Source organism: Podarcis cretensis, assembly GCF_951804945.1.
Source record: "Podarcis cretensis genome assembly, chromosome: 2".
Taxonomy (NCBI): domain Eukaryota; kingdom Metazoa; phylum Chordata; class Lepidosauria; order Squamata; family Lacertidae; genus Podarcis; species Podarcis cretensis.
In genome coordinates this window covers 72,440,910-72,858,947 of record NC_137171.1, presented here as the reverse complement: position 1 = coordinate 72,858,947, position 418,038 = coordinate 72,440,910, and the positions used below count along the sequence as shown (strand labels likewise).

At 43.9% G+C, this 418,038-nt stretch overlaps 11 protein-coding genes and 2 long non-coding RNA genes across 20 annotated transcripts; 8 read left to right on the top strand and 5 right to left on the bottom strand.

Annotated features, from left to right (window-relative positions):
- Positions 1-4,938: 4,938 nt before the first annotated feature.
- HYAL1 (hyaluronidase 1) lies at positions 4,939-14,098 on the top strand. 2 transcript variants are annotated; one of them, XR_013835569.1, is made up of 5 exons: positions 4,939-5,265; positions 7,493-8,989; positions 11,364-11,453; positions 12,526-13,624; positions 13,657-14,098. XR_013835569.1 is itself a non-coding variant. In XM_079964442.1 (4 exons), the coding sequence occupies exons 2-4, from the start codon at positions 8,066-8,068 to the stop codon at positions 12,838-12,840; spliced, it is 1,329 nt and encodes a 442-aa protein (XP_079820568.1). In that variant the 5' UTR covers positions 4,939-5,265; positions 7,493-8,065; the 3' UTR covers positions 12,841-14,098. The 2 variants fall into 2 exon arrangements, 1 of the variants encoding a protein (XP_079820568.1); XM_079964442.1 differs by having other exon boundaries at positions 12,526-14,098.
- Positions 14,099-15,751: 1,653 nt separating this feature from the next.
- Positions 15,752-28,529, top strand: NAA80 (N-alpha-acetyltransferase 80, NatH catalytic subunit). The gene is made up of 2 exons (XM_079964460.1): positions 15,752-15,878; positions 27,062-28,529. The coding sequence occupies exon 2, from the start codon at positions 27,127-27,129 to the stop codon at positions 28,138-28,140; it is 1,014 nt and encodes a 337-aa protein (XP_079820586.1). The 5' UTR covers positions 15,752-15,878; positions 27,062-27,126; the 3' UTR covers positions 28,141-28,529.
- On the top strand, positions 20,968-43,437 carry HYAL3 (hyaluronidase 3). 3 transcript variants are annotated; one of them, XM_079964437.1, is made up of 5 exons: positions 20,968-21,733; positions 36,911-37,894; positions 39,760-39,849; positions 40,646-40,998; positions 42,188-43,437. In XM_079964437.1, exons 2-5 carry the CDS (start codon positions 36,938-36,940, stop codon positions 42,219-42,221), a joined length of 1,434 nt encoding a protein of 477 aa, XP_079820563.1. In that variant the 5' UTR covers positions 20,968-21,733; positions 36,911-36,937; the 3' UTR covers positions 42,222-43,437. The 3 variants fall into 3 exon arrangements, with proteins under 3 accessions (XP_079820563.1, XP_079820561.1, XP_079820562.1); XM_079964435.1 differs by having other exon boundaries at positions 20,970-21,733; positions 40,646-43,437; XM_079964436.1 differs by lacking the exon at positions 20,968-21,733 and adding an exon at positions 32,527-32,655 and having other exon boundaries at positions 40,646-43,437.
- LOC307209428 lies at positions 29,582-32,149 on the bottom strand. The gene is made up of 2 exons (XR_013835580.1): positions 31,461-32,149; positions 29,582-31,373 (listed from the first exon to the last, which is right to left on the bottom strand). It is a non-coding gene; the product is annotated as an uncharacterized lncRNA (long non-coding RNA).
- Positions 43,438-45,066: 1,629 nt separating the features above from the next.
- Positions 45,067-52,774, top strand: LSMEM2 (leucine rich single-pass membrane protein 2). The gene is made up of 4 exons (XM_079964474.1): positions 45,067-45,191; positions 49,968-50,108; positions 50,699-50,938; positions 52,239-52,774. Exons 1-4 carry the CDS (start codon positions 45,170-45,172, stop codon positions 52,370-52,372), a joined length of 537 nt encoding a protein of 178 aa, XP_079820600.1. The 5' UTR covers positions 45,067-45,169; the 3' UTR covers positions 52,373-52,774.
- A 361-nt stretch (positions 52,775-53,135) lies between these two features.
- On the bottom strand, positions 53,136-76,015 carry IFRD2 (interferon related developmental regulator 2). Its single transcript, XM_079964447.1, has 12 exons — positions 75,757-76,015; positions 64,145-64,261; positions 63,088-63,172; positions 62,098-62,222; positions 60,526-60,683; positions 60,319-60,369; positions 58,930-59,111; positions 58,672-58,777; positions 57,376-57,513; positions 56,345-56,473; positions 56,123-56,218; positions 53,136-55,596 (listed from the first exon to the last, which is right to left on the bottom strand). Exons 1-12 carry the CDS (start codon positions 75,800-75,802, stop codon positions 55,516-55,518), a joined length of 1,314 nt encoding a protein of 437 aa, XP_079820573.1. The 5' UTR covers positions 75,803-76,015; the 3' UTR covers positions 53,136-55,515.
- Positions 76,016-80,257: 4,242 nt separating this feature from the next.
- Positions 80,258-104,523, top strand: MST1 (macrophage stimulating 1). 2 transcript variants are annotated; one of them, XM_079964427.1, is made up of 18 exons: positions 80,258-80,693; positions 82,044-82,176; positions 82,775-82,887; positions 83,369-83,483; positions 84,328-84,464; positions 86,221-86,341; positions 87,030-87,148; positions 92,432-92,591; positions 92,739-92,869; positions 93,755-93,857; positions 94,724-94,860; positions 96,719-96,754; positions 96,937-97,048; positions 97,370-97,447; positions 98,747-98,893; positions 101,027-101,133; positions 102,990-103,129; positions 103,519-104,523. In XM_079964427.1, the coding sequence occupies exons 1-18, from the start codon at positions 80,642-80,644 to the stop codon at positions 103,678-103,680; spliced, it is 2,103 nt and encodes a 700-aa protein (XP_079820553.1). In that variant the 5' UTR covers positions 80,258-80,641; the 3' UTR covers positions 103,681-104,523. The 2 variants fall into 2 exon arrangements, with proteins under 2 accessions (XP_079820553.1, XP_079820552.1); XM_079964426.1 differs by having other exon boundaries at positions 92,429-92,591.
- On the bottom strand, positions 103,115-108,799 carry LOC307209425. The gene is made up of 3 exons (XR_013835577.1): positions 108,228-108,799; positions 106,578-107,727; positions 103,115-103,247 (listed from the first exon to the last, which is right to left on the bottom strand). It is a non-coding gene; the product is annotated as an uncharacterized lncRNA (long non-coding RNA).
- Positions 108,800-110,873: 2,074 nt separating this feature from the next.
- Positions 110,874-184,238, bottom strand: APEH (acylaminoacyl-peptide hydrolase). The gene is made up of 46 exons (XM_079965763.1): positions 183,888-184,238; positions 181,147-181,276; positions 180,086-180,212; positions 179,094-179,184; positions 178,654-178,729; positions 178,246-178,406; positions 177,697-177,834; positions 176,852-176,943; positions 176,230-176,270; positions 176,014-176,135; positions 174,923-174,983; positions 173,778-173,875; positions 173,352-173,403; positions 172,336-172,424; positions 171,517-171,655; positions 171,060-171,143; positions 170,892-170,972; positions 170,236-170,324; positions 169,919-170,109; positions 169,319-169,421; positions 169,086-169,192; positions 168,785-168,885; positions 165,826-166,133; positions 165,592-165,724; positions 162,946-163,072; positions 162,090-162,177; positions 161,179-161,257; positions 155,342-155,478; positions 154,277-154,414; positions 153,244-153,335; positions 152,587-152,627; positions 151,402-151,523; positions 150,962-151,022; positions 150,581-150,675; positions 149,024-149,075; positions 147,457-147,545; positions 145,784-145,919; positions 144,919-145,005; positions 144,518-144,598; positions 143,471-143,559; positions 142,491-142,681; positions 142,124-142,226; positions 141,483-141,589; positions 119,821-119,851; positions 113,231-113,325; positions 110,874-110,998 (listed from the first exon to the last, which is right to left on the bottom strand). The coding sequence occupies exons 1-46, from the start codon at positions 183,897-183,899 to the stop codon at positions 110,908-110,910; spliced, it is 4,758 nt and encodes a 1,585-aa protein (XP_079821889.1). The 5' UTR covers positions 183,900-184,238; the 3' UTR covers positions 110,874-110,907.
- LOC307209408 (taste receptor type 2 member 8-like) lies at positions 110,998-113,086 on the top strand. Its single transcript, XM_079964463.1, has one exon. It carries the CDS (start codon positions 111,779-111,781, stop codon positions 112,673-112,675), a length of 897 nt encoding a protein of 298 aa, XP_079820589.1. The 5' UTR covers positions 110,998-111,778; the 3' UTR covers positions 112,676-113,086.
- On the top strand, positions 123,857-128,490 carry LOC307209407 (taste receptor type 2 member 40-like). Its single transcript, XM_079964462.1, has one exon. It carries the CDS (start codon positions 124,870-124,872, stop codon positions 125,767-125,769), a length of 900 nt encoding a protein of 299 aa, XP_079820588.1. The 5' UTR covers positions 123,857-124,869; the 3' UTR covers positions 125,770-128,490.
- Positions 132,641-134,556, top strand: LOC307209406 (taste receptor type 2 member 7-like). The gene has a single exon (XM_079964461.1). The coding sequence runs from the start codon at positions 133,373-133,375 to the stop codon at positions 134,282-134,284; it is 912 nt and encodes a 303-aa protein (XP_079820587.1). The 5' UTR covers positions 132,641-133,372; the 3' UTR covers positions 134,285-134,556.
- Positions 184,239-189,436: 5,198 nt separating the features above from the next.
- BSN (bassoon presynaptic cytomatrix protein) lies at positions 189,437-399,040 on the bottom strand. 4 transcript variants are annotated; one of them, XM_079964382.1, is made up of 13 exons: positions 398,749-399,040; positions 372,142-372,541; positions 349,478-350,314; positions 227,422-227,850; positions 215,489-222,352; positions 201,487-203,641; positions 200,273-201,111; positions 199,570-199,666; positions 198,309-198,449; positions 197,488-197,542; positions 196,977-197,075; positions 194,833-194,897; positions 189,437-194,365 (listed from the first exon to the last, which is right to left on the bottom strand). In XM_079964382.1, the coding sequence occupies exons 1-10, from the start codon at positions 398,937-398,939 to the stop codon at positions 197,502-197,504; spliced, it is 11,994 nt and encodes a 3,997-aa protein (XP_079820508.1). In that variant the 5' UTR covers positions 398,940-399,040; the 3' UTR covers positions 189,437-194,365; positions 194,833-194,897; positions 196,977-197,075; positions 197,488-197,501. The 4 variants fall into 4 exon arrangements, with proteins under 4 accessions (XP_079820508.1, XP_079820510.1, XP_079820507.1 ...); XM_079964384.1 differs by having other exon boundaries at positions 196,977-197,072; XM_079964381.1 differs by lacking the exon at positions 194,833-194,897.
- Positions 399,041-418,038: the final 18,998 nt, after the last annotated feature.

Here is a 418,038-nt window from a genome sequence, read left to right as displayed (position 1 = left end):
TGCATATCTGGAGATTTCTCCCCCCATCTTTCTTAAAAAGAAACAGGTGTGAAGGGCCTTCTAAGAGTGCACCTCCAAATCAATGTTTAGTGTGTTACTGAGTGTGCTTGATCCTTATAGATAGTTGAGCAGTCTTGCAGTTCATGTTATTAGGGATCCAGTTGTTCATATGAAGGTGCAAAAGGTCTCCTCGTGCCCCGATGGAAGGCCCCTAAAATGTCATACATAAGGCAATACTGGGTAAGTGGCAGAATGGGTGCTGGAGGGAGTCTTTCTGAGTGCAAACTGGGGAGAAAGGTAGAGTGTCTGGGGGTTGGGGTGCAATGCGTGGGAGATAGACACAGAGAGACCACATCACTGGGTTAGTAGGTAATGTGCACAACAGCCACCTCCCTCCCTCATATCTAGTTCCGGACAACATACAGTCTGTCTTCTTTAGCAAGTTGTAAAACTGATTCCAAATTACACTTGAAGGTAGAAGCACTACCTACATGGTTTTAAACTTATTGGGGGTGAGTGGGTTAGTTTTCTACAGATATGCCTCCCTCGATTGCAGCTGCAATCCAATATACAAGGCTGCAACCCTGTATAAACTTACTTTGCAGTAAACCCCTCTGAACTTAGTGGAACTTCCTTTGGAGTAAAGATGCCTAGGATCAGGCTATAAGAGTTGTTTAAAATGTTGGTTGAATAAGATTTTGCAGAGAGTTTATGGGCTGCCTTAGAAAACAGGAGTCCTGGAGCCTATTTAGGCCTAGGGAGAAGTGTAACTATAGTGGTTTCTCATTTTTTATGTGAGATCCAGATGTCTTTCCTCTATGCCTGCTGAAGGGACATGTTACTCTGCCACTGAGAAAAGTAATACCCTTTCCTGCTCAGTTCATCCCACCTTGCAATTTGATGCAGAAGCTGCATTGCATGCAACCACACCACTGAAACATATATTTCTTTAAAAGTGGTAAAATGCCACCAATCCCATTTGTCCTTTGTAGCTTCTCTGTTATTCTCAGTTATTAAGAAGTGGAAACTTAACTTAGTACAGGGTGTGAACTCCAGCACACATCCTTCCTGTTTTCTTTTTAAAGTGTCAGGCAGGAGAGAGGCTGTTCTTCCCATCCCTAAAAACTGGTAAGAAAGCTACCATGACTCTCTCTCCCTATTTAATGGGAACAGAATACTATACTATTGTTGACATTGGACTGGCACTACTGTGAGTTTAGCAGTCAAAGTGTGTTTATTAAAATTTGTCTGGAAAGTGCAGAGACCAACAGAGTAGGAGGCCTGGAGAGAAACTGAACCCCACGTAGAGTGTTTGCTTTCTTTTTTCCTCTGATGCGCTTGCCAAGAATGTTCGCCGCTCCCCTCCTTCCACCCACCTCCATTTTCAAGCTCTGTCTCATCAAGGGAGATTGCTCTTCACCAACATAACGTTTATCATTTCAGAAAGGCATGGATTCCGAGCCTCTTTGTTTTATTGCAGGGGCTGACTGGAATGTTTGCAGCGAGCTGTAGAAGAGAGTCTACTCTACCCACCAAACTCCATACCTAGGTACAGTGGTACCTCTGGTTACAAACTTAATTCGTTCCAGAGGTCCGTTCTTAACCTGAAGCACCACTTTAGCTAATGGGGCCTCCCGCTGCCGCCGCACTGATGGCGCGCAATTTCTGTTCTCATCCTGAGGTAAAGTTCTTAACCTGAGGTACTACTCCGGGTTAGCGGAGTCTGTAACCCAAGGTGTTTGTAACCCAAGGTACCACTGTATCTTGAAATTTCAGGAACTGATCCCTGCAGTTCAATTTTCTGTCACTTTCCCCACCAGGAGAATCTGTGTAGGCCAGCTGTGGAAACACAATAGGGTCACCATTCTGCCTAATTTGTGGGGTTTGTTTGGACAAAGAATTTACAGAAAGTTGTTCTCATAAATCCAACAACTATCGCCTTTCCCAAAGCTCAGTTTCATCATTCTCACTAGAACAGTTCTGAATTGCACAATCTAGGACAAGAATGAGGGAGACATCTACTGGTGACTCCTGTTGCCACAGTCTAGGGATCTTTCCCACATACTCAGTTGGGGTTTTGGGGGGATGGGGTGGGGTGGTAGAATAAATGCATATTCATTTATCATTTGCTGCAAAGTTACACTGCTGTTGTGTGGATACGTTTCCCCCACTGAATTCTGTTATGATTGCTCAGTCCCTTCTATTACTGCAGTTGTGCCACAGACACATGTACTGCAAGCCCAAATGGATCAGCTGAAAATGCTGTGACCCTTTACATAAAAATACAGTGGTACCTCAGGTTAAGTACTTAATTCGTTCCGGAGGTCCGTTCTTAACCTGAAACTGTTCTTAACGTGAAGCACCACTTTAGCTAATGGGGCCTCCTGCTGCCACTGCGCCACCAGAGCACGATTTCTGTTCTCATCCTGAAGCAAAGTTCTTAACCCGAGGTTGGTGGAGTCTGTAACCTGAAGCATATGTAACCTGAAGCGTATGTAACCCAAGGTACCACTGTACTGGATGTTTGAAATGCCCAACTTGCCCACCCCACAACTCATCAGAGACTAAGGACTGTGCATGGAAACTGCCATCATTCTGCCAGGGAATGTTGGTAACAGAGCAGCACACAGACGTTGGTACTCAGGTGGCTGCAGCTGGGACTTAGGGCAAAAGGAAATCAAACAGCTTATTGCTTGCTTCACTTTAGCCTGGGGTCTGAGGTGGCTGGGGGGGACCAGGCTCCTATCCCAATTTTTGTCCAAATGATTTTTCAATCCCGCCCACCGCACAAGGCGGAACAGATAGTATCCGTGCGATGCGGTGATCCTGGAATATAAAAGGACAGGAAGTGACATACGTGGGGGTTGTTGCTGTGCATCTAGCGCCTGAAAGTGCTGACATCCTCACAGCTGCAAGAGGTACCTTTGAAGTCACACTCCAAGCAGTGCCAGTCCATTCCAGTGCCCTGCAAGGAGAGTGATGATTAGGTGTCCTGGACTTTTGCCCAAATCTTCCTGAGAAGAAGGGTAGCTTGTTCAGGGCACCAGGGGGTTGTGATTTCCCCCACAGAACTACAGTTCCCAGAGTAGGTTACCAGGATGCTTTGGGGAAGCTATCTTTCTCTATTGTATAACTTGTGTCGCATTTTACTGGGGTGAGTAGTTGTTTACAGGACTGCTTCATCTTCCAGTTAGGATGGCATATTATAATTTAAACTGACATGCTTTAGGGAGCTGGACAAAAGAAAGAAAGAAATCTACTTTGCAAGACTGAATTAGTTCTGGTAATTGAGGTCAGCTCTTCACAGCATAACTGAGCCAACTGGACAATAATTAGCTGGATTGAATCAGTTGTTCCACTTTGCTAATAATTAGAAGCTGATGCTGAGAAACAGGCAGTGTCTAAAAGCAGGGGTGGGGATCTCAGTGACCTCCAACTCTCATCCACGCCACCCAATATGGTAAATGGTCAGGGGTGATGGGCAACTGGAGTCCAAAATATTTGGAGGGTGCCAGGCTGAGGAAGGTTGAATAAGAGTGTGGCTACTACGTTTAGTTGGTTGGACAGTGTTCTCAAAGCTACAAACATGAGTTTGACCAAACTGCAGGAGGCAGTGGAAGACAGGAGGGCCTGGCGTGCTCTGGTCCATGGGGTCACGAAGAGTCGGACACGACTAAACGACTAAACAACAACAACTACGTTTAGTGTTCAAAAACTCTTGTCTTTCTTTTGGGAACACTCTTTTAAACGATTATGGCAAAGTGGCTCTGAGCATATGCAGAGTGCCTTTCAATTGTGCACGGAACAACCCTTTTGCTTAAAAACTGCAAGAGACTGTGCCTAAATTATTGCTTTGATAGCCCAGATGAAATTGGTGGATTGTAGCGACAGGGAACGCTCTGTATATGTCGAAAGGTACTGTACTGCATTTATTTTGTGTAATTGAAGGCTGAGTCCAGCTGCTGAAAAATTTCCAGGGCAAAGTCTGCCTCAAATTAAGCCTCCAGTGGCAGGAAAGACCATCTCAAAGCTTAGACTCAAGTTGCTACTTCTCCTCCATCCCACCCGCCAGGGCTCTTGTAACATTAGAAAGAGGAAAAGAACAGGTGCCGCTTTCCCTCAACTCCTGTCATTTATCACACTGCAAGAGGAAGCTGTGCCTGTTGAATTCCTGCCTATCATACAGCTTTTAAGGGTAGAACAGAAGTTTCTCGGGGATTAGAAAATATATATAGTTAACCCTAGGTGTGTGAACTGAAGTCAGTCTAATTTTTGTGGCTTCAAATACAGCACAGTACCCATCAGGTCACTCTCCCCATTGATTGCCTGCGTCTTTTATCACTTTTAAAAATGCTGCCTCTTTGAATTGCCCACTTTCGATTGCTCTGCATCATCCAGGCTCCCGTCGAGCAGCTATCGGTGCAGGTGAGAGATCTGAACGGGAAAGTCATTGGCTTGCCTTTGTGAAATTTAAAATTCTAGTAATTTATAGGTTTGCATCGCCCGTCCTGGAGAGGGAAGAGTTAAGCCTCCACGGTCCACAGCTGCACAGCCCGGGCTTTTGCCTCCAGAAGCTGCAGAGCTTAATTGTTTCCTTTCGCCGAAACCCCTTCCGCCCCCTCCTCGGAGCCCAAGCAAGCGGGACAGGCTGCATAATAGAAACCAGACTCCGAAGGAAAGAGGGATTTGTTCCCCCGCCTTGCGCCTCGCCCTCCCGGGTTGCAGGCGTGGGATCGCTGCTGCCCTCTGCCGATCAGCGCCCCCCCCATGGCCCCGACCTCCAAAACAGCGCGCCCGGGAGAGAAAAAGAGCGATTTCCCTCTCGACCCTCTTCCTGGAAAACAGAAATGGGCGGCGCGGAAGCCTCGTACGGCAATATAACTTTACACGTGTACAGTGGTTGCGTCGGAATTCTGAATCCTTCACTTTCGCTCCGGTCTCCATGGGGGTGCAGCATAATAGTCGGATTTGCCCGCTAGATTTACAACAAGGGCATCACGAGAAACGCTTCGAGCAACACCCCCGCCCTACCCCGGGTCTCCCACCCTTTCTTCCTCATCCACCCCGCCTGTCCCCGCCAACTTTCCTTTCCCCTCCCGCAAAAACGCGCCTTTCAATCCCACCCATGAACGTGTATGAAGCTGGCGAGCACCCACGCGCCCCCTCCGTCCTGTATTGGAAGTGACGTCCCCGCTCTCCATCCCCATTGGCCGAAAGTTTGGGAAAGGGGCGGGGTTGGGGAATATTCCGCTTCCCCAGGAGCCGGTAAGTCTCTCTTTTTTTAATGTGCGGTATTTTTTCCTCGCACGTTTCCTGGCGATTAATTCCCATCCCCTCTATTTGCGGGAGCCGTCAGCCTTCACGGTAATGAAACACTCCCACCCAAAATTTCTGGCCGGTTGCTCCAAGCGTCTGCCAGTGAGTTCGGAATTCTCAAGACCTCTTGTCCTGCACTGCATGAAACAATGTGTTGTTTCATAATTCAAGAGGGGAATGGTTTAGCAATCATTTTTAAAAATCTTCTTTAATTTTTTTTTATTTCAAAAACCGCACTTTTAATTCTGGCTTCAGTCACCAGTTACTCCAGCTAACAAGGGTGGGAAAGAATTCTGATGAAACTTGGAAATAACTGTCTGTCTGATTACATAGTTCAGGGCTAGATTACTCATGGTACTTAGATCTTAAGAGTTATACAACACCAATGAGTTTCCATTCCCCAGCCTTTATTCTCTGTCAAAGTTTACATTTGAGCCTTGTTGCTGAAAGCCTGAAATACTTTGCAAAGCCCCCCTGTGCATCTATAAATAAAAATAAGGAAATTGCTGATGCATCACTTTGATCTAATTGGCATCTAAATTAGATTCCTTAAGCTCAGAATTAGAGTGCATAGAAAAAGGCCACCATAGCATCTGTCTGCAGTGATATGGGCGGGGGGGGAGGGAATGTCAATGCTTTGCTTGATTACAACTCATAAAGTTCCACAAGAGACTTGTTTTTGCTGCAGCTCTTCCAGAATTTATTACAGTGGTACCTTGGGTTAAGTACTTAATTCGTTCCGGAGGTCCGTTCTTAACCTGAAACTGTTCTTAACCCGAAGCACCACTTTAGCTAATGGGGCCTCCCACTGCAACCGCACCGCTGGAGCACAATTTCTGTTCTCATCCTGAGCAAAGTTCTTAACCTGAAGCACTATTTCTGGGTTAGTGGAGTCTGTAACCTGAAGCGTATGTAACCCGAGGTACCACTGTACTCTACAAATGTTTCATCGTCATGATCGCCAGGACCAACAGTTCGTAGACTATCTCCCTACTCTTATGCCTGTGAGTGTCTTCATGGGCCACTTCCCATACTGTAGTGGTATTGTCCTGGGAGCTTGTTTTTTTCCTTCCTACTCTCTTCCTCCTGTGATCCAGCTCTGTCACTGGTGGTCAGTGATTGCTAATGACTGGCAGGCTCAAATAATCTCACATGACTTGGTCTTGCTATAGTGAATGAGATTAAGTGCTTGAACAGCCTCCTAAGTACCAAGGAGGGAAAATGCTTTCAAAGAATGGCAGCTAGGGGTGCAATATTAGGATGAAATACATTCTTAACTATCCACGCCTACATACTTATTCTTTCTCAGTCACCTCTACTTACTTTTCCTGTCAGTACTGTACTTTATGCAAACAAGTAGCAAGATGTCCACCTAGCATCTGTAGAAAATGATGTGAATCCCCCCCCTCATGTTTATCTCAGATTGCTGTTTGAAGTGGGTGGGTGGGTTTCAGAACTGTTTGATTATAAGTAGAGTCTGTGGCAACATTATTGACTCTTCCAATGCAACTAACGACTCGAAGCTTCTCTACAAAGTTGACTGTATTTTTAGGCAGAGAGAGCTGATTGCCTCAATAGACACATGCAAGGAAGAGGGGCCAATGGTAGCAGCTCCACAGCCCTTTTTCTTATGCCCTCTGGCTGTGTCCTTCTGCTGGGGGACAGAGTTACCTATTCCAGGCATGTCCAAAGTCTGTTTTGGGGGGCCTAACCCAGCCCCTGTGGCAGTTTATTTCTTGGAGTGAAATCCTAAAAAAAGCTCATCAATTTTGGTCGGCCCTCACGCATGTTCTCTTCAACAAATCTGGCCCTCTTTGAAAAAGTTTGGGCACCCCTGACCTATGCCATGTGGCTTGTTTTGCATTCCCGTAACTATGCTGCTGTCCCCAGGTGTGCTGGAGGAAGCTCTCCTGTTGCTGATACTGAAACAAGACCACCATCGCTCGCTCCATACATTTAAAGCACTCTCATGCCACTTCAAACATTAATGGTTTCCCACAAAAGATCCTGGAAACTGTAACTTGTAAAGGGTGCTGAGAAAGTAATACCTTTCAGGGCTGCTTTAAGGATTTCTGAGGTAATATTTTGTTGAAATGCTCTGAACACTTGAAATGTGCTACATCAGTACAATTATTTGATCCCTGTTTTGCCTTGATGCTTCCCTTTTTCACCATAGGAGATTTAACCTGCAGTCAGAGGGTCCTGTCTATTTGGACACATCCAGCCTCCTCATTGTGAGGGCCGCCTCTGTAGAATGACCCTGCAATGATCCAGAAGAGGAGGAACATGATTCTGCTTGAAGATGGAAACAGAGAGATTAGCCAAACCTGCTAACCAAAGAACTGGCAGTCCAAGGGATAAGGATCCCTTTGCCCACTCTGCCAACACTATCAAAATGTTTGTCAAAGTCACTGGATAAGCAAAGACCAAAGGTCAGTCCCAGCAACATTTCCATTGTAGGGCTCTGACATGTATTTTCTGCTTGGTTTGCTTCTGGAAGAATCTGGAAACAGAGGAGGAAAATTATGAAGACCAACAAGCTCTCCTCTGTTATAGCTTCTTCCTCTTGAGAGATGGGGTAAGAAGAGCAAACTGCTGACTCTGATAACTTCTCTCCCTGCTGCCTCTCTGCTGAGGTTACTTCCCCATTTGCTGGAAGGGACATTATTCTGCCAGAAGCAGGTGGTGCTGAAAAGGAGGTGAAAGCCTAGAGCAATTTCCAAAGGTATCTTAGGAAATCGGCTTCAAAATGGCAGTTATTACAGCATACTTGACACTGTGGGTCTGCTTGCTGGATGTTTTCTCAGTGGCTTGGAGCCGTCGAATGGCTGGTGGAGGCCCTGTAATACTGGATCACCCATTCATCACTGTCTGGAATGCTCCCAGTCAAGAATGTGAAGAGAAATACAGAGTATCCCTTGACTTGGGGATTTTTGATGTGGTTGCCAACCAGAACGAATCATTCACAGGGAGCGACATTACCCTTTTCTACAGCAACAGGTTAGGATATTATCCATACTACACTGAGAACGGCACAGCAGTCAATGGGGGCACCCCCCAAAACGCCAGCCTCAATAGTCATCTTTGGAAGACTGGGCAAGATATTGAAAAAACAATTTCGGAGGCAGGTTTCAAAGGTCTGGCGGTTGTGGACTGGGAGAGCTGGCGTCCCTTGTGGGTTCGCAACTGGGACTCCATGCAGATCTACCAGAATAAATCCATAGAGCTGGTGAAGGAGCAGCACCCCGACTGGCCTGCTGATAAGGTGGCTAGGGAAGCTAAGCGAGAATTCGAGCAAATGAGTCGGGCGTTCATGGAGCTGACTTTGGCGCTTGGCCGAAGCCTGAGGCCGGAGGGTTTCTGGGGCTTCTATGGCTTCCCTGACTGCTATAACAATGAATACAAAAGCACCGATTACACCGGAGAATGTCCAGAGATTGAGAAGCAGAGGAATGATGAATTGCAGTGGCTGTGGAACCAAAGCCGAGCTCTCTATCCCAGCATTTATCTTCCCAAAGAGCTCAGATTCCTCAACAAGACTCTTGAGTTTGTCCGTCATCGAGTCCAAGAGGCATTCAGGATAGTGAACCAGACGGGGAATGGAAGCATCCCAGTCTTGCCTTATGCTTCCATTGAATATCAGTTCACACAGACACAGAGCTTCCTGTCACAGGTAAGCTTTCCCAGATGTCCCAATGCAGAATACGATCAATCTTTGCCAATAAGTACTTAACCTGAAAACACAACATGGAAGTGGGAGATACTTCTCTGTTGGGATGCTTGGAGAATCTTGGCTTCAGTGTGTGCAGTTGCCATTAAGAATCTGCTACAGTGATTTCCCTGGGAATGAGCGGTAGCCATGTCAAATATTTCTAATATTAATATTAATATTCTGATATTTCATTTTGAGAAAAACACCCCAACATTTAGATGTTCATAACATTTCTCCTGGTTAAGCAAAAACTCTGTTGTTGTTCTCCCTTTTGCAACTGTTTCTGGTATATGTCACACTTTTATTTTTGGTCAGAAATATTGTGAAGGCTCTTGTTTTTCAATAAGCCAATGTTGAAAATTCTTGTGTTTTCAAATGTTGTTATGTATTTTAATTTCCCCCCATTTTATAAGTAAATATTATGAAAGAAAAATATCAAACTATTCCTATTTCAGATTTCTTTTAAGAAAATCGGGTTTTTTTAAAAAAACATATAAATGTTGGTGTTGTGTCAGTAATGAAAATGTACTGCAAAACCTCAAACTAGCACAGTCCCTGCCCAGCAGACTTAAGTTTGTCAGTAATGGGCAGGACTAAGGAGAAAATAAGCTTTGATTTGGGGTGTAGGGGGGTGGGGTGAGGATGTTTTGGAAGAAAGGCTGTAGAGGAGTTAGCTAGTGAGAGGCATGGAACAAGTGAATCTAGGGGAGCCCATGAAAGAAAGGGGAGGGAAGCTATTTTAAGAATGAATTTAAAGGAAGAGATGAAACACTGCAATGGTGACACAACAGAGGGGGAGAGCTTCTTCCATATACTTAGTAGGGAGTAGCAGGGAAACGAGCCAGAGCTTCATTTCGGATCAGGCTTTTTCAAGACACCATTGCTCCCCCTCCCACTGCTTCTTCTACCCTTTTCTCACCTTGTGCCCCTTTCATAGGGAAGGTTTGGGGTGGGTGGTGACTGCAAAGCCCAGGCTCCTCTCACACTATCTCCACATAGTGAGCATCTCCTCACAATCAAGCTCTGAAAAACACTTCTGCTCCCCCTCCCCATGCCTGCACAGAACAAAGTCAGTGTGAAAACAGGCCAGTATAAATATCGTATACTAAGAAATATTCACATAATTAAAAACATATGATTCCCTCTTCCTGCTGAGCATACTAAGCATATTGCTGTACAATGCTTCTTGTATTTAAATTTCCTGATCTGTACTTCCAATTTTGTAAACTGCTTTGAGGGTTTTTTTTTAAATAATCAAGAGGTGTTTACATTTATTAAATAAATAATAATAAATAATCATACTCCAAGAGATTAAACCAGTGGCAAATATAGGTTTTTGCTGAATCCTGAACTTTGTTGTTCTGATAAGAGACGAACAAACTTCCCTTCTCAATGAATTTGTGTTCTCGTTGCCTATCCAATTAACTCAATGTGCCAGTGGATGGCTCTGTCATATTGTGAGCCTGGCTGCTGTTAGCAAAGTAATCACCATCTCTAAATCATTTTCTAGTACACTATACTTTACATATCCAAATAATTTTACTACAGGATCTTTAGAGAGAGGGATCGTTTTAGCTGAGGCTTTCTGAATTTGCTGAAATGGAGAGAGGACCAGAGAGTGATGAGCAGCAGGATTTGTAGCAGCAAAGGCAGGATGTGACCAGAGCATGGATGAGAGGAGGAATCAGGTGGTTTCTAAGAACGTTGAAGAGGAAGGAGCATCGACACAGGGCGATGACTTGACTGTGGAGGAATTTGAAGATGACTCAGAAAAGCATTGCATGCCTGGGAGACGGGCCTGTAATAATAATACTGGCATGTCCACGAGGAAGTGTCAGATCAGAAAGATATCTTGAGACAAGTGATCCGAGAGAAACAGATGGATTTGAAGGCCATCCACACAAAGGTCAATTAACAAAGGAGCCACTGAGGAGAAGGAGTTAGATCTCCAAAAGAAGGTTTATTTTTTAAACACTTTGTTAAAGGCAACAGGCTAAATGTTTAATCACTGATCATTTCCTGATTCCTTTCCTAATACATAATCCTAAGTATGGCCAAGATACCCAGAGTGTTGCTGCTTCTGCCCATAACCCATAGTGTCTTAAGGAGGGGTGGGGAACATGTGGCCATCCAGATGTTGCTCAACTATAACTCCCCATCGCCCCTGCCATTGTCATGCTGGCCAGGGCTAATGGGAGCTAGAGTTCTAGAAGTCACTGGTTCATCACCTCTGGTTTTAATGGACCAAGAAGGACCCAATGATGGGCATGCAAATCCAGATGTCAGAGAAGAGACTACTGGTGAACTCACTGTTTTTGCTCTGCTTGTTCTGCAGGAGGATCTGGTCCACACCATTGGTGAGAGTGCTTCTCAAGGTGCTGCCGGGGTCATCTTGTGGGGGAGCACAAATGACAGTAACTCTGAGGTGAGTGATGCAGAGGAGCAGGATTGGGAGTGGAAGCCAGTGTGGTTCAGTGGTTGGAGTGTCGGGAGCCTGACTGTTGAGTCCCAGGTTCAGATCCTCATTCAGCCATGGAAGTTGCTGGGGGGTCTTGGAGCCAGTCACAGTATCTTGGCCCAACTTACCCTGCACGGTTCTTGTGAGGATAAATTGGGGAAGGGTGGAAGAACTTTATGTGTTACCTTGGGCTCCTTGAGGAATAAAAATGAGGCCAAATAAGTGAACCAGTCAGGGGACAGCAGCAGGATCCTGTAGCTATGGAGCAGAGTTTTGTTTTGTTTTCTTACAACCAAGCAGTACATAAATTTCTCTCTGCTTTTGTACATCAACCTGTGAGTTACGGTAGCAGCCTTGTGATTGTGAATAAATCTGTGACTATGAGGTGCTCAGATTTGCAAGTCCCTTAAGAGAGAGGTGAAGCATCCTTATTTTTTGACTTGCTTTTCTCCTCCTTTACCAAATGATGGGAAGTACCAGTTTAGACCGGCGAGTCTATGTTGAAGGGGACAGTCCTGAATGTGCCCTGGAACCTTATTGCCTCTTTGCAAAACTTTTTATATTCACAAATGTATAGGTTAAAGGAGAACCTCTGGGGTAGGATGCCGTTATTAGCTTGGATGGGGTTAGTGGTAGTCCTTTTGCATCATCAAGTCAGCTAGCCAGCCAGGCTTCTTTATTTATATTTATAAAAGTCTGCACTGCCACATCACAAATTATCAGGGTGGTATACAAGGTTAAAAACATAAGACACTGTTAAAAAAATAAAAATACAGATTAAGGTCATGAAGGCGAATGGCTAATTTTGTTAGTTCTGCGATTAGGTGTGTGTTGATGTTGGTCTCGCTTTGTGAGTAACTCATGGGGGACTAAATATGGGGCTTGGAGATCAGGCAGTGGCAGGAGGAATCCTCCCATTCATGCTCTTAAAGGTTTGGTCCTACAACAGCAAGAATGTGTTGAAGGAACTTGGCTGTTGCCCACTTGGAATGGGAAAATGCTAACTTTCTTCCCCTGGACTTGGTTTTGCCCCTTTCAGGAAGCCTGCCTCGATGTGAAGAAGTACGTGGACGCTGTCCTTGGTCCGTACATTGTAAACGTGACCAGCAGCACCAGGCTGTGTAGCCAGATTTTGTGTTCAAAGAACGGCCGCTGTGTGCGGCAGGACGGGCACCTCGATGCTTTTCTGCACCTCACTCCTGCCAGCTTCTCTATTCAGAGGCATTCAGAAGAGCCACGCTTTGTTGTCAGGGGTCAGATGTCAGCGAAGGAGCAAGTCCAGATGGCCAAAGAATTCGCATGCCAATGTTATAGCGGCTGGGAAGGCTCGCGGTGTGAGAAAAAGTCAACTTAAGAGAAAGAGGCACCTTATCTGTTTGCATAGGCACTTACCATATTTTTTGCTCCATAAGATGCACCTGACCATAAGACACACCTAGTTTTTAGAGGAGGAAAACATGAAAAAAAATATTCTGAATCAAATGTTGTACTAAACTATTTAAAGCAGCAAAGCGGGCAGCTCCTGTCTGCTTTGCTGCTTTAAAGCGAGCCTCAGAGGAGGGAAGGAAGGGGAGCCATGGATCCTCTGCTCGCAACTGCAGCGGGATCCCACCACCGTCCGTAGGCATTCACTCCCCTTACTTTTTAGGAGGAAAAAAGTGTGTCTTATGGAGCGAAAAATACAGTAATTGGCAAGGAAAGCTGCAGGAAAGGCACATTGCACCAGCCTGTACTCCTTAGGGATATAAAAATCTCTTCTCTCTCTCTCCCCTCACCACTACACACTTATGAGAGGATCTCCACATTTACCTTCTGGTCAACATGTGCTTATACATACTTTCCCCAGAAGCACATACTTGGCTTTCTCCTGAAATATGCAATCTACTCAGAAGTAGACTGAGAGAGGGAATGCTTTTCAGGCATGGCTGCACTATAGGACACCGCTTGTCCTTATAAAAAACTAACAATGTGCATGCGTATCAATAGACCAGTGTGCATGTGTTTAAATCAAACTGTTAAATGCCTATTAGATACATTGCTGGCCTGCCATTGTAATATTTCACAACACTCTGTCCTATCTCACATATGACTTCTGCTCTCCAAGAGCCCTCCTGGCTGTCTTCAGGAGTAGACTTTGTGTTTCAAGCAGGAGATCTGAAATTATTCTCAGACTTGTTAGTTGTTAGGACTGCGGAGAAAGGCCCTGATTTGCCCCACCATTTCTCTAAGCCAGTTTGTCAAGTATCTCCTGCCAATTCTCTTCAGTTTTAAGGAGGGCACCTAAGACGCCTACCTGAGAGACTACAGCGGCCCCCTTGGTCAGCAGTTGTCAGAAGTCACTCCCTCAAGAAGACAAGGGAGAGAGAACCTTTAAGAAAGCTTAGCTGCCTCTGTGTTCCCTCCCACCATCCGGGATTCAGACTGGACTTTATGCAAAGCTGATCATCTTTGTTGTCTATTCATAAATAAATTAGAATCATATTGTAATGGCTAGGCTAGGATTAGTCTAGTTTTAGAGCCACAGTGTCCTGGTTTATTTTGTATTCTGTTTCGACCTTCTGCCTGCTTTTCCTTTACCTTTCATAAAGATTTAATAAAGTTTCCTAAGCTGACCACTGACGTGTGTGTTATTCCCAGCCTCAGAGTTTTAGAAGCCTCCCCTGTCTTATATTGGCATCCGACTTTCTCAGGAGACCATGAAGGAGTGGAGGTGGAAGGTTATTTTGTCTACCTGGGTTCCACCGTAACCATGTGCCTAGAGATGCTTGGAATTTATGCTACTGAAAGTTTAAGATCAGAGTATAAGAGACCAGCATGCTCTTCTGAGATCTGGGAAGGGCTCAGGGAGTGTGGGCTATCTTTACACTCTGAGTAACTTACAAGGGAACTGTCTGGGACATGCACAGTGCCCTTGGTCTCAGAGTTCTTGGGTTTGAGGAAGTTAGGGGTGGTCTGCCAGGGAAACAATCAAGTTACTTTGAGCTTGGACCAGGATAAGGCAGCTGGAAGCTAGTCCTGATTTCCCTAGCAGTTTGTGAACCAAGGAATGCCAGGTGCAGTGGCTCAGCACCTTTTGAAAAGCAATTGACAGGTAGAGTGACAGCAGGCCCCTCCCTGCGGTGTCCTACTGTGGAAGTGCAAATTCTTCTGAAATTCTTCTGAAATCCTGGAGATCTGAGTAAAAGCATGCCTGTCTACACTACCCCTGGGAACCAATGACAACAGGTCTTTCCATCCTTCTTAAGAACTGAGTCTGGGAAAGGACATATAATAAACTAACCTACCTACTGTCTATCAAATAAAAACATATGCTAATATGAGTACTTCCAGTATGTAGCTGAAAAACAATGCAGTGCTTTAAATGTCTGCTCCCTTGAGTTGAGTGGGGCTTACTACCAGGTGAGTTTGCATAGGATTGAAGCCTGTATCATGAAGGAAAACAGAAATGGTGTACTGCTAACTGATGCTTCAGGTAATGTTCTTCACATCCTGCCAGGGTTTTCTGTAAGAAAAACTAAAAACTAAGTAATAATATTTGTGTTGTACCTAATTTTACTAACGTATGCTTACTAAATCTATTAAGGTAAAGGTAAAGGTACCCCTGCCCGTACGGGCCAGTCTTGACAGACTCTGGGGTTGTGCGCCCATCTCACTTAAGAGGCCAGGGGCCAGCGCTGTCCGGAGACACTTCCGGGTCACGTGGCCAGCGTAACATCGCTGCTCTGGCAAGCCAGAGCCGCACACGGAAACGCCGTTTACCTTCCCGCTGGTAAGCGGTCCCTATTTATCTATTTGCACCCGGAGGTGCTTTCGAACTGCTAGGTTGGCAGGCGCTGGGACCGAGCAGCGGGAGCGCACCCCGCCGCAGGGATTCGAACCGCCGACCTTTCGATCGGCAAGTCCTAGGCACTGAGGCTTTAACCCACAGCGCCACCTGCGTCCCTTTACTAAATCTATTAAGTCTATGCTAAATTGAACAGATGCCTCTTCCAAGCAAAACAAGGGTTTCAAAGGGTGTCTCCAACTGCATAGCGGACAGTCGAATTTCATCTCTTCTGGGGATTGCACTCGCACAAAATGCATTAATCTCCCCTTCACGAAGCACGCGCGTCTTCCGAGTGCACACATGCTTCTAGACGCGCGGTTGAAAAAGCCAAGACGCGATGGGGTGGGGGGGGGAGCGGGAGGCTCTCCTGAGGAAGAAATTTCCTAGCCGCTACACGGCGCTGTGGCCTCCAGAAGAAGAAACTGGGCGTCTTTCTTTCCCGCCTCTCCTCGACTTGTGCGTAAAGGGACGAGCGAGGGCGAAAGCGGGGTAGTTCTGCTCTGCGCAGCCGGAGGAAGCGGGGAGAGCTGAGCGCGCGGCTGAGAGCCCCTGCCGTTCGCTAGCATGTCAGTATCTCTTCCCGCCCCGTCCCCGCTTAAAGCGCTCGCGGAGCCGGCCTCGCCATCATTGCACAGCCGGGGATGCGCCCGGGTCGGAAGAGGTGGTGCCGGGGAGGTTACGCCCGGTTGAAATCCCCTCCAGCGGGAAGCAGGGCTCTCCACGGGGCGACACCCCACATTCTCTCGGGGCGTGGGGGGGGGGGCAGAATCGCGTGCCGGATTTTAGGGTGGCCCCTACGAGCGGGGGGTGAGGGACCGGCCCGTCGGCGTCTGTCCTGTGGCATCTCGGAGGAAGCAGGAGGCTGTGTCCCTAAAAGGGCTTGGACCTCTTTTGGCAAGGAGGAGAGGCTCCCTCCCTCCTGGGATCCAGCTTAGTGACTCAAGTTAAAGACTTGCAAGAGTTTCTTAGTCCAGTATTTGCGCGCAGGCACGAGTGAGCGAGAAAGAAAGGAAAGGGGGAAATAACATTAGATGCCTGCTTCTCCTTAGGGGGTGCCTCCTGGAGAGCGGCCCCCGGAGAGGAAAGGCCTGCTTTTAAGGAAGGGCGCGCCTTCCCCGGCTGGCCGCCCCTTAGATCGTGGGGAGGCGGCGGGTTTCTAGCGCGCTGGCAGGAGCTTTGCTGACACCTCGCGTCGCTTCTTGGAAAGCTCTTTCGAGCTGCGATTCTGCCCTAGGGGAGGCGGACGGGGGACGCCACTCCCCCGGACTAGGAGCCCGAGAAGGGGCTGCCGGCAGTTGCTTGGAGCAGAAAGAGCGAAAGGGAAGGGATGCAGCAGGGCTGACCATCGACCTCAGCTGAGGTTGCAGAGCCACTGCAGAATGACTAACATCCGCTCAGAGTTCAAAGGTGGATTCCCCAGGGAACTGAAACAGACTATTCCCGCAGGTGCACACGGGACAAGGCAACTGAAGTGCTTCCTCCCTAATATCTAACCCACCCCATTACTGAAATGGGTCGCTCTTGTAATCTATCCATATTGCGCTAGAGGGGCTGTAGCATCCTTGAATTATAAGAATGAGTCTCAGGAGAGAGGAGTACCATGTGTGTTTCAAGTGCAAGGCACACTGCCTCCTCTATCATCCTTGGATTTGCCTTAGGCAGGGCTGGAGGATATTGCTTTGGGCATCAGCTGTTTATGAACCAGTACCTCTGCCTCTCGGCAGTGAACCCATCCCTAAACCCTGTAATGTGTAGGCGGCTTTTTATTTGAGTTTTTGTGTTCCTTTCACTAGGAGGAGATTGAGAACCAGTGCGCAATTCAGTTCTCTTTATAGATGTACACCTGAGAGGCAGCAATCCTATTCAGTGGTGCCTCGGGTTAAGTACTTAATTCATTCTGGAGGTCCGTTCTTAACCTGAAACTGTTCTTAACCTGAAGCACCACTTAGCTAATGGGGCCTCCTGCTGCTGCCGCGCCGCCGGAGCATGATTTCTGTTCTCATCCAGAAGCAAAGTGCTTAACCTGAAGCACTATTTCTGGGTTAGCAGAGTCTGTAACCTGAAGCGTATGTAACCCGAAGCATATGTAACCCGAGGTACCACTGTATACTTACTCAGCAATATTCTGACTAAGCATGCATAGGATTCGACTGCATATGTGAATGAATCTGAGTTTAGTTCATTAAAAATTTTTTTTAAAGACAATGCATGCTAAGGCCTTGAGGAGGACCAAGCACCCATTTGGAAATAAGTGGGATGTGAGAAGCACTGGCATGAACTCACCTTTCCCCAGCATTAAGTTGTTTATAGAAGTGACCTTTGGTCTCAACTCTTCCTGTGGCTGAAAATGTTTTATTAGGGTTTCCTTGCGCTTTGGTAATTTTAACTGTGATCTATTGACTGTCTTCTCTCTTGGGTCTAGACAGTGGTTTTTGCAGCATGACTCTTGGGCAGAATAACTAGTAGAGAGTGTTGGGGATGGAAATCCCATAAATAACACTGATGCATCCGTTCACCCATGGGAAAGGATGTGTTGTTGGCTGGCAGATCCCAGTTTTACTAAAGAGGGCCAAGCCATCTCTTGAGACTAACCCAACCACACATGACAGGTACATGCATCCAGGACTTGAACTGTTTCACTCTTGCGAAGACCTAGTTCTGATTCTCCACTGCCCAGTGCTTTGGATGAAGTGCATGTGAACTGCTTGCATAATCAGAAAAATAATAATAATATGTGAGAGGGTGCACCAGTACAAAAGCTTTTTAGTATTAGGTCCCTTCCAACACTACATTTATATGATTCTATGATTATCATTTATTAAATTTGTATACCACTCTTCCATCTAAAGATCCAAGGGTGGTTCACAAAAGTAAAAGATAAAATGAAAATACCAAATCAAAACAAACCAATGAACTCCCTACCTTCCACAACACTTAAAAAAGCCATAGAATGTTAATCAGCTGAATGCCTGGTTGAAGAGAAACTTTTTTGCCTAGTGTCTAAAAATATGTAATGAAGGCGCCAGGCGAGCCTCTCTGGTAGAAGAGGGTAGCTTACTGTGATACCAATGAGGCCAATGGTCACTAGCTAGGGAAGATATGGCCAAATAGCCTGTCTGCGGAAGCTACCCAGCCACTGTCCCCCACATCCTTAGTGGGCTGTATCCTAGTGAGTGGGTTGCAGGCACACAAATTTAGGTCCATTTGAAAAGGGGTTTGTGAGTGCTCCAACATAGGATGAACATTTCATTTTATGCTTTTGTAAGATTCTCCCTTACAAAAAAAAGGTAATTGCAGTTCAGTGAAAGCAAATGTAAAGTGGGGTAAATACAGTGGTACCTTGGTTTGCAACCGTTTTGGATTAAAACCGTTTTGGATTACAACCACGTCAAACCCTGAAGTGTGTGCCCCCTTTTTTGGATTACAACCATTTTATTTTTTTTGAGGCCCCATTGGCGAAAGCGCACCTTGGGTTACAACCTGTTTTGGTTTACAACGGATTATGGTTGTAAACCAAGGTATCACTGTAAATAAATCTTAACTTCACATACATGCTCATGGGATCTGAAGTGGGGTTGACTGAGCAGAAACAAGATTTTGGGGTCATTGCTGTTCGCTCAACTAAGATGTTGAGCCAGCCTGCAGCAGCTGTGAAAAAGGTGAATTGCATGCTGGGTTAGGAAAGGGAAATAAAACTGCCAATATTGTAATGATATACAAATCTGTGGTGCAGCTACACTTGAAATAATATAGTTCCTTTGCCTCAAAGAAAGTATTGTAGAGCTGGAAAAAGTTAAGAAAATGGTAGCCAAAACTGCTCTACGAGGAAAAGGTATAACTTGTGGGGCTTTTTTAGCATAGAGAGAAGGTGGGTAAAGGACAGACGTGATAGAAGTGTATAAAATTATGTATGGGGTAGAGGTAAACTAAGGGAAGCTTTTCTCTCTTTTGTAGTACTAGAACTTGGGACCGTCAATGAAGTTTAATATTGGGGGGTTCAGGACAGATAAAAGAAAGTACTTCTTCACATGACACATGATCCACTATTAGAAACTCAGATATAAAAAGCTAGGTGCCAAATGGCTCCTTAAACCAGGGTTACAGTTGCCAAAACGGAATGCCTAGTTGCCATTTTGGGGCCACATTGACTTGAAAGACATATTTTTCACCACGACTTTTGGTTCCTGAAATTCATTCTGATTGTGCAGATAAAATATAATGGGTATAATTCTACAGGATGTGTTGTTATTGTGTGTGAACAGGCAAGACCCAAAGATCCCCAGGCATGCACCTCCAGATGGTGGAGACATCAGGCGCCATCCTGGGGGCTGAACATCTTCACTTGGTCGCATGTGAATTTTGAACACTAGACACGCATCTTTAAACTATGGAATTTGAGACCTCTAGATATAGTGATAGCCACCAACTTGGATGACAGAAGTTCATTGTAACTCAGCCCCATGGAAAGCACTGAAAGGGGGCTTCATTATGACTGACTTTAAGACTACATTCTTGTACCCAATTTATTGGGAGTAAACCCCATTGCTCAATGAATTTACTTCTGAGTAGGCATGTATAGGATTGTGCTGTCAGTGCCTTTTGTCCATTGAGGCATAGTCACAATTCCCTTTTGCTTGGTTATGTTTCCCATCCGACAATGGGTAAACAGCAGTTCCACTTATTCAGAGCTCTGTGAATATATGAATGTTTTCTGTGTCCCCAAACAGAATATGACTGTTTTCCAGAAGTCAGGATATGGAAGGGAATTGAAACTTAATTGGTATTTTTAATTCCATTGCAGGAAAAGCTGTGTTGGGTACATTAATAGTGGTAGGAAACAGACTACTGCATTGCCTGTGGACAGTCTGACCACCTTGTCTTGTCCCCAGTTTCATGAGTTTTGTGACCTTTTACCAAGGAGTGTTTGTTGGTAGCAGGTGCGTCCCAAAATTACCTGAGACACAGAGCAGGTTTGTTGCCTCCTTGTGTTGCACTGTGTGTTGACACTGGAAGACAGCACAGGAGAACAAGCCTCTGTGCTTTGAGACCTTGTAAACAACATCCATCCTGTCGTTTCTGGAGACTGGGCAGGATGAATGTCTTCATGGCAATGTCCTAGTTCTGCCCAGTGGATTCCCTGGCCTCCTCACCCCACCCCAGTAGGCCTGGTTTCCATCTATTACTCTAGTAACATAAGCTCCGTTTGGCTCTGTAGATCAATCCACTGTTGACACTGAATAAGCCGAAGTTTATATGTTCATAGAACTGGTGTGTAGGTATAACAGCTTGGAAACATGCCTCTAATCAAGAAGATAAAGTACCTGTACTAGCAAAAGGGGTTTTGTGCTGTGGCAAGAGAGCATTGAGAACTGAAATCAGAGGTGGGGAATTTCTGGTCCTCTAGATATTGCTGGACTCCGACTCCCTTCATCCCTGACCATTGGCTACACTGGCAGGGGCTGATGGGAGTTGGAGTCCAACATCTGGAGGGCCTCAAGCCCCCCCCACTCCACCCCTGCTGTAGACTAATACAGTGGTACCTCGGGTTAAGAACTTAATTCGTTCCAGAGGTCCGTTCTTAACCTGAAACTGTTCTTAACCTGAAGCACCACTTTAGCTAATGGGGCCTCCTGCTGCCGCCGTGCCACTGCTGCGCAATTTCTGTTCTCATCCTGAAGCAAACTTCTTAACCCGAGGTACTATTTCTGGGTTAGCGGAGTCTGTAACCTGAAGCATCTGTAACACGAGGTACCACTGTACAAAGGCTAGTCTTGGTTACTACCAGCCTTTTGCTTCAGCAGCCTCACTTTGTGATATGTGGAGATGGAAGTATTGGGGAGGAGTTAAGGCACGGTAAGCAGCAAGTCTAGTTTGCCTTCCTTGCCCACCTGCTTTCTTTGCTGTTGGATAGTTGCGAGCCCTGTTCCCTTTCCTTTCTACTCATGATAGAATTCCTGTTGCCAAAGTGAGTTGGCTGGATGCTTATTAGGGGCTGGATTCTCAGAATCTAAATGGGTCCATTTCTCCCCACCACCACCACCACCCAAAAATAGAGTTCTTTGATACTTCAGCCTACACTTGGACCTAGGAGCTGTAGTGGTTGAAGGCATCTGTTTGGGAACCCCATAGACGAAGTCTGTGTCTGCTGCTTTGTTGTTGTTGTTGTTTGGATGGGTGCCAGCCTTTGGCTCCTGTCAAGGCTGGGCTGGGCTGGGCTACTCAGCATACAATTTACATTCCAAAACCTGGGTGTCAAGTAAACAGACAGCTCACTCTTTAAAAGAAGAAATGAGCTGTAGGCGCATGTGTAGCTTCCTGTCATGCTCTTGCGAAAGTAGACGGTTTCCCTTGAGCCTTAGCATTGCAAGCAGAATCTCCAAAGGAGGGAAGCGGCACTTCAGGCAGCTCCCATTTGCCGCAGGTATTTGACACTTCTTTTCTTCTGCTGGTGGTCTTATTGTAGAGCAGGGGAGGGGAGCCTGTCACTCTTCAAGTCTAGCTGGACTACAGCTCCCATCAATCCTGACCACTGGCAATGCGGGCTGGGGCTGATGGGAGATGAAGTCCAACAGTGCCTGGAGAGCCATGGGTTTCTCATCCTGTTATGAAGGGATCCTGTAGCAAACATGTATACTGTGCTCAGACAGCTGTACTAGAGGAACAGGCAATATAAAACTGGGATGGACGGGATATAAAGTGTGTAGGTTTGGTGCCTGTTCAGAATTTTGAAAGTTTGGGACCAGGGTATCATATGGGTCATGCTGTCATGTGGGCCTGGTTCTGAGAGGCAACGGTAGAAATTGAGGAATGAGGGATGCTCTCCTGGCTTTTGTTATGCTGGATAGAATCTTCACCTCACGCAAGGAGCGATTCTCACCTAGTGCTGCTCTAGTAGAGCTGGGGGTAGGTGTGGATGAATGGAACTTGTTCAGCCTCTTCTTCTCTTCCTCCAGGATGTGTCAAGTGTGTTGTTGATTTTAGCAGGAGGGGTAGGGAATCCTAGTGCCCAAGTTGGCAGCAGGGTGCTTAGAAATGAAAAAAGGAAACACTGTGTGACATTTTTGGGTGGTATTGCTAGTGAAGTGTTGTGATGACAGTGCCGGCTTATTTCCAGAGCCAGGATCCTTGAAAACAAGAAATCCCCTGTAGCAGTGCATGCCTTGGATATAGAGGTTTTTGTCAGAAAAGCTACTTGGACCAGAACTTGCAGGCCTGCCTCGTAACTTGGAATTTAGCGCAAGTAGGGCTTATCAGTCTACCTAGGGGTATGCTATTTTCTGATTGCCCTGTTCTCTGCTAGAGTGCTTTCCAAAACGGTCTGTGAGTGATGCAACAGAGGTCATTCACGTATGGTGCGTTAATTACTTTTCTCATCTCTTCTTCAAGGGAGTCTTGTATAGTGCACACAAGGCAAGTTGTGTGATTTTTATTTATTTTCTGACCTCTGTGTCATTAATTTAGTCATGGAATTCAAGGCAGTACAGTGGTACCTCGGGTTACATACGCTTCAGGTTACAGATGCTTCAGGTTACAGACTCCGCTAACCCAAAAATAGTACCTCGGGTTAAGAACTTTGCTTCAGGATGAGGGCAGAAATCGTGCTCTGGCGGCACAGCGGCAGCAGGAGGCCCCATTAGCTAAAGTGGTGCTTCAGGTTAAGAACAGTTTCAGGTTAAGAATGAACCTCCAGAACGAATTAAGTACTTAACCCGAGGTACCACTGTATGTGCATGGTTCACAGGCAGTCACTCATCCAGGCAATGTGGCAGCCTGTTTAGCTCCAGCAAGGTGATAGGCTCATGTGCCTTCACACCATACCTCGGGGCTCTTCCCTCCAGGGAGGCTTGTGACAAGTGCCTTTTCTGTGTATTCTTGGACACCTGATGCTGAGCAAGCTCCCAAAGCAGTTGAACACCTGGTGCTTAAATCAATTTGTAATGCAGATGCAGAACCTACATGGGCGAGAATGTAAATTCAGGTTCCCTTTAGCAGTCTATCCCCACGTTGGCAATGCTCACAGGTGACAAAGGTAGTCCAGAGCAAACTTAGAGGCGTTTTTGTGTGTGCATATCTGTTGCTTGAAGGCAGCCTTCACCCGGGGCGGAGGAAGGGGGGTGCAGTGGGACCGGGTGTCTTCGCTGAGAGGGGTGACATTTGGTGCGCTGCCCACCTGCAACGCCTAGCCGGCGGCATTCCCCCTTCCCCTTTCGTTTTGACACCTTGGGGGAGGCTTGGGAGTCGTGGGTGGCACCCCTCTGCCCCCCTAAGGAGCACAGCCTGCCCCCCTTGGGAGCGGGCCGACCCTAGGCAGCGCAGGCATATGCTCTGCTGCTGCCTTCACCAACCTAGTGCCCTGCAGATGTTTTTGATCGCAACGCCTGCTAGCCCCAGCCAATGGGGCCATGCTGTGTGGGGCTGATGGGAATCACAGCCTAAAACATCTGGAGGGCAACAGGAGGGCAAAGGCTGTGGAAGCTGGCATTGTGCATGGTTAGAGAACGAGCTGTGGTTGGCAAACCAGTGAAAACCTCGCCTTACCAATCATCACCTCTGTCAGTCCCTTTGTATGTCCCTTTCCCTCAAGAGCTTCCCCAAATGGCTTAAGATACAGAAGAACATAACGAAGACAGCAGTGCACAGCAAAATGTTAGTACCAGCCTATCAAAAGAGTTCAGCAGTAATTTTACATCCATCTTTATGTCAATCACAAACTCATTAGGTGGCCTTAGGCAGGCCATTGCTTTCTCAGCCTCAGCCACCCCCCATACCCACCCAATCTGTGATACTGGGATAATAAAACTGGTCTACCTTACAAGGCTGTTGTAAGGGTTACATCAGTGGAATTCATGTGAAGCGCCTGGAAAAGTGCCTACGTACTTAATATGCATAATTAGTAATAAGCATGAGTAATTGATGTTTGTGAGAGGTGATTGAAATAGTTTTAGACCGTTGGACTGATTCTCTGCCCTGGTGGGAATGCACTCCTGTGACTTGAGTGGGCTGCTAATGCAACAAACTTTGAAAAGATGTACATTAATTCCTTTTGGTGCACAACCAAATTTTGTCTTGAGGAGCAGTCCTTGCCAGTAACTGGAGGCACAAGTTGTGGTGTTCTTAGCCTTTATTGAGAAAACTCTTTGTATGAGACACTTCCTTCCCCAAACATACGGCTTTTCCAGTAATGTCACAGAGCACCTTTGCAGAAAAGGTAGCACGGGCTGTGTTGAAAACTTGTGTGAGGGGGCTACATCTAGCCTCTGAGATGGAACTGAGTCATCTGTTGTTTGTGGGTAAATGAGAGCAGACATAAGCAATCATGAGGACTTAACTGTGCATGTCTGCAGATGCAACACAGTATTGTCAAAATAGCATTCTCTAAACTCAGTGCTGCAGTAACTAGATGATGCTAAGGCTCTAAAGCAATACCCTAGAGTTCCCTCTGCTTAACGTGGCTCTAGGATTTGCCCCCAGCTAATGTCCCTGTTGTGAGAATCACCTCAGCCCACCTTTTGGAGGGCATGTTCTGTTCCTATTTCATAACCTGAGTGCAGTGGCTGCATGGTATAATTTCATAAGCTACTTCATAAAGTGTTGTGAAAGGATTAATTTTATTGTTGTCTCTTGGGTGTTTTTTTCACCTTCCAGTGTGGCTCCCATTTGGAGGCTGCCTCATGGGTTTAGTGAGAGTCTATATGATAACGTTGAGTCTCACCGTATGGAAGGTATGGAGATCCAAAGGAGAAAGAGCGAGGGGGAAAAGAATGAATGAGAACATTTTTCTCTCCCCAGTTTCCTCCATTTCCTCCCAGGCAGCCTGAAGAGAATTCTCTGTGCTGTCTGAAACATCGGAGAGATGAAGAGTTAAGAGGACAAAACTGTGTAAATGGAAGGCCACCCTCCCCCTGTCACTTGAACACATGAAGATACCTTCATACCATTGCCATCTGACTCAGTATTTTCTATATTCTTCTCAACTTTCCAGGGTTTCAGGCAGTGGTCTTTACCAGCCCCATCTATGAAGATACCTGAGTTAAACTTGGGAACTATTTCATGCAAAGTGTGTGCTCTGTCACTGACTTACTATGCCCCTTGCACTTGTATGTACCCCACCACCACCTCCAAAAATATACAGAGAAGGATAGAGTTGTGACGAGACCTGCTAACATTCACTGGGGGGTCGGGGTCCTGCTCAACACAGCTGCCTCTCAGCAAATTCATGAGCCAACCAGAGTACAATGAGATTAATACAATGTTTGAACTCTCCCTGTGGGCTGACTCTTGAAACCATTTGAGGCTCATCTGTGACATTCTGGACTGGTTAGGGGAACGTTTCAACATACCACCTGCTTGCAATTTGCCAAACCTATAGTTGAGTCCCCTTCTGGGAGATTTTGGAGGAAGTGGCACATTGCATTATGGAGACATGTGGAAACAAGTTGCTTGGCCAGTTCCCACGTGCTCCAGATGAGACAAAAGTGGTGATGTAAGGTGGTCCTTGGGATCATTGCTTCCATTTTATGAGGAAGATTTTGCTGGATTTTTTATTTTTTTAAAAAAGTAAACTGCCTTTCACAGTTTGGGCATGTTATTGGTATATCCAAATATTCACTTGAATGATCTTCAGTGTAGGCAGATGCAAAGAGAAGACAACTTGTGTTGTATATTTAGGTTTCATCTCTTGAGAGGAGGTGTGACAGTCCTGAAAGAAGCCACCGAGTACCTAAGCTATATCAGAGTACGTTCAATTTTAAACCACTCTTGAATCAAGGTCCCAACTGGACTGTTGTAAGAAGGGTAAAGAAGCCAAACGGAACCTGAGTTTTCTTCTAAAGTGGATTGCTCTTCACGCATAGCTTAAGAAGTTGTATCTGGTCTGCAGTCTGGCTGCCCAGGAATCTCCATGGCCATCATCATCTCATGGAGTACAGAGCATACTCCCATAATTGTGAATTAAATGTGGGAACATGTTGGCAGTTTAGAAACTCATAGAGCTTGAGTGGGCCTTCCAATGGACAAGGGATGAGTTGCATTCAGCCAGACTGCACTTCCATGAATATAGTAAGTGAACCATGTTACGTACTTCTGTTCCTTGGGAGGGTGTACACCATATTTCTGTATGACTGAATCCTTTTCGGTCCCCAAGGGAAAAATAAAAGCCGAGTTTCAAACAAGCATTTATAGAAATTGGCTTATAGTCTACGCTGAGTCCCAGATGTTTTTATAGTAGAACTGGATTGGGAAACTTGTGGCCCTCCAAATGTTCCTGGACTCCCAACTCTGATCAGCCAAAGCCAGCATGGCCAGTTTTCAGGAACTGTGGGAGTTGGAGAGCCACAGTTTCTCCAGCACTGTAGCAGAGGATGCAGACTAGATGTCTTGTTACGCATGCCCCCAAATCGGCACTTGGTAAAAGACCAAGTGGAAGAATAGCCAATGCAATGTCCTCCTGATGTTGTTGGACTACAACTTTCATCAGCTGCAGCCAGCATAGCCAATAGGGATGTTAGGAGTCATGGGCTACAACATTAGAATCACACTGCCTTGGCTATCTGTACCTTTGTAAGACCAAGAGCTAAGGCTGTCTTGGCATCTGCAGCCCTTTGCTTTATGGGATGATTACAGAGGATGCTGCAGCTCCTTCCGCTTGGGTTTGATCCTGGCAAGGTGAGGCTTCCCTGCGAAAGGGTTAGTAGGTCTCTTGGAACTGATTGTGCACTGCAAACACACTTCATTGTGTTTGTGCTTTCAGGAGTGAGTCAAGCTCCCTGTGTCCCATGTAAGGTTTCGCCGCTTGGTCCTCTGGTGGTGAGAAGAATGGGGTCTGTTTCAGAGATGCTCACAGCGGTGCCCCTTCACCAGAGGCCCGATCTCCTAGAGGCCTGTGCCGACCTCATCAATGAAGAGTGGAAAAGGAGCAGGACCTCCCGCATCCACTCCCTGCAGAGATCCAGCAACAGCTTCCCCATGTGCCTGGTGCTGATTAGGACCCAGAGGTCAGTGGAAGACACCGAGGAAGGGAAGACAGCCAAGAGTCAGTGCCAACTCCTGGGGCATGCCAGGCTGTCCCGTGTGGTTGGCCAGCCCAAGAGCTTGTTTGTGGAGACGGTGGTTGTTGCCAAGGCCCTCCGGGGAAAGGGCTATGGCAGGAAGCTGATGGAAGCTGTTGAGCGTTACGCCAAGTCCCGCAGCTATAGGCGCCTGCACCTCACCACCCACGACAAGCAGCAATTCTACGCCCACCTGGGTTACAGCTTGTCCAAGCCAGTTCAGTGTGCAGGATTCGCGAGTTCCCTTGTACCTATGGAGTTTCTGGAGAGCTTCTCTCCCCTTCAGCAGGACAAGGAACTTCCCACGGGGTCTGGGAAGCGTGAGCCAAGTACATCTTGCAGTAGGAGATGCGGAGCAAGCCTTCCTCCACTGCCACCCTCAGCACACCTTTCCTCATTCACAGTTTGTTCAGCGGCTTCTCCTCCCCCACCACCCCCATTGCTTCCTGTTCATTCTTATCCGCCAGCAGCTGCCACCATTTCTCCCCCTCCCCACCTGCCAGCTTCTGTAGCTTCCCACAGTTCCTCTTCCCAGGCCATGAATGCTTCTGTTCCGCCCTCGCAATCAGCCACCGTGCCTCTTTTTGCTGCAAACCTTCCTCCTCCTCCCCCACCTCCTCTTCCTCCTCTGCCCATGGCCCTTTCAGCAGGCAATCCTGATTCCTGTAACTCTGCCTCTTCTGGCCCATCGGGGGACAAAGCCCAGAGCCAGCTGTTTCTAGAAACGCCATATCGTGACCTGAAGGGGCGACCCATATTCTGGATGGAGAAGGACATCTGACCCTTTCACCATGTGCCTGTGCGAGTGTGATGAAGATGAAATGACGGCTGAAGGAGCAGAGATGCTGAGAAGAAAAGCTCAGCTTCGGATCCAGTGAGATGGGCTGTGAGAGAACTATTCTAACACAAACAAAGCCAATAGATTCTATCTTCCACGGTTGTTTTTACCAGAATTCTTTTCAGACAAGAGCCCATTTTCATGCCATAAAAATGTGAAATTCGCTTAGACAATGATCTATTTTGGATACACTTTCAAGGCCATCCACTGTCCCCCATTGTCTTCCAGTGGTGGTTGCCATAGCTGAGTGGGCCTGTGCTGAGCTGTGTATCGTAAATTGTCTTGCCTTAAAGTTTGATGTCATTTTATCAATAAAGCACCTCTGAAATATCTGAACCGTCTCCTCTGACTCTGCAGCGGATGCACAGATAGGTGTATTTCAGAGCCCATGGAATTAATGCTAACAGAAGCCAGGGCAGTAGGACTAGGCATCTGTTGGAGGTAACAGTGTCCCTACGAAGAAAGATTAGATAAAACCGAGAGAAAGACGTATTTTGGTAGGATAATGTCAGAGCAGGCCTGTCCTTCACAAACGCACACAATTCTAATTTGAAAGCTGTATCATTCTTTGGCCTCTTGGTCTGTTCTGGGAAGCCTGCATTCCAGAAATAATGTTTGTAATAGAATGCTTGCCTGATTGCAAAGGTGTTTTTTAATTGTCAGGTTAATGACTTGGTCTGAGGCAGAGATCAACTTCATAGCCTAATTTAACTGTCGTGATGCTATCCTCGTAATAGATGAGGTAATGATCACAGTTAAAATGAGCTCGGTGAAATGAGTGTCCCTGATGGTGGGCTGGATTCTGCTAAATAGCTGTGCTATTGGAAGCCAGCTCAATTAGACCTGCTAGCATAATTGGGTTCTCCTTCCTCAAGCCATGTTCCTAAATCGGGGGGGGGGGGGCAGGATAACCACAGCACAGCATACAGGGATGGGGGGAGAAGGGAGATTGCTCTGTCAGAGCATTTATGTTTGCCTGATGGAACAATTTCTTTAGCAAATCGTTGAATTCCACCCAATGTGTAGTACTTTCCTCTCACTCTTGAGCAACCACTGTGAGGCCCAACAATTTGGAATTACAGGATCGGGTTCCTACAGTGAAGGACACGTGTTAAAAACTTATAGGAAAGTCAAGTCTCTCTCCACCCCGCCACCCAATTGTGTGTGTTTAAGTGAAGGTGCTCACTGTTCCTTCTGTGACTATTTGTTCTTAAGCCTGTGGTTTCATTTCATTTCAGTAATTATTTGTATGCCATCTTGCCATAGTTAAATTTTGCTCAAGGCAGTATCCCACTTCTAAGGCAGTTTCACGCTTTACATGTTAGGAACATCCCTCTATATATTAATTGTGTGCCTTTGCAGACACGTGTTGGTCGTGTGCATATGCAGGTAAGGTTGAAATCATTTGCAGACACATGTTAAAACTGTAGTGCGTGAGATGGCCCTAATACTCTTTCTCCTTCAGTGTTCTTGTAGGAAGCATACTTGCTGTTTCTTCTAAACTAGGCTGGCTCAGCTCTTGCTATTATAAAATACATTCTCCATTGAGGGGGACAGTCAAAAGTGTGACATCTGTTCCATGGAGCCCAAAGCTAGAAAATAAATGCCACAATTTTGTGGAGAATTACATCCCATGTCCTATAGTCACAATAGCAAAATACAGTAAGAGTAATTAAAGACTTTGTACAACCATGAAACTATTTTATCACAGAAATTTAATACGTCTCAGTCTGATGCAACTTCAAACTTCTACTGTATATAAACAATTTATTATTATTATTATTATTATTATTATTATTATTATTATTATTTCTTTACATTTACGACATCAAAATCTTGACAATTCCTTCTTAAGAATGCAGAGCCCAAGCCCATTTGGAATTTCCTCCTTTCCAGCCTTGGAACAGCAGTCCTGTGAATGCAGCTGAGAAAAGGCTGCTATAGGAGAGAGTACAACTTTTATGTGTCCGTTATCAAACAACAATTCCACATGCAGGGTATTGGGTGCTTGATCACAGATGTTTCATTTCTGAATTGTGCATTGTATGCTGAGGTTTCCATTAACTGAAAATAATCTCCAACTCATACCAAGTATTGACTCTAGCAATCCCTCACCCGAAACTGCACAAATGGCATTGCAGGTTCAATGCAACACAGCTGCCAGCTTGTGTATTACTATCTACATTATTCAATGCATTTTCCTATGAAGCATTTTCATTTAAGTACATGTGAAGAAGCCATGTTAAGTACATGTGAAGAAGCCTGCTTATATTTTTTTTAGTAATAATGCTTGAAACCACACCAGTAGCTTTGTCCCTTGTTGCTTGGAAGAGACAATAGATATGTGTGGTTTGCAGGATTCTCACATTTTATTTCTAAAAGTCTGGTCACCTTGGGTTGTTTTCCTCTGTACCTACTACTACTACTACTACTACTACTACTAATTGAATTTATATACTGCCCTATACCTGCAGGTCTCAGGGCAGTTCAGAGTTCTAGTTCCTCGAAGGAAAATGAAGTCGTCGTCCCCCCCAAAAAGAAACTTATACAAAGTTCCTCTGATCATACAAATAAAATCACGAATATATGCTCTGGACACCTCTCTTTTGTATGTAGGGATTGTTCCTCTTCTGTGAAGCTGTTGTGGAATCTGACACTTTCTGCCAAAGAAATTGACAATGCCACAAGTATTATGCCTTCAATGTTTCATCCTTCTCTGCGCATTATAGGTGATTTATGTGACATGAAGCAATGGAAATGGACAGCAAGTCAATAGTAGGGTTCATTATTTGCATGCAGATCCAGGAGAGCCACTGCCAGTCTAGAGATGGACAACACTGAGCTTCATAGACCAATTGTCTGATTCTAATTCTAAAGCAGCTTCTTACATTCCTAAGGGGAAGGGATACCCTTGATTGCCTGACAGACAGAGCAGCTTCAGCTCTGCTTCTTAAACCCTTTGCTGGGCATGTTCACATGAACCGTTCACTATGATGGTTGTTGCACATGCACATAATTGGCCACGTAGCTAGTTCAGCTAGTTCAGTTCACATCTGGCCAAAACATGGTTGATCTGTCTGAATTCAGTCCAGTTTGTGTGTGCTGATCTGATTGTATGAGACTTGAGCACAGGCTGAAATAGCAACGTGGACTATATAGCAACATGGACTATATAGCTTTAACAAGTTACTTAAGTGTGAGGTTTTTTAAAAAGTCACAACACAACAAGCTGCATTTTAAAAAGGTCAGTCCAGATTACAGACCAGAGTCTTTCTTGGCTTCACACCTTTGCTCTTTCAAACCCATCTCCTGCAAAAGTACACATCACTGATGTAGCTGGGAAAGCCTCATGCTTTAAGCACCATACACAGAAGACTGATAAGGAGATTGCTCCAAAAACTAACATATCCAGACCCTGCGAGCATCATCTGAGGCTCTTCTCTGAGTGTCCCCTAAAGACAGGTTCAGAAGGTGGCAATTAGGGAGAGGGCACTCCTATCTATGAAATGCTCTCCCCATTGAAACCCTCCTGGTACTAACTCACATCTTTGCTGCCAGGTTAAAACCATCGCCTACATCCCAGAATATGAGAAATATTTGATGGAATATAATTATGCTTATATGTTTGGGGTTGCTTTTTAGTTGTAAATAATGTTATTATTGTTTTCTTTTTAGGGATTGGTTTGGGGGTTGTGTGTGTTATGCTTCTGAATTATTTCAGTTTATTGTTTTATTATTGTTGGGACCGATTGGTTTCAGGTGAAAAACAAGTTAAATAAGTGTGGGTTTTTTTAAAAAAAAGTCACAACACAACAAGCTGCATTTTAAAAAGGTCAGTCCAAGTCATCAGACTCTGAAGCACGTGAATTGGCCTGTGTAACTACACATTAGCAGCTATTACATGTTCTTCTTCCTCCCACACTTGCTGCCTTCCACAGTGAACTTGGCAAACTGCAAACCATTTTGAGTTCTTGTTTACTTCTACAAAAACCTGTAGATTTAAACCTACCAAGTTGTCTGAACAATCAGGCAAGGAAAAATGAAATTTTGTTATATATATTTTTTTACTTTCTGGTGCAACGTAAGTCAACAAAACATGATTTAGTTAACCATGACACTTAATTAGGGATCTTTTACCATAAGAGCAGAATCAGCTTTCTAACCATGCTGCCATGAGGTGGCTGCCCTGAGGCAACCATACAGGTAGCAATTGTTTTGAGTCTGGCTCAGTTCTACTGAGTAACTCATTCTGCCATGATATAGCCACCCCAGATAGAAATGGGGTGCAGTAGGTGATGATGTCATCAATTTGGGTACTAACAATGCAGCTGGGCTGGTCACATCAGCACTTCTGGCTCAGATGTCCTGTGGAATGAGAAGAGCGGACTGCCAGCTTGTGGAGTAAGCGCAATTATTTATTCAGTATACTTCCCTCTCTTCCGCCTGAAGGAGCTGAAGGTGACAAATATTATTCTTATGTTACTTGTGCTATTTGTAAGTCCATTGTTGCAATTTATTCCACTATTCAGCGTGCAGGAAACTCAGCCTACTAATAATGGGAGGGAGGATTCAGTAAAGTGATCCCTGTTGCCAGCTGTCTGCTCTTAAGACTTCATAGTAGAGGGAAGCAGGATGTTTTCCTGCATGTAGATTAGCACATCAAAATGTTTTGGTATTGTTAGAATGGTGAGACTGTATAATTTGGTTCGTTTCTACTTTTCCTATCCGACTCTCCCATACAAAATTCCTCGATAAACAGATTTTTCTGGTGGGAAGTTGGCTGGGCTATGATTGGTGCTTTTATATTCACCAAATTCAGCAATATGTAATTTTAAAAAACCAGAATAATGCACGCCCTAGCCTTGATCAAATTGTTGCAGTTGTAACATACTAATCTTCAAATCTTCTTCCCCATGAATGGCGACTCTTGCTTCTACTCCTAGGCTAACATTACCTTCATATATTCTTTAATCCATATTGCTGTACACACCTGGTTCATTAATACATCACTCCTGAGTCGAGGTTATAAAAGCTGGTGAATTATGCAAATCAGCATGCCTCCTGAGAAGGAAATGGTGGAAATGACAAATGAATTCTTTTGAACTGCACAAAGCCCAAAAATCTGTTTTCAGCGTCAGAGCTGAGCTTTGAAATAACATGAAATAAGCATGTGAGAGTCTTGTTCTCACATTACAGTACTGAGTAACCAAAACCAGCATCTATACCTTAGTGATTTAAGAGTTGTAAGGGTAAGCATTCGACTCCAGCACTTCCCATTTTACATATTAATGTTTTAATTGTGCAAAGGGGCTTTTTCAAGCCTGGGAGTGTGATTTTGCTGTACAGCAATGTCCAATTCCTGGTTGTCAAGTCCCATCTCTGAGCATGTGAGGCTATTTCTGACAGCTCACTTAATACGATACTTCTTAGCTTGTATGCTCAGGGGTGCACCTATGGGATGGTGAAACTGGCCCCTGCAAAAATCTCCCCAGATTGCTCTGACCAAGAGAGTTAGTTGTGTGGGTCAAAAGTCGTAAGAGGCAGATTGCCTGGATGACAGAATCACCTCAGAAAAAATTGAGATACTGGAGTAGAGGGGGTGATTTTAGACAAATAATGCGGCTATTGCGGTAAAGTGTGTTTTTCAGGGGGAGTGCATCAATACAGCTCCTTGCCAAGGGCGCAAGAGACCCTTTTTTGTTTCACCCCTTCTGTGCACTGGGCACTTCAATTTCTGAGTAGATTTGCATAGATCTTTTCTGCAATAAGGAACACTTTACACACTTAAGTGAAGCCAAATGTCCTTAGTAAATTCAAAACTCTTGAGACATCTAGCAGTAGCTTTACACCAAACTGTGGTTAGAAGAAAAGATGGAGAAAGGAAAATAATGCTATGATTTCTATGCATTACCAGCAACATGAAGATCAGAGTGCACATCATAGCAGGAAAGAGGCTAAGAGAAAGGACATTTTGTCACACCTGTTCCACTAAAAGGAAATATTGCAATGCAGAGAGGTGATGGCTGGGGTTTTCCATGCTGATTCAGGAAGCAGAATGCTTACCTGATCCCAAGATGATGGCATGGCAGTAAGCTTATCTAGTCCCAAGATGATTGCAAAACCAGTCAATGAATTGGCCTGTCTAATAAAGTTTGAGTTTGAACCCTGGTGTTCCTTTGCAGGGAGGGGGGTGGACTGGGGGTTTGTGTATGATGACCTGTTGGCTTCAGAGTGGCCATGTGGTTCTGATCCTAAGCCACACCTGATTCATTGGATAGGCTGGCTCGGACAATATGCCCTATTAATTAATTAGCTTGTCTCTAGTTCAGAGGCTAGCTAGCTAGTCAGTTGTTCAACTAGGGAAGGATCCTGGCATGCAGTTTCTTAGGTATTATTCTAATCCTCCGTAGTGCAGTGTTAGAGTGGGAAATGAAGCCAGGGGGGATGACACAGAGCAAACAAAACAGAACCAACAAGTGGAAGCAGCCCAGTTGGTGTTTTGGGCTTCTCCATTGTGGAAAAATACCTGGCAGCATAGATGCCTGTGTAATCCAAACAGCTTCTGTTCCCAAGTAAGGTGACTTTAGGTAAGTTTACACATCAGCCAGTACAGCCAGCTCTCCGCTTCCTGGTGTTCAGCCTTTCCCTCTCCTTGGGTTTACCTCATGAATTTATCTCCCTTAAAACTTAGACACATAAGACACTTACCCCAAGATACCTTGATATTCAAGGTAAGCAATCCCATTTGGATTCCATGTCAAGCCCAGATATCCAGGTTTAAAATACAATTTAAAATATTCCTTCCAGTAGCACCTTGAAGACCAACTAAGTTAGTTCTAGGTATGAGCTTTCATGTGCATGCACACTTCTTCAGATACACTGAAACAGAAGTCACCAGACCCTTCTATATAGTGAGAAGGTGGGGAGGGGTATTACTCAGAAGGGTGGTGGGAATGGGTGATAGGCAGATAGCTGTGATGAGCCTGTTGATGACTCTTAAAGACTGCAATAGGTCTTACAGGAAAAAGCAAGGGGTGAGAAGGCGAAAAATGGCTTTGTCATGTATAATGAGATAAGAATCCAGTGTCTTTGTTCAGACCAGGTCTCTCCATGGTTTTAAGTTTGGTAATGAGTTGCAATTCAGCAGCTTCTCTTTCCAGTCTATTTCTGAAATTCCTTTGTAATAGAACAGCTACTTTGAGATCTTGTATAGAATGTCCTGGGAGATTGAAGTGTTCTCCTACTGGTTTCTCTGTCTTGTGATTCCTGATGTCGGATTTATGTCCGTTTATCCTTTGGCATAAGGTTTGGCCTGTTTGTCCAATATAGAGAGCTGAAGGACACTGTTGGCATTTGATGGCATACACAATGTTAGACGATGAGCAATTAAATAGTCCCGAGATGGTATGTGTGATGTTGTTGGGGCCAGTAATGGTGTTGTCCGGGTGTATGTGGCAGCAAAGTTGGCATCTGGGTTTATTGCAGGCTCTGGTGCCAGTGTTCGTGTTAAGTCTGGTAGTAGTATTATTGTGGGTTAGGAGTTGTTTAAGATTGGGTGGCTGTCTGTAGGCAATGAAAGGTCTTCCTCCCAGAGCTTGAGAAAGAGAACTGTCATTGTCCAGGAGAGGTTGTAGATCTCTGATGATGCGTTGTACTGTTTTAACTTGGGAGCTGTATGTGATGACTAGAGGTGTTCTGTTATTTTCTTTTCTTTTCTTTTCTTTTCTTTTCTTTTCTTTTCTTTTCTTTTCTTTTCTTTTCTTTTCTTGTTCTTTTCTTTTTTGGGTCTGTCTTGCAGCAAGTTCTCTCTGGGTATCAGTCTGTTCCAATTCGACAGAGACTCTCACCTAAGAGATCTACAGCAAACCTTTTTAGAACTAAAATACCCAGCAGATGAAGTTAGACAACAGATCAACAGAGCCAGACTGATACCCAGAGAGAACTTGCTGCAAGACAGACCCAAAAAAGAAAAGAACAAGAAAAGAAAAGAAAAGAAAATAACAGAACACCTCTAGTCATACCTAGAACTAACTTAGTTGGTCTTTAAGGTGCTACTGGAAGGAATTTTTTTATTTTGTCTTGACTATGGCAGACCAACACGGCTATCTGTAATTTAAAATATTGTGAGGCTAGTTGAATTAATTATATTTATGTTCCGCATTTTCTGAAGGAGCTCCAGGTGACTGCCATGGTTGCCTCTTCCCTGTAAAATCCGTGAGACCTTGTTAGGCCTCCTTGTATGGTGGTTTGGCCCAAACCATGGTCACCTGTCACATGATAGCAGGTGCAGCCCCAGTGCCCAATTCAGAAAAATGAAGAGTGCAATCTTAAGTTTGCAGCTGCACGTTTAAATTTTAATCACTTCACATAATATGGTTCCAGGTAATTGCTGAATAGCATTCTTGTACACCTGTCAGAGCGGCCTATGGAGGGTGGGCCAGTTCTGGATCCAACCTGAGGGGGCCAGACCTGCCTACCCCACCTCCCTGGGCAGGGGAAGAATGATTTCCAAAGCCACCCAGTGATTTATGGGGAGCATGGATTCAAAACTGCCTTGCTTACCTTGGCACATCATGTCACCTTGGTAAGCGGATTTGAACCTGGCTGTCCCTAGCCATAACCTGAGCCTAACTGCTACACTACCCTGGCCCTGTGTGTCAGATATTGAAATTCGGGGGAAGATCTTACTCTGTCTTTCCCCTCTCCCTGCCAGGGTGCACATTTGTAAACAAAGCAGGAGATGCCCCAGAAGAGACATTGGTTTCTTACACCCACCATGATCCTGGACAGAACCATTTCAGTCCGCATCATCTTCCTCCTTGGGGTCATCCAGTGCCTGAGAGGGTATAGCTGGGAGCAGACAACGGCCAGCTCTGTTTTCCAGCAGGAGCCATTTGTGGTGGTGTGGAACTTGCCCACAGCTAAGTGTCGAGAGCAATTTGGGATCACCCTGCCTCTGGAAGCCTATGGCATTGTGGAGAACAAGGGCAATGCTTTTCGTGGCCAGAACATAACCATTTTTTACAAGAACAAGTTTGGGCTCTATCCCTACATCTCCCCAGATGGCAAATGGCATAATGGAGGGATACCTCAGAACGTCGAGCTGAAGAAGCACCTGGAGACAGTCTCAAGAGATGTTTTGGAAAGCCTGAAGCCTGATTTCCAGGGACTGGCCGTGGTGGACTGGGAGGAGTGGCGGCCTCTCTGGAGGCGGAACTGGGGCCCCAAGATCGTGTATAGGGTGGCCTCTGAAAAATGGGCAAGGAACAGAAGGCCTGATGAACCCCTCACGGAGCAATCCTATGTTGCGGAGATAGAGTTTGAACAGGCAGCTCGGGCCTTCATGAAGAGAACTCTAGAAATGGGGAAGTCTCTGAGGCCACAGGGGTTCTGGGGCTTCTATGGGTTCCCTGACTGTTTCAATTACAACTGGGAGAACGAAGAGAACTACACCGGTCATTGCAACCCCACAGAGGTCCAGTGGAATGATCATCTCATGTGGCTCTGGAAGGTTTCATCTGCCCTCTATCCCAGTATCTACCTCTCACCAAAACTCCCAACATCTTACCACCAGCGTTATGTTCACCACCGCCTCAAAGAAGCATTTCGCGTGGCACAGTTTGGCGTGAAGCAGCCTCTCCCTGTGATCGCATATTCCAGAGTCTCCTACAGACATTCTCCACGGTACCTGACTGAGGTAAGAATTGAGAGGTGCCAACTGCGTACGATAGGCCCAGGCACTTTTCATCAATGGTAGCAAGTGAATAAAGGTTAAGGCTGCAATCCTAAACCCACTTAACCTGGGAGTAAGCCCCACTGAATTCAGTAGGACTTACCTCTGAGTAAACACAGCCAGGACTGAGGTGCAGATCTCTTACCTAGCTGGAAACTTCCTTCTGTGGGGAATATTAGCTGCCACCATACAGTGAGGGGGGGAAGTATTTGATCCCCTGTTGTTATTTTGTCTCACAGCTGCAATAAACCTACCATTAAAATTATGGACTGGTCATTTCTTCATCAGAGGGCAAATGGCCAAATTTAGCAGGGGATCAAATACTTTTCCCCCTCACTGTACATTATTCATTTATTATATTTTTATCCTGTCCTTCCAAGGAGCCTGGAGTGTCACAGAAGGGGTATTTCATTACACTGTTCTCATAACAACCCTGTGAGGTAGGCTAGTTAGGCTGAGAGAAAATTATTGGCCCAAGGCCATTCAGTCAATTTAATGCTTCAGATGGAATGTTGCACTATATATATATATATATATATATATATATATATATATATATATGTTGTTGTTTAGTCATTTAGTCGTGTCCGACTCTTTGTGACCCCATGGACCAGAGCACGCCAGGCACTTCTGTCTTCCACTGCTTCCCGCAGATAGTCAAATTCATGCTGGTAGCTTTGAGAACACTATCCAACCATCTTGTCCTCTGTCATCCCCTTCTCCTTGTGCCCTCCATCTTTCCCAACATTAGGGTCTTTTCCAGGGAGTCTTCTCTTCTCATGAGGTGGCCAAAGTATTGGAGCCTCAGCTTCAGGATCTGTCCTTCCAGTGAGCACTCAGGGCTGATTTCCTTAAGAATGGATAGGTTTGATCTTCTTGCAGTCCATGGGACTCTCAAGAGTCTCCTCCAGCACCATAATTCAAAAGCATTGATTCTTCGGCGATCAGCCTTCTTTATGGTCCAGCTCTTACTTATATATATGTGTGTGTGTGTATGTGTGTGTGTGCACACGCACGCACGCAGTCACAGTAACTAATTAATTGAGGCACTTCATTAATGCTGCAGCCAGCTATGAGTGAACAGGAAGCAACTAATTAACTGCTTTAATAGAAAGGTGTTGTCAGGGATGGGGAATCCTTTCGGTCCGGCTGGCGACACCCTCATCTTTCCCCAATTCTGTGCACCAACTTTGATAGGTTGGTGGAGCAACCCATTTGTCAATCATCTCATAACTATGTTCCTCATGGGGAACTTGGCAACAGACAGTCTGGTAGGCCTGAGCTCACTGCCCATCACTGATGGGTTATGACTTCAACCTTGCTTTCCACAGGAGTTGGCTGTATGATCACAAACCCTGTAAGGCACTCAGTCACACAGGTGATCCAGCCCCATGTCAGGTGTGGGGGAATTAGCCTTGTGGGCCAAATGGGGGTCCATCCATCCTGGACCAAATTTGGCCAATGGGCTAGAAGCTGCTGATTAACTGGAATTTCTGGATTTAGGGAGGAGAAAGTGTGGGTGAGCAATAGCTAGAGGAAAATGCTGCATAAACATAGAATAAAATGATGTACAAAAAGGGGTTCACAATCCACATTCCTGTGGTGTCTGGTTAAGCAAATTGGTCAGACTTTTGAAGCATTACAGAAGCTACAACTCATGTTTGACCTGAGAACTTAATTGGGCCAGAAAAATTCAGTGAAAATCTATCCATTGTAACTAGCCAGAAAACCTGCCTAATGCAATGTGCTAATATCACCAAAGTGATACGTTGCACTTCTCATGTAGAAAGCTGCCCAGTGCTAACAGTTCTCTCCTTTTCTCCATTCAGGCTGACCTGGTGTATACAATTGGAGAGAGTGCAGCACTTGGGGCCGCTGGGGTTGTGCTCTGGGGTGACCTCTCCTATTCCCAGTCACCGGTGAGTATCTCTGAAACAATGTCCTATCCATCTATTAATTCATGAACCACCTTTATATGCTTCGCAATTACAACATTTCCTGAGAATACCTATAATGTATTCAAATACAGCCTTACCGTGAAACAATCATGCAGCAGATTTAAACAATTATATTAAAACTTTTACTATTTAAAGGAAATAAAAAGCTATTTACCAGGCACCAAAACAGGTGCCAGCATCCATGGGGAAAGCATTTGATCGGTGGGATGCCATGGCCAAGAAGGCCCTCTTCCTAGGATATACAGTGGTACCTCGGGTTACATATGCTTCAGGTTACAGATTCCGCTAACCCAGAAATAGTACCTCAGGTTAAGAACTTTGCTTCAGGATGAGGGCAGAAATCGTGTTCCGGCAGCGCAGTGGCAGCAGGAGGCCCCATTAGCTAAAGTGGTGCTTCAGGTTAAGAACAGTTTCAGGTTAAGAATGAACCTCCAGAACGAATTAAGTTCTTAACCCGAGGTACCACTGTACTTCCTAAGTTGAGAATCAGCCTGAGAGAGAAAACAGATACCCTCTTTGCTTACCTCATTGGTAGCCCAGCAGCTATTCCCTTACTTTCCAGCTTTGGTGGGGATAGGATAACTTGTTTCTCCCATTCCTCTCCCAATTTTCTTGATACCTTGACTAATGACCATGCTCACCTGCCCATGTGGTTGGTTCTGCCTAAACGGAAATGTCTAGAAGCTCCCATCCTCAGTGCCGATGGGTCCAATCCCTAGAATGTTCTGAGCTGTAATCCTAGCTTTCCATCTTCTAGGAGAGCTGCAGGAGCCTCAAGCATTACATCACCACAACGCTGGGCCCATACATCGTCAACGTAACCACGGCAGCGCGCATGTGCAGCCGTGAGCTGTGCCACGGGCATGGACGTTGCGTGAGACAGGACCCCAGTGAACTGGAAGCCTTCCTCCACCTGGACCCGCAGAAGTGGGAAGAGGAGTCCTCAATGACAGATTTTCCAGATCAAGACATGTTCGCATGGGAACAATTTCAGTGTCACTGCTATCCTCAGTGGACTGGAGCCTCGTGTGAGACACCACTGTGGCTGGAGCCTGTCCAAGGACCGGAGTGTAGTCAAGCTCAACAGTATTACAATATATTTCATGCAGGGTACGTCAGCAATGTTGTTGTGAAGTCAAACATCTGTCCTCCTTCCTTTTATGATGAAAAGACAGAATTCCAATAACACATCTTTGCAGATCCAGCACTTTACTCCAAGGGCAGTTTTGATGATATCTGTTCTAGACATTTCTTGACTGGGTGACTCCTCCGTTTTCCAAACAGAGCGGGGTCTGGATGTAGACAAATAGCAGACACACACTTTTTCCTTCTTTGATGGTGCGCTATAATTTAAAAATGATCTCAGGTGTAAGCCTAAAGTAAGGGCTTAGGCATTGTTGGGTTTTGAAACTGTAGCCAAGCACATCTAGTAAAATAAAGACACACTTGGAAACCCTAAAGAGCTGTAGCATGAGAGCACCTTATACCTTCAGAGTTCGTATGTGATCTGGCAGGTGGAATGCTGGGAAATGGAAGCATTCACTACCACCATGAAAGTCATCATTGCACACCCTTCCTACACTTGTTAGCACAACAACTTAAAGGAGACAGATGTCTGGAACTTGGTGTCATAACTACCTTTTCGTAACCACTCTGTCTCTTTCCCCCCCCAACTTCAGTAAAAACTATGAGAAAGCAAGTGAGTTGGAAGGCTTCTCTCATTCACTTTACTCCCTCAGTTTGTTTTTTTAGCACACTTAGCTGAACAACTATTATGCAAGATTTGGGTTCATTTCCTCTCACCTGTGTTACTGCTACAAGGATACTGCACTTTCCCAGATGAAACTGCAATAACTGGGTGAGCTAACTGCCTTTTATCAGACACAGGGCAGTGCTACTACCATGATGGTGAATGCAGGGCAATGGGGAGATGTATGAGTATTATGGGTACTTATTGGATAGTGTCCACGAGGCTGTTGGTCAAGAACTACCTTCCCCAATCTGGTGCCTCCCAAATATTTTGGACTACAACTCCCATCAGGTCCAGGCAGCATCACCAGTGGTCAAGGATGAGAACTATAGCCAAAATATTTGGAAGGCACTAGATAGGGGAAGGCTTGTCAGCAGGTGTGACACAACTCTGACCCCCTTGAATCCTTTTTTTTGCTGGGGGGTGGTATTAAGTCCAACTGAACTAAAATTATTTAGATGCTGAGCCCTATTTATTGCCCCTCAATTTGGCTGTTAGCCTTTAAAAAGGTGTTGTGAGCACCAACAAGTCTTCCCTCTTCCCCACCAGGACCTTGTCACAGATGGAGAAAAGACTACTGTAAGCAAAAGGAGAGTTAGCATGCAGTGTGATACAATAGCAGCTCCTCCATGAAATGAGTAGCCCTGGAAGCATGCGCAAAGAGGACCAAGACTCATTCTCCAGTGTCTCCTGTTTAAGGTGCTATCAGGGCTGGAAATTACATCTGCCAGAGACCATGGGGAGCTACTGCCAATTAAAGTGTGGGGCAAGATGGACCAATATAAGGCAGCTACATATGTTTATATGCTGAAGTGTGTGTCTGCCAGTATGTTAGTCTACCCTACGTGAGACCAAAACATCCTGCACCAGATTCACCTAATGAGACCTGCTAGCAGAAGCCCTGCACAAGGGTTTCTGCTAGTGCTTTGGGGCTTTCCTCTCTCTTCCCCCATGTGCCACCCCCTCCTGTCCCCTCCCCTCCCGTCCCCCAATTGGTTTGGGGGGGTGATGAGAACTCAGAACCATGCAGGGAGTGGGGGAGGAGAGGGAAATTGCTTGTTGGCCAAGCTGCAATGCTTGCACTAGTAGAATGATTGCCATGGTACTATGTTGAATTCTTCTCCCTGACTTTGTGAATTCTCCCAGAATTTCCTGGGAGGCTCTGGTCCAGTTGCCTAGCTTTTGAATGCATCTGTACTGGGTTTTTGGCTCCTTAAATAAACCACATGTTTCTTTTTTTCTGTCTCAGCAATTCCAAGTATTGGTGTCACTAAATCTTAAGTTCATAAAAAATGAAGGTTAGAAGACTCAGTGGAGTCCAGCATCCTTTGCCAAACATGCTTCCAATAATCCCACAAACAGAGCAAGACATCAACCCACCAACCCAGTTGTTTGTACTTTTGCTATCATGAGATATTCACAAGCACGCTACCCCGGAACGTGGTAGGTTTCAATGCTGAGTTCAATTCCGCTATTATTATGGCTAATTCCACGAGTTAAAAAGAACCCAGTAAGATCACATCTCAGCCCAGGCTGGCATTCCACCAAGAGAGAAGGGTTTCAGTGCTGCTTCCAAAACAATACATCCAATAGCTTCCAAGAATAATTATAGATACTAGCATCCCAGCTCCATTAATGCATTTCTTCACAGGACAGGTCACACTGATTGTTGTCCCTTCCCTTCTAATCTTCAAGTAGCTAAAGAAGAAAGTTAAGGATGGTGTTAGAATAATGGTATGAAGATTTAATGGGCTAAAAATGGATTAAGCATAACTTCAATAAAAGCATCTTCAAAGCAATTCTTTGTGGTTCTTTAAATAACCATAAAAGCAATGTAAGTTTCGTTTTCTGCTTTATCTCCTTCCAGGATTCTTAGTTTAGGAGCTTTGGATTTTTAAATCTAAATTCTGTCTGTGAAATGCTAAATGATATCAGCATTCGACCGTGCTTGTTTTGGGGGCAAGCCCAACTTGATAGGAACAGTCATTAGTTTAAAAGAGCATTTTCTGGTTGGTTGTGCCTGAAAGGCTACACAATATGTTTCCATATGACTGAATGGGCTTATCTGGATGTTGTAGGGTTGATCATTAACTGGGAAAATGGCAGGCTACTGTACAGCGAGATCAAGTCATACCACTCCTCTTGTTTTTGCTCTGGGACTGGGTGTTCTCCTTTTCAGAACTGGAATTGTTCAAGGCTTTTGTAGTGTTTTGCATAATTATTGAATATCATCCACTATACAGTGTCAGCCAGCATATTTTAAGTATCAGATAAATGGCGAGACAACAAATACGGATCCAAATATCAAAGGGCAAACTGTGAATGCATGACAGTGGGGTTTTATATATATTTGTGGGGTACATTTGTTTTCACACTTGTTTATGTTTGAAACAAGGAGAAAAGTTACCTGAAGACATTTCTTCTGGTTCTAAGTAGGTAGAATCTGTACAAAATTACATATGGAAATATACAAGTTTGGCTCCCTGGGCAAAAATCTCAGTCTTGCACCGTTCACTGACTCACACTGAAGTGTACTAGTTCAGGTGTTTTAAAATTGGATAACACATTTGCAATGATAGCTGTGATCGTCCCCTTTGATAGTTTAAGCACTGAAGCCAAGCATCCGGTTTGCAAGCAAATTCAGTCTTCTGCAATGGAGAGCTATGAGCACATCTGTTTAGGGAAGTCTTTAATGTTTGATGTTTTGTTGTGTTTTTAATATTCTGTTGGGAGCTGCCCAGAGTGGCTGGGGAAACCCAGCCAGATGGGCAGGGTATAAATTAATAATAATAGTAATCATCATCATCATCTGCCACTGGCCTATTGCACACAGCTCCCATGGTTGATTGCCTACTGTTCTATGAATCAACGTGCAGCCTGCTTCTTTGAGCACATACTCGGGAGATGTCAGATGCCGCTTAGCTGCTTTCTGTTACCATTTTTTTTGGGGGGGGGGGGAATCTCTGTTCAGGAGGGAGAATAATCTGATTTTCCATTTCGCTAACCTAAGAGCCATGGTTGGAATGTTGGGCTAAGACCTGAGTTCAAATCCTCACTCGGCCATGAAGCTGAGTGAGGGACCTTAGGCCAGTCACTCACTCTCAGCCTGATCTAATAATATGGAGACAGGGAGAGCCAGTAACTAAATAAATAAAATAAGGGTTCCGTGCTTTCCCCCTCCTCCATACTGACTCCTTCATCCTACCTTTGCTGTTCTTAGGGAACTGTTGTCTTCCTGCCACAGTTGTCTGTCTCTCCCCAATGCAGTAGCCTTTCTGCATTCTGCCAGCCTGCTCTTTCTTTTCCCAGCACTCACTTAACATAAGCCCCCACTGTATCCTCTCCAGCCCCTCTGTTTGGTCTCTATCTATAGCTCCTCCTTGGGCTCCACTTATTCCTATTTTAAGCTTGAGCAGCTGATATGACAGGCAGAAGCCTGTGTTTACTTCCCCATCAGGTTCCAGGGGGATCTGCACACAGGCCCCTCACAGCTTCTGCAACAGCCACACACAGAGGACTCTGGTTCTAGTGATGTCCAGTGACACTGGAGAAGGTATGGTCTGGGGGTTTTGGGGAGGGGAGGGGAAGAGAGTTGTAGAGAGCGTGTTGAAGTAGGGTTAATCTTCTAGTCATTGAGACATGACTCTAGCACCTCTTTGGAGGGCCAGGCTGCAAAACTCGACCAGGAGATCTGATTCTCTTGCCTTCCTGGCAACAGGAGGCCTGGGTCTCAAGCCATGTCGCAATGTTCAAAGGACAGAAGACAGCTCGTCTGTCACTGCCACCGGCACAGTGAGCAATGAGGGTGACAGCTGGAAATGAGAGAGAATTTTGGCTGCTCTCGACTTTATGTAGGTGTTGTGGGGGAATTCTTGTCAAAGGACCTGAGCTTATCCTGGCTGGTGGCTGTAGTTGGTGCAGATCTGAGAAATTCAAAGCAGAGGTTTGAGAGCATATTGCTGTAGCTGAACAGGTTCAAAAGAATGAAACACATTGTCCATAAGAGCCTGATCCTGGCACAGGCAAGAGGGACGAAAATTATCTAGGTGCAAGCCTATTTGGTTGAGATTTAAGCCACAGGTCTCCCCTTGCTTACTAACTCTCTCAGACATGGCTGAAACAAAATTAAAAAAATTCCTTCCAGTAGCACCTTAGAGACCAACTAAATTTGTTACTGGTATGACTTTTTGTGTGCATGGACACTTCTTCAGACATGGCTGAGTCACTCCTGCTGCCTTCGGTCCAAGTCATGGAAGCCTGTCATGTGCCGTCCAGTCAGAGTGACCGGCTCCTGACTCAGAGGCAGTGGCTGCTTATTGAAGAGCCCGGTGCAAGCCCCAACACTAAGCCTCCCTCATACCATTTACTCACCGCAGTTCCATTTGCTGCTTCAGGAAAGATTCCACTTTTACCTAACCATGTGGGCCTATTTACTACTATAACCTAGGGGTAGGAGTCACCCTTGTGGCGTGTTGCCTCTGTTGCTTCAGCAATAAAACCTGCTTCAGCTGTAGAACTCTGCCCACGCAGCAGAATACACAGACCACATAGGGTTTCAAAATAATACAGTTGTGGTGTTTTACAAGACGACCTGCCCTTGAGTCCCAATATAGGACAATAGGACCTGATTCACACAGACAATTCCTTCTCAATGCAATGCAAATTAAAGCAATTAAAAGTTGCTTCCTGCTCACTCAGCTACAGTGAAGACAGATGTCGCCCTAAAATAGTTCTTTGCGTGCCTATTCAAACACATTGTTGCATGATGATTGAAATGTTGAAAGCAAGACTGCCCTAAACTGTAGTTAGGAACAAAAGCTTTGTTCTGCTTCTTGGTATTCCTTGCATTCCACACTGTGGAAATGATACTTGGGTAATATGCAACTGGCAACTGAAGGGAACATTGGAGAAAGGCCAAAGTTACACTTTAAGATCCTATTTAACTCGATTGCTGCAGGAAATATGATGGGCCCTCAAAATGTAGCTGGATAGTTAATGGACCCCATCCAGCTCTAGCTGAGCTTGATTGTATGAGAACATCGCTCTCAGATGTGAATGTGTCTCCTTGTCGGAATCAGAAACATCCTCTAAGTTCAATGGGAACCAGATGAACATTTGAACATCAGTCAAATAAACTTGTTACAAACTACTTTTAAAAGCAAAGGAATTGATGTTCAAAGAGAAAAATACTTCCGGAGGCTGAGTTGTAAGTTAACTGCATAAAAAGGGGAGTTTGCAACATCCCACCAGAATCTTTCTGCACAGTCTAGCAAATATAGCAGCAAGTGAGCCCAGTTTTATCTCAAACAGCACTGCCTGGACTGTTACCATTTCAGCTCACATGGCAGAAGACACATCTGTGGTGGGGTGGGGGCAAGCCTTCCTCCACACAGAAAGCTAGTTATGTCAGCGAAAAGAAGCCCTTCTCCCTCACATCTAGTTTTACCTTTTTCAGGGAGTCTTTCTGTATGGAAGGGAACAAGCACACATATAACACATACATGCACACACTGAGGATGTGCATTATGCCACAAATGCTTTCGCTGAGATTCCTGCATTGCAAGGGGTTGGACTAGATGACCCTCAGGGTACCTTCCATCTCTATGGTTCTATGATTCTATGCCCCTTGCATTCAGAAGTGGTACAGCCCAGACATAGGCACTAGTTTTTTACTGCTGAGGTAAATCCAAGTCCCATTAGCTTTGCACAGTGGCAGTATCGTAGCCAATGAGGTTAATCCGAGGCATGATTATTGTTAATTGCCAACTTTTCCCAATACCCTGCCACAGTGGCGTAGCGTGGGTTGTCAGCACCCGGGGTAAGGCAAGTAATTTGCGCCCCCTAACCCATGGATTTGCGCCCCCTAACCCGTGGATTTGCGCCCCCTAACCCTAACCCCAGATGTTGCGCCCGGTGCGGCCGGCCCCCCCTGCACCCCCCACGCTACGCCACTGCCCTGCCATGACAACTTGGAAAATATATATCACAATCCAAGTCACATTGAAGTATAATCCACAGCTAAATGCTTTATACTCTTTGATTCTGACACAACCAAAGCACTATTCAGAAAATCTTCACAAATAGGGTTGAACTGTCCCTCTTGCCATCACATGCCCAAGCTACTGGTCCTGCTAACTAGGAATGATGGGAGTTGTAGTCCAAAATTATATTTTGAATTTTCAAAATACCCGTTTTAAACTTGTCTTTTATTGACAACCTTAGAATTTTATTTTTTGTAAACCACTTAGACTAGAGGCTCTGTTTACAGCCAAGTAGTACATAAATGCTATTAAATAAATAAATGTTCAACTGTGTGTGACTAGGCATCCCTCTGCAGATGTCTGCTTTCAACTCATGGACATAGGGATCTGGGTTGCTGGGATGTGAGATATTACAGGAAAGATCAGGCAATGTAGGCTGGCTCCTCCTGCCATGTAATAGGCTTCCAACTTTCATAGGAATGCCTCCCATTTCAATCCTCAGTTCAGTTCTTATGGTCATTCACCCTGATTATAATAACCACTCCATTTTACAACCGTATTCATATTATCAATTAACATGGTTGTTTGCTCCCTAACACAATCTAAGGGCCGTGTTATAGCAATTAACATCATGTAGCAATTTGGCCCACAATGTTTTTTTGAAAGGATCATTCTTCTCCACTCAACCAAAGCATTTTTATGGTAGCCTTTTACAATTCTACAATTACCCTCTTTTATTTTGATTAATTAACATGGCATTTTCTTTGTCTAGGCACTTGCATAGTGTACAGCCCACCTATTTCACCTATAAAACATGCTTAAAAATGGCAAAAAAATCCCACAAAACTAATTTCAGACATGTAATCTCAGCACAACTAATTTTGGGTAAACATGTGGAAGTGGAAGAAGTTTTCCAGTGCTGCTACTGTGCCTTTAACAGATGGTCAGCAAACAGAAATTCCACAACTGTGGCCTTTTTATTCCAGCAGAGAATCAGAGAGAACGTCACATGTTGAATTTCTGTCTTATCCTGTAATTAAAGGTATTTTCCCTGCCTGGGAAAAGGTGACACTGCTGTGCTAAGTGTAATTAGGTCGTCATGTCCTTTGTGTCCTTGAAAGATACGATCCCAAAGTGCCTGTAAATTTGAGCCAAGACCTAGCTGGCAACACTTCTGTAATCAGGGAAGCATTCCTGCTAAGGATAAGGTTGCCAACTTAGTCCTCTCCCCACCCTGGCAGAGTGTTGTTCTTTCAGCTACTATTTAACAGGCAGTTGTTCCCCAGGCAAAGTTGTCTATATCTCTAGTTGGTAGAGCATGAGACTCTTAATCTCATGGTTGTGGATTCAAGCCCCACGTTGGGCAAAAGATTTCTGTGTTGCAATGGGCTGGACGAAAGATTATCTTCATAGTCCCTTCTAATTCTACAATTCTCTGATAGGCTTCACCTGTCGAATGTTTACCTGTGTCACCATTAAAGAGTTTGGGAAAGCACAAAGAAACACAAGCAAATGAATAAAAAGTCAGTAACTTGGAAGATCTATATGCGAAAGCATAAATCTGCTTTTCGAAAGGCAAGGAATGACAGCCAGGTAGCAGTAGCATCAACATATACAGCTCAGGCTTGCAGTTTCTGCAGCTTGACAAATGAGCCTCTGGGTCATATGGTATGTGTACAATCAGGCCAGTGGTTATATTAAGGTACAGGGGCTTATTACATAGGACAGCGGAGACTGTCCAGGATTCCATCCCTGCTAAAGAGGCACTGGAAATCCTGTCCCTGGATGTGTTGCTAAGAAGTTTAAATGGGGAAAGGGCAGAAACACAGCAAGGGTAAATGGTGCATATTCTCTTAAGTGGCAGAATCTGAAGTATTAAAGTTGGGGGGGGGGGTGAGGCTTCAGCTGCCTCAGCCAATTGGTAATGGAGGATAGTCTCAGGTTCACAAGAACCCGAGTGGGTGGGGGATGTAAATCTTTGCTAGTTACTGTCTCTGAGGGCCTCATCTCACAAAAAATGGGTAAAAGCAGAGCCGTCGCATCAAACATACCAGCAAGTGTAACAACAGAAGGCACACAGCAGCTCTAGAAAAATGACTAGAGCAGCTCTAGAAAAATGACAGTTGTTAAGAGAACAGATTACGGGCAGGGGCTTCTTTGGTATCTACCAAAAGACTTGGTGGGATGGTGGAGAGAGTGAATGGAGACTGAGGGAAGGGAGGCTCTTATCCTCCTGCACTAGCAGAGCGTCAGGTCTTTTCTAGGAAAGCCTGCCTTATTCCTTACTGAAGAAAATAGCTGTGACGCACTTCCACCTCTCATACGCCAAACCACTCTTTCCTGTGCAGACACCATGGCAAAGGATGCTGCTTCCTCCGATAGGGAACTCATTGAAAATGGCATGGCAGAAATAAACTTGCACGCGGTAGAGTCCATCAGTGACCTGCATTATGCATCCGGCGGACGTGAGAGCACCAGGGTCTCAGAAGGTATGTGGTACCCAGCACCCCGAGCTGAACTCAAGCAACCTCATGAGTGCCCAGAGTAACTAAACACCAGTTCAGCAGTAGGAAGAAGACCCCAGACCAGTAATGAGCTTTCCCCATGAAAACAGGACACTGTGAGCTGAGCTGGCGCTGGGCTATTACATGGGCTAATATGGGTGGGAAAACTTTTTCAGCCCAAAGGCCATATTTCCTCATGGGCAACCAGCAGGCAGTGAGCAGGGTGAGAGTGGCAGAGGCAGAAGTGGGCAGAGCAGTGGATGCGACTCTAACCTGTGTAAAGCAGGCTATATTCCAGTCTTGTAGAAGTCAGAGGTTTCGACACCTCCTCTCACACACATCTCTCAGTCCTTTGATCCAGGTAAGCAAGGCATTGCCAACAGTTCAAGGACACAAGATAAAAGAACTTGAGGGATCAGTGAAGGCTGTGGCCTGAAGAAAACCCCATGTCAGCCAGAAGCCTAAGGGGGCAGTTTGAGGCCCTAGACATGAGCCCCCCTCAGCCTAATATAAATCAACAGTGGCTGCTTCCCCACTCCTGCTCATTCCTCTCTCTCTCTCCCCTTCTTTTCCAGGGGGCAGCCCATCTCAGCCTAACAGCCCATGGACATCTCACAGCACTTCCTCCAAACATTTCACTTTCCCAAACGAAGAGGACACGTCCTTTCTACCCGTCCGGAATCTCCATCTCCTCCCTGCGTTCACCTGCTGCCCTTGCTTTGGTCCGACATGTTGCCCTTCAAGCTTCTTTGCTCTCCTCGGGGTGCTCGTAGTGGCCAGCCTTGGCCTAGCCACACTGGCCGTGTATCTGAGTGGTAGGTTCAGGGTCTGGTGGGCCATTCTTGACAATAAGGAGCTCCTGGTGGGAACTGGTACCTACCACCATGGGGGCCAGGGAAGAGGGTGGCTCTGTGGGACCCAAGTACTTTCATCTGGCCAGTCCCAGGTAACAGACCATATGCAAGATGAAACGTGGGTGGTAGGAAACGGAGGACTTATCATGCCCCATAGTGGTTCTTCTGGGCAATGCAGGAGAAAGTACCATAAAACAGGTAAGTTATTTGGGCATCCACTGAAAAACATAGGCTTAAAACAGTAGCTCAAACGGCACCCCATTCTGTGGAATCCACAGCCCTTTCTGTCCAATTTCCAAATGCATATATACACCATAGATCCTGAGCCATTACTTTGTGGGGTACAGAATCCAGCCTGTTCCCCTTGAGCACTTGAATTCTCACCCATCCACTTCTAATGATGCAACTATTGTAAACTTATTGTCCTCACATCCAGCTTTCCAGGAAGCTATACCTCAGCTTACATTTTGCGAAGGGCTGCCACAGATGTGACCTAAGGACATGCTAAAAAGCAGTATCCCCAGACTGAAACGGATTATGCCGAAGTCCAATGTGAAGTACTCTTGACCAATGTAATAGGAAGTTTTTCCAAATCACCCCTTAGTTAGCAGAGGACTGCTGCCCCTCAGCTAGTGGGCCTTAGAATTTGCAGGGGGTTGGACGAGAGGACTCTTGGGGTCCCTTGATGGCACCTCAAAAGACCATGTAGTCCAGCCCTCGGCTTACGCAGGAAAACCACTACAGCAGGGCTGTTCAGCCCTTGCTTTGATGAAGGAGTCTGTCACCAGAATTATTTATTATTTTATTATTAAATTTATATACCGCCTTCATCTGAGGATATTAGGGGCCGTTTACATATCGCCTGAACGGAAAGCATGGTATTGAGTTACTGAGGTCCAAGAATAATATAAACCAAGGTATGTAATCTCCAGCATTAGGATTGTCCTCTGTGGCCTCTGGATTTGGGGGAATCCTCTCTATGTAATGGGGTCCCTCAAACTCCACCGTTCTGGTGACGGCTCCCATAGTGCTGCTTCATCAACATTCTGTCTGTAAAATATTTCAGACGATTTATATTGGCAGAAGAGCTGCTCAGTTCGCTCTTAGCAAGGCAACGTACAAGTCTGATGTGCCTGGTGGTAAACTGCTCTTGAGAATGAGTGTCAGAATAGTGAAAGTTACAGTGGCTGCAATACATTTATTCAAAAAATAAAACGGAGAGGCTGTTTAGTCACGTGGTTTCTGCTTCTCCTCTCTGCAGTCTTGCAGCGTGAGTCACTGCGTGTCCTTGCCCAGTGGCTGGAGTCCCAGGAGGAGGCCATCCGAGAAATGAGAGCTGTGAGCTTACAGCTATGGAGGCAGCTAAATGCCAGCGATTCAGGATTTCAAACCTGAGAGGGTCCTACCTTTCAACCCCCCACAAACATTTTCTTTGGGGAGCCGGATGGGAAAATTGACTCACTGCTTGGCACGTTGAGGATGGACATGTGTTGGTCTAGACTATGCAAGTCTTTAAGCAACCTCCCCCAACTCACCGGTGGGTTGCTGCCAAGGTTGATGTGCCCTATGGGCAGCACTGGCTGCAGGACTGGAATCTTCCTGAAGAGAAGAGGGACAGACAGGAATATAATGATGCAGAGGGCCTTTCCTCAGCACCTCCAATACACTTTTGCTTTTATTTGAGAACTATTTTCAGCACCTTATTTGCACTATGTTGCTCTACTTTATACCCACCTTTTAATTGTTGCCCATGGGGCACCTTTGCAGAGATGTTTTAATAAATGACGATGAAACTCACAGGACTCCTTTGCCAAGCTGTGCTTCTCTCTTCAGCTGATCAGCATAAAATCTGCCCAGGCTCTATCTGGTGAAGAGGGACTGTCGGCCTACAAACTAGGCTTGGAGCAGAGCAGAAGGAACCCTTGTGTTCTCTCAGGCTGCTAAAACGGAAGCAGCTCGAACTACCTGTGTCAAACCTCTCTGCAGCCAGAATACCTTGCTTTTGTTGAACAATTACATGTAAATGTGACATATGAGCCTGTCCTTTCCTTAATTAGTGCCTAATTCCTGCCCCCCCCACTCAACAGTGCACAGGATTCCCAATACTCGTTTTTCAAGACCGTTTCTGAAGGAAAAAACCGGGTGTATGGTCCCAATCTGTTCTTCAAGGCAGCTAGATTTTATTTTAAAACAAAAAGGGACAGCTGAAATTATCCGAATTCTACACTCTGATTCTAACTACGGTCATAGCAATGCAGACATTTAGACTCCCTGCTTTGATGCACCAGCCCCAAAGTTCACAACTGAACCCGGAGTAAAAAGAATGGCAGGAAGCCAGCAGCAGAATCCCAGATGGCCCAACCACAAGAGTTAGGACAACCCTTCAGTTTGGCACTAGGCAAGGGCAAATCCTCTTGAGCAATTGCTTTCTAGAAACAACTACTCAAGATGTCTTGCGATATGGGGGTACATATCACATGGTAAGTACTGTAAGACGCTTGGAGACCTTCAGATCGCAAGCGACTAACAAGCCTAATAAATAATAATAATGCATGCATTCATTGTACAGATCTGCACAACTCAGCTGGAGTCGGAGTATGTATGGGAAGGAAAGGCACGGCACAGCTCCTGAGCTGCAGGACGCACAAGAGGACACCCCTGATTAATTCTGCAAATATCTATGAAGCTTGAAACTCTTGAACCCCCAGACATAAGTTCTATGCCCATACACCACTGCTGATGAGGTCATGTCGATAGGAATATGGCTTTTCACCTACCACTTTATGTTTAATATTTTCTCTCGATTTAAAGCCAAATAGGCCAACGTGGGCATTTTCTGCTGACAACACTATGAAAGTGAGGCAATGTGTTTCAGAGATCAATAGAGCAAGGTACCAGGAGAAAAAGCGTACTTTCCATTAACTTTGCTCTGTGACAATGATGTGCTATGTCTCCAGTCTGGACAGCAAAGGTTAGAGAAGCCAAATGAGGGAAGCAAAATGGTGAGCGGCAGTTCTTCATACTGCCAGATTCCTCCATTTGCTGATTTCCTGGTACTCAAGTGCAAGGCTAGGATTCTGTGCAAGTGAGCACTGCACAAACACAGACTAACTTTAGGCACAGAATTCAACCTCCTAAGAATATGTAGAAGTATGTGAATGAAAGAGAGAGCACAAGCATAGTATATATTTATACAGGATCTGATCCAAACTAAGTTAGTTTCACCTAAGCCGCGCTGAAATCAATGGAAACATAATACAACTAGCTGGTCCAGATCACTCCTATTATATATTAATCTGGATATCAGTCTTTACAGCTGCACAAAAGAGGAAGCACGTAGACCATGCTTTGCAAAAAATGATGAGGGATAGCAAGAATTGCAGCTGTCAAAGTAATGGGGCCCCTGTATAGCTCACCACCACCACCACATAGCAGACTTAAAATAAATTATGCAATATATGCTTACAGAATTCAGCTTTCTGAAGGCAGAAGGGCCCACTGAGCAGGGCAAAGCACCACACACCAACTTTACACCAGCCAAATAAGCCACAGGACCCTTCTCCTGCAACAGGGGAACATGCCCCACTATGAGGAGGAGCTTTGCTAGGATGGCCAGAGGATGGGCCCTTTCTCTGTCCTGAGGCTTTTGCTGGCTTTTCATTCTGCCATCAAAGAAGAAGAAAAGAGAAGCAGCAGCCATGCAAGTGCGGAGCAAAACTGAGTGTTATAATCACGTGAGAGAACAGAATTAAAGACAGTGTTGGGCAGGGTGTCATAGAGAGGCTGCGAAAAATAGCAGCTGCATGAGCAGAGAAGAGGTACAGCCCCTTTCATGGTGCTGTCAGCCCAGCCTTTAATAAACAAGCACACTGATTTCTAGTGTACATTTCATTCAACCCAAAGGCAAAGTATCTTCAACACCGGAGGGGAAGAACCCAAGGCACCAAACCTCAAGCCGGTACTTTTGCCACCTCCATCCTGGACAACTGCAGTATTTAGCCTTACAACTAAGCCAGCCTCCTGCACTGGGTACCTCACTGGAAGCTCTCACCGCGGAAGGGGGTGGGAAGATCTAGTCCTTGATTTCACTGCGCACACTGCAACGGCAACTGCAGGATGTGTTCAGCATCAGAGACAGGGGGAAAGATGGGGCTTTTAGAAAAAAGAATCACTGGCTTAAAAAAGCAGTGGGGAGGAAAAATAAGCCTCCCCAATACCCAACCTCGCTTAGTTTTTTTTTTTTTTTGGTTAAAAAAATAAAAATGGCACCTGCCCATTGCCATCCCGCCACGATTCAAACATTCGAGACATTTAAATATTATTCTGTACATATATAAAAGCCCCCAGACAATGGTGGGGGAGCAGAGGGGGGCATGGCACAAGCCCAGCTTTCGTAAAGAGCGAAGGCAACAGGGCTCCTTTGCCACAGGCTCTCCCTCCACCCACAAGGTTCACAGTGTTCCAGGTCTGTAGCGCATTGGCTTGTATGGAAGGCGGCAGCAGCAGCAGCAAGAGGAGGAGGAGGAAACAAGCCTCCCTCAAAGGACGTCGGCTCGCTTATCTCGAACACGGCTCCTTGCCTTCGTCCGGGCCTTGAAAGCAGCCGAGTTGTAGAGGTGCTGGTGGGGATGCAGAAAGAGAAAAGAAAGAGAGACAGAGGGGGAAATTAGCTGAGGGAACATCAGAAAAACTCTGCCAAATCAGACCAAAAGAGACATGTAAGTACAACATTGCGTCTGCAGAAGTTGCTAGCCATGCCTCAGGGACATTCACAGGCACGGCAAGAACCCCCTCTCCTTTCCCCCCAGCACCTGGTTTTATTATATTACATTCACACAAACCCCTCACCCCCTGCCTAAAACACACACATTTACTGGTTTCTACATGTCACCTCCACACCATCTGAAGACTTGCATTTCAGCCATAATCTGGCTTTGCCACTGGACATTTCTCTAGAGGGCCAGAGTGGTCACATAACCTAAAGGTTGTTACTAGGAAATGGGTTATCTATGGCAAGCTACCATTGGTGGGGAAAGATGCACACAGGTTTGCTGGTGTTGCAGAGAAGAAAATAACACCAAAACTTAACAAAGCAAAGCGAGGGAGCTAACGGCAGCAGAAATACTAGGAGCACCGTTGACTTACCTTCTCAAAACGTGATATCTTGCTGGCTTTAATAGCCGCAGCATCCAGCACTAGCGGGGGGCCCAGCTCAAATATCTCACGCAGGAGCTCGTTGTTCTGTGGGCAAGACGACAACACCCATTAGGTGGAAAATCTTGGAGCTGAGAGAGCAGCAGCCCAGGTAGACAAGCACAAAGGCAAGGAATAAACCTTAGGAGCCCCATGTGGACTCTTCTGCCTTACCTGAAGGTGGTGCCTGACCCCAGAGCCAAGAGCCTCTTTGAAGGCATTGTATGTTCTCCTCCTTGCCCAGCTGTCCACATACATACACTCCAGTCCAAACTTGATAGTCTCCTCATGGCACTCCCCATTCTGGAGCAGGGAAGAAAAGGCAGCTGGAGACTCCATAGAGAAAGAGAAGTTCATCCCACCCTACATCTCACGAGCAAAGCTCAGCACCATGTTGTCTCTCTTAATGCTTAAGAGTGGCAGCTTCATGGACACTACCTCACAGCAGAAGAAAGCCACTCACAGGCATTTCATGCAAGCACCACACTACCCCAGTGCCTACCCCAGGGATACTATGCCCTGGAAAGCAGGACAGTAGAGCTGCCCTAAATGCTCATAGAGAAAACCCTCTACTGACAGGCTCCCTTCCCAGGAACAAGAGGGTAAGCCCAGAGTTTTAATCTGAGACAGATTTTGAAGACCAGGTCATAAGCTTGGAACACATGAAACATTATGGGGGCAAAAAAAGAGGAGAATGCCGCTTGTACATGCACAGAGTGCATTTTTCCTCAGAATAGTCGCAGCCTGTGCATCACAAAGCTAGAGTTAAAGGAGTGCAATTATATAAAGGTAAAGGTAAAGGTACCCCTGCCCGTACGGGCCAGTCTTGACAGACTCTGGGGTTGTGCGCCCATCTCACTTAAGAGGCCAGGGGCCAGCGCTGTCCGGAGACACTTCCGGGTCACGTGGCCAGCGTGACATCGCTGCTCTGGCGAGCCAGAGTCGCACACGGAAACGCCGTTTACCTTCCCGCTGGTAAGCGGTCCCTATTTATCTACTTGCACCCGGAGGTGCTTTCGAACTGCTAGGTTGGCAGGCGCTGGGACCGAGCAGCGGGAGCGCACCCCGCCGCAGGGATTCGAAATTATATAAAGGCCCTCAAGTCCCTGCTCCTTGTTCTTCTGGGAAATATAAGGGTTGAAGCAGTGCAGAGGGAGGAGCCCTCTTCTGAACTAGGCAAGGGCGGAATGAGCCAGGCAAGGCACCTCAATGAAATGCAGCACATCGCGGAAGATGGAGCGCTGCTTGCGCCGGTCGGTCTTGGCTCTGTACTTGTTGCTGTCTGTGGCCAGGGCTTTCAGTTTTGTGCAGAGCAGGTCAGTGTCTTCATAAAAGAAATCCTCCTATGGCAAAAAAGGAGATGAACAGTGTCAAGCAGAAGCTTCAACCTGCAGGCCACCCAAAACGCAGCGAGAGGTGCAAAGGGATAGAGAGGCCGCAGCTCTTTCCCTAGTTTTACTTTTTTTATCTGCATCTCACAACTCCTTCGGGAAACCCTCTGTGGCCTGAAATGGGGCTCCCGGCACCTGCTGTCCAGGCATGTACTTTTATCAGTCTTTCATCAGTCCACATCCATTTAAGGAACAGGATCCTATGCCTCAGATCTAGGGATCTGAGGAACTCAATTCCTGTGAATTCCACTGCAACCCAACCTGACTTCCTGGACTAATGTGTAGATTGGAAATTAGTTTACCATTTGGATTTCACACTTATGAATTTTGCAATTCAACGCTCAGTTCAAAAGACAGCAACAATGTGCGGACATACATTTAGAAACTGTATATTTAAGGATAAAATGAGTGTTTTGCAATAAAAAGGTGGCTGCAGAAACCATAGGAAACAACTCATGAATATGTGCAAAATGGACAAAGACAAAAAAACAAACCGATCCACCCTTTCCTCATATAGACTCACAAATTTTGAGTGGGACAGCATTTTACTCAAGATTAAATTTTCTAAGGCAGTCTTTTATCAAAACAAAGCCAAAGGACATTGCAGGGTTTGCCTCAAATTATCATACCCTAAGACACTAAGAGTGTGTGTGTTCGTGTGCACACAGGGAATGAAACTTGGAAGTTGATAGATTTGGAATTGCTCTCAAGACTATTATTTTCTTCACTGGGTCTTCCAACCAGCTTGCAGGCTTCCCATATGCATCTGGTTGGCTACTGTGGGAACAGGAGGCTGGAGTAGATGGGCCATTGACCTAATCCAGAAGGGATCTTCTTAAGCCCCCCCCCCCCAGCTTATTGACAAAGGCCTCAGGGGACACAAGAACCCAAGATGAGCCTTGCTGGACCAGACCAAAGGCCTATCTAGTTCGGCAACCTGTTTCTCACAATGGGCAATCACAGGGCTCTGTGATATGAAGGCAGCAGACGTTTCTGCTCCCCAGAAGCTGGTGTTATTGCCTTCAATATTGCCTGCAATAGAGAATGGTCATAAGCACAAGAAGGACCTCACATGTGTGCATGCAAGTATCAGCAAGTGCTATATCCTACCTCCATGTCTCGAGCCAGTTCAAAGAGCAGTGCAATCGTTTCCCCTGCCACAATTCGAAGGTTGACGTTATCACTGGACAGCATCAGAGGCAACTTGGGTAGGTGACTGTAGAAGGAGAGCACAAGTTAAGAACGTAAGAACAGCCTTGCTCGATCAGGCAAGTAGCCCATCTAGTCCAGCATCCTGGTCTCACAGTGGCCAACCAGATGCCCATGGGAAGCCCCTTCCCCATTCTGATCATCAAGCTCAACACTCACTTGTCCAGGATCTTCTTGATCTGGGTGCTTGGGCAGATGGTGAGGAGCAGAGACCATGACTGGAGTGCATTGCAATGCAAGGTCTGGAGCAGAGGACTGTGATGAGAGGGCACCAAGCTGGCATCCGTGCTGCAGGAACTGCCAAAGATGCCTTCTAGGCAGGCAAGACAGGAAACCAAGTCCTGAAGGGGGTGGGAAGTGATCAGCCAGTTCTCACAGAAACAATAAGAGAAACTAAAAAGGATACAATAAACCAGAAGAGTGTCTAAGTTTCTGGTGAACTACGCTGGGGCTTCAGGGTGGCAGACAATCTGGGCTCATATTACGCTGGCAATCAACTCTGAGGGAGCCAGGTTTGCCACTGCAGGAAAGTTGGGTAGACTGCACCCCCTAAAGTTCTATGATACCCTAAGTGCTTTTTCTTGTTCTCTTTTATTCTAGAAATGAAATGCACACCCCAAAGCACTTAAAGTATGTGCTTTCCCCCTGTAAATCTGTTAAGTATTCCTGCGCATGAAGAATGAGTCCATTTTGGTGAATGAAGCCTTAAACAGTTTCAACTTGAATAGGTAAGTCCAGCTATGACCGTGACCTAATGCAGAGAGCAGCTCATCTTAGTCCCACCTCTCTGGGCTGATCCAAAAGGAATTGGCTCTACCTCTAGTGAGGTTGTCAGTCCTCTGTGTAGCTACAAAAGCAATAGCTAAGCGGTATACCAGAGAAGCAGCATGGGATAAAAACTGAGAAGCAGCATGAGATAAAAACTGTGGGTGGAAAAACCAGGAGCTATTTAATCAGAAGGGACTGTGGAGGAGTCTCAATAGACTGAGTTATGCAAGGAATCAGTAGTCAAGGGGCTGTTTCTCAATGCAAAATGAATGGCTTCCCTAAAACACTTAAGGGGATCAATACTTGGCTAACCACTTTTCAGAAAGTAACAAATACTCTCTGAATTTGAGAGCATGGTGGAGTCGGGCACTCTTACAACTAATCTAGACCTGACAAACTCCAAGGATCAGTATTCAAAGACAGGGTGTTGACACTCTAGTCATGAGTAGACAAAAAGGCCCGGGGGCTGGATCGGGCCCAATCGCCTAAATCCGGCCCGTGGACGGTCAGGGAATCAGCATGTTTTTACATGAGTAGAATGTGTCCTTTTATTTAAAATGCATCTCTGGGTTTGTGGGGCATGGGAATTCATTCATTCCCCCCCCCAAAAAAAAAATATAGTCCGGCCCTCCACAAGATCTGAGGGACAGTGGACCGGCCCCCTGCTGAAAAAGTTTGCTGACCCCTACTACTACACCACCCCATACAGGAGGGGAGGGAGATCTAGGTTCTTGCTTCACTGGCTACCGCCTGTCAAGTTAAAGCATTAGTGTAAGTTACCTCCATGTCTGCAGCAGCGATGTAGCAGCACATCCCAAGAGCAGTGGCACACTACCGGGGGAGACGGAAGAGAAAAAGGAAGACAGGATAAGGCAATGTCAAAGCCATTCCGAGTAGCCATTTTAAGAAACCATTTCCCAGAGTGCCCAGTAACATCTCCCTCCCACAAGGTTTGCTCCGAGGCAGAAGAAAAGAGGTGCTACTCACACTTTGCCGAGCAACTGGGCTGGCCGAGGAGTCTGTGAGGATGGTGGTGAGGAGGGGCTTCAGGCTGCGGAACACCTCCTCCCCCTCGGGCCCCGAGCCCATCTGAAGGCACAGTAGTGTAAGGACAGTAGCAGCAAGGGACTGCTCCTCCCCTTTACCTGAGAGGAGGAAGAGAATAAGCTGTCTTTCCCCCTCATGCAAAATATTCAAAACAGTGCTAGTCATGTGCAAGAAAACAGGGAACATGGGACAGTTATGAAACTTAGGAATTGTGGGGGCACAGAGCACCAGAAGCGGCATCTTTTCAGCCCTGGCGCAGTACTGTCTCACAATATTCCAAAGTGGTTTTAAAGGCAAAAGGTTGCCTACAGGATGTAGAACTGGGACAAAGATGCTGTGGCCCTCCAGATGTTGTCTGACTACAACTCCCATCATCCCTGACCATCAGCCATGTTGGCTGAGGCTGATGGGAGTTGTAGCCCAATATCTGGGAGGGTTGCAAAGACTCACCATCTCTGATGCAGAGGGTATTTCAAAGGCAACATCAAGAGGGCAGGCAAGAAGCATGCAAGGTGTTAAAATGAACATAGAGAAGTAAAGCTCTATCCCTTTGCCATATAACAATGGAGATGTCACAGAAACCTACCAGTCCTTCACGGATGGGAGAACGGCAGCACTAACATGCCTCATTTTGTGAAAGGGCCAGGAAGCCTTGGTTCAAAATTCACAGTAAACCTCTGCTCATACTTGTAACAAGCGGATAATCACACTAGCCTATCTTATAAGGTGGTTGTTAACGATGGATGAAAACTTATGTGGAAATGTTTACATTAGCCGCCCAGAGTGGCTGGAGAAGTCCAGCCAGATGAGAGGGGTATAAATAATAAATTATTATTATTATTATTATTATTATTATTATTATGCATCAAATATGGTAACTTCACAATCTTTATGCTTAACAGAAGTATCAAATTACAAAAGGACAATAAAAATGACCAGAAGTTACCGTATTTTTCGCTCTATAACACGCACCAGACCATAACACGCACGTAGTTTTTAGAGGAGGAAAACAAGAAAAAAATATTCTAAACGAAATAGTGGATATATGATTTTTGTGGTTCATGCTGTGGCTGCAGACATGTGATCTGACAGTGAGTTTGGAGTAGCCCAATGCAAAAATCCTGAGGATCCATGTGGATCCATGCTTTGTAACCATGGAGGAGGGAAGGAAGGGGAACCATGGATCCTCTGCTCGCGACTGCAGCAGATCCCCCCCCCCGCAACCTGCAGGCATTCGCTCCATAACACGCACAGACATTTCCCCTTACTTTCTAGGAGGAAAAAAGTGAGTGTTATGGTGCAAAAAATACGGTACCTTATTTAGAAAAGTATGAAACTGCTAACACAATCCACCCAAACCACTTTTGTGCCCAGTTGTTTTCAGTGGGAGAGATTTAATTAAAGCAGGTGCTCCTGCTAAAACCAAATGGGACTTGGAAGTGCTTTGGTTAGGCTGGATCACCTCCGTCCGCATTACATAATGGTGCTGTACTAAAGGTTGCAAAGACCCACCTTTCTTCAGGCACTTCTCTAAGGAGTCTGTGACGGTGAGCCTGCGTTCCAACAGGAAGTCAAAGAGCGTCTTGGAGGAGAAGGCCAGCCGCAGGCTCTCTAGAGCAACCTGCCGTGTCTTGGCACTGAAAAGATGTCAGAAAGAGAGAGATGGGAGTCATAACAAGAGCCATGCAAGAGCCTCACAAGAATCCAAGTTCAGTGCCAAATAAAGTCAGCTCGCTCTGAACGAACTTTGCAGGTTTACTTCATCTTTCTGAACAGTTCAGCAAATTCTTCACCTGCTACAAAACCCATACTGATTCAGTGTGAAGTTAACGGGTACATGGAATGCGCTCTGAACTGAACAAGAAACATATCTTTTGTGACTGGGGGAGGGCAGTGTGTAGTTCTGAGGCTCAGAACCAACCGCTTTTGTATATCAGGAAATACACCAGAATGATATATACCATGTGTGCACCTCCTAATAATTCCATGGTGTGACAGAGATCAGAAGGCACGCTAAGTCAATGATGTTCTGTGGACTGTGCAGACCACCACCCTAGTTCAGAAGTTCACTCTGAATAATCAAGGCTGCATGGCCAGAAGGGCAGCAGTAATTCATACTGTTGTAGTGAGGAGAAGTGCCAAGCGCTGTGTGCACTTCTGCCAAGTTCTTCTCAATGGAGCTGCACCCAGCCTATCCCGGTTGGCAGCTTGCCACTGAAGCAGTCTATATGCTAACAGGGAACACAGTTCTCTGACTGCCGCCTTTTAGGCAGCCCAAGTGATGAGTGTTATGTTTCTGTACGTAAGAGCAGGCTTGGAGGAATCAGAACTACTTTCCAGAATTAAAAGTAACTTTTGGGAGGGAAAACTTTAAAGGGGTGGGGGAAAAACAACAACAATCCAGGGAGGACTGAGCATCCTCAGGGGGCATGGAATAAGCTTCCAGAGCCACGGTTTGGCACAACATCTGAATTTAGCTTAAAAACAGCCTATGAGCCTCACCTCTTGTCCATCACATTGTCAATGCACTCCTTCAGTTTATCTTCCACCTCCTCTTGCTGCGCCTGCTCATCCACTGCTTCACCTCCTGTGGAAAAACAGAAAAAATGGGAGCAGGGGAGGAAAGCGTCAAAGTAAGATTGGACCATCCAGACCCGCAGCCTGCAGATCTTGTACCCCTAAAGAAAGGGGAACAAGGGTTGAAAGTCTGAACAGTGCTGGCAGAACTGCCAGTGGATTCTTTATCGTAGCATTTCAACAGGTTTTATGTTCGAGATGCTTGTTCAACAGGTTTTTCTCACCAGTCTTGAGTTGGCAACTGATGTGACATTTAACTGTATCAGCTCAAATGGAATTATACTGTAATTAATGAAGTTTTAGTAACAGCAAAAAAACAACAACACCCACAACCGTTTTTTTAAACCATCCATGCTTTAAATTGCTTTGTTGAAAGCCACTCTGAGCACCGACTCGGTGGAAAAAAATTCATACAATGCTTACAAAGCGATGTCTCTGGAAGTGTGCCTCATTATGTGGTCACATGGTGGGGTATATCACATCCATTACAGCATCCTAAAACTCTTTATGTTGATTCCAAGACACTCCACATACCAGTTTGTTGTGTGAGGTGGTTTTTTTCTTTTCTTTTCTTTTGCAAGCTTGTGAATTAGTCTGCAGATGTTATCTGCTAATGTAATTTGTAACCCAAAATAACCAAATTTTGTCACCTTTCCCTGTCTTATGACCTGGAGGAGATTCTAACAAACCTGAACATGTGGTGGAAGTTTTTCTAAAAAGCTCACGTATTCTCCTGTCCCCAATCTTTTTTGTAGAGCAGCAAGTCTTCCTTCTCAATGACTCCCCACCCCGCACCCCAAAAATTATCACACACATGCACACATCCCTCTAAATTCTGAAGGGTGAAAAAAAATGCCAGGAAGAAAAACCACTATGTTGTGCGGAGCTTCCTGAGGTTTGAAAGTAGTGTTTACAAAATCTAAAGTTTTGCTCAATACACAGAAGGCCAGGGTTTCCATCACTAACTTCTGCCCACCCTCACCTGTCACTTCTTCAGTCACACTGGTCGTCTCACTGGCGCTGCTGTAGTGACTCAGCACATCACTGGCTGCCTCGTCATCACTGGCCTGAGACTCCATCTTTGCAATCCGGTGAGCTCCTAAGCAGAAGAGAGGAGAAAAGGTCAGAACAAGTGAGACGTTCACCTGTATGACTTACAGGATGCATGCTGTGTTTCCCTAGAACGCACCCTGTCTGAAGAATGTGGAGCATGAGACAGGGTCTTCCTTTTCCCTACCTGAGACCAAGGGGAATTACAGATGACTATTAGCAAAGAAGGAATTTACCATGGTATGAAATCCGCCACTTAACAAGCTAAGTGCCCACTCAAAGTAGACGAGATATTTGCCACACTTCTACACCTAATCAGAAATCTGAGAAAGCAGGAGCACTCAGACCATTGTCCTATCTAGCCCAGTGTTGTCTGCACTGATTGGCAGCTGCTCTCCAGGGTTTCAGACAGAAATCTTTCCCAGCTGGAAACTGAGGTCCAGCTCTGAGGGCTTTCTGGCAAGAAGTGAGGTTACAGAGAACCAGGCAGAGGACCTTCTCAGTAGTGGCGCCTGCCCTGTGGAATGCCCTCCCATCAGATGTCAAGAAAATAAACAACTATCTGACTTTTAGAAGACACCTGAAGGCAGCCCTGTTTAGGAAAGTTTTTAATGTTTGCTGTTTTATCGTGTTTTTAATATCCTGTTGTGAGCCGCCCAGATGATGGCGATGATGATTATGATTAGGAGATGCCAAGGATTGAACCTGAGACATATATTTTACCACTAAGTTATGGCCCTTGTCTAATCTTCACCATTTGGCAGGACAATGCCGTGGAACCCATATAGATAACCATTTCATTTACTTTGCACTTGTGCAGAAACAACTTTCTAACCATGTGCCAGGATAACACAGTCATACCTCGGCTCCCGAACGATGCCTTAGGAGTTGAATGTTCCAGCTCCCGAACGATCGAAAACCAGAAGTGAGTGTTCTGGTTTCCAAACGTGTGTTTTTTAAGCCAAACGTTTGGCACAGCTTCCGCTATTGTTTCCGGCGTGCCTGCATTTCTGAACGTTTTGGAAGTCGAAGAGACTTCTGGAACGGATTCCGTTCGACTTCCGAGGTGTGACTGTACAGACAAACAAGCAACTGCAGAATGGTTTGTTTATATGGGCTCATATGCCCTATCAAGTAGTTCCATGCAGACTGTGATGTACTGTTGCCTAGTAAGTGATCATCTGTATGCACCCTGACTTGTTAACTGTGTCTGCATTTCCCTTCTAAACAACAACCAAAATGGCACCTTCATTTTAACCAACTATGCTTCTTTTTGTTGTAAAGAACAAGTCTAAGATGCTTCTATGAAACCTCAATCTCACAAGCTCTAGTGAACAATGATACTGTCCAAGACTGCACTGCATAAGCCTTAATGGTAAAGTAAGCTAGGGCAGTTCTGCTGCAGAAAAACTGCAGTCACCTGTCAGGAAAGGAAGGGTGGACAACCCTGTTTTCCCACTCACCTAAAGCAAGACGGGTTGCCCAATCCCTTGACATCCCTGGATAGCTATTAGCCGGCTACTGCCTTTGGTTAAAGTCAGCACTGTCAGCTTTGACACACCCTACTGATAAATGTTCAAGGCCTGGACCAGGAGATAATCAGAACCATATGGAAGGGGATGAAGGGGGCCCCCTTTTAACCCTTTCTGACTTTAAGGGACCAGAGCTTTAAAAAAAATATTTTATTTTCTTGCAGCTTTAACAAGGAACAGAAAAGAGAAAGAAAAAAATAAGCAAACTACTGAAAAAAAGAGAAAATAAAAATATGCTATTAACAAATTGCCATATGTTCCCATTGCAAATACAATGCCCATCAGTACATAGATTTTAAAAGACATGCTAGTTAATATAAGTGTTTGATATGTCCAGATAGGTATCTGCATGAGATTGGCACCTATATCAAATATGTTTGAACGTAACCAAGGAAGTAAGGTCTCTAAACCATTGTGTAATAGATAAAAGGTAAAAGGTAAAGGTACCCCTGCCCGTACGGGCCAGTCTTGACAGACTCTGGGGTTGTGCACCCATTTCACTTAAGAGGCCAGGGGCCAGCGCTGTCCGGAGACACTTCCGGGTCACGTGGCCAGCATGACATCGCTGCTCTGGCGAGCCAGAGCCGCACACGGAAACGCCGTTTACCTTCCCGCTGGTAAGCGGTCCCTATTTATCTACTTGCACCCGGAGGTGCTTTCGAACTGCTAGGTTGGCAGGCGCTGGGACCGAGCAGCGGGAGCGCACCCCGCCGCAGGGATTCGAACCGCTGACCTTTCGATCGGCAAGTCCTAGGCGCTGAGGCTTTAACCCACAGCGCCACCTGCGTCCCCCTGTGTAATAGATAGTGGACAGCAAAAAAGCATAAGTTTCTTAGCCACCATAAGGCTCAAAGTCAACTTTTGTTAATCAGCCATTAATCCCTATATGGTTAAAATCTGGATCTGAAGGAACCATTTGTTCATACAATTTAGGAGAGAGGTATAAAATTCTAATTCACTTCATAAATTCCTGAGGAAATTCAATTTTTTACAAAGTAACAAAATAAAAACTGCCAATATATTTTGTCAAATGATTTTTCAGCACCCAAAGAAATAAGTTGAGTCGGATCCATTCTAGAACTATTTAAAGCTACCAGGAAAAGACGTTTGGGTAAATTCATAGTTATTGTTGATTGTTTTCAGAGAGAAATAAACAGAAGTAGCCAAGTTGTGAAGCAAGTGGTTAAGAAAATGGAGTATTGTGGTGAAGGCAAAAACATAATAGCACAGCTTCAGTCTGTTAGTTTATTTGTTTCACCCATAGGCTATGATAAAATTGCAAAACCAAAATAACCTAGCACTGCCACAATCAATACGCACAGATCACAACTTCATAAAATGCATGATTAAATTCAGATTGATCCAAACGACTTAGAAGCATAGAGGGGTTAATACCGGGGTTCGTTTCAGCCAGGGTTTGACATGACCTTGTTGTAATCTGCAAATAAAATTAATCCTCATCTCTTCTGCAAGTTTAACCAGGGATCTCAATTCTTCAATAACCGGAGGAACTTCCCTCCCCCCACCATTAGTAGGCAGGTAAAGAAATGGCACAGAATAGTCTCAGGTAGCTACAGTGGTGCCTCGCAAGACGAAATTAATCCGTTCCGCGATTCTCTTCGTCTAGCGGTTTTTTCGTCTTGCGAAGCAAACCCATTGACAGCTTAGCAGATTAGCGCTATTAGCGGTCTAGCGGCTTTTAGCGATCAGCTGTTAAGCGGCTTATCAGCGGAACAGCTGATAAGCGGCTTAGCGGCTTAGGAAAGGGGGGGAGCGGAAAAAAACCGCGGGAACTCGCAAGATTTTTTCGTCTTGCGAAGCAACCCCATAGAGAAATTCGTTTAGCGAAGCGCCTCCAAAACGGAAAACCCTTTCGTCTAGCGGGTTTTCCGTCTTGCGAGGCGTTCGTCTTGCGGGGCACCACTGTATTAGCTGGGATTGCTCAGTCGGTAGAGCATGAGACTCTTAATCTCAGGATCGTGAGTTTGAACCCCATGTTAGGCAAATGATTCCTGCATTGCAGGGGCTGGACTAGATGACCCTTGTGGTTCCTTCCAACTCTAGGATTCTATGATTCTGTCTAGTCTTAAGTTGGGGAAGGCATTGGGTAACCAACTGGGGACTCCAGATTTGCAGACAGAAATACAGGGCAGAGAAAAGCTGGACCTGATGCACGCTTACAAGCAATCTATATAGGACCAGAAATGATAGCTATGTAGGAAGCTTGAGGTGATAGTTACATATGCCAAAATCCACCATCAAACCACCTCAGTCCCAAGGGGGATGGGAAACATGCTGAAAATTCAATGTCTATACCAGCATTTTCCAACCTGGTACTCTCTAGCTGTTGCCAACTACAACTCCCATTATTCTGAACACAGGCTGTCTTGGCTAGGGATGATGTGAGTTGTAGTCCAAAACCTCAAGAGGGCACCAGATTGGGGAAAGGTGGTCTACACTATCACCGTTGCTATTTATCATTTGTGTGCAAATTACTTTATTATGCTTCTAAACTTCCTGTCCACTCCCCATCTTCATCACTGTCATTCAACATTCCTGACAGACTCATGGCAAAAGGAATGACGACTCAGTGCCACAGAGTGTAGCCTTGAATAAACTTGGATTCCAGCAGATGCTTCACAGGTCCAAGTTCACACTCCCAACTGTTGAACTGTATCAGCAGCTAATCAAAATCACACAGGACTGGACCAACAACTGCATTAATTTCATTCCTGCTGCAGCAGAATGACTTCAAGGGCCGCGTCTGCCCACAGATCGCAGCAGTTGCCTTACCCTGACGGACAGGTGCAAAGGATCCTAGGTAGGGCACCCTGGAGCAGCTGAGCCGCCTGAGAGAGTTCTGTCACCTCAGCTAGCCCCAAGCAGAAGCCAAGGAGGAAGCAGCCTTGGAAGGAAGCCAAGCTGCTACGCTGGGCCACCCGTCCTTCCCCTGCTATGCTCGCAGAAACTGTGATCCATTAGGCTGGATGCAGCCCAAATGTGTTGGTGGGGATTAGCATGGAACAACGAAGATGCTGCCATGATAGTGTCAAATGAGCTACCATAGGCAGATAAGCTTTTAATTTATTTATTTTTAAAGCACAGAAAGCAAACCCAAAGCAGAACTGTACAGAAAAGCAAGGCTATTGTTACAGCTGGCAGACAATGGCTCAGTCAAACAGCTCAGAACAATTCGACAGCGTTGTTTCAGACGTCATGTTTGTAGACAAGCACTGTGGTGCCTGATGAAATGTGTTAGGACATCCTGGCTTTTGGGTTGCACAAGAGACCAAATCTGTTTGCTATCTCCTATTAAAAACAGCAGTCGTGGAAATGCCAAAGACTGAAGAATACAAGGCTAGAAAAGGACAAGGACTGAGGCTTTAGGGCATGGGTCGGCAAACTAAGGTCCGCAGGCTAGATCAGGCCCAACTGCCTTCTAGACAGACAGACAGTCCAGGAATCCAGGCAGCTAGCACAGCACACACACACAATGATTTTTGTGACTCAGCCAGGCTTGGGTGTCAAAAGTAAGGCAGGTGGCTGCTTGAGACAAGCCCCTTCTCTGTCCATCGCGAGCAGCAATACTTTCTTATGGGGTGGGGAAGAGGGAAAAGGAGCCACAGTTCCGATTTCCACCATGGAGCTGCCAGCGACTGACCTCAGGAAGGGCAGTTGCGGCAACAGGGGCTCAGAGGCGCCTCAGGAGCAATGCCCGCCGGTGTCTGTGGCGGTGGTGCTCCCCACCAAAGGAAGCGGGAAGCGCCTGGGCGGCTGCACTCCAAATCAGTTCTGCACTCTGTTAGCAACACGGTGCGAGCCATGGAAAGGTAAACAGTCACTGACTCATCTTCCTTCACATGGGGAAAAGAACATTTTTGCTTGAGTGGCACCGGCCTGACTAAGCGTGGCCAATGGCTTTCCCCTTCGCCCACACATGCGCAAACACTCTCCAGGGCTGACAGGAATGGCGCACTTACCTCAGCCCTCCACCCCACCTTACGAGAGAAATAATAACTGTCAGCGCATAAAACACAAAGGAAGCAGTGTGGGTGCATGAGGGAACCCCCCCCCCCAAAAGTCACATTTGGGCAACGTTGAGGTTGGTCCCATTAAGGTTTTTTGCCAAAAATGCGGGTCATAATCATGGCAACATATAGTCCTCCCCCCCCCCAAGGTCTGAGGGACAATGGACCGGCCCCCTGCTGAAAAAGTTTGCTGACCCCTGCTTTAGGGCTATGGCAGAACAGAGCAGAGAGAGAGGAGGAAAGGGAATTTGATTCCTGCTCCCTAGGAGCCAGCTAGACTGCAAAATAGCTGGGATGCTAAACGTTACTGAATCATCACCCAAGGGAGCAGCCACTCAAGGGTTAAGAGGCTTCTGGCTCAAAGCCCCATACAAGGAGAGGGCTGCACTGGTGGCACCAGCCAGATGAAAGCAGATTGCTGAGTACACAGCTGGGCCCCACAATGAACAGAGCAGCATGGTGGCACCCAGGAAGAGAGGCTGGAGCAAGCATTCTGCACCGCCAATTCCAGGGGTTGCTAGCTGCCAATAAGGAACGCAGGCACTCCAGCCCCAAAACAGACAACAGGGAAAAGGGTTTCGTCTCACACGGTATCCCTCGCAAAAAACAATAATTTACCAGCAAACCTAGTGGGGGGGGGGGAGATGCATGTGCGAACTTTAACATACTCATCCGGCTGAGGTTGTGTTTATTCAGAGAGGCTACAAACGCTTTGCTCCACAGATGCCAAAAGAAAAGTACATTGAGTTCTGCCCAGCTGCAAGGAGAGAGTGGTTTTGCACCATTTGGGGGTTGTGGTGGCTCCTGAAGGCATGTCAGGGCCGTCCTCACCAACACCTTCATGCCACCTAGTGCAGCCTAATCCAATTAAGCCTCAAATCTACTACAGCACAGGACTTCCGCCTTCAGGAGTGTGATTAAAGGCAGCTGTGGCTTCAGACATCAAGCCAGCTTTCCCTCCCTCCCTCCTTTCCACCCATCCCCATCTGCTTTGCTTAACACCCAGCCTGATGAGGAGTTCTGCATCACTTAAAAGCCACCTCACTATTTTGTGAGTCCTAATAAAGGAATTGTCTTCTTACTGGTTTGCGGATTTTTGTAGTGTACCAGCACTGCTGCCTCGGCTTTCCCAATGCTAACTGCTGCACTGGGGTTGGGAATTTCATGGAGACTGTTGGCTGGGGAAGAAGAGCTTGCATTTCCCTTTGCTTTGTGCTGATCCTGGTACCTACCTCTTCCTACTATTTAATTTTTAAACACAAACCCTGTGATTACTAATCACATGCATAACATGGCATGTAGTTAGGTTCTAGTGTAGATCATGTCTCTAGCACTCTTTTCCTTCACCACACTCTTGGGCATGTGGAATTTGCCTTGCTAGGCCTCTGATACTCCTGTCAAGAGCAGCCCATTGGAAAGCAAAAGGCCAGGATTCTTAAGTGGCAAAGACTTACAAGCTCAGGAGATAAAGATAGACTATGCAAATAAAACAGGTTAAGATTCACAGAACAGAATCCAGCATATGTTTAACTCTCCCACTGAAATCAACAGGATGTAAAAATGCTTAGCACCCACTGTGCCTTGCCCTTGCCTATAGCAAATGTCTTCTGTAAAGCAATACATGGATGTTATATAGAGCAGGGATGAGGGACTGCAGGCCTTCAGGTATTGCTGGACTGCAACTCCCAACCATTCCTGGCTACTGGCAATGCAGGATGGAGCTGATGGGAATCCAGCCTCTCTAAAGGCAGAGACAGGGAGGCTAAAAAGGGGATTAGAACTGGCAAGGAAGCCTGAGAGGAAAAGTCACAACAACATTTGGAGAGTGGGAGGGAAACTTACTGAGATGAGTTTGGGAGGCAGCTCCAGTGTAAAAGGCGTACTTGACAAAATACAAGAAGAGACAAAATGGTGGTTTCTAAAGGAGGACACTTCTGTAAGGCTTTCTCTTTTTAGGATACTGCCACAGACCTCTTAAATAGAAAGCATAGAGTACATCTCACCATACAGCCCACCCAACTAAAATACTGTAATTCAAAGAGAGGCAGCCAACGAAATAAAGAGCACTCTCCGCACACTGAACTAAAAGACCTAGGTGCATAAAAATGTTTTTACCTGGTGCTTAAAACACAACACTGGGTGTTGGGCATACAGTGGTACCTCAGGTTACATACGCTTCAGCTTACATATGCTTCAGGTTAAAGACTCGGCTAACCCAGAAATGGTGCTTCAGGTTAAGAACTTTGCTTCAGGATGAGAACAGAAATTGGGCTCCGGTGGCGCAGCAGCAGCAGGAGCCCCATTAGCTAAAGTGGTGCTTCAGGTTAAGAACAGTTTCAGGTTAAGTATGGACCTCCGGAACAAATTAAGTACTTAACCTGAGGTACCACTGTACAGACCTAGGACAGGCAACCCAGAGGCAGACAGCCACCACAGAAAAGTCTTGTCCTCTTAGAAACAAGGGGAGAAAAGAACAGTTTCAATAATTATGGCTGAAAACATAAGGAAGCCTGAGATCTGTTTCACATAGTCCATGCCAGACAGCAGCCTATCTGCTGTATTTTAAACCAAATCAGCCTTCTGAGAGTTCTTTCACGCCACAAACAATGCAAGGCAGTAGCCAAGCCAAAGATGCTACTCGAGCATGGATAACTGTGGCCAGGCTATTGTTGACTGCTACAGTACAAAAAGGCTTCAATTTCCAAAAAGTTTCTAGAACCACAACACATGCTTCCAGCACTGCCTCCATAATAACATTCTAAAAAGACCTACTTGAGCATGGCAGCACCCAGGATACACATGCTTCCAGACTGTTACATAAGCAGCATCAGCTTATATCTGTGGAGAGAGTATTGCATGCTTTCCAGATGACACCAAGCTGAAAGACAGATGCTGATTCCCAGAGAGTTCCACAGCACACAGGTAAGAAGCAGGTGCTTCTCCTGCTGCTGATGTCAAAAAGTAAACATAAAAGGACTGGGACACTTACAGCTGTGTGTTCTTAGGGGCAAACAAATTTGTTTAGTACACCTGTAAAGGTCACAAAGTGCTGTTTCTTTCCCTCCCCCCCACCGCATTGTAGGCAATTTTTAAAGCAGCAGTGTGCCTTTAAAACGAAAAGAAAAAAGCACAATGCAAAGCCACCCTTCCACAAATGTAATTGTTTCCAACCCTCCAGAAAGACTCCGCTAAATAATTTCACTTTATTGTGCCATACGCAACAGAAATTTTGCCTAGATGGCTAGCAATGCTGCTTGGCCCACTGAGCCATACACTGGCCTGGCCTGGCCTATACCAGAAGGTGCAAAAAAGTCACACAGCGGGTAATTCCAGCCAAGGATTATAATTTTACACAGGGGTTGACCAACGTGAGATACAGTCAATCCAGGTACAGGAACTACTCAGTGGTGGCCCATGGCTGTAAAATTATTTTCTAGTTGAGCAATGTAAGGTTCCATCACTGGAGGCCCTTAAGAGCCATTTGTTTAAAACTGCCTTCTCTCTATCTCTCTTAAATAGAGGAATTAATTTTAAGCTGCTTATCTGATTTCATAATTTTTACTGGAAATGTTTGTGATTTGAATGACCAACAGTAACACTAATTTGGTAATGTTATTGCATCTAAGTAATAGATTATCGATTACACATTGGAATTTTTTATGCTGGAAGCTGCTTTGTGAGAGTTTGATCCTGAGTTTGAGCCTATTATTTGCTTTAAATAAAGACTTCAAAGAACACAGTCGTCAAATGGTTGTTATAAGAAAGCAAAGCATCTGATAAGAGATTTACACCAAGGTATGTAACATATGGTTAGCTTCTTTATGGACTTGGAAGCTAGAAAGTTTAACCATCACTCTCTGTAGCCTAGATGTTTCCGAGATATGAAAACTATGCCAGGACTCTACTATTTCATGCTGCCACCAGACTGAAGGCCCCTCTATGCAGAGCAATTTAAATTTTTTCTCCCTTATTTTCTATGTACAGAGAACTGTCTTACATGTCTGAGGTCACTAACTGTTTAAAGCCCTGGGGCACATTTGGATTTTTGAGCACATGCAAAGTGCACTAAAGTCACTTCTCTAATCTCCTTCAGATCAGCCTCCCCTCTGCTCTCCCCCCAGACAAAGAGAGTACAAACACACACTTTGCTTTTACAAGGGTAAATATCAGATTGAGTAGAATTAATCTGAACCTTGAAAAGACACAAGCTTGAAGTAGGTACATAGGAAGCTGCCTTATATACCGAGTCAGGCCAGCTGTCCATCTAGCTCAGTATTATCTACACCAGGCGTAGGCAAACTCGGCCCTCCAGATGTTTTGAGACGACAATTCCCACCATCCCTGTCCACTGGTCCTGTTAGCTAGGGATGATGGGAGTTGTAATCCCAAAACATCTGGAGGGCCGAGTTTGCCTATGCCTGATCTACACTGACTGACAGCAGCTTCATCCATCTCATGACGCATCCATGGGGCTATAAGAGAGAGGTGCACCAAGGGAAGACCTCAAGAGCACCATTGCCAGGATAGGTAGGCATCACGCTGGCAACCCCTCATGGGGGGTGGGGTGGTAAATTATGGGATCTCACCCACCTGAAGTGGTATGGACCACAAAACAGGTTTACGACCTCAGTAAGAACTAAGACTGCAACAGCAGTGATCTAACTCTTTGACTTCCATCACAGAACAAACAGGAAAAGCCCAGCATCCAACTGTAAGACAAGCTAGATGAGCATGCAAATGGAGAGAAGGGTGAGCCCAGATGCCTGAACTGTTGCTTACAAGTAGCCAAGCTATGTTATATAAAAGCAACAAATTCTAAGCAAGGGCATTCTTTCTTACTAACTGGCCAAAGAAATCAGCAAACTGCAATCAGTTTATCATATGGATTAATCAGATGCATCCCTATTTGCCCCAGGAACTGCTCCGGGGTTAGAAAGTGGCAACCAGAAGATACGGAATAAGCATTTCAGAACAAATGTATGCTATAGGAACATGCAATTACTTCTGTCAAGCTGTGTTTTTTTCTACCATCCTCTTATCTGGAAGGCTTAATTTGTGGCTTATTGTTTTCCATTGCTCAACTGCTATAGGCAGCCCTGCTGGATCATACCAAAGTCCCATAAAGGACAATCTCATGCTACCCAGAGTGGACAACCAGATGCCTCTATGAAGCCCAGCAGCAAAGGCCAAAGCCACTTCGGGAGTTTCAGAAGCACTTCCACAGCAGGGCAAAAGAGGAAGCCTGAACGCATGTGCTTCGCCTCGCACGCAGGGGGATGCATGCACATGAGACAGAGATACACGTGTCACTTTCGGAAACACCGCCATGGTTTTACGCGTCGGACTAAAGCCCTTTTGGCACTCCGCTCTGAAGTGAAGCGCGGCAGCAGGAAGTGAGAAAGGGAAGGCGCCTTGGGACGGGATGTGCAACCGGAGAACGAGGAAACAGAAAAGCCGGGCGGCTTCTCTCAAAGGCCACGTGGTGAGGGGTTGGGGACAGCCGTGCTCCCAATGAGCCCGGAGACCACCCGGACTCCTCAGTGGGGCCGAGAGCCCCCCGCACCCTTTGAAATGCCTTCATTGGAGAAGCTCCGCTCGGGCGGCTCCCGCTTCTCTAGTCGAGGCGCGGAGGCTGCCTGGGCAGCTGCCTACTGAGCCCTCCTGGTACCCCGTTCCCACATCAGCCCCCGTGCCCCTCCGCCCTGCGGGAGAGAGAGATGGGCAGCGGAGAGACTGGAGGAGGCGGAGGAGGCGGAGATCTGCCCCGCAGGCGAACGCGCGCCAACCTCGTCCGGACACGCGGCGCAACAGCTGTCCGGGATCCCCGGGCGAAGCAGAAGAAGCAGAAGCGCGCGCGGACCAAGCGCCTGATCCGGATTTCTATTTCTCCTAAGCAGAGCGACTCCGGCGCCCGCCACCCCACCTCCCGGCCAAACCCCGGCCGGAGGGAGGGCGAGAAGCAGCCCCCGACTCCCCGCGCTCACCTCGGCCGCCCCGGCGGGCTCCGTCGCCCCGGCGTGAGCGGGGCATGGCCGGGCTGGGCGGTTATCAGGAGGCGACTCGGGGCCGGGAAGAATCTCTGCGCTGCTGCGGGTTGACGGGGCCGGTCGCTGCCTGACGAGGGAACCACGCCGCTTGCTCCACCATCTTCCTTCTCTGGATAGATCACTCGCCCTCTTCCCGCTCCTCCTCCTCCCTCCAAGCGGGTGTCGGTGCCGCCGCCGCCGCCGCCGCCGTGTCCTCTGGGAGCTGGAGTCCTGGCAGGCCCGCCTTGCTGAGCCAGCGAGCTTTGTGACAGCGCTACGGCTGGACTACGAGCCCCATGATGCTCCGCGCGGCTTGACCCCACCCCCTACAGGAGCTTGCTGGGAAGCGTAGTACCACGGATCAAGGCGCGCACTAGCAACGCTTGGCGGGGCCCAAACTCACTACGACTCCCAGAAGCCTACGGTCTACGTTTCGGCGCCTGGGCTGGACCTGTGGCTTCGGCGTCGCCCGCGCGGCTCGTGCAGAGTTAGGCGCTGGAATGTATTGGCGCTCGCGCTCTCTAGCGGGGAAATGGCGCGAGGGCGAAGGTGGATTAAATAAATTCCACAACTTTATTATGCAGAAGTTCAGGACGGGTTTCTTCCCAACCCGGCGACGGGAGGGAGGGAGAGAGAGAGATGCACTTGGCGACCGAGGCGTGGATTTCTCTCAGGTCCCATTTTGTCACCGTACCTTTAGTTTCATTAATTAAAAGGACCGGCATTGCTAAGAAGGAACATTTGTCCTGCCCTGTAATGCAGTGGAATTACAGAGCAGGCTGGCTGCAGAAATCGGAGCACAGCCTCGGCGTGGAGGAGCTGCAAGCATTTGCGTTGCTCCACCCGAAAGAGATGTCCGCTTGGATCTTCCTGCGGCAGGAGTCGCACGCCCATTAATGGCAATAGTGGTCGTCGTGGTCGCCTTCTGGTGGGTGGCGCCGCTTCGTTTCCTTTCTGAAAATTGCTACTAGAAGGCTGCTGTCATTTCAGGTCCACCGCACTCTTCAGCCTTTCCGAATATGCCTGTGTTTAATTATATTTCTGTGCCTGTTCCAGCCTGCTCCGTGGCCTCTCTTCCGATGCCGCTACGTCGAGCAGCCTCCAGATTGACTAAAACTGTTGCAGATTTCTTCCCTTTTTATTCACCGCTGGTAAGCACCATTCTCAAATCTGCCCCTCCTCCGCCCATACTGACAACCCTCGGGGGATTTCTTTTCAGCTGCCATGTTATGTGAAAGGGCGCTCCGTTGAATTTAGTGGGTCTTTTCAAGTTTGGGTGCTTCCAGACAAGAATTTGTTGTGGAACTGGCACACGAACATCTTTGCAGTGTCCGGTGTCATCAAAACGGCAGCCTGTACTTCAATAAATATGTGAACAAATCTGGGGTTCCCTTTACCATGGAAAATCCAATAAATATTTATCACCTGTTACACATCCACAGTCACCGCTGGTGTGAAAAGTAATCATTTCTTTTGTTTCATGGTGGGTAGTTTGTCACAAGTGTGGTGATGTTTCTGGCAGGTGGTCTATACTTCTGTTTTGCTCCTTACCTGGGCACAGGGTTAGTTTCCAATGCCAAACAAAAGACGCTTGTATCCACCTATTGCCACATGCTGAAAGCATGCCTGGATTCAAACAACCTGGTTCGGAGGAGCTATCCTCTCAAGACCTTCACAATGTGCAAGATTACCTTGGAGTCTGTCATCACAGTACATACAACAGACGTACAATAATCCAGTGATTTTGCACAAGACCTCATTATGATAGGTCACAATCCCACAATACATTTAAACTTTTAAAGCACACTGCTTCCCCCAAATAATCCTGGAAACTCTGGTTTGTTAAGGTTGCTGGGAATTGTAGTTCTGCAAGGGATAAACTACAATTCTCAGGATTCTTTGGGGGAAGCCATGTGCTTTAAATGAATGGCGTGAGTGCAACAATGATTTCAATATTTCATTGCAGCTGTGCGTTTCCACCTCCTACTTCAACTCCACCAAATCAAATTCCAGATTGATGTAGGTAAATGGATATTGCCCCCCCACCCTGCATCCCTTGAAAGTACAAGCCTATTGTGAAGCATGATAACTAAGGACTAATAACATTTGCTATTGTGTATTTCCGGTGAATTTCATATTTAAAGATGCATGTGTATGGGTACAGAAATAAAGGGCAGGGCTTTTGGAGGGGAGAGACAAAAACCACAGCCCATGCGCATTCTGTGTGAAGCTCTGCCCATTGGTGTGAATGGCAAGCAGTGTCCATCCCTGGGGTCAGAAGTGCATGAAAGTTAGTGTGCCAATCACACACTGAGAAAAACCAGGCCTGATTGTTTAGACAATTCAACACAGTTCAGTGCCAGATGCATAGCATCCAGTGTCTGTCATGATGGTAAACATATAAAAATGAACTAAATAGTTGGCAACCTAAATGGTGTTCCCATATTCCCAGAAATCTGTACAAAGGCCTGTAAAGAAGCTGAAGGAACATTCTTTCACCTCTGGTGGACTTGCCCCAGGGTTAAGGCCTTCTGGGAAATGATATATAATGAGCTGAAAAAGGTATTTAAGTATACCTTTCTTAAGAAACCAGAGGCCTTCCTTTTTGGCATTGTGGACCAGAGTGTGCAAAAGAAGGACCGAACCTTTTTTATGTATGCCACAACAGCAGCAAGGATACTCATCGCTAAAAGCTGGAAAACTCAAGATTTGCCCACATTGGAAGAATGGCAGATGCAACTGATGGACTATATGGAATTGGCAGAGATGACTGGCAGAATCTGAGACCAGGGAGAAGAATTGGTGGAGGAGGATTGGAAGAATTTTAAGGACTATCTACAAAAATATTGTAAACTGTATGAATGTTAAGAAAGATGTAAGATCCGCAATAAGATGGTTCCAACAAATTAGTTACAAAGAATATAAATTTAAATGTGATTGAAAGAAAAGATAAATTTTGGATGAACAATATGTTAGAACTAGAGTGTTTTAAACTATAAGATTTGAGATTTAATATTGGATAATTAAATGATATAAATTGAATTAAGTGAATAATTTGCTAGAAAAATCTATGTGTTTAGAAAGCAGGAACAAGAGATGTGAGGAAGTCCAAAGATGTGAATGAAACGTGGTTAATGAGAAAGATCTTGTTGTTATCTATGTGGATTTTTGTTTTATAAAATTAATAAATATTATTATAAAAAAAAAAAATCTGTACAAAGGCCTTTCTGGAAGTATCCCATGTGTGCATGATAAGATCTAGCTGTTAGGGTGTAACCCCAAACACATTTACTAACTAGAGTGTCTCATTGAACTCAGTAGAACTTGTAAGCAAATACGCTTAAGAACATGCTGTCAGGGTGTACCTCAGGTGTGACATTGACAGTGCCTTTCAGCGTTCTACTGCTGCATAATGGAAAGAAACTGAACAGGTGCACTTGTTACTGTTGGAGAAAGCGTTACCTATTGAATTTCTCCTTGTCAGGAGGAAAAGGTGGCTTAAATCTAACTTGGAATTGCCCTTGATTTGATTAATGTGTATGCAAATACATTCAAGGAAACAAAATTGGTTGGGATATCTATTTTCCAAATCAACATACTCTCAGCAATAACTTCTCTGTTCCTAGACTGTGTAAATAGCCACACATTTTCTTGGCAGCGCCCCCATTCGCTTGCTTGTTTTAAAAAGTATTTTTACTTTGCTCTTCTTTTTTTTTAAAGGGCTCTTAGAGCAGCTTACAACAATCATAAGAAGACAGTCCACACCCTTGAACTTTCAGTCTAAAAGACGCAGCCCAAAAGGAAAAGGGATCGGGCAGGACAAGGAAAAAAACTAAATTCAGACACTATTTCTTATTTCTTATAAGTGTTATTTCAAATAAGTTTGAATAAGAGCTTTCGTCTAGCACGTAAGGTTGAAGCAAGCTCCCTGCAGCTGCTCCCTCTCTGGCCAAGGGATGGGACCAAGATGGTCTCCACTTTGGCATGATGTGGGTGTGTAAACAGCAGTTTCCCAGCGGACCTTGGTTTCCTGGCCACATGCCTTTAAAGCTGCATAGTAGGCAGAAAGCAGCAGGTACTGCTTTTCTTCAGATACGGCCTAAAGAACATAGAGCTTTGATCCATTTAAGGTGTGCATCCTCATTCTGTGCCCCCAGGCTGTGCACTTCCTTGTAAGTCTCTCTTTTGCTCTGTTGCCCACTCCTTTAGGGATTCTGCTCTTCTGAAGTTCCTTCTTCTATCCCTTTGTGGATGTGGCTGCCCTCGGCTTGAAGTTCCAGTTATAACCTTGCAAACAGTTTCCATAGGCTCTTGATCTTCACTCTGTGCTGACTGTTTCTTCTTTCTTTTTTCAAGCTTTTTCCTCCGTTGAGGCTTGTTGACTGGGGAGGGTTTCTGAGAATGTGGGGCGTAGCACCCATCAGGCCACTTACAGGAAGGGGAAGGCTCCTGGGTCAGGGCCAGCTCGGACTGGGTGGGAGCAATTTCCTAACTTGACATTGCATCATACTGATTTTTTTAAAAACAAAATAAGTGTTTTGTGTCAGCTGGGACCTGGGGAAGGGGCCAGCCCACTGGTTGAAGAAGCTGGGGGGAAAAGAGTGGAGAGGTACTTAAGCAGGTCCACTCAGATAAGTCTCCCATGAGCGACTGTACCCCAGGCCCTCTAAACTTCTCCCTCCTCCAGAATTATTCCTGACACGTGAGCTCTGGGTAAATATTTGGCCAGTGGGGTCAGGGGGGCTCTGTGCCTTTGCTTCCTGCTGGGATATTCCTGTGTGCACAGCCCAGCTGGCAGATCCATTTAGCCAAGCTGGGAAGGTTGGTGCTGCCAGTGGGAATCATGCAGGCCGTGGGTGCTCTGGTCCTTCTGTTGGGCTGTACCTTCAGCACAGGTAAGAAACCTCCTCTCCCATTTCTGAGTATATGCTGACTAGAGGTGGGTAAGAATTCCTGGTGAGGTGCTTCCACTCTGGGCTGCCTCCGAACTGTCAGTATTTTATGGGACGGATTCAGTTCTATACTGGAAATTTAGGTTTGCATGATTACCGTGGATTAAAGTGCTCTAGTGTGACAAATCCCTTGTGGTTTGGAAAGTGATGGGGAAACAGGCTGAAAAGTGTGGAACAAACACTTGATTAACAGGAAGACTTATAAACACTGCAAGCAAATGGTGAATTCTGCGTGTGTGGTTGTATAATTCCCCATGAGCAAATCAAAAACAAATGCTCAGTAAACATTAACCACAGTGTAAGCTTTGTGCATGTGAATTGGAATGGATGTTCAATAAGCAGGCTGTCTGGAAGAGCCTCTAGTCCTGTTGAAGCACACAATCTGAGCAGAGTGAGAAAGAGCTTGTCTTCCTCCCAACTCTTGCTATCCCAATCTCTCATGTCCCCTCAGAGCTCTAGATAAGCAAGCAAGAAGCAATTGCTATGGGCAAACACAATGGGTAGAACTCAAAATTGTGCTAAGGTGGTTGTTTCATCTGTGCAGGTATTTCTGTTTGCTAGATAGAACAATCTCTCCTCTCCTCCCTCCATGCCCTGCTTTGGGGCTTCTCCAGACTCCCTCACCTACCAGAGCTGATTTTGAGGGGGCGTGGAGGCACACGGAGGGAGGAGAGAGGGGAACAGCCCCATAGTGCTGGTGGGACTTGTTGCACTGGTTCTGGCTAGAGCAACACCTGAGTTGAATCTGGCCCAACTTCTAGGCAGTGTCTCTGCCTCCCTCTCTCCCTTGGCGGGGCTCAAGAGCCTTTGACAGATTCATCACCAACATTCAGTGGGTCTGAATTTGGCAATGCAGTTCTATAGCTAATGCATGCAAAAAAAGCATGTACTCAACTAAAGTGTGCAAACCCCCGCACATATTAATCAAAAATAACATTAATATTACGTCAGGATAAATTGCTTTCCAAAACTGTATATTATGAGAAATTTGCAGATGATTTTTTCTTTTTTTAAAAAAAATGTAAAGCAATGTGTAAATGAGAACAGAATTTAAGATTGGAAAAAATGAGAAATGGAAGGAAACCAAAATTGACAGATTTCTCCATCCCCAGCTCCAAAACTGTCCCTTACTCCCTGGCTTCACAAACTGCTAGGTGATCACATCTTAAGTGTTAGGAGCCCTGCTTGCTTGCTTGTTTCTCTGGATTGTGCCCTGCATCTTCTGGAGCTGGTTGGATTCTGGATTCTTTTCAAGGGGCCAGAGCAATGTGCATTTTAAAAATGTCTTTCCAGGCCAGCGTTCTCCTCTGAATGACTTCCAGAAACTAAAAGCGACTAAGCTAATCCATTTGTCCTACCAGAGGGCGGAGCAGCCCAAGGCCTTAGAAGAGTGTGCACGGGGTTGTGTCTTGTGGCTTGACTGCAGGTAAGAGGCAAAGCCAGAACACTGGGTGCACAAGGGCACAGGAGCTACAGAATCATACAGGGATGAACAGAAGGACCTGCCTTTGGTCCCAGGAAGTGGTCTGAAGGCACGCAATGCCATCACCTTGCTAAAGCTCAGCAGGTCTGGGTCTGGTGGTCAGTGCCTGCATGGGGAGGCCACTTGAGAATCACTGGTAGACTGCCTTAGGTTCCATGGTGGTTGGGGGCGGGGAGACAGGATAGAAATCTAACAAAATTAAAATCTAGGTCTTTGGCTTAGCAGCTTCCTGAAGGCCACCAAGGCTAGATATCTCAGCTTCAGCATCCCTACCTTCACAGCTGGAATATAGGAATAATATTGACTTAGCATACATAGTTGCTGTCAGGACTGCCAAAATAATTTATGAACACAATAAGACTTTATGCTTATTATTAGCAGAGATATGAGGAGGCGGCCAAGATAGAATTCACATAACAATAGAAAGCAGAAGCTAACTGGGAATCTGTTGTATATAGAAGCAAATGCCAAAATAGGATATGGGATATTCTGGTTGCTTTTCTGGGCCAATGAATATTCTGCTGTTGTGTTGCTCCTCCAGAGCCTTTCACTACAACTTGCACAGTAATCGATGTCAGCTGCTGAATTTCACCCAGAATACACCCCACACTCAGTTGCAGAGGAATGTCCACTATGACCTCTACCAGAAAAAAGGTAGGATGGCGCGGACTTGAACTTTGCAAGGAAGGGGAATGTGAGGAATCATCACAAATGTGCAATGGAAATATGTTCTGGAGGGGCCCTCAGTCAACAGATGTATTTATTTTGAGACAGAGAAATGACTCTGCTGCAATTTGGAGAATAAAAGTTGTTCAATGATTGGGTGAGCTGTAAGTGAGAGCACTGACTTAAGCAGGTCAAGAGGGAGACAACCGTGGGCAGCAAGGAGCAGGCCAGGGCGGGGGCTGAGAGTTAAAATACCCATTAAGAACCCCCCACATGTTTTTGTGGAGTATGGGAAAATGAGGGGGCAACTAACGTTTGCTCTATGCTAATCCGCTTGTGTCATGCCACCTTGGAATTTATCAAAGGACAGAAGTCCAGTTACACTGCTCTGCTGTGCTCAGATGTCCTGTGCCTTTGTGCATGAGCTTTAGGAGTATCTCCCATCACTTATCATCTCTCCCTTCTGCAGGTTACATAAGGCGCTGCATCATGGGAAATGGGACAAGCTACAGAGGGAACCAGTCGGTGACTGAGAAGGGGAAAACCTGTCAACATTGGGGCAAAAAGACTCCGCACGACCACAGGTAAATCTTTATGAGGGACGAAGTAAGAGTGAAATATAAATCCTTAAAACAACAACATAATTCAGGTGCAGTGTAAATAGTGAGAACATGGTCCTACTGTACCCTTTGGTAGTGGCGCCCGTCCTGTGGGAACGCCCTCCCATCAAATGTCAAGGAAATAAACAACTATCTGACTTTTAGAAGACATCTGAAGGCAGCCCTGTTTAGGGAAGTTTTTAACGTTTGATGTTTTGTTGCCTTATTATTATTATTATTATTATTATTATTATTATTATTCTGTTGGGAGCCACCCAGAGTGGCTGGGGAAATCCAGCCAGATGGGTTGGGTATAAAAATACATTATTATTATTATTATTATTATTATTATTATTATTATTATTATTATTATTATTTCTTCCCAGGGCTTTTGTGTGTTAGATGAGTTAAGAAATGTCCATTGTTGAACATTGCAGGACCAGGAGCAGGAGTAGGGAACCTGTGGCCCTCCAGATGTTGTTGGACTCCATCTCCCATCAGTCCTAGCCAGCATGATGATCAGAGATGATGGGAGTTGTTTGTTATCCTTCTGTCAGCAGGTTAAGACCTTCATATTCAAACAAGCCTTTGAAAGTGAATGGATTGACTGTGCTGATTGCTGGACTGTTGTCAGGGCAAACTGTATTTTAATTACTTGTATAACTGTATTTTAACTTTTGTTTTAATTAATTGTGGCTTCAAAATTGAGGTTTCTGTTTGAATAAAACAGAGGGTTGATTTTTGCAGAGAGTTCTAGATTAATTGCTAAAAGGATCCTTTTGGTTTGGAGCATTTGCCTGAGCCTGACAGTTTGCCTCTGTTCTATAAGGTTTTCCCCATCAAGATATAATGGTTTGGAAGAAAATTATTGCCGAAATCCTGATGATGATGAGCATGGCCCCTGGTGCTACACAACTGACCCTACAACCCGGCACCAAAGCTGTGGCATCAAGAAATGTGAAAATGGTATGTAGATTGGCTTGAGAAACCTGCATACCACTCACTCGCTGAGCCACTGACTAATCTCACAAAATTATTCACAAAGTTACAATTATTGGCAAATATGCATTTGCACTACTGAGGTTTCAGTTTCAAACATCTCAAGGGCAAAAATGTCATTTGAAGCACTGGTATTGCTAGGTTCAATGCTCCAATAATTTTGGAAAAATGGACCCAATATTGTAGCCTTTCAGGTGAAAGAAGACAGTGGGATTTTCAAATCAAGTGAAGCCTCTTCCAACATCATTTTTAATTAACTCCATGAACTAGCCCAAGGTCTTGTCTCTGACTAGCACTAACCCAGCAGTAGGTAGAATTCCTCAGTCAGTAATGAAAACAGCTAGTCTGGAATTTTGTTCCCCCTTTATGCTGAGCCCATGACTGCCATATGGGAACACAATATTGTGGATCTGGAGGACATATTTTCTGGGCCAGCGCCAGCTTGCTGTGATTGTGCAAACGATGGGTGGTATTTTACTCAAGAGTGGACCTCCTGAAATCAATGATCATGACTAAGCTAGGTCCATTAATTTTAATGGCCCTGTTCTGCATAAACGTTAGTTGGACACTGCCCAGTTATTTTAATTTGATTGTCTATAACTGAAGATGACCGTGAATTCCCCCTTCAAAATTTAGTCTTGCTAGTTGTACGGTATCTGCTGCAGATTTTGAAGCAACATGCAAGAAGCATTAAGGTTAAATATGGTGCAATGATACTGAGACCTGCTTCTGTCTGATGTCTGGCATTGCCTGGTGTCTCTGCGTGTTTATTTGTGTGAGATGGCACTGATGGTTATCAACCTATGTCCAGTCTGGTGTCCTCTCTCATCTCACTGCATGCTGGCTCTTGTCAGCTTGCTTTGCTTGTGTTGTCTGATATCTGCTTAGGTTTCAGGAGTCTCATATCTTGTCTCTGTCTGATCTTGCTTGTTTGGCCTCTGCTCAAGTTGCCTGGTGTCTTCTCTTTCTATGTGTACGTTCACATTGCCTTGCATTGGTATCGGTGCTTGCTGACAAGGCTAGCCCAAGACATTTTGCTGCCTAAGGTGGAGCAACAGATCAAGTCAACATGCCTAAGAGCCATGGGTGGCCAACTGATTGTGGCACTTGAGGCAGAAAACCCTACAAGTGCTTTTCCCTTTCCCTGCTGTAGTAAATTAAAGAACTTACCAATCACTTTTGCTGCCTGTTATGTACTGAGCTTGGATCCTAGAACAATAGGCAGGTGGGACCCTAGAACGCAACAACCTGATTGGCCTGCAGGAGCAGCCCAATCAGGCCTCAGGAGGAATTTAATCAGCCAATTAGGCTGGTAGGATTCTAGAATGCAACCACCGATAGGCCTGCAGGAGCAGCCCAATCAGGCTCCAGGAGGGAAGCAGAGTCAGCCAATCACAGGGGACCCATTGTGCAAATAATGTATGTAAAGCCTGAGGTTTTCGGTGGAAATTCATTCACTGTTTACGAGCTGCAATAAGGAGCATGAAATCACTACGCAACTCCAAGTATATTTTACTGCCCTTTCAGGATACCTCAAACCAGCTGCCTCGGGCACACTTTGCTTGCTCAGGTTTTGCTCATCTGCTCGTGTCTTCTGGGGTTTGCTCGTGCCAGTAACTTTTGCAGAATGTGTCCTCTCTTCACCTTTCCAGCTGAGGTGTCAGGTGAGGCTTGAGCAGGCTTTATTCTGCAGTGACACTCTCTGTCTGTCTTTGAATTACAGCTGCGTGTCTGTCATGTAATGGGGAGGACTATCGTGGCTTCGTGGATCACACTGAGTCTGGCAGAGAGTGCCAACGCTGGGACCTGCAGCACCCTCACAGGCACCCTTACCAGCCAAACAAGTACTAAGTTCCAGTCCTTGGGAAACATATTAAAGGGCAGGGTAGGGACATTTCACATCATAAAGTGACTGGGGAGCCCCTCGTTATGGAGCTTTTTAGCAGACGTGGGAATCTGCCCATAGCTGTCAACTTTTCCCTTTTCTTGCGAGGAATCCTATTCAGAATAAGGGAATTTCCCTTAAAAAAAGGAAAATGTTGACAGCTATGAATCTGCCCCAAGCTACATTGGTGCCTCACAGTGAACTACTAGGCCCGTAACAGAAATTGGCCAGTGGGTGCATTTGGAATTTTGAGAAAATACTGTTGGTCACAAAATGGCTGCTTTGTAGAGTGTCTGCATAGCACAAAATGGTTCCCACATTTAAAAGAGGAGAGGAAAAGGTGTGGGCATGCCCCCCCCATGGAAAAAAGTGCCTACACCAGCCACCGTGGTGCTTGTTGATAAGGAGAAGCTATTTGCATCTCTCCTTTGTTCAGAGTGGGGTATATCCAGTCCTGACATCCAGTGAAATGTGTGCATATCGGATGGGACATATTCAAATAGGACAGACCGAGACAGAAGCAGGAGCTGTCCTTTTATCTTCCCACAGGAGGTGCAAATCGTGGTTTGCTGTAGGAGCAAGTGAAAATAGAAACAATGTGCACATGGTTTCACACACATCCTTCTTCTCTCTCCTGCTGCTTAAAGATACCCCGATAAAGACCTAGATGACAATTACTGCCGTAATCCTGACAGTTCCGAGCGTCCTTGGTGTTACACAACAGATCCAACTAAGGAGCGAGAATATTGCCACATTCGGAAATGCAGTAAGTCCTCCTGAGATTTCAGGCAGTGGCGGAGCAGGCCGATTGGGCGCCTGGGGCGATGCGTATGCCCTGTACCCATGAGCGGGGCCAGCCAGGGCAGGACACTCCACGGGGCCTCCAAGGAGTCTGCTTGCCTCCTCCCACTCAGCCATCCTACAACTGAGGGGGAGGCGGCAGGCGGACCGCTTGGGGCAGTGTGTAGCCTGCGGGCGCCCAAGCCATTGTGTCACTCCCAGGAGAGATGCATGGCTCAGGCGTGCTGCAGGCCCAGCGGTGAGTGCCGCCTGGCATTTTGTCACCTCCCTCAGTAGTGACACCCAGGGCAACCCGCCCCCACCGCCCCTCCCTTCCTCCACCCCTGATTTCAAGGTCCACCTGATAGCAACAGTAGGGAGAGTATTATCTTGAAGGGTATGCTACTGTTCCTAAGAAAAAATCAGCAGGTTGACCCCTGCCTGCTGGGTTTACCTCTTCTGCTCACCCTTTGAGGTGGCATTGTCCCCACTACTGTTATTAGTGACTTGAGAGCCAAGAAATTTTGGGCTTGTTTCACCTGCTGATGTGCGAGGACAGGGAGTACAAAGTGTTCTTATGGAATGAAAAGGGGGGAGTGGGCAGAGCAGCCATTTAGAAACAGACACCTCTTTCCCTTTCAGTTTGATAGAGAAGATTGGGCCCACTTTAACCCAAGGTCCACACAAGAGCCAGTGACAATGAGCTTTGTTCTCAAGGGGAGTGTGCAAATGTCCGTAGAAACTCACACTGAACAATCCTAAATCCACTTAGCAGGGACTCAGCTATAGGTGGTTAAATATGCACAGGTGCCCAAGGTGAAAAATTCCCATTTATCTTCACCTCAGCATCTACCTGATGCACGCGACCTCTGACCCCAAAACTTCCACTCCCAAAACTGGTGATGCACACAAATCTGCATTTTGCTGTGAAGTCTGTATAATGCTGTCTTGAAAGTCTAAAAATCAATTCTGAAACTGATCATCATTAATTTAAAAAACATCCAGAATGTAAGCACATACATAAAATATCAGTTTTGAAATTTCAGCTGCAACCCTCCCCCACAAATGAGTAACTTGAAATTTTGTTTCACAAGGCCTTTGAAGTGTGTTTAGAATTAGTTTTGTAGCTATGTTTTTGTCAGAATTCAGGCTCGGTCAGAGGTATGTGCCTATCTCTCGAGGCACCGGCTGAATTCTTTTGACCTCCCTCCGGCGACTCCCGGCAGTAAAAACACTCGAGGTCCGTTCCGGCGATTTTTCTCAGGCTGTGAGAAAAACACACCAACTGCTTCTCTTCTCCCTGCTCCCTGCATATCCCCAGGGAGGGGAATCAGACACAGACAGAAATGTATCTTACATTGCTTTTATTCCTGTCTTTCCTTCAGTACAGAGAAAACATGTCCGCTCTCTTCAACAAACAGAGAGAAACTCCAAACTCCACCCATGTACATCCTGTACAGGTCATAAGACACACACTGAGCTCACATCCTGTGCTCAATAAGGAGAATGGACTGCCCCTTTGTTTCCATGGCAACAGTCACATACATCCTGTCTGGCTTTCCAGCCACAAGCAGCAGACTTGGCAGCTGGAGCCTTTGCTTGCTGCAGCATTGCTGCTTTAGAATAACATACTCCCCCTAAAGTATCAATGCGTGCTGCGAGCAAAGCGTCATCCAGAGAAGAAAACAAACAGTTGTTATACTTATAACACTCCCCTGTTGTTTCAGTTCCATCCTTGGAACTACCCGCCACTGGTTTTACCAATGTACCTCTCTGGTTGTGTGACTTCCAAGGAATGAGTGCTTCTGCATTACCTTGGTTAGCAACTCTCTGTTGTGCCTTTGTCTCTGACTCAGACACAGCTTCAATTTGACCTTGGTCGTTTACAACAGCAACACATGCAATAGCTTGGTTGGCAAACTCTTTTGAATACCTCTTGGGTGGTACACCCTTCGTTGCTCTTTCAGACCTACGTAAGAGGTGCTGCTCTTCTCTGCTTTCTGGTTCAGCCTCTGAACTCTCTGGAGAACCAGTACTAAGCTTAATCAGTGGTTCATCCTCCTCTTCTGAGGGTCTAGTCATTACGTGAGATTTCCTCTCAATGACTGTGACAACTGAGCTGTCTGAGCTATCGCTGTCATCATCAGTACTACTGAACTCAATAAGATCAAACTCATCATCATCATCATCAGAATCATCATCATCTCCTGTGGGAAATGTGTGAACAATCACTCTCTCCTGTTCAGGAGCACTCTCTAGAAACTTTGTGAGAATCACCTTACCAGATTCAGACAAAATTACTCTGTAGAGACCCTTTTCATAACCCACAAAAATGCCTCTGGCATTCTTTACTCCACCCGGAGCTTCTGTCCTCACATGAGACCCAAAAACCTTGAAATGGGCAACAGAAGGTTTTCTGTGGAACAGTTTCTCAAAAGGAGAACATCCCAAGTCTTTTGAAACCTTTCTCAACCACGTGTAACAATATGACATTAATGACTCAGCCCAGTACTCATGTGGCAGATGTGAACTAAGCAATTGCGCTTCCATTCCCTTTTGCAATTCTTTGTTCACCCTAACACAGACACATCTGTTCCAAGCTTCTTCGGAAGCTGCAATTTTGTGTCTTATCCCTTTCTTCTTCAGGAACCTCTGGAAATCCTGTAAAAGAAAAATTGGCTTCTCATCTGTGCAAAGACAATCTATGTCAGCATCATGCATATTTTTAACCTTGTCACAAAACTCTTTAAACCTTTCTAAGGCTTCTTTCGGTCTCTCCAAAAGATAAATCCAGACAAAACCTGTAAAAGAATCAACACATATTAGGTAATACTTTGCATTGCCTCTAGATGGTGCTAAAGGACCAATCACATCAGCATACACCCGCTGAAATGCCTTGTCGACCCTTGAGGTGACCTGCTTGGCGTTCTTCTTGGCTACACCTGCAAAAGAGATCATGTTAGAATCACAAGAATTACATTCCATGTAATCACTTTGATCAAAAGTCAACAAATACAGTCCATCTTTCTCTTTGGCAGAAAGATACAACTCTCCATCTTTGTAGATCTCGCAGTGTTGATCATCATAGGACAGTTTTAGTCCCTTCTTGGCAATCTGCGAAACGCTGAGCAGATTGTACTTCAACTCTGGAACCAAATAAACATTGTTTATAGTCAAGTTCAGACTTTTAAGATACACAGTCCCAGTTCCGGTGGCTTCCAGCTCTTGACCGTTGGCTTGTTGTACAACGAAGCTTTGCTTCTTAAACGACGAAAACAAATCCCTGCGATGGGTCATGTGAACCGTCGCTCCCGTGTCTAAAACGAAGGAATTCCCCACTTGTGGTGTGGCTTTTAGGGACATCAAAGCCTTTGCAGGCTTCGCCTGTGACTTGGCATGACTTCTGCCTGACGCCTCAGACTTCGTGGAACTTCCCTTGGCTCCTTTGTTCTGACGTGGCTTCCTGCAGTACCGCTGAAGATGCCCAGTCTGCCCACAATTGAAACATTGGACAACGTTCAAAGCTACGGCGTCTCCTCCAGTAGCTACAGCAGTGGGGGTGTCTGAACTCCGTTCTTCCCTCCCCCTGTCCTTGACTTCCAGGGCGGCAAGTCTGTCATGTTCACAAAGAACCACGGCAAAGACCCTGTCCGACGTTAGATCTTGCGCTGGGAGAGACCCCAGCTGACTGGCAACGGTTTTGTAAGTCCGATTCAGGCTGTTGATCACCATGAAGCAAAACACTTCCTCATCCAGATGGAAATTGCGTTCCACCATCTGCTGACGCAGAAATTTCATTTCCGTCAGGTGCGCTTGAACATCTCCATCAGGCGCAAGCCTCAGGTTAGTCAGCTTTTCAAAATACAGCAACGCTGAAGAACCTGCATCTCTCTGATGTGTCCTTCTCAGCGTGTCCCAAACATCTTTCGCGTGCTGTAAATCTTGTATATGAACAAGCTGAGAGTCTGACACGCACAGAATTATAGCGGTTCTGGCCTTCACATCCTGTGACTCCCAAGCACGCGTTGGTGCTGCAGGGATGGGGTTCTCAATCACCCCAAACAGTCTCTGATTCTGCAGCAAGGCCTTCATCTTAATAGACCAAGATGCATAATTGTCACTGGTCAAGTGGGGTGGAGAAGGCAGGCCTCCCCCCTTCTTGGCATCCATTTTGAGTCCTTGCATTGACTCTCAAACACAAGCCTCTAAAATCCAATAGCTGGCTTGTTTACACTCTGTGCACCTGGCAGCAATAACACTGGCCGCTTGGAAAGTCCCCTTCCAACAGTTCCTTTGTAAGGGCCTAGTCAAAACACGAGCTGTTTCTGCCTTTTTGGGCATAGCCTGACTTCCAGCCCTTATCTTGAAACTGGCCTGCGTTGCTAAGCAACCACATTCCTTTCCTTGGACAGGAAAAACCACAGGAATGTTTGGAATGCAGACTCTTCTCTCTCGGAGCTGTTTTTCCCAAACGTTGCTCCCATGAAGCAGAGAATTAATCAATCTGCATTCACACTCTTAAGCCCGAAAATCTCATACCTGGGCTCCGTAGCTTTGCTTTCAGCTTCTTCTGGTCAGCTTCTAGCTGCAGAGAATCAGCTTCCATCTCAGGCTTCCATGGAGAGGGATGAATACAGTCTCCTTGATGCAGACTCCCATGGATCGTAGCAACCGTCAACTGCTACCAATGTCAGAATTCAGGCTCGGTCAGAGGTATGTGCCTATCTCTCGAGGCACCGGCTGAATTCTTTTGACCTCCCTCCGGCGACTCCCGGCAGTAAAAACACTCGAGGTCCGTTCCGGCGATTTTTCTCAGGCTGTGAGAAAAACACACCAACTGCTTCTCTTCTCCCTGCTCCCTGCATATCCCCAGGGAGGGGAATCAGACACAGACAGAAATGTATCTTACATTGCTTTTATTCCTGTCTTTCCTTCAGTACAGAGAAAACATGTCCGCTCTCTTCAACAAACAGAGAGAAACTCCAAACTCCACCCATGTACATCCTGTACAGGTCATAAGACACACACTGAGCTCACATCCTGTGCTCAATAAGGAGAATGGACTGCCCCTTTGTTTCCATGGCAACAGTCACATACATCCTGTCTGGCTTTCCAGCCACAAGCAGCAGACTTGGCAGCTGGAGCCTTTGCTTGCTGCAGCATTGCTGCTTTAGAATAACAGTTTTTTCTGTCTTATTTATGATGTATGGTAAAATTGGTTTTTGAAATAATTGTGGCTTTGATTTCCTTTTTCCACCCCTGGAAGTAGAGAAGCGCCGACACCTCCCGTCTACAACCAGCTGCTTCAGAATGAAAGGAGAAGACTATCGAGGCAAAGTGAACATCACTGCAACAGGAATCCCCTGCCAACGCTGGGACTCTCAGATGCCTCACCGTCACCATTTCCTGCCTGAGAAATATGAGTGCAAGTAGGTCCTTATTCAGCAACATGGAGGGATTCTTGAATTTGCCCAGTTCCCAGAAGTTCCAGGTGCAAGTTGAGCCCAGATAGGAGTCTTTTGGTGCTTCTGTGGGCAGGTGAGGAAGCTGCTGATACTCTGTCTTGCAATCTCTAGGGGCCTTAAGGAGAATTATTGCCGGAATCCGGATGGCTCAGAGGCCCCTTGGTGTTTCACTAGCCTCCCCAACATGAGGACAGCCTTTTGCTTGCAAATCAAACGCTGTGCTGAGGATGTGCAGACAGAAGGTGAGAGCTGGATGGACTGGTCTGATGAGCTGGGATCGAGTGGGATCCTTTCAACAGCGATTCTTTCTTTTCTCTTTCTATTCAAGTCTGAGTAGCACCAATATAATATAAAATATTATATTATATTATATTATTGTATTATTATATTATATTATATTATATTATATTATATTATAGCACCATAAAAAAGCTTTTGTATGTGATTTGGTATTGGAGGGTTTGACAGAGCTGCAATAGAGGTTTCCAAGTTTACAGCTACCAAGCATAAAATCACTTAACTATACAAAAGAGCAAGTCTTGCTGAAGTCAAACCAACATGGCCTCTGTAAGGCTAAGTCCTGCCTCACGAACCTTTCTGAGTTCTTTGGAAATGCCAAGAAGCAAACAGATAGAAGTGGTCCAGCTGACACTTGACTCTCAGTTGCAATTGACTTTCGCAAAGCAACGGCACCGGGGCCCGTGACACTGAGTCTCCTTTTTAGAGGTCTTCTTGTGGATCAATAAGTGGTTCAGAAACAGGAAGCAGTGAGTGGGAATTATGGAAAAGTTCTTCCAATGGAGAAAGTGGAGTCCCTCCAAGATCAGTATCCAGACCTGTGCTTTTTATCTTGTTCATAAATGACCTAGAGTTAGCAGGTAAACAGTGAGGTTGCCAGGTTTGCTGATTAATTGTTCAGGGTGGTTCAACAGCAACAACAACAGGGATGGCTTCCTTGGCTCCTCATAGGTATCTGGTTACGCCCTGTGAAAACAGGAGGCTGGACTAGCTGGATAATTGCCCTGATCCACCAGGCTGTTTTTATATCCTTACAGTTTGCTGTGTTAGAGATGATATTGAAGTGTATAGTAGGCAATGGCACTCAAGTGGGTCATTTGTCCTCACAGACTGTTACCATGGAAATGGAGTCGAATATCGAGGCACCGTTAGTAAAACCCGGAAGGGAATCACTTGCCAGAAGTGGAAAGAGCAGTCACCTCACAAACCACAGTGAGTATGTGATGGTCTGTCCTAATGAAAATTTCTCATCCATATGAGTTCTGAAGGCAAAGAGCCTGCTCCCCCCCCCCCCCGCCCCCCGGATTTTGGGGCCTAGCCATCAATTCCTTTCCCAAAAGCTGTAAGCCCTGTACATCCCCAAAATAAATGGGGGGGGGGATAGAACAAAGTAAAATAAAGTGCACTTCTTTGTCATTTTTAATGTTTCAGGTTACCTGAACCTGCCAGCACTGTATTGGTACAGAATCAGTACACTCGGCACCATACCACACCCCTGTGTAGCAACAGTGAGGAAGAGGGATTGTCTTATTGTGGGGGGAATCTGTACTAGCACTGCAGAAAGGAGCACACAGCCCTCAAATAACTAAATTTGAAAAATAAAATAAAATGAGAAGCTCCACAAAATGGGATATTGGAGTGGGATGTTGTAGCCTTGCCAGTGTTTATCACTTTAAAAATTGTGGATAACTACCTGAGTCGGTGCTTCCACATTTGAGTGGCTTAGTTTGGCTTTTATTCTAAAGAAAAGAAGAAAACATACAAAAATTAACCCCTTCTGCCTAGTGCACATTATGTTATGTTGCTTGTGCAATTACATTTGAGATGGTATCACTAGCTGTGGGGAAAGAATTGCACACCCCCGACAATATAAATATTGTCATTTGTATGCTGGGAAATGCAAATACCTGCTCAATGCAGGTGCTCCCAAATGTCTGAATCAACCACAACAAATTACTGAAAGTGGGGTATCTGTTGCATGACAAGGAATTCTTCCAGATAGGTCTTGGGGATTTAGGGAACAAGCGGCAGTCAAGTGTTCATGTGCTGAAGGGATTGTTGTCCTTTCTTTCTCCTAGGGTCTTCCCTGTCATGTTCCCCACTGTGCATCTTGAAGAAAATTATTGCCGCAACCCTGACAATGACAGCCATGGCCCCTGGTGCTACACCATGGATCAGAAAACGCAGTTTGATTACTGTGCTATTAAGCCATGTGGTGAGTCTCTGAGCCAATGTTGAGAGTTAGGCCAATGACATGATGAACATGACCCCCCTGTCCTGGTCAGTTCTACCAATAGTGGGCAACTTGGGACCCCTGCCAGCTGTTTTGTGCGCTCTATGGAGTGAAGCCTTTGGCTTACCTTGCCTGTTCTGTATTGGTTAGTTTGTAGGTTTGTCTGCAACACAGCAACCCCCTTGGGCATTTTGATATTGGAATAACATTTGACACACACATTCTGTATTTCAGGTTTTAAACCCCAGCTTGACCCCCTACACCTGTTTTGAAGAAGGCCTGTAAAGCACACTGTTGCTCTGTTTCAGCATTCCAAAACATGCAAAAATGATCACATGTGATAGAAGATTGCATGTGGTTGGAGATTAAAATCCCCCTGTTAACAGCACTGGGCTGAGAGGAGAGAGTTAAACCAGTCTTCTCAGTTTAGCATTGAAGCAGGACAATTTCTCCATTACGGAGTTGATCAGCATTAAACCTCTTCCCACAGCTTAGTGCTGTGCTGGACAAATCATCCCATTGCAACATACAGCAGCAAGGAGAAATTTAATAATAATAATAATAATAATAATAATAATAATAATAATAATTAATAATAATAAATTTTATTTTTATCCCGCCCTCCCCGGCCAAAGCCGGGCTCAGGGCGGATAACAACACTAAAACAGTGCAACATTATAAAAACATTATAAAAATTAATTAAAATCAAAATTGATGGCAACCATAAACTAAAGTTTTGTAAAGATTGCCAAGGAGGGAGTCAGGCTGCGCCCTGACCAAAGGCCTGGTGGAACAGCTCTGTCTTGCAGGCCCTGTAAAGATTGCCAAGGAGGGAGTCAGGCTGCGCCCTGACCAAAGGCCTGGTGGAACAGCTCTGTCTTGCAGGCCCTGCGGAAAGATGTCAAGTCCTGCAGGGCCCTTGTCTCTTGTGACAGAGCGTTCCACCAGGTTGGAGCCGCAGCCGAAAAAGCCCTGGCTCTAGTTGAGGCCAGCCTAACCTCTCTGTGGCCTGGGACCTTCAAGATGTTTTTATTTGAAGACCGTAAGTTCCTCTGTGGTGCATACCAGGAGAGGCGGTCCCGTAGGTACAAGGGTCCAAGGCCGTATAGGGCTTTGAAGGTTAAAACCAGCACCTTAAACCTGCTCCTGTACTCCACCGGGAGCCAGTGCAGCTGGTATAGCACCGGATGAATGTGGTCTCGCAGCGAAGACCCCGTAAGGAGTCTCGCTGCGGCATTCTGCACCCGCTGGAGTTTCTGGGTCAGTCTCAAGGGCAGCCCCACGTAGAGCGAGTTACAATAATCCAGTCTGCAGGTGACCGCCGCATGGATCACAGTGGCTAGGTCAGGGCGAGAGAGGTAAGGAGCCAACTGCTTAGCTTGGCGGAGATGAAAAAATGCCGCCTTTGTTATAGCTGCAATCTGCGCCTCCATGGAGAGGGAGGTATCGAAGATTACACCCAAACTCTTAACGGACGGTGCTGGCACTAATTGCACCCCCGCAAGAGATGGGAGTTGCCCCCTCAATCCCATATCGTCCCGTCCCAGCCAGAGGACCTCTGTCTTTGAAGGATTTAACTTCTTCTCTCAGCCCAGTGCTGTGATGGGGATGAGTGTGGTCTATTCCTAAGTATGAGTAGATTAAAATTGCCCTGTTCTTGCATAGAGTTGAGATGGGGCATCCAGTTTTACTGAGGGCTGGCAGGCCACCTGCAGAGACTTGGCAGGATAGATTTGGCCTGCAGGTTCACCAGCCCTGAAGTATATAGTAATCAAATGGTGTACAGAAAGCAAGTGTTGTGTTTGCACATGTAAACCAGCCCTATGTTTCCTCTTTTTAGCCGGTGATAATAAGCTGTCCAACTTGCTGAACCCGGGTAAGTCTCCTGTGCCTGATGCCTGTGACAGTTGGGAAGGAGGCAGTTCTGATGAGAAGGGAGTGCAGCTGGGCTGGGGAACCTGGACTTTGCCAACAAGCTTTGGAAGTTGAAATCTCTTGTTTTGCTTTTAACCACCGAGAGAATTGTGCCTGACTTCGCTCTCACATTCCTGGTTGCAGATAACATGGTCTTTGACCAATGTGGCAGGAGGGACGAACGAGTGCAGCTTCGGGCTCGTATTGTGGGCGGGAGACCTGGGAATTCGCCTTGGACGGTCAGCATCCGCAATCGGTGAGAAATATACGAATGCTGGTGGTGGAGTTCCATAAGGAAGATGAAAAGTTTTCAATGGTCTGGACTCCTCTGCTATGGGGAAGAAATCAGAGTGAATCTGTCCAGCAGGAAGCACTGATGGGAAAAGAGCCACCTCAGTGATCCAATGGCTTCAAGGGGAGATTTCAGTCCTGTGATACCGCCTCATTTCATTTATCCTTCGTCTTTGTTACTCATCTCTCACTGTGTGTTCCAAGCAATGAAAGCACTGCAAAAGGGAAAGTTCTCAGCAACTGGCTGGCAAGCTGATCGGGTTTTTGTGTATTATATGTCTTACAGGGAATTAGTCCATTTCTGTGGAGGATCGTTGGTGAATGAGCAGTGGGTCATTAGCACACGCCAGTGCTTCTCTTCCTGGTAAGCATTTTATCTGGCTTTTCTCTGACGTTTCCTAAACTATCTCCTTCTGCTGCCCCTTGTGAAAGGCAGTACAGTAGTACCCCGGGTTACATACACTTCAGGTTACATGGTTACATATGCTTCAGGTTACAGACTCCGCTAACCCAGAAATAGTACCTTGGGTTAAGAACTTTGCTTCAGGATGAGAACAGAAACTGTGCTCTGGCAGCACAGCAACAGTGGGAGGCCCCATTAGCTAAAGTGGTACCTCAGGTTAAGAACAGTTTCAGGTTAAGAACGGACCTCTGGAATGAATTAAGTTCTTAAGCCGAGGTACCACTGTAATGTTTTGTGGCAGAGCCTAATTCCTGATACTGCACAGGAAACTGCTGAAGAGCTGCCTTGCTGAAACAATTGACTGTTGGCCAGTCATTTATCCTAGATGAAAATAGCCTCTGCAAAAGGGGGGGGGGAGGAATGCCATGGGTAAAGAAACACCCTAGCTAAGCTTTCCCCAACTCTTTATGATTCAGACTACATCTCTGGTCAGCCATGCTGGCTAGGGCTGAGGGGAGTTGTAGTCCAAAATATCCAAAGGGCACGTGGTTTGCAGAGGCTGAGCTAGCACAGCTCATTTAAAGCACTCAGTCAATAGCAGCTTCAGTTCCTGTCCCAGAGTTGCATTCAGGAAATGTAAATCCAGTTCAAGTTCACTTTCAAAGGTGGAAGCTGCAAACTGCATTTTTTTTTTAAAGTACGGCTTGTCTTAATATGCCTTTGCTGTGACCTCTGTTAGCAACAACTAAACCCAAAAAGTAAACTATAAACAAATGTAAAATGTCTGAAAAGACAAGAGCATCGTAACCCAGTACCAGAAAGGCTATACAGATGTACTTTAGAAGTCGAATGGAATCCGTTCCGGAAGTCCATTCAACTTCTGAAAAGTTTGGAAACCAAGGCGCAGCTTCTGATTGGTTCCCAATTGCTCAGGCACGTTGGAAACAATAGTGGAAGCTGCACCGGACGTTCAGCTTCCAAAAAAAAGTTCGAAAACTGGAACACTCACTTCTGGTTTTTGATTGTTTGGGAACCAGAATGTTCGACGCCCAAGGTGTTCAGGAGCCGAGATACGACAGTAATGTCAAAGCCAGTCAAGCCTACCTGAGGAGAATGTTCCAGAGTTGGCATGCTAACACCAAAGAAGCCCTCTCCTTTGTGCAGTCATAACACACTTATAAAGGAGCTCAAGTAGGGAAGCTGCCACTTAGGATTGCAGTCTTTGGACCCCTATGATAACTGTGTTCCTCTTATTGGCAGTGAAGCTGACTTGTCTGGTTATCAAGTCTGGCTTGGGACACTCTTTAGGAACCCTGGTCCCAACGACCCTGAGAAACAGGCCATTCCCATCTCCAAGATTGTGTGTGGCCCCTCCGAGTCTCTTCTGGTGATGCTGAAACTGGAGAGGTGAGTGCCTTTTGGAGATGGGCTCTGTGTCTACTACAGAATGGATGTGGCTTCCATGTTTTGTATCCTAAAAACAGGGGTGAGGAATGTTTTTCAGCCTGCATCCCTTTCCTGGCAATGTGCCAATGGTAAACAGTTCCAGAGGCAAAAGTGGGCAGAGCAACAAATGTAAATTCTATCTTTGTACAGCTGGCTACTTTCTACACACACCTATCCAGACAAGCAAGAGGCACCCTCAGAATTCAATGACACATTCTAGGCAGGCAAAAACACCTGTGGTGTGATGCAGGGCCAATGAGTGTGTGTGAACTGCAGAGAGGTCAGATAGAGAGGCCTAGATATCATTCCAGGGCCTGAGGTTCCACAGCTCTGTCTGACGATGTGGATTGCTCCTATTTACCCATTGCACTTGCACATTCTTGAATATGTGTACACTGGTTCTTGAGAAGACCACCCTCATTGACATTGGAGAGTCCAACTGGATGCTGTGAAATCTTCAAGTCTTGGAAAAGGAATGATGACCGTCACCCCCCATAAATGCACACATTCAGCACAGTGAGGTGGGACTGAGAAGTGCATGGAAGACTGAGGGTGTTCCTTACCTGCCAGTGCAATTCCACAGCCCAATCTGGGGTTGGGGGACCAGCCAGCCTAGTTGTTCTTATCTTGGGGCCTTGGCATTTAACCTTTATTTTAAATAGGGGCAGGGGCAGGGCCATAGCTTAGTGATGGGCCATCTGTTCTGCATGCATGGTTCAATCCCAGGCATCTCCCTATAGGGCTGGGATGACTCCAGTCTGGAACCCCATTGCCAGTTGAAGCAGACAGAACTGAGCTACATAGGCCAAAGGTCTGGTTCAGTATAAGGCAGCTTCCTATGCTCCTTTTTGTGTTAGGTTAACAGAAAGCAGATAATTTTTTATTATTACATCAAAAGATATAGACACTATTATTATAGTAGACGCCAATATTTTTTTTTTGTTTGGCTTGCCTCTTGGCCTAGGTGCATAACACTAAATGATGGCTCAAGTGTAGAGTGCCTCCTACCACCTTGGAAGTTGGGACACCATCTTCTGTTCTTCAGCTAGAATTCTACTCCTGTGGTTCATTCTATGGAGAACTATAGCCTTCAGGGGAGCAGTCTGTGAGGGCAGTGATATGTGCAACAGGGAGTTGGCAGATGAGAAAGATAAAGTGATGTGATGTGATGGATGGATTTCAACAGGAGTGTTTAACAGGTGGGACAGGATATCCAGGACAAAGCTAAATTCAGCAGCAGTTTTAGGTTTTGAGGATGTTGTTTCTCCTCTGCCTGATTGACAGGCACCTCCCTTTCCTGGACCTAGCAACCGTGATGTTCTCCTGGAAGCCAAATTCTGAGACTCCTCTTCCCCGGGGAGTTCCAGGGAAATGGGATTGTAATTCTCACCTGTAGTGGATTTCAGTGAGTTGTGTGGTTGTCTCCATATCTCAAAGCTCTTATGCCATGCAATAATGGAAACACAACAGAAGGGACTTCACTGGTCATCAACAGCCCTTGCCAGAAGTAGGAATCTTACTTACATCACCCCTCTTGAAAGGCTAGCCAACCCTACTTTGCCTCTACTGATAACTTTTGAATATCCTCCTAACTCAGAAACTGAACCAACCTAAATCAGAATGGACCTGACCCAGGAATGGCCCTCCAGAAGTGGTCAGACTGTAGTTTCCAGCATCCCTGACCATTGGTCATGCTAGCTGTGGCTAATGGGAGCTGGAGCCCAACGACATCTCCTACAGGATCTGCTCCCTGCTCATAGCTATGTGTAGAAGCTATTGCCACACACACAGAATGACCGTATTTTTCCGTGTATAAGACGCCCCCATGTATAAGACTCCCCCTACTTTTGGGGACCCCAAATTCAGAAAATGGGCATATGCACTATCCGTGTATAAGACGCCCCCAGATTTTTAACCTTATTTTAAAGTAAAAAAAACCTAGCTTATACATGGAAAAGTTCGGTAAGCGTTGTAGTTGCATGAGCAGCCGGCCACAGGCATGACGCTGGCACAGCCAGCAACTTGCAGTGGTATTATCTTGGCTCTCTTATTTGAATATTGGTGGTTTTATAGCCTCTTTCTTTCTTTCTGAAGGCCAGCAATTCTGAATCAGCGTGTGGCACTGATCTGTCTTCCCCCTGAGCGTTACATTGTGCCTGCGAACACCGTATGTGAGATTGCAGGATGGGGAGACACCAGAGGTACAGTCTCAGAAAAAGGGTATTGGGGAACAATTGGTGGGTAGATGATTTTTAAATTTATTTACTGTATTTATACAAGGCCACTCAGTAAGATTGTTATCTGGGTGACTCATTGTTTTTTTTTTTCCTTCTCTTTTATTTTGTATCATTGAAACAAGAGTGTGCAGCATAACAATATTAAAATAATAATAGAAGCAGATAATTAAAATACACAGCACATAAATAGTGGTTCAGGACACTAAAACCTCAGATTTGGGAATTTGTTTTAAGTGTTTATCTGGTGCTTAAATTATCGGATAAAAGGTACCAGGTGAGTCTCTTTGGGAAGGGCACTTCACAACCGAGTGCTACCATTGTGGAGTCCCCTCCCCCAGGCAGTCTGCCCTCTTGCTTCACTTGGTGGGGGCACCTGAAGAAAGGCCACTGAAGAACATTCAAGGTCCAGGTATATAAATGTGGAAGGAGGCCATCTTTGATCTGACCTGGTCCTAAGCCATTAAGCACTTTGAAGGTTAATACGGGCGCTTTGAATTGAGACTGGAAATGGTCTGAGAACTAGAGCAGCTAACGAAATTCTGGAGCAATATGACTGAATCACTCAGTCCAAGTTAGCAATATTGTAGTCTTGTATTGGGCCAACTGCAGTTTCTGAACTTTTCTGAAAGGCAACCCCACACACCACACATTTCAATTCTCTAAACAGAATCATGGTCTGGCAGCCACTCACTCTTCCAATTTGCCAGGAACTTCTTTAGTGGCTACTCTCTAATTCCGTCTATTCTCACTTTCCTTCCTTCTGCCACATCAGCTGCTGAGCTTATGTTCCCCAGTTGAATAAAAAACTTTGATGCATGCTGGACCCACTCACTGACCCTGACTCACAGTGTGTGCCCCTCATGACATGGTCCAGCTATACAGGAGGTTGCCTAAGCCAGTTCATCCTCACCACCATTTGTTGATCTGTATGCCACTTTTCCAGGAGATTGTGCCCAGAGTGGCTCACAGCATATCAAATGAGCAATATTATTAGAAACAACCATAATATCAGTAAATAAGTACAAAAAGTCATCATTGTATGTTGTTGTTGTTGTTTAGTCGTTTAGTCGTGTCCGACTCTTCGTGACCCCATGGACCAGAGAACGCCAGGCACTTCTCTCCTCCACTGCACCCCGCAGCTTGGTCAGACTCATGCTGGTAACCTCGAAAACACTATCCAACCATCTCATCCTCTGTCGCCCCCTTCTCCTTGTGCCCTCCATCTTTCCCAACATCAGGGTCTTCTCCAGGGAGTCTTCTCTTCTCATGAGGTGGCCAAAGTACTGGAGCCTCAGCTTCACAATCTGTCCTTCCAGTGAGCACTCAGGGCTGATTTCCTTCAGAATGGAGAGGTTTGATCTTCTTGCAGTCCATAGGACTCTCAAGAGTCTCCTCCAGCACCATAATTCTGTATAAAACGGTACAAAAGTTAAAATTAGGTTAACACCTTAAAATTAGACTATTGCCAAACACAGAAATAAAAAGTATTGTATAATATACCTGCATCCCATAGTGTGGTTCTGAGAGACTCTTCAAGCATCCAGGGAGCCTGCCCCCATCTCTCACTTGGGGTAGTTCAGACACTCCTAGACTAGCTCTCACCAACAGGAGTCTTATACCCAACATTATCATAGGTCTGAAGCCAAACAGGCAGCCAATAATTTTCCTTCCACACTAATTTTCCTTCCACACTCCACACTCCCCCACCCACCCAGGTTGCAAGCCATAAACAAAGTTTTTTTTTGGCGGGGATACTGCCCTCACCCTCAGGGTGACCCCCAACCGTTGATCCTAAGCCTCTGATTCTGCTTCCCATGCAGGAACTGGTAATGAAAATGTCCTCAATGTGGCCAAGCTGCCAATCATGAGCAACCAAGACTGCAATGTGGCTCTTCGAGGCCGTGTGAAGGAGAGTGAATTGTGTACAGCACCCTTGAACGTACCTGTGGGAGCCTGTGAGGTAAGCAAGGCAGGGTATGTGAGGGGCTGAACTGAGCTGCTTTGAGTGCCCTGATATGTGAAGTGAGACACATATCCCCCTTCTGCTTCTCATGTAGATTCCCAAGAGAAGGAGGGACCTGCAGAGAGGGAAGGAAGACAGGGTTAGGAAAAGGCTAGAAAGGTTAAGATCAGTACCAGGAAACAGTCCTCTGAGGGAAGAAGTGGATGAGGGGATCCACAAAGAAAGGAACTCATGACAGGGAAAGGGGAGACATAAATACTTGAGCAGATTCTAGGAAGAAGAAAAACCACCTCTTGTGCCTTGATGGTGTTGCTCTGCCCTATAGGCACCGAGCCATGTTTTGTTTGAACTGAATTTGTCTTTTGTTCTCTGCTTCACACCTGCAGCGTGACTTTGGAGGCCCCTTGGCTTGCTTGACTCATGACTGCTGGGTGTTGGAAGGTGTGATCACCCCCAACCGTGTTTGCGCTCACAAAGAGAAGCCTGCCACCTTCATCCGTGTCTCCCTTTATGTTGACTGGATCAACAAAGTAATGAAGTTGAGCTGAGCTGTGTGGCTGGAACCAACTCATCATGAAGTCTTCCTTCCTCCACAATCACCATCCTTGAGGTCCTTTAATAAGGATCAGTGTTGCCAAATGGGGGGACATTTTCCAAGCCAGGCTGTGAACTTTGGGGGAACATTGTGCTGAGCCTGCCCTTTTGGAACACACAGGCGATGCTTTTGAAACAAATGCTGCCATAACCCAGACACACTTTTCTTCTCCTTCTACAGGAATAGCTGTCATCATGGAATCACAGGTATATCAATAGAACAAAACACCACCAAACTGATACAGTAGTAATTTGTTTGAATGCATCACAGCACAATCCCATGTATCACAGACTTGTAGAGTCGGGAGGGACCACAAGGATCATCTAGTCCAATGCAGGAATCTTTTTGCCCAATGTGGGGCTCAAACACACAACCCTGAGATTCAGAGTCTCGTGCTCTACAACCTGAGCTATCCCAGGTGTATTTAATTTAAAAATCATTTCAAGTCAGGCTTTTACATTGGTTATGTACCTTCCATACAGAAACACACAGAAGGTTTGAACAAATAATATTGGTGTCATGCTCTCTCCAGCAGCAACCCCATTGCAGTAGCTCTTTTACACACTTTCTCATCTCTTTGATGGAAGGTTCCCTCTCTCCTTCCCAGGGACTGTCATATAGGCTGAGGCCACACCGCAGGCTCCATGTCACTGCATCCCCCACTAAGCAAGGCACCGGGTTTCCTAAGAACTTCCATCTGTCTGTCTTTCTTGTTACAAAATAAGTTTCCATATTGTTGGTATTATTATTATGTCATTAAAAAAGAACTTTGTAATAAATTAATAGTAAAAATTCATTCCTTTTTGTCAGAATTCATTGGCTGAAAGAAAGCTTCATTATTCAGGCTTTGTGTAACCTAATTTTTTTTAACCATTAATGAAATCCTCTTTTTAAGTCCTGACTCTGAATTTGAACAAACAGTTCAAAGTTCCTCTGAAACTATTAATAACAGAGTACAGGCAATACTTAATGCAAAGCATGATGCTCTAACATTGTTGAAGCTCAATGCATGGCTGACCTTATCAGTGCCTGGGAACTCACAAAGTAACTTACTTTTCCAATGGAAAAAAGGCTCTAAGTATAGTATAGTATAGTATAGTATAGTATAGTATAGTATAGTATAGTATAGTATAGTATAGTTGCATACCACCCTAATCTCCAAGTGATGCAAGATTACCAGGGTTCCAGGCACTTACTCAGGGTTCATGTTTCCTTTTGGTAATGAGGCACAGTGGAGACTGTGGTGTCTTTATGATATATGGTTATTTACACATACTGTATATTCATAGAATTGTAGAGTTGGAAGGGACTACGTGGGTCATCTAGTCTAACCTCCTGCAATGCAGGAATCTTTTGTCCAATGTGGGGCTCAAGCCCACAACCCCCATTTTATATTTGTGCAGCTGGCTCTTCTTGCCTAAGGGCAGAACCTTACATTTGTCCCTATTGAAATTCATTGTATTAGTTTGGGCTCAGTTCTCCAATATGTTGTGGTCATTTTGAATCCAAATTCTGTCTTTTAGTTTCCCCTCCCAGTTTGGTGTCACCTGCAGATTTGATGAGCACCCCCTCAATGCCTTTCTCCAAGTAATTCATAAAGACGTTGAACAACAATAATCGGCCCAGGACAGAACCCTGTGGCACCTCATTTGTCACTTTTCCCCCAGGACGATGAGGAACCATCGGAGATGGAAAACAGATACAGTTACCACTGTGCTAAATAAAAGACACATCTTTGCATTTCCTGTTTTGGAAAACAGCAACAAGCAAATCTGTGCTTTTTTAATACACCAAAGAAACAAAACCCTATCATGATTTGACTGGTAAACTGATCAATCTTATCTGCCCTTGCCTTAGAAAAAGCCCATTGAATATACTAGGATTAAATTCCAAGCATGAATAGGATTGGGCAGTATACATGGGTGTTTCATCAAATATATATACATGTTTGCCATCTCTGGGTAATTGCCTGGCTTTGTGTTTCTTCCATTGTATCAAGATTGTGAACAGCACTGATTTCCACCTCCTCAAAAGTTCAGATCTTTGGCATAGCAGCAACAACAACCTTGAGCACAGTCAAAAATGTTAATCTGAATGACACAGGCAATGAGGTCTTTTTGCAAAATAAAACAAAGATATCTGACAGTATTAGAAACTCCATTATGAATAAGCTTTGGATGGGTGTGGTGCTGGTGTGGATTTAAGCAGCAGCAGAAAGGTATACTGTGCAATGAGTAAATGAGTGGTGGTGGATCTCTGAACTAACTTCTATTTTGATTGTCACATGCTGGATTTTGATCTTGTATTAAGAATCTTGTATCTGTTTTTAAAGAAGAAATAGTGTGTTGGGGTGGAGAAATGAGCAGCTACGAAAGGAATGACCAGCTACAAAGGACTGCATAAGGCTTTTAGTTTGGAGACGCAAATTAACTTACTGTTAAGGAAATAGAACTTGCTTTTAAAGTGGAACCAATAAAAAGTGTGGGCTGAAGAGAGTCTGAAGGCAAGGTGGTTTCTTCCAGGTGCCAGCAGCAGAATTTCCAGCTCCTGCCATTTATTGCCTGAGTAGTAGAGTCTGGGCCACTATCTTTCTTATTCGCAAAACCACCCAAAAGGAGTACCACCCTCAAGACAACTTTGGCAGGAGGCCCTTTGGTATAGTGTATCAACACCACTATGTGAGATAGAAGCAGTAAGGAAAGGAGGAGCCTGAAAATCCCATTCATTTACATAGTCCGGCACATGGTTCGTTTGCATGGTCCCCAGCCTATTTAAAAGTATGCCGCAGCCCTGCTAACTCACTCACACTCTCCACTTTAGCGCAACAATTTTGGTTGCTGAAAGTCTTACCTGTCCAGCAGTCTGAAAGGATCCGGAGAGATGCCTTCTTCCCAGATCATTACCTTTCTGGTGGCTTTAATTGACTTGGCCCTCAGTGGGCTCGTCTCCAATGGCTTTGTAGTTGCAGTGATAGTCATTGAATGGGCTAAATGCAAGACCCTCGCGGCTAGGGAGCAACTTATTCTATCCATGGGTACGTGCAATATCTTCTTCACACTTACTCTGACTGCATTTTTAATTAGATACGGGTTAAAGTCTGGCACCCGCGAAGGCATAATATTTGGCGTATATTTCTACTTTTTAGCCTTTGGCCTATTCTCCCGACTCTGGGTCATTGCCTGGCTCTGTGTCTTCTATTGCGTCAAGATAGTGAACAGCACCCACTGCCTCTTCCTGTGGTGCAAGCTGAGGATATCGTGCCTGGTGCCCTGGCTTCTTGGGGGCTCTCTTGTCATCACGTTTCTAGCGTCCTTCACTGCAATTCAAAATGAGCAATGCAATTCTCTCATGAGCAATGCAACAGTCAACAATGCAAACATGACACAAGGGAAGACGGAGAATAAGCTTGACTGCTTTCTTGAAGGCTTGCTTCTAATTGGTCATACTGTCTGTCCCTTTCTTATAGTTTTCCTTTGCTCCATCCTGGTTGTAACCTCGCTCTGTAGGCATGTCTGCCAGATGACAGGTAAAGAATCCAAATTTAGGAGCCCTCAAACAGAAGCCCACGTCAAGGCAGCTGGAACAGTGCTCTTCCTCCTGATTCTTTCCATTTTTTTTATGTGGCAGAGACTTTGTTTATAACTGGACAAGCTGGAAAAAACATATATGCTACTTCAGTGTGTTTAACAGTTATAATGTCGTACTCCCCTGTGCAGGCTGCCCTCCTGGTGTCGGTGAATCCTAAGCTCAAGCAGGCAGCTGCCAGGATGCTTCCAAGAGCAAAGCCTTCATAATTCTTAGATGTTGCATTTTGTAAAAAGAGCTGGCTCAGGGGGCCCAAGCCTGGTCAAGCATAGGGTGTGAAGTGGAGAAAGGACTGTAACACTTTGTTTGCTCTCATGTTTTCAATCAGCATTGTCCTGCTCCTACCATGGCTGCTATTTGCAATGCTGGGAAAGCCCCTCTTGGTTCCAGTCAGTGCTATCCTGCCACTGCGATTCTGATCGGGAAAAGGAAGGATTAATGGTTAAAGTCCCTTGCCCTCCTTGCCACAGTCACAACCAGCCTTCTCTCCCCACCCCCTCCGCAGGGCAGCTACTTTCTTAAAATGAAGCCTGCTACATCTCTTCAGGATCACGGGATAAGGACTCACTGCTGAACAACTTACACCAGGCATTCCTCAAAGTACAAGGCTCATCTAATACAGCAAAACAAAGCAGATGCCACTTACAGCCCCCAAATGAAACCACTCACACATTTCATCAGTTATCGACACCCAAGTCTGGAGAATGACACTTCCCTCTCACACGCCTTGGCTGTTGACTTATACATCCTTACAGACATCTCCTGATCCAAAACAGCTCTTCCCAAGGAACAACATGCCCATGACAGGGCTATGGAGATGGGGAATGCAGCCGCTGTCCACAGACTTACTCTGGGAAAACTGTTTCAGGATTAATGATGCCATCCCAAACCTCAGGGGATTGTTCACCTGCTCACCTTCCAACATGATGTCTGCCATCATCTGCCAGCACTGCCCTTTTGCTTTCTATAGAGGAGGAATGAGCCACAAAATACAAAATGGACAAAAATCTGATGTCAGAAATCTCAATATTCAAAAGGAAGTGGCAGAACACTGAAACCTTCTAGGTCCTAGGACACTGTGTAAATAACCTGAAAATAGCTATCCTGCAGCAAAGGAACTTCAAAAGAGACATTGAGACATGAAACCACTGAATTACAATACATCAGGAGTTTTCACCAATATCATTTGTGAACTGAACTGACACAAAGAACTCCTTGCACATTCCATGTGCTTAACGGTGCCATGATATCCACATTTAAAAAACGGTTTTGGAAATTACCACTGTTAACTATGTAATTATCATTGGCTGAAGTTTTACACTTTTCATTTCCTTCTGACCTTATTTTTTTTACGATTGCCCACACCCAGACGTATATTTGTACTGGCAACTCCAGGACAACATGCATAAATGTGCTAGCCTTGAGTCTCTTCACCATTCTTATTTGTTTTTACATGATGTAAAATAAAAGCCTAATTATATCTTGTAGTATGTACCTTATTATGTCAGGAGGCAATAAACATTTTCTGATCCTGAAAAAAAACCCTGTTACTTTATTGCCTCCCTTTTTCACCCTTATGAAACAACAGATTCATACATTTTCAATACCAGTGGACTATGATGAGTTAAGACTCCCATATACCCTTCCTTCCTTCCTTCCTTGAACTCCATTCAGTCTCATCTTCTTCTTTGTAAGGACACTAAAGTCTGTCTCCATCACAGCTTCACCTCCCTCTGAGTTCCTACCATGACCTGCTCCTTCCTCAGAGCCACCTGCTCTCCCTCTGGATCTCAGAAGGGGATTAATGCTTCAGTGAAGGACAGGTCTACCAATGGCTATTAACTGGACAGAATGGGATGGATCAGCCTCTGTGCATCTATGTCTTCCCACAATATTGTGTATGATAGCATTTCCTGTGTGCCCGAAACACAACATACTGTATTTATTACATTAGTTTGCTTCCCCCCTCCCTGTCCTTTATGAAGCTTATTGCCTGATCTTGAGGGGCAATTGATGCACAGAGGCAATGTCAGAATTAGATGTTTCAGAAATCAAAGGTATCATCACTGTAAGTTACTTTCTCCCAAGGATGATATTACTACTACTACTACTACTACTAAATTTGTTAGTCACTTTTATCATACATTTCTATAGGATTTGAAGCCCACTTGCCTGTCTTGGGGTTGTTTTGCCTTTGTATCATGCCTGCCTGCCCACACTGTAAACAGGACAGAACGTAGGTCCTGTTTTCTTATACCTGTCCATTTCATGGGTCCATAAATTTCCTTAGAGCATAAGGCTCTTAATCTCAGGATCATGGGTTCAAGCCCCTCATTGGGTGAAAGATTCCTGCATGGCAGGGGGTTGATCAGAGTTTCCCGAACCTGGGTTTCCAACTGTTTTTTAAATACAGTTCCCATCATCCCTGACCATTGGTCCTCCTAGTGAGGGATGATGGGAGTTGTGGTCCAACAACATCTGAACGGCCACAGGTTCCCCATCCCTGTAATAGTGAAATAAGTTAATGTAAAGGTAAAGGGACCCCTGACCATTAGGTCCAGTCGTGGCCGACTCTGGGGTTGCGGCGCTCATCTCGCTTGATTTGCCGAGGGAGCCGGCGTACAGCTTCCGGGACATGTGGCCAGCATGACTAAGCCACCTCTGGCGAACCAGAGCAGTGCACGGAAACACCGTTTACCTTCCCACTGGAGTGGTACCTATTTATCTACTTGCACTTTGACGTGCTTTCGAACTGCTAGGTTGGCAGGAGCAGGGACTGAGCAACGGGAGCTCACCCCACTGTGGGGATTCAAACCGCCGACCTTCTGATCGGCAAGCCCTAGGCTCTGTGGTTTAACCCACAGCGCCACCCATGTGGTAATCTAATGTCCTGCAGACAGCAGCTGTTGGTGGGATTGGGCAGTCTTGCTTTCCTCACTTCCCTCACAAGTCCGAGGTCCATGCTTATTACTGAGAGGGAGGAGATATGAGTAAGGGAATTCGGGTGAGGAGGTTGGTGCACTCAAGCCACCCGGAGGACTACACTGAGATCTCTGCTACCTTGCTTCCCTCTCTTGCAGCAACCTAGAGGGACCCTGAGAGGCAGTGCTGTCTTACCCCGCCATATTGTCAGCTCCTGCCTGAAAATATTACTGGAACCAACTTTGATCACTCAAAGCACCACATTTCTCTTAATGTGTTACATGGCATTTCTCTTCCTCTCTCTGCCCTTTATGAAGGTTGAGATCCACAGCTCAAAGTGTGATGGAAGCACAAATGCGGTGCAAGAATTAGACATTTTACAGACCCTAATAAAAGATGCTGTCCTTTGCTATTTGCATTGCTATAATTACAGCTGAGGATCAAATAGGCAAACAGATCCAGTTACCAGTGTGCTAAATTAAATACACATCTTTGCATATCCCGCTCTGGAAAACAGCAACAAGCAAATCTGTGCTTTTTAAGACACTAAAAAACCCACAATCCTATCATGATTTGCAAGTAAACCTACCAATCAGGAATGCAACCGCAGGTGCACTAACCTTAGAGAAAGGCCACTGAATATAGTAGGATTGGGCTGGACATGTCCCTCTGTTTAAAGAGCCAAAAGTTTAGATCTTTGGCATGGCAACAGTGCAGTCAAAATGGTAATTGAATCACACACACAGTGAGGTCTTTTGGAAAAACTAGGCAGAAGAAACAAAACTACTGGGTAGTATTAAAAATAGCTTCTACATTATAAATATACTGGGTTCATGCAGAACTGGAGTGGAGAATGTGCAGCAGTACAGAATGTGCAATAGAAAAATGAGTGCAGCTAAGTCTGCTATTGTGATTGTTACACACTGCAATTTGAGCTTGCATTGATCTGTTTTTAAAAGAATAAATACTGTACTGCGGTTAAAGAAATTAGCAGCAGGCAAAGGAAAGGAAAACTTATTTGGAAATAACTGCAGATAGATTTTACTTTGGGGCATGCTGTTGAGGAAGAAGCATTTGCCTATAATCTGGGATCAAATAAAAGAAAAGGCTGCAGAGGCCTGGGAACCAGAAGCAGGAGGGTCTGAGGACAAACAAGCCAGCTGGAATTTCCAGCTCCTCCTATTCTTTACATAAACTCTGGACCACTGCAAAGAGGTTGCCTGTGGCAAGCTTTCTTATTCACGGGGCCAGCAAAATGGAGCAAACCCCCCCCCCCACTTATACAAAGTGGAGTGACAGGCAGCCCTCTGATACAGTTTCTGTCCACACTACTATGCCAGATAGAGGCATATGGAAATTATGGAAATGAGCAGCTGGAGAGTCTCATTAATTTATAATTTGGTTCATAGTTCATTTGCATAGTTCCCTGGTCATTCATAAGGATGCTGCAGATGCTCTGTCTCACTTGCACACTGCATCTCAGTGCAGCAACTTTGGATCAGTGAAAGGCCACCTGGTACAGTAATCTGCAAAGATACGGAGAGATGCCTTCTCCTCAATTTATTGCCTTTCTGGCGTCTCTAGCTGTCCTGGCTATTGGTGGGCTCATCTCCAATGGCTTTATTGTTGCAGTGATAGTCACTGAGTGGGCTAAAAGCAGGAAACTTGATGCTAGAGAACAACTTCTTCTGTCTCTAGGTATGTCCAATATCGGCTTCTCGGGTGTTCTGTCTCCATATTTAATTAAGTACTACTTAATCTCTGACTTTAGCAGCCCCTTAATATTACAAATATGCTACTTCATTGGAACCTTTCTCACATTCTCCCGATTCTGGCTTACTGCCTGGCTCTGCCTCTTCTATTATCTCAAGATCGTTAACAACAACTGCTCCCTTTTTCTTTGGTGCAAGCTGAGGATATCACGGATAATACCTTGGCTTCTTGGGGGATCTCAAGCCATCTCCTTGCTTGCTTCCTTCTTTGCACTGCAGAGTGCGTATATTAAACCCCAGGGAAGCATTACAAACATGACGCAAGACCAGACAGAGGTTGATTTTGCTACTAATTTCAAAATCTTCTTTTTGATTACTGGTGCTGGCTGCCCGTTCCTGATAGTTTTTCCTTGCTCAATCATGGTTGTAGCCTCACTCTACAGACACGTCTACAAACTGACTGGGAAAGAATCCAATATTAGGAGCCTTCCAACAGATGCCCACACGAAGGCAGCTGGGACAGTCCTCCTCCTGCTGGTGCTTTCCATTTCTTTTTACGTGGCAAAGATCTTATTTATAACTGGCTGTATTAACAAAGATATAGTTGCCGTTTCAGTGTGTATAACAATGATACTAATGTACTCCCCTGTGCAGGCTGCCCTCCTGGTGTTGGTGAATCCCAAGCTGAAGCAGGCAGCTGCCAGGATGCTTCCAAGAAGAAAGCCTTAACCATTCTTAGGTGTTGCCTTTTGTGAAAAGCTAGCTCAGGGGGCCCAAGCCTGGTCAGGAGTAGAGTGTGCATGTTTTCTCCAGCACACAAACTGGAATTGACCCCTCCTATCATGCCTGCCATTTGCCATGGGAAGAAAGGGCCTATTGATGCCAACAGCAGATTTCCTCCCATTGTGGTTCTGATTGGGATGGGGGGTGATGAGTGGTTAAAGATTCCTGCCCCACCTTGCCCCAGTCACAAGCAGCCTTGCTTCCTCCCCCTAAGTCAGCTACTTCCTTTCTTAAAATGAAACATTAACATCCCTTCAGGCTCATTGGTCAAGACATCTAAGAATTGCCATAGGAGAGACCGAGATTAGAAAACAGCAAAACAAAAACAAAGGAACGTGATGTTTACAGGCACCTCCTGCTCTTCCCAAGAAACAACATACCTACACCAGGCATCTGTATACCAGCAGCCCCTGTGGCAGACGCAGATGCCATCTCTGTCCACAAATTCATTCTGGCAATACAGCCTTAGAATGCTGTTCACAACATCAGGAGTTTGTTCACCTCCTCATCTTCCAATGTGATATCTGCGATCTTCTTACATGATATCCACCATCAGAAACTCCTTTCTGCATTCTACACAGGACAAACACGCCAGCCTATATGCAAAATAAGAAATGGACAGAAGTCTGACATCAGAGATTGCAATATTCAAAAAGCCTATGGCAGAATGCTTCTATAACCTTAAAGTTGCCGTCCTACAGCAAAGGAACTTCAAAGGGACACTGCAACGTATAACCATTGAATCACAATATATCAAGAGTTTCAGTGCTATCATTTGTGGAGTGAACTGAGCCAAATAATTTCTTGTCCATTTGCCTTGTACTTAATGGTGCCATGATATCTGCTTCATAAAAAATTGTTTTGGAAATTACCACTGTTAACCATGTAATTATCACTGTCCAAAGTTTTACATATTTTATTTCCTCTGATCTTACTTTTTACGGTCCCCACCCCAACATACCCTTGCAACTCAGAATAATTGTATATACATTTTTTCTATAGGGAAAAATGTTTAGGGAAGCTTTTAATATTTTATGAACTATTGTATCTTCAGGTTTTGTTGGAAGCCACCCAGAGTGGCTGGGGAAACCCAGCCAGATGAGCGGGGTAGAAATTATTATTATTATTATTATTATTATTATTATTATTATTATTACTACTACTACTACTACTACTACTATTATTACTATTTATATTTTCTGCCTTACAACTTTTCACTGTTCTTGTTTGTTACAGCATGTCAAATAAAAGTCTTATTATTTACTGATGTGCTTTATTATGCCAACAATCCATAAGCAATTTCTTATCTTGAATAATAAGCCTCTTACTTTTTGCCTCCCTTGTTTCATTTGTATAAACTCATAAGTTTTGCCATTACTGCATATTCCTGCGTTTTGAATTCTCACTATGTCATGGTTTTTGCCTTTTCCAAACATTTTGCATACCAGCCTTGAAACTCTACTCACATAAAATTTAAATTCCCTCTGTTATACTTGGACCGTGTGTGTGTGTGTGTGTGTGTGTGTGTGTGTGTTTATATGTTAATAAAATATAACAAGGGTAATATGACAAAGGTCAGATTTTGACTTTAGAAATTGTTATACCAAAATCAGGTACCCTGTAAAGAAAAACAAGAAAGAAAGAAAGAAAGAAAGAAAGAAAGAAAGAAAGAAAGAAAGAAATAAGCAAGCGATCAAGCAAGCACTATTTAATCTGTTTTGGCTGAAGATAATGGCAGAAATCATAAGTTGCAATCAAATTCTTATTCGTCAACCTTGCCAGCAAGATTAAGTTCAATAGGCACACCATCCATACATTGGCTTAATGTGGATCATGAAGCCCTATTGTACCTCCTTCAATTCCCCCTTGTCTTCTTCTTCATCTACTTCTGTCCCACACTTTCCCTTCCCTATATCCAGAGTGTCCTATGAAATGGATTTAGCTTCTCCCTCCCTGAAGTTCTCCGATTTCTTCCCACTTCCCCTTGGCAACTGGTCCCCTTCTCCATGATGCCCTCATCTGGGACAGATGACCAACAGTAGAATATTGCATGTCTATAGGAAGGCTAGACCTTTATAATTTCCTTTTTCATCAACCACAAGTGTTTCAAACTTTGCTAGGCAATTTGGACGCCTGGAAAGCTACCCTACCACCCACTACTTGCAGATGTTGTTAAACACCAACTACCAGAAGCTTTTGTGGCTCTTTTTTGTGCATCAAATGTCTTCCCTCGACATTTTGTGTGATTGCAGCTCTTGCATGCTCAGAACACAACATATTTCTTACAGCTTAGTTTGATTTCTCTCCCTCTCTCTCCCTGCCCTTTATGAAGGTTGTTATGCACATCTCATGGGCCAACAGAAGCACAGAGGCAGTGCAAGAACCAGCTGTTTCAGAAATCTAATAAAAAGTACTGTCCTTTGCCTATTTGATCTTCAGTTGCAAATACAGTGATGCAAATATAGAATGGAATTAGGTACTGCTTTGCTTAATAAAATACATATATTTCCATTTTCTGTTCTGGAAAACAGCACCAAGCAAATCTCTATGCTTTTTAAGACACTGAAGAAACCCAAACCTATCATGTTTTGACAGGTAAACTGATCAATTAGGGCTACAATCTGTGCACGCTTACTTTAGAGTAAGTCCACTAAATACAGTAGGATTAAATTCCATGGTTGCATAGGATTGGGCTGTCTGTGTCCCTTAATTTAAAAACATACTTCAGAAATTAACAACAATCTTGAGCAAAGTGATAAATGTTACTTTGAATGACACGGGCAATGAGGTCTTTTGGCTAAACTAACAGAAGAAACTAAAGCATTTTGCAGTATTACAGCTTTTTCTATGTTATGAATATACTGTGGGTCAGTGGAGAGCCGGAGTTACTGTTTATTTTATTTAACAAAATTTATGTGCCCTTGACTGTAAAAAAACCCCCACAACCCTTCTAACTGGTTACAAAAATATAAACAAAAAAATTCTCAATAAAAAGTTTAAGAACAAGTACAGTCGTACCTTGGTTCTGGAACGCCTTGGGAGTCAAATGTTTTGGCTCCTGAATGCCACAAACCCGGAAGTGACTGTTCCGGTTTGTGAACGTCCTTTGGAATTTGAACATTCGACGCGGCTTCTGCAGCTTCCAATTGAGTGCAGGAAGCTCCTGCTGCCAATCGGAAGCCGCGCCTTGGTTGTCTAACGTTTTTGGAAGTCGAACAGACTTCCAGAACGGATTCCATTTGACAACCAAGGTACGACTGTATGTATTTAAAAGCAGTCAAAATATACTAATTAAAATCGACAGTAGCGAAAAAGAGAAAAACACATGTACAGTGTTACCTCCGGTTGCAGGCGGGATCTGTTCCAGAGGTCCGGTCGGATCCTGAGGTTTCCGCAACCTGAGGACCGCTTCTGTGCATGCAGACGCAGTGAAACCCGGTAAAATACTTCCAGGTTTGCCGCGCGCTCATCCCAAAGTTTATGTAACCAGGGGCAGTGGCGTAGCGTGGGTTGTCAGCACCCGGGGCAAGGCAAGTAATTTGCGCCCCCTAACCCGTGGATTTGCGCCCCCTAACACCTGCAAGGGACGCAGGTGGCGCTGTGGGTTAAAGCCTCAGCGCCTAGGACTTGCCGATCGAAAGGTCGGCGGTTCGAATCCCTGCGGCGGGGTGCGCTCCCGCTGCTCGGTCCCAGCGCCTGCCAACCTAGCAGTTCGAAAGCACCTCCGGGTGCAAGTAGATAAATAGGGACCGCTTACCAGCGGGAAGGTAAACGGCGTTTCCGTGTGCGGCTCTGGCTCGCCAGAGCAGCGATGTCACGCTGGCCACGTGACCCGGAAGTGTCTCCGGACAGCGCTGGCCCCTGGCCTCTTAAGTGAGATGGGCGCACAACCCCAGAGTCTGTCAAGACTGGCCCGTACGGGCAGGGGTACCTTTACCTTTACCTTTAACCCGTGGATTTGCCCTAACCCCAGATGTTGTGCCCGGTGCGGCCGGCTCCCCCTGCACCCCCCACGCTACGCCAATGACCAGGGGTTACGTAAAGGACTGTAACTTCTGTACGTCTGCACAGAACATACAGAACGTTTTAAGCAGGCACCAGAAAGAGCACAGCAAAGGCATATGTCTGATATCAATAGGCAGGGAGCTCCAGTTTAGGTGCTACCACATTAAAAGATCAATTTCTTACAGCTACTGAACAGATATTGTGTGGCTTGTGTAACCATGACAGTTCCACAGATCAAAGCCATCTTGCCAGGATACAAACAAGCTTATTCCCCCTCATCCATCCCAAGTCTGTATCAAGGAATCAGCCCAGGGCCCACATGGCTTCTCCTGATTCAGAACTTCTGGACAAAGAGAGCTGAGGATCAGCATACAAATCACAGCTGGCCCCCAAAGTCCTAATGGCTGCTCCCAGCAATGGGGATAGAATAGTGCCCTATGATACCCCATATTGTAAACACCAGGGGTGGTCCTTCCATGATTCAACAGCAGTATTTCCAGTTCCTCCGATTCTTTACCTGAGCAGTAAAATCTAGACCACCAACAGGGTTCTCTTGGGCAAAATTTCTTGTTCCATATAACCACCAAGATGAAGCACCAATTCAATTTATACAAAGCCATTCAATATAGTTTGTCATCAGCACCACTATACTATCTAGAAGCATCATGGAAATGGGCAGGCCAAGAGTCCCATGAATTTACATAGTTTGATGCATAGTTCATTTCCATAGTTCCCAACCCATTGAGAAAGTATACTAAATTCAAGCAGGCAGCTGCCAGGATGTTTCCAAAAACAGAGACTTAACAATTCTTAAGGACATTGACACTGGCCACACAGAGAGCATTGTGTTTAAGTTATTGGTTTGGGGTCCCCCCGCCCGTGTTGTTCTGTTAGGCACACAGGTTTCTTATTCCTGTGCTGAAAAATACCAATAACAAGGATTATTTAAGAAAATTCTTAGGGCCAAACTAGAGTGTAATATCTTTCCCGGGCCTGATAATGCCATCAGCAACATAAGGGATTGATTCTCCTCTTCATGTGATATATGCCATCTGCCAGTTATGCCCTTCTGCATTTTACACAGGGCAGTCTCTATGCAAAATAAGAAATGGACAAAAATCGGACATCAGAAATGGCAATATGCATTTTAACTGTCCTGTACACTGTATACTGTACACTGCAATGTGAATCCACTAAATTACAATACACATCAAGAGTTTTCACTGCTATATTTGTTGATGGAACAGGAAAAGAAAATTCTTAGTACATTGTATTTATTTACCAATGCAACAATATCTGTAACATCAAAAACTGTTTTGTGAACTACACCTGCTGAATACATAATTCTCATTGTCAAGAGGTTCTGCACATTTCATTTCCCTCTAACCTCACATTTTACAATCACCACACCCAAAATATTTATGTACTTGCCACTCAGGATAACATAACATACTTAAATGTGTTAGCTTTTAAACCTATTTGTTGTTCTTTTATCTTGTCAAATAAAAGTGTTATTATCTCCTGAAGTATGTGCTTTATTATGCCAATAATCAACAAACATTTTCCAATCTTAGGGGGAAAACCTGTTAATTTTTGCCCTTCCTTCTTTCATCCTTATAAAACTCATAAGCTTTGCCATTGTTGTATATTCCTACATTTAGGGTTCTCACTGTGACATAGTTGTTGTTGGTATATCAGTGTTTCCCACATATTTTGCATACCACAGTCTTGAAGCTATAATCTTATATTACATTTAATTCCCTCAGGGACCAGTTTGATAATGTATAGCTTAGTAGATATAACAATAAAAACAAGAAGGTTGAGGGTTTTTTTTATTTTAGCACCTATTATTCCAAGATCTGGTGTCCTGTAAATAAATAAGAAAGAACTATCCACAAAGCCTTGTAGTTATAAGCAGCAATACAAATTCTTAAGATGTCAGCTTTGCTATGAGAGTTAAGTTCAATTAGACAGTTGACTGTTTGCTGCAGATTTTCTGAAAAGGACCTGCATCATGGCACAGTGTTGGTGTTGGGATACTGCCAGGGAGATAAAGCCCATCATGGCCCCCACGTCGCCACCGGACGATCCATCGATCTACGATCTCCCGTAGATACAGTATCAGCAATTAGCGACACGAGCTCCAGAAAATAGCTTGCCACATTCCAGAGCTGATGCACGCTCTATCAGCAGAATTTGCACAGCGAAAGATGCACGCAGGAGAGCATTATTTAGAAGTTTATTCAGCGTTGGTCAGAACAAAGAAAAAACATGACTACCTGCTTGCGTGTTCAGGCACAGAGAGAGATAGACAACAGCTCTATCAAAACAGAAACATCCTGTGAACAGGAAATACGCAGACTCTGTGACTCACAAAGCCTGCTCCCTTTTAAGGTGGAACGGAAATATCCTAACAGTTGGAACATCTGCTCAGGCAGAAGGTCCCAACCTGAATCCTCAGCATCTTCAGATAGGGCTAGAAACGCCCGCAATCTGACATCCTGGGGAGCAGCTCTCTGTCAACATAGACAGTACTGGGCTGCAGGGATCAAAGGTTTGACTCTGTACAAGGCTGCTTCCAAGGCACCAGCAGCACATCTTTTAAGAATACGCTGAAAGAGGAAAGGGATTCCTGTCAGGGATACAAAGGCTAGATCTATTCCATGGGTAGGCAAGCTAAGGCCCAATCGCCTTCTAAATCCGGCCCACGGATGGTCTCGGAATCAGCATGTTTTTACATGAGTAGAATGTGTACTTTTATTTAAAATGCATCTCTGGGCTATTTGTGGGGCATAGGAATTCGTCCCCCCTTTTTTTTTCAAAATATAGTCTGGCCCCCCCACAAGGTCTGAGGGACAGTAGACTGGCCCCCTGCTGAAAAAGTTTGCTGACCCCTGATCTATTCTATCTGGCAATCTTCATGTGGCATGATGTGTATCTCCACAGGCTGGCTGCTTTTTAATATTTGAGATCCTTTATTTCTCAGCTGGCTGCTGACTTTCAGGGTCTGCTTCCTTAGAAAGGTAATGCATAATCCACTGTGCACTGTTCATAAAGACATCTGCTTCAGCCTCCATTCCACTTACAGCATGATTCTCTTCTGGGTACCACAACAGCCTGCAAAGGGAACAACAAAAAATTATATTTTAGAAGTTCCTGTGGACTACGATGAGCCAAGACTCTCATCTATAGCTTCTGTGTACTCCCTTCAGTCCCATCTCCTTCTTTGTAAGGACACTAAGGCCTGTCTCCATCACAGCCTCCTCTCCCTTTCAAGTCTTGCCATGACCTGCTCCATCCTCAAAGCCACCTGCTGTCCCCCCTGGATCTTAGGAGAGGATTAGATGCACCATGAAGGACAGGTCTATCAATGGCATGCTGAATCAGAATAGCTAAATGGAGCCTTCATGTGGAAAGAAACAGACTCAGCATGCTGCAGGTGGAAAGAATGGGTAGGCTATCACTTTTATGTGCTCTCTGTTGACTCGTAGGAACATGTGGTTGGTTGTTATTTATTGGAGTCAGACGTTTCTGATCATACTGTGCTCTTATCTACTTTGAATAGTTTGATTTCTGTACAACAAGGTCTCAAAACAACATGGTGCTATTGCATTTCCTGTGTGTTCTAAGCACAACACATTTATTACATGCTAGTTTGAATTTTTTGCTCCCCCGCCCACCCTTTAGGTAGGTTGTTATCCACATCCCAAGGGGCAAATGAAACACAGAAGCAATGCAAGAATTAAATGTTTCATGACTCTAATAAAAGATTCTGTCCTATTCCTATTTGATCCTCAGCTGCAATTACAGTGGTACCTCGGGTTAAGAACTTAATTTGTTCTGGAGGTCCGTTCTTAACCTGAAACTGTTCTTACATTGAGGTACCACTTTAGCTAATGGGGCCTCGTGCTGCCTCCGTGACACCGCCGCACAATTTCTGTTCTCATCCTGAAGCAAAGTTCTTAACCCGAGGTACTATTTCTGGGTTAGTAGAGTCTGTAACCTGAAGCGTCTGTAACCTGAGGTACCACTGTATAGCGATGCAAGAAAAGAGAAATAATTACCACTAGACTTAGTAAAAGACACTAAATCTTTTTCCATCCTGGAAAACAGCAACGAACAAATCTGTGTGCTTTTAATACACTAAGGAAACAGAAACCTATAATTATTTCACAGATATACCTATCATTTAAGGCTGTAATCATATGCACACTGTACATAGAGTAAGCCCATTGAATATGTTGTTGTTTAGTCGTTTAGTTGTGTCCGACTCTTCGTGACCCCATGGACCAGAGAACGCCAGGCACTCCTGTCCTCCACTGCCCCCCGCAGCTTGGTCAGACTCATGCTGGTAACCTCGAAAACACTATCCAACCATCTCGTCCTCTGTCGCCCCCTTCTCCTTGTGCCCTCCATCTTTCCCAACATCAGGGTCTTCTCCAGGGAGTCTTCTCTTCTCATGAGGTGGCCAAAGTACTGGAGCCTCAGCTTCACAATCTGTCCTTCCAGTGAGCACTCAGGGCTGATTTCCTTCAGAATGGAGAGGTTTGATCTTCTTGCAGTCCATGGGACTCTCAAGAGTCTCCTCCAGCACCATAATTCAAAAGCATCAATTCTTCGGCGATCAGCCTTCTTTATGGTCCAGCTCTCACTTCCATACATCACTACTGGGAAAACCATAGCTTTAACTATACGGACCTTTGTTGGCAAGGTGATGTCTCTACTTCTCAAGATGCTGTCTAGGCCTGTCATTGCCCTTCTCCCAAGAAGCAGGCGTCTTTTAATTTCGTGGCTGCTGTCACCATCTGCAGTGATCATGGAGCCCAAGAAAGTAAAATCTCTCACTGCCTCCATTTCTTCCCCTTCTATTTGCCAGGAGGTGATGGGACCAGTAGCCATGATCTTCGTTTTTTTGATGTTGAGCTTCAGACCATATTTTGCACTCTCCTCTTTCACCCTCAATAAAAGGTTCTTTAATTCCTCCTCACTTTCTGCCATCAAGGTTGTGTCATCTACATATCTGAGGTTGTTGATATTTCTTCCGGCAATCTTAATTCCGGCTAGGGATTCATCCAGCCCAGCCTTTCGCATGATGAATTCTGCATATAAGTTAAATAAGCAGGGAGACAAAATGCAGCCTTGTCGTACTCCTTTCCCAATTTTGAACCAGTCAGTTGTTCCATATCCAGTTCTAACTGTAGCTTCTTGTCCCACATAGAGATTTCTCAGGAGACAGATGAGGTGATCAGGCACTCCCATTTCTTTAAGAACTTGCCATAGTTTGCCATGGTTGACACAGTCAAAGGCTTTTGCATAGTCAATGAAGCAGAAGTAAATGTCTTTCTGGAACTCTCTAGCTTTCTCCATAATCCAGCGCATGTTTGCAATTTGGTCTCTGGTTCCTCTGCCTCTTCTAAATCCAGCTTGCACTTCTGGGAGTTCTCGGTCCACATACTGCTTGAGCCTTCCTTGTAGAATTTTAAGCATAACCTTGCTAGCGTGAGAAATTAGTGCAATTGTGCGATAGTTGGAGCATTCTTTGGCACTGCCCTTCTTTGGGATTGGGATGTAGACTGATCTTCTCCAATCTTCTGGCCACTGCTGAGTTCTCCAAACTTGCTGGCATATTGAGTGTAGCACCTTAACAGCATCATCTTTTAAAATTTTAAATAGTTCAGCTGGAATACCATCACTTCCACTGGCCTTGTTATTTGCAATGCTTTCTAAGGCCCATTTGACTTCACTCTCCAGGATGTCTGGCTCAAGGTCAGCAACCACACTACCTGGGGTATATGAGACATCCGTTTCTTTCTGGTATAATTCCTCTGTGTATTCTTGCCACCTCTTCTTGATATCTTCTGCTTCTGTTAGGTCCTTTCCACTTTTGTCCTTTATTATGGAAATCTTTGTACGAAATGTTCCTTTCATATTTCCAATTTTCTTGAACAGATCTCTGGTTCTTCCCATTCTATTGCTTTCCTCTATTTCTTTGCATTGCTTGTTTAAGAAGGTCTTCTTGTCTCTCCTTGCTATTCTTTGGAAATCTGCATTCAATTTCCTGTATGTTTCACGATCTCCCTTGCATTTTGCTTGCCTTCTCTCCCCCGCTATTTGTAAGGCCTCATTGGACAGCCACTTTGCTTTCTTGCATTTCCTTTTCATTGGGATGGTTTTCGTTGCTGCCTCCTGTATAATGTTACGAGCCTCCATCCATAGTTCTTCAGGCACTCTGTCCACCAAATCTAAATCCTTAAACCTGTTCCTCACTTCCACTGTGTATTCATAAGGGATTTGACTTAGATTGTATCTTACCGGCCCAGTGGTTTTTCCTACTTTCTTCAGTTTAAGCTTGAATTTTGCTATAAGAAGCTGATGATCTGAGCCACAGTCAGCTCCAGGTCTTGTTTTTGCTGACTGTATAGAGCTTCTCCATCTTTGGCTGCAGAGAATATAATCAATCTGATTTCGATGCTGCCCATCTGGTGATGTCCATGTGTAGAGTCGTCTCTTGTGTTGTTGGAAAAGCGTGTTTGTGATGACCAGCTTGTTCTCTTGACAGAACTCTATTAGCCTTTGCCCTGCTTCGTTTTGATCTCCAAGGCCAAACTTGCCAGTTGTTCCTTTTATCTCTTGACTCCCTACTTTAGCATTCCAATCCCCTATAATGAGAAGAACATCCTTCTTTGGTGTCACTTCTATAAGATGTTGTAAGTCTTCATAGAATTGGTCAATTTTAGTTTCTTCAGCACCAGTAGTTGGTGCATAAACTTGAATTACTGTGATGTTAAAAGGTCTGCCTTGGATTCGTATCGAGATCATTCTATCATTTTTGAGATTGCATCCCAGTACAGCTTTTGCCACTCTTTTGTTGACTATGAGGGCCACTCCATTTCTTTTACGGGTTTCTTGCCCACAGTAGTAGATATGATGGTCATCCGAACTGAATTCACCCATTCCCGTCCATTTTAGTTCACTGATGCCCAGGATGTCAATATTTATTCTTGCCATCTCATTTTTGACCACCTCCAACTTACCCATGCTCATGGTTCTTACATTCCAGGTTCCTATGCAATATTTTTCTTTACAGCATTGGACTTTCCTTTCGCTTTGAATATAGTATGATTAAATTTCAAGCATGTATAGCTTGGGCTGTTTATGTCACTTAATGCATATATATATATATATATATATATATACTTAAAAAGTTCAGAGTTTTAGCATGGCAACAACACCCTTGAGTACAGTCAAAGACATTACTTTGAATGGCACAGGCAATGAAGTCTTTTGGCTACACTAAATAGAAGAAACAGAAGCATTTGACAGTATTAAAAACTGGCTCTATATTATGAGTATACTGTGTGTCAGTGGAGAGCTGGAGCTGATTTAAGCAGAGCAGCAATTGCAGCATGTGCACTGGAAAAATGATCTCTGAGCTAACTCCATTGCTGTCACTTGCTGAAGTTTGATACTGTGTCATTCAATTGTGTATCTGTTCATAAAGAAAAAAACAAACGACAGATTGATGTCAACAGCTGGATTGGGGTCAGAGAAATAAGCAGCCACCAAAAAATAGTAAACTGGACCAGTGAAGACTTTATGAAGCTTTTAAGCTTGGGGCATGAGATAGCTTCCTGTGGTGGAAAGAATATTTTTTATGAAGTGGGATAATAGGCTAAAAAGTCATGAAAACCAAAACTAAGAGGGTCTGAGTGTAAGCAAGACGACGAGTATCTTCCAATTCCATTTATTGATGTTCCTTCCTTGCTTCAAGGGCCATTTCCCCAACTCCTAACACTTTTTCCCTGCAGAGAAAAATCTGGGCCACTGCAGTGGATGCCAGTGGCAAGCTTTCTTATTCATATAACTCCCAAAATGGAGCAACATCCCTGATTCACAAAAGGTTGTGTGACAGGAAGCCCTTCTATACAGTCTGTATCAACACCACTCTCCCAAATAAGAGCCTTGTGGAACTTGGTAGCACATTGATTTACATAGCTTGATGCTCAGTTCATTTGCATAGTTCCCAATGGATTAAAAAGTATGCTGCTGATCTGCTACCATCACACCTGTGTGCTGCATGAACTCAAGAACTTTGGTCAGGCCACCTGTACAGCAGTCTGCAAGAATCTGGAAATATGCTTTCTTCCAAAATCATTGCATTTCTGGTGGCTGCAAGTGACTGGGTTCTAGGTGGGCTCATCTCCAACGGTTTTATAGTTGCAGTGATGGTCACTGAATGGGCTCAATGCAAGAGTCTTGCAACTTGTGAACAACTACTTCTCTCTCTGGGTACGTCCAATATCTTTGCCACTGCCTGTGAGATTGCAGTCATTACTAATTTCTTAATAACCAACTCAAGCAACGGCTTAGTGTTTCAAACATTCTACTTCTTTGCAACCTTCGTCTCATATACCCGATTTTGTTTCACTGCCTGGCTCTGCGTCTTCTATTGCATCAAGATAGTGAACAGCACCCACACCCTCTTCCTTTGGTGCAAGCTGAGGATATCGCAGCTGCTGCCCTGGCTTCTTGTGGGATCCCAAGTCTTTTCGGTTTTTATTTCCTTGATTACAATCCCACATATTTCTTTTCAGCTCCAGAGCAACATAGCAACCAACACTTCAAATGTGACTCAAGGAAAGAAAGCAACCCAACTTTCTCGTTCTCTGCAAGGCTTTTTTTTAATGACTGCTTCTGGCTGTCCCCTTCTTGTGGTTTTATTGTGCTCCATTGTGATTGTAGCCTCACTCTACACACATGTCTGCAAGATGACAGGTAAAGGAGCCAGTCTTCGAAGCCTCCAAACAAAAGCTCATGTCAGGGCAGCTGGGACAGTGCTCTCCCTCCTGATCCTTTACATTTTTTTTTACGTGGCACATTCCATAATTGTACTTGAAAATATTGAAAGAATCACCCCTGTTTATTCAGTGTGTCTAACAGTGATCCTAATGTACTCCCCTGCACAGGGTGCCATCCTGCTGTTGGCTAATCCCAAGCTCAAGCAGGCAGCTACGCAGATGCTTCTGAAAACATAGCCTTAAATTCACAAGGAAAAACCAGAAGGTGTGTGTGTGGGGTTTGGCTACTAATCAAGAAATGTTTTCCAATGCTGAACAAATCTGTTGATTTTTTGCCTCCTCCTTTTACCCTTATGCAATGCCTAAGCTTCTTATTACAGTATATTCCTACATTTATGTCGCCCACTTTGCCACAAACCTTTCCCTACCTATTCTGCATAACACAATCTCGCAGCTACAATGATACATGGCATTAAGACCATGGACTCATTTGTACAAGTTAGTATAAATATAATGGATTCTAAAATCCAAATTGTCGCAGTGTCATTTTTGTCTGTTATATTCTATATCAATGACCAAAACCTCTTTGCTTCATTACACAGATACCATATGAGAACATAACTTTGAATGTTTTCTTTGACTCTTCCCTTCCTTCTCTAAATTAATCCTTACTCAAGTACAGAAGCTTTTGCTTAATTCTCCTTTAGGTAACGGTAAAGGGACCCCTGACAGTTAAGTCTAGTTATGAATGACTCTGGGGTTGCTGCGCTCATCTTGCTTTACAGGCCGAGGGAGCCGGCGTTTGTCCGCAGACAGTTTTCCGGGTCATGTGGCCAGCATGACTAAGCCGCTTCTGGCGAAACCAGAGCAGCGTACGGAAAAGCCGTTTACCTTTCCGCCGGAGTGGTACCTATTAATCTACTTGCACTTTGACTTGCTTTCGTACTGCTAGGTTGGCAGGAGCAGGGACTGAGCAAAGGGAGCTCACCCCGTGGCGGGGATTCGAACCACCGACCTTCTGAACGGCAAGCCCAAGAGGCTCAGTGGTTTAGACCACTTTGCCTACTATTAAATGTTCCTAGGTTCCTAACACTTCTGCTCAACCCTAACAATGAGCTCCTTCCTGGTATACCCAAGGCACTAACTGGTTGTCTTGTGCCTGGCCATTTTGCATCTCCTGTCATACAAGTTAGATAGAGAAGCTGACCTTTCATCATCTGTAGCTGTGTTGTCAGGTATGACATTGTTGTTGGCATTCCGTCAGTGCCAAGAGGCAATGGAGTATGCCTCTGGGATGAAGACAAATCGCTGTGTTAGCAGCACCAAAGTGACCTCTCCAAAGTGCAAGCCTGAGCAGTGTGTAGGGACGTCCTGGGCTGCCCAGACAACAAGACCCTCTCTCAGCCTTGCTGTTGTAGTCTAAAGGAATGCAGAGCAATACGTTTGGCACCAGCTTGGCTTCAGGAACTGCTGGAAGGGGTAGTACCTCTGATGGGAAATACATTGTGCTCCTTCTAGTGTAGTTTGTCCATGTCTGGGCCCCACCCTGCACTCAGCTCTCACTTGTGGCTTCTGGAAGCTGTCAGCATGCAACTGTGGCCACACCCTGGTAATGGCTTTGAATAGTTGGCTAAACCAGGTGAGGGAAGTTGATGGGTCTCAAACCCTCAGTGAGTTAGGGACTTTCCCTGCATACGAAGACAGTTATCACAACAGACATGGAAAGAAATGATCATCTAGTACTAATCATGGCAGTGTGTCTACCATTAGGGTTGATCTGTCACCTGACAAACCAAATGTATTCTGAAATATCACCCAACATGTTTTCCGAGGTAAACCGTGGAAATTAGCCCCACTTCTGAAAAACAGCTGAATCAAACCCAAACACATTACTATCACACATCTCCATATTTAGCATAGATAACTGCATTGATGAGTTGCATCAATTATGCTATTATTGGTTATTATTTCCTGTATAGAAGCAGTAAAATGTAGGCTGGACAAGGTAACTGTTGGGTTGATTTTTATTTCATTTATTGGATTTATATACCACCCTATATCCACAGGTCTCAGGCCTCTGTAGCTGGTTGACTGACTGAACCCAAAATGCTCACTAATGGTTCCTCATCATCCCAAAAAGAAGTGAGCAGTGGGGTGCCACAGGGTTCTGTCCTAGGTCCACTGTTGTTCAATGTCTTTATAAAAGATATGGATGAAGGAATTGAGGGGGGTGCTCATCAAATTTATAGGTGACACCAAGCTGGGAGGGATAGCTAATGCCAGAAAAGGGAAAATTGGGATTCAGTATGACCTTAACTCATTGAAGAACTGGGCTCAAACTAACACAATGAATTTCAGTAGGGACAAATATAAGGTTCTGCAATTAGGCAGGAATACCAGCTGCACAAATATAAGATGAGGAACACCTGGCTTGCCAGTAGTACATGTGAAAAGGATCCAGGGGTCTTAGTAGACCACAAGTGTAACATGAGTCAAGAGTGTAATGCAGCAGCAAAAAAAGCTAATGCTCTTCTAGGCTGCATCAACAGAAGTATGGTGTCCAGATCAAGGGACATCAAGAGTACCGCTCTGTTATGACTTGGTCAGATCACACCTGGAGTATTGTCTCCAGTTCTGGGCACAATTTAAGAAGGATGTTGACAAGCTGGAACGTGTGCAGAGGAGGGCAACCAAGATGATCAGGGGTCCAGAAATTAAGCCTTATGGGGAATAGTTGAGGGAGCTGGGTATGTTTAGCCTAGAAAAGAGGAGACTGAGAGGTGATATGCTAGCCATCTTCAAATATCTCAAGGGCTGTCACATGAAAGATGAAGCAAGCTCCCCCCACCCCCGCTCCAGAGGGCAGGTCTTGAACCAATGGGTTCAAATAACAAGAAAGAAGATTCTGACTAAACATTCCAACTCTACAATTAATAAGGCAAAACTATTGAACCAGGTAAGTTCCTTACCAGTTAGGGGCGAGCGGAGTTCCCCAGTAAAGTGGCCATGTTGATGACAGGGCAGCTTTCTGCATAGGCTTTGGGCATCTCTGGGAATCAACCAAATAAGTGGCAGCAAAGTCACCACGAGAACCTTCCAACTCCACAGCTATCTTCCCCAAAATTGCACTGCACAAAATACAGAAGGGCTACTGAGATGTCTATTTCAGCAGAAAAACTAGGAGCTGCTGGGTAACTTCAAATGAACGATTTGTTGCTATAGGCATGTCAACAGCCCTTTTGAGTACCTTGCTGGCAATGTTTATGCCTATTCAGAATGAGTAAGTAATATGAATGACTAGAAAGAAATTAGCAATCCTATCTATTCATCTGCAGGGCAGTGGGATTATCCTTATGACTGATGTATGAGCTTTAGTTCAGAGCCATTTGATTGGATATTGACCTTCCATATTCACTTATACAAAAAAGAGCAGCTATTCAAAAGTATAGACATGTAGAACCATATTGGTCAAACGAACTGTCTGCATTTCCTTCTGTTCTGTTGTTATCTACATCCCAATGGGCAACTGAAGCAGAGAGGTAATGAAAGAATTAGAAGTTTCATAAATCTAAACAAAGGCACTGTCTCAAGCCTGTTTAATCCTCACCAGCAATCACAGGGATGCAAATACAGAAGGGATATATTTACCACTCTGCTATCTCTGGCACACATCTTTGCATTTTCCTTTCTGTAAACAGCTGCAAACAAATTTATGTCTTTAAAGATACTGATGAAAGAAAAACCTATCCTAATTTGACAGATACAACATATTAATTAAAGCAGCAATCAATCCTGCATTGCAGGGGGTTGGGTTAAACAACCCTCTGGGTCCCTTCCAACTCTACAACTCGTAAGTTTATTGTTACCAAGTACAGTGATACCTCAGGTTTAAGTACTTAATTTGTTCCAGAGGTCCGTACTTAACCTGAAACTGTTCTTAACCTTTAGCTAATGGGGCTTCCTGCTGCCACCGCGCTGCCAGAGCCCGATTTCTGTTCTCATCCTGAAGCAAAGTTCTTAACCTGAAGCACTATTTCTGGGTTAGCTGAGTCTGTAACCTGAAGTGTATTTAACCTGAAGCGTATGTAACCTGAGGTACCACTGTACCTCAGTTCAGCTGGAACTTGTTCTGAGGAATGAGGGTGTCCCTGTGGTAAGTCAGGAAAAACCTCTATGGTAGGGATGTCCAACCAGTAGATAGTGATCTACTGATAGATCCCCGGCTGATCTTGGTAGATCGCGGGATCCTTATGGTGTACAAAAAGTCATGGGGGGGGGAGCAATTCCCTCCAAAAAAAGCTTAACAACTCTGGGGAATTCACCCACCCACCCCACGCACGCTCCTCCTCCCTCCAATGACAATGGGTAGATCACTGCCAGTTTATTTTGGTCGACACAATCAAATGCTTTTGCATAGTCAATGAAGCAAAAGTAGATGTTTTTCTGGAACTCTCTAGCTTTCTCCATAATCCAGCACATGTTTGCAATTTGGTCTCTGGTTCCTCTGCCCCTTCGAAATCCAGCTTGCACTTCTGGGTGTTCTCAGTCCACATACTGCTTAAGCCAGCCTTGTAGAATTTTAATCCTTAAACCTGTTCCTCACCTCCACTGATCTTTGGATATACCCCTCATCAAGTTCTCTCCATCACTTTGTGTTGTTTGCTTCCTGCATCCACATAAGCTGTGCTGTTAGTTTTGGATGGTCCAACCATAACATAGGTGATCTTTTTTTTTTTTAAAAAAAATATTTATTGAGTTTATAAACAAAAAAATAATAATCAGAAAGAAAATACAAATAGCAAAGTATTTCCCATAAAAGAAAAAGGTAGCATTTAAGTTTACAAACTGCTCAAATCTATGTTCCAGTTCAATTAATCGTAGCTACCTACATATAATTTAACATGCCTATATACAGTGGAACAAACAGAAATTAAAAGAAATGTGAATACTTCTGATTAAGTCCATAATACTCTTCCTGCTGTAACCATTAGATCCAAACATCGTCTTCCTACTTATATCCATTATTTAATTTCGTCATTATTGTTTTTTTGTATTAATACCATATGTTGTTACTCATTCTTCTAACGTCAGAAAGCCTCTACTATTGCAGTATCCTTGGAGATATTCTCTCACCATTTTCCATTCCTTGTCTACCTCCTTTTCTGAGGCCCCTCTCACTGGTTCCATTTTTTTCGCTAACATTAGATATTCTACCAGTTTAGTTTGCCATTCTATCTTGGTTGGTGGTGTTTCCCTTTTCCAATTTCTGGCTATTAGATTCCTGGCGGTGGTGACTGGATACATGAACTGCGGTCTTATTTTGTTTTTAATATCAGATGTCATTATGCTTAAAATAAATAGTTCTGGTTTCTTAGAGAACATAGGTGGCCTTTTAAAACTGTAGAGTCACCATACTAACACTGCTTTATTCCATTGGCCTGAATTGTCTCAGGCCACATGGCCTGCCCACTTTAGCTTCACGGCTTTTTCCATTACAACCACAACTTTCAGTCTTTCTTGTACCCAATTATTAGTTTTTCTATCTTTTAATGATATTCCTAACATTGTGAGTCCCGTGGCAAGTTGTACTATTCTTTAAATTTTCATGTTTCTTTGTGTGTCCAGTTCTTCATAACACATCACAGCTAATATGCACATACAGTGGTACCTCGGGTTACAGACGCTTCAGGTTACAGACTCCGCTAACCCAGAAATAGTACCTCAGGTTAAGAACTTTGCTTCAGGATGAGAACAGAAATCATGGTGGTGCGGCGGCAGTGGGAGGCCCCATTAGCTAAAGTGGTACCTCAGGTTAAGAACAGTTTCATGTTAAGAATGGACCTCCAGAACGAATTAAGTTCTTAATCTGAGGTACCACTGTATTGAACACTTTAGCTTTTGAGTCTAAAGAAATATTTTTATTTTTCATTTGATTCTTCGTTCAGTTATTCCAGCATTTCTTGTAGTTCTTGTCGACTTTTTATTATTACAACACCTGCATATCATAGAAAATTTAGATATCTTCTGTTAACACAGATTCCTTTTTTTTTTTTACCACTCCAGCTTTTAATGCACCTTCCAAGGTGAATGTAAATAGCTTAGGTGAGTGTAGTTTAGGTGATAAGCTAACTTCTTGCCTTATGCCTCTTTTTAAAGGTACTGGGTGGGTCTTTACATGGTGATGATATGTTGCTGTTGCCTTATTTCCTATTTTCTTGCAATAACTGGTTATATCTGCTGTGAAATCTGCAGTTTTGTATCACCCACTGTATAGCCCAGGTTTCGACTGTATCGAAGGCTCTCTTTTTTGAAATAGATGAATCCATCGTAAGTAGGGATATTATATCCACTACATTTCCCTAACAATATTTTCATAGTTAATAGATGATCTGCTGTCACCTTAAGTCTACTTAATCCTCAGCGGCAATTACAGGAATGCAAATAAAGAATGGATATAGTTACCACTGTGCTTCATCAGGGACCCATATTTACATTTCACTTTCGGTAAATAGTTGTAAACAAACCTAAGCGCTTTTTAAGCAGCTGTGGTGGACCTCCAGATATTGCTGAATTACACCTCCCATCACCCTTGAACAAAGCTAGTTGATGGGATCTGTAGCTCAGAAACATCTGGAGGCTATAGGTTTCTCCTTCCTGCACAAAAGAATAAAAAAAGCCTATCATAATCTGAAAGATAAACACATCAATTACCTAGATGTCTATGTACACCCACATAAGAATAAGCCTATATAACGTAATAGGATTAACTTTCAAGTAGACATATTCAGTGAATGGTGGGTGATAAAAACTGCCAATAAATAAACTGAGTTGGACTGTGTCTGTTGACTCAGTATAAGTATAAGATCTTGGCATGGACAGCATCCTTGAGCACTGTAAATTTCTTTACTCAGGATGACAAGTATTGAGGCCCTTTGGGGAAAACTAAAAAGAAGAAATGAAAGCACCTGACAGTATTAAAAGCTTGTTTCACATTTTGCGTGTCCTATGGGACAATGCAGGGTTGAGGTTGATTTAAGCATAGTAAGTCAGCTGAGAACTGGTCACCAAAATTTATGCTTCCATAGTTCAACTATACACTACTCCGAATAAGTAGAAATGCTTCTGGTAAAGCTTAAAAAAGTAAAAGAGTGTTTTACCACAGGCCTCTGAGCTAACCCTGCTACTATGACCATCCCATGCTGGTTTCTAGCTTGCCTCGTCCATTGTGCATCTTTTCATGAAGAAGAAGCAATATTTTGGGGGAGCATGTGAGGAGATGAGCAGCTAGGAACTAGGAAGGTAAAGTGCACTGACAAGGGCTGTACAAGCTTTTGGTTTGGGGCCTGAGAATTTGCTTATGATCTGGGAGCAAATATAAGAATTGGCTGTGAAGTTCCTGGAAACCAAAATGAGGGGGACCTGAGGGCAAGCAAGCCAGCTAACATCTTCTAAATATAGTTTACAGAGGCGTATTATTCCTTGTTTCAACAGCAGTATTTCCATTTCCTGTTATTCTTTAAGTGAGCAGTAAAATCTGGGCCACAAAGGGGTTGCCTATGGCTAACTTTCTTATTCACATAAACACCAAATTGAAGCAGCATTCCTGATACATACAAAGTTGTGTGACAGGAAGCCCTTCTATATAGTTAGTATCAACACCACTACCCCAGATAAAAGCATTATGGAAATTGGTAGTTTGACACACAGTTCATTTGCATAGTTCCCAATGCATTAAAAAGCATGTCGCTGATCTGCTACCACACTTGCACTCTCCATTTGAACTCAACAACTTTGGCTGGCAAACGACTACCTAGACAGCAATCTGCAAGAATCCGGAAATATGCCTTCTTCCCAAATCATTGCCTTTCTGGTGGTTGTAATCGACATGGCCCTCTGTGGGTTCATCTCCAATAGCTTTATAACTGCAGTGATGGTTGCTGAATGGGCCAAATGCAGGACCCTCAATGCCAAGGAACAACTTCTTCTGTCGATGGGAACGTCCAGTATCTGTGTCACAGTTTTGATGATTCCAACATTAACCAATTACTACTTAAAGTTGGAGATCAACCACTTAACGATGAGAATAATTCATGTCTTTGTAAGCTCTGTCATATTCTTCCGATACTGGCTCCTTGCCTGGTTCTGCGTCTTCTGTTGCATCAAGATAGTAAACGGCACCCACTCCCTCTTCCTATGGTGCAAGCTGAGGATATCACACCTGGTGTCCTGGCTTCTTGCAGTATCTCTAGCTGCCTCCTTGCTCTTTTCTGCCTATGCATTTCATAATATTTCAGTGCAACATCAGAACACCACAACAGCCAACATAACAAACATGACTCAAGGATACTCAAGGATAGAAACTAGCAGTTCTTTACAACTCTTCTTTTTAATTACTGGTTCAAGCTGTCCCCTTCTTGTGACTTTACTTTGCTCCACCATGGTTGTAGCCTCGCTCTGCAGACATATCTGCAATATGACAGGTAAAGGAACCAGTTTCAGGAGCCGCCAAACAGAAGCTCATATCAAGGCAGCTGGGACAGTGCTCTCCTTCTTGATCATTTATGTCGCTTTTTACATGGCACACCTATTGCTTGTATTTCAATACTTTGAAAAATCAGAACAGAGATTTGGTTCAATAATGTGTTCAGTGGTGCTGGTAATGTGCCCCTCTGCTCACGGTATCCTCCTGGTGTTTGTTAATCCCAAACTCAAGCAGGCAGCTACCCAGATTCTTTCAGAAGCAAAGCCTTAAAAATATCACAGGTATTTTAAATGTCATAATTGTCATGTAGTTTGCCCTAGGTTGCTTTTTTTGGTATGTGTGTTTTTTAAGGTAAAGAGCTGACACTGAAGGAAATGGGGAAGCTGGACTGGGACTATGGTATGGTGACAGGTGGCTTCAATCTTTTGCTTCCCACAGTTTCCAGTCAGCAAGCAAGCAAACCTCAAATTTAATCTGATCCTCAACAGCTCATCCACCTTAAAGAGAACTTTATCCTAGCACTGGTTGACTGAATGATTCTATTATTATTATTATTATTATTATTATTATTATTATTGTTATTGTTATTGTTATTGTTATTGTTATTATTTGAATTTATATACCACCCTACACCTGGGGGTCTCAGGGCGGTTCACAGAATAAAATCAAGATATAAAACCACAAAATACCTAATAAAAATAAAAACAGCAATCCAATAGCGCCCCTCCCCCCATTACCCTGTGAATCTTGATCACTTTGTCATGGCATTTTAAACTAACTAATACTCTATCTTTGAAATGATGCATAGGTAACAACACTGGGTCACTGTTTTCAAACTGTGGTTAATGCAAACTCACAACTGTGGACCTTTAGTTTTTCAGACTATTAGGATATCTACAAATTGTTTTTGAAATACTGTACAGCATTGCAGCAATTGACACATACGAGAAGAAGAAACAGATGAAATGCTTGTATAGTCGTGATAATTCTATGTATTGCTTTGGACTTTTAAAAATCATTTCTTTAGCAAATGCTGTGCTCATCTACTGCGTCCTTGTGGCGTTTGCCCTCCTAGGTGTGTGACATCATACTGGGTTCATAAGGAAAGGGTTAACTAATTGTAAAATGACTAACCAATGGGAACCCAAGGGAAGTGAGTTAGTTAGAGTTAGGGTGGTTGAGAAGACAGTCTGGAGTTAGAAGAGGCAGAGAGGATAAGTCTGTGGGTTAGGCTAGTCTGATGTGAGAGAGTGAGAGAATTTGTTAAGAGGAGTCAGCCAAACAGTTGAGATAATCAGTCAGAAGGTATTAGGAAGGTATAGGCCAGTAAAGAAACTAAAGTTAAGATACTGACAGGAATATTATCTGAGAAACCATAAACTTGTTGATATTTATAAAATGAACTTGTTTATTTGGTTCACTTTTAACAACTTTCTGGACTCAGTGTTTTACCTGAGGGTAACTGGTTGGTGGCAGCGGGGAAGCGAGCACAGTGGTGGCACAGGGATCAATAGACCGTTAAACGTCCGGGGACCCTGTGTGATCGCCACAGTCCTTAACTTTTTATCTGCCTTCTGCTGCTAGCAGTTGCTCCTCCATATAATGCCCCCCGTTCTCTGCCTACACTTCTGTTCCATCATGCTCCAATCACATTTCAGCAACAGTGGCATACTCCTACATGTGGCACTACATCATATTCAACTTTACAAAATCCTGTCAACATATATGTAAGCATGTTGTATACTTGGGGATAGCCTTTGCTGTTGTCCACAATTCTGAACAATCAGTATGGTTGAGCAGGGACTGGACCTTTTAGATAGTACTAACTTTTTGCTTTTGGAGTGTGTGTGTGTGTGTGTGTGTGTGTGTGTGTGAGAGAGAGAGAGAGAGAGAGAGAGAGAGAGAGAGATTAAGTTTGGTTCCGCTCAGGCTCTACATTCAGGACCTTTCATGGAATTGAGTCCTCTTAAGAGTACGCAGGTGGCACTGTGGTCTAAACCACAGAGCCTAGGACTTGCCGATGAGAAGGTCGGCGGTTTGAATCCCTGCGATGGGGTAAGCTCCCATTGCTCAGTCCCTGCTCCTGCCAACCTAGCAACTCAAAAGCACGTCAAAGTGCAAGTAGATAAATAGGTACTGCTCTGGTGGGAAGGTAAACAGCGTTTCCATGTGCTGCTCTGGTTTAGGAGAAGCGGCTTAGTCTTGCTGGCCACATGACCCGGAAGCTGTACGCCGGCTCCCTCAGCCAGTAAAGCAAGATGAGCGCCACAACCCCAGAGTCGTCCACGACTGGACCTAATAGTCAGGGGTCCCTTTACCTTTAAGAGTATAGATGCATTTTGAGACAATGAGTGTGAAAAAAATAAATATGAATAAAAATTGGGCCACCTATGAACCAATAGTGGAGATGGATAACCAATGGAAATTAAAACCTTATGAGGAAGTTGAAGGTTTTGTGAATAATTGGTTGCATTATCAGCAAATTAACAAAATGTTTAAAGATGATAAAAAGAAAAATGGATTTGGATATACAAAATCGAGATTTGAATTAGAACTGTTAAATAACAAGTTAAAATCTTATCCAAAATGTATAAATTATTACTGGAGTGGCATTTGAAAGATGAAGACGTTAAATCAGTTATGATACACTGGGCTAAAGATATTGGTCATAATATACAATTAGAAGATTGGGGGAAATTATGGAAAGAGGGAATAAATTTCACTGCCAGCAGTGCTTTAAAGGAAAATATAATGAAAATGACGTACAGAGATTTACAAGCATGATAAAAAATTGTTTTTATATGCAACAACTGAAGCAAGAATACTATTAGTCCAGCGATGGAAGCTGTCCAGTGATGGAAGCCAAAGGTTTGTTATACTGAGATGTTTGGAAAACATGAAAAAGTAGAAGCACAAGGCATTTGTGCGGCTTTCTGTTAGCAATTCTAATGATGTCTGAACTGCCCCTTTGGGGCAAAGCTCAGACATCACTTCATCTTCTGGCTACTCCAGGTAATCCTACAGCCTAGCCTAGGCATGGGAAAATAGGTCTGCTAAATCATGGGTGTTCCACAACCTACTTGGCTTTTAAGAACGAACCATATTGCTCTGCAGGATGAGATATTCTGGGACACCAGTTATATTATCTGTGGACCATGTACAGTGGTACCTCGGGTTAAGAACTTAATTCGCTCTGGAGGTCCATTCTTAACCTGAAACTGTTCTTAACCTGAAGCACCACTTTAGCTAATGGGGCCTCCTGCTGCCGCCACACGATTTCGGTTCTCATCCTGAAGCAAAGTTCTTAACCCGAGGTACTATTGCTGGGTTAGAGGAGTCTGTAACCTGAAGCATCTGTACCCTGAAGCATATGTAACCCGAGGTACCACTGTACTATATTCTGATGCCTGTGGATATAGGAAACTGATTGTACTAACAGGGGTGGTCTTTGTGCCACCCTTTCCATCGCCCTACTGTTTCCCTTCGGCTCTTCTGCTATAAAACGGAACACAGTCTTTAAAAAAAGATTTCCTTTAAACAGCTATGTCTGAGAAAGAACATACAAGATTTGAAAGTTTGCAACCTACTTTGTAGGCATAATAGTGCAAACAAAAACAAACTATGGTTTCCGCTGTGTACTGCAGCTGCCATTTGGAATTTACTTAGGAATGCAATACATATGCATTTCAAGTTTAATAACATAACTAGGCTACGCAACACTTCCACGCTATATAGTACATCCATACTTTGATTTTGCCCTTCACTACCTGTTTCTTGTTACAGCATGTCAAGTAAAAAAATGTAAAGTTCCTGAAGCATGTGCCTTATTATACCAATAAAAAACATACATCTTTTTCCAGTTCTGAACAAGTCTCTTTATCATTTCCTTCCCTTCATTACCCCCTATATAACTTGTAAGCTTCCCCATTACTTCCTATTAATAAATTGTCAATTCCCACTCAGTCATGTTTGGTATCTGAGCCTTTCCCCAATATTTTGCATACCATGATTTTGTAGTAAATTAGCCTATAAGACAGGGGTTGCCAACCTCTTTGGACCAGTTGAGCATATTTTGAATTTTGATAGTGCTGAGGGTGCCTGTCACAAAATGGCTGCCACAAACGTAACACAAAATTAGTGTGTACAGCCATTGCTGCTCCCCTGTCTACCAGAATACCTCAAATTTATCACGGGAAGTCAGTGTGGAGTTACAGATCAAGAACCCTGTTTTATTCCATGCCAATCCTAAACCAAAGCCTAGGCTGCCATCCTGCACCTACTTACCTGGGAGTTAGCCCCATTAAACACAAGGAGAAATACTTCTGAATAAGACATGTACACCATTGTACTTTAAGCTAACTATACAATTAATTCTAAACAAGTGCCTGGACAACAGTTCCCGCACCTGCAGAAATGTCTTAAGGTTGATTGCAATGTTTTGCATTTGCTATTTGAGGAGGGGATTCTTTAACACCTAGCTTCGCCTGCTGTGTAGTAATATTTGCAGAAAATAACCTGATCTTAGACAAAATCAACACAGGAAAAATGCATCCTGGTTGATAGGGAAAAAGAGTAGGGCAAATAGTGGAGATTCCAGGCACTCCTAGAAAAACAGAGCAGGAAAGGTACACTAAAAGGGTAAAGGGCACAGCAGCTCTTTAAAACCCAGCAATTCCTGCTGCCTGGTGCTCAAACAACTCACTTATCAATCACAGCTCTAACTTCAATAATTAGAAACAATGACAGGCAGGAGAAGCCAGCCTCACTCATTTTACAGAAATCATTTAGAAGGGTACCTCCCCAGTTGAAGAAGGAGGAGGAGGAGGAGGAGGAGGAGTTTGGATTTGATATGCCGCTTTATCAGTACCCGAAGGAGTCTCAAAGCGGCTAACATTCTCCTTTCCCTTCCTCCCCCACAACAAACACTCTGTGAGGTGAGTGCGGCTGAGAGACTTCAGAGAAGTGTGACTAGCCTAAGGTCACCCAGCAGCTGCATGTGGAGGAGCGGAGACGCGAACCCGGTTCCCCAGATTACGAGACTACAGCTCTTAACCACTACACCACACTGGCTCCATAACTTCTTTCTAGGAGGGTTAGAGACATTCATTTTTTAAAAAAGAAGCAGCTCAGAGTCTGGGGACCTTGCTTGTAAGCACCAGTTACAGTCTTTGCAGGCACCATGGTTCCTGTGGGCATTGGGCTGGCAACACCACTATATGAAATCAATTCCTTTAGCTGTACATGGCCTTTTTTACAGGTTAGCAAAAACAGAACAGATTATAAAATGTAGTTTCATCCAAGTCCCACCCCTGCCTTATACTGTTATTTATGACCAAAATGTCCACACAGCTACCATATAGAAAAGTAACTCTGAAATGTTTTCTTTTATCCTTCCATATCTTCTCTCAGTTCAATCCTTACTTCCCCCTTTGGCCTTGCAACCCAGCCACAGATATTTATTGCTGAAGTCCTCCATAATGTGCTTCTAGCACTAACAGATTATCTTGTACCTGTCCATTTAGCCTCTTTTGTAATGCAAGTTAGATGCTGAAGCTAGTCTTTCAAGATACAGAGATGTTCAACTTTAGATCTGTTACATATTGCATCATTTTTCCTGATACTACAATTTTAAAAGAAACTATGCCACACAGGGGGACGCAGGTGGCGCTGTGGGTTAAAGCCTCAGCGCCTAGGACTTGCCGATCGAAAGGTCGGCGGTTCGAATCCCTGCGGCGGGGTGCGCTCCCGCTGCTCGGTCCCAGCGCCTGCCAACCTAGCAGTTCGAAAGCACCTCCGGGTGCAAGTAGATAAATAGGGACCGCTTACCAGCGGGAAGGTAAACGGCGTTTCCGTGTGCGGCTCTGGCTCGCCAGAGCAGCGATGTCACACTGGCCTCGTGACCCGGAAGTGTCTCCGGACAGCGCTGGCCCCTGGCCTCTTAAGTGAGATGGGCGCACAACCCCAGAGTCTGTCAAGACTGGCCCGTACGGGCAGGGGTACCTTTACCTTTACCTATGCCACACAGACATGCAAAAAATGATCTTAAGGAGTATCCAAAGTGTGGATAGTTGCTTAACTGAGTGAAAACTGATCAAAGCAGCAATAATATAGTGTACCTAGTACACTTTGCATAAAGGGTATTTCTCCCCTTTGACTGAAAGGGTAGATACTGAAGCACCAGCACCATCTACTGGTTAGCTTGCTGCTTCTCCTGATAAGAAACCTCATTTAGGCAGGACACAATGGGCAAAAGGAGGCAAGGATGGCATAGCTCAGGAGTCACCAACCTTTTTGGTCCTCTGGGAACATTTGGAATTATGAGAGAATGCCATCAGCACCACCCCCTCCAGTTGTTCTTTTCTACTTGTCACCCTCTGAAATCATTTCCCCTCACAACAGATGCACGGACACACACAGAGAGAGACTTCGCTTTCCTATGGGGTCTGGGTAAAAATCAGATCCAGTAGAATTAAAGCTGATCCTCTAGAATTCCCAGGATGATCTGTGCCTTGGATCCATGGTTTTGTGCCAAGGCAGGACTGGAAAGTTCCAGAGCTGTCATTTTCATGGTTCAGTCAATGCAGACATACACAATGATGCTGGTGATGCTTAATTATGTCATAAATTATAAATTATGTCATTTCAAGAGGGTCAATTTTACTGTATCCAACTTGAAAATACATGTGTGTGCCTTTGCTCTCTGGCACTTAATTCTCTTTCTCTACTGACTCCTGCAGCACCCAATTTTCACCTCTCTGCTTCCTCCCTCCACCTGCTACCAGTTGCTCCACTGTCCTCCTCCTAGATTCCCAAATTGCTTTCTTTCCTCTTCTCTTAGTTATTCTGCTTACCATTCAGCCACTCAGATACTGACCTGAGTCTAAGCATATACAGGAGGAAGTGAGAAGCATTACTCTTCTAGCTTCCCCATTCAATTCCATGCACTTTTCCAGAAGAGTGTGAAGGTAATCACTCTCACCACCTCAAGATGAATGGGGCAGCAAACCGAGGAAGGGCTCAGAAGCTTCATGAACATCAAGTGGAAGTGACTGAGGGTGTTATTCCACCAACAGCCACCAAGCTAGTGATTCCAAGCATACTGTAGTCAAATATAGAGAAACCTCTATATTCACTCTCCATATTTAAGAGAAGGCCTTGGCCAAACATAAGGAACAACACTGAGGAGAAACCAGAGCAGTTATGCATATGCAATGTGAAAAGCTTGGAAGAAGGGTCCTGGCATGTTTTGGGAACAGAAGGATTGCACAAGGAACACACACACTCCTCAAAGTATGCATGCTCTCAGATTTGTATTAGTTTTGCGAGAGACTTGTGTTCTACAAACACTGATTGTTTCAATACATTCTGGAAGAGAGAATAGCTCAGCTACCGGGCATGGGATTCCATTCAAGCAAAAGTGTGAAGATTGCTAACCCAAATATGTGGAAGGCAAAGGATGAGAACTCACTGCACAGGGATACCTCTGGCTCGCAGCACACGGTAATATTCCAGAGCTTGGTACGGAGACACTCGCCGGTCCTTGGCACCCACATACATTAGTAATGGGGTGTGTACCTGTAGGAGAAGGAGTGTGTGACTAACAAAAACAAGGCCCTGCTTCTTGCCTGGAGCCAAGTACCAAAATCTGCCTTTTCACTAAAGTAAAAAAATAAAAATGCTGTGCCAAGAAAATTAGAACCCTGCAACTATATAGAGCATGCAAATGAGGCCAGTGGAACCCAGATGCCTATTTGGCTTCTGCTATTTATAGATATAGTCAAGGGCATCCCTGTTGCCATTAAGGACAATGAGATTATGCACGCACACTCCAGAAATCCTATTTAGCTTTTCTTCTGGCTGCTCAAATATCAGGAAGCATTTTTCATGTACAGTCAAGTCTGTCTTCAGCCATAAGGGTTCTCAGGATGCTGAATTCCATACTGCAAATGCAAATTAAGCAGCAGTACAGTTTTGGTGCCAAACTGGGGCAATACACAGAGCCCTACATATGGCACAAAGGGTGGGCTGGGGGACGACCCAACAAAAAACGGCACCTCCTAGAGGGACACATGCTACATCCAATGAACAGTTCTACTAACTGTCTCTTACCTTTGCAGCATGAATTATAGGGGAGCAGAGCAGCATGGCAGTCAGGTCTTCCTCAGTAGGAATCCTCTCAAAGCAGTATGGCAGGCCTAGCACTGCATACCTCCTATGGAAACGATGCAGTCCGTTAGCATCATGCCCTCAATCCTCAGCTCTACCAAAGAGCCAAACAAAAAACTATTTTCAGATAGCTGTAGAAGTGGCTTGTTGAGTGGGGCAATGGGGTCAGAGAAGAAGAGAGGGTGAATGCAACCTGAATAGTGAGGATTAGGGAGATTGGCTCAAACTGACTCAGGAAGGGGACATGGCAGAGAGATGGGTGAATGAAAATAGCTTGGGCAAGGCAGAAAAAAATGAAGAAGTTCCTTACCAGTCAGGGATATCAGAGGTCCCCAGTAGAGTGGCCATGTTGATGACAGGGCTTCTGACTACACAGGCTTTGTACATCTCTGGGTATCGGGCAATCAAATGGCAGCAGACAAAGCCACCATGAGACCCTCCCAGCAAAGCAATTCTGTCTGGGTCCAGAGGTTCCGTCCGTAATGCCAATTTCACTGCCAGCTGCCAGAGCCGAAATAAGTCAAAGTCAGGTATGTTTGCAGGGACTGGTGCAAACCTCTTTCCAAAAAGGCTCAACCAACAGGGGTGGGGAAGGCAGCCCTCAATCCTGAGCCTGTAGCCTATCATATCCACTCTCACATGTGATTCCCCGGCCCCACCTGACTTCATCCCCCAAAGCTCAGTGAACATCAACTGATTGCACAAGGCAGAGTATGTCTTCTTGAGGGATGCTGGCAGAGAGATGCGGACAGATGTCTCTGTATAGAGCTGTCCCATTAGCACCCCGGGGCTCAAGATCTAGGGGTTCTGCTGTTCAAAAACATATCTCACACTTGACCAAGAAGATCTATGCCATCAGTCAAGCTGGCAGGTATGGCTTTGCCATGACTTCTCACAAGCTGCTGAGATGAAAGGGAGAAAGGAGTTGAACAGAAGGAACAGTCTTCATGTGTGCAGAGCCTATAGATAATTTTAGGTGGGCTTTGTGATTACCTCACCTTCCCACCCTGTAGCATGGTGCACTGTGAGCCCATTCAATGACTCTGCCACTATGCGCTGAACTCCTTACCCCTCAGCCTTCAGTAAGCTGTAGCAGCCCATGGTGTTGGGAAGCCAGGACAGCGACAGAGCCCCACCCATGCAGCCCCACCAGCTGCTAAAGGGGAAATGGGTTGCCTGCTATTATAAGCAGTGCAAACTGATACTCAGTGCCATTATCATCCTTTGTTCTTTTATCGTCAAAGCTTGGCCTTACCCTAGGGAATGGGGAAAGAAAGGAAAGGGGCTGACCTGTGTGTCCTCCACATCTTGCACTCCCACATGGGAGATTAGAGACTCGATGCTGGCTTGCCCAAAGCCCAGGGAACCCCTGTAATTCACTGCCCAGAAAAAAGGCAAAGCAAAGTGTGAGTTGTTATGTCCTCAAGGGACATTCAGGGCTTTCCTGCTCCCCTGAGGTGTGCTTGGCACAGGGAACATGCAGCGCAGGGAACACTTACATTTGAATATGAAGTATTACAAACCACATGCAAGACAATATCCTGCTTTCAATTTCCTATGGCACAATTACTGGATATTGTTGGTCCAGTTTAGACATAATGTTGCCATTATAATAAACTGATTTGTTGGAATGGAAACAAGCACTCCCCTCAAGTGCTTCTCTACTCCTGGCACATGTCTGGCTTGAGAGCGGATTTCCTGGTTTCCAGGTAAATCCCAGTTCGCCATAATATTTGAACCAGGAAACTGGCTTAAGTGCTGCCTAGAAACTGAATTGCAAGCCACTGCCTGGGTTGCAAGTACAGAAAATTCTGCCTCTGCATACCCTTAGCTTTAGGTCAAATGAGGCTCCACTGTCTTCTCACACACATAAAACCCCTTCAGGGCCATTTGACAGGGAATTTCTTGTTCTGTTTCCCAACTTCTGCTAGGACACACCAAGACAATCTCACCCTCTTTTTGTCACAATGCATACTAAACCTGTGAGGTATTTCTCAAGCAAAGTCATTTCTCAAGGAGTAAGAATAAATCAGAAAAAGGCTAGTTTAACTCAGCTCTGCAGACCTGGAAATAACTTCCTGGCTTGTTCATGGCATTTTTTTCTCAAGGGGGGCAGGTGGGAGGGCTGAGAGGAAACTGGAAATCTGAGGACATCCTTCAAGAAGTCAAATGGCTATTCTTTTTCAGCAAGGCATCCTTCTCCCATCCAATACACAACTGTACACTGGATTGTTAGACACACAGTAAAATGCATGTGCTGACACTCTTGCCAAGCCCTCAGGAGCAGCAGCAAGGAGTGTATGCAGGTTTGGGAGACAGGGGTCTTCTGGCACTCACCCATGAGCACAGCAAAACCCAACTGGCAGAGACTTCCCATTATAGGACGCCAACAAGCATCAAAGACAGCATGCGGGCCACCTGGAAACAGAATGTCAGCTTTAAAGGACATCTCCCAATTTGGCAAAAGAGTTCAGAGAAGTTAAGGCACCACTGATCTGTCATATACCCCCTTCACAATCAGCAGCTGAGAAGTTTGTGTTCAGGAAATAAGAAAACAGGCAACAGGTTGGAAATGCCCTCTTTACATTCCAGAATTCAGTCTTAAGATTTCTGCTCTCATAGGGAAAAATGTAAAATGATCACCTTGGATAGGGTCCTAACAGAACGACAAGAAGGAAGCAAAGAAGGATGGGGCCAGCTGTCAGGGCAGGCAGCAGAAAAGAGCTGTGGTGACTTACCATGTGGAGAAACAATAAGGGGGAATGTCTTTTCTCCTCGTTTGTTCCCCCGAGGAGTAAGCAACAGGGCTTCAAATGCCTGGCCAGCTGCAAAAAAGGCCACACGTTAGCTATTTGCTGCTGAGTGCCATTTTTCAAACGTCACTACCCTGGGGGAGTCAACCTGCAACCCCAGGGCTTTACAGGCACCCCTCCTCCTCCACCTAGCACCTCCTCCTGCTCAGGGCCCCAAATGCAAAAGAAGGCCTTAAGACAGGCACCCCCAAACTCGGCCCTCCAGATGTTTTGGAACAACAACTCCCATCATCCCTAGCTAGCAGGACCAGTGGTCAGGGATGATGGGAACTGTAGTCCCAAAATATCTGGAGGGCCAAGTTTGGGGATGCCTGCCTTAAGACTTTAACTTATGTTATGAAGGACCATCAGTGCAATGTCCTTCCCAATTTTCCTCTGCAGCTCAAACATTACAGTGACACTATGGATGAAGAATCCAGGCTACCCAGTGCTGAACTCTTTCATTCCATTCATCCTATTTAACTCTGTTTGGGCTGTCCCAGCACTCAGGGCAAGGTGATGAATCTATCCCCAGTTTCTACACCAAGCTCAGATTACTCTTTAGTTAGATTTTTTTAAAAAAACAACACACAAAATGAATTAATGAAGAATGCAGCTCACCTATGCAGGAGCCCTGACCATTCCCATAAGCCAGGCTGTCCCCTTACAAACTGTACTTATGCCAGACAGCCAAACCTAGTCCCACTTAAGACAAACTTACTGCATAGTACAGAGTAAAGCACAACCAACAGTGCGTGTGAGAGAGTGAGTCAAGTGCCTGGCCTGAGGCTCCCTGTTCCTGCATCCTTACTGTACTGGTTGTCCTCAGTCATGGGAGGATGTACTGTGAGAATCTTCCATTCCATATCTGGCAGTTCAGAGGCTTCCTCCACACTCGTCCACTGCAGTTCCAGCTCACATCCTGCAGGGGAAAGCACTCCTACCTTCTGTGAAGCAGGTATAATAGTTTGTTACCTAACCTGAAGGACCAAACAGTGTGCTGCACAAGATCTCTTAGCGTTGCAAGTAGCCTATATAGCACTAGCTTTGTCCTCAAATATCTATCTTTGATGGAGTCTGCATTTGTTGCAATCCACAAGGGAATTTACACAACTGTTTGTTTCACTAAGGATATATTCGAACTGACATGCCAAACCATGGTTTGTAAGTGCAAATCATGGCTTGTTTTATGGCTGAACTTATATTATTTCAAAAGTAAGTGTTTGTGATAAGCTGCCAAACCAAGATATCAAACCATAGTTTGCCAGAATTCATAAACTTCAATTATGGATGTTGCTCTGCCTCTGGAGCCAATTGTTTCAAGGAGAAATGAGTGCTGAGCAAAAGGAAAACTAAAGCAAACAAGCAGCTCAAAACCATGGTTTGCCTATGGTGTCTTAACTATAATTAGCACAAATCATGAATGAGCTTTTATTCCAAGCACAAGGCTGATGGGCTCCAGGGCTTGGGCTGAAGAAGAAGAAGAGTTTGGATTTGATATCCCGCCTTTCACTCCCTTTAAGGAGTCTCAAAGCGGCTAACATTCTCCTTTCCCTTCCTCCCCCACAACAAACACTCTGTGAGGTAAGTGGGGCTGAGAGACTTCAAAGAAGTGTGACTGGCCCAAGGTCACCCAGCAGCTGCATGTGGAGGAGCAGAGACGCGAACCCGGTTCCCCAGATTACGAGACTATCGCTCTTAACCACTACACCACACTGGCTCTCTTTCTTTCTGAAGGTATTCCCGAGATGACATTGCTTACTGTTTCTGTGTTGCTATATACAGTGACCACATTAAAATGTAATGCTAAACCATAAATTGTATTGGCCACAATTTGTTCAACAAACCACATATCATCTCACATACGAGCAAACAATCCACAGCTTTTTAAAGCTTGGTTTGTTTTCCGGCTATTCTCTCCTCAATTCCTCTGTAGCCTGTTGAGCATATGGGTGAAGTGGCCAAATAAACCATGGTTAAGTAAGGCTGCCTAATTTGGACATAGCACCAACCACAGATAAAACAAACCATTACTCATAAGCCAGAAATAAACCTTGGTTTCACACTGTGATTTGCTGCTAGCAAACAAACAAACCATGGCTCAGTGTGAACTAGGCCACTGTGAAAATCAGGAATGGGAAATCTATGACCCTCCATATGTTGTTGGAGTGCAAATCCCAGCATCCCTGATAACTGGCCATGCTGACTGGGGCTGATGGGAGTTGGAGTCCAACAACATCTGGAGGGCTACAGAGGCATATCTGTGGTTTGAACAAAGCTAAATAGTCACACTAAAGAAACATTCACATTAGGTTTTTTGGCTACAGCCTTGCTAAAAATTCACATACAAGCATTATGAAAAAGAGCATAGTATGAAAGCTCACTCCGGCACCTGCCAATTTCATCAGGTTCCCCTAGAAATAATGGAGAGGGGATTGGAGGGTGAAGCAACCCACACCTTGACCTGCAAGGTAAGTTTCTTACCAGGCTTGGAGGGCAATTGGGAGATGAGCAGCTCACCACCAGGAGATCCTGCTGAATTCCCAGCAGGGTCCAGCTACCTTCTGGAGTGCCTGGGACGGGTTACAGAGAATATTGCTTAGGAGTTATCGGGGCTGTCAGTGACTCAACAGGTCAGCTATGACAGGAAGGAGGGGAAAGAGGGGAGGAAAGAAAGCACCTGGCTTTGAAAGAAAATGTCTTCCTGCTACATTGCTCTTTGCTTATTTAAAGGGGGAAAGAGAATAGAGTGGGTAGGTAGGTAGGTAGGCAAATCTAAAAAACTGTAGTTTATAACACCGACAACTGGTAAACACTGGCCTGTGAGAGCTCCAATTGAAGAACAGCCTTTACCAAAGGTGTCATGGGCTTTGAAGACACTTGAACTCAGGATGAAATGAAGAAACATGCTAAGAGGAAGGCATGTTTGTCAAACTCTCACCATGATCAACTCCTGCCCGGAGACCTATGTCCCCACTGTTGTAGGACAGGTGGATCCAAAACTGGGCTTCACAATCACTTATGGACTCACTGTTAATACGGTGTTCATTGAAGACAATCTTACTCGGCTATGAGTGATCACAGAAGAAGAAGAAGAAGAAGAAGAAGAAGAAGAAGAAGAAGAAGAAGAAGAAGAAGAAGAAAAGGAGGAGGGTGCTCTTTCCCTGGAGAGGGGGTGGGCATAATCCTCAAAAATGAAATGAAATTAAGATATTAAAATGCAAATGTTCACATAGGGAATGGGGAAAGAGGAAAACTGGTTTTATTGATGAAATTAGATGAGCAGTTGCATACCCAAGTAATACTGGGGAGCAAGGAGCAGCTACTAACATCTAACAGGAACCATGTTCTGAATGGAGCAAGTGATGAAAGGCCCAACTCTCTGAAAGAGTCCCCTGGGAGCTGAAGCATAAAGCAAAGAAGCCTACTCATAGGATCACAGAATTCCTTCTCATCCTGAACAGCATAGAAGGATCTGCCAGAACTTTTTACTGATGTATCTCAGGGGCACATTCGTATCCAATCTCAGTGGGACCCCACATTGGGATCATAATCTCAATGGAAAACATCTAGGTGCCACACGATTAATGGGTTACAACTACAGATGTAACAGAATGCTGGCTGCCTCATAGGAGAACAAGCAAGCAAGCAACACTCAGGATGCCTTTTGGCCCCAGCAAGGAATGATGCGAAATGTAGCTGAGGCCAGTTCTATACACATACAAAAAACATGTACACAATGAACAGAAGTAGTAGTCTAGCACCAATATTCTAGCTTCATTTGCCTCAAAAAAAGGCCCCTTATAAAGAAAGGGAACTAGATCTGGCATGGATTAGTAGTGGCTGCCTCTTGTTGAGAATGTAAGCCAGCATACAGGAAGTGGAAGAGCTTGGCTGTAGCCTTCTAGCCCCTTCCTTTTCCCCGAGATCTCGGAAATGGGCAGAAATACAGGATATGGGAGACTTCTCAATTAACGTGCCTGGTCTTTGGGACAGATCTCAGCAAACACAATACGGCCCCTGGACTTTGCAAGCTAAGATTTGATTGTACCTTCTGTAATAGCCTTCACACTCCCCAGCTCGGTATCCACAACCAGCAGCTCCTGCAAGAAATAATAAAGGAAGGAAAGTGAGGGCTGGGAAAGCGGCTGCTCTGTTACAAGAGCCCATGGAAACTTAATAATAGAAAAAAAGCTTTTTCTCTTTCCTCCCCCCCACATACATCATCTCAGAGAAGATACAGTGTTCCCCATTTCTGGAACACTGGTCACCTACCACGAAGGTTCCTGTCAGTGGGTGTGAAAGAACCCTTCAAATAACAATGTGTTAACCCAGTCACCAAAGTCAGGGATATGTGATCAAACTTTGCACTAACTAGCAAGGTCCTAAAGCCAGTTCTGTATCCACAGTTCTGTATCCTGATAGAGAGTCAAAGCACAGAGAACAAGAAAGGCAGAGAACATTCTTCTGAGGCAGAAACGACACAGACTGGAACCACAGTATGTCCAAAATCTATTGTGTAATCCTGGGGGGGGGGGTGCTGTAGCCACTTGAAGAAATGTAACACTCCAAATAGTGTTAACTCCAACTTCCATCAGCCCCAGCTAGCATGGCCAATACAGTGGAAACTTGGTTCTTGAACTCATTCCATTCTGGAAGTCCATTCGACTCCTGAAACCGTTTGAAAACCAAGGCGTAGCTTCCGATTGGCTGCAGGAGCTTCCTGCACTCAAGTGGAATTTGCATTGGATGTTCAGCTTCTGAATGTTCAAAAACTGGAACACGTACTTCTGGGTTTTCGGCGTCTGGGAGCCGATTTGTTGTTCAACTAAGCCGTTTGAGAACCAAGGTATGACTGTATTCAGGGAGGATGGAAGTCCAGCAGCATCTGGAGGACACAACTTTTGCTGCCTCTGAAGTAATCCAAGACTAGAGAAAGACTAGGGGCTCAGTTCCTAGGTAAGGCAGGGAAGGAACTGGGGAGGACGCTCAGGAACTGGCAAATTAGTTCCAAGTTTGATCCCATGCTCCTGTCTGTCTAAGGCAGTGAGGGAAGTAAAGCCACTGCTGCCTTGAGACCTCCTGTATGCCAGCTTCTCAATCACAGTTTCTTCATCTCTGATTTCCAACAGATACTTTTTACACCCTCATGAGCCTTTTCAGGTTCAGTACCCATGATTCACGTTCCCCAGCTGTAATTAAAGCTTAGCTCTTACATTTCTGAAATGTGTATCTGAGTGGCAAAAGTGCTTTATTAGGACATGGAGAAGCCAAGATCAAATCCCTGTTTAAATACAAAGCTCACTGAGCAGGTCACGACAATATTTAAACCCAACCAACATCATAGGGATTGTTGTGAGTCTTAAACCGCTGTTCTGAGGTTATTGGTGGAAGATATATATGAAAATATATATATGAATATATGAAAACACACACAGACACACACACACTCTTTCTATGAAGCCAATTGTTTTGCATTCACACTGCATAAACCTGAACATCTTCCTATACATCCTGCAAATTCTCAGGACTGGTGGAAAGCATTTGCAAACTTTCGTTGGTACACCATCTTCACACCCCGAAGTCTTCCCTTCTGGTCTCAGCATACCTTTCTACTCCTTTGAGGAGTGCTAAGCAGGACTCTATGGTTGTCAGCAGCCCAACAAAGCAGAGGCAGTGCCCCTGAGTAAATCCCAAAAAACCCTGAAACGGGAGAAAATGGTTAAAGTAAAACATGGCTGAAGTCTGGAGCTTTGGAGAAATGTTGGAGAACAGCATCAAACAGATATTATAAAAAGACACTGCGTGGAATACGGTGTATATGGCTGACTGCAGGACTCTCCATTTTTGGGTAACAAAAGCAAGCCTTAGCATTCTTTTTGTATGTGGTAGCAGGAGCTGGGTGGTAGGACATGTATGAACTAAAGAGGCAAGGCGATAAAAAAGCAACTCCAATTTTGCATGCTCCGTCTCCGAAATTGAGACTTACCAGCTGTGGCAGTCCTGACTATGTCCACCACTGTAGATGTGAGTTTAGTTTGCCAATTGAGCTAAGCAGGAGGGGGAAAATCAGGTAATGAATACAAAGCAGCAAACTTCACACTCCTCCTCCACTGAATCCCACAGAACAGTTGCTCTGCATCTTTTCAGTAGTCGATTCCAAGCTAATCTCCCTTACAGCATCTTTCAATAAATGCTAAATTCTACAATGTTTTAATTCTGCAATCAGAATTAGTTGCATTTAAGAACTATATCAATTTAACTTTTTATAATAAGGCCATGTTGAACTCAGTTTTTCTACTCTCTAAATGTTTTATGTTGTTGTTGCATACTAATTTCAAATTCCACAGTTCCTTTGCTATTATGAACTGCCTGCACCCACAGTCCCTTCTCTTCCAAGAAACTACCTACCAGAAGCGCCACACTTACCACCTGTAGCTTCAGACACTGGCGATGAGGCCCAAATACAGGGCACTCAAGGTATAGCAGGCGAGTTCCATCAGGGCTGAGCCGGGGAGAAGAAACAGCCTCGGAATCTGAGGACAGCAACTCTGCAACCACAGATACAATGCAGTATCAGGACATACAGACATACAGACCCATCTCATAAAGGCAATTGGCCAGAAGTCCCCAGGTGATGAAATTAGAAAAACATTAACAGTGGACAATCTGAATTCCTTTTCTGAAAAGTCCCTGTAAATTTACCTCTGAGGTTTCTTCTGACAACGCTTCTTTACTCACATTTTGAAAAAAATAAAACATATAAGAAAGGAGCAATAGTAACTGAAGAAACTATAGACATCTTTGGAAAGCAAAGTAAGTTTGAAACAAGTAACCTGTAAAGGCAGTGCCAGATTTATGTACAGTATAAGCTAAACAAGCTATAGCTTAGGGCCCCACTCTCTTGGGGCCCCCAAAAAAAATTTAAAGAAAAAAATCTGGATGTATATTTCCAAAATATAAGATAAAAGAACAAATAAAATAAAACCTACATACAGCAACAGTGTTTTGTGTTGTGTATGGACCTATTAGGTCCATAAATTACCATACAGAATATATTCAACACAAAAAACAGCGACAATTTGTTGTTGACAAAGGACAGCTGGACATATAAAGGGCACCATTACCTTCAGTAGCTTAGGGCCTCATCAAACCTAAATCCGGCCATGCAAACTACATGTTTGATTGCTGAAACATTAGAAGGCCATACTCTGGACATTTTTAAGCTCCTTTACAAAAGGCAAACTAAGCTGCAAAACTGAGATTCTACTGGGCTGCAGAATTCCATGGAAGACTGGGCTCTTCTGGCTTGCACATACACACAGATTGTAAATTTGGCAGTCACTGTTGTTCTTTCTTTGCAGTACTAAGGCAGGAAATGTTTTTGCTGAAATGCTTCCATTTGTGAAGTTACAACAAAGAATCCTTGACATATTTGAATGTGATAGCCCTGACTAACTGTGCAAACATTTGTCACTGTCAGGAAATCCACCTAGGGCTCCAAGTGACTGAGAAGCTACAGGTACACCCCACCACCAGCACTGTTGGAGGAATATGGGAAGGAAAGGCGCTGCATGGAGGGACAAGAGATAAGCTGCCTCCAAGATGACTTACCACAGCTACTTTCAAAGAGATCGAAGAGAAAAAGGGCTGACCTATGGCAGGGAGAGGGGAATGGGTGAGACATCTCCAACAGGGACCAAGTTTTTCACCCACCCGCCCACCCCATGATGAATTAAATGTTAGTCCCTGTAGGATTAAATTTTCACACTCTGCACTTAAAATATAGTGAAGCTGAGGATCTTGAGGCTTTCCCTTCCACCTTCCATTGATTTAGGAAAACCTTCAAGGTTATTTGTTTATATATTTTTCATGGAACAGGCTACTTTAGAGAAGCAGAATGCATTTCCTTGGAGGTTTTCACCAAGGAAAATATGGGCTGGCACCCATCAGGAATCATTTAGATATAGTCTATACTATTTTAGGAAGCACAGGGGTGGAGCTGGACTAATAAATAACCCATTGGGCTCCTTCCAAACCCAAGAATATCACTTCTGCCGATTCTACTTTTTTAGAAATGATCACCGAGATCACTGATTAAGATCTCATTATTGTTCAGGACATGTTTTTTCCCCTTTTTGTTTTATTTTTTTCTCTAAACTGAGCAAAATATTGCCCTCATAATTTTCCCTGAGGCAGTGGTCCTGGGAAGGCCAACTGGAGAGCTGAATCCATGGTTTCACACTTAAGAGTGACTGAGATCTTGCCTACCTTCTGTTGGAGCAAGCATTCAAACCCAGTCTGAAGGGCTCGTGCCACCAGCCAACGAACAGTATACCTTTGTCGTCTGGGGACCACAGGGCCTGGCCAGGGAAGCAAAACCAAAATATTAGCCATTCACATCTGGGTGTGCTGCACCATGGGCCAAGCTATGTCTCCATTGTCTCCCCGTAAGATCTGCAGAATGCTGCTGCAGCGGCTGAAATTCAACAAGGCTGTTCACTGGGAGATGTTCCAATCTCCAGGGCTCTGCAGGCACCAGACTACTTTACTGTTACAAGTGTTTGGAAGCAGAAAGCATGGGAGGTATGTATCTGCCTCTGGATATGATGAAGGGTCAGGTGATGGATCTGAGAAAGCAGCATTTTCTCCAGCAGGCTTCTGCTGAGCTCCAGCCTCTAGTGCTTGAACTGATGTTGCACAAATGAATAAACCTCTGTGCTCCAGCACCAATTTATTTAAACAGCAACTTTCTACCTTTAAAATTTTAACAGTATGCATGGTTCCACCCATTGCAAAGGTGCTTTTTGCATGAAACAGAGAGGATGTGAACTTCTACATTTAAGTAGGGAGCGAATGTGACAGCATCCTGTACCAAACAGATCGTCAACTGCAACAGGCAACATGATGGGTTGGGAGATGGTTTGCCTGTTTTTGCCTGTACGTGGAAGCCTCTTTCTGGGCTGAGGGAAAGTTGGCTCTGAAAAAGCACCTTCTAGGAGGATATGGAAATCCACCGTCGGATTCCCTTGTTCAGTTCAACACTATTCAAAAGCTAAGGGTGCAAAAAGTGCAAGAATCATCAAGAGAAATACAATTTGTGAGCTCAGAACCACCTCTATGACCCAGGACACCTTGTATGTCCGCTTCATGCATTCTTCTGCAAGCCAAATAAAGGAAATGGGTCAGAGACTTCCTCCTCCCATTTTATTAATTTAAATCTTGCTTCATTATTCTAAAATGCTTGCAATCCATAGTGGCTTGAGGAGTGTCCCATTAAATTCCCATGCTGCATTGCACTAACCTGTCCAGGTGAGATATGCCCTGGGATGCCGTCTAGCACTGAAACTTCACTGGTTTCAACATTCACCACGCACAAGACAGGGAAGCTTTTATCACTCAGTGCCTCTCCCCAATTGTCATGGTATACAAAGTGCTCCTCCTAGAAAAAAAGCAGAGGGGAAGGTCTTGTGAAGATTCCTGATCCAAATAATAATCAACAACAACAACAGTAATTTATTATTTATACCCCGCCCATCTGGCTGGGTTTCCCCAGCCACTCTGTATGGCTCCCAAAACAATAATAATAATAATAATAATAATAATAATAATAATAATAATAATGTGAAAAAACATCAAATATTAAAAACTTCCCTAAACCTTCATATGTCCTCTAAAAGTCAGATAGTTGTTTATTTCCTTGACATCTGATGGGAGGGCATTCCACGGGGTGGGTGCCACTACCGAGAAGGCCCTCTGCCTGGTTCCCTGTAACCTCACTTCTCACAGTAAGGGAACAGCCAGAAGGCCCTTGGTGCTGGATCTCAGTGTCTGGGCTGAACACTGGGGGTGGAGACGCTCCTTCAGGAATACAGGTATAGAGTTTCCCATGAGAAAGACATATAGGCCTCAACAGTTAAGGGAGTTGGGTGTGCTTAGCCTGAATAAGAGGAGACTGATAGGAGATATGATAGCCAACTTCAAATGTCTAAAGGGCTGTCACATGAACATGGAGCAAGCTTCTTTTCTCCTGCTCCAAAGGGTAGCAACCAGACCAATGGACTCAAGTCACAAGAACGGAGATTCCAACAAACATCAGAAAGAACTTTCTGACAGTAAGAGCTCTTCAGCAGCTGAACAGACTCCACTGAGAGGTGTTGGACTCTCCTTCCTTGGAGGTTTTTAAGCAGAGGCTGGATGGCCATCTGTTATGGATGCTGTAGTTGATATTACTAGATTGCAGGGGGTGGACAAGATGACCCTTGGGGCCCCTTCCAGCTCTACAATTCTGATTCTATGACAGAATAAAGATAGTAAAGCATGTGGCACAGTATAAGCATCTCAATGCCGAAGAAAAAAAAGTAGATACCTTTCTTGCTTCACCTGGCTCCTCTCCTGGGGGGGACCTGCTTTGAGGGAAAAGTGGTTGCCTTTTGGGGCGTCTTCTCTCAGCAACATAAAGGATCTGTGTTTCTGAAGTGGACCAGGCAACACACCCAAACTGCTCTGGTGGCATAAGGTCAGATAGGAAAATAGGTAATGATCTTCCTTAAAGGTAAAGGTAAAGGTTGACCACTCTCACTAAAGCAGAACACAAGTGGGAAGAGAAGCAGTTCATAATGCTGAGCACACAACTATGGGTAACAGGTTGACTGACTGATCTGATATTTCCCCAAAGCCATTGCAGGGGAATTAGCACTCTAGTATAAGGCAGCAGCTCCTGCTATTATATAAAAAAAGAGAGAGTGTTCTCCTGAGGTCCTAATCAATGGTTAGTGTAGACTGAGGGTGGAATCCAACATCGTGCTAAGGCGTTTGCTCTGCCACAGCAAGCATTTCTGCTTGTGCTGATGGAACAATTGCCCCTCTCTCCCCCTTGCACACTATTTTGGGGTTATCCTGACCCCTCAGAGCTGATGGGGGGCATGGGGGGGGAGGAAGCCCCATTGCATCGGTAGGACCTGTTGCACTGCTGATGCAACTATTTGCTTGAATCTGTCCCAGAGAAAAGCCACAAGTTACTAAACAGTGTGTAAATATCAGCCAAAGATAGTCCTACTCTACTTTTGGGGTTATAATTGTTCATTGTGCCTAAAAAGCAAGCTCCCCCTTTGTGTGGAAGTTTAATGCTTAAGATAATAATAATAATAATAATAATAATAATAATAATAATAATAATTTATTATTTATACCCCGCCCATCTGGCTGGGCCTCCCCAGCCACTCTGGGCGGCTTCCAAAAGAATATTAAAATACTATGATACATCAAACATTAAAAGCATCCCTGAACAGGGCTGCCTTCAGATGTCTTCTAAAAGTCTGGTAGTTGTTGTTCTCTTTGACATCTGGTGGGAGGGCATTCCACAGGGAGGGCGCCACTACCGAGAAGGCCCTCTGCCTGGTTCCCTGTAACTTGGCTTCTCGCAGTGAGGGAACCGCCAGAAGGCCCTTGGTGCTGGACCTCAGTGTCCGGGTAGAACGATGGGGGTGGAGACGCTCCTTCAGGTATACTGGACCGAGGCCGTTTAGGGCTTTAAAGGTCAGCACCAACACTTTGAATTGTGCTCGGAAACGTACTGGGAGCCAATGTAGGTCTTTCAAGACCCGTGTTATATGGTCTCGGTGGCCGCTCCCAGTCACCAGTCTGGCTGCTGCGTTCTGGATTAGTTGTAGTTTCCAGGTCACCTTCAAAGGTAGCCCCACGTAGAGTGCATTGCAGTAATCCAAGCGGGAGATAACCAGAGCATGCACCACTCTGGCGTGGCAGTCCACAGGCAGATAGGGTCTCAGCCTGCGTACCAGATGGAGCTGGTACACAGCTGCCCTGGACACGGATTTAACCTGTGCCTCCATGGACAGCTGTGAGTCCAAAATGACTCCCAGGCTGCGCACCTGGTCCTTCAGGGGCACAGTTACCCCATTCAGGACCAGGGAGTCCTCCACACCTGCCCGCCTCCTGTCCCCCAGAAACAGTACTTCTGTCTTGTCAGGATTCAATCTCAATCTGTTAGCCGCCATCCATCCTCCAACCGCCTCCAGACACTCACACAGGACCTTCACTGCCCTCACTGGTTCTGATTTGAAAGAGAGGTAGAGCTGGGTATCATCCGCATACTGATGAACACCCAGCCCAAACCTCCTGATGATCTCTCCCAGTGGCTGCATGTAAATGTTGAAAAGCATGGGGGAGAGGACAGAACCCTGAGGCACCCCACAAGTGAGAGCCCAGGGGTCTGAACACTCATCCCCCACCACCACTTTCTGAACACGGCCCAGGAGGAAGGAGCGGAACCACTGTAGGACAGTGCCCCCAGCTCCCAGCCCCTCAAGACGGTCCAGAAGGATGTTATGGTTGATGGTATCAAACGCCGCTGAGAGATCCAGCAGAACTAGGAAACAGCTCTCACCTTTGTCCCTAGCCCGCCGGAGATCATCAACCAGTGCGACCAAGGCAGTTTCAGTCCCATGATGAGGCCTGAATCCCGACTGGAAGGGATCCAAATGGTCCGCTTCTTCCAGGCGTGCCTGGAGTTGTTCAGCAACCACTCGCTCAATCACCTTGCCCAAGAATGGAAGATTTGAGACTGGGCGATAGCTGGCCATCGCCGCATCTAAAGATGGTTTTTTAAGAAGTGGGGTTTGATAACCACCTCTTTCAGCGGGTCTGGGAAGGCTCCCTCACGGAGGGAAGCATTCACCACCCCACAAAGCCCATCGCCCAGTCCTTCCCGGCTAGCTTTTATAAGCCAGGATGGGCAAGGATCAAGGAGACAGGTGGTTGGTTTCACTCGTCCAAGCAGCCTGTCCACATCCTCGGAGGTAACAGATTGGAATTGATCCCATGCAATTTGACTAGACAGGACTCTAGCACTCTCCCGCCCCGGCCCTGCTCCCACGGTGGCGTCTACCTCTTCCCGAATCTGAGCGACTTTATCTGCAAAAAACTTTGCAAAATCATTGCAGGAGATCATGTGGCCCATACTGGGCCCCGATGTAGCAGGTGGTTCCGCTAAATTGCGGACCACCTGAAAAAGTCTCCTGCTGCTGTTTTCTGCAGATGCAATAGAGGCGGTGAAGAAAGTCTTCTTCGCCGTCGCTACCGCCACTTGGTAGGCTCGACATTGAGCTCTAACCTGTGTCCGGTCAGCTTCAGAATGAGTTATCCGCCACCGGCGCTCTAGCCGTCTCAACGATTGTTTCATTGCCCTCAGATCCGTGGAAAACCACGGGGCTCTCCGGGCTCCATGCAATCGGAGAGGGCGCTTCGGAGCCAAACAGTCAATAGCCCTGGTTAACTCCACATTCCAGCGGGCCACCAGGGAATCAGCTGAAAGGCCATCAACATGGGATAAAGCATCCCCTACCACTCTCTGGAAACCATTTGGATCCATTAAGTGGCGGGGGCGGACCATCCGAATCGGTCCCACCTCCCTGCAGAGGGGAAGGGTCGCGGAGAAGTCCAGTTGCACCAGGAAGTGATCTGACCATGGCACTTCTTTTGTTTCACTTTTAGTTAGTGTCAGGTCATCAACATCCGTAGAGGTAAACACCAGGTCCAAGGCATGTCCGCGGCTATGGGTTGGGCCAAACTTATTCAGGGACAGCCCCATGGAGGCCATGCTTTCCATGAAGTCCCGAGCGGCCCCTTGTAAGGTCGTGTCGGCATGGATATTAAAATCCCCTAGGACAACCAAACTAGGCGTCTCCAGGAGAACATCCGCCACGACCTGAAGCAGCTCGGGCAGGGAATCCTTGGTGCAGCGGGGAGGTCGGTACGCCAAAAGGAATCCTATACTGCCCCTATTGCCCAACTTCCAGAACATGCACTCAGAGAACTGGGTCTTCCCAATAGGACGCCTGGTGCAAACTAATGACTTCCTAAAAATCACTGCAACCCCCCCTCCCCGCCCACAAGGCCTGGGTTGCTGTGCGTAAGAGAAACCTGGTGGACAAGCAGCAGCAAGAACAGGCCCATCCGCTTCATTCAACCAAGTCTCTGTTACACATGCCAGGTCAAATCCCCCATCCATGATCAGGTCATGGATGGCAGTGGTCTTATGAATCATTAACCTGGCATTGCACAGTAGCACCTTCAGGTCATGTGGGTATCCCTTGCTGATTCTAGTATCCATCTGGTCAGGACCAGACCTGGAGGCAGGGATAGTCCTCAGACAACGACTAAACCTGCCTCCTCTGTAATGACATGGTCTGGTCTTAGCGTAACTCCTCCTCCTACCCGAGATCACTGAGATCGGTTGTCCCAACGCATCCCCCCCTGTGGAACATGCCGCAGCCATTTTGTTGGCTGGGACCCACTCCCCGGCAGCCCTGACCCCTCCCCTTAAGAACAAAATAAGACCTTAAAACAATGAAAACAAAACAAAAAAGAAACCCCAAAAAACAAAAAACAAAACAAATAAAAAACTGTAAAAATTACAAATCCATCAAAATCAAACAAATTCCCAACTAAACATCCATCCCACCCCCACCCCATCCCTGCATATACAGTAATAATAATGACAATAATAATAATAATAATAAAGAAATAAAAAGGAAAAGGAAAATTTTAAAACATTTTAAAAAGAACTCTGCACCCCTCCGGATCCCCCTGGGCCGCAGCAGCAGTGACAGCAATCATCCCTGTGAGGCCTGTCAGGCCCCGCCCTAGGCCAGATGGTGAGTGGCAGGAAGGAGCAGGGCCCTCAGACACCCACGCAGGAGAGTCCTCCTGGGCAGCAGAGCGCAGCAGTCCTTATGGGGCTTCAGGCCCCGCCCCGGGCCAGATGGTGAGTGGCAGGAAGGAGCAGGGCCCCCAGACACCCACGCAGGAGAGTCCTCCTGGGCAGCAGAGCACAGCAGTCCTTATGGGGCTTCAGGCCCCGCCCCAGGCCAGATGGTGAGTGGCAGGAAGGAGCAGGGCCCTCAGACACCCACGCAGGAGAGTCCTCCTGGGCAGCAGAGCGCAGCAGTCCTTATGGGGCTTCAGGCCCCGCCCCGGGCCAGATGGTGAGTGGCAGGAAGGAGCAGGGCCCCCAGACACCCACACAGGAGAGTCCTCCTGGGCAGCAGAGCACAGCAGTCCTTATGGGGCTTCAGGCCCCGCCCTAGGCCAGATGGTGAGTGGCAGGAAGGAGCAGGGCCCTCAGACACCCACGCAGGAGAGTCCTCCTGGGCAGCAGAGCACAGCAGTCCTTATGGGGCTTCAGGCCCCGCCCCGGGCCAGATGGTGAGTGGCAGGAAGGAGCAGGGCCCTCAGACACCCACGCAGGAGAGTCCTCCTGGGCAGCAGAGCACAGCAGTCCTTATGGGGCTTCAGGCCCCGCCCCAGGCCAGATGGTGAGTGGCAGGAAGGAGCAGGGCCCTCAGACACCCACGCAGGAGAGTCCTCCTGGGCAGCAGAGCACAGCAGTCCTTATGGGGCTTCAGGCCCCGCCCCGGGCCAGATGGTGAGTGGCAGGAAGGAGCAGGGCCCTCAGACACCCACGCAGGAGAGTCCTCCTGGGCAGCAGAGCACAGCAGTCCTTATGGGGCTTCAGGCCCCGCCCCAGGCCAGATGGTGAGTGGCAGGAAGGAGCAGGGCCCTCAGACACCCACGCAGGAGAGTCCTCCTGGGCAGCAGAGCACAGCAGTCCTTATGGGGCTTCAGGCCCCGCCCCGGGCCAGATGGTGAGTGGCAGGAAGGAGCAGGGCCCTCAGACACCCACACAGGAGAGTCGCAAAGAGCTCGGGATTTGCGATCTAAAGGCCAAGCTAAGCAAGTAGGGCAGACAGTGAAATCTCAAGTAGCATAGACCGGGTCTCAAATTGTGCTGTGTATTTGTATATGAATGTGGCCTCACCAGAATTCTACCTCAGCCTGTTTTCACAGACAGAAACATGTAAACATGTGCTTTGTGACCTAGGTGCATGGCTAGTGTGACATTCACCAAAGCAGTTCAGCTTAGCCTTGTCACTAAGATCTGAAAACCTGGTTCCAGTGAGAGTTAAGGAGGACCTTTTATAAACACCACCCAGAGATGCCTGAAAGGGCAGTGGAAGAAGAAAGAATATAGTGTTCTCCTTTGGCGTTAGGGAGAGGATGTTAATAGGAAGAAGCATGAGCAAGTGTTGTGCTGGGAGAGAGCAGGGCACACAGGACTGAGGGAACATCACTTGCTTTGTCTGCAGAGTAGCAGCATACAGCCAAGCCCACTTCTTTTGCCCTTACCATCTGCGTATACTCTGCCATGTTTATCCAGTGCTGTGAGATTAATACTTCTCACCCTTCCACTCTTGTTCCAGACCTGCTGAGAAACAGAGATCAGCAAGAGCCAATGCCCACCACTACCATGCAACAGGCCTGCTACATTCCCTCAAGCACCATAGCCACTTTCTTCCCTGACTCCACTGCTAGGACTGAAAAAGATGGGGGAGCTGAAGAGGTGAGGGAGGGCTGTGCCAGATTTTAAGAGACATGTGCCCAGTGATACCAGTCCAAAGGGACTGTGCATGTAATCCCTCACCTTTGGTCTGTCTATGTATCCCCATAAAGGCAGATTCCCTAGATGTTTCACACATAATACTGCAGACTTCCTTCCTTCTCATCCGTGGCTGAATCTCAGATTTCATGTTAACAAAAAGGCAATTATCAAGTTATTCTGTTATATCCAGAGGCCTGTGGTAACCAGCTTTGACTATTTATTTCTATTTAAAACATTTATAGATTGCCTTCCCAAGAATAACTCTTTCAAAGCAGTTTACATTATAAAATATAAATAAATAATACAACAGCATCAGTTTTAAAATGTAAAATACAAGGTTATTTCTACAAAGCACCCCCAGTGAACCAGCAATAATAAAACAACCCACCAAATTCTCCAAATTATTATTATAATTATAAAACCACAATATTTTATAATGCAGATAATAACAGCCCACAAGCGGATGGCTGTATACAGTATTGTAAAAGTATATTCCTACAAAATTCTAAATACAGAAACCTGGGTGCAGCAACACTATTCCTACTCTTTCTACACAAAGCATTTAATAAGTCTTTGCAGCACCATCCTTGCTCTGTAGGTGTGACGGGTATTTGCTAGCTAGCATGCACTTTACTGTCACGCACATACACCATTTTACCTCTATCACTTCCTGCTTCTGCCCCATTTCCAAGTGATGGGTGAAAACAGCCTTATGCATCCCAGTGGGTGACATTCTGATCAGCAGTCTGTGGCACAGGAGATAGGGACAACATGAGCAGCAGAGCCAGCTCTGAGAGGCATTTAAAACCAAAGGACACCCTACTCCCACCCCCACACCAAAGACCATCAGTATTTTTCAGGAGGGATTCAAAACTTTAGGTTTGTACAAGTAGGTTAAAGAACTCTCTTACCTTAGTGCAACAAATCTACTTTTTTAAAAAGGACTTTGAAATTCATTTCCCTGTCACTTTCCTAACATCACAAAGTATGGGACGAGCAAATTGACAGGATGATATATAAACAACCCAAAGTCAAGTCAGGATGAGCACTCATTGTTGCATAACTGCCCCCAAAACAAAGCATAAAGTCTGTGCAAGTAAACCAATAGATAGGTCATTTGGTTAAACCCCATTTATTTCCATCTTCTTTAAGCAAAACCCTCCAACCTGGAAAGGAGCTAAATAGTTTATATGCAGTCCTATGATTCCCATCACTCCCAGTAGAAGACTTTCAGGTTGCACAAAGAAGGATCTTGGCCTTGGGGAAACTGATGCCAGTTATAGCTAACAGTTAATAGGGTAGCACAATTTGTCACCAAGGCAAAAGAAGTTATGTTCTCTTAAAGCAACCCCTTGAAAACAACCCATTCTAACCTATCTCGGTTCCTTGGGAAAAGTTTATTATCCTTAGTCTGGTTTATATTTTATCTTGTGCCAGGTTATCCCAATCCAAGTCTGGATTGAATTTCTAAAGCATGGTTAGGTATGCTAAGGGCAACTGGATGCTCTACGTACTGGTCCCGGATCTCAGCTGGAACGCCAACAGGAGTAACGGAGACAATTGCTCTGCTATTGTGGTGTAGGATATACTGACGGCTGAAATGCAGCTTCTGACAGCGCCCCAGGTCAGGCTGGCACCACTCTGCAGGAAAGGAGGGAGGTAAGACCAGGTATCTGAGCCTTGGAATCTCCTATCCCTGTGTGTAGTACTGCTGTTTCTGAATTTTATGTGGAATTCTGTGGGAAGCACAAAGTCCAGAAAGCCAGCAAGACAGAGACACCGATTCTGCTCCAAGACACCATGATTAAGATAACCAGAGTTCAGAAATGGAGAACTGACTGTAGAGCTACGGGGAGAAAGAGCACCTCATCCAGCAATAAAGGAGTTGAGAATGTGTTATACCAGAATTAATCTTGTGAGAGATGACAGTTAACTGTGTTTAGAGACATTTAGAGAAAGTGCAGCTCATCAGAACTGAAATTGCAAGTAAACAGCATGTGTAACGGGTCTCACTAAAGACTTCTGGAATTGGTAATTTCAAGAGACGTTTTTGCTTATCATTGTTTAGAGGTCACACATAATGCAGTTATCATCCTCTTTCATGCTACAAATTCAGCATAAGTGACATTTTTCTAACTGAGAACAGACACTTGACATTCTACAGATAGCTGGAAATCATTAGCATTAGATACAAATTAGGCTGTGAGATTCTTGGCCAACTTTGCAGCTTTATCTTAACAGCCTCACTGAGTGGGACTGGGACCTAACTTCTACATATGCTCAAGACCCAACTGCCTGGCTTTCCACTCTCACCAACACCAGGCAGAGCGGCAAATTGGAAATATACTTATTTTTCTGTGTGACAGAGAAAACTAATGGGAAATATTGAGATAGCAACTTTTTCAATATTTTTGGAGGGCTCTGTTCAAGGCAAGGACACCAGAGCATCATAGCACACTTCACCAGAAGTGCAGCATCACCTGCCACGTTTGGGACCAAGGCTCTCCTAGGGCAGATTTGCAGAGCTGCCACCTGGGCAAATATGTGTCAGCAAAGGCTTCCTTCAGGTCACAGGGACATAGTTTGCACCCAAACTCATCCTAGACTCCCCTCCTCCAATGAAGGAAAAGAGAATGTTGGACTTTGTGTTAAGCTTTTTTTCTGCAGTGAGAAGGGGTGTTGGCCTGCCCTGTTGTAATATTTTGCTACTGCAGGTACTAGGATCAGCCACAACCAGGTGTATAAAGATGAGTACCATCAGCATACTTAAAACAGGGGTCCTTATCCTGCAGTCTGGAGAGGGGTTTCCCTCTCTTATTTCCCTATCTATATGGCCATCTCTCTTATCTTCATTTCTTAGCTACTGTTACAATCCAGCCCATTAAGCTTTCCTCCCTTATAGCTCTTGGTTGCCACATTACTGATCATAGTTCTCAAGAGTTTATTCAGGCTTGAATATTAGCATATTGAAAGAGGTTGCCCAGCCCACTCAGGTAACCCCTCCTGGAGGATTCTACTTCCTGCCAGTAGAGCAAGTGGACAGTGACAACCCATCCTAAACATCTCTTTCACTGCAGGAAAACTGTCAGTTGCCATGAGATGCTGCAAGGCCTGACAGCACATAGCATTTTTAACCACAGTCTCAAATCATGTTACTTATAATATTTGGCTCCTAATTTGACATTATACACAAGTCTCTTACTTTACCATATAGAAAGGGGGCAGCCACTCCCCACCCCCCTTGCATTCAGCATATGTGATATTTTTTTTTTCTTTTTATAAATTACGCATCATCTTTTAACTTGGAAGTAACTGCAAACTTGAGATGTATAGGCTGGGATGGTGTTATTCTTACACAGTGAAGTCAGCTTTTTGCAGTGCATATGATTACAACACACCTGAGAGTTTCTAAAAGTCTGGGCCAACTCCTCTCCTCCGGACCTAAGACAAGGCCCCAATGGAGGCAGGTTGTTGAAAAGGCAACTTAGTTTTCTGACCTCCATGCCATGATTCTTCTAATCCCAGAGGTGTAACAGGCAAGAGACAGGGGGGGGGGGGCAATCCAATATTTTTCTCATCTGCTACCAAGTAAGAGGTGTCCTGGCTGTCTTATGTCAACCTCTCTCTGTGACATAGCTCAAATGGAAGGCCACTGCAACTCCATTTTTAACTGGCTCGGGGTCTGAGATGCCCAAAGTGGACGGCACTGCATATTAATATTTGCTTTTAAAACAATTGATTAACAGCAAAGGACCAGGTATATATATAACCAGACTCAAAAAGCACCAAAAGTCAGATAGTTGTTTGTTTCCTTGACACCTGAAGGGAAGGTGTTCCCACTGGGACGGAGCCACTACAGAAAAGTCCCTGTGTAACTTCACTTCTGGAAGTGAGGAAACCAGCAGAAGACTCTCTGGGTTTATAAACATAGTCTATTCCCCAGCGTGGGCTTGAGTCACTTGCAACATTCTGTTCACTACTTTAATTCCATGTGTTTTTAATGGAGCAGTGCTGATGCCCGTCGAAAAGAGAACGGGGAGGGAAACTGCCCGCCCATCAACAGCTCAGCCCGACCTCCCCCTGGGCTTGTCCACACAACCTCGGCTTTTCTGAAGCGGGGTCCGGGAGAGGAGAGCGCCTAACCCGCGCAACTGGCTCACCCGTGTAGAGGGGCAGGCACTCAGCGGCGGCGCCGCAGGCAGCAAACCCGACTCCCACACTGGCATAAGTCACGCGGGGAAACCGGCTCAGCTCCCGGTACAGGGCGCCCAGAGGACCCGACCCCGCTGGAGGCTAGGAGGAGAGAAGAGGCGGCGTTATTCAGGGCAAATGGAGGCGCTTGCCCGGCGGCCCCTGCTTCCCCGGCGCCCTCCTCCCCTGCTCCGCAGCCTCACCGCCTCTTCCGCCCGCTCCGCTCTAGAAGCCATCGCCCTGGAAGTTTCCCAGAAACAGCCCGAGAGGCGCTTGTCCCGGGACAGCAGGGCGGCCACAGCGCACGGGCGGGAAGCGGGCGGTGCCGACAGCCCTTGGCCGGGCGGGGAGAGGAGGCGGGGACAGAGCCAGGCCTCTGCTCGCGGTTCCCCCTGGAAATCCCTGCTGGGAAGGCCCAGCCGAAGGGGTGGCGGCCTTTCTTGCCCCCGATCCTGCCGCTCCTTTTTTTTCAGGCAGGCAACTAAACTTAAAAATACACGCGAAGGGGAGGCTTGTGTTCGTCACAGCTGAGGTATCGACGGCGCTGTTTCTGATCCCTGTGAGACGCGCAGGATCCCACTGAGAACTGACTGTATCGGGGTCTCCCTCCCTGCCCATAATAAAGGCAACCACAACAACAAAGTTTTGCTTCTTTCTTTTTCTCATAACCATTCACTCACTTCAGCTGACCTGCAGGGTTGCTGGGTACGTGAGAACCACGCTTGCACGCTGCCCTGCCGCAAGCTGCTTGGAAGGGCGAGAGTAAAACAATGTGATGAAGGAAGGGAAACCGCACAGGTGACGAGAACGCAATTACACAGACGCTCGAACACCAGCTACTGTGAATAAAACTCGCTCCTAGCCCCAGACCCCAATCTCCATTCTATAGTCCCCCGCTGTGAACCTGGTGTTATATAGATCAGATAAGCTCAGGCTGTCTCACCCACAACTGCGCACAATTTAACAAGTCATACTGGTGTGTGCATCTCCCTCAAGACATTTTCTCAACGGAAGGTCAATCCCCTGGAAGCAGCAGCAGAACTAAAGGAAGGTGATGGGATCAGGGTGGTGCTTTCAGCAGCGGTCTCTTGGCAACGTTTCATTTGTTACAACACTTTCATTTACAGCCTATGGAGAATGCAAAGGATGCAACCAATTACTCTTATGCAGCACTGCTGAAAAAGCAGTGGGATACAGGAGGCAGACTGTGAATATAGGAGATTCAAGTTAAATTGTAGCTCTGTTCACTGGCCTAAGTGGACAATTTAACCAACGGAACACAGCATGAGAATCAAAATACATTTTAATCTGACCCAAGCCCTCGGAATGAAAATGGCAAAAATACTGGGAAATTGTGGCATGGTTAATCGTACACTATCTTCTATTTAGTAGGAATTCAAAATCTGGTAACTTGGTTCCCAGCACAAATGCAAAGCAGCTATCTTAACAAAGGAATGAGGAACCTTTGGCCCCTACAGGGACACCCTACCTATTGGCCATGATAGATGGGGGTGAGGAGAGCTGGAGTTCAACAACAATGGGAGAGCCACAGGCTCCCAACCCATGACAAAAGTGGTTGTCTTACAAATTAAGGTGTTCTTCTTCTTTGGCAATCACTCGTAGCCAAGTAGGATGGTCTTCCATAAACATGGTTTTAACAGTGAGTCCGTAAGTGACTGTGGAGGCCAATTCTGGATCCACACATCCTTCCACAGAGGGGACATAGGTTTCCGGGCAGGAGTTGATCATGGTGAGGGTTTGCCAAACATGCCTTCCTCTTAGTAAGTTTCTCCCTTTTGTCCTGAGTTTGAGCATCTTCAAAGCCCAGGAAGTATTAACAATACCCAATCTGTCTTGAAGGTTTTTGGCTACTTTGGGGCTTATGTAAAGCAGAACTGAAGGAACAGGTGAACAGGAACTTTAACAGGATGTTTTTAGAAAGAATGGTGGTAATTAGTGATATACTCAAGTACATTAATATCAGATGTCCTCCTGTTGCATTTAAGGTTTCTTAAATGGATAGATAAATAATGAAAAAATACTTGCATTTTCAAGAATTCAAGGCTAATTAGATATTCTATGGCCTTTTAAACTGGCGTGTGTTATGTTTGTTACTGTGCTTTGGGTTTTTATACTGTAAACTGCCCTGTGATCCTTGGATGACGGGTGGTATAGACATAATAATAATAATAATAATAATAATAATAATAATCGGGGAAAATTGACAAGGGATGGGACAAAGCCAATGAAAATAACAAGAATGTTAAGGTGGCTATTGATAGTCCACCTCTCAGTTCCCAACAGAAACCAGCAGCAGATAGGGTAATGGGTCTCTGAATTCCCCCTCTACTCAAAAGAAAGACCAATTGTAGAGTCTACTTCCATGATAATGTATCAGGAAGCACCAGAGAAAACAGTGCCTGTATATACAAGAGAAAAATGATATAGCAGAGTGTCAAGCAGGAATTTGTCCTGAGACAACACAGCATGAGAGGTTCATATGCACTATGATCAGTTGGGGATTTAGTTCCTGGTGACATCTGTAGCTATAAGCTGGATGGGAGGAGTTCTGAAGAGCAAAAGCAACAGTTGCGCATTACATTCCACAAACCCTCTTTGTGAATTACCTCTTTTCCCTTTGAGTCAAAAAATTGCTAGTCCTGTTATCTCTTCTTCAAAAAAATATCCAGTACTCTCCAATAAAGTTTGTATCTCAGTAGTTGACAAGCCCCAGTTGTTCCCAATCTCTATAAAGAATTACACTTTGCAAGTCAGCCTCTCAAAAGTCAGGAGCGAGCAGTCTTAGACAATCAGGTGTGTTTTATTTACTTTTGCAGCAGGAGTCTTTGTAGTTTACCTGTTGTCCCCAAAGACTAAGGCTAAAGACAGAGATTCAAAAATCAGTACCCAGCACCTGACACCTCCAAATAAGCCACCTGCTGTGGTGGAACTACTTATCAGAGGGCATGATCTGACAAAGTGTGTGATGAAGGTGACCTCTGCCATATACTTATTCAAGTTCTGGACGACATGAATACCAGAGTAACCAGTCCCTATGGTGGCTGTTTGGAATTGAAGTGCCTTGGATTATGTCGGCTGGCCACGCTGCTTATTAGTATGGAAGCGGGTTACAAAAGGAGTAGGCCAGCTTCTGTAGTTATCATTTCAAGTGCTGGATCAGCCAGAGTGCAATATTCATGAAACCGTCTGCCTCGGCCTCCACACCAGAGAGCGAATGGTTATTGCCCGGATAAAGCAGCATCCTAGAAAGAGAGAGACACAAATATTAGGTGTAATGCGGTTATTTTTCACACCACTCTCTCTTGCCAGACCTTCTACCCAAACGCAATTCTCCCCTCCTAACCCAGTCACATATATTTCTAGCCTCTTGACCACCACCCCTTTGTCCCTACAGAGCCTCCTTTCAGCCAGCTCCTTTGCATTGTTTGCTTATTATGCTTACCGGGTTGGGACACCCCTGGCCTTGAGAGCACGGTAATATTCCAAGCCTTGCTTGGGGGGTACACGTCTATCTTCCTCTCCTATCATTAAAAGAACAGGTGTCTGAACCTAAGGAGGAAAAAGGGCAAAGATATCAAGGCAGGTGGAAAAACCAAAGCTCTGAAAACGAAGTAGCGAAATCATGGAGTTCTTGGACCAATGGATGTGGAGAGGGAAGGTCTGTGTGGATTGTACCTTGTCAACGTATTGCATAGGTGAACAAAGCAGCATCTCTGCCCCTTGCCTGGGATCTGGGAGGGCAGTCTGGTCATACGGTAAGCCAGCCTCCGTCAGGCACCTAGGAGTAGCAGCACAGCAGGTATCAAAACAGAGGGAACGGGAAGCAGAGAGCAGGAATAAACGGAAAGTTCTTCCAGCTGACAGGTGCAGAAAGCGACATTGTACATTGGGACCAGTGCATTTTATGAAAGTGCAGATTATAAATGGGTAAATAAATAAATTAAAACTATGGAATATAGTGATGGTCACCAACTTGGATGGTTTTAAAGGACAATTCAATTAATTCATGGTATGTATGTGTTAAGACTATCAATAGCTACTAGCCACGATGGGTGTGTTCACCGTGAGGTGGTACATCTCTGAATACCAATTGTTGGGAACCACCTTGGGAGAGTGCTCTTGCCCTTGGGTCATGTTTGCAGGCTCCCCATCAGCAGCTGGTTGGTCACTGGGAGAATAGGATGCAGGAGTGTATGGGCCTTCTTGTGTCCTCATTACAGTAGCCACAGGCATGAAGGAGAAACTGCAGCTGCTCAGGCTGCCTTTGGTACGCACCAGTCAGGGATGTCAGTGCTTCCGACCATGGAGGCCACGTTGACCACGGGATTCCTGGCCACGCAAGCCTTGTAGGTGCCAGGGTACTGGCCGATGAGATGGCAGGATAGGAAGCCTCCATGGGAGCCACCAAGCACAGCCACACTCTGTGGATCCGTCAGTTCCTCCTGTAGCACCTGTTCCACACAGAACTGCAAAGAAGGCGGTGGGTGCAGCAGCGGGGAAAACAGTACTGCAGCATCTTCCCACCAGTGAAAAAATCTACAGCTCCACCCCCCCCCTGCTTGCCCTGGAAAGGGGGATTGAAACCCTCTTACCTGCACATCCTTGACATCCTGACTGCCCACTTTCCCTGGAAGGGAGTCCACACTGTCCTGGCCAAAGCCTAGTGATCCTCGGTAATTCACTTAGGGAAGGGAGAAAAACAGGCTCATTGAGATCTCCAGTTCTTTGCTAAAGCTGAGCCTCCTGCTCTCGAAGGAGGTGTCACTCTGCTCAACCAGGTTGCAGAATCACTGGGCAGGAGGTTGCTTCCTCTAATTATCATCATCAAACCTTTTATTGGCATCACATACAAACATCCAAAACAAATCAATGCAGAATTACCACTTCCCCAGTGGCACAAAGCATTTGCTAAAAGAAAGGAGGCAGAGCAGTCTATCGTCATAGCTTCCTCTAATGGAAGGATGATACCATGGCAGGAATCTCCAGCTCTCCCTACCTGCTACCTGAACTTGACTACTGTCATTCCTCCTCCAGTGTCACTCCCATAGCACACCTGTTGAGCAACTGAGACAGACTGGACTAGACAGGAAAAGGCCAAATTATTTGGACCACGCTGCAGTCATTTACCGCTGTCATGGGAGAGGATCCATTGACAGTCCAGTCTCCTAATTGTGATGCCCTATTCTAAGATAAACTGAGACCCCGGCAGCCCACTGGGTGACTGAGAATGCTCTGGGCCACCACTTACCCAGCAGCACAGCAAACCCCATCCGACAGAGCAGTGCTGGGTACAGCATCCAGCTGGTGGTGAACACTGAGTGTGGGCCTCCTGCAAAGGAGAAGACGGGAGTGCCAGTGAGATGAAGGGCCTGTGCCTTGAATGAGGGGAAGGGAGCGATGAAGACAAAGCACTTACCATGGGGTGACACCACTAATGGAAACTTGGCCTTCCTTGGCTCCTGAGTGGGCCGGAGTAGGATGGCTTCAAAACTGAGGCCCGCTGTGAGGAAAGACCACAGTTTGCAGATCTGGTGAAAATCAGGCACAAAGGCCTAGATTCAACTAACCCAGTGCACTCACAGAAGTCAACGCAAGGGCTCCCACTAGAGCAACAGGCCTTTCCCCTTGTGCTTCCCTCCAATCTGCTGTGGAGGGTCAGGAGAACTTCCCAGAACAATACACAGGGGAAGGAGAGGAGGATAATTCCATCTCCCTGCAATGGCAGATCTAGCGTAAGTGAGTGGTGTCCATTTCCTCCCACAATCTGCATATCACAGCCTCAATGCCCCAATTTCTTCCCTGGCTCAAAGCAGGGAATGAAATTCCTTGATCTCTGGCAATGTCTGTCCAATTCTTTTTCTCTGGCCCCTCACCATACTGGGGGTTGTCCTGCTCTGGAGGAGGCTGCAGGGTACGGACATCCCAAGAGATTTCTTGAATTGGGCTGGCTTCTTCCAGGCACACCCAGTTAACTTCAGCTTCCTTGCCAGCAGGAGGCAGGAAGGCCACCATCTGCAGCAAGAGGACATAGAGGAATCCAGCACCACTGGAGCAGATCTCTCTTACTTGGACCGCACAAGGTCACCGAGAACATAAGAAGCAGAGCATGTCCCCTAAGCAGCAGCACACGTCAGATATTTGAAAAGAAAAAAAGAGGTAAGCCCAATGGGGACAGGGGGTCCACGTTGTGTTCTGTCCCTGGGCTCTTAATCATCACACACTGCACTGCCGACCATCCTTGACCCTACAGTCTCTGTGCTGTTTCAGCTTTGGCTGTAAAAATCTGCACTTTGGGCAACAAAACATGATGGCCAGTGCCTCATATTTTGCCCTCATCAGAATTCCCTCCCTCCCCCCCCCCCAAAAAAAGAATCAGTTAAGCACATAACTAACAGGATGTTGCATCCCGGCCACAAAGTTTGTGAAATCACAGCCAAACAAGTTTTTGACATAAGACGAAAAAATAACTTTCCAAGTTGAGGATAAAGGGGCCCCGAATGATTCATTTGATACAGACCAGTTCCTAAGTCAAAGTCTACAGGCTTGGTCTATTTAATATTTGGATAGTCCTAAGCAAAATGTAAAGTGACAGAAAGCACAGGAAGTATTATTTTAGAATTACTGCAACAAGCAATTCTGAGGAGTGTCAAGCCCAGGTCCCTCTGCCAAACCTTTGACCACTGGACACTTACAAGCACGGGAGGGCAGTTTGGAGTGGAGAATCTGGCCACCATCAGATCTCGGTCGACAGTGAGCAGGGCCCAGCTTCCAAGACGGGAACCTAGGTTAGTAAAAGAATAAAGTTTTCTCTTCCCCCATATTCTGTGCTCAGGTGTGGAGTATGCAGCCCTCACCGCTTTGTTTCTGACCTGGTATGTTAGCATTTGAGCACTGAAGGCCTGGGCAAGCTGGCCTCATATGAGCAAAGCTCTGGGGCAGAGAAAAACTGACTTGATATGCGGAAAAATATATAAAAATGGACGGAATATGCAACAAAATGGGTTGTATCCAGAGAAGTCCTCCTGCTTGTGCAGTGGAGGTTCACCTCACTCTCCTCCCCCCATCAGTTCCAGGGCTTGGGGAAACTCCCAGAATAGATTTGGGAGGGGGTTGTCGTCGTGGGGTAAGGAGATAGGGAAAGGTCTGTTGTGCAAACGTAAGTCATTCTGCGAATGTTATGGCTTTGTTGGATGCATCCCAATTTCCAACTGCTGACGGTTGGAACCTGAACTAAAATTAAGAACGCAGCGTTGGCAGAATTTGGAGGGGGTTGGAGAAGGGGGCAGTGCATGTGAAGCAAAGGTCAGTAGAACAATGGGGGTGTTCACATTGGATGATCAGTGGGCATTAAGAAACTAGGATAAATATATTGGCTTGGGATGCATCTTTCACCCAAATGCTTACAAAGGCAGTCTAGCGCAATACTAAAAAGGGTGGAGAAAAAGCAAAAGATAAGCAAGTGAGGACACCAGATACAATTATCTCCAACTGCGCTGGCTGATGACAAAGGTCTGAAGAACTCCCTGAACAACAGACTGCAAGATGGCTTGTCTGTTCTCTTGGAATAGCTTTGCCCCAAACAGATTAAACAAATTAGGACTCACTTCTGCCAGAAGATCAGAGGATTGCAGTGGCAGGACACAGCATAGACTGCTGTTACTGGAAGGAACTAATTATGGAGGGCCAAGTTATGGAGTTTGCTACTTACCCTTGGTCAGAGAGCACACACTGCCTGACACTGTGTCAACTACAATCAGCTCCTAGAGGAAAAGACAGCATGAGAGAGATCTACTCTCAGTTGCATCCAGAAAGCACCTTCTCACACAACAAGCTGTCCTGCAATTCATCAATGGGGAGACACACACACACGAGCAAAGGTTCTGCAAGATTTGCACAACAATCCCTTCTCCACCGCACTATTTGGAAAGAGCCAAATGTTCAGATAGTGCTATAATCCTTTGCTTTGTTGTATGGATCAATGTGAGATCCCCATGAAGTTTAAAGATATTAGTGATGCTGATTCAATTTGCCCGTTGCCAAATAAAGCCTTTGATTGGTGCCCTTTGTGCTTAGTTTGCCCGAACTACCCCTGGCTTCAGTCTGAAGCTCAAGGTACTCTACGCTTCGTTCTTACCTGCCTGCTACGTTGAATTGTGTCCAGCACAACCCTCTGCCTGTCTGCTGCCCAGCAGTGCTCTGACAGTGCTGTGCTATAGATCCCAGTGAATTCACCTGTAAGAGACAAAGCGCCTTCACTGAAACAACAGCTGCCCTTCTGGTGGAAAACACAGGGATGCCCCTAGGCCAGGAATCCACATGATAAGCCCCTTTCATGGATGCCAGCCAGAAATAGCCCATGAAATTCTGACACCAAGGCAAAACAAAACAAAACAAAACAAAAACCCAACTGGCACTCCCCAGAGTGGTAAAAATGATAAAAAATAAATTCAATTATTGGCAATTTCCTGCCCTTTCAGGGTAACAAAAATAATAATAATCTGCCACCTATAACGAGTGACTTCACCCTGCCTAATGAGGTCAGCCGTGATGCTGTCTCTCTTCATATATATTCCAAGGCCCCCCAATCCCTCTTTGCAGCCAGTCCCCGTGATATTCCACAGCCAGGATCTGCCTACTGAGCCTGCTTTTCTAATAATGGCGAAGTGGATTCTGAATTCCTGAAAAAAACTGGCAAAAGATTCTGCAGAAAAATACTTGCTGAAGACACAGAACCTAATTGCCATTGCTGATTCCAAACTTGAGGCAGGCAAAGAAGCTGCTGCTGCTTCTAATAATAATAATAATAATAATAATAATAATAATAATAATAATTTTATTATTTATGCTCCACTGGCTGGGTTGCTCCAGCCACCCTGGGCGGCTTCCAACACATATAGAAAGATTCCAAGGGGTGCTTCCAGAGACACCCTAACAGAGAAGGTGCCATGAGCAGCCTGTGGTTGGTTTTCAAGTTTTCCCAATGCTCAGGTCTTTTCCCTACTGCCCCACAATCTCCTCCTTTCATTCCTCCTTAACACCACCTTGTTTCTCCCAAACCATCCACAGCCCTATAGGCAGATTTCACATTCCACACTCCTGTAGTTAACGCAGTGATAAACGCTGGCCATTCTGAACAAGATATGTGACTGTGTGTGATATGCAGTGGTCCTAATATTTGGCTTCGCCTGTTGTTGCACATGGAATGCTTGGCGCACCCACAGGGTTCCATCAGACCCCATCAAACACCCCTGGGAGCTCCAGCACGGTTGTAATACACACCTTGGCTCTGCCGAGGCACAATCTCCACCACGACGGAAGTGAGCTTTGTGTACCAGTCATACTGGGGGGGAAAGAGATAAAAAGGTATCAAAAAAGGATGTGGCAGTGCACAGCTTCCTGCCCCACAAATATTTTATAGCATCAAGACATGCTTCACGGAGGTGCTGAGGTGGCCTGATGTGATAGTTCTGGGTGGACAATGACAGGCCTTGGTTCTCCTTATGCTCTCACTGAAGAGCTCTGCCTCAATTCCTCTGACCAAGCTCTCCAAGAAGCAACCCTCATAACCCCTGCCACTATGGTTGCCAACAAGGCAGAATTCACTCAGGCTCATGCAGTGCTTTGCCTGATTTCTCACACATCAGTTTGGCAAAGGCCAAAGAGCTCAATGACTCGTTCACAAAGCTGCCAACAGGACTTTCTGCATGGGGATTGGGCCCACTTCCTTATCTGCAGAAGAGGCCTCCAATTTGCATACAATTTGGGCCATATGCAAATACATACAAATTGACATTCTCTTCCGCGGGCAGGGAGGAGGACCCAACAATAAATCAGGGGCCACACACAAGTAATAAGATGTCTAGCAGGCAGAAGGCCAAAAGCTGGAACTTTCCCCGTAATTGTGTTTCTGTCCTAGAAAATATGTGACCTGTTGAATTTCTACCTGACACTACTCTCCCCCAGTGCCAACTCCAAACCAGGCAAAAACCTCAATTTTCATGAGCTGTAACACATTGTGAAGCTGTAATTTGCTTTTCCCTGGTGTGTATGTGACTAATATTTCTCTACGGCACTCATCAGTCATTCACAACTGTGACTGTACTCCTTCAGCTGCAGCACAGAAAGACAGGAGCCGGCTCATTTCTTACAAAGCAGTGGGTTAGACTGATGCCTCCGCATTTTGCTTTGTAACAACCTTCTTTCTGGAAAGGGCTAGATATTTACATTTTTCAAAATGAAAACTCAAGAGTCTGGGTCCCCTGCTACCTCTGGGCCCAGTTCAGAAGTGTTCCTTGTGCCTTCACCTCCGGAGTGGGCAGGAGCTTATTCGTCTCTCATGCAAAGACTCAAGGCTTAAAAGCAATACTCACTATGCAGAGACGGCTGCACTGTTGGTGAGGCCCAGATGCCGGGTTCTCCAGGTACACAATGCGACATTGGTCTGGGCTCAGGCGTGGAGACCAAATAGCTTTGTTGTCGTCCGATAACAGCTCTGCAATGGGAAGGGAGACAGTGAATTAAAAGAGGACTGAGAAGTCACTGCATGGCTGATGACAATGATGATAAAACAGGAAAACATGTCTCACCACAACGACCACCTGTCAGGTCCACATAGAAGATAGCTGATCTGGAAGGAAAACCACGAAACAGAAGTGGGGCTTACATGGGAGAGCATCATGTGAGACTGGCTAAGGGGGTGGGGACATCTATCTTCTCCCTGCAAGCTAGTGTCTCCTTCATCACCCAGACACGAACATAACAGGAATATTATTATTAATTACATTTTTATACCGACCTTCATCTGAGGATCACAGGGTGGTTTACAATATAAAATCACAAAAATACGTAACATAGTAACAAACAAAAACAATTCCCGCCCCTGTTTAAAAGGACAGGGTGAAGAGGTGACTTCTCCCTAATGAGGCAACAGGGTGGTTCCCAAACAGAAAATGGGCACGTTCTAGAATCGAAAAGGGCCCATTATCCAATCTGGGCGCCTACCTCATCTGCATGAAGCCACACAAGCTCCTCCATAGCCACAAGACCACATCCTTCCTGGCTACAGGTGTGTTTTGCAGGCATACAAAGCACCTCCAACCCCAAAGACCCCAGAATGTTTGTAGGCCCACTCCCCCCAAATTTGGTCCCTCATCTATCTAAGATAGTCAATCCCACTTGGATTCTTACTTGTCCTGGTAGGAAACTTACCTGCGATTGGTGCAGTACCTCAACCCTAGGCGGAAGGGCTCGTGCCACCAGCCTGCGAACACCACCCCAGTGTCGCCTGGAGCCCAGAAGGCCTGGGAGAGAAGGGAATGCCATGTCAGGTGTGGAGAGGCAGGCGGGTGACTCTAGCACATCTCCAACTGTTGGTGAGGCCAACAGATGCGGGGTTAAGATAGGTTGGAAGACAAGAGCAGATGTATAATGACCCAACTAATATATACAGTGGTACTTCTGGTTGCGAACGGGATCCGTTCCGGAGGCCTGTTCGCAACCTGAAGCGCTGTATCTGCACAGGTGCATGGCGCGATTTGGCGCTTGTGCGCATGCGCGAGTGACGAAACCTGGAAGTAACCCTTTCTGGTACTTCCAGGTCACTGCGGGACACAACCTGAAAAAAAGTAACATGAAGCAAATGTAACATGAGGTATGACTGTACCATGGAAACCTGGAATTAAATGGATGGGGAACACCCCCTGGCTCTTGTCTTGGAAGATAATTTTGAAATTAACTTTCCAGGAAGGAAGCATCTTGGCCGGCAAGCACAGAGTCCTTCCCACTATATCCTAGCCATTTTGGAACAGCTATTATAGTATTGGAGTTGGCAAATAACACTTTTGGGGGTGGGGGGTAACAGGCAACACCGAGGATGACTCCACATTGTTTCTGTTTCAGATACTACACTTGTGGAAGTCTTCTGTAAGTTCCTTTTAGAGCCCCTCCTTGGGGCTAGAAGGCAGAATGCAAGTATTTAAAATAAATAAAAATACCCTTATCCAACTGGGCTTAACTGGGTGCCAACCTTCTCCCTCAGTTTATCCTGTACTGACCTGCCCAGGGGAGATGTGCTCTGGAACGCTCTCCAGGACCGAAACGTTGTTGCTCTCAATATCCAATACACACAGCACAGGGGTGCTTTTAGCCACCAGGGTCTCCCCCCAGTCTTCGTAGAACACAAACTGCTCTCCCTAGGAAAAGCAAAGAGAGATCCTGATGCAGAGGCAGCTCGAGTGACAGCAAAGGGAGTCTCACCTGCCTGGGAGATTGCCAGCGCCCACATCACTGGTTTTCAACTTGGCATCAGTCAAGCGCTTCCCACTTTTTGAAGAGTGAGCGAGCCCCCCCCCCCCCACATTTGCTTACAAACTCCGCAGTTCCACTGCAGGAACATTACCCTCGGAGGCAACTGCTCCCTCAGAGCCAACTGTTCAAGATGCAAGCATTAGCTTTACTGCATTTCAGGTATAAGTGTAATTGGTAGTGCATTGCCTTATGAATAGAGCTGCTCTGAGTATGGAAAAAAATGGCATATGGTGATGATGAAGAGAAACTGAAATACTGGCTTGCAGGACACAAGGCAAAGCAGAAGTTCATTCTACCTTAATAGCTTTGTCTCGTCGCTCTGTCTTGGCCAGCTCCTCTTCGCTGCTCAGCTCAGGGGCTTTTGGCTTAAAGAACGACTCAGCCTTGGGGCGCTTCTTCTCCGCCACGTAGAGAAGGTGCGTCTCGGAGTGTGACCAGGCCAAGCAGCCAAAATGGTCTGGGGCAGGGAACAAGATGACAATAGATTTCACTGACTGACCTCAATCAAAAATGCAATGACCAGAAGCATTCCTAGGTTTCCCAGGACAAAAATGACTTCCGTTATCAGTGCATATCAGGGATATCGGAGGACACCCTACCACCACCAGCACTCCCGAGCTGCAAGGAAAGGGTGAATGTTGGAGCCTAGCTATCCTCTTCTCTTGTCTCTTACAAATGGAAACAGAGCTGCGAGGAAAGCTCACCGTCCTCGTACACCTGGCCATGCTTCTCCAGGACTGTCAACTCGATGCTCTTCACCTTGCGGTTCTTTTCCCACACCTGTGGGAGCAGACACATGGCACACTTAGTCTCTTATGTACCCAGTGTCTTCTCAGAGACCGGACCTATCCTGAGCCACATGAAAGAGCCACAAACTGACCCCTTTCCTTTCAAACAAAAAGAAGCAAAAGCCACTCAAGTCAGAGCTGCCATACAACTGCCTCCCGGGTTAGGGTTAGGGTTAGGGTTAGCATGACGGATAGTTTGAGAATCACTGAGCAAACGGGCCAAATATGAAGCCACGTTGCTCTGGGAATGAAAGGGCAGAGCATCTCTGGAAGGTCTGCCTTACACAGAATAAACATATTAGAGAGCCAGGGTATAAGTCTCTTCGCTCAGCTTTCTTCAAGCCAGCTATATATACCTCTAGGAACTGTTTCTCTTCGCCTTTGGTGTTGCTAGTCTTTCGTAGAACGGCTTTCTGTGCTCCACTGGGAGAGTCCCGACTGAGCAGCCTAAGAAGGAAAACAGGATGGTTAGCCTAGGAAAGATGGCTTTGGTCAGGCACAAAGAAGGTACCAGAAAGGAAGGCAGCTCAGACTGTGCCCATCCTTCCAGGACAAGCAGGGGACATGTGGCCCTCCAGGTGTTGTTGGGCTCCCCACTCCCCATCAGTGGCCATGCTGGCTATGCCTGAGGGGAGCAGCCCCTCTGTCCTGGGAGAAACAGCCAGTGCTGACACCAAGGAAGGGGTCCTTCTGCTGCAAAGGGCAACAAACAAACACCACACACAAGAGGCTTTGGAAGCACACCAAGCTAGGATATTGCAAGGGATGGATGGGTCATGTGGATCATCTCCATTGCCATTTGGTAATAAAGTAAACGTATGGCAATACATATAATGTATTAGAAGAACTACCTCACCTCACGTTTCCCCAGGGCAGGATGACACAAGAGAGAGCCTTTTTAAGTGTGGTGCCACAGCTGTGGAACACCCCTGCCAACCAAGGCCTGCTTATCTTTAGTAAGCAGTAAAAACTGGGATTTTCCAGAAGTTCCTGCTCAGTAAGTGTATGCTGCTGGGCAGGTTTGCAGTTTTGTCTTTCCCTGTGGCTTCTGACGGTGCTAGATATTGCAGATTAGGGCACTTAACCATTGTTTTAGTGTTCTGATTTTCAGTCAGCTGCCTTAGAGGCCCTTTCGGTCCAAAATTATGGACTCTCAAATAATTCTGAAAATATAGCAGTCTGATCTCATTAAAGGGTTTGGATTGTTTTGGTGCAGAACATGTATCCCTGGCACTGGAGGTTCAAGGCTGTGCTGATCCTTGGGAGACCCCCTTCAGCACAAGGCTTTGGGTAGTGATCTGCTGTTTCTGCAGAAAGCGTGGTGAAACACAACAAACAAGAGACTTACTCTCCCTTGATTTCTGTGCAATTGCCAGAGGGGCTTGAGTACACGATGGAGTGGCTGTCATGGAAGATGAGGTACTGATGGCAGAATTTTATATTTTCAGCTCTTTCCAAGTCTCGCTGAGACCACTCTGTAAAGGGAATGAGAGAACTCAGTTTCTGTCCAGCCTACCACAGAAAGAACCAATCTTCCTCTACCACAAAAAATCCCAACATCACTGTCCCATCCTCCTCTTCCCCCAACTATTTCAGGCAAGACCAGGAGCAGACAAGAGGAGCCTCCCCCCACAAGAGACTTGCCTGTCAACCTACCTTAATATATATATTTCCAGCACCAGTCAAATAACTTTATTTTCCCATGTCTAAAGATATGATTTCATCCTGGTTTGACTTCCGCAGATTTTATTCCATTGCCCCCCATTTTACATTGATTTGTTGCTGCAAAAAACATTTTATTTACTTTCTTACATTTATATCCCACCCTTCTTCTGTCATGGCTCACAACGTGGTTGGCAGGTGGTCTCCCATCCAGACACTGACCATACTCAGGCCTGCTTAGCTTCAGCAAAGCGGTGACCTCATGTGCATTCAGACCATACCCAGGGACCTGTTTTAATGTGATTTGTGACTATGTAATGATGCGGATTGTAGTTTGTTTTACTGTTAATTTTGGTCTCTCTCTGTGTGTTTTAAATCCAATTAAGCTGCCCAGAGAACTGCCCAGAGAAGTTATAGGGTCGCCTATACATTGAATGTATGTATAAAGGCCCATCATGCCCATTCCATGGCCAAGAATGCCAACAGCCCTATCTTTGGGCTTTATTTCTTATGATCATGAGAGGAAGATGAAAGTTGGTTTGATACTGAAGCACAGGAACCAGCCAGTCAAAGCCACAGAAACTCTGGTGCTGACAGCTAGTCTCCTGGTTTATCTTGTCAGGAGTGATGGTTCAAGGCAAGGCAAAGAAAAATGTACTCATTGCTTCTCATGAGGCATCCCAAAGTGAATCACAATATAAACACGGGTCCCAACTAATATTGGCAACTATGAAGGAGAGGGTTTACCTGTGTAAACGTTGCAGTATTTCCCACCATACTGAGTTGTTACCTCTGGCCCAATAGAGGCACTGGAAAGAGATGGGAACTGGCTAAGCTCACGATACAAGGCAGCTATCTCCTCTGCGTCATTCAGCAACTGCACAATAAAAAGAAAGCAGCAGCATAATTAGTTGGGACCAACTCCAGGTAAAAGCAACACAAACATGCTTGCAATTAGCCCTTTGCTCATGGCAAGCAACAACTGCTTCCGGGTGAGAAGCTGGAACAGAGGGCAGGAAGCATGTAAGATGGGGACACTTTGGTGAGTTGAAGGAGAGAGCACACAGCTAGCTGGAGACATAGCAGTCCTGGCTTTGCACCTTCTGCAGGTTAGAAGAATGTTGGCTGTAGCAGCTGCTCCTAACTTCTTTTCTTACCTAAGCAGATGTACTGATGTGCATACAGGAAAAATCACATCACTGCTGTAGATAGGAGAGAGAAGCTCATCACCTGCTTCTGAGCAAATTAAGCCGCCACACTGATATAGGGTGTATGTTTCTCCCTGTCTCCTGCTCAGTTTTCCTTTTTCATTCCCACCACAACCAATACACAATCTATATTACTTATAAGTCCTTTCTCCTGGAACATTCTGGGTCCTTAGTTAATCTTTAAGGTGACACACAAGACTTGTTTTGTCCCAAGTTTGAAATCCAAAACAGACAAGAGTTGGATGTTTCTTGTCTACTTGTTTTTGAAACAGACAAAACCAGGAAGTCTGTTCTGTACCAAGTTGCAGGTGCTGCAGCAAAAGTGCTTTTTCAACTACCAATACATTCATCAACCCAGCAGCCCAAGTTAATGTGTGACACTCCAGGCCTGCAGCAATTGAAACATGGTTTGTGGAAGGACAAAGTTTCAATAGCTACATTTGGCACACTATTTACTATGGAAAGGCAGGGCAGGCAATCACATGGTAATTAAAGGCCAGTTATCACTCCTTCTATCTGAAAAGTTCACAAGCATGTGAGGATCCCGAATCAGCAACTTCCATGCAAAAGAGAGACATCAATTGTCATTGAAGCTAAATAGGAGGAGGGTAAAACATTCCCTGCCTCCCTTGCTCATTAACATTTCATTTGTGCCATCAGGGAATAACCTTGGGCCACTGACAACTACAGAATTTTGTTTGGAAAGGTGTCCAGGAAGAACTCTTCCTATATCCTTCCTGCTCCCCCAGCTCCCCCTTCCCGTTTGTGTGTTTTTTTTCTTCTAAACCAAGGATAGGGAAGCTGTGGCCTCCAGATGTTGTTGGACTCTACCTCAGCTAACATGACCAGTGGTCAGAGATGGTAGGAGTTGAGAGTCCAACATCATTTAGGTTGCAAAATTCAAACCCTGAGCAGACAGAAGTGCTGTTTATCAGATTGCCATGGCTGCCATGGGCGCAGTCAGGATTTTTGTTAGGGGGGCAGGACTTTTGTTAGGGAGGGCAGAACCTCAGTTAGCTATGCATTCTTGCTGGTTTTTATTGATTGGGGGGGGCAGCTGCCCCCCCCCCCCCTTGGCTACACCCATGCTGTTTCGGCTGGCCAGGGTGGAAGGTGTGGGGATGCCTGGAGCTGGTGCAGCAGTTGAATGGAGACAGGGTCCAGTATCATCAGCAGTGAGGCTGACTTGCAATGCAATGGATCTCAGGCTGGTTCAGCCCTTCCCTGCCTTCACGTCACCCAATTTTGGGGCTTTGTGTGGGGCGCTGCTGACGGGGATCCTGCCAGTGGCACTTGCATACTCTTGCAGGCTCAGCAGGCAGAAGAGGGGGGTCCATACTGGCAGAATGATGCCACTGTGCAGGTGGAGGCTAGAGGAGCTGAGCAGAGGGACACCTCCACCCAATCTACCTGCCACACTGTGTCCAAGAGCCAAAGGTCAGCCACTCCTGCCCGAAAGCAACAGGTCTCCTTTAGTGCAAGAGTTCAAAGTGCCGTTCTCTCTGCTACAACAGCTACTTCATACACTCAGTCCTCCCTTCTCCGAAGCAAGTGAGGAACCTTACCCTAATAATCCACTTGATATATGGGAACAACAGTGTGATGACAAAGAATAAAGATAACCACCCCCCTCCCCACCACCACCTTAAGACTTTCCCCCTGTAGCAACCTCAATTCGTGCCACATCCAGTCACCCATGCGCTCAGGGTTCTTAAACCATGCCAGGTCAACACGCTAAAAAACAAATGTTTCAGAGCTGTGATGGTTCCCACCTTGTGTGCACGTGATTTTTTTAATTTTTTTTTTTTGAGGGGGAAGAGTAGAGGGATGCTGAAGTACTGCGAAAGGAACTTTTTTTTTCTTTTGACTGGAGATATAAAGAAGAGTTGCCACCCACCCCCAATTACATCTCCATATTGGCCGGGTGTGCCTGTGGAGAAGACTTGTTTCACATGTTGCAGTTGTGCTCATCTCGCAGCTCTGAAAAGCGGGGGCTGGGGGAGAGAAAGGGAGCCTTGGAGCGCGGCCCGTATCCCGCCCCCAGGAACAATCCTATGCGGACAGCTAGCGTGGCAATAGTAGAAGGGAGTCCATTCACACGTTCGTGCCCCTCCGAAGGGGATGCTGGGAGCCCCAACAGACAAACACACCCGCCCGCGGAGCATTGTGGGAAGGTCTGCTCACCGAGCAGCGGGAGCTGCTTCACGCGGGCACAGCCCCCCCCCCGCATCCTCTGGGGGGGCGGACCCGGGGAACCTCCCTCCCCCCCGCGTTTCTCACCGGTGGTTCCATCTCCTTTGCCGCTGCGCCCAGTCCCGGAGGTTCGAAGTTCGGTCACCTTCCGCTCGGTACCTCCAGGGTGGGTGGGGCTGTTCCTTTTCGGTCCCGCCTATTGTCATTGGCTTGTGGACCTGCCCGTCAAAATCAGTACGCGCTGCTCAGTGGGAAGCCTGGTCATCGCTTTTATGTGGAGACAGGACTTCCTGTGTTGCAAGGCAAAGCCTTGGTTTGGCATGGACGTTTCTGACCACCCGGCCCGTTGGTGCTCTTTTCTTTCTAAACCGACCCTTTCCCCCATTCTAATGTGAATTTTCAATCACTTAAAATTGTGTTGCAGGCGAATATCCTGGTGGCGGGGCTTCAAGGACAGTGACTTAAAATAGGCCACCCCACAACGTTAGCCCCATACTTCTCCTTATTCTCCTCTCATCCTAAATTGTTTCTTTACTTTCCTAAATAAATGTCGTGCTTGTGTTTATTATGAATTTGACTCATATTTTCTGTGTAGGTTGCGGGGGCGGGGAGAGGCAACAAATTTAAAACCGTTTCTGCAATCATCTGGCTGCCAGGAACTTGGAACAAAAAGCCTACATTTTTATGAGGGTTGTTCAACCACCTACTACTTCCAATCTGAATTTTATATTTGCAAAAGTCAAATGAAGTTCAGCGATTCTGCTGCTACTAGCTTGAATTGTGAATGTACTTAAAAAAACAACAACCACCAGCCCTAATGGAAATGAAAACAGGTTTGTTTTTAAAAGTAGTGACATAGGTTTGGTGTGGTTGATACCTCCAGTTCAGTCACAGTGACATTCAGGAATATTTTGAGTAAAGTCCAGCTGAGTAAAGACCCACATGCCATTCAGTGTGGGACTCACACTAGGCATTCAGGAATAATAGAATTGGACACCAAATCTCGTGCCAGTATAACTGTTTTTGGATCTTATTTGCAATTTTAGCAGCTCCACAGGCAGGGTGGCAAGCCAATGATCAAAGCCTCTTCCAATTTGGGTCTGTTGCATGTGAAAGTCACTTGTAATTCTTTCACCCTTAGGTTGTGTTTTAGCAATTATGGAGCTGCAGTTTGTCTTGCTACCATTGTTTTCTGCACTGTGTGCTGGTATGAATCCCTGGGCTGCTTCAGCATTTGCAATTGTTTCTGTGAGAGAGGTTTTTTTAAAAAAACAAAAACGGCTTGGATGCTCCTTTACCATCACTGATGTTGCTCAATGAAAGTTGTGTCTGTTTCAGCTGTGTCTGTTCTTGTGATGCCTAGCAGATGGTGAAGCATTGCTTAGCTCTGCTGTTTTCATAAAGGGACATGGCCACTGGGAAGAGGGCAAGGTCACTGGGTTCTCCAGTGCCCTACCAAGGACTGAGCATCTGGGTCTTGTTCTTAGTGATTCTGCTAGACAGCAGTCAAGGGGGAGAGGGAAGGCCCTAGCTGCTCTGTGGTCCACTGTGTTATTTGTGGTGCTATGATAAGCTGATTTTACCACATGAAGTGGAAGGTGACAGAAGGGGTGTCCTTTGAGAAAAAAGCAAGCTGCTGGCAGTCAGCGGAGCGAAGGAGGGGTTATAGAAAATGGAATAGGTCCAAAAGTTTGTAGAGTGAGACCGTTGGTTCTTGTGTGTATGGCACTTGAACTATGGATATTCCTGCATCCCATAATTCCTCACAGCCCCCCCCCCCCCGTTAAGTATTTATAATTCAACTATGGAAGTTTGTTCATGAGCAGTTCCTCTCTTCTTGCCTTTGCAACAGATCTAGTGTCATCCATCCTAACCCACTTGGGTGCCCGGCACCTGCAGCTTTGGAAAGGAAAAGTGATTTGCTTGGTTTTGGCTGTCACTTCATGCACTGTACTTTCATCTCAGAAGGGCACACACGTCGCTTTCATGACTCCATGGAATCAATGCAGACACCTCTCTTGGCAAACAAGGGGTGCCTCGCACAAGCTCTTGCCAACTCTGGCTGCGTGGGACTAAATGTTCCTGCGCCAGTACTTGAACGGGGAATAGCACATGCCATGTGACTCCCACAGGAAAGCTGTGCAGCTCCTGGGTCTGCAGGCATCCGCTTGAAAATGTGAATGGATGGGGCTCCTAGCAGGAGGCAGTGTCTGTCGGAGGCAGGCACCAACCCTTTCCAGCTTGTTTATAATGGCTTAAGGTCTATGGGAGCAGCTTCCCTGCTAATCCAGCCAGCCAATATCTCAGGGTCAGGAGAAAACCTCGCCCTGCAAAGCCGAGTGGGAAGCTGCCCCCACGGCAGGGTGACTGGAGTGGAATGACAAATCACACCTTCCAGATTGGCGCTTCCTGTGTGCTGCTAATCAGCTGAACTGCAACAGGAAGCACTCGGTGGCAGATGGCTCTGCAGGCACTGAGTGGGAGCTGCATCCATATGCGGTGGGTGGGCTGAGAGAGACCCAGGTATGGTAACATGACGGGAGAGGGATAAACAGTTAAAAGAAGAGGGGGCAGGGTAATTGGCTTTCTGGGAGAAGCAATGTATTTGACAGGCCTTGATGCTTTAAGCCCTTGCAGCCTCAGGGTTGGAGACAGCAGCAGGTGGGCATCTTCTTCCATGCTATTCCTGACATGTAATGTGCTTGTTTAAAGCCTTGGATGTGATATGAACGATGTCTGTACCTGAAGCCGATTTGAGCTCTCTCTGTGTGTGCTGAAAAAGTAGCAGAAGCAATTCTGAGAAGTAAAAGACGCCGTTCTTTTTTATAACACATAAAAATCATACAAAGACATAGAAACGGGGAGAAATTGGGTCCTTTGGCTGTGGTTTTTTTTATAAAAAAAACCAACAACACAGGGATTATTTGGGGGAGAGTGCTGGACAGCCTTAAACCCACAGTAATTCAGTCCCTGGTTAAAAGAGAGAGAATCAATATGGGTCCAGGCTCCCCACCCTAGCAAGAACCAAAGTGGTGCCTTCCAAAAATTGTTGAACTTTGAGCTCCCAACACTGCCAGCCAGCATGGTCAGTGGTTAGAGATGTTGGGAACTGTATAGCCCAACATCATCTGTAGGTAGGTAGCATGTTAGCTACTAACCAGTGATGAATTAGTTTTAAACCTTCCCCAAGGAAGGCTCCTTGATTCTGTTTCTTCTGCATTTCCCAATACCATTTATTTTTCTAGACTCTTTCAAAATGTTTCCCTTTTCCTCCCCCAAACTTGGCCCATAGCATTTGTGGTCCTTGTTAGCGATCTTAACCTTGAGGTAGAAACAAACCATTTCCACCTGTTGAGCTCACAAAACCTTTCTGCAGGCTTCCACATTGTTCATCAAATAGTTCATATTGTTTGAGTGACTTTATGATGCCCCTTGCCGCCATTTGTATCCTTTAGAGTGGTCTTGCTCACTGCTGGTTTGTAGGGCATAGATCTATCTGCTCATGGCATTTCCCCTCTAGGATAGCAGTGTTGTTGAATCACGATTCCCCTCATCCATGATCACTGGCCAAGCTCGCTGAGGCTGATGGGAGTAATAGTCCAACCTTTTGCAGGCACTGTGTTGGCGAGTCCTGCTCTAGAATCTTATTAGGTTCCAACCAAGTATCTCACCTTTTGAAAATAAACATGAAGCCGCTAAATGAGATTGTGAAGTGTTCAGTGTGTGTCACCAGTCTGCTAGGATATAGCCCTTTACATCTTACTTTGATTCTTCAATGAAGGGCTGCATCCATGTGAGACTACTGAAGATTGCTCTTGGCAAGACGGCAATGAAGGGAGCAGATCTTGGGGAAGGGGGACTGCGACTCCTCTAGCTTTTCTGGTTCATAGCCTTATAATGCATCTGGCTACATTTTGGGATACCTTTTTTAATGCTACCCAAACCTAGCAAATATGCTTTTGTGACCTCACGGCTAGACTACTGTAGCATGTTCTATCTGGGTCTGCTATTGATGACTACCCAGATGACATCTGAGGGGCTAGACCAGGTACCTTTCTGGCAGAGCACAGATCTCAGCTACCTGTCCTAAAGGATTTGTCTGAAAGACCTGGAACTCTCTCTATTGAATGCGACAGGGTGATGTGATTAATGGATTAGTAGCAAATCTAGGCACAGCAAGTCTGGATTTACAGGAAGGGCTGCCACTCCATGGAAGTGCAGATATCCCAGTTTCAATCCCTGGCATCACCAGTTAAGAGAACTCTGCTAGGAGAGCTGGCAAAAACCTTTGCCCGAGGCTCAGGTGGGGGTGCTGCTGTCTGCCAGAGTAAACAGTATTGGACTAGTGGGACCAGGGGTCAGTGTTTGACAGTGTGAAGCAACTTCATGAGCTCACCTGTCATGAAGATGCAAGTCAGTCCAATCAGGATCCTCAGAAAGTCATTGATGCTTATCAGGGCCCTGGGAATAAGTGATGTAGCAGGGAATCTGGGAATTATGGGAGCAGGCTTTGGGCACTCATGGTGTGACTAGATCTGTGACAGCTGCAGCTACAGCAGGTACAAGCTGTCTGCTTTCATCAGCCAGGACTCCACTGGATATATCTCTCTGTGTGTAACTCCTCCCCACCCCTAGAGCTGACTGCTGATGCCTGAGGCATCCATCTATACTGCTTGTTGGGTTGGCCTGGCACTGCAACATTATGCTTATGGATGCAGTAAAAGAAAGAGACACCAGCCGCAGCCCCCTTCTCTCTGGGATTTTTCAGTAATGCAGGAATGTTATTTAGTGCAAAGGGAGAAGCACACTGTACACACAAAGGACCATTCTGGGTGCTCTTCCCTCCCCCTTTTTTTCTCCCAAGGGGGACTGATCACACAAATTGACCCTGTGGACAGCTAGATGGCTGATTGTAATACTTGTGTCACATGTTCCTTTGAATACAGTCAGGGTGAGGAGCAAATCCTCTACTGCGTGTATTGGATCTCTTGCCGGATGAGTGTGTGTGAAAGGACTCTTATCTGGAGCCATGGGTTTGTGTGCACCTTTCTGTTGCACCTAAAAGCACCTCCATTCTGGTACCCTGTGGTCAGGATGGCTGGTGCACAGATGGCCCTTTCCAGCTGGTACAGCTCTCCTTTTAGAATTGGGAAAGACCCAGACTAATTTGACCATGGCAGCCTCATGTGCTGACTAGGTCTGTGACAGCTGCAATCTATAAGGCAGCGACTGATGCTCATCAGTTTTGGCTTTGTTATCAGAGTGGTGGTTTTCTGTGTGCCCAGGCCATTTTCAGGTACATTCAGCTACGGGAATTGTCTTCCATAGTCTGAAGGAGTGCTGTCCAGATATGGCTGTACCCAGGGCTTTTCCCCTCCCACAACAGGAACTAAGCGGAACTCTGTTCCAGCACCTCTGAGGTGGGCACCATTGCCATTGTAAGAGAGTTCCAGCACCTCCTTTTCTAGAAAAAATAGCACTGGCTGTACCACCAATCTGAAAACTAGGATCTAGAAGGAAGTGTATGGAGAAGCAAGGAAAGTTTACACCGCTTTCAAATCTAGGTAACCCCCCCGGGGGGGGGGAACCACCCTAACTTTATGTGCCCCCAGCAGGCAGGGACTCAGCCTTGTGAATCATATTAAGTCCTTTTATTCTGTTTTCCACAGAAATACCTTGTAGGGCAACTTCCCATACGGAATCACAATACATGAGGTGGTACACTGAAATACTACAAGTTCTCACAGAGCACAGCAGGACACACACATCATTTACAATGTTCAGATAAAGGATTTAGGTCATTGCACTTACAACTGTAAACTTCTTCTTTTGTTTGATGGGTGGTGGTTGGTATTTTTTAAAATAATTTTTATACAGAACCTCTCCTGCCTCCAAGATAATAAAAATAAAAAAGAGATAAGGGAACAACTCAAGATACATGGGAGGCAGGACGAGGGCATGAAAGGTACATGTCATGTGACAGCCACAACAACTCTACAAGACTCTGCTATGCTTTGCAAGAAGAGGAACAGTCCAAAGGAGCCAGTCACAAACACCAGGCTTTGTTTGTTGATCTTTTGTACACAAAAGCAAGAGTTGGCAGGTGTGCTGGTTGGTGAGATGGAGCCCCCCGAAAAGGGGCCTGTGAGTTGTTGTTTTTCTTTTTTTTTCTTCATACCACATGAGATTTTTAATTTAGTTTTATTATTTTACACACTGTACAAATATTTACAATGGAAGGGAGAGAGGGAGGTTGTAGCAGCCACTGTTGAGAAAACCTGTAGGGGACACAAATTCAACCTAGAGCCCTGAAGAAGCATCCTCAGATTTTGCACTTGTCATTGTGGGTAATCCTTTGTATATTTTGGGGGATGGGGGGACAGGGGAGGCCTGAGTGGCAGGGAAGGAGCTGGGTGGAGAAACTTGCAGTTGTTACTACCAAATGCTTGTTTGACTCAAGTTGGAAGCAAATCTCCATTTTGGGAGTCTCTACCCCAGCTTGCCATCCTAGCTGAAGCAGCTGCCAAGAACATATGCTTACCAACCAAGCCTTCTATCCTGGATGTAGGTCCACTATGAGTAGCTGCCACCCCTTCTACTTGGAATTATTTCCAGTCTGTCTATCATCAGAAAGATCCATGAACACCGTAACTGCTATGGTGGCCACAACTCCAAGATGAACCAAACAGGTATGCAGACTGCTGCCAAAACTGGGTCTTTACAATGGGTGATTGCCAACAAGGTGAGTGTGCAGTTTCCTTGCCCATGGAAAACTCAACTAGCATTCTCTGAAGCTAAGGTGATATTTTCTGGTCTCCTCCAATGAGACAGCACAGTGAGGTAGGGCCCAAGTACCTGCTTATGCTTTTATTAGTAGAGTAACCAATTCAACAGTGCAAGGAATTCAAGAGGCTTGAAAGCATGGCCTCTGCCTTTATCTCCTACATGAATTTCCATGTCCTAAGCCAACCGCTATATCAAATGATTGGCCTTTGTTCTACAAGCATTCCACGCTGGTAAAATACCCTGGCTTGGCTACTTTAGAAGACAGCCTCTAGTCTACATACATATGATAACTTTCCCCACCTTGTAATCCATGGGAAGGAATAACTTAAGGCTTAGAGGTCACTCAATGGTACCAGAGCAGGAGGGAAAGATAGTGCCAAAGGTTGTGTAGGCAGTATATCTGCATCTTGACTGAGAAGCTGGGTTCTTAGCAAACAGCTGAACTATCATCAAGAGACCTTCCTACTAATATTTTTAGACTTGCAACTCAACATCATGTCTGCACCAGACCCATTCGGGTATCAGGTGCAGTTGCATTGCCCGTGTAGCTTCTACCCTGTAGACTTTGACCCTGGTCCCCTTCATCCATCCACACAGCTGGTGGGGATGACTGTGTCTCCCTCAGGCAGACACTGGTTCTCATTGCATAGGTGTCTCAGGCAAAAAGGGACCTGCCTTTTCTAAGGCTTTTGGCCAGATCTCTAGTTGGGCACCATAGTGACAAACTAGGAGCACAGGCAATTGCTGTGTGAATGTGCTCTCTAAGATTACAAGGAGAGGCCACTGCTGGCCAAAGACGTTGCAAAGTGTGAGTCTTCCCTAAGTGCACTCCATGGGAACCATGCAAGCATGTCTGCCTTTACAGTTTTGCTTATAGTGTCACAGTCCTCTTTTCTTTTTAGCTAGAAGATGAACCACACTATATGCTAGCTGTTCACATGAGTCTCTTGTAACGTTAAGGCTTATATCAAAATAATGCAGACCTGGATTAATTACTGTAGAGAGCTCATGTGATTCCAACCCCCAGCTGCCTAAGGGCCACAGCATACATTCCTTTTTCAGCATGCTCCTTTTTTTAGCGCTCACATAAAATAGGAAAGCGTGAAAGCATGAAACACATTTGCAAGTGTGTTTTAAGTATCAAATAGACCAGGAATACGAGTCAGGGAGTCCTGGTGAGCTGCTGCTCCTTGAGTGTCCAGTTGGTACCCAGGTTTGCCTCTGCAAAAGGGGTGACGTGGCCCTTAGACTCACTGATCTGTCAGGTTCTCTTAAAAATGTCACAAACTTCTGCATTTGCAAGAACCTCTCGTGAAACAGAGGTTGTTGCCTCTTAACCTTTCCCCTTCTCCTCTGTCAGGAAAAGCTCATACAGTTTTGTTCCAATTTTTGCAGAGCTCTGCCTTGGAGTCTAACCATGGAGGAAAAGGCCCTGCACCATCATTGCACCAAGGGTGCTTGGTATGGCGGAAGTGAGTTGAAACGGTCTCTATTCTGGAACCTACTTCAGCTTAAACTGCACCACTCAGTGGCTGTCAGCCTCCCATTGTCAGGAGCTGCGGTTTAGTAGGTCTTTATTCATTAACATTGTGCTTGTGGGAAAAGGAGACATCACTGCTGTTTCCCAGGTTCTGAACTTAGGGGAGGAGAATAAGGTGCTTTCTTTGTACTAACCGATGCCGCACTGCTCAAATTGTCCATGCAGAATTTATTGGGGTAACTGAGTCTTGGAATACCTCCCCCAGCCTGTGGTGCTCTTGAACCAAGATAGAATTTGGGCTTAATATTTTTTTTGGCCAGGAGGAATGTGCTTCAGGTCTCAAGAAAGCCCAGGAAGCCCCTTGAACTGGACACTAATGGCTACTCCAGGGAAGGATGTGGCAAAGGACCAATAGTTAATGGAGTTCCACAGGACACATCTGGTGTTACATTTTGCAGGATAATTATGCTTCATGGTGTCACTGACAGGCCTTCAATAACAAGTGCATAAATCTGCTAATGGCATTCAGAAGTGATGATGAACCAACTGGAGAGAGAGAGAGAAAAAAAAAACCTCAAGCAAAGAACGGCAAGCATTCTAAATAGATGAAACCGTGCAGAGAAGTAGCAAGCCATGCTCTACAACAGACAGAGACAGTCACCGGCTCTATGGCTACCCTTTGGCAAAAGTGTCCCTCGGATGGGTCAAGCATGCCACTAATTGAAAACTTCATACGCACAGGTGTTCGATATAAAGATACCTATCCAGTTTCTCAATAGCACATTTGCAATTAAATCCTTATACATAACATTGAACTTATTAAATATTAACAGTTGTTTTTTTAAACTTTTTTTTGTTTTGTTATTTCATTGCATAGAACATTAGACATGAGAATCATTTTGCTGTTACCCACGGTGAATGGAAGCTCCTATGGGTCACACCAATGTTGCTCTTGAGCATGCTCAGTGTGGACGAGAGACGGGCAGGAAACAGACAGCGCAGACAAATGGGAGCCAGAGCATCCATACACTTGCTGGATTCTTTACAGCAAAGGAAAAGAGGAGCCGTTTCACAGGGTTTTCGATCGGCTCTCGCGGGTAACAGTGCCAGGAGGTTCAGCAACATCCTGCCCCCAGGGAGCTCCTCCATCGTTCTGAGCATGCCCACTGGTAATGGCTTAAGAAGGACTTGAATTGCACAGTAGTAGTAGGAAGGAGGATGGCAGAGGCAAGCTCTCCTGATCTCATCACACTGGATTGTGCTCTTTTTTGTAGCCTTCTGCACTCTATTGCTTCTACCGACAACAGTCCATGTGCTAACGCAGGACAAAGCAAAGAGGAAAAACAGTATGTTCGATACAAAGTAAAAAACAAAAACTGAGAACAAAAAAGAACCTCACAAAAAAAAGAAAATTTAAAATAAATCCAAACCCCCAGTTGCTGGGTGCTGATGAGGTATACGCATAAATAAAAGTGGAATGATTAAGGCTGTTTTTGAAATAAAAATAATCCCCAGGCATACATAAAACAATGCACAACACTAACAACGGAAAGCACTGCCATTTGAATGCTTTAGAATGGCTTCAGGATGGCTTTGGGGTGGCTGATAGACATGCCTGGCCAGCATTTGCTTCAGTCAATAGTCAGCCAGTTTGCACTGCCTTTCAGAGTCCTATGGCCTCTTATCTCAGTGGTGAAACAGTGTTAGGTCCTAGTCGAAGTTCTCTTCATCCCATGCTTTCCATTGCAGGGAGGATGAGAGGGAACAAACACTGTGCAGGCGGAGCGACTGACAGGGCAAACTGGAATGTGAAGAGCAGAGCCTCCAGCTCCCAGCCCTCGACTCAAGCACATCTTGGAGAGTGGGAAAAACCTATGAAGATTCTAGAGTTAAAATTCAGTAAGAGAGAAAACTCTGCGTATAATCTCAAGAAAGGGCCATGGCTCCCAACATTAGACCTTAGGCACAAATGGAACCACCGCAGTGAGTAGTCTCTGGAGCCCCAGATATCCCCTCCAGGATCAGGGAAGTGGCCAGTCTGAGTGACAAGCTGGGACCGGGCCATGTTCTGTAAACATCTTTTATGTACATCTTCTCAGACTAAGCGTCTGCCTTCACCCCTTGGGGCTCATGCAACGAACACCGTGGAGTTGACAGCAGGCGGCTTCTGAAAGCCTTTTGCGACAGTTGGCTCAGATGTCCTCAAGGAGCTTCTTATGGGATCCACTGGCAAATGTCTCCATAAAGATCTCTTCCACCTTCCATCTCGCAGCCTAGTGGTTTTCCATGGTTTCAAAAGCTTGATGAGACAAAAGAGAGAATCAGAAATATTATATTTACAATAGGTCATTCACAGAAACACAATTTCTTGCCATGCCATGGTTTGGCACAAATTTTCCTGATCCTCTCTGGATATTCACTCACAGCACCACCTGAGAAAGCTCTGCTGTACTGTACTGTTTATGGCAGCAGTGTGCCTCTCTCATTTCTCAAAACCAAAGCACAAAAGCAACCCAAAGAACTAGCCAGGAAAGACCACCAATCAAAGAGCATGAACAGTTTACATAATGACATCAGCTGCCCACGCTTACTGAGATGCAACTGTTTCATACTGGGGTTGTCTAAAACTGAGGATTGAAAGAGCCAGCACTTTCCCCAAAGAGATTTGTTGTTTGCTTTCACCTCTCCACTCAAACCCGGGGGCAGACCTGGCTCACACTGCAATGTACAGACTGAGGCAGCAAGTGTAAGAAGCTACCCACTTACCTCAGCTGGGATAAGTTCAATTTCCCCCTCAAATCAAAAAGCATGCAGTCCTTTCAGTGAGCTCTCTAAAATGGACAAAAACACAGACAGGGCCATGAAAGGAGATAGTGCTGTAAGTGGCAAAGCTCTGAGCATACCCAGGGGATGGAATCAGCTGGACAAAAATATTCTCTCTCTGCTTGTGGCTCAGGGCTGTGGCCCTGGGGCCTATGCAGGCTTGTGCTGCTACCCACATTCTGGAGCTGCCATGGGTCTCTCTGCCTCTTCCCCCTCATTTCAACTCTTCCCAAGGAAGAGTGTTCTGCATATGGCACACTGGCTTTCCTGGTGGAACTTAGCACAGCAATGCACAAAACAGGCTCTTTCCCCTCCCGCTTCCAGATGAGCTGCTGTGTTCTATTGATAGAGCAAAGAGAAAGGATTATTGTCTGCTGCCTGCAGTGAGAGGACTGCTAATAACAGCTGCTTCCCCCAAAACAGTCACTGCAATATTGTGCTGAGCGAAGCGGTATTTCTTATTCAAAAGAAGCAGCAAAAAGCAAATATCCTCACTCATGCCTTCTTCTTATGCCCCCCGTTATCCATTTTACATCTGGATTGCTGGTCTGGGGTCTTAATTCTTTAAGGCTGTGGCTGATAGAATAATTTTTATGCCACAGCAAAACCATTTTGATGCCTTACCATTACAGACAACAGAGTTAAGCACCAAACAAATGGAACACATTTCTACAGTTGGTTCCAGACAATCTATTTATTGGCCATTCATCCTGATTTGTTTGCACAGCGTTTGCGGGGAAAACACCAGTTATTTATGGAGCATCCATACTGATTTGTTTGCAGGGAGGTTATATGACATTGTGCCAACTACGTGTTATCCCACACCTTAATTTTCTTGCTTCCTCTATCACAGTAGCAGAGTTCACGTAGTGGGGCGCAGCTGCGACATCCTGGCAGGTGTGTCACTGCTGCTTAATGTGAGGAGGAAGAAGGGGAAGGAGGAGATGGCGGGGAGGCTGGTGTGGCATGGCTGCTGTGGCAGGAGCAAAGGAATAGCCCCATTGTTGAGCACACACCATCCTGGCCTCCCTCTTGCCTAGTCCCTCTCGCTCCTGGTTAAGCAGCAGAGGCACTGCTGCAAGGAAGTTAGCATTGGAACTCCGCTGTAGCAGGCGACCTGATGTTTTGCTCCATCATGCTTTATGATCTCTTTTTCCCTGCCACGGCTGTCCCCAGACATGCTGTCCTCTGTGTCTAGAACATCTTCCCGCTATATGTAAGAGTATTTAGTGCCTCAGCCTCCTTTAAGCCCTTCTTCTTTAGAATCGTAGTGTAGAGTTGGAAGGGGCCCTGAGCATCATCTAGTCCAATGCAGGAATGTCAGCTAAAGCATCATGACCAATTGCCATCCAACCTCTGCTTAAAAACCTCTAAGGAAGGAGATTCCTTTAACAAGGCCTTTCCCAAACTCAGATGGTTAAGAGCAGGTTTCCTCAACCTCGGCCCTCCAGATGTTTTGAGACTACAATTTCCATCATCCCTGACCACTGGTCCTGCTAGCTAGGGATCATGGGAGTTGTAGGCCAAAAACATCTGGAGGGCTGAGTTTGAGAAAGCCTGGTTAAGAGTGTGGTGCTGATAACACCAATGCTGCAGTTTGGTCCCCCGTTAAGGGCCAGCTGCATATTCCTGCATTCAGGACTAGATGATCCTCAGGATCCCCTCCAACTCTATGATTCTTTGAAACCATCCTAGCCACACCGACCTGCACCTTCATTTCCTCCTCCGTGTCAGTCCCTGCCTTCCCCTGCCCCCACTAGCTATATCCACCTAATACAGACTATAAGAAGTCTGAATGGGGACTGTCTCTTTTCTTTAAGTCTGTACAGTGTGTAGCATGCTGTGGACATTAAACAAACATTTAGCAGCAACAGGATATACTTTTGACTGGAAGTGGCATGGCTTACCTAAACTATCAGGCAAATTGCCATAAGCTAAGCAGGATATCATATGACTAGGTAAAAGAAATATCTCCTCTGGGCTTTGTATCTTGGGGGCCATCTCTGAGCCTTGATGAAAGCCAAGTATCTGATCTCATCCACACCCTCAGAAGAATGTAGGAATGGAGGCAACGAGGTGACACTCACTGTTATACCCAGAGTCTGGTGCGGCAGACTGAATTCCAATGGATTCTTCATAGGTTTTTCCAGTGCAATGATGAGATCTCCATTTATTCTCCCAAACTCCTGCCGGGGTGATGGAGAGACACACATAAGAAAAAGATATGGCTATTAAGGAAAGAAAAATATACATGTGCAGGAAAAAAAGAAAAATGTCAGAGTAACTGAAGGGGGGGGGGCTTGGATTAACAGAACAATAGGTTAGCTCTGATGTTAGGGTGCTGCAGCAAAGAAAGGCACCTGTTGAGGGACAGAAGTTGAACCAAGCTATTAAACAGGAAATTACGCCAGGACCTCTTTGGATTACAATGGCCAGAGAAGATGAAAAGTATCAGGAGTTTTGCTTGGCAGCTGTAATGTCATTGGGGGTTGTATATATATGCTTCGTTGGAAGCCACCCAGAGAAGCTGGGACAGCCCAGTCAGATGTGTGGGGTACAAGAAATAAATTATTATTACCACAACAAAAAGCAACTCACCCAGCGATGTTCTCTCACCAAAATGATGTGAATTTCTTGCCAAAAGCTGACACAGCTATGGGAGTAAAAGTAAGAGAAATAAATGCCATCAGTATATGCGGTACCTTCACATTGCCAGTCCCGTTATCACCCTCTGTCCCCACATCTCTGTTTGTGACACAGGAAGGGACTATGGTTACATGCTTTGCAAGTAGAAGAAAAGTCACTTCCTGGCATTTCAAGTAAAAATGGATCTCCCAACAGAAGGGTTAGCCTGAGCTGATGGAAAGCGGCTGCTGGCCATTGGGATAAGGCAATTCTGTTTTAGCCCTTAGTGATCCTCCTCATCAAGTGAGCACTTTTGGCCTGCTGTGTTGATGGTCTGCTATGCTAACGTGGCTTTTTCCTTCAGTGTTCTACCACCCAATCCCCATTTTCTTTATTTTGATTTCGTCTTCACAGCTTTTACTTTTCTTGCTGGCTTCTTATTTCTTGTATTCTCACATAGGTGTAAACTAGAACAAGGGCTGTGGCTCAGCAGCAGAGCATCTGCTGTGAGTGCAGAAGGTCCCAGGTTCAGATTTCTGCCTGCTCCGGAGAGGCCTGAGGGAGACTCCTGCCTGAAATCCCAGAGAGCCACTACCAGTCAGTGTAGATAATACTGAGCTAGACGGACCGGTGGTCTGAATTAGCAGTTGCCCTGCAGTTCTGCCATTTGTCCTGCAGGAAGTGTTGAACAAATCCACGTGTGCAAGCATGAAGACAGGTGAGCTGTCTCCAGGGGCAAATCCCGCATGCTTTGACATGGGGCATCCCAGAAAGATGCCTCTGAAACCTCTCACCTTCTGTTAATTTGCCTGCTTGTTCTGCTGCCCCTCCTGGCAGGATTTTGGAGAAGACGCTTTCTCCCTCAGCTCCTGGCAGTCCAGTCGCTGCCCCTGCAGAAGTGGGAGCACCTGCTGGTTTGGAACCTATCTTAATGCCTGTTGGAGAGAGAGAAATTGATTTGTATGGATTTATTTAGCTGCATATATGCATTTATTTGGGACGCAGGTGGCGCTGTGGGTTAAAGCCTCAGCGCCTAGGGCTTGCCGATCGAAAGGTCGGCGGTTCGAATCCCTGCGGCGGGGTGCGCTCCCGCTGCTCGGTCCCAGCGCCTGCCAACCTAGCAGTTCGAAAGCACCTCCGGGTGCAAGTAGATAAATAGGGACCGCTTACCAGCGGGAAGGTAAACGGCGTTTCCGTGTGCGGCTCTGGCTCTGGCTCTGGCTCTGGCCAGAGCAGCGATGTCACGCTGGCCACGTGACCCGGAAGTGTCTCCGGACAGCGCTGGCCCCTGGCCTCTTAAGTGAGATGGGCGCACAACCCCAGAGTCTGTCAAGACTGGCCCGTACGGGCAGGGGTACCTTTACCTTTACCTTTATGCATTTATTTAAATATATATTCTCCCATATCACCAAGGGTAGGTCCAACTGGCAATTTGCATATACCCTCCGCCCCACATTCATAGGCCATAACCAATCTCTGTCTAACCGCCTTCACCAGAAAATGATGGCCACACTATTTCTAAGAGTGTTAACCAAGATGCACAATGTGTTGGTGAGATATCAGTATGACAGGCACAAGAAACAACTAAAACTTCTTGGTGAAAAAAGTATTTTAAACTGGAGCTGAATGATGAGACAACTCAATTTATAGTCATTTCCCCAATTGGTTAATGAGAAAGGAGTGGGAAGCCTTTTATTTTTGACAGCTATGCAAAGCGAACCTATTGTACCCTATGTGGAATGAAGCTGGAGGCTGCTTTTGGGCATTCTACTTGTGTTTATCTTTTCTATGACATACAGAATACTAGTTTCAAGTGAATTAATTCTACGCTGACTGGCCTACACCCTGGGGCCAACCATGGCTAAATGACCTAAAGCATTTGCCTTCTTAATCTCAGGTAGGACATCCCCCCACCCACAGTAAATGGTCTTGGAACCCCCTTTGACTTCAATCTAATCGTCCCTCAGAGAGATCTGAGCCTACCGAACTACTGGTGCTGCCTCCCTTTTTGAGGAAAACACATACAATTGCAGGTGCTGGAAAGGAGCTACTGACCTCCTGCTGCTGCTCCCAGTGGCTGTGTTTGGGGTGCTTTCCCCACCTGTGGCACTTTTGTGGTAGGTTTGGATGCATCCATCTGCTCTGCTTTAGACTGTAATATAGCAAACAGTGATTTATGTATTTATTTAATGCATATGAGAACGAATAATGGTAAAATGAAGCCCATCTCCTGGGGTCTTTCTCTTAGCCTTCTTCCTAGAGTTTAACTGCCAGGTCATCCTGGCTGTCTCACAGCAATCCTTATCCACCCACCCTATTCTCCACCAGATACTCCCCACCCTCTAGATTCCTGAGGTACTGCCTGTGATCTCCATCAAGAAAGCTACATACAAAGCTCCTATACAAAGACAATTCCCTTAAGTGCATTCCTTTCCTTTCCCCATCCCTCTTCTTTGTCTGTGTCCAAACTGCCCCCTCTATAACTTACTGCAGCCTATTATTAGTTCCATGAACCACTACTCTGCTGGGAAGACTCCATTCTCCACAGCGACCTAGACTGTACAATGCACAGTCCACAAATGGACATTTCCTTGCTTTGACATTCTAAGGTGAGGCAATCCCAGCGCGACTCCTGTACTACAGAACAGGCCATCGCTTAGCCCAGCCCTCTCACCTGACGTGGGGCAAAACAAGCTGTCGTCAGCTCTGAGGGACCTACTGTATAACTGACCCCGAGCAAAGGCATGTAGGTACTTACTGGTCCCGCTGGGTGAGTGCCAGGTTGTGCTTGGAGGGCAGATTGGGGTTTGCCTGCTGGCTGGGCTTGGCCAGGCTGTTGTTGGGCTGGCCGTGAGGAGGGCTGGGCTTGGGTTCCTGCTGGCGGTGGCTGCTGCTGCTGCTGCACCCTAGCTTGCTGTTGCTGTTGCTGAGAAGGTTGTTGCGAGGGAGCTGCTTGCTGCTGCTGCTGCTGCTGCTGTCTGCTCGACGGCTGCTGCTGCCTGGATGACGGCTGCTGCTGCTGCTGCTGCTGCCCAACTTGCTGCTGCCTCGCTTGCTGCTGCTGTTGGTGCGAAAGAGGCTCCGATTTTGGCTGCTGAGATGGCGGCCCATGTTGCACCTGCCTCTGCGATTTTTGGGACTCTGAGGTATGATGGTAGCCTGACGGCTGCCGAGACTGCTGGGAGTACTCTGAGGAGCTGGAAGGATAACCTGGCTGCGCTCTTATATCAGCCTGCTGAGCCTTCTTCTGGGAAGAGGGCTGCCCATGTCCGCGTGACTCGTGGCGGCCAGCATCTCTTGGATGTTGCCTGGATGACCTCTTTGGCAGGTCATCGGTGGAGTGCCGGGAGGAGGACGAATGCCTCCCGTAGTCTCCATGGTGCCTGTGTTCTTTGGAAGAGGAGTGTCGCGGGTGAGAGTAGTCATCGTGATGCCACATGTCTTCATCCGGGGGCTCGTCATAGTCGTGATAGGTGTGCTTAACTGGACCCCTCCTTTGGGAGGATGAGGAGTGGCCACCATAATGCCTCATCCTCTCCGAACGAGGTTCCCTCGGCTTATCAAACCAGTCTGTCTCCTCCTGACCCAAGTGATAGGCTTCAGAAACCAAAAACAAATCACAGTCAATCCCCTCATCCACAGTTGGGAATGTACCCCAGGATGAAGCCATGCAATGGATTAAAAGAAAGCAAGGAACCGATCGCATGCACACAGGATATGCCACAGTAGCCGCTTGGGAAATACATATCTATAAATAAAGAGGAATCATAGCACAGTATCACACTGAACAAGCAGTGAGCCGAGCACCAGTAGGACATGCAGAGTGCAGCATGCTAACACAGAACCACCAAAACAGAAAGCAAAATGCGGGAGAAAGGCACCTGGCAAGGAAACGGAGGCTGTGGTATTGTCCTTGCAAATATGACCCGCTTGGGCATGCTCTGGGGCTAAGTTACCACAGGTAGCCATTACCTTCACTGTCTGAAACAACACAGTGTGAATCATCCATGATGTAACCTTCCTCATGCTTGTAAGAGTGGGTTCTTGGCACATCTTTGATATGTTCTTGTACATCAGGCAATGAGTGACTGGAGCAGAACTGAGAGCAGCTGTCCCCAGCAGACTGAGGGAGAGGCCCACCCGAGGACCGCGATACGCCCATGGACTTCCCCAAAGGACTGATGGGGCTCTCTTCTTCCGAGGTTTGTGTGCGAATTGGAGGTCGCCCGCGACTTTGACTCATGCTAAGGGAAGAAGGTTTGGAACTGCCTCTCTGAGGCCTCTCCATGCTCTCTCTCTCGTAGGACCTGCTCCTGATCTCGCGGCTCGACATTCTCTCCGACACATAGCCGGACGATCTGGATCGCCCGCCACTGTATGCCCTGTCATCTTCTTCCATCGTATCCCTGGCAGACCCGCCATAGTACTTCTGCTGTTCATATACATTCTTTTTGAGGCCGTATGTGATGTCGTCTTGCATCTTCTTTGCTCTGGATGCCACACTGCTGCTGCTGACTGACGTGGTTGCTGGGTAAGAGGCCAGGTCTGATTCCACATCTCTCGCTTCTTCTATAGGGGAGAATTTTGAGATCTTCTGTTCCATACCTTGTTTCCGATGCTTGCTGCGTTTGGAAGAGATGACAGCTGGGGCCAAGTTTTTGGAAGAGTGCTTCTGCACTCCCATGGTGGACCCAGGCTTGTCTGGGCGAGTGGAGTGCCTGTAATCACTGTCCCCATAGTAGTAGGAGCCAGAGCTACCCGACATCCTCCCATTGCTCTCTGGGCCCCTATGGTAGCCTCTCCCACGATGGTCAGGGCCATGGTGATCATACATGTCCTCCTCTGACTCTTCTCCCTTTGGGTAGCAACAAGGCCTGCTGGAGACATCTGTGTCTGTGAAGTCACTCTTTTCTTTCATATATCGCCCATTACTGCTCTGCAACTGCGAATCTCCTTTTTGGCCCTCTGCTGAGGTGCTCTCTTTGGTTAGTTCACTGATGTCATCAATCATTACATAGTTCCGAGGAATGTTCTGCTCCAGGTTGGTGTAGAGGGAGTCAGAGGAATAGCTGGTTGAGGGACTTTGGGTTACGCCGCTCCTGTCCACCAGCCTTCCTTCTGGCGGCTTGTACTGGTCGTAGCTGCTGGTCACAGTTGTGGTGCTGTACGTCACTTCTGGAGTTGCGGCTGAGATGACCACAGTGGGGTTGCCTATTACTTCATAATTAGTGGGCATCTTCTGCTCGAGGTCAGCTAGCGATGTCTGCCGCGGTTTCTGGGAGGTGGTGTGTGTGTCCGCGTGGGTCTGGAAAAGAGTGCTCTGTGCTGGCTGCAGAGGTGTCTGACTGGGATACGTGGTCTGTGCTTGGTAAGGTGGCCGGAAGCCTTGGTGACTTTGCAGAACCTGTTCAGACTGATACCCAGTGCTTGGAGTAAAGCTGTGACTCTGGTATGTCGTTTGGGAAGGGTAGGCCGGCATCTGGCTTGCTTGGAATCCGTTCTGCGCAGGGACATTGCTTGCTGAGGGGTAGTGTGGAGGCTGGAACCTTGCTTGCTGGAATGCGGCTGGGGCTGGTGGGGCAGCTTGTCCTGAGGAGTACTGATATGGGGTGTAAGAGGAGGCTGATGTGTACTGTGCACTGGAAAAGTCAGCGTACTGATTGGAAGGGGCAGTACTAGGCCTCGTCAGACTCTCATAGCCAGAGAGTCGTAGGTTGTTGAGCTCGCTGTCAGACATATAATCCCTGTTTTCCCCCAAGCATCTCAGGTAGGGATAGTCACGGACGTTCCGGTCCTTCAGCAAAGACTCTTTTCTCTGTGTAATCCCCAGTTCCAAGTACTTCAGTTTGGCATCAATCTCCTTTTCTTCTTCATCAAGCTCAGCCTGTTTCTTCCGCAGCTTTGTGGACTCATGCTCCACTAGCTTCAAGTCGCGGTCAATGTCTTTGAGGAGGCTGGCCTTCGTCACCTGAATGGCTGGCCCTGCTACTCCCTTCTGCATGAGGCCCGGCATGTACATCTGTGAGTGAGCTTGACTGGCCAGAGGGAGATGAGCTTCTTCCGGTGGGGGGCTAGGCAGTGTCCGTTTCACTTTCCGAATGAGGGTGTTTGACTGCAGGGTTGAAATCTAGAAGGTAATGGAAAGCTTAATTTAGATAGCAGGTAACCATGTGTGTGAAATAACACATTTCCATTTTTAGTTACCAGGTGGGTGTATTACTCAACAGTAATAGGTCCTAGTCCCAGGTCCTAGTCCCACACTTTTAAATACTACACCACACTGGCTCTAATCTTGTGATGGAGACAAAGTTTAACCTTGCAAATTAATGGTTGTTAAAACTCACCAGGACTCTGAAGCACTTGAGTCACAAGGATGCCGCATGCAGCCAGACCAATGAGGACAAGCAACAGGAATTTTAGTTCTTTATTAGCAAAGCACTTGGTTACATCAGCTGCTAAGGTGCAAGGGATATGCATGCCGCTTCCTGCTAACTAGCTGCCTAGGAAATCTACCTCTGCAGAACGGTGCTCTATCTTGGAGAGTTGGAACAACAGTGTGGCCTCGCCCCTTCCTGCTTTCTTACCCACACCCCTTGTCTGATGTGGTGTGCGCAAGCATCAGTTGCTCCCCTCATTTCAAGCCTCTCCTTGAGCAGAGATACAGCGAAGGAGGAGAGAGGGGGGGGATGTCAATGGTCAGCTTCTGAGACCTCTTCCAGCTTTTCCTTCCTTCTTTCCCCTCCGTCTCTGACTCCCCGGTTTCTTCCTCCTGACTCCCCTCGATCTCCTCAGAACCTCACAAATCACTGGCCCCTTCTGAGGGATCTTCCCCACTACCACCTGCCTCCTTTTCCCACACATTCCCCCAGCTGTCATGCTCCAGCCCATCTCTGACACAGAATCCTCAATGATTCTATGTACCATATTGGCCCAAATACAAGCCGCAGGTTTTTTCTTTCAAATTCCAACCGTGAAAAGTTAAGTTAAAGTGTGGCCTAAATTCACAACCTTACAAAAACTGAAACAGACATATGGTAAAATGGAATGGGTGTGAGTGCCTGTGGAATTTTAAGGGAATGACTTATATTCGGGTGCAGAGGCGTAGCAAGCCCAGGTGGTACCTGGTGTGGAATTTTTTTTGTCACCCCCCCCCCCACATCAACAGCTAGGGGTAGGCTTTGGAGTCACGGGCAGGCACCAAATGTCACCTCCTCAGTGATGAAACCTGGGGTGGTCCACCCCCGCTCCCTACTCCTCTGCGTCCCCACTCCCGCGACTCCCAAGTACCCCGAGCCATTGGGGGAAGGGGGGGAGCTATGCTGCTTTGCCAGGGTGCTGCGCAGCTTGTCCTCTCAGGAGCCGCGGCTCCCATCCGCCCCCCCTCCCCCCCCAGCTCGCTGTAAAGCAGCAAAGCAGTAGCTGCTTATGGCGAGCCGGGGAGGGAGGGAGGCTGGGAGTGGGGCCCCCAGCTCGCTGTAAGCAACTCCTACTGGCGGCGTTAGGGATCCCACCGCGTCCATACAGCGCTCCAGCGGCACCAGTGGCAAACCACTATGTACAGAACACGTGCAGCGTCGCTACACACAGCGCATGCGTGCGACACTGCGCATGCGTTGTATGTAGCAGTTTGCCGTCGCCGCCCAAGAGCCGTATGGACGGTGGTGGGATCCTCTGCTCATGGCTGCAGCCATGAGCAGAGGATCCTCCACATTTGGCTGCGGCGGCGCGATGGCTGCTCGTGCTGACACGCCTGGGCCGGGCAGGGCAAGCACCCCACAGGGTGCCTTCTTGTCACACCCCCCCAGACATGGAACACGGGGCACACCGCCCCCCCTGCCCCCACCTTGCGATGCCATTGTTCGGGTGCGGCTTATATTCGGGCCAATATGGTAATGATTCTGCTTAATGATGATTCACCCTCTCCATTACATTAAATTAAATTAAATTAGGTTAAGGAAATTGTATTTCTATGGAGGTTTTGAAATTTGGCAACGCCCTAGATTAGCATGTCCATGGCTCTTTCTGCTAAAGTACTCACTGGATATAGAGTACCAGCACTTCTTTTTATTTATTCATTTGCAGCACATGGCAGCCATTTTGTGCTGGCACCCACAACACTTTTATCAATATATGAGTAGAGGCGCCTCATTCCTTTATCCCCTCCCCCCAAAAAACACCCACTGAGAATGTCCAATTCAGGAAGCCTTTGGGTGGTTATCTTCAAAACTAAAATGTACAACTAAAATATACTGTATACAAATTCTCATGATTTGGGGTAGGTGTGTGGGGGACTGCTTCTTAATATTGGAAAGGCTAAATTGAATAATGATGTTAATGGTAATATTATACTATATGAATCACCACAGTTACTGACATTGAGGAAATGAGTTCTGAAAGATGCAGGAATCAGCTTGAATATTTTTCTCTAATGAGCCAGAACAAAATCAACTCTGTCTGGTTCACAGATTTTTTTTTAAAAAAAATTAAAAGTCAAAATAAAAATCTCTGCTTAGATTAACTTGGGAAGATTTCTGCTTTTGCAGGCAATGCAAGTTTCTAATAATGCAAAATTTGTCTGTCTGGGAAAGGCAACCTTATTTAGTCTGAAGGTGTAAATCCATTGTCTTTGAAGTTCAAATGATCCTGAGATTTTTTCTTATTGGGTTTTTTTTGTGGTCTTGCATTTGCAAAAGCCCAAGTCAAACAGTATGTAAAATCCAGGTGGAAGGAAATCTCCCCAAAGGTCTTGCCACCTTGGCAGATCTTACATAACCAGTGGACATATGAGACCCTAACATTGTTAGAGAACAATGTTTTGCAGTGTTAGAGTATCTGAGGTCATGCAAGTAACATATTTTGAAATGACTATACAGGATCAATAGGGCACTAGAAAGAGACAGCTATCATGTAGATCTTGGAGGAGTATCTCTTGGAATCAGTATCTCTGATTGGTCTCTAAGGGCCATGCAGCCTGCAGGTTTCCATTGGGCCAAGCAGAGAGGGCAAGGATGCCTTGCAGGCAAAATGTCATCTGTCTGACATGAAGACATTCTGATGAGCAGAAATATTAATTAGCTTTTGGGCAGTCAGAGATCATTTCATGAGTATTTTCATAGCAGTCAGTTTTCGTTTCTCATTGCTGAAAAATGAGAGATGCTTTCCCACACAGGGCTTGCTAGCCCTAGGTCACCAGTGGTGTCCCTGGGCAAATGTCTCTAGCCTTCTTAGAAAGAAAGTTAGGGGTAAGATTTGCAGGTAACTTCTAAGTGATTTCTGTAAAATGAGAGTGGTGTGGCTACCTAGTATATTTTTGCTTTTTCCTGGGGAATGCTCCTTGTTGTTATTAGAGAGCAACAGCATCTGTCAGAGTTGGATCTCCATAATCAGGACCAGCAGAATGTAGCTGACTTTCCATGGCAAGAATAAGGTTGTCAGTGGTGGGCATCTAATTTTGTGTTATGGCACCCCTGCCTTCATGGCAGTCATTTTGAGACCTGGAACTCTCTGAAATTTCATAATGTGCCCACTAGTCCAAAAAGGTTGGTGACTTGCGCCCTGGAGGAATGGTGCAGTTTCGCAAAAGCACACTTTCTTGCTTCTCTATTGCATTCAGCAGTCACCCTTCATTGCAGGGGAAACAAAAGAGTAAATAGATCCTCACTTTGATTTTTCTGGGATCTCACCAACCTGTTGATCTCCCAAAAATCTTTGTACAGGCACCAGACATAACTTGATCTTCATAAAGTTTCAGTATATATCAGGCTAACGTGGCCTTGCAATGTTTTGAGATTTTCAAGGCAGGTATTAACCCGTGATTCCTTTATATCCTGAACCATCTAGAAGTATTGCACTTTTAATCAGTATTTTGACTCCCTTAGAGAAAGGAAGCAGAGAGGAAACAAGGGATACAGAGAATGAGAAGGAAAGGAAAAATTGTGAGAAAGGAAGAGAGGCTTACATAGTTCCACTGCTCTCTACTATTCAATGCACTGGTAGCTTGTGATACTTACAGTGCACTTACAATGCAGCCATATTTAGCCTTCTACCTTGAACTCCTGCATTGGGAGGACATGTCTCAACAGTCCATTTTGCAGCAACAGGGCTCACGACAAGCAGCATTTGGATTCCTACATCATCTTAGGTAATTGTCTTTTAAAAGCCATGCAACAGCTCCAGCAGCAACTGCCGCTGAAATTTGGGCAGCAAGTATCAGTGGGTATCAGCTGGTTCTTCCAGATTCTAGAGCTGACAAGGAACACTCTTGGACCCTAGTCTATCTTGGCCTGTCAAAGCAGCTGATTTTCAGGGATTTCTCTCACTCCTCAGCTGCAGGATGTCAATAGAGAAGGAGAGACAACTGCGGCAGATCCTGCAGTAGCAGCTCCAAGAAGAAGTGAACAGCACATAAAACAGGCCGCAGCTTTGAAGCCACACACTGAAGAATGGGAAAATTTCTCCCTTTTTTACTGCATACAATTTGTAGTCGCCTAAACAGTAGCACACTATACCTAGGTGAGTTCCACACATTCTCAGTGCATATGTCAATCAGAAGTGTTTATACTGTAGAGGTAGGTCTCTAGTGCTGGTGAAATCAACAGAATTTCAGTAGTGACCCAGGATAAATGACAGCGTGGAGGAGTCAAATGAATCTGCCAAGAGTTTGAGTCTGCATCATTTGTAAAATGTGTCATCTCTCATGTGTGTCTAACCTATTAAAGTACATCATGTAGTGCTGAGCTGAAGTGGAGGTGGTGGGGGAGAGCTGTGGAAGAAGCATGAAAATAATCTTGAAATGGAAATAAAGGGGAAGTTGTGGACCCTTTGAAATGACGGTTTTTGCATGAAAATATTGAAGATCATGAACATTTTACACATCACTACCACTATGCATCCTCAGCTAGTAGCTGATACACAGAGAGGTACTAATCTTTTATTCTGTCAGCTAACAAACACAAGCTGTTCATCAAACAATAAATAACTATCCTGCAGTACTTGAAGTCCCAAGTGTAAAGCCTGAAGGCAAAAGCAGGATGAGAATAGTGTCAGAATACCAGAATGCCAATCATAATGTTATTGACGGAAGAAACCTAATAAATGAGGGGATTAGTTAAAAGGAAGTTGAAAGGGAGAGTCAGATGTCTTCAGAACACTTAGAAGCTAATGAAACATACTGTACTAGAAGCTCAGATAAAATCTATACAGCAGATTAGAAAGGAATAAACAAAGCCAGGAAGATGCCCACCTAGTTAATGAGCAGACTTCAAGGAAACAGTAAAAGGAAGAAGCCTTCTTTTAGAAAATGGATGCCTTGTCCAAATTGGGAAAACAAAAAGAGCTTAAACTCTGGTAAAATAAATGTAAAATGACAATAAACCAAGTGAATAAAATTTGAGGGAGATATTGTTCAAAACTATACAGCTTTATTTTGATCCTTTAGAATGAGGAAACTAGCCTGGGGAACTGTCAGACTGTTAAGACAAAAGTGGTGTGAAAGAATTGCTGAATGAGAATAGGAAGATTACTGAGAAGCTGGATGAATTCAATGTGGAAGATACAGGAACTAGTATTCATTAGAGATGGCAAGAGATGAAGGTCTATGGCTAATTGACCACAAAAAAGTCACCAGATGCCACACACCCAATATGAAATCGTTGATCATCCAATTAAAATATGACCTTTGTCATTAAAACTGATTTCCTTAAAATAATACTGTATCAACTTTTTAAAGCTGGCAGAAAATCAGGAAATTACAAATCTATTAGTCTAACCTTTGTTCAGGGTCCTCTCATGATAATTGGTTAAAAAAGAGGCATCATAAGACAGGAATAAACAAATTGACAGTATTCACAACGGACAGAAGTAAGCAGTGGAGTCCCTCAAGGATATGTATAGGAACCAATGTGATTTAACTTATTTACATCAGGTCAAGGAGTAAGTCGTAAGGTGGCCAAGTTTTTGGATGATATCAATCAGAATGGGGCTTGATGTAGAATGAGAAGAGCTCCTTAAGCAGGGAAAGGGATCCTACAGCCGACAGGCCAATCTTGGCCTACCAGGGGGTCCAATTTGACCTCCAATTTTCCCCAAAGCACTTCCACCTGCCAATCAGCTGATGGGCGAGGTTGAATTCTGCATTGGCTGTGCACACCAGGTCCCCACAGGGAACTGGTATACAGTCAAAGCAGCAGGATTTAACACCCCTCTCATCAGCTGATGAGAAGAGAGTTCAGTCCTGCTGGGTGGTACTTCCCTAGTGCATTTCCTGCGGGGAGTGTGCTGGCCAAGCTGACCTCTCCCTCACAGTTGAACTCTTGACAGAGTCCCTACTCCTATCCTGAAGGGTGTCCGCAAACTGAGTGAATGGGCAAAACAAAATAGCAAGTTAGGTTAACTGAAAATGGAAAAGTGATAAACACCGAGAGAAAAAATTCCACCCACATATATGCCGGGTGGAAAACATCACTTCATTGTGAGGCATCAGTGATAAAAACAAATTTCATATAAAGGATTGTTTATAAGATTCTAAATAATAAAGTGGTCAGTATTGTAATGGCTTGGTACAAAGCTATAATACAACCGTATTTGAATATGTAAAGAATATTGTAGAGCTGGAGCAAATGCTGAAAGAGGGCACACAATGATGAGTGTATAGCACCTTCTCTACCATGAAAGGTTAAAGCAGTTGAGGCTTTTACAGGTGAACAAGAGGGATATTGTGGAAGTTGTACTGGAGAAAAACATTTTGAATGGTCTAGAGAAAATAACTAAAAAAAGAGATCCCTCCCCCTTCCTAACTAGAATTCAGGGTCACTATTTACATTAATTGGTGATAAGATTCAGGACAGACAAAAGAAAGTACTTTTTCAAACAGCATGTAATGAGCTTATGGAATTTGTTGCCACAAGATGTTGTGATGACTTTAAAAGAGGATTAGACAGGTTTACGGAGGATAAGGCTATCAACAGCTATCAGTCATGGTAAATAAATGGAACCTCTGAATACCAGTTCCTGGGGGCAGAGGGAGGAAGCAATGGGGGAGGCTGCAGGCGGGTCTCCTAGAAGCATCTAACAGGATGATAGACTAGAGGGACCCTTCGTCTAACCCAGCTATTGTGCCCTTACTGATGCTGCAATTAGTGCTAGTGTTCTAGGGAAATGCCAAAATTAAAGCAACCGTTATGTAATACAGCCTTCAGCTATTTTTTGTCACCCAGGAGGGCTCCATCTTTTGCTAAGTGGGCTGGAGAGTGGGTGTTCAGGGAATGGGGGCTTTTTGTCAACCTGGGTCCCAGCCTGTTAATCAAGAAACTGAAGATATTAGCACTGTGTACAGGTAGATGCACTGAGAGTGCATCTGTAAATGACTGTGTATGTGCACACACCAAGGCTGTAATCCAAGTCCAGCCTTTTAAAATATTCATTGTTGGAATGTTAATCAAATGGAAATGTCCAAGTCTACCTGCTGGGGAAATTCTCCTGCAGAACAGGTTATTCTACAGCATGGAATACTGGATATGCAGAGAGGTGTGCAGAGTAGACATGGAGAAATAATGGCAAAACTTTGATATCATTGCTTTAGGCAATCCTCCAGTTGCACTGAGGGACACCTCCCAAAGACTGACAAGGGAGGAATATATTAACACGTTATGCTGCATCAAAAATGTAAACAGCACTCATTTCATCAGTAGAATTTGCCCAAGAGCATCATGATCAGTTCACACACTGAGGCAATATCTTCAAATCAGGCAAGAAAACACCTTAAAAATCCAAATACAACTCATGGCTGACATATATGCAAGCCTATTCTGGAGAGTTGTCATTCCAGAAGTGTAACTGTCAAATGCTTTTCATGACTATTGCAGGGCACTTCAAACACTACAAAATCCCTACATGGGAAGCATGTAGGAATTAGCATGTAAGCCCTAAGTTTATCAAGCTGTTTCTTCTGGAGAGAGAAAGAGAAAGATTGAAAGCTGAACATTTCTCTCTCTCCAGAAGAAATAAATTGGATTCAAAGAGCTGGATGAAGGACTCTGAATCCAAACCACTTTCTTTGCAGAGGGATAAATCCTCATTTTTTAGTGCTTCCTCCAGCATTTTGAATCCAAGCTGTTTCCTCTAGCCTCCTCAACTGCACTATGGATTTCCCAATAGGGACTTCCCTAGTGCAGCCAATCCCTGCTGCTTGTAAGAGATGTGCTTTGGATTCCCAACTATCAGCTGATTGTTGGCTGTGCACTTCAGGCACCCTCAACCAGTTGATTGTTGATGCTTGTAGAGATCCCTAGGTGGTGATTTGAAGCCCCAACAACCACCTAACAGCTGGTGCTTCAATGTGCCTTGCAAACCCCCACTGCGCTTTTATCTGCCCCACACCTGATGTGATATATATGACATCAGGTGCTGGGCAGGTGGGCATGGCTTGGCCAAAATGGTCTGGCAGGCCTAATTAGATTCACAGGCCAAAAGTCCCCAACTAATATCTCTTTGACCTGTTCAGTGTCTGCTCAGATATATGCAACACTCAAACTTACAGACCAAAAAGCCAAGTAAATACAGCTGGTGTTTCAAAATGACACTGTCTGAGTCTAAAGCATGCAGGAGAGGGAGAAAATGGAGGTACTGGGACATAAGTTGATGGGATAAGTTCTTGGATGTCTGTTATCACTCATCTACTAAAATTGCTTGCATCTGTGGCAACCTGCACTCTGCATTCTTGTAGATCTGCAATGAATACATCCAGAGTGCCATCTATTCCTTTTTTATGAAATGACTTTCAATTGCTGAGACAAGGACCAGAGCCAGTTACCCGTTAGGTACGACCATCTTGCTTACTATATCAAGCAGGAGAGGGTTTGACCAGTTGGCTCCAGGAAGTGATAAATGTTCCATGAAAAGAGGGGTGTGTGTGCAATCCTGATTACCTTGAAGACAATGGTCACATGGTCATTCCCTAAGAAGGCTCCTTTGTCTCCACAAGACTCCCCCCCCCCCCTGTTAGCTGGTCACAAACATTCCCATTAGGGGAAAGCTGCTTAAGTGCAACTGCAGACATTCTTGGATGACACAAATTCTTTGGACCCACCCGAATCCTTTTTCTGACCTGGTTTTGTCATTGAAATAGCATTGGTTGTCCTGAGGAATGAACTCTGCTGGGTGTAGGGTTGGGATACTGCAAAACCCTGTCAATTTTCCTGGGCCTCTCAGCAGCTATCAATATAATCAATCATGGTATGTTTCTGGAAAGGCTGTCTGAAGTCAAGATTGGGGGACTTTTTTCCATACTATTTCAGAAGGTGGTGCTGGGGACTGCAGCTCTGTCTCTGGTGTTCTGCCAGGTTCCATTCTGTGCTGTTAACATCTGAGCGAAGTCACCCATAAATTTGGGGTGTGGTATGTATAGTATTCTAGTCTGTCTGCCATGGGAGATGCTATGTTCCCTGTTCTGGATGGGGTTGCACTCCCCCTTAAGAATCAGGCCTGTAGTCTGGGGATGCTATTAGATTTAGTCTTATCCATAGTGGCCCAAGTGGTCTCAGAGAGACAAAGCTAAGCCAGAGATAGTTGTTCTTGATTTTGGCACAGTCTTTTTTTAAACTACTGCAATGTGCTGTACTGGGGGCTGCACTTGAAGGTCGTTTAAAAACTGCAATTAGTTCAAAACATAACAGCAGGTTTATTGACTGGGACAACTTTGCAATAGAAAACATTTATTAGCACTTGTACCGGTTTCTTACAGCTGCAAACTGTAATGCTAAGACTGGAAAACCTGTGTTGCCTACCACAATAGCTTGACAGAGCAAGAATACAGATGTACAGCCTGCTAGAGCCAGAAAATTAGAATGCTCCTAGATTAAGCCCCCCCCCCAATGTCTGGAAGCACCTTTCCATTGCAATTTATCTGCTTTCCAAAATATAGATTTCTTATGTCTGTGTAGAAAAGGATATGACTGACGAAGGTGAGTTGATGGACATTTTAGGGAATGTGATACGATTTTCCCTTGCGCAGCTGTCCTGGCAGGTACTAAAGCGAAAGATCTCATGACAATTCCCACATGGATGTCTTGTTTTCATATGTACTAATGAAGGGAAAGTTCCTCTGAGATGCCACGTAGGAGTTCCTTAGCAGCTAACAACATGTTTTTCCCAAAGCACAAAAGGCTATTTTTCTTTATTGCCACTAGATGGCACAAGAGAGAACACACAGCTTCTCCGCTTGCATGGGTTTTTAGGATGCAGAAAAGGGAGCACTTGCTATTTTGGACTTGGGTGTGTTCAGTATCTTGCTGATACTGAACCACACCACAGTGTATCAAACATATATTAAAGACGAAGCAAAAGAGACTGCTGTAAGAGGGTAGATATAATGCAATCCTATATGAGAAGAATTGCTGCAGTTGGTAGGTAGGAAAAGCTGAGAAGTATAATAAAAGCACAAGACTTTATATACAAAATATGTTAGGAATGGAGTTCATTATGTATTTCTTGCACAAATTCAGTAAGGATGCTGTGCAATTCAAAGCTAGACTTTGCTCCTGAAGACCAGGATGTCAATCTGCAATGTTGTTTTGAGTGAGATGTGATGGTCCCCTCTTTAAGATGTCTGTAGATTGCCTGAAGATGTTCTAGTATCTGATACCATACTGGGAACATAAGGAGTAGCAGTGGATTCTTTCACTCTGTGGGGTATTATAATAATAATAAATGTATTCATACTCTGTCTATTTCCCTGACAGGGACTCAATACGGACAAAATAAGAACAGCCAAAAGCATAGAAAAAAATACAATAATTTAAAACCAATTAAACATTAATGAAACTAAATATCTATCTACCCATCCATCTATCAGAGATCTATTAAAAACATACAGCTAATTATAATAAAAACAGCACCTGCCCTTTCATTAAAAGCTGACAGTTCCCAAAAGCCTGTTGGAATAAGAAGGTATTCACTTGCCAGTGGAAGGACAACATGGAGGGAGGCATAATAACTTCTCCAGGGAGGGATTACCCAAGGCCCTCTCTCGCATACCCACCAAGCATAACTATGAGGGTGGCAGGACCAAGAGAAGGGCCTCACCCAAAGATCTCAGAACCTGGAAGGTTCGTATGAGGGAATACAGTTTTTCAGATAGCCTGGACTTTGTATATATTCATGCCTTATATACAAACCACACATTAACATCCAGTAAGAGGGAATACATTTCTTAAAGGTTAAGACAGAGGAATCATTTTAAGTATAGTGAAGGTGGTTTGGAAGTGCCTTTGCTGTATAGAAAATGCATATACCTTTCAATGTCTTGAAATGAACTCTGAAAAAGTGGTTCTGGAAATTTTCAGCATGTCAAGTGAAAGCAGGCTGCAGTCAGCGGCAGAGCTAGTTGCTTGGGGACCCGGACCCATGCCGTGCACCCAGGGGCGAGTGGCATGGCGGCAATCCACCTGGGGGGCAGATTTGCACAGCAGCGATCCGCCCAGGGGGGCGGTCGGCATAGTGGTGATCTGCCCAGGGGGGATTTTGATACCCTTGTCAGGGATGAGATCCGGGGCGGACCGCCCCCCCCCTTCCTATGCCCCTGGCTGCAGTGGGTACTTACTGGTCAATGTCCACTACCTCACCAATCCTTAAAGCAATTTTATAATTATTTTCAGTGTCTTCATGGTTTTATTTTATTTTAGCAATTTTTTGGGTTTAAAAATGTGGGCACTCTGCTTGAAGGAGAGGAGCATGATTAAGAGCATCATGCATTTGACTTGCATGTCTGTGAAGAAAGTTGCAAAACAAGCTTAACATGGAGAGTGAGGGACCTGCTGTGACCAATAAGCCTGTTGTGTCTTATCTTCACGGGGACTTTAAAGCAGCTCTCCTTCATTCCTGCTGCATACAGTGATTACGTGATAAGCGGGGGCCTTTAAAAAGAAAAGCAGAAATATCATCAGACTCCTCTTACTTATCAGACAAGCGGCAATCTTACCTGGCTACCAGGAAGCAACGCGTGCTGATACAAGGAGAACCTGTCTTTTGCAGACTCCTCGGATGTTGGGCTGATGGGCTTGGGGTCAGATAAGGACCGCTGCATGGTTTTGATGGGACGAGGTAGGGTCTGCTGGCGCTGGGTGGTGTCGGCTGTGAAGTGCTTCTGCGGGGTCACGTGGGCCTTGTTGAGCCTCTCGCTGGTTGTGAAGGAAGACTCTAGCAGCCGATGTGGGGACAGGGGCGAGACTGGGGAGTAGAGCACTTGGGGGGACTTGGGAGGCTGACGGGACACCAGCTGAGACAAGGAATCTGTCGGCAGGTGGGATTGGTAGCCAATTTCAAGTGGGTCGGGCTTCTTCTTCCCCAAGGCCTGCTGTCGGACCGAATGGGGATCCAGGGGGCCTGTGCTTACGATCTGGATGTTGGAGGAGTAAGGCGTAATCGTCGTAGGCACAGTGAGCTGGGGGATCACGATGCCTGGCTGTGGCTGCGCTTCCGGCTCCGTCTGGCAAGCCAGGCTCTCTCCTCGCTGGGTCTTCTCGGGGGCAGAGATGTATTTCACGATCTCCACCTTGGGGTCAGGGGTGGTGATGTGGATGGAAGGGGACACTCGGTGGAGCTGGTCAGGTTCGGTTTGAACAGAGCAGTCACTGATGGTCTGGATCGCTATGCTAGCCGTGCCTTTGGCCGAAGAGTCTGGCTTGCTTTCTGCGTTGGAGTCTGAGTGCCGCGAAAAGCGGGAGCGCCGGCGCCGCACGGGCTGCTCCCACTCGCCGTTGTCTTCCTCGTCCGTCTGCACACTGCAGTCGGTGCTGCGCCGGGTCCGCCGGCGGCGGGATGCATAGAAGCGCTCCTCCCCATCTTCCTCATCCGTCTGCACACTGCTGTCTGTGATCTTCTTCACGGCAACATATGGCTCGTGGCCTGGCTCCTTGTCATAAGCATCCCGGAGACGCGGCATGGAGTTCCTCTTCTTGATCCCCCGACCGGCTTCCCACTGGTCTTCCGTCTGCAGGGACATTTCAGAGGCTGAGTTGGTGAGAGGCCTCTGGAGTCCAGGGTAGCGAGGCTGCCCTTGCCCGTCTTGCCCTGGGGCCGCAGTAGCTATAAATGCTTGGTTCATGGGTGGCCAGTATTGCCCATTTTGAGCAAGGGTCCGCTGCATTTCTATGGTGATCTCTGACGCGGCTTGGGGAGGGAGCCTCCCCGAAGGGTCACAGACGGGAGGGAAGCTGCTCTTTTGCCTCTTCTGCTCCTCCAGTTGGTGCTGCAGCTGCTGCTGCAATTGCTGGATCTGCTCCAGCTGCAAGCGCTGCTGGGCCAGCTGCTCCCGCTGCAGCACAAACTGGACTTGGCGCTCCTCCTGCTGCTGTTGCAGGACCTGGTGCTTTATGGACTGCAGCTCCTGGATCTCCCTGTGCATCAGCAGCTGCTCCTTCTCTCTGTGCCTCTGTAACTCCACTCGCTCCCGCTCCAGCTCCTCATGCAGCCTCATCTGCCTCAGTTTCTCTAGCTCGACTCTCTCCCTTTCAATCTGGAGGATGTGCTCCTGCTGCTTCCTCTGCCTCTCTTCCTCCTTCTCCTTTTCTTCCCTTTCTGTGGCTGCTTTGCTGGCAATGCTGGGCTGGGTAGCTTCGGCTTGTTTCTGGGTTGGTGGTGGTGGTGGTGGTGGTGGAGGTGGCGGTGGTGGTGGCTGCTGCTGCTGCTGTTGCTGCTGCTGCTGCTGTCCTTGGCTGGCATCCCTGACAGTACTCTGCACCCCAGAAGTCACTGCAGCAGCCTCCTCTCTGCCTTTCTGCTCAGGCCTTTGCAAGGGGACAGCAGTCGGAGCCGAGGGCTTGGAAACTGGTGCTGGGCTTACGCTACTGGCAGCAGTGCTGGCTGCAGTGGTGCTAACAGGCTTCCCCAAATACATTGGTGTTTCCATTACTGAAGATGTGGGAGCCGCTGGGAGTCTGCTGGGCACTGGATAACGATACAGACCTTGGGATGCAAGGGGGATCCTGGGAGCAACTAGAGGCACTCTGGTCAAGCTGGCCAGAGGGACAGCTGTGATACTGCCTGGGGCATAGGGTCTATATAGGCCTCGGAGCATGGGGCGCAGCACAGAAGCTGGCTGGGTAGTGATGGGGAGAGTTGATGCGATTGGTGTGTTGATGGTTGAATAAATCATGCCATCAGCAGCTCGTACGGTGGCTGTGGAAGGGAGTCCCTGTCTGACAGCTCCAAGTCTGGAGAGGTTGTACTGGGCTAGGTTTCCATAGCCTTGGCCAGACTCTGGGAAATTTGGCTTGTACATCATGTTTGATTTCATCGCACCCTGCTGGGCCGAGATGCCTCCGCCCCCTCCTGGCCCATACTGTCCATATTGGAGAAGATCTGAGCTGTTTGTATGCCGGCCACCGTACTGGTCCATAGAGTTGAGTGCTGCACACATTCGGCTGATTTCGCGAGCTGTTGTGGCGCTATAATGAGCCAGGCTAGCTTCCTGGAAATTTGCCAGGTCCCCTCTTAGCGAATACCTGTAGTCAGAGTAGATATTGGAGGCCGAGCTATATCTCCGCATTGGGTAGGAATGGCTCAGCAAGTCACTGGGCTGCCTGAGGTCAGAGAAAGAGCCGTACTGCATTCCGTGCCCCATGTAGCCTCCTTCGGTGAAGCTATGGCTGTACGGAGGTTTCATGGTTGTCAGATCCACAGCGGAATCCCCAGCAGGAGTGTTGAAGGGCTGCCCTCCCTTAACTGGGTAATAGTTCAAGCCCATTTCAGAAAGGTTTGTATCTGACATTGAGGAATACAGTCTCCCAAACAGGCCATGATGGTAGAATCTGTGCTCCTCGTACGGATTAGGCCCTGGTGCTGCTTGTTCTCGATAAGGATATGCCTCTGCCACTTCCTGTTCTCTGCCGCCATAGTACTGGCCACTAGGTTTGTCAGCGCTTGCTGCATCCCCAACATTTTTCTCTGGCACCTTGGAAGAAGGGTTAAAAGCCCCAGTGCAGCTGCCTCCAAAGGGAAATTTGTACACTACGTCACAGCATGCTATTTGACTTTCAGGCTTCATCCCTGTGAGATCCAAGGCATTGGGAGGAGGTTCCTCTTTGATAAGTTTGGTGACAGGGCCTGCTGCAATATCATCCATCTGCACCATCATAACCTGGGATTTCTTAGTCCCAATGGTGACTGGGGGTGTCTGAGTTTTCAGTTCCACTGGGATCCCTCTATACACCTCTGAACTTTGGTCCTGAGGAAACGGTCTGGGAATGGCACTCACAATATTCTGTGCATTGTTGGTCTGACTGATCAGGGCATCTTTTTTCATCAAGGATGTCATCTGGTTGGGCAAATTGTATCTTGCAAATTTCGCTTGCTGTGGACCTGCGGCTTCTGGACGGCCCGCAGAAGCAGAAATTCCGGTGCCGCTACCAACTCCTCTGTAAGTACCAGTCTGAACTGCTTGTTCTACCTGCTTAATGTGTGTCAGGCAGACAGGACTCCCTGTCCCTTGACCAAAGTCCACTCTGTTCTGGAAAGGGTCTCCATAGACCGCAGGATGCTTTGGCTGAGACACAAGCATGGAAGATGCAACAGTGATGCTGACTGTGGTGGCTGTGCTTATGATAGCATGGGGCTGTTCCTGGGCATTAAGGTTGATAATTAAGGGTTGGATGGTGCTAGACTGCCGACTTGGTGACTGGTCCATAGTGAGGCAGTATTTTCTGCTCTCCGTAGCTAGGGATGTGAGATCCATCCCTTGGTCTGTTATAATGATTGGAGCTGACTTTATTGCAGTCCGCAGGTCCACAATATTACTACCAACTGCTCTGGGTCCAGGTTCTACTCTGGATGTCCCAGGTATTGATGATATCCGACACAAAGAAATGTTCTCTGCAGGCAGCGTTCCCCAGCTATACACACCAGGCATGCTGTCAGCAGCAGTTGTTTGCACTTTCTGCATTGCAGCACTAGGAGCAGAGGCTCTTTCGAGAGCTGATTGGGTCTTCGTGTAAGTGGACTGCAGCTGCTCTTGTTGGAGTTGTGCTGCATGGATTACTGTCTGACTGTAGCTATGCTGGCGGCCTTGCCGAGTTGGAGAGGAGGCTGGTGAAATGGAGGAACTTACGCCAATTGGCTTGGTCTGAATGGCTGCATCCGCTGCTAATGTGATGACCATAAAGGGAGATTCTTGTGATGATTGTTGCCGAGCAAGGCGAGGGGAACTCGATCGGTAGGGAGTCTGTGTTCCTTGAGCTACCATTGGAGAAGAGGTTGACATAGCGGTAGCTGTGGGGGCATCGTAGGCGAGAACCGGGCTATGGGTTTGGGTGGAAAACTCTGCAGTTGATTTAACCCCCATCCCTGAACTGGGTGGCACCCCAGCTCTAGGAACAGAATGAGTGGGGCTCTGAGTAGGAGAAGAAGGGGAAAGTGGTGGGCTTGAGCTTTTGAAGTAGGAATATGTTTTAGGTGTCGACATGGGTGCAGTGGACTTGTCAGTCATGCTTTGGAGTTTCTCTCTTGCTGACGGCCCACTAATCTCTGCAACGCTTCTGACCCTGGAAATATTTTCTGTTTGACAACCATAGCTGGCTGTTACTTTTGTTTGAGTATAACTTCGGCTAGTAGTGGACACGGATGGTGCATCTGAGCCGCTCAGAGAAGTCGGAGAGCTGTAGATTCGTGGTGCACTTGCAGGACTGGAAACAACAGTGGTGACGGTGCTAGTTCCTTTAGCATATGTGTAGGGCGTTGTTACACTCTTTGAAACTGAACTAGGTGCTGTGGGTGAGCTATGAAGCTTTGGCTGCTCCTGACTCTCCTTTGCGAAATGTTGAGTGACTCGAACATCAGGGATTATTCTGCCTGCGCTGCTTTCAGCGGAGGAAAAGGAGACAGGAGCAGACAACTGGGTTGGGCTTGTCCCAGGAGTGAGTGGGCCACTTTCATAAGCACTCTCTGCATTCAGAAACTGCTTTTCTTGATAAGCATCTTCTCTCCCTTTCTTCTTTACTTCCTGTTCAAGGGTCAAATCCAGAGAAGAGGATTGATGCATCCTGGAGATATTCTGTGATGTCTGAAGGATTTCTTCATAAACTGCCCCAGATTTGGAAAGTTCGTTTTGATAGTCTGCTTGAGAGGAGTCTAAATTCCGGCCATCATAGCTGTAGTCGTCTATGTATTGGTATTCGAAATTATTTTGGCCTTCTGAACCACGATAGCCTACTTGCTGGAAGGTGTTGCTGTAGGAGACGCTTTGCTGGGATGGTTGCTGCTTTTGAAACATTTCTGCCTTCCTCATCATCTCTTCATAAGCTTCTTCCGCACTTTTCAGGGGCTTGTTGGAGGGGTAACCAGAGCCAGCAGTTTTTTCTGTTGGAGAATAGAGGGACATAAATGTTGGGAGGTTGTACTCACTGCCAGACTTGTACAGCTTGGAGGCAATGACATCAAACCCCTCTGCCTCGGAGTCAATGGAGGGAGAATATTCCGAACAGGAAGATCTGTGCAGTTCCTCCATCTCTGCAGCCTGACGCAGTTCCTCGGTGGGTGATGCATCTTCAATGGGAGACAGATTGCTGGGTGGCGTTTTAGACCTTTCCCTCCTCCTCTGTGCCCTCAGCTCTTCTTTATCTCTCTTTGTTTTCCGAGCCGTGCTTCGGATGCGCTGCTGTTCTACCTCTCGCATTTTTTCCTGTTCTCGCAAGAGCTCCTCTTCCTCCCGCAGCTCTTCTTCCTCGGAGGAATCTTCTATGGTTGGCAGCAGAGGTCCGTGGGAGCGATGCCGGGCTTTCCTCTGCTGCTTGACCTCCTCCAGCCTCTGCCTGCGACTAGGGCTGCTATCGCTGTCCTCCTCCAGGGAAGAGATGGAGGTGGGGGAGGTTCCTGATGTGTAACTGGGTGTTGTTGCTGGCAAGGTGGAAGAATATTCACCTCTTGACCTGTCTTCTGGGGATCCCGTCAGGCTTTCCATCTCCAGTTCAGGTTCTCTGTCCAGGCTGATGTCTGCCTCTTGGCTGATCTCCATGTCTCTGCCATAGTTGTTAGTGCTGTTTAACTCAATGGTTTTGAAACGCCGCAAACCTCCCTGAGATGCAGCCATGTCTTCCCCCTCAGTACTTTCCAGCTCTTTTCTTTCCTCCTCATATATGCTGCCAGAGCTGTGAGGCAGGCGTCTCTTAGATAAGGCGGCCTCCCTGCTTTTCTCCGAGTCAGGCTTGTGCCCGTTTTTTGCAACACTATATTTTACACGATCGTATTCTTCCTCCTCCTCCAGGTTATCTTCCTCTGCGCTCATCTCTAGGAGCTGCCTTCTCATGAACTCTTCGTCAGTCATTGCAGGTTCTTTGCTTTTCTGCCTTGTTGGTACGATGGAGAACTCTCCTTCGCTGCTGTCCTCCACGTAGTCGTGGCGTAGCTTGCTGCCGAAGTCATCTGAAGATTCCATGCTGTCCCTCTGCTCCTTCTGGTTCTCCCATTCTAGAGAGTCTTCATCTTCTTCCATTATATCTTCTAGCTCCTCATCAGAATCAAAGGCTTCCGGGGTGATAGAAAGGGACCGTGGCCTCTGCCTTTCCCTCTGCTCCTCTCGTAATTCGTGGTATGTTTTACCTTTGTCTGTTGGCTCCTGAGCCAGCCCCTTGGACTCCAGTAGGGGCCGCATACTGCTTTCCAGCTTAGTGAGTTCCGAAGGACTTGGAGGGCTCGGCTCTACAATTCCGGTTTCGTTTAGTTGTTCTCCTTCTTGCTGCACTAAGCCCGTGATCTCACTCTGGGAACTGGATATGCCATCAGATGAGTAGCCAGTGTCACTCAAGCTTTGAGGGCTACGAGACAGGTCTGGTGGATAAGGCTTACTGGATTCCTACAAAAGAAGAGAAAACAAATTCCATTAGATGCCATTAAAAGAGACTTTTATGAGCACAACCCAGTTTATCACACAGGCTTGCAGAAATCCTGAGCTATAATTAACTTGGACATCATGAAGGGACATAAAACCCTCAAAATTTGAAAAAAAACACCTACAATAGCCACAATTTAGCAAGTAACAAAAGTGTTATCCCTCACTTTAATAATAATTTTAAAAATTAAGAAGGGAAGGGCTCCTAAACTCAGGAGTCATAAGCAAGTAAAAAGGTAAAGGGACCCCTGACCATTAGGTCCAGTCGTGACCGACTCTGGGGTTGCGGCGCTCATCTCGCTTTATTGGCCGAGGGAGCCGGCGTACAGCTTCCAGGTCATATGGCCAGCATGACTAAGCCACTTCTGGCGAACCAGAGCAGCGCATGGAAACGCCGTTTACCTTCCCGCCGGAGCGGTACCTATTTATCTACTTGTACTTTGACGTGCTTTCAAACTGTTAGGTTGGCAGGAGCAGGGACCAAGCAACGGGAGCTCACCCCATCACGGGGATTCGAACCGCTGACCTTCTGAAGTACTGGTAATTTCTTTTTAAGCTTGCACCCCACCCTATCTCTCAATACTCAGATGTCAAAGAATGTAAGCAAAGCCATCAAGTTTAGAAACAAAAATCTGGCACCCTTGCAAATTAACATGAAAGAAGTATCATTGCATGATGCATTTATTTAAAAATTCCTTCTTGCCAAGTTCATGACAGTAAAGCAAGACGGACAGGACCTTTCACGCAATCCATTTAAATCTAATAAATGAACAGCTCTTAGTCATTTGTTGCAGATGTCATTCTTCCAGGAAGCATTTCTGGTTTTGAGAAACAATATATTTTCCCAGAACCCAAATTGAAACATTTTGCTGCTAGGAAATGTGATTCCCCTCAACTCTGTGTTAACAAAATCAGAATTATCCTGATTGCTCTGATTGTCATTCATTAACTATGATCAGGGCTTTTCCCCCAGCCAGAACTCGCCAGAACTCAGTTCCAAAACCTCTCAGGTGGGCATGGTGAGTTCCAGCACCTCTTTTTCTAGAAAAACAGCACTGATTATGATCAATTTACATCTCTTTCTTAAAAAAAAAATCTTTATTTTTTCATGTTATACACTTAGATATTTCTTTAAAAATTAAATTATGTCTAAGTGTAGCGCAAGTCTTCAACATGCTAAGCTTTACTGCATCTGTTTGCTTCTGACAGGTCTGGATTTCAGCAAGTCCCTAGGAACAAACAAAACATTTGTAAAATGCAAATAGCTGGCTCTGCAGTTTTGTAAATCTGTGCTCTCTTGTTGTCAACCCAGGGGCTAAGATGACAGTGTCTTATTGGCTGGTTCCTTTCCTTTTAAAAAGGACCATCTGGTTTGCCCAAGGCTGGTTGGCTCCAAAGTTGTATGCTCTAGCATTTTTTTGTAGCCTGAAGTCTAGTGAAAATATAAGTGTTCCTTTTGCAATAAGAAGGAGCACAAACCTTGAAATCCTACAAGTTAAGACTGCAAGAATTACCTTGCTGGACCAGGTCAAGGTTTATCTAGTCCAGTAATATATTACCAACAACAGCCAGGAAGGCCCTCTGAAAGCTCACAAGTCAGGTATGATTGTAATGGCCTCAGCACCTGGTCCTCAGAGGTACAGGACCTCTGAACATGGAGTTTCCATATAGCTATCATGGCTAACAGTTGTTAATAAGCACTATTTTCAAAATTAATGCCTAAGTTGACTACTTTTCATGTACAAATCTGCAGATTGGTGAACATTTGCAGGGAAGTTTGGAACACCATTGTTCGTGGCCCCAGCAACTACCCAATTTGTGTGTACAGCTCTATTTCAGCTCTATTTGTTCAAATATTTGCTTGGTGTATACCTCTGAAAATGTGGGCTGGAAGATTAATTGTCAAGAATATTACTTGTAAAAAAAGAAATCCCAAACTTGACAGCCAGTTTTCAAAAGACCATTATTCTCTGGTGTGGAAGAATGGCTATTAGAGTATTTAAATATCTTTAATATACTATAAAGTGATGTGGCACTGTTAACAACACTGTTAATTTCTTGGTGCAGCAAATAAATTAAGCTGCCATTGTTGGTTCTAGTCCTGTGATTACAATTTCTCCTGCATTTATTTCAACCGTTCTCCATAAAATGGGTAAAAGGGAAATTGCATTCAAAACTTTTCAGAGGAGGTTTTTGGTGTTGTTTTTTTAAAAAAGGATGTAATTCTCATGGATAGGGTGCAGAGCATTTGGGCAATGGGGCCTTGATATAATCAGGACAAGATTTGACAATCCTGACTAACTGCAGGCAGTCTGAAGCTTCTTATGCCAAAGAATTAGAGTAATTTGGAAGCAATATACTTTTTTCAAGCAACTACAGAGTTAGGTTTTTTTTAATAGGTGTTTGGCAAAAGCTGCCACAAGCCAGTCATGATCTGACACCTCCTCCCAAAACCAAACAAAACATTTGCCCAAAGAGCTGGAAAAGTAGGCTTCTTCAAAACTAAAAATATGCATCACTCAATATTAGCTTTCCTCTTCCTTTCACACCACCCACCTTTGCTCACTCTCTCTTAAGGGTTTCTTTGCTCATGCCTAGGATAAAATATAATGAGCCTCTTCTGCCCCAGTAATTCAGCAGCTTCCTGCAGGCTGCCAGCCTCTATAAATAGAGCAGAAGTGAGGATCCTGCTCCATATTCTTCCCCCCCAAAAAACACTTACCCTTCTGCTCCTTTGCAGTCTTGCTCCACCTTGTGTTCCACCCATGCAAATACCTGATGGACATTTGTCTTTGTTTGATAAAGAAGGCATTGTGATTGTGTGGCACAAACTCCACCTCCATTCTTTTCTACAAATTCCTTACAGCAAAAATGCGTCGAAAAGGGCATTTCAGAAATGTTGCTGCAGTTCAGCTAAGCGTTATGTTTATTCCCAGGGCTCCAGTAAAGTTTATGGTGACTGAAATCCCACATACAGCAGTGAATATTTTAAATCTTCACACAGAACTTGTGGAACTTATAATTAGAATTTGAGATCAAGAAGGGAATTTTATTCATGCCCCGAATAGCAAGAGGCTGAAGATCTTAATTCCTGCACTTCAGATGCCAAGACCAGGTGACAAAATAACAAGAGAGGACAAAAGACCAGCTAATCAGTGTCTCTGGAGGCAGCAACCGCTCTGTGGAGTTTAATTTCAGGGGTTAACAATTTTGCAGAAAGCCCAAGAGATTGAGGCAAGGGACAGTGGCACAAATAAAAGTTTGTTTTTAATCAATACCCCAATCAAAGCATTGGCAGCAGGATTGGTATTGCATAACTGGAGATTCCTACAAAGCCCTAACCAAATTAGTGTTAAATGTCATCTAGGCTAATGCTTACTTGCAGTTCAGGGGGGCTGAGAAGGCAGATCCTTCAACTGTAGTAAACTGAAATTAGTCAATGTGAACAACTGATTAAAAACAGAAGCAAAGAGAGTCTGTATAAAGAACAGCAGAAACACCAGCTTGCTGTAAAGTCCTCTGGGAAGTATCTTTGCCGTCCATCCTGGGAGGAGCCAGGAGAGGGGAAAGAGGAAACTTCAAAATGACATTCTGATGCTGAGTATTGGGGCCTTGCCCTCTGCACTCTCTTCCTTCTTTCCACCTTTCTGCTTCTTCTGCTAGCAAGAGCTTTTCACTTATCCCTCAAGCACTCAATTTCACCTTTGTTTTTTCTCTGGAGCATCTCACAATTAGCCTCACACTGTGCAGGTGGCACCTAACACTCCACCTCCTCTGCTCGCACTTTCATTCTCTCTGCTAAACTCTGCTAGATCTCGGTAACCCCTATTATTACCCAATAGCGAATGCTATTAAAAAGGAACAGACACTGACTTCACAGGTGCAAATGTTATTCACAGGTAGCCATTTTGACTCCTACTGGGTTTTGCTGGATAACCCCCGCCACACACCCACACAAAAGCTGTTTTTAAAACATAAAGAGGTATATTAGGATGCAGCTACATACATATGAGTGTAACATGTAGTTTGAACCTAAGGCTGCAAAGGCATTACACTAGGGTCAGAAGGAAGGAAAAAGACTCTCTGAAAGGTCTTCTCTGTAAAACATGCCTTAAATCACTGTGCATAAACAAACACTCTTGTCTTGTCATCATTTCTACTATTACAAACCACCCAGCAGGGTCACCGGCCTACTGTGCTTGGCCCCACAAACAAACAGTGCTGTGATAGGTGAAACCTCTCTGTGCATAGGAGGTACACTTATGAAAGATGCTGGAGACAAATAACAAACACCTTCATGTCCTGCTTGGTCTGATCCAGAAAGGCAGTTCTTGCATTTGGACTAAAGCATTACAACTGGAAGAAACTTCAGCTAGGGTGGAGCCACTACACAAGCTTCTGGCAGGTGACCCACTGTGGCTTATTTGGAGGCAGAGGAGGAGGAGGCAGTGGGTAGATGCAAACGCACCAGCAGGAGCACCACATTGGCTCTGCCAATGAGTTTGCACTATGCTGACCTCCCCACCATCTTGGCACCTTCATCTCCACCTCACCTGGTGATGTGCTTCTGATTACCACACAAAAGCCTATGTTGTTACAGTTACAGTAGCCTATGTTGTTGATGTTAAAGTATAATGTCACCCCAAAATAATCATGCTTTCTGCATTAATTTATTAAGAAGACTCTTGAAATTCACTCCAGACATTTTTGAAACTAGAAGATGTTCAATCCAGTTATGCTTGGAGGCATTAGTGTTTCAAAAACCCAGGGATGTTTTTAAAAATAGCAAGCAATGAAGTGGACGAACGAATCTTGGCAAGGGGGGAAAAACCCGAAAAGAGTCTTCTGCAAATATGGTGCATTTGTGCGAAGAGGCCTGTTGGATAGCAGACCATGTCTCTATCATCCCCTGCCTGACTGCCAGCTAAAAACAGTTTAATAAACTGTCTCCTGTTGGCTTTTAGGTTGGGTATCGGCTACTCAAAAAAACCCTCTTCTAACTAAACCATTGTGTCCAGTGGAGCGATGCTTACCTCCTGTTCTCGTGTTTTCTGAGACTCGGATACGGTCGTGCTATCTTTGATATCCGCTTCTAGTTTTGTGGCCATAGTTTTCCCCTTTGGCAATGGACTTTCAGAAGCTTTGGGAGGCTCTTCGGGTAGTTTGGGCAGTGGCTTTCCTTCTGATGGAGCAGGAGGCTTTCTGTCTTGGACAGTGGTTGGTAATTTACTCGGTTCTGAAGTCCTGAGATGGTTTGCTTGTGAAAAGTGCCTGTCGTGAGGAGCTGACATTTCAGGTTGCTGAGGAGCTCCTCTCTGCTGCTGAACAATTCCTCCGGGTTGGTGTCGAGGGGATCCAGTTGGCTGTTGCTTTGGAGCAGGCAGTGGCATTGGAGCAGGGTCTCCTAGGCTTCCTTCTAGCAGCCTCTGAGTTTGGCAGTTCAAACACAGCCATTCATTTTTCTGAAATAAGATGGAAAAACAAACAAACCAGGAATGAAATCCACATTTCATTCAAGATCAGCATGAAGATACCTCTCCTATTGAATGCAACATACTTCCTTCTCTCTAAGTTAAACATAATTATTTCCACTTTACATTATGTGGAGGAAAGCAGATTTTGCTGTAACCCCCAAACTGCCATGGTCTAATGGATCGATGTAAATCCTATTGAATTCAGTAGGGCTAACTCCCAGGTCAGTGCACATAAGATTACAACCTTGGACAAATCGGCCGTTGATCCATCTAGCTTAGTTAGCAGCAGTTCTCTAGGGTTTCAGACTTGCAAACATTCCCAGCCTTACCTGGTGATGCTGGGGACATGAATGTTGGACCTTCTGCATGCAAACCTACAACCCTTCCCCCAGCCTTAGATGTTCAAATTATAACTCAGTCATGGACAGGAGGCCTTGGGCAAGTCAGAGTGTGGCTGCCTCAATTCACCATCTCTAAAATGGGATTAACATTGACCAGCCTCCCAGGATCGCTGTGAGGACAAACAAGGCTTATTTGGATTCATGATTATTATTAACAACAGCAACTGAAAATGAACATCAAATATTTATTTTTCTTATTCTTTTCAGTGCAGAAAAGCCTTTATCAACAAAAGGAAGAGTAATGGCTGCAGAGGATAGCCATTTAATGCTCCAGAGACCATGTAAAAAAGAAGAAACAAACAAAATTAGCCAAACAATCTTAAGACAGAAAAGTTATTTCTGATGGTGCCATGCCCGAAGTATTTATGGATTCTGAACTATGTGGACATCAACCAGAAGTACAGATATAAATCATGTTCATCAAAGCATTATGGGATGCATTATAGGTCTTGAGTAAAGAGTGTACTCCTTATGAGATGAAAACTTAATAAAGCCTACATTGTGATGATCTTCTCTGCTGAGGATGGGTGGAATAGGAATGCAAAGACTCAGTTCTATTGGTGTAAATTTTGCATGATTTGGTCTAATTAAAGTGCACCAAAAAGTGACATGTCAGCAAGTTGTGAAAATATAAAAATATGTTTGCCTGTGGAATGCTTTGCAGCTAAAAAACAACAACACTACAACAAAGTAATTATCAGCTTTATCTTCTGTGTTCAATTTATGCAAGCTGGGGAGTTTAGGATTTGGGGAATGCCCTATGACACCAGATGTTAGACATTTCATACAGGTAAGGACCCGACATCAGCATAACAGCAGAGATATGTCATAATATTACACTGGTGCATTTCCAGTGGAAGAGCCAAAGATGAGCAGTGTTGTTAGCATGGCATTATGACAACAAAAGAGACGGTGCGTGTTAAAACACATCAAACTCAACTGAGAGCCAAATAATACTTCCCACAACCTCCTCCATGACAAAGTTTAAGATTCAGATCAGCTCTGCACCTAGTTACAGCATATCCACAGCAGTACGAAAAGCCCCAACAGGGAAACCTCCCAAAGAAGCTGCCTGGACACTACACTGCACTGACTACCCTTTTCCCACTTTTGATAGGTAATTCAAAAGGATGGCTATTTGCAGATAGAAGCAAAAGCTTTCAAATAGCTATCTATGGGGAACATTGCAGCCTCTCAGTTTCTGGGTTCTTCTTGTCTGCATCACAGTGGTTGCTTCTGTGGAAGGTGCTATCGATGTCCATGTGTCTGGCAGGCTGTGATTTCTCTTTGTAATGGAGAAAGGCAGCATTTCACAACTGCTTTATCTCCATCCTATATATATGCATTTGCAAAAGTTATTGTTTGGATATTAGTTGGGGACCCAACTAATGTTTGCTTAATGTTTTCACCAGGTCAAGTTCAAGATGTATCTCAACAAGCTAACTGAAACACCGCAGTGATCAAAGAGATAATATTAATATGAAATCAGCATCTTGTCCCTCAACAGAAACAGCTTAAAATCATGAGGTTCTATGCAATGTCTTTCTCTGAAAACATGTAGTAGACAAGGCATAATTTTTCAGAATAATACATGGGGGAGGGAACCCCCTCCATGTCCTAAAATTAAGAAAAATTACTTGGTATTGTGTTTCCTGTTGCTAAAGATGCCATTTCAAATGCACAAGTAGCTTCACTTTGATCCATAGTGATTTTATATGGAATGCTTAGTCACTTCAGCGCTGTTAATTGCATTCACTTATTCCACTCATAATGGCTCCCTTGTGTGCAGTGCATCTGCTGCATGCATAACAGCTGAAATTCTTCTCTTGTTCTTTTATTTTTAGCTCTGAAATGCAGAAGCTAAACTGTATTTTACCAAGAGGATGATTCTCTATAATGAGGGCTTTTTAAGTCTGCTGGATGATGGGCTATAGGAGGGGTGGAGAAACATAGTGATGTTTGTGTCCCCAACATTAATATTAACATGCCCTTTCCAACCTCAAGATTTCATTTTACAACCATATATTTCTCTCATACATATCTGACTTCATACGACACCTTCTGGCACACCACATACTGAGGTATTCAGTACCAATGACCACAGAATGCTTCTGGACTAGCTTCCAGTAGTTCCACTCTTGCCTGATGGGCCAGAGGATGGTTCTGGCAGAATACTGCTCCGCACATGGCATGGCATTCTGCAAGGCTCACTTTGGACCCTCGTGCATTTTAACCGCAGGAAAAGGGTGCAATTAATAGAGAGTACTACATGAACCTGAGGGAAAAAAGAGAGGCCTGAGAAAATGGATTGTGGGACTATGGACTGGGGAGTTAGGTAGCCTATTTTTTCTGAGTCTAGGCCCTGAGGAGTCTCCAATCCAATCCCTTTAATAGTTAGATGGATAATTTTCCACCAGTCTTTACTGCAGCATTGTGAGCTGGCAATCCCAAGGAAGCAGTGAAAAGGCAATGGGACAGTATGTTTATATGTTCACTTTAACAAATAAGCCAGCTCTTTGACTGTGATGTGTGAGGCATATGGAACTACAGAAGGGAAGCCACATCCACCTCATAAGATATGGTCTGCCTCACAAGGAAACACACTGGACTGTAGGATGTTGATCCAGTACAGATACTCTCCTCCTGTTTGTCTTCCTTTACAATCTGTTTGTATCTGTTTCCCCTCCACGCAGGGCTTGCCGTACTCTTTTCAGTTTTCTCATACTGAAAAGGCAGCAGTGGACTGGATGCCTGTCATGTTTATTTATGGATATGTATAGGCTTATGCCTTTTGATACGAGGCTTCTGTTCTTTCTTTCATACTCCTGTGATTTAGAAATGGTACACTGAGCATTTTAACTATCCGGATAAATGGATAAAGAGTAGGGCTGAAGCCATGCTTGGATGTCCCTGAGATTCTGTGGCAAATCTGTTGAGAACATAACACAAGCCATTTCCTGCCATCACCCTGTCATGTGGGAAGGTAAACGCATAGTTAAAATTATGAGAGCGTCATTTTGAAAATCCTGCCGCATTCATTCTCCTCGGGGACTATATAATTAATGTAACAGGCTTTTTCCTTTATTCAGGTCAATGCTAAGGCTCAGCTCAAATATCCCAATGCAGCTAAAGGGGTGGGGGTGGAAATAGGAAGAAGACAGGTAACTAGATGGAAGCGTACATTAAGCAAGTGAAGTAACTACACAGGAAACAACATGTTAATGGAATATACCCTAAAACCACCATTGTCACCATGTGATACCTTCAGATGTTTGACTGCCCATCTAGCCCTTGGTGACAGGAGAAAACAACTTCCCCTACTTCGTTTCGGCTCAACCTCAACTTGCTTACATACATGGAAAATATTTACTGTAGTACCTCGGTTTACGAACTTAATCCATTCCAGGTCCGTTCTTAAATTGAAACCGTTCTTAAACCGAGGCGTGCTTTCCCTAATGAGGCCTCCCACCGCCGGTGCCCTTCCACTATTCTGTTCTTAGACCGAGGTAAAGTTCGCAAACCGGGACACTACTTCTGGTTTTGCAGAGTTCGTAAACCGAATAGTTCTTAAACAGGGCTGTTCTTAAACCAATATACCACTGTATTTAATTATCACAGCATAAAAATACAAGATAAAAACACAAAATGCTCACAGATGCTTGTTTCTGACTGCTACTGGAAATCTAAACCCAAGCTGCTGATTCTAGCTATGAGAGGAAAACTGCTACAACCCAGCAAGTCTAGTGTGGCTTGACTTCATTTTTCTTTTTTGCAAACATACGTATGAACTTATAAACAATCCTTTTAAACAACAGCTGAGTTTAAAATAAATAGGATAAAACTAAAACCAGCCATAGTCATGAGGACCCCCTTCTATAATACACGTGAATAATATTATTCTATAATACAGAATAACAAACATTAAACATGACTGTACAAAGAGAGAAATGCCTCAATTCTAAACTACTCAAAGAAAGGAAGTTAAGCACAAGTTAAAAATGACTACGTAAGCTCAGAACTCAAAGGACTTCTCCCTGGAGAAGGGCCATAGTTTGGTGTATAGCATTTATTTTGAATACAGAAGGTCCCAGGTGCAATCTTTAGCATCTCCAGTTAGGGCATCTGAAACCCTGGAGAGCTGCTGCCAGACACTGTAGAAAATATTGAGCTAGATAGACCAGTGGTCTGATTCAGTATAAGGCACCTTCCTAGGTTCCCTCCTCGCATCTGGATAGGAGAGTCTATGAGAAAAACAAGCAGTACTGACAGAGAAATGAGCTTGTTTCCCTTGGGCTTTAGCCATACACACTTGGCAGGTAAGCTTATGTGCTACTATTACTTTTCCAGTAGCATTTCATAGCTTCCTTTACTTTGTGTTAGGAGTGCCAGCTATTATTTCAAATATATATAGACCATTTTCCCCTACCACAAGATAGTGCCTAACAATAGAGTGTACAATGTAAAAATAATGAAGTATAAAAGGAAAAGTACAGCATTGATTAACAACTTAAAATAACCCCAGCTCTATAAACTCTAAAACAATACAAAGGTTACCTGTCATGTTTTGAGTTTTGACTATTGACAATATGTCCCATTTTCAGACACCTGAAAATTTGGTACATTATTCAAGATCAGGATGTCGTGGACTGTATGTGCTGCACACACAACTTCAGGTTTCCAGGTCATCTGGAAGTACAGTGGTACCTCAGGTTAGTACTTAATTCATTCCAGAGGTCCGTTCTTAACAAGAAACTGTTCTTAACCTGAAGCACCACTTTAGCTAATGGGGCCTCCTGCTGCTGCGACGCCGCCGGAGCCCAATTTCTGTTCTTATCCTGAAGCAAAGTTCTTAACCTGAAGCACTATTTCTGGGTTAGCAGAGTCTGTAACCTGAAGCGTATGTAACCAGAAGCGTATGTAACCCGAGGTACCACTGTATATTACTGAGTCTGATAGACTGGCTCTGTGCGGGAATCAATCCCAAGTCTCAAAAATGATGCATCCTTCTTACTAGTGGAGAATAGGTTAAAACCAGTTTGGCAGAGATGACCCCGGGCTCCTTCAGGAAGAGCGGGTTATAAATTCAATTAATGCTAATAATAACGGCTGCACATCACTGAAAGGTCACAAGTTCAAATAAATAGGTTGGGGAAAACCCAAAGCTGACTGGAGGGGGAACATAGGGAGAGGAGAGGATGGGGAAGTTATGCTGTGCGCCTAAAAGTTGTTGCATTACCATAGATATTTAGCTGGATACCACCCTTGGTCCCAAAATTTGCCAATGAATTTCAAAATTACAATTTGGCAATAAAATCTGAAAATCGCCTGTTTTGATGGGTACATCACGTTGATATAAAATGACCTAAGTTCTACTGCAAGCTGCCAATTTCAGTCAAAGACTAACTGCTAGGTGTTAGATACAGTTCAAAAGTAACTACTACTGTATAAAGGTAAAGGTACCCCTGCCCGTACGGGCCAGTCTTCACAGACTCTGGGGTTGTGCGCCCATCTCACTTAAGAGGCCAGGGGCCAGCGCTGTCCGGAGACACTTCCGGGTCACGTGGCCAGCGTGACATCGCTGCTCTGGCCAGAGCCAGAGCCAGAGCCAGAGCCGCACACGGAAACGCCGTTTACCTTCCCGCTGGTAAGCGGTCCCTATTTATCTACTTGCACCCGGAGGTGCTTTCGAACTGCTAGGTTGGCAGGCGCTGGGACCGAGCAGCGGGAGCGCACCCCGCCGCAGGGATTCGAACCGCCGACCTTTCGATCGGCAAGTCCTAGGCGCTGAGGCTTTAACCCACAGCGCCACCTGCGTCCCCACACTACTACTGTATGGTAGCTGTCAAATACTGGCAAATGTTGGTTTGCTACGACAAAATGTTTGGATGTCAAACGTTGGTGCTGAACATCAAACAGGCACCAAATAGTCACTTATCCAAAGAACATTATTCATCAAAATCCACAGAAGAAAAGTTTGAGGAGAAGTTTTGACTACAAATTCATTTCAGCTCTAAGATTTGTACTACTATGATCACACAAATGCAGCCCACCTTGTTGGTGACACATCAGAAAATGAAAGCTATGATTCATTCAAGAAGGGGAAATAGAAACTTCATAAAGGTAAAGGTAAAGGTACCCCTGCCCGTACGGGCCAGTCTTGACAGACTCTGGGGTTGTGCGCCCATCTCACTTAAGAGGCCAGGGGCCAGCGCTGTCCGGAGACACTTCCGGGTCACGTGGCCAGCGTGACATCGCTGCTCTGGCAAGCCAGAGCCGCACACGGAAACGCCGTTTACCTTCTCGCTGGTAAGCGGTCCCTATTTATCTACTTGCACCCGGAGGTGCTTTCGAAAAGTTTGAGGAGAAGTTTTGACTACAAATTCATTTCAGCTCTAAGATTTGTACTACTATGATCACACAAATGCAGCCCACCTTGTTGGTGACACATCAGAAAATGAAAGCTATGATTCATTCAAGAAGGGGAAATAGAAACTTCATACAGCTGAGTAATTTGTTGCTGCACTGCGTATACGTATCTTTGTAAATTCACCTAGAAAATCCAGGACTCCATGTCATTTTAATGCAGCAAGCCACATAATGCCTATGATCCATCTACTGAAGTCATGGTTTTGTGCTGACAGTTGTACAAGTTGCTTGTCCCAGGCACTGATAAAGCATAGAGAATGCCATTAAACATGTAGCATAGTTCACCCTGTGGTTTGTCTAGCTCCCAGTTCCCCAAGAAAATAGAATACAGGAAAGTTCAAGCCTAAAGTTCCATAACTGCAGTTCTCTATACTTCAGAATGGGCAGTCAGTCATACATGCTCAGTCCCTTTGAAAGTTAGTGGCTTCCAAACAATGATCTGTGCACAAGTGGAACAAGAGGCTATTTGGGCAAGGCGAAATATAACATGTAATGGTGAAATATAACATGTAACAGTGAAAATAGCATACAAAAATAAATTAGGGTAAACTGGTTTGCAAAAAATGTCTATATTAGGGGAAATTGCATTAAAATATGTATATTATATTAAAGTCACAATAAAATGCTGATGAACTTTCATAAGGATTTTTTATGCAAGCTGATGTGGAAAAGGGGAGGACTGAACTTTAAGACTGGAGAAATGGAAACTGAGAGAAACTGAAACTAACATATTTGCTGGACCTTATTTGGGGAACCCCCTAGAGCAGATTTAGGGGGAGGAGAGGATGCAGATACAGATTTGGCACTTCAGTGGAAACTTGTGGTACCTGTGTGCTCATTGTTAGACATGCCTCAAAGATATTAAGCTGCTTTTCCTTCAGTTAGCTATGAAACTAAGACTTGCCAAGCCAATCAGTCAAATTAGTATAACCGGAATTGTTGTCAAGAAGAGCGCCAAATCATTAAGATGACACTATAAAGAAACATATTACACTGCTGTGTCATAAAATGCATTGGGAATGTTCAAGTATTCAAGCAAAGATCATACAGAGAATGCTGCTTACCTGAAGTGGTGAGAGTGTGTACCATTTATTCTTTGTTTTTTAATTTTTGCATATTTGTAATATTTGCAGTCTACCTTTCCATGCACCATGGGTACACATAGTGACTTACAAGAGAGGTAAACACATGATGCACCATAATACCATATAAAAGCCAATACACATAAGAAAGGCATCAGCTAAAAGCAACACATTTCTGACAGTATTACTAGAGATTCCTACTGCAAACCAGCACCTAGGGTGAAAGGAAAGCTCTCCTTACACACGAGCTGTTGTCAAGTGTAATGGCCAGCTGGAATGGAAAGAGCTGAGGGACAGGAGAAACCAAAGGCAGCTAGTTTTTCAGCAAAGCCAATGGAGTAAGCTCTATTTCCCAAGCTTTCTCTGTGCTGCAGCTGGGAGAAATGCTGCTAGAAGAGAGTTGAGGGAGAGAGCAAGCAAAATGGAGCTGATCGAAGCCAATGGAGATGGCCATGCTTCTATCTCCCTCTACTGCTTATAGAATTTATCTTCTTAATACATTTACGTGGTTTATAAAGCCATCCTTCACGCAATGGTCTGAGGGTCCAAAGCCTAGGCAAAGAGGTGGTCTTCAGCTGTCGAGTAAACTCTTGTGGTGTCACCCCTTCAAGAGTTTTCTTGCTGATGGTGACCCACTGCCCAGAGCAGGATCTCCTTTTATGGCTAAACATTGTTATAGTATGGAGGACACATGCTGGCAGCAGGTCAGCTTTTGCAGATGCTTTTAATAAATTATTTGAAAAGATTAATAAATGGCCTAATCAGAGAGGTTAATATGAAGAATGGCTTTCAATATTAATCCAGTTCATCTAGGAATCTGCCCTAATGTATTTTTCCATTCTGGCACAAGTGATTCAATGCTGCAATGAATATTTCAATCACATTTACTTTCTGAAACCTTTATTACTGTGCTATATCATAAATACGATATTTCTAGGTCAAGTTCCTGCCTGTACTATCAGGCTCCATCAATAAGCAATCAAAATACCTGCTCGCAGTTCATAAAGCATTTTCACAATAATACACCAAGCATAACTCAGAACCTCAAGAAATATTTCAGCATTCAGATTATTGGTGCGCTTGCTGAATAACCAGCTGTTGTCAGAGCTTGCCCTCCCATTAAGCAAACTGGATCAGTTGTCTCACTTGGAGATATAGGCGGTCAGCAAATTGGTGCACCCCTGTATCCGCCATATGCATCTGCTAGCCAGCTCTGCTACTATTCCTGCCACCACATCTGGCAAGGCGCTTCCCCTCCCTACATCATCCTAGGAAGGGACAAGGGGGTCCTCAGTCCAAGTGAGCAATTCTGTGTGCGGTGGCTGTGTGTCACTGCCAAGGCTTGCTGCTAAAACAGCTGCCTAAATCGGAGTCTGTGTGGAGCTTAATGTTACTATAACTTTAAACTTCTAAAAAATGTTTAGGAGCAATTTTGGTCACTGCAGCAAACCACCTCTGAGAGATAGGCAGGCAGGTAGGTAGGTAGGTAGGAGATGGAGGCAGAAAACCTCACCACCATAAAAGAAAAGTAGGAGGGAAGGAGTGCAAGAGGGGCAGCAGCAGCTGCTGCAGAGGCTCAGGTGGCACAATCTCTTGCACTGGCCCTGACTGCTTCCCTCAGGAAATATGCATCAATAGATGCATTTGTGGATGAAGATGCAAAGTTTAGTATGTGTTCTACATGTAGAACCTAGGTGCTGATTTCTGAAATTTAGCATCAGCCATAAAAGCTGTTCACTTCTTTATTTATATTCTGATTTTCCCCACATATTTGAAAGTTGCTTTTCCTTAATCAACTCCTGTTATTTCTTATCATCTGAATGATAATAAGGTCATCCCTCTCAGGTGTTAAGATTGGCAAGGGAGGCCCTCTTGGTAGTTCCAGTTTCCTCAGAATTTTAGTAGACGCCAGTCCAGGAGAGGGCATTCTCTGTGGCAGCCCCTAAAACTCTGGAGTGCCTTCCCCCACAGTCTCACTGGGCCATAGCTGTCAACTTTTCCCTTTTCTTGTGAGGAATGCTATTCGGAATAAGGGAATTTCCCTTAAAAAATGGGAAAAGTTGACAGCTATGCAGTGGGCACCTTCAGCATATAGGTTTTGCCATATGCACATCTTTACCCTGGCCTTTGAGTCCTGAGATATATATTTTAGAACCAACCCTATTATTTTTACTGTATTAGGTTTTAACTTTTTAAATATTAACTTTATTTTACTTATTGTACCTGCCCAGGAACCTCATGGTGACAGATGAGTAAGAAACACAGTAGATGAGGAGGATAATAATGTCAGTGGGCAGCATTTTCAGTTTCTTTCCCATTATAAAAGTTTTCTGAATCAGTGGATCAAGCTGTGGGAGCTATTTTCAGATACATCATGTTCAAATATATGGCTTAGCAAGATGTGCCTTCATATCCTGTGCAAATCCCATTCATATTCTGTTCCCTATAGGCCAAATTAGTTTCCAAACATGCCTTAGTTTCCTAAAAGTTCTGAAAGGATCACTGACAACTGCCATAAATTGATGGATATGCTAACAATGCATCAAGCATTGCTAAGCCATGCTTCTCTTTGGACTGAAAGATTATCCATATAGCCTCCCATAGATTTTATTTAATTACTTCTGAAAATCCTGTTTGCTGTCACCAAGGAACTAGTGTTTGCACTGTTGACTCTGACAAATCCAGATTAGGATTTCAGAATATTTTACATCATAAGAGATCCACAGAGTCTGTCTCTGTTCCCAGGTCAGCTGTCTCTCCAGATTTTAGGTCTATCACAGACATTGTTTCACTGTGTGCAAGCTTTTTCTCCTGATTGCCTCAGAATCTGCACAGTGTTTTATGCCCTAAAATTCACTTTCAGTACTGGAACATGTAAATTCCACACATGGAAACCTGAAGTCCCATACATGGCAGTAGACTTCCTATAGAAGACTATACCGCTACCAGAAATTTCAATTTCCTTTCCTTTGACACAACCACGAAGATCCTACAACATCCTTCTATTAGCTCTCCCCTAAACTGTGTGCTGTTATGCCGTTTGGGGATTTAGCTGGACTTCATTTGGAGCTCATACTCCACAGCTGTTAAACTGCTGCTGGAGTCAGTTAAGTACATGTCCCCTGTAACGCTGGGGTCCTAGAGTGTTGGCAATAAGGTCTCTTCCCCCCCAGCCCCAAGCTGGGACCACAGTTTACTTATGAATTTATTTAGTAGCCTATCCCCTGGTGATCCCGAGGCATATTCCTTCCATGCTGCACCACTTGTGTTCACTATACACTTCAGGTAACGGAGCAATTAACGCTGTTGATGACTCTGACTTTTCAGGAAGATCCATTAGTTCCTGCTGTGTGGTGAAGTTTGTTAGCATGATTATAGCCTTCTCCTGTTGAGAAGAAGCAAGTGCTAATCCTCAGGGAGATGGATGGTACTGCAGGAACTCGGAGTAAAAATAACCCATTGAAATAAAGAGGGTTGCCATGGTGATTGGAAAAATAGAAATGCAGAGATGGACAGGCAGTGGAAAGAAAAGCTGCACTTCCTGTAATCAGCCCTGTGCTCAGTGCCATTTTTGTAGCCATACAGTACATGGACTGCCATATGCATACGACTGAACTTGGTCATCACCTGCTGAACCATCTGTATACAGATCCGTCCCACATACTCAAAACTATGCAGCACTGCATGTGATAAACCATTTTGTTCTGGCTTCATTCAATCACACAGCTGATAAGTAACTTTGCTTTAAATCTGGTTGAAAACTGAAAATATCCTGATGAAACACAGCCCACATTTTCTGCCCCACCCCCGAAGTAGCATGGAAAAGATATAGACCAAGATTTTATGCAGAAGAATTGTGATGGATAACATCCCCCTCCCCAATTTTTCTTTAATAGACTAATATTTTATGGACAGTGTAATATATTTTGTAGTCCAGGAGATTCCCTGAGATTCCATTACAGTGGTATGCCGGGTTACATACGCTTCAGGTTACATACACTTCAGGTTACAGACTCCGCTAACCCAGAAATATTACCTCAGGTTAAGAACTTTTCTTCAGGATGAGAACAGAAATCGTGCGGCGGTGGCACGGCAGCATCAGGAGGCCCCATTAGCTAAAGTGGTGCTTCAGGTTAAGAACAGTTTCAGGTTAAGAACGGACCTCCGGAACAAATTAAGTACGTAACCAGAGGTACCGCTGTATAGCGATCCTGTGGTACATCGTGTATCAAATAGTCTACTAGGGGTTAAAGGGACTAGAATACAAACAATCTCAGCATCCAGGTTCTACAATGATCTTGATCAAGGGCATGAATAATCGAATTGAAATAAGGTAGAACTTTTAACCTGCAATAATATACATTTTTACTTTGGAGCAAGTCCCACTGACTCCCCCGCCCCTTTTAAATGGGACTTATTTCTCAGTAAAGATGCATAGGATTGCACTATTAGAAACTTGTTTACAAAAAAAGGTAAACCAGAAGAAAAACAGTAAGCCACAAAGGGAGGATTTCAATTGCTTTTCAGGATGTCATTCATTTCATTTAAGAAAAAATTATATGCATGTCAGGATGGCATATACTAAATACAGCAATTAAAGCAAAATCTAATATGCAGCACAATGGATAAAACCACAGATGTCTTACACTAGCTGCTCAAATGCAGGGACAAATAGAACTACCGGTATTTGCCTGGCAACAAAATGACATTAAAGTTGGTATCAGGAAACCACTCAGGGGATAACAATCCGCAGATGGGCCAACATGACCAAGGAAGTCTTTCTCCAGTCACTATGTGCATAAATTCAGATAGTTGGAGAGATGATCCAAGGAAGACCATGAAGTTCAGGCATGCTTCACATGAGAAGTAGAGTTTGGATTTGATATCCCGCTTTATCACTACCCTAAGGAGTCTCAAAGCGGCTAACAATCTCCTTTCCCTTCCTCCCCCACAACAAACACTGGGCATAGATAATATCCACAAATATTATTGAAAAGCACTGATTTTTTTACCCATGATTTCCAACAAAAATCCTGGCTATGCCTATGAAAGACTTATTATCCACTTGTCAATAGCACCCAACAACTTTAGTCTCCCCCCCAAAAAAAACTCAACAAGTTTGACCTCCCTTAAAAAAGCTCAACAACTTTGGCCTCCCCCCCCCCCTCCAATGACACTGCCAGTTGTTTTTTACTGGGAGTAGATTGCGGTGTCTAGAGAGTTGGACGTGCCTGCAGTAAGCTATACCAGATCTTATGAACATTTGATCACAGGCGACTGATGAGGTAGGAAGGGTGTATGTGTCATCCAGTGATGACATCTTTGGGAATGTAGCAAGAGGGGAAATCCATATGCTTACAAATGATGCAATAGTCTGATGCCATGATACAAGGTCTGTGTTTCTGAACCTGCCTATTAACCCTGGTAAAATATTATAATAAAAAACACAAGGGAAGTCTTTCACTTTCCTTTTATTTTGATTGCTCTGCTTTTGGGTCATTTTTGGTGCTTTGTCCTTTTCACCCGTCTGTTCAGGACTCGTTATTCCATTCACCCTGTGAACCTGTTCTCACCATTAGCACTCCTAAAAGAAGTCAACCTCCTCGCTTAACTTCAACCAGAGGATTAGGGCATGCACTTTAGATTTCACATTTGTCAACTGTTGCTAGATTTTGGCTCTGGAGGGCCAGCAAGCCTCACACTAGGACTGTACTCCCTGTTCCTATCACAGCAGAGGTTAGTCAGCTCTCCCTATAGGCATGGGAAAGACTTCATCACCTTGACAGAAACTTCCTAAGGATATTGTTGCAATTCTATGTGTCACTTATTATTTTTTAACAAGAGTATCAAAATCTCCATTCAGGAAGGAGCACATGAAGGCAATATGTGTGCCAGTCAGAGAGCTATATAAATAGCCAGCCTCGGCCACCCACTTCCTCTTTAATTAAATTTTAAGCTAGAAATATATCAGAGGGTGACCTAAAAAAAGTTAGGTTTCCAGCAAGTTTCCAGGATGCAGTTGAATGTAAGCCTGATCAAGAGAGAAAGCTTCACCAAAGGAGAAAGACAGGAGGAAGTTATCTCATATAGGCTCCACCGTTTCGCTCTGTGTAAAGGTTCACCCTTGGATCCAAACACCAGAGGTCATTATTTCTTGGATCCAAACACCAGAAGCCATTCTATATGTAGATTCGCCTCCTAGTTCACTCTAAGACCGCATAATAATAATAATAATAATAATAATAATAATAATAATGCTATATGCCACCCATCTCACTGGGTTTCCCCAGCTGCTCTGGGTGGCTGCCAACAAAGAATAGTAAAAGCTCAATACAACATTACAGTTAGGGGTGAGTAACTAGACACATTACAGTAGGGGTGATGAACTTCTGGCCTGTGGGTCAAACTTATGCTTATCTACATTCCTCACTTTTTTTACAAGATAAACAACCTCTCCAGTCAAGCCATTGCTTTCCTTTCCTCCCATCTGCCCAGCCTCTCCTTGTAGAATAGGATACATAGAAAAGAACACTCTCCAACCAAATCGGTCACCGTAAGGTCTTGCAACGTTTTCTTCCAGTGTATGGCTGCTGCCTGCAGAACAACTTCGGAAGCTGCCCCTTCTCCTTCTGATAAGCAGAGTGACGCAGCTGATAGGAGGCCAGATGCATATCGCTGTCCCTACCCACTGGCTGCCCCTGCCCCAGAGGGGAAAAAGGTCCCGTCCCCCCATCCCTAGATGTGCAAGCTTACACTGAAAAGTTTGCATTCAGCCTGCCTCTGCAGTACTCACCATCTAAATGAACCAGAAAAGGTGTGGAAAATCTCCATACTCTCCTGCATGCTTCTGTTTCATATACTCATGGAAGAAAATGCTTTCAGTGCCTAATGGATATGTATTGCATAACCTTAAGGCTCTTTCATGCGACAGGACTACAGAGCGCTTGCCAAAACAAAATGTACCCCCAAGCCAGAAAATAGGTACATGGTGCAGGAAATATAAATAGATACATGAAGGCTTCTCATAAATTAGTGGCTAAGATTGCAATCCTAAGCATGTTTATTTGAAGGTAAACCCTACTGAAATCAATGGTGTTACTTCTGAGTAAATGTGCTAATGGTTGAGCTGTAAATTATCAAACATCATTAGTTGGCTTGTTTTTCGCTCACAGGAGCGGGACTGGCTGGGATGCATTTGTGCATTATGTCCAATGATTACAGTAACTACGTCTTCCTCTTTTCTTCCTTTGCTTGCATGGAAATCAATAAGCACAGAAGGGAAAAGGCACAAACCAGAGGTTTACCTAGATACACACAACTTTTGCAGCTCTTACCAGGAGACTTGAACAAAGGCGGCAGGGAAGTAAGAAGGGATTCACTGGGAGATTTTTAGTGTTGCATATGACAATTTTGTGTGCACATTTTGTATTGCTGAAAAGTACTGTGGCTGCTGATACCATGCTTGCATGAGCTGTTTTCCCCCCGTTTAATAAATACACCTCAAGGCTGAACCTCTAAACAACTTTCTAGGTACTAAACCCCATTGAACACAGTGGTACTTCCAAGTATTATTACTATTATTTATTAAATTTACATTTTCCCCTTCCTCCCAAAGAGGCAAAACACATACAGAAAACACAGCAATTTGAAATGCATAAAACATGGGTAGGCAAACTAAAGCCCAAGGGGCAGATCCTGCCCAATCGCCTTCTCAATCCAGCCCGTGGATGGTCCAGGAATCAGTGTGATTTTACATGAGTAGAATGTGTCCTTTTATTTAAAATGCATCTCTGGGTTATTTGTGGGGCATAGGAATCTGCCCCCCAAAATAGTCTGGCCCCCCACAAGGTCTGAGGGACAGTGGACCGGCCCCCTGCTGAAAATGTTTGCTGACCCCTAGCATAAAACATAGTTAAGAACTCTGGGAATATCTCCATGTGATTTTCACTGAACAAGAACAGTACTAAAATGCTTTTGTTCTTGATATGTATGAAGAATACAAAAACAATACTTCTACTAATGTTGTTCAGCAATGTTCATGTGAATGCATCCTGTTACATAGCAGTATGCCATTGTTTTTCTTTTTTTCATTTTTGAAGAAATGCCATATGGACATGATGATATCATATGTACTCTTAAGATATATAAATAGAGCTGTTTAAAAATAACCGAGTTATATAACAGCTTTTTCATAACTTTTGCACGTGAAAATGGTGAATTTATGGTCCTCCAAATGCCAGGCACCATCTCCCGTCAGCCCCAACCAGCATGGCCAATGATCGATCAGGGATGACACACATTGTACTTCAGCACCGTTTTGGAGGGCTACATGTTCCTCACTCCTGAGGAATTGCAACTATTGAAAGGGAAGCCAGTACGTCAGTGGATAGGGCAAGTTAACAGGACCTTTTCCAGCATTACTCTGCAACTGGCGTAAAATGAAAAGAACAGCATAATATATAAATATGTTGATCCACTTTTGTACATCTTAAACTCCTTCCGTGAATCTACTTTCCATTCCATATTCCCTGACTTACTTCAACTATACCTAATATATACACGACGGGACGCAGGTGGCGCTGTGGGTTAAAGCCTCAGCGCCTAGGACTTGCCGATCGAAAGGTCGGTGGTTCGAATCCGTGCGGCGGGGTGCGCTCCCGCTGCTCGGTCCCAGCGCCTGCCAACCTAGCAGTTCGAAAGCACCTCCGGGTGCAAGTAGATAAATAGGGACCGCTTACCAGCGGGAAGGTAAACGGCGTTTCCGTGTGCGGCTCTGGCTCGCCAGAGCAGCGATGTCACGCTGGCCACGTGACCCGGAAGTGTCTCCGGACAGCGCTGGCCCCTGGCCTCTTAAGTGAGATGGGCGCACAACCCCAGAGTCTGTCAAGACTGGCCCGTACGGGCAGGGGTACCTTTACCTTTACCTTTAATATATACACTCCGCTGTACAGAGCAGGCTGTAGTATAGTAAATCTACAATGCGCTATTAAGATTCAAGAGGAACTGACTGACATGTGACTTCAGCTTCCCATGCACAACAGCAAAGTGTCACTGTTCAGCACAAGTGTTTCCCTCAGGAGCTGTTGCAGAGAATTTCCCAAGGTTGCCTGGGAGCAGAATAATTTCTTCAGTATATACCACTAATACAGTATATACCACTAATACCACTAATCTGGGCTGCATCAATAGGAGTATAGCATCTAGATCAAGGGAAGTAATAGTGCCACTGTATTCTGCTCTGTATTCTGCTCTGGTCAGTCCTCACCTGGAGTACTGTGTCCAGTTCTGGGCACCACAGTTCAAGAAGGACACTGACAAACTGGAACGTGTCCAGAGGAGGGCAACCAAAATGGTCAAAGGCCTGGAAACAATGCCTTATGAGGAACGGCTAAGGGAGCTGGGCATGTTTAGCCTGGAGAAGAGGAGGTTAAGCGGTGATATGATAGCCATGTTCAAATATATAAAAGGATGTCACATAGAGGAGGGAGAAAGGTTGTTTTCTGCTGCTCCAGAGAAGCGGACACGGAGCAATGGATCCAAACTACAAGAAAGAAGATTCCACCTAAACATTAGGAAGAACTTCCTGACAGTAAGAGCTGTTCGACAGTGGAATTTGCTGCCAAGGAGTGTGGTGGAGTCTCCTTCTTTGGAGGTCTTTAAGCAGAGGCTTGACAACCATATGTCAGGAGTGCTCTGATGGTGTTTCCTGCTTAGCAGGGGGTTGGACTTGATGGCCCTTGTGGTCTCTTCCAACTCTATAATTCTATGAGGACGAGATGGTTTGACAGTGTTCTCGAAGTTTGACCAAACTGCGGGAGGCAGTGGAAGACAGGAGTGCCTGGCGTGCTCTGGTCCATGGGGTCATGAAGAGTTGGACACAACTAAACAAAACAACAAAAGTCCAACAACAGCTGGAAACATAAGTTTGGAAATCCTTGGTTTACGGGAATTAGCAAGAATCACACAATTACTTTAAAACACACAAACACACACACATTTACAGTATTTATACAAAACTGCTCACAGAGAGTAAAAATGGCTGTCGCTTGAAGCACAAGTACAAAAATATGAAAAATAAAATAAAATGGTCAACTATAACAAACAATGCAAAGAGCCCTGCTGTATCAGACCAAAGGCCCATCTAGTTCAGCATGTAGTTCTGAACTAGATGCCTATGGGAAGCCCACAAGCAGGTCAGGAGCACAATAGCACTCTCCTCACATTATAGTGGGACGCAGGTGGCGCTGTGGGTTAAAGCCTCAGCGCCTAGGGCTTGCCGATCGAAAGGTCGGCGGTTCGAATCCCTGCGGCGGGGTGCGCTCCCGCTGCTTGGTCCCAGCGCCTGCCAACCTAGCAGTTCGAAAGCACCTCCGGGTGCAAGTAGATAAATAGGGACCGCTTACCAGCGGGAAGGTAAACGGCGTTTCCGTGTGCGGCTCTGGCTCGCCAGAGCAGCGATGTCACGCTGGCCACGTGACCCGGAAGTGTCTCCAGACAGCGCTGGCCCCTGGCCTCTTAAGTGAGATGGGCGCACAACCCCAGAGTCTGTCAAGACTGGCCCGTACGGGCAGGGGTACCTTTACCTTTACCTTTTACACATTACACAGTTGACTCACCCCACATTGCTTGAATCATACATTTAAGCAGTTTCCAATAGAGATATAAAGATAAGTAGAGATATGCCTTACATAAGATTCTGGGCAGGGCATTAAAGGGTGAATTCAGAAATAAGGATTGTTATGTTAGTTTCCCTGGTCATAATGCTAGCACTTCTGTTCTGGTTTCTAATGTTTCTTTTATGCTGAATTACGTGTTGCATTATGGAAATGTGGCTTTTTTATCGATATTTCGCCATGTTGCACTAGATTTTGTTCACAACCCTGACCATGGTGTGACAAAACACCAGATGTCCCTGGACAAGTCACTACACTTTATGTGCATGCATGCTTCTGTTCCCCCAAGATTTAGCCACAAATATGGTGGGAAAGAACTGTATGCCAGAATACCACCCCAAATTTCATCACATGGTATGATTCATGACAACGATGGGGAAATTACAGGCCCAAACTCCCATGATTTTTTTGGTTAACAGAGTTGCTAATTGATTTCTTTCTGGAAGCAAGGTACATGGAAATAAGCAAGAAGCTTTCACTAGATTCCACTAGATTTCCAGAAGTGGATTTTATATAGTATAAAAGATCACACAAAACATGGAAATTATCAGGTAAGCAGGTTTTAATCTAAATTTGTGAGGTGATCTTGTTAATGTTAATTCCTTGAGATGGAAGCTCTCAATGGAATCGGCTTCCTGTCAATGTTTGTAAAAGAAAAGGTTCTGACTTCCTTTTTACCCCTTTGCCTAGTCCTCAGACTTTAGTTGGCACAAAGAGTCCTTAAGAAAGAGTACTTTGCAGAATGCTGCTTTTATTCTTAAAAAGTCTCCTTTTCCAACCACGACCGACAGCTTTTACACACACCAAACGCAACCAGCTTTCTACCATCCAACCAACCCGCACCATACACTAACATTGACCAGTCTATATATACAGGTAAAAGTTGGTGAAAGGTTGCATGAGTTATTGCAGGCCGCTGACTCATGCTGACTTAGTTCTTTTAGCATTAAAGAAACAGCAGCCAATTTTTAGCCATGACACTTCTCTCACACTTCAACCTTCCTTATTGGAAGCTTCAGAAACAACTGCTGAAGCAAGAGGTAGACAGAGCACTGCAAGCATTGGAGGATATTGGGAAACATCAAATGGTTCTCCTGTTCTCCTCAAATTCTTGTAATATCCTGCCCCCACTCTCTTCAGCTATCATTCAAAGTGGTGGCTCCTGAAAATGGTACTATTCCAACCTCACTTGGGCTGATGTTGAGGAGGTACAGGGCCAAGAAGTAGAGTGGGGTCTCAAAGGAGAGACTGGCAGGCTGGATCCAGCCCATTGGTCTTTCGTTCCCTGCAATAAAACATACTCAAGACAAACCACAGTCTGCCCAGGCTCAGCCACAACACTAAAGTGACACAGCAAGTGTGGCATTAAAGGGACAATGCTGGGTTTTTCAGGCGTTTTTTCTTTTAAAAACAACAACAACAACACTGCATTTTCTGAATTTCTGATGTATTAATCCGAAAGCTGCAATAGAGGGCTATACCTATTCTGACAAATAGCTGGAAGTGTGTGCTAAAGCTACCATTTAGTAAAATAATTCAACTAGTGTTCCAAGCTCAATAAGCAGAAGTACAATGCATTTAGGAAAAAAGATATTTAACTGTAAATTTCCTCTTCCAGAGCTACCTGCTTAATTATACAAATGGGTGGTCTGCATCCAGCAAGGGCACAATTTCTTATGCTAAGCAGAGCAAAATCTGTTGGGTTAGGACTCCTATTTCTCAACTTTCTGCTGGCAGAAAGGAAATAAGGAACAGAGAGAAGGTCTGTGTCTGGACATGACTACTTTAGGAGAGCTTTGTTTACAGTTAGAAATTTCAGGGAACATAGGAAGCTACCTTATATTGAGTTAGACCATTGAACCATCTGGCTCACTGTTCTTCATTATGGCCTAGTGGCTCTGGGAAGAAGCCTATGGCACATATAATACAAGTTTATGGTAGGACTCATCTGATAGTGGAGCCTCTGTCTGCTCTATGTTTTGGTAACTTAACACCAGAAAAAGAAGACTGTAATTCAATACTTCTCTTCATCTTAAACAAACGTTGGAGTGTCTGACAAGGACCAAGCCCTTCTTGGCAGCAGAAGATAAAGCCTGAAATCCAATGTGGCTGTCAGAGGGCCTTGTCCATTGGTTGGCATCTCTTCACTGGCTGCTTAGTCAACTTAGCCATTGCCCATACTGCCTACTGAAGACTAGGTGATCTGAAGGATGGTAGAGTCACTACAGGCTCATCTCATCTGAGGCTGGGTCTGCTGCTGACCTCATGTCTGCTGCTGAGTGGAAGGGAAACCAGGTGTTTAAGGAGATAAAATGAGTGGAGGTGAGATTTGAATCAGGGTCATTCTAGTTCAGATGACTTAACCACTGAACTATATCAGCTTTAAAAGGGCAAGATCAAGTGAATTGCTGCATCAAATCTCTTGAGCTTGTTCTCTTGCAAATATGCTGAAGCCAATATAATAAAGGCCCTGCATTGTTTAATAGTATGCAAGAATATGACTGTTCATAGGCTTCAGACATTCTATGCAGTCTATCATTATTATGATTATCTCTCATTTTAAGTTCTAGTTTCTTATAACTCCTTAATAGTGATTGGTTAAGCAACTACTGCTTTTTACAAAAGATTAAAACCACTCCTTTGATGGGAGGAAAGAGCCATGACAGAGCCTTGAATGATAATATTCCTTCAGAGCTTTAGGAGTTGCTTAAAAAAGACAACACTACATTGTAATAAAATTAATTAAGGAGAGAAGTTATAAATAAAGTGAACTGAGAACATCCAAAGAATTTTATTCAATATCCTGTAAAAGAGTTAAGTGCTTGAAATTTTTGTTCAATAATAATCTGAACCCTGAATTAATCTAAGAAGAACAAATCTTCTAGTATGCTGATAACCCTTGATGAATAGCTAAACATTAATTCCAATATTTCATTGAGTTCTACAATTAAACAAATAGCGATCCTAACCCTGGATTTACTTACTCCTAATTCTGCCTGCACTTCTGCACTTGTGGAGCCTGAAAGATAAGTCAGTAAACTGGAGCTGGGGTGACATCTACATGGTGCTTTTCTTGTTTCAAGTCACGTCTACAAAACTAGGAGCACAAAAAGGGAGGTGATAAATGAAAGGGCACTTTGTACAAACAACAAAGTTCTAGAAACTAGGGAGACCAAAAGTGCAGATGAAGCATACTGGAGCATTCTGGGATGGAGTGCAATGTCTCTTGATAACGTATGTCTTAAGGAATTCCCTGATGCCAAAGGGAGAAGGGGAGCTAGGCCAAGGTATTCTTTTTCACTTTCTCAGTCAACAAGTGACAAACATCTGGATGTAAGGCCTATATGTTGCAGCTACTGCCCAAGACACCTCAGTGTAGCCATTCTTCTCTCGTTCCCTAAAGGCAACCAGGCAGACATTCATTATGCATACATCAGTAACTTTCCGCAATCTGATAATAATGCAGGGAGAGAGAGAAAGAGATTGTTTTAATGATAAATGATTATAGATTTTGGCGATCTACACACAAACAGATAAAAAAACCTTTGGCATGCAAACTCTACTGCAAAGGCATATCAAACCACCTTTTCAATTATGTATCTACTGTATTGCTGCTGGCTAGCAGAAGTTCTGTTGCTGCTGTTGTTTCATCTAAACAAAACCCGGTACCAGCAAGAAACTGCTTCAGCTGCATCCATCTTATGTCCTTATTGGCTGGCCAAGAGTTGCAATATTAATCAACGCAATCCATCCATCAATTAAAATATTATGTCTTGATAAATCACAGCCCTGATTAATCAAGTACTCTATGCTTCATTTGGCTCAGCACTTCCATCTCTCTCTTTCTCTCTCTCCCCCTCCCTCCCTCTCTTCATTTCTTGGCAGCATTTATTCCAGCATTGAGCTGTGGCTTCCTCATCCTTCCTCCATTCCCATTCCACTCCTGTGTGTGAGTTCCCTCTGTCACCGCCACTTCCCCAACACAGTTGGTGTTCAGCACGGGCACGTGATCCACTGCTGACACAACTGGGTCCCTTTCAGCACAACCACATGGTGGCCAGGGCAGTCTACATGCTGAGAAGCTGCCACACTGGGAAGGAAGAAGAATGTGGAGGGGGGGAGTGCAGATAGGAGGGGCTCATGATCTCAGCACTGACTGCTGTTCAGGGGAGTCAGAAGGATGAGGGTTGCAGTGCTGCATTTTCTTTCTCTACCCTGCACAGGCAAAGCACAGCAGCTGAATATCAGTAGTGGCGGGGGGGGGGGCAGTTAGGCAATGAGGGTTCTGGGCTGTTTACATTTAGGTACAATCCTTGGTTTCTTCCAGGTATGATGGTTGAAAGTAGTATGCCCATGTTCTTCTGAGAATACCAGCTGCTGGGAGAAGCTACAGAGAATGACGCATGCTTGGTATTATAACAGCCTCCATACTTCAAACGTGGAGATGGATGTTAATAGCTAGTGCAGTGTTTCCCAACCTTGTGCCTCCAGCTGTTTTTGAACTACAACTCCCATCATCCCTGACTAGCAAGACCAGTGGCAAGGGATGATGGGAATTGTAGTCCAAAAACAGCTGGAGGCACAAGGTTGGGAAACACTGAGGTAGTGTGTTCACTTGGTATTATGGTTACATTTATTTTAATAAAAAATGGTTAATTTGTTTTATGACTATGCATATTTAATCTGCTAAACTAAAAACCTGGCAATTGATTAAATGTTCTTTAATCAGATTGCAGCTCCTAATTGCTGCACATGTAAAGGGTTTATATGCCAGTGGTATAGCTGCTCCTCTGGAACAACCTCCATCTCCTGTTGAAGGCATGTCAGATTTCATTTAGACCACAGACAGATAGACAGACATAGGGAATGAGGCTTGCCATGTTTACTTGTAAAACCTATTGTACATCTGTAGCAAAGCAATACATGAACACAGTACAGCAGCATCTACACGTTTCACAAAGAGGGAGCACAAAATTGCTTCCACATTACAAAGGCTTTCCTGCATGGAAGAAATTTCCTACATAAAGTGTTGTAAATGAGTGTGCCCCGTTACCCTAATATGCTTGACAGATAAGTTAACATTCATAATACATATTTTAATGCTCTATGGAGCAGTACAATATACCACTTCCAGGTGAGCTGCTCTTGCTATTAATTTCTGCAGAGTTTTACTGGATGTCTTACTGGCAGCTATTAAACTAACCTATATGCACCCTTGTATATTGACTAAGCTTGAAATCTCTGGCTTTGGCTAAAGACCCAAGGAACTGCTACCTGAATAGCCTTTTTATAGCCAGCCAGCCCTTGCCAAGTCTTGCCAGCTAGCATGAGAGTTCATGAAGCAAAGAAACAGCAAACACGGTAGAGATTTTTTCTTAAGATTTTGCAACACATCAGTAATATGAAGTAGAAACCTTGCATTATGTTACCTTACCTATATAGAGAGCTATAGAATACACCAGGGTGAAATGAAAGAGAGTTATTTGACAATTCATTAGCACCATAAAATGGTGGTCTTGCACAGCTAAAATGCTATTCCAGCTCAGGCCTAGTACTGGGATAAGTTTTAAATGCCTGGGGATGAAAGAAATTTACCCAAGTTTCATACAGCTGCCTAAAATTCAGGGAAATTGCATCTTCCACATTCCATATTTAGATTCAGATAAGTAGGATGCCTGGTTATACCAACAGAAGAATAATCTGGACCAGCACTAGATTTATAATCCTTCTCGCTTTACACCAATCCTTTCCAATCTCATCATCTACTCCCAGTAACCATTAATAACAGCTCATCGCATGGGAACTTGCAAAACACTGTACTTGTGGAATCAAAGAACAAATCTGTATTGCATCACTGACACTGGGGGCAAAGTCCATATGGACCAGGGCACAAAGAGGCACTACAGTGCTTCCAGAGGTCCTTGTATTTGCATTTGTATTTGCTCCTTGCAGTGTATATCTTGCTTCCTGCCCACTACAATCACTGTCCTTTCCTTAATCTCTACTGGACAACACAAATATATTTTTCTATGGCTCTATAGAGTCCTGTTCTAGAATGGTAGCTATCTAACATACAGCAATCCACAAGTACTAACTGGTAATTCAGTTCTTGACGTTTTATAGCAATTTGTAAACTGCTTTGAGTTTATTTGCTTTTTACAATCAAGCAGTGTATAATTTTTATGAAACAGATAATAAATTTGCAAAAAATAAAAATCCTCATGAAAATTCACCAGCGTTTTAGTGGAAATTTCTTCCAATCAGCTATTTTTTACATGCCATTTTGACTAATGTACACATGTTTTGCAAATGATTTCCCCTAACAGAATGCATTTTTGTATGTTATTTCATCTTCATTTTAATGCACTTTCTCCTAATATATATGCATTCTTATAAACACTGGTTGGTTGAGAAATGCATTGCAAAATTCAGATAGGTGTGACTTTTGAAGGCTAGCTATGCTTTGGTTTGCATATTGTTTTGGAAAGTGCAACTTTGATACTTTCAGATTTGAATCAAAGTTCTCCTCCAACCTTAGGTGATGTTGTGGGGGGGGGGAGAGGGACACAAGTAACAGAATAATTGAAGGCGCCCGCTTAATGGCACACTGTATAAACCACATGCAGTAAGAACTGTCGCTTTCTGACCTGGCCTATTAGGAAAGAGCTACTTGCAACTAGGGATGCATGTGGTCAGAAGCCTGCAGGGTTTAAAATGACAGCTCTGAGTTAACAGATCAGAAAACAGCACTGAAAGGGCTATTTTTACCCTCACTGTAGTGTCCAGGAAGAAAGGGCTTGACATTTTATCCCCCTTTGATGTTTCACCATTTAAAATCCTTTCCCTTCTCTGTCAAGTTGAAAGCTATTTTCTGTGTAGCTCTCTGTTCTGTGAATCTATTATTTCAGAAGACATTGAACCTGCTACTTAAATGACAGCAATCCAGCACCCCCAAAGTGGGTTTTGCTTCTAGCGTAATGGTGCTTCTTGTCCTCCTTACCCAGCTGGGGTAGCTCAGTAGGTAAAACATGAGGCTCTTAATCTCAGGGTCATGGGTTCAAGCCCCAAGATTTCTGCACTGCAGGGAATTGGGTTAGATGGCCCTCATGATCCCTTCCAACTACAATTTTATGATTCTATGACTGAAAAAAGTTCTACAGTTTCTGAAACCAACATTGCCCAGTTCCATTCTCTTTACTCTCTATCACAGGCTTCCTCAACCTTGGCACTACAGATTTTTTTGGCACTACAGTGGTCAGGGATAATGGGAACTGTAGTCTCAAAACATCTGGAGGGCTGAGGCTGAGGAAGCCTGCTCTATCATAAGATGGACTTTAATGGTAGACTTCCAGACTGATCATGCAACCTGCTCCATCAAAACAGAGGGCTAGTTTAAGCAATCAAGATTCAGAGGGTGATAAATTAGTTTCATTATGCCAGCTCCTCACTACCAGAAGGCCACAGTCCTAAAAACCTGAGGGTCAGTGGCTGTTATCCCAACATCCAGAGTCATGATTATACCATTCCCACACCCCTTATTATTACATGCAAAGGAAAAGAAACCATTAATAACTCCTCACTTGTATTTATAGACCTCCCTGTTAGGAAGTTCATTCATAAATGAAAGATTACCTGTAACCCAGCTGGAGGTCTACATCCAAGTTATGCTTCACTAAAAGAAACTGGCTCCAAGAGTAAATTACACTTTACTTATTTGGGGGGGACACAAACTATGAGCCTTCGTTTGGATGCAATGCTAATCCAAACCATGGTTTTGCTCCCAGGAGCAAAGCAAAAGGATGAGTGGAGGAGAAGCAAAATACTCACAAATTTCTAAATGTACCACCATTTGGCTCAGTATTATGTGCAAACAAGGCCAGTATAATTTTACTGAGTCAGGTAGCTGTTAAAACACACACACTTATGGTACGAATGAGGAAGTTTTGTTCCGCTAGATATTGTTGAACTTCCATCATTCCTGACCATTAGCCATGCTGGCTGGCATTGATGACAGCTGGAATCCAACAACATCTGGAGGGCCACATGTTCCCCATCCCTGACATACAGAGAATTGTTCACGGTATAAAGTGATATCCAACAGCTATTAGACCCAACAGCTTAAATATAATTTCTGCACAAACCTGCAGTATACTTTTGATAAACATATGATAAGAAGGGTAACCAACCGGTGATTGTCATTGCACTTTTTTGTGGAGTTTCCCTGTTGCCTTTTACTGGAAACATAATGCAAAACTGGAAAGGGTGGGATATAAATTCATTAAATAAGTAAATGTTGACCTTTGTTTGATACAGTAAGGCAATTTTTATATCTGCACATAAATTAGTCTGATTGCTTTTAAAGAAATGGAATCTATCTACTTCTCCCATCCACTACATAACAGAACTAAATAAAATGGCTTGAATTTTGTTCATAACAATCTATGAATCACACTGGATATAAGCCAGTTCCTTCACTCACCCAGAACAGGACTTATCAAATTTAGATTAGATCCAACACAGCCACTGTGAATAAGCTGAATTCACAACAGCTCTAGAAACAGCAAATTAAAAGTATTTTAAACTATTCAGTGGTAACTAATTTAAATCTGTGTCTAAGTAAACGAATAGTCAAATGTGACTCACAAAAATAAAAAGCTGTATTAAGAGTGCACACTGCTTCCTCATCACATAAACATCTTAAGAAGGGCGCTGATTTTGCTGGCCATAAAATCCCTTTCAGCACTGCTATATTTAATTACTGCTTAATCAAAAAGAGTCTAATTAGAGGGCAAATGCAGCCCTTTATATTGCAATGATTGCATTTGCCTCTTTTATTTCAGAACTCATTCTCATCAGCTTGCTTCTGAATCAGATTTCTCTCACACAACAGAAAGCAACGCAATTATTTCAGACTATAAAAGAAAATGTAATTGCTTGTCACAAATTGAATACATTTCTAAGAAAGTGGTGTGACAGTTTCTTAGGAATGTCACTGACAATCCTTTTTCTGCTGAGGTTTGCCATATGGGGATGAAGGAGCATGTGGCTGAGTCACTGGGGTCAAGTTCCTTTCTCTTCCACTACAGATGCCCTGTTTATTCTTGGGCTGCAGGGTGCTTTGTGGCATGCTTCCAGTGACTGTGTGGTAAGGCCTTCTGGAACATCATACTACAACCATACCATCCCTCAAGGGTACATGTCAGACATGCTAATTGTTTAGCAACTTAAGCCACTCTCAATTTTAGACCTGCTTTACAGCTGTTGGATACTGATTTCTGTTTTCCTGTATTAGATGCTTAAGATGGCTGCTTCCTTGATGTCTGGGAGGTGGGAGACTCTTGACAGCCTTTTATCTGCCACTGGGCTCCCACAGTTCGGTTAACTGTTTGCCTGTTGCGGTGACTACAGCAGTTATGAAATCTACTGCCAGATCATTCCAAAGGAATTGTCCCAGAGGAATTCCCTAATAAATCTGTCTGGTTAAAAGTGTCCCTGAAGTTGACACTGCTGTCCTGTTTCTCAAAACAGAACACTACTGCAAATAATGTGTTCCTGTTGCAGAAGCTGTCTTTTCAGTGCTATGCCCAAAAGGCCATGCCAGCTGTGATATATATTGTGCAGGTTTAATGAACAGCTCATCCAGGCTTCATTTTTGTAAGCAAGATTACTGCTAAAATTAGGGCAAGTTTGCCCAGTCATCTGCTACCACATTTTCTCCATGCAAACAGTCTCTATGTATACAACTGCTTTGGGAAAAGTTATAGCATGAATTGTAAGTATGGAGTTGGAGGAGGCAGGGGTTGCTGTTTAGGTTTGGTTTTGCAGAAGTTTCCATGACTGCAGCAACACAAATGCAGGAAAAATGTGTCCTTATGCCATAGATTTACATAGGACTTTCTCCACGTACTCACAGAACCTTGTATGCCCAAAGAACAGTTGTGAGGAGACATTTCAGTCACAGAAATGATTGTCACTCAGTAATTTCAACCACTAGGAAAAGAAGATCCATTGGTAGGTGTTCCCCTCCACCAAACTGACATAAAAAGTGCGGGCTATAACAAATGGTGAACTGATAAATATGGCAATTTCTAAATTCTGTTTTATCCGCACCATTCCTGGTTCAGCTAGGCTTTCTCTTCTGTTGTGCAAGCTTACATACCAAGCTCACAAGGCCTAAATATCCAAATTGCAAAACTGCAAAGAGAAAAAAATCAAGGTCAAAAAAGCATGTTGGTCAATAATGAAAAAACAAAACAAAGCTCCCAAACCCATAAATTGTTGACAGAAATACGCTCCCCACCCCAAAGGTTTATAGTTAGCCAATTAGGACCAACTAAATTGCCACAAAATTGTGGCAAGCTTTCAATTTCCCCAGAACTCATCAGCAAACTGCCTTGGTTGCCTTGTACTTGTTGGAAAAGAAACAGAGGGAGTGTGACTATGACCTTGCCGATTCGCCATCTCTCAGAGGCTTTTGATATCATCAGCCATTGTTGGCTGTCCAATCTGGGTCTGAGGGACAGTGTTTTGCCGCTGTTGTAATCCTATTTATACAGCCATCTCCAGAGAGTGGTGTTTGGAGAATAGTGCTCAGTCCCATGAAGCCTTCAACGTGCGGTTCCACAGGAGTCAACCTTACCTGTTCATCCAGAGATCTGGAGTGTGTTGTCACCAATATGCTGATGGTACACAGGTGTATAATTATTTTTGGTTTACACTGACAGGTGAGGAAGAGAATGTGCTGGATCAGTTTCTGGCTTTGGTAATAGACTGATGGAACAATCCCCCATCCTTCCCCCCACTCCACTGTTCTGTGGCTTCTCTTGGTTCAGTTTCAGGGAGACAAGAGAAGCGGCAGTCCTATGGCACTAGTGGAAGTCCTTGGGCATGGCTTCTCCTGATGGGAGTTGTTAGGTGAATTCCACCTAACTACTACTACTGCTGATTTCACACAGAGCAAGGGGGATGAGAAAAAAAACAAAAAGAAGCACAAAAATTAAGTTGTTGTAGTCATGAGGTCAGCTTGTAGACTTGGTTACATGATGTAGATTGCAGACTTTATAAGATGCTACAGATCAGGCATAGGCAAACTCGGCCCACCAGATGTTTTGGGACTACAACTCCCATCATCCCTAGCTAACAGGACCAGTGGTCAGGGATGATGGGAGTTGTAGTCCCAGAACATCTGGAGGACTGAGTTTGCCTATGCCTGCTACATAACATATGTATCATGATACACACACCTATGGTCCCGGGTTAAAGAAGTAGTGGCTGCTTCTGCTTTCTGAAAAATTAAAGCCTGGCTTCTTATAATGCAGATATGCCCCACACCTTAAATGCAAAGCACAGGTGGGGTAGGCAGAGGGCAGAAGGAAGGAGTTATTAATTTTGCAGACCCATTCATTATGTTGGTGGTATACTAGGTAAGAAGAGTCAATTGAAGCCAAATGTCATTGTGGCTGCAGGGGATGTAACTCTCAAAATGCAAAGTCCATCTCTGGGAGGTGAAAAATCATCTTCATATGTTTTTGGCAATTTTTTTATAGATCTTCACCTTATGCAAGAACAACATTAAGCTGCTTCAGGGGAAAGTACAAACTGTCCAATTCTTTTGCCAGCAGCTAAAACCCACATTAAGATGAAGATCAGATAGCGATAACAATTAGCACTAATTTGTATTTAACATTTTCAAAACATAGCACAAGCATTCATTATTACATTCCCATCACTGCTGGGAGGTAAGTGGCTGAGACATTTGTGCTGAAATTTCTGAAGCTACACACATATTCACTGAGCTATGATTTCAGCTTGAGATACTATGAAGAAAAGTACCTATAAGAAACAGATAATTCCCATTTCTCTTAACCCTTTCCAACTTTCCAATGGGAAAGGTAAGCCATCAGGTTTTGGAATCTCTTTAGGATGGATACTGTTTCACAAAAAGTAATTTTGGGTTAACTTATATATAAAAATGAGAACACAGCCTAATATGTATTCTGAATGGCCTCATCCACAGAGAATACATGACAATGACTATATTAAAAAAGGAGAATGATTTGTTCAGGCTGAGAATTTATCTGTGCAGGTCCATTAGTTTGCAACTCAGTCTGCCCAGCCCCTGGAAGTTATTGCATTGCTTATCCACAGGATAATCACTAAAACCAAGAAATTCCATAACAGGGCCCATATTACTGTGCCTGACAGCAAGCGATACTGTGTACTTGGGATGGGAGGGGATGTACAAAAATGCACATAGTCATGATGGAGAGGTTTAACCTCCTCTGCTCCCACCCCATCCTACCCTTCCCATTCATGCATCTGATGATGTATAAGCTTCCTGTCACCTAACCAAACTCCTGCTACACTAACAAAGTATTCTTTTCTTACAGGACTATTACCTGTAAAGGAACTTTCACTTCCAAAATGGAGTTGGTTTACATAGTTTTTTAAAACAATCAAATCAAGGTTTAAAAGAATCCAGTGAAGATTCAGAGGAACAAACGACACTGCTTAAATAGCACAGGGGTGGGAAATATTTTCTGTATGGTGGGGCCAAAGTTAGTCACCTGATATCATTGTGACATCAGGTGATGCTTCCCTTTCAAGCCTCAACCTCTGGTACTTCAAAGTTAACTGTAGGGCTTTCAAATGTCTTTAAATATAACACGAATGTTTTAAAATAGCAGCGAGGTGGTAGGATATGTGGGATCATTAGTGGGATTACAGTTAAACCACAGAGCCTAGGGCTTGCCTATCAGAAGGTCGGCGGTTCGAATCCCCACGAGGGGGTGAGCTCCCGTTGCTCAGTCCCTGCTCCTGCCAACCTAGCAGTTTGAAAGCACGTCAAAGTGCAAGTAGATAAATAGGTACCACTCCGGCGGGAAGGTAAACGGCGTTTCCGTGCACTGCTCTGGTTCACCAGAAGTGGCTTAGTCATGCTAGCCACATAACCCAGAAGCTGTATGCTGACTCCCTCGGCCAATAAAGCGAGATGAGCGCTGCAACCCCAGAGTCGGTCACGACTGGACCTAATTGTCAGGGGTCCCTTTACCTTTACCTTACAGCAGATATGGAGTAGAAGTTTAAAGCTTTCTCCCCCTTCTGTGGTATTGACAATAATGGTTATTTGACTGTATTTGCAGCATGTTTTTCCTCCCAATGTAGTTCCCCATTTACAGAATGCCCACCCTGGTGAGGTGTATATGTCTTCCTTATTATTAACATCTCTGCTTAACTGAGCCTTTGTTTTTTTTTTAAAAAAATAATTTTTATTCATTTTTCAAACACATAATAAAAACAGAACAAGACAAACAGAAGAAAAACAGAAGAAAAACAAGAAAATCAAAACACAAGCAAAAACATACAAAACAATTAGACCAATATAACTTCAAAATCATAGTTTCATACCCTTCTTTCTTTTGACTTCCCCATACCTCCCCATCCCTGCATCCTTGTTTAGTGATTCTTTAGCAACCCTTTAGTCAATTGTCTTAATTCCCTTTCATAAAATTTCCTTTAGTTCTTTAGTTACTGCTGCAGTTCTCTGCCTCTTACCCCCTGACATCTTAACATTCCTCAATTTTGCAATAATTTTTGAGATATATTTTAAATTTCTTCCAGTCCTCTTCCACTGTCTCCTTCCCCTGGTCGCGGAGCCTTTGATGGCTGAAAGATACTGATCCTGGCAACCTTGAAACTATTGGCAGTGAGGATATCTGACCTGTTTTCTATGCTTTAAGATGTTTTTAGGGGTTTTCAATATTATTCAATATTATTAGATGCTTTTAATTGTTTTTAGAAACACATTTCTTTTCAATTGTATTGTTTTATTATTTAGTGTTTCCTGCCCAGGGCTCCTTTGGAAGGAAGGGATGAAAAATTAATAAAGAAAATAAAATTAAAATAGTAGCTTTTGAGGGGCTATATTTGTCTGGACTACAGCAGGGAAGGATAGTATTATATAAAACTTCTTCATTGACTGCTGCAACCCCAGCTTCTACGCCTGCTGTTTGCACTTGAAAAAAGCATGCATGTTAAATGCAAATATTTATTTGTCATCTAGTCTGGCCTGAAACAGGCAGAGTTGAGTGCTCTTGTGGCTACCCAGCTGTCAGCAAAGCGAGCTTTGAAGGAAGCCAGTAGGGTGGAGGTATGACAGGTAGGCAGTAATGGTGGTTCAAGGCAATCGAAAAAGGATTCCTTTGCAGGAAAGTGTGGCCTTGAGAAGTTTCTGGCACCATCTTCTCTAAATGGGTTGGGGGTGTGGATAGACGGGAAGAAGGCTATTTACATAAAGAATGAATGTGTTTAGGTTCCTATTGATATGTAAATGAAGGGGATCTTCTGTCGTTTAATTAGAGATTATCAAGATTTGCTGGAAATGCATTTGCTAAATGAAGCTTCTTTCATTAATGAGCCATTCTGTTCAGGAGCTGGCAGGGCAGCTATTACAAAGGGCAAAAAATAAGGCTGCATTTGAACTGTGACAGAGCTGCTAAGAATATCCCAGGAAATATACAAAGCGGTATTCAACTAAATCATTGTGCAAGCAGAACAACTTTCACTTGTACAATGGGACTTCCCCTTTCTCCTCCCAATGCATGCTCTGCACTGTCTCCAAGTCTGCTTCTGAGCATTGGGGGAACCTCCATAAGAGTTTTAGGGGGCTAAAAGGGGGAGGAGAAGGAATGAAGTCCTTTTGCAAAAGGGGAAGTCATTTTGCTCAAGCTGTTATTTAGTTGAATACTCCCCATATTTTTCAAGGTGGGTGTGTCCCATTAGATTAATATGAATGATGTCTACATGTTTGATGGCAAATAACTATTCAATTCATTGGTGCATATATATTTTTTGTGGTATTTTGCTCTCCTATGTGCCTGCACAGGATTGTCAAGAACTCAAACTTTTCTATATACCATGTACTTTAAATGAAAGGGTATTTTGATAGGATTACATATCCAAATCAGAGCATATAAGATGGTATCTGCAGGAGGCCCTCACATGCAAAGCACAGTGATCAGTTGGGTATATAAGGGATAAGGTGATTGTTAGGAAGTAGTTAGAATTATTTGCATTTTATATATCAAATCATTTATAAGCAAATATGGACAAAGCAGAATATAGAGGAAGAAATTTTATCCTGTATTAATGCTAGCTGAGAGAAGTATCTTTTGAAGAGGTACTTTTGGCAAGCTGGGAAGCATTTGCAATTCACAGCCGTAGAAAAGATTTCAGAACGATAGTATAGCTGAAAATAGATAGCTCTGATTGTTTGTTGCTGCAGATAGAAACACCTTATCATAGAGCAATGTGACGATACTCCTCCTATGAGTGTATTCAGAGGTCAGCTGCAAAGATTGTGTAAACCTCACTATATAGTGAAGACACAGTGTGACCTTCTGCTACTTGCCTCATTTGCTCTCATTTGCCCGAGTAGCAGAAGCTAGTATATTGGACAATAAGAAAAATACACACACTGTTAAAATGTGTGCTCAGAATTACAATCAGAAAGGAAAGACACTAATTTCCACAGTGCTCATAATAACAGGAGGCAAAGTGGAAAAGCAAAGCAGGTAATAATGAGATATTTATTGTACATGAATCTTAATGAGGAGGGACACTGCTTTGAGCATACGAATGCTACAAAAATTGCAGCATATGTCTGATAGCAGCTTTCGCAAATAGATTGACGGCAATATGCTCAACTCTGTGTCAGTGGCAGGAAGGAAGGAGGCGAGGCAGGATATATTTTAGAAGCAGCGGAAAACACACTGCCTGGGACTCTGAATGGCAGGCACACGTGAAAGGAGTTTATGGTCCACCAGGGTGGGGAGAGGAAGAGGACACAATGAGCCCGAGGTGCTTTTGAAGTACCGAAGATGAAATGGAACAAGGCAAAAAAGCCTGAACAAAATTGCACAGGCGCTAGCTGGGGAATAATAGAGCTGTTACAAAGAGTGACGTGGAAGAGAACAAGAGGAAGCCACAAGTGACGCAGAGTAAAGCATGCTCAGCAGGAGCACATGGGAGAACACACACGTGTGGGAACCATTTTAAATACCAAATCTGTGAGTCACTGTGCCAACAAGCAGGTGGTCAGAGTGACCTACTTGGTAGCATCCTATGACAATACCAGAGATGACCTGCAGCATATTGGTATAGTTCTGTCTCCTTTATCTCTCAAGAGGATACTGCTGAAGCAGTTCTGGGCACTTGGCAAGCATGCATGTACTTTGCAATGGGGGCCAAAGTAGGCACTAACCTCCTGACTGGCAGCTATTTCTACCAAAGGATCACTCTAAATGGGATTTAGAAGCGGAGAGCCAAGGGCTCCTCAAAAACAGTACTGCTACCAAACACAAGCAATTAACCCTTCTCACTTGCCCCTTTTTACTTTGTGCTACCTTATATGAAGAGGGTGTGCCTTTGAGAAGAGGGGACATTCTCTTTTCTCCCAAAGAAAAGAGGCAACTGATGACAAGTGAGTTAACAGGACACAACTGGAATGTACTGCTTTCTGACTAAAAGTATATGTGATCAAAATGAATCACAGTACAGTCTATCACTTACTAAAGAAGAGATATCTTTAGTAAAATAGAAATTGCATTTTTTTTTTTTATTTTGGATTTTGAACATTTTATATTCTGAGCGAGGACCAGTTACACCTACCAGTGACATCCGATCCCAGAACAGCAGTGTGATGCTGCTTCAGAAGAGTGCCTAGAGAGATGTTCAACTGAGGAAAGCACATTTCTCACCACCTTATTTTCAATTATTCTTCTCTGAAACCAGCTGCCAGTGCCAGGAAAAAGCTGTGAAGTGGCAGTTGGGTCATTAGTTACGAGATCTAAGCTATGGTCTATGGTTGGCTCTTCTTGCATTTAGCCTGTGCAGTAGTAGCCAACAGAGGGTTCTGACTCAGCAATTGTTTCAATTTACTCATGCATGGCAAATAAAATGTGTAATTAATTAAAAAAAAAACTGCTTCTGCAGGTTTGAATCAACATCATTGCTCCATTACTTAAATGCTAGATCCAAATGCACTGCCATATTATGGACTGTATTAGCCCTGTATTTTATTTATCCATTTTATCGCCAAAAAACAAACAAACTTGTATTCTGCAATTTCATTTTAAAAAACTGTGGTTTACAACAATTTTGTGTGTGTGTGTGTGTGTGTGTGACACACACTCACAAAAGTACAAACCACCTGAGAAATTTAAATAATAGACCAACAGCTATTACAAAATGTGTTTTCTTAACTGTTTACATAAGCCTGGAAGCATAGGAAAGTTTTCAGCAAATGTTTGAAGGTTACCGTAAATAAAAAACACTTGCTAAATCTCCGTTAGAAAAGCGTTCCACAGGATGACAAAAGGCTCAGTTTTGTGTCAATGTTTTGTGCCTTACCAACTCAGGGGAATTAGATTTTACAAGTGAATCTAATGCATACTACTGCAAACCATACCTCAAAGCCAAAAATACTGAGAGCAAACACTATTAGGTACTTCATCTCCTACTGTACAACTGTACAACCTCTTAAAATCTGACTTGCATCCCTTGCATTATTGGTTTCTACTAAAGGGTTTCCTCTCAACTCCAATCCTCAGTGCTTGTCATTCGTCTCATCAGCTCCCATTCCTGTGGTTTTACTAATGCCCCCATATTCCAATCTGAAGAGTTTCTGACTATTCATCGACTCATGGGAGTGGCAGGTAGAAAGCCTGCTTCAATGATTACGCCTTCCCTACACAATAAAGAATTACTCACAGATTTCATTGTTTGTTCAATTGCTAGGATTTTTTCCTTCATGACAAACATCATCTAGTCTTTCAGAGGCCCAGTCCTATTTGCCGGCCTAGGTGACAGAGTGTCAGCAATGGAACATAGGCACAACCTCTTCCCACGTCGTCGTCGTTGTCATCATCATCATCATCATTTTATTATTATTTATACCCTGCCCAACTGGCTGGGTTTCCCCAGCCACTCTGGGCAGCATATATCGAAACACAATAATATATCAAACATTAAAATACACCCTGATACAGGGCTGCCTTCAGATGTCTTCTAAAAGTTATGTAGTTCTTTATTTCCTTGACATCTGATGGGAGGGTGCTCCATAGGGTGGGCACCATTTGCTTCAGTACTGGAACCAAAATCCTCATGCTAGGGATGGTACTGTTGGGGTTCAGAACTTACTGGGTTAATGTTTGTTCTGAGTGTGCCTCCCATTCTGACGTTTGAAAGGAGGGAGGAGCTCTACTTGTTGTTCTCTCTGTGTCTTTGAGAGAGACGGACATCATGAATGCTAGCAGTCCAGGAGAATCTGAGGAATGCTGAGCTGTAAATATTTGCTGCAATAAAGAACTGATGAAATTTGGACATACACAGTGCTTGGTGTGTTTGGATCTGAAGCAGACTGCAACAGTTGATCCGCTGTGTTTTTTACTCTGCAAGGCGAAACCGGAGGAAGAAGGTCTGAGAGCAGCTTGGCTGGGAAGCGTGCCGGACCGCATTATGCTGGGGCTAATTGGGGCCATAAAGTAATTAGCCAGCCAGTGCCAATTAAGATCTTATCACAGTTTCGTCACAGGTTATGGAGGACCTAATTACCGCTAATAAAACTGTTGCTGTGAGTCTGCCGGTGAGCTTTGAAGTTTGAAGTCAGCTTGGCAATAGCTGGAAGACGCTACTGAAGCGGCAGAGGTCTGCGTTCTGTGTTTTGCCTGCTGCAGAGAGGCAAGAGTTGCTAAGAGCAGAGAGCAGCTGAAGAATCGGGTGCCGGAGAGCTGACTGGTGAAACGTGAGTACAGCTGGGGCCCCGGGAAAGAGGAGAGAATGGCAGACAGCCAGGTCTTTGAGGACGTTCCGCTTGAGAAGCTCACTTTAAGAAGTTGGGCAACCTGGTCCAGAAGAGTAAGGGGTTGGTTCCTGGTTACTGGGCTTTGGGATGTAAGCCAGAGAGAACCACTTCCCCTGAATCCAGGTCCTGAAGGGACAGACGTTACAGGCTTTGAGGCTGCGTTGCCTGAAGAAAGCCAGCAGAGAATGCAAAGAGAGCTTGCTATGCTGAAGGCATGTGTACATGCATCACTCTTGCCCAGTTTGGAGGGCGTAAAGTCAGCAAGGGCTGCCTGGGAGGTGCTGAGAAGTTTGTGTGAAACTTCAGCAGGAGGCCAGAGCCCTGGAGGAGTCATGCAGAGCCTGGAGATGGCTGTAGCCCCAGTCCCTGAGGTGCAAGTCGGGGGGGCTGAGAATTCCAAAGGCAAGTTTCAAAAGTTTTCCACTGTGAGTGCTGAAGTGAAACGCAGTTTCAGCGAGGGCAGGGCTGGCACAGAGTGCTCTTCCGGGAGACGGGGGGCCAGGCCAGCTGAAAGGAGCCCTGGGCAGTATTTTTCCACTGGGGATCATCGTATTCAGCCAAAGGCTGGAAAGCTCCGGAGAGCTAGACGCTTCAAGGTCGGCCACCTGGACAAAGTGAAGATAAGGCCTAAAGAGTCGCGTGGGAACGCAGAGGCCAGGCCGGTCTCCAAGGCAACGGAGGAGGCTACTTCTACGGAAGCTGCCAAGGTCCTGAGCAAGGGGGAGTTGGTTGCCAAGACAACCAGACAGAACTGCTGCAGAAGCCCAGAGAGAGGGGGCAGCGATACGTTTGTTGCCAGTATGGCTTTGTTTGAGGACAGCTCTGAGAGAGGCAATGTTCTTCGCTTTGTAATCGACTCAGCAGCTAACTGCAACCTGATCCCAGAGACCCCTGCAGTCGAGATGTGGAATTGCAAGGCAATTCCGGCTGGGAAAACTGTTCAGTTTGCAAGTGGGGAAAAGAAAAATGTGACTAACTTTGCAAATGCTTTGTTTTCTGTTTTGCAGGAGCAGATGGAAGTTTGCATTGTGCCGGGAGTGCAACACTGTATTTTATCTGTGCCTTATTTGTTGAAAAAGGGGTTTAAGGTTTGCTTTGAACACGATGTTTGTACAATCTCCAAAGGAGGGAAGCAACTGGTCAGAGTTGCAAAGGGGCAGAATGATCTCTTCATTCTTAAAACGTCTCTGGAGGGTGAGGGGAAGGTTGAGAAAGCACAAGCCCTGCGTGCTACAGTTCCCACTCATGTTTCATGTTCTTGTGTGTGGCATAAGAAGACAGCGCATGCCTGTCTTGAAGAACTACAGGTGCTACCTGAGGTTTCCAAAGGCTGTAAAATTGAGGAATGTGCAAGAGTCCTAGATTGTCAGGCTTGCAGACAGGCAAAGGTAAGAGGGTGCAGTTACCCCAGGGTGGAGAGGGTAACCACAAAACCTTTTGATCTTGTACACATAGATCTGTTGGGTCCCATGAAGGAACCAAGTTTGGGAGGGGCCAGGTTTCTGCTGACGCTACAGGATGATTTTTCGCAGAACACCTGGACACATGGTCTCAAATCCAAGGAAGATGCAGCACAGCTGATTAGGTGTTGGATTGAGGAGGTGGAACTAATGTTCTCCACCAGAGTCAGGGAAATTGCTAGTGACAGATACGCACAGTTTACTGGGTCTGCTTTGCAGAAGTTCTTTCACAAGAAAGGGATAAGTCACACAGTGACTTCTCCTCAACAGAGGGGGGTGGCAGAGCTCAGAAGTGAGGCTCTGGTTAAGGCTGCACAGGTGATGCTGTCAGATTCTGGGTTATCTCCAAAGTTTTGGATGGAGGCAGTTAAATATGTGAGCTTCACCTGGAATCGGTCCTACAATTCAGTGGTAGGAGACACACCGTTTTTCATGCTTCACGGGAGGAAGCCTCAGGTACACTTCCTCCGTGAGTTCGGATCAACGGCCTTGCTGCCGGTGCCTGAAGCTTTGCGAGGGCCAGGTGAACCCAAGTTCCAGAAAATGATCTTCTGTGGGTATGAGCCAACGGCTCATGCATGGAGGTTTGCGTACCCGTCAGGTGATCAGAGTAAGCTGCTGATCAGTAAACACGCTGAGTTCTGTAAGCAGGAGGAAAGGTCAAAGACCCCTGCCAGACGCGATATTCTTTCAGAATGTCTTTCTGATTCAGAGCAGGAAGGTTCTGATGAGGAGGAAGGAGAGCCAGGGGCTGAGTCTGCTGATGACGATCAGCTCACTGACCAAGGTCAGGAGCAGGATGGGGCATCTCCGCAAGTTGTAAAAAGAGAGCCCAAGAGTGAGCCTAGTTCTCCTGTGAGGGTAATTCCAAGGGTTCGAAGACGTGTTAAGTCAGAGGGGGAATCCCAGGATGCAGAGGACACACCTGCTGACCACAGTGAGTCAGAGGAAGTGCCTGAGTTTGTGCCCAGGAGGTCCAGTCGCACAACGAAGGGAATTCCACCTGAGAGGTATCAGGCCACAGGTGCGTGGGTAAGTTTCGCACAGTGCGAATCTGAGAGTTGTGAGGATGTTCCACAGATGCCTGACAGGAACGCCAGGAGAGGGCGCAAGGCATTGGGGAAGGGATTGATCTCACAGAGGTCTGCAAAGGTACATCCACAGGTCTTGTCAGAATGCTCGACAAGAGGGGGTGTTGGGGTTCAGAACTTACTGGGTTAATGTTTGTTCTGAGTGTGCCTCCCATTCTGACGTTTGAAAGGAGGGAGGAGCTCTACTTGTTGTTCTCTCTGTGTCTTTGAGAGAGACGGACATCATGAATGCTAGCAGTCCAGGAGAATCTGAGGAATGCTGAGCTGTAAATATTTGCTGCAATAAAGAACTGATGAAATTTGGACATACACAGTGCTTGGTGTGTTTGGATCTGAAGCAGACTGCAACAGTTGATCCGCTGTGTTTTTTACTCTGCAAGGCGAAACCGGAGGAAGAAGGTCTGAGAGCAGCTTGGCTGGGAAGCGTGCCGGACCGCATTATGCTGGGGCTAATTGGGGCCATAAAGTAATTAGCCAGCCAGTGCCAATTAAGATCTTATCACAGTTTCGTCACAGGTACTACTCAGAGGTGAAACTAAGCTTTATTTCACCCAGGTCAAAGACCCAGTTTGGCACGCACAGCCCACACACTTTTGCGTACACACCACAAAAGTTGGGAACCTCAAGGGCACCCCTCTGGAGGGTTCACAAGGGGCAAAAAACACAGCTAGCCCACCTATAGCTACAGCTCTGGTGCTACTCAACCAGCACTTCCCACTCCTCCAGCTTTCCATGCACTGGGCAGGACACTAAGGCTGGGATTCAACTAAGTTGTTGCATGTGAGAAACAAGGTTCCCTAACACAATAGTCTTCCTTTCTCTCCTCCCCCATGTCTCCAAAATCTGCTCTGGAAGGTTGGAGGAGCTGGGGGGTGGGTCAAGGTGAGGAGGGGAAAAATCTCATTGCATGAACAGACCTCCTTTCCTATGCACACTTGGAACTAAATGAAATTCCACCTTGATGGCTCATTGTTTGGGATCTAAAGCTCAGTGACTCAAGGATTCCCTAAACAGATACAACCTTGCATTGAAATTCCAGAAGGTGGTATTGGTGGACTCAGGCATCCATTCTATTGTTCAAAAGTCCTCATGTTATTCAATACTGACATAAAGTCACTGAGTAAGGCTTCGTTTGTCATTTCCAGTCGAGCCAGGTGATGCTGATCAGGTGTTTGAAAGCAGTAAAGGGCTGGATGAAGTGTATGCCCAGGGAAGTGGTGTTCAGCCAGCTCTGGAGGGGGCTGCACTCTTCTGGAAGGATCATGTTCACAGTTTTGAAGTGCTATTTCAGTTATCTTTCTCACCTGAGACTCAATTAGCCTCTGTGGCTCCAAGGGCCTTCTATCAGTTGTGGCTGATACACTGACTGCAACCCCCTCTTGGACATGAGTAGTTTGGCCATAGTTACCAGTGCCTGGTAATGTGTAGACTGGATTACCGCAATGTGTATTTCATGCGGCTGCCACCAAAGACAGAATGGAACCTGTAGCTAGGCTGGAAGGCTGCTGCTAGGTTGCTAATAGGGACCAAATGAAGAGATTGTATCTTGCCTATATTAAAACAACTCCACTGGCTCCTGGTAAATTTTTGAGCACAAATCCAAGTTCTGGTCTTAATCTTTAAGGCCTTGCAATGGATTAGGACCCAAATACCTGTTGGAGTGTCTTCTCCCAACATCAGTCTTCTAATCCACTGAGATTATCAACTGACACCTTTTATTGTGGTGCGATCTGAAGTGCAGTGTGCTGTTACTGAGAAAGGGAGTCTTTTCAATGTCTACTCCAGAGAGATCTGTTACCTTCACAACCATCATTTTATGTACTGGCCACAAATATTTGTTTTCCGAGACTTGTAAGAGCTGAAGCTTTTAAAATATAGATAGAACACGTTTGACTTTGTTGTCCATTTGAACAGACTGTTGCTGTTTTAGTGTGTTGTTTTACTTTGTATGCTTTACATTTTAAAGGTTTGTTTTTATTGTACATTAATTGTATCTTACAACTCTGTTAGCTATGCTAGTAGCAAAAAAAAAAAAAGGGCATGGGACATAAATTGTGCAAACAAACAAACAAACAAACAAACGGTGTTTGAGGAATCAAAGCATTTTCCAAAGGCAGGTGGGGTGGAGCTGCAGAGTTCTGAACCACTTGCCATGTTTAGGATGCTTTCTCAGCATCAGCAGTACAAACCTCTGAAAATGTGATTGCAATATGAACAAGAAGTTGAAAAATACAGAGATGACGATAAATGTTCTGCATTTTAAACAAGCTCCTACATAAATACATTGGAAGCACCAATCAGACTTCTGATTACCTGCAAGATATATGCAACTCAGAGAGGCTATCTCCTGCTAGGCCATGCAGATGAGCAGGATTAGAAAGGGAGAAAGTGCTGCCATCGAATAAAAATAGCGAGTCACTTCAAACCCCTGTTGCTATCTCCTCTTTAATGAGAGACTTCCGTTGGGCTTCCTGTTTTCCAGATAGCATTGCTGACTGCAGCAATGTTTGGAATTGCATTAAATTATACTTGTCAAGATTAAAATTTCGAACTCATGGAACATTTCAAGTAATTTATTAATAGACACAAGTCTGGTGCTGATTGCAGTGCTAAGTGCCTAGGAAGCACATTTTGTGTCTGAATCAGAAGTTAAGCCAGCATCAGAGACTTCTGAAAATAATGTGTGAGGTGTACATTTATCAAACTTCTCATTCAGTTCAGCTTTCAGGGAAAAACCTCAAAAGCTGTCAACTGCAATACCTTATTATGTTTTTCCAAACATTTTGCACCACCTCTACTTACTCCCACAACATGCAGCATCTTCATCCTGGCTTTTCAGTTTAGTTCATTACTTTTCCTTGTCATTTGTCATTGTCACTCAGGGTTTTGTTGCGTCAATAAATCAGATACTTTTAATCAGCAACTTAGAAGCACTTAGAATTTTTTAACATAAAAAGCAGTGTCCAAAAATGACTTGGCGTGCAGTTCTCTGGGGAAGAAGGGCAACACTTGCCTCCCACCCAAAGTGACTAAGCAGTCTTGATGTGGCAGCAACTGTGGCCTTATACCAAGAAAATAGATCTAACAATTTATATTATATCTATATAATACAGAGCAAAGTCTTCTGTGAATAGAAATGAAGCTACACATACCACTGATTTTTCTAATAATAGATAACCATATACCAGCAAATTCTTGGAAATACTTGCTATATTTTGTGATTATGCCAGTTTGTGGAAACAATTTGTGGGCTTCCCACAGGCATCTGGTCACCTTGAGAACAGGAGGCTGGACTAGATGGGTCCTTAGCCTGTTCCATTAGGGTTTATTTCCTTGATCTATGGTGTCTACTTGGGATATGGGTATGCACACATGTCCGACAGACTAGCATGCCACTGGGAAGTCTGGAATGAAAACAGTATAATAGTTTATGCCACATCAGACTATTTGTCTAACTGGTTTCTCAGTATTGTCTACCTTGACCAGCAACAGTTCTCTAGGGTCTCAGGCAGAGAAGGGTCTTTCCCATCACCTGATGCTTTTGGATTGGAAATGCCAGGAACTGAACCTGGAACCTTCATGCGAAATCCTTGCTATGGTCTCTACTCCCAAAATGCAGTCCTGGTTCTTTCCATGCCTTCGCTTGTATAATATTTGAGAGGTGGAATGTATCAGAAGCAACTTCCAGTGTAGCACAGGGGAAGCTACTGCTGGAAAAAATAAGTTCCATTGTATATGTGCAAGGCTACAGATACATGTAACAAGCCTTGTCAAATCAAGATCTTGTCCACAAGACCCATAAGACTTATAACCCATAAGTCAAATCATAATAATTCATCATAATAAACCCATCCTCTTGGGTTTAGTAATAATTGTCTCTCAGATGTGAGACAGAGTACAGCCATACCTCGGGTTAAATGTGCTTCAGGTTAAGCGTTTTCAGGTTACGCTCCGCGGCAACCCGGAAGTAACGGAGTGCTTTACTTCCAGGTTTCGCCACTCGCGCATGTGCAGACGCTCAAAATGACGTCACGCGCATGTGCGGAAGGAGCGAATCGCCACCTGCACAGACGCAGGTTGTGTTTGCTTCAGGATGCTAACTGGGCTCCAGAACGGATCCCGTTCGCATCCAGAGGTAACACTGTAACTGAAAGGAAATAAACTATGAAGACTCCTATATTTTGGGAAATGACAAGTGCTTAGGCAGCCTGGGTCTCTTGAGCGACAGGGCTCACTGGAAGATATATCAGTTGTCTAAGATGTGCAAGTGGTTGGCTTGTATCAGGATCCTGCCCGACTCAGAAGAACCACCTCTGAGGAAGAACCATGAGACCCCACAGAGAATCCCAGGACAGCAGCAGTCCCAAGGCAGCCTGAAGTGCCTTAAACTCAGAGAAGGTGGTAGTGTGGATATAAGCTTTTCTCAGTCTCCTCTGAACTCATGCTGGGTTCAGTCCTCTAAACCCACTTGCACTGCTCCAGAATGCTGTGGCTCAGTTCCTGCCACCCGAGATGCTTGTAATGGGCACTTTGTCAGAAGAATCAAGTGTATGTGTACATGTATGCGATGAACCTGGATACAGTAGGTGAAATCTAATGCCATGTTTACATTCAGGGTACTAAACCTTTAGGTTGCTCTTCTATTTTTTGATTAAGCTAAATGATGAAGTTGATGTTAACTGGCCCGACTGACATTTTGTCAAAGTTTTAGTCGTCAGCAAAATGAATAAAATAGCATTGGTTATTATGTTCAGCAAAGAGTGTGCAGAAGCTGTAACTTCCTACAACAGGGAAGGAGAGGGTGGTGTTAACTTGCCCTAAGAATGCTTCTAAACATGATCTTGTAATAACATATAACAGGGCTAACAGCTAAGCCAATTGGAATTAATTCTCTAAGTCCTTTTTTGAAATCAAGTTACACCTTGCTTATATTCTCTTCTAAGCAGATTTCTGCCAAGATGTGTAAACTATGATTAATCTATTGGTTGATTATTGCTGAAACCAGATCCCCTCCCCCTCCCCCATTTATTAAATGCAACATTTTCTCTTTGAGAGGAATGAGTCCATCTCTTTCTTTTCTATATTTCTAAACTTATCAGGTTCTCCGTATAATCTGAACAATATTTACCACCCTCATAATTAAATTAGCCATGACACAATAATGGTCTTAGAAAGTGAATTGACTAGCCTGTGCCAGGGTGCCTCTGCACCCTTGCCAAGATTCAAAGACAACAGCTCTGACTCTCTGCGTCGACTGTCCAACAGCTTTGTATAGCAGATTAACTAGTGCTTTAGAACTCCTGCTTGGCTTCAGGTGCTTCAACTATTGTTGGCTGCAAGACCTTAACTAGAGGCATGGATCTTAAAATGGTTACAGCCTCCCATAGCAGGGTTGAAGACTTTTTTCAATGTGCCATTTCCAAATGATTCCTCAAACAACATTGATAAGTGGCTTTCAGACAAATCAGATAAGCACTAATATGACCCCAATGAAGGCAGACATTACAGGTTGTATGGCGGGGGGGGGGGAGTACACTGAGTTGGCAAGTTCTTTAAAGAGAAAGCAAGTAGTTAATTATGTACAGCCCCCAGGAATTGAACTCTAGTGTGTTGAGGATCTTATTGTTATTCTAAAGCAGCAATGCAGCAGCAAGCAAAGGCTCTAGCAGCCAAGACAGCTGCTTGTGGCTGGAAAGCCAAACAGGATGTGTGTGACTGTTGCCATGGAAACAAAGGGGCAGTCCATTCTCCTTATTGAGCACAGGATGTGAGCTCAGTGTGTGTCATATGACCTGTACAGGATGTACATGGGTGGAGTTTGGGGTTTCTCTCTGTTTGTTGAAGAGAGCAGACATGTTTTCTCTGTACTGAAGTGAAAGACAGGAATAAAAGCAATGTAGATTCATTTCTGTCTGTGTCTGATTCCCCTCCCTGGGGATATGCTGGAGAGCAGGGAGGAGGAGAGCAGCTGGTGTGTTTTCCTCACAGCCTGAGGAAAATCGCCGGAACGGACCTCGTGTGTTATTCCTGCCGGGAGTCGCCGGAGGGAGGTCGAAAGAATTCAGCCGGTGCCTGGAGAGATAGGCACATACCTCTGACCGGCCCTGAATTCCGACATTGGTAGCAGTTGACGGTTGCTACGATCCATGGGAGTCTGCATCAAGGAGACTGTATTCATCCCTCTCCATGGAGGCCTGAGATGGAGGCTGTTTCTCTGCAGCTAGAAGCTGACCAGAAGAAGCTGAAAGCCAAGCTACGGAGCCCAGGTATGAGATTTTCGGGCTTAAGAGTGTGAATGCAGATGGATTAATTCTCTGCTTCATGGGAGCAACGTTTGGGAAAAACAGCTCCGAGAGAGAAGAGTCTGCATTCCAAACATTCCTGTGGTTTTTCCTGTCCAAGGAAAGGAATGTGGTTGCTTAGCAACGCAGGCCAGTTTCAAGATAAGGGCTGGAAGTCAGGCTATGCCCAGAGAGGCATAAACAGGCCCTTACAAAGGAACTGTTGGAAGGGGACTTTCCAGGCGGCCAGTGTTATTGCTGCCAGGTGCACAGAGTGTAAACAAGCCAGCTATTGGATTTTAGAGGCTTGTGTTTGAGAGTCAATGCAAGGACTCAAAATGGATGCCAAGAAGGGGGAAGGCCTGCCTTCTCCACCCCTCTTGACCAGTGACAATTATGCATCTTGGTCTATTAAGATGAAGGCCAGAACTGCTATAATTCTGTGCGTGTCAGACTCTCAGCTTATTCATATACAAGATTTAGAGCACGCGAAAGATGTTTGGGACACGCTGAGAAGGACACATCAGAGAGATGCAGGTTCTTCAGCGTTGCTGTATTTTGAAAAGCTGACTAACCTGAGGCTTGCGCCTGATGGAGATGTTCAAGCGCACCTGACGGAAATGAAATTTCTGCGTCAGCAGATGGTGGAACGCAATTTCCGTCTGCAGGAGGAAGTGTTTTGCTTCATGGTGATCAACAGCCTGAATCGGACTTACAAAACGGTTGCCAGTCAGCTGGGGTCTCTCCCAGCGCAAGATTTGACTTCGGACAGGGTCTTTGCCGTGGTTCTGAACGAACATGACAGACTTGCCGCCCTGGAAGTCAAGGACAGGGGGAGGGAAGAACGGAGTTCAGACACCCCCACTGCTGTAGCTACTGGAGGAGACGCTGTAGCTTTGAACGTTGTCCGATGCCACAATTGTGGACAGACTGGGCATCTTCAGCGGAACTGCAGGAAGCCACGTCAGAACAAAGGAGCCAAGGGAAGCTCCACGAAGTCTGAGGCGTCAGGCAGAAGTCATGCCAAGTCACAGGCGAAGCCTGCAAAGGCTTTGATGTCCCTAAAAGCCACACCACAAGTGGGGAATTCCTTCATTTTAGACACGGGAGCGACGGTTCACATGACCCATCGCAGGGATTTGTTTTCGTCGTTTAAGAAGCAAAGCTTCGTTGTACAACAAGCCAACGGTCAAGAGCTGGAAGCCACCGGAACTGGGACTGTGTATCTTAAAAGTCTGAACTTGACTATAAACAATGTTTATTTGGTTCCAGAGTTGAAGTACAATCTGCTCAGCGTTTCGCAGATTGCCAAGAAGGGACTAAAACTGTCCTATGATGATCAACACTGCGAGATCTACAAAGATGGAGAGTTGTATCTTTCTGCCAAAGAGAAAGATGGACTGTATTTGTTGACTTTTGATCAAAGTGATTACATGGAATGTAATTCTTGTGATTCTAACATGGTTTCTTTTGCAGGTGTAGCTGAGAAGAACACCAAGCAGGTCACCTCAAGGGTCGACAGGGCATTTCAGCGGGTGTATGCTGATGTGATTGGTCCTTTAGCACCATCTAGAGGCAATGCAAAGTATTACCTAATATGTGTTGATTCTTTCACAGGTTTTGTCTGGATTTATCTTTTGGAGAGACCGAAAAAAGCCTTAGAAAGGTTTAAAGAGTTTTGTGACAAGGTTAAAAATATGCATGATGCTGACATAGATTGTCTTTGCACAGATGAGAAGCCAATTTTTCTCTTACAGGATTTCCAGAGGTTCCTGAAGAAGAAAGGGATAAGACACAAAATTGCAGCTTCCGAAGAAGCTTGGAACAGATGTGTTTGTGTTAGGGTGAACAAAGAATTGCAAAAGGGAATGCATGCGCAATTGCTTAGTTCACATCTGCCACATGAGTACTGGGCTGAGTCGCTAATGTCATATTCTTACACATGGTTGAGAAAGTTTTCAAATGAATTGGGAAGTTCTCCTTTTGAGAAACTGTTCCACAGAAAACCTTCTGTTGCCCATTTCAAGGTTTTTGGGTCTCATGTGAGGACAGAAGCTCCAGGTGGAGTAAAGAATGCCAGAGGCATTTTTGTGGGTTATGAAAAGGGTCTCTACAGAGTAATTTTGTCTGAATCTGGTAAGGTGATTCTCACAAAATTTCTAGAGAGTGCTCCTGAACAGGAGCGAGTGATTGTTCACACATTTCCCACAGGTGATGATGATGATTCTGATGATGATGATGTTGATTTTATTGAGTTCAGTAGTACTGATGATGACAGCGATAGCTCAGACAGCTCAGTTGTCACAGTCATTGAGAGGAAATCTCACGTAATGACTAGACCCTCAGAAGAGGAGGATGAACCACTGATTAAGCTTAGTACTGGTTCTTCAGAGAGTTCAGAGGCTGAACCAGAAAGCAAGGGAGAGCAGCACCTCTTACGTAGGTCTGAGAGAGCAACGAAGGGTGTACCACCCAAGAGGTATTCAAAAGAGTTTGCAAACCTAGCTATTGCATGTGTTGCTGTTGTAAACGACCAAGATCAAATTGAAGCTGTGTCTGAGTCAGAGACAAAGGCACAACAGAGAGTTGTTAACCAAGGTAATGCAGAAGCACTCATTCCTTGGAAGTCACACAACCAGAGAGGTACATTGGTAAAACCAGTGGCGTGTAGTTCCAAGGGTGGAACTGAAACAACAGGGGAGTGTTATAAGTATAACAACTGTTTGTTTTCTTCTCTGGATGACGCTTTGCTCGCTGCACGCATTGATACTTTAGGGGGAGTATGTTATTCTAAAGCAGCAATGCAGCAGCAAGCAAAGGCTCTAGCAGCCAAGACAGCTGCTTGTGGCTGGAAAGCCAAACAGGATGTGTGTGACTGTTGCCATGGAAACAAAGGGGCAGTCCATTCTCCTTATTGAGCACAGGATGTGAGCTCAGTGTGTGTCATATGACCTGTACAGGATGTACATGGGTGGAGTTTGGGGTTTCTCTCTGTTTGTTGAAGAGAGCAGACATGTTTTCTCTGTACTGAAGTGAAAGACAGGAATAAAAGCAATGTAGATTCATTTCTGTCTGTGTCTGATTCCCCTCCCTGGGGATATGCTGGAGAGCAGGGAGGAGGAGAGCAGTTGGTGTGTTTTCCTCACAGCCTGAGGAAAATCGCCGGAACGGACCTCGTGTGTTATTCCTGCCGGGAGTCGCTGGAGGGAGGTCGAAAGAATTCAGCCGGTGCCTGGAGAGATAGGCACATACCTCTGACCGGCCCTGAATTATGACAAATCAAGAATCCTGCAAAGAATATTTGTGGTTTTCAGCATCTCAGCATTCTGGAGAAAGAGTAGGTGACAATCAGATCTTATCTGTCCTTGAATTATAACAGGACATGAGTTGCCATGGGATGTAATGGTTTCTTTTAAACAATCTTGCCATCATATCCTAGGTCCAGAAGAGCTGGACCTTTAAGGGGCTTTTGCTACTACCACAGGTGCAGACTTTAAAAGAAGGGGAAAGCTGATGACATGTAAAAGCCTTTACGGTGGGAGCTAAATCTCTGGGAGAAATCCAAGCACCTTTAAACCTGTCCTTCCTGTGACTCTTACTATCAACCCGCTTCAGCTGCAAGTTACATTAAACTGCGCAAGAATAAAAGACAATCCATTTCAGACCTAAATGACTTAGACAGATGCTCTGCTGCCTCACTCTCTCTGCTAGGAAACCAATTACTATGTTCTCTGTGAGAAACGTTTTTACTAATACTGCAGGATGTTGATAAAAAAAAAACCCTTTAGAAGAGGGGAGGGGCTGAAAAGGGCAGGCTTCTAGCGTTCAGGTGAAGGCCATGCAAAAGAACTGTAGAGAGTAGGCTGCTGATTATAGCACTTGTACAGAACTAGAAGGAAAGCGAGACTGGTGTTATAATTGTAGGCATGCTTATGGAAGTCTTGTTGATGTAATTGGGGCTTACTTCTGAATAAATTTGTGTAGGATAAGGTTGCAAGGGCTTATCTTTCATCTCGTAATAACTTCCTAATAGTTATCTATTTATTTTGCAAGTTCAGGAAAAACAAGGTTCTGTTGCCAACAGAAATTGATTGCTCTGTCACTTAGAAATAAAAACAGGGCATGCTGTGAAACAATGTAAACTTATATGCTGTTTAAAAGAAAAAGTTTGCATGATGTGATCCCAGAAATGTTAGCATATAAGGCAACTGGGTGGCACATTGCTGATGAAATGTATAAATTTGCCAGTCTTATCAATGTCAGCCCATAGTATCTACTAAAGAAGATTAGCAAAGAAAAGGAGTCAATATGTCAAGAGGAATCCTGGTTGGTTTTCCCCCCAATTCACAGTTAGACATATGACTATGAGTTCTAAGGGGCAGCTTGATCATGCCAATTCCCTTTCAGTGATGAAGTTTACAACCTCTCCAGTTACTATTTAAGATGTGCTAGTGATGTACAACAGGTCTTCACACTACAAGTAATGTGATTAAAAGCACAAGAGCAAGACCGTAATCTTATTACACTGGAATTATGCTTTGGCAAGAGCTGTTTCATTCTGTTATTTGGTCATTCACTTCCACTGTCTGCTTTGTTTTCTGCTTTACCTTCTCACTCTCCATAGCTATTTACAACTGAAGGCCCCCTTCCTCCAATATAAAAGTACTAAAGAGCTGAGTGATATGGTTGCCACCACCCTCCAAGTCTAAAGCTCTTATACTCTGGTCCCTTCACTCAGCATTTGATGTACAGAATCCTGTCAATGGTGTCAACCATGCAACCATTTGTGTACACTCACAAGAATCAAAGATCTTTAGGAAGTGGAGCAATCTGCCACCTCATGGGATTCACAGGTCTCTTCTTGCCAGTCACCATTCCATTTAAATGTCTATGGGGGCAAGCCATTTGGGGAGCCATGATTCAACCCCCAGATATGGTTTCAGGGTCAGGTAAGGTTTACAGTGATGGCTACAAAGGATCTTACCTTTTCCCTTCTTCTTCCCCTTCATGTGAAAGCTGCTGGGTTCAGCAGTATGGCAGCAACAAGCAGAGCTCTGGCCACCCTCCTGCTTCCTTCCCAGAGGGCCAGTCACAGAGTTCTGCTGCTACCAAGCTGTCAAAGATGCCAGCAAGTTTCAGTCGTTTTTTTAAAAAGGAAGAGGGGAAAGGGTAAAAACCCACTACCACCACTGTAAGCCTGTTCCCTCCCGCTGAAACAGTGTGAAGAACAGTTCTTTATGCTGTCCTGCTTTCCTATCGTGAGATTTGCACAAAATGCCCTTCCCACATCAAACAAATCCTGAAACAAAAAGAAAGGAAGCAGTTTTAGTCCCTGTCCAAGTTACAGGGTATTTTACACTCTCATACACAAATATACAGATTTTTAATGTTCACTGCAGCACTAACTTGGGTAGCAAGGACATGTGTCGAAGGAAGAATATGTTGGATGGTTGACAAGAGGTCAGTTTTCTCTGCTTTACTGCTTTTGGTGCCCCAGTCAGTGATGGATTAATCTGCAAAGCAGTTGTGGTCTTGTGTCCAATTCTCCCCCCTTCCTGCATACATTTGATTCTTCTGAAGGGGCAAGAAAGCACTTATACAGCTTGGACAAATGATAAACAGTAAACCTGCAACTTACTCTGCTTTCACTTACGTGATGGCAGGTTTGCTTGGAGTGGGGGAATGAATGAATGAATGAATGAATGAAGAGCACGGAAAAATCCACCATTCCCTGCTGTCCATTTATTTATTCCTGTCTCCTATGTGTCCATAAATCCCCCATGAATTTTCCTCATGGCATTGTTGATTTTAAGATTATGAAATAGGGGGAAACATAAATTGACTGAATTTATCTGTTTCTTTGCCATTTATATTTCTTTGCAGTTTCTAGGACAATAAATGGGAGCACCTCTTACTCTCCAGGAAACAAAAATAGAATCACATTGCTAAAAATTCCTGACTGCGTATTTGGGTGTTAAACCAAAACTACAGGAAAGCTGAAAAAAGCAGAATAAACTGATTTCTCCCCACTGAGACCTGCTGCCAAATTGCACAGATCCTCTTTAAATTGAAGTTAAAAAAATAAATAAATAAAAGACAGGGCTAAGCTTACAGGAGAATTATCATTCCAAGCTATTCTGCTCGGGCATTAGACACTGAAACAAAAGTCAGGCATGAAAGTGGAAATGACAGTCTTATTCCACAAAGCTGATACGATCAGTTTCCCTGGGTACTTTATTCCAGATTATGAAAACAGAATGACAGCTACACCAGCTTCTAGGATGAAAGACAGAAAATTGCTGCATACAGTTCTACTGCTTTGAGAACATTTTCTAAATTGCAAAGGAAAGTGCTCTGAAGAATTTTGCAGGCATTTGTACCTTTTCCCTACTCTGACTTAACTGTATCCATAAGACCAAAGGGCAATGGAAGTTTCTTTTCCACCCCAAAATGACAGAAGCTTAAACAGCTCAACAGATCATTTCCATGAGGACTTACGCCACAAAGAATTGAGATTTGCTGTGTTAGATCAGCTTTATAGGAAGCCTCAGCAGAGGCAACAGCTATCAGCTATCAGAACAGAGCCACAATTGTTGGTTTAGCAAACAACTGGTGATAAGACCTTAGCTGACAAAGATTCAGCATACAGAGATGTACTTTTGCATTTCAGGAATACTCTGGTGTGTCTTCCCTATTATCTTTTTTTAAAATAACAACTTGCTGGTAGCAGGGAGGTTGTCTGTGGGTGCATAACGTTCACATAATCTGCCCTGGACATGTACAGTTGCCAACTTTTTTGACTGGTTCCGCTCCTGATACAGTGGTACCTCAGGTTAAGAACTTAATTCGTTCCGGAGGTCCGTTCTTAACCTGAAACTGTTCTTAACCCGAAGTACCACTTTAGCTAATGGGGTCTCCCGCTGCCGCTGCATGATTTCTATTCTCATCCTGAAGCAAAGTTCTTAACCCGAGGTACTATTTCTGGGTTAGCGGAGTCTGTAACCTGAAGCGTCTGTAACCCGAGGTACCACTGTATATACTAAGTCAAGAACTGTAGCTTTTTGCTATCATTTACCTCTGAGAAACACAAAACTTCACCAGATTAATTTCAACATGTCGGGCTGACATGACAGGTACATGAACAAGTTCAGATTCTAAAAGCTAGCAACCATTTGAAAATTACTCGATAATGGAAAGAATGGTATACAGTGGTTATAAACACACATATAATCAACTAGCAAGTCAATACAGTGCTATAGAAATACAGCTCTGTAAATGGTACCACAAATGTCATTGAATGGGAGATCTAAGAAATTGGTATTATTATTAGTAGCAGTAATATTAAAGCATGGCCTCTGTGGCCAATCATAATAAATGCATACTGGTAGCCATTTACAGTGGAAGCTTGGTTCTTGAACGCCTTGGTACGCAAACATTTCGGCTCCTGAACGCCGAATACCTGGAAGTACATGTTCCAGTTTTCAAATGTTTTTTGGAAACTGAATGTGGCTCCTGGCTATTGTTTCCAGGGCGCCTGCACCAATCGGAAGCCACGCCTTGGTTTTTGAATGTTTCAGAAGTTGAACGGACTTCCGGAACAGATTACGTTCGAGAACCAAGGTACCACTGTAGTTAAAAAGCTGGGGGGGGGGTGTTCACTCTTTATATTGAGCTGAGCATCTGGGAAAAGAAGCCAAACTTCACCTCCCCCTCTACCATACCTCCTTATCTATAACTGCCTTCAGGCACTTCTTCTCAGCTCAGTTCATTTCCGGTACAGTGGTACCTTGGGTTAAGTACTTAATTCATTCTGGAGGTCCATTCTTAACCTGAAACTGTTCTTAACCTGAAGCACCACTTTAGCTAATGGGGCCTCCTGCTGCTGCTGCGCCGCCAGAGCACGATTTCTGTTCTCATCCTGAAACAAAGTTCTTAACCCGATGTATTACTTCTGGGTTAGCGGAGTCTGTAACCTGAAGTGTATGTAACCTGAAGCGTATGTAACTCGAGGTACCACTGTACTGCTGCATGTGTGTGACGGTAAAAGGTTCTGTTCCCTTTCCCCATATGGTTTGATATAAAGTGTGTCCCCCCCAATTCCTGCTTTATGGCCAGTGCCTCTGGAAACTTTGCACGACAACTCCCATCATCCCTGACCATTGGACCTACTGGCTGAGCTGTGGTCCAAGACATTTTGAGAGTACTAGGATAAGGAAAGCTCCCCTAAATTGCTGTGCTCACCAAATGTTCAATAAGCAAAAATAATAATGCTTGGGATTAACCCAATTGACTCTGATGCTGCCAGTGCACAGTGCTCCAATGGCTCATTGAGATGCTCATCCCATTAGCTAGGTTCAAAAGGTTGTGTGAAATCTACTGCATGTTATTGGGAATTTTAAAGCTTCCTTCCCAGCACTTGCCCTCAAAGCCCCAAAGGCTAGGGGCCCACTGTTGTGTCATTCCATAAACTGTGGGGCACTGCTGCACACAGGGATTCTTGGGATACTGGCCACTATGATAAAGATAAAGAAATCTACAAGGCCTCCGAATTAGAAGATATGATTTCTCAACTCTGCTTAAAGATTGGATTTCTGCTGTTGTCCATACATGTTTCCACAGCCCAGACCTTCTTCCCCTCTTTTCTTTTCTTTTCTGTTGTGCTGCTTCCTCATCCATGGTTATGCCACATTTAATTTTACAGTCCTTGCTGTTAACAGCCCATGTTGTTAACTCATTATGACAATCCACTTTCTTTCATCATTGTTCACATAATTCATCTAGAAATCACTGCTGAGGCTGGTCTTCAGTGCCGAATCTCAGTGTTTACAGGCAGGTCTTCTGATAAAAGAATGTACCAGGTAATTATAAGAATTAATGCAAAAATCTGATAGATGGAATGTCAAAATATATGAACCAGTAGGACCTTCACTGAATCCAGAGGGCCCCCCAAAAGTGCTTGCATTTAAAGGATAGGAATTTAGGTATCTGGGGGCGGGGGAGCTTCTGACATAGGCTACTGGGTTTTATTTGTATAGTTTTGTTAACCCACGCCTTGGAAAGGTAGGTGAGCAGATATCTATAACTTGTGAAGACGATTAAATTGTTTTATAAGTGTATATGACTGAGGAAGTCATATCTCAAAGCAGTGATAACAGTAAAAGTCATGCTTCTATTTAGCTTCCCTACAAGAATATTACCAAGCAACATTGTTTCATTACACTATTTATAATCAGCATAACATCAACTAAGTAGGCGTTATTGCTAAAAAGAAACGATTGCATCAGTTCATTTCTACCTTGGGTTTACAACATCAAAGTTGAGCGGCCACAGAGTTATGAACTATATCAGTAAATAGGACAGCAGGAAGGGTGCATTGGTCGATATATTTATTGCCAGTCTTTAAAACTGTTGGGCTTAACTTGATAAAGACTGGAAATTCCTTCTAAGTAGCTCCATCTTTCAAGCCTTGTTATTAGCAGACGCTAAATGACATCATCTCACAGCTCTCCGACTTGAGATCAATACTGAACGTTTTCACTGTGAAAAAAAATCTATTTCTTCAATCTTGAATGTTTTGTTATATACTGACTATCTTCTGATGATGCACAATTAGAACAGTGGGAAAGTAAACCAGTGTGATATTTTTAATACCTACAACTAGAGATGTTGGAGAATTCCAACAAAAATGGAAATGGGAATAGAAAGTTTGAATGTGCAGTTATTTGTCCCATGTCCGGAGCAGAAATCGATCCAATGATTACAACTGGTATTCACTGTTGTTGCTGTCAGTCCCAAACAATATATAATTTATTACATACCACACTCCCAATTTATATTGCATTTCCTTTGCATTGAAATGAGTGGGATCAAATAACATATATTATGAAGTAATATGCATATGGTTAGCCACAGAATGCTCTTGGTCTAATCCAGAAGGGCTCTTGTTATGTACTTTGGCTTCTGGTCTCCCAGTACAGGGTTTATTATCACAAGTGTTTTCAGGAGGATTTACAGCACCAAACAAAGATGATGATCATCATAATCATATATCTCAAAAATACAGGCGATGCAAAACAAAAAACAGTGGGAAGACTGGCTACAGACTTGCACTCTACAGAACTATATTAATCCAGTTCTGTTGCTGTTCTAGAATTTATGGTATTTGTTTTAACGTCACAAATTATTCCTGAAGTTCCTCACAAAACTGCTGCCCTCTCAAATAGTTATCAGCATGGAATAATACAGTTTGCCAGGAAAGAAAGGCAACACAGGCAGTATCTTGAATTTCAATTAAGCCTATGCCACCACTAGGGTAAACACAGCAAGGCTGCGCACAAGGCCAATCCACAGAAGTGAGAAGATGTTTGTTATGCAGTCATGCACAGTGTTGTGCACCTTGCATTTTAGCGATTTTAAAAAACCTTATGGAGCACAACACAGTATCAGTACCTAGGAAGAAAGTAAGTATTTTCTCACACTGCAAAATGAGAAATGCCTTTCTATATCTCTTATGGTAAAAAAAGAAAGAAAGAAAGAAAGAAAGAAAGAAAGAAAGAAAGAAAGAAGTTAGGGAATTTAGAGCAGTTTTGAAAGCAGAAAAAAACAGGGCAAGGACAAAGATACAATGCCAGCAAGATCCCAGAAGACCATCTTATCTTCTTCTGCTCTGGAAACTTAGAAGGTAAAACAAATACTTCCATGTGTGGGCTATTGAAGATGATACTAGCAAAGTCGATACAACTTGTCTTCCTTGGGGTCTGGCTCATACTTAAAAGAGAAAAAGAGAAAAAGAAACACCACACAGGAGCAGGATGATGAGAAGTATCAAGAAAGTCTCCCCACCAGCAGCAGCTCACTGAGCTCTTAAATATCTTGTCTTCTTATTTTAACTTCAAGAGAGAACTCAACTGAACATGGCTAAAGAACCTAAGCAGAAAAAGATAACAAATTATGACAATATGTTGTTCACAGAGTATGCAGAACGTAGCATCCTATAGGGAGAAAATTATTGCTCTCTTTTGCAAACAGTAACTACAAGTACGCCAAGCGCAATGGAGCATGCCCTAAGTACTCACAGGGAACATTCTGTTGGGGATAGAGATGTTAGGGTTAGCAGCCCAAACACTGGATCACTACTTAATTAGTCCCAGCCACGGCAAAGAGGGGAAGCACTAGCCAGTGGGGAGAGGCTATTTATAAAGCTGAACTGTGAATTCATGAAAGGGAACTGGGGAATTGTAGGAAGACTGGAAATTAAGCTGGTTGAGGGGTGGATGATAGTCCAGCTTCTGAACTTTAATAATCATTCAAACATATTATATCCAATGTTCCTTTGCAATGCTAAATGGCACTTGAGAAGCAATGTTACGTGTTATTGTACAATGATTCACTAAGACTTTATGCAAAATGTTTATCTTTTATTTTAGAATACTGGAACATTTCCTTTCCTTAAAAAAATGTTATTGATTTTAAATAGACAAAATGTACAAAACAAAACCCAACAAGTATATAATTTCAAAAACATTAAGTGTACACTTGATTGGAGATATAATTATGTCCTTTTTCTATTATGTCTTTCAGGTCTACAAAGCTTTTCCTATATATCGTTCTTATCTCAAAGTTTGCAAGCAATCACAGAGCTCCATATCTAGCATTCCTTTCCTAAGGGCCAAACTACACATGATGATGTTCCATGACTAGAGCTCCAGTATATTTTTCTTGTCCAAAAAGCAGTGGGGGCTACAGCAGGGGGAGAGGGGTGTTGTTGATGATGATTCATTGATGCAACTTGGTCGTGGCTAACAGTCCTGATCCAGACTGGGTTTCCCCTTCTGCGACTATGTGAACAACAACAACAAAAGTCATTGGGAGCTCTAAACATGGAAAACCCATATCACATCTAGTTTGGCCCTTAATTGCACCGAATGTATGCCTTCTGCTTCTACTGATAACTATTTATCTAAAAATCAATACATATCACACACCTTTTGTTTTCTTTTAACATAAAAATAAAATTATAATATTAATTCATGTAACCTGTAATACAAGCTGTGTATTATTTATTTATTTATTGATCATCATCATCACCACCATCATCACTATGCTGCCCTTCATCTAAAGATCACAGTGTGGTTTACAATATAAAAACATAAACATACCATAAAAGCAAACAAAAACAAGACCCCCAAATTTAAAAGGTCATAGATCTGTACATTCTTTTCCTAATTTTTCCTAATTTTCCTATGAAATTCAAGGGAACTGTGTTTTCTTCTTTTTCACTGTTGAAACTGTGAATCAAATGGGAAGATACGTTTTTTTCTTGCAAAATGCCCAATGAAGTTTATTATTATTTTAATATATGTGCAACACTTAATCCGATGGTAATACGTCACAAGCCAAAAATTATTACACTTCTTATCCAGTTTTAAATTTGTTTTTCCTCTTAATCCATTCTCAAAAAATAATTTAAGGATGTAAACCTTCAACCTTATATTGTACATCAGAATATTGAAGAAAAACTCTATTGATTAAGAAGTTACTATGGATCTATGTACACACTTCATAACAGAGAATGCCTCAAATCTATGAAAAACTCCTATTGATTTGTCTGCCTTAATTAGGTGGATTCAGCCAATCATGAGAAAAAGACACAAGATTTATAGATTGTCAAATCCTTCCACTTCTTACTGTTCCCTTAGCAGAATTAGGATTCCAACAAACCATTTTATTTCAGCCTAACATAGTTACCCTTATGCCAGAACTGCCCCCAATTTGTCACTGACGCAGACACATTTATGTGAGATAATCCTGCACTGAAGCGAATTATGATGAGGCATCATTTCATGAAGCTCTAGGAACGACTTGGTCTGAACTGGACACGGTATTTGCATGTCATGGCGCTTTCAGAGATATGTGAAGCTGAGGTTGAGGAGTCACAAGTGGGCACAAGGTTATGCAAGTTCACTGAACTGCAAGACCCCTTGGCTCATGCACTGTGTCAAGATGATATAACATCTCCCAAACGAAACGGATTACAATGATTCCTTTTAGCCATTAGGATGAATATGTTCTCATTAATCTTACAGAGGCAGCCAACTGAAGAGTGCACTAATGTGACAAAGCGGGATATTTACAAGAGTTTGTATAGTTATAGGATAGCTTATTCTTTGCTTAATGTACATGGTACCTGCTATGCTACCAGCCACTAGACCAGCACTTACTCCAGCATAATCTAGTTGTGCTTCTGTGTGGTAGTGTCAGCCAAAGTTGGTAATTAAGTGCTTCAGAGTATTAATTTGCTCTACTCATAATGCTTGGATGCATCTGGAATGAGTTCTGGCAGCAGCACAGAAGAATGAGTTTGCTAGCCTTTTTGTTGTTGTGGCATGGCTCCTATGTCTTTGAAAGCTGCAGAAAACAATGCAGTAACAGGTGCAGCATTTCCCCATCACTGCACCTCCATGCTGGATATAGTTGCACCTATTTCATTTCAATCCACCATGTACATTTGAAAGGTACAGGAGCCCTCGGAAGCGGGGACGAATGATTCTGTCCATTTCTGCTTCTCTGACTTTCCAATTTTTCAAATTTTAAGCTCAGCTGATCACAATATCTGCACAAGTTTGCAAAAAAAAAGTCATGAAAATTCATCAGTATTTAAGTTCACATTTCTCCTAATATGTACATTTTAAATGAATTTTTGCCTTTTTCAAGCAATTTCCCCCATTTTATGCACTCCCCCTTCAATATAGTAATTTTTGTGCACGTTTTTATTAGAAGAATCGCATCGTAAAATTCAGAGGACAGCTGTGTTTCAATTCGCGTAGTGTGTCAGGAAGTGTGAAGCAGATAGGCTTGCACTAAAATGTGAAGCAAAGCAAATTTCTCCCCCACCCTGCTTGGAGGATGGAGGTGGCAAAGCTGTTCAGGAGAGCAGCTGGCCTGTGATGATGTGCCATGATTGGCCATGGAACTGATTGCTATCCTGTCTTTGGATGTGACTGGGAAGCAGCATGGGAGAGAGTCACCTGGTGCTCTCCAATGGGAATGGCTTTACTTCTTCTGCAAAGGTTGTGTTGGAGGCTAGGAGAAAACCCTAAATGAACAGAAGATTCCAACCCAGCATTGTTCATGCTCATAAGCTTCCCCTTTCACTGACATTTCAGTTTCTAGGAAATGCTGTACTCCTCCCACCAGGTTCAAAGTGGTAGTACAAATTCCTAGGCTTCAGCCTTAAGAATGTATGCTGGTGAAAGAAAGTTATTCGTTACTTATTTTGACAGTGATATATGCTCTGTCACTAACTGTGTTCCTTTTCCTGTGGGAGATTGCAGCAGTATTTAAACATCATAGTAACACACTGTGGACTTACATACTCTCCCCTTCCCTTTCTTCCTCCACAGTGTCCAAAAGGGGGTGTTCTGAAGCTTTCCCTTCCACTTTTGCTTAACTACAGCTTGTTGTGTTGTCAGAACTGACAAACTGTGATTAATGTTAACTATTTTTTTTAAAAAAAAAACCCTAAACCAACTTAATTCAATTATGTAAAATCTATCACTAATTTCCTCAAATGGCAACAACATCTATCCATATTAATTTAAGAGGAATATGCTTCATTTATACATAGTTCATGCTGCTACTTCTGTGGAATTAAACTTCAGCAGACCCGCTCTGCTTTGCTGATGAAAAGAATGTAGCAGTCTTTCCATATTGCCTTAAGTAAATCTGGAAATTTCTTCCTTTGTAAAAGAAAACCCATGGCCTTGACCGTAGTGTACTCAAAAGCAACTAATCACGAATGGCTTGCGGGCCTCGGACGCAAATGCATCTGCCATCATCCTTGAATACTGGCTGTGCTGGCTGAGGCTGATGGGAGCCTAATTCCAACAGTATCTAGAGGCAGTGGTGGAGGAAGCCGCTTGGGCATCTGGGGCGGCGCGCCGAGGGGTGGGGCGCACCGCAAGGACTCCAGAGTCTGCCTGCCTCCTCCCACTCAGCCGTCCTACTGCCACTGGCGGAGGAAGAGGAGTGCGGGGGGAGCGTACTGCCCCCGGCAGCGCGATCCCGGTGTGGTGCCATTGCAGCTGTCCCTCCATCTGCGCTGGGCACCCCGCCCCCAGGACGTGCCCCATGCCCCTGGGACGTGTGCCAGCCCCGCACCTTCCTGCTCTTCGCCCCCCTACAGCTGTGGGGGAGGCAGTGGGAGGACCGTTTGGGCAGCACGGAGCCTGTGCCTGCCCAAACCACTGCATCTTTTCCAGGAGAGACGCATGGCTTGGCACACTGCAGGCCACGCAATGAGTGCCACTCGGCCTCAGTGGTGACACCTGGGGCAGTCTGTACCCACCACACCCACTTCCTCCGCCTCTGTCTGGAAGGTACCAGGTTGGTTACCCTGCAGTAGGCTGGATGAACAGCATGATGCTGCAGATGGAAATGTACATGGCAACATGCTTACACCCATGGATCTCTCATGCTGCAGATCTATCCAGGGAGGCACAGCTTGATCCCTAAAACTATCAAAATCTTCAGTATGGCTTTCATATCAGATCCACTGCCAGAACACCACTTATTACTGGTGAAGTGTGAACCCTTAAGTAATGGGGGGGGGGGGTTACACATCATTCTGGTGGCATTTCTACAGGAAATGACTAATGTGAACAAGCCTGTATTGTCTTGTGAAACGAAATACGGTAGAATTTCTCCACATAAGCCATGTCAATGCGCTACAAACACATCACTTCAGAATAAAAAATTGAAACCTCTATTACAGTGTTCAAGATCATTTTGCCTGCCAATCCCAATACACTGAACATTTCGAGGTGCTCCTTCAAAGCTGCTGCTACAGAGCCTAGGCTGAAGTCTTATTACCATTTACATTGACTAGAAAATTAATCTTGATGTCAATTACTATTAAAGAAAAGTCCAGCCAGCTGCCATGGATAAATCTTGTTAACCACAAACTGAATTACTGTACAGGGTCTAGGCTGATTCAAGCTAAACTAAACAACACAAGAGGTTTTCTTAATTAATTAAAATATATGCTTAGCTTTAGGGTAAGCTTCCACATTGGTGCTGGTATAGCATTTGTGCCGTGAATACTCAGCAGTCTGTTGAAAATATGTAGTTTGTTAGTTGTGCAATTGCTAGTACTGTAATACTTGCAGAGTAAACATGACCGCCTGGATTTTCAACTGCACTAAAGACCCATTTAGCATCTCAGATCATTGACACAGATCATTGCTGCACATCTTGTGCAACTGGGCTCATTTTGAGGTTGAGTCTTGCCAGGCCTCAGCCCCACAACCTCTTTTAAATGCTAGGGAAGTATAATAAAGAGCGTCTCTAAGCATATTCAGAGTGCTTTTCATTGGGAAGGGAGAAATCAAGGTGCTCAGATTCGCCAACGGCTAGACTGAGATGAGCCAGAGTTCAATCTTATTTGTAAATTAAGCATCATGCTTCTAAGTGCAAGAGGTACACCCAAACAGGAGGAGCATATTTTAAAGTTATGACACTTGCATAGGAAGAGGGATGGACAACTTGGTGCCCTCAAGATGCCTATGGACTCCAACGCTCATCAGCCCCAGTCAAAGGTCACAGATAATAGCAGTTGTAGTCCAACAACTTCTGAAGGGCACCATGTTGAATGTCCCTGCTGCAGAACTATACACAATGCTACTTCAGTATACAAAAACACTGTTTCAGATAACTGTTTCACCTCTTTAAGATGAGGCAGTGGCGTAGCGTGGGGGGTGCAGGGGGGGCCGGCCGCATCGGGTGCAACATCTGGGGGTTAGGGTTATGGGGTGCAAATCCACGGGTTAGGGGGCGCAAATCCACGGGTTAGGGGGCGCAAATTACTTGCCTTGCCCTGGGTGCTGACAACCCACGCTACGCCACTGAGATGAGGGGTTTTTTTTAGCCTCCTCTACTAAACTACACACATGCAAATGTTACATCACAAACAGCTGTCCAGGACCCATATTGTGACAATTACTGTCCATGCAGGTGAAGCTGTGAACAGACTGGTATTCTCATAGATGCTGTCAAAATCCTTGGAGTCTAAGGTCTTGTCTGCACTCTTGTCATTTTCATTTCACTCCATTGTTTCAGTTTCAGTCGTCCTGAAATAATCTTTATGTGTTTCCTTGATACACACTTCCCCCTCCAAGATTTACAAGAGTCAAAAGTGATTTTTTTGCTGAATTTGCTCCAGTGGCCATATGGACTTATGGACCCCAGCAGGTATTACTCAATTTACCGAAAAAAGTAAGGGTGGGTTAAGCAAAATTACATTTGAAATATTCTGTGCTTATTTGGCTCACACACTTTAAATTATGGCAATGTTCTGATCAGACTCACAGTTCAATGGGATAGCAAGGGAAACAGAGGGCTATATCTTTTTTTTCTTAAGACTGTGGAGTCTTAAGAAACAAAAAGTTTCAGGAAATTGGATTTGAAACACAGGAGCAGATACAAGAGTTGCAGGAGCAACCTTCTTTATAAGACTTCTGCCAAGCCAGTCTAATCTTTTAATTAGCTCAGCCACTGATTTTAATCAGAAAGGAATGAGAATTTTAGCACAGCACACAAATATTTGATTTTGGGAGATGTGCAGGGATGGACAGCTTGATCTCCACACTTGTTGCAGTAGATATGCAATGTGAACTGGTGTTATTTTTTGTTATCATCAGAATTATTCATATTTCTTCTTCTATTTCTTCTTCCCGTTCCTTTTTGTGTGTGTTAAATTTTCAAAAATAATAATAAAATGAAAGTGTCCTAAGGTGAAACGTTTAAGCACTCCTCCATCTTCTCCAAACTAGGCCTTGTTCTGTATGCAACTTCTTCTTTTTAATCATTTGGAGGTGCATCTCTTGAGTGTTTCATCTCATTTGGCCCTGAGGTCATAATCCAGAAGGCACAAGCACACATGTTTCTCTTTGAAAAACTAATATACCAGCACTGCCATACACCATGTCACATTATAAAGTGCTTTTTAAACTTCTGGTGTTTTGCAACGTGTATATATTGCAGATACCGGTTTGCCATTTGCAAAAGCAAAAAAGAAAACCCACCCACATTGGATGTGCTGAGCTATTCATAGGATTTCCTATGGGCTGTGGCCTGAGGGTTTCCTCCTTGTTTGTCTTTCCATCTCTTTTCTCCTCTTTCTAAACGAATATCATTCTTTTAGAGCTGCTTCCTACATTTCAATTTTTGTTCGAAAGAATGCTTCCCCATAGGAGACAAAAGTAATGCAAGAAGGATTTATGACTGGATCTACTCATGAATCAGACACAGGTCTGCTGAGACTTCTGCAGGTTATTTACAGAGCTTTCCTGTGATTGAAGACCATAAGAAGGGCTGAAGCTTCCATTTTTCAATGAAAGGGAAGCTGAACACCATTTGAGTTATTTTCTGTTCCGCAGGTCAGACAGCAGGCAACGAAGTGTTAACACCCCTTCAAACCCAGAAAAAAATTATTTCAGCCTGCCAGGAAAGAAGTTGAGGATCATCTCAGTTTAGGGATTAACTTTAGAAGCAAAAAGGGGGAAAAGAATTTGATACATCTCTTAAAAGAACAAGAACAGTAACTGAAGAGAAACCACGGCAATACACCCAAGCAACAGAGAAAATGCTGATAGTACAGATGTTATTATGGTATGTATATTTGTGTTTTTATATTGCAAACTGCCCTGTGATCATTGGGTGAAGGGTGGTATAGAAATTGAATTCATCATCACCACCACCACCAGGTTTATTCAACCAGAACTTACACCGTACCCTACCAATGCTAGGCTAAGAAAATTTCACAATAACTTCCTCTACCAACATTCTCTGTAAGCCAAAAGACTGCATGTCCCAGTCTTTTGCAATGTAATGAGCAACTGCTAATAATTGAAAAGAGAAAACAGCAGGGAATTCACATTCTCGCAGCATGAACCCTGATATTTTACTGAATGAATACACTTATTAAATTGATTGGTTAATGGAGCATGTGTGCAGTGTTAGCATATTAAGAACAGGAAGCTGGACAGATATTTCCCTAGTGGTTTGGACCCAAACAGTATATAAATATGCAAAGTATCAGTTCGCTTATCACATACGGAAGGCAACTACGGGTCTATAAATTTACTTCCAACACACAGTAGAGGAGAATGTTGTCTCAAAATGGTTGTATTTCACTAGAATTCTTCTGAAGTGCTTTCTGCTGTCATGGGAAATGTAAGAATTTACCACATAGTAACAGTATTCCCCATGTACATCTTTGCTGATATTACACATAATAAGTAATAAGGCTCCAAAATTCACCTATCCACCAAAGATATACAAAAAACCCCCAATTTAATGTTGCACAGCTGTGAGATTTTAATAGTGCTGTAATATATAGCAAACATAAATTTGTGTGGTTTCATCTATTCAAGATACTCACGCATTCCAATCCATGTCAGTAATGATAAATGCTTCAGATCTCAAGCTATGCCTTTCAGTGGCCCTTGGCTTGCTAAGCTGCTCCATACCGTTCTATGTTGTACTAATGACAAGTTTGTGTAAGGCCAGATATACACCCAGCTTACACATTGCCAATTATGCTGGAGTTTACCGTTTTTAAACGTGTGAGTAATGGGGGGAACCACTTGAGACAACTGTGGAAATATGGAGCGGACAAGGGATCAAAGAGCTACATGGAAGGGCGCAAGAGTTGAAACACTTCTTTGTGACTCTATCTCAAATAGGAGGATGAACCCACAATGAGACTCAATTTGAAAAAATAAAGGAAGAAAAAGCTAAAATGCTTTTATAAAAGTTGAAAAGGAAAGAAGGGATGATGGCGAACATTTATCTGAGTAATTGCTAGCATGAAAGGGGATTTCCCCAAACCTATTTAGTGAGGCATTAAATAAAAATCCAGAAGTGAAGCACAAACTGGACAAGACACAGCTGTGAAGAAATCTGTGAGCATCGTTGATAGTAAAACTTGTGTGAAAACTGGTTACTGCAGACATATTGTTACCTTTGACACAGTAAACTTTCAGCATCAGAGCAGGGAAGCCTAATAAACTAGTTGTCAGAGACATATAAGGGGGTCAGTTCACAAGTAACTCCAAACCAAACAATGGATTGGCATGAACACGTGAGCTTCCAGAGAGGAGACTGCAGCTACTTTACTTCTCCTCCAGTCCTGATGTGGGGAGTTAAGTCATGGTTTGGCTTAGCATATCATCTGAACCTGTGCTGGTTGCTTTGTCTGTCTCCCGATAAACACGTTTTGAACGTTTTTTGGGAAGCCAAATGTCTGATGGGGCTTCCACAGCTTCCGATTGGCTGCAGGAGCTTCCTGCAGCCAATCAGAAGCTGTGCTTTGGAAGTCGAACGTTTCAGAAGTCAAACAGACTTCCGGAACAGATTCTGTTTTACTTCCGAGATACAACTGTACTCTGATCCTAAACCTCTGCTGCCTTGCAGGATATCTTGGGGAGGAGAAAAGGCTAAGGAATAAACCCTACACAATTCTGCAGTGGAGTTCCTATGATGGTTGGATGGCACCTTGTACACCTCCTTCTGGGAACTCCTGCAGCCAAGCTGGTGCCACATCAGCCAAGCTGAGAGGAGGGTCCTTTCATCTGGGCAGACCATGACCTCCATACACACTGCCCAGGCTTGTGTCCCCGGGAGGTCACTTAGGTGCTGCTAACACAGTGATCTGACTTCACCCCCAACAGCACAGTACATTGTGTCTCGAGACAGATACCACCAACAGCATATTAACATTAATAAATGAAAATATTATATTCTACCTGTTGGACAAAACCTATGCACTATTGTATAGAATTTGGATTAATATTTCAAAATGTTCTGATTTAAGAAATTGTCACATAATGTCTACTAAATGGATTAAAAACTGGCTAACTAACAGATCTCAGAACTTCATCTGGATGCCAAAGGGAGAGAGTCTGGATCTCAGCCACATCAGCTTGAACATTAATCCTCTTCTTCTTTGACACTGATACCATGGCAAAAGCCTGCCTTCTAATCTGGCCTAAATGTTTTCCTTAGGAACGAGGAAAAGCCATGGAATAGGCTGCTTCTAAATTTGTCATAGCTACTGTGGCATCCATATCCCACCAATGGATGCATTTAAATTGCCTATGATGTAGCCTTTGAGATTAAACACTATCCCTATAATGCAATAAAAAACGTTTACTTGTTTAGTTAACCTAGCTTCAAGAACACCAGGGAAAATCCACCACAAATAGTGGTGTGTGCAGGGAAGGGGCTGAATGAAGCACATGGCTGGTGCAACTGAGAACATGGAAGGGGAACATGGCCTTAGTGGTGTGCTTGCTGGCAGAGATAGTGGGCTGCTGGGGATATACAGTGTTGGTGTGTACATCTTATGTCAGCCAATAACATTTGCCACTCTGGAAACATATACAAGTCATAATCATGTTAACTTGCATCTTTTCTTAGGGAACAATCATCTTTACTTAGGGAACTGCTATGCTCCCATTAAGTCATCACCAAAACACATATAACCAATGTGCAATGATATAGTTTGTTATGTGATGCAAGTTTCATGTTTGTCCTTCTTGTTTGCACATTTAATCTAACCTCAAGAAGCAGGAAGCATCATAGTAAAACATTCTGAGTTGGTATTTTGGAAAAGCTATGCATTTATGATTAAATGAACAGTAGTTCCCATTTCAGTTCCCATTACATATTAAATAATCGATGTTTCAAACACATTCATTTAAAAGTGGAGGGAAAGGCTGCCCCCAATGTCTGCAGACACAGTATGCTTCTTATCACTTCACTGCACCATCAAACCACCCTTCTGACTGGATGCAAAACATCCATAAAGTTCTCAGTCACCTGCACTAGGTCACAGACTTCTTTCAGGCACAGTGAGAACAGTTACTTTGTTCTCTACCGGCACGAAATTATCATGGTGTTTTCTACCCTTTGCTTATCACAGTGGGGAATCGCTATACCAAATCTCTGCTTTTCAAACAACATGCAGCATATTCTTGTAGATCTCCAGGTTTAAGGAGTTAACTTGTCCTAGTTTTGGTTAATGGCGCATTTCTTCAGAAGTGTTTATTTCGTTCGGAAAAAGAAACCACAGGAAGTACTTGTTGAAAGTGTGCCAGCAGATGGCACCTGAGAGCAAGCAGCCAGAAATGCAGGAAAGAGTCATGCCAGAATGCTATAGCATAGACAATTCATATATTATGCTGGACCCAGCTTTCTTCATGGCAGAGTCATCATGATATGAAAATAATCACAATCCATCAATGAGAGAGTCTGGAAAAAGCTCCATATGAACAAATACACAGGGCATGCTGTTGTCAAGTAAATATCCAGAGAGTTCAATTCTAGTGTACCCATCAATATCCTATGTTCACTATGTGTATAACTTAGGGGTACAGCCATGCTAAATGGCAAAAACTGTCAGTAACTACTGCAGATGAGGAAATATGTCTATTTCTGTTTCTCTCAGTTTCTCATTTTTCCAACGTTAAATTCAGTTCTCCACATTTCCACTGGAGGAATTCAAGGTAGTGCTAAGAGAATCGCTTGTATGGGCTTCTGCTAATGGTATTGGTTAGCTGAATCCAGCCCAACAAAATATTTTTATCCTTATGAAAATTAACCAGCATTTTAGCGCTAAGTTCTACTAATTACATTTTCAAAAAGCATAGCTTTCCTAATATTTATATTTTCCCTAATATCATGCATGTTTCAGTAGTATATTCATTTTTATGCACATTTGGCCTTAGTATATGCCTTTTTGTATACGTTGCTTGGCTGAAGGACTGCACTAGAAAATGCAGAGTATTGCAAATTTTGAAGGATGGCTATGTCAGCTTGCATATTATTTTAGAAAATGTGAATTAGGTAGGTTGGCCTTTAAATGCAAAGTGAATCAAATTTCTCCCCCATCTATAGTAACAACATCCATAGTGAATTACAACATTCTAAAATACAATATAAAGGACAGTTTGAAAGAAAATTGCAGTCGCAAGAGTAATATGGGTCTTCAGGTGTCAATGGCCAGGGTAAAGAGGGGCATTGTGGCGAGGGAATTCCACAACGTGAATTGTATTCCATTCAGTTCACAGGAAAGGTTGTTCTGTTTTCTTACCAGATAGAATGCCTGACAAGGGAAGCAAACAGTTCTCTGGTTCTCCCTGTGCCATTTTGAATTTGAGAGCAGTGAATTCCTTTGCGAGCATCCATGATCAAACGTCAGATCAGATTGGGTTCCTACCCCCACCAATCACTTTAGCACTAGCCTCTGGTGCCAGTGTGTTCTCTTTCCTTTGTCTCAGGGACCACTATAATGGACCCCACTGCCAAAGAAATAGTGTGCTCGCCTGTCATGCCACGTGTGAGCAGGAGAAAGGATTATCTCTTTTGCCTAGAACACAGGAAAAGGACAACTCCAATCTCTGCTGTCCAGGGTCAAGCCAAGGCCACAGAAACACAGAAGACACACAACAGTACAGGCAGCCCCCCAATTACAAATGTTCAATTTGTGTGTGATCCTGTCTATGCACATCACAGTGGGTCAGCATCCGGGGGTCGAAAGGCCAGCTGGCTAGCCCCCAGCTGGATTGTCTCCTTCCAGCCATGCCACTGCGAAGATCCATCAACATAAATCAGTGACCCAAGCCTTGGGCACACTATACTTAGCAGTGTAACTGCACAACGGAAGAGACTGAGGCTTGTGAATACATACTATTAACTACAGATTTATTAAACATAACTCAAAACAGAGAAACATGTCGTCTCTCCTTGCCGTCTCCTCGGAGAGAAGATTCAAAAGCAAAAGCAATACAGCGGAAGCTCTGCTTACACCAGCAAACTGTGCTGGAATGTAAACAGACATGTGACATGTAACAATCTCATGTCTGCAACTAAAGGTGGAATAGAAAATCCCAAAACAGTGAACCCAGAAGTGATCTAGAAACGTCACAAAACCATCACTGAATTATCACTAAAAGGGTGGAACGGGGGTGGGGCAAAGTGGGGAGGGGTGAGGTGTTCAGGCTTTTTCAATTACTTCCAATTATACGTGATTTCGGGACGCAGGTGGCGCTGTGGGTTAAAGCCTCAGCGCCTAGGACTTGCCGATCGAAAGGTCGGCGGTTCGAATCCCTGCGGCGGGGTGCGCTCCCGCTGCTCGGTCCCAGCGCCTGCCAACCTAGCAGTTCGAAAGCACCTCTGGGTGCAAGTAGATAAATAGGGACCGCTTACCAGCGGGAAGGTAAACGGCGTTTCCGTGTGTGACTCTGGCTCGCCAGAGCAGCGATGTCACGCTGGCCACGTGACCCGGAAGTGTCTCCGGACAGCGCTGGCCCCTGGCCTCTTAAGTGAGATGGGCGCACAACCCCAGAGTCTGTCAAGACTGGCCCGTATGGGCAGGGGTACCTTTACCTTTACCTTTTATACGTGATTTCAACAATGTACCTCCAAATGTAAACAGGGGTCTGCCTTATCTGTTCGGGATATAAGTGCATGTTTCTGTGCGGCAGGGAGGGAGACCATTAAACTACTATATGCCTTCCTATTTGAGGCTTGGATAGGGCCACCTTCCCACCTTGCGTCACCAGCATGAACTCTATAGAACTTTTCTGCCTGCATAGACTCTTGGAGCTGCAGTACCTTCAGATGGCCCTGTTTATTGTCTCAGATCACATCATGAAGCACCAAAAAAAGAACATCTAGTAATTACTCTAATGACACATCCTCACGTTGGTAAATAGCAGCAGCTGCTCCTTTAAAATTATTTCTGTTCCAAAACCACTGGAAAATTGTTTAAGTTGCAAAGTATTATCTGGAGCTTATGAAACAGGTTCTTAATTAGGTGAAACTGTTTGCTTTGTTGTAGACTCATTTCCAGAAGCACCTAAAAGAGCTTTTAATGCTAGCGGCACATTTAGACTGCAAAAATCTCTCTTCGTCGCATCAGCCTACATGCTCTCACTCACCTCCCACTCCAAAAGAAGCTATTTGAATCTTAAAGAACCCATTTAATGCACACTCTTCTTTGCCAGGGAATAGAGAGGTTTCACCATGAAAATGTCAGACTCAAACTTTACCATAGTAAGTTTCCTTTACCTTCCTGTTTAGAGGCCTGCTTTGGGCAGAGTATACTACACATTAACTAACAGAGCACAGCTGGAACTCAGACTTTTTTGTGTTCTTATTATTGGTCTTATTGTTATTTATTAATCACCTTCCACATACATCCCAAGGTGATGTTTAAAACATAATAAAAACAGCTTAAAAACTGTAACAATAAGAAGTGATAAATTTGATTACAAAATCCTAAACATTTTTGCTATGAAGCAAATAAGAGAGGGAAAGTCCATGGAAAGCGGTGAGCAACATAAACTGGAATCATCTTTCAATATTCAGCCTCTTTTTCAAGTCTAGTATTAAGCCACTTTCCATGTTCAGAGTGCAGGAAACCATATCGCAATCCTAATGTGGAAAGAATTTATGCTATTTGATGTCCATGGAGAGATCATCATAGAGCAGGCATGGTCAAATTTGGCCCTCCAGCTGTTTTGGGACTACAACTCCCATCATCCCTAGCTAACAGGACCAAGGGTCAGGGATGATGGGAATTGTAGTCCCAAAACAGCTGGAGGGCCACATTTGGCTATGCCTGTCTTAGAGTTTTGATACCTTCATGACTGATTTTCCAACAGGGCACTAGCATAGAAATATTTCCCACATAACTGTTTTCATCAAGTGAGTAATTTAGCAGTCCAAGGAATAGAAACTTGAGGTAAGGATAGGCAAATTGTTTTCTTTCCCCCACAAATCAGAAACAAGTCATTTCACTTCCTGAACAACCCAGTTTGGGAAAATGAAGACCCTCCAAATGCACTCTCCCATCCTTTTCCTTACTTAGTTGGAAGAGAAGGAAGCATGGGGAGGATATAACAGCAGCAAGCAACAAGAAGGATCCCCCTATTTCATCCTGATGTGCTCTGCAGTGTGTCAGAACCAAAAAAAAGCATTTGTGCCTTCTCAAAAGCTACTGGCACTGTGGCAGCCTGTGGGAAGCTTCCAATTCCCAGTTGTCACTGGGTTTTTTCCAGTTCTGATGTGTTGCAGAACATGTCAGGGCAATGAAGAATAAGATGAAAGGGGGCGAGCTCCCTTTGCCATGCTCTCTTCTGATGCTACCACCACTGTCTCGACTCCTCACCTGCAGCTAACTAGCAGGATGACTTAAGAAGGTGAATTTAGGTTTGATGGAGTCAGGTGAGCAAAGGTGAAAGCCCTTTTCTGACTTGAATACTGATGCAAGCTAAAATAGGGTGGGCCCCACAAATTATTTATTACTTTGTTTAGTAGAAGCATTGTATACCACCTCTTCAATTATTTTCCCCAGGTAGTTTACCAAAACAATACAAATAATGTGATGTGAATTCCATTATAATCAATCCCTCTAAGAATCCCATTAGTTTATGGCACATAAACAAAAACTTTCTCTCCATGATGCTGGCAAGAATGCGGCAATGTGAGGACGTTATATTATTTGTGATGGCGCTGTCCCTGGATTAGCACATTCTAGTCAGAGATTTTTGCTGGAATTATAAACCAACCGGTGGCTCCTGATCCCCTTTTGCTTATTTTTGCAGAACTGCAGTGTCATGCAGATCTAGTAGTATTTATCCTGGCTGTGTTTTACCTGAACATTGCTCACTGATTGCTCTCAGCCCTCCTTTACAAAGAAGGGTTGACTAGTTAAAGTATGACAGCTTGCATTACCAGAAAAAAGGATGCTCAGAACAGAGTGGCCTAGATTGACCATTTTGTTAAAGCATGTTCTCCTTCATGGAGAGCACGTGTTGTGGTGGGGGCCGCCAGGACACTCCAAAGTTGGGGGGCGGGCTAATTGATCATTGGCCACTGATGCGATTGGGGCTTCCCTTGTTGTTGGGAAGAAGTTAATGTTGCCATTTATTGATTGACAGCCAGAAATAGTAAAACTCCTTGCACGAGGCTAGGGCTTCCTCTTTTCGCCCGTGCATTGGATTGCCCGTCCCTCCCTCCCTAGAATAGGGTTGTTTGCTTTGACCTTGCTATGCCTGTCATGGGGTCGTCTGCTTTGGAGCGGGGGCCTGGTAGGAATTTTGTCCATCTGGCTGATTGGCTGGGGCCATTTGGTTTTTGCCTACTGCGTAGCAAATCGTCACAACTTGTAAGGTTCGCGGTTAGGCATTGGTTTATGGTTTGGTTGGTTGAGGGGCATTGATTGGCTGTGCCTGCCCCTCTAATGCTGCTGCTGCAAGGGATTCCGTTAAAGGAATTGGGAGCTAACTATTGCTTGTCCACTCTGACAAGGGGGCTCGGGCCATAGCAATGAGCTCCTGGTTGCATTTGGGGTGAGGGCAGGTTCCCTGCTCCGCGTAGCCCCCAAGTGTATTCCCCCATTCTGACTTTCGCATCGTGCAGAATGTCAGTCTGTCCTCCATGGTGGGGGCAGATAGTCGCAACCAATGCCTACGCAACCACTCACAAATTTGTATTTTAATAAAGTTGTGGCCAAAATTATGCCAAAAATCTTAAACAAAAATTTCTGTGTGATGTGTGAGTTATTGGGGTGGACCTGGGGACCTCGACACGCAACATCTCGTTTCTTTTTGTAACATATATGCATGGGGGACACATGGTGGGAACCCATCTGAGTGTCTGGGAAGATATTCTCCTGCATTAATTTCATGATAGTCCTTAAAGGTAAAGGTAAAGGTACCCCTGCCCGTACGGGCCAGTCTTGACAGACTCTGGGGTTGTGCGCCCATCTCACTCAAGAGGCCAGGGGCCAGCGCTGTCCGGAGACACTTCCGGGTCACGTGGCCAGCGTGACAAAGCTGCATCTGGCGAGCCAGAGCCGCACACGGAAACGCCGTTTACCTTCCCACTGGTAAGCGGTCCCTATTTATCTACTTGCACCCGGAGGTGCTTTCGAACTGCTAGGTTGGCAGGCGCTGGGACCGAGCAGCGGGAGCGCACCCCGCCGCAGGGATTCGAACCGCCGACCTTTCGATCGGCAAGTCCTAGGCGCTGAGGCTTTAACCCACAGCGCCACCTGCGTCCCTATGATAGCCCTTAGTTGAGAGTAATTGTACAACACTGTACAATGTTAGTTTGGTTAATTGTTTATTTGCACATTTTTTATGAAAGCTACAAAACTATTTTATTTTTATTTCTAAAATCCCAGAAATTTGTTTCTCTAGTTGAAACCAGCCCACACAGAGCACTTGAGAGATTACTTGCATCTTGTAATTATACATTAGCATAAAAGGTTTGTGCAGTGTCACTAAATTCCATGAAGTATCAAACATGCACCCAAAGGAAAAAAATTCCAGTAATTCACTGACAAAAGCAGCAGGTGATTCCCTGAACCGTGAATTCCATCCAGCTTTGTGTGGCATAAGCATACCAAATGACTGGATGCTAAAAAAAGGGTTCTTCATCACTTCATTTTTGCAATAGCTTTTGGGACACATCTTCCATGACTAAGATCTGTGAGTACAAAATGCCTTAACTATAATACATGTGAGTCCAGAGATAAGTTCCAGAAGTGATTTTGCAATCACTTTCATCCAAGATAGATGCAGCATAAATTGAAGTCCAGTCCTCTGAATGTGAACCACGGCTTTCAAAACATGAAAAGCAATCCAAACCCTATCTTCAAGCTTACCACCAGGTCACCTTAAAATAAATATCTGGCATAATGGAACGGAATGGAAATAAAACAACACTTGTAGGACTGATCCCTGCAGTAGATTGTCAAGGACAGACTCTGATTCTTTTGCTTGTGCAAAGGTGAGATGAAAGCAAACAATTTGTATCTGTATTATTTTATCCAAAGGCTTGCTGAATAGATGCTGCTCTTTAATGTCATGGAAATGAGCTCTTCTATACTGATCATCCATATTTTTAATCATAGCTTCATTGGTTATATCAGTTACAAAGATAGCCCCTAACCACCATATTATTTATTTATTTATTTATTTAGGGGTACCTGGATGACGTGTTAAAATGAATGGTGCTTCCCTTAATAAGTTACTAATTTGAGGTGTTTAAGATTTAACTTCGCACCTTTTCCAACAGCTTTTTCACCTTTTAAGTGTTTATTGCAAGTGTTAACTAGAATCAGTTATCATGTTAAAAATAAACTGCATGTGGAACCCTGTATATGTCAATTTAGCCCAGTAAGAAACTTTTAAAATAACTCTTCTCCTTCAAAAAGTAACTTTCAAATTTATTTACCCTTATCCCTGTTGTCTAAAGATAAGTTCAGTCCTCATTTTTCATGGGCATTGACTGAATTCATTTAAAGTTCAACACAGAGTTGAACAAAGATTTCTCAGGCAGCTTGACTTTCCCACTCCATTAATGTTACCACTTAAGAATGAGGGCAGTCATCTCAATAAACTACAGTAGCTTGAAGGGACTGAAGTCCATTTTTCCACAGTTTGAGGGTTAAGCTTTATATTTAGGAAAAACAAGAAATGTATTCATGCTAAGGGCTATCCCATTCATAATATTTTTAAGTGTGCATCTAATTTTTTTAAAGTATACAGCTAAAAAAGGTAGTGTGATTCACACAAATTCACTTTTAGATACAGGTATCATAATACATACAACTCTGGGATAATATTTCATGGCTAGCTTTTTATTCCATCTTTGTGTTTAAATTAATATAATTTTATATGACTATAGTGCTGGCCTTTGGAATATTTGAATGTGACTGTAGTTTACTGGAATTGGTTTCAAAAATGTACGTAGCCTTGAGAGGGCTTGACCTAAAAGGTCTATAAATACTTAATAAATAAAATAAAAGAAATATGACATCCTTTAGCAATGACAGAAACAGACATAGTTTCAAACAGATACCCTTTTTTGAAAAGAAAAGAAAAAAGCAATACTGTATTAAAGAAAAAAACCTGGGAGCCATTTTGAAACCAAGAGAGATCCTTCGCTGAATCCATATTTTGATTATTTTCTCATCATATCCATATTAATAATGTTGTTTATTTATTTATTTATTTACAGTAGTTCTATTCTGCTTGTCAGGCAGATATTGATAATTTCCTTTCATTCACCATAATGAAAAAACCAAAGATAATATTTTATGAGCGGCATGTTGTTAGGGAGATGAAATTCAGCCTAATACATAAATTATAGTGATACAATACTATTCACGGAATCTCGTCATTCTCATTATTCTCACAACACAGATGTGAGGATTGCCTAATTGACATATTAATGAAGGAATGAATACGTAGTGGAACCATAGCTGTCAAGTGTCCCTTATTTGAAGGGACAGTCCCTTATTCCAGCGCCATGTCCTGCTGCTGTCCCTTATTGATGGATGTCCCTTAAATGATGTCCCTTAAATTTCAAAGGAAGCAGCTCCTCTGCCTCCCTCCCTGCCGGCCAGGGAGGAGGGAGGCTCCAGCTGTGTTGCTTGGCTGTGTTGCTCATCCAATAAGAAGTCTAAGAACGACTGGGGGGGTGGTGGAGCTTGCATGCCTTGTGTGTGGCTAGTTAATGCAAGCTAAGGGGGTTTTTGAATGCTGGACGCCATTTTGTTGCACGTGCTGCAAACTTTGCAGTGCAAAGCCAGGCCAGGGAGCCATCTTAAGTTGAGGCTGCATAGGCCTTGTGGTGCATGTGATTCAGATTCTATTCAGTTGAACCTCTGGTTACAAAGTTGGTTGGACAGTGTTCTCGAAGCTACCAGCATGAGTTTGACCAGATTGCAGGAGGACAGGAAGACTGGAGTGCCTGAAACAGGTGAGGCTGCAGGTCCCTTATTTTCAAGGCTGCTGTCCCTTATTTTCAAATCTGTAAGTTGACAGCTATGGGTGGAACAGCTGCAGTGGTCACCTAGAACATTATCAAACAAATGTCCAAGGAAAGAATTCAGGTCTCAGGAATTCAGTTTATTGTCACAGAGCTGTAAAACACAGCAGCTTGAATGGATTACCGCAGGGAAGGCCAGCTGGTAGCCAACAGGTAGCACCAGGCCTGCTAGATTATTATACATGCGCCCATAAGTCCGCTGGTCTTTTCCTACAGACCCCTGGACAGTGTAGTGCCAAGCAAAAATAAGTGCTGGTGTTGACCTTTAAAGCCCTAAACGGCCTCGGCCCAGTATACCTGAAGGAGCGTCTCCGCCCCCATCGTTCTGCCCGGACGCTGAGGTCCAGCGCCGAGGGCCTTCTGGCGGTTCCCTCATTGCGAGAAGCAAAGGTACAGGGAAGCAGGCAGAGGGCCTTCTCGGTAGTGGCGCCTGCCCTGTGGAACGCCCTCCCATCAGATGTCAAAGCGATAAATAACTACCTGACATTCAGAAGACATCTTAAGGCAACCCTGTTCAGGGAAGTTTTTAATCTGTGATATTTTAGTGTATTTTTGGTTTTTATGGAAGCCGCCCAGAGTGGCTGGGGAAACCCAGCCAGATGGGCGGGGTACAAATAAATTATTATTATTATTAGTAGTAGTAGTAGTAGTAGTAGTAAAGAGCTATAAGACCCACTTGGCTCAGAGAAGAAAGAAAGCAGAAAACCAAGTATTTACATTCAAACTGAAGTTCATTATTGCCAGCACTGGTTTCTAGCTTAGAGAATGATAAAACTGACCACTGCAGCACCTGTGTTTCTTTCCGAGATGAATGGTGGTAAACAAAAGCCCATCAGCACTGAAAGCAGAAATTTTAATGTGCAGTAGGAAAGCCATTGGTTAAGTTGCCTCCAAGCTGCTTGCTGCTAAACCACAAGGCTTGTTGGCCTGAGAAAAGATGCCTACAGTAGCATAAAACTCACTTTATTTTGTTGGCACCTGCATTTCTATTTAAACATACTTTGTTCTTTTGATTAATATTTGCTATACAAAACTTTTACAGGCAGCTTTTGAAGAGACTTATTCCATTCCAGTGCACAAACTCAAGATACAAGCTGGTTACGTAACATGGCTCTGAGCAGTCAGTCACATTTATTATTCAGAAGACTAACTAAAAGTCTCGGTGCTTTCTTTCAAATATGCAGTTCTAACTTGTCAATCGTGGACTTACAGCCCTGTTCTGCAATGTCAATCTGCATCTTCACCACAACAGTGCCTTTGCAAATACTAAGAGCCCATTCATACCATTTCATTTCATGCAGCGCTTCCCATGCAGGAATGTTGAATAAAAAAACCAAACAAAGCAAGTTTGTCAACAAGGCTAGAAAAATTAAAAAAACTCAAAAGATGCGAGAAAGCGAAAGAGGGAATTGTTCTCAAAGTGCTCCAAAAAGTTTATTGTAGTAATAAATGTCCAATATGTTTCAGAATGGTTTTTTTTTCCCTATCTTCAGGAGCAATTCTTTTTGTAGGAACACGGCACACACCCAAACACAATTAATGCTTCCTCCTTGGCAAAATACAGATGTACCGAAGTTTTTCTATCAAAGATTCCATCTCTGGACTTGTCGGTCTCCTCTTTCCTTCTGACACATCTGCAAAATCGATTATCAAGGAATTCCCCACACAGGAAATATTGCTGGTTTGGCTACAGAGTACAGTCTACCTTTGGATGTTGCATCAGTATGTAGGCCTTTTGCGCACTATTTTTGACTGGACAAAACATGAGGAATATTTTATTGATATTTCCCTTCCACTAGCACACCCTACCCATTCATCTATGCTTACAGCTTTCCCCAGGAATTTATTTTTATTTAATATTTACAGGCTGCTTTTCAGAGTAAAACTCTCTCAAATTGGCTTAAATGATAAAAAAATTAAATCAGAGGAAGGAGTTAAGCATATGCAGTTTCGACACTATATGTGCCATTAGCTCATCAATATATTTCCTCGGAAAAACCACATGTTTCAATGTCCAATGCTTCTGATGACTGTAAGGAACTGAATAGGAAGTAGCCTGTGAAAAGACTCCATATTCAGCAAGGATTCCTTGCTGTGCCTAAGCAAATAACAACTTACGAATCACAATAGAGAAATCACAGTGGAGTAGCTTTAGTCTAACACAAGTTAGTGACTTAGTGATAATGGGATGAAAGTAAACAGTATGCTATTCATCAAGTGTTCAGATGAGATACTTTCACCGGGCTCTCCTGATCTTAAGCACTATTAAATGTAACAGTCACAGACTGAAATCTTAAGACTAGGAAATCCATTATTACCATTACACCACTCTCCTACATTTAAAGGCTGCTTCTCTTGCAAGTGGGCAGTCAGAAGCAGTGGTGAGGCAGGGGGAGACACTCCCCACCTTTCCCGCTTCACAGGGGTAGTGCAGGAGCTGAGATTTTGAGAAGGCTTTAATCTCCGCTCATGAGCTGATGAGCAGAGAGTAAATCCTGCTGTCTTGGCTGTGCGATCCTGTTCCCTGCCCCAAACAAGGCACACAGCCAACACAGGGCTAAAATCTAGCCTCCCAACTATACGCTGACATCACTGGTGATGTCAGCGGATGGGCAGGAGGGCCTGACATGGGGGAAATGGCCTCACATGCCAAAATGGGAGGCCATGATTGGCCCATAAACACACCTGCCTTGTCCATATTACGTATTCCATTACGTATTGAAAGCTTGAATAGCTTCCTTGGATTTAGAAGGAAATGAGAGATTGGGTGCCATGAACATAATGTTTATCTTAAGCTATTTTTACCCTACTCTTCAGCTGAAAAAAATGCTCACAGGCTTGCATAAAAGATCAATAATGATCTCTTCCTTGCTCATAAACTTACAATCTAACAGACACATCGCCAAATGGAAAAAGGATGGGGACACCAAGCATCAAACCCCTAAAGCAGGCATGGCCAAACTTGGTCCTCCAGCTGTTTTGGGACTACAATTCCCATCATCCCTGACCACTGGTCTTGTTAGCTAGGGATGATGGGAGTTGTAGTCCCAAAACAGCTGGAGGGCCAAGTTTGGACATGCCTGCCCTAAAGGATCTCACCCAGCAGTTTCATGTAGATGTTAAGTAGCATGGACGACAAAATCCATGCACACATTTTTCTATGTTCTTCCTTTTCTTGTCACAGAACTTAGTTGCCTACTGATCTAGATCATCAGTGAGAAGCTTCCAAACGTTTCTACTATATTGTTGTTTTAAAACTTATTTTTGTCCTCAAAAATTCTTACTCACTGACTACTGGCTTTAAGGGGAGCCAGAGAAAGTGGTCTCTTTCAGCATTAAATATTAAGAGACCTGCTTTATCTAGCTGAAGGTTATGAACACTAAGTAAGCGATCAAGTTTCTTCTTCAACTATAAGACATCACATGATTAACTTTACTTACTGCTCCAAGCCATGCTATAGAGGCTGCTTTCAGGGAAGCTAGTAATGGAATATCTGAGAGGGAGTACTTTGAGATTGTATAAAATGAACTGCGCTGGGGCTCATATTTGCCCAGAAGTCATGATCTCTGCCCTGGAAGCCCTTATCCTATCTCTGACAAGTTGTAGATTCTTGTTTGTAGCTTCCCACTAATGAGGAACAGGCACTGCAGATGCTAAAGCCATCATACTCTCTTCATTATTATTACTTTACACATTCAAGGCTGAGCCCTGACATTCATAATAAGTTCTGGGGCTCAACACCAACTAAAATCAAACCCAGATAGAATCAAGAGAGAATGACTCTGTTTAGATGGTAATCAAAAACATAGTTCAAATTATAACAAACCAACTGTGGTGAATTTGGGTCTCACACACCACGCCCATACTGCTTCATACATGAGAGATGGAGAGGAAACGCTTCTGCTCTCACTTTTAACTAAACTACAGCTTCCCAGTCTGAATCTGGGGAACCATAGTTTATTCTATGGCTAGCTGTTTAAAACAAACCAGGACCAAACAGGTGTAAAAATTAAATTGAGCATGAAAATGAATGTGGATGCCATTAAAAGTGAACTTGCAAGACTATTTGTGGGCCCAGGAGCAGCAAGCCTTTGGCTGTCAAGGTAGAAACAGGGTAGTGGTAATAATGACAGGACTAGCAACTCAGGATCTAATAGGCCACAACTTTATTGATTATAGATGTCCGTGGGCTTTGGCTCAGGCATTAAGGTTTGTACTCCGAATCAAACAGCCCCTTTGCTGGTTGATTATTCCTTCAGAGTAGTTCCTGGGTTAATGGCTGCCCTATGACACACATCAAATCCAAGCAATCCCTACAGGATGCCATTTGCGGGTGCTCTATGGGCCACTATCTCCTGTCTTGGCATTTGGACAGAAGCCGCCCCACTTGGACCCCTTTACTGGGGTACCCTAATCCCTAGGAGTGAGGAGGGTATTAGAGCTCAGGCCACCCCCTCCACTTAGTCTAGGAATCCAACCCAATGCATTAACTGCCCACAAGTTGTGACAGTTGCTATGAGAAAGGCAATCCCCCCCGTGACAAGCCCATTTTGTCTGCAGGCAAATTCCTCCCTGGTTCCGAATATGGTGCCCAAATAAACCCACAACAAGCTCTAAGCATGCCCTACTTGCTCACCTTAAAGCAGGGCCAACCATAAGTTAAGGGCGGGGGGAGGTAGGAAGTCCATCAACAGATGTGCTGCTGAGAGCAGGCACAGCCATCTTTTAAAAGTTAGTGGTGGACCTGAGCGAAGTCAGTCCCAGTACCTTGCTTGCAACTGACCAATTTAAATTTAAATTTTGTGGGCGAGTCCTAGCTGCTCCTGTGGCTGACGGAGGACATGACGGATTGCTCTTCTAGCTATGGCTGTGCTACAACTGCCACATACCACCAATGACAGTAAGCAGACTTTCTGCTTGTTTTCAATATTGCAAGATTGTGCAGTTGCCTTATGTATTACATTTATACCCTGGCTTTCCTCCAGAGATCTCAAGGTGATATACATACAGAGAAAGGGCAAACATTTCAGTTTACTATGTAGACAAGTACTATCATTTTACTATCCTGACAAGATCTATCTGCAGGTAGATCCTAACGCATTTTTTTCACTGATTCTATTTAAAGACACTTTTCCATTCCAGTAGATTTTAACAAAAGCCAGGGAAGTAGAGAAGGAAGAATCAAAGCAGACTCTCCTCTTGCCCTTCTTCCTGCACATATTGTCAGACCATTACAGTTTTCAGATTTCAGCTGTCTACCTATATTATTGTACCTGTCACCTCATGTGTCACCTCCATCTACTAAACTCTTCTATTTACTGTTTCATTTTGTTCTCTCAGTTTTAGAGATGTCATTAAGATGCTATTTCCTAACATTGTATGTAGATACCTTGCTGACCCTGGAAGTTTCTCATTCTGTTGTTAAGCAAATGGGTTCCCTCCGTTTAGTGCAAAAACATCCCTTGTGCCAAAGACGATGAATGTACCTATTGCTGCACATTCATTCAATATATCACAACCATTGTTCCATTTAGTACATATAACTGTTAATACAACTATGACTGTTCTCCAGTTTTCAGCATACCTCAAGTCTGTAAGAAACCAATACACTAGAGAAATTCAGTGCTCAGCAGAGAGGGCAGCTGAACTTTGAGAGCAATTAGAATTTCTTGCTGCTCTTCATTTGTGGTTCTATAGATTTAGGCTGAGGATGCCTCCTTAACCACTGTTAAAGAGGTGGTTTGAGTTTCCACATAACACTAATCTCTGGTTAATAACACCTAAGGTTTATGAACCAACTGTAAACCTTCGTTAACAAGCAACCCTAACTATAGTTTAAAAATGGCTGCTGGACTGCATTTACACATAATGCCAAGCCATGGTCTAATGGACCATAGTTTAATAAAACATGGTTTATTGCTATGTGAGAACCAGGCCAATAAATTGCTCAGGGCCATTCAGAAAATTTGAAAGACAACCAGGGACTTCCTAAATCCAGACCCAACACTCTACCCCTCTCAAATAGGAAACAAATTTAACTCAAATTGGACTAGAGTCCTAATTGAAGCTCGAACACACACCCCTTTCTGGGTTTAGATTTGGCATTTGAAAAGTCATTCTATAATACCACAACACAAAAAAAATTATTTAAGTTAGGACAACAACAGAGAAGAAACATAAATTTTATTTCAGCCAAAATTAAATTTAATAAAGACATCTGTTGGATGCAAGAATGAAAAAACAAGATCCTTAGAACCATCTTGTCTTAGACCGTGCCAATTCTCCTAAGCAGTCTCTCTTGCCAACAAACAGAAACTCTGTATTTTCCATTATGAAGCAGAGCCAGCTGACTCTTAATCCAGATCTCTACTCCCACTTGGCAAAAGCTGAGGAGCAGAAAAGCAAGGAGCTAATATAGTGAGGCAAAATGAATTGATCCAGCCAGTTATACCAGAATTATGGCTGTTCCCCATCTACAAAAAATTGTCATTCCTGGTGAACAATGGAAAAATTACCATTTGCACTGCAGTGTTAATATGCCAGAGATGCCTCCCCATATATCATCAGAGAACACTAAAACTCTATGCAAGCTGTTGAATAAGGCACACAACTGCCAGTTAAACTATTAGGGCATGCTTAGAAACAGTGAAGTAAATTGTCACACATGAACAAAGATTATCTACTATCCCTGCTGCTGCCACTAAGCATAGTTTGGAACCCATACAGTTGGCAAATGATGCACAGAAAAGTGGCAGAATCTCTGACCAAAGGATGTACAAAATCTACATTTGAAAGAGTCGAGTTGGAGTGAGAATTCAAGATTGCTTAACAGTGATGAGAGGGTAGGTTGAGGGGAATTGGTTGGTAGTGGAAGGTTAGGGGTGATTCAAGCGAGCCACTTTTGAAGAAGTGGGTCTTGGGAAATGAATTAAGGTCAAGGGAAGTAGGCTTGCTGAACAGAGATGTTGTTCCAGCAGGCACTGGAAGCACATCACAGAAAGTAAGGTCAGAGTAGAAGGAAGACATAAAAGCAAGTGTGACGGAATATGAAGGATCCTGAGAGAGGTAGCAAGAAGCGGTATTATGAGATAAGAGAGAGATGGTACAAAGAGGCAGTGGATGGGAGTGGGAAGCTTTTAAAGTATGGCCTATAGAAACTTGTCCTTCATGAGGAGCGACAGAGAGTCAATGCAAGGTTTAAGGAAATTGGTGGTGTAACGGTTACCATTAGGTGATGAAGTGGGTGGACAAAGAGAGGGAGAAAAGTGAATTCAAGATGTAGGAGATGGCAAAGATGCAGAGGCTGTTGTGGTACTTCAGTTGTGCTACACCCTTCCCGAGATATATGGTTGGCACCAACTTTAGAAGTTTTAATTTTCTTAGAAATTCACAGGATATTAGTTGCTTAGTGTGAAGTCACTTTGTGGTTTTGAGACTGTCAGATGTATTTATGTACATTATCAGCTTTCACTGTTATTTTGTTACTGAAATTTATTTGTGGCTCTTTTAAACTGAGTTTTATTGTACCCCAGTCTGAGATAATCGACGGTGAAGGCTGGGTTTGAAATGTGAGGAAGGAAGGAAGGAAGGAAGGAAGGAAGGAGGGTATAGGACGTGGAATATAAAATTTTCTAGACCCAGAGATGGGGCAAGGTGAGGGAAGAGGGAGAGAGGACATAGAATAAGGGCAGTGTACGTGGAAATGGATATAAACTTATACTGGATCTTGCTAAGCATCTTGCAGAAGTGTAAGATATTGGATTGTGTGGGAGAAAGAAGTGAAAGCTTGAAATACTTACAAAAGAAACAGCAGGGCTACCGTGCAAAGAAGGGACGAGGGGTAGATTAGTTTAACAAGGAGGAGAGAGTAAATTGACAGGGCATAAGGTCAACATGGTCTTTCCTAAGAGGCGTCCAAGCAAAGTGGTAACAGAAACAGAAAACAGATGAAGCTTTGGACGTTAGCATGAAACACAGAATTATAATCAGAATGAGGTCAGTTTTCTTGACATTGGCAAGAAAAATCCATAAGAGGCTAGGCTAAGTTAACTAGCCTCTTGAAAAGTCTTCTTTATTTTAACAGCTTTCCTGTAAGTTAAAGGAAACAGAATAATCAACATTCTCTTACACATCTTAACCACCAAATGTTTCATACATGTAACTGAGAAGATCTGAGTCTCCCGTCACCCACCTTAAAGGAAGTAACTTCAACACAAGTTCTGCAGAAAACATCAGGGCACTTGAAGATCATAACAACAGGCACCCCCAAATAATAAGCATCTTACCTTCTTATACTGAGGCAAAGGCCCTTGCTTTTGTCTCTCCCTGTCAGGATAGCACCTTATTTATTGAGAAAAACACTATTATGACTGCCTTAAAAACTCTTCCTTTTAGAAGTAATGGATGCTGCTTAAAAGATAGTCCATAACATTGATACCCAAACTAGAGACTGAAAAGACACAACTTAAGAACTACCGCCCCATCTCCCTCCTAAATGTGGATTATAAAATATTTGCTGACATTTTAGCAAGCAGACTCAAAAAAGTCTTAAATGAAGTAATTCATAAGGACCAGGCAGGCTTTCTCCCAGGCAGACATTTGTTTGCAAACACAAGGAACATTATTGATATCTTGGAACTCTTGCAAACAAATATTAATACAAAAGCAGTCTTGATAGTTATAGATGCAGAGAAGGCCTTTGATAATATCTCCTGGAAGTTTATGAAGAAAAATTTGGATGGAATGGGAGTGGGGCGGGGGTTTTATAATGGGATAGAGGCAATTTATTCGGAGCAAAAGGCAAAACTGATAGTTAACAATGTGGTGACAGAAGAGTTTAGAATTGAAAAAGGAACACGACAAGGTTGCCCTATATCCCCTTTGTTATTTATATCGGTCCTAGAAGTGCTCTTGAATATGATCAGAGGAAGTTTATAATCACTTCTATTAATTTCTCTTCCTGTGATTCCTAACAAGAAAGCTTCTGGTTTCTTCACAAACGTGTATTTAAACATCCTTTTCAACTCATTATATATCATTTCCCAGAAGCCTTTTACTTTCTTACACTCCCACCACATATGGTAAAATGTCCCTTCCCTCTCTTTACACTTCCAACATTTGTTACATGTCTTATACATTTTTGCTAATTTTACGGGAGTGATATACCATCTGTATACCATTTTCATAATATTTTCCTTTATCGTCATGCATGCAGTGAATTTCATATTTTCCTTCCACACCTTCTCCCAGTCTGCTAACTGTATATTATAACCAAAATCCCTGGCCCAGTGTATCATAACTGATTTAACTTCTTCATCCTTTGTTTGCCATTCCAGTAACATTTTGTACATTTTTGACAATACCTTGTAATCATTATTAATTATTTCCTTCTGAAATCTAGACTCTCCTTCAATATATTTCCTCTCTTTACAATCCTTCTTAAACATATCATTTGTTTGGAAGTAGACTTTTAGCAAGCAGACTCAAAAAAGTCTTAAATGAAGTAATTCATAAGGACCAGGCAGGCTTTCTCCCAGGCAGACATTTGTTTGCAAACACAAGGAACATTATTGATATCTTGGAACTCTTGCAAACAAATATTAATACAAAAGCAGTCTTGATAGTTATAGATGCAGAGAAGGCCTTTGATAATATCTCCTGGAAGTTTATGAAGAAAAATTTGGATGGAATGGGAGTGGGGCGGGGGTTTTATAATGGGATAGAGGCAATTTATTCGGAGCAAAAGGCAAAACTGATAGTTAACAATGTGGTGACAGAAGAGTTTAGAATTGAAAAAGGAACACGACAAGGTTGCCCTATATCCCCTTTGTTATTTATATCGGTCCTAGAAGTGCTCTTGAATATGATCAGAGGAGACCGGTTGGTGGAAGGTATCCAGGTCGGAGCGAAACAATATAAGCTGAAGGCATTTGCAGACGACCTAGTTTTGACCTTACAGGAGCCAGAGCCTAGTACTAAAAGGGTATTACAACTGATTTATGAGTTTGGTCGAGTGGCGGGATTTAAACTTAATAAGCAAAAAACCAAGGTTTTAGAAAAAAAATTGACTTCTTCAGAATCAGAAAGGTTTCAGAAAGAGACAGAATTAAATGTGGTTAAAAAAGTGAGATACCTAGGGGTAAACATAACAGCGAAGAACAGGAACTTATTTAAAGACAATTATGAAAAATGTTGGTCTGAAATTAAAAGAGATTTAGATGTTTGGTCAAGATTGAAACTTTCCTTGTCAGGACGTATTGCAGCTATTAAGATGAATGTATTGCCAAAAATGTTATTTTTGTTTCAAACTTTGCAGATTGTGGACAAAATGGAGTGTTTTGGGAGGTGGCAGAGAGATATTTCAAGATTCGTCTGGCAGGGCAAAAAGCCCAGAATCAAGTTTAAGATATTAACTGACGCTAAAGAAAGAGGGGGATTTGCCCTGCCAGACCTAAAGTTGTATTATGAATCAGCAGCTTTCTGCTGGCTGAAAGACTGGCTACTTCTTGAGAACACTGATGTTTTAGATTTGGAAGGATTCAACAATGCATTTGGGTGGCATGCATATTTGTGGTATGACAAGGCTAAAATACATAAGAATTTCAAGAACCGTGTTGTCAGAAAAGCAATATTTAATGTCTGGTTGAAATATAAAGACTTACTGGAAAACAAGACCCCAAGGTGGCTATCACCAATGGAGGCTAAGGCCCTGAAAAAACTCAATATGGAGGCCAAATGGCCGAAATATTGGGAAATTATAGAAAAAGATGGAGATACCTGGAGGTTGCAGAGTATGGAGAAAATAAAAGATAAAGTGCGAGATTGGTTACATTATTCTCAGATTAAAGAAGTTTTTAAGTTGGATAAAAAGATAGGATTCCAGGTGGAAAAATCAAAGTTAGAAACAGAATTGTTAGAACCCAGCTCTAAGATACTTTCAAGAATGTATAACTTGCTGTTAAAATGGAATACACAGGATGAAACGGTTAAATCAGCTATGATAAAGTGGGCACAGGACATTGGCTATAACATCATGTTTGCTGACTGGGAAAAGTTATGGACCACCGGTATGAAGTTTACGGCATGTAATGCCTTGAAAGAAAACATTATGAAAATGATATATAGGTGGTACATGACCCCAGTCAAGCTAGCAAAAATATATCACCTGTCAGACAATAAGTGTTGGAAATGTAAAGAAGCTGAAGGAACATTCTTTCACCTCTGGTGGACTTGCCCTAGAGTGAAGGTTTTCTGGGAAATGATTTATAATGAACTGAAAAAGGTATTTAAGTATACCTTCCCTAAGAAACCAGAGGCCTTTCTCTTGGGCATTGTTGGTCAGAGTGTGCAAAAGAACGACCGAACTTTTTTTATGTATGCTACTACAGCAGCAAGGATACTCATCGCTAAAAGCTGGAAAACTCAAGAATTACCCACACTGGAAGAATGGCAGATGCAACTGATAGACTATATGGAATTGGCCGAGATGACTGGCAGAATCTGAGACCTGGGAGAAGAACTGGTGGAGGAAGACTGGAAGAAATTCAAGGACTATCTACAAAAATATTGCAAATTGCTTGAATCTTAAGAAAGATGTAAGATTAGTAAAAATATGGCTCCAACAAACGAGTTATAAAGAATTTAAATTTAAAGTAATCGGAAGATGAAAAGATAAATTGTGGATAAGTAATACTTTATGATTAAGCTTCAATGTGAGTAAGTTAAATCCCAAAATTTGAGATATTAAATATTGAAATTATATTATATGAATTAAATTAAGTTAATAATTTGCTGGTAAAATTTATGAGTTTAGAAAGCAGGAACAAGGCTCGTGAGGAAGTCCAAAGATGAATATGAAATGTGGATATTGGAAAAGACTGTGTTATTATCTATGTATTTTATTGTTAAACTAAAATTTAATAAATATTATTAAAAAAATTAAAAAATAAAAGATAGTCCATAACCTATGTGTCCTGAGGATGGGTCAGATATTATGGGATGCAGTGGCGTAGCGTGGGGGGTGCAGGGGGGGCCGGCCGCACCGGGCGCAACATCTGGGGGTTAGGGTTAGGGGGCGCAAATCCACGGGTTAGGGGGCGCAAATCCACGGGTTAGGGGGTGCAAATTACTTGCCTTGCCCCGGGTGCTGACAACCCACGCTACGCCACTGATGGGATGTAAAGGATTCATGTTCAACTCAGAGTGTTTTCTTTGAGATTCCCTTAGGCATTTCACTGCAAGAAAATGACTACATTCTTTCAGTTCTTGAGCCTTACCTTACCACAGTGCTAACAATGCACATTTTGTCAAGAATGTCCTGATATGCCCCAAGGCACTTTTTTTCCAAATACATTTCTTATTTCTAATGTGATTGGACATGTACTCCCAGCCTTAGGTGACTTGAGATGCAGCATTTTACATTAACAGTGGCTACTTTAGATATAAGCAGAGTACTACAGCATACCTAAGATACTTATTAATGAATCTCTATTATTCAAAATGATTGGGATCTTTAAGTGTTTTATTGTGTCATGGCTTACTATCAACTGATCACTATCACAAGCAATATATTTATTTAGTTAAATTCATTTATAAACTGCTTAATATTTTAAAACCTCTAAGTGGTATACACATGGAAACAACATTATCACTGAAACCAAAGTACAGCATAAAGCCAGTAAAATGATATTACTAAAGCATATTAAAAACAGGAATTCAAACAAGTGAAAATTAGGTTCTAATCTATGGGTCAGGGAAAACCTGGGCAAAAAAGTCTGTCTCTACAAGACGTTTGATGCAACTCACATTTGCTGCTTCATGTATGGCAGACAGAAGAGTATTTCATAGTATAGAGGCAACAGTGGAAAATGCCCGTTTTTTGGTTGCTGCCCTATGATATTCTGTAGGGTATAGTACCATGAGTAGAATTTCCACAAGTCTATACAGGGGCAGGCTGTCTTTCTCATAAATTTGCCATGAGTTGTTCATGGATTTATATATTAACAACAAGACTGTGAGCATGGCCCGTAGCAGATCAGCAGTCAGTGCAGTTTCCTCAGAACACATGTAATATGTGCACATGCAGGTGTTGCACTCAACAACCTGGCCACAGCATTCTGCATCAGCTACAGCTTTCAGACTAATCCCAAGGGAAGCCCCAAAAAGAGGGCACTACAGTAGTCCAATCTGATTAAGAGGATGGGCTAGGCATATGCAGCCCCTCACAGTTGTTCCTGTCGCTCACCTAGAAAGCAACCCAATCAACAAGTCAAACTACCAGAGGGCAGCATCCTTGCCTGCAGTGGTGTCCAAACTTTTTTCAAAGAGGGCCAGATTTGATGAAGTGAAGGGCCGTGGGGGCCGACCAAAGAGCCAACCAAAGTTGTTGACCTTTTTTTTTTAGGATTTTACCCCAGGAAATAAACTCTGCCACAGGGGGCAGATTAAACCAACTGGCGGGCTGGATCAGGCCCCCGAAAGGGATTTTGGGCATCCCTGCCCTCGTGGTTCCCACAGCAACAACGCTAAAGGGTGTCTTCCCTTTTTGGGTGTTGCCAGGCCTGCTGTCCAAGGCAATGCTGCTTTTAAATCCCAGTGGGGCAGCTAGTAAAGTCAGACCTGGGCATCTGCCACCAGGAACTCGCTGGCCCCTCTAGGAAGACAAATTGTCTTGCAGAGCCAAACTGCCCTGCAAGGGTACCACAGGTAGAAACAAGCAGGCAGCAGCTGCTAAGTGCACTATTCACTTTCTACCTGGGTGAGGCAAGGGGTGGGGGTGGGGGGTGCTAACACACTGCTCCTCAGATGAATCAAGAGAGCTTTACCAAGAACCAATAGAACACTAATCAATTCAGTAAAGGGAATTGGACATACCAGGGAATCTGGAAACCCATAATGACAAATGAAACGCCTTCCTCTGCTGCACTGTCCCACTTTCTCCATCACATTCTGATCTGCTTCAGGCAATCACAGTAACTGTCTTGCTTCTGCAGTTCCTGCTGCACATGATGCCTCTGCAGCATTTCTAAATGGATTTTACAAGCACTTTGTAGAGACAACCGACTCCATTCAAAAGACTCCTGAGAAGCAAACAGCCTCTACAGCACTACATCTGCCTGCTCCTTCATAGGTTCAAACCATCAAACACTGATGGTGCCATTTGGTGATTATATTATTTTGAGTAATTATAGCATCTGACCACAAAATATTTCAGGTTTCTGTATCTGCTCTAGTACATACTGTTGATACTATGCTGCTTCCAAAGATTAAGAAATATAGAATACAGAACATACAGAAATACAGAACAAATAAAGCAATATATATTCACTGCACTAACCAAATAATTCAACACACACACAGAAAACATCCCAGTGATTACTAGGCACAGGTTTGTTTTCATTTCCTAGTTGAAAAAAAATTCAATTTAATTATTGGTTGGATGTTTGAACTGAAATTAAAACATTAATACACACTTCAACTACAATGTAATTTTGTTAAGAGATTACAGTGATGATTAATGTCACGGACTGACAACTCTGATGAGTTATGTCAAATACTAAGCTCATCTTCAAGAAAGGGCTAGGCCTATACATATTACATCCTCAGATAACCCTGCAACTGAAGACTCTTGATGGGCGCATGCATGCTGTGAAATCATAGTCAGAGCCAAAGAATCATAGTATCAGTCTTGCCAGAATTTACCTTCTGTTTGATTATGTGAATTAACTAATCAGTATTCCAATATAAGAACAAGATGCAGCTTAAGATGAACAAGTTGAATTCAAGTTCAGCAACAGAATTGTGCAAAATTACAAGAAACCTAGAATAATGTAGGCTAATTTTAGTTTTTGTGATGTGATGGTAATTAAAACATAAGTGAAATATAATATAATAAATATTTGCCAGTTTTTACTATGCTGCCACACCTCAAATCTATGCTCACCCAGGGCAAGATGAATCACCTGCTTAACTCTCAAATATCTCCCCCTCCCATAATTTCAATTTCTGGGGGAAATATGAATGTCATGTCAGTAGGGAGGAGATAGTGGCAGAACCCATGTTTTGCTTCCAAAAGGTGCTGGTTCAGTCCTTGCTACCTCTAGGTAGGGTTGGGAAAGTTTCCTATCTGAAACCGCAGAGAACCACTGCCAGATGTGTAGACTGGGGTGACTATCCTTTTACTTGGTTCAAGGGCCACTTTCATCCTTCACAAAACCTCTGGGGGCCACATGCCAGCAGTGGGTTTGGCCACTCTACACTCTCACATATACTCAGGCACAAATGCCCCTTATTGGGAGGGGTGGGCTATTGCATCTAGTCTACTCATGAAAGGATCATCATGATGACTGGGGAGGGGTGGCTTGCAACCCCATCAGAGTGCTGGGCTCTGTCTACCCCAGTGCTGTGCCCACAATTTGCCCCTCCTTTTTTGTTTCCACCATTAAAATCAGTGATATCATGTCAGACCAGAAAAAATTGCTTTGGGGCTGGATTAGGCCTTCATACCGGTTAGCCACCCCTACTGAACTAGAAGAAGCAGTGGTCTAATTCCACATAAGGCTGCTTCCTTGTACTAGGAAGGGGGTCTCCTATTTTGATAATGCAGAACTCCACAGGAAAGAACAGTGATTATCTTAGATGCTTTCACTTATAAATTCAGTGGTCTGGGCATGAATGTTAATTACAGTTATTCAATACATGGAGCACCTTGATGAGGAACAAAGAACCCCCACACTACCCAAATGTTGAATAATGTGCTCAGCTGTTTAAAAATACTAATTTATGCATACTCATAAACAGCAGAATACAGAGCACACATATTTAGGTATTCTAATTCAGTTCCCTCAGGGCTCCAGGGAAATACAGATAACATTTCCATTTTAATAAAATTGCATCATAATTTTGTTTACCTTTCTGCAAATTGCTACAGTGGACATTTAGCCATTAAAGCTATCTACCAAATTTCATGAAATCTGTCTTCTAATGAAGGAGAGGGGGACTTTTCCTGATTTTCAACTAATAATCTTGCCGAACTCAATAAATTTAATATTAACTCATCGTGACTCTAACTTGAAAAGGCTAAATATCTTATAATAGAGGTCAGGAACAGGCAATCATCAGGCTGAATAAAAAAATTGAAGGATTCTGTCTATCCCTCTGTTTGCCACTATTCCTCTGGTACTGGTTAGCAGGGTCTAAACAATAAAAAATAACAACCAGTGGGTCACAAGAAATATTATGTCTTGTTATAAATGATCTTAATAACTTTCCTCCAATACTCTTTAGGGTATAATTGACAAGGTAAGTAAGACATATTTTTTAGAAACCTGCATCAGGTAGGGGATGGGGTATATTTTTCCCTGTGCACTTAAAGAACAACCTATTCAAATATTGCTGTTGTCGTGTACATGTAGAGAAATTAGACAATTTTACCATTACTCTGAAATCGTCTTCCCATTTACCATTATGGGTTTGTTTTCATTCTGCAACGTTTGATTATATTTAGACAATCTTCCTTTTATTCCCATTTCTGAAAATGTAGCTAACTCCAGTTCTTCATTTCTTCTAATATTCCAAAGACATTAGTATATGGTAAAACAATATACCTAACTTCTGTCAGGAAAATATAGCTTTCTTATGCTATAGAATTTGATAGTATTAAATGGGCTTTGCAGCTGGTTTCTTCCAAATCTTTCTACAACTCTCTCAATTGTGACTCAGCAGCTTCATTTGGCACTGTGTTCCATTAATGAATTGTGACAAAGTATTTCTTCTGTTTCAGGTATGCAGACTTTCCCTTTTGTGAATGATCCTAAGCTCTTACATTCAACAATAGTTCTTGAAATACATTTTCCTAAAACTCGCTCATGTTTTGAATCTTTTATGCTACCTATTCCTTACATGTCTAATTTTAATGGTATTTAATATTGTATTTTTTCATTCTCTTTGTAAGACTTCTTCATGAGCACAAACTTACTAACAATCTCTGAGTCACCTACAGTTTTGCATTCTTCATAAAGTGGTCTTCAGGATAAGAATAGTTTCAGGTTAAGAACGGACTTCTGGAACGAATTAATTACGTAACCAGAGGTACCATTGTATACTCAATACTGGGAGGTTCTGGATGCAAGCTTTCCCCCTCCATTCAAAGAGCCTCATCCCGTTTTGAGTTGAGTCCAGACCCATTTGAGTCCAACTTGAAATAATGTTCAACTCCTGCCAACACTGCCTTCCTTCACAAGCAAATACCTTTAGCTTAGCAGAGGGGGGAAATATAACTGGATTAAGTTCCACAATAATTCATACCAAAGATGGATGCATTTTATTGCCAGCCCAGCAGTAGTATTGGTGTGATACAGGAAGAGTTACAGCTCCCTTGAATAACCAACCTCCTGATGTATGGAATAAATGAAGAAAGTGCCATTGGCAATATTCCCTCACCACTGGCTATATGTAGTAGCGTATTTATCAAAACCTATGAATGAACACTGGCATTTAGTAGCAAACCATGGGGTGAAGGAAGGATATGTAGCCTACGCTGGCTTTGCTTTCAGCTTGCTCAGTGGGACTTCTATGGCTGCTTTATACCTGCACTGCATGTTGAGCTGCTTTCAGCTGATGAAATGCCAGCTATTTACCTAATTTGATAGAGCAGGGGATTTGTGTGCACGTGCAAGAGTGATAGTGATCTGGGAGTAAGGATAAAGGGTAGTAACTTGACTTCATGAGAGTAGCATGCAGAGGGGACGGCAAATGCAAACACTGACAGATGCAAGGGAGAGAGAATTGTGGACTGACTGATTAGAAGGGAAGCTTTCAGCAGGGGGTGTAAGCACATTTTCAAAAACGTGTACTTTTGTGTACAATAACGGGTTCTTAATTACATCTAAAAAGATCTAACTATTTACATTAGAACTTAATATATTTAATTAGAGTGGAGTCCTGCTGAAGTCCTCAATCCAAAATTAAGTTGTTTAAATTTTCTCAAGATGTGTGAGTCATTTATTATTTTGTACCATTCTAAAGGTAACTCGTGTTTCCTTGTATCTGCATATATTGTCATAGCCACATTAATATTTTATATGAGTGGGCAGTTTAGAAATATTTTTTCTAAATATTTTGACAATGATCCTGTGAGCACTACTGCTTTAGGTGGCGCTTCTGAAACTGTTTTGGTATAGTGCCTCTCTGAAAACAAAACTATGCAGTAGTTCGGAGATGTAAAGTATAGGGGAGAGCAGGAAGATGTGCAAAGATGTGCTTGTAAGGAAACATCATGCTACAAATAGAATTGACATACAATCAGTCCTGGAGATGGCTCCCAAGGGAACTCAAAGACTTTGCCACCTGCCAAGGGAAGAGGAGAATTAAATTGGTCTTGTCAAAAAGCTCAAGGAAAATACAGCGTGAGGTTTTAGCATCCGCCCTCACTTTTTCAGGTAGTGCTCCACTGGCATTGGCAGTTTCAAATCCAGAAGGCCTATTTAGGTGGTAAGTTACAAATGCATAGCTGAACTTTTGTTTCTCACTTACAGTGAGGGATTCCAGAATGGGGATAAGTCCAAAAATGCAAATCGATAATTTTAATGTAATTACTTACACTCATGTCATGTTGTTCTAGATAATCTATTGAATGACATATAAACTGGATGTCACTAGCAACTGCATATTTATTTTTTAAGTAAATTGCAGGAATGTGGTGGGGGGCAATCTTATCAGGACCCTGGCAAGGGACTTTAAGCCTTTGCTCTCCAGTGTGGAACTATACCTGCTATTTGCACTGAAAAGAAAGCTCTGATTTACACTCATGGAAGCTCTTTCCCAATGAAAATAGCAGGCAAAGGGTCAGGAACACCACGGGGTCCAAGTCCTCTAAACCCACCCACAACAGGGTCTTGTTCTAGATTATGCCATCTCTGCAGTTGCTGGTTACTTTAGAAAAGCCATTCACACCGTTGCTAAATGCATGTATGATATGTTGTCTGAACTAGTTTGGCCCTTAGAAAAGCAGGGACAAAGAACAGTCTGAGACATTTGATCTTGAAACATCTATTTTTAATTCCATGTCTATATCCATGTCTCATTGCAGTGTGACTTCTTGTGGTTTCTTACATTTCTAAATATTGTTATTGTGAGCCTCCATAATGAGTCTGTTATATGGCAGTTCATCAACCCTGTAAGTAAGCAAATAAATTAAATAAATCAGGTAAAATACGGTGAGCATCAATCTTCCTCATCTCAGACATGAAAGCCCAAAATATTCTCATGTTACTGAAAGCTGTTAATTACAGAAGATTCATAACAGGATTTGAAGGATCATGCAGACAAAGGCCAGATTCAAGGAACATGTGTCATTAAAGACTTTGTGATATTGACTTGGGCTTATGCTACCAATTATTTATAACCCCCTGCCACCTGTTTGTGCCTGGAGTACAAACAGCTTTTGAAATAGAAGCCAAGCCTCCAGCTGCATATAACACAGACAACTGAATTCAGAAATCCAGCTCTTTTCAAGTGCTGCTAATTTCTCTGTACTTTCAGCTTGCGACCTAAGTAAATTAAAAATAAAGCGCGGATGTGTTATTTAAAAAATAAAGTGTTATCACTTCAGGAACAAATAAGGTAAGGAAGTGAAAAGCAAAATGGTTATTTCTGAACACTAAAAACATTATGGCATGTATATTTCTGGGACTAAACTGATATTTCAGTGAAAGACATACCAAATGGAACATTAACTTTTCTCCATCAGCCAAAGGCTCCAAAAACCAACAAAAGCCAAAATGTCAATTGACATTTTGGAACTTTTGCAAACAAATATCAACACAAAAGCAGTTTTAATTTTTATAGATGCGGAGAAAGCCTTTGATAATATTTCTTGGAAATTTATGAAGGGAAATTTGGAAGGGATGGGGGTGGGACGGAGTTTTGGGAACGGGATTGACGCAATTTATTCAGAACAAAAGGCTAAACTGATAGTCAACAATGTGATTACTGAAGAGTTCAAAATTGAAAAAGGAACACGACAAGGCTGCCCGATTTCCCCACTGTTATTTATCTCTGTTCTGGAGGTGCTCTTGAACATGATCAGAGGGGACCGGCTGGTGGAAGGTATTCAGGTCAGAGCGAAACAATATAAACTTAAAGCGTTTGCAGATGATCTAGTTTTGACCCTTCAGGAGCCAGAATCTAGCACGAAAAAAGTATTACAATTAATTCAAGAGTTTGGTCGGGTAGCGGGATTTAAGTTAAATAAGCAGAAAACTAAGGTATTGGGGAAAAACTTGACAGTTACAGAGTCAGAACGGTTTCAGAAAGAGACAGAGTTGAACGTGGTTAAAAAAGTAAAATACCTAGGGATAAATATAACAGCAAAAAATCTGAGTCTATTCAAAGATAATTATGAGAAATGCTGGGCAGAAATTAAGAGAGACTTAGAAAGTTGGACAAGATTGAAACTTTCCTTGTTAGGCCGAATTGCTGCTGTAAAGATGAATGTATTGCCGAAAATGCTTTTTTTATTTCAAACATTACAGATTGTGGACAAAACAGAGTGTTTCCGGAAGTGGCAGAGAGATATTTCTAAATTTGTCTGGCAGGGCAAAAAGCCCAGAATTAAGTTTAAGATATTAACTGATGCGAAAGAAAGAGGGGGCTTCGCCCTGCCAGACTTAAGGCTGTACTATGAATCAGCAGCTTTTTGCTGGTTGAAAGATTGGCTGTTTCTCGAAGACACTGATGTACTAGATCTGGAAGGTTTTGACAATGCGTTTGGTTGGCATGCATATTTATGGTATGACAAGGTTAAGATCAATAAGAATTTCAAGAACCATATTGTCAGAAAAGCAGTGTTTAATGTCTGGACAAAATACAAAGACTTATTGGAAAACAAAACTCCAAGGTGGCTTTCACCATTGGAAGCTAAGGCCCGGAAAAGACTCAATATGGAGGCCAAATGGCCGAAGTATTGGGAAATATTAGAAAAAGATGGAGATAATTGGAAATTGCAGAGTCAGGAGAAAATGAAAGACAAAGTGCGAGATTGGTTACATTATGCTCAGATTAAAGAAGTTTTTAAACTTGATAAAAAGTTAGGATTCCAGGTGGAAAAATCGAAGTTAGAAACGGAACTGTTAGAGCCTAAGACTAAGGTACTCTCAAGAATGTATAACTTGCTATTAAAATGGAACACACAAGATGAAATGGTTAAATCGGCTATGATAAAGTGGGCACAGGACATTGGGTATAATATTATGTTTGAGGACTGGGAAAAGTTATGGACCATTGGGCTGAACTTCACTGCATGTAATGCTTTGAAAGAAAATGTAATGAAAATGATATATAGATGGTACACGACCCCAGTCAAACTTGCAAAAATATACCACTTGTCTGATAATAAGTGTTGGAAATGCAGGGAAAGTGAAGGAACGTTCTTTCACCTCTGGTGGACTTGCCCTAGGGTTAAGGCCTTCTGGGAAATGATATACAATGAGCTGAAAAAGGTATTTAAGTATACCTTCCCTAAGAAACCAGAGGCCTTCCTTTTGGGCATTGTTGACCAGAGGGTGCTAAGGAATGACCGAACATTTTTTATGTATGCAACAACAGCAGCAAGGATACTCGTTGCTAAGCATTGGAAAACCCAAGATCTACCCACACTGGAAGAATGGCAGATGCAACTGATAGACTATATGGAACTGGCTGAGATGACTGGCAGAATTCGAGACCTGGGAGAGGAGACGGTGGAAGAAGATTGGAAGAAATTTAAGGACTATTTGCAAAAATATTGTAAACTGTATGAATGTTAAGGAGGATGCTTGATCACAAACAACTTGGCACCATTGAATTAGATAAACTGAACTATGAAGATAAGCTAAATTTAGGAAAAGATCAACTTTTAGATAATGATTAGGCTAAACTAAAAAGTTTTAAAAAGTCAAATGAATATATCTAAAATTCAAGATATAACATTGGAAAATTAGATAAGGTGGGGACAAGGTGATAAATTGCTGAATTAATTTTTATATTTTGGAACGTAGGAGAGGGAGATGTGAGGAAGTCCAAAAAGGATAAGAAAATATGTTATGAAATGTGATTTTTTTGTATGTTTTGTTTATTATGTTATAATTAAAAAAAAACTATTAATAAATATTATATAAAACAAAAACAAAAACCAACAAAAGCCTTTATAAATTAATTACACTTATTTCCCAGATTCTCTGCTCTTTTGTAGCACATACAAGAGATAGCTGAAAGTAACCCCCTGGGTTTTAAAAAAATTATTAATTGATATATATATATATTACCTCTGCCAGGTTTCTAAAAGACAGCTGGGATATGATTGCACATACTTGTCACTTTGGGTTCCTAATTATTATTCTATATGTGCCCCCTGTCTTATAGGATAGGGGAGGAACAACGTAGAAATGAAATCTTCCAGAAGAATCCGGCTATCCCTTCTTTAGCAAAGCCTAAGCAGTGGGGGGTGGGGGGCTGTGTCAATCCCAAATGGACCTCTGCCTGAGTTTACATCAATTACGTCACAGGATCTCTTTCTGTGTCACTGTCTTGTTAGCCTGCTCAAGTTTAATTTCTGGTACTGCCTTTAACAACTGCATGACAGAACAAACTCTAACTGGTTCTGCGCATAGCTATTGGGGAAAGTTCACTTGGTTTATCACACAGTTGTTAAGGATAGACTGTAAAGAATGTAAACGGGTGATCTGTAGTGGATCGCTCAGCGTTTTCTGACTCCTAATCATTTAAAGATAGGAAAAAACAAAGCGCCTTGGGGTGGGGTCTTAAATTAGGATACTGAAACAAAGAAAAATTGGGGTGGTGGATATCAGGAGTGTTTTTGTGTGTGAAAAGATAGTGAACTCAGTCGTGGCACCACAAATAAAGTAGATGTCACAGGAGTGACACTATTGATCCTTGCTTTTAGGGTGCAGAAGCCTAGCCTCAAGTATGTGAAATTTTAAATTTCACCTACTCTCTATTGATATGAGCTGGTAACACATACTAACTTACTAGCAGACACACGTTAAGAATGGTTTCTAAGAACTGAGTCAATACAGAGTCTTAAATAATGACTAACTAACCTATATTAAATTCACACCACTAAATACCAATTAACCTAGTTAGAAAGCTCATGTAAATCAGTCTCACAGATTCAGGATGACTTTCAAAGAATCTTTGTTGATTTAATATTTACTGTAGGATATGCTGGAAAAATCAAATACTATTTCTAGTCTGGCTTCAAATATAAGTATCCCTTAACACCATAATCCCCTCAGAGCTACAATCTATGTTACCCATTCATTTATAGATTTAGCAGCATTCTGCATTTGACCCTTGAAACAGTAACTGGGTAAAATTGCCAGTCTGCATAATCGCAGGAAGAAGAGATTCTTCAAAATTCTGCACAACAGGGACACGTTTGGTAATGAAAAAATACATCTTTCATAAAGAAAGCTCTGAAAAGATGCAAGGATTTTGACTGAGTTTATTTCAGAATTCAAAATGCAGTCTGCAGCTGCAATTCCCAGTAACATAGTACTATCAGAAATCAGCTTGTTAGCAGCCATTCTGTTTGTCTGATTCCACTCAAAATCGATAAACAGGGTTGAACTTTAGTTTCTACAAAACTGTGGGGAACTGCAACATTTGGACTAAGAACAGAAACTGAAATTCTAAATGAACCTGATAAATTCAAATGCTGGCTTCAAAACAATAAAATAAAGCCAGCACAGTGTGAGTAAATTACTGCACACTATTGGGACGTTGTAAGGACATTATAAGCAAAGTATTCACATTTCTCTCCTGTAACAGCCTTTGTCAGAAAGTGAAGGAGGGATAGGTATGAAGCACTGAATCTTGTCCTGTTCTCCGCAGCAACATAGTCTATCCTCAGCCAGTATGAGGCAAACAGAAGCTACTACAAAATAGTCAGATTTACGTCCCTGAACAATGCATGATCTTGTGCAACAGATGTAGATGGCAAGCCTCTTTGACCCTACTGCTACAACTCATTCCTAGCAGAAATTTGTATTATGCCACACCAGAACTCTCAAAAGTGATAGCACCATAAACCCTGGGAAACAGAGTAACACTGGGCATTGAACAGTTGTTAGAAACTTCCCGTTTCAAAATTTGGAGATTGTGAGTGGTGTTTGCAGCTGACAGAGAACAGTAAGCCAGCTTTCTTGTTTCTCCTGTTCCTATAAGTTTGGTTTCAAAATGAAGTTAGTTGAGGCCTTATGATATTCAGTCTATACCTTATCACATTCACCCTGGATTTAAGAAGGATCAATCTAAATTGTAAGATTATTTTAAAAATCAGATTATAAACAAAAGCTGTAGGAAACTAAGACTGGAGAGCAGTTATGAGATCTGGAATTTAGGGCTGTTCCTCATGGCAAAGACGTTACTGGTCACCTTTCTCTTGAAATTCCTTCTTTGTGCAAAGTTTAGAACCTGAAGGGCTATAATGCAATATCCCCATCCGTACTAGGTTATCTCCACTGAATGTCTTTGTAATGAGAGCAGGAACTAAAGTGATTTACAAACGACTGTATGGAGGGATGTATGGAGGGATGGTGTCTGGATGACACCAGCAGGGAGGGGAAGATCTGACTAGTTCCATTTTGTATACAGTTTAGTAGCAGCATGTTGCTAAGTAAACTTTGTTCCTTCTAATCCAGCCTCTGTGGCTCATATGTAATCTTGCAAATACTTCAGTCTTCTTTTACTATATAGGCTTTTAAGTGAGGTAGGGCACAGGAATGGGGTTAGTAAAAGATTTTGCAGCCATTTGACTCTTAACGGTTTATTTCCATAATCATTTATCCTAGTGTTAACAACCCTTGAACTTGCTCTGGTCCTGGATCTGTTTGCATGGTTATGTGGCTAAGCGCAGGATGAAGATGAAAATGAAAAAAACTGTCAAGGGATGTTATTTTGCCTCTCATTTTGCCTCCAGAAAAGCAGTTTTAAAAACAATCTCATAATCTTAATTATCAAGGAGACAAAGTTGAAAATTCACAGTAATATGAATATGACAGGAGAGAGTGACCAAGGAGGTTTGTCTACAGGCAACCTCTAAGGGGCAGCCCCACATGTATTTACTCACATTCACATCATCTTGGCTGTGAGTCCTAGAAAACCTGCTCCCTGCCTTGCAGGCCTTTTCCCACCTGGCCTGCTTTTGGTTTTTTGTATCTTTATTTTAGAGCTTGTTGTGATTTAGATGGAAATTGTTCAGTTTGCTTGTGTATTTTTGTGTTATTTGTTATTTATGGCTATTTTTATTACATTTTAGTTACGTATATTTTCATGTTGTAACCTCCCTTGAGCATGGTTTGAACTGTGGAAAGGTGGCATACAAATAAAATAATGTATATATGTGGGTATTAGCACATAAAACGCCATTCACCTGCATATTAGAACCAGGTTGGGAGGAAGCCTGCTTAAAGCTGTAAAGCACAGTGATGAAAGGGAAGGTGGGGTGGTGTTTTGGTTGTTGTTTTTTGTCTTTTTTACTCCTCTGGAATGCTCAGACACCATTTCTTTAGACTCAGAACAAGCTTATTAAAATAGCCCCCACCTTCTGCCGCCCCCTGAAAAATCCTGTTTTGAAAAATCAGACAATTGGTGTCTTATGCTGGTATTATTAGGTCCCCTTGTTTAAGCTTCTTACATGTCTGGCTAGTTAATTTGGCTAAGTTGTAGTCAGGGATGCTAGTACAGTGTGTGTGTGTGTGTATATATATATATATATATATATATATATATATATATATATATGTGTGTGTGTGTGTGTGTGTATATATATATATATATATATATATATATATATATATATATATGTATGTATATGTATATAAAGAATACAATGTTCTTTAGGTGCTATTCCACATCCTTGGGATCTAATGACAGTTTTTCTAAGCATTTTTGAGACAAGTGGCTTACTTAACTCAGTCTCACAACATCACTGAGATTTCAAAACCCTCATTATCATGATACTTTTCCATCCGTCATGCTGCCACACCCTGCTGGCTCAACCTGATGTAAGAAATGATAGAAGGAACAAAGGGTTTCTGGAAAGTAGTTCCTGGGGCAGCATGTCACACAGAAAAGGAGACTTCTTTCTGTATCTCAGCATACCAGTTCCATGCCCTCCAACATTTGTCTGATGAAAATAGGGACTTCACATTCCATAATGTCAATTTTACTATTTATAACCCACACATCTTACTGGGTTCCCCCAACCACTCTGGGCAGCTTCCAACATATATAAAAACATAATAAAGCATTAAACTTTTTTTAAAAAAACAACTTTCCTATACAGTATTGCCTTCAGACGACTTGGGGGTCAGCTAACTCCATACCCTCCAACATTTTTCCAATAAAAATAGGGACATCCTAAGGAAAAGTGGGTCTTTCTGGGATCAAAGCAGAAACCGGGATAGCTTCTCTATATCAGAGGTGTCCCTGGAAAATAGGAATACCTGGAGGTTCTGCAGTTCTAAAGTTTCCTCCTCCACCATTGTATCAATATATGTGGAACTATGTTGGTGTGTTAGGACAGCAGTCATAGAGGGAAGGAACAAGTTAAGGGAACAGAAGTGACTCAGAGAGCAGGACGGTCAGAGAGAGTTAAAAGTTGAAAGAAAGCTTGCTTAAGTTAAGTTCTTGGTTTTATAAAACTCCTGCTAGATTCTTAATGACAATTAACACCACTTGAAACAACCGTCACACACACACAGCATGCATCTACTATCTTTCATTTGGTTCTATATTTGAGGGTGCCCAGACTAACAATTCACTGCTCAGAATGCTGCTTGCTCAGGTCTAACAGCATTTCAGGTTCGTTCCTGTAAATCTTGCATGATCTGTACACCCACTATAGCGAGTATGTTTCTGTAAACATCTCCAAACATTTTAGACAGGGCCCTGGATGGAAACTCTGGATATCTGGGTCAAGGTTTGGTTATCCATTCCTCCATCCCAGTGCTTGACCTCATGAGTTCTCCTCTTCAGGGAAAGGGTAGAAACCACCCGCCCCCCACATTCCCACTTTTATAAGGGAATGGGAAGAAATTGTATGGCAGATAAGGCACTGGGTTGTATCTGTAGTTTATTGAGTACATTGTTAAAAGGGTCTGGGAAGGGGTGTCTGTTCGGAAGTCCACACCCAATGGGCCTTAGCACCCTTCCAAGTGGTGGCCCTGTTGGGCTCATCTTGATTTGGTGTATGTCATAAGGCGACCCTCTATACAGGGTTGACCCAACCACTTATCAACCAACAGGTGGGCTGCTTGATACCTGATGCTTACCCAATGCCATCGCCAAAGCCTATTTACATATGTGAACAATAAAAGTTGTAGCCTACTTCAACCTAAGACTGATGTCCTGAGTCTTATTTCTACCTGAGATGGCCCTGCACTGGGCTGCTTGCTTCCTGTGCCTGGGCAAGCAAATATCTAGTCCTCTCTCTTCCTTCTTGAGTCTCCTTGTTCTCAAAAGAACTAATACATACATACATGTCCCAGAAAGTGGGACTACCTTGCTGGAATTGTCTTAACCTGCTAATCCTCTTTGGCCAAGAATTGCTAAATAATTACATTTCCGGGACCAATGTGCCCATCTCCAAGGCAGCAGAAGGTGCTTTGACAAAGGGGAAAAGGCAAACATTCTTAAAAGGGATTCCCCATATAGCTGCTTCCATCTTCAGAAACAATTGTAAAACGGTTAATGTCTGTCTGTCACACAGACACAAATACACCCATCCTCATGCACCTAGCGCAGACATGCTCAAGAATTGAAAGCATTAGGAAGGGGTCGGATAAATCCCTGTACAGCTGCTTGCTTATGACAGCAGCTTTGAGTTACACACTGATTTTTCAAAAGCACATGTGCAAAAATTAAAAGAACTCAAACTTTAATGCCTCTCCGCCCGCCCCTTTCTTCTGTCTGTTCTTTTGATGCCTGGGGATGTAACATGCTTCTCTCTCAACTGCTGAGCTATCAGAGTGCTTTATATAATTTACAAGCATTATTCATAATAGCCAAATGCAAAAACTGGAAGTAGGACAGACTGTGCTTCAGTCTCCCCCCCCCCCAATCCCACTTTTCCTTTCATTATAACTTCAAACCTGACTGTTACAGTGCATTTTTCCAGTAGGTGATATAAAGCAGGTCCATTCTCTACATTTTTTATATGACTAATTCTTTTGAACTCTGGTATGAATCATTGGTTTTTGATGGGAAATCAGGACCTTTGCAAGCCTAGATGACACCTGCACAGGGGCTCAAACTCAAAAATCTGTTTGAATGGAATCAACCTGAACTGGCAGACAGGCTGATTAAACAATACATGCTAAGTGGATCAGGAAGGAGCAATTCTTAGTGATAGTCTACCATTAGATCTGTATGATCTCCACTAATGATAAAGGTCCAGATAATGAGAACTACAATGCCATCCACTACTGCTTCTACTACTGCCATCCACTACCATCGACTGTGGGGAGGACTGTAGGGCCTGCTCCCTTCTAGGGCCTTTTCCAACTGGCCCAGGGTGTGTGGCCCAGGCCCTTATTTGGAACAAACTTTTGGGGAAGTGTGGGAAGTGTTCTGCCATTGCTTCCCTGTTCCAGGTGGTTAATGTGCTTTCAAATGTTTCTTTTTTTCCTTTTTTCCTTTGTTGGGGGTGGGTGGGTGGGATGGATATTTGGTTGGGGATTAATTTTAGTATAATTGTTCTGTTCCTTCTTTTGTTGTTGTTTTATTGGTTCTGTATAGTTTGTGGGGTTTTTTTAAGGGGCGGGATCAGGGCTGCCTGGGAGTGGGGCCCCAGCCAACACGATGGCTGGGACTAGTTCCACAGGGGGGGGGAAGCACTGGGACATCCGATCTCGGTGATCATAGGCAGGAGGCGGAGTTATGCTAAGACCAGACCATGTCATTACATTACCGAGGAGGCAGGTTTAGTCGTTGTTTGAAGACTATCCCTGCCTCCGGGTTTGGCCTTGACCGGATGGATACTGGAATCAACAGGGGAAACCCACATGACCTGAAGGTGTTGCTGTGTAATGCCAGGTCAGTGATGAATAAAACCACTGCCATCCACGACCTGATTGTGGATGGAGGATTTGACCTGGCATGTGTGACAGAGACCTGGTTGGAAGAAGCAGATGGGCCTGTCCTTGCCGCTGCTTGCCCACCAGGTTTCTCTTACACACAGCAACCCAGGTCATGTGGGCGGGGAGGGGGAGTTGCAGTGATTTTTAGGAAGTCACTAGCTTGCACCAGGCGTCCTACTGGGAAGATCCAGTTTTCTGAGTGCATGTTTTGGAAGTTGGGCAATAGGGGCAGTACAGGATTCCTTTTGGTGTACCGACCTCCCCGCTGCACCAAGGATTCCCTGTCCGAGCTGCTTCAGGTCGTGGCGGATTTTCTCCTGGAGACAACTAGTTTGGTTGTCCTAGGGGATTTTAACATCCATGCCGACACGACCTTACAAGGGACCGCTCAGGACTTCGTGGAAAGCATGGCCTCCATGGGGCTGTCCCTGAATAAGTTTGGCCCAACTCATAGTCATGGACATGTCTTAGACCTGGTGTTCAGCTCTAGTGACGTGGGTGATCTGACACTAAGTAAAAGTGAAACAAAAGAAGTGTCATGGCCAGATTACTTCCTGGTGCAACTGGACTTCTCCGCGACCCTTCCCCTCTGCAGGGAAGTGGGACCAACTCGGATGGTCCGCCCCCGCCACTTAATGGATCCAAATGGTTTCCAGAGAGTGGTAGGGGATGCTTTATCCCATGTTGATGGCCTTTCAGCTGATTCCCTGGTGGCCCGCTGGAATGCGGAGTTAACCAGGGCTATCGACTGTCTGGCTCCGAAGCGCCCTCTCCGAGTGCATGGAGCCTGGACAGCCCCGTGGTTTTCTTCGGAGCTGAGGGCAATGAAACAATCGCTGAGACGGCTAGAGCGTCGGTGGCAGAAAACTCACTCCGAATCTGACCGGACACAGATTAGAGCTCAACGTCGAACCTACCAAGTGGCGATAGCGACGGCGAAGAAGACCTTCTTCACCGCCTCTATTGCATCTGCAGAAAATAGTAGCAGGAGACTCTTTCAGGTGGTTCGCAATTTAACGGAACCACCTGTACCACCGGGGCCTTGTAAAGACCCCAAGATCTCCTGCAACGATTTTGCAAAGTTTTTTGCAGATAAAATCACTTATATTCGGAAGGAGCTAGACACCACCGTGGGAGCAGGGCTGGGGTGGGAGAGTGCTAGAGCCCTGTCTGGTCAAGTTGCATGGAATCAATTTCAATCCGTTACCCCCGAGGATGTGGACAGGCTGCTTGGACGCGTGAAACCAACCACCTGTCTTCTTGATCCTTGCCCATCCTGGCTAATAAAAGCAAGCCGGGAAGGGCTGGCCGATGGGCTCTGTGGGGTGGTGAATGCTTCCCTCTGTGAGGGAGCCTTCCCAGACCCGCTGAAAGAGGCGGTCATTAAACCGCTTCTTAAAAAACCATCTTTCGACCCGGCCAGTATGGCCAACTATCGCCCAGTCTCAAATCTTCCATTCTTGGGCAAGGTGATTGAGCGCGTGGTTGCTGAACAACTCCGGGCACACCTGGAGGATGCGGACCATTTGGATCCCTTCCAATCGGGATTCAGGCCTCATCATGGGACTGAAACTGCCTTGGTCGCGCTGGTTGATGATCTCCGGCAAGCTAGGGATAAAGGTGAGAGTTGTTTCCTGGTTCTGCTGGATCTCTCAGCGGCCTTTGATACAATCGACCATAACATCCTTCTGGACCATCTAGAGGGGCTGGGAGCTGGGGGCACTGTTATACAGTGGTTTCGCTCCTTCCTCCTGGGCCGTGTTCAGAAAGTGGTGGTGGAGGGATGAGTGTTCAGACCCCTGGGCCCTCACTTGTGGGGTGCCTCAGGGTTCCGTCCTCTCCCCCATGCTTTTTAACATCTATATGAAGCTGCTGGGAGAGATCATCAGGGGGTTTGGACTGGGTGTCCATCAATATGCAGATGATACCCAGCTCTACCTCTCTTTCAAATCAGAACCAGTGAAGGTGGTGAAGGTCCTGTGTGAGTGCCTGGAGGCATTTGGCGGCTAATGGATTGAAGCTGAATCCTGACAAGACAGAAGTACTGTTTTGGGGGGACAGGGGGCGGGCTGGTGTGGAGGACTCCCTGGTCCTGAATAGGGTAACTGTGCCCCTGAAGGACCAGGTGCGCAGCCTGGGAGTCATTTTGGACTCACAGCTGTCCATGGAGGCGCAGGTCAATTCTGTATCCAGGGCAGCTGTCTACCAACTCCACCTGGTACGCAGGCTGAGACCCTACCTGCCCACGGACTGTCTCACCAGAGTGGAGCATGCTCTGGTTATCTCCCGCTTGGACTACTGCAATGCGCTCTACGTGGGGCTACCTTTGAAGGTGACTCGGAAACTACAACTAATCCAGAATGCAGCAGCTAGACTGGTGACTGGGGGCGGCTGCTGAGACCACATAACATCGGTCTTGAAAGACCTACATTGGCTTCCAGTATGTTTCCGAGCACAATTCAAAGTGCTGGTGTTGACCTTTAAAGCCCTAAACGGCCTCGGCCCAGTATACCTGAAGGAGCGTCTCCACCCCATTGTTCTGCCCGGACGCTGAAGTCCAGCGCCAAGGGCCTTCTGGCGGTTCCCTCATTGCGAGAAGCAAAGCTACAGGGAACCAGGCAGAGGGCCTTCTCGGTAGTGGCGCCTGCCCTGTGGAACGCCCTCCCATCAGATGTCAAAGTGATAAATAACTACCTGACATTCAGAAGACATCTTAAGGCAGCCCTGTTCAGGGAAGTTTTTAATCTGTGATATTTTAGTGTATTTTTGGTTTCTATGGAAGCTGCCCAGAGTGGCTGGGGAAACCCAGTCAGATGGGCGGGGTACAAATAATAAATTATTATTATTATTATTATTATTAAGATTAAAGGGTTACAGAAAGATTGTTAACTAAAGAACACAGAGCTTTCAATAGGATGAGCATGACGTTCTGGATCCCATGCTCTTCTCAAACAAAGCACAGAAGGAATATTAGCAATCCTGCAGCGAAGGACTTTGCTAATAAAGGGCTGAACACATTGGAAATGTGAGCTTGTAATGAGAATATAATACCACAGCAAGAACTTTGCACAATTCTGAGTAATGTGTAGGTGTATAATTATTATGTATTACATTTATAGCTTACCTATCTTTCAAAGAGCTCAAATGTCGTACTTGGTCCCCCTCCAAATTTTATCTTCACAACAACCCTGTGAGGTAAGGCTAGGTGGCTCACCTAACTGACTAGTGGATCGGATAATAACTAACCTAAGGTGTCCTGGCAAGCTTCATGACTGTGTGGAAATTCACACTCAAGTATCCAGTCACCACCAGGGAGAATGGGAACTCTAGAATCAATAGGAATTTATTCAGAGAACAATAAAAACCAAAGTACTTAAGAACATAACAGAAACCTTGCTGGGTTAAACCATAGATTCATCCAGGAATCCACACTGTTTCCCACAATAGCCAACCAGATGTTCATCAGAAGCCGGCAAGAAAGACATAAAGGCAATAGCACTCTTCTACACTCACTTCCCAGCAGTTAGTATTCAGAGGCCTCTACTTAATGTTTCAGAAGCAAGGATGCTATGAAGAAACAGAGACAGAAGGTATAAGTATGAAATACAATAAAATAAATCATAGTTTGCGTATTGGGTCCAACTCCCAGTTTTGGTAGCTAAAGCTTGCATCTGCTCTCTGGCATCAGGAGGGCACCGTACATACATGGCTCTCAGTCCCCTCTGATTTTCAGGAGAGAGGTGGCAGTTTTTTTGAGATCGTATTTTCCTGTAAGCTTTAGGACTCCTTCCCATCTATAGGAACCTTCTCCAGCCCTGTCACTTATTTCATTTTGTCACCTGAATGCTAAGACTCTCTATTTGAAAATATGGGGAGTGATCATGCAAACATTAGGCTTCTGGAATTGCATATTATTATATTAAGGATGAACAGTGTAAAAACAAACCAATGGTGTTATAAGCTATATACCACAGTAACTATACAGACTTGAATGTCAGTCATTCAACATCACAACTGAGGGCTATTTTGGATGTCAAAGTAGGTGGGGAGGGGAAGAGAAAGTGCAATCTGCCATGTCTGAAGTGAACTTTTGCATTGCCCCACACCCCCACATACAAGCTGTTGCCCCATTTGAAATTTGCACATCACCCCAAAGGTCACATCTCTTGGCACTGCTCCGTAAGGCAGTTTAATAGATGCCAGTGCCTATCATATAGGCGCAAACAATTAAACAAGAAAGAGTAATTACAATATTGTGAACTGCCATAAAGATGAAAAATGTCTTTGGGTGTGTTCAGACTGCTGGGATTCTGCATGGTTTGAGAAAACTGCATGGAGCGTGTAAGGTATATGGCAGCCATAGGCAACCTCGGCCTGCCAGATGTTTTTGGAACTACAACTCCCATGATCCCTAGCTAACAGGACTAATGGTCAGGGATGGTGGGAATTGTAGTCCCAAAATGCCTGGTATATAGAATTTACAATGATCAATTGCCACATCTTCGTAGCATATGGGATAGGAGGTAGGTTATACAAAAACTTCTACCTCTCTTTTTTAGAAAAAGAAAATCATGTATTTAGTATTAATAGGAATAATATTAGTTAAGTGGGAGTCATGTTACCAATATATCAATTTAATAATCAGGTACAGAATGAGTCTATGTTTGATATTATACTTATGGATTCACAGGTCTTAAGATTGCTTATCCAAAGTTGTCCAGTAATAATTGGTGACTGAATCCATGCTCTGTCTGATGCACAAGTTTTTTCATCAATGCCATTTTCCATACTTCCTGGTACCAATTATCCAGAAAGGAATTATTGCAAGACCTTCAATTTTTTAGCAATTACAAGTCTAGCTGCTATCAGTAAGAATGTTACGAGTTTTTTGTGCACAGCCCCTCAAATATATGTAATAATGCCAAGTGTGGGTCTGGAAGCAATGACTGATTACCAATTGTACCATGGAAAACTCCTCCTCATGATGTTGCAATTCTCTCACATTATCACCACATAAGGAAAAATGTTCCTCAGTTCTCACTTTGCCTTCAACATGATGGAGAAACCGTGTTAGTCATTCTATTTTGTATGTGAGGAATAAGGTACCAGCGAAATGCCATCTTTAAAGAGTTCTCTCTGACTCTAGCAGAAATTGTTTCAACAGTGCTTTGCTTCAAATCCTTTTCCACTTAACCTTGCCAATTTCCAGAGTTAATGTTCCCCAATTCTTTTAAGTCTGTCATGCGCTCCCAATGTTTGAGCTAATAAATTTCTCTAGATATTTGACAGTATGCCTTTTCTCCAATTTGTGGTTTGGTTTATTAAATTCTCAAATATCATGAGAGGTGTAGTGTCTTGACTCACAATTATGAACATTGTTACGAAACGTTCCTCCTGGTGGAGTTGCTTTCTAATTGATTTTGTAATTGTTGTCCTGATTTGGGTCTGATTCCCTGACTCCTGCAGTTCAAAATATTATCTAAGGTCCAATTCCTGTGCAACTTGGCATCCAGAATCTCAGATTGGGAGATTGAGGTGTAGCTAACTTAAATCATTTGTCTTTAGGGGAAGAGGAGAGTTGGTGGGATGATGTCATCACCTCCTCAACAACTTCAACCTTATTAAAAAGATAAAAAAATCTTCCAATGACTGGTGTGAACAGAGCTCTCCCACTATTCCTTTCCTAGCATAGTACAAAGGTGGATGTGTACATTCAAGGTATGTAGATATCTTTAGCAAATGTACAGTATAACACTAAGCATGTTTACTTGAAAGTAAATGCCAGTGAGTTCAATGTGGTTTACTCTCAGTAAGTGTCTTTAGGATTGCAATCTTACATTAATTTGTTCCTTTAATTTTTCAACAGAAGATAAATTCAATTTCCCTCCAAGTCTGGAACCAGGTCACTTCGCATGTCCATATCAAAATCCCCACCCACCCCCCAGTTCTGGCAAAGCACATCAAACTGATTTGCATTTATAGCAATAAATGAATGCTACTGCACAAATTCAGTGTGTTATTTTAGGGAAATAAATTAAAATAAATAAATCTCAATCCTGCAATTCCAAGAGGATTCAATCCATGTGTACATACAATATGTAGAGATGCGTTTAGCAATGATAATCACTAAAACAACAGTGCTGAACACACCAGTAGTGTCTTGTCTTTCAAACTCTCTTTACTATTTCAGATTCAGATTCTGTTATATTCTCTGCTAGAAACTTGACACAAATCATATGTCACTTTATCTTATTAGCTGAAGGGCTGTACTGCCACAGATTATTTTTGCATGTTCTTTCATTTACTCTTTAAAACCAAAGGGAAGTTGTCTAAGACTTTAGGCAATGCAGAAGGCAGTGCTAGGCAGTCATCATCCCTAAAACCTCTTCTAAGCACATGTTTATTCTATTGATTTTATTTATCTCTTTGTAGATATCTACAAAGATATGATTTGTTCAGAAAGCTGCTATTCTGGATGATATCTATGTATGGGAATTCAGTCACTCCATTTGCCATGGAAGCCTCCTATTTGTTCAGATTTCCAACAGACTGAACTATGCAGACTGTAGTATGCATTGCAAATGTTGGCTTGAAATGTTCTGTCAACCAAAAGAGAACACCCAATCCATAGTATTCCTCTAGAAACAGTAGGAGTATGGCTGCCTACCTTAAATAAGGATATTTTCCTGGTAAACAGTTTCTGCTGCTTTCCCCACAAAAATGAATATGGCTTTGCCTACTGATATAATAATAATAATTTACTATTTATACCCCGCCCAAGCCAGAATACCTATGACATGTATTACCCACTCATTTGCTCCCATTCTGCTATTTGAATATCCAACAAAGACATTAGCCCTACATATGTACTCACCACGAGCAACGTCTTCCTCTTAATGCTCCAATATTTTTGTTTAGATGACATGATATTAAATTCCCTTTAAAGAACCATAATTTTTCCTGGAAGACACAAGATTTACCCACCCAGGAAGAATGGCAGATGAAGGTGATGGACTATATGGAACTGGCGGAAATGACTGGCAGAATCCGACACCAAGGAGAAGAGTCGGTGGAAGAAGATTGGAAGAAATTTAAAGTTTATCTACAGAAACATTGTAAAATTAAGGAATGTTAGAAGGATGTTGGAATGAAGTAATGTGGTTTTAGCAGAAATGATATAAAGGATTAAGTAAAAATGGATTGTTAATTGGTGAAAGAACAGAACGTTAAATTATAGTATATTAAGATAAATCATTAGGATAAAATAAAGATGGAAAGGATTTGCTGAAATATCTAATTGAATTAAAATACAAAAAAGGGAGGTGTGAGGAGGTCAAGGAAATAAGCAAAGGAAAGAAAGTTATGTAAAGGATTGGTTTTTTTTAATTATCTGCATCTTTTTTTCTGTTTTTTCTCCCTTTGTTTTTCTCTGTTTAAATATGTTCTTTATTTTTTTTCTTTTGTAACCTTTAAAATCTTAATAAAAATCTATTGGAAATCCAAAAAAAAAAAAAAGAACCATAATTTTTCTATTTCTATTTTCTATTTTTCTATTTTTGAATAACCTGGACAGCATGGACAGCATGTCCATGCTGGGGTCAGCTCTTATCTAAATTGTTCTAATCTCCACATTTCTGGCTTTCGCTCCTGCACATCTTCCATTATTATTATTATTATTATTATTATTATTATTATTATTATTATTATTATTTTGTTTCAGGTTGTCATCCCATTGCTATGATCACATTCCTCTCTCTTTACACTTCCACATAACTCCTTCTATAACCCTCCAGTCCCTATTTGCAAAGCTGCTCCACATCTCTGTCCGCATACCATGCCTCACATCTCTCCTTATTTCCCCTGCACTCTTTCAACATCCCAACGAGATTAGCTGCTATTGGTGTGCTTTTTATTCCACTGTGAATCTTGCCATGACACTTTCAGCGACTGTATCATACCCCCTCTCCTTTTCATCAAGTCACTTCCTTCCCTCCTCAAGACTAGCTTCACCACTATGTTTCTAGAAACAGCTTAACCTTACCTTGTACTCCAAATTCTTCCTTACCTCATTTCTAGTTCTCTGTCAAACCATGACCTCTCTGTGTATCCCTGTCAGCCAGTTTAATATAGACTATAAGTGCTCTGGGAAGGGACTGTATCAGCACTGCTAACTAAATATTAAATCAATCAGAGCTGGGACACATCTATTTTTTCTTCGATTAATTTTCTATAATAGTTAGTTCTGCAAAATTAATAAACAACAATAATGACAGACCTTTTGCCATATATATTAAGAGAGGCATTGTCTCCCATTGGCTGAATAGTGATACGCCATGGAGAGAGCTGCGGAGCTATCATGGATTCTCTCTCCAGGGGAAAGGGGTTAGGAAAGCAACCCTGAAATAGGTCTGCTTCTACTGCTTGAAATGGTCTCCCCAGAGATCTGAATAACAGCCAACTTTCTAGCTGTACGCAAGAAGCTGTCTAGGGAGGGAGGTTGTGAAATCTCCTTTGGGACTTGAATATGCATCTGCTGGGGATTTTTCTGCTGTACAGAATATTAGGGCAGGGAGACTTAGATGGCACAATTTCTTTCACACACGCAGCAAACTATGTAACAGTGCATATATCTCCACAACTGTTCCTCCTTCCCCAGGAAAAGACTGCAACCTTGGCATATATGCACATGTACAGTAGGATCACAACTTGTGCTGATTTAACTTGTGCGACTGCAACCTGACGCGCCTGGTGGCTGGCCAGCTGATATCACACTAATATTAAATGTATGCAAGTCGGAGAGTTCCTTGCCTTGCTTACCGAGCTTGGGAAGGTCTCCTGTGGGTTCTGGAGGCCTTCACAAAATCTTGGAAGCCCTTGCAAGATCTTGTGCAGGCTTTGGAAGGTAAAATTGCTTGTGCTGGAGTGGTTCCAGGGGATTGTTTTGAATATACACAACTTTGGCTTTACGTACTACCTCCTCAGAAAGTAAACCCTGAGCAAGACACGATCCTACTGTATGTGTATATCACCACTTTACACATGAAGTCAGAAATTGGGGCTGCTCCTCTTGTAACACTATAACACTGCTTTTCAACAGTGACGGTGGCAGGTACATTGTAGACAGGGGTTCATCACCCCTCTGAAACAGGAATCCATCCTCCATTGGGAGCAGAGCATGTATAATCTTTTAACAGCTCAAACTGGGCTCATCTTCCTCAGTAGATCAGTCCTCTGGAGTGTTTGGAGTTGTATCTGCTGACCTTGGTGACTGCAGAGCTAGAACAGCTAAAGAGGGGGGGGGGGGAGAGCTGCAGTGTAGCACTCCTGCAGAAAAAGTGAGAGGATCTCCTGCAAATCCAATCCAGCTCAGGGAGGCAAAACATGCTTAAAATCTGTAAAAATGTTTCCTACAGTATAAGATTCAAGAGAAATGGACAACTGAAGTCCTTTGAACAAGGAGATGGCTGCCTCCAAAGAGATTTTAAAAATCAATATTATAAAAAATATAATGGAAATTGACTTGGAGGGGATAAAAAGCATTATTCAGTTCAGTTCAGATGTAACAGATGAACTCCTTATACCAAACGCATCCCTGAACCATCCGTTTAAACAGTGTTTCATAGACGTGTTGCATTTTCATGTTTCCACTATTTTTCAAATTAACACTGGGGTCACATATCAGTCTTACCTAAAGGGGATTATTTCTAGTCATGGGAGTCTCACTGGGAAGAACACAGCTGGGGAGAAGCAGTTTTCAGTGGAAGCATTCAGCAACTCCTTCCATCTCCCCATGTTGCCCTTTAAATTGTCCTCCCGCTCTCTGGCTTCATAGGAAGCCAACAGACATGCGAATTTAATATACAGGGCTCCCACTGCCACCATCAGATTTTTCCTCTTCTTTAAAACATTCATCATGTAATGCTATATACACTGAGTTCAATGAATCTTTCTTCCTTCCGAGCTGAAAAGAGTTACAAGTGCAGCCAGAAAAGAAATGAAAACATTGAGGAAGCAGTGTGTATGTAATGGGGCATAGCACAAGTCCGCTCACCTTCTCTGGTGGGCGGCGTTGTGGCTGGGTCTCAGCCCCTGCAATGATCTGGCTGGATGTGGAGACTGACGGCCTCCTTGATGCTGTCTGGCCATGTTGTCGGAGTAAGGGCAGGGCCCTGCCCAGGGGTGGCCCCGCCATCCAATCAGTGCCGGCAGGAGGCATGGCCGCAGGTAATTTAAACTGCAGTGTGGCCAGAGACCATCCTCTCACGCCTTTTGCCATGTAATGGGGCATAGCACAAAGTAACAACAGATCTATTCACCCCAAAACACACAAATTGTATGCAACCCCAAGTAGAACAGCTTGGAGTCCAGTTCCCCCCAACTTACCTGATTGTCCATTGTTGGGTAAACCCAAATTTACTCAACATAAGACTGGTGTTGTTTGAGGGTAACATCATGTGGACTACACAAATTAAATGTGAAAGCAAACAGCTGCCAACACACAATAAACCTCAGTGTGGAAAAGCCCCATGTATCTGATTAGAGTAGGTGTAGCTCAAAAAAGCTTGTCCCAAAATAAATGAATTAGTCTTGAAGGCGCCATAAGACTCTTTTATGTTTCTCCTCCAACTAACATGACTATCTCTCTTGCAGTTAAAATCAATAGTACTTCCAAGTTTTCTAAGTATAGTTAGGACTGAGCCAGGGGTGCCGACTTGCCCCCCACATTAAGGGGGCGCAGTCATGTGATGTGTCATGTGATGCCACCCATGAGACCTGTGGAGGGTGATCTCTGCGCTTGCTTGTCCCAGCCACAGCCCAGGAGCCGGGGTATGGCTGGGACAAGTGAAGCAAAGATCACCCACTCTCGTCCCAGCCGTGTGGAGTCTGGGTTGCTGGGCAAAGGCTGGCGCTGGGATGTGCATGCAGGAATGGGGGGGACGCTACCCCCTGCCAAAAAGTATTGGCAGACCTGAAGCCCCCTCCTCCCCCTATACCCAGCACTACTGGACTGAGCTGTTAAAATTGTATGGACATGGCAGGCAAAATCTAATAGCAAGCATTATTTTGTCTCACTGTACCTTTCATGAACAATGTGAAGTCTGCTTTTAACAACAAACATTGTTATAGCTATAGAGAACTGATTTAAATAAAAGTTCTCCAGGAGTACAGTACTGCCTTCATTTCTTTCCTTCATTTTGGTGCAGAAAACTTACATTGCCTGTAGTCTTTGGTTTATTATTTATCAATCTTTAATTAGCATAATCTTGCAGATATTAAAATAAAAGAAAAATACACAGTGGTGTACCTAACATTCTCTGTTTCTGTTTGTATGGCAAGCAGCTACACAAGCAGACAGAACTGTTTGCTGAACATTAATTTTTGATTTTAGCAAACGGGCAAGTTCACATGCCTACAAGTCAGCTTGCTTCTGAGCACAACTAATTATATAGTGGAAGAGCTCACCACAAGCACAAATCATAGAGTCAGCTGTGTAGATTCTTCTAATCTTCTCCACAGGACAAACAAATAATTTGCACCGATGCTGTAAAGATTTCATCCTATACCTGGCAAGAAGGGCAGAGTCACCCAGAATTAGGGTGGTATAGTGTGGTTAAGAAGATTGCAGTTGGACTCCTATTCTGTTCTGAAAATCACTGGGTGACTCTGGGTCAGCCCCTGGGCCAGCTTTTCTCACAGGATTCTTGTGAGGACAGAATGGGGGCAAACCCTCATTTATGTTTTCCCAAGTTCCTTTGGGAGAGGGTGGGGCATAAATTCAAAGAATAAAATAAGTAAAAGGCAAGTTGATGACTGTGCTCCAGGTCCACTCAATTGGTCCTTGGGGTGCTGCATAGAAAGGCCGACATCTTCCTTGCTCCCTAACAATTCTAAGTTTGGGCAGCAGCAGGAAACACTGATCTTCTGTCCCAAGGGAATCAAACATGCTCCTACTACTCTGCAATTGCCATCCTAAGATCTGAGTCTATACATTCTGGCACTACAGCACCATTGTTTTTGCAGGCCAATTGCTACATTTCTATTAAAGAAGGAAAACAATACACAAATGTAAATTTTAATCAATATATGACTGAACAGTTTTTATTCTGCCAGCTTATTCATTAGGAGTTGACGGAGAGAATGGTGAAATGAACAATCCAACGAGCAAGCAGTTTTAATGGTTCCTTACTTTCCCAGGCTTGCTAGGTTAGCAAGAGTGATATACAGTTGAACTCCCCGCCTCTTTTCTTCAGTGAACCATGCTTATACATGGCTACAAACTGCCTGTTTGGGCAGACTGCTGCATATCTTTTTGTAGAGCACAGTACTCATCCCTGTATTCACTTGGTGCCAATGGGGAATTTCTTCCCCAAAGCAAATACTAACTTTAGTAAAAGGATTGTCCTCAGGACTGAAGCAGGGGAGGAAAGCCTTAAATTCTCCCCTCCGCACCTGCTGGTGGAATTTGCATCTTTTAAAAACCTGCATTTTTGTTCAGCATTCATAAATAACTCAGAATTTGGCAGTAGCAGCCTATTTCAAACATTAGGCATGCAGTTCCAGAGTCATATGGGGTTATTTTGTTTACACAAAACACTGCAGGAGTGGGAATACCCCAAACTTTATAGTGTCAGAGATTTGCTGATTTATTGGCTGTTAGGAGAGCTGGACTGCAGGATGAGGGAGCTGCCTGAAGCAGCACCCCCTAAGGGGTGGCACACCCGTTCAACTGCCAAGGTGGAGGTGAAGGTAGAGGCATCTTCTACTGTAAGGAGCTAACCATATATATGTGAAACCCTTCCTACTTCCCCTTGCTATTTGTTGCCCCATTTTTAACCAATGGCTCATCCCTTCATCAGAACTTGGCTGTATCTTGCTCCTATGGAATGTTCCAATCTGCACTGTGCTGCTTCAGTCAAGATTTTATCTAAAGGTTATTGATGACGTTATTCTGTAAAATGTAATATGGCATCCTCTCTTGCTCCTTGTTCTTCTGCTCTTACATGCAACATTGAGCTATGTGGGGTTTTAAAAGGGTCCCCCAATCCCTGACATTACTATTCAAATGCTATGAAGCTGTTGCTGACTTCATTGCACCAATGTTACAAAGTCACTGCTCCGTGCAAAGAAATGTCATTACCCAATTCACATGATTACAACGTTTAAGCCATTTTTTTACCAGACAAGGAAAGCAAGGTGCGAGTTCCCAGAGAAAGCTAGTGTGATGCTTAAAAATAAAAAACACACTTGCTTGCAATTTCATACTTGTAGATGGTTTGAACTTCCTACTTAGGATTAGTGTATTCTTTAGGGGTCATCTAGGGGTGCAGCTTGGTTTGTTAAAATAAGGGGCCTTTGGGCTTCCTGTGGATAGAGCTATATAATAATGCAGTACACTACTAGTCTTGCAACTTCCGTGGTAGCATCACACCCACACAGGCATTTCAACGCTACCACTAAAATGCAGCACTCTTTTGCTGTGTGGGAGGTGACAGCTGTTTGACAGTAGTAGTTAAAGTAAACCAGAAGCCACTTAAAGTTGTTGTGAGAAACATCTATATACACTTGTAATTTCAAGATAGCTCTTTTCCCCCTTTGGGGAAATGAAGGATGCAGGGAGGGCTAAATGGTACTTGGATTTGAGCCAGGTAATCATGGACTGGATTTTATGTCCCATCCATGCAGCATATGTACCCACAGCGGTGCAGCACCCCACAACACGGTCACAACGTTGCTTCTGTGCTAATTGAGAAGCCATCTGCTGCCCAGGTATCAGTTCCAGTACCCAGAGCACCAGGAACTGCACAGATCCCTGACTTTACATTGCAGAAGAGAATTTTTTAAAAGAGTAAGACTTTTAGAACCAGCCCCAAAAACCATCTCCTGAAATAATGCCCTGAAAATCAAAAGGCACTGCTGTGCCATAAACGCTGATCAGATTTTTTATGCGTATGTCACAGTAACTTTTAATCTGATTTAAATAACACCAACTTTAACCCAATTTTATGATTTAGAATGGAATTTTTTTATATCTCCAAAAAGATGTAAAAGTGGTTTAGAAGAAACAAAATTGCTTCCAAATAAATTACTTTTGTAAAATCCTATAAATCAATCTTCTTAATATTATGCACTAAGAGGCAGGCTTGTGCTTACTGTGCATTTTCCAACCTCCATTTCTACCAACAAAAAATATACGATCCATACTAGAGACTGGGTGGATAATAGATCCAAGCCATGTGACTCAGTTCTCTGTAGTTATAACCTCTAGTTATAAGCTCCCCACTATGCTCAGGATTATCAGATAAAGATGGTAAATTAATTGAGTACTCTCAGGTTCTGTGCCTCTGGTCTGGACTCATGAAAGGGCCAACATTGCTCCATGGTGATTTTTGCAATGATCCATTAGATTCTAGCAGAACTGGAGGACTTCACATACATTTCCAATTAGATGTAAAGGGTATGACCACACCATCTTCCTAGGAAATTCACCATTTACAGTTCATGCTGAAACTGATTACCTATGAAAGCAGCATGACATCTTCCAGGTGCAAATCAAAGACTTTTTTTTAATAAAATGATGGATGACTCATCTACTATCATATTTCCTTTAAATTTCAGAAACCCAAGACCAGAATATGCATTTGTAACCATTTCCATATTGCAGAACAGGAAAGAGATATCTGTGTGGTGATACAAGGCTTGGGAACCTTAAGACCTTTCCCTACCTACATTCTTCTGCCCTTACCCACAAGGACAAAGTCCATCAAGTCAACTCCAGCCTTCATGTACTCACTAGGCAAGGCCGTTACTCCATCAACTCTTTTGTCAATCAAATAACTATCATCAGGATCTATCCCAGCAAGTTGCAAAGCATTCTGTCATTTCAGCTTGGTATCCAAACCAAATGCAACCAAATCCAGAGCAGCTCCTTCTTAACCAGGCTTGATGCTTTTGTGTCCAGAAACAAAACAAAATAAAAAATTACTTGCCCGTTGCTGTCACAGTGCTACTTTCCCAGGGACCCTCATCCTCTCACAGGCCAAGAAAACATGATCACTTTGTTCCCCCCAGTCTCTTCCAAAACCAAATTTTGAAGGAGCAAGAGGGAAACTACATAAGATTCCTTTATGCATTTGTTTTCCTATGAGAATAGTTGCTAGTTTCCCCCATCAAACCAACCAAAACATGCTCTGCCATTCATATCCTTATCAACCATATCCTTATCTATATTGAAACCAGCCACAGGAAATGCACTGCTTTTCAACACTGTGTTAAAAATTAGATTAGAAGCCTTACCTCCACCAGATGAGGTGTTGGGTTGAATCCACACATGTTGCAGACCTGCTGCTTACAGGATGTACAGGTATTATAGTTGGAGGGTTCACCGGAGCCCACGTTGATCTCTGCTTTACAGAGGGGGCACAAGACCCTTGCTTTCGGCACTTCCTTTGGCTTAATTACTTGTTCTGCTTTTGCTTGCTTTGCAGCCGGGACAGTTCCAGCCTTACCCTGCATTCCAGGTGTGGTGCCTGGGGCTTTAGGACCAGCTTCTTTGCTGGCATCGCTGAAGACAATTTTCGGAGGCACTTTGCCAGGGGACTGCTGACTTGGTGGGGTGGCCTCTGGCTGGACAGACATGAGTGTGCTTGCCTGGGTCAAGAGGGAAGCCCCAAATCCAAAGAGTTTACCAGTGATGCCCTCTTGGGGCTGCTCTTGCGCCCCAGCACTGGGGGCAGGGGCCGAAGTCTTAGCTGGAGAGTCTCCCACAGTCTTTCTCTGATCAGTGGACGAAGGCTTTGCTTGCTGATGCTGAGGGGAAGACCTCACCACTTCCTGAGGAGCAGCAGGTTTTGGCTGGGCTTGGCTGGGTGGTTCCCTCTGGGCTGAAGCGGGGGGTGGTTTGGGGGTCTCAGGCTGCATGACACCAGCACTTGGCCTGGGGCCTGGCTGCATAGTTCCTGGTTGTTTCTCTGGTCCTGGTGCCACATGCGGCAGTGGCTGTTTGGCTGGGGAATGGGAAGGGGAAAGTGCCGGGGAATGTAGCTGCTGCTGGCTTTTGGAACGGGGCGCAGTGGTCATGTCCATCCCCAAAGCTCTCTGCATCTGGCAATTTAAACATAACCATTCTTGCACCTAGAAGACAAAAACAAAGAAAAGCCCATAAGGATACATGCACAACTCAGTCATCAGACAGCTAGACTGGCAACATGAGAACACAGAACCTTTGTCCCTTGTTGAATGTTGCTTTTCTACCCAATGAACAAAACAGACTCAGTACATGTCTAAAAACTCTTTCTCCAGAAAGATATTTTGCTACTCAATAAACATCAGGGGTCCATCTGTCAACTATTTCTTTTCTTTGAAGGCCTCCAGTGAAATCTCTGTCTCTAATACATCCAGCATAAATTTGTCTCTATGACCTAGTTCATGTATGATGAAGGCCTCGGCCTAAGCATCCGAGGAGAATGTGGGACTGAGGAGCATGTAAGTCCCCCAACATCTTCACAGCCATGCCACACTGTTTGTGTGAACATTTTAAAGCTGGTATGATTAGGCAAATGGCAGTGGCAACATAGCTGGCCTCCATCTGGTGTTATCAGTTCAAGCAGTGGGGGAGGAAGCCGCTCAGCCACCTGGGGTGCACCGTCCATAGGGACGAGGCTCGCCGCGGAGCCTCCAGAGCCTGCCTGTCTCCTCCCACTCAGCCACCCTACAGCTGGTGGGGAGGCAGTGGGCGAACTGCTTGGGCAGGAAGGAGCCTGCGTATGCCCAAGCCACTGCATCTCTCCCAGGAGAGGGTCTGCACGCACTGCAGACCCTGCGGTGAGTGTTGCCTGGCATTTTGTCACCCCCCTTATTGTTGACACCCGGGGCAGACCACCCCTACCACACACCCCTTCCTCCGCCTCTGAGTTCAAGCATGAACACAGCCTAAGCGGGAGCACAGCAGCCCTGTGTGCTGCCAAGGAGGCCACCTACAAGTATGAGTGAGACTTAGTTTAGTGGCACTGTTCAGCTCAGTATTCTCCAATGCACTGGCTTATCTGGGAAAACTTGTTCAATGAATGGCCAACCCTGGCAGTGGCATCTGAAAATCATGTAGTACTATGTATACCCAGACAGCATGACTTGCACACTGCTGCCAGGTTGGTCATTGACTGAAAAGATTAAGCTTTACTACATTCTACAACCTTTCAAAGCTCTGGAAAGCAAACACAGCAGCATCTCAGAGGCAAGATGGAAAGGTTCAGCCTTCCTCACCAGACATATATGGTTGACTGAAAGCAAGACACATTTTCATTCAATACATATGAAACCCCTAGATACAAAATGAAAACTGTGACATGCCTTGGCTAAGTACTAACAAATGAAACATTCTCCCCATGAGAGAGATACCCAGTGACACAATAATATCTGAATCAAGTTAATTAAAGAGGCCTTATGGGAGCTGCAAATCTTTTGATTCTTTGAATCCCCAGGACACCATGTGACTGTACAAATATTAATATATTACACACTGTTGGATAATCACAGTTCATAAACTGGAGATTTTCTTAGGCAAGCAATTGCAGTCCTAAAAAGCAGCACAGTCAAGAAAGGTTTACAATAGAGAAAAATAATAGCTGAGAATTTCAGAGCAAGGCTGAGACAGTTAGAGCAGCAGCAATGCATATAGTTGCTCTTTTAACTCAAGAAGCCCAAAGCATGTATTAAATTCCACCATTTTAATCCTGTCCTCCCAATCTCCCTGAACTCTTACTGCTTGCCAGCCCCCCTGGTCCCAAACTGTTTCCAAACTGAGGATCCTCAGCCCATGATTAAGTACCAGTTCATCTTCTGGGGCTAAAGAGCTGGAGGAGTCACAGATTTGGGCCCTGGCAGTTCTAGAACTGTTGAAATGCTACTGCTGATACTAAGACTTCAAGGGGTGCAAGCGTGACAATCTTTGCAACTGATCACTCCGAAAGAAACGGAATCTACTTTTTCATTTAACCTTGGGAAACTTGCCCTTCTGGTTCTTTACCCACAGACCTAATGCTATGTGAATCAGAGCAGAATGCACAGCCATTTTAGTTTCAACATTTCATAGCTTTGAAAGGCTGTAAGCAGACTTTTCAAAAATGAGGTGAGGTAAAACCTTTCTCACCACTGAGAAAACAAACAAACCAATAAGGCAGTAGCAGAGTCAGGAACAAAAAAGACTGCCATTTTCATCCACCTGCCAGAAACACTTATTCAACAACACTAGTTTGAAAATGGATGAAGAGATACACAAAATAGCTTACAATTACAGATATCCTTCACTTCCTATATAATTTTTCAAAATCAACTATTACAAAAATGCAGTACTGCATTAATGAAATGGTTCATCAGTAGTGAAAAGGCTGCTGCCCAGTAGGAGAGCAATGCTTTGTATGCAGAATGGTCCTGAGTTCAATCTTCAGTTAAAATATCAGATAGGAATGCTCAAAAACACCACTGCCTGAGACCCTGAAATGTTGTCTGTAAAAACAGACAACGTTATGCAATACGAACCAATGTCTCAGTGAAAAACAGCTTTGTATGTGCCAGTGAATTATGTGTGTAGAATGTATTAATTTTGCCTGCTTTCTGGGACAATTGCTTCTTGTGTTCACGGTTGCTTCTTGTGTTCCTTTTACACTGGTACAAAAATCACAACAATAAAAATAGGCTGCCTCAGGAAGGGAGAGAGAGAGAGAGAAGAAAAACTGGAGGAAATGCTTCATAATCAATCAAAACAGCCTCTGCCTTGATATATGCAAAAGGAGAAAGCTAAATTCCTGTGATTTTCAGTACTCAACCAACCACATCTGTGTGTCAAAAAGCATCTGCAAAGCAACTGGTAGCTATATACCAATCTGTGAAATATCACACTTATCAAAGATGCTTCCAGTGCCGCTGACGCAGCAGTTAGTAATTGCTTTACTTAGCAGGAGAGCTGAAAAGGCTGCACTAAGACAACAGCACTAGGTGAGATTGAACTAGATGTTCCAGCTCAAAGTGTTGTCATCTCTGCAAGCAACACCCCACCCAACTGTACCTGACAACTGCCCAGTTTGTCTACATTTGAAAAAAGCTAGAGTTGGATTGGAGAATTTGGTGCAGAAAAACTGGGGAGGAAAGGGGTAAGTACCCCTATTCACCTGCTGCATCTCCAGTCAAACTTTACTGATCACAAACTGACTAACAAGGCTGTATTAAATGCAACTGTCTGTGATGTGTTGTTTACCTTGATAAGGCTTCCAGAAGAAAAAAAATACTGGCGCCTCAACCCACCCCCTGCAAGCCTATTAACTTCATTCATTCTTCATTCTATTGATTTAGTATCTTAAAATGGCACAACTGCAATGAACACAATACAGACATCTTTTGCATGACTGGCAACTCACTCCTATAAATGTTTACTTGGAAGGATCATTGAGTTCAACAGGACTTACTGCCAGGTCAGTATGCATTAAGACTGCAACCTAAACCAGTCTTTAAAACATAATCAAGGCTTTAGGTTTCTGTGCAACCCCATTCGTAGTCCAAAGATGAGAAACTGTGTGACTTATGAAAAATGCAGGAATTGTCCAATAAATTAAGTCACTATTTACAAAAAAAAAAGTATCCACAGAAAATCATACCTACTAAGCAGTGTTTTTTTTCTTTTTTTTTAAAAAAAGTTTAGGGGTACTCTCAGTTTCCTACTCATATTGAAATACTGCCCCTTAATGAGGCCAAAATGTTTAGGGGTAGACGTACCCCTGCGTATCCCCAGGAAAAAAGCACTGCTACTAACCATGATATACAGTTGTATGTAAGAGGGTTCCATAACTCTGAAAGCAGAATTAAACCCATCCTAGTCCCAGTGATTTTAAAGGCCTGGCTTCCTGCTACAGCTTCCCCATCCTATAATCACCAACCAACAGAAATCAATTTTATAGGGGCTGAACTTTTACAGGGGGAACTTCCAGAAAACAGAGCTAATAAAGAATGCCCCCCCACCTGCACACACACACACACATTCAGAAACTAGACAGCACAACACCTCTGTTATCTGAGAGCAGGTCATCCAATCAAGACACTGAGCTGTCAATTATAACCGGCAAAACGTTCCTCCAGCAACCCAGCCCAAGGCAAAAGGACAACCCTTCCAGTTCATTAAGAAATACTTCTTGTGTGATTTGATGCCTCACTAGATCCCATTTAGATGTTCTTTGTCCTTTGGCTCCTGGAAAAGACCAAAAGGTCTGAGCACGTGCATGCGTACAGGTCTTTCTTCCCTGCTTTGCGAGCAAGAAATGCAGGAAAGTCTGCCCACAGTGAGTGCAGATGTTTTCTCTGCAGTTCTAGGCTTCTTTCCCTTTGCTGTCTTAAAAAAAATGCAGCCAACACAGCACACCTTCAACATCAGCCCTCTCAATCAAGGCAACAGCATTTAGGGTGCTTTTTGGTGCTGTGCTGAAAAGGGCCATGGGACAGGCACGTGAATAAACAAGAAGCCTCAGGGCCCTGGCTAGTCACTCTTTGTCTTTCTCAGAATTAAAATAGCAACTTGAGAGGGAGGAGGGTGGCCTGAAGGCAACAAGGATCACTGGTGCTCAAAATTGTTTTCATTCACTGGTACCTTATGCCTGAAGCAGAAGCAAACACATAAAGACATTGGATTTTTGTACAGGAGGGGGGGGAGGGAGTTTAGCTGGAGGGTACAATACTGATGCTTTACACAATAGATATTATACTAGAAAGAGCAAACCGCTCTGAGTAAACAGACTTACATTTTATAACCTTAGCGCATGTCGGCATCAAGATATTCACACAAAACAGTGTTAGCCTGTGTGGGTCCACATATTTACACATCCCCCCCAAGCTGAAGGCCGCAACACAAGTCTCTTCAGGGCCTCCTTTTACAAACAATGCTGCTACTTCTAAGCGCACAGGCAAAAAGACTTCCGGCCTACTGCAGTGCAATGTACTGTACTGACAGAGACTGCTTTGCAGCTCCTTCCTGAAAACTGAATGCATCTTAGAATTTGAACTCATTGCCTCGTCATGGGCGCACTATTGTTTTCACCTTGCTGTACTTCCCCACATAAAGCTGTATACATTAACATAGCTAATATCAGGCTACTGAGAGCTAGAGGCCAACCATTAACTGATTTTGTTAAAATTAAAATTAAATATTGCCCCTCAACTAAGAATCACAGAACAGTTTACAGTATAAAAACGCAAAAATACACAACGTAATAACAAACAAAACAATAGCCATCCCCCCATACAGATTATTATTAACATGAAAAGCACACATTGTAAAACACCTCTCAATTTTCACGGGCAAGCTAAAGGTTGTGGCTTGGGGGCAAATCAGAGGGAAAACCTAGCCTCAGTTCAACGTTGGGATCACGGTATCCCTTTAAAGGGATCCTGGGGGCAGTGCTTTGTCCTGATGTCCAAAAAGGGACTGATGGGCCATAGCTCCCCAAAATGGTGGTCTTAAGGGTGGGGCCACCCTGATTTGATGTACATGATAGGGTGACCCTTAACCTTGTCAAGCATCTGTCAGCAATTGGGCTGGTCGATGTTAGGATACACACTCAATGCTGATGCCAAAACTTCAATAAAGTTGTGGCCTGTAAAATCCCAATACTGTTGTCTTGTGTTTTGTTGCAACTAATATCATAACTGCCCCGTCCGACCCATATCTGTACTGGGCCTGGGCCAGCAAAACATGTCTAGGGCTGAAGCTTCCAGTTTACAGATTATCTCTTCCTCATGCTTGTTTACCATATAGAGTTCTTCCAGTTATAAATTCTGGGATAATTATTCCCTTAGAGAATTGTTTTCAGCTTTGAAATTTTGTTGGAAGACTACAGGTAAAGTTCATAACATTGTCTATTGTCTATTTTTAATATTGCATTGTTATGTTGTTATGTACTCAGTAGTATCTTGGGAAGAGTCAATCTTGGCTGCCATCCAAACAACAGCTTCTGAGGAAGTACTGAAACAAAAATATATGCCAGAGATTTTAAACAAGATTATCTATACTACTGGATAACAACATTAACTGTATTTCTGCATGAAATTTGTACAGTAAATCTATGGATGCATGGGATGCACAGGCAAACTGTGTTACCCAGCATCCTGCTAAAAAAATCATTTTGTGCAAACTGTGCAAAAGAACCTCACAAAAATAATAAAAAATAGAGAGCAGGGAAGAGTTCTTTCTCTATAGGTTGCATTAAAATGTAAGTTTTTCTTTTGGCTATTAACTGAACTTTGGTCAGATCACACAGAGAGGCCCTGATAACAACAAAAATCTGTTCACATACGACTGAATTAGAAATCTCTCAAAGTTGCCCAAGCATACAAACAAGTTCCTATCTCCCAATGGATTTGTATTTGTAATTTGTTGGAATAATATTACAGTGGTGCCTCGCAAGACGAAATTAATTCGTTCTGCGAGTTGTTTCGTCTTGCGATTTTTTCGTCTTGCGGAGCGCGGATTCCTTGGGTATTAACGGTTGTAAGAAAAAGGAAACAAACTCGCAAGACGAAAACGTCTTGCGAAGCAAGCCCATAGGGAAAATCGTCTTGCGAAGCAACTCAAAAAACAAAAAACCCTTTCGTCTTGCGCGTTTTTCGTCTTACGAGGCATTCGTCTGGCGAGGTACCACTGTATATGATTTTAGCAGGAATGATATAAAGGATTTGGGAATAACTGACTGTTAATTGGTGAAAGGAGGAAAAGTAAAGTCACATTATATTAAGACAATTTACAGGACAAAAATTTTAAAAGAGGGAAAGGATTTGCTGAAATGGATAATTGACCTAGAATACAAAAAAGGGAGGTGTGAGGAGGTCAAGGAAATAAGCTAATGAAAGATTAGTAATTAGGAGATCTGATGTATTTTTTTTTCTGCGTTTTTGTTTTTGTTTAATAGGTCTTATTTCTTTGTTTTTTTCCCCTTTTTTATATATTGTGTTGTGTTGTTTTGTTTTTGTTTAATGTGGTATTTTTACTTTTTCTTTCTGTAATTTTTTAAAACTTTAATAAATATTATTTTTTTAAAAAAAGATTTGTATTTGTAATTTGAATCAAACAGAAAATGTAATTCACTATGTACTAAAATATCCCTCATATGATTGGTCAAGGGGAAATACTTGAGAAATAACCTAGCTTAAATAACCTATTTTGATTAATAAATCATCTGCTTATTAGAAGATTTGTCAATAATTGTCAGTGCTGCATGCCTTAGCAGCAAGGAAATCTCAAGTGGAAGAAATGGAAAAGATCAGGGCAGTTAATGTAGGGGACTCCTAAGCAGATAAGAAATCTGTTTGGTTCAGTTTAAATTGAGATGTTATTGTTCTAGATCTCCTTCACTTGTTCACACACGGTTATCTTTTAGTATGTTTCCCCTATAATGTAATTTCTGTGATGAAACTTGTATACTGAACCTTTATCTACTTTTATCAACAGCTAGTATAATATGACTGATGAATGAATGACAGGTTGCCGTGCATAATTTTTGCTCCCTGAAACATCCAAAATCTGGAGAAGTGAGTATTCTGACTGGGAGTTGTGTTCCAATCCACAAACAAATTTGGGAAAGTCAGATCAAGCTGGTCACCTGCAAAAAGTGGAACAAACAAATTCCTTCTCCATCCCCAGCTGACACATCACCAAAAACCTCCGATGACCTGCTAGCAGTTTCATATATATATACGGAATAGCATGATGTAAAGAATAGAATCCTGTGGGTCCTCATAAGGCAGTGGCCCCACACCTACCTTCTGGAAACACCCAGTCAAAGCACAGTACTTCCTAACCCTAAACCAGTCATAAATCCAAGGAGGATGTCACAGCCAATGGTATCAAAGGCCAGAAAAGCCAACAGGGATGCAGTCTTTTTGTCTGGCTCATGGCAGAGGTCTTCCACCAAAGTAAGGCTGCTTCGGTCCCAAGCTAGGCCTGAATCGGATTGGAAAAGATCTAAATAACGTATCATCAATATCATTAAATTTCTTTATTGCTTTCCAAATTGTTCAGGCCTATAAAGGCTGATTGTTAGGTTAGCTTTACCTAAGCAGAACTTGTGTTGACTTATAATAAATCTTATTTTAAGTAAGGTAAAAATCACAATGATACAGGCATCCAAATCTGTATCACGACTAACAGGTGCTTTGTGTATACACTATACTTTTAAGGCAAATTTGAAACACATTTCCCCTCTCTAAGAATTATGAGCACTGTAATTTGTTAAAGGTTGCTGGGAATTGTAACTCTATGAGGGGTAAACTACAGCCCTCAGAATTCTTTGAGGTGGGAAATGTGCTTTGAAGGTATACTGTGCACGCAGCCATTCTTTATACACAATACAACCAAGCCGTACACCCGTCCCTCCCGAGATCGAAACCTACATATGCTTAAGTAACATGAGAACTGGGTCTAAAAAGATTATGTCAGGGGAAACCTATTAATTTGTGTACCAGCTGCCTCACTTGGGCAAGCTGCTTTAGTAAACCCAGGAGTGCCACCATTTTCAGTCTCCTGCAGAGCTTCTTAATGTACTCTGTGTGACATTTCCAAGGATTACAGCCAGCCACTCTGTAGTGGAAATTATTGCATCATATGGACAAACCACACAGCATCTTCTTGTTAAGAACGATTCCTCTCCCAATATGCACATGATAATATGCAAACAAAACTGCAAGGTGGACAAAGACACTGCCTACGTCTGCTACCTGTGTCTATCCTCATTCTCGCCCTCTTTAAAAAGGCTTCCCTCAGGTAATATATTTTATAAATCCTGATTCTTTCTGCAAGGTTGAATTATGTACAGTGACAAGAACTTCTGCTTTATCAGGGCAGTGTTTGTACTAGCTGCCTGGTAGTGACTATTAAATTGGAAGAGCTCTGTAGCTGACTATGATGCAGAGGCCAGAACCGTGACTGATGCAAGCAGTGTCTGCGCCACTCTGATAAGAACATTAGATGTTCCTGAATAATCTCGTCTTTGCTCAACATTAAAGCTGGTATGTTTACTGTTTCTGGCTTGTATGAGAGAGAGAGAGAGAGAGAATACCATTCATCATATCCATTAGAAGTGAAGGAATTGCCAAGAAACAGGGTAGGATAACATTTCTTTCTACTATCCACTGTGCTTCTCTCTGTACATTTGCATTGTTGTGGCAGAAAGCCAATGGTAAATTACTTGTCAAACTAGAAGTTCTCATCCTAGTCTTGGGAGGTGAAGGGGTTCAAGCTTAATTTCTTCAATTTTGTTTATACAAGGAGGGAAACTTCAGCTTGGACTTACTTAAAATACCCGTTCCGTGACCCAAGGTTATGGACACACTCTAAAACCAGAAAGAGACATACTTTGAAAATGCACCAGAAATTGGAAGAAAAAAGATGCACCAGAAATTGGAAGAAAAAAGATGCACTACTATTAATTCCCCATAGCAGCAGCAAGGCACTAGGAAATTATGCCTCCTCATTGCAGCATTTCTAACTGAGATGCCTATAAAAGTTTTGTTTTCTGGAAGCACAGAGTGCAAGGACTTAAACAATCAATTTTATTAGATGGCCCTGAGTTTTAGTCTTTTGGCAGAGGGAGAAATCTGCTCCCAATCAACTTTATTCACACTGTCTTTTTCCCCCCTAAACAGCCTCAACCAAACACATTAGCCTTTCGTCAGAAACAAGGTGCTCTTTTTATGATGGGGCAGAGAGATCTGCACTCAGTATTTATTTATTTGTCATTTATTATTAAAGATTTATTCTGCTCTCTTCAAGTATCAGGGCATCTTATCATAAAATATTAAAAACAATATGAAGTAAATAATACATAAAATATGTTAAAAATAGCAAATCTATAAAAGCAACATAAAATATAACCCAAGCAAAAGAGATCGCCAGGAATATAAAAGGTCTTTGCCTGGTGACAGAAAGACATCACTGTGGGTGCCAGGTGATCTTCTGGGAGTGTGTTCCAAAGCCAGGGCTCCACCACTGAAAACGCCCACCAGAGCCCAAATGGCCCACCAGAGCCCAAATGGCCAAGTACAGACAGACTCATGTGGAGATAGACAATCATTCACAGTATATAGCCAGTCCATGTATTTGCATTTTCAGAAGGGATGGCAATTATAGGAGATTTAGAACTCTTGGGGGATGCAGTAGGGAGAAAAAGACCAATGAACAGAGCAAGGGCCATGCACACAGCGATGACTCTACAAAGCACTTCAAATGCCACAGTTAACTTTGTTTCATCTGTCACTACAGTCTTATCCATTTACAACCTCTTGTTGCTGCACAAGAATTATCATGCTGGTTAATGAAATTAGGAATGCGAACCATGCCATTTTCATGCCTTAGCACTGCACTTGCATGAGTTTTTACATTACATATATTGTTTTATTTAAGCCTTCTACGCCCATCAAAACAAAGACTAACAACAGCAGTGAAAGAGTTGATTGAGCTTGCAAGATCACCTCATATATGTCCACTTGACCGCTTTGAACTGTGTAACTGGCACTGTTACAGATGCCACATAATACTCATTCTATGCTTGTAAGAAATTGAAATTGATTTTGAGAGTAGCAGCATCCACACTTTGGAACTCCCGGCCTTTTGACATCCAGACTTTTAGAATGTTGGCATGTGTTTTAATCTGGATTTTAAGCTTATTGTGGATTTTAACTATTTTTGAATGTTTTAAATGATAATTTTATTTCTTTTTTGTAATAAACTTAAATGCAATACAATCAAGTGGTATATAAATCTTGTGAAATATGTAACATACATAAATAAATAAGATGAACACACTGGCTTCATATGGAAATTTGTAGTACAAACCTACATCCTTTAGGCCAGGGGTCAGCAAACTTTTTTCAGCTGTGGGCCGGTCCAGCATCCCTCAGATCATGTGGTGGGCCACTTTTTGGGGGGAAATGAACAAATTCCCACAAATAACCCAGGGATGCATTTTAAATAAAAGGACACATTCTACTCATGTAAAAACATGCTGATTCCTAGACCGTCCACGGGCTGGATTGAGAAGGTGATTGGGCTGGATCTGGCCCCCAGGCCTTAGGTTGCCTACCCCTGCTTTAGGCTATTTTTGATTCAAAATAGTCACAGGACGTATAAAAATGACAATTCAAAATCAAAGCTTAAAATTTCTTGTTTTTATAGTCCACTTAACACTCCTTTCAAATAAAGGCAGATGTCTCAGACATGACTAGTGAATACAACTGGAAATGTCATCTGTTTTAGTCTAAGATGCCTAATATAATTCCTGATTTTCTGTTCTCTTATAGCTTTGCTCATTAACACAACTACTTCTGCTCGCTCAACATACTTAATCTCTGCCTGTTTTTTTGAAAGCTTGAAGAAAAACAGCTCAGTTTCGCAGACAAGAAGTAAGGAAAATAAATAGTTCTCTTAATACAATGCCAGAGATGCTTTTAAACCAGTCTAGTGCCCTGGACATGGAGGCACAGGGTAAGACAATTGCTTCTACCTGTAGAATGTATTAATATCTCATTCCTTCTTAATGAAAATATGCTGAGAGTAATAGCTTAACCGAGACTGAATAATTTTCAGTGAGAATTCTGGGGAACAAGCTACAGATACATACAACTGCATGTAACAATACTTCAGCAGCTTCTTATTGTAATGAAAAATGATTATGGAAAAGGTTTTTTTTCCTTATATCCCAAGAAAAAATTATTTACAACGATCAGACTACTTCCTCCTTTCAGGTTGCTGGAACCAATCTGTCTTAATGAGCCATTGACACCCTACCAGGCTTTGCCCCTCAAATGTTTCCACCCAAGATGGGTCAGCGCTGGCACACAAGTGGTAGGCCATGTATCTCCACATAATGTGGAGTGGGGGAACAGATGCATTGTCTAACATTATTCTGCTGCCATTCCCCACTGCAGTTAATTTCCCCGCTATGCGGCTCCGGAATGCTGAAGTTTTGTTATGTACATTTTCATGTAATGTGCCCTTTAGAGTATTTTCTTTCTTTCCCAGTGTTTTAAATGAAATGTTTCAAGTTACAAACTGTCAAGATTTGCAAAAGCAAAACAAACAAATCACTGAAGAGCTACGGTATGTTGGGGGGAAACAAGGAACTTTCTTTGCATTTGTAGAAATCAAATTTCACTTCTTAGTATTTTAAGTTATATTGCAATATGCATCTGGAGCTCTTTTTTTGCACCTCAGAACACTAGAAATACTGGACGGTGGATTTACAGTGCAAGCAGCTATTTGCAGATCCAGGTATGTACGGTATATGGGTATGCCTTGCAGAAACTCTGATTCACACCATTCTACACCAATGTACTTAGTTTGCAGAGGTGCAATGACCAGAGTGTCTAAATGGTGAGCAGATATATATATCACTGGCTCACCTGTGAATCCGTCGCTATGGAGTCAGACTTAAAACAGCTGAACATATTGCGGCTTGTCAGTTAAAGCCACCTAGGTTTCAGTTTTCAAGTCACTAGTGCCAATGGTTGACATGAGGGGTTCTGCTGATACAAATATGAATTTGCTTTTAATTAGAAACAACTGGGATAATTTTAAGGGCAGATATCACAAATGCACGCTTCAACAGCTGCCTAAAACTATGCATTTGGAATCTTGGCACATCTGGCTATCCTTGTTCAAGGCTCTTCCCGCTGCCCTTGGCAAAGACGAAAGCATGCTGTTTTTAATACATCCAAAGTTGTTGCCTTTGCTACCTGCTGCTTTAATTACTTTTCACCCCCATGTTCCCTCTCCCACACAGAAAGCCACACGCCTACATCCTTTGAAGAAAGCGTAATGTTTCAATCTGAAACGCCCATACTGTTTATCATACCTCTTAAGCATTGCAGAACTCCTGCTTAGTCTTGCTCACTCCTTATATCAGAGGCAGAACATGTGGATGACACAATCTAAAGAGGACTGTCGGTAGAACTAATTGCCTTATTCGTTGTGAATAATCTATCCAACACATTTTTATTAGCACTTGCTTCATCTTTTTATTTAGTTGAAACACTCATTTCATTATTCTTCCCCACTCTGTAAATGAGAGGAGGGAACCAGAGCAGGAGAGGAAGGAGCAATTGGAACTGTTTGCTCATAAAGCAACCTTAGATGTTATCAAAGGTTCTGAACAATTGTACACTGTGTTAGTGGGGATAAGTTGTTATTTCTCTTTAATAGAATGATAGCAGAACCCTATACTTCTCTATTTAGAAATCAGTCCTGCTCTGCTGAAACTTACTACCAAGTATCTGGGTGTATGGCATTGCAGTCAGAGAAATGAAGTTGAGAAATATGCCATTATGTTAGCCTGCAGTTCCTTCTCAATAAAAGAAATGATGAAAATGAGGGGACAGAAAATAAATACCGAATTAGAAAAGACTTAAAAGAACAGGTATATTTAGAAGTTAGATACTGCAGCAGATATAAAAAGAAAGCCAGATGCTTATTTATTTCTTGAATAAAAGAGTAAGAAGATGAAAGTGCAACAAGATGAAATCTCAATTAGCGGATACTGCCCTCTGGAATTCAATGCAGCAAGGGGAAAGGGTTTAGTATAACTTACAAAACCATTCACAAACATTTTCAGACTAGTTTATAGTTTATTACAGCACCGGTAAGGCAAACTATGCCTTACCAAGATGGTGTGAATGGGTCAGCTCCTGCAGAGGAGCTCACTTCAACTTTGCTCATCCTGACCATTTTTTACTGCCATGCTGAACTCAGCAAAGGTTTGGCTTAATGTGTTGTCCACACCCAGGCTCATGGTAGCCTCCTCATTGCCTATGGACAGCAGCCAAGAAAATTTTTTTAACAAAATGTTTGATAAAGGATGTAAAGAGGGTATAATCAATTTGAAGAAGGGCATTATCAAGGCAAGCTTAGGCCATAAACCATGTTTTTTAAGGGGATAAAATTCTGCCCACATACCGTATATAACATTCTCCTTTGCTGCATCATGTCGGAGTAGGTTAATTCTGAATATAAACAAAAAATAATCACTGGCCAAAAGTCACATCAAGAGGACAATAGTTTGGATCTAAGCTGCGCCTCCATTCACACAAGGAAAGGAGTATCAACCCCCCCCCCTTATCTACAGCCCCACCCCCATAACATCCTTTCCTGAGAGTTCCCTAACCCCCAGCAGCAGATTTCTGTGGAGCACAATGTGCTACAAAGCAAAGCGGGAGGCAGAAAAGCCATTTTGTAAAAGTGAATGCTATTCCATTTACAGAAGGAAAGAGATGTTCCAAACCCATATGAATGAATAAAGAGTTATACAACAGCACTTTCAGTTGCATAAAAACCTATCATCGCTGCAGTCAACTGCTATAACACAGAGAAACACAAAAACCCGGCCTAACATCAAAGTTGATGTTTAATCCTTGAAACAAATTTTAACAAGCATGTTTCAGATTATTTTTATTATTATTTTAATCAAACAAAAAGTGATCTGAAATCAATTTTATAAGAAATTCAGAAAAATATGCAACTATAGGAATATATGGTTAAAAAAGTTCAGGTTCATTCATACTGTTGTTTAATGTGGGTAGTAAGCTTCCTAAATCTCCATTAATTCTCCATTGTCCATATGACATTCTCCCTCTGGACAATGGAGAATTAATGAAGGTACAGAAAGCTTACTATCCATATTAAACAACAGTATGGGTGGCACCCCTGTTTCTTCTGCTGTTGATGTGGTTTTTATGACTATGTGTGCTGCTTCTGGGTTTCTCCCCCAATTTTATTGCACTTTCATTCTAAACCAGCTTACATTGATTTTATTATAGAAAAACAGGATATAAATGTTCAGATAAAATTTTAAAGCCCTCTTTATACTGAACCAAAAATGTTACTTTTTGTTCTCTTCCTTTTTTACATTCTGTGGCTGCATCTAAGGCTGATGTTTCATTCACTAACTAGTATGGCTAGCTATAGAATCATAGAGTTGGAAGGGCCCCGGGGGTCATTAGTTCAACCCCCTGCAATGCAGGAATCTCAACTAAATCCTCCATGACAGGTGGCCATCCAACCTCTGCTTAAAAACCGCCAAGGAAGGACAGTCCACCACCACTCAGAGGAGTCTGTTCCACTGTCAAACAGCTCTTACTGTCAGAATGCTCTTCCTGATATTTAGTCAGAATCTCCTTTCCTGTAACTTGAACCTATTGGTTCGGGTCCTAGCCTCAACTGAACAGATATAAGAGTCAGCAGCATTCTTCTCAAAACTAAAACAATTAAGCCTGACATGATTCAAAAGTGATGCTACCATAGTTGGGAAAACAGATTCTACCTGGGTTCAGAATGAGCAATAGCTTGATTAATCAACTATCTAAGCACAGAGCAATGAAAGAAAATATGGTCCCTCTCATGCAAAGAAAAATTAAATGCCAAGTGGGTGCAAATACCTTGAAGATTGCACTTAATTTGTAGTTCCCTAAATTATCAACATTCCAAGTAGCAAAGTAATGTCAAAGGATGTTCATAACCTTGCTAACACTCCTAAGCAAATCCATGCTCAAGCATCATGATTAATTATCAGGCATTGGAGAACCTGGTAAACACAGCACTTAAAGCATGCACTTGTGGAATAATTTAAATCAACTCATCATACTTCCATGGATGCAAAAAAGTTTGCTAAACTGTGTTTAACACAGACTGGAATACAGAATCTGAGCTATTCAGACAAGCAGTGAATCAAGTTTGGGAAGGATCCCAATAATTTTCTAGTCCTACCATCAGCTGAAAAAGTAGAGGATGATTTCTCAAACCTCATCTCCTCTTCAAAGAGACTCCTATTTGCTTTAGACGGAGCTTCTCCCACCCACCCATGAAAACCACCAGTAAAACTCACTCCCATCTGAATTATTTCTTCCCTGGAAGAAATAATTTAAAACTTTATGCCCCATGTTCTGGATTGGGGGCTCTACGCTGGCAACTTATGTTTTTAAACCCTGCATTTAGGGGCACCGTTGTCTGTTTGGCCATGAGATGCTTCTAGTTTGGCCTTTAGGTGGTTCCAAAAGTATCTAGGAAACTTATTCTTTCAATTAACCACCTAACTGAAACAAAGTTGCCACAAAAAACTATGCCTCTAACCCTGTGGATTGTAGCAGTGGATAACAACTGTTCTTTATCATCTTTATGGTCACCTTTAAGGATCTGAAAATGGATTGTTATCAAGTAGTCATTTAACTGCCTTTTCTCACAGCCTAAATAGTCTTGATCCCTAAATGTTTCTAAATCTTTTCCACAGTGCCATTTTCTTCGGCTTGTTAGCATGCTTCTTAAATTGGACGTGTTAATCCAGTGTGGCTTAATTAATGGTAAATTTTACAATTACTCCTTGTTACTTCTGCAAACTCATTCTGCAAATGTATAAACTAACTCACATGAAAGGCTCGTACTTTATTTAGAATTATTTTCACCAGAAGACTGAAGATGAGGGGGCAAAGGAAATACAAATTATGGTATTAGAACCACACTAGAGCCTTTTGGGGAGAAACAAAAAGGTAAAGGTAAAGGTACCCCTGCCCGTACGGGCCAGTCTTGACAGACTCTGGGGTTGTGCGCCCATCTCACTTAAGAGGCCAGGGGCCAGCGCTATCCGGAGACACTTCCGGGTCACGTGGCCAGCGTGACATCGCTGCTCTGGCGAGCCAGAGCCGCACACGGAAACGCCGTTTACCTTCCAAGTAGCATACAAAACTTCTGCACTCAAGAATCTGGACCAACATGTGTATTTTTAAAAGTATATTATAATCAAAGAGATCCAAACTGACTTTATAAAAGCATAACTGGGATCATCAAGCATAACTATGCATAAATGATTCAGAGAAGAAAAAATGTATTTTATATACTGCACTGGTTATTATGGTCTCATCAACACTACACATTTAAAGCATTGCTATACCACTTTGAAAAACCATGACTTCCCCCAAATAATCCTGGGAACTGTAGTTACTGTAGTTCAGAGAGTTGTTAGGAGATCCTTCTTCCCCTCATAGAGCTACAATTCTCAGAGTTCCCAAGGGAGAGAGATTGGTTGTTAAAACCACTACAGTGGTACCTCGGGTTAAGTACTTAATTCGTTCCGGAGGTCCGTTCTTAACCTGAAACTGTTCTTAACCTGAAGCACCACTTTAGCTAAGGGGGCCTCCCACTGCCGCCGGAGCACGATTTCTGTTCTGTTCTCATCCTGAAGCAAAGTACTTAACCTGAGGTACTATTTCTGGGTTAGCGGAGTCTGTAACCTGAAGCGTATGTAACCTGAAGTGTATGTAACCCGAGGTGCCACTGTATTGAGAACTGCAGCTTTCCAAGGGGAATAGGGGTCTTCTAATGATTCTCAGCACCCCTAACAAGCGGTGGTATGGTACTGCTTTAAACATATAGTGCAGATGATGCCTTAAGCAGATAAGCAAATGAAATCTATTGAGATATATGTTGAGGGAGGTGAGGGACTAATTCTGTAAATTAGCAACTTTGTTTTATCCACTTAAATGTTCACTGGAATCTAAAAAGCAAAAGAGCCTACAGATTATCTCCACTACAAAAAAGGCAACAATAAATTCAAGAAGCAAAGCTTTCGTCCTGTCAGTCAATCAGAAAGCTAAAGGAATGATAGCACTACTAACGTTCAACAAATGACGCTTAAGGAAAAGAATTTCCTGAAAATAGCCTTCAGGCTTAACACCAAGTCATTCATTTGCAAAGGCGAGAATTATACGAGGCATCCGAAGAAGATTTGCCCCAAATACATTATATAACAGAATCCACAGAAATATATTTCTGTTCAGAAAATGATTTCTCCTTCATTGTTAGCCCTTGCATTCTGTCCCTGGATATTAATAGTTAATATTTTTCCACCTTGTAAAGTGACAGAGTAGTAGGGTTGCCATGTGTCCTCTTTTTCCAGGACATGTCCTCTTTTTCTGGGGTAAAATATCTGTCTGGGTGGATTTTTTAAATTTGCCAAAATGTCTCTGGATATACTTTCTGGATGAGACATAGACATAACTGGTGGCTGAAGACTTGCTTTCCTCTTCTCTTCTCCTGCCCCCTCAGCAATGTATCACAGCTTCTATAGCCTACATATAGAAGGGGTATTTAAAATGAGAGTCGTCATAACATCCTTTTTTTTTGCTCTTCAAAGTATCGCAACTCTACAGGGTAGTAAACCAGAAGAGACCATTGTTAATAGATCCCCGCCCGTCACTGTGTGTGTGTGTGTGTGTGTGTGTGTGTGTGCGTGTGTAAAAATTGCATTCATAACAATATATTGTCTCTGGTTTGCCCTATAAATTACTTTGTGGCTTTAAAACTACAATAATAAACACATGTGCTGACATGATGTCAGTTCAACATCCCTACAGTGATGATGCCTTTTTTAACATGTGGACTTTTTTTGGGAGGGGGAAGTTATTAGGTTGTTGTTGTTTTTATTTTGATTATGTATTTTCTGGTTTTATTCTATGAACTGCCCTGAGACCTGCGAGTAAAGGATAGTATATTTGTTAAACAAACAAACAAACAAACAAACAGGTTTGAAGCATTTTATGATAAAGGCAGCTCAACATACTTATTTGCTTGTACAGTCGAAATATGGAATCAGAGGCCTGCTCAGTGTGGCTGCTCAAAACATCTTCTGCGGCATCAACACTTCACATGATAAACAATAATCAAGCCCTTCAAATTGGTCTCTTTCAAATTACTTCTGTATCTAAAATAGTCGCTCATATAGTTCACCAGCCCGGATTTGCTAGGTTTTTTTTGCTGATTTTCATTTAAATGGGTGAACCTGCGATTCTCCAGAGGTTGCTGCAGCAGTTCTCATCAGCCCCAATGAGAAAGCCCAATGGTCAGAATCTGGAGGGCCAGAGATTTTTCACCCCTGATATAAATCCTCCTAAATAACAAAGAAAGGAAGCAGAAGTTTCCCAAGCTGATTTGTTTTGTGACCTGCTAGAACAAAAAGTAAAATGGGCAAATTATGAAATATGCCGACAAATACCGTACTTTTCCGTGTATAAAGTAGTTTTTCCCCCTTTAAAAATAATGCCCCCAAAATGGGGGGCATCTTATACATGGGTAGTGCATAGGGTGAACGTTTGACTGATTGCTGCCGTGGCTGTTAGCCACTATTGTGCATGTTATTGGTTGCTGCGTCAATGGGTGGTGTTGATTTGCTGACACTGCGGCAATTAGGCATGCAATTGGCAGCTTCTGCCAGCGAGGGGACAGACAGGAGGTGGATTTTGCGAGATGTGCTGGTGAGCAGAGCAACCCCCCTAAAACCCTCCGCAAAAAAAGCTCAACAACTCAGGGCTATCCTCCACAAAAAGAGCTTAACAACTCTGTGCCATCTCCCCCCATTCTCTTAGAGTCCCCCAAAATGGGGGCTTCTTATACATGGGGGTGTCTTATAGACGGAAAAGTACGGTATGTCATTTGCATTTATAGATCCTTTTGTGTATTCCCAACCTTTCCATACTGTTTAATAGTATTCAGAAAAGTCAGTTTCATTTATCTAAATGGAAAAGCATAATGAACATTCATTGCAAAATATATTTCACATAAAGTACTCAGGCAAATATGCATTAACAAAATCGGGACATAATTCAAGCGCAGCTGCTGTACAAACTCCATTAATTTCAAACTCCATTGAAATAAATGGAGGTTGAGCAGTAACAGTGGTTAGGGTAATGCATCTTTAATTATATGTAAATAATTTTGAAATGAAAAAGGGCAGATAGCAAAACATTGCAACAAATAATTCATCCAGTTTAAATCACAAATGAAAGGCTGTGAGATGAAGGGTAATGTATTATGTTATCTCCCTGCTTGAGAGATGCTCAAGTGAGTTAACATTATATAAGGAACTTGTATAACTAGAGAATCTTGTTAGCTGGGCTATCGTACTCATGTTCAGACCAGTGGGGCGTGGGGGCAAACCATACTGAACTAGTGTAACAAAATGGCGTACTCCACCCTGCCTCGATCAACTTACCTCACATTCTCTGCCCACTCTACTGTCCCTTGCACCTACTGAAGGATTCAAAGCAATGCAATGATTTGCTCTGTGGGCTTCCCACAATAATATTTCAAGGAAATACACCTATGTTAGTGTGACTGCTCTTCATATATTTAGGTATTTTTTAATTAAATAGCAGCCACAGAGGCAATCAAGACAATGTGAAGGGTGGGTCCCTCCTTCCCCATGTCAAAGCCCACTACTCTCAAAAACCTGCTATTTGGCACAAGAGATGGTAGATTTGTTGGAAGTGCAGAAAAGGGGTTAACTACCCGCACACTTCCTGCATGCCATAGTTTTAATACTTGTGGCCTCTCTCCTATCACACTATTTAGCAAAATAATAACATAAAAATGATGATGCAGTTTATTTATATGCTGCTTTTCAATGCAAATGCCCGCCAAGCAGTGAGCAGCGTATTAACGTAGTACATGCAACAGAGTACAATAAAATACCATATATCAATCAGTAAGCAAAACCATTTAATAACAAAAGCACCACATTGATTTAATAAATAATTATGATGATAAGAGTCAGAGGAGAACCTCACCAGACTAGAAAATTAAAGGGCACTCTCACCAACCCTATATCCTATCCCACACATTTAGGCGCTAGAGACCTGAACAAACTTAATTGGTTTTAAAGTATAGAAGAGTAAGAAGTACCCCAGTTTAAGAGTACACTAACTTACTCTTATCAAATTTAATGGGTTAGAATTAAGGAACATGAATTACAATCATGTCGTTCACATACTGTCTAGCTTGGCCCAAAGTCTGGTTATGCAACCCTGATGTATTTTTCATACAAATCAAAGGACTGGTGTCCAGGGAATGTGGCCAAGAACTATTTGGGAGCTGCTACAGTTGGTTAGCCTGTCTGCAAGCTGAAGACAAGTCTTTTGAGTGCCACATACCTAACAAGGAGAAAATCAAAGGTATTTCAGGGGAGGTTTGTCAACACAAGAGATTGTAACCAATTTTCCCCAGTACCAAATATTGCAGAATGAATGCTAGGAAAATGTGATATCACTGCAGCAGAAGAGATAACCTCAGAAAGGATCTACGGATCCCTCACCATGAATAAGTAACAACTCCAGATTTATTTCACAATAAAGCATAATTTAAAACCACTCTCTAAAAATGTCACATCAGAGGACCAAATCTGGACAACCATAACATCTGAGCTCTTCAGATGCTTAGTTTTATTCCCTATTCTACTCAACAGCCAATGGAAAGATTCTCTTCTGGTGCTCCTGAATTTCACAACCATCAAGCCTCAAAGCTATCTGAGCCCCATTCACACAAAAAAATCTGAGTATATCAGGCTTCATGCAAGTGTTAGCAATCTTTAGCTATCTTTAACTTCAACTAGTAACAAGCCTGTTGACTGAAGCAAAACTGTATCACTTTTTCTCCCTTCCCTTTCATACTTTCACTCTTTCTTTTATTCTTATTGCAAAAGGTAGAAAAAGATTCACCGTAAGAAAACTTAAAAAGAGATTCAAGAATAGGATCAGATGAAGGAGCTAAAATGTTTTGGTTGACAGAATTCATTTAGAAAAGTTAGTTGCAGTTTAGCCAGGTGTACACAACCAAGCTCTCAACAAAATTGCATATGCACCTATGCTCTATTTGATGACATGACATTACTACAAGCACTATAGTTCCCCAGTCCTCTAAACCATTCTCATCCCACCTTCATCACATACACACATCACTCAGTGTTTCAGATCTCAATAACTATCCTCAAAGGTTGAATTCCAAACTCCCCTTCTCATATCACACAGTGCAAGGAGGCCCTCACCTGAGTTATGACATATTAACAGAAATGAGTAATGATGCCCCATAACTTGATCAAAATGTTCAGTTTATGTATTACCTCAGTCAGGTGAGGGTTGGGGTTGAATCCACATTGGTTGCAGACCTTGTTGTGACACTGTGTACAGGTGTTGAAGTTTGGCTGGTTGGGAGAGGAGGTGAGTTCTGTTGTCTTGCATATAGGACAGAGTGTGCTGCTAGGAAGGGGTGCAATTTGTGGGACAGAATAAGGTGAGGTAGGGGTGCTGCCTCGATCCGGTGACACAGATGGTGAACGCCCTGTTCTCTGGCTCCTGCTGTCCACTTGGAGTGTCCTCCTTGGCCCATCAGCCTGTTGGGGGGTCTGCCCATGGCTCCTCATCTCTCTTGTGCTTTCGCTGGTCTGAGCAGCCGGTTTTGGGGATGGGGAAGCTGCTCTCTGTCCAAAGGAGGGGTCCGATTGATCTGGTCTTCTTGGTGTGCTGAAACACATTAAATGCAGATGTCAACCAGGTTGCAGAAAATTGAGGTAAGATAATAGGCAAAACTGCCTTGACTATTTCCTCAGGATATACTTTGAAATGCATTTGAGAATCTCTGAGATTCAAAGTTAAGGGCAAGAAAATAAGTGTAAATAGATGTTTAGAGAAAATGATTGCCATCTTTACCTCCACCAATTTCTTAAAACCACAAGACATGGATATTTCTTCAAGATGCAATCTAACAAGTTGTAAATACAAGATTCAATTGTATTTAAAGTCAAAACAACTAAAAACGTGTCCTTTCTTTTCCCCAAAGGCTATAATCTGAAAGGGGTGGGGCTATATGTCAAGTGAGTATTGCGTATGGACTTGGAGGGTGAGGCATACATTTTTATACAAATAAAAATAAACAAAAATTAGAACCAACAGAAATTAGGAATACTCAGTTCCAACTGGATATATTCCCACTACTGGAGAAGGCTGTGTGGTCATTTGCAATACCACTCTCAAGTCTTCATGCAAGCAAAGGAACTCATAGCCAGTTAGAAAAAACAAATCCCATCCACTTATGCTGCTTCTATGATAGAGGATAGGTAGATAATTCAACTGCTACATGGCATTATAAAAAGCAGTTTTTCTATTTTGCCAAAAATGGAAAGGCGTTTAAAATAGACTTCAAGAGCTGCTGCTTGTTCTCTATTCTAACTTAAAAATAGGTCAGCCGACTGCAAGAACATCTCTTCTTTATCACACAAGCATGTATATATATTGTCATTCATTCCAGCTTCCCTTATTAAGGAATATTCTAAACCAAAATATCTGAATTCACCCATCCTCTTCCCAGTTTCTAGGGCAGGATCAAACATAGTCCTGGTCTTTTGGGAATTTAACCTTCTGAGGTTCACCAGGATATTATATTGCAATTTCATATTCTCTCATGTCTGAGTAATATTTATAAACTCCCTATCATACACTGACAGAAAACTCTGCATTCAGTGCTCAGTCCTGTAGATCAAATGTGTTGGCTTTGTCCCAAATACTTTTTTGAATTCCTGTGTAACCAGAACTACATCAAAAACAGAAATAATGTAGTAATATGTGTGTGCCAAACAATTGCGACTGGTTTTGAACATACTTTCCATAATCCCATCATAAGAGTGTGATGGCCACAAGGGAAGGTGACTCTCTTAGCTGAAACACATTTACCCATCCTCAGGCTCAATCATTCTTTCATTTAAATATACTTTGAATTTTGATACAGCTCAAGTTGCATCTGAGTCATCTGCCGTTTCACTCTAGTCAGCTCCCCATTGCACTGGTAGCATCTGAGTACTGTATGGTTTGACAAGATAATGTGGGTGTTTCCCATGTAAGCATTAGTGGTTTTGATCAAGAGGAAGCAGGATAGGAGTGATGTGTTATCTGGACAACTCATATGTTGCCCAAATGATACGTGAACCAACTACAGGAACATCAGCCACCATTGCAACTGTAACGTTTGAATCAGGCTTGATCTTCTCTGAGTCAAGTTATTATCGAGCCAATCCCAAATGTGATGTATCCAATGACTTATGCCTGGGTGCTCTCTCTTTAGCGGCAGCTAAAAAAGCCAATGCAATTCTGGGCTGCATCAATAGGAGTATAGCATCTAGATCAAGGGAAGTAATAGTACCACTGTATTCTGCTCTGGTCAGACCTCACCTGGAGTACTGTGTCCAGTTCTGGGCACCACAGTTCAAGAAGGACACTGACAAACTGGAACGTGTCCAGAGGAGGGCAACCAAAATGGTCAAAGGCCTGGAAACGATGCCTTATGAGGAACGGCTAAGGGAGCTGGGCATGTTTAGCCTGGAGAAGAGGAGGTTAAGGGGTGATATGATAGCCATGTTCAAATATATAAAAGGATGTCACATAGAGGAGGGAGAAAGGTTGTTTTCTGCTGCTCCAGAGAAGCGGACACGGAGCAATGGTTCCAAACTACAAGAAAGAAGATTCCACCTAAACATTAGGAAGAACTTCCTGACAGTAAGAGCTGTTCGACAGTGGAATTTGCTGCCAAGGAGTGTGGTGGAGTCTCCTTCTTTGGAGGTCTTTAAGCAGAGGCTTGACAACCATATGTCAGGAGTGCTCTGATGGTGTTTCCTGCTTGGCAGGGGGTTGGACTCGATGGCCCTTGTGGTCTCTTCCAACTCTATGATTCTATGATTCTATGATTCTTATCCATGGCTAGAGGACAAGTAAGGAAAGGAGCAAAACCACATGGCTACTCAGCATATGTGAAGATACCTACAGAGAAATCAAAATAAAACCTTGCAAAAACACCATTTGTACAGGAAGTTGCCACTGCCTATGGATTCCTGCCAGGCATACTTATGGTAAAACAAGCTACTGTCCATGTTGCATGTTCCTGCAGTATAACTTGTTTTTCTGTAGGGAAGCTATTATCAGCGTAAGAATATCAACTTATCCAACCCACAGATATGCAGTGGTTTGTGTCCAAAGGCACAAATATATTATTTGCTCCTAGCGTAGATTTGGCATTGACAAGGCCAAAGTCTTCATGAATGTTTAATAAGCACTATAAATCTTTAGAATACATCAATGACACTGTTTCATACTGTTCAAGTAGATTGCTTTAATGCATGCATGCTGTTCCGACCATACAATTCCTTGTGACTCTCACAGCAGAACTACACATTGTAAGAAACATAAGAAAAGGCAGCCCCATGTCTTCCCCGATAATCTGAAGGATCATTCACAAAGTCTTCTAAGTGATAGTGGCTGGCAGGGAGGCAGAGCAGCAGCACACTGCCATCCTCACAGCAGCAGTGTCACTGCCGCTTACCAGAAAGGCTCAGTGGTGGGGTAGAGGCAGAGGGCCTTTTGGGTAGTGGCACCTGCCCTATGGAACTCCCTCCCAGCAGATGTCAAACATACAGCTATGTGATTTTTAAAAGACATCTGAAGGCAGCCCTATTCAGGGAAGTTTTTAGTGTGTGATGCTGTGTTGTGTTTTTACTACTTTTTGTTGGAAACAGCCCAAAGTGGCTGGGGCAACCCAGTAAGATATATAAATAAACTAATAATAACAATAATAATAATAATTAGGAACTGTTGATGAAAATGACAAGTTATCTTTTAAAATTGTTTGTGTGGTGTATGTGTGTGCTTGTGCAAAAGATGTTAGAACATATGTTAACCCTCTGTTTTATTATGTTGCAAATTGGTTTCTCATAATGGAAAACACTTACATTGCTTTTGCTCCTCTTCATGTAAGCATAAAGCAATATGAGGAAATGTTTTCTGTCTGGAGGTAGTAGTGGCCATTTTCAAATCACTATTAATTAAACCAGTATATATCTGAAGTCAGCTCAATACTTTATCCATTCCACATCTATTCAATATATATTTGTTTAGTTGACCAAACCGGTCTGATGGTAGAACTATATCCTTAGACACAGAGCTGTCACTTAAAATGGAAGCCCTGGGTCATGTTATTCCCCTGCATGTCGTAAGGACATAAGACCTATCTGTTCCAGCATTCTGTTCCCATGGTGGCTCACCAGCAGGACATGAAGGCAATAATAATAATAATCATCATCATCATCATCATCATCATCATCTATTATTTGTACCCCACAACATCTGGCTGGGTTTCCCCAGCCACTCTGGGCAGTTTCCAACAAAGATTAAAAATACATTAAAATGTCACACATTAAAAACTTCCCTAAACAGGGCTACCTTCAGATGTCTTCTAAATGTCAGGTAGTTGTTTATCTCTTTGACATCTGGCGGGAGGGCGTTCCACAGGGCGGGCGCCACTACTGAGAAGGCCCTCTGCCTGGTTCCCTGTAGCTTTGCTTCTCGCAGTGAGAGAACCACCAGAAGGCCCTCGGCGCTGGACCTCAGTGTCCGGATTGAATGATGGGGGTGGAGACGCTCCTTCAGGTATACTGGGCCGAGGCCATTTAGGGCTTTAAAGGTCAGCATCAATACTTTGAATTGTGCTTGGAAACGTACTGACTGCAATCCCCAGCCACTGATATTCAGAGACATATTGTCTCTGATACTGGAGATAGTATAAAGGCATCATTACCAGCAACAGCCTTATCCTCCATGAATTTGTCTAAACTCCTTTTAAACTCTCCAAGTTTATGGCTATTGTTTAATTTTGTGATAGAAAATTCCATGGTTTTAACTATGCAAGTCAAGAAGTACTTTCTGATTAATTCAGCTTAATTGGATCGCCTGTTTCTAGCATTTTGACAGAGGGAGAAAAGCTTCTCTCTAACCACTTTCAAAGTGAATCTATCACAGCTCAGAACATATTCACTATAACACTTGTAGTGGGTGCCATTTTAAGACACTATTTTTGCTATTTTAATTGATCCTTAATTATCACTAAAATATTTTTATGTCTATGAGAGGCATAGCACTATAATTGCATAATGCTACAATATTATTGTAGTATAGTTATAGCACTGCTGGATTATGTTGCTATAGAACTATATCTCTTTCATTAAAAAAAACAAAACCTGATAAAGCTTAATCACTTGCCTTAGACAAGAATTTCAGTTTGCCTAATAGAAGGGCTGGTCCTGAATAATGGAGGATTTTAATGAGAAGTGTCTATACAGACTTGTGCTTCTAAACCAGTTCAAAAAGCAATTTAACAAGTACAGAATTTAACAAGTACAGTACTTTCCTACATTCCACTTTCCAATTCAAAACTCTGCTCTTTTTAAAAGACAGAAGAGGAGCACCAAAGGCATCTACACTTGTGGAGACAACCCTAGTGTTCTGTTCTTCTAGAAAAAGTCAGGCTTTCTGGGGTCTGAGTAAAGACAGAAGAACCAGGGGGGCAATAGAAGATGTCAGTGATTGGGAGACGGCATCATGTGCATGACCATAAAAAATGTGTGAAAGAAACATGTCCCTGCATACTACAACCAAAATGATCTGGGGGCTGGTATAACTTTTATGTGAGGAAATGTTTTGTGTTTTTTAGCTCTGAAAAATATAAGCAAAGGGAACAACATGATAGAAGTTTATGAAATTATTGGTATGATTAAAGTAATATGCTTTATTTATTATCAAAAGCACATTAACATTCAAATCTAAACAAAAAATTCAACATAAATTAATGAACTCAAAATAAAAAATTGACCATCACTTGGAAGAAATTCAAAGTTACAATTTATGTATGTTTACTCTACTAAATTCAAGGAGGGATTACACCCCAAATGTGTACTGAATTGCACTTTAAAATAATAATTTTTGAAAACATGTTTCCCTCTAGCCATTTAAGAGTCACACAGGTAGTAGGGGAACACTTCCATACTCCACCTTAAACATTAATGCTTCCTCCAGTTTGGCCTATCTAACCCTTATATATTTTAGATATTAAATTGGAATTTGGATTAAATTATGTTCTTATTATCAGTGTTCATGCAACCACTGAATGGTTCTAATACACTGTAGAGAAGCACTTTAAAGTCTTGATTACTTATCTTCAGTTTGCCAACTATCATTAAGAAGGTGCTTCTTCTCAACTAGGGTATTGTTCAGATTTAATTATATCACACCAGCTACTATAGATCCACCACACTTAATTCAAGAGTGCACCAAAACTGCATTTCCATAAGCATTTCAGTATTGGCATAAACTGTGAATTGGCACGAACTGTATTATCTCAAGGGGTTACACTGATTTAAAATCAGTTTTATTATATAAAAATGGGAAAATGTTTTGTGTGGAAACCAAGTTTCAAAGGGACCTCATCACACCCAAATGTTCTGAACACAGCAGAGCATGAAAGGGAAGCAAAATGGAACAACAGCTCTGAGGGGAAGCTCTCTGAAGACTGCCCAGAAGTAATAGTTGCAATATAAGCCAGACGTGACAAGGGCAACGAAGCTGAGCTTCATGGGAATGCTCTAGCAGGAAGGTATGGCTCAAAGCAGGGGATAAAAGAACACAAGAGAATTGTTCTTCGATAAGCCAACTTTTAGGACTCAATATATTGGGGTGTCAGCAAAGTTCTCTGACCTCTGGCTCAAAAATAAACCTCTGAGGCCTTGTTAAAACAAACAAACACCTCAAAGGAGAGGCAAACTTTACTACCCTAGGCATTATCATCCAGCTAGGATTAAAATCCAAGCTGAAGAAGAAATTCACGCACATCTCTGCCAGTCCTTGTGATCCCTGGAAGTCCTCCCAGCTGGCCTCCACTCTCCCAAATGCACTCCTCCTTCCATCTGCTGCATTCACCTTTCAAGCAGTGATAGGAGCAGGGCGATGGTTCATGGGGAGCGGAGACTATTTCCCCCTTTCCCTCCCTCCTTTTATGCTGCTCCACTGCAACTGCAAAGGCCCATGGGAGAACTACATCTCCCATGATCCCCTGGGATTTGGCACCAGCACACTGCTACCCACCATGTTAGAGCAACAGAAAAGGGAGGAAACTGACTCCTCTCCCCAGGCACACCACCACTGCTGCTATAGGTTAGTGAGTGGTTTGGGAAGGTTGATGGAGAGATGTTTGAGGACTACAGGGGCATTCTTCCATGCCCTTAGAAGACTCAGATAAATTATGTGAGCGCTTCCAAATGTTTTCTGAAGATTTTGGATAATGCACAAGGTAATTCAAAGTGAGCTTGGAAGAGCTCTAGTGGAGCTCACCAGACATACTGAGGTCAATAGGACAAGCCTGGACTCTTCAAAGAATTTGGGGGAATAAACATGACATATTTCAAAATTACTTCATCGCATTTCTAGGAATCGTCATCATTGATAACTTATTATCAAGAGTGCTTACCATGAACTAAACACTTTATGAGGAACATAAATTCACAACAATCCAACCTGGCAGGATTACTATCTAATAACAAAGCTTAAAAATATTTCAAACTCTTAAAGCACCAATATTAAGTTTCTAGGTGCCTGGATGATTAGGTATCTGGGATTTCTTCCAGCCTTAATTATATGTATCTAGGCATAGGCATAAAAATATGCACACAAAAAATGGAAGCAGAAATAAGAAAGAATATATTAGTTAATTACTAATCACTTGATTTCAAGACTGGCTACACAACAAAATAAGTGTTAAGCAAAGGGTGTACTAATCTATACGGCAGCACAATGTCACAACCCATAACATTTCAACAGCATAGCAGGAAACGTGCTCTGGAACTTTAAACAAATTTGCCTGTGAAAATGTTTGGGACTGAGATTTAAATAATTCAGGCTGCAATGCTGCACTCACTTACCTGGAAGTAATTTCCATTGAACTCATTTGGACTTATTTCTAGTCGACATATATAGAATTGTGCTGTCAAGACCTTAAAAATCAACATAAAACTGAATTCACTGAAGTATAAGGAGAACACCAAACTAGGTTTTCCCGATGATAGTAGAGACTGTCCTAGAAGACTGAGGGACTAATTAAAATTAATGCAACTTAAGGCTACAGCTTCATTTTACTGGAGTTACATGGCTGCAACTGAAAACAGCAGCCTGGCATCTCTACCTCCTCTCATAATTTGTCAAACAAAAACACAGGAAGTGATGCCATGGCTCCCCACGTTTCCCCATCTCCACTCTACTCCACTGGCTGCTGCTTGCAGAACACTCATTGTCCACAAACGTGCTCACATTTTGATAAGCATATGAGCAATGCTTGACAGAGCGCTTGTGATTCCTACCCCAGCTCAAAATGAAATATGGTTGTGTTTGATCCAGTGCTGGCTTCTGAAGAAACTTCCATACATCAAGCAGTCTCCTTTTCAAAGCACCTCCATGTGAGAAGAGAAGGGTCAGACTATAAAAAGTAAGACCAGTGACCCATCTAACTTAGTTTTACACTTACTGGAAGCAATTTTACTCCAGAATTTTGAACAGGACCTTATTCAACCTTCCCTGGAGATGCCAGAAACTGAAACTTGGCCATTGATAGCAGCTCAGCCTGGATAGCTCAGTTTGTTAGAGTGTGGACCTTCCACATGAAAAACAAGCGCTTTGCTGCTAAGCTACTGTAGTACCAAAACTTCTGGATCATTAGTCATGCCAGCTGGTTTGTTTACTCCAAGCTACTCCCCTGACCTGCTGGGCAGAGAGAAGGATGAGACACAAAGTTGCATTTTTTTTTTGTAGTACCCATGCATTTCCAGTAATATGTCCAAAATTACCTGTGCCATAAAAGATCATCAAACAATATATTCCCCCTTTTCAGGTAGTTCCTAAAGGCACTGTCTTGAAATGTGCTGATTCACAAGTACTGTATTTTTCGCCCTATAGGACGCACTTTTTCCCCTCCAAAAATGAAGGGGAAATGTGTGTGTGTGTTCTATGGGGCGAATGCAGGCTTTCGCTGAAGCCTGGAGAGCAAGAGGGGTTGGTGCGCACCGACCCCTCTCGCTCTCCAGGCTTTGCGCAGCTCTCCGCAAAGCTTGCGGAGAGTTGCCTGCATGCTGAAGCATGGGCGCGCTGAGCTCAGCCGGGGGCCAGGCTCCCACGGCTTGCGGAGAGTTGCCTGTTCTGGGGGCTGGGGTCGGGGGGAGCTCAGGCTTCCCCCGCCCCAGCCCCGCGCCTGGTGGGGAAATAATTTTTCCCCCCTTTATTTCCCCCCCAAAAAACTAGGTGCGCCTTATAGGACGGCGCGTCCTATAGGGCGAAAAATACGGTAAATATAGCATTTATAGTAATTTACAGCGTAGGCTGGTATACTTAACTACATATTATTTATTAAATCTATAACAATATTCTGCTCTCCTAGGAAATAATACACAACACATCTAATAAATAGCTTAACTCTTTGCATATGATTTACGTCAAGCAGCATTAAACCATTTGTTTGAAATCAGTTTCAAGAAAGAATGAAGTGTGGGTTTCCTCCTCTCGAACATAATTTCTGTTTACCTTCCATGCAAGAACCCTTACAGAAGCATTTACTTGCAGGTCAAATGCCCAGCCATTGCTAGTTATCACTGGGTGGATCATTATTTTTCCATAAAATTGGAAGCAAGCCTTCATGGTTCTAATCCTGCTGAAGTTATGGACAACCAGACAGGTGAATACAAATACTGCATCCAAAATATATACAGACAATCCAAATAGTCTGTATGAGTATTGCAATGCAAGGGTGACTGCATATCCAGATGTACATCCCCAGCAGCAATGTGTGGAAAAGGCTGCTTGAATGTGTTGATAACTCTTGATGGATTGAAGCACATGTTTGTTGTTTGATTGGTATAAATATTCATCAACTAAAAACTGGGGAAATTGCAGCATTTAAATAGTTAGAGGGCATAAAATGGGAATGAAAAAACATTTTGGTGGGCTGAGAGACTGGTCCTGGCAAGATACAATTTGGCATCTTCTTAAGCTAGGAGAAAGGTCCCAACAGATCTGAAATTCTGCCAGTCCCTGGCTCTCAAACTAATTTTCTATTGTGTCATATTTCTAATGCTTATTTTGCAAGGAGGCAAATATTTTACCCATGCTTCATTGTTTACAGAGGACAGTAATATTTAACTCAACGTATATGATACTGAGTCACATGCCAGGTTTTTTTAAAAAATAATTAGAAGAGATGCATATTATTATTATTATTATTTTAAAAATCAAATAAAACCTTCCCCTCCTTTTTTTAAAACCAAGAGCATGATTCATCCTGTCCCATCATCAGAACATTCAAGAGGTGTTTATGGGTACTTCAGTGTAAAACATGGAAGGGCGTCATATTCACACCATATCAGTGCGCATCAAAGGAAAAGTCAGCTTTTTTGGGGGGTGGGGAGGACTTATGGATTGCTCTCATACAACCACAAGAGCAATCTTGGTGGTGCTGTTTGTGTTCTCTCCCCACCACACACACAGAAAGGCTAACAAAAAGCAAATGTCAATTTATCAAAAACCAAAATCAACTTAAACAGACCATGGTGAGGGAAATAGTACAAGTAATTAGCTGCTGAAATATCTAATGAAGGATGAACTTAGGAAATGCCTAAAAAGAATAAAGAACAATTAATAAACCCAGGACAAAACAAAGTATATCAGATTAATTTCACTATTTTACCCATACTCCAGAAGTCTATTTTCTTCAGCAACATAAGGTGAAGTTCTTGAAACTATGTGTCATGGAAATTAATGAACAAAGAAAACTGCAATGATTAATCTTTTTTAAACTTTAAGTGTATTTAATATATACTGCCATGCACAAAATGGAGACCAAAGGAATAAGTAGAATTTCTTTAAAACAGATACATGGACGCTTAAAATTCTTAACAAAGGAATTATTAATATTGCAGCCAATTAAGAGTGAAGTTTTCTATCAATTATTAATAAAGAGTCAAAGGCATATTACAAACACAGGTGAAGTACTCGCTGAGTTTTGGACGAATGCCCAAGTTCTTTTCCACTAATTCCTAAGGTGGCTCTTGAAGTCAATAAATGAACCATTTGAGCCTTCAAAAATGAACTGTGTTTAAGGGAAGATGGTAAGCTGGCAACACTCTTTCTTGTTCTGCTCAAAGGGTTGGTACTGCCTTGAGAGAGAGAGAGTAAGGTGACAAGACTTTCGGCAGTATGCAGTTATTTTAACAGTGCAATCGTATCATACGTTATGTCCACTGGAAGAGAATCGGGTTGCTCCTAAGCCCCTTTGTACAGAAGGTAAGCAAGCCTAGTCAATTCATGCTGGCTGGCATTGCACTATGGCTGTGCCAGAGTTATCTCATGCTAATGTAGCTGCTGTGAGGTCATGAGAGTGTCGGCAGAAGGTGCAATGATATACAGAGTTGGGAGGCATGGCAGAGAGGAGTGAAGCTAAGGAGGTGTACACATTACCACTTACTCTGCACCCGGTGCACTCCCACTTCTACTTTTTCAAGCTGCATACACACAATGCTAGCCAGATTGATCCTGTAATTTCTTGAGAAATACTGTTGCTTGATGTGTGTGGTGTTTTTATTCCTTAAACCAGCTTCAATCCAATTAGAAAACTTAAGTTGCATTCACTTCATACTTAAATCAGATATGTACATTTGAGGCAGCTGCTATGGATGCACAGATGAGTATGAGTGCACGTGTGTTTCTGGGTAGTTTTGGGGCTCAGGAAACCAAACAGTTCATGCATGCTGTCCCTTTCTGATGAGGTTACAACACTGTGCAAATGTGACTGGAAATTCATTGGGGATTAATGACCTTGCTGTGATTGAAGCTTCTAAGGCGTGCTTAGGTGTAGTCTGAGAGTCCTATGTTTGCTTAGAGGTTCCTTTTGCCCTGCTGCCAGTGTAACATGCTAGCCAAGGCACATGACACAACACAAACAGAATGCAATCTCTCCAAATAGGTATATTTACCAAGGAGCTAGTGGGAGGTGGAGCTGTGGAATACAAGAGCATCTACATCACTTCCCAACATCCACATCACTTTATCAGCCACTTCCCCCCCAAAAAACCCTAATGATCACTTAGTTACAGGCACTATCCATTGCAGCTGCTATCTATTATTTATCACTGTCTTCATGTCTCTCCACAGGCCACCAGGCAGCCATTCAACATGCACAAAGACAAGGGTTAGAGTTAGCAGTAGTGACCAGCAGAAGCCAGGGCTCCTGAGCCTTTCCAGACAACATGACAGGCAAAAATGTAGTGTGTTTAGTCATGTGCTGCAAGTGGTGTACAGTAGTGGTGAGAGCCATACCTCCTAGGCCTCTAAGGCAAAGCAATGCAGAACTGCAGAGCTGGAAGGGGCCTCAAGAGTCATCTAGTTCAAGCCCCTGCACTGCAGGAATCACAGTCGAAATATATAAAAAAAATTTAAAAATTGTCCAGTAGCACCTTAGAGACCAAATAAGTTTGTTCTTGGTATAAGCTTTTGTGTGCATGCACACTTCTTCAGATACACTGAAACAGAAGTCATCAGACCCTATCTGAAGAAGTGTGCATGCACATGAAAGCTTATACCAAGAATATATTTTTATATATATTTCGACTGCGTCAGACCAACACGGCTACCTACCTGAATGCAGGAATCACAGTTAAAGAAGCCCTGACAGATGGCCACCCAACAATTCTTTAAAGGAGAGTCCACCACCTTCCAACCAGCTCTTAGCATCAGAAAGTTCTTCCTAAGTTTCATCACAATCTCCTTTCTTGTAAGAAGAACAAAAAGCCTGGCAATCCCATTCCTTTATAATGCTGATAGAACCTGCTCCACAACTAAATCTGTTTGTGCCTGTTTCAACTAGGTCTCTATGTTTATTTTATCCAGCTTATGGAATGCCCCTCTTCATCTTGCTTTTCACATCAGCAGTATTCATGGAGGGATACACTGACTCAGGGCTCGTCCATACTTCCGCTTGTGCCATGCCTAGAAAGCACGGGTCTGAGTGGTGTCACCCTTGCCCCACTTCTTTCCAAGGTAAACCCCCCCCCCCCTCTTTAGCAATAGATTGGAACAAATGGCAATCCGGGAAAATCCAAGACTGGCTGTTAAAGAGCGGTTCCCCCCTCCCCCGGGTGGAGGAGAAGCAGTGGAACAAGAGGAAGTGTGGATAAGCCCTCAGTTCATATACAACACTAAATCAAACCTTGGCTTAGTGCAATTCAACAAGGATGTGTGTGCAGGTGTGTCTGCAGGCTCCCAGAGAAAAGACTGCAGCTGATTTGCTCTTACTCTGGTCTGGCTGCTGCACTGCTATTCTTTGGAGACCACTGTCACTCATAATTGTTGCTGATTGTGCCAAGGATTCAAATCCCTGTCTGAAGGAAGGCCTGGAGAAGTTTGGGCATCAATAGCTTGGAGTACATGGTATCAATAATATTGTACTTCCTGTTTTATGGAAACCACCCATCCAACTACTCTGTATCTGGATGGATAGCTGGGAAACTGTCAGGTGTGCACACAAGCAGCTTGCCCCCAACCCCATCACTAGCAGAGCTGTTGTCATGTTAGGGAACAGCTGTGTGCAGAAGACACGGCAGGCAGAGGGCTGAGAAAGAGGTGAAGGATGAGTGTTCACAAATATCAGTATTCCACATTTGGATTACTGTGTAAATTCTGGTTACATCTCAAAAGAGGTATCGTGGATTTAGAAAAGCTGTAGTAAAGGGCCACCCAAATGATCAGGCATCTGACTGACGATCAAGAAAAACAGGATGCTGCGCCAAACAGGCCTTTGGTCTGATCCAGTACTGTCTTTCTCACTTGCCTTAGGGCCTGAGGAAATCAACCACAGGGGAGATAGGGAGCTAAGGAAATGAGTTACTGAGAAAGAAAAGGAGAAAAACACTCTAACGAAGTTGGAAAGTAGAGGAGAAGCTCTCTCTATGCTGCTGGCAGGAAAAAAGCAACACTGGAGTGTTACATATTGAGGAGAACAAGGAAAGCAGGGAAACAAAAGGAGCAGAGAGCCAATGTGAAGGGAGCTGAGAATCCTGATGTTTGAGGAAAGTAGGACACAGTAGTCAGTGGCCTGAAAAAAACAACAGGAAACTATAAAGTACTGAGGATGGTGAATGCAGAAGTATGGTGCGTGGAGAGGAAGGAATCTATGGAGGCAAGGAGATGAGAAAATGAGATTGAGATCTAAGCAGAAAGATCTGGGCTATAAAAAACTGCACATGATGCCTGGGGACAGGAGGAGCACTATGGTGTTGACAAGATGGGAGGCTGCTGAACTGTAGTCCAGGGTGCACTGGCTGATGTTAGTTTGAATGAGCCAGACAAATATTTGCAGATCTCTAGAACAGAATTGTTTTACTAATGTCATTAAAAAATAGTAATCCTCTTTTAATGGGAGCAAAAGCACAAAACAAAAACATTCTAGTGCAGAATGTAACTCAGGAAAGAGTTAAATAATGCTTGATTTCCCCTGCCCCATCATGTATTTCTTACTAGTCTACATTAAACGTAGACATCTTTCAAAGGGTACAAGTAAACTACTACCAATATAGCAAAATGCCACGTAATGACTGACAACAATTGACAGCTATGCTGCCTTTCTCAGAGAATAAAGAGTAGCAGTAAATTTTTTAAAACCGCATCAGCTTGCAGTAGCTGCAGATTATGGCTGCTGTGCAAAGTAGAGCACATAACTAGAATACAGCTATTTTTTTCCTCCAATTTTTGGCTCATAGAATTCTGTGATTTCTGCCATGTGTATTTTGAGAGTAAAATTTCATGCACCATGGTATTGTAGCAGGACTATTATTGCAGTGCACAACAATTATGGTGTGAGCCATTTTCTCCTCATATGATGAAGCTTAAAAACATAAAAAGTCTAGGTCACATGTACATCCACTAGTTGCTCACATACATAGTATACATACAACTCCTAAATTTCTAACACCTTTTCAGAACTTCAGCTCCAGGGGCTCCTCCACCCCTTCCTATATTGTCACCACTACAGCAGGGTGGGAAAAACTTCTCAAAGAGCTCTCACATGTGGAACTACACCCAGGAAGACCCATTTCAAAAAGAAGGCTGTGCTGGCAAAAGGGTCCACATTTTGCTTTCTACACAAATTACCAAGCTCATGCTGTTCTGCCCTATGTGAATAATTTGCTACGTCTTCATAAATAAAGCCTTAGTAAAAGTCAGATTCAAGCTCATGAGCCTTCTTTTCTCGAGTAATTTTTAGATGCACTCACAGATTAATTATCAATGCCCTCTGGCAGTAAGAATTAGAGTAACCTGACTGTGAAAATAGAGTAGCTTAGAGATTCTTTAAAAATTAAGTGGTTTATAAATGCTTTTTATATAAATAGGATAGCAAAAAAACATGGTGGGGGGAGAAGGAGAAATAGCAGCTGTTGTAGGGCAGGTGTGGGGAACATTTGGCCCTCCGGATGCTGCTGAACTACAAGTCCCATCATCCCTGGTCATTGGCTATGCTTGCTGGGGCTGTTGTAAGGGATGTGCATTTGCACTACAAAACCGAATGTGCCTCAAGATGGAGAAGCTGGACAATTGTAGCAGGGCTTGATAGCTGCACATTAAAAATCCTTCTAAAATGCCAATTTGCTACAGCAGCTGTTGCTCCTCCCAAATAACAACTAGCCCTCATGAAGGTGCACAACACCCCCAAAGTCTCCATGGCCATTACATTCCTGGTAAGAACCAGAGGAACTGCAAACTCCAGTAGAAGCAGGGCAATGCTCCAACATCTTGCGTTGTTCACTCCCATGATCAATTGTTACTTGACACACAAGCCCTCCTCTGCTTCTTCTTTTTTAACCTGACTACCCCCAAAGGGCTCAGGGTTGCTGACACCACAATAAGAAAATCAGTCTTTAAAACCTCAATTAAAAGAAATACCCACAGCTAGAAAATCCATGCACCATTTACACGTTGGTCCCTTAGGACAAGAAGCTCAAATTAGATTAAGATGGTCATTTATCACATCAACTCTAGTTTTAATACATATGTGTGCTTGCAGGCAGTCGATCGGTTTGGTGAAACACAAACACTCAACAGACACTGGTCAAAGAAGGTTATGGACTCCCCACAAGAAATGGAATATACAAGGACATAGAAGGGAAGGCCTTTCAAGGGAAAGCGGACAGTGAGAGAACCTCAACTGCATGCACAGGCACACTGTATTCCAGTGATTTGTGAGCAGTGGCTCATATCATGCACACCATACATGGCGTCCCTCCAATAATCCTGGGGTGTGTAGTTTCTTAAGCAGAATTGTAGCTCTGCAGAGGTGCACTATAGTTCCCAGGATTCTTTGGGGGAAGCCGTATGTTTTACATACACACCAAGAGCTCAAAACTAAAGCCTTCTAGCCCAATAGCTTATCTTTAAACCATCACATTTGTTGTACTCTAAATATAATTCTGCTAAATAAGAATTTTTAAATAATACATAAAGTCATTATGTCTATACTAAAGGAGACAAAACATATGCTAAAAACATTCTTGTTTAGACAAGCCTACCCAGAGGCTTAGAAAGTTGGAGTAATTTTATTCCTTTTTTTTTTCTTTTGTACTGTATGTTTTAAAGTAGGGTTGTAATTTTTTCTTTGTTTTATTGTTTTATCTGTTTGTAAACCACTTTGAGGTTTTTTCAAAAAACAATCAAGCGGTGTATAAATTATAGAGAATAAAACAGCAAACAAACATGCTAACAGTGGAATTAGACAAGGTTTCAGAATAGGGGGGAATGGCATATTTTCCCACACTGCAGGGTGCCCCTGCCCAAACCTGGCCGTTCAGTAAATAATAAAATAAATAGTAGACCCACACTGGATCACCTCACCTTGGCAGCTCCAAATAATGGTAGAACAATCCTTTTCTTCTCAGATGGGGTGAAGCCCTGAACAAGAACACTCATTAGGGACTGCAAATACACTGCAACATTTTGCTGTTGAGTTCACACTTGTGTACAGTGGTACCTTGGGTAATGAACTTAATTCGTTCCAGAGGTCGATTCTTAACTCAAAACCGTTCTTAACCTGAGGCGTGCTTTTGCTAATGGGGCTTCCCGCTGCCGCCGGAATGCGATTTCTGTTCTCATCCTCAGGCAAATGTCTTAACTCGAGGTACTACTTCCGGGTTAGCAGAGTTTGTAACCCGAAGCATTTGTAACCCAAGGTACCACTGTACTAGTAATAGGGTTGCTAGACCTCCGGGGCTGACCTGGAGTCTGCAAGTTTGCCTGCCTGCCTCCAGGTGGCAGGTGGAGGGCTTGAATCTCCTGGTGGACTTTGAAGTTATAGACTGGGAAATGAATTGTACAACAAATGGCCCAAGAAGCTACTTCTTTGAGTCAGTGTAAACTGTTCAGAGCTGTGCTCAACCTGCACATCAAGCAAGTTTCTAAAGAGCCGTATTTAAAACACTGTCACAAACTTTATCAAAGCTTGTGTTCTCCTGCTACAAGGGCTGAGGTAATCCTTCAAGAAGGCCCTGATTAATGCAAGCGACCCAATGGTATCATGCAGTGGAAGGAAAACCAAGCCTTTAGAAAAGAAGGAAGACAGGAACCATGCATGGCAACACCCAATTCATTTCTAAAGTGAAAAGAATGTCAGTGCCTAGGATTTGAAGAAAATGAAGATAACACAACTAATAGGAAGATGAGCAGCAATTATTGTGTTTCCTTGGACTAACAACATTAATCGACTAATCTGTGCAATTACCTGATTCATTACTTGATCATAGATTAATTGCAGATCCGTTTTAATCTAGTCAGCCATCTGGACCTGACTGATTCTTCTATGGCCACCTTGTCCTTTCTGTAACCACCTCTATTTCTGCCTGCTACTGAAGTAGTGCTGCAGCAGCAACTATTTTACATTTATTTAGTGCTACCACACAGAACACAGAAGTGACATGGCCCCTGTCCAGAGGGTTTGCAATCTTAGTGATGTGAAAGGGAATGGAGCTGGCAGCAGAATGCTCAGGAAAAAACAAGAGAAAGCAGTTTTCCAGGAAAGGCACTGAGAGTTTACACATTAAGAATGTTGCTGCATATGCAATGGTATTTGGATCAGCAGACCCTGTAAAACGTGAAGCTAAATGTGTGTTTGTGAACCCACAATAGACATACAGTACAGAGTACTATAGTCAATGAGCTGCTCCAACTTGCTGCTCCAAACCATGGCACAAATATGGCAAAATACCCTGCCATGTAAAGAGCATTAAATGGCCTTAGATATTAAGGTGCGAAAGAGAAAGTGTTGGCTTGATGTGCAAAGGGAAGCTGGCTCCAAAATGGTCATGTCATTCACTGTGTCCATGGAAGGAGGAACAAAACCCACTTTTATTATTCTTTATTGGCCTGTATACGCGGGTGGCGCTGTGGGTAAAAGCCTCAGCGCCTAGGGCTTGCCGATCGAAAGGTCGGCGGTTCGAATCCCCGCGGCGGGGTGCGCTCCCGGTGCTCGGTCCCAGCGCCTGCCAACCTAGCAGTTCGAAAGCACCCCCGGGTGCAAGTAGATAAATAGGGACCGCTTACCAGCGGGAAGGTAAACGGCGTTTCTGTGTGCGGCTCTGGCTCGCCAGAGCAGCAATGTCACGCTGGCCACGTGACCCGGAAGTGTCTCCGGACAGTGCTGGCCCCTGGCCTCTTAAGTGAGATGGGCGCACAACCCCAGAGTCTGTCAAGACTGGCCCGTACGGGCAGGGGTACCTTTACCTTTACCTTTATACCACTCAGTGTCCAAATTGGCTTCTAAGCAGTTCACAAAAAATGAAAGCAAAATATACAAAACCAATTAAAATCTGTAACTAGCATCAAAAAGCAATACAACAGTAAAAACAGGAGATCTAGACCCACACCAAGTGAAAAATGCCTGTGTAAAGTGGTGCCAATACAGATGGGGGCCTCTCAAATTTCAACAGGGAGAGCTCCACAGACCAGGTACAATCAATGAAAAAGCTTGTCTTCATGTTACCACAAGGTAATAATTACTGGGCAGCAGCAAGGCTAATCGGGTTCCATTTGCTTATCTTACTGCCCTTATAGGGCAAGGGAGGGGAACTTGGTATTTCAGGAAACTTGACCCAGAGTTGTTTAGGGTTTTATATGTAAGTAACATAAAGCTGGCCTGATAGCTAATAGGCAACCTCAACATTGGTATGTTATGTGCCTGATAAGGAGCGCTACTGCACCAGCTGCAACCTCTGGATCAGAAATAAGAAAAACCCCATGCAGAGTACACTGCAGTAGTCTAGATATGTGTCACAGTAACCAAGCTGTCCCTTTCCAGGAAATTCACCAGCAGAGTGGTTCTCTAGAGAAGACTGCCCTCCAGAAATCTGTGGACTACAATTCCCATAACCCCTGACCACAGACCAAGCTGGCTAGGATTGATGGGAGTTGCAGTCCACAACACCTGGATGGACCCACATTGACTACTCTTGGTCCAGACCAGTGCATATTTCCTCCCCCATTGTGATATATGATATATATGGCACAAGCTCTCCAAGTTGCAAAATTACTTTCTGTTTGGAGGGAGGTTGCCTAAGGTTATAAAGGGGCTCTCTGGAACTAGAACAAAAGACAAGCTCCACTTTTAGGGAGCAGGATCTCTGAAGCAAACAGTGAAAAGCATCCTGTATCACAGCAGAACTTCATAAACCACATATTCTACAAGGGCCAGATCCAGGTTTGTGATGAAGCAGGCATCCATTTTCAACTACTGCCAGTTTCGGTCTAGGTATTAGCATGGATGCCTGAAGCATCATGCTTAACACCTACCTGTTAAGTATTTGTTCCGCAAATATGCCTAAACTCTGGTTCTCAAAGCATAAATGATCTTCCAAAAGATGTGCATGTAGCTGCATTGTTTTAAACATCTCAGATCTCAATAACGCTGATTTGGAACTTGAAAACAGCAGCTTAAAGATGCTGGACAGAACTTAACTAATGAACTCAGTCAGGAGAAGCCCTGTCGAGGAGCTTCTGCTTGCACAACATGACTCCCTCCCCCCATCCCCTGCACACGCCCCACAATTGGCTATGGGAGGTTCAGGAGAATCTACAGAACAACACTCAAGGGAAGGGTGACTATTTCATCTGGCAAGTCAAAATGCTTGCACAGATGGAACGTTCAACATAGTGTGAGGTTGAATTTTACCCTATGTCTCCCTCCAATCTCTTCTTTACCAGACAGTTTGTCGAATATAACCATAATTGGCATTTTAAAAACACACATATTCTACAAAGTCACTAGCCATGAAGAAAATGAAATTAATAGCCTTCAAAAAGTTACAAAGATTATTGGGGTTATGTAAATTCACATTTCTTATTGGTAATGCAACACTCTTGACACAAAGCACTTTGTTCTTAAGTCTTTTACCCAGCTCTTAAATCTTTTCCTGTCATTAAAACCAATGTGCATTTAAATGCACATGTATGTTGCTCAGTCCCTGCTCCTGCCAACCTAGCAGTTTGAAAGCACCTCAAAGTGCAAGCAGTTAAATAGGTACCACTCCAGTGGGAAGGTAAACAGCATTTCTGTGTGCTGCTCTGGTTCACCACAAGCGGTTTAGTCATGCTGGCCACATGACCCGGAAGCTGTACACCGGCTCCCTCGGCCGATAAAGCGAGATGAGCACCGCAACCCCAGAGTCGGCCACGACTGGACCTAATGGTCAGGGGTCCCCTTACCTTTACCTATGGCTGAATTGTGTCCAGCATCGCTTAGAAAGTTATCTGCTTTCTATTTGCTGTTTTAGCTATAAAGACTAAAACTGCAGCGCACAAAGTTGAATGAGTCCTCTATAATATGCCAAATTCCTTCTTCCACGATGTCTCTCTTCCAACCATCTTCCAAATACTTTCCCCCAAAAAACTGTTTCAAATTCTACCAACCCATCTTATAGGGCTGTTTTCACTAAGAAGTGCTTTAAACACATGATATGCAGTTTATGCTTGTTAATTAAAGTTTTATCATCATCATCACAGCCTTGTATATTTTATACCTGCATTTCAAAATAAGTATGTTCCAATTTATCCATTACATTTCTGTTCTTCCACCAAGAAAGTACTGGGGTTTCCACTATTTTGTTATGTTAGGTACAGTAAGAGATACAGTGGTACCTCGGGTTAAGTACTTAATTCGTTCCAGAGGTCCGTTCTTAACCTGAAACTGTTCTTAACCTGAAGCACCACTTTAGCTAATGGGGCCTCCTGCTGCCGCAGCGCCACCAGAGCCCAATTTCTGTTCTTATCCTGAAGCAAAGTTCTTAACCTGAAGCACTATTTCTGGGTTAGCGGAGTGTGTAACCTGAAGCGTATGTAACCTGAAGCGTATGTAACCCGAGGTACCACTGTAGTTAGTGAATGATCAAAAATCACGCATTAACTCTGGTAAGCAGGGATTTCAACAAGACTTCTCATGTTCATCTAACATTTTACACTGCACTTCTCCCCTGCTACCTATAAAAAGTAAGAGGGTTTAGGTTTTTTATATTTGACGGTTTATTTCTTTGTTTTATCTGCACTTTTGTTGCTGTTATTAGTTGTATTTTTATAGTGAAAAGTTCAATAAAAACTAATGCCTAAAAAAGAAAGAGGGCAGAAAAGCATTTGGTTAAAGATTACTGCTTAACGCTACTGAGATGATAGGTTTGATCATGTGGGAAAAGACAGCTTAACAGTAAAACGCATTAAGAAACTGGAAAATGCATTTTAATCCCAGTGACACACTTGAGTTTTATACATAAAGTGCAGTTGTATGTCTTACAAGTGATCTATAACTGAGATTTCAGAAACATGCAAGACTATGACCTAAACATGTGCTGTATCCATTTCATTGTGAAGTGATATGCATCAACTATTTTTGACTCCTGAATTAGATACTAACTAGAGATTTGCAACCAACCTGGTTTATTCAAATCAAAATATTAAATAGGCACCACACAATCCCATCAGTCTCCTCTGACTCGCTGGCTCCTTTCCCCGCCTAGTCCCGGGAGCTTGTAACAGGAGCTTGTTACTCAGCTCTTCTCCCACTCCCCCTTTGGCTCCTACTGTTCTTAACTTCCATCTCTCTTGCAGCCACCTCAATTCATCCTTTCCTCAAACCCCTCCCTCTCAGCCCAATGAATTCTGTGTTTCTCTTCCTCCAGCCATCTGCCCTCACGCCCCCATTCCATGGCACCAGCTCAAGCTGGGGAGTGTCATTGCCAAGAGGCAGGGGAAAGACATGTTTAGCCCATTATGAAACAATTGATAGATGGATAGATAGATATACAAACAGCCTTAGCTGCTACAGCAGGAGTGACAAGAAGCCTGCAGCTTCCAGAAGGTCAAGGCTGCATCTGTAAGGTCAAACAACTTCCAGTTATGCATTGCAGTGGTACCTTGGGTTAGATACACTTCAGGTTACAGACTCTGCTAACCCAGAAATAGTACCTTGGGTTAAGAACTTTGCTTCAGGATGAGAACAGAAATTGTGCAGCGGCCGCGCAGCAGCAGCAAGAGGCCCCATTAACTAAAGTGGTGCTTCAGGTTAAGAACAGTATCAGGTTAAGAACGGACCTCTGGAACGAATTAAGTACTTAACCCGAGGTACCACTGTACAGCCACTTCTAAGAAGCTTGGGTCACCAGACTATTATTAGAGGCATGCCAAGGCCTGTTTTTGAACCATGAGCATCCTGTCTGCATTCAAGTTGGTTATTATAATAACCTGGTGATAGTAAGAATTTCTTCCCTCCTCAACCCTTTTCCTTTTGTGTTGTGTCTTTCCAGATTGTATACTGAGAGTGGGGAAATATATATATTTTGAAAGCTTCATTGATAAAAAGTATTATTATATATTTATTTAGGCTCCACATTTTTCCCAGACTGGGACTCAAGGTGCCTTTTAGATAAAGTAAAGGCAGCTAAAAGATAAAGGAAACATCTGGAAAGCACTTGAGTTAAAAGAAAGTCAGTAAGACCTTTAAAGGTTTATACTGTATGTGACTAGCTTGCTCCCTGATTTTATTTTGTACATCACCTTGAGACTTGCATGGGAGGAGATTAATAATAAATAAATATTTACATGTGGCTACATTTTGCCTCACATTAACCACTGCTATATTTTGTTAAGATGTTGAATTTGAGAATCGTTCAGAAGATCTTGGCCTATAGTCCTATCAAAAGGGAAACAGATATAGCTGAATCCATGGTTCTAAACATATTGAATATTTGGGAGGGGAGAATTCGTACAATTTGGAACTCACAAAGAACCTAACTGAAAGCTTTATGGTGCAATTCTATGCAAGTTTCCTCAGAAGTAAGTCCTACTGAGTTCAATCATGGTGCTTAAAGGTAAAGGGACCCCTGACCATTAGGTCCAGTCATGGATGACTCTGGGGTTGCCGTGCTCATCTCGCTTTATTGGCCAAGGGAGGCAGCGTACAGCTTCCGGTTCATGTGGCCAGCATGACTAAGCCGCTTCTGGTGAACCAGAGCAGCGCATGGAAACCCTGTTTACCTTCCCGCCGGAGCAGTACCTATTTATCTACTTGCACTTTGACGTGCTTTCGAACTGCTAGGTTGGCAGGAGCAGGGATCAAGCAACTTCAAGTAAATACCTGTACCTCCAAGTAAATACACACTGGATTTCAACCCAAGGACCAGTGTGAAACTTCAAACAGGTACACCAAGATGCATCATGCACATGGCAATATAGGAGGTAATATAGGAATCTGTCTTGCACCAAGTAAGACTATTGCTCTATCTAGTATTGGCTACACTGGCTTCCAGTGATTCTCTAGGTTTTCAGACAAGATTTATTCCCAGCCCTTATTGGATTAAGCCCTGGGACCTCTGGCACGGAAAGCATGTGCTCTAGTACTGAGCTATGGCCCTAGCCTGGTACTGATACCATCCACAGGGATATTACCCAACATTAATAATTCTGAAATAGTATATTTTCCCATTCCTATGTTTTATATGGATTTGGCTCACCTGCTTCTGAAACACTTATAGGTAGTAAACATGTGGAATCTTAATTATACTGTGCAGTAAGTTGACCTAATAGGCTCTATTATTCATTAAGCAAAACAACCTTTCTAAAACTGAAGTCAGGTCCAAACACCTTTTTTTTGCACAGAGAAATTTCTAATATTGGATAAGGTGCTTTTAATTAACATCCTTAGCCTTTGTTCTTTTTGCTGCAACAGACTAACATGGCTACCACTCTGGAAACTGCCCATATTCGTGATTACTCCTGTGCATTCCCTAAGCAAAGGACTATAAGGCTGACAGAATAAGCATCTATTAGTCGTGACAGGGATATGATAGGATGCTTGTTTTGAGAGAACAGGGTTGTGCTGATTGTCTGGGTTTGGAAGAGTGTCTAGTACGTTTGCACAGATGTATTAGTACTTGGATAGCTTCCCAGTTCTGTTCTTCGACACACCATGGCAGGAGTGTCACGGAAAAGCCTCAATGCGCAGATGCTTCAAAACACTCAGCTCTCCATCAGTAACACTTTTATGGTGCATAATTGAGCCTGAACTGCAGACTTAAAGAAACCTTCCAGGCCACAGAAACTAAATAATCCTGATACAGGTCCCAACATAAACACACTTCTTTCCTTTTCATAACAACTAGCTAGCTAGCTTAGCTACAGACTACACACACTCCTTCCAAATCTTACACAAGTTCATTCTGCCTAATTATTTCAACATCCATTAACTCTCATGCCTGTATATACAACTTGCATATGCACCAACGCTTTGCCTACATCCCCCCTAAACTCAGCTGAGGAGTAATGTGCAAAGGCTACCTGCAAGAGGGAAAGAACTGCCACATCACAATTCCGAGACCATTTCCTCTACATGCAAATGACAATTCTACAAACAGATTATGTACATTTTCAGAAGAGATTTAGGATTAAAGATACTATTAAAACATATCTATACCAATTTGAAGATAGGTGATGGATAATTAAAGATACTATTAAAACATATCTATACCAATTTGAAGATAGGTGATGGATAATTGTTGCCTTTAAAAAATGTAAAGGGATCAATACAGAACATCAATCAGCATAGTTTAATAGATTTCTTCTACAAACTCATGACAAAAATCCAATGATAAGAAAAATCCAAGTTCAGGCAGGACCTAATACTTTTGGTTCCTGCTTCAACATAGCCTTAATACAGAAAAACAAGCAATTTGATTTCTTCCAGAATCTACTATTGCATTCTCCTTGTAATAATGGAGCATTTAACAGTGCAAGCCCTTTTTAAACATATGAACACGGGTGATACACTTCTTAGTGTATTCTACTCAGCTTTTCAACAAAAATGGCTCAGTACCTATTAGCCCTATTAGCACATACACACATATATATCCAATGTCTTGCTACAAAACATTGAAAAGATTACTCTCATTTTTTCACTAACTTTTTATTTTTATCTGCTTTCTAACACTAAAGTTCTACATTTATTGGTAGCAAATGTTATTTTTAAAAATTTCTTCTAAATGTAGTGTTCTGCTGCATAATAACTAATCATTATACTACTCTCCACCCTCACCCTATCACGTTTTGTTTTCCTTTTTAGGAGAAACTACACAGAGCACTGATGTTTTTGTTCTATTATTTCTGTACACTGATGTAGAGATTACATAACTACTACTATTATTATTATTTTTATATATATTTCAAACAGTCTGCAATTAGGACAACCACATGCAGGGTATATAAACTGTACTCAACATAATGGCCTTAAGCACCATCAATTGTATCATTATAAACAAGCATGAGGGCAATGTAACTGGCCAAGATGATCTAGTTGTGAGAAGGGCGACCTGTTTGTCTGTAGATGTTGTAGATGACTTAAGCCAGAAGTCTTGACAACACACAAATTGAAAAAGGGTGCTTGCTTAGTTCTTTACCCACAAACCATGATCTTCTGTTTTGCATGTCACTTTACCCATCCTCTGTGTAATCAACATCCCATTCATGTTTCTCTGCTCCCCTCTCCCTGATACTAGCCTGCACTACGACACTCTGTGGAAGTGTCTGCATCCTATGCATGTATGTGCCCATGTGCCATCTGGTCCTCCATCCGATGCCTTTTGCAGCACCATCCAGCTAGATGGATCTCATTCGCTGCATCAAATATGTGCAGATTCCTGCATACTCTCTTTTAAAAGATGAGTCTCAAATGGCACCCAACACAGCCTTTCCTCCACTTCAGACACCACCAAAACTATATCACAGAGCTTGGTCAGAGATCAGCATTCCCAAAATAAGGGGTATCAGTATGCAGCGTTCTGAAATAAGAGGTATCTATATGCTCTAGGGAGCCTTGGGATCGAAAGAGTGCCTCTGAAAACAAGGGGCTTCCCTTAACATAATGCACACATGGCAAAGCTACCACCCAGGCCCAACCATCTTTCTGTTTCTCCACATCCACTCATTCCGACAGAGGACTCATGTCCAGAGCCTTCCCCCACAAGAGCTGGCGACCCCTCCGGGTTGCCCCCGATCTTTTTCTCCCATCTCTCTTGGCCGTCTCCAGAGGCTGAGCCTTGCCCTCTGCTGCCCCATTCCTCTCTCGCACTCCCAGCTCATGTCCAGCCCCACCGGGCACCCCGCAGCAGAGGGTTCCCCAGTTGCACTTCGCCCTTAATCCCCACTCCCACCAGCCCTGCTCCTCCTCCTCCTCCTCGGCCCTGACAGACCAAGCTGCCCTCGAGCGACCCCTCCCCTCCAGCCCGGCTCCGCCGGTCTGCGCTTCCCACCTGGCGGAGGGTCCGTGCGGCTGCGCGGGGCCCGGTGCGGCGGCTGGAGCCCTGCCCGGAGGGAGCTGTCCTCCGCTGCCTGGTGCTGAAGGCGGCTTGGCAGCCCCGGGCGACGTGGAGGGGCCGGCGGCGGGGCCGGGGGGCAGCTGCCCCTCGGCTCCACCGCCCTCCAGGCTGGCCTCGTTGCCCATGGCGAGGCGGCGGCGGCCGGGATGGGGACGGGCTCCCGGAGCGTCCTCAGCGCAGCGCCTCCTGCGCCGCCATCAGCCTAGCTCCACCATCGCCGCCTGCCCCATCCGCACTGGGCATGCGCTCGCCGGGGCACGAGCCAGGCGCCCACCCCTCCCACAGCTGAGGGAAGGAGCGCGCTCCGTCTGGGCGCGCGGGCGCGCGCGCACCCCGAGGCCAATGGAGGCTCGCGCAGAGTTCAAGCCCGCCCACCGCGAGCACGTGCGCGGCCCGACCAATGGAAGCGAGCGAGCCCTGCTCGTTTCCCTCCCCCCTTCCAGCCAGGCGCGTGCACGAGCAGGGCCGGACGACCAAAACCCGGCGACGAGCAACCCTTTTGCGGTCCAGGCGAGGCGGCCGAGAGAAAAACCTTCCCCTTCAGAAGGCGCAAAGCCCCGAACGGAACGCCTCGCCGTTCCTTTATTTCCCGACCAATGGGAATTTGCGCCCATTCCCTCCACCGTTTAACTGGCCAATAGGAGCACGCTCTTCCTTACTCCATCCTTCCGCACATGCACGGCTCGCCTAATAGGAGGCCAGCTTCCCTTGCCCCGCCCTGAAGGTTGCTCTCCATCGCCAGCTTCGCCGCCTTTTCCCTCCCTCCGCTCCCGAGCTGACCAATGGGAGGGTACACCTGCTATTTTTGCCCTTGGCCTGACCAGTGCATTGGAACTGCAGCTGCAAGGATATCAAAGGCAGCCTCCTTATCCTGAAGCCTGGCCCCTTTGCCCAGCCAATGCATTCTTAGTAGGGCTGGGCAAAAGCATGTGCCCATCTTATGTGTGTTGAGACATAGACTTGTGTCACTCCCCAGCACAAATAATCAATAAAAGTAGGTAGTAGCATCATTATTTCTATGAGGTCAATATATTTCTTCAGGCCAACTATGCATGCCCACATCCAATTAGCAAGAAAGGAAATGATTATATACCAACTTTTGAGCTATATAGAACAAAGCATTCCAGAGAAATTCACTTTCATTGCAACCTCTGAATTACTGGTCTATAATTGTTTATTAATAGTAAGTAAGCACTGGGTATTCTTACCGGTACATAGAATTGATACCTTGCTGTCAATAACTATCAGAAACTTTTGACACCAGTTCTAGATGACTCCACTAGGATTGCCATTATCCAAAATTACTAGTTGCCAATAACTGCTAAGAAATATTGATAACGCTTACGAAGTAAGTTTCTGACATCAGTGACAAATAACCATCCCATTCATCATACAACATTAACTTATTTTCAGAAACCCTAACACCAGTCAATGGAGCTAAGCAAAAAACAGGGGGAAAGCTCAGAAGTTTGGGAAGTATTGAAGAAGCTGCCATATATCAGCCACATATCATAGACCTTTATTTCAGCAGAGCATGTTTTACCAATATAATGAAGGAAATTATCAAATGCTTTGCTGAAATCAAGATACATGATACCCATAACATTCCCATGATCTACCAAGCTAGTATTCCTATCAAAAAGAAGATACTGCCGGTTTGTCATAACTTTTTATCTTTATTCACCTGTGCAGGCTCCTGTTCATATTCTGTTGAAAGCTGCTCAGAATGGCTTGGGCAACCCATTCAGATGGGCAGGGTATAATAATAACAATAATAACAATAACACTTTTCTTTTTAGATGCTCCTAGACAGCTTATTAATATATTCTACATTGAACTTTGGTTGGTACTGATATCAGGCTGACCAGTCCATATTTTATCAGATCTGCCTTTCTCCTCTTTTTGAAGTTAAGGGTAATATTTGCCCATCTCCAGTCTTCTAGTACCTCAGCAGTTCTCCAAGAATTCTCAAAGGCAGCACTGATATAATGGCTGCAAGCACCTTTGGGTGTAATTAAGCTGTCTCCAAGTCTTTAATGCATTTAAAGTAGGCTAGGTATTCTCTAATCATATCCTGGCATATCCTGGATTTCAAATTTCTGCTTCCACTTTTTTCCAGGCCAAATACAATCTCCCTTGAAGGAAGAAACCCAACTAAGGCCAAATAAGAACTGAGTAGCCCGGTCTTCTCTCTGTTGCCTGCTAACACTTCACCATCTTCCACAATGGGGGATTTTCACCACCCTAGAATCCCCTACTAGCTTCAGATGAAGGATTTTTTCCTAAGTACTGTAAGCAGGGAACCCATGCCTGTTCCAGTCCTGTAAATTATCAGTCCCCTGCCAGTGGATGGAATACACATGTCAAAAAGCTGTACAGTGGTACCTCGGGTTACATACGCTTCAGGTTACAGACTCCGCTAACCCAGATTTAGTACCTCGGGTTAAGAACTTTGCTTCAGGATGAGAACAGAAATCGCGCGGCAGCAGCGGGAGGCCCCATTAGCTAAAGTGATGCTTCAGGTTAAGAACAGTTTCAGGTTAAGAATGGACCTCTGGAACGAATTACACTTGTAGTCTAATGCTTAGAAGAGGTGTGGCCAGGTAAAAAATATGGCAGGGCTCTGCACCTGAGGATCGTCTAGTCCACCCCCTACAATGCAAGAATATGAAGCTGTCCCATATGGGGATTCAATGTGCGATCTTGGTGTTATTGGCACCACGTTCTAACCAACTGAGCTATTACGAGGGAATCTAAGCAGGAGTTCTTTTCTTCTCCCTCACGTACAAGGGCCTGCGTCTTCTAAGTTGGTTGTTGCTGTGATTGTCAGTGGGTGACAACTGCCAACTGAACACCATCAAAGCAGCAGTAAATAATCCTTTATCATTTTTAAATGCAGATATATGCAGATTTAATTCACTATTTTCAGTCAGTTAAAACTCTCATGTTTAATCAGTTAAGATTTCTTTAATGGGATGACAGCCCTAGTATTTGATAATCAATTAATTACTTTTGAAACCTGGTGATTCAGTGACTAACATCATTAATCAGGAGAAAACCACATTTTCACCACATCTAAATATCTTGCCAACAAACTATCCTTCCAATCTCCCGGGATGAAAACTGCCAGCTGAGTATACCTGATGCCACTATTATCAATCATTTTGTCTTTGCTCTAAATTTTCACTACCTGTATGCATTCAGTGTCAGAAAACTGGATGCAATCTCTGTACTCAAACACTCCTTCTGTATGAATTGATCCACCTAGCTGCTCTCTTTGCTCATCCAGTTCATTACGGTGTTTTTATTTTTAGCAAAAATAGAAAATCTGGAAGACTGATGATCCAGAGAGAAAGATTGTTCACCAAGGATAATACAGCTCCACTACTAATGAAGATGCTTTGTGTAGTTTAATGCAGAGTTGTTTGTGCTGATTTTTGTGCTGGTACAGCTTCACGGTATCGATTGCTTTTACTTTGTTGCATTTTCATTTCATTATCTTGTGAACTTCCCAGAGGGAGGACATGGGTCATTTGGGTGGTATCTAAATGCCAATAAATATATATAAATACTAGGCTCTGCCACTCCTGCTCGCAAACCCCATCTACCCCCTTCCCAACTCCCCATCCTTTACACCTCACCTGTCCCCTCACTACTTGCCCAAAGCCCATTCCCTTTAAAAGGAAGGAGGTGCGTCACACAGCACTGTTCGAAGTGTTTTCCCCTGCCAATAAACATCGCAGGGGGTGTGTTTGAAGGAGAGGGAGGTCCTTCACAACATCCAACCCCCTCAGTTCAACAACTCACCTGGGCCACCTGCCATTTGGCCTACTGCAAATGCTGAACTATTGGCAATCATACAAACTGCCATGTAATAACAGCCTTACATTTTTATGCATATAGGAAGAAACAAATGCAAATTTTGTGATAGTATTCATTGGTACAAAGTACCATCACCTCTATTCTTCCTGCCACTGGTAGCCATTTTGTGCAGGTACCTGTGACACTTTTATCAAGATATGAGCAAAAAAAGCAACAAAAAAGTACACTGCATACAGTCATTGTACAACATTAGTAGGTCTGCCTCAGGATAGCCCTACTAGGTCTGTCTGAATCATAGATATGTGTTCCGGGCATGCACAGAGCCGTTTCCTTGATGATCACACCTCCTGACCCAAAGAAGTAGCAGTGAGCATTCCCTAATTTGAGGTGTGTTTTTTCAAATAGTATTAGTTTTACATGCAATTTCTGCTAAAGAATTAATATCCAGTTTCGCTGTTGTTATTAGGAGGTATTTTTCACAAAAGCTGCAAGGCCTTTTGGGGGGGAGGGGGAATTGGGATAAATCAGGAAGAGCAGCTCAGCAGTGGAACAGACTCAGGAGGTGGTGGACGTACCTTCCTTGGAGGTTTTCAAGCAGAGGTTGGATGGCCACCTGTCATGGATGCTTTAGCTGAGATTCCTGCATTGCAGGGCGTTGAACTAGAAGGTCCTCGAGGTCCCTTCCAACTCCACAATTCTATGATTCTAAGTTTTCAGTGGAGAGGGGAAGAAAGAGAAACAGTGGATACAGTTTAAGTCCCTTTCTATAGTAAATATAATAAATACCCACCTATTTCTTATTTAATCATTTTGAATTTATTTTTGTGAATAGGGGGGGCAGGAAAAGAAATGGTGGGTGGGTTGTATATGTGTTACAACAATATCTGTATTACGGTAACCATTGGCCTGCATTCACTTATTAAAAGCTGTAGCAGCAGCAATTGTGTTGGGTGGGGTAGGTTTCTCTGAACCATGTGCAATTCAAGTAGAGTATTTGCAAAAAATGGAGATCTGTTTCCAATACTTCATTTCAGTTTAGAGAAAGAAGTGTTTTGGATAATGGAACGTTAGAATGGTTTTTTTTTTAATGGAGTAGGAAAACTGCATGCAAGTAGAACAAGTATTCCTTACATCTTAAAAGCTTTTTTTATTTGTTTAGGTTTTTGGCAATGAATGAGTAAACAAAACCTGATTCAAAAATGTATGTTATGTGGTGTAGCTTATTTTCTAAATGAGAAGTATGGAGTCAATCTGGTCTGAAAATCATAAGTGGAAGCTCTTCCCTGGTCCATAGATGTGCAGAGAACAATGGATGTTTTTCAGTGACAAAACAATGGAACTGTGCCTGTGCAATGGCACACTTTCCTATGTAAGTGCTGCACAAGTCTTATTGTTAGGGAAACAGCAAGGTTAAAAGATGCAGCCCTACCAAATAAAAATATCACCTGTAGCCACTGCCTCCAGTTGTTGTTGGACTACAACTCCCATCATCCACTGGATAGAGCATGAGGCTCTCAGGGTCATAGATTTGAGCCCCATGTTGGGCAAATGATTCCTGCATTCCAGGGGGTTGGACTAGATGACCCTCACGATCCCTTCCAACTCTCCAATTCTGTGACCCCTGGCTATAAGCCATAGTGGCTCGGGCTGATGCAAGTCCAGCAACTTCTAGAGGACATCACATTGACTATCCCCTGGACATAGCAGCATGGACACAAGCATTTCTTTACAAAGAGTGTGCAATTTGTGCTTCTTCTTGTATGTTTTCCTTACACTTGCACATATAAGCAGGTGAAATTGGTGCATACCTTATCAGATGTGATATGCAATAATCATACCTAGTAAACCAGTGGTTTTCAACCAGTGTGTAGCTTGAACAGTTCTTATAAAGATCCAGCTGTGTTTTGTTACTTAGCACACTCACATTGCCATCTTCTCATCTGAAACAGAGCTAACCCCCCAAACTATAATTACTTTCTTTTCTAAGGACAACTTTCTTTTCGAAGGACATCTTGCAGAACCAATAGATGCAGCTTGCACTAATAAGGTGTGCGCGGGGGGGGGGGGGGACTTTATTGCTACTAGACCTTTACAGAGTAGTTGCTTTTACAACTTACTGCATTGCTCGGTAACAAAGGATAAAAGTTCCAGACCTCATCAATTTTAAGATTGACTGTACAAGCCTATACTCAAAAGTAAGGTCTTTAAGCCTTATTGAGTTACATGGACAGGCAAGTCCCAGGTAAGGGTGTATACTGTATTTTTCGCTCTATTGGACACAGTTTTTCCCCTCCAAAAATTGAGGGGAAATGTGTGTGCGTCCTATGGAGCGAATGCAGGCTTGTTCCATAGCCGCGCGCAACCCCTCCGGCAGGGAGAGGCTGCACGGGGCTATGGCTTCTTTAGCCCTGCGCAGCCTCTCCCCAGCAGGGAGAGATTGCGCGGGGCTAAAGAGGAAGCCAAAGCAGTGAGCGGGATCCATCCCACTCGCTGCCTTGGCTTGTGGCATAGCCGTGCACAACCCCTCCGGCAGGGAGAGGTTGTGCGCAGCCTGTACGCTGCTCTTTGGGGCTGGGAGGGGGGGAAGATTTTTTTTTATTGATTTCCCCGTCTAAAAACTAGGTGCGCCCTATTGTCTGGTGCACCCTATGGTGCAAAAAATACGGTATATCAGATTGCAACCACAAGTACTCAACAAATATCCTACAAGACCTAATAGCTAAAATCCAGAAATAAAAATTATAGACCAGCCCTCTTTGCACAGAAGAATCTGTATTTAATTATTTCCCCTTTTTTTCCATCTGACCCGAACAGCCTAAATGGCATCTGGTTCCAAATAAAAATCCACTTGGGGTAAATTGCTATATATTTAACACTTTTGGAAGGCTTCTTTTGTAAATGGCTTCAACTACAACAGAACTGCAACTGATCAGTAGATTCCAACCTATGACTGGGGGCTGCTTCATTGAAAAGGGGAGATCTGAGATATTATTTAAATGGAAGAAATAGCTGGCAGCAACAAATGTTTTCCTGCAGCAGAAGCTAACAAATGTTCTAATTAGCAACCTAGCAGCTCACTGCCCAGGCAGGAAAACATTGATAACTGTGTCTCCAATAATGGCACCCAACAGCACTCAGACGTGCCAAAAGATGCATTTTATGCCCTACATGCCTGTTTCATTTATTTATTGCTTTTCTATACTGCCCATCAGCTAAGTCCCCTGGGTGGTTTACAAGCTTATTAAAAATGCAATCAGAAAAATTTAAACACGGTATAAATAAACAATATATACAATCAGCACACGAACAGAAAACATAACAGCCAAGATAAACACAAGCAGCATAAATAAAAGCAATATATAAAACCAGCAAGGGGCGGGGAGGAGTTAGTGAAAGAATTTACAAAGCATGCAAAACAGCACTGTTATACTTTAAAGTCTTGAGGGAATAAGAAATGCCTTTGCCAGGTGCCAAATGTATTTGTGTTTACCAAATGTGTTTACCAGGTGCCACAATGTAGCACCAGGCAGGAGGACACTATGAAAATGGGTTACAACCACCCATAAGGCCTTCTCCCTAGTGGCCACCTATTGCATTTTGGTAGCAAGGAAACTTGGAGAAGGGGTCAAATGAAGAGCTTGAGGATCAATCATGTAGGTATATATGGAATAAGGTGAGGATACTTTGAGTACGCCCCAAGCTGTTTAGAGCTTCAGTGGTTAAAAGCAACATTGGGCCAAGAAACTGACCAGCCTCCAATTCATAGCTCTCAACTTTCAGATTTGAAAATAAGGGATCAGCAGCCTCACCTGTCCTGGGGAGCCTTGAAAATAAGGGATCAGCAGCCTCACCTGTCCCGGGGACAGTCTACAGGATATCTAACAATCTGGGATTGCAGCGGGAAGCAGCGGGAAACGGCATTGGAATAAGGGAATTCCCCCCCCCAAAGGGAAGGTTGACAGCTATGCCAATTATCTTTGGGTAATGGCTGACTCCCCAGAAGGCGGCTAGGGACACTTTTCCCCTGTGAAAGGAAGTCAGTTATCCTAGCGTATACCACCTTGAGTGCACTGGCGTTCTTTACAGGCTACAGATTAACATTAAGGCTGAGATATACAGTATGTGAAGTTATCTTACACTGAACCGCACCTTCTGGCCCATTAGGACACCAGATTCCTCCAAGGGATCAGCACCCTTAACAAGCTACACTTTCCGGGATTCTATGGCAAAAAGCAAGACTATTTAAAGTGGTATGGTCCTGCTTTGAATGTAGAGTGCAGATAGGGGCTATAACTCACCTAATGGTTAAAACAGGCATGGCCAAACTTGGCCCTCCAGCTGTTTTGGGACTACAATTCCCATACTCCCTGACTACTGGTCCTGTTAGCTAGGGATGATGGGAGTTGTGGTCCCAAAACAGCTGGAGGGCCAAGTTTGGCCATGCCTGGAAAGGAACACACAGAACCCAGCTGCAAGCATTACCACTTCAAGCTATCTGAGTGGAGCATCTGAATTTCCCCTTTCTCTTGGGGAGTTCGCACCCTCTATAGAAATAGCTGGAACAGTTCTCATGTGATGGGCTGAGAGTCAAGGCCAAAATATGTTATCATTAAGAGCCTGGCTCCCATCGGCCTGCCTGTATGTGGTGTTGAAATGTAAGTTACGGTATTCTATTTTTAGGTTCCCTGATAAGGAAAGGTTAGCTTGTTAATTCTGTTTTTTTGTTTTCTTTTAGAAAGCAGTTCCAACATTTCTTAATCTCTTTTGATCGTTAAATAAATGCACATAATTGAAACCCTGGAGCTGAGCCTGGTTGATTTTATCAGCCTAGATCCTTGTTAGTAGACTTCTGCCTAGATCCTTGTTAGTAAGCATACTAACATTATTATTATTATACCCCAGCTTTTGTTGGATGGCAAGTAAAAATATAGGTATAAAAAAGGAGAGTTTCCTAGATGCCAAGATCCAGGTTTGGGGCAAGTCCTCTTTGGTGAGAAAACCCCAGCAGAGATTTAAATCACAGAATATGCAGCAAAGCAAAGTATGGAAATATAGGCTGTGAAGTGTGTCCTGTAAAGTGAGTTCCAAAGTTTCTCTCTTCCCCCAGCTCAGGTAAAATACCATACATTTTGTAAGTTAAAAACTGTTTAAAATCTTCACCTCCAGGTTGGTTATGGGGTTTAAACTTGGAAGCCCTGTAAAAAGGCATGTCTTTCTCTGGAAGTGCAAGCTGGAAACCTGAACTGTCTGTGTATTCAGGCAAAGGACTAAAAATGCACTGCCTTGGAATAGGGAACAAAGGATGTCACAGCCTGTACTACCTGATAGGGATGGATGGTGCATTAATCCATTTGTCAAAAAGTCCAGCATTCTGCTATATCACAGTGGCTACCTAGCAGGAGAGAAGTTTCATGCAATTGCTTTCTCAGTGAAACAGAGATCCCCAGGCCTAAATTATGCACCGAATCAGACTAGATTATTTTATCACAGTCCCCAGCAGGGTTGAAAATGCATACGATTCTTCTTTTCATAGTACCAATGCCATTAATCCATTTCCTGAAATATCCTGTCCTCTCCTGTGACTAGATTTTCGCCCTCTTTGTTGCTTCTCAGAATGATGAGTAAAACTGCTCCAAGAAAAATATACTTCTTAAATTTTCAATGAATTAATAAATCTTTCTTCACCCATCTTACTCAAATGATTAAACTGTGCAATTTAAAATGTTCAGGCTGACTTGTCCCTTCTGAGTGTAAGTCACTTATTAATATTAGTGTTATTTTGCAAGTGGGAAGAAAATTATTAAAGCCACTTGTCCATTTGGATTTGCTAATGATCAGAGCAAAGATTCCGTCTATAAATCTGAGGCTAACTCTTTTTTTTGTGCTCTGGGAAATCAAAGCAATTTGAATGCAGATGCATGAAAGGAAAGGACATACATTTCAGCAGAGGCATATCTCTAAACCTGATCGTGAATCTCTGTCCAGAGACTTTTAGTCACTGATGTTTTATCACAAAGTAAAAATAAATAGATTAATGCCTAATGATATTTCCTCCCAATGATTGGCACTCAGTGAGCACATCAGCAAGAGCTGGCACTTAAGACCTGTGGACAACTTACTTGCCGCCTCTTAGGCTGTTGGTATGATCTGCAAAACTGTTGCTACAATCCTGAAAACCCCAGGTTTGATTTCTTGTAAAGTTCTAGTCCTCATCGTTGGTGAGATATGAACTTGTCAGGACATTTCCAGCATGCTCCTCTGTGCTCCTCCCACCATTCCTAAAAAAGATGGATCATGCTAGGAAATTTGGCAAGATTGCTGGTCTCCCTGGTCAGGTAAATGAGATCTCCATGCTTACTACAAATACTCCTACAACCATTCAGAGTAAGGTAATGTCTTGGTTGGGAACACAAGGCTGATGCAGATCCTTAAGGAAGTACAGCCAGGATTCTGCTCTCCTCGTATGGTCAGAAAGGTGACTCAAGAACTGGTCATTTCAGAGTTTTTTTACAAGTTACACCTCTTCGTGTAAGATGCATCCTGTGGTCCCAAACCCACCTCAGCTTTCATTCATGTAGAGAAGCAAAGCGAAAGTGCAAAGAAAATGAATGAACATGAAAACACAAAAACCACTCCTGTAGATGTGTTGTGCAGACACACACACTGCACTGCTTTACAAGGGGGCCGAGGTGCCTAATGAGAGCCGAGAGAACGGCCCAAGGAGCCCCAAAGCTCTTCCCTGTAATTAAAGAACAAACCTGTTGCCTTCCTGCCATGTGAGTTCAACTGCCTCATTAACATCTCTACTGCGCAGCAAGAAATCTACCCTTTGATCAGGGACCTAATTATTTATTTATGATTTTAAAAGAATAATTAGCATAATGAAAAAGTAGAGAGCTGGCAAGGCGGGGGGGGGGGGGGGGGGCGGGCGGCAGGAACGGGACTGAGCATCTGCTCACGCTTCCGGGGCTTAACACATGTGCAAATGGGGAGCAAAGTCTCCGCGTTCTCCAAGCAGTTGGTCTGGACCACGGTCCCTCCGATGTGTGGGTGGGACTGCTCCAGCCAAGCATGTGGGATTCCGCCCCACCTATGATAGGAGTCAGAGCTTTAAATATGTATGCAAATGCCCATGTTTGATAGACAGGGCTGGCCCAGGATGTTTTTCCATTTGCAGCAAAACACCCAGTGTCCCCCTCGCCACAGATGCAGGCGCTGCCTGGCCCCATGCACACTGGGTGGCCTAGGCACAGAGCAAGAGGCACAGAGCAGAGCACTTCTTGGGTCTAGGTCCGCCACCTGAGGCAACAGCCTTACTTTGCCTCACGGGCGGACCAGCCCTGCAAAGAGACATGCCAGCCTGCTTTCCAAATCTAATTTGTTCTATGGGAGAAACAGCTTATGAGGTCCTGAACATGTCTCTGCAGAAAGATGCCCCATTTAGTTCAGTGGAGCTTACTCCCAGGTAAGTGTGCCTGAGTGTATTAATACATGCCCCCGCATCATTTTGTCTTTCTCTCTAAATGTAAGAGCCCTGCTGGATCCAGTCCAAGGCCTATCTAATCCAGCATCCTGTTTGCCTCTGCGAAGTTCACAAGCAGGATATGAGGGCAGGTCTATACATTTCTACTCAGAAGTGAGTCCCATTGAGTTCAATAAGTGTCTATGAGATTTTGTCAGCCCTATAGACTCCTCATCTCAGTCACTGTGCTGCAGATAACCTACCCCCTGCCTGCCGCTGGGTTGATTAATTTATTAGATTTTATTTCATAAAAATTATATACTGCTTGAATGCATAAAACCACAAAGTGGTTTACATATAAAAGTACAAGGTATAAAACTGAAAACTGTGCAAGCAGTCAAAAGGTTTTGCTGTATGCTTGCGCAGAAATGTGTGTGTGCATGGCTATTCCTTAACTGCCTTTTAACTGCACATCACGTTGACATTTCCAGTTGATGAACCTTACCGAACTGTTTTAAAATATTGTTATGATTGCTGGCTGTCCAGTAGTTTGGTTACATAAATTACTCATTCATAGCTCAACATGGGCAGATTGACATATTGCCAATGGGAAATAATTGCTAGGAGATTACTGGAATCATATCATCATAGAGACAGACAGCAGTTTTCCAGTTTGGTGGGGCAGGGGGAGGGGGAGAGAGAAAGTATTGGGTAAGCCAAAATCTTACCTTGGGAATGAAGGCCCTTCTCTGGGAACCTGCTATAAGGCAGCTTATTTTCATCTTGTTTATTTACCAAACAGTGTGTGTGTGTGTGTGTGTGTGTGTGTGTGTATATATATATATATATATATATATATATATATATATATATACATACACACACACTGCCCTTCATATTTATCCTAGGTCTGTGTGCACACTATACATTTAAACACACATTTAAAGCAACCTGCCCCCCCCCCCAGCAATTGTAGTTTGCTAAGGTGTCTTCCAATTGTGGCTCAGTAAACTACAGTTCCCAGGATTATCTGATGGTACTCAGTGGAAGAATGCAGGGCTTGGGTGTCAATGGAAGAGCTGGTTGATAGGATACTGGCTGCCTTATAGCACTAGTTACTGTTTGCTTCTACATCTGCCCAACTTGCTTATTTGTAACACGCATATTAAAAAGGTGACAAAAAATAGCATCCGTCTCCAGTGCTCTCAACCCAGAGAAACCAAGCTCCACTCCAGGAATTCACCACCCAGGAAAGGCTGGTGGGGAACAAGCAACATATTCCAGATACCTTGGGCCTGATTTCCCAGAGCATGATTTTGTATGGCCCTTTGCTCTAAACCATCCACCGACCCTGGACCTTAGAAACAAATCCAGCACCAGTGTGGAAACAATTGGTCATTGAACAGACGAATGAGTGGAAGGATGGTTGACAGATTAGGGTGATGGAATGGTGGATGACACTGGAGCGAGTGATAGGTAAAGAGTGTCTGTTGAGAAGGTCAGCTTGGGAATTATGCAGAGCGTAAGATCAGAGAGCAAAAAGGTGCTGGTTAGGATACCCGTTGAAGGGAGTCCACCAGTGATCATGTTTCATTTACTTTTATTTATTTGTAGAGCACTTCACAGCAAAAAGTGTAGTGCAGTACAGTAAAATAGAATAAAATACCCTATTTTTCCATGTATTAGATGAGGTTTTCTAACTCAAAAAATGAGGCATCTAATCATAAGCCTGCATTTTTATTAAAGCTTATATGTTTAATCAGGGCCTGTATCTTAAAAGACCAGTCTTAGAAGACCAGTTGCCTAAAAAACCTTGGCAAGATATTTTTACTCCTAGACAAGGGGCCCCCCTGATTTATAGCAGAAAACAATTCTCAAAGTCGTAAAAAGGGAATTACAGGCTGACAGCCAAGGTTACACTGACCCTACAAATTAAGGGTGGATAAATAGTAAAATGAGCCATATCTTCTTCCTAAGGTTAAGAAGGTCAAGAGCAGTGAAAAAGCATCTAGCTGGCAGAAACAGAACATTTTCTGGGAAGACTTTTCAAAAGCTGTTTGTTTCTTAAACTAAGATCCTTTTAAGATTTCTTTTCCTTTTAAAAGGTTGTTTATGTATTAAATATATTAGCTTAAATATAATTATGCAAAGGATTTAAGAAATGCTAGATTCTTATTTCATATAGTTGTAAGAGTTGTAACTATCCTGAAATTAAGTCAGGCACCAGCCCCCCCTTGCCAGACAGAAGACGCCAATCGAGCGCTCTTGATATATGGTTGTCAGGCCTTTTGTTTAGAAACCTTCAAATGAAGGAGATCTCAATGTTGATGTGAACTCAATCTTTGACATATGCATAAGATAAAAATTCAAGATTAATTATCTGTTTTGGAAGGCAATAGGGCAAGGAGGGCAAGAGGTGAGCTGGTAATTAAGATTCCTTGTTGAGACACATGTAAGATATATTACTACTTATTTGTCATTTATAGATAGAAGAATATATAGCTTTTTATTTTCCATAAAAGGGCAAGAAGGAAATGGGTGTATCTTTTGTGATTGGCTCTAGCAAACAGCCAATAGGAATTTCAACCAGGCTGATTGGACAGAGGCAGCCACAGGAGGAGCAAGGGGGCTGGATTAAGGAAATATAAGTGCTGGCCAGAATGGCAAGAGGCCAGGCCAGAGCTTGGTAACCATATACCACTGTGCCTCATATTTATTTGTCTGACAAATAAATTACTATTTTAATTTCTCTATTGCTGCGTTGAATATTTCATTCCAGCTAAGCGTTAACCACAAGCAGGGTGCTACAAAATCATGTCAAAAAACTGGGATCATCCCATGGGGGAAAACTGTGCACTGCCAGCCAGTTGGTTGGCGCGCAATTCCCTCCCATGCTGCTGCGGGAGGCATGTGCTCTAGGGACCGTTTCCCACAGTGGCATGGAGGGGAAGCTGCGTGTGCCAGCCAGCTGGTTGGTGGGTGCGCAACTCCCCGCCCCCATGCTGGGGTGATGGCATGAGTGCAATTCCTCCTAAAAAAATATCAGCAACTTTGGGCCACCTCCCCTCATTTTCTTTAAATTTAGTCCCCCGAAATAGGTGGCGTCTTATACATGGGGGCATCTTATACATGGAAAAATACGGTAGTGTCTGTGTGTGTTATAATGTTATGTTACATTATATTATGAATAGATGCAATATTTGTCATTGTTTACTAAAAGGTTATTTGTTCCAATTGTTGTTTTACCTAAATAAATATACAGTATTTGTGGTTGGCATCCATCTGTGTCAAGAGACAATGGAGTGCACCTCCAGGGGGCTGCAGAAATTGGTAACTCATAACTGCTGCTTCCTACATTGTTTTTGCTGTGGTAGCGGCACCAAAGTGACTTCTCTGGGGCTGGGGCAGTGTTTATGGAGATTGTGGACTGCCCTTGACAGGAAGGACTGTATACAGTGGTACCTCGCAAGACAAATGCCTCGAAAGACGAAAAACTCGCAAAACAAAAGAGTTTTTCGTTTTTTGAGTTGCTTCGCAAGACGGATTTCCCTATGGGCTTGCTTCGCAAGACGAAAACGTCTTGCAAGTTTGTTTCCTTTGTCTTGCAAGTTTGTTTCCTTTTTCTTAAAACCGTGTATTCACTTCGAGGAGCAACTCATAGCCTTTTTTGAGGTAGCCTTTTTTGAGGTTTTTGAAGACTTTGGTGATTTTTGAAGCTTTTCCAAAGTCCGTGCTTCGCAAGACGAAAAAATCGCAAGACGAAAAAACTTGCAGAATGAATTAATTTCGTCTTGCGAGGCACCACTGTATAGTGATGTCTGCCTGACTGCCATAGTGCTACTAAAGACACAGGAGCCATGTCAGAAACAAGTGTGGCAACCCAGGAGTGATAGACATGATTGGTACAGTGTGTCTGGCAAATTATCTAACAGAAGAGCTAAGCATTGCCTAACAGTGTAATGAGATGCCAAATGGCTCCCATGATGAGGAACCTTGTAACAGAATGCTGAGAGCCTGTTTGTATAATTTTATCCAGATGCTGCATGCAAATTTTGCCATCCATTATGTAAAAATCCTGTATTAAACACAATTTAGAGCCTGTCAGAAATATCTCCATTGCATAACCCCTTATAAAAAGCTTCTCCTTCAAAGAGAATGAGTTTAAGGGTGCTTTGTTAGAATTTGGGCCTCTCAGAAGCTTGATTATGAAATCATTGAATGTGATTGCATGAAAACTCAACCAGGGATTTATCACCTCAAACCTGAAACGCAAAGGACTTTTGTGGACAGGCTTGCCCATCATCCATTTACTGCTGTATCAACTGATGACTTGGGTGAGCGAATCTGCCATCACAGGTCAGTCACCCAAAAAGAATTTGAAATGTGTGACCGTGATCAGAGGAAGTAAACAGTGAAGTGCAAAACCAGCACCAAAAATGAACTATATGTATCTAGTTTCTATCTTACACAATTTTGGATAAATCGCACGTTCTACTTTCCAGGTAAATCTGCCAATAAAACCTGGACAAGATACGAGATTAGAAAGCAGGGTTTTTTGTTTGTTTGTGTAGGTACATTTAGCAGTACGAATATTAAGAGGTTTAGGTGTTATTAGTTGGTTGGCCAGCAGAAAGTGGACAGGGCTCTTGCACCTTTACTTGTTGTGCAGAAGAGAGAATAGCTTGCCATCCGCTCATGCACACAACTACTGTATTAAGCATGAGTCTGGAATTCGTTTGCATCTGGCCACCTTCCTTCTAAGCAGGCATGGCCAAACTTGGCCCTCCAGCTGTTTGGGGACTACAATTCCCATCATCCCTGACCACTGGTCCTGTTAGCTAGGGATGATGGGAGTTGTAGTCCCAAAACAGCTGGAGGGCCGAGTTTGGCTATGCCTGTAAGGGCTGAAGGGCTCTGCCCAGCTTAGGGGTACTGCTCTCTTCAGAGACTGCTATCCAGAACTGAGAGACATACTTTTGCTGTGGGCTGGATGAAAAACAGAAAACAGCATTCACCAGGGAAAAGGAAGCTGTCCTGTCAGGCCTGCCACCAGTGGTCTTGTACTAGAATAATAGGACTTTAAAAATCATGGACCAGCAAAGAAAAGGTATAATATAGCTATAGTGAAATGTCTTTACATCCACATTTTTTTAAAAAAGGAAATGGATCACACACACAAAAGGAGAACACAGATTTGCATATAATAATGTGTATAGATGCAGAAGCTAGCTAGATAGATGCAGAGTTAGCTTCCTGGCAGACGGGTCAGTGTTGCTTACTGGGCGGGGTGAGGCAATGGGGATGTCAGTGCAGCACAAGCACAGAAGAAGAGCCATTCCAGCCGCTCCTGCTGGTAGAAGATTGTTATTAGGTGACCTATGTGCTTTCTCAGTCTGCTGTACCCATGCAGACTGTTGATGGATTCTTAGGATTCTGCATCTTTGCTGGACCAGGCAGCCTTAGATGACTCCTTAAAATAGTTGATCCATGGCCCCCTAAGTCTAAATGGGAAAGAGTCAAGACTATACACATATTTAACTTCCCTGCAGAAACCAGTGGCATGTCACAATCTGGGCCTAAGCATATTTGCTTAGAAATCCCATTGATTTCTTACAATCGTAAAGATGTTTAAACCTGGCTGGATCATGCCCATTGCACATATTTTATTTTACTTTGTAGGTCTATAAATCTCAGCTGAGATGATTTCTTGCATTAATCCAAGTGCCATAAAGTTAATTGCTAATCTGATAAGATCTCATACCCTTTAAAAAATCTACACCACCAGTCTCCTTTTATTAAACATTAAAATTACCTTCCAAGAGCAGCCCAGCACTCGACTCATTTTATACAGAGCATAAAACACCATAGCTGTATTTAACTGTCTGAAATAAAACCTCCAGCTTATTATTGAGTAGTATGTGTAACAATTCTGTATGAAAGCACTTTTTCAGTTCAACGATCATCCAAGCAGATTCTGTTAAGTGTTGTAATTTAAATGTAAGCACTTTTAATTAGCCATCTGCACTGCTTTTTGGGGGGAGGGAACTTGCTTACCTCAAATTCTTTAGGTTTACAGTTTCTAGATCTGTTAATAGCTGCCAGGAAATGGCATAGACAATGAATGTTTGAAGTGCATGATACATATGAGTGCATAATCAGTGTGTGCTTTCCTCCATCACACTATTTCTGCATCCCCCAACATGGTGCCCTCCTGGTGTTTTGGTTTTCCGACTCCCACCAGCTCTAGCTAGCAGAGAGTGATGGAGGTTGTAGTCCAAAATACGTACAGGGCACTTGGTTGAAGAAGACTGTTCTATTTTATACATGTTTTCCTGCTCTTCAGGGATCCATTGTGTTATTCCTTCAGTTCAATGTTGTTTGCATTAGCACCATTCTCCATGAGTGAGTTCAAAGTTATTTAGCCCATTCCTGTAGCTTGTCATTCAACAGAGGTGGTAGGCATGTATAAAGAACAAAGACCGGTCTGTGTTTCCTATCTTTGGCCGCAAGAGAGCAGCACCATCCAAAAAACCCATGCTGTATGTTCAACACCTCAAGAAACACCTTTCAGGTGAGAACCAAAGGTTCCTTTTCCTGGGCTTCGGATTTGTTTGTTTTTGAATATTTATACCCCGCCTTTCAACTGCATTATTCCTAAAGCAACTAACTACAGGTTGTAACAGCCACAGCTTTCCAATACACACATAATCAAGGAGCCCTTGGTTGTGGGGTGAGGAGACCTGTGGCCCTCCAGATGTTGCTGGACTACAGCTCCCCACCTTCCTGAGCACTGACCACTGGCCAGTTTTGGCATGGGTTTTTCAAAGGTGAGTTTCCTGTTGTAGAAGAAAGCACTGGAGACTTATGGAACCTGTTTATATGTGTATTTCATGGTGTTGGAAGGAGCCTCAAATAGTCCAATCTCCTGCAGGAAACTACAGCATCCCTGATAAAGGACCATGTAGCCTGGGCATTTACATAACATAAATTTACCTATATTTACAGGTTATGAAGGTATGTACACACAGGCAGACAGCACTTGATTTACAGTAGTATCAGACCCTCAGCCCACCTTCTTGTCTTGGCGATCCTGCCTTATCTTGAAATGATTAAAAATATATACATTTCGTATAGTAAGGATAAAGTAAACTTTCATTTTTCTTCATACAAGCAGTAATATGAATATTAATTTTGTGGCAGTTAATTATCTTGAGAAAAGGCAAAAAAAATTGAATCAGAAAGTAGTTGCTACCTGTTAGAAAATATTTTTCTCTTGTGGGCTTAGACTAAATGATAAATAAAACCACATAATATCTTTTGTATGTGAGACTGTGTGTGTTTGTGTGTAAAATAAAATAAAATAAAATAAAATAAAATAAAATAAAATAAAATAAAATAAAATAAAATATTAAATAAAAAGGTAAAGGACCCCCTGAACGATTAGGTCCAGTCTCACCTCAGGCACTTCAGGCTGAGAGAGCCAGTGTTTGCTTTCCGGGTCATATGGCCAGCATGACTAAACCGCTTCTATCCTAGTCATTGAAAGATTTGTGCCACAATATTTTGCTATCCTAAAATTGCTTTCTTCACATGCATTCTTCACATAGCAGTTGTACTATGGCAGCTACATTCTCAAAGTATGCAGTTTAAATAAAAATGAAAATGAAAATATAGAATAAAATAAAACAGGGATTTATAACACGACCATAGTGCTTTTATGCCTCCTAGTGGCTGCTTCCAGTCAACTCAGCTGTTTATTTTGTAAGCATGAATGACTTGTACTTTCATAGACACTTTCACAGGCAAACTATCACTTATAATGCTCATCATTTTGACACTTACAAAGCTAATAAAAGCCTCTGTTTCACAGAAGCAGCAGCAGGAGTTACCAGCAGCATAATCTTCCCTTTTGATTTCAGGGAACTGGAAGAAGCCAAATG

Bases quoted from the DNA above. Each gene is read 5' to 3' on its own strand.
- HYAL3 (XM_079964435.1), top strand. From the start codon at position 36,938: ATGCCCCAGAAGAGACATTGGTTTCTTACACCCACCATGATCCTGGAC. The intron at 37,895-39,759 runs GTAAGAATTGAG...TTCTCCATTCAG, and splicing joins CTCCACGGTACCTGACTGAG to GCTGACCTGGTGTATACAAT. The intron at 39,850-40,645 runs GTGAGTATCTCT...TCCATCTTCTAG, and splicing joins TCTCCTATTCCCAGTCACCG to GAGAGCTGCAGGAGCCTCAA.
- LOC307209407 (XM_079964462.1), top strand. From the start codon at position 124,870: ATGCTTTCTTCCAAAATCATTGCATTTCTGGTGGCTGCAAGTGACTGG.
- NAA80 (XM_079964460.1), top strand. From the start codon at position 27,127: ATGGGGTCTGTTTCAGAGATGCTCACAGCGGTGCCCCTTCACCAGAGG.
- APEH (XM_079965763.1), bottom strand. The intron at 142,682-143,470 runs GTCAGCCCCTTT...CGGCTCTGGCAG, and splicing joins AAGATGTGGAGGACACACAG to CTGGCAGTGAAATTGGCATT. The intron at 142,227-142,490 runs GTAAGGAACTTC...TCGTTTCCATAG, and splicing joins ACCTCTGATATCCCTGACTG to GAGGTATGCAGTGCTAGGCC.
- LOC307209408 (XM_079964463.1), top strand. From the start codon at position 111,779: ATGCCTTCTCCTCAATTTATTGCCTTTCTGGCGTCTCTAGCTGTCCTG.
- MST1 (XM_079964426.1), top strand. From the start codon at position 80,642: ATGCAGGCCGTGGGTGCTCTGGTCCTTCTGTTGGGCTGTACCTTCAGC. The intron at 98,894-101,026 runs GTGAGTGCCTTT...TTCTTTCTGAAG, and splicing joins GTGATGCTGAAACTGGAGAG to GCCAGCAATTCTGAATCAGC. The intron at 103,130-103,518 runs GTAAGCAAGGCA...TCACACCTGCAG, and splicing joins TACCTGTGGGAGCCTGTGAG to CGTGACTTTGGAGGCCCCTT.
- IFRD2 (XM_079964447.1), bottom strand. From the start codon at position 75,802: ATGCCCCGCTCACGCCGGGGCGACGGAGCCCGCCGGGGCGGCCGAG. The intron at 64,262-75,756 runs GTGAGCGCGGGG...TCTTCTGCTTAG, and splicing joins AGCCCGCCGGGGCGGCCGAG to GAGCTCACCGGATTGCAAAG. The intron at 56,219-56,344 runs GTAAGGCAGAAG...TCTTGCCCACAG, and splicing joins GGGTCAGGCACCACCTTCAG to AACAACGAGCTCCTGCGTGA.
- LSMEM2 (XM_079964474.1), top strand. From the start codon at position 45,170: ATGTCCAGTGACACTGGAGAAG. The intron at 45,192-49,967 runs GTATGGTCTGGG...TTTCCTGTGCAG, and splicing joins GTCCAGTGACACTGGAGAAG to ACACCATGGCAAAGGATGCT. The intron at 50,939-52,238 runs GTAGGTTCAGGG...TCCTCTCTGCAG, and splicing joins ACTGGCCGTGTATCTGAGTG to TCTTGCAGCGTGAGTCACTG.
- LOC307209406 (XM_079964461.1), top strand. From the start codon at position 133,373: ATGCCTTCTTCCCAAATCATTGCCTTTCTGGTGGTTGTAATCGACATG.
- BSN (XM_079964382.1), bottom strand. From the start codon at position 398,939: ATGGGCAACGAGGCCAGCCTGGAGGGCGGTGGAGCCGAGGGGCAGCTG. The intron at 201,112-201,486 runs GTAATGGCTACC...TGGTTTCTGAAG, and splicing joins TGTTGTTTCAGACAGTGAAG to CCTATCACTTGGGTCAGGAG. The intron at 198,450-199,569 runs GTCAGTAGCTCC...TCTCTCCAACAG, and splicing joins ACTGGGAGCAGCAGCAGGAG to GCATTAAGATAGGTTCCAAA.
- HYAL1 (XM_079964442.1), top strand. From the start codon at position 8,066: ATGGCAGTTATTACAGCATACTTGACACTGTGGGTCTGCTTGCTGGAT. The intron at 8,990-11,363 runs GTAAGCTTTCCC...CTTGTTCTGCAG, and splicing joins CACAGAGCTTCCTGTCACAG to GAGGATCTGGTCCACACCAT. The intron at 11,454-12,525 runs GTGAGTGATGCA...TGCCCCTTTCAG, and splicing joins CAAATGACAGTAACTCTGAG to GAAGCCTGCCTCGATGTGAA.